The 506,582-nt window shown below is 44.8% G+C and overlaps 9 protein-coding genes across 44 annotated transcripts; 3 read left to right on the forward strand and 6 right to left on the reverse strand.

Annotated features, from left to right (window-relative positions):
- The first annotated feature begins 3,313 nt into the window (after window positions 1–3,313).
- Window positions 3,314–25,086, forward strand: RUNDC3A (RUN domain containing 3A). Of its 2 annotated transcripts, none has more exons than XM_082195696.1 (11): window positions 3,314–3,475; window positions 9,074–9,198; window positions 10,989–11,122; window positions 14,229–14,314; window positions 14,949–15,038; window positions 17,883–17,963; window positions 19,315–19,480; window positions 20,560–20,717; window positions 22,108–22,272; window positions 22,392–22,498; window positions 23,882–25,086. In XM_082195696.1, exons 1-11 carry the CDS (start codon window positions 3,369–3,371, stop codon window positions 24,022–24,024), a joined length of 1,362 nt encoding a protein of 453 aa, XP_082051822.1. In that variant the 5' UTR covers window positions 3,314–3,368; the 3' UTR covers window positions 24,025–25,086. The 2 variants fall into 2 exon arrangements, with proteins under 2 accessions (XP_082051822.1, XP_082051823.1); XM_082195697.1 differs by having other exon boundaries at window positions 22,135–22,272.
- A 3,394-nt stretch (window positions 25,087–28,480) lies between these two features.
- On the reverse strand, window positions 28,481–49,810 carry SLC25A39 (solute carrier family 25 member 39). 2 transcript variants are annotated; one of them, XM_082195698.1, is made up of 12 exons: window positions 49,518–49,809; window positions 40,629–40,737; window positions 38,854–38,913; window positions 37,802–37,846; window positions 35,103–35,212; window positions 34,225–34,292; window positions 33,237–33,361; window positions 31,348–31,521; window positions 30,539–30,648; window positions 29,416–29,497; window positions 29,197–29,277; window positions 28,481–28,711 (listed from the first exon to the last, which is right to left on the reverse strand). In XM_082195698.1, the coding sequence occupies exons 2-12, from the start codon at window positions 40,723–40,725 to the stop codon at window positions 28,593–28,595; spliced, it is 1,071 nt and encodes a 356-aa protein (XP_082051824.1). In that variant the 5' UTR covers window positions 40,726–40,737; window positions 49,518–49,809; the 3' UTR covers window positions 28,481–28,592. The 2 variants fall into 2 exon arrangements, with proteins under 2 accessions (XP_082051824.1, XP_082051825.1); XM_082195699.1 differs by lacking the exon at window positions 37,802–37,846 and having other exon boundaries at window positions 49,518–49,810.
- A 596-nt stretch (window positions 49,811–50,406) lies between these two features.
- On the forward strand, window positions 50,407–134,531 carry MAPT (microtubule associated protein tau). 19 transcript variants are annotated; one of them, XM_082195692.1, is made up of 16 exons: window positions 50,407–50,639; window positions 51,882–51,934; window positions 55,274–55,432; window positions 89,082–89,171; window positions 95,084–95,170; window positions 97,678–97,764; window positions 100,134–100,196; window positions 109,240–109,295; window positions 111,158–111,355; window positions 112,569–112,695; window positions 113,909–113,962; window positions 114,531–114,796; window positions 118,481–118,573; window positions 127,268–127,349; window positions 129,341–129,453; window positions 134,274–134,531. In XM_082195692.1, exons 4-16 carry the CDS (start codon window positions 89,099–89,101, stop codon window positions 134,487–134,489), a joined length of 1,515 nt encoding a protein of 504 aa, XP_082051818.1. In that variant the 5' UTR covers window positions 50,407–50,639; window positions 51,882–51,934; window positions 55,274–55,432; window positions 89,082–89,098; the 3' UTR covers window positions 134,490–134,531. The 19 variants fall into 19 exon arrangements, with proteins under 19 accessions (XP_082051818.1, XP_082051805.1, XP_082051810.1 ...); XM_082195693.1 differs by lacking the exons at window positions 50,407–50,639; window positions 51,882–51,934; window positions 55,274–55,432 and adding an exon at window positions 63,838–64,207; XM_082195695.1 differs by lacking the exons at window positions 50,407–50,639; window positions 51,882–51,934; window positions 55,274–55,432 and adding an exon at window positions 63,919–64,088.
- Window positions 134,532–139,648: 5,117 nt separating this feature from the next.
- Window positions 139,649–294,443, reverse strand: KANSL1 (KAT8 regulatory NSL complex subunit 1). Of its 7 annotated transcripts, none has more exons than XM_082195672.1 (16): window positions 294,428–294,443; window positions 289,833–289,950; window positions 253,584–254,970; window positions 171,200–171,341; window positions 166,724–166,828; window positions 162,631–162,746; window positions 160,875–161,070; window positions 159,213–159,378; window positions 155,468–155,653; window positions 152,482–152,643; window positions 151,938–152,092; window positions 148,072–148,199; window positions 147,773–147,830; window positions 145,376–145,488; window positions 142,683–142,929; window positions 139,649–141,789 (listed from the first exon to the last, which is right to left on the reverse strand). In XM_082195672.1, exons 3-16 carry the CDS (start codon window positions 254,885–254,887, stop codon window positions 141,562–141,564), a joined length of 3,306 nt encoding a protein of 1,101 aa, XP_082051798.1. In that variant the 5' UTR covers window positions 254,888–254,970; window positions 289,833–289,950; window positions 294,428–294,443; the 3' UTR covers window positions 139,649–141,561. The 7 variants fall into 7 exon arrangements, with proteins under 7 accessions (XP_082051798.1, XP_082051797.1, XP_082051799.1 ...); XM_082195671.1 differs by lacking the exon at window positions 294,428–294,443 and adding an exon at window positions 293,648–293,756; XM_082195673.1 differs by lacking the exon at window positions 294,428–294,443 and adding an exon at window positions 292,815–292,939.
- A 9,134-nt stretch (window positions 294,444–303,577) lies between these two features.
- Window positions 303,578–330,661, reverse strand: CDC27 (cell division cycle 27). 4 transcript variants are annotated; one of them, XM_082195436.1, is made up of 20 exons: window positions 330,293–330,661; window positions 324,082–324,157; window positions 322,639–322,786; window positions 321,075–321,200; window positions 320,083–320,180; window positions 317,229–317,383; window positions 316,904–317,115; window positions 315,398–315,512; window positions 313,916–314,031; window positions 312,961–313,060; window positions 311,627–311,834; window positions 310,956–311,125; window positions 310,109–310,261; window positions 309,627–309,835; window positions 308,459–308,576; window positions 308,214–308,342; window positions 307,121–307,195; window positions 306,080–306,264; window positions 305,167–305,249; window positions 303,578–304,929 (listed from the first exon to the last, which is right to left on the reverse strand). In XM_082195436.1, exons 1-20 carry the CDS (start codon window positions 330,317–330,319, stop codon window positions 304,847–304,849), a joined length of 2,586 nt encoding a protein of 861 aa, XP_082051562.1. In that variant the 5' UTR covers window positions 330,320–330,661; the 3' UTR covers window positions 303,578–304,846. The 4 variants fall into 4 exon arrangements, with proteins under 4 accessions (XP_082051562.1, XP_082051561.1, XP_082051564.1 ...); XM_082195435.1 differs by having other exon boundaries at window positions 310,956–311,128; XM_082195438.1 differs by lacking the exon at window positions 305,167–305,249 and having other exon boundaries at window positions 306,084–306,264; window positions 330,293–330,657.
- Window positions 330,662–334,594: 3,933 nt separating this feature from the next.
- On the reverse strand, window positions 334,595–349,754 carry MYL4 (myosin light chain 4). Of its 2 annotated transcripts, XM_082195492.1 has the most exons (7): window positions 349,565–349,754; window positions 344,284–344,311; window positions 339,643–339,792; window positions 338,952–339,125; window positions 337,218–337,295; window positions 336,542–336,586; window positions 334,595–334,872 (listed from the first exon to the last, which is right to left on the reverse strand). In XM_082195492.1, exons 1-6 carry the CDS (start codon window positions 349,673–349,675, stop codon window positions 336,558–336,560), a joined length of 570 nt encoding a protein of 189 aa, XP_082051618.1. In that variant the 5' UTR covers window positions 349,676–349,754; the 3' UTR covers window positions 334,595–334,872; window positions 336,542–336,557. The 2 variants fall into 2 exon arrangements, with proteins under 2 accessions (XP_082051618.1, XP_082051617.1); XM_082195491.1 differs by lacking the exons at window positions 344,284–344,311; window positions 349,565–349,754 and adding an exon at window positions 340,834–341,572.
- Window positions 349,755–359,562: 9,808 nt separating this feature from the next.
- On the reverse strand, window positions 359,563–407,945 carry CACNB1 (calcium voltage-gated channel auxiliary subunit beta 1). 5 transcript variants are annotated; one of them, XM_082196625.1, is made up of 14 exons: window positions 406,826–407,945; window positions 400,306–400,392; window positions 382,516–382,635; window positions 377,661–377,783; window positions 377,267–377,403; window positions 376,043–376,119; window positions 373,461–373,480; window positions 372,891–372,971; window positions 372,268–372,326; window positions 371,403–371,512; window positions 368,040–368,191; window positions 365,932–366,027; window positions 364,881–365,066; window positions 359,563–362,107 (listed from the first exon to the last, which is right to left on the reverse strand). In XM_082196625.1, the coding sequence occupies exons 1-14, from the start codon at window positions 406,910–406,912 to the stop codon at window positions 361,589–361,591; spliced, it is 1,854 nt and encodes a 617-aa protein (XP_082052751.1). In that variant the 5' UTR covers window positions 406,913–407,945; the 3' UTR covers window positions 359,563–361,588. The 5 variants fall into 5 exon arrangements, with proteins under 5 accessions (XP_082052751.1, XP_082052748.1, XP_082052749.1 ...); XM_082196622.1 differs by lacking the exon at window positions 373,461–373,480 and adding an exon at window positions 375,135–375,295 and having other exon boundaries at window positions 406,826–407,907; XM_082196623.1 differs by lacking the exons at window positions 373,461–373,480; window positions 400,306–400,392; window positions 406,826–407,945 and adding exons at window positions 375,135–375,295; window positions 390,635–390,728.
- Window positions 407,946–413,359: 5,414 nt separating this feature from the next.
- RPL19 (ribosomal protein L19) lies at window positions 413,360–417,905 on the forward strand. The gene is made up of 6 exons (XM_082196627.1): window positions 413,360–413,504; window positions 415,436–415,542; window positions 416,167–416,289; window positions 416,482–416,602; window positions 416,934–417,044; window positions 417,724–417,905. The coding sequence occupies exons 1-6, from the start codon at window positions 413,500–413,502 to the stop codon at window positions 417,845–417,847; spliced, it is 591 nt and encodes a 196-aa protein (XP_082052753.1). The 5' UTR covers window positions 413,360–413,499; the 3' UTR covers window positions 417,848–417,905.
- A 21,537-nt stretch (window positions 417,906–439,442) lies between these two features.
- STAC2 (SH3 and cysteine rich domain 2) lies at window positions 439,443–483,930 on the reverse strand. 2 transcript variants are annotated; one of them, XM_082195701.1, is made up of 11 exons: window positions 483,325–483,930; window positions 460,132–460,423; window positions 458,096–458,193; window positions 457,221–457,311; window positions 456,403–456,518; window positions 455,385–455,457; window positions 454,515–454,576; window positions 453,724–453,821; window positions 452,035–452,086; window positions 449,754–449,891; window positions 439,443–445,267 (listed from the first exon to the last, which is right to left on the reverse strand). In XM_082195701.1, exons 1-11 carry the CDS (start codon window positions 483,418–483,420, stop codon window positions 445,163–445,165), a joined length of 1,221 nt encoding a protein of 406 aa, XP_082051827.1. In that variant the 5' UTR covers window positions 483,421–483,930; the 3' UTR covers window positions 439,443–445,162. The 2 variants fall into 2 exon arrangements, with proteins under 2 accessions (XP_082051827.1, XP_082051826.1); XM_082195700.1 differs by having other exon boundaries at window positions 457,221–457,314.
- Window positions 483,931–506,582: the final 22,652 nt, after the last annotated feature.

The following is a 506,582-nucleotide window of genomic DNA, read 5'->3' on the forward strand; positions in this document are numbered from 1 at the left end:
GAGACAGAGACTGGCCGAAGGAATGGAGATTTGAACCCTTGTCAGTACTCTTAACCATCACAGCACACCAGCTCTTTGGGGAATGAGGAAGGTGTCAGATGTAGTGTTCCTAGGTCTAAAGCCCCATGAATCTTAATACAGTGGTACCTCTGGTTAAGAACTTAATTCATTCTGGAGGTCCGTTCTTAACCTGAAACTGTTCTTAACCTGAGGTATCACTTTAGCTAATGGGGTCTTCCGCTGCTGCCACGCAATTTCTGTTCTCATCCTGAAGCAAAGTTCTTAACCCAAGGTACTATTTCTGGGTTAGCAGAGTCTGTACCTGAAGCTTCTGTAACCTGAAGCATCTGTAACCCAAGGTACCACTGTAATGGTGTTCTGCATGTTATGGTTTGCATTCACTCATTCATTCAGTCAGTCAGTCATTTTGCTGAAACTTTTAGACTACTCTTAATTATAAAAGAACCACAGCTTCACAAAATGCTATATAAAAACAACTTTATAATAACCAACCCACCATAATAATATAAAAGGCACCACAAATGACAGTGGCAGTGACAGCACCTACTAAAACTTTGCACTGCAGTGATGTGATCTGGCAAAGCTTAAGGGTGGGTGGGTGGGCAAGGAGGCTGCAGAACTGGCAGGGGGTGGTCAGTGTGAATGCCACATGGACTAGAACTAATCAGGCAGGGTTTTGTTTTGCTTTTTTAAGGAGGGAGGGACACCAGCATACTTCTAGTCAACTGAAATGCACTTTCCAAGTCCCTTTTTTTCCTTTGAGAGAGTAAAGAAGAGGCTCTTGTCATTGGACGGGTTTGAACTATGCGGCGAGCAAATGCAGCCAATTAGATTTCGCCTGGGGTATTTGAAAAGAAGCAACATATTTGAAAAGAAGCGAGAGGGAGACGCGCCAAGCCTTGCGTGAACATGGAAATGGATGGGCTTGGGCGGTGCCCGTCTCCTCCCCCTGTAACTAGGTGCTTTATGATTAGGCCTATCTCTGAGGAATAGCCTCTTCCAGTGGCTGCTTTATCTTCCAGTTGCCAGCCAGGCCAGCAGGAGCCGGGCACCTCCCTGCTTCCCTCCCTCCTTTCTCTGCAGTCCAAAAAATTATGTGGAAATGATGAGGCACCATTAGCTCATGCTGTGCTATGATGCCAGGGCTCATTTTGCACTCAGAAGGGGGGGGGGGCGTTGGAGCACAGCTTGAATGGGAAACTGATCTGACTCTCTGTTTCCTTGAGTGTTGGTCAGTTATGGTCATTGCTCAATGGCTGCAGAGAAATAACATCCAGGCATTTCTATTAGAGAAGGAGGGCTATAGAGCTCAGAGACAGGACACAGGTGTTGCATGCAGAAGGAACCAGGTTCATGATTCGGGTAGGGTTGTGATGAAAGACCCGCCTGATTCCCTGGAGAGCTACTGCAGATAAAACTGATGGAGCAATGATATGGCTTCACACCATTTGGTACAGTCAGTGTAAAGCATACTGAGCTAGATGGAGCAATTGTATAAGGCAGCTTCCTCCATTACTACATAAGAAAATAAAAGCCACGGTCTGGGGCAAAGCTCCAGTGAGCCCATCCTCACTCTAAACTCTGCACCTTCCACCCTGGGGGTGCGTAGGTTCCCAACTTTTGAGCCTTCCCTGGTGCCTGTGCCTTTAAAAGCAGCTTGATGGCGCAGACAGTAAAGTTTATCATTTTCATACCATGAAAAGCTTCAGCTGTAGACCAAGCCTGCTGTTGCAAGCAAGGCAGCAAAGCAGGCCGTTTCCCTTCCATTTGCCCCTGCTCAACTGGCAGTCCTAGTGGCTGTGCCTAGGCAGTTGGGAGGAAGCAGAAGAATTAACCCTTTTCTCCATTAGGAGGCAGAATCTTCCTTCTGGACAGACAGTCGTCGTCCCCCACCGCCACCCCGTCCCCCCTCCACTTCCTTGGAAGAAATTCAGATTATACTGAAGTCCACCAGCAGAGAGCAGGAGTGAACAAGATATACAAGCTCTCAAGTGGGTGCACAGCAAATAGCTCAGCCTACAATTACTGGGGAAATAAATAAATAAATAAGCAAGGTCAAACAAAAACCCTCAGGGTCAGTTGAACAGACCTGGGGGGGATATTTTGCTGACCACAAGTGTAGCAGTCAGACAATAAAGGTAAAGGGGGGGATTCCCAAAGGAAAACAACCCCCCACCCAATTTTAAAGAGACTTTTTGTGTGTGCTCGACAACAGACCCCAGTGGAAGGAGAGAAACAAGCTCTTTCCTTCTCCTGTTGGTTAACTACAAAGGTAGTAGATTAACAAAGCAAAACAGAACACAAAGCATTCTATATAAATGTAACCGTGACTTGAAATGGATGCACACTGTTCACTTTAGTCAGAGACACTGAGGTGAGGCAAAGTGGTTACCTCAGACAGCGGGCTTGGGTGCCAGTAAAAAGAGCAGAATGGGAGACAGGCAGATGTAACTCCTGGGAAGTTCCTCATTTTGAACTAATAATAAATATGTACCATGTTCTTGTACCTTTCCCATTTCCAGTTGGACTTTTACGGGACAGCTTTCTGACATGTTGTATCACGGTGAGGAAAGCAATTTGTATATATATCTTGTGTGTGTGTGTGTGTGGATAGATAGCTCAGTTGCTAGAGCTGGAGACTCTTAATCTCAGGCTTGTGCCCCACGTTGGGCAAGACGATTTATATGATTCTATTTGTGTGTGGATGTGTGTGTGTACACACACATTTGCCTCAGGCATCAAAACACCGTGGGGTGGGGATCAGGGTCCCTGTGTTCCGTTCTGACAGGGCCTTTTTTCTCTTTTTAAAAGCCAACCTCGCAGGGGTGTTGTAGGGAATGGATGAGCTGCGTCTGCATAACGCACCGTGCTGGAAACAGTGAGCAGGGGAGAGAGTGGAATGCATCTGAGGCAGACTTCCCCCTCCCTGTTCCAGGCGACATGAGGTCCTCCTCTCCTCCGACGCTGTCTTCCTCCCTTCCCTTCCCGGCTGCTCCCCTTTCCCTCTCATCCGCCCATCACGTCATTGGCGAGAGGGGCTGGCTTCCCATCGGGAGGAGGAGGCGCCTGTTTTCCATCAGGACCAAGGAGAGCTCCTCCCGGCCATCCTCCCATCTTTCGCTGTTCGCTCTCGCCCTCCAAGCAGGGGGCTGGAGCTAATTTTAGGACGAGAGAGAGGCGGGCGATACTTCCGTGCTATCCGATCCTGGAGAAGGCTGACCCAACGCCTCGTCTTCTGGGGGAGGGCAGGGAGGAGAGGCAGGGGGAGGGGAGGGGGTGGGGAGGAGGGGGAGGAGGAGGAAGAGGAGGGGGCGCCACCCGGAGGACCCAGAGCGTCTCTCCCCTGGATGGAACCGAACTGCCTCCAGTCGACCATGGCGTTAGGGCTCTCTTCGAAGAAAGCCTCTTCCAGGAACATCGCCGTGGAGAGGAAAAACCTGATCACCGTCTGCAGGTAAAGAGCGCCTCGGGTTGCCAGCGGAGGCGGGCGAGGAAACCCTCCCCCCCCCCGCCCGAGGGTGGAGGTGGGAAGACCATCCTGCGTCCCCTAAGATGGAGAGGATGGCAAGGAGGCTAGGCGAGGGGATGAGGTGGAACTGTTCCGTGAAGGTGGATGGCTTCCCAACAATAACAGAAACGAAACCTCCTATTATTGGCATCTTATGTCTAATAGAATTGTTAGCCCGTCTGGAAATGGTGCTTGAGATGATCAGTACAGCTTCAGGCAGGCAGTGTGACAACAGAAGACAGCAATATCCTTGGGAAGGTGGGGGGAGCTTATTTTTAAAAAAAATTAAAGGGGAAAGATAATGCAACCAGGGGTTGTGAAATTCAAGGGTGGGTGATAAATGAGGGGAACGAGGGAAGCTAATAGGAAGAAATGGACGGACAAACAGGCCAAAGGCAATGGAGGAATCGTCAGAAGAGGGTCTGTTGTGTTTCCAGAATCAATTTGTCAACAAGGAAAGATGAGGAGCAAACATTGGGGTGTTTGTTCCGTTTGGTAGGGTAGGCCTGGTTTTCAGAAATGTGTCCTTCATGGAGATGATGGGGGGATGTGGCCATGTAGGAGGTTCTCCCACACTAGGGGAAGACTCTTCCTCAGTCGCTAGCTATATATCTCTATGGGACCTACACCCAGTAGGCAACTCGCTGGCTGGTGCTTGGAAGTGCTGCTCAGAGGACCAACTGAAGATGGAAAATTCTGGGAGGCAGGAGGGAGAAGAGCGGGGGGTTGCTGCCTGCAGCCCCTCTGCATGTTGTTGTCCTTCAGGGTGAGGGGAGGTGATGGTGATGGGAATGCCACAAAGAGAAAAGAAGTAGGGCAGAGAAGGCGTTGGGGCAGGGCACTCTTCCTACTCAACTTCCTCTCTTCCTGAAGGAAAAGAAAGAGCTCTGTGGTATGCAAAGATGAATGCAGGCACCCTGGTTGGGGAGATATGAGAAGTGGGAAGTGACGTCACTGTGGAGCATCTTATGAGCAGCAGAAGTGGGGGGAGGGAGGGTGGAATACAGGAGGTGGCTGCCTTAGCAACGGCCTTTTCCTAACAAAAGGCATTGAGCCAGGTGCAGGGAAGCTTTCGCCAACCTGGTGCCTTCCAGGAGGTTTTTGTACTACAGCTGTGCTGGCCAGGAGTTGATGGGAGCTGTGGTCTAAAACATCTGGCAGCACCAGGTTGGTGCAGAGACATCAGCCTGTTGTTGTACCAGGACTGCCGGTTGCCCACCCTGTGTCTCACACTCAGACAAGCACTGATGAAGCTAGGAGAAGGTGGCTCATTTTAGGTGGAAGGGCAGGCTTTTTGTCAATCTAGTATTGCCAAGAATTTAAAAAAGAAATTGGGGGGAAGGAAAAGGAAGGGGAAGAGTTAATAGGCCTATTGTAGTAGGCTGAGATATGTAACTGAAGTGAAGGCTGGGCCTTACCATGAGCTTGGGGGAGAGCTTTTGGCAGAGAAGTAAGAGTAAATGCAGAGTATCACTGCTTGAAAATTGGTCAGAATTTGGTTTATTGGCACTGGCATCATGTATTGTATATCCAATGAGAGGGCCGGGAACAATGGGTTACTGTGCTATTTGTATTCCTCAATGAAGGAAGTTCTGCTTCTCTGTCTTGCCCAACATCTTTTCAAGGACTGGTTGGAAATTTTAATTAAAATTGGTCCCCTAGTCTAATTGCCCTTACCAGAAGAAACATACAGCAGAATTGGGAAAGGTATGGGAAAGGGAAGCAGCTGAATTGATCAATACAACTGGGAGTACATAATTTGGGAGTTGTAGAGAGAGAGGGAAAATAAAACTATGGGTGCTTAATACTTACAATATCATGAAAGAAAAAATATTCACATACTTTTTCAAAATGCAAGTAATCGTATGGTCTTCGGCTGAACTTGGCACACAAAGAAAGCAAATGGAAGTTTTTATTTATTTATTTACATTAGCCATGGCTTGTATGGTTAATTTATAAAGTGCCTAAAGAATGAAGCAGAGAAAGAACAGAGAGGAGATGAAATTGATGAAGAAGATTCAAAAACTCTCCATTTTTAATTACAGTACTATTATTCCAAAACATAACAAAGCTGCGAAAAGATGCAAAAATTGGAAAGAAAAAAGAGATTAAGATATTTAAATAGATACACTAAACACTTTTTTACATATTTGTTTGATGCTGGGTCCAGTTTTTTACATGCCTTTGCCACATAAGTGGGTATTAAACAGTACAACAGAAGTAAATAGGAAGAGCTAGAGCTCAGTGGCAGAGCATCTGCCCTGCATGCAGAAGATCCCTAAACTCAGTCCCCAGCATCTCCAGATGGTGGTGGGATAAAGGCCAACCTGAAACCCTGAAGAGCAGCTGTCAGTCACTGCTGACAGTACTGAGTTAGATGACCCAGTTGTCTGATTTGTCATAAGGCAGCTTCCTATCTTCCAGTGAAAATGACGTCTACAGTGCAATCCTATGCAAGTTTCCTTGAAGTAGATCCCATTGTGTTTGATGGGGCTTACTTCCAGGTAAGTGTGCACAGGATTGCACCATTAACTGTTTGTTTTTGTTTTGTGTGAGACCTATATTCCATTTTAAGAATGCTGTGCAGGAAAACCAGGGTCGAAAGTGCACTTCAGCGGAAAGGCACCTGTAGAACCTTGAATTTACTTAGGTTTCTCCATCAGTATTGCCTCCCATATCCTAGTGGACCAGTTTCTGGTTTTCCTTTTCCCTGAAAAAATCGCAACAGTTTGTTTTAAGGGGACTTGTTAACTCCGTGCACGATGGATTCATCACCAGCAACTGCCAGAAATGTAGTCTCTGGGCACAATCCAACAAAAATTAATTTTTACTCAGTTCCTGTCTGCATTACAGTGGTACCTCGGGTTACATACGCTTCAGGTTACAGACTCCACTAACCCAGAAATAGTGCTTCAGGTTAAGAACTTTGCTTCAGGATGAGAACAGAAATCATGCTCCGGTGGCACGGCAGCAGTGGGAGGCCCCATTAGCTAAAGTGGTGCTTCAGGTTAAGAACAGTTTCAGGTTAAGTACGGACCTCCGGAATGAATTAAGTACTTAACCTGAGGTACCACTGTATATATTTAAAACAGTATCAAACCACTTTAAGCATGTCTTCACCCCCCAAAGAATCATGGGAACTGTGGCCTGTTAAAGGAGGGTGAGAGTTGTTAGGAGACCCTTTTCCCCTCACAGAGCTACAGTTCCCCAAGTTCTCAAGGAAGAGGAATTGCCTGTTGGGCCACTCTTGAGAACTGTAGCTCTGTGAGGGGAAAAGGGGTCTCCTAACAAGTCTCAGCACCCTTAACAGACTACAGTTCCCAGGATTCCTTGACTGTTTAAAGTGGTATATTACTGCATTAAATGTATAGTGCAGATGGGGCCTAAGTCACATGCCATTGTTTTCAGTAAGAATGACTAACTGTTGCCGGATTTTCAGCGGAGAAATGTTGGAGGTTATGGAGTTATGCGACCCCTGAGCCAAGGAGATAAGTAACTATACAACCTTTAGAAGACATATGAAGGCAGGAAAGGTGTTTTTTGTTTGTTTGTTTTTTTACTGTTTAATGCTTTATTATGTTTTTATATATGTTGGAAACCACTCGGGGTGGCTGGAATAGATGGGCAGGGTATAACTAATAAAATTGTGTTGTTGAATAGGACATCCCTATTTTCATCAGAGAAATGTTGGAAGGTATGCTATTCACTGTGCGCACTGCCACAAATCTTGCATGAAAAAGAACCCGGGAACCCAGGAGAGTAGATGGTAGGGGTAAGAATACCCTGAAGGAGACTCCTCCACAGAGGTGGATTTAGGGGAGTGCAGCTGGTTGCTTTGAGTATGGAACCTTGGGGGCACCAGATTTATGATGTAGAATGGAAGGTGAGAGGTGCCAAACTTTGGTGTCACAAAGGGTGCCGCTGAAATTTGAGACCCCAAAGTCTGCCGCTTGCTATCCAGCCCTCTGAGCCTTGTGCTGATTCACCCTGTAGTCCTATTGGCCTGCGATCAAGAGCACACAACAAGTCAGCATGGCATCTACATCGTTGAGGTTTTAACTGACAAGCCTCAAACAGCATAGGATCCATCTCAGAGCTTGGATATCAGCGACTGCATCTAAAACCCCTTCTCCTTCCATCCATTTGCCTTTTGCTGACAAACCTTAGCTTCAAACAGCCCCAGGGCCAGCTGGCAGTGTGGGCGTCAAGAGTACGATCCATGCAAACCTGCCTGTAGGGGGGGGGAAATCAGCACTGAGTTAGAAAGAGATAGAGCAGGAAGGATAACAAAACAGTTGCACAGGGCTTCGGATTCATTGTTTTCCAAAATTGCCTCTATTTTTTGCAGAGACGGCCAGTGTGGCTGTGGGGGAGCAGGGGGTAAAGAGGCAGCAGAAGATGGGAGATGGTGCTGATTTGCATAAGATTTGCATAGGCTAATTTATATGTATATGTGCAAATTTATAAATCATTCCTGCACTTTAAATAGAAATGCAATGCCTCTCACCATAGTGGGGAAGACAGTCCAGATGATCTAAGTTTCTGATAGGTCTGCTGTCTAGGTGGGGGTCTTTGCTGATAGGCAGCTTCAAAGCCCTCGTTCTGCCGCCATCTCCTCCTCCTTTAAACTGGACTTAGGCTGGGCAGCCCTTTACATAAGAGGATCTTCAAAACAGAGGACTGTTCTCTGTAAGGTAGAACACACAGCCACCCTAGGTAGACCTAGGCATATGCAGCCACCATTAGGTTGTGGATAAGGAGATCTCATTCAATGTTGCTGGATTTGAAGCAAAACAGGACTGTTCAATGAAGGAGCAGAGGGGAAGAACATTCTGCTGCACAAGGACCTTGTGCTGACATAATGTTCATATCAGGGTGATGAAAATGGATAAATAGGGGCTTCAATGAATGCAACCCAGCATGTCCCACTTTCCTCTGTGGCAGCAAGGAGGAGGGATTCTGTGGCCGATGCTCTTGAGATCCTTTAACAGGCCAGCTGATATGTAAAGGGCTCCCTGAAGGGAGAGAGTTTAAGAACCATGGACTTGGTGCTGTGCAAATAGAGAAGGGACTATATTGTCACTGATATGATCAGTGGTGAATTGAAGAGAGAAACAAAAGAGAGCTGGGGCTTTGACTTTCCTGAAAGCCATACCTTGTGATCAGAGAAAGCTGGCTGCGATCCCAGATGTTTGGGAGGGGCAGCCCGTGTATGTTCAATAAGGAAATGAAGGCACTCTGCTTATGTCTGGAAGCCACTTCACATTTCCCAGAGCCGAGACCCAAGCATTCTGATAGCAATTTCTGGTTTGAATGAAATCTATCAAAGGCTCTTTCTATTCTGGGGAAGAGGAAGGAAGAGGAGACCACTTCATACTCATGCTTTGGAAAGAATGAGAGGAACCATTTGTTGGGGACTGGTCAAGAATAAGCTGGGGAGGGGGAAAGCCCTTCTTAAAAGCTGGGTTCCTCTTTCTCCCCATACACTTCATACTCAAACCTGGTTATGGTGTTTTGTTTTGCTTTCTTGGCCTCCCTCTGTAGATTCTCTGTGAAAACATTGCTGGAGAAATATACCATAGAACCCATTGATGACTCATCAGAGGAGTTTGTGAACTTCGCTGCTATTCTAGAACACATCCTCAGCCATCGCTTCAAGGGGGATCATGGTAGGGTTTGCACTGATGGGTGATCTCCTTCCTTCCCTCCCTCCCTCCCTCCCTCTCTCTCTCTCTCTCTCTCTCTCTCTCTCTCTCTTTCTCGTTCTTAGTTTTATTGTGCTCATTTTCAGCACTATTGCTACACAGCAGGTGTGGGGGACCTTTGGCCCTCCGAGAGAGTTGTTGCAGAACTCCAGCTCCCACCATCCCTAGCCATTGGCCATATTTGCTGAGGCTGATGGGAGTTGTAATTCAGCAGCTTCTGGAGACCAGAGGTTCTCCCCCCCAACACCTGCTATGCAATGTATATGGGGGTTGAGCAAATACTGCATCATATGTCATGGTGCAGGGAGATGACAGCATTGCAGGTTTCACTGAGGGCTAAGCTGGAAGCGATACCGTGCACACAATTAGCAAATTGCATAAATGCCTTTCACAAAGTAAACTGCAGATGCAGTGGGCCAGTCCTGATGGGGACCCTGGTATAAAGGCTGGGAGACTTTCACCCATTCCCTGTCCTCCACTGCAGCCCTGATCTGGACAATCTATGCCTATTGTTTGCCTTGGGGAGGGCAGGCAGCTCCCATTCACTCCAACTGGATCTCCTTCCCCGGTGCAGGGGACCTGATCAGGATCCTCACCCCAATTCACTTTTTAGGAGCCATTCATGGGATTGTCAACTTCATGAGCAGCACTTCATCTAGTTTGGCTCAGATAAGTGCATTTCCTGGCTATCATGCAACAAGTGCAGGGAAATCCTTTTAATTAATCCTAGTATTATCTCCAAACCCTGGCTGGCTGACCAAGTGCACTTGCTTCTGGCCTAGCTTTTGCAGTTCTTACTGCAACCCTGTGATGTGTGCCTCTATTATTATACCCCTGTTCCAGACTGAAGGCCTGTGCCTGAGAGCCAGAGACAGTGGCTTGTCAAAGGCCAAGCAGTGACTTCAATGGCTAAGCTGAAAGTTTAGTTAGGTTTCCTCCTCCCAGTTAATCGCTTGTGTTCTTAACCACTGTGTTTACCGGAACCATTCCCCCAGGCAGACATCTGATACTGAAATAGTTAGCAGTCTGGAGTTCCAAAGTGTATGGCAGAGCCTCGCCAAGCATGCCTGCCTCTAGGTCTATCATTCAGAGAAGGGATGAAAGACCTGTGCTCCTCCAGATGGTAAAGGTAAAGGGACCCCTGACCACTAGGTCCAGTCGTGACCAACTCTGGGGTTGTGGCACTCAACTCGCTGTATTGGCCGAGGGAGCCAGCGTACAGCTTCCGGGTCATGTGGCAGCATGACTAAGCCACTTCTGGCGAACCAGAGCAGCGCACAAAAACACTGTTTAAATTCCCGCGAGTGTGGTACCTATTTATCTACTTGCACTTTGACGTGCTTTCGAACTGCTAGGTTGGCAGGAGCTGGGACCAAACAACGGGAGCTCACCCCATCTTGGGGATTCAAACCGCCGACCTTCTGATCAGCAAGTCCTAGGCTCTGTGGTTTAACCCACAGCGCCACCCGTGTCCCCCTCCAGATGGTGGTGGACTCCAATTCCTGTCTGCCCCACCCAGCATAGGGGATGATGGGAACTGTAGTCCAGCAACATCTGAATGCCCATATATTCCTTATCCCTGAGCTGATGCAAAAGAAAGGCTTGAGAAAGAAGATTGAGCAAGGTTTTCATGCCCTTGGATTATATTATTTGTTTGTTTGGCTAGTGCTACCAGAATATTTTCCAGAGCAGGTGGGTGATAGATAGGCAGTAGTTTTACTGTTTACAAAGTGTCTTCCCTGCCTCCTCCTCAGGTCCTGTCAGCTGGTTCAGCTCCGATGGGCAACGTGGCTTCTGGGATTACATCCGCCTGGCCTGTAACAAAGTCCCAAATAACTGCGTCAGTAGCATTGAGAACATGGAGAACATCAGCACCTCTAGAGCCAAGGTCAGAAGCCCTCATTGACTGAGGCAAGCCCTGTTGCTCACCCTTTCATTGCAGCTGTGCTGCTGAATGCTCACGGGGAACCACTGAAATAATGCAGAAAGGGAATCCCTTTTCCAAAATGGTTATTGCCATGCTTCTACAAAATTAAAAAAAATAAAATATTAGCAACTTATTTCCATTTCACAATTCTAGGATGACTACCTTAGGACAGAGATACACCACTAAAAAGGAAGGGAAAATAGTTTCGTACAGGATAATAATAATAATTTTCCCCAGCCACTCTGGGCGACTCCCAACAGAATTAAAAGCACAATAAAACACCAGACATTAAAAAGTTCCCTAAACAGGGCTGCCTTCAGATATCGTCTAAAAGTCTAATCGTTGTTTATTTCCTTGACATCTGATGGGAGGGCGTTTCACAGGGTGGGCGCCACCACCGAGAAGGCCCTCTGCCCGGTTCCTTGTAACCTCCCATCTTGCAGTGAGGAAACCGCCAGAAGACCCTCAGACTCTCCTTCAGGTATACTGGGCTGAGGCCATTTAAGGCTTTAAAGGTCAGCACCAACACTTTGAATTGTGCTCAGAAACATACTTAATCAGTTTACACAGGTGTATAAATTGATTATTCGATTTACAACAGCAGTTTACAACCAGTTACATCTTTCCCTTTCAAGATCCAAAACTCTTCAAAATGCTTCAGACTTATTTACTCTGCAACTTCCTTGATAGAAAGAGCTTCCAGGACCTTTGGTTCAACACAGATATACATGTGTTGATTAGAAGCTGTCATTTCTTCATATTCTGTTTTGAATTATTAATATTTTGTAAACTGTCAACATATATTCCTTTTGATCATTGTGTCACATCCACACCTTGCCATTAAAGCAATTTTACCAATTTCCCCTAAGCAGTTTTTCCCTCAGCTTCCTGAGAGTAAATTTATTAGGATCTACTACATTAGCAGAGTGGGGTGTTGGACTAAGTGATTTGTGAGATGCAAATTCTATGCTTAGTAAATGCAATTCCCTCATATTAAGCTGCTGTTGTTTTTCATGAATACCAGATTAGTTTGAGATTTTATATTAAGCAGCTTACTTCGTGAGAAAAGAAAGGATAACAATTTTGTTTTATTAACATTAATCTTGTAATATGCTACCTTAAAAACCATTCATCATTTTTTATCACATCCAGTATCGACTTATCTGGCTCAGAATTTATTAGAACAATGTTGCCTGTATATATACAGAGCTCAACCCTATCAAATTTAATTCATCTATTTCATGAAGAATCTGTGGAACAGTGGGTCACAAACTTCTGACAGCTGAAGCACCTTTCTTTTCTAAATTAAAATTGGTGGCACACTTTTCTTACAAGCAGCGAGGCAAGAATTGCCAAACCGGAGTGGGACTCAACCATCTTTTGTATGAATCACTGATCTTGATCTGACTAGAAAGAGATGCACCCAGAGCAGTGATTCAACCAGAGGTGCCTAATGGGCAGCCTCCTCTGAGAATGGACAATTCGGGAATCTCTACGATGGGAGTGATTGAATTATCCCTTCACAGTGATGCAGAGTTAGCAGAACGATCCGAGTGCAGTCAAGGCTGATTGGAAGGAAACAAGGCCAGAGCAGTCAATAAATAATGCAAGTGATGCAATCATGCACAAGCCTTGACTGTGGGTGGGTCCTTGTAGCCCACAGCAGCCTTAAATTATTTTATTTATTGCACACATAGCACACAGTTTATGATTTACTGACCTAGAGAATATGAAAGAGCAACCATTAAGGCTGGCGATGAAATATTTGATTATGATGGATGTTAGTATCCGATGGTGTGTGTTATCATGCTTACGACTTTTGGTCTGAACCAAGGCATCCTTGACCACAATGGTGATAATGATGGAAAGTCAAAGCGAAACATTTTGGAACGCAGTCTAATCCTGTCCGTTCAGTCCATGTTTACCTAGAAATGAGCCCCATTGATTTCAGTTGGACTGAATCCAGTGCAAGGAATCTTAGGATGGCAGTCTTAGAGAGGGAACTGTCTGAGTAAGAGACAATGGCTGTGTTCACACATTAAAATGCTGCCAGATGGTGTGTGCTTTCCCTCCCCAATTTGGATTGAAACTGTTTTAGGGAGAAACTCCTCAAAGCATAGGGGTTTTTTTTTGGGGGGGGGGGTTGTAAAAATGAATAAATGACAGGATATTGTTAGGATATATACAGTGGTACCTCGGGTTACATACGCTTCAGGTCACATACGCTTCAGTTTACAGACTCCACTAACCCAGAAATATTACCTCAGGTTAAGAACTTTGCTTCAAGATGAGAACAGAAATCCTGCAGCAGCGGCACAGTGGCAACAGGAGGCCCCATTACCTAAAGTGGTGCTTTAGGTTAAGAACAGTTTCAGGTTAAAAATCTTTACCTGGAGGTGGAAGAATCTCTTCTCAGGGAGGGAAATACAGTGGTACCTTGGGTTACAGATGCTTCAGGTTACAGACTCCGCTAACCCAGAAATAGTACCCCAGGTTAAGAACTTTGCTTCAAGATGAGAACAGAAATCCTGCAGCAGCGGAGCAGTGGCAACAGGATGCCCCATTACCTAAAGTGGTGCTTTAGGTTAAGAACAGTTTCAGATTAAGAACAGACCTCCAGAACGAATTAAGTTCTTAACCCGAGGTACCACTGTATGTAGATATGGATTGTGATTAACTCAAGGATCCAGCACTCCCCAAACCAGTAATGGAAGCACACAAAGACTCCTTACAACCCATATATTATAAAGCAGCATTGTTTGAAGTTGGTTAATGGTAACCTGGCTTTCTAAGATTTCCCCCCAAAGCCGTCTTGATGTCACAATGCAGATCCACGTTGAACCAACTATAGGCCCCATTCAGGTAATTTTTGTTAAGTTTACTTGAGTTGGTCACAATGTGTGGCATTCTGTACTACCTCATGGGCAGAGTTAATGGACACAACTGAGTCAGGTTCATTAATTTCGATGGGTCTGAGTAGAACTTAGCTGAATACAACCTAATGTATTAGAAACAGCCGTGCAAATCAGCTGCAGTTCCGCCTATTTTAACAAACTTTCTGTTTTAGGGCCGGGCATGGATCCGAGTGGCACTGATGGAGAAGCGCATGTCCGAGTACATCACCACAGCCCTGCGGGACACCAGAACCACCAGGTGGGCATCTCTGGGGCTTGTATCAAAGCGCATTTGGGGTATAAGGCATTCCTTCTCACGTGCTCACATTATTTTCCTTTGCCACTCTGCCAACACTGCTTTGGAGATTTTTGAAGCCCTACAATTGCACTTTTAAGACCTTAAAACAAAGTCCAATATATGCAGCCTCCTGGAAGAGGCGATTATCATGCTATCTGTATCTATACACCCTTCCCCGACCCCCCAAAACTCACACTTATTGATAGTCCCTTTTCTAATAAAGAAGAGAGACGCAGGGCTCATTAATTTAATTCATAAAATAAGACCTCACTTATAGATTAAGGCCTCTTTTCTGTAAACTGCTTTGGTGTGTTTTCTTTTTTCAGTCAAGCAGAATATAAATGTTATGAATTAAATAAATGATCTGTATTGGAGAATTTGCCCATTTCCTCACAGCAAGTGCACACAGGGTGTCCACCATGGCGCTATTCCTGAGAGTTTAGCAGCGCAGAATCCCAAGTTTTCATGAAAAGTGCTTGAGATAGCAGAACTGAGGAAGCCACATAGCTGAAGAGAAAACAGCTCCACTCTCTTCCCCTATGCCTCCCTGTCCCCCAGTATAATCAAAAGGCTGTCTCCCTTCCCCTCCCTACAGGAGATTTTATGATGACGGGGCAATCATGCTGAGAGAGGAATCAACCGTTCTCACAGGGATGCTGATAGGGCTCAGTGCCATAGACTTCAGGTATATATCTTATTCTCCAGATCATTCTCCCTAATGTGCTATTGCTTTAAGAGATATTTCTTACATTGTTATGTCTATTGGGATGGGGGACCATATGCACTAAGGAATGCTGACTTATCTTCTGCTATGTTTCTGGCACATAGTTCCCGTGGTTTCTTGTGTCAGCCCCAGCTGGGGCTTTGTCTCTTGTGGAGGGAGAATTGGTACTCTGTACATGTTCAGAAAAAAGGGACGCGGGTGGCGCTGTGGGTTAAACCACAGAGCCTAGGACTTGCCGATCAGAAGGTCAGCGGTTCGAATCCCCACAATGGGGTGAGCTCCCGTCGCTCGGTCCCTGCTCCTGCCAACCTAGCAGTTCGACAGCACGTTAAAGTGCAAGTAGATAAATAGGTACTGCTCCGGCAGGAAGGTAACCGGCGTTTCCATGAACTGCTCTGAATCGCCAGAAGCAGGTTAGTCATGCTGGCCACATGACCCGGAAGCTGCATGCCGGCTCCCTCAGCCAATAAAGCGAGATGAGCGCCGCAACACCAGAGTCGGTCACTACTGGATCTAATGGTCAGGGGTCCCTTTACCTTTACCTTACATGTTCAGAAGCAATCTTCTGAACTGTAGGGCTCGATAATATTTATAATTATTCCCAAGCTCTATTGAGACCCAATCCAGTTCAGGGTCAACTTTTATTTGAGGCATTAACTGCCTGATTGGTCAGGTTATATAATAAAGGTGAAGGCTCCGTACTCCCAACCCTTCATCTTCTCAAGATCTGGAATAAGTAAGTCTAGATCGCTTACCAGTGTTAATAAATGTATGTTTGCCATTTCCCAGTCATTCCTTTTTCTAGGCAAATTGGAAGAGGAAAATAAGCCTTAGGGAGGAGAGTCATAATAATTGTGGCTGTCCTGCCTAGCTGAGCGAGATTAAGTTTTCGCCAACAATCCATGTCTTTCCTACAGTCCTCAAGTAGCATCTCAACATTCTGCTTCTTCAGCCGGCGTAAACCTTTCGGGATTGTTATTCCCAAATGTGTGATGCTATGAGGTTGCAGTCACAATCCAAATTGCATCTGCAGCAGTAATTGTTCCTCTAGAGGGGTCTCCCCGCATGGCACTGAGGACTCAGAGTAGTCTACTTCCAAGCCAGCTGCCTCCATGAAGATAAGCAATGTTCCCTGAATTTCAGGAAAGGCTTCCTTTGGGTTGTTAAGCATCAGTAAAACACCATCTGTGAACACGTTAATAACATATCTATTCTTCCTGCCCTCTATAAAGCCCTCTGTCTTAAGATTACTTCATATAACTTTGGTCACGGTTTCTACTACAAAAATGAAGCAAACAAGATAGAAGGCACTCCCACCTCATACCTCTGCTCAGATTAAACAAAAAACCAAAGAACTGAGCCAGACCCATTTGCTCTCACTTTTGCTCTTGCCTTTTAATAAGTGCGCTAAGTTACATTTATGAATCATTTGCCCAAACCCAGCTGGAAAAGCGATTGCATCATAAATCTGCTTTGCCCTCTAGTGCCTCTTTAACAGACACGTAACAGCCTCTCAGATCACTGCATATATCAGCCTCTACCAGCCGGTGACTCTTAGCTAATATTATTGCCAGTCTTCTAGTTTAGAAGAAATGTAGGCATTGGATAACAGTATTTGCCCAGCAGTTTCTGCTTTATAACATTTCTGTGTTCTGCTTTCTCTGATGTGTTTCCTGCAGAAATTTGACATCTGGTTTGTAAGCTTTCCAAAGAGCAGCAGTTCTTGCTCTATTGGTTGCCATATCCAATCTCTCAACATTTAGAAACAACATTTTAATTTATTACCCAGCATTGGTAGAAGTCATACTATGTTGATCAATCTTGTTACTCAGCCTCCTTGCTGTACTTTCCCCTCTGGTTTACACCAAATTGGCATGCCTTGATACTTGATCATACACAGGTTGTGCAAAGCTAGGTGCACTTTTTCTTTTATACAACAGCAATAGCATCTCTCACTATGAGGTCTCTGGCATTCCTGCCATTTTGGCGGTTCTGTAGATGTGCTCAGTCACCTGAGGAGAGCTCCTAATCTGTCCTGAGATCTTTGAACCACTGTAATATAAAAGTTGCTGGATCTTCCACCAATTTGGGGGTCCCTTGCCCCAAATATTAGCCCAGTGCCCCCCATTTTCCTTTTCCTCCATGCCCAGTTTCCTAAATGTCCATGCTTATCGGCTGTTTTGGCAACCTCTTGCATTTGGGCATGAATATCTTGATTAAACAGGGACAAGGCTTCTTTCAAGTTATCCGTAAAAGTATTCCTCATTCATCTGAATTGGTGAGAAAGCTTGCTGCCTTCTGACCGCCTGCTCATAAATTTCGGAGTCTTACTTCCCTCGTTCCTGCTTCCTGTCATGTCAATTGCAATTGACAGTTCAGATTTCAGACCTAGGTTGGGCTAATAACTATGTTTAGAAGCTTTCCACTGTCTTCTGTTGGTATGAGGTTGCATCCCCTTGGGACCACAATGCTTTTGAAGTCTCAGTGTGTTCAAAGGTTGCTGTTGTTTAGTGAAAGAGAGAGAGGAAAAAAGGCCTTAAAGAGCAGCTTAAAGTTATGCAGCCATCTTGAGCCAAATCTTCTCATGAAGATTTATGTAGTCATGAAAGAATTGCAGCACTTTTTAGCCTTTAAGGTGCCTCAGGTTTGTTAGTTTACAAGGTTCCACTTAGTTGTACGTACACAATATGAAATTTTTTATTCAATCCTAAACCATCTGAGTGTTCTAAAGGACAGGTGTGTTGAGATAGCTTTTGATAACTTGCTTTCCTTTGCATTCCTTCCTGTTGTGATCATGTTTTGCAGTTTCTGCCTGAAAGGGGAAATTATGGATGGCAAGACACCTGTGGTTATTGACTACACTCCATACCTGAAGTTTACCCAGAGGTAAGGGCTACTGCTTCTGCAGACAGCCTTTGAGTGTGAAGTTCAGGGCCCAGGCTAAGAAAGATAACATTAAAGGGTTCCTTGAACATGTTGTTCTGAACAAAAGATTCAGCATTTGGGTAGTTTTCAGCTTGTTGCCAATAAAATGCAATGCGACCAATATGTTTAAAGCATCTTACAAACAGAAAAATAAGGTGGGCCGTAAAAACAGACATCTCATGTGTCAAAAGTGAGGGTGATTCGGAATGATCCTGGGTTTACACGTTACAGGATAGTGCAGTGAGAATGTTGTGGTAGAATTTGGAGGTGGCAGAATTAATTCAACTCTGGACTACAGGTTGGGGAACGCCGCTTTTGAATGTTTCCCCAACATAAAACAAAACAAAACCTCTTCACAAATAGAAAACTAGCAGAATAAGAGAGGGAACTGTGCTAGTCCCCCCCCCCACCAGAAGGACATTTTTGGTTTGTTTTTAATGTGGAGGAGCATTCAAAAATGGTCTTGCGTAGCTGCAGAGTGATACAACCCACTCTATCCTACTTTAAAAGTTTACTACAGTCATACCTCATGTTACGTCCGCTTCATGTTATGTTCTTTCAGGTTATGTCCCATGGCGACCCGGAAGTACCGGAAAGGGTTACATCCGGGTTTCGCCGTTCGCACATGTGCAGAAGTGCAAAATGACATTATGTGCAGAAGCAGCGAATTGCAACCCGCACATGCGCAGATGCGCTGCTGCAGGTTGCACTCTTTTCATGTTGCGAACGGGCCTCCAGAATGGATCCCGTTCGCAACCAGAGGTACCACTATATTTCATGCTGCTATGGCTGCAGGACTAGCCCTAACATTAGGCAGAGTGTGGCAACTACCTCAGGCAGCAGATGCTGAGGAGCAGGGAGTAGACAGAGCTGTGTTTGTCCCACAACCTTCCCTGTACCCCTAAGCCGACTAGGTGTGGTAAAGGACACTAACCCATTGCTAGCGTTAAAGTAACATTCAGCTTCCAGTCTTGTCAACTTTCGTACATGGAATGAGGTGGGAGAGGGAGGTGCGTTCATATCCTTTACCTCAGGCCGCAAAATGTTTTGGGCCAGCCCTGGGCAGTCTGGAAAGGTGTCTTTTACTAGCAGTGGTGTAAAACCTCCAGCCTGCAGCCCCAATTTGGGCTGCCAGGCCTCCCTATTTGGCTTGCAACCCTGCTTTGGTTACCTACCCCACACCTGGCATCATATATGACAGGATTTTTTTGGGGGGGTTCCCCAAACCATTCAAATAGAACATTAAACAAGGAAATATGCTTCTTACTTCAGTTCCTTTCAATGCAACTGGCATCTTAATCTTTGTAAGCAGCTATGATTACCTAAGTGATGAGGAGGACAGGCACAGCTTGGAGAGCAGTACAAGTGAAGACAGTTCCCCTGACCACCCCTACTTACCGCTAGTGACGGCCGAAGACAGCTGGTACAACAAATGGCGGAAGATGGAGCAGAAGTTCCGCATTGTCTACGCACAAAAGGTACTTGGACCTCAAGTGCTGCGCATGATTTGGAGGACCAAACCGCAATGGCATTACAGTGGTGCCTCACAAGACGAAATTAATCCGTTCCGCGAGTCTCTTCGTCTTGCGGTTTTTTCGTCTTGCGAAGCACGGCTATTAGCGGCTTAGCAGCTATTAACGGCTTAGCGGCTATTAACGGCTTAGCGGCTTTAAGAAAAAGGAAACAAACTCGCAAGACGTTTCGTCTTGCGATGCAAGCCCATAGGGAAATTCGTCTTGCGGAACGACTCAAAAAACGGAAAACTCTTTCGTCTTGCGAGGTACCACTGTAAATGCATCTTTGCTGGCAGATTTTAAAATTGCAAATTGTATCAGCTTGGGTGTGTGTGTGTGAAAATGAGCAGGAATAGAGCAGATATGGAAAGGATATCAAATAATCTCATCCCATCCATTGGTCCTGAGGCAAATCCTTCCTCTGCATATATTATTTGCATTGGGGTTGGGGGGGCGGCGGTAAGGGATAGCTCATTGGCACAAATTTGAACCCAGGTCTCCCCACTTCCAGTTTGATGCTCTTAACCCAGGGGTGGGGAACCTGTGGCATTCAGATATTGTTGCACAACAAAACCTGCCATCCTAGATACTTGACATTTCAGGCTGAGGACGACGGGGCCTTATGCTGCTTTTACTGTTGTTTCAATTTGTTGTAATCCATTCTGGGAACCTTTGTTCGGAAGAATGGGCTATTAAATTCCCATTATAGTCATTTAAACATGATATCTGATTATGGATAATTGTGACCAGGCTATCTCCATCTAGCAGTACCAGCTAGATGGAGCCCAACTTGGGCCTCCAGCTGTTTTTGGACTACAATTCCCATCACCCCTGACCACTGGTCCCGCTAGCTAGAGATGATGGAAGTTGTAGTCCAAAAACAGCTGGAGACCCAAGTTTGGGAAGCCCTGGTCTCATACATAACCACACCTTTGCTCTTGCTTATACGGTGAACTTTTACAGGGCAGTTTTCTTCACCAGGCTAACCTTTCTCTTTCGTAAGTAATCCACTTATCTTCTGCTCCACACACTTTGTGTCTAAGGGCTATCTGGAGGAGCTGGTTCGGCTGAGAGAGTCACAGCTGAAGGACCTAGAGGCAGAGAACAAACGCCTGCAATTGAGGCTGGAGGAGGTGAAGGTGCAGAACCAGTTAGAGAAACGGGAGCTGGAGGGTGTCATCTTGGAGCTGCAGGAACAGCTGTAAGTAGATCCAACTTTTGCACTGTCCTGCCCCCACTGGGTGTGTGAGTGCGCTGTTCCGGTGCCCCCAGCCAGGCCCACACTGAAAGGGAATGCCTCTTTGCAGCTTCCTGCCCCACTCTTCATCCCCTCCCCTTCAATTTCCCACCATAGATGGGTGGCTTGTCCCACGGAACCTACCATTTTGCCCCATGTTGGAGGGAGGCCTGTTGGAACTCCTTGTAGGGTCCATGGATATCCATCATTTTAAAAGGATTACAAGCAACAAATAAGAAATCATGATTTCTCACATTACGTTTTAGCAAATGTCCTAAAAGGTTTGTAGAATCAATCTTCTCTGACCCCCGCTGTTTGAACCTATCTGCATTCAGAGCATCTATTTTGCAACTGGATCTGGAATTAATCTTCAGAATCTTGCATAATTTGGAATGTTGGCTCCTGAAATGTTGAGCTGGAGTTGAGTTGGGGTAGAGATTTCCCTTTTCCCCTTACTGGAAATAAATCAACATGATGGGAAAACATTTTGTCCCTTTGAGATCAGACGTTTCAATTTCATTTTCCAGTTCAATTTTAAAAATGGCAGGGTGGGTTGGGGGAACATTTTAGATGGGGAAATATTTCTCTTGCTGAAAACAGTAGCTAGACTTCCTTACTTCTTAAGTCCATATCTGAGTAACTGAAAATATTTTGGGTTTGTGATGCTAAAGATCCTAATCCCGAACAATAACGCTATCTAAAGACACATTAGCCCTCTTCAATTATTCTTGAACTTTTATATGTGGACGTCCACATTTACTGCATCCCGCTTTAGCTGAGCAGAAGGCTCTGAAGGGCGATGTCAGCAAGTACATTCAGTGAAACATGCTTACAATATCATTTTAGGTCTTCCCTTTCAACGTGGGATGAGAGCTGTACAGGTGTCCCTATGTCCACTTTGTGGATAGAATTAAAGAATATCTGAAATGACTAGATTCACATCAAGAATTCAGAACTAGAATTTCATTTCCACTGAAGATTAAGAGCGAGGACGTTTTACTGCAGGAGGAGGCAGACAGGGGTCCTGCCCATGGACACCTGCCTTATTTCTGGTGCTGGGATTCTTACAAAAATTAGTGGACTAGATCTAATCCCGCAAGACACCTCTTTATGCTTGCAAGCGCCTACTCAGGATTGCATAATGCAGCGAAGCCTTAGCCATTAAGGAATCCTGGGTATACATGATTGCTTTGTATGTACATTTAATATACACCAGCGGACCAAGGGAATTATAGAAGGGAACAAGTCAGATAGCCCTTGGCCTGCACAGAATTAGGCAGGAGGACAAACACGGCAATGCGCCCTAGTTCTTTTGCCTCGAGCTGACAGGTTGCATTCCCTCCTCCTTGACCAGACTTCCCTCCTCCCGCTCTGCCCCCAGGACGGGCCTGATCCCATCGGATAACAGCCAGTTCACCCAACTGTCCAAGGAAATGGCGGCACCCTTGGTGAACCAGTGGCCCTCTTTGGGGACTCTGAATGGCAACGAGAGTCGCTCCGAAGCCAAAATGTACAGAAGGTAAGAGCGTGTGTAGGAAGAGACCTGGAGGTGAAAGGGGCTGAAAGTTCTTAGGTCTCTTGATGTAGGTGACACACACACACACACACACACGCTTTCTCGTTCTCTCTTCCCATCAGGCACAGCTTCATGAGCACAGACCAGCTGTCAGCAGAGATCAGCCTGAGCTCGGATTCCCAAAGGATGGGCGAAGGGAAGCATGAAGGAGAACCTTGGGGGCCACTGGGTAAGTTTTTTTCGCACAGGTTTGAGAAAAATCACTGCTTGATCTGGAAACAAGTGCCAGGGCTTAAGCTTGCCTGGAAGCTTCCCTGCTGGTTCTTTTCCTTCCAAATTCATCATGCGGGTTCTGGCGAGGGAAGGGGCTTGTTTGCACAGGCTCGAAGGCACTCTCTTTGCGCTGCTGTTTCATATCTCCCAGGACACAAGCACCTAACCTCCAAAGAGAGGAAGTCAGTGTACACAGTTCCCTTCCTCTGAAAGAACTATGTGAGGTTGCAATAGTAACCCAGGTGAGCATCATGGGGGATCCCCACCACTGTGCTACACCGGCTTCTTACAAACACACACTAAATTATTTTGGGTGGGAAGATAATGATGTGCACCTCCTATTTCTCAAGTTGCACATCTCCCCCACCCAAAGACTGGAAACCATGAGCTGTTGAATTGCCATTTGAGAGCTGAGCTTATAGCAGCAGAAAACAATGTGTGCAGCACCTTATGGGTCTAGTCTCTCATGCTGCCACCATCCACACTAACATTCACATGTGAAGCAAGATGCTGGAAGGAGTCCCACCCCCATGAAGCTTTATCTGCATAGGCGTAGAACTATGTTTGTTGAAGGCATAGATGTCAGGGAAACCTAACAATGCATAGGGTTAGCCCCCGTGACCCCTTTGCATGTTCTTCCAGTGTTTGTGTGATCCCCCTCTCCCAGGTTGGGGTTGAAATTGTCTTTCCTAAAGACGCTACAGAAAAATGGCTGATAAAATTATTGAGCTTTGCTGAGACGGCTACGCTAACATGTTTAATTAGAGAAAAATCATTACTAGCATTTGTTAAGGGATCAGAAACTTCTTATGGACTTTTTGCATGAAAGAGAAAATGAGCTTGTAATATCTGGATTTGAAGACTGACAAAATACTGGTCTATGGAAGATAGAATGGTTGGATCTTAAAGAATTAAGTATCATATGCAGCTGCAGACAGCAGAAAGTCCTTTTATCTTTCTTTAGTTTTTTTCTCTTTTCTCTTGCTTTCTCCCTCTTTAGATTTCTCATTTTCTTGTATTTTCTTCCTTCCGACTATGCTATCTTTTAAACTAAGTAGCTGTTTATCTCGGTATATTATAAAGATATAAAGGGGTATATATTTCTGTATATCATTGAATAAGTATCAATAAAAACACACACACAAATTTTCCCGAGAAAAATTGAAGCAGCTACGGACAATGACAGCCATTTTAAAATTTGATTTAGGATGGTCTTCATTTTTCAGATGAAGCCCCACTCCAATTCCACTGCCTTAAAAAAAAATTAAATTCATGATAATTTAAGATCCTGCTGTAGGAACATCTCTCTGAAGCCTTGTTTCCTTACTTTTCTCTGCAGGAAAGGACCCAACCCCATCAATGCTGGGCCTCTGTGGCTCTCTGGCCTCCCTGCCTAGTTCCAAGTCTTTAGCCAGCCTAAAATCCAACGAGTGCCTGGTGAGCGACAGCATTGAACCCAGCCCTGCCCACAGCCCCAGCTGAGACATCAAGATGGCTATCCCTACAAACCACAATAGATGCCTGTGGCGGGGAACGAGAATTGAGTCCCTTTGACTTGGCTGTACCTTTACTGAGCCTGATGTTACAGTAGGGTAACAAGCCCACATCCTCAACTGGACAAGTCTTTAAACACAAGACTTTCCCCCTTAAACTGGAAGCAGGGAAGCGTTTAGAATCTTTTCCCCTGCCCGGGACTTAAAATGGGGAAGAAGAAAAGGCTGCACGCTTGTTGGAAGCAGGAAGGATTGCCTGCCCAAGGCACTTTTGTAAAATGATGCTGTGTATATTATGTGTAATATATATATTATATATGATTGAGATTGCTGGAAGGTAGCTGTCTCCGGAGGAGAATGCTTAAAATTCCTCTGAATTATTGCTGCTGAAGGGGTGAGGGGTGGGCAAGAGACAGAAGACAGCTACACAGGTTGAAATTCTCTACCCAGGCGCATTCTCGGTAGTAAAAACTTGCACAGCGTCAAGGTGATGTTGTCAAGGACCCTGTCTGTCCCCTCCCTGTTCGACAGCAGGAGGCTCTGTGGAAGTGTGTGAGAGAAGTGAGCTGTAGGGCAGGAGGATGTTGAGTTTCCCATCTTTCCTGCGATTCAACCTGGAATTGCAGCAACAAACATGCTACCTTCCTGCAATGGGGTGGTGGTGGATTTCAAGGTGCCGCCAGATTTCTGGGTTTCTTTTGCGATTCAGGAAGCCTCTTCCGTCTTCAACCCTACCAGACTACTGCGGAATCTACTTCCTGTGTTTCTCCTGCATGTTGCTATCCCAATGGATGTTTTCTTTTTTTTACTTCAGGGACGGTCTTGGAAGGCGGAAGAGGGCCGATTTACACATTGGGTCTTTTGGTGTGTGGTACTCAAGGCACAATCGGCCCCTTCCCCTACCAGAGTCTTGACAAAGCAGACTTAGGAACGCTCTGGTATGTGATGACTTCATTCGCCACGACTGAAAAACTGTTATAGACCAGCAGCTGGGGAAGCTGTAGAATGAATGGGCAAGAATTAAAACAGATTTGAGGAGCTGGCAGTAAAATGGGACAAAGTCTGTTGAAGTCTCTTTTCCGATACACATCTTTCTTCTGCAAACATCCTTAGGTCTTTTTTTAAAAAGTGGCTTGGGGAAATTAATTTTTACATTCATGCCGTACGGTTCAGCTGTAAAGCTCTTCACCTATATTATTCCCTTATTCCTACAATGGCACTATACTATAAGGCAGTATTATCTCTGCATTGCAGATGGGATTAGAGAACAATGGCTTGTCTGGGGCCACTGAATAACGGTTAAGATGAGATTTAAATTGGGGACTTTCTGAGTTACAATGCGTATGTGCAAATGGAAGCATACTGAAATGAGAAATAAGCCACACCAAATTCAATTAAGCTTTGTTCCTGAGGGTGCACTGGGTTGCAGCCTGAGTCCATGCGACGACAGTGCTAAATTCTAAGTCAGGATCTGAAGAACCAACCAACCATTTTTGTGCATCTAATACAGCAGGCCTGTCGCAAACTACAACAGGTGCTGAAGAAAAATGCCCGAGCCTGCTTTTAATATGGCATGGGATGGATGGTACTCTGCCGCTTGGGAGTGAGGAGACACTCATTATGCCAATGAATAAGTGATAAGGTGCACCTAAAGGAGCTCTTGATCTCATCCCTGATTTTAGCTTACCTAAAATCTTGACTGTGGCACCTAGGAATGTGAAATATATTAAAGAGCCACAATAAGTCATAGAGGTGTTTAGAGTACCTCCTTCTCTACCCATAACTCTAATCTCAAATGCAACTGCATACACATTTTTACATCTTCATTCATGTATCCCATTCCTCAAACACCTTTTACAACAGGGGTGGGCAACCTGTAGCCCTCCAGATGAAGCATGGGCAATGATTAGGGGTGATAGGAGCTGGAGAACAGCATCACCTGGAGGACGTTTAGCCTGGGCATGTTTAGCCTGGAGAAGAGGAGGTTAAGGGGTGATATGATAGCCATGTTCAAATATATAAAAGGATGTCACATAGAGGAGGGAGAAAGGTTGTTTTCTGCTGCTCCAGAGAAGCGGACACGGAGCAATGGATCCAAACTACAAGAAAGAAGATTCCACCTAAACATTAGGAAGAACTTCCTGACAGTAAGAGCTGTTCGACAGTGGAATTTGCTGCCAAGGAGTGTGGTGGAGTCTCCTACTTTGGAGGTCTTTAAGCAGAGACTTGACATCCATATGTCAGGAGTGCTCTGATGGTGTTTCCTGCTTGGCAGGGGGTTGGACTCGATGGCCCTTGTGGTCTCTTCCAACTCTATGATTCTATGACACCAGGGTCCTGATTCCTGCTCACACCATGGTGATGATGCTTGTTCTCTTCCCAACATCCCTTTCTTACAGTGGTTCAATCACTTGCAACCTTGGCTCCCCAGATGTTGCCAACTACCACCCCCTTCACCCCTGACTATTAGGCTAAGGGGGCTGATGGGAGCTGGAATTTGACAACATGTGGGAAAACTGACCTACTGGACTGGTGCAAAGGCGGTTTGTTTTTTTAAGCATTCCAACGGTTCAGGAAATTCGGGGGGGGGGGGGGAATCTGCAACACTTTTTAACAGCCAAGATAAAAGTGGTTAGGAAGTTCTTGTTTCTATGTACTGAACAATTGTGACAGAGGATTCAAAAACACCTGTGGGTTTCTCTTTGTATTGTGTATCTTGGCTGATTTATAAGTGGCTTGTTTCTGCTTTTAGAAAGACCTAGTCACCTGATCAAAAGGAGGGAGGATTTAGGTTCATGGAGGAATCCAGTGAATAAGCCTTGCAGAATGAAGGTGAGGAGACAGGAACAAACCAATGCCTTACACAGGAGGCAAAAGATTCCCCCCCCAACTCCTATTATATAAGCATCTTAGAACATACCACATGAGAAGATTCCCGGGGAGGGAAGAAAATCCTCAAGTAGGAATGGTGCATAGAGTACCCCACGAGGGACAACCAATCCCTGCAAAGTAAGGTTGATGTTGCCACCCATCAGCTGATCTGCCGAATAGGCTGTGCAACTGAGCTCTGCAGGGGGAACCCAAGGGCTCAGCCAATCCCTAGAGAAAGCAGCTTGGCCAGCCCCTTTGCTCAGTGCTTCAGAAGGGTTGAGCACAGTGTTTTCAGAGAGATCTGCACACTGCTTCCTTATGCAAGGCCTTCCGATAGGTGTGCAGGACAACATACCAGCCAATAAGCTGCAATTGACAGGGAGGGGTTGGGACAAATAGCTGACTGGGCCAAAACATTCCCCACTCCTGTTCCGAAAGAAGACAAGACAAGAGAAGAGCTAGACCAGAAATTCCTAATACACAAAACATGGATGAACAAGCAATCCTCTCCTGGTGGCCTCTGCTAGAATTTTTTGTTTCTTTGTTTAAAATGTGACTTTATTTAAGAAAAAGCCTCCTGAACCTTTCCACAAGAATGTAAGCAACAGGCACATAAGTTAACAGCACAGAAAGGGGGAAGCCTAGCAGCTGCTAAAGGGTGCCACTTTCAAGTCTCTGGCATCAAAGCAAACTTTTGGCCTGGCTGAGATTTCAGCCCCCCTTTTAACAGAGCAGATGCTATGGAAGACTGCAAGGGGAGAACACAACGTTTAATTCCTTTGTGCCCGCGCTACTCATTATCTAGGGCGTGAAGACTTGCTGCCCATAGAAGTGTCAAGGGAAGAGGTGGGAGAATCCTGAGTGTCCAAGCCAGTGTTTTGTTTTCTGGGACCCCCAATGTCCAGTGTTTGGCTGCAGCGTGAGCCAGCATATCCATCATGCGCAGAAAGGACCGTGTGGTGGAGCGGAAGGCATGCAGGCCTACAGACACTTAAGGCAGGGATGGAGTTGCCCGTCTGTTTCCGTCTACAGCAGCTTGAAGCCTTTTGGAGGGCCACACGCACACTGATTGCATGCAGCAAAAAACATTTTTTTTTAAAAAAAAACAACACCTCCTTTTGGAATGCCATGGCTAGCCTGCTTCTTCCTCTTTCTCCTTTCGTCCCTTTCTGGTTTAAAGTAAATAAAGTCACGTTCTGTTTGGGACCTAACAGGCAGCCAGTTGTAGCTAGAGATTCTCTCGATTCTGGGCAAGGCTAAAGAGAACGTTCTGCTCTTCAGATGAAAGGCGTAAAAAGGTCCAAACATGACAGCATCCCAACAGCAAAATGTAACAATGGCTCTAGGGTGGGGAGGAAGGGGGCAAGGAGTGCAGCAGCTAAGAGATTCAAATCACTGAACTGCTCCCCAGCAAAAGGGAAAGGAGGAGAAGGGTAGAAGCGAGCTGGAAGGCACCTGGGATTTGTCTGACAGGAGACACGTCCTACAAGAAAAGAGAACAAAATGTTTCCTAGGTATGGTCTTCTCAACCCTTAACTGACAGTGACCACGACTGGATCCACCTTACTCAGAGCACGAGTTCACAAACTTTGTTTTTCCTCTTTCACTCTTCTGAAATATGTCCCATCTCCCTGCCACCAATGTGGCTTTGGTCCGTCTGAAAAATGGAGGATCTTTCCATGGCCTTCATATGTTGTCAAGCTGCCGTTCCTGGTTCAATTTCTGGAAGAAGGCCTTGCCAAATTCGTATGTGCTGATCATGATGGCGCAGGCGGGGGCCACCTTGATCACCCGAGGCAGGAAACCTGTGGGGAAGGAGAGAAGAATAAGCAAACCTGTCAGACAGACTGGGAAGAAGGAAAGGGAACAGGACTACCTACGTTCAATAATTTATCCCATCTCCATGGTGCACGGTTTGCTGCCTGCTCTAATAAGGCGAGGAAAGAGTGTGCAAGTGCTTGGCCAGCTTCAGAATTTGGCACACATACCACTGCCTTGACCACATGCGACTCAAACACACAACGCATCGCTGTGTGTTCAAAGTAGGGGGGATCTTTTAAAGTGCAGCTACAGGGAAATGAGGCTGAGACGGAACAGAATGCCCAACTTTCTAGGGCGTTTTTAGTTGAGAGATTTCAACCATAGTCTTATAGCTACAAATCTCACCCTCTACTTATTATTAGGACCTGCTGGTGAAAGGCAAGTAATAATAATACTACTACTACTATTCTAGAGAGGTGCTGTCGCACAGCACAGAGAATAGCAAGCAGTAAACGGAAATGTAAGTCACCTGCAAAGAGTCCTCGGGTGCCAGATTCTGCTCGAATCTTCTGCATAAGCAGCCAGGTGGAGGAGGATCTGGGAGTAGCAACTGAGCAGGGAGAGAAAGTATATGACATTATGTAGTTCACATTTTTATTCCTTGCTTCTCTTTTCACTTGCAGCAGCCGTAACAAAAAAGTTAGCCAGGCTTAATGATAGCAGCCCCAGGTAGCTTCCTGCGCCTCACCTTGGAGTGTCTCCATGTCTCCCAGCTGAATTTGTCGCTGGGTCTTCACCACGTCAAAGGGCAGTGTCAGGATAGCAGCCACCTGGGGAATAGGAAGGGTCATCTATTAGCCATCACTACTAGCAAGATTCTTCCCTTGGCTTGAGGCAAAGCGCTCTCTTTTGTCTACTGGGGTGGGGAAGTTAGGGCCTCCTTTACCACTCTAGTTGCCTAAATGTTTGCAAAGAAAAGAGGTGGGAAATAGAGGGGAGGGAAAGAGCTGTTGTGCTGAAACAAGGAGGAGCTCTGAAGAAAAGCACCCTGTCTTGGAGCATGTAGGAATAGAATTGGCAGTGCCTCCAACACCCAAAGGGGACAAAGTTTTCTGAATCTGCATAAATGCATGCCCCCCCCCTCCCTGGAGTGAATAGGAGAAGATAAAATCCATTTTAGGTACCCTCCTTCACTGATGAAGAATCTACTGTTCAGAATGCACACGGAGAAGGAAAAATGGTTTGCGATAAGTAAGTAATGGTAAAGGCCCTATCTGTGCATCAGGAATAGAATTATAGAATTGTAAGGCTGGAAGGGACCCCATGGATCATCTAATCCAACCCTCTGCAATGCAGGAATATGTACCCATATGGGGATCAAACCTGTGACTTTGGCGTTATCAGCACCATGCGCCAACCAACGGAGCTAACCAACAAGTTCACAGCCATGGCTCCACCCAGTTTTCCTCCTGGCTCCACCCACCACTGGAATGCAGCCTTCAGAACATTATTCATGACCAGATTGAGGAATGTTCCCTACTCCAGAGGCGCATCATTAAAATCTGTCACATTAGCTACATTTTACAAATGCTGCAAATACACCATTCACTCCCATCACTGAGCTAAGAAGGCCGATGCTTAACAATAAGCAGCATGCTAACATTCACTTCTGATGACCAACACAGAAGAAATAAAGAAAGAAGGCCACCATCTTTACAGCCTTCCTGGCTGCAGAAAGCGGACTGGTTAAGAGGCTCCCGGAGTCACAGTTAAAGAGAAGATTGCTCAGCAGGCCGCTCTGCCTCGCATCTCTCTCTGGTTGGGCAACCTCTCAAGGCCACTGGAAAGAACTGTCAAGCGCCGGCACTCACCGTGCCAGAAATGGCACCAGCTGCAAAGCTGACCATGAAGGTGGCCTCGGTAAGACAGAATCGGGTGCACAACCAGTCCTTCACCAGTTCATAGTTATACCAGTACAGAGCTGTGGGGGGGAAAGAGGAAGAGACAGATTGTCAAAGGAGGGAGGGGAACTGCAGGTCGCAGGAAGCTGAATGTGCTTCCTTTTTGGTAGCAGGGGGAAGGTGTGCTTGCTTGCTAGAGCTGCAGCTCTCCCCCTCTCTGTCCAGAATCCCTGTGTGTGACCCTTTGCCCAGATCTAATGGTAATATTGATTTGTTCAGAGAAATTCATATGCCAGCCTTCATAATGGCAGGGCAGTTCCACAAAACGGGTGTTAAAACTCTTATCAGGGTTCTGGATTCACTCAAACAGGCCGGAGGCAAAAGAGACCCACACACCATCTAGTGTGTCTATCTCCAAGTGGGAATGGATCATATTTCTCCACCCCCTGCAATAGCAGAATATCCTGGGCAAGGGAAAGGTGTTTGTCCAAGCCCTTTTTAAAAAAACCAAACTGGTGGAGATTCTGCAACTTTCATGGGTATTATAAAGTAACGATGCACTGCTGTCCTTAAGACATTGTACTCAATAATAAGTTGATGATGCACCCTTTTGAGGGGAGAGAACAGTCTGATTTTTTGGGTATCTTGAAAGCAGCTGCCTTGCATAACCTTTGCTCAGACAACAAAACATGCCTAGCTCCTCCCAGATGTCTGTATGCAATGTCTTCCAAACCCTCTCGTTACTGCTCTCTGCTCCCTTCCCTGTGTCACTTCCATACCTGAGAAGGGAACGTCCCGCAGAACTGTGGGCCCCCAGCCCCTCCAGAGAGAGAACCATCCGTCCTGGGCCACAGCAGACTGGATGCAGACACGCAGCTCCCGGTAGCTCAACTGTCGGGATTGCATCTTTGTTCGGATGAGTTCCAATGGGCTGATCACTGTCACTGCACCCACTAGGGAAGAGAGACCAGAGCAGCACATGAAATCAAGCCCCAGTTTAATCAAGGCAGTTCCCAGCTCCTCCTCTGCAAAGACCTAATGGAAGACACATGCATGCAGAAGAGTTGACTGACAGTCATCGATTACAATGCCATTGGCATGTAAACTGAGGAAGCCTTTAGGTGCTTGGGCGTCGGAAAATGTGGGAATTGAAGTAGTAGGTTTCACTGAAATGCCATCTAGCTCAGTATTCCAGCTTCCCCCTGGTCAGTAAGATCTGACAAGGTAGCAATGAGTAGGGTAGGAATCTGATTTTTCAACCCTGTTCCTAGTCATTCAGATCTAGGAGCCAAAAGCTAGCTTATATCTGAACACAGTCTGCAATTCTGGCTGTCAAAAATAGATTTTTGAGGGGGTGGGGAGAGAAAGAAGAGTTGGTGGAGATCTGCCCTGAATAATTGTTCATTTGTGGTCTGGTGGTGAACAAGAAAGGCAATGAATGGCTTTCTAAGGAAGGCATAACTGGCATCTATCCTCATTTTACATCCTACACATCTACTCCTGTAACCTGCCGTCATATTGCCATCTCTCAACGTGGTCTATTTTTTGAGAAGGGGTGGTGGTGGAAGGACGGTCCCCACCTGCACTTCAGTTCCCCTCTCCCAGTATCCTGCAGGAACTGTCAGTCTCTCTCTCTCCATCTCGCTCGCTCCTTCTCACGCTCCTACTTCTGAAGCTCGTTCAGCAAAATCTCTTTCATACAAGCTAGCAGTAATGGTTTCCCTCCTGATCTATTTCCACCCATCCAGTAGTAAGGCAGCCCTTTTTCCTCTCTTGATTCAAAACAAGATATATGTCCACCCTTCCAGACCTGTGTACTTTAGATGCACAGCAGCTAGGATCTTTATATATTTGGGGACAGCCAATGTTGTGCACTCCAGATCTTATTGGACTACAATTCCTAAAGCCTCAGCCAGAATGGCCAATGGTCAGGAATGATGGGAGAAGTAGTCCAAAATATATGGAAGGCATCACATCCACTTCCTGTCTTGAGCATTTATATGGCACATGTAATTCAAACTTCTAAAATGCTTCCAAACATCCTATTCTCCAGAAGATCCCTTTTGTAAACATAAAGTCTTCCAAAAATGGAGATTGGCATCTACAAACACTAGGGAAATAATAAGTACAGGTGTCCCCCACCCCTTATGTGTAGGTTATGTTCTGGGGCCCCACACACGTATGTGAAAATCGTGTAAGTGGGGAGCACTCTCTAAACACCATTTAAACACCCTCTCTCTCCAATTCAGACCGAAAATAATGTAACCAAAAATATCCACAATTAGAACTGAAGCTCTGGGCATGACTGGAGGCTGGAAGGAGAAGAAGACGCCGCACTACCGCACGCCATCTGCTGTTAGGCAGGGAGGCCGAGCAGCTTAAACAAAGCCTGGCTGTGCTTCCAGTCTCTTTGGGGCTTCCTCTGCCTGCACTGATGTCGTCTTCTGGCTTTGGAGACGGTTTCCTTGCAAGCAACGAGGACTCTCCAACTCTCACAATTTCCAGGTTCGAATTGAATTATTTGTTTGTTTCCTAGCAGCGTGCCAATACGGGGAGGGACAACGCCTGCATTCTGAAAAGCTAGTGGTTTACAATATGTGCATTTAATTAAAAGCAGAAAGGCAGGCTGCTCCTGCAAATATACAAACACAGGAGAGGTGATACTCACATCTGGCAACAGCTCCAGCCACTAGTGGGATGTACCGTGCTTGGCTGTCCAACTTGGCACGCAATAAGTCGCGTAGTTGATCGTAGCTAGTGAAGTAGATCACAGTGGCAGGGACAGCCATCACCCTGTTAAAAAGTTGTGGGTATTAAGTGCCATGGTCCCATAAAGTACAGTGTGCATGCCCGTGTAGAACCCAATTACTTCCAATGCCAATGCGCTGCAAATCTGACATTGCCCATAAGACCATCAAGAATTCTGATCACGCGGATAAGAATTCACAATTCAGTGAGCAGTGCTGAGAGAAAGCAGCAAAGAAACGAGAGACTGGAAATCTCCCTTCTCACTTCTTTACCTTGGCAGGAAGCTTCCACACCTTTCACTGGGTTACTTTATATGCTGTAAAACTGTGTTTGTTGCTTCTAAATCATGTAATTGCCCAAAGATGGCTTTCTTGGGAGTACATGCCCATACCGCATGTTCAAGCAGATGTGTGCAGACACACACTAGCAGACCAGACAACCAAGTGTGACCACCAGGCTTCCTTCTTGAAGCTATTCCCTAATTCAATGTTTTTGGGGATGTGGAATGCTCCAAAGGCAGTACAGGATCTGCTAGGGCAGCAAACTGATGGGAATCATACATTGCAATAAAAATGATAAAATGTTAATAGTGCTTTTAAAGGAAGGGTTAGTAAACTGCACTGCTGTTCCCAAGCACTGGGCAGACTGTGGACACTTGGGAAGTGCTGCACAAGGGACTTGGACAGGTGGGGCAGGACAACCCATGTGTCAATCAACTGACATCATGTGAGTGACAAGTGGGTCGTCCCACCCAGCTGTCACAGTCAGCCTATGGGGGTGTGGACAGATGAAGATCTGGCCTGCCAGGCCAAAAAGGTTGTTTTAAAACAACAGTAAGTGTGTTACTTCCTGAGATTGTGCACCTTGGGATTTAAATTTAATTGCGTGTAACTTATGTCCACACTCACAGGGTGGGTGGAAGGCCGCTCCATAAGGATCGGATGCCCTCATAGCGTATTATCTTCACAAAAGCGTCCTGGAAGAAACAAGAGGCAAGGGCGGACAGTGAAGGAGAGAGCAGTTGGTCAGAATAAAACCCTGAAGCTGAGCCACACTGCTGAACTAGAAGTCATACAAAAACCCCTTTAATGAGCTCCCAAGAGGCCTGGTTCTTACAAGGAAAAAAACCCAGCTTTGGCTGGGAAGCAGCTGCCGGGGCGGGTGAGGGGGCAGCACAAAGGGGTGCTTAACCCTTTCCCAACCCACCCCTTCATTGCTCCAATCTGCCCTGCATGGAAGAAGCTTCTCCTTCCTCATCTCCCACAGTGTCGCATGGGCACCCGCACATGTATATACTCCTGGAACAACACGGGATTTGGTTTTACCCCAGAACAAAGAACAAACCTTGGCTACAGATCACAGTTGGAAGGGGCCCTGTGGACCATCTTGTCCGACCCCCTGCAATGCAGGAATACGTGGCTGTCCCATATGGGGATCAAACCTGCAACCTTGGTGTTACCAGCACCGTGCTTTAACTAAGTGAGCTATCCTGGCTGATGGGAGGGAGCAGCACACCTACGTCCCTCCAGTTCCCTACTTCACATCACCTTATGAGGGTGTAGACAGTCACGCCTCAGGTCAACCCCAGCCATACCCTTATGAGTCCCTAAAGCAATTTATCTAGAGGCCTTTGATATATATTTAACGGGGGTGGGGGATAGCAACCTGATCTATGTCTTTGCCACATTTTCAGCCACCCACCTTCCACCTGGGTTATATAGCCAACTCAAACTGTAAGGCCTTCCCAGTGGGAGATGGTCCAGCCCTTCATCACGCAGGCCCTTACCAAAGTGCCCGTGAAGCGAGTAGGCGTCTTATACCAGGCCGTGCAGCTGTTTCCATTCTGACACACATATAGGTGGTCCATGAGGCCATTGCAGTAAAGGAAGCATTTCCCTGTGGAGGACAGGGAGACAAGAAGGAACAGCACTGTATCACTGTATCAGGGTGGGGGCTGCTGTATCACCAGAAATCAGGTGTTCTTGACTGCTCCCTCATTTCCAATTTGTCACCTGCTCCTGAACACACGTCCCTGTCAATCTCAGGCTCATGCTGAATCCTGCAGCAGTAATGCTTTTTTAATTTTTATTTTAAATAGTTACAGTTATTAGTGTTTCATACTGTATTTCCAATGTTGTTGTTTTTGCTTTATGAACTGTCACACGGGGTGGCAATAGAACTAGCAAACAGTTTTGTTTTTAAATGCAGTTCAGCATTTCTGGATGGATTTGCATTCAGAACAGTGGAATATAAAATAATAAATAAATAATAGTATAGAGCAGTTTTCCTCATGTTTGGACCTTGCTGAAAACTCCTCCCAGCTTTGGGAATTTCTGTACCAAAACCAAAGTTACTCATCTCTCAGACGTTTCCCTAGTGTGAAAATCTAGCAGGACGTGGTAAAAGACAGCTAGACCTTGTTTGTCCCAAGATCTAATTATCAGAAGGAGTTTTCTGGTTCCATTCTCAGCTTTTGGTCATGAAGGACAGGTCAGTGGTTTTTTAAAAAAGGTATTTGTATCAATAATCATGGAATCCCTGTAGTAATGAATGTGCAAGTTAATTGGGTGCTGTATAAAACATCTATTGTCCATCTAAGGCATTGAAAAGTTAGATGTTTTCAGACTTAAGTCATAGCAGATGCAATAGACCCAAGAGCAGGTTGCAGAAGAAGATAAATAGGCTGTTTTCATGAAGACAGAACTGTGTCCTCACAAATCTGAAATATTCTGGACATGCTATATTCGAGTTGTCTACCCATGAAGCCATCACCTGCTCCCCAGAAGGCAACATCAGGGCCACCAGCCCCAACACACAGCTACTCCCTTCAACCAGACATAAATTAAAGGGATTAAAGCAAAGAGACACAAAAGTTATGGGACACGGGAAGGAAAAGAAGGAGATGCACACAGAGGAGACAAAATGCTTGCAACAGTTAAAAATAGAAGGTGGGAACAGCTTTCTACCCACCAATACAACATGCAGAGCCAGATATATTCTGTGCTACCCAATGTTCAATTCAACATGCAGAGATGCTCAGTTTTTGCTAAAAATAAACAGGCATTCTAGCTTGCATGGCTGCAAAGAAAAATGGAAAGGACTTTTCACATCCTTTATTAGCAGCAACAAAAAAGCACAAGAAAAGAGGTTCAAAACTGAAGATTTTGTGGAAGCAGAATGAATTGTGTAAAATTAAAACATATCTGAAGACACTTATTATTTCTGCTAAGAGAATTCATGGCTGGGCAGAGGGGAATAATACACAAGAGGCAGAATACACAAGGGCCCAATTACATGCATCTCAACTCCGGAGAGAGCTCACAGGAGAGGGGAAGCCGCAGCCTTTCCACATGGAAGAGGTACTAAACAGGAGAGTGCTATTCTTTGATATAATGAGATGGTATCATTTTATGAGCCAGAGAGGGCATCTCTAGCTGTGGCAGTCCCAAACCCAAGCAATGGTGGACCACTGGCAGTAAAAGGAGCATGCCAACATTTAATGACTGGCTGAGCTTGAAAGATGGTACTTTAGGGAGGTGGCTAGGGTACAACCCTTACCCCTGATGTGCTGACTTTCTATCTGTGAGGAGAAAGCACTAACTTTCTATTTGCGAGGGAACGTTCAAATATGCAGGTCTTCCCCCTGCAGCCACAATATGTGCCGAGCTCACAAAAGTCACAACGTTGCTTTGGACTCAAGAAGCTGCAGACTTGCACCAGCATCTACAATGAGGTATTCATACAAATATCACACACTATGATGCTATGAAGCAGGCCCAAGGCAGAAATATTTAGATCAGCAGCACCAAAAGGGACAAATTAGGCCATGCTCACCCCATCCAATGCCTCTGAACAAGGATGGACAAATTGGTGAAACATGGGGAAGATGAACTTACTTAGTAGGACATAACAAGACAGGGAAATAAAATTGGTGAGCACCTCAAGTCATTCTCCCTGCACCCCATCTCTGGGACATCAGGGATACCTTATTATTCTGATGTTCTGGTTTCAACCAAGACAGTGATGGCATGTTATGAAGGGCTACCACAACTATTTTTACTTTTCTTGGCAGAGGAGATCTGCAGACATTAACGCATCAAGAGAGGAAGGGCCAGGTGAGGTGCGCATGGGGATATTTCAAAAGAAGCCGACACGGGCATCCCAGCACAATTTGAGCCCTCACACGTTCTTCTGAATGCTCTGTGCCAGGAATACAACGAAGACAGATGAACACCAGCGCCTTTGGTGAAGGAGGGATAGGATCGTGAGAGCTGGAAGGCAGGGGAAGGAAGAACCAGCTCCCAGCACTCTCTTTGGGAGCATGAACAGTATGCAAAGAGGAGCGCTGCTAGATCAGGCCAAAGGCCCATCTAGTCCCACGTGGCTCTCACAGTAGCCAACCAGATGCTCATGGAAATAGTAAAGGGTCAGAGCTGCATCCAAAGAGAATGGCAGCTTATATGGGAAAGCATCTGATATACTCACATTTGGGCTGCTGAATGCTCCAGGGCATACACTGTACTGAAAACACTGAAAAAGACATAACATGGAAATACTTAGAGAGAGGTGAGGGAGGAAGAACAGCTGAAGGGACATGAGGACCCTTAGTTGACGCAGTGGCTAAGAAGTAGCTGTCTGGGGACTCTGGCTGCAAAAAGATTGTGCAATACAGCCTGCAATACAGATTGTGATTTCCCCCATGCACCTGGCTATTTTTTTTAACCCATAATTTTCTAGATCCAAATGGCTTGGGGCAACGATGGGAAAGCCTGTGGCCTTTCAGATGTTGTTGGACTACAACTCCCATCATCCTTGATTGCTGGAGATGCTGGCAGAGGCTGATGAGAGAGTCAGAGTCCAAGAATATTTAGAAAGCCACAGGTTTTCTGGTAACCTGAGGAGGGCTTCCAACAGATATGGGGCACTGCTCCAAGGTAAGACATTGAGGATGGAAAGAGATGGATGGCTTAATGTTCATCAGGAGGGTTAAACAATTTTGTCAAGTCCCACTAACATACGGGCACAAGCCGGTTATGGGCTGAGCAAAATGACTCAAGAGGCCGTGGTTATCAAACCACTCAGCATGATACACTACAAAGCAAGCTACAGTCCAGTCCAGAGCCACTCACAATGAAGCCCTAGCAGTGCACTGCCTTTAAGGGTGAATTTTCATCATATGGGAAAAACAGTAGAGTCCTCCAGGAACATAGGTGGGGAAAGTTGCAGGTTTGAATGCCGCCCCCAATCAAAAACTCCCTCATTCTGGAGGGAGTTTCTGTACAAGGGATTCTTCTGGGTTGAGGGACAGCATTTAAACATGGAAGCCCCCACTCTCTGGTTGCGTTCTGAAGTACAGTTCCAGAAAGCTCTGCACCAAGGGCTTTTCTTGAACTTTAAGGTTGGCTCCAAGCCCACAGAGCTTTTATGTATGTTAAAGCAGTTTTGAAATTTAAGTCAGCTGTCCAAGGCCAATGGCATCCAAGAGATGGAAGGTTCCTCCCTAATGGCTTCCAGTCCAAAAAGGAAGAATTGCTTACCTTTAGAGAAAGGTGTCCTCTGAGCCTGCAATCGGATCTTCACCACATCCAAGGGTGTGACTGAAAGCACAACACGAAAGGGACTGTTTATATCAAGAGTTTTTTTAATGCTTGATGTTTTTAGATTTGATCCTGACTTGTTTTTAGGAGGTAATTTAATTATTGTTTGATTTTATACCAGTGTTATATATTTGATGTTAGCCGCCCTGAGCAAAGTCTTGGCCGGAGAGGGCAGGATACAAATAAAAGTTTACTATTATTACTATTATTATTACTATTATTACTATTATCACTATTATTATTATTATTAATAATATGCAGAGTGGCTGGGGAAATCCAGTCACGTGGGAGGGGTATTTAATTAATAATAATAATAATAATAATAATAATAATAATAATACAGCACATTTTACAGAACAGAACAGACATATGCCCAGTATCCCAGAGCTAGAGGATCAGAGAGAAGCGGGTTTGGATAGGTGCAGAGAAGCCACTGGGAAGATCCCTAAAGATGCTTTCTGAATATAACACAACGTGAGGTTAAAATTTCCTTCCTTTTGCTCCCCACTCACCTTATGAATGGGTGCATCTACTTTTGTGAGTGAGGGAAGGGGAAAGAAAGATATCAAACACTATGCTACCCCTACTCCTGCAAAGTAAGTTTAAAAGATGTGGCAATGCACCTGGGTGAACCTGGCAATCTGGTATGTTGCTGTACTCTTGGATTATGTTTACCTGAAGGAAGGAATGGCAATGTACTGCTTGAACTTCAAAGGAACACTCTCTCAAGGGAACCGCCCTGGAGCCTGGCAAATGAGTACAGGTGCAACAACTGTGCTGGAAATACAGTGGTACCTCGGGTTAAGAACTTAATTTGTTCTGGAGGTCTGTACTTAAATGTTCTTAACCTGAGGTACCACTTTAGCTAATGGGGCCTCCCGCTGCTGCCGTGCGATTTCTGTTCTCATCCTGAAACAAAGTTCTTAACCTGGGGTACTATTTCTGAGTTAGCGGAGTCTGTAACCTGAAGCGTCTGTAACCCGAGGTACCACTGTATTTCCCTCCCTGAGAAGAGATTCTTCCACCTCCAGGTAAAGATTTTTGGATGCAAGAGTGATGTGTGCCGTCACTTTTTATTCAGAAGAAAGTGCGTTTCAACTACCAGAAGTTTGAGAAAAGCTGGACTAAGGACTGGTTCAGAGGTGCACCATCTGACTTGCTAATGAACATGTACATTGCCTCTAATGGGAAGTATTATGGCAGAGGCAAAGTGAAACTACATAACAGTCACCAGCTATTGGCGCAGTACTTGAGTGATGAACATCACATGTGAACAGGGCCCAAATTGTTTAATCTAAGATACTATGACAGGGCACAAGAGAAGCAGTGCTCTCCTTAGTGCATCCCAATCAAACAATTAATGGCAAAAGGCTACTTTATACCATCCTAACCACACGGCCATGGTGTTGGTTGACAGTAAACAGGCCCAGTTTGCACAAGTGGCGAACCAGTTATGTAACTACTTCTCCGCAAGTCCAGTTCCTTATTTTTCAATGCACACCCACATTTTCACAATGCCAGACCATAGACAAGGTGGCCAGCAGCAATGGGGCAGCAAAACATGAGGCATACACAGGGAGGAAAATGAGCCAGGCTAGTTGAAGCTGCATACAGAAGTGCAAACCACGCCTTCTAGTCACCGCACATTTTTGGTATGCATCCATGTCACTTGAACTGGCCCAGGAAAAACTGCAGAATAAATGCAGGGTACCTACCAAAAAGAGAGGTGAAGAGGGCCCCAGTTCCAGATGCCAGCATCTGCTGCATGGGGGTGATGCCCCCCTGCATATTCCCAGATGATTTTTCAGTCATTGTGTTGCTCACCTGTGAAACAATGATAGGGCCTGTCATAAGTCAGCTGCAACATGATTGCAGAAGCAATGCTTTCTAAGGTAGCCATTTTAATGCTGCTGGTCTGCTCTATCTATCTATCTACCATACTTTTCCGTGCATAAGACTAGGTTTCTTCGTTAAAAATTATGCTAAAAAGTGGTGGGTCATCTTATACATGGACAGTGCATAGGGTGGACGTTTGATTGGTTGCTGCCGCGGCTGTCAACAACTATTGGTCATGTTATTGGTTGCTGTGTCAATGGCTGGTGTTGATTGGCTGATTCTGCGGCAATTGGGCGGGCGATTGGAATTTTCGACCAGTGAGGGGACAGACAAGAGGCAGATTTTTGGACGTGTGCGGGTGAGCGATTTATGGCACCCCCCCAAAAAAGCTCAACATCCGTGCGTAATTTCCACACACACTCCGAAGCTCATCTCCCCCCATTTTCTTTAATTTGAGCCCCCAAAATAGGGGGCATCTTATACACAGAAAAGTACACTATCTATCTAATAAAATATATACACCGCTTGATTGTTAAAACCTCAAAGCAGTTTACGAAAAAACAAAAACCAGTTAAATTATCAGCAAAAACTGTTACAAATAACTATTTAAACCTTTCAAAAAAATAAAATCAGCAATAAACTACTGTATTTATAAACTAAACAAGCATCTTCCTCTCTCGACTCAAACAGCGTCTGCGTATGTGTATTATTATCATAATCATCATCATTATTTTTACGGAAGTCCAGCAAAGCCTCTTAGAACATGGATAATGGTGCTCAAGCCTTTTCCCTTTGCAAAATTACTACAGTGCTTCACTATGCAAGACATCACAACAATTTACAGGGGGGAAATGCAACCTTCCCAAGAAAATAATGTTAATGGAAAGGCAGCTCAATAAGCTGTTTCTTCTAGCCTGAAAAATGTTTAAGCATCCTACCTTCAAAAGAGTATCTGATTCAAAAGGAATCTGAATTTGCAACCACAAAGGGCATAATCACAAAAAATTACAGCTGTTATATTTACAGGCAGCTTACAAGTTGAAGTGCTCAACTACAGCAGTACAATGAATTAGTGCCCATTGTTCAGTCTGCGGTCATTATTTTATGAAGGCTTATGGCACAATCTTATATAGGATTATTCAGCCCTTGAGTTGCATGGGGTTTAGTTACAAACATGAAATTGGCTTCAAGTTTTCAGATGCCACAGGCAACTGCCTATATTATGCATGGGTCACAAGTGGGTTCTAATGTCCTGGCACATTCCTTGTGCCCAATCTCCTTGATTGCTGTCCAGACCTGCAAGAAACCCCACCCAACATGGGCTTTCACATCCAGTCCTAGTTGACAGCTATTATCTGCACAGCTACAGAAAGGGGTGAGGCTTCTCGACTGCACATGCTGCTTATACAATCAGCTTTTCAGAAGGGGGCAGGATGATGCTAGCTGGCAGCTGATAAGGAAGAGCCTCCGAGCTACTTGCAAAAGGGGTGGGATAAAACTCTTAACACCACCATCACCCTGCTTCATTTTGAACAGAGCCGTTCAGTGTGCAGGCTTGAGGGGGGGAAGTAGTACAGTATTCGATTATTTACAAAACTCAAGAGTTTTGATTCTAGATAGAGTAACTGGATTACAGAAGCAGAATTGTCCATCAAATAACAATGGGAATAATATACTTGTTTTTCTATTGTTTTTTAATGTAATTTTTAAAAATGCTGAAGCTATAGCACAGGCACAGCCCATACCCATCCATATGGTTTTTAAAACCTCTACAAGCCCAGAAGCAGGTCAACACAGTGCAGGGAATAGTGTGTGGTTTTGGAAAAGGAGATCCTCAAACTCAGTTACGAAATTGCATTTAGGCCTCAGTCTCCTATTCGTTTCTAATGAAACAGATTTTGAAACATCACCACTTCTATAGCACTTCTACATTGGGGAAACGTGCATTAAAATTCTTATCTCAGGTTATCTTCAGAATGACTCAGCAAATTGGACAGGGCAAGAAGTATGCAGTATGCAGTAATTTTGTGGTCGTCATGCCCTACTGTCCCTCTCACAATCTGAAGCTCACCAACATCTCTGTGCTATTGCAAGCTGATGGAATCATTCTGCATGCCTCCATTCTTCTGTCTCTAGCCCACTACTTTAGCAGGGGTTCTTCCTCCCGTGTCTACACATGCACACAAACACGGTATGAGGAAGTGGAACAGACAGCACTGTCACTGTTTCTTCTCTCTCTCCTAGGGCAAACAGCATGGCAGCCAGAAGAGTTCCTTCTCTGCGTTCTTATCTCCGAGAGTGCAGAAAACAAAGACCTTCAATCACAAAGCCGATTAACCCCATGCACATTGCAATTTAATGCTGTCTTTCAGCACTGCCGAGGATGAAGGTGGGTACAATTGGACGGATTACCCAGGTGCAACTGCTACTTGCCTAGGTGAGCAGCCAAGTGGCAAAGCTGCTCCAGCTCAACCCTCTGTGTGACGCCAGCCCCCAATAATTCAGTGAAAAGAAATCCCTTAAGCTCTTTATTGAGCTGGGATGTACATCCTAGAAAACACTCCGTTTCTTACCTTACCATGCTTTAACACAGACTCAAGGCATTTTGCATGCAAGCACAGCAGCCCAGAATTAACTGAAAGAAGCTTCAAAAGCACATTCTGCCCTGGCAGGATCAGCTGGGCAGGGGGGAAATGTAGGCCACACCCAGTCCAGGGATGTCAGTATGCATCACAAATGCCCACAGAAGCAAAAGGAATTTGCGCAAATACTGAACACTTTGTGGGGAGCTAGTACAGCATAGGATTTGTGTGAGTTGGTGAACAAAATGGAGAGCTGGGCATCTTGCAGTTTTTAAGAACAGCATCGTACTCTGGGCTGCACAACTTCAGGGTGCAGGTGTGGAAATAACCAAGTGCCTCTCTCTCTGCATAAACAAAGGTTATAGCCTCCTTGATATCCAGTGTTCCCACATGAAGATAATTCCATATGGAGGAACATTCAGTCAAGTAATTCCTCCTCCTACTTTACTACTCCTTTGTTAAGGCGGGGGGGGGGGGAATCACCCAATCAGCTAATCCCCATCTCTAACTGTATAGCCAGTGTGGTGTAGTGGTTACAGGGTTGGACTAGGACTGGGAGACCACGGTTCTGCTGGAGTAACTGGACATAAGAAGTTACTATATGTCAGGAGCGTAAATCACCCCATGGATCATATAATCATAGAACTACAGAGTTGGAAGGTACTCAGAGGATCATCTAGTCCAACCCCATGCAATGCAGATATATGCAGCAGCCCCATATGTTCTAATCGCTATGGTAATGGCCCAGTGCCCCAACAATGTGTGATTAATGCATATTAGCTCAGTGGTGTCTATCTGTAAGTGGGTAAGCCAATCAGTTGTCCAGTATTACGTCCTGAATTGCTGGACTTATTTAGAGCAACAGAGATACTTTGTACTTGCATGGATCCATATGTGTTTGTATCTGCAAAAGCCTACAAGCTGTGTATATCTACGTCCATAACTGTTTTACGGAGCCTTATTTTCTGCAACAGTAAACCATCTGAACCTTTCTCTGCTTCTGTGTGGTGACTGGTACTGGAAGCAACTTCCACTGTGCAGGTATCTCACCTGAGATTCCCAGCAAAATCCCCACTTGGCCATGAAGCTCACAGGGTGACATGGAACCAGTCACAGTCTCTCAGCTTAACTTACCTCTCCCAGGGTCGTGAAACAAAACAGGGGGGAAGAGAACCATATACTATGTCACCTTGAGCTCCTTGGAGGAAAAGGTAGGCTATAACTGCAATCAATCAACTCAGAGATGGGATAGGCTATATTTTTAAAAATCCTAACATATGCTCATCCATTTTTTCCTTGAAAACCAACTAGATATGGAAACACATGCAACACACTTCTGAAATGAGCTGGGAGCCAGTTGCACTTTGCGGCTGGCAACAGGCCTTTTGCGACTGGGTGGAGATGTCTGGGCGCCACCTTTAACACCTAACATCTCCACCTGCCTGGCTGCAGTCAGCTGGTCTGCTGGGTACCATGGCAGCAAAAGATGTGTGTCTTTTGCTGCCATGCTACCCTGCAGAACACCTGATTTGCTGGCAATTAAAAAAAAATTCTGCTGCTACACCGCTGGGCAAATCAGATGGTCTGTGGGATAGTGTGGCAGGAAACAAAATGGCACCTAAACATGTCGCTTTGGCGTCCACAACCCAAGTCCCAGGAGCCACTTGGCACCTAGTTTTCCTATGCCAGTTTCTAACACTGGTCCAGGCTCCTACCTGACCCTCTAACTCTCCCTAGCCACACCCCCTCTCAAGGCTGTTGCTTCCTTGAGTGTTTGCTGGGCTAGAATGTGTCTGTGACCTCTGACAATGCTTTTTGATTTTCTGAATGGAGGATAGAAAGGGGTATGTGCATGGGTAGAGAAACTAGCCTACCATATCAAGGTAGGTTAGTAAGTTGAGATTCATTACTCTGGCCACTTTTGCCTCTGGCTCCACCTACCACTAGGACAGTTTCTCAAACTTGTGTCCTCAGCTGTTGTTGGACTACAACACGCATCACCCCTGACCACTGGTCCTGCTAACTAGGGATGATGGGAGTTGTAGTCCAACAACAGCTGGGGGCACTAGTTTGAGAAACACTGCACTAGAGTATAGCCCCCGCAAAGGCTGCCCAGAAAGGAATGTGGTGCTTGGGCTGAAAAAAGTTCCCTATGAAGCGAAAGACCTCACTTCTCTATCGTCACTGGGTAGTAGTTGTGCAAGTGGTGCTACAGATCTCTAGCAGACAATTCTCAGCATCCTGATAATGCTACAATTCCCTGGATTCTCTGGGGGAATCTTTAATAACAGTTTGTAGATAATCTCAAAGTCAAAAATTAGTTTTTAACATGCCTAGGATCTGGTGTTTAAATCCCCAAGCTGGTTTCCACTGGTTGTTCAAACTGAGGAAGTTGGAAAGGTGCTGGTACAGTGGTACCTCTAGTTACGAACTTAATTTGTTCCAGAGGTCCATTCTTAACCTGAAACTGTTCTTAACTAGAGGCGTGCTTGCGCTAATGGGGCCTCTTGCTGCCACTGCACCACCAGCACACAATTTCTGTTCTCATCCTGGGGCAAAGTTCTCAACTCAACTCTTCCAGGTTAGCGGAGTTTGTAATCTGAAGCATTTATAACCTGAGGTGTTTGTAACTCGAGGTACCACTGTATATTTAAAATAAGCCTTCTCTCTCCATCTCATATTTGAGTCACAAATTATATTCAGATTCTTATTTATTATGTCAGCAAAATTATTTGTCCTGCCAGAAGATCATGCTCCAAAAGAGCAATAATCAGGATTAGATGGCAAGCTTAGAGATTTTTAAAAGCACAAATTCACTAACTATGGAGAAAGCAATTAGATTTTGCAATTCATGCAGGCTTTCTAGACATTGTACTCCAGCTTGTCCCACCTATAAATAAATAACTTTTCCCACACAGCTTCCAAAGGCTTCTAGGCACTTCTGCAATCTTTAATGACAGCAACAAAAACAGTAATTAATTGGATTGCAAAGTTCATCTTTCTACACAATAAAAGACAAAGTTGTGCTACCAAGCATTTTAAACATTTACTCCACAGTCAAGGGTCAAGGAACAATTATGCAGTGACTTTGACTGACCCACCCCATCCCCCGCCTTCCCATACTGGCTCAGATCCCAGCAAAAGCATGCTTCTCTAGTTCTGACCTCCAAATGTCTCAACTGTACTATAACTTAAAGCTCATTGACTATTTGGAGGCCACACAAATACTGATCTCAACTATAAAGCCTCTCCTGAACCACAGGCCACTTAAAAATTACAGAAGCATGCACCCAGTCAGATATATCTGCTTATCTCCCTCCAATTCTAGGCATAAATCAAAAATTATAATTCAGAAACAATTGAAATGTTTAAATGATTACTTATACATGCAGGGCTCAAATATGAAAGTTTGGTTGTGTCTAGACTAACCTTGTGAAGAATACAGAGAACATAAAGATTTGATTGATTATGAAAGAATCTAAGGAAGAGAAATGACCAAAGAACAGATATAAATGCGAGCAAGATAACTAAGAGACGTGTGGTGAAGGCGGTGGAAGTCTTTTAAAATATTGTAACTAAGATTTATATACTGCAGTGTTTGCAGCAAGAATTTGGTAATATTTCTGGTTATGAAAAGTATTTTTTCTTTTCTTTTGTCTGTTTTCTTATATATCTTCTAATTTTTCTTTTTGCTTTTTAGTTTTCATTTTGGAAAATATGTATATAAGGGTGTTTACAGTGCTATGTATCATTTTTTGTTTTTGTCTTTTTATTGGAAAAATCAATAAAAACACAATTTAAAAAATAGTTGCCACATACCTTCTCTCTCAAACACAGTGCGTCATTTCTCAGTATCTAGAGCAGGTGTGAGAACTGTAATGTATTGGTGGACTACAGGTCAGTTTTTGATAACCTATAGCCTGCAGTTTGCTGGGATTTTTGCAAGGGATGTTGGGCTACGTAGATCTAGATCTGATCTAATAACCTGCTTATGTTTTTTAAGGAAGAGCGCATCCTTAGCATCACATTAGATTACTTACTGTCTTAACTGTTAAAAGATCTGGAGAATGCACTTAACACATCGTTGGAATACAGAGTCAGGAAGGTGAAAAGGTAGACCACACAAAACTACAGTCCGTCTACCACTTATCCATCTGCACATGAACACCTTCATCCCAGAGGCAGATTAACAGTTCTCAAACCACGGATTCAAAGAACCTTTTTTTTTTGGGGGGGGGTTGCATTTCCCAGCACACATGTCTAGACCAGGCATAAGCAAACTCGGCCCTCCAGATGTTTTGGGACTACAACTCCCATCATCCTTGACCACTGGTCCTGTTAGCTAGGGATGATGCAAGTTGTCGTCCCAAAACATCTGGAGGGCTGAGTTTGCCTATACCTGGTCTAGACACACTGCTTGCCTAAAAAATTATGTATCAGTACTGTAAAAATGAAAGACTGTTATTTGATAGCACTAAAAAAAGCACCACCCAACCACAACCCCATTTTTACCAGCTACCAAAAGAAATCTAACTGCTCATTCCCCACCCCCACCATATGTCATTAAATAAAGGAAGCCTGAGTGGTTTTTTTAGTTTTTAGGATACAAACAACAGTGACTACTATACCACCATCCTTGCCTCACTACTCCAGGCATAAACCTCTTCACCAATCCTCACTTTTCAAGACACATTCCTTCCCACCCATCTTTTTACCAAAGGGGTTTCCATCTTTTGCTACACAATTTGCCTTACCAAAGAGGTTTAAACAGGTTGACAAACTCCAAGCTGAGTCCCCACTCACAGGTCTCCATGTTGTTTGGGGCTCAGTATGGAGCAGCTGCAGCTGGCTGCACTACCTCTGTGATCAACACAGATCGAGCTGCTTCTTCTAGCTGCCACACACCTTAAGCAGGCATAGGAAGTAGAACAGACGTTGTTCCTCCCTCTTATGGGACCTAGCCTGAGTTATATCACCACTGAAGATGGCAATCTGGACTCAGGCTGCAAGCTTCCAATTCTGCACTCCTTCTACACACCGGGACAGAGAAGAATTGGATGCTTTGAAGAACAAAATTTGCACTGCACCTATCTTTCCGATTTTGTGTCAAGGCTTGGGCCCTGTCAAGCATGCTACTCCTTCATGAAAAGCCTGGAAATGAGAAATAGTAAACCTCAGCAAATTAATGGCTTACTTGGACTTCATAATTCCACTATTTGAAGGGTTGACTACCAGGTTTTATTTACAGGTTCTGATTAATCCTGTTTTACTTTTCATTACATTTGTCGTATGGAGGGGAACAAAATTTATGCTGTGATGACTTATAACTTTTCTTTTATTTCATATTGTGATAACATACTGTATAAAGCAATACATTTCAATGGATGGAAAAGGCATGGGGAGGGAAGGCAAAATGCCCCTCTTACACTTTTTTAAAGCAAATTATACAGAATATACAAGAATTGTTCAATGACATCAATACTGCACTTAAATACTACAATGATATAAATACTAGAACAATTTCAAATGTTGCAACACACATTCCACGTACCAAGTACGGTAAATAGAAGCCTCGCCAAATATTATCACTACTTAGCATACATTCACTATATATATATATATTCCTGGAATCATGTTTACACCGTTGGTAAATCTGTTTAATTTTCTTTTAAAGTTATCACCCATCTACAGTAAATTTACTTTTAAAAAACAAACAAACTCGAATCAAGTGTTCTTCTTCTCTTTTAAATGATCTGATAAAATTCGTGCTGGGCATGCCCAACAGGGGCTGCTAATTCATAAGGGCTCGATCAAACCTCCATATTCAGGCGCAGTATACCTAGAGTACTAGGAGCATGAGAAAGAGGGAGAGTCCGTCACCTTCCCGATTTGCCTGCAGTTTTTTAAGGAGACATTTGGACGGCCGCTGCTACAAGCTGGATCCTGGACTCCATGAGGCCTTCGCCTGATCCAGGTGGGCTCCTTCTCGTCCTCCAGGTCGGCTCCTTCTTCTTTCTTCTTCCTCCTCGTCCTCCTCCGCTGCTCAACCCTCACCGCCACCCACTCTCACCTGGGCACAAAGGCAGACCCCCACCCCCAACACAGACCGGCACACAGACACGGACGACCTACCCCCCCCCGCCATCTCTCCCCTCTCCACAGGCCCGCCACGGGGCCCCCACTCACCTACTCATCCCAGCCACGTGCTGGTCGTCTCCCAGCTCCGTCCAGGAACGACGGGCGCCCTCGGGAAGGCCCAGCGCGAACCCAAAACAACGGCGCCTTTCAGGAAGCCCATTTGCCGCCTTCTCGGGCCTTTTTAATTTTTATTTTTTAAAAGAAAGAAACGGATCGCGGCGGCTTTTGAAACCGAGGCACCAGAAGGAAACCCTCTCAGGACCGAGGACTCAGAGGACGGGACGTCGTCCCGTCACTCCAGCCGCCCCGGAAGCGGCTCCAGCAGTACTTCCTGTACGATGTGATGGCGGGGTGGGGGTGGGGAGGGAGATCTCGCGCGGGCCTGTCTTACCCCGCCCGCGCGCCCGTCGGTCTGTGATGCAATCGGCTGTGCCTCGTGCCGAAAAAGGGGCGGGGCTTTAACGCGCCACCCTCTGAGGTGGGGTTTTGTGAGGGGTTTTTTGAAAGCGCCCAACGGTTTATCTGGCTCGAGCCTCGCTCGCCGTTCTTTTCTTGCTGTCAGTTAGGCAGGCAAAGGCAGGCAGGCGTAGTCGAGGCCTAAGGCCCAGCACTTGGAGGTGGTTTCTCCTCAGCCTTGCACGGCTCATAGTTCTCACTTAGCCCTCCCTCTCTCGAAATGCTTTCTCCTCAGCGCTTCTTCCATATTTTTATGCAGGCTCTGGAACACTTTTATGCCCCCCCCCCCAATTTCACTTGGAGGGGGACCATAACTCCTCGCCAGCACACCTCAGTTGAAGGCAGTCTTCTGTATTACATTTTCATTCTGCCTTCGCCTTCTCCAGAGCTTGGGATGGTCTGTGTAGCCTTACCTTTTTATTCCCAATCCTGTGAGGTAAGGCTTGGACTTTGGGTTAAAAAAAAAAAAGTCCAAAACGACACTGCACCCACCAGACTGCTTTTGACTTTGCTTTTTTATACCCGCACCACTTTCTCCTCTGGTAAATCGGTTTTGCTGAGGTGGGGGTTTTCATAACTCGTTGGCCCACAACGTGTGTGTTGACACAAAATGTGTATAGAAGCAGGGAACCAACCAACAGGGCCTGCCCAAGGCATTTTGGCACCTGAGGCCAAATAACAAAATGGTGCCCCCAACCTGCCAGGAAGGAAGGGGTGAGTGAAGACCTACATTGGAAACAAAGGGGGAGGGAATGCAGATCTACATTGAAAACAAGGCAGGAGTGAAGATCCACAGCGGAAACAGGCAGGGGGTGTCAAATCAACCTTACCTGATGGTTGAAGTGGGTGGGTGCAGAGCTCAGGAGACCCCAGAGGGCAGCCTTCACTATTTCCTCCCTAGGGGTGGGAGGAGATCAGCAGTGCCTCCTATTCATCAAGAGGCTGCTGTAGAGGCAGCATGGGGAGAGGGGCTGCCAAGGAGGTTGCCAACCAAGACTACAAAGAGTGTGCTGCATCCGCTGCTGTCACTGCGGCTGCAGGCGATGCATACCTTGGAGGCTGGATACTGCCGCCTGAGGTGGTCAGCTCACCTGGCCTAATGGGTGGGCTGGCCACGGGAACCAATGCCTCTGTTAAAACACTTTTCACCTCTCAAAAGCGCATCTTCCTAGCCTCATGAAATACTGGTGCTCATACTCCAAAACACTCATTTAGGTTCATGGAACTCTTACTGTGAAGTTCACTTCTACACAGCTTCATATTCACATTGCACTTGTTGAGGCACCCTTTTTCCTTACACCTGCTTACCCATTTGCCACTCTTTGACCCCACTACAGTATATCCCTTTGCAGTGACACTCAGACTCACCATTCATGCTGCTTCAATTTCAGCTCATACAGTTGGGGGTCATTCTCATTCATATGAAATATGTTTGCTCCTATGCTGAGATTATCCTCACTTCCCTCACTGGAGAACATCTGTTTATACTCTGGCACACTACAAAGAGCCTCATCTCTCTCACTCTACAGACACAGCCTTACAGAGCTAGTGTTCACACTGCTGCTTGTCGCTATATTTTATTTTTCTATTTAAAGTAATTTATATCCTCTCTGCCCTCAAGAGATCAGAGTGGCACACATTAAAATCAGTAAAAACAATATGAACACAACAACAAAACTCACAGCAGCCCAGATATCTAGGATGGCTCAAAAACCTGATAAAAAAGAAAAGTTTTGACTGCCCTAAATGCAAGTAGTGAAGGAATCATAGAGAACTCCTGGGGAAGGAAGTTCCAGAGGAGTTGGGATACCATATCAAAGTCTCCACCCACACTCTTAACAGAAACTCACTGTAAATGTGCTGAGGCTTGTACTTCTGTTAAATACTTGCTGTCTCCGCACCAATCACCTCACACTCCTATGGCTTTCATAATTTATTTACACTCTTCCTTTACAGAAAGTGAGCTCACTCTTAAACTGTGTGATGAAAAGATGTTTCAGCTAAGGCTGGTAAGTCAAAGTTATTCTCGTGTGTAACATTTGTATACCCCTCTACGGTTCACAGTTTTCTGCACTTGAGCCAACAACCTTCAGATAACTGATATTCCAATGCTCTGCAGATAAGGCTGTTGTTTCAGTTATTTTAACCTTTTCCCAAGTGCCTTTGGCCCATATATGAAACTGGGAGCAAGGTTAGGACATAGTTCACCGGAAGTCCTATGTAAACTGTTGGGAAGTATCTCCACTTATTAGTTTGTCACAACACATTGTCCTAGGTTATGTAACACACCAGATGCTTAACAGACCTAAGTTATTTCCTTAATAAAGAAACTTGTTTGACCTTTTTAGCAGTATCTTTTTCTACAGAATCCCATCTTATAGCTATATTGCCACAGAATTGGAGGGAATCCCAAAACCCCATTTAGTCTAACCTCAAACTCACTAAAGGGAAAGGTTCCCCTGACCGTTAGGTCCAGCAACGAATGACTCTGGGGTTGTATGCTCATCGCGTTCTATTGGCCGAGGGAGCCGGCGTTTGTCCACAGAAGGCTTCCAGGTCATGTGGCCAGCATAACTACCGTAAGTCATTTCTGGCAAACCAGAGCAGCGTACAGAAACTCGCTACTGTACAGAAATTTCAGCTAGCATTACAAGTTAAGATAATGATTTCAGACCTGTATGTATTACTCTTTTTATTTGAAAGACTGTAATGTTACACTTACAAATTAAGAGTATCTTTTCTTATTCATAAAATTTATTAATCCCTTATTCAAAAAAACTCTTTAAGCAGTGCACAAATAAAATAGTAGATAGAGCACAATTAAAACCAACAAACCAAATAAAAAGAAATATACATAAAACAATCACTTTAAAATAAATATATAGTCAATAAGTATTTTAAAACCCAGTGTCATAGCTTGCACTGGACAAAGTACCTGGACACAGATTTTGTTTTTTAATTAAAAAAAAACATCGTTCAAATCAGTATGGTACATAAGCAAAGCATGGGTCACTAGCACAGCAGGTGCACGGCAAGGTTAGCAAGCTGAAACGTTGATCCAACAGCTGACATGCCCCCTGGGCTCCTATTAAAAAAGCATAGGGCAAGCACAGCTTCTGCATAGTGAGTGGAATGTGTCTTTAGATTGAGCAAGCAAGCAGACACTCTTTCTGGTGGGCTGAACATGAGCTGTCTATTCACACTGGTGCTGGAATCTTTGCGTCCTAGGTGACAGGATCCTGACAGTGCTGCCTTAGAGCCAGAATGGGAATCAAATGCCTCCTTGAAGAGCAGAGAGGCACAGGCTGTGGGAGGCGAAGGCTCCAGTGGTACAGGAGGCATGGCAGGCAGGGGCTGCCTGTGAGTCAAAAGTGGGTGTGCGACTGAAATGGGGCATCGGGATGAAAACCCACTGTGACCCTCCTCATCTGCATTCTAGCTCCCACAGCTCTTAGATTGTTGTGGCCCCATGCAGCTTTCCCAATCCAGCATCGTCAATAGGCTTCTCCTACCCCTTGCCCTGATCTAAGCAGCCCCTCCAAGGTGTCTCCTTGGGACTGATTACATCAAATCTAGGTACATAAATGATATGTCTGAGTAAGTTGCCTGGCGTGCTCTGGTCCATGGGGTCATGAAGAGTCGGACACGACTAAACGACTAAACAACAACAAAGTTTGCTGAAACTATTTTGCCACATTACCACTGAAAACCTCATCTGTCTACTGAGTATTTCCTTTTAACAGGCAAAGCTTACTATTTCATGTTATCGCCAGAACACTTCCACATAAGTTGTTAAATTCAACATCAGATGACGATAAGGATCCATGTAGTCCATCATTATTTGCAAGTATCTCAGCAACCAGCAACTTGCAAGTCAGTAGCCCATTCACGGATGGTGGTCTGACTTCTGACAACAAAAGTACTGGTAGCTTGAACCTGTCTGCTATACTTCAGGAGCTGCTATGTTTATTATAGACAGCTATAACTGGGTGGGGGGACAGTTTAATTGCTATATACTGATACTGGATAGAGCATAGTATCACAATAGTATACTTTAGTGACGGGTGGCCATCTGATTAATAACTGAAGGCCTTACTGTAAATATATAATGAACCATAGTGTATGTGGTTAACAAAAATGCATATCACTGACATAATTTGCATATTGGATAACCATATGCTACACTAGATTAAATTTGGTTGTAGGAGATCCATGTTTCAATATCTGCTGATCCCTAAAGTTCATAGAGAGCCTTGGAATATCCTGTCTCATAAGGTTGTTAGGAGGCTAAAGGGAATAACAATGGGGCTATTGTATCCATTTCTTGAAGCACTATGGAACTTGAATGTTTGGAGCCAAAGAAAATTGTTAAGATTTGAAATATTAAACCCTTCAATAATGAATGCCTAGGAGCCATGGATTCAATTAAACTATATCCCCACTGCTGCTTTTTGTATCAGGAGTGGCAGGGCTGGTTCTAAAGTAACCTGGTGTTGGTTCTGTTCCTACATGTGGGGCTGGAAGGGCAACACACTGTCCATCATACTGACACTGTTGAGAATTTGTAGCAGGTTTCATGTTTCAAATGGTAGCATTCAACTTCTAATTCACATCTACTCATATTTGGGAAACAAATTTTCTCACTAGCATCCTTGCTACAATGTGTTGTCAGTTTCTCTGTCTCCTCCTGCTTTTCATTCTGGTCCATCACCCGGTCAGTGAACTAATAAATACATGTTGAGTTTCTAACTTGTGTAACTTGAAATAATATATATTCTAATATAAGGGAAATATTTGCCAAGGATACTTCTTCTTTTTCTAAGTTCCCATTATTTAAAATTAATTGAAATGCATTAGAGGGGGAGGACTCAAGCTGCCTAAATACATAAATTGCTGGGATCTGAGACAAGACTAGACATAGGCTACTTACTTCCTCAAATCATCTGTGTGGGACAAGTTTTTAATTTTTTTGCAGGTTCTGGACTTACGCAGACTTTACAATTTTCTGTCATAAAAAATGAGGGATAATACCCCAAAATAGGATTGTAAATACACCAATTGTGAGGTTAGCTGGCTAGCTGGCTGCTATGGTGACAGAGATCATACTGATACCTTAGGCAGACAGTTCTGTCACAGACTCATTGTGGAACCTTAGGGGAGTCATTTAACCCTTTGTTTGTCCATCTGTACAATGGGGAAAGTGTTCCTTTCTGGTAATCAAGTGGGGGCTGTGTGTTTTATTCAGCAGGTGTCCCTGCTACACTGAGTGCCATAGGGATGTATGCTTTTTATAAACAATAGCAATCAAGTGCTGCATAGCTACTGAGCAGGGTCCATATTGTCTGCAGTTTGACAGATACCTGGAAGCACTTTGGGAGAGTTTTCTGCACACCGAACAAGAAAAACGTGATCTACAGAACTGGAATTTGCCTTTGAAGAGTACAAAATCTGGGAAGAGGTTAAATGGTGAATCCCAGGAAAAAGTATTCAAAGGAATCTTTTATAAGGTAATTAGAATAAATATTGGTATGCATGTTTATGTTGTTTAGCCTTGCAGATAATTGCATAAAAGGGGGGAGAATAATACCAATCCACATAGAGATACAGTATGTGTGTTGCAAGATCACTCATGTGATACATCTAGCAGCTCTGACTTAGAATAAATCATTACTTATCTGAGAGAGTGGTTAAATGCAAGACAAATGTAGGCTTTTTATATTAACGTAGTGGATTTCATTCAAGTTTAGAGGTTAGTGTTAACCTGTTGCTAACCACACAATGGGCCAAATGAACCCAAATATCTGTAGGATTTCCAGAACAGTATAGAAAGTATAATTGCAGAAAGAAAGAGAAGCATCAAATTATGCAGCCAGAAACATTATTTTAAAGATCTGACTAACAGAGACATTAAGAGCAAGAGGGAGCTTGTAAAATGCATGTCTGGAAATACTTTATTTAATGTTCTGTGGTATTGGGTTTAACTATGGTTTAACTATGGTCAGCAACATTTAGTTATGAGCCAAAAGTGCCCACTGAAGTCGTTTCATAGAATCCATCATATCATTGAGAAAATATTAATGGTTAAATCTCTGTGGGTTAGACGGCTGTTGAAGGCACAGAATCAGGGCTTAGAGAAAAATATAGCAACCTTTCTTTTAGTTTGTTTTATATGTGTCTTAAAATACAAAAGATAGTTTTTTGTCTTTTAAGAGAAGTAATCACTCTTGTTGTATGCCCAAACATACCAGTATATCAGACTAAAAATTGCCAGTGGTTGTGTCTTCTTCACAGGCATGGGGACCCCTACCTTTGTCTACTTCAGGATGAGTATGAATATGCACACCTTTATAGTATCGTTAAGACACCTACCATAAGCACACCAAGTGGATCTCCTGAGAGTAATGCAAACTATTTACATATGTTGCTGCAGGAACCAAATAGGTAGTTCCCCTCCCCCACCCAAAGTAACAAAAATGTGGCACAAAATATTATAGCTTTGGAATGCAAAGGTTATGTCTAAGGGGAAAATAAGCTTAATATTTTGAACCAATTAACCTTCTCTTTAGGAGGGACCCTAATCGGACAAATCCTGTGACTGGCAGAGAGTTGCTTGTAAGCAATATCTCTTCTTCTGAGTAGTAGTACCCTTCCTGTGAAATGTCTTTAATAACTCTGTATTGATAAGCTTGTATCACACTTTATAAGTTAGTGCTTCAAAACTTACCTATGAGTATGAATGTTAATTCTACCATGTGTTTGAAATACTTGGAAAATGCTTCTCCCAATTCAGTTCCCAGGGTATCGGCATATATTTTATCCAATGCTTTAATGCTTCAAGTAGGATCCCTAAGTGCTGCTGATTAGGCAATTAAATATTTAGATGAAAGAAGAAGTGCTTCTCTGAATCTATTTCAAGTGATTAATGCTAATTGGATTTATAAGGAAAGTGTGTATATTATAGGGAAGTAGTGCACAAGTATACTTGCCCTGTCTTGAATGCATTTCACAGGATACATTTTATATCCCTAAGGGTAGCTTGACTTCCGCAATATTTTTATTTGGATTTGTACCTAGCTCCTGCCAACCTAGCAGTTTGAAAGCACATCAAAGTGCAAGTAGATTAATAGGTACCGCTCCAGTGGGAAGGTAAACAGCATTTCTGTGCGCTGCTCTGGTTTTGCCAGAAGTGGCTTAGGCATGCTGGCCACATGACCCGGAAAAACTGTCTGTGGACAAATGCCGGCTCCCTCAGCCTGTGAAGTGAGATGAGCGCCACAACCCCAGAGTCGTTCACGACTGGACTTAACTGTCAGGGGTCCTTTACCTTTACCTTTAAATCTCACAGACTCCAAGTAATTTCAAAGTAAATTTAAATATATACAACACACAATAATAAGCCACACCATTCTGTCTTCCATCTTGGCTTTTCTTTTCTCACCCACGGCAGGGCCCTTTCCCTGGTCTAAGTTATATCTTCACTAGCAGCCATTGATAGCCCTACCCTGCATCCACATGCTTGCTGACAGTCAAAGAACTCTATTAGTGAGACATTTATTTCCTCCCCCTGTCAAGCCTCTATTCCTGCATGAGGTAGACACTGTGATGTCTCCATTAATATTTTACTTAGTATTTAAAATGTCACGGTTTCAGAACAATATCAAAGCCCTTCCAGAAATTCCCACTGATGCCTGCTCTTTTGCCTTTTTACACTGAAGAACTCTTGCCCTTTCTCTCATTGAAAAGAGGGGTAGACCCCAACAAATTGATACTTTGTTCCTTGTAATCCCAACCCCAATACCTTTTTGAATTCCATTAACTGAAAAAAGTTATAACATCTCACTCAATTAGTCCCATCTCATCAAACAGAACTTCAACTATAACTGCCAAACTTCCTTTGGCAGTCACCCTCAGATTGTCGGATAACCAGTCTCATATAAGCAACGTGCTTAAGTCTAATTAATGCACTACAGGGTTAAGACTATAGAATTCTCCTTTAGTACCTATGTTTTTGCTTGTCACCAACAGAAAACAAATATGTCTAGCCTCTGGCAGGGATGGGGATAGGCAGGACATCTTGAAATGGTTGAAGGTTTTATGGGGATCCAATTGTGTAAGCCCCCTAGTATGGACTATTATTCATTGGAACACACAGGTTTGAAGGGCGCACTTCTATGCACACTTACAAGGAAATAAATCTTGTACAGTCATACCTTGGAAGTCAATCAGAATCTGTTCCAGAAGTCCACTCGACTTCCAAAACATTCAAAAACCAAAGCGCTGCTTCTGATTGGCTGCAATAAGCTCCTGCAGCCAATCGGAAGCCCCATCGGACATTCAGGTTCCAAAAATAGTTCGCAAACTGGAACAGTCACTTCTGGGTTTGCAGGGTTCAGGAGCCAAAACGTTCAAGAACTAAGCTGTTCGAAAACCAAGGTAAGACTGTATATAGAGGGACATATGTCCAAGCAAGTGTGCATAGAATTTGACTAGGGATGTAAAAAGTTATTGATTTTCAGTCCAACTGGTGTTTGTTGCATGTAGTACTGTTCCTGTTCTGCTGCAGTTTGGCTTGCAACAAAAACAACATTGCTGTATTAATATCACTGTTCACTGCAGCAGAATTTTATGCAATTAATTAATTATTTTAATGCTATTATTCTAGGGTTGCCATATTTAAAAAACCATGACACCTCAAAAGTTGTTGAGCGCCTGAAGTTGTTGAGCTTTTTTAAGGAAAAGCTCTACAGTTATTTCAACATGATTTAACCCCTGTTGCCAGTATGGTGGCCCTATTACACAATGTATCTCTGCAAAGGAAATTTAATGCAAATAGGGGAAAACATAAATTACGTAATGTTTGGACTGAAGACAAGAACAGCAATGAATAGGAATTGTTTTTTCTGGATTGATTTGTTTTTTTGGATATGGGACAAATAAGCAGACATCAGTGATTGCAATTTCTGTTTCTATCAGTGTTCTCTGACATCCCTAGATGTGGCTGCGCATAACCTTTCTCTGGGAAAATTGGTGAACAGCTGCTCTAGAATGCTGTTGGTTTGCTTCTTCAGCAACTGTGGGCAGAAATGTGAGCACCTTAGCATGGACTTCTTCTCCACTGTGTTTCCCTCAGCTTCCCTCACCCCACCCCCAAAATTTTCTTTATGCCAGCATTGAAAACATGTCAACAGTCATGTCTTTTTTATCATTCTTATTTTTTTATGCACATAGTTTGTGTTATGTAGCTTGTTGTCTCTTGTGCTTGCTTCTAATTACTTTGATTCCCTCTAACGGGGGACGCGGGTGGCGCTGTGGGTTAAAGCCTCAGCGCCTAGGGCTTGCCGATCGAAAGGTCGGCAGTTCGAATCCCCGCGGCGGGGTGCGCTCCCGCTGCTCGGTCCCAGCGCCTGCCAACCTAGCAGTTCGAAAGCACCCCCGGGGGCAAGTAGATAAATAGGTACCGCTTACCAGCGGGAAGGTAAACGGCGTTCTGTGTGCGGCTCTGGCTCGCCAGATGCAGCTTTGTCACGCTGGCCACGTGACCCGGAAGTGTCTCCGGACAGCGCTGGCCCCCGGCCAATAAATGTGAGATGGGCGCACAAACCCCAGAGTCTGTCAAGACTGGCCCGTTTGGGCAGGGGTACCTTTACCTTTAACCTAAGTAATTTCCCCCCTTGTAATGTTATGCTATGGCACTTTTCACATTCAATGTAAGATTCTGCTACCTTCTAATGTGTGGATTCTCTAGTTCCTGATTATCTTTAATGTTGAAGCTGGCTGAAAGTAAAATAGGTTAGATGAGTACATTTGCAGAAGAGCACCAGTTGGTGTAGAAGGAGTTAAGCAGTCCTTATTCCCTCATGTTGATTCTCCCATGTGAGTGTCCCCTACCCTAATATTCTTTGTTACATCAGTAAACATAGTGCTGGAAACAAATATTTACTAGTATAAAGTGTTATTTGGTCTTGAGACAACATGGAAACTGGCACACATGCTCAGATAACAGCCTGCATTTAAACGATGAATCCGAACTTGACCCCTGCACCCATGTTTCAGGGGAACAGGAAGTATGCAAAAGAGAATACAATAGAGTATCTGCCATGAGGACTGGCATGATAGTTTATATGCTTGCTGAAGACAGCATTTTAGAATTTTACTGCAGCTTAAAAACTGAGAAATTTATTACGGTATAAGTATCTGTGGTCTAGAGTCCACTTCATCAAATACATGTATTGTCATATTTAGTTGGTAGGTACATACATGAGGGTGTACAGTGAGAAAAAAGTAAACAGTATGGTCAGATGATTAAATGCAGAAAGTAAAATTTGTGACAATTCAATTAATTGACCATTCACAGCAGTAGTAATTAAGGGCAGGAATGGTGTACAATACAATAATGTACCTCTTTACAGACTGAGAGGTCATAGAGAAACAAGGTATACAATTTACAACATGATTCTCTGTTTGAAGTTCAAATACTCGGAGACTGATACCATTGTTAATGGTATATAGGTTCTGGACAAGTTTGTCAACCTGAGTTTGATTTCCATATGCAAGACCTCTCAACACTGTGCTTTATTAGTGATAATAATGATGTATCTAAAAAAGGCAACAAATAAATTCCTCCTTAAGTTTCTAGTGCTTAGTCGTTCAGATAATGCTCCTTAGGTTTAGCTACTTACTGCAGCTTCTTCAAAAGAATTATTACCATCCTATTCCATGGTTACTTATCCCCTGTAATTGGATTTAGGGATGGGAAAACTGCAGGAGGTTTCCCTAGTAAGACAACCCTAAGTATTTAATTGTGTTTCCTCCCATTTTGATTAATCATTAAATAAAAAAATCAAGAATGATTTGGGAACAGAACAAGAATCACAGAGACATAGTGAGAAAAGTCAAATAATATTCTTTATAACAATGCACTTTTTTAAAATTTGTACCAACATTAACTACATGTCTCTAATTTTGCATGAGAATATGTAAAATCAGGTAGCAGAAATTGTGTAAACAGGTAGTTTAAAAACACACTATTGCTCCTAAGAAACACTTTACAAGGGACTACACTGCATGTGTGTCTTCTAGATCTGAGTAAGTCCAGTAAAGCAGCAACTTCTGGCCTGGAAGGTCTGGCAATACGGGGTGACTCCTCAAAGAGAGGTGCCTCCAAACCCTTTTGTTCCCCTGAACTTGAGAAGGGGATCAATGCCAGACAGCATGACACAAACTGAGATTTCACTATTCTGTTTCAAGTATCCATAAGTTAAATATGAATTTGAGGCAGATGCCTATGGCTTTAGTGCTTATCCTGCAAATGCACGTGCAGGAACAGAGGCTGGCAACTATTATGTACAAGCTTACCTGTGCGTAAGGCCCATTGCATTTACTTTTGACTATAGGATTGAGCTGCATGGCAATAATCTGGAGTGCATTCTGCCTTTTAATATGCTGTAGATGGGGTGGTCAATCTACAGGTTTACAGGTGCTGTAAGCACCTTTTAAAAAAACTTTTAAATAACGTGGCTAGATTCAAGCTTTTTGGGTTGTTTAAAAAGCAAACACCATTGCACTGCTTCCCTTCTCCATAAGCTCCGATAAACAACTATCCAACCAAGTAGTCTCCTTAACTATCTCTTCGCTACTTGTGATAGATTAATGAAATATTAATAATTTGGATCCAAGGAAAGGAGGCTCCTTGAGAAATTGCAACAATACTTCAGCAACTTCCACCCATCATCAAATGAAGACCAGACCAGTCCACACAGTAGGCTGACTTTCTGGACACCACTATCACTTAGTGCAGCACAAGCCAAACAGAAGAAGTAAGGCATCCTTTAGGGCAAAGATAGGAAATCTCAGGCTGTTGGCCAAAAGTGGCTCACTGGGCCTCTCTGTATGGCCCTTGGGACTCTCCCCAAGTTACAGGTCTCACTGGCCCTGCTTTACACCCTCCTTGAGTGTTACTCATAGTTGGCCCACCCATGAGGCAGAGGGCCACCTCAGGCAGCAGAAGTGTGAGGCAACATCCCGCCCGCCCGCCTGCCCCACCACTTCTGCTGCCAGAACGCCCCCCACTTGGCAGGTTTCAGTAAGGGGGGGAGGTGATCCAGTGTCAGGGGTTTGCACATTCATGTTTCTCCTCAGGTGGCGAGATGGGATGGGCCCTCCTTGTTGTTACCTGACTGGAATGTGTCCTTGAACTGTGATGTTGCCTCTTGGTTGCCTGGATGAAGGAGAGAGGAGGTGGTGGTAGGGGTCTTTGTGTAGAAACTAGTCTACCCTACAAAGGTAAAATTCACATTAGTTGTTCTGTGCACCCTTGCTTCTGACCATGTTTGTTTCCCCTTTGGCCTGGCCCACAATATAGGAAGCAAAGCAAAGCCTCCGTCAACAAGTAACAGCATAAAGGAGGAGGAGTGCTCAGGTAGCAATCCTTGATGCAAGAATTGTACATGTGTTCCCATTTTAATTTGTGTAATGTTGAAAGGTATGAGAGATACTAAATTATGAATGATTAATAAAAAGTAATATCTGTGACATCGGCATTCCCAGGAATGCTTGCCTTCGCTGCTTTGTTCCCTCTAGTCCTTAATTTTGCTGCCAATCCCTGCTCCAAAATGCATTTCCCTTTAAAAAAACAACAACCCCAATACACCAGGATAATAACATTGGACTACCATTCAGGGTTGTTGTATACTTTCTCCTCTCTCAGCAAGAGGCATATAACAACAGTTGCAGTTGGTTACTTTGCAGGACTGGCGTAACTCACTCTCCCAGCCATAGCCCTGCCCTCTGCAGTATGGGCATAAAGGTAAAGGTACCCTTGCCCATACGGGCCAGTCTTGACAGACTCTAGGGTTGTGCGCTCATCTCACTCTAGAGGCCGGGAGCCAGCGCTGTTCTCAGACACGGAAACACCGTTTACCTTCCCACTAGTAAGCGGTCCCTATTTATCTACTTGCACCCGAGGGTGCTTTCGAACTGCTAGGTTGGCAGGCGCTGGGACCGAGCAACAGGAGCGCACCCCGCTGCGGGGATTCGAACCGCCGACCTTTCGATCGGCAAGTCCTAGGCACTGAGGCTTTTACCCACAGCGCCACCCGCGTCCCTAGTATGGGCATAATAATGATTAATTGTCTCTATGTATGTATTGGCAGAGTGTTTTTTAAATGATTACAAACTGGGGAGGGGGGAATCTAATTAAGATCCACATTAGAAATATATTGTCTTTGCTATTACCTTTTGTTTTGGGTTGACACACTACTTCCCAGTCACAGTGATACTAAAATCCTGGATAAATGAGTTGTTTTCTATGGGGCAGCAATCACTTTTCCACAGGGAAGAACAGTAGAAAATGCTTAAAAGCAAATGAATATTTTTTTCCCTCTAGAGTCTTCTAGGCAATTGGTCTTCTAGCCTGCTCTTTGTTTAGCTGGCAAGATTTGCTTTCCTAAATGTCAGTCATTACTATGACTTCATTTATTGGCTAAAAATACAGACAGATGAGAGAGGCTAGTTCCTCACAAAACAAAAACGCCTGCACATTTTGGCTTCATATTCCTGATTCTGCTGGGATCTTTCATTTTTAAAAAGTAAGATTGGGAATCTGGGGATTATGGCTAATGAGGGAGCAATGCGCCCCCTTGCGGACGCCCATGGTATATACCAAAGTGTAAACATGCGTGTTCTGGGAGCAGGGATGTTACAAAACGCTTTCCAGTATGACTTCAGAGTGGGGCACCACACTCTTAATTATGGCACTATAACAAACACTGCTTTGTCTGTAATCCTACTGCGCTGACCTTGCGTCCCATGCACTACAAAGAACGGTAACTCTTATTATTTGATAAAAAGCGCTCACGCCTGCGCGGCTCCAAAAGGAGGTTTTTTGGTGGTTTTTTTGTTTAAACCCGGCTTTTCTAAAGAAGACAAAGAACACATTGGGAGTCGGTGTAAAGCCTCCACGCATGCGCTCACGGTCGTGGGGAGGTGTCTGAAAGATGAGACGGGCGGGCATTGTGCGCGTGCGTGGGAGAGCTATCTCGGGCAGCCTTTCATTGTGGGAGCAACCTTATTTCTCGAGGAGCTGGGAGGGCCCTTGCGAGCGCGCATATACGAGTTCTTCTCGGGAAGGTTCCGGAGCCTGTGCGCGCTCCCGTCGCTAGATAGGCGCGTTCTCTTTCTGTCTGTCTCTCCCTCTTTCCTGTCTCTCCCCCTCCTCCCGGCTTTGGTGAGCGAGACTTTCCAGAGAGCTCTCCCTGCAGCAGCATTAGCAGCCGCAGCGCCAGGTAGGGTTTCCCAGCACGGTGCGATCTGCTCTTAGGAGAGCAGCTGCACCGAGGGCCTTCAGACTTTGCAAACCTTTGGGTGGTGGGGATGGACGGGCGGGGGTGCGTTAAGCGTACAGGTGCGTGGGGTTACGCAGTGAATGCGCTTGCAGTGGCTGGAGGGAGAGGCGCCGCGCCATGCAATATAGCTTTGGATCCGACGGCTTCAGTACGCGGCGTAATTCCGTTTGCATATGATGTCGGTAGATCTCTTAATGCTCTCTTCACAATTATACAACTCTCCTAATTGCAGCAATTTGAACAGCATTCATCTCTTCTCCCTTAACCACACCCCTGCCTCTGAAAAGAGGAGCCCTATTGCAAAGAAATACGCACTCGCCACCTGCCAGTGCGTGTAGCAGTACAAATATGTTATTTTCCTCCCTGGTCTATTGTAGCTTTATTAGGGCTCCTTTCCATCTCTCATCATTCAGTGGAGAGGCTTGTAATCCTAATGCAAAATGGGGCAGTAGGGGTGTGTCTCTTAGGATCTCAAGGGTAGGCTTAATTGTATGTATCTCTTTATAAATATTTTGCAACAACAACATCTACTTTTATTCTTTTTTTAAAAAAAAAATAACATTGTATTGGACTGCTTGGAATGCAGTTTTTGCTTGTTTTTTTGCAATTTGAGGCACACTTTCTTTTTTTCTTTTTAAAAAAACATCCATATGTAACATTTTATTTTATCATTTAACAAATGATCTGCTAACTTCATTTGGAATTATAGGTGAATTTTAAGGAACCCCTTTTTTGACCCTGTTAACTGTCATTTCCCCCCATCTCTTGTCTCTGATAGGTTTGGTTTCCTGCTTGGGAGACTGGTTTTGATTGTGAGGGTGATGGCGAATGATAGGCTGTTGGTGCTGCAGTAGGTGTGGATCTTGGAGAGAGAAAAAGGGTGGGCTCTCCTTCATATCAGTGGTGCCATGTTTTGCAGTCCATGTCATATTTCTAGTATTGCTTAGATAATTATGATATTGGGGGAAATAGCCTAAGAAAGCAAAATGTATTCTGTGTTAGCATTTTTTTTCCATTGTGGAAATCGGAGATAGAGTAAATGACCTGCACAGTACTCTTTTCTAAGAGCTGAGTTGCTTTGTTCCTCTATATGGGTCAGTATTATGGGATTTATATTTAGGATTCTTAATTCTTGGGTGTAACAGTAGCACAAGACTGGTGAGTTGAAAGAGAATGAAAATGACTTTTCCCCTTCTCCATGCTTATTATGTTAATAGTTACTGTTCTGAGCAGAAATATAACAGGGAGATAGATGATTCCTGATCAAGATATGGTGGAGAGCTTGGGGGGGGGGGCGCACACAGCTTTCTAGAGAATCATAGTCACCCAAAGATTCCAGCTTGATTATTCTGTGCATTCATTGTTTTTCTCTCTGTCTCAGATGGTTTTCTCTGAGAGAAAAATGGATCTGAGTGTAATAGCAGCAGCTGGTCACGCCCCTGCTAGGCTAGAATACATGGATGCAAAGTGCAGTTCTCATTGGGTAAAGACTGTGGTATGCTCCTGTAGTTTTGGGTGGGGATAGAGAGGAAAAAACCCTTTTGTCTACCAGCAGAATTGGCATTAAAATAGATGCCTTGCTAGAATGAATATAGAAACACATTTTTATTATGGATTTTTCCCGTAATTGATGCTGCATCTTCCATTTTTTTAGTGGGGATAATTGGTCATTGTAATGTGCAAATAAACTACTATATTGGTAAGTGATGCCACTGATTTGTCAGCAAAGGCTGCATGGTTAGGCTGGTGAGATCATAGAATTCTAGGGTAAAAAAGATTCCTGGGATTGTCCTTATATTTATTCAGCCTTTTAAATAGTCAGTGTATGTGCTATAACTTCCCTAATCCATGGTTGCTAATTTATAGTTCGTTAGACTGTTTAAATCATTTGCATATGATGGCATTAATTCTTAAAACAATCCTGTATGGTAGGTTAGTTTATTGTCCCTATGCTACAGGTGGGAATTGGGGATGAGGGACTGACTGTTCTCTGAGTTCATAGCTGAGGTGAGATTTGAAGAAGGAACTTCTTGGCCACTACACCAGCTCTCTAATACATTATTTATTAAGACTTCTTTCTATTCTACTTCAGTCATGAATGAAAGCATAGCATTTGAACATACTTGGTGGTAATCCCTTTAGATGCATTGCAAAGCTTTAATTTTATGGTTATAAGAAAAGAGCTCTGTCTCTTGGATCTGGTACTGGAGTTAGCCAGATTTTGGTCTTGCATCATCCTTGCATTTCATTTAATATTTTAGAAGAAATTTAGGGAAATTCCTGCCACCAGCTAATACGGGTATTTTAGCTGGAGAAACTCTTATTTCTTGGGTTGTTTGGAACCAAGGAAAAAGCTGATGTGGCCATCAGGTTTTCCCCTAGTTCCTTCTAACTGGTGTGTCTCTGAGCATTCCAGTAGATGTATTTGTGGTTGCAGTGCCAAGAGGCAGAGACAACCTCACCCGTGCATAGCAAAGCAATACTATCATGTTTATTTGGAAGGAAGTTCCACTGTGTTCAGTGAGGTCTATTACTGCTAAGTGTGTTTAGAGTTCCAACCTAATTTGCACAAGAAACTCAACTGAAGTTACCACTATACTTATGAAACATTGCTTTCAAGCGTCATTCCTAAATACATCAAATTCAAAGACAACATGGGTTTTCCACACTTGCACCAAGTTGTTTGCATTATTTCAATGTATTATAAGTAGAAACCCATTTCCCTGTATTGCTCCCCCAAAAGCCAACAACAAGAAGGTAGATATATTGTATCTTGACTGAGAGTTCCATTCCCTGTAAAGAAGAGTTCTCATAGCTCATACTTTCGAAGTAAGGTAGAGGTATGTGCATGCACATAACGCCCTCCTCAATATGTCAACACCAAATTGTTTTAAACTAATTTTATCATTAAAATATATTTAAAATGCATACCGTGTGGTATGCCATTTTTATTTTGCTGATCTGCATATATTGTATCTTGTGCGGCCTATCAAATTTTAGGCCCAATATTTCTCCAAGAAAAAAACACATTTGTTTGATAGTCTCTTTGTGCTGGGGTGTGTGTGTAGATTTCATGCAGAACAGCAACACACGAAGAAATAAACCTCAAAAGTTGCTGTAGAAAATTATATAATTCACAAACTTACTCTACTTTTTTATTATGCCTGATGCATTTTTGAGTGTGAACATACTCTTGATCAGAAGCAGCTATTAAAAAACAAAACAAAACTTCATATTTCAAAAAAGACTTCATAAACTTAGCAGCCTTCTCATAGTAATAATAATAATAATAATAATAATTTATTATTTGTACCCCGCCCATCTGGCTGGGTTTCCCCAGCCACTCTGGGCGGCTTCCACAGAAACCAAAAAACACTAAAATATCATACATTAAAAGCTTCCCTGAATAGGGCCGCCTTAAGATGTCTTCTGAATGTCAGGTAGTTGTCCATCACCTTGACATCCAATGGGAGGGCATTCCACAGGGCGGGCGCCACCACCGAAAAGGCCCTCTGCCTGGTTCCCTGTAGCTTCGCTTCTCGTAATGAGGGAACCGCCAGAAGGCCCTCGGCGCTGGACCTCAGTGTCCGGGCAGAACGATGGGGGTGGAGACGCTCCTTCAGGTATACTGGGCCGAAGCCGTTTAGGGCTTTAAAGGTCAACACCAGCACTTTGAATTGTGCTCGGAAACGTACTGGGAGCCAATGTAGGTCTTTCAAGACCGGTGTTATGTGGTCTCGGCGGCCGCCCCCAGTCACCAGTCTAGCTGCCGCATTCTGGATTAGCTGTAGTTTCCGAGTCACCTTCAAAGGTAGCCCCACGTAGAGCGCATTGCAGTAGTCCAAGCGGGAGATAACTAGAGCATGCACCACTCTGGCCAGACAGTCCGCGGGCAGGTAGGGTCTCAGCCTGCGTACCAGGTGGAGTTGGTAGACAGCTGCCCTGGACACAGATTTGACCTGCGCCTCCATGGACAGCTGTGAGTCCAAAATGACTCCCAGGCTACGCACCTGGTCCTTCAGGGGCACAGTTACCCTATTCAGGACCAGGGAGTCCTCCACACCAGCCCGCCTCCTGTCCCCCAAAAACAGTACTTCTGTCTTGTCAGGATTCAACTTCAATCCATTAGCCGCCATCCATCCTCCAACCGCCTCCAGGCACTCACACAGGACCTTCACCGCCTTCACTGGTTCTGATTTGAAAGAAAGGTAGAGCTGGGTATCATCTGCATATTGATGGACACCCAGTCCAAACCCCCTGATGATCTCTCCCAGCGGCTTCATATAGATGTTAAAAAGCATGGGGGAAAGGACGGAACCCTGAGGCACCCCACAAGTGAGGGCCCAAGGGTCTGAACACTCATCCCCCACCACCACTTTCTGAACACGGCCCAGGAGGAAGGAGCGAAACCACTGTATAACAGTGCCCCCAGCTCCCAACCCCTCTAGACGGTCCAGAAGGATGTTATGGTCGATTGTATCAAAGGCCGCTGAGAGATCCAGCAGAACTAGGAAACAACTCTCACCTTTGTCCCTAGCTCGCCGGAGATCATCAACCAGTGCGACCAAGGCAGTTTCAGTCCCATGATGAGGCCTGAACCCTGATTGGAAGGGATCCAAATGGTCCGCATCCTCCAGGCGTGCCTGGAGTTGTTCAGCAACCACACGCTCAATCACCTTGCCCAAGAATGGCAGATTTGAGACTGGGCGATAGTTGGCCATACTGGCCGGGTCTAAAGATGGTTTTTTAAGAAGCGGTTTAATGACCGCCTCTTTCAGCGGATCTGGGAATGTTCCCTCACAGAGGGAAGCATTCACCACCCCGCAGAGCCCATCGCCCAGCCCTTCCCGGCTTGCTTTTATTAGCCAGGATGGGCAAGGATCAAGGAGACAGGTGGTTGGTTTCACGCGTCCAAGCAGCCTGTCCACATCCTCGGGGGTAACGGATTGAAATTGATTCCATGCAACTTGACCAGACAGGGCTCTAGCACTCTCCCGCCCCGGCCCTGCTCCCACGGTGGTGTCTAGCTCCTTCCGAATATGAGTGATTTTATCTGCAAAAAACTTTGCAAAATCGTTGCAGGAGATCTTGGGGTCTTTACAAGGCCCCGGTGGTAAAGGTGGTTCCGTTAAATTGCGGACCACCTGAAAGAGTCTCCTGCTACTATTTTCTGCAGATGCAATAGAGGCGGCGAAGAAAGTCTTCTTCGCCGTCGCTATCGCCACTTGGTAGGCTCGACGTTGAGCTCTAACCTGTGTCCGGTCAGATTCGGAGTGAGTTTTCTGCCACCGACGCTCTAGCCGTCTCAGCGATTGTTTCATCGCCCTCAGCTCCGAAGAAAACCACGGGGCTGTCCGGGCTCCATGCAATCGGAGAGGGCGCTTCGGAGCCAGACAGTCGATAGCCCTGGTTAACTCCGCATTCCAGCAGGCCACCAGGGAATCAGCTGAAAGGCCATCAACATGGGATAAAGCATCCCCTACCACTCTCTGGAAACCATTTGGATCCATTAAGTGGCGGGGGCGGACCATCCGAATTGGTCCCACCTCCCTGCAGAGGGGAAGGGTCCAATAGCATTTACTTTTTTTGTAAAAGAGTGATCATTGCATGCTAATGTAAATGTATGCCTTGAATAATGTTCTTCTTTAAAAAAGTGTTATGTCCGGGATCTTAAAGTTGAATGGAACAGAGGGTTAAAGTATTCCATTCAGCTCAGTCAATCGAAAGTTGCATGTATATGCAGTGTTTCGTTAGATTTAAAATTGAGAGTGATTCAACAAAAATTGGTGTTTCCAGTATGTTGGACATCACAGTGCTCTTATAGGAAGAGATTTGTTAGTTAGATGTTGGCAGTGTAATGCTGAAAATTCCTCTTTATGATGTGGGCATGTCCTGTAATGGTTTGTTTCTTGTCAGAAGTTACTGCTCATATCAACTTTGTTTTGAGAAAATCATTAATATTTGCACTCATAAATTATATTGAACTAACAGAATGACAACAAAAGTGACTTCTATGAGTCCTTTTGGTGTCTAAGAGACTTATACAGTGGTGCCTCGCAAGACGAAATTAATCCGTTCCGCGAGTCTCTTCGTCTTGCAGTTTTTTCGTCTTGCGAAGCATGGCTATTAGCGGCTTAGCGGCTATTAGCGGCTTAGCGGCTATTAACAGCTTAGCAGCTTTAAGAAAAAGGAAACAAACTCGCAAGAACTCGCAAGACGTTTCATCTTGCGAAGCAAGCCCATAGGGAAATTCGTCTTGCGAAGCAGCTCAAAAAACGCAAAACCCTTTCGTCTAGCGAGTTTTTCGTCTTGCGAGGCATTCGTCTTGCGGGGCACCACTGTACTGCCATCTATCACCCATTGGATTGAAGATCTCACTGCCCTTTCTGTATTTGAACACGTGGCTTGTAATAATTAGTTTAGATACCTATTTGGACTGTCTTTATTAATTCTGTACATATAATTACTGTACATATAAACCAGGATTGATGGCATATACTTATTGTTATTATCAGCTGGCAGTGGTTTTTTTTAATTATTAGGTTTTATTTGCTTTTCATCTCTCTGCTATATTTGTAAATATAAGAATGTCTTTAAAAAAACCTAACCTGCCTCCTTAAATCAGCATTGACAGTTTCATTAATTCTGTAGTAGGTGTGCCAACTCAGTGGGTTGTAGCCAGCTATGTTCTACTCAGAGTAGACCCAATGAAATTACTAGACCAAAGTTAATAATGACCATTAATTTAAATAGTTCTATTCTATGTTGGATGCAACCTGATATAAGCCATTGTTTCTGTTATCAAGACATGTCTTCAGAGACTCCTAAAGGTAAAGGTAAAGGTACCCCTGCCCAAACGGGCCAGTCTTGCCAGACTCTGGGGTTTGTGCGCCCATCTCACATTTATTGGCCGGGGGCCAGCGCTGTCCGGAGACACTTCCGGGTCACGTGGCCAGCGTGACAACGCTGCTCTGGCGAGCCAGAGCCGCACACGGAACGCCGTTTACCTTCCCGCTGGTAAGCGGTACCTATTTATCTACTTGCACCCGGGGGTGCTTTCGAACTGCTAGGTTGGCAGGCGCTGGGACCGAGCAGCGGGAGCGCACCCCGCCGCGGGGATTCGAACCGCCGACCTTTCGATCGGCAAGCCCTAGGCGCTGAGGCTCCTACTTATTCTTAAAAAGAGAAGAGAACCTTTTAGTTATCTGTAAAGATTATTGTGATGGGAAGGAACCTTAGGTGGTAGAGTCCATGTTGGGATGTAGAAAGTCCTAGGTCCATTCCCTAGTATCTCCAGCTAAAATATCTGGTAGGAGGTCATGTAGAAGATCTATCTGCTTAAGACCTGGACAGTTGCTGGATGAACAAATCTGAGTTGACAGGTAGCTTCCATGTGGAAGAGAGCAATGGTTTTAAGCAACAGCAGAGACCTTGAACTTGTAGATCTTCAGTGTGTCTCCTGAATGAGGAGCTTTTTATCTTTTAGAAAGAAGCTTCTAAGAAAGTCATTACAAGAACCTTTTATGCAGTCTCCTTCGGGAGTTTGCTCCAAGCTTGCATTTTATCCTAAGCTCCAAAAGCCACAATTGGTCAAACTGTAGAGTAAACTCTAAAACTCATGCAAGGAGGTTGAAAAGGAAAAATGGGCCTAGAATTATTTGTTTTAGAAGAACTTGCTGTATCAGTTTCTTCCTATCACTGTAAAAACTACTTCATTCTGTAGAAGAAACATGGTTCTGAACTAAAGGAGGAGGAATACTAGACTCCTAATTCAGCACTTTAAGGGTGAACTGTATAGTTTTAGAAGGCACTATGGATCCAAAGACAAAACCGGTGGTTATAAAATGATAGTTAGAAAATGCTCAGTCATTGATTCAAGTGAACAAATTTGGCAGTCCTAGACTTGTATATGGATCAGAATGCAGCTATTAATTAAACTGCACACTTCTTCAAATTTTGCCTTTCAGTTTTAGTTAAAAATGCATAGAAAGATGTGTCTTTTCTGGGGAAATGCATTGATAAGTATAAAAAACGCATGTGTACATTTTATACATAAAAAAAACAAACAGGAAAGACTTACTGAATGTATTGAGTGGATGTGAAACTGATACAGAATGGAAGTATCTGCCTATTCCTATTTGTGCATCCTGCTTCATTTTTTAAAATTCTTATAGCTTATAACAAGGATGCTAAATAGCATAAAACACTGGAGTTACTACTTGTTATAAAACAAATGAGAACACGTGTTCTGCGGTCTGCAAGGTTGTAGGGAAATGTTTGTTTACCGTATATATAGTGTCCTCAAGGAAAAAAGTTCTTCGGGTGAATACATTCCTGGCAATAATTCTGATCTTTTTAAATTTAACACTTTTAATAATAATAATAATAATAATAATAATTTATTATTTGTACCCCACCCATCTGGCTGGGTTTCCCCAGCCACTCTGGGCGGCTTCCATAGAAACCAAAAATACAGTTAATGCTGTGCATCAACTTTTGACATATAGATATGTCCAGTTGTATTTCATTTGCATGCTGGCTGATCTGATGTTCAGCCCACACCATTACCAAGACCACAAAGGAAAAAATCTTATTTAAATTTTGAGGTATTTCTACCCCACCCTTTAATAAAATTGGCTTACAAAATGTAAAAACACAATAAAGAACAATAAAAGCATATGGAGCTGTATTAAAACCAGTAAATCACTAGAAGCAGCATAAAAACGACAAATCCAGTTAACGGGTCAAATTGAATTGCAAAGGCTGAGAAAATAAATATCTATCTTGTTTGGTGCTGAAATGAGTTTTCAGTGGTGGTGCCCTGATTTTATAATGCTCTTCCTGGGAAGGCCCTTTCTCTGGTAGCCATTTGCACCTCAAGTGGTGGAAGAACTTAAAGAGCCTTGCCTAGTGTACGTACAGGAACATGTTAATACAATCCTTTGGGTATCCTAGTGCCAAGCCATGAAGGCTAAAAACTAACACTTGAGAACTGAACCTGGAAATGAATTGAGAATCTGTGCAGTTGATGGAGCACTAGTATAATTTTATAATGCCTGGTCTTTGTTATTTAGCAGCTATTGTCTAAACTAACTTCTGTTTCTGAACTGTCTTCAGAGGCAACCCAATGTATACTAGATAACAGTAGTTTAACCTGGCCATCACTGGAGCATGAGACCTGAGACCTGGCTTTCTCAGTTCAGATAGGTATTCAGCTGACAAAGCAGCTTAAGCTTCTAGAAGGTGCTTTCTGCCAATATGGAAATGTGATTGAGATGGTTTAAGAAGCACTCTGAGACTGCAGGCCTATTCCTTTGGAGAGAGTACAACTCTATCCAAAACAGGATGAACATCATTTACCTGAGCAGATTTGCACCTATGTGTTCTTTGTCTTCATCCTGCCAGTTTCTATTCTCAACCATCAGTTATGCTTGGTGTTATCTGCATATTGATGGTACCTAACTCCAAATCTTCTTGTGTTCTCTTTGCTGATACTGTCCAAGTCCAGTAAATAATTTCCTACACTCCACTGCCAGAAATACCGGTATATCTTTAGAAAGGCTTTGGAACAAAGTCTTACTTGCTTAACCTGAGAAAACGAACCTTGGACCATGCAGCTCTTAATGGTACAAGACATAGAAAGAGCAACATCTTTTCCAGCCTGAGGTGATATCAAAGGACAAAAACAAATCTGTGTGTTGGCATAAAAGTTGAGCATTTGGGAGCTCACATAATTCCTTTCTGTGGCTTCATTCCCAGAGACTACAGCAGTGGAGTATTGAGAAGCAGAGTGATATATTATTTCGCAGCATTACAGGAGGGATACTGTTGCTTGTTTATGGAGAGCATAAAATCAAGGGACAATGTAGAGGACCTCCCTCCTTCAATTAATGGAACTGTACCAGACTCTGGAAAAGCACCCACATGTGATATTAACCCTCTCTTCACTTCTGCAGCCAGATACTATTTTACCAAATTTGACAACTTACTGAGCACTATTGAAATTTTCTGAATATTTATAGATTTCATGGGAAATCTGTGCTGGACTACAACTTCATCATCCCTGACCATTGGGCTTGATGGCCGTTGATAGCCCCAAAACATCTGAAGACCTAGGTTAGCCCCCCCCCATGAATGGTGCTAGTCCATGGGGCATTTCCTGGACATGGCTAGCTCCAGATTTTGTGGCTCTTGGGCAAAGGATCTGCAGTGAACCCCTCTCCTCATAGCTTGCCTGTCTCTGATGCCAATGATTGTAGTGGCACTAGGCTTACTGGCTCTATTAGGAGGCAAGATTTAGTTGTTTTGCAGCTGTCGTACCAACCCTTCTTCAGCCCCAGTCTCCATCACTTCTGAAAACCCGTACTAGTGTTCAAAGTAACTTCAAAACACACCAGATTTTCTTCTGGTACTTCCATTCTGCTGCTGCTGTGTGTGTGTGCTTGCACTCATGTGAGAGCTGGATTGAGGTGCTGCTGGATGACTGCAAGGAGGAGCAACCACTACTGTTCTGTGGAGGTAGTGCATGGCAGCAGCATTTGCTGTTCTACAACCTGTCCAGTTCTGTCTGGCTTTGTGTGTTTGAGAACATACACAAGGCGAGTAGAGAAGCTGGTAGGCTAGCTGCAGGTAAGTGTGTGTGTTTCTTTACAACTACTTTGTTCCACCTCTGCTCAAGGTGGCCTGTTGAGCAGGAGCAGTGGTTTCCCCACTGTTTACGGGGCTAGAGTCCTGCTGTCAGCAGTTGATGTTGAGCTATCGTAGGTACCTCACAAAGCAGCCTACTACTGATCCTGATAGAATTCTGCTTTGTCCCAGTGCCCAGACTCGGATAATAGTAACCGAGAGAAGCTTTTCTCTCCTGTTGCAAGTTGGGAAGTATTTACCGTATTTTTCACCCTATAGGACGCACGTAGGGTTTTTTTTGGGGGGGAATAAAAAAAAATATTTCTCCCCCAAACACGGGGCTGGGGCGGGGGAATCCGGAGCTTCCCCTGACCGCAGCCCCCAGAACAGGCTGCTATCCGCAAGCCTCAGGAGCCCGGCGGGAACTCCCACCGGTCTCCCCAGGCTTGTGGATATCTGTCGGAAGCCCGGGGCGCGCTCTGCTGTGCTCCCCGGGTTTCGGGCTGCAGGCTGCTGTCCACAAGCCTTGGGAGCCCGGCGAGAACTCCCGCGGGCTCCCAAGGCTTGCGGATAGCTTCCTGAAACCTGGAGAGCGAGAGGGGTCGGTGCGCACTGACCCCTCTCGCTCTCCAGGCTTCAGCGAAAGCCTCATTCGCCCCATAGGATGCACACACATTTCCCCTTCATTTTTGGAGGGGGAAAAGTGGGTCCTATAGGGCGGGAAATACGGTACTTCTTGCATTCAAGTATCCACCATCCTGCTGTATAGAGAGAATTGCCAGCTGGGTACGTGTGTGGCTGACATGGAGCTCTGATATGGAAATTGGGTCTTTCATTTTTTCCTCCAATTAAGGGAGCATGCAAGGAGGGCATGTGACTGTCCAGGAAGAATATACTGAAGATAAAGTATATTTTGTGGCAGCTATGACATAGAGGAGGAATTTCAGTGTTGTTGCATGGATTTAGTCTGAGGAACTGATCCAGCTGTAGACGTTAGGTTCCTTCGCCTGTGACTGCAATAATTTGCTACAACCCACACATAATTCTGTGGCTAAGGGAAATAAAATCCTTTAAAAAAGAAACAAACCAAAACAGCAGATGTGTATTGTGCTCTGTAGCGAGGAAAGTACTTAAGGTGTAGCATTTAAATAACTTCAGCATTTCAGGCATTATGTCCTGCAGCCTTTGATAGAGACTCCATTAAGAGGATGGAAAGCAGAGAGGCCTTCATTTCAAAGGCTATTCAGCTAAGTGCAGGCCGTTTGTGTGTGGTTTTTTTCCTTCTGAAAGCCTGCATTCATTGACAACAAGCATCCAAGAAGCAAACTGTCCGTTGACTTTTCACAGAAAAATGCAAGTATTACTGATGGAGTATATTATAAGTACATCTAAGTTTGGGACTCACTTTTAGCGATACTGCTGCTATAAAGAACTATTTTAAAAATTATAGCAAGCGGTTTCTCTTTCTTCACTTGGAATATGGGCAGTGGTTTGAAAATTACTTGTTTTTATGATGAAACTATTATGTAGGACTTGGGGTTCACCACACAACCACAGGGGCATTGTTCAGATTTGGGTGTCATAAGAATCTTCATTCTATTTGTTTAAGTTCCTATAATGGCACACAAAAATGTCTGATTCAGAAGTTAATAGAGTAGAATTTCAGCATTTTGGTGCTGAGGAAAGAAAGAACAAAGAGAGAGTCAGTGCCAAAAAAGAAGAAGCAAAGCTTCAAAATGAATTTTGAAATGGAAGAAGCTGTGGTTGTTTCAATGAGGTTTCACTGAAGAAAGGCAGTCTTCAAGACAATGAATTATGTCTTTGTGGGAAAGGTGTGGTAGGAGATATCACTTTACATCTCCTGAGGTGTAAAGTGAACTTCAACTGCTCACTGACTGATGAGCCCCTTTGCATGGTGGCTTGGTAGGCATGCTTACTTTCAAACATACACCTAAAGTGAGACAGGAAGAGTTCTTTTTTTGAGGCGAGAAATACACATAAACTGGTCCCCTGCATGGAGCATCTTATGTTCACACATCTTGGATATGTGTTCAAATGAAGTTGTGTGTGTACATTGCAGAAGACTGTCAACTGGTTAAGTGTGTGAACTAGAACTGAGGACTAATAATGAAAACAGAATCCTGTACTTATCCTTGGATTGGATTTAAGCATTTGGTGATATGCTTAAACTCTCTCTATTTCAGGGAACACAGAAGGAGGGCATGTGACTGATGTGAGCGTGGGATTTCAAGGTTTAATTCCAAAGGTTCTAGGCTGAAGACATCACATATATATTGCAGCTATGCAAGTGGAAGAAAGTGTTCTGCCTTGAGTATAGCCAGTACCTTAGATGCTGTGAGAAGTGGGACAGGGAACTGCCATAGGAAAATAGAAGGGGAATTAACTTGGGCATGTGAGCCTGGTGAAATAAGATGACAGATTGCCTAAAGCAAAAGTGGCAATACTCTGGCTGTGTTCACATATTTAGAGGTGTGGTGGTCTGGGGTTGTGGGAGGTCGCAGAGCCTGCAGCAAAGTCCCTGTCATCAATGACCATCCAATCAGCACTAAAAGGTTGCTTTTTAGCCACAGAGATGTATTTTCACCCTTTGTGCTGATGGGAGTCAGAGTAAAAGGAGGTGAGTCAGTGACAGGATTGGCTCCTAGCTAGGGTCACTCTGAGGAAGGCACACAGGAATAATACAGAGGAGTTGTTCTGTATGCTCCAAAGCTAAATGTTTAGGAACACTGAAAACACAAGGTGCTTCAGTTTCAAAATAATGGTTTGCAAGTTCTGTTACATACATTGGAACCTGAAGGAAAAGACAGTTGATGTCACTCCAAAAAAAGATATTTCAGCACTCCAAATTATTTGCACAGAAAATAGCAACTCTAGCTGAAAGGCAACACATGGAGATCTGTATTGATCATTGTAATGTGTCCCTAATTATTATTGTATAATTATAAGACTCTTGTATAATCTTTAAAAAAAATCTGTGTATTGATTTTGTATCATATTGAACAAACCTAAGTGCATAATCTCCCCTCCCACCTTTTAATTATTGTATTATTAGAAGGGTGTGTGGCTGTGGGGGGTGTGTAGTTGTGACTCATGAAGGGACCCTGAATTTCTGAACTTGCCACTACACTACTGCACATAAGATGTAGTTTGAAACATGTTATAGATTACCAGTAATGCAGTTCAGAAGTGCCCACCCTACTCCTCTTTGCTGAGTGGGGAGGAAATAAGCCACAGTTTAGTGTTATATGTGAATCAACATTTGCAGTTCATTTCTCTCCATGTGCTGATTTGCACATGATGTTACGCCATTGCTGTAGTTTGCTTATTTCCAACTTGACAAAGGGAGGAGCAAGGGGGGAGCTGTTTGAACAGTTCCTCCTTGTTGATGTCATTGGATAAAAAGTGCTGTATAAGGGCGAAGGATTTCATTATCTCAAAACTGTTGAAACTCTCAATCTATAGGTTCAACAGGATGAATGAAAGGGACTAAGGCTACCCTAGACTCCCCGCCTTCTATGTATATATTTCATGGAAGTCACAGCACAGGTTGTTAGTTTACGATGCAAGGGAGAGAAGCGGAGGTGACCAAAACAATGAATGTCACCGTTTGTTTGCCCTTCCCATTATGTGGTCTTCTGTGCTGCCACCAAGTAAATGGTTGTCCCTCCCCCCCCCACTACCTTACTTAAAAGAGTACTTTATATTAGGGGCAGGGAACCTGTGGCCCAATGGATGTTACTAGACTACATCTCCCATCATCCCAGATGCTGTATGGAAATAGATATACAGTATGAGAGTTGAAGTCCAACAATATCTGGAGGGCCCCCGGGCCCCCAAATGTGTGTTATAACTTTGGTGTTTCTTGTAGACTTTTTGCTGACCCAGCTGGACTGGATAGAGTGCAGCTTGGATGTGAGTTGAAAATCAAGGAATCGGGCCAAGGCTAAATCTCCATTAAATTTAGTTTTTACTAAAGGCGTCGAAAGGCAGTAGTTATTATAATGGTGCTTCTAGGGGGGAAACAAGGTTTCAAAGCTGCGTTAGCAGTTAAGCAACTAGGATATGAAAGTAACATGGTAAAACACATCCATTTAAATCTTGTCTACAATGTTTTCCTACTTAAGCAAAGTTTACTTCAGCTCATCCTAATTCTGTGGCAGGGCAGTTTCCAGACTTCTTGTTTAGATCAGCTTCTTTTATCTCTGTAATCTGGGTCTTATGCAACTCTCAGCATCCTGGCTTTTTCCAGTTTTAATCTTTTTGAATGGACTTCCTACCTGCTTGTCAGTTTCACTTATAAGCAATATTCCATTCAATCAGTAGTGCAATAGAGTATTGCTAAATTTCTAATTTGAATAAGGTTTCTCTTTGTAGTTTACCTTCCATGATCTTTTTGACACCCGCCCCCCACCTGGAACAGCTTCTAAATTCCAAATGACCCAATACCTAAACAGAAGGCAACCATTTTATAACTAAACACAAAATGGCTGAAGTTTAGTTTTCTTCACACACATTTGGAATCAAATGAAACATAGGGTTGTATTCAACCAAATCCTACTCAGAATAGACCCATAGAAACCAATGAACCTAAGTTAGTAATGTCCTTTATTTTCAGTGATTCTACTCTCAGTAGGAGTACTATTAAACACCTCACATAAATTGTGTCAGTTTAAAAATTAATTATAACAAAATAAATTGCCAGATAATCTTAGTAAAGTGCTTATCTGAGTTGTTTGTACCAACTCTGCCATGAAGCTCTATTTTTATATTAAACTATATTATAAAAATAGTTCCTTTGACAATGATCTATGCCTATGGCAGAGTTAAGTAATGTGCAGCCACTCAGTCTGAATGTAGGACATGAAATCATGGTCAGCTGTCATGTAGAGGGAAAATGGCAATTTTCTATACTTTATTGTTGCACAGCTAAATATAATAGGCCAAAATGATAAAAGAAGGAAATTAAAAATCCTTGAGGCTAATTCTGCCCTGAAGGACAGGATAGAAATTTAATAAATAAGTATTTTTTTATTTTGCTGATCCTTGCATAATCTGCTTTAAAAATGCTGCCAATTTCCAGAGAGATCTTGACCTTGTTTTAAAGTACAAACTTAGAAGTCCTTTTATAATTAAACTTGCTTTTCTACTCTAAGATGCCTGACAAAAACTGATTTCGTGAGTGTAGTGATTTGATGCAAATAAGTGAATTCCCTTTTCCTCTGCCCCATTCTCATGGAGGAACCAGTTGATTCCAGCTACCATTTTATTGACATTTAGTGAGTCATATGATCCTATGTGCAACCATGAATGAATCTTCAGTAACATGAGATTTCAGAGAAACATTATTTTGGGCTGGCTCTAAAGTAGGTTGTGCGTTCATGCTTACAGCATGTGTATCTATAAATGGTTTTTCCATTCTAAATATAAAGCTTATTTCAAAACATTTTTGAGAAGTTGAATTATATACCAAAAGTCTAGTAGCCCCCTCTGCTGAGTGGGCTGTTTGCTAGTAACTATCCTAGTAGAAGTGGTTGGAGATTGACATTATGTGACATTTTTGCCACAAGCTTTGCTGATGTTCTAAAGTTCATCACAACTGGGGCTGAGAGTGTAACTGAGCTACTACTGTACAGAACAAGTTTTTATTTTAGGGGCAGACATTCTGTTAGCAATAATGTTACTTTTGTGGCAAATTTGTTGGCTCTCCAAAGCAGGGGTCAGCAAGGTTTACCTCGCATGTGCCGGTTCACTCCAGCAGAGATACATCTGTGGGTCGGATTGTATGCGCCCCCCGCGATTTCCGGCGCCTGCAGAGCCATGATTATCAGCGCCACGGAAGCGAGTCGCTGCTCTGTACTGTGCCAGTTTAGTGCAGCGTGCGGGGACTTGCCGAGTGGGCAGCTCGGTTTGGGGGCGGCTTGTGGGCTGGTTAAACAACCCCCGTGGGCCGCTTGTGGTCCATGGGCCTTAGTTTGCCTACTCCTGCCCCAAAGCCTTTGAGATAAAATTATGTCTTATTTGGTGATTCCTTATCCTGCAATCTCCAGCCCTTTCACGTAGTAGTACAGTACATATCCAGTTCCACAGCAGGAATAGGAAATGGAATGTCCCAGGGATAGGCTAGAAAAAGGGATTCTTTAAAAAAGAAGCTTTTTATTTTCTCTTTCCTCCAAAGAGCTCAGGGCAGCATGCATGGTATTTCCGTCCTCATTTTATTCTTACAATCGTGTGATGAAGTCAGTCCAGGAGATTGGCCCAATAAACTTATGGCTGAGCAGAGATTTGAATAGAGACCTCTCTGGTCCCTACTCTTCCACTACTGGTAAGGAGTTGTAGAGCAGAACTAGAACCAATACCGGACTAAATTAGTGCTGATTAATCCCAAGAGACATGTATTGACCATCTTTAATGGGAAACAAAGAGCAGCTTTTAGAATGTTCATTCCCATGCCAGGCCTCTTCATCAGTTATCTATGCCCCATTGTAGTCTTCACAGATCACTTCAACTGTAGAAAGTTAAATGCGTAAAGACAATATAATGTGGTTACTTTTAGTAATAAAGGGATATTCTCAATAATTCTGTCTAACAAACAAAGCAAAAACAATCTGTTTCTTAGATTTTTTTTTTCTTTAGGCAAAATTATCCCTTTTCCAAACAAAGAGCAGTTTTTTCCTCCTGCCAGAACTAATGTGCAAACGAAGAGGAAAAGCAATAGGCTTTTGGAGCAGAACATTGCAATATCATCTGGAATGGCTCAAGTCATACGCTGCCATAAGCATTATGGAAGCATGGTTGTGACTCTGCTCCAACTAAAGTCTAGATTGGCATTCTAGTACAGTATTTATTTAGTGGGTTTCTATCCTGCTTTTTTGAACCGAGTTCTCAAAGTGGCTTACAATGTAACAAAATGCAGTTAATACATTAAAAGCTCCACACCTTTGGGGGTGGGGAGAACCAGTCTGGCTGATATCTTCAACCCCTTTCTATCCATATGTTGATTTTTAAGTTGTTTGTAATAAAATGGACAATGCTTCTAATAAAAGAAGACCCAGGGAACCAGAAGCAATGCACCTTAAATCAGTGTGTCAAGTTGATAGCTTAAATGAACAATTATTGCCTTATTCTGCCATTAAAAAAATGCAATTCTGGAAAATAGATGTAGGTTAGGGGTAAGGCAGTTCAAATGATGTTTGCAGAAGCCTCACAAGCTATATATCAAACTAAGAATTAGATTTTTTTAATGTTCAAGAAAGAAAACTCAGAATCTCAAGAAGTCATTTCATGCTAGAATGCCAATTCACACAAAGTGTAATGAGCATCTCTAATTCTTCCAGCTGCCTGTAATAAAATTACAGCATGCAAGTGCATGTGTAGTTTGGTTTTTTTTAAATGAATTGGGAGCACTAAATTAGTTCAGTGCTGATTATTCCTCAGTGCTATTGAGTACCAGCATTTTGCATCCACATTTGGCCTGTCATATGCACAGAATTGTCCCACGAAAATTATAGCATACCATATTATGTTTATTATAATGCCACATGAGCTAGGAATAACGGTTAACTATGAGAAGGTGCTCAGATCCGGCTAAAGTTGGTTATGATTGACTAAGGCTGCAGATTGTTCTCAAAGGCTTCGTACACTGTATTCACCTCACAGAGCTACAATTCCCAATGTGTTTAACCTATAGTTCCCAAGATTCTTCGGAGGAAGTCATGTGCTTTAAATATACAGTACATGAGTATTGAGATTGGTAAATGATGGAAATTAAGTTATGATTTTGAAAAGTATAAATTACAGATTTATAGTACAGAATTACAGTACAAAAACACATAAAATAAGGTATCAATTTGCTGTTTATTTTCATTGTAAAGAAAGCAGGGGATGGAGGACGTGGGGAAGTCCAGTTGATTATGAAAATAGATTTGAAAAAGTGAATTTTCTTTTATAATTTCTTCTTTTTTTCTGTAAAATCGCTTTTGTTGTGTTATTGACGATGTATTCTGACCTTGGAAAAAAAGCAATAAAAAAATTATTTAAAAAAATATATATATATACAGTACATGGTGAACATGTGAAATAGGCCCAGTCTGAAAACAACTGTTTTCTGGAGGCATTGCACTTGAAAGTTGAGATGGACAAATCTGACAGTTTCTGATCTGTCAGGTTTTGTGGAGGTTTTTGCATGTTTTTACTTATAATTTCATGCTACTTCTGCATTAATCCTCTCAAATTGCATATTTATGTTTGTGTGTGTTCTCAAAGTACATATTTAAATATATATTCTGAGATAATTTTTAAATTGCTGAGGTGCATTGCAATGTTTGGAGAAGTGTAAAATCCAATAGATTGCTGAATTCTGATCCGCACAGTAGTCTGAGATACTATATTTCTTATAATAATGTATGAAAACTGAATTTTTCTAGCATTCATATCTCAGAGGGGGAGCATGTCCTCACTTCATTGTAACGAAAATGTTTTGTGTGCATCTAATTCTTGCTGACTGGTCGTCATGACTGGTTGCTTGCATTATGTAGGCTCCCCCCCCCCCCCGCTTAGTGTTTTTGTGTTTTGTTCTATAAATTTCCAGTAATACAACTGTCTTGAGTGATTAATTATAATAAAGGGTGATCTGGAAGATTGACAGATGATCAGCTAGACAATTAAATTATTCATTTGTATGTGCAGAGCACACAGTGGTGGGAGGCAGTAGTTGATGTATAGGAGCATATTTCAGAGCTGTATGCATTCCCACACAAAATATAACTGCTATCTTGTAATTCAGATTTGGCCTTAAAGTACAACTATCAGTGTGCTTCCCTTGTTTGTGTATAAAATAACCACACACTCTAGTCTGCTCTATTTGAAGCCTAATTTCAGTGAGGGGAGAGGATCCAGTGGTACCAGGAAAGGCCCATGTGGGCATAACTGCACTCACAGGTCCTAGAATGGAAATTGCACTCTGTGAGTACAACTTTCACTATCTGAGGGCCAAACTATTTGTTGTTATTGTTTAGACGTTTAGTTGTGTCCGACTCTTCGTGACTGCATGGACCAGAGCACGGCAGGCACTCCTGCCTTCCGCTGCTTCCCGCAGCTTGTTCAAACTCATGTTTGTAGCTTCGAGAACACTGTCCAACCATCTCGTCCTCTGTCGTTGCTTTCTCCTTGTGCCCTCAATCTTTCCCAACATCAGGGTCTTTTCCAGGGAGTCTTCTCTTCTCATGAGGTGGCCAAAGTATTGGAGCCTCAGCTTCATGATCTGTCCTTCCAGTAGCACTCACTCCTTAAGAATGGATGCGTTTGATCTTCTTGCAGTCCATGGGACTCTCAAGAGTCTCCTCCAGCACCATAATACAAAAGCATCAATTCTTCAGCGATCAACCTTCTTTATGGTCCAGCTCTCACTTCCATACATCACTACTGGGAAAACCGTAGCTTTAACTATACGGGCCTTTGTTGGCAAGGTGAGATCTCTGCTTTTTAAGATGCTGTCTAGGTTTGTCGCTTTTCTCCAAAGAAGCAGGTGTCTTTTAATTTCGTGACTGCTGTCACCATCTGCAGTGATCATGGAGCCCAAGAAAGTAAAATCTCTCACTGCCTCCATTTCTTCCTCTTCTGTTTGCCAGGAGGAGATGGGACCAGTGGCCATGATCTTAGTTTTTTTTAATGCTAAACTATATGTGATGCTAAATGTGTAGAAATGTGTTAAGTACTAGGTGCTGTGCCTTTGCTTGCCAACTCTACCTTACCCCCAATCCTCCTCAAAGCCATTTACCCTTCTCCATACTTCTCGCCAAACCTACCACCTTCCTTTGCCCCTTGCAAAGATAACCCAGCAAGCCCAAGCTTACTGTGACAGCCATCTGATTTTCTCCACACTCATACCCTTGCATTTCTAACCTCTGCTGTGGTGATTTCCCTAACACCAGCATCCAGGAATATAGCTAGGACTGGCTAGAGGCAGCAGGAGAACATGACAGTGGAATGTATTTGGGAGCAGGTGTGTCTATGTGTGTGGAAAGGAGATTGTTGCTGTGGCCCCAGTGCCTGCTATTTGCACTAGAAAAACCTATAGGGTGAATAGGGTCTCTCTCAGACCATGAAATAGCAGGTGTGGGACTGAAATTGGCCCCTTGCATCTGCAATCTTGCCTTAAAAATCCATTCAAGTAATTGCTATTTTCATGCTTTTGTCTCAACTACTTTGGCTCTTGTATTGAGTGATAGTGCTTTATCACTGAAAACTAGGATAACAGTTATCCCTGAAATTAGTGTACCGAAGCTGTGGTTGGGTAGCTGAGGGTTGGCCAACTGAACTTGAACCCAAGTTTTGGAAGGTTAGGTTTATCTAAGACTGATGGGATTGTAACTTTCCCTCTGGAAGAGGGTTGTAGTCTGGGAGCTGCTTTTGATCCAGGTTGTTGCAGTGGCCAAGGAAGAAAGAGGGAGCCTGGCCACCCGGGTGAAGGGGGAGGCAGCGCCAACATCAAGCAACCCTGCTCCACAAGGTGTGGATGGGGTGACTAGCACCCCACACCTTGTGGGAGCAGTGCTGAGGCTGCCTTCTGCTGCCTCCGGGCACTGGGAGTGGAGGGAGAGTACTGTTGTGCTCTTTTCCTGATTGTGGGCTTCCCATAGGCCAGGCACGTCCACAGGTAGACCGTGATCTACCGGTAGATCACTGGATGTCTGTGGTAGATCACTGGCTCCCCCCAAAGAAGCTCAACAACTTTGGCTCCCTTAAAAACCTCACTATTTTATCCCTGCACTCCCCCAAAACGGCGCTCTCCTCTTTTCTAAAAAAAGTGCAACAACTTTGACCTGAATCCCCAAAAAGGGGGTAGATCACTGCCAGTTTGTGAGTAGATCGCAGCCTCTTGGGAGTTGGCCACCCCTGCCATAGGCCATCTGGTTGGCCAGTGTGAAAAAGGATGTAGAACTACATGGCCTTTGGGTCTGATCTAGCAGGGTTCTTCATATATTCAAACTGCTGTTCTGGAATTTAATAAATCTCTGTCTGGTCTGTATTAGGCAGCATTTTTTTTACTTCTCTTGAAGAATCAGGTACTCAGTTTGGGTGTGTTCCTGGCTCATTACTCGAATTTTCAAATGGTAATAGTGGCCTGGAGCACTTTCCAGCAGCTTTGGCTTGTGTACATTGATAAAATGGATCTGCCCACAGTCATTCATCTGCTTGTTACATTCAGATTTGATTATCATAATGTGGTTATGTTTCCTGCCACGAAGTGAACATCTTTACTCTTCATGGCTTCCTCTACTGAAACAGCACTTTATCCTCTGTAGCTCTGTATTTTCAATTTTACTTAATAATGACGATTTGTTTTACATACATAACATCCTTGGTCACTTTGATTGACTCCCCCCCCCCGTTTCCAAATTTCCCCTTTTTATTTTCATTGCATCTAATTATTTATCCACTTAATTTTTACTTTAAATTTCTCATCATGCTTCTCACTTTAGTTCATAAATGCTACAACAATCCAGCTAATGTCTCAATGTTCTTGCAATGTTCTTTGAAATAAACTATAAAGTTTTTCCAATCTTGACTAAATTTTCTTTCATCTTGGTGCCTGATCTTCATGGTTAATTTTGCCATTTCGGCATAGTACATCATCTTTATCCTCCATTCTTCTTTCGTTGGTAGACACTCATCGTTCCACTTCTGGGCAAGCAGCATTCTGACAGCTGTGGTTGCATACATGAACACTTGCTTTTGCTTCTTTGGTACTTCCTCTCCTAAAATTCCTAGTAAAAAAACCTCTGGTTTTCTAACAAAAGTTTAAATTTTTTTTCATTTCATTGTATATCATTTCCCAGAAGCTTTTTACCTTTTTACATGTCCACCATGTACCACCTTATTCTTTAAATTTCCAACAGATATTAGATGATTTTTTATGCATCTAAGTAAGCTTTACTGGAGTTAAATACCATCTATACATCATTTTCATATAGTTTTCTTTTAGCGAACTACATGCCGTAAATTTCTTTCCACAGCTTTCCCCATGTTTCAAGTGGTATGTTATACCTTATATCTTGTGCCCAGTATATTATTACTGCCTTTACCTCTTTGTCTTTCATCTCCCATTCCAACAGGAGCTTGTATATTTTTGATAACAATTTCTAATTATTATCCAATAATTCCTTTTCGAACTTTGATAATTCCTTCCCAAAGCCCGTCTCTTTATCACTTCTAAATATGTCAATTGGTTAGAAATATTGTAACGAATCTGTTAACATAGATTTTATATCATTATATTCCTTCATCTTTAATTTATAATCTGATTCTGTTAACAGATAATTTATATCTTGACCAATTGCCTTTCATATATTCTCTGTAACTTTCATGTTTCCTGTGCACTTTCTTTCTTATCCAGCTAACTAACGTACTGGGTACAGTGAGAAAGCATGGTGTTGCAGTCAAGGCATTAGACCAAGGTTAAATGGAACAGTTAATTTAAAGAGAATTTATTTTATTCTCAGATTTTAAAATGAAAACTTAAAACTTTTTTCAAATTTCAGCCTTCAAATTTAACCACTTCCCCTCTTGCATAGCTGTGAAATACATGGTTGTTTTTAATTTGTTTGCTTCTGCTATCATTAGTGTCCAATGACATTCCATTTAAGAACGGCAAGAAGAGTGCCAACATGATCATATGATATATATCATTACAGTGGTTTATTTTAAGCAAGCAATTCCTACCCCTCACCCCCATCTAACCTGAATGTCTTGTGAAATTAAGTGCACGTTTAGTTTTATTCTTCTATATCAAACTGATACAAACTTTTGTAATATTTGTTGGCGGGAGTCCAGAAAGTATACCCTCTGACTTCCAAACATTTTTGTATCTGATTTAGGACATATTTTTAATTGCATAATAAACAACACTGCAGGAGACAGCATACAAAGTAGCAAAAAACTAGGGCTTGAGGATGCTGTTAATTAGAAGGTGTAATTCTGTATCTGTTGCTGGGCTTTCACTTATGTTTGCAAACAATGGATTGATACTCTGCTTACACATCTGAAAAACTAATGCATAGAAAACATGTTGGGGGTAAGCTAGAACTTGTGTGAAACACAATGCCATATCATGCAAAATAATACCATATCATGTAAAATTGGTGGTATTTTTATTTATTGTGAAAACATGCACACTTCATTCCCAAAGCTACCAGGGAAGCTTAGAGTTAGAATTTTCTGTTTCTGCAAAATAATATGTTGTTGCTGATCACTTAAGTCACAATTATTAGCTACTTTAAAAATATGATGTTTTTCTTCTTCCCACTACCTGAGGTTTCAAATTGCAAAATTGCTTGCTATCATAGTCATAAGCTAAATAATGTCTCACTTTGGATTTACTTGAAATCGGGAATCCCCCATCACCTCTAGCATAGCTTATAGAATCTATGCTGTAGATGGATAACTGGTAGATCTTGGTCCCTCGTTGAGTCTTCTTGGGATTGGGAGAATGTGGCACTGCTTCTTACCTCCCATGTGTTATGAATAAGACTGACCCAAAGGCTTCTGCAGCATCACAGCTGTTGGTGGAATTATCTCTCATTTCTGAATGAGCCAGCTGCATTCTTCACCATGGGAGGATGAATACTATGTAGAAAAAACTACTGGGAGTAGTGGTGGGGAAATGCTAAGACCTTATGGCTGGAGGAGCTTCAGCTCTAGAACACTAAAGGAAGCCTGATCCCACCATCTACTAAACTAAAGAACCTGGCCTTTCATACTTTTAGGGTGTGGGGGGGGGGGTTGTGTGTGTGTACAGCCTATTATGTCAGGTGTGAGGCAGGTGAGTGTGCTTTGGGGAAAACTACTTCATGGGCTAAATGGGGAGAGCTGGTGGGCCAAATTTGGTCCACAGACCAGAAGTTTCCTATCCTGGATCTTAAGGGTGCCAGTAGCAACATAGGGTGATAATGATATTTGCAGAGATCTGGTTGTTTGGTATGGATTTAGGTAGTCACAATTTTGGAGTAAGATGGATGATGAGCATGTATTGCAAAGGAGGCAGGAGCTACAGAGGAAGGCTTGCTTTTTAAACTTTACTGGCATTCTGCAATAATCTACTCTTCCTTTTCAAATCACACCAAAACTTTATTGCTATGGTCAATAACCAGGACTACTATTCATTTTCTAGATAACCTTTGTGACAAGATGGCTGACCAGCACCAGGATTTCAATATGACAGATGACCATTTGGTGAGCCAAGCTAGATGGAACCAGACAGGTGAGCCCGATCGGGTGGGAGACAGGAAGGAGCTTCTTCCACAGGATGGAATCCAGGATGTTGGTTCACAGTTTGGAGAAAGGCTGTATGTGGGGATGGAGCCTGGAAGTATAAATGGGTTAAGGAAAGGTTAGTCATGAATCCTAGTCAAAACTACTATTGTGCATGTTATTGCCACTTGCTGCCAGCTTTACTGCTTAAATGTCAGTTTCCTAACAAGGAACTTAAATAATTGCTGTTTAAGATGGTTTTATTTATTTATTTAGTAAATATCCATACCACCCTTCATCCAAGGATTACAGGTTTATAATACAAAAGCAAAAGAATACATAAAATAGTAACAAAACAAACAAAAAAACAATAACCACCCCACAGTGTTTAAAACACCATATAATGTTTAATTAGTCAAAGGCCTGAGAGGAGAGGAATGTTTTTGTCCGGCACCTAAAGGTTTGTAACGAAGACGCCAGATGAGCCTTCCTGGGGAGAGCATTCCACAAATGGGGAGTCACCACAGAAAAGGCCCACTCTCATGTTGCCACCCTCAAGACCTCTTGTGGAGAAGGTACATGAAGAAGGGCCTCAGATGATGATTGCAGGGTCTGGGTTGGTTCATATGAGGAGAGGCAGTCTTTGAAGTATTGTGGTCCAGAACCAAAGCGGTGCCACCCACCCCTAACTCAGACAGCTGCTCCAGAAGGATACCATGGTATTGAAATCCACTGGGAGGTTGAGGAAAATTAACAAGGACACATTTTCCCCATCTCTCTCCAACATAGATAATTGCACAGGGTGATCAAAGCATTTTCTGTGCCACAACCGGGCCTAAACCTGGTTAGTGAACTGAGTTAAACTACAGTTGTCTGTTTTGGGTGTAACAGGGAACTGTAGAGTAAGCTGAACTTAAACAAACCCAATGCAGATTATTTGTTGGTTGAAAAGGGGGACAATAACGTATTTGTTATTATTTGATTGCAGTGTTCCCATTTTCAAAGCTTCTACAAAGTGATTGTGTTGTCTTTACAGTAAGAGGCAAATCTTAAATTAAGAAATAGATTCACAGAGTATTTATGAAATGTTACAGTAAAGGAAAGATATTTACAAATTAACAGCTTTTTCTCCAAGCATCCTTGTCCCTTGAATATTATGTTAAACTCTGGTCTGGGCTACGTGTGACATGTCTCTGTGTAACGTAATGTATATCTCTGTGCATGTATGTATTTGTGTGTATTTCAGAATTTGGAAAACTGTTTCTCATAGACTTCACTTACTATGTGAAGCGATATATTCTACAGTTACAAAACACCAGATTTTCTCTGTGGACTTTTAAAAAAACCAATGTAGTTGTCATTTTTCTGAAACCTTGAAGAATAGTTCTAGCATCCCCTCCCTAGATATCAGGGGTTACCTCTTCTTAGTGTGCATTCAGGTGTTGCATTGTTTTCTTCAGTGTTCTCTGTGATACTGGTTGTTGAAAGCTTCAAGGAGTATCAGTGCCAGTACTCATCACTGAACAAAGTTGATCAAGCCACCGTCCCATAGCACATCAAAAGTGGTATTGTGCATGCTTGGAAGTAAGCTTAACTCAGATTAGTGGGAGCATCCAAGTACATTTCATACTGGATGGATAACAGAGTACAATCTTAAACTAACCAGTTTGTGTACCCAGAAGCAAGGATCAAATTGGCATCAAGTGCCAGAGATATCTATAAACATAGTAGTATAAGAATTGAGGTTCAGTATTCTGTCAGTTGCCAGCCAGATGCTCCAAGGAATTCCAAAAGCAAAACTTTAAGGTAGTATTTATTTAATAGGTATAATGTAATCTGCTTGTGGAAATCATTTCCCCATAACCACCTGTTTTCAGTACCATTTCACTGTAGCATTGTCTATGGCACATGTGCAACTGCCGTACACTGACAGACCACTGGTCTAACTAGCCCAGCATTGTCTACTGCAGCTCTCTGTGGTCCCAAGGGACCATTTACATACACAGCATATGCTGCACCCCACTAAACTATGAGTCCTCCCATTAACCCAGGACCCACACATACAAGTGAGATCTGCTGGGGTGAAGTTGTCCGGAATGGCTAATTCCTTTTAATTGCTGTGGAAGTTCTAGAACAGGGTTGAGTTTCCCCAATTAGGCTGCCAGGCTGTTTTCCCAAACTATGTCCACCTGCCCCATACCTGATGTCATATGTGATGTCAGGTGTGCAGCAGGCAAAGATGTGGCCACAGAAATCAAGATTGAACTACGTGTGCATCTTGCTTGATTTGTGTGCACCAGCTTGGGATCCACCTCAGTGGTTTATTTTTCATCTTTGCTTTTAGATGTTGCCAGGCTTTAATCATTTCCCCAGGAGATGATTAGTTATTATCAATAGCATTTCTTAGAGTGGTGAATGGCACTATTTAGTGGGAAGAAACTCCAATGAAAATCCTCATTATTACATATTTTTACATGGCTGGTTTTTTGTTTATATTTTAAAATTTTATACATGGATGTTTTATGATGGCCTATATTTGTAATGCCTAATAAAGGTTTGGCGAAGTAAGTAGATTAGTTATTAATTCCCTATCCTTGTGATCATTTGGAGATAATTTCTTGGAGTATCATCTGTGCAACAAGTTGAAACATCAAGAGTGTTCATGGAGGCATTCTGAGTTGCAGATTATAGAATTCCTTTTTCCTATTTGAGCTTGATCCCTGCTGCCTTCTATAGTGCTTATCTCCTCCTCAAGCAAGCCATGTTAAATGCAAAGAGAGTCTGAGAAGTCCACCCCCCCTTTCTCACTAATTCTTGCACCCACACATACTCTCCTTCTCTCTCACACACAATCCCTCCCAGTGTCAACTCTGGTGAAGAACATGGGATAATTGCAGCCTTTTAATCTTGGACAAAAACCTGTAACTTATCAAACTGCATCTCCCCCCTCTCAGCTGAGTTTGTGACAGTAACAATTATCTATGGATTGCTAGACCTCTGAGGGCAGCCACCATTTTCCTCAGATGGCCTCAACTCTTTGTAATAAGACAGTGCTCTAGTGTCTGGAGCTTAGCTCACACAGTCAGTCCAAAGACCTATGGTTCTCATAACAGTGCAAAACTTAAGAAGCAATGTTCTTTGTATAATGGAAAGTCCTTGAAACATTGTGGTGATAGCTAAGGAGTGAGTTTGCCACTCGGGATGAGACAGACCTAATGACACGATCCAGGATATGAGGAGGAACAAGGCATAAGGAGTATAACAGTGGATTTCCTGGTGAAAACATACAGAGAAATGATTGGACACAGTATTAAACATATCTGGGAGGCTTTGCTCAGCCTTGATTTTTATATTCATGGCAGGATCTTTCCAGACTGATTTGTTATGGGACATGGCAGCAAAAGTCTGATGACTATTCTGTCCTTTACCCCCTATGAAATCAGTAATAATACCACAGGAAAGTTCTTTTCTGTGAGAGTTAGTTACAGCACCTGCTAGAAAATGTTTACTGTGGGGTACTGTGGGATTATTTGCTGCTGAAGACTAGTGTGAGGAGCAGCAGAAGAGAGCTGTAGAAATTAGTTTATAGCTAGCTCAAGCCAGTTTTAGAGTTGCTTAAATGAGCCTCTTCAAAAACAGTGTGCACTGTTGTATCCTCAGTGCCAAGCTTTTTCGTAAAAAAAAAAAAAAAGAGCACCCAGCAGAGAAATACAGCTGAGATCCCAATTGTGGGGATGTTCCTGTTGATGCCTAGGAAGAATAACAACCTGCATTGTCTCTACTAACAACAGAAATAATAAGACGCAATAAAAATAGCAAAGATACCTAGCCAGCAAATAAAACTTTTAACAGCAGTAGCAGTAAAATATATAACATGAGCAGAAGGATTACATACCAATTATGGCAAGACCAAGCTATACAGTACCCCCTCAAAAGCCATAAAGTCTTCCTAAGCATGAATTTTTAATTCCGTGGTGGAAGGCCAGCAAGCAGGAAACAAAAATAACTTTCTTAGCTGGGGTGTTCCAAAGTCTGGGCCTGACACAAGAAAAAGCCCACTGACTCCTTCAAACCAAATGTCTGTTTGAAAGCAAGGAAAGGTCTCTGTAGAGGACCTTTGTGTGTAGTCAGGCTCATACAGAAGGAAGTTACCCTTCACATATCCACTGTGCCCTTATGTAGTTACCTTTTTAATCTCCGAAAGAGCAGTAGATAGATATGACAGATATGTCATAATTAGTACATTTATCTGTCCTCTTCAATAGAACTCAAGATGGTGTTGCCAGGGAGGCTCCCACACAGGCACTGACTAGACATAGAGTTGATCAGTTGCTGCATGAGGTGCCTTCAGGCTGTGATGTCTCCATAGCATCAGGACTATTAACCTCACAGTTAATCAGAGCTCAGGCTGCATTTTGGCTTAACTTCAGAACTACCTTGTTGTTTTCAATCCACTTCATTTTGAAACATCAAATCCTTGACCTTTTCACTTGGAGAAATATGCAGTATGTGGGAGCTTTCCTTCTGTTCCATACAGAAACTTCTTAATGATCTCCCTTAATGGAACTATTTGGTTGTCAGTGCAAATAGGAGGAGAAAGTAAGGGTATTCTTGCAGTCCTTTCTCCTTCCACCATTTGGACATATAAATAAAGTACCCATTGACTTCCTCTTCAGCTGACTTTGCCTCCATGTATAGGCTCTGGGCATTACCTCCCAAACCACATGCACCACTACAAATATTTCCATGCTGTTGTGATGCACGTCACCAATTTATTGTGATTGTCCAGAGCCACTTGGAAAGCACTTAGCTGCAGGTAAGCAACTTCCATTTTCTCTCTGTGCAGTTTTGGTTCTCTTGGACTTAGAATTATGGGGTGGGGTCTAGCGTAACTTTTGTTGTAACCGCAGCCTGCCTTTGTCTACTTCCTGGCTCATGATTCTTGTCCATTTACAACATTCAGTCATTAGGGCTACCTCCTGATACAGGGGAGAAAATCAAGTCATCTTTATATCGTACAGGTATAAAGGAATTGATAAAAGTTCTGAAAAGTCTGTTATGTCAGCAGAGAGAATAAAAAAATGAGCTCCACAGTAACACTTTCTCAAATTCTTCTCAGTAGACACTCTGCATGTTGCCCAAGCCCACATATCTAAGAACACCCCACATTCTTCCCCTCTTCAGCCAGTAACATCTTTAGGGAGACTAAAGAGGCTCAGATCCTGAAGAAAACAGAGAATTATGTCTCCAAACGCTGCCACAATTCAAGCTCATTTTTGTCACTAAGTCCTTTATGCATAAGTTGTAGGAGGTTGTGGATTCCTGCTCTTCTGGACGCCCTATTACAAAAAGTAGATATCTTCCTCTTGATTCTAAAAAGTGGGAATTGGCAAATTCCTGACAACAGTGACCAACTGTGGTGATGAATGACTTATTTACCTTTACAGAATAAATTGCTCTGAACATTTTTTGTTTGCTTTCTTATATAAAGAACCCCTTATTACTGTCATGCTCTAGTATTTGGAAGTGCACTTTCATGCAAAGCAAGGCGTGGCCCACAAAATTCTTTAAATGGTAGTAGTAATGATCTGAACCTAGCAGTAAAAGGAAAAAAAAAATCTGTCATCTTTGGACTTCTTGATTTTTTGCTTTCGTTTTTGTTGTCAGTTGATGCACCTCACTGATCAGTTGCTTTTAACAGTTTCACCTTAGTTGCTTTGATGCTGCCACTGAAACTTGAGTTTGGCGTTTTCTAGTTCTGCCTTTTCCTGCTAATGCCTGATCTTTCTGCTAGCTGATGGTCACATATGCATGCACACACTTTGCATTATGAAGATGAATTCAAGCACATTTTGCACCAAGGACAGGCCATACTCCAAAGCTGATCTCCTTTTGCTGAGTGCTGAATGTGTGTATTTCCAGGCTCTCCCCTCCAGATACCAGTTGATGATGGATCTGATGAACCAGAGTCTGAGGCTTCTGATGCTAAGAGTACCCCAACTGTGGAAGGTGGGAACTCTTTGTCTCGTTACTTTGAAATTCACAGCAGTCAGCACTTTATTTTTTAGAAGTGCACCAATATGTTTCCCTCCTAAATAAGCAGAGACTTTCTTTCATTTTAAATTATCTGTATTTAGTTTTGACAGTTGCTGACACAAGAATCACTATACACAGGATAAACTGCATTCCTACTTCCTCAAATCCAGCATGTCTACACTCAGCCAAATAATATATTCAAGGTCCTTGATAGGGTGTTAGATTTTGACATTCTTTTAACAATTATTATTCAGTAAGAAATTAAATAGAAAAACTTTGCCAGCAGGAAGGCCCTTTCCAGCCCACTGAAGAAAATTCAGACTGTAGCCACTTTCTCTTAAGGTTCTATCTATACTACTGGTTTACTTGATTTCACGAACTCTGGTCTTCCTACAGCATCTACACTGTAAATTTCTAAGCATAATAGGGATATGCAAGCTTAACTAGACTGCTGTCTTACATACTGCAAATAAACTGATGATGTGCTAGTCATTTATGAGCTGAAAGAAATATTGTTCATTAATAAATTATAATCTATAAATCATTCTTGCACCCCACAGGTGAGTGGATGGGTAGTTTAAAACCTACTTGCATGGTTAAAAGTTGAATATACTGTTTGAAGTGGGATAAATTTCCACACTATAATTTAAAAGTTAGTCTTGTGGCAGAATCCCAATTTCTCTCTCTCTAATTGTGCCACATTTGCCTGTTAAGCCCTTTATCTTATCGAAATACTTGCAAAAGTGCACCCTTGAGTGAAGTTATTGTTCTCTCTTCTGTTCCTCGTTTAAACTGAGCACATTTGTAGCATAAGATTGTCCTGAATCCAGTGCAATGGGAAAGTCTTAGGTGAGGATGGCCGAGTTACTCAACCTGATTTGGGAGTAGGCAAAATGTAGGTGACAAAAGTTGATAGAGGGGGAAAGCCACGAAAATAATGTGAGTCAACTCTTGGGCAGAATGACTCAAGGTAACCTGTAGTGTATGCATGTCCTTATTGGTATATTTAAAGCTACATTTCAAAAATATTGAAATGAAACTTGGTGGCGTTTTTTGTGGGAGAGAGGGAGAATTAAATTACTTTTCTCTTTTGGGCTGGAAATGCTCTTGAAGATTCAGATATCAAATGTGTTCTACACTTATAACTACTTGTTCCATTAGATACTATTTTTTGGTAACACTGTAATCTGTGAAACCTGGCAAGTAGAATCTTTTAGATTGGGCATCTTGAAGAATCATTAAATCCATAAGGTAAGCAATTTTCTAAATGTTCTTTCGGTAACAACCAAATGCACACAATTTTGGCAACAAATATCAAAAGATTGAACAATACACAAAACTGAAGCAAATTTATTTGCAACCATATCCTTAGAACATCATCAAACAGAAATATTTTGAAGGATATCAGACATTTTGAGCTCGTGGCATCAGTAGCGTTAGGGAAATCAACAAAAAAGGGAAAATATCTTATAAAAATTATTCACTCTGAAGATCTTTAGCTGAAGAAGGACAATGGATCTATGTGCCAGTCCTTTGAAAAGGGCCAAAATAGCTAACATAATAATAGTTTATCACTTGTTTCTCTGGGCTCCTTTGGGAGCAAGGGCAGGATATAAATTTAATAAGTAAGCCAGTCAAGTCAACTTTGCTGTCCCTAGATCTCTTTTCTCAGAAAAAATGGAGGTAAAAGTAAAAAATAAATAAATCTCCCATTGTACTCCCATTGTCTGTCTCATTGTCTGTCCTGTCTATGTTCTGTCTCTTGCTTTGCTTGAGTGAAAAACGTGGGTTAAGGAGTTGGTAGTGGAGCATAAATTGTATACTCTGTAACTTGCCATGAGTGGTAAGTCAAGGCCTTTAACACCACTGACCTACCCAAGAAAACAGACACTGCACATGCTTGGGAAGTTTCTGGTGTCATGTTTCTGACACCAGGCTTAGTGGTGAACCCTCTGTTCTTTGTATGGCCACTTTCCTATTCTGATCACCCATAAACACAAACCTATGCCACATGTGCCAGGGCTCAGTTTAGGTATCCCCTTTATCTGGAAGAAGCAAAAATGAGTCCATGAAAGTCTGCCTCCTACAAACCTCTGGATGACTCCATGAGCTGACAAGTAAACATGGGGGTGAGGAGAACTACACATTTTAACTTCAGGGAGGTGGAATGAATTGAACAAGGGTTTTGGATGTGAGCTTCAGGTTCAAATTCCTTTTCAAGCTTGCAGTTTGTGTGGCTTTGAGCAATAATTAGTATGCAGATTTATATCCCAAACCTTTTAGGTTTAATTGGCTCTTGTTTCTGGATGCAAACCCCATCCTCATCTCATCTGAAGAAAGCATGGTACATGACTGCCTTTGAGTTGCCGTCTTTTACAGCAGGCTATTACTCCATTTTCTTAAAGTAGCTAATATCTGAAGAATTTTCTTTTTCAGTGCTTTTAAAGTGACAGTTGCTTCATTTTGCCTTTTTGTTTCAGATGCTACTGCTCCATTAGTGGAGGAGAGAGTGCATGAGAATCGAAATGCGACTCGCCAGCATGCAGAGATACCTGAAGGAAATACAGGTGAGGCCTCTTAGGAAGAAAATGATATGAAGAAAAGATTGAAATAGGGCCTCTTCACACATGACCAAATTCCTTCCTGGTATGTTTAGTATATATGTGCTTTGCATTAGTTATTAATAGCACACATCCCTACAAATTATACTATTAAAGATCCATGTGGGAAGACATATTTTGCTGTGTTTTAAGGGGAGATATCAATATTTATACATGTGTGCACCATTTATAACTGATGCAAAATTTATGTATTCTGTTTGTGTATATGTATGTATCATAGTTACATCCCCCTCTTACTTTATAAAGCTCTGAGTCAGTTTACATGAGGCTCCAAATGATCAGGTGCACACTTGCTTAATTTGAGCACCATTGCTACAGCAGGGTCTCCATACCATTTACTGTTATGCATTCCCTGCTTCCCTGAGTGAAAAAAGTACAGGGCAGGACTAGAGTTTCATTTCTGAAATGAGAGAACACAATATACTTATAATGTGTCTGTAATGTTTGTTCTTCTTTGCAGTCACATAAGTAGGTTGTGTACCTGTAGAGAACAACATCTCAAAAATAATAATAATTAAAAATAGTGTTTCAGAAAGCAGGAGCTGGCTAACAAAGTCTTTGAAAGGGCATGCCTATTTTTTCCTCAATATCTTTATTTTTGGCCAACATACACTGTTGAATTGACTTGCCAGTTTAGGGTGGTTTTTTATCTCTCTTTCATGCTGACACCTTGGCCTGTTTGCACACCCCTATTGAAGGGACAAGTCACAATTCAGCAGCACTTTCATAGGCTACACCTTTGCCAGAGCTCTGCCAATCGGCTACCTGATCTACTTCATCAACTTTTATCACAGAACCATGCTAGCTATATCAGGGCCAGGGCAAATACAACCCTTAGGAGAGTCAGCCTACATAACTGGTTCAATTGAGCTGCCTCCATCCACCTTCGGGTAGGTCATCTTGGTAGTCTCCATATATGTGACTGTGTGGAGCCCACGAATAAAAAGTCAAATTACTTCATGAGTGGAATAGCACTTGCTTGTCCCTTGAGGCATAAGCATCATGCAGGGTCTGCCCACTCAAGGGGAGAAAGCCAGTGTGAGCTCCCGAATTTCTAAAACATTTCTGAGATGTTGCTTTGTGCAGATGCAGATCCATATGTTCTGATTGCACAGAAGACCACTTAAACATTAGTTACAAGCAAACAACTTGTCTTTCCATTTACAAATATAGAAGTGGCCTGGAAGCAGTTGACTGCTACAACAGGAAAAACAGTGATCCTTCATCAGTTTTCTAAAAAGAACAACTACTTATGCCCCTATAAATCCCTTTAATTTCTCCCCATTTGATGATTTAAATTTAACTAAATTTGCAACATTCTCTCTAAATTCAGACCCATTATAAACAGTTTTTCTGCTCTTCCTGCTAGCTCTGATTTGTGTCATATCCCACAGGCTGGTTGGGAGGAGAGAGATTTTCAGACCATTAAGGAAAATATCCCCAGTGACTAGGGAAGATTAATGTTCATTTGACAAATCCCTAACCCCATCAAGTGACACTGTAGGCAGCAGCAATAATGATAGACTCAATAAAAATGATCAAGGCAGTTCTAGCTCATAACAATATTGTAAAAAACAGCCCCTGGAGACAGTCCTCAAGTTATGAAATAAATAACTGAGCCTTGTAAAATGTGTTCCATTAAAAACCAAGATAAATGGGCAGATCAATCTTAATCATACCTTATGGAGGAAGCAGGGACTTGGGACTTGAAGAGCCCCTCCCAAGGGAATTTGGGGGTGGGGGGATTGACCAATTCTATAGGTGTACTACACTCTGCTCTATGACTTTGTGAAGGCATGCACTAAATCTGAGGTTGAAGGGAAAAAATCAAGAAGCTGCTTGTACCTCCTAGATATGCTTACTCCCATTGTTCTAAATGGGTATAGCCATACCTAGGTCTGCATAGTATCAGGCTGTTAACCATTTTGTAGGGAAGGATGCTCTCACTTTTGAGAAACTTCAAAATAAATTCATTGCAATATATATGGTCAGATTTATTTTATTTATTCGTTAATTTTTTTAGTAAGATTCTATTTTATAAAAGCTGTCAATTTTACTACATCCTTCTCCAAGCTCTGGACATAATTCACTGCTGAATATGGCTCAAGAGTAGATCAGTGCTGATTTGTTTGAGAGGGGATGTTTCTATCCATTTCATCCCATTTTCATTTAAATGTGCTGCCATTCAGGTTCAATATGTTTCATTCCTCTGATATTAAAAAAACAATTAAAGCTGGTAAGAAAGTTAGAGGCATTTGTCTTGTACCATTTTTAATGTTGAAACCATTTCCCCATCCTCGACTTGAAAAATGTAGCTGAGGAAGCAGACTTAGGCTCTACTTCTAGCCTTGAAGACCAGGCTGCGGGGGATGCTCAAGGTAAGTACAGTATTGTTGCTCTGCAGAACTTAAAATGCTAAGCTATGGACTCCTGGGTCGGGATGGAAGTTACAACCAGATAGAAATAATATTTGGTGTGTTGGTTCCTTTTTTATAGCCCACAAATATTAGCAATCCTGCTTTTATTTTTATGGTTGAATCCCTTATTTTCATTTTTGCTGGGTTCTGCGATTGCTGTTACCATGAAGGAAAGCATCTTGGAATCCTTATACTTCCATCATCTTTTGTTCTGCACTGTTTTATTAAGGAAATTAATGGAACTTAGTACAGTACACACAATACATACCCCTTATTAAATCAGTGATTGTTCTTGTTTGGGAATCACCATAAACCATTGTTTTTCATTAGGGAAATGAGCTACAGCAAGTCTTGGGTTTTCACACTCCTCTGGTGTGGTTAGGAAGAGTTAAAAAAAAATTCTGTCCATTTGAACTGACTGCAGTTAAGCAATATGTTCAAATCAAGACAAATTGTGGTTTGTTAATTCTGTTCAGTTGAAACCAGCATACTTCAAACAATAGTCTGTGATGCTGGCTTCTTTCAGCTAATTAAAGTTAAGATAAAATACAGTTAAGGTTTTTGATGCAGTGTTCGACTGTGGTTAATGGAAATCAAAAGTCAAAGCTCCCTGTCTCCTCCTTACAGCCACACTGGAGGGGAAGGGGAAGTCATTAGCTTGAGGCTAATGCATGGAGCAAATCATTGTTAAACCATTGTTTATTGTGGAGGCCATTCACCTTCACTACTGTTTTAGAATTTTAGCAACATGCCTCACAAAAGATAGTAGAGAACTAGTAAAAAGTACAGGAAAGGGAGGTGGAAGGTGGTGATTGAGTGTGCTGGAACACTGCTATCGTGGCCCTAAAGCTGTGAACTTTTTTTTTTTTAGCATGCCTTTATAACCCAAAATAAGAGAAATACATTTAGTACTATAGTGATAAAGACCATGAGTGAATAAGATTACAGAATAATGATAGATATTATGAAAATGAAAGTTTTCAGGTAATTAACCTACAGATCTAATTTTTGAATTACTTCAACAAACTGGTTGAAGTAACTATTGAAAATGGGAAGAAATATGTGTATGTCTCGTAGCACTGTTTTGATAATAGAGGTTTATTTTTTTAAACATCCAGTATCAGCTTCTATTATTTTGCATTATTCGATGGATTTTATAAGTTAAATGCTTGTGTTTGTGTTTCATTATCGTAACTCACATTTGAGAAGTACAATATTGTGATCTCAAACAGATTAGGAGTTCTGAGGACTACTTTTAGGCTAACCAAAGTAGAGTTGACCATAGCAAATGGTGCTGTGGTATTCAGTTTTGCTCTTTCAATGATATTCTCTCAAATATTTATAATTAATAATAATTAAAAATGGCTTTCTATTGATATAAACATGCTAACTTCTTACTGTGCCTAATGCCCTGCTTGTATACCTTAATAGAACTGCATACCTCAGTATTGCTGGGGAGAGTTGAACCAAGAATTTAGGAACACGTTGTTATATAGGTTAAGAATGAAGTCACTCAAATGCAAATAGGTTAAGAATGAAATCACTCAAAATCCAAAATAGCTTGTTTATCTGAGCACCTATGAAATCATCCAAGGCATATTATAGCTACCCTCACAACAACAACAACAACAACAACAACAACAACAACAACAACAACAACAACAACAACAACAACAATTTATTTATACCCTGCCCATCTGGCTGGGCCTCCCCAGCCACTCTGGGCGGCTTCCAAAAGAATATTAAAATACTATAATACATCAAACATTAAAAGCTTCCCGAAACAGGGCTGCCTTCAGATGTCTTCTAAAAGCCTGGTAGTTGTTGTTCTCTTTGACATCTGGTGGGTGGGTTTTCCACAGGGAAGGCGCCACTACCCTGTAACTTGGCTTCTCGCAGTGAGGGAACCGCCAGAAGGCCCTCGGAGCTGGACCTCAGTGTCCGGGTAGAACGATGGGGGTGGAGACGCTCCTAGTAAATTTCCTAGAATTTACTCCCTTTGTGGGAGATCATTGATGGGCTAGAGATTTTTTTTGGGGGGTGGGGAGTCTCTTCATCATTAGGCAATGAAATTGAATCTGCACAGACTGATAAAGCCCATCAAGCAGATTGTGTGGAACCCTTTTATGTAGCCACTATGCTAAAGATGCCAGATGGATACATGGAGTTCCACACAGCTGAAAGAAGCCAGGAGAAGGCTGTCTTCAGAATTCATAATCAGTTGCAGGATCTTATTGAGAAAGTGGTTATTGGCATGCCCACAACATCAGTACCTAAAAAAGTTGGTGCAGGATTGGGACCAGCCAGCCTAAAAATGATGGAAGGGTTGGGACTTTTGAGAGATTCCCTGCTGATTTCGATAAGCAAGCCGGTGGGAATTGCTCACACGGCATATTTTCCAACAGCTGATGGCTCACTCTACTTCAGAGGTGATTTGAAAGAAGTTGCATTTGGACAGATAAAAGTTGAAGACAGAGACACTGATGAAACAACTCAGCAGGATAGTCTGGATGAGAGAAGGCCATTCGTATCAGAAGATGAAAGGTGTGCCATGGTTGCAGAATTGGACCCCTCTGAGCATATTTACCAAGTTGAGGTTGAAGCTAATGTCCCGAAGGAGAGCAAAACTTTGGAATGTGTACTAGAAGTAGGCAAGCTTTCAGGGGAGAGCATCTCCCTGGAAGGGGAGACATTGGAAACTGTGCAGGCCTCAGAACTGCAAAAGGCTTCTGGAAAAAAAGCTGCCTATTGTACACCAGAGAAACAAAGCAGTCGATTGCCACTTCTGAAAGGTGTGTGCATGTGCGTGTGTTGCTCAGTTGTCCTGCTTAAAGAAAGCAAGACTGCTAAAACCACAAATGATTTTGCACATCTCTCCCTGCTTCGGCAGTTTTCCTGATAAATTGACAGGAAACAAAAATGTTTGTGTGGCACTGCTCTACATCCATGGCTGTCTGCTTCATTTGGACTTGGGGTGTGAGTACAGTCCATTAATACAATGGCTGCATGCTTATCCTGCATGGATGCTGATGCTGCTTCTCACCAATCACCACCGCAATTTATATTTTGTGGAATTTTAGCTCTTTTCACTTCATCTGAGATCCTCCACTGGCAGGTCTTATAACCAATTAGATAAGACAGTGATGGCCAAACTTGGCCCTCCAGCTGTTTGGGGACTACAATGCCCATCATCCCTGACCACTAGGGATGATGGAAGTTGTAGTCCAAAAACAGCGAAGACCCAAGTTTGGCCAACACTGAGATAAGATATAGGTAAAGCAAGAATGGAGCTAACTGATCTTGGCTTTGATCAGAAACTTACTAGATAAGCTGTGTCTCATCATTCTTTCAAGTCTCTGATTCTCATCATGCATTCCCATTCTAGCTTATCTAATAGCTGTCAGAGATCACTGTGGTGTGTATTAAACAAAGAATGTTTTGTGCTGGCCTTGGCTGTTTAATGCTAATGTGAAACATACACTGGCTAAAATTTTCTCTCCATTTCCATTCTGTATTCTACCCATCCATTAACTACACTTACACATGGCACAAATGCTGCACAGTGCACATGTAAACGTACAATCAAGCCTCATGTGTAAAAACTTCCAAAGGGTGTAAGGGTTTTTGTTTTATTATTTTTTGCTCACCTGCATCCAAGAGAAATAAAGTAGGGTAGGGGTAGCCAATGTGGTGTCCTCAAGATGTTGTGGACTACAACTCTCAGCATCCCTGACTATTGATCACACTGGCTGAGACTAATGGGCATTGTTATCCACAACAGCTGAGGGTAATCATGTTGGCTACCCTTTGTATAGGGTGTCAGCTAAAGGTGATAGATGGTGTGACCTATAGGCAGGAGAAAATGCTTAACAATGGTCCTTCCATAATAAAGGGGGGCTACTTCCATTACAAATACATTTGCATTAACTTCAAAAAAATCTTCAATTTGCTGTATGAAATTTTGCATGATTTCAGGCATCTCAAGCTATTCCTATTTTTTTGAGGAACTGCGTGAATAGAAAATACATGTATGTATCTTCTTTAAGAACATCCCTTTCTACATTGCCTCTTCATAGTTTCATATGTGGGGTTTTTTTTGGGGGGGAACCAAAGAGTTTTCTAAATAACAGATATTGACATCACAGTTGGGACCTTTTGTAACTTCTGCAATAAGGAGGCATGAGTCTTCCTCCTCTGCTTGAAAGACTTAATATTTTTGCATCTTGCACAGTAGGCAAGCAGGTGAAACAATTACCACTGGTATTTCTTTTCCCCCCTCCAGCTTTTCAGAATTTGTAGTAGAGTAAATTGGAATGTTGAAATCCCTTCACGAAGGGTAACCTGATCTTCATGGGTTGGGGAAACCTAGCCAGATGGGCAGAGTATAAATAATAAATTATTATTATATTATTATATGGGTTCCAGTGAACACTGCTAGTCATAAATGGCTCATGGGGGTTGTTAATGCACCATCTCTTTGGAAGAAAGATCCTATTGTCAGTTGAGCATGACCATTGTCTAATATTCCATAGAGCGGGGCATGATGTTGAATCCCGCCAGAACTGCCCAAATTATGCAAAGAGATCTTGGATGGACTTTGCAAATCAGCTCAAAGCACTCATATGGGAAAAAGCCTGTGCTACATCCACTAACAGTTTGCTGGGCTGTCTTTTAGTTTCTCCGAAGGAATCTTAGCTCAAAGAACTTAACTGTGAGCTTCCTTGGCATTGAAACATCTGGCTAAGTTAGAGGAGATGGCCTTTCTGTCAGCTGCAAAGAGAGCATTAGAACTGAAAGGGGAGAAAATCAGCAGAACCAAAGCTCAAGAAGAAGAGACCCAAGGCCCAGAACAATCCAAATGATACTTTAAATATTCTGTCCAAACCTGAGCAGTTGATGAATGTGAAAATGTTTTGCATAGGCTGATCAGATGACAAGGTTCATAACTCCAGAAGCTTCAGTTTGTAGTAAAGAGGGTGGTGGTGGCTACAATTAACTGTCAGACTCTGCTAGAATGAAGAATTTGCTAAGCCATTGAAAAGGAAGCCTCTGGAAAAGAAAAATATATGTAGGTATAAAGTTAGGTAAAGGATCCTTGGATGGCTAAGTCCAGTCGAATTTGACTATGGCGTGTGGTGCTCATCTCTGCTTTCAGGCCAAGGCATTCGGCATTTGTCTGGGTCATGAGAGCCAGTGTGGTGTAGTGGTTAAGAGCAGTAGTCTCGTAATCTGGTGAATCGGGTTCGTGTCTCCGCTCCTCCACATGCAGCTGCTGGGTGACCTTGGGCTAGTCACACTTCTCTGAAGTCTCTCAGCCCCACTCACCTCACAGAGTGTTTGTTGTGGGGGAGGAAGGGAAAGGAGAATGTTAGCCGCTTTGAGACTCCTTCAGGTAGTGATAAAGCGGGATATCAAATCCAAACTCTTCTTCTTCTCTTCTTCATGTGGCCAGCATGGCTAAACTGCTTCTGGTGCAACGGGACACCATGATGGAAACCAGAGCACACAGAAACGCCGTTTATCTTCCTGCCTCAGCAGTACCTATTTATTTACTCGTGCTAGTATGCTTTTGAACTGCTAGATTAGCAGGAGCTGGGACAAAGCAATGGGAGCTCACTCCGCCTGGACTAAGCATTGGTGATTCTAACATCAAGTCATTCTATGACAAGCTGCTCTTTGAAAGAAACTCAGTGACTCATGGCCTTATGGAATTCTTTTGCATCAAGCTTATCACTTCAGCTTGGGGTAGCTGAGAAGTGGGCCCTCATACTCACCCTGCAATTTATTGTGTTCTGGCAGCAATGGACAATTGTCTACAAAATTCTATCAAGAACCAGGAAAGATGGGTAGCATGATTACAGGCTGTACCTAGAATCTTTCGTTATAAGGCTTCGTTTGTTCAGAAAAGGGTCATGCAGATGTCCATGCAAATATGGGAAATGTAATCATCAGTGAGCATTTTTATTTATTTATTTATTTGCTTTATATTGCCCAAGGCAACCCAGAGTGACATATACACAGCAAAAGATATCAACTTTCTCGTAACAGAACAAAAACAATGTGTGCACTTCAGCAGCAGAGTATAGTACCAGTCTTTATGTGTCCATGATATACTAGTCAAGGATTATAATCTTTGCATTCCCTCAGATTCCTGTAGGGCAGAGGTGAACAGAATGTTGGTTGCAATCAATCCATCTTTCCCAGGCTGATTTGCAGGCAAACATTTCAGCCTCTCTTCTCCTTTAGCCGATTCTGTTGGCTGAATGTGGGTGTATCAGCCCCATTTTCGATATATGTATTCAGATTTTGCTATTTAAAAACAAAAAAAAAAAAGTTTGCGTGTGAAGCTACTTCCTGCCAGCAGCCTCTTTGTTGCCCTGCTTCTTTCTGCAACTTTTCCCTCAGTGAATAATATGAGGCTGACAATTATCATTATTGGATGGTCCTAGATTATTGTATGAATAAGCCTCAAATGCAGCTTCTCATATAGGAGTTGTTCCGGTCCCATGATAATTTTGGCAGCCCTTTTCTAAACTCTTTCATAGCCAATTACTAATCCACAAGAGAGTCTCTCCTCTTATTCCATAACCACTACCTTCAATAAGGAGTCTTTGATGAGTTACTTTATCAAAGTCTTTTTGAAATTCTAAGTACACAGTGTCCTCACACTACATCTTATGGACAAGTGAGACTTTTTAAAAAAGAAGATTCCTTGGCCACAAGGGGATGAGCTTGTTCCCTGAGGGTCAGGAGCTCTCTGCACTGAGTAAACACCCATGACTTCTATCTAGGCAGCCATTAGTTGTTTATGTGGCATTCTGTACAGTGTTCTAAATAGACCCTACACCCCTGCTGGCTTCCTACCTGCATGTTTTGTGTTGTTTGAATTTTAAATCAAAGAAGAGGTGGAGCATAGTGAGGCTTGACCCGCTCGCTCTCTTTTAAACTTGCACAAATGCCTAACTTGCATTGTTACCTTGGCACTTCGTCACTGGGACTGAGAATCTTCACCAGATGGGGCTCCTTTTGTGCTTCTAAGACAGATTCTTTCTCTCCGGGTTGCCTGAAGCTTATTGTCCTGTCTAGCTTCCCCCGACTTCTGCAGCAGCCAATTAGATCAGGAAGTCATTGTTGGAAAAACACAAGGAGGCAGGCCCCTGCAAGGTGTGGGGAGGGGGTGCAAACAGTCGGGTACACTAACCCCAGGCCTTGCTGGGCTAAGGCGACTGACGGGCCCCACCAGGGACTGGCTTTTTTTTGTGTTGTTTCAGCTTATAACTTTATTCCAACAAGACTCCCGCCCCAGGCCTCAGACAAGTTCTGCATGGGCCTGCAAGGAGGTAAGACTCCTTGGGTTGCAATAAATTCCAATGACTAAAAATCTGAAAGGGAAATTTATGTCAGTTTGGCACCCTGGGTAGTGATATTGAGGGATATGTGATGTGGGCAGTTGAAACCCCTCCAGGAATGAAAGTGCTTTAAATCTGAATGATTTTAACTGATTTTGAAACTGAACAAAAAAACTGAGCTTTCAACTTGCCCTAAGGTCAACCCTTACCCCTTAGTTTACATGCTATGCTTAATAAGCTCAAACTAGACCTTTACTGAGCTTGAATTGGGGTTTTTAAAATACCCTAATGTTTTAAGTTTTAACTTAAAATCTATTTAGCATTCAAAATTAGAGTGTAAGTGTTATAAAAGCTGAATTTAAAGCTAAAAGCCTAGGGTCCGCCCCCCCCCCCCGGTTGAACTATTTTAAACTGGTTTTAACTGAACTGAAAGCTGAAACTTTAGCTTTTAACTTGGACTGAACTTAACCCTTTCACTAAATTTACATGTTGCCCTTTATGGCCTATAACTGAACCCTATATACTTAGAGTGAGCTGAAAGCAAGGCTTACACTTTTCGTTTTAAGCTGATTTTTCCATTAGCTAGGTTGTATTGTTTGGAACTAATTAGTAGCTTCTTTATCCTCTATCAAAATGATAAACTGTAGCCTTTCAGACCTTTCCCATTGGTTGGGTATATGTGTGTAATCATAATTCTATGAAAACATTGATTTAGCATTTTGTATGACTTGATCCAAAGCAGGATCCTAAATTCTGTTAGAAAAGAGCATGAATACTTTTGACACAGAATCATACTTTTTGTCCCAAGTAAGTGTTTTATTAAACTTGGGTGTTCCATTATAGGGAGTGTGGAAACTACCGGAACCAACTAAATGGTTCAGCTTTAACTGGTTTGCTGCTTTTTTCAGATAGTTTAATGCAGACAGGTGGAAGTTATTGGACTACTTGTATTTAGAAGTCTATGGGGTTATTAAAAGTGATCTGTTACTTCAGTGGTTAAAGGCCACAGTGCTGTTGCCAGTTCCTGACATCACACTGCAAACAGAGCTTCACACAAAACACTTGGAAGAGCTTCCAAAAGTGGTACCAATCAGTTGGGAACTCTTATTATTTTTTCATTCCCAATACAGCTGGCAATACTTATTTATTTTATTTTGCTTTCCCAGATGGTGTGAGGCACAACATGCTTGCTTGTTGCATTGAAGCTTAGCCTGAAAGAGTGAGAGCAAATTTATAAATCAGAAATATGGTTCTATAAGGAATGGAGCTTTCCTACTACTGTTTATGCAAGGGCAGAGGAGAGTTGCATGCTACAGTTACAATCTGAGTGGCTTACCTTCTCTAGAAGCTACAGTGGTACCTCGGGTTACATACGCTTCAGGTTACATACACTTCAGGTTACAGACTCCGCTAACCCAGAAATAGTACCTTGGGTTAAGAACTTTGCTTCAGGATGAGAACAGAAATCGTGCTCCGGCGGCGCGACAGCAGCGGGAGGCCCCATTAGCTAAAGTGGTGCTTCAGGTTAAGAACAATTTCAGGTTAAAAACGGACCTCTGGAACGAATTAAGAACGTAACCAGAGGTACCACTGTATTTTAGAACTGCCACCCCTCCACGCAGCAAAATGTAACAGTAAATCTCCTTTCTCATCAGCTCGAATGGACAACAAAGATAAAAATGAGACTGGGACTGAAGAGCCTAAACCAAAGGTAAGCTGACAAGCATATATGATCATGGGTGCAGTTCATCCTCTCTGCATTCTTGGTTCTTCCTTAAAACATTTTTCTTTATCTTTGATGGAGTAAATATTTTGCTTTCTGCTAGAAACCTTTAAATGCAGTTGTCTCCCCCACCCCCACCCCCACCCCCACCCCTTTTTTTTGCAAGGCCCAGTGTGCATTCTAAGTTAGAATCTCTTTAAAATCTGTATTTTAAGCTTGAGAAGCCACTTTCTTCCCTGTAACTAAACTAGGTGTGAACAGGAAGTTGCTGCTGTAAAACTTGACATCTCCTTTTGCACAGAGTTTCATTCAAGCCTGAGTATCTCTGAGAAGCATTTCTGTGTGGCAATCAGTGTTAAGCTTGTTTGTGGAACTTCTGCTTCAGGGACAGCCTCTCTTCCTCCCTGTGGTGCTGGCTTTGGAGAATCCTACCCACTAGTTTAAACACGTTTTAATGTGAGCTTGATTTTATTGTGTATTTCTGTGTGTAGCTTTTAAAGTGTAACCTACTTAGGGCTAATGGTGAGAGGGATAGAAATCTATATCAATCAATCAATCAATCAATCAATCAATCAATGAGATAAAGTGAATGAAAGCCCCTTTTTGCTGTACAAAATCAGCAGTTGTCATACCTTGCCCTATAACTCGAGCTTTGAAAGGATTGTTTGCCTCATTAATCAGAACAGACTGAATTGCCTAAAGAGCAAATAAGGCAAGCCACAAAATGGATCAGAGCACGCACAGGAAGCTTGAAAATAAGGATTGCTTTGACAGGCCCACAGACTTGCCTGGAAAAAGGCATGTGACTGGAAGGACTACAGTTTTATTCTGCCGGTTTTTTAAAGGCTTGTTCTCCCAAGCCTCTGTTTCTGGGTTAAGTTTTGGAACTTAACTGCTCTCTCCCCTTCCTAGCTCTCAAACAGATTGCCTGGAAAATGTCTGCTGGCCATGTAGATAGCAATACATACACAGAGGCTGGCTTGTTTATTGATTGTTGTAGTTCAGAAACCCTTCTTCCTCATTCAGTAGTAATAATGAAATGGCTTACTAGTGAAGAGGCTGAAGCAAACTTCTTTATTTAATGGAAACCTGTTCAGACACTAACCAGCTATTCCCATGGGAGTAAAACAATAAATGGCAAAACCTGTGGTTTTTCTAGGTTATGTTGCAAGCTCAAAGGGATTGATGGAGCCAGTAGTGGCTGGCAGAGTGGCTCAGGTGGGGCTGAATTGCTGTCCCCACTTTCAAACACAGTGTGTTGCTGCTGCTTACTGGGAGGGGGAGAGGGCAAGGCAACTGAGAGCTTAGCAGGTACTGGTGTGGCAGCAGAGCCAGTTGAACACTCCTACACCAAGTTCTCGTTGCCCTCCTACTCCCCCTCTCAATAAGCAGCAACATCATGTCATGTTTGGAAGGCAAGAGAGTAAGGCAGCCAGATCTGTAATGTCCTGCCAGCCCCTATTGGATGTAGCTGTCACTATCTCTCCCAGAATTCTTCTTTATGATGATGTCATGGTGGAAACCAATGCCACGGAACTGATAAATGCAATATGTGGGAGCATATTTACTTGCAGATGCTCCTTTGATGATGTAGTCTTCAAAAACCTGTGATTTTGGTACCCTATCCTTGAGATAGATGATGTGATGCTTTGAAATTCTTCTTAATGCCAGCGCAGTGCAGGAGATAGCCAGTTTCAGTTAGGTTTTGATTTTCTTTTAACATGCTTAAGGCCATTGGTCATTCTGACTTTACTTTAACCAACACACTTTTTCAGTTTATTTTGATTATTTTTTACTTTTTTCTCATGCTGATCTTTGGTTTTATTTTATTTTGTTCGCATGTTTTTAAGACATCCATACCTTCCTCTGTCAAAATCTTGGAAGGTAGATCCTCCATTATTCCCAAACGAAACTCCTCTGTTAGTTCTATCCCTTTGAAAAAACCCTCCAACCCTGCTGAGTCCTCAGTACCAACCTCCATCCCTAAATGCATCTCTTCTATCGCATCCCGACCAACCAGTACAGGAACAAAAGAGAAAAGGGGCAAGGTAAGAAATGGCGTAAAAAGAAGTTGGTGGAGTGAGGGGCTGGGGTAAATCTATTTCTTTCCCATTTGCTTAGATTCTTTGCATTGGGTTGGGCATGCATTTACAGCAAGTGGTTGTTGTTGTTGTTTGTAATTTGTATTTACCTGCCTGTTTCCTAATGACCAAGATATGAATGTACTTTACTTGGTTATGGCTAACTACTACCACCCCAATCTATTGTTTTTTCCTCCTGTTTTAAGAGATTGTGCTAGGATTGACCAGTGATTATAGCCAAGTTGAAGAATACTTCTTTCTAATAGTTGAACAAGCAGCCTCAGAATGCACTTAATATTGTGTTTAATTTGCACATAAATGAAGTCAAATAAATTGCCACTTGATACATTAATGTGCTCAGATGGAATGTCATTTAGTCAGTCTACAAACTGCCCCACATCTGCAGATATCTGGGTAGGTAACAATAAAACTTTGCAATTTAGAGAAGAAATGAAAAGTGCAAATATAAATTCCCTTTAGCTATCTTTGTTTATTCTCCTTAAATTCTTCTTAGTTTTTTATATTCATGTTTTTCCCCCTGGACATTGCCAGCATTTTACTGAGCTTTATTTAGTTAATGGATATGTAAGACATTTGATGTTGCTTGTTGCTCAGGTTTTCCAGATGGCACAGTATTTGCATGTTATCACACCTGCTCCTGCAAGCTGTGGTGACGTAACAGTGAAAAATTTATTCAACAGTCACACATGTTTTCATGTGGATATCACATTTTTTATGCAACAGAAAGGACTCATGAAATAAGTGCATTCAATTAATGTGGGTGAAAAAGGGATTATGTAATACTGTTATTACCGTGGATATCTATTCTAAAAGCTGCATGTTTAGGAGCTAAGTAGGGACAAGGCATCATCAACTTTGCATTTGGACAAGCCATTAGTTTTACTTTACGTAGGCTGTTCATTATTTATGTTCTGAAATCAAATGAGAAAATGGTAGAATTGAATAGAAAAGCATTTTGTATGCCAAGCCTCATAAAAATACATATAATAAGCACATGGTAAAGTCTTGAAACTTGTATTGGCATTTCGAGTCCATTTCTCAGGCTTAGGTTGAAAATGTGTAAATAAAGAGGAAATCCCCTAATCCACAGCAATTTACTCTGCTTTTTTAGTCTATGAGCAGTCAATAAATACTGCCCTTTCTCAATTTCTGTCACCAGGGTCCAGATATGAAAACAAAGATAGCCCCTCCACGTCCTGGTATGGGACAGAATCAGAAGAGTCCAGCCAATGCTTCTCGGATCCCTGCCAAAACTCCCACCATCCCCAAGACACCACCCAGCCTTGGTAAGAGAAGAGGGGTTTTTTGTGTGTTGCTCATGTGTCGCATAGCAGTTTGGGGTTTTTTGCTTTCAGGAAATTGCTTCAAACAAACTGTGGTTTACTTGAGCTCCCTCACATTCAAATACAAACGTGTCAGGTTTTTGCTTTTATTTGTAGTGTATCAAGAGAAAGTACAAGTCCTTCCTCAGTATATTCTTCTTGGCAGTAGATGTGACCAAGAACTGTGGCTATGCAGACAAACCTTTTAAAAGAACCCAAAAAGCCTCTGAAGAAGGTGGCATGAAGTTGATGTGGCCTAGCACCGCGAAAGTTCATTTGACACAGGCCTTAAGGCAGGAATTTTAATAAAAGTAACATGAGAAGTAGCCTTTTCTCAAAATCATAAGATGAGCTTTTATAAAGGGCAGGGAGCACCAGCCAACCTGTCCATTTCTGCCTCTGACTGCCACCATAATCCTGCTTAAGAACCAAGTCTCACTCAGCACTGGATGATTGGATAGCAGGTGGCTGCCATCTTGTATCACCCTCAGTGCAATGCTTGACATGGTGACAAAGGGATCTAAGATGGTGGTTTCTTGCTACCAGCTTGTCTTCTTTTTAAAGAATCACCAAGTTACAGGGAATCAGCCAAGTTACAGTGAACCAGGCAGAGGGCCTTCTCGGTGGTGGCACCCTGTGGAACTCCCTCCCACCAGATGTCAAAGAGAAAAACAACTACCACACTTTTAGAAGACATCTGAAGGCAGCCCTGTTTAGGGAAGCTTTTAATGTTTGAAACACATTGAGTATTTTAATACTTTGTTGGAAGCCACCCAGAGTGGCTGGGGAAACCCCGCCAGATGGGTGGCATATAAATATATTATTATTATTATTATTATTATTATGGATCACCTCATTGCAACAAGATGCTGATAGTGGCACCTGCTGGAAAGCCTTGAGCCTAGGTCTTGGTCTGGTGCTGCTTCTACCACCCCCAGATACATGTGTTCCCCCATAGTCACCCAGTGAGTGGTTTACCCAGTCTTGGAGGTAGGGTTAAAATAGGGCTTAAGCTCCTGCTCCTGTGCTCCCTGTCCTCTTAGTGCTCTTTCCCTGTTTCCCTTTCATTTTCTAATATTCATTGGAATCTCTGTAGTCTGCCCTTCCTTTCCCCCCTAGCAACCAGGATGCAAGATTATCATTGTTTTTCACGGAGCAGTTGTTTTTGTTCTTTCAGCTGCCAAAAAGGAGCAAAGAAGGCCCCCTAACACAGCAGCAAAATCTGAGAGAGGTAAGAAAAGTTTACTATTTCCTCTTCATTCCTAACAAATCGTGTCCACTGGCATTGACTATAAATTCTGTAAAACCTTGATACTTAAATTACCTTTTTTGGGGGTAGGTAAAAGGTTGTTTTATTCATATTTTAAAATATCTTTCCATTGGAAAGAAAGTTGCAACAGTACTAAATGCAACATAGCATTTTTTTTTTATTTAAAACATTTTTATATCACTCTTCATTAAAATTCTAGGGTGGTCTGCAATAGATGCCGATATAATAAAACGGCATATTAAAATACAATAAAAACAGTAAAAACGGCAACAACTGCAGTAGCTGAACAGTTTTCTGTGGCAAAGACCTGGATGAACAAGTGTATTTTCAGAAGGTGCTAAAAACTCACCAAAGTTGGTTCCTGCCTTATTTCAGTGGGGAGATGATTCCATAAGCTAGGTGTTCTAACAGAAAACGTCCTGCCCCTGCTTGCTAATTTCCTTTGTGCATATTGAACAGTGTGGAAGGTTCTTTTGAATCAACAGCTTAACGATTACTTAACATATTGTACTTTAATTTCAAATTGCAGGTGAACCAGTAAAGTCTGGAGATAGGAGTGGCTACAGCAGCCCTGGATCTCCAGGAACTCCTGGCAGTCGCTCCCGCACACCCTCCCTGCCAACTCCACCAAACAGGGAGCCCAAGAAGGTAGCAGTGGTTCGCACCCCGCCAAAATCCCCTTCTTCTGTCAAGAGCCGCTTGCAGACAGCCCCTGTCCCCATGCCAGACCTGAAGAACATAAAGTCCAAGATTGGTTCCACTGAAAATTTGAAGCATCAGCCAGGGGGTGGAAAGGTAAATCCAGTGCACCTTGTCTTTATGTGTGGGCAAATGAAATACAAGTTTGGAGTTAGATGGGAAGTTACCTACCTTCCGTTCGTCCCCTTCTCAACTTACATTGCATTCTGACCCTTGCAGCGGCAGCCATCTCTTCAATATGTGAGTCCCCTGAATCTTTACACACAGATGTCTCTGTGTAGCCCACAACTTTGTATAAAGATCTTTTGACTGGGGCACAAACCTAGCAGCAGTTTTACAAGAAAACTGAAACAGCATCTCAAACTTCCTCCTGAAACTAGTCATCCGGGAAAGGAGGCAGGATGGAGAGCAGCTCCTGTGGCCAGGCACTCTGAAAATGCCATGGCTGCCACTTTGAGACTTCCATGGGCAGCCCTGTAATTTCGGTTGCTTCAAAACTAAATTTCTGCTGCTGGGAATAAAAGGCCTATGGTAGCACCTACTGTGTTATCTTCTCCCTCTCTAGAACTCTGTCTTCTGTCCCAGATATCTTGCACTTCCCTGGAGGGCCTTTTCTATAGTTTGAGAACCACTGTACTACAAAGTAGTGAATGGGCTCAATCTTCTCCATGCCATGTTACATTACTTGCAAAAGTTCTGTTTTCCAATTCCAACCTCCCCCTATCTCTGTTCAAAAAGAAGAAGTTTCATCTTTCAGATCACCCTGTGCTCAAAGTGCATTTGTACAAACTAAGGGTTAGAAAGCACATGGAATCTGAGCAGATAGAGTAAATGGAGTATGTATGGAACACTCTTACCAAGATTAGAGCTGGGGTGACACGCATTTAAAAGCCATGTCATAGAATCACTGACTCACAGTGGTGAGGAAAAGTGCTATGTGCCTGGTTAGATAGAGCTGTGCTGTACCCAGCCAACATGTGAAAGGAGACTAGACATGGTATACACATGTCACTTGGCAAATTCTTAAGCTAGGTTTATCTATGTCGACAACTTTCACTGCTAGAACACCTGCTGTGTTTGGAAGAGGCTTGTGCAGGGGGCAGAGAGATAATCTTCCTTCAGCACAGGGGTGAAGAACCTTTTTTAGCTTGAAGATCACATTCCTTTCTGGGCCACATATCAGTGATAATCAGGGCCAGAGGCAAAAGTGAGCAGAGCAATCAATGCATTTAAATGTTACCTTTGTGCAGGAGATTAGTTTTTATACACACTGTCCTCCATCTAGGTAAGAAAGAGACATTATCAATGGCCTTGGTGCCATGCATGCCTTCCATCAGCTTTGGCGGGTGGCTCAGCTATGCCCTTATCTGGACAAGGATAGCCTAACTTCTGATAACTTCTAGGGTTCCTTCAATGTATTATTATATGTGGGTTTGCATTTGGAAGGTGCAGCTGAATCAGCTAGATTGCTGATTGGAGGGACTTAGCTCATTACACCAATTCAGACATGACTTCATTGGCCACCAATAAATTTCCCTGCTCAATTCAAAGTGCTAATCTTGGCTGCTTCACTCCTCTCCCCAAGCACTGGGGAGAAAGAGACCGCAACCCTTGCCTTAGGAACTGACACCATTAGGAGATTTCTGAGTTTGAACTGGGGACCTTGTGCATGCAAAGCAGATGATCTGTCACTGATCTGTGGCCCTTCTTCTACATGAAGGCATGTTGGGGGCTTATGTGGCTAAGGTAGTTGTATTATTCTCCCTTCCTCTAAAGGACAAATATCTTTCAGCAAAACTGTAAGGCTTCTTTATCAATAGCCAGACTCACTAGTTCAATTCTCTTGCATAGAGAATTTACAGAGAGGAAGGAAGAAAGTAAAGTGACATGGAATTAGGCCCACAGAAGGGCAGAGAATCTGAAGCCACGTCTTCAGTTTGCTGCAGTACTGTGTTGCTGATAATTTCTATCTAGTTGTGGGCTCCTTCTCGTGCTACTACAATATATAGTCATTCTTTGAAGGGTTGCTCTAAACTAAAGGGTTGGATTATTATGAGACTGCTGCAGCCCAGGGTAATTTAGGGATCTATGGTTTGTCCCATTCCCTGCACTGATGCAACAATTGCCAGACCTAAATATTCTGTATCTGCAAAACAATGTGAGTAGTCTGTAGCTAAGGGATGTTCTTAGCTTACTGGTCATAGCTTGCTTCTCTTTATGACCTGCCTTGAAATTGTTAATTAATGTATGACTGTTAGGGGGTTGGTGGTTTTATTTGGCTTTATCTTAATGTTGTTGTAACCTACCCCGGGGCTTTATGGTGAAGGGTGAATAAGAAATACAGTAAGTAGACAGAGTGGTAACCATTATTGCAAATATAAACACCACCCACAAATTACCCAGATTACTTGACTGGGTGCTCAGCACCAGGTTTTTAGAGTGTGCTTTTTTCACTTACTTTTTACAGTGGAGCAACATAATGCCATCAAATCTTGTAACTCTTGTGTTTCCACCCTCTTTCCTCAGACTATAGAAAATCCAGCAAGTGTAAATCACCTTAGCAATATTCTTGTCATATTATTTTTTTAAGGTATGGTTTTGATGTTTGCAATGTTGTATCAGGCAGGCAGGCCTGTCTGTCTTCATCTGTACTTTGGTACACTTCATTATTACCTTTTTGATAGGTGTCATTGATGGGTGGAGATTTCTTTTTCAATTAGCACTGTTTCTCCTTTATTTATTTTTTAGAAAACAATAGTATAATAGTGCTTCAACTTAAAATGGGTTTTAATGCAACTTTTTAAAAAAATGTTTTTAATAACATGCATGTTATTTGAATATTTGTATTGAGTGCCATTTTATCACTATTGGTCACTCCCCCCATGCTCACTTTAAAATATTTTTGTTCTAGTTTTAAGCATTATTTTTTTACAGTAATTATGTAATACTGTTGAAATTTTAAAAGCATCGAAGCACAGTTTTTTAAAAAATGGTACTAGAATTTATTTAAAATGGCTTGTTGTGTTAAATATTTGCTTCTCCAGCCACATGTCTATGCCATGCCCACTAGTGTAGACAGGACATCATGGGAGATAAATGCACAGGAAGTACTATATACCCTGATGTGTGGAAACTCCATTGCAGTTCTGAATGAGGCTTTCAGGGAGAGAGAGAGAGTGCAACAGTTTGGTTAGGGTACTTTCAGACTGACAACCCTTTTTAAAGTCTGGTGATAGTTTGACGTGCTTCCAAATATAATGGTTATTCTGTGGTGCTAGCAATGACTAGGAGGTGAATATGATTATCCTAGCAGCATTTACCATGTCAATGGACATAGCAGAACAGAGAGCCATTAACTGCATTTATTATATACCACCCTTAACAGTATTTTGCCCTGGCTCTCCAACCAATAAGCAAACACAGTTGCTTTGGTTTTACTTTATATTGTTCATATACACACTTTGTTGCAGTCCTGTGCTGGGACAAATATCTCTGTGTTAGAAATGGAGGAGCCTATGTCATGATTTTGTTTTGTTTTTGTTCGTTCTTTTAAGCACTGTACTAATTTCAGGCCTGACTGTAGGACGTTCGCCACTGCGTAAGCTGAAATTTGAAGCTTCATCTTCAAAGCAAGGAACTGGCATTTGTACCAAGGGGAAAGTCCCTTGCTTCTTTCTTTGTCTTAGATGACTGCTACAAAATGCAAAAGATATCTCTACTTGAAAGGATAATTGTGGATGGCAGCGGTTGTCACTCATATTCTTTTTCTGGCTATCAAAGGTGCAGGTGGTTAATAAGAAGCTGAACTTTAGCCATGTGCAATCCAGGTGTGGATCAAAGGATAATATCAAACATACCCCAGGAGGAGGCAGTGTGAGTACCTTCACACCATTCAATGCACTATAATAATCTAACTTATTATAAGTGGCATGACTTTTGCATTAACCCTGAAACACCAATGCTGTCTGCACAATCAGATAGCTATTGATGATGTGTAGTGAATTAACCTGTTACCAGTGAAAATATGGCTTGATTAAAGCTCCAGCAGAGTTAGCTGTATGGGGATGTGCACTGAGCTAATTGGGTATTGAATTGGAGGCAATATTATTTAAGTGGCTGCCTTCTCAATACATAGTGTTCAAATTACCCCAGAAATTATCCTTTCTGACTCAGATAGTTGATGGAAAATGAAGGTGCAGCGTGTATTGCAAATGGAAAGCTGATTAAAAGTGTGGTGTGTTCATGGACGCATATAACCAGCATTTTTTAAAAAAAATCCAAATTCTTCATCAAGGAAGCACATGTTCCTTGTTCCCTCAAAATAAAATATGCAAATTAGATAAAATAATGAATCATTTCCCTTAGGCTTACTTTGCAGAATTTATTTTGCTTCCATGATATGAGTTTTCAGGGAAATTTTATTTTCTTTAGTGAGGATTTTGGGAGCAGAGGGAAAGGCAGAAAAGGAAAGTGTTTAGTGTTCTGTATATAGTAGAATTGAGGGGGTAGGGGAGAACTGGTATATATAGGATACAGGAGGGTCTTGCAACAAAATGTTGCAGGATATCACTATCTAATAGGAATTCTCTTGTCCAGATTTCCAGCCATGGTGCTTTCCTCCAAAACAGTATAAGCTGTTAGGGGCTCAAGCAAGCCAATTCACTCTTCCCCTGCACTTTGTGATTTTTTGTTTTTACAACTGATATGCAATGTTCAATAGGTTCTGGTGACCACTAAACATACTTGGTGCTTACTGTGCTAGTTGGGTGGGGTGCTATCCCTCTTGGTTAGAAAAATGGTTTTCTTTTGTACTTCTATGAACTTCAGGATTCTCTTAAGCAGACTGGTACCTCTTTATTGTCTCTCAGTGGCCCTCTTCTTCTGGCTCCATTTCTAAGTTTGCTATTAGAAGGAGGGAAAATTGAGAGTAAGCACATGACACACAAGCTCTGTCTGCTGATCACTGGCACACCAGCCCAGCCCAACTCTGGTTTCTAAGCATTCCTCTGCAAACAAGAAGAAAAGTGCCTTTCTAAAGGCTGAGTTTTGAAGGTGCTGGAATTTGAGCTTCCAGGTCAAACATTTAGGAGCATGTAATACAGTCATGTGCTTAACACAGACACATCAAAGAATACATCATGCAATCATAGAGTTAGATAGATAGATAGATTCTTTATTGTCATTACACTAGTGCAACATTGCACAAGTGCAACGAAATTGGATGCCAACCCTTAAAAACAACAAAAGCAAAACAACAGCAACAACCAAACAAACCACCTTCCAACCACACCCACACCCACACCCATCAAACTCCCAGGTCTCACTATCGAGTTACAGCATTCAAAAAGGCCACAGCTCTTGGATAGAAACTGTTTTTCAGTCTATTTGTCCTAGACTTGATGTTTCTATACCTCCTGCCAGAAGGCAGTAGTGCAAACAGACTGTATCCCGGGTGAGATGGATCCTGCAGGATGTTGTTTGCTTTCCTAAGGCAACGGGAACCGTACAGTTCTTTCAAAGGTGGGAGAGGGTGACCAATAATCCTTTGGGCTGTGGTTATGACCTTCTGGAGCACCTTCCTCTCCCTAGCTGTACAACTGGAGAACCAAGCACAAATACAGTATGTAAGTATGCTCTCTATGGAGCCTCGGTAGAAGGACACCAGCAGTCTCTCACTCAGATTGTTCTTTTTTAAAAGTCTGAGGAAATAAATTCTCTGCTAGGCCTTCTTCACCAGAGCAGTGGTATTTGCGCTCCAAGTCATGCCCTGATCCATAGTCACTCCCAAAAACCTGAATTCCGCCACCCTCTCCACCCGTTCCCCGTTGATATACAAGGGCTGAATGTCCGCCTTTTTTTCCCTGTAATCCACCACCAATTCCTTGGTCTTAGCCGTATTGAGAGCCAGATTGTTCTCTCCACACCAAACACAGAGCCGCTCCACCTCGTCCCGATAGGCGGACTCATCCCCTCCTGAAATGAGCCCCACCACCGTAGTATCATCAGCAAACTTGATGATTTTGTTGCTGGAGTAGATGGCTGTACAGTCATACGTATAGAGAGCATAGAGCAGGGGACTCAACACGCAACCCTGTGGTGAGCCGGTGTTAAGGCTAAGGGCTGTGGACACATGTGACCCTACTCTAACCCTCTGAGAACGTTCTGACAAAAAATCCGAAACCCAGAGACAGGTGGAGTTGGGGAGTCCAATCGTCTCTAGCTTGGACACCAGTCTATGGGGGAGGATAGTGTTAAAAGCAGAGCTAAAATCCACAAACAGCAGCCTCACATAATTCCCCGGCCGCTCCAGATGGGACAGAGCAGCATGGAGAGTGGTGGTGATAGCGTCTTCTGTGGATCTATTTGCCCTGTATGCAAACTGGTAGTTGTCAAAAGTTGATGGAAGACAGGAAATAATATGACGGCGCACCAGTTTCTCAAAACACTTCATGATGATTGGAGTCAGTGCAACTGGTCTGTAGTCATTCAAATGTAATACAGTCATGTGCTTAACACAGACACATCAAAGAATACATCATGCAATCATAGAGTTGAGACCCTGAGAGTCATCTAGTCCAATGCAATAATTTCATCTAAAGCATCCATGACAGATGGCCATCCAGCCTCTGCTTTAAAACCTCCAAGGGGGGTCCACACCTTCCCAGGGAGTCTGTTCCACTGTCAAACAGCCCTAGCCATAATAAAGTTCTCCCTGGTGTCTAGTTAGAAACTCCTTTCTTGTAACTTGAAGCCATTCTCCGAAGCAGGAGAAAAGAAGCTTGCTCCATCTTCCATGTGACAGCCCTTTAGATCAGTGTTTCCCAACCGGTGTTCCGCGGCACACGAGTGTGCCGTGAGACATCGGCTGGTGTGCCGCGAGATACCTGGAGGGAGGCGGGCGAGTCGGGCGGCGAGAGACGGGGCGGCGGCGGCGAGGAGAGGTCGCACCTCCTGCTGCTGCCTGGCGCTCCTCCTCGCAGCCGGCAGCGCTGCCTGGGCGCCTCCGCGCGACTCTGCCTCGCTGGGTTTGGTCTCCCAGCAGAGACGAGTCACACGCGCCCCTCCCTCCCTCCCTCAGCCTGCGCGGAGGGAGAGCCAGAGAGAGGCATCGCTCCTGCGCTCCTCCCGGCGTGACGCTGCGCGCTGACGTCACGGGGCGGGGCTTTAATGGTGGTGTGCCGCGAGATTTTTTTTCAGTAAACAGGTGTGCCGTTGCCCAAAAACGTTTGGGAAACACTGCTTTAGATATTTGAAGATGGCTAGCATCTCTCCTCCCAGTCTTCTCTTTTCCAGGCTAAGATCTCTAAATCCTTTTCATACGTACTATGAAGCCAGGTGTCTCCCATTTTATATCTGTGCAGATGTTTCTTCCTGCCTGTGTAGAGCCTTACATTTGTCCCTATTGAAATTCATTTTGTTAGTCTGAGCCCAGTTCTCCAATCTGTTAAGGTCATCTTGAATCCCAATTGTCTTCTGTAGCATTAGCTACCCATCACAGTTTTGTGTCATGTGCAAATCAGATGAGCATCCTCTCAATTAATGTCACCCGGTGTGTTTTTCAAAGCAATAAGGAATATGTACAAGGCTTGTAGCCTGTATTCAGAACAAGTTCCACATACTTTCACAAGTGTACATAACGTGCTCAAATTAGTTTGATGTATTGGTTTGCCTTGTTTAAACAATTTGACTCTTTTGACTTGGTGTTGATATGACTGTATCCTACCACATCCCTTGTGTTGATGTTTTCATGTTGTTTTGTCAGCCAAGATAATTGTGGGACATATCAAAACAGCAGGGTTTATTTTATGCACTAGTCTGCAGTGAATAAATTTCATCTTGAGCTAGCTTTTATAAACAAATTTATATTTTAATAAGAAAACCTGAAATGCTTTCAAGGGCTACAGCTACATTCAAGATTAGTAAGGAACTCATTATGCGTTGCACTTAGGCCAGCTTGCTGTTGTACTGTTTAATGTACCTATCTATAGGTGCCCTATAAGTTAGGAAGGCTTTTTAGCAAAGTTGGTCATCTCCAAATAAGTTTGCACATCAGAATTGTTTGTACAGTTTGTGAATATTGCAAAGAGTAGCTGGGGAAGAAAAGGAGTGCACAGAGGGCTTAGATGAAGGCAGATGTTGCATGGGCACTTGTACTTGGAGACTAGATTTCCACATTACATAAGGAACCTGCAAAAGTATATTATGCTTTTAATGTTGGCATTCCCAATTTTTTTCTGCCATTTCTTTTATAAATCATGCTTAGAGGAAGCCATGATGTATTTTAATTGCGGATTAAAAAATCCTTTTTGCCTTTTTCAAATTTGGAGGAAGATCTTTCAGTAACTAGCATTTGGAAGAGGAAAGAAAATTGCAACAGCACTGCTATTTGTATAGTCAATTCTAGCTTAGTCGTGCTCATTAATTTCAGTGGATCTACTCTGAGTAAAGCTTAGTTGAACACCCCTAGTGTTCAGGCACAGGAACTAGTGCTTAGTGCTTTTATTCTAAGCCATCTGTTCAGTGCTCTGTGGGCATTTGCTGTGCTGCGTGACGCTGATGAGAGCTATAGTCTGAGGCTACCACACCCTGCACAATAAAGTGTATTTATTATTTTACTTATCTTAATTTTTGTAAACCTCATTGTAATTTAAAATGAATGTATATAAACTTACCTATTGATGGAGGTTTATGTGAGCTTAGGCTAAATTTGCAATATCCCAAAGCAAAACCCAAAAGTGTTCTTAAGTAGGGGAAAGTTTTCTTCAGTGTCAATCTGAAAAAAAGACACCTGACGTATGAGATAGTAAACACCAAAATAGTACTGCAATACACCATCCTGGGGGTTGGTGTTGAAGGCAATGGAATGGCATTCTTGTTCTATTTTTAGAGTCAGAGAGCAGACTTCTTTGTTTACAAAACATGGACAAATTGGATCACCCCAGGAAAAGCCTAGGCTGCTCCCCTTTTATTGAAAATGCTTCTTTGGGATTTATGTGATAAGTCCATGTGATTTATATGGAGCAATTCAGACATTACAAAGACACTTGGATCTTGAAGAGTTTTAGATCTGATTCACAGTGATTAATAGGTTTATAGGTATCATTACTTCCCTGCGCTATGATACTGGATGTGGATTCTGTGCAAAACAATTACTGCATTTCTATCTAGTACACATTAAGTCTAACCTATTGACCTTGGCAGGCAAGATGGAAATGTGCTCTCAGATGAAGACAGTTTGCCTAGCAAAACACAGAGTTGAGCTGACTTCTATACCAAATATAAGCAGATTTTTACTGATCTATGCTTAAGATGTGCTGAACTAGGAAGACAGGCTGCACGTTTTGTGACAAGGTTGAGTTGAAGAGCCTCCTGAGATGCATATGCAAGAAGGGTCTACTTTAGAACAAAGGCAGAGAAAACAGGTGCCTGTTTGTGTGGTCTCTCCTGATACTTTTTCCTATCTATTTCCCCACCCTGTACCTTATATATGTGTTCATTCTAGCACTAAGCTACACAACACAAATTCCTGATTTCCCACTGGGTGCTTTTCATCCTGTGCTCAACAATGCATACCAAAATATCTCTCCTTCCGTCACAGCTTTCACCAAATGCAAACAGATTAAAAAATACGATAGGAGAAAGATGTTTACAGAGAAATCTTGGAGATGTTCAGGATAGTTTAGACTCATCTTTAAAAAGATTGGTGGGATCCCAGATCTCAGGATGGTTGGAAGACCTATCAGGACAGCCTGCTCCAGGAGACTGGTGGATCCTAAATGATTTTTCGATGGCTTTTGGGAAGAGTTTCCTTTCACCCAAACTGGGCAATCCTGCTGAAGGCCTCATGAGGCTAGGGGCTTGATGCACCCCTTCCTCTCTTTGGGGAGCTGAGCTGGCCTCTTCATTTGTGAAGTTGGAAGGAGTGAACCAATGGGGTGACTCGTAAAGTGGTAGTAATAGTAGACTTGCATTTAATCTAATCAACAGCTTAGATACTGTACTATAGACTATTAGTGTGCCTAGTACAGTCTACTCTGTGGCCACACTATTCCATCACTATTTTGCCAACTGTTCTGGCACTTTATCGCAGTCAAAGGGCTGTTAAAGCTTGATTCTTCTACAGATAGGAGGCAACTTGGTAGCTGGCTGTGACCAATATTCCGGACCCTTCGTGGGCAGAAATGTCTTTACCCATTCTGACTTAGATCCTACAGTTAAGGCAGAGTCAACAGAGGAATTTTGGTATCTGCTTGTTTTGAATACTTTCCCATTTGTACAGCCTTTGGATGTGGACATGATTATTTTTTTTAACCTCCTTTTTGTTTTATGTTGGTTTTAATATATGTGTCATATATTGTTGTAAGTTGTTTTGAGTTACTTTTGTTAAAAAAGAAAAAAAAAACCATTAATAAGATACATAGAATTGGAGAACTGAGGTCAAGCCCTTGTATGCTTCATCTTTGGCCTTCTTCACTAACAAGAGGTTCTAGAGGGGAACTTTAGAATTGCATGATGGGAGTGGTAAAAGCCTCCTGCAGGTAGGTGTGGTCCCAGAAAACTTAAAAAGAGGTGTTGGCTGGGAGGAATAAAGCACCTTTGGAAACCTTACCTTTAATCCCCAGTTTACTGGAGATTTCCCATTCGAACTCCAATGTTCTTTTTTGTACAAGATGGCTTCTCAGTTCCAGGATGTTCTGGATGTAGGTGAGAATCCAGAAACGATTATAACGGTTCCGAGTAGTCTTTCCAAGCACAACATGGAAAGCGCCACTGAGAATTGAGACCTCTAAAATACTGCTTTGGATGACTGGAAGCAGGATGAAAGTGCCCAGTGAGCAGCTGTAAGTTCAAGTTCAGGGGCCTGGAAGAGGTACCACCATCAGATAAAACAATGCTTGTTGTCTGAGAGGCTTACCCTGCAACCTGTTCAGCCATTGCAGGTTGCAGTTCTAAATGCTGAACTTTCATTTGCCTGGTGGCTGAGAGGATGACAGGCACTTTGACATTGAGTCTGATTTTCAGCAAACTGCACAGGGATAAACTAGGAAGATACTGCCCCACCTACAGCCCACAAGAAACCCTGAATACCATTTGCCTCTAGTCAGATTGTATTCCTTCCCACAATGTCATTAATGCTTGTAACTCAATAACCACTAATTCAATTTTATCTGTACCTTTTGTGCATGTTGTACACTTGCTAGCTTGTGTATGCCATTCAAAGGTTCAGAAATGCTTTGTTTAAATACCTTAGTATTCCTTTCCCTGTACTGCATAGATCACTATTTAAGCGAAATGGTTCAATGTGTCACAATTGTGCTGTGATTGTAATTATTTTTTAATAGAACATTCAAAGCAAGGAATATTACACATCCAAATTCTGTGATGGTATTCATCATATCCAAATGAAGCTCTGAAAATTCAGTGCATATTTTTGAGGGCTGGGTAGACATAAGCGAATTTGATGAAATTTCATCAGAAGTTTCACTCTTGCTGTGAATGCATGCTTTAAGAAAATATTTCTGGAAAAAATGAATCTTTTCCACAGTATGGTTTCAGTCTCCATGTTGTTTCAGATACCTTTGATCTGTTGCAACATTTAGAAAAGATCCTTTTAGAAAAAAATCAACCCTTTCAATGCACATTGACTATTTCTGTTGTTTCAGTTTTTGTGGACATAAACCTTAAGTTTTACATCAGAAAAAGGTATTTAATTCTGTTTCTGGTTTTTTATATTTTCTCTGTAGCATATCTTATTTGATTATACCTCTGTCTGCTCACCCCTTTCTCCCTGTCTCACTTAAGCATCTTCCGTTCCCATTGCTTTCCCACCTCCTTCCTCTGGAGGTGTGATAAAGAGTAAGTGCATGCTGTGGAAATGCAATAAGGATAATGTTGACTATAACCACATGTGGTGATCTTGCTGGACATTTTAAATCTTTTTATATAAAAATGCTTGCAAGTATAAAAGAAATGTCTTTTTCATTACCTTTTGAACAACTGATTATATTTTTAAATTCTTAAAATATTTGAACAGAAAGGTTAAATATATAGAACAGATTTATTATGAATAACTACAGCAGTTGGAATCTCATCTAACTTAAAATGAAAATGAATTCCTAAAGTTGAGACTCTGGAATATAGGTATGCTTAAAATAACAACTATGTTATAAACAAGGGACGAGAGAGGTATATTTTTTCTAAAGCTTTTGGAAACTCAGATTACAAAAATATGTCATCCAATCTACTTTTCCTGTTATATGATGATCCTTGTTACTTTTCTTTGAATTTCATAAAATCAATCAAAGAAAAAGTATGCATGCCTTTGGCGGGAGATTTTGCTACAACGCGTGCTTTGACTTCACAGTTTCTGGTGGAAAACTCTCCTTCTCCTGTGCTTGAATGATTAAACTTTTAGACAGCTTTTCAAACTGCATTTCTTCTCCAGTTGGGTTCCAGTGTGTCGTCTGTCTCACTTTTTCTGCATATCTTGGGGAGACATTCTTTTTCAAGTTGAAATAAATTCCAGCCCCAAACACTCTGTGCACTTCTTTAATTTTGTCCTCACAGGTACAAATTGTTTACAAGCCAGTGGATCTCAGCCACATAACGTCTAAATGTGGTTCCTTGGACAACATTCATCATAAACCAGGTGATGGTGACTATATATGTTTTTTTAAAAAACAACAGTTTCTTACTGGACTTCTAAAGGGGGTGGGACCCAATAGCTTTTTTATTCTGCTTTTTTGCAGACATTGACAAAGGAAAGGGGAAAGGAGGGAAAGAAGGACAATGATAGGTAGAAGAAGAAGTAATTACAACTGCGAAATGAAAAAAAGATAGTCTGCATCCCATGTAATGGTTGCCTCTACAGTGGTAGCTCTAGTTACGTTCACCTCCAGTTACATATCCTTCGGGATACGTGCGCAGCAAACCCAGTATTTTTCTGGGTTTCATCGTGCGCATGCGCAGAAGTGGCTCTGGAACAGATCCCATGTGCCACCGGAGGTACCACTGTACTAAGTTCTGTCTGAGAGAGAGAAATGTTTGCAAAATATTGGAATTGATCACCTACATGATTTTTGTCAACTATTGGTTCACAGGGTTATTCTAGAAAAGCCTAGATGCATGACCAAGATAACATAGTTGCATAACTTTTTAGGTTATTATAAACTTAATATATTAATGATTAATGGGTTAGTACTTAATAATAGGGATGTGGGTGGCGCTGTGGGTTAAACCACAGAGCCTAGGACTTGCCGATCAGAAAGTCGGCGATTCGAATCCCCGTGATGGGGTGAGCTCCCGTTGCTCGGTCCCTGCTCCTGCCAACCTAGCAGTTTGAAAGCACGCCAGTGCAAGTAGATAAATAGGTACCGCTCTGGCGGGAAGGTAAACGGCGTTTCCGTGCACTGCTCTGGTTCGCCAGAAGTGGCTTAGTCATGCTGGCCACATGACCCGGAATCTGTACGCTGGCTTCCTTGGCCAATAAAGCGAGATGAGCGCTGCAACCCCAGAGTCGGTCACGACTGGACCTAATGGTCAGGGGTCCCTTTACTTTTACCTTACTTAATAATTTCATGTGAATGCCTCCAAAAGCCCTCCTACAGAGGCAAACATGCTTTATCAGATCTTTGATCTCTGGAAGCCCTTCCTAGGCATGGTTCATGGACTTGAGTCCTCTCCCTGTATACATTCTGCTGTAAATTTGCTTTGGGGGGGGGGAACGTTGAAGAAGTCTGGATGCCACAGCAGATGCATACAGGCCTATTGGGGGCAACCATCTAACACACACGTTAGTACATACATTTGTGCTCTCTGAGCTATTTTGTCCAACCGGCTGGTACAGAAGCCAGTTGGCAGCAGGCACAGTCTACCTGCAAATGTAATTGATAAGGCCTTTTGTTGCTTCCTTTGGTCCTATGGATGGAGGCCATGAAAGAGAAAGGGAGGGAGGGAGGGAGAGAAAAGGGGACTCTTCTTAAAGAGTGGGTCTCATCAGACTGTTGATGGTATTTATCACCTTGGTATATTAGGTACATATAAGCTTGCTAGCATCTAATTTAAAGTACACCCTATAGTGGCATGTTCAACTGTTGCCATTTACTTTCTATACAACTGAGTTGCATAGTCAAGTGAGCAAGCCACATACTGGGCACAGGTGGCAAACAAAACTCCTACCTGACAATATTTCTTCTCTATAGCAGTATCTTACACACTGAGCATCCACCAAGTTGATCCAAGATAATTTTTTCTCAAGCTCATCCAACCCAACATCCTTTTCTTTTCTTTTAGCTCTTGCCTGCTAGTATTTCATTATTTTTTCACTATTTTGCAATTCATTCAGCTGGCATTATTCTGAACCAACTGCTTCCACTTCTAATGCTGAAAGGGAGCATGGACACGTAGTAAAACTTGATCAGTTTTATGAGATCAAAGTATATTTGCAAATTGTGTGGAACTTGCCTTCTGCTGTGTGAACTTGCTGGGTTTGTTTTTTGCTTTCTAGGCTGTAGAATGTATTATTTACTTGCGCTAAACTCTGAGGATAACAGGCCAAATCCATGACATTATTTTCTCCAAATATTGTACACACACTTTTTTTATATATATTTGTTAACCCTGCCTTTATTTGTCCTCTAGGTGGTGGGCAGGTGGAGGTGAAATCTGAGAAACTGGACTTCAAAGATAAGGTGCAATCAAAAATTGGGTCATTAGACAACATCACCCATATGCCTGGAGGAGGAAATAAAAAGGTAAGCATTCTTCCTCTTGCTGTTTTCTGTGCATGAGGGGAAAATCTCATCAAGGTAATAACAGGTAGCAGCATCTTTCTCAAGCCCTGCTCCCCATCAGTCTCTGATGTTGCTGCTTTGAACCTTGTTTTTTAAGTCCCCTGTTTTCCCCATGCATTTTCTGTATGCTTCTCTAATGCCTACTAAATGCCTATTACGTTTGCCAGACTAACAGCAAAGGGTAATTGCTTAGCATCATTCTCCACTTTGTTCCAAAAAAGGGAGCTGCCTCAGAGACTAAACTATGTGTTACATGCAAAATCACATATTGGAGCTGTGATGCTGATCTTCCCCTCTCCAAGCTGAGGTGATTGAGAGCAGAAAAATAGTGTGGGAAGGAGTGTTCAACCCTTTTCCCCACACTGAACACGCCCCTCCCCCCCGGAGGTTTAAAGCATGTTTGTACATAACATGTGTTTAGTTCCTTAGCAGCTGCCCACAATGATGGCTGAAGTGGGGTAGGACTTGCCCTTCAGAAGAATTCTGTCCTTCCATACTCTCCAAGAGGCACCTGGGGGTGCGTACAGACATACCTAAAAACAAAGCTTGTGGGCTCTGAAAGCATTGCCATCATGTTATTGCCAGACAAACCTGTTGCTGAGTTTGGAGAAAAGAGAGTTGAAGCAAAAACTGACTCACTGCAGTGTCTTGTGCCGAGCCCTGCTGAATCTAGTCCTGCATTGCATTCCCATAGTGGCCGACCAGGTGCCCGTGGGAAGCTGCAAGCAGGCCCTGAATACAACCATTCTCCCAACTTGTGATTCCTGGCTAAACTAAATGAGAAAGGGAAGTTGGGTGTTCCCGCTTGTTAATTGGTGGGTTGGTGGGCAGACTTACTGGTGTGGCGGTCAGGCAAGCACAGTGTGGGGGGTGGGGAGGTGATGTGTGCATGGGGCAGCAGCATGTTACATCACTTTTCTCACTCCTAGTTCCTTTTGTCATGCTTTGGTGTTTCCAGCTTTTCCTCAAGTGAGCATGCCTGTTGCTAGACTGTTTCTTTAATGAGTGCGTTTAATGAGCCTGCCTGTTGATAGACTGTTTCTTTAATGAGTGCATTTGCTATCTGCCAAGATCTTGGAAGGAAATTCTTCTCCAACTAGGGATATAAGTTAGGTTGGCCTTGCCTTTGGAGATACAGGAGAAGTTAGTCTTTCTAGCCAGCGATCCTACTGATTAAACAGAGGGAGCTTCACGGTAAGTTCAGTTTCCCCTTTAATCACACAGCTATATATCATTGGTGCTTTACATAATTTTTCAAAAAAAGCAGAAAGTCTAAAGCATGGGGAAGGGGCAGCAAGGAATGCGGTGTTTACAATGGAGGTAAGTATGCCTGTTGATTTGCAGCATAAAGGAGGGGGAAACCAGGCTCACATCACTGGAGAAATTAACATGTCGGCTGCCATTTTTAGGTACGTCTGTATGCGCCCAGAGGGAGGCAAAGGTTTCAAATGGAGCAAGGAGGAGGAGGGGTCTTTGCTTGCTTGGCTATGTTTGCTACTACAGTCAAGACTGATGTCTGATGCTGTGGTCTAGATATCATTTTCATAAGGTACACTTGAGGCCTTTTTAAAATTTCACAAAGCCCCTGCTTTGCTCTAAGAAGGCCTCTCTCAACTTTTTTTTGTTTAAAAAGAAAGGACCCATTGCCATTACCTGCTCACATATTGCTGATATCCAGGTTGCTGAGATATTTAATGTAGCAGAGCAGCCTATTCTGTTGGTCCCTCCATAGGATGCAAATACTGCCAACTGGAGTGGTCCTCCCAGAAAGACTGGTAAAATGATGAATCAGCACAGTAATTCTGTTAAGGCGGACCTTCCCCATTGAGGTCATATAATATAGTTAGAAGTTAATTGCACAATTAGCTGTTTTCCTTGGACCAGGCTTGCCTGCTTACTGTGCATCTGGGAATATCAAATCCCTAAATCATTCCACTTCAGAATAGGATTGCCAGCTTTTCAGCTGGCCTATATATATTTGTGCCTTTAATAGTGGCTTAATGTACAAACATTAACAGGTGGTGATATTCATTTCCATGCTATGAAAAGGTTTGCCCGCTGCTTTCTGTGTATCAAGCTGCTGTTAAAAGCACAAGAGCAGTCTAGACTGGGTTATTTTTCCTCATAAATTGGCAACCCAGTTCAGGCAGCTTATGCACAAAAGGCCCTGGAGCTATCAGCAGGGATGCATCATAGGTTTTGAAACCCCATTTGGAGAGTGATTCACGTATACCAGTTAATTCTGTTTGTTTGTTTGTATTTGCCTCATCTGTTGTGCCTGTCTTGGGGAGGGAGGCTCTACTCACATGCATTTCAGCCCCTTCCTCTCAGACGCATCTCATTTTAGTAGCCTTAGAAACCTTTCTAGCTCTCATTGGCTCCTTCCAGTGAATGTGCTGGCTTCTGATGGAGGAACTTCTCCGCTTCCTTATCCTTCTCTCAGTGTCATTCACACATCTGAGCATCCACCTCTTTTCACTCCCCCTCTCCCCCTCTCCCTTCTTTTTCTGCATTTCCTGGACCACAGTTGGGCTTTTGTAGCGTATCAGAGAAGGAAACCCTTGCAGGCACTGTGAGCATAAGTATGACTTTGACCCACTTGGATGGACCTATGCTCCAGGCACAGGAAGAGGAGTCCATGAATGGCAAGCAGCGTAATGAACATAGTTAAAGAGGGCAGAGAATTCATGAGAGTGAGAAGGTTTAATGTCAGGAATAGCACTGTTCTCTCCCCCACTGATTCCCCTCCCCAAGAGACAAGTTTAAACTTTGGAATAGTTCCATTAATTATATTAGCTATCTGCTCAGGCTTGGTGACCATTCTGTAGTTGTGCCCTGAGACAGCCAGGGCATCTAGAAGGAATCCTTTCCTGTGATAACGAATTCTGCTAATGAAGTGTGAGCATCTGTTTTTCTTGTGAACAGTAAAAAATATGGAAAACACTACAGAGGTCCTCTGCTTTAGTAGCATCCCTGCACCAGCCATCACCAAGCTATATAACTTCATCTCACAATAAGTTGTTGCTTTAAGCAAAAAACCCTGCTGTCGCCACCTGATAAGAAAGAGGAGGGGGATGTAGACTCTAGATACCCACGCCTCTAAAGACTTCTGCTTCTACAACTGTGGAATGGGGGTCTGCATAAGACCCTAGCTACCCCTGATCATTTGCTGGTGTCCCTGGGATTGCTTAGGGGTCTGGGAAGACTCCTGGCTATCTCTAATGTAGAGGCCCAAAGGCTGTAAATGGAGCTCTTTTTCCTCCGCAGAGCCCTTAGACTTAAGCAGGGAGTTGAGTAGTGCAAGCTCCATCCACCTCCTCCGCACTTCTGGCTAATGAGAGAGGAGATCCAGAGGATAAAGGTGTCAAAGTTAAGGCCTTCTAAGAAGATCTATTTTTTTTATTTAAGAAGGCACCTATGGCGACAGCAGTAGCATACAAAGGCAAGAAGTAACCCTGCTTTTTTGTGAAGGCAGAGTTAAGATTGGAAATTGGACAAAGCTTTCTTCCCCACTAGAATTAATTTTTGGTAAAAATCATTTGACCCTGCTTTCCAGAAGAGGAGTTAACCCCTGCCTGTATGTTCCACTCCTCTGTCGACTGACAATGGCAAAATTCACCAGCCATCTGTTGAGTGGTATGAGACACCATCTTTATTCGCTAGCTCTTGCATTCTCCATCTCTGGCTCCTGTACCTTCTTCTGCACACTGCAGTTATATTCCTGATGCTCTGTCCTCCTCCAATTCTTTATGTCCCTCCCTCCCCATTGAAGATTTTTGGTTTCATGTCATCTTATTTGACGATGCTATTTTGCATCCCACTGACCTTCTCCACCCACATGCAGAGAGAGAAGGGCAAGGAAGACACGAACGGTGCTCAAAACTGCCCCAATAAGACTGGGCCTCCTTCCCCCATCACGGAGCCCTCCATCCCTGAGGAGAGCCCACTCCCCGACTTGCACCCATGTGATGCCAGTAAGTAGTTACCTGTTCTCATGAGCTTTGTGAGAGCTAGATGGGAATCAGATACCCAGAGCTTGGAGGGCGTGGGGTGGGAAGGCATCATACTAGTTTTCTCTGATTTTGTTAGACTGAAAACCTGATGTTGTGTACTAACCCTAGCAGCTTAATGTGGAAAAAAACCCTGTACTTTAAAAATATTTTGGACTATCAGACCTCTATCACCATCTCACCTTTCTGTAATCTATTGGCTGCTGGGATCTTTCATCTGGCATGGTTTCAAGATAAGGGATGCCCAGTTTGATAGGAGACTCGACTTCTTTGCCTGAAAACATTCATAAATGTATTTGGATAGGTCACCTTTTCATAACATGGTAGTACAATTCTGGGAGAAGCTGCTTTTGAAAGAAGTTGACATTTTTGTATGTTCCATTTCATAGGCTCATAGCACACAGTTTGCATACAACTTCTGTCTATAGGTTGTATGAAGCAATGTAGGATTCCTAGATCAAGGAAACATGGCTATCATTATTTTTTTTAATTAAAAAAAATGTCAGCCAAGCAAATGAGTGGGACTGCCCTTATAACAGCACACTAAAAACTGAGAGCCTGGATTGTCCTAATTCTGAGCATACACCAGTGTTTTGCCAAAGCGGCGGCGATGGGGAGAAGAGGAGCTGCAGCTGAATGAACCACTTTGGCATACCAGTCAAACGCTAGTGAAGGTATAGCTGAAGTGAGTGGTGGGAAAACAGCACCAACCCCCTCCACTTTTCCCTGTCCTGCTCTCTTGTCCTGACCTGTCGACGTCTCTCATTCCAGATTGAGAGCCACAAGCTGACCTTTCGTGAGAACGCCAAAGCCAAGACTGACCATGGAGCTGAAATTGTCTACAAATCACCCACTGTATCTGGAGATGCCTCCCCACGGCGCCTTAGCAACGTCTCCTCTACTGGAAGCATCAACATGGTGGACTCCCCACAGCTGGCCACATTGGCCGATGAAGTGTCTGCTTCCCTGGCCAAGCAGGGCTTGTGATTGTGTTAAAGTGGGTGGAGAGAATAAGAAGAGAAGAATCCACTCTGGCCTTTCTTCCTCTGTTCCGTTTTACATCTTCATTCCCCACCATTCCTTAATTTATTTCGTTTTTTATATTAATGGGCTAACTCTTTTTACCTGGTTCCCTGTCCCCCTTGCCATTTATTCATCTGTGGTCTCAGGATTTCAAAATTAGTAACAGTGTGAAAACAAAGATTTCTTACTATATCTCAGTCTAGAGAAAGACATCATTTCACCACTTGCTCCTAAACAAAAGGAAATGTAATTGTTAGGAAACTTTGTGCTGCTTAAGATATAAGCTTGAGAAAGAGGGTTGGTATCTGCCTCTGTCGATGAGCAGCAGCTAACCAAGTTTGTCCCCATGAACAGAGAAAAGAGCCTATATTGCTGTGGGATTGTTTAGTAACCTTCTTCAAGAACACCTGCTGCTTTGCATTTTGTTACAGGTATGTGTGATAGTGTAAGTCTAAAGCAGATATCAACTGCATACACAGGATTTGCAGTGTGAAATATCCCCTACTTCAGTCCTCAGGGAATTAGTCTTCAGAATCTCATCTCTGCAGGGGGACATGTTTCTATGCTGGGAAGGGGGCAAATGCCCAATTTGCCACAGGCATATGCCTTTTAAGTTTTCTTGAATGGGGTTTGACTAGAGCCATACCACTGCATGCAAGGGCCAATGCATTGGCCTTATACCTTTGAATTACAAGAGCAAACAGCATTGAAATCCTGCCAGCTCCCTCAACTATGGTTCAAATGATGCATACTGAGGAGCAAGGTGACGCTTGCCTCATGCGATTCTCCTTTGGGGACACTGTTTTTGCAAATGTAGGGACATTAAAAGCAAATTTTCATACTATTTGACTATTACTACCACTTTTCTCCCCTCTTCCACTTGCCTGCCTTCTTTCTCATCTTTCCAGCCTAAAAAATGCCACAAGTTCCATGCCCGTCTCTTTGCTCTTGCCGTAACATTTGCAGGTTGTCTCAAAGGACTTGGGAGGCGTTCTTGGGGGAGGGGAGCAAGGAGGTTTGTGGGTTTCAGATTTGCTCCTTGTGTTGAGTCCGATAAGCATGGCTGTTTCTCTTGGTTTTCATGACAAAATTGTGGTTGTACGTAGAAATTTGTGAGGTAGAGGTGTGGTTCTAGGGTTTTTTGTTAAATGAGATAGGTGCACTTAAGTGCAAGTGCATGGGGGAAGAAGGGTAACTTCCTGGAAGGGCGTGCATGTGGGAATAGGTGCACCTTTTAGAATCAAGAGTCTTTCATAATAGTTGCATATATCTGATGCTCTCTTCATCGCATGCATGTTTGTTCCTCAGTACGTGCATGTGTGGAAGAAGCATCACAAATCATAGACACCAAAAGGTTTCGTTATCACCTCCAATACTTTTCCATGAAGATTGTTCACCCTTTCAGTTATGAGTTAATCAAGCATTGCTCATGTAGTATGAACAAGTCCCCAAATTTGGGTGTGCATGCTCCAAGGGAAACCTACAGCACAATGCAACCAGCAGGAATCTATTTCCCATATTTTTTGAAAAGGTGCCAGAGAATTCAAGTTTTCACAGGTGGGGGGGGGGGAAAGAGTCCAAAACTAGCACACTGTGCAGAAATGTCTGAATAATGACTGTTTCTGAACATAACCTGCATATGTGTACTGGCTGAAGAAGCTATCATACTAGCAGAAAGAGCTCTTTCCCTCACCTGTCAAAGTTGGAAGACTAATTGCATTTGTAGTACAGATTCCAGGGTCGTCCTTACAAACCCTTCCCCCCCCCTTGCTGTTTAAAAAACATTTATGGTACGAGTTGTAGTTGTGCATTTACCTAGGCTAAGTGAAACTACTTTAATTGCAGAGAGTACTTTGCCTTTTGTGAATGGCTCTTCCTCCCTGCCACTGCCTTTATCATCTGATAGAATTTTTCTCTCTCCCCTGCCCTCTCAAATTTCCATCCTTCAGGTGTAAGTTCCCAAGCAACACAGGCTTTGCAAAACATAGTCTAGTTTATTGGAGTACTACCTGAAACACCGAACAGCAACAGAGCTCCTATTAGAATTATTACACAATCTATTGCATGAACGGTTGTAAATGATACAGATTTTATAAGGCAGTCCCACCACCACTTATACATTACACAGTTGGAATTCCCTGGATGTGTTTGGAAATTTCCAAGTGAGAGGATAAGATGGTTTAAGTAAAACAAAACACACAAACCCAAGAAGCAGCGGGGGGGGGGATCTCAACTTGGTGATAGCATACATGGCTTTTTAACAGTAAGTTCACAAATATGGCAACAGAGGCCTGATCCTCAGAGCTAGGTCCAATAAGGAACTATGGTGTAGGTTTACAGTATGCTGTATTTAAAGCTTGACAAGGCGTATGTTATCTGAGTTTGCCAAACTGATGGTGGTTGTTGGTGACTGGGTGGCAGCCTCTAACTGAACCAGGTGTCTTGTCATGGGTGCAGAAGATTCTGCAACAGAAAAGGATCATAGCATGCAGAATTAGAATCACAGAACTGTAGAGTTGGGAGGACAGTGCTCAGAGTGATTAGGAATTTCCTCTTCCTGTTCTCTCCATTTCCTCAAATAGTCTTGCTACCCAACACGTGCATCTGTCTTTGTACTGAGGTGGGGAATCTGTGGCACTGGATGTGGTGCTAGTCCACAGCTCCCATCATCCCTGATCATTGACCATGTTGTTGGGGACTGGTAGGGAGTCAAGTCTACCTTCTTCTGAAAAGCTACTGGCTCCGCACCTCCATATGATGGTGGACTCAACTCTCCATCTGCCCAAGCCAGCATAGTAAATGGTCAAGAATAATGGAAGCAGCCCCACTGCTGCCACATAATTATTCCAAAACCCCACACCATTGTGAAACACATCTTCTGTACCCTAGCCAGAGCAGCCTTTGTACAATGCCACAGACCTAGGCATTCAAGGATATTGGAGGAATGTTTGTAGAAACTGCAGCTGCTCAAAAAAACCCCCCAAAGTGGTAGAGAATATTTTTTTTTGGGGGGGGGAAACTTGCAAAGCGAACTTCTATTTCTAAGTGGTGGTGAGAAGAAAAATCTTTAAAAACTTTCTTTGCATGTTTTTCTGAGAAAATGTCTGATGCGGTGTTCAAATGTTAAGCCGACGCCGGTTGCTAAACTTAATACATTCCTTGCGAGATAAGACACCTTGAAGATGGGCTGTGTGCATGTGTTTTTGTCCTTGTTAGGCTGAGTCGGGACTAAGGCTTTCTGCTTTAGGAGTACCACCTTGTAAAGTCTGTTGCTGCCTTTGCTTGCTTATTGTTTTGAGCCATGGATAAAAATCAGTTCAACTAATTGTTGGGAAGTATAGATTGTCCATTGTTTCTGTAAGCAAAAGTATTTTGTGGAATGAAGTAAAAAAAAGAAAAGTTGAGTAAGTTGTGACTAAGATGGAGGATGGGATAGCATGGGAGAGGAACCGATTGGGTTCAAGAATGTTACTTTGTTGGCTATATCACTGTACTGCAGTACCAATGTGGTAGCCAGGGTTCTTCAGACAGATCAGCATATTGGTCACCTTTCAACAATTTCCAATAACTCTATGATACTGTATTTAAAAATAAAGCCTGCAGTTGTATTACTTTAGGATGTGAGGAAGATTAATATGCCTGAAGTGAACAAATGTGAGATTTTCCCCACTGAGCGCATATACCATGTCACTGAGATTATTTTCTGTTTGCATTAGGGGATTAAGCTAGGGCTGGAAAAATGTCATCTTTTGTCAGTTTTTGTATTGGCTTAAGCTGTAAATAAAACAATAGCCCTCTTCATTCAGTATGAAGCAACAAAAACAAACACAAAGTTATATTTGAGATCATTTGACTCCCTGATTCTCCTGAATATTAACAGCCCTTGCCTTCATCCATTTATTTCACTGCTCAAATCTTCCCCTTCCCCAGGTATAGGATCAACCATTGAAACATTCTGAGTTATTTTCCCCCACCCCAAATTTAGCCATCTCCCTAAGTCATAATATCTGTTTTCAAACATGGATTTTGATTGTCTTTATGGCTCATTTTAGGATGCATAATGGCATCAGTTTTATAGAGGGTTAGACCCATGAGGGTTCCAATCGAGGGCCATGTTGAACTGACTGGCTGGTGTCTTGTCTTGGTATATAAATATACATATCTAGGGGGTTGGAAAAGTGTTAAAATTTGACAGATGAAAATCATGGTTTTGAAAGTTAAAGAGGAAAAAAAATGGGCTTTTTGTCATGAACTTGAAAGTATGAAAAAGGGACAATGGAGTTTGAAAGACCCAACAAATTCCCTTTTAAGTTTCACGGGGGTGGGGAAACGGGGTGGGAGGGGGTGGGAAAGGAGTAAGATCTCCATATGATCATCCTAGCTTAGCTACCTGTCTGTGACTGTCCATATTGTACTTGTGTGTTATAACAACTGGTTTACACCGACTTGCTGTAAAAGTGAATTTGGAAATAAAGAATTCATTACTACAATATTAAACGAGCTTTGCCTTTGTTGGAGAGATATGGTGGAGATGGGGGTAGTGCAGAAGTCACACCGTTCTTGCCGCAACTAACAAACAGATGTTTGTTAGCACTGTTCCAGTTTCATACACTTAAGCCTTTGTAAATTTACCACATTATTAAACTGAAAAATGTTCCTGTGAAGATGGTACTTCCAGAATTCCTGTTTTTGCTTTCATTCACTTTAAACTGAATTATCATCTGGACAAGACACTCATCCTCTCTATAGCACTATAGGCATGGCAAGACCTTTTTGTATTGAGGGCTGTATTCACCCTTGGGTAACTCTCCAGGAATCATGCGGCAGTAATGAGCATCACAAAAAAAAACCTGCTTGCATCCTAACCAGGCTGCTGGACTAGGCAGAAAGGTACCCACCTCAGCACCATAGCTACCACCATTTATTATATTCTGGGAGAAAGCCTGTCTTTGAGGATGCTAGTTTCAAAAAAGAAATTTTAAAAATGATTTAAAAGTTTAGTCACATTCTTAAAGCCATTGCTTGCTTTTATTCCTTGATAATTTCAATCGATACCTCTGCATCCTCACTAATAATAGCACTCATCCAACTGTTATTTCCCAAAGAAGAGATTTAGCACACAGTTTTCTTAACTTTTTAATTTTTTTAATCTTTTTTTTTTTATAAGCACACATTTGTGCTTTGGCCAACAGAATCAAGACATTAAACAAAGATCAGCTTCTCTGAAGAAAAGCGTTTCTATATAACAAGGACATTACACAGCTTGAAGCAGGAAAAGAAATATTTACAAAATACAAGGTGGTTTTTTTTCTGGATTTTTCCTTTATAACGCTAAGAGGGTTATTCAGAATTTTCAACCTTATAAATAGAAAAGCACTTAATGCAGAGGGATATGGTAGCATTGGGTTTTTCCTCTTCTTAAAAAGAAATTAACTAGAACAGAACCAAAAACATTAGGTAATGTTGAAAATTGTGAAAAAACCCCAACCATTAAGCAGTTTAGCTACTATTTCGTTACGATTACAAAATGAGAAAAAATGTATTTTTTTCCTTTTTTGGTGATGTGATTAATACAGAAGACAGGCGCAATGCTAACAACAGGACAGGGACCAACAGCCACACCGCTAGGGGTCAGAAAAACATTACAGATGGATCGGTGTGCAGAATCTGGGAGCCACTGGGGATGTGATGTGAACGGCCTCTTTAAATTAAAAAACAAAACAAAGTGATTTTTAAAATTTTCAAACCTGTTGAGCTTGTCAATAGCCAGCCCAAGAAGTTATGAGAAAGAGGAAAGAAAACTTGACGGAGAAGTTGACTTTTGAACTAAGGGGTGTGTGGAAGTGGAGTTAAGCAGTAGTGGTGAAAAACAAAGTCCTATCTTTCTCCAGAAAAAAAAAGTTGAAAACAATTTAGATACTCAAACATAGCTTAAAATATAATATGTAATCTCAAGCAATGCATAGACCATATATTTCTATATAGGGTGGGGGAAAACAATGAATTTTACGACACTTGCTAAAATATGGCTTGTGAATCTGGGGTGGCAAGTTCCTGAATCCTGCTGACATCCCTCTCAGTATTTTAAGGCTTAACACTACTGTATTGCAACTGAGCAGCAGAAGAAATCAACCTACTGCAACTTTCAGACTAATGGGCAAAGTGCAAAATTAAAAAGGGAATACTGAAGAGAATGACACCCCCCCAAAAAAAAAATTCTAGATGGGCTGACAGCCTTTTCCCTGCTCCTAACTTGCTACTTGGGGAGGGATTAAGCAGCACAGTATGAGCTGAATAAAACTGATTTAAAAAAATAAAATCACATCCAGGGTACTGATAGGAAATTGCCTTTTCTTGTACAAATCTTTTAACATGGAGAGATGGTCTGAAAAGCAGCAACAAACAGCAGAATGGATTAATAAATGTAACACAGGGTGAAGGAACTGGAGGGGAAGAGCTTCTTCTAGCCCACAAGGTGGGAAGCCATCTCTTTTGGGTGCAGCTTCAGGGAGAGTTTGCATTGCAAGTGCATTCTAGTGCCACTGTGGCCCAAGAGCAGAAACAGATAGTGAGGGAAGTTGTACTCAGAAGACGTCACTTTTCACCACTAATTTCACTCCACTAAAATCCTGGGGGAGGGGCACAGTGATTGTGGTAAGGTGAGGAGAACAGACACCGAACAGAAGAAAAAGAAAAAAGGAGAAAGAAAGAAAAGCCTTTCACCAGAGAACCAATTCCAGGGGTCACTTGGCCAGCTTCACCCTCCTGTTTGTGGAGTGTACACCTAAAGAATGGGAAAAGGGAGACAAGTTTGCTCTCCTCATTAGACCACACAGCACTGGATAAAAGGTGTGCGTGACAAGGAAACATGGAAAGAAAGAAAGAAAAATAAAACAGTTTCTAAACTCCTTAAATTCACTAAAAACTGTGAAAATTCCCGGCAGGATGTTTGAATATCAAACGCAGATTTCAGAAGCTTTAATGCCAAGAGTTAGTTTGGTGGATTGCTTTTTGCTCTCATCTTCCTGTCCATCTCTTATCTGTGGGTCGGCCGCTGAACTGTGGCCACGGCCCCTGGATTCCGGCTCTTGAGGCAAGCGAGGGTGGGCGAGGTGGGAGCTCCGTCTGTTTCCCGGGAAGGCTTGCTGCCGGAGGTGCGCCGTGTGGACCGTGAGGCCCGGTCGTGCGGATCCAACTGGTCCTCGCACTCTGTCTTGGGGTTGTAGGACAGTGGGAAGTGGCGTCGTTCCCAGGGCTGTACAGTCTGAAAACCAACCAAGACTGGTCAGGGGGGTTTCAACATTGATCTGCACACCCTTTAGAATACATCAAACCATTATCTCTGTAGCTAAGTCCCAGACACACAGTTCACTACAGAAATCTGTACGGCAATGTTAATTGAGGCGTTTCTGAGAAACATGTTGCCCGGTTGGGAAATGAACGGGAGTTGGGACAGTTAGCACCAACACTGAATTGGGACCTTGATAGAGTCGTTGCCTTGTCCAAATTTTTCTTGGAAATCTCCAGGAGGTATCCCCCAACTTCCCTGGGCAATGTATACATTCTATTCCCATACACAAATCTTCCCAATATTTAACCTAAATCCTCCATCCCTGAATCTCCTCCTGGCCCATCTTGGTTCAGAAGTGTCTGGTAGACCCTTCTGGTGCCCTGAAGATGTTCTACCATTATTCCCCATTGGCCATATTAGCTGGGGCTGAGAGCTGTTGTCCAAAACATGTGGTAACCCTGGCTGGGGAAGGTTGTTCCATTATCAGCATAAACAAGGGATGGAAGCTGTCGCCCTCCAGAGATTGGCCAAGCTGGCTGATGCGGAAGAGAGTTAAGTCTAACACCAGAAGGCCCCTGGCATAACCTCACCTGTGTACACAGACAGACTGATAGCAGGTCCACTGAAATATTGTGTCCAGTGCTTTTGTTAAGACAGTTTTTGCACACAGATGGACTGGGGAAGGGGGCCCTGCTTTCTGTCCAGAAAGTAAAACCCCACTTTAACTACAGGCACCCTGGAAATCCGTTATTGGCGGGCGGGGAAGAGAAATTGCCTTCTTCACAGTAGACATTACTTGTCTGTCAACACAACTAATATTACCACCTGGAATGCTAAGCAAAGCCACAAAGAAACCCACCACCCACCTGTTCATCAAGGCCAGATTCCGGTGTGGAACATCGTGTGTCCTCACTGGACAGATGCCGCATGGAGTCCCGGGACAGAGGGGTGTGGGGACCAGAGAACATGTCTGGGCTGATGGGGCTGCGTGGCGAGTGGGTGTGGGAGACATCAGAATGCGCGTAGCAGTTGCCAACATCGGGTGATGCTGGTTGCGGGGTCGAGGGGTTCCCCAGCTGCGGCGTTGTCCGTCCATCTGTGGATCTGTAAGACCTGGAATGACGACAATGCATTTCTTTTCCCCCCTCTGCTTTAAAAAAGGAAGGTGCCAGCATCACATGTTGAAAGCCACACGTTCCCAATGGCTTACATTCGAAAGGCCACCAGAACCCACCCAATAGTATGCCCTCCCACCTCACTCAATCCAGATTAGTTTCAAGCAGAGCACAGCTGCAATGTTGGGAAAGGGCCAGGAGAGCAGGTAGATGAAGACAAGCTCCTTCTTCTCCAAGTCTGACACATCCTTCCTCAATTGCTGCCACCTCTCCTCTTTCATACCCTGACAGATCCCTGCCTTCACCCTCAGGTCTCCAGCTCCCTCAAAGGGCTCTGCCCTTTCTCCCCTGCTGTCCCATCGGAACAGCCTTCAAATCCCTCCTACGACCCGCTGCCTCTGGCACAATTCCTTCGTCTTCAGATTCTCCTCCAGAAGTGAGGCACCTGCAGTCGGGGAGTCTAATGAGGCCCTTTGGTCTGCTGGGCTGTTTGTGCCAAGCCACACAGGTCTGTCCGTCATCCGGTGTCAGGTACAGGGACAGGTTTGGTGCTGCAGCTTCAAACGCAGCACCAAATGCAAGCCGCGACGGAACAATCCCTTGGGAGACGCAGGTTAAATGCAGCACTGTTTGAATTTGGTACTTTTCGCTACTGTGCTGCTTCCAAAAGCAGTGCAACAGAAACACACCAAATCCAAAAGCAAAAGTTCCCGATTCTTCCTTTGCAGTTGTGGCTTAAATTCAAGTTGTGGCTGTACAAGGATCAGGAGCTAAGCAAATTCCCAATTCAAACAGTCTTGTCCACCTGGAGCAAGAGTCCCGCAGAAGATTGACACCTTCCAGCTCCGGCGAGATCCATTTCCTCACCCCCTGCCCTACTGTGCCCAAACCCAAGCTAATTTAACTGTAATGAAACACCTGTCCTGTCCGTCCCCCGTCTAGCCATGCTGCAGTCTGCCTCCCTCATCTTTCTACTGTATTCCTTGTGCTGAAGTCCACATTGTAACCTCCTGCACACTTCTACTTTGTTAAATGCCACAAGCCATGCATGCCTGTAAAAGTGCAAAACTTTGCAGAACTGTTGTGCCGCCAATCCCAGGCAAATAATGTTAGTTGCCAGTGCCTGTTAATAACCTAGGTGCCATGTTCTAGGCCAGGAAAGGAGAGGTTGTGAGCTTCCAAATATTGTTGGATCCAAACTCCCATCAGCCCCAGTCAGGATGGTCCATTAAATGGTCTGGGATGATGGGAGCTGGAGTCTTTAAAACCTCTAAAGGGCTGCAGGTTCCTCAACCAGGCTCTGAATGAACCACAGTTCCTGAAGGCAGCCCCTCTTTCTAGCCTCATACCATTGGTGCCTTATATCTTCTTCCCACAAGCAAATACCAGAACATCGCCACACTCAAGACAGACACCGCCTGTGTGGCAATACAGAGGAACACTGAAAGTAAGTTGCCCACCACCACGGCATTTGGGCTTGCAGAATCACAGAACTGCAGAGTTGGAAGGGAGGGTCATCTGGTCCAACCCAGTAAAGAGCTAAACTCTGCAAATTCACAATGAAAAGAATAAGCCATGTACTCAAAACCTTACAGGGTGATTACTGGAACCAAGTTATGTAGAGGGGTAGTTCAGATTTTGCTTCCAAATTGTGGTTTGTAATTAGGTGCCCAAGCCTAGGGCTCAGGCACTCTGTCCTTCCTTTTGGGTGTGGCAGTTCCCCTTCTCATTTCCTCGTTTGAGACAAACCATAGGTTTGTTTTGTTCAAATGGGCAAGATACAGTTAAACATTCTTCTGCAAACAAGGACCGGTTATCAGGATCAAACCCCGGCTTCCAATCCAGGTTTACAAAACAAGTTTTGGTTCGAATGGAATGGTAAACAATGGCTAGTGTCCAATCAGGGTAGGAGTGACCTGCACACAACCCAGAGGCTGCACTCACAACTGAGCCACCTCAGATTGTTTCAGCCCCTGTCCTGTTTCCTTCCTGTCTGCTGGCTAGCATTGTGGGTGTTGTCTTTGACCTGTCAAGTTCTAAAAGGCCTTTGAGTAGTGCTGGCATTCTCCTTTACTGGAGGCTAGCCAACTCTGAGCATCTGCTGGAACCCAGAATCACAGAATCGAAGAGTTGGAAGGGACCCTGAGGGTTGTCTAGTCCAACCCCTGCAATGCAGGAATCTCAACTGAAGCATCCATGAGAGATGGTCATCCAGCCTCTGCTCAGAAACCTCCAAGGAAGGAGAACCCACCAGCTTCCAAGGCAGTCTGCTCCACTGTCAGAACAGCTCTTACTTTCAGAAAGTTCTTCCTGGTGTTTCAATCTCAGATTCTAGGCTGCAGAGAAGGAGAGAACAAGCTTGCTCCATCCTCCCCCATGACAGCCTTTTAGATATTTGGAGGTATTTCTAGGCACTGTGGTGCTGAAACAGCAGCTAGCCTTACCTGCTGCCCCGCCGCTGAGGCGGCACAGTTGTGCTCCAAAGCCACCTTGCCCGTTCTGACTCCTCACACTTGGCGTGGAGAGTGGCAAAGGCTGAGTCCGACAGATCCTCTATCTGGAAGAGAAATCATGTGAGGTTAGCACTGAGAGAGTCTCCAAAGCCTCTCTGGTTTCAATGAAGGAGGCTGTACAAAACACCACCTGGCACACCATAAAGGTGTCCAGGCACAGCAGCTGTTCTCTGCTCTTCCACCCTTAATTTTCTATCCATGAGCAGCTGGAAGGACAATTCAGACAATCCCACTAGTTTCTGTGAGCACACATTTGAGGCAAGAGAATTTGGGCGAGGGCTCATTTGTTCCAATTCAAAACTCACTTTGCCCATGCAACAAGCCCCAGAGTTTGATCAGGAAACAGTCATACACAGCAAGACCCCATTTTAGGAGGTGATGAGCTTTGCTGCAGCAGAAAGACCATCCTCCAGTTCTGAAAACTGATTTAGGTCTCTCAGGTGTGCTTTTTATCCGTATCCTGGCAGTGAGAGGCTGGAACGGCTTTCTTGCAATGAACATCAGTATTCTACCTGGGACGGTACTTATTTAGGGCAAGGAGCACAGCAAGTTTTAATTTATTTAATTTGGAATGAAAGAGTGAATGAATGATACCCCCCCCCCTACTCAGCTATTCCACATACCAAACCCAAACTTCAGAAAGCTGCTGTTTTCAATTGTCAGACAACTTTTGGAAATGAAACAAAATTTTGATCCAAAGGTGGTCAGATTCCATATATGAAATGTCTTTACAACATACGTCCTTGTTCGCTTATGTTGCAGGGAACAGGGGATGGAGAGAAGTCTGCAGCTGGAGTCCAGAACATTTAAAATGTTTTGGGCTCCAATATTTCTCTGCGCCTGGATGCTCTCCCCTTCCCTGGTATTTGGTGCCTTCCCATTTTTCTCTTTTTAAATATTGTATTGCGTTAATTCATTTGGATTGTTGGTTTTTATTTTGGCAAAGAGCAGAATGCAGTGGTGAAATCAGAGAATAAATGAGGAGGCAATTTTATTTTTTTGCCGCAAACAAAAGGTATGTCCTCACTGCATGAATATTCTCAAACACTTCTTCATCAGGAAGAGAAACCTGGGAGGCATTGGGCTTTATCTTGTTCCTTCCCTGTAACAGGAGTTAAGATTTTCCCTCATCTTCTCCAGGAAGCAGACTGTACATGCAAGGAACTTGGAAGACAAGAGGCTGAGTTCCTAAAGTAACTGACAACCACAAAATGCCATCACATGGTTTTTAAAAACCAGCTGCTATTCAGTAAAGGAAGCCTGCATGATACAGGCCTCACATGAGTAGACCTAGACGAGGTCAGATATCCTGAAGAATGTTCAGTTTCTTAGGATGAGGTTAAATATGCACCACCTGGGGGCAAAATCCCGCACGTGGGTAACTTTCCAACCATAAAACGATCACGCCATCTATCAAACACAGTGTCATTGCATTAAGCAATGAATGCCTAAGCTGAAGGCTAAGAGAGCTGCGCTGCCTGTTCAGTTCCTTCCAGACTCTACAAAGGCATATTAAATAAATCACACTGTAGGTTTTGTGGCTACATAAAAAGCCACTTCAAGGATGGCAGTCGAAGATTAAGGCAAGGCTTTCTCCTTGTAAGAAGGAATTGTTTGCCAACCCGCCAGTATTCACTGCATGCAGCATTGTTTTCATTCTGCTGCAGTTCATCTTTCGAAACAGTTACTTGTCTCACTCTCTGCTGTGGTGAAATTTATGTAGTTTATTACGTACGTTACACTGTCATTATGTCACTCCACCCCCTTCATTTCAGTGCAAAGAACACAAGGCAAACCAGGGGGGTGGGGAGGCAAGGCAAGTCAGACTAAGCTGGCGGCTATGTAATTGGACTTTACCTAGTACTTCCGCTGAAAAAGCACCAGCCACCACAGAGGAGGTACAACTTGGCCTTATGTTCATATCAATGCAGCGAATGTCTAAGGCAGGTGCTTCCCCTTGCAGTGGATATTCGAAACTGAGAGACACACCGGTACTGAGCCGCCCAAGAAGAGAGCTCTGACTTAGGAGGAGCACTGTGTGCATTATGTGCTCGCTTTACGCCAGAAAGTCACCCACAGGACGGGTTTTGCCATGCTCCTTTGGTGGAAACTGCTTACATGGAATGCGGCCCTGGGCACAGAAGCTCCAGAGGGGCCTATTTATTTTATTACTTTATTTTGGTTAATCTATAACCAGTCTTTCATTAAAACCAATCCTAGAGTGGAATACAATAGGAAAATATGTAACACATAATGAAATATTGTGGGGGTGGGGAGGGAGAGAGAATCAACTGCACAGAGGCCAACGAGGAGAACCATTTGGATTACCTCTTCATTGTCTTCATCGGGATTCACCTTCAGGCCACCGATATCCACCACACGCCAGCTGCAACACAGGTCAGCAGAGAAGTCAGTCAACCGGAGAATGGGTGGCCATCCTCAATACTCTGGGCACTTTGTACAGCCAGGCAAGAAATATGGGGCTTTTTGGGACCACCGTCAATGTCCCCCCCTTTCTCACGATGGGGAAAACCTAACTTTTGCACACTTGTGTCCTTGTGGGTCTAGGGCCCTCCCCTCCTGTGACCTGGAGGAGAGCAAGGGGGAAACGGCGTCCCTGCGCCTACCTCGGCGTGAGGATTTCTTTGTACTGCAGTTTCTCTACGCGGGTCGTCGCAGCCACAGACATAGGGATGACAATGTTGTTAATATCGAAAGAGCTTTCGCCTCTCCTTCTCCGCGGCTGCTGCTGCTGCAAAACAGAAAAAGAAAAATGCTCAGGGAAGGGGGAAGAGGAGGAGGAGGAGGAGGAAGCACTTCCAAGAGCAGGGAGCTGCACGAAGCAAATAAGGTGATGCCCTCTTTTCGGTGTTAACTCTGCCTAGTGATGGCGCAAGGCCAGGTGGCTGCCCAAAGAGATGGAGTCTTGTCCCTCACCAAAAACACTCCAGGGTGGTTTGTTTTGTGCCACCAACCTTCAAACCAAGCCCCAGAGGCCATTTCCCCGTCAAGCTCATTCTATGGAGATTGTGCATCTTCTCATTTCCTTATTTAGTATACCTTCATCCAGGGAATTTGGGCTGCTGCCTTTAGATACCCACACACTCAAGTCTTCTCCACAATGGAGAATTATGTTGCCACTTGTGCGTTTCTCTCTCCCCAACTCAAGTTCAGGCGCCCATGCTTGTGAATCTGTTTTACCCAACTGCAAGGATCCTAGGATCAATTGGTTTAAATATTCAAGGCGGGGGGGGGGGGATGAGAGGTCATTAAGAGTTAGCAACGCCGGAAAGCTCAGAGCTCCTGATTCCTGCCTTTTCTCACCCCAGTGTATGTCACCCTGTGAGGCAATAGCACAGCTGCCATCGCCGCCAGCCCAAGAAATTCACAGCCACAAAATGACCCACAAGGAAGGGCATTTGGTCGGAATACATTGGAATTCCTTGCATGTGCAGAAAGCATTAACAGCCCTGCAGTGATTTCTGAAAGCTGACCGACTAAGGCAGCAGAGTGGCGCCTTACTACACTTGGAAGAGCGAGCATGTAGCAGAGGGAAGGTGGGTGGAGGAGGAAGTAGTTGCTGTACCTCTCAACTACCTCTCAAGCAAAGACAATCCCATGGGAAGGATTACCTGGGCCTACTGTTGTTAAGTGTTAACACAGAGAGAATTATTACACCCTTTCCAATCTCTAGAATTCTTTTTGCCTGTCTCATAGCAGTGTGCACAGGACATTATCAAAGTTCTGGGGGTGTTTGAGAATAAATTCTGCCAGCAGAAGGCATGGGGAATCTTTGGCTCTCCAACTCCCAAGGCCAAGACTATCAGTCATGTTAGCTGCCTGAAGCGAGAGACCAAGAACATCTGAACTGGTTCCCCATCCATGACTCAAGAGAGAGAGGGATAATTGATTTGGGGGAGGGAAGCCTTTTTGGCCTTTCTGAACTTTCTGACTGGGTACCTGCCAGGCACAGGGCCACGCCCATTTCAGTCTTTCTCAACGACTAAAGCGCAGAGATCCAACCAAGCCTGAACACTGTGCGCTTCTAAAAATGCCTACCCTCCTCCAAGCACAAGTCGCCCTCTCCTTGAATCCCAACATTTGTGAATGTTCTCCGACACGTCTTCCTGAATATCCATAGCAACAAAGGGCTTTTTAGGTATTCAGCACATCTCACCCTCGCCAGCTTTATGCATTATCTTAGCAGCACATGCCTTGCACACCTGGGGGTGCTGCTTCTTCCCTGAGATGCCACTGCGAGCTTCAAAAATCATTTTCCGTGCACTAATGTGTGCTTTTTTAAAAAAAAAGCAAGAAAAAATATCTTTTTTTTACAGCAAAGGCATATAGGGAGGCATTCCTGGCAGCTTCTCCACAGCTCCCACTCTTCCCTAGCTTCATTCCTAAACAGCTTTCCAAAGTACTGGCATGGCTTGCTGTGTGTGCCCCCTTTGCACTTCAGCTGTTTTTCAGGGGGGGTTGACCAGGATTCCAAGACCCCACCACCACCACCACCACCACCGCCCCATGCACAGAATTTCAAGGCCTGTTCTATTGCCGCTGGGTTATTTTATCCTCTTCACTTAAGAGCTGAGAATCTACAGCTTTTCCTCCTTCCCTGTCCCTAAAGACACGGGGCAGACCGCAGTCTGTTCGGATCTTATCTCAGAATCGCAACAATCCAAGGAGTCTTGCCCAAAAGCCATCTAGAAAAAGGGTCATGGCTACACCAGGAAACTAGAACCCAAGTCTTTGTAGATTTTTTTTTTAAAAAAAACCTTCCACATTTGTACCCAAGCCCTTGGGATGGGACAGATTATAGACAAGCAAAACCAAACAAAAACAAATAGCTGCCACAATTTACCATCGTCTCAATGCTCTCCTTCCCACCCTCAGTGTGAAAAAAGGTGGATGAAACCTGAATACAAACATCTACTGTTGTTAAAACTTCCCTTTAATCACAAGATGATTGAGGCGAGGTGATTAGTTGGGAGGGGTGCTGCTGCATAATCTAGGGTATTTAACTGGCCTCATTATAGCCCTGTAATGTAGGAGAATAGGATTGTTACACACAGAGAAATCCTGGCCCTGATTGGCTTAAGCCAAAGTCACTGGATGTACATCAGTGGGCCCCTCTGTTATTTAGGCACCTGAAAGGTCCAATGAAGTATGAAGTAGTAAGAGCCAATCAGGGAGGAGGTACAAACTTCTCAATGGGTTCAGTAGCTTCCCTCTTGTATCTCTTTTTAATCCCATCTCCTCATTTTTTTAAAGGGGTGGTATAAAATCCCAAATAGCATGATCATGTGGCAACATGTGAAATGGAAGACTCTGCTCTTCTTACTGAATGAGTTAGAATGAACAAATTTATTTAATACCTCTGGCTTATTTAGATTTTTACATCTTGGCCTTCCTCGAGGGCCTTGTTTTTAGTACTGGATTTGTGTGTTTTTTTTAACAGTTCAACAGATACTGAGGTTTCCTTGCATGAAGTTCTTCTGCTCTTAGTCCAACAGGATCAACTTTCCATTCTCCTGTGCGGCTGCCTCAAGGCACAAGCACCTCCCTCGTGGATAGAGTCGCAACGGCACATCCAAAAACCCTTTGAAAAGGGGGCGCCCTCCCCTCATTTGTGAGCCCAAGCCTCACCAGTCTTAGAACCCCACCCCCGTTGCTAAAGTGCCTTCCATCGTCTGCTGGAGACTCAACACCATTTCTTGAACACAGCCTATGCCTATTCTGTCGCACTTATCAACTTCACTCCGGAAACTGATGCCTGAGCAACCAGACTGACTTGGCCCAACAGCTGGCCCCAGGCTCCAAAACCTAAGTGGGAGACTGAACCTCAGGCCTACCCCTCGTAAGGGTAAGGAGTTCAAGCAGGGAGAACCACAAAACCCACCTTTCGTGTGAAAACTCTGGAACAAAAGCTTAGCTCCCATGCCATACAAGCAGGGAATGTGTCCGTCCCTCTCTATGAAGATGCTGCTGAACTACAACATCGTTGATCACTGACTATGTTGGCTGGGTCTGAAGGGAGTTGGGAGTCTAGTAGCACTGGGAGGGACACTCATTTCCCAACCCCTGGGGCCCTGCTGCAGCTCAGCCAGAAAGCCAGCCCAAGAAATTGCAACTGAAACAGCACATACTACTTCCCTGTTTACCCTGACTCATGCTTCCCTCCCCTTCCTTTGTCGATTCCTCTCTGTCAAATTCAGCTGGAAGGTCCTTTGGGGCAGGCACCTCTCCTCTTACACCAGGCATAGGCAGACTCGGCCCTCCAGATGTGTCCCATCATCCCTGACCACTGGTCCTGTTAGCTGGGGGTGATGGGAGTTGTAGTCCCAAAACATCTGGAGGGCCGAGTTTGCCTATCCCTGTCTTACACTCTGCAAAGTGCATTGCTTAGTAAAGGGGCAAGTATCACAATGATGACCACAAGGCTTTGCTTTAATGCACTATGATGGGGGACGGACTCCTGGGAGGTACTTACAGATGCACTGGAGGCTCCCAGCGAGCTCGTGCTGGCAGAAGGGATGGAGTTTTCCGAGGAGGTGGACAGCTGCCGCACAATGGGGCTGTGGGCCACGGAGGCCATGTTGCTGGAGAGGTAGCTTGGGCCTCCGATATCTGCATGGTGCTTCAATACTGCGCGGGAAGGAAGCACAAAGAGAGGAGGAGGAGAGGAGGAGGTGAATCAAACAGTGCCTATTATCATCACCATCATTGCAAAGCTTTGCAGCAACCTGTAATCAAGCAATCCGTACCAAAAGGAACCAGAGAGCACACTAGAGAGAAAAAGAGAAGAAACTCATTGGGCAGGACTTACTTTCCTGAAGGAGGAAGTTTTAATGACTTCCTCCTTTTTTTAAAAAAAAAAAAGTGCACAAGAAGACAGACTGCAGCATCTGACACTATGTGCCCCCTTTAATTCCCCAGAAGCAGCAAGCACCCTTCTCCGAAGCTGGAGGGGAGGACGAGAACAGGAATGCGAAACCCAAGCTCTCCCCGGAAAGACCTGGCTGTGGCCAGCCTACCTTCGCTTCTCTCGGAGGAGCTGTCCCGCAATCGCTTTTTCTCATGAACTGGAGTCAGGATAAGCGAGCGCTCTGGCGCTCTCTCGGCCTTGGGGGCAGCCCTTAGATCGCCTAAGGGCTGCCTGTGTGCCTTGTCTGGCTCGGTTTTGTGATGCGAGCAAGCTGAGGAGTGGAACAGAAAGAGAGCCATGAAAACGCCCTGCTTTCACCTCTCTCTCCTGGCCCGCAGGGCGCAGCCGACACACACACACAAAAAGAGGCGGGCGGATGCCCTGCTGCACAGCTCCAGACAAGACCCCAGGAGCTCACACCAAGCACTGCAGCTGGAAGAGGACGGGAGGCGCTCTTTGCAGAAATTGCCCCCAAGCCAGCAGCTGAGGGACGACCCAAACAGGTCGATTCTTTCCCCGTGATGCAGCCTAGTTCGTCTTGCGGGCACAGGGCAAACGCAGCTGCACTGCTCATAGCTGCCTGTCTCGACCCGTTCAAGGGAAGGAAGAGAGGCAGGGTGCTTTTCAGCCAGCGTGTTCGGTGTGGCTGCAGTGCTGGAGGAGCAGGAGGGTGGGTGGGCAGAGGGGAAGGGGAGCATCCACTGAAAGAAAAGGAGATTTGCAAGCCTAGCTACACAGTGCAGACCAATGTCCTTAGACACACCCAAGCCTTACAATGGCTTTGAAAGGCCCAGCAGCTTCCATTCTTGAGAGCTCATTTGTGGCCCACATTTTTACTAACAGATGCAGGAGAACTTGAGGCCCTCCCATTTGTCGCAGGACTCCAGCACCCGCCACCCCAAGCCAGCACGGCTTATGGGCTGGGATGATGGGAGTCAGGAGTCCAGCATCATTCAGATTCCATCCCCAGGTCTACCAGATGTATTCGTTAGTGGGTCTGAAAAGGCACGTCGCAGTTGGCATTGCATGACCATAGCAAAACATTCTGGCAAATCAAGAACAGGGCTGTGCATCCTCCTGGATTTTAAGCAAGGACCTACCTTTTCAACTGAATCACCTCTGCACAACGCTCCCGGTGCTCAGACGGGATCCTCCAAACAAAAAGGGTGGAAGGGATATGCACACACTCTGTCCTGGTACACTCAGGGGCATGCAGCCATGACTTAATCACCATTGTGGCGTATGAAAGATCAAGGGTGTGTGTAAGCATGTGCAAAGCGACTTTCCCATTGGCCAACCATGACCAGCACACCCAGACCCCAGCACACATGTGGGGTTCGGGCAAAGGTGGTTCCAGGTAAGGCAGCTCAGGACCAAGCACACCTCAAAGACCTGCTCTGCTCCTCGTAGAACATAGGCTCTGTCTGCTGAAGGGATCCAATGCTTCCTATTGCCATTGAAAAGGAGCAGAATGAAGGCCTCTGCTTGAAAGCTGTGGCAAGTTAGAATATGCAAAGGATCAGATCAGGAATGAGGAACCGGCAACATTCCAAGTGCATCTGGACTACAACTCCCATCATCCCTGACTGCAAGTCAAACGAGCTAGAGCTAATGGGAGCTGGGAATCCAACACCTGGAGGGCCACAAATTCCCCACTCTTAGCGCAAGTGGAATAACCATTTGGCTCAGAATGAAGAGCGGCCCTTGCATCTTTTGAGACGTGCCATTTCTTTCCAATCACCTTCCACTGTGCCATGTGGCTCTTCAAGAACTGCTGCATTTTTAATCTCTTCAGCACTTCATAAACTTGACCGTGGTTACCGTCTCAGCCACCCTGTCGTCTTCCTAGCAACCCACTGAGGTTAAACTCCCTGTTCCTTACTGAGGGCCAGGGGCTTCCACAGGGCCAGGCAAGGGAGCCCATAGCAGGCAATGGGACTGGAAACCAAACGGCAACAGTTGAAAGCTTCTCTGCCCCACGGACTGCAACTCTATGCTTTGTTGTCCCATGGCCTTAGTGCTGACTGCACACCTGAAAAAGTCTTTCAAAGTTGGTATTTAATATTTAAAAATTGTATTCTGAAGTCTCTTCTCTACAGCTGTACTGCATTGCAAAATGCTTTGTCAACCTTTGTCAACTACACCAGCTGCACTGGCTCCCGGTGGAGTACAGGATCAGGTTTAAGGTGCTGGTTTTAACCTTTAAAGCCCTATACGGCCTAGGACCCTCGTACCTACGGGACCGCCTCTCCTGGTATGTCCCACAGAGAAACCTACGGTCTGCAAATAAAAACACCCTAAAGATCCCAGGCCTCAGAGAGGTTAGGCTGGCCTCAACTAGAGCCAGGGCCTTCTCGGCCGCGGCTCCAATCTGGTGGAATGCTCTGTCACAAGAGACTAGGGCCCTGCGGGACCTGACATCTTTCCGCAGGGCCTGCAAGACAGAGCTGTTCCACCAGGCCTTTGGCCAGGGCACAGCCTGACTCCCTCCCTCGGCAATCTTCGTGGAGCTCTGGCCCAATGGTTGCCAGTGGCCTGAATTAATTAATTTTATGATGAATGATTTTAGAGTGTTGTTTATGCTATACTTTTATATTGTTTTATTGTTGTTAGCCGCCCTGAGCCCGGCTTCGGCTGGGGAGGGCGGGATATAAATAAAATTTATTATTATTATTATTATTATTATTTAAAAAACACCCACATACTAAGGCTACACAGCCAGCCTCTAGTGAAGCTTATGTGAAACTGGACACATTGCTAGAGGCTGATTACTGAGAAAGAGAGATTTTTTTCGGGGGTGGGGGAGGCCTGCCTTGGAATTATGTCCTCTAATCTGGAAGCCCAGCCCAAATTCAGAGATGTGGGGAGCCTGCCTGCTGATGGTTTAGGGAAAGGGAAAGTAGTTTGCACATGCTCAAAGACACTCCCTTGTTTTCTATTTCACACATTCCCGGGCTGTCCATGAAAACCAGTTCCAAGGCAGAGCCCTGGGTTCACACGAAGCCATGCATGCAGCTCACTCTGCTGTGGGACACAAGCAGGACCCATTTGGGTAGTTCTTGCCAAGGCACATCAATCAACAAGAGGACACTTACTGGCTGCAGCTAAGAAGGTGTTAACCAGCTTGTGGCGGTCCTTGCGCACGGAGTCAGGTAAACTGGTGGGAGGCATGGAGGGCCGATGCTTCAGCGTGAGCCTTTTGGGAGGCTTGATCTTCTCGCAGGGCTTGTTCTGCAGCTCGGATTTCAACATGCTCTGGAAATGCAAGCTCATTGGTACATCTGCGGGAGAAAACAAGAGGGGAAGGCATTGCTACGTGCTTGCATGTAATAAAAGGCATCCCTGTTGAATGTCGAAGAGATCACAAATCACAGTCGTAGGTTAGGGAGGGACCCTGAGCATCATCTAGTCCAACCCCCTGCAATACAGGCATCTTAACACGTGGTCCCCCATCCAATCTGAAACCATACCAGACCCTGCTTAGCTTTGCAAAAGTGCTAGCGATTTTTTTTTTATCACGGAAGCATCATCACGTACATTTGGTGGCTCACAGGAGACTGTAAAAAGAACTAGTAGTGCACATGGCTTCCAAAAAGTGGAACAGGTAACTTCATGCCATCTCAATGCTACCACCACTCCCTATAGAGATGACATTTCTGCCCTGGCCAGAGGCAGCTTGAAATTCCTTCAAATAAGAGAACACCAGACTGCTCAAAAGAAAACCACGAACATGTTAATGGAGAAGAGCAGGGGTAAACAGGATCATGGGTGTCTCACTGGCTGTGTCAGGAAGGGGCGCATGCTGCCTCAATCTAAAGACGGCCCCAATTTAAAGCTTCTGTGTGTTCCGTGGGTGCCAAAAATGATCCCTTCCAAGTTCTGCACCAAGCAATCAAGATTAAGGGCGCTTGTAGAGTTCATGTGCAAAACCTATGCTGCTTCCAGCATACAGTGAGCCATGGGGAGTGCACATATGGAAGATCAAGGGGAAAGCAAGCTGGGTATGGGAAATAGGCTACGGGGGAATAAGGCAGTGTCTGTAGCAGCCAGCTCCCTCCCTCTGTTTGCAGACAACCAGTATTGCCCCTGCACTTCCCAAAAGCCAGAAGTAAGCAAAAAAAAATCAATAAATTTAAAAATCCAACAATCTGTACATCACACTTAATCACAGTCATCTCGAAGAGCTGTGATGAGAAACTAAAACAGTAACTTCATAATTCAATTAAAAAGGCCTGCTTGAAAAATAAAAAGGGCTGCTTCAGACACAACCAGATGCAGAACTTTAGCTCACTCGAAAATCAAAACATTGAAAGTAAAGTGGAAAGGTGACATTTTGCAATACAAGTTGGGGTTCAAGAACAAGAAGGGGAGTTTGCAGTGCCTGCTGAGCTACCAACTTCTACCTCTTAAGACGCTCATAAAGGGCTTGGTCCATATTAGACACTGACAGCCCCCCTTTTATCTTCTGTATTATCTGCAGAAGGTATCTGACTGACGTGACCTGAAGCAGCCAGATTTATAACTGTGGCTTCACTCCAATGCTATGCCAACTATATTGGCTACCTTTCATATTTTCTGGGCCTAATTCAAGGTACCAGCTCATAATCTATACAGCCTGCATCAGCCTTCACAAACTCAGTGCTCTTCAAATGTTTTGGTTCTTCAAGTGGGCTGTCGGATAAGGGATGCTGCACTGCTTTCATTTATGATTGAGTGTTTGTATATTTCATGTGATTTTATTGCTACATGTTTTTTGTTGCTGTGCTTGGAAGTTCTGGGCAAGAAACAAATGGCAAGTGTGTGTGTGTGTGTGTGTGTGTGTGTGTGTCTTCAAAACTTGCCCTACTTCTGGCTAGGAGGCAGAGGGCATGCCTAGAGTAGTGGCTCTCAGAGCACAAGGAAGGCCTCTCTAGTCTCAAACTCCTCTATGATTTCCATCCCACAATCTGTTTCATATGGTAAGGAGCAACAGGAGCGCTAATCCAGACAATGAGATCACTCACCAGCTGATAGGGGCAATGATCTCAAACGCTTGAGACATGTGGCCATCTTACGGTGCCACTGAGTGATGCTCTATCCCTGTGTTGCTACTGCTTCAATCTGCTTGCACCCTGCAGATGTTGACGGACTCCAACTCACATCAGCCCCCGTCAGCATGGTCTAGAATGATGGGAGCTATAGTCCGAAAACATCTGCTGGCTACCCCTGCTCCTAAGTGAATAGAAATGACTGCTGCAAGCTGAATTTACTTATTTTGGAAGGAGTTGTGTCATAAGACAGTTTTTCAACCCCTCTGACCCTTGATACAGGGAGCCTGATGGAGGACCCCTGTATATATTTGCATAGATACCATGAAATACAAAGAAAGGGAATTTCATAGATTCATAGAATTGTAGTGTTGGAAGGGACCCTGAGGGTCATCCATTCCAACCCCCTGCAATGCAGAAATATGCAGTTGGCCCATTCAGGGATCAAACCTGCAATCTCAGTGTTACCAGCACCCCGCTCTAACCAACTGAGCTATCCAGGCTTTCCAAGTAGCACGCAGTCCCTCCTCAGGACCCAGCAGAGAAGGCTGAAGCAGAGGCTGCTAGTCTGGCACAGAGGTCAAGGGCAGAGGCTTAAGGGAGAAAGGCCAGTTGGGCAACGAGACAGCAGGTGAAGAAAGGGTGTGAGTTGGAGATATTAATAGAAAGACGCTTAGGTGCCAGGATGAAAAGGGGGGGGGGGAGAGAGAGAAACCACACAGAGCAAGTGTATCCATAACAAGCTGGCAATTATGGCTGTGCGCTGAGAAACAAGGGGAGGGGGCAAGATGCAAGCTGTTGGATATACAGGTATCCAAGGGTTTTGCACTGCGGGGGTGCAAGGATTTTATGAATAGGTACAAGCAAGCGCATTGCTGATTAAGTCAAGTAATTCTCTCTGATCTGCCAAGCCCAGCTGAAAACGCAACCGTCTAAGTTTACTCTTCCTCAAGCTCCCTGCTGCACTGCCAGCCAGCATCTGAATGCGCCAAAACAGCATCGTGACCTGCCGACAGAGGGAGAGAAAGGGAGAACAGACAAGTTCCTCTCTAGCTAGCCAAGTGCTTCTGAGCAGCAGCAGCAGCAGGTCTCCCCAGGGCCCGCAGAGGGCGCTCTCCTAGCAGTTTTCAAAGCCCTGATTAACATCCCCTCTCACCAAGGTTGTTATGATGTTATTACGTCATCTGGAAATTTCCAGTCGGATACCAATTCATCCAGACGAGGGCAGAACCTCTGACGAACCGACTCGTACGGTGGGGCGAGAGAGCCCAGTGGAGGGAAGAGGGAAACAAGACGCCTGCTTTGCCTAACTGTTCAAATGATACCTACGGCTGCTCCAGCAGAGCATGCATGCCATGCAGCGAAGAAGCCATCAGCAAACTAGGTCAGGAATGCCCGGAAATCGGTGCCAAAGCAGCTCAGCACCGCGGGAGAGCCAAAATCACAAAGGCCATTCCCTAGGCCTCTCCCATCCCAAAAAATAAAGGGGGGTTGTGCTCTGAAACCCAGGTGGGCTGCGTGCCTATCTGTTGGCTCAAAAGGACAGGCAAAAAACACACACACACAAACAAACCCGTGAACCACTATCATCCATGGCACATCACAGCTTCCACTTTCAAGGGATCACAATACCAGGCAGAGCCAGCCAACCTCTTCTGGATATACAAAATGAATGCTTCTCTTGCAACCTGGATAGAGTTTCCCAAATTAAGCTGGAAGGAGGGTGAATTGGGGGGTAATCCCAATGTCGTCCTCTTTCCCCACTACCAACATTTAAATATGGCGCCCTTTTAACTGCACGTGGCTTGCTTACCATCTGGGAATGAAAGAACCGGGTGGATGCAGGAGTCCAGCTGAGAGAGGCGCTCCATCAAGGGGGCTTCGTACTGGATTTCCGGAGGCACCGAGCTCCGAGTGCCACAGAGGGCGCACAGGGGGTTCACGTCGCAGCTGCACCGCCCCATGCTGTTGCGATGGACCTGGGCACAAGACGGGGACGGGGAGAGACGGTCGTTTTTATTTCATTTGTTATGCTTGTGTCCCACCTGTCCTCCATTTGACACCCCCCACCCCCCTGTTTCATCCTTGTGAGGTAAGTCAGCTAGTCGCTTCAAAGCCAAGCGGGGATTTGAACCCAGGTCTCTCGGGTCCTAGGCCAACGTTCTTAACCACTGTGCCACACTGGCTATTGGAATGTTTTCAGAAACAAGAGAGCCAAGCACCTGCTCATTTCATGCTCAGCACACACCCTAGATTATCCCTTAAGAGATGGCAGAGCCTAATCCAATCTCATCAATTCTGGTAAACTAAATTCATCAATTTCATCTCCAGGCACACTTTGGGCTTAGGAGAGTCTCAAACTTTAAGGCAGGGCACCCTGGACCGCTGCTCTTTGCCTCTGTGAAGGACACCGAAGCCAGTTTAACCTGTCTAGTGAGTGATTCTAATTAAAGAACCATTGTTATGCAAGAGTATAGGAGGCTGTGTGAGAGGCTGCAACTCCAGACTTTCACCACCACCAATCCTTAACTGGAGCGGGAGGATTGCTTCTCCTAAATCTCCATAACAACATCATGGACCCATATTAACAACTTTTCAAAGGTTTAACCTTTTTATTTCTTGTGTTTGTTAACAGTCCTTGAAAATACAGTACTTTCTCAAGGTAGCATAGACCACCTGATCAAATCAGTTTACAACATGTAACAAAGCCTTATTAAAATAGCAATACAAGAATGAAAGCAGAAAATAAGAAAGTCCTGGTTTTTATGCTCTTGCGGAAAGCCACCTTCACTCATTTCCTAGCATCAGGGAGCGAATAAAGGCAGGCATGAAGCATGCAGTCTCTATCTGGAGAAACAGTGAAAATTAGAGGGGCCCCATAAAATCAGCATAGGTCAGGAAATATGGTTTCAATATAGCTCCTTGTCCCGCTTTGCTGTAATGAGCAAATATAAGCAGCACATACACGTGAGATCTGTTTAAAGCAGCAGTATTTGCAGAGTTCTTAAAATTCAAGGTGGGGTGCTTTTTTAAAAATAATCTGGATAAACTTGGTACTGAATTTTTATTTTATTTTTAGACATAGCCAAGGGAGCGGAAAGCCCCTCCTTGCCCATTTGACCAGTCATCAGGCCAAGACAGCAAAGGGCACTCTCTCCATTCCCATCCACCCACACCCTGCACCTAAGAAGGAAAAGCAATGAATGAGGAGGCCTTATCAGTCTAACTGCCACCACCAAGTTTGACAACCTTTGCTTTATCTGCACATCACAGAGGCCCAGAGCACATACTTTACAGCGAGATGGATACAGATATCAAAATGCAACATGGGCAAATTCTCGCATGGATCCATCCTGCATTCTTTTTTTGCTTCCTGCTGTCGTTCCTCTCCCCTGCCACTCCAAATCACCAAAACCAGATTCCCGCCACCAAGTGAAAGACAAGAGGCGACACACCCATCTTTTTCCACACTGACCTTTTTGGAGAGTGGTACCAGGCTGCTGGGTCGAACAAGCCGCCTCTTCTTGCAGCTGAGGACAGGGCGAGTGCGGGCTGCTACACAGGTTCCATCAGCCACTGAAGAAGCCACGTTTAGCCTCTGCTTTTTGCGCAACAGCTCATCGGCGTCTGAGCTGTCTCCCTGAGCGTGCTCTGTCAAGCCTGGCTGTAGACTGCCCAAGAAGGGGGAAAAGCAGAGTGTTAGGTGTCTCTACCGCTTGACCACAACCCCGCTATGAGCGAAACGTTTCCAAGTCCCTGTTGTTTTAAAACAGAAAGCAAATCCACGTAATGAGGAACTGAGACCCAGACTTTAATGTCCTAGGATAATATTCTGCTCTTGGCAAGCTAAGGTTCTCCAGCTCTGTCAGAAACGCAGGAAGGGGTCTCTTGCCAAGGCAAAGCACTGGGTCTCCTTAGCTCAACACTGCCCACCCCAGCCTTCCCCAACCTGGTGCCCGCGGCAGGTGGTACTGGAACTACAACTCCCACCAGCCCCAGTTAGCATGGCCACTAGTCAGGGTTTATGGGAATTGTAGTCCAAAAAAGCACCTGGCGAGCACAAGATTGATAAAGGCTGGCCTACTAGGGTATGTTGAATTTTTCAGCTTTCAAATTCCTCCAATGAGGGGTGCTAAAAAGTTGTAACATGACTTGGGAATTCAAAATGTATTTTTGTTAAAACAATATAATTTAGTTTTGCTTGGTAGGTAAAATGTGTGTAAAACTGCACAGAAATCATTAAAAATGATTGCCAAGAACTTGCAGTTATATTTGTTGTTGCTAACGACGACAACATAGCATTCTGTTTTCCAAAAGCAGTTTATGTGCTTCTTCATTGAGCATAGACTTACCAAGCTAAATGTTATCTGATCACAAAAAATAAAAGCAGATTTGAATTCCTCACACCCAAAAACATATTTGAAGACACTTCACTGAATAAAATTTGCAAGAATTAAGTTTCACCCCCTAAAATGACACTCCCTGCTGGCCTTCACCGACAGGCAGCAGATCTTCAGCCATTTCACAGCTTTACCTGGAGATGCTGGAGCCTCAACAATGTGGGTTTTTCATGCAAAATATGCCCTCTGCCACTTAGCCATGACCCTTCCCTTTGCCTCTCCTCTCCCACCTGCCCTTCCTATCTTCAACCTCCTGCTCTTTCCTCTGCAGAAGCCCACACTTCTCTCGCACACCCCTGCTGTGCTCCTCTTTCCTGCTATAGCTTTGCCCCTCCTTGAGTCAAAGCTGTGCCTGGGGCAGCACTGTCCTCTTTCACAACAGAACCTTTCTCTCTCCCCCTCCCCAACTCCCTTCCATGCCAATCTTCCTCTCTAAGCCCTTAAGAATACCCTGGCTCTATTTGCTTGTCTCCAAAGTATTATACCTGGCCTGCATAGCATTTCTAAGAAAGGTATGAAGTGGCACTGAACAAAAGCTGTAAACGTGGGCTGTGTTAATGTTTCTAGGAAAGGTACAGACTGGTGCTGGGAACAAATGCTATAAACTGTTCTATTTGGACTGTGCAACGTTTCTCGGAAAGGTATAAACCGGTGCGGAATAAATGCTATACACTTCAGGAAGATTTTGACTCACACACAAGCTGCAGTACATCAGGAGGCAAATTCATAACCGAGGATGCCCACTGAGGAGCATAAATGTTAGAGCATATATTATCATCTCAATTCCCCCCTCCCTTTGGGGTTGGGGGATGCACTCTGCAAGCGCCTTACGTGTTAATAACTCCATTGACCGGTCTCGGCACTCCACAAGTTTTGGCAGGTAGGGACTCTGGGGTATTGCCAACGGATGAACAAAGGTTCTCTGACGAATGGGAGAGGCATGTGCCCTATGGGTAGAGAAGGAAGGGGGAGGGGAGGAAATGTGTCAAAAGTTGTACAATTCCAACATAGCCAACATATCGTTTTTCTCCTGGTTCTCTTGACATGCCATGGCAGCAAAAATCACCCAGAGTTATTTGGCATTTAGATTATTGTCTTTGCAACTTCTGCATTTCTGCCTCTTAAGCAACACAGAACATAACAGGCTGGAACACGGGCTGGTGACTTCAAAGCCCCACTGACTCAGGGATGCCCAAGAAGAATTTCCTTCAACCTTTACAAATGCTCTTAAAAAGCGAAGGTTTTCTTTGGAACAAAAAGCAGCAAGGCAGCTTTGCCTGTTTTCAATGTCTAGCTTTCTATTATTCATCATGTGATCAGTCGCTTTCTTACAGAAGGTGCCTTGCACAGCTGAGGGCATCTCAGAAGGTATCAATGCACACATCCCATGACATATCGCAACCCACCCTGCAATTTCCTAGGGAAAAAATGTAACCCTCTTGAAGCTGATCCTGAGATTGCACATCTCAGCTTAGAAGTAAAAGTGTGTTACTTTTCCTTTTATTTTCACACATTTTAAAAGATTCTTACGTAGGTAACAAGCACAAAGAATTTAAACCAGAGCTGGGGAACTTCCCTCCAGATATTGCTGGGCATCACCTCTGACCATATAGAGGACCACAGGTTTAAATAAGGGTCAACAAGTCAACTCTGTATAAAGCAGCTCCTTCTCCCTTTATATAGCTGTATTGCAGGCAGTAGTCCTCCAATTACTGGTGTGTGTGTGTGTGTGTGTGTGTGTGTGTGTGTGTGTGTATCTATACACACAGGCAGGGGGGGCCCTTAATGAAATCTACCCTCCCAACTTATAATTTTTAGCTGAAGCATGCCTCCCCCTTAGACTCCTAAAACAGCAGACTGCGGGGTTGGGGTGGCCCCTATCACCCGGTAATGTGAACATGAGTTGCTAGCCAGGGATCTCAGAGGCATTTCAAGGGCCGGCCCACGTTTCTCCAGAGTGGAGAGCGGCACTGTCAGATTAAGAAAACTGTATATTACATCCAGCTCCACTGCCAAATACAGTCTGCAGTCTGCCCTGCATTTGTACTTAGCATTCTGTATTATTGTGCGAATGACAACCTGCATGTTAATGGCCTGCAATCAAAAGCACACAATTAGCAACACCCCTTTGCCAATCACTGCTGTCCGCTCTAAGGAAAGAGGTGGACGGTTACCATCCTACAAACTGCCTGGGCAAATGTAGCTGAGAGGTCCTATCATAGCATCTGCCACCTTTTCCCAGGCTAGGAAATAAAAAGCCACCTTGTACTGGAGCTGAAATGCGGGTATATAAAAAAATATTTTCATCTGCTCTGATTAGCAAGGCCTCTTTGTGGTCTCAAGCAGAGGCCTCTCCCAGCTCTGCTACCCAAAATGCCAGGGAATGAACCTGGGGCCTGTATGCATGCCAAGCACATGCTCTTCCCACTGGACTATGGGCCATCAGAGTGCTCCCCTCCCCCCCTACAATAAGTTCAGAGAGCGTAATTGTCACAGCATTTGCTTGCTTGCAAGTGCTATGAACTCCTATGCAGAATGACTGGGAAGGTCTTGGGTTCCTGGGTCATTCACGTGCTTAAATGAAAGCACCTAGGAATCTTGACATTTCCGTCCGAAGACTGAACTGAAACACCTCTTGCATCTCTGAATCTGGGTCAGTCTAGGCCTGGCTAAGAGCAAGTTTGGAGCGTGCTGAAGAACTCTTGAGCCAACAGCTGAAAAGGTGGGATACAATTTCCCTGCCCATTCCTGGCGCCACATTGGTCCTATAAATGTGCTTCTGGCTCCAAGAGTTCGCTGCTTCTTTCTTGTCAATTGCACTGCCGTTTAAACTGCCTAGTTACACTAACACTGTAGATGGTTCTATCTACTGTTATATACCACTGGCTCTGCTGTGAACGTAAATATGGTTTTTAATGACCTCGTTTTTGCAGGAAGGAGAAACAGAAATTCTAAAACATTAAAACAAACAAATAGAAGTTTGATTCCTACGCCCTGGAATTTTGAAAACTGCCTCTGGCCCTGTGATGCAGTAAAATGTAACGCTGAACTCACAATCATGCACAAATCCTGGGAAATGTGTGTGTCCAACTTCTTGTTGACACTGCGCAGCCACAAGTGGAAAGTATGAGTCACAGAAACACAGCCATTCACGCCCACTTGGAAATGGGTTATTATTCACTTGTTCGGAGCCATAAAATTCCAGAAAAGAGGAAGCTTTAGGGGATGGGGTGGAGAACCTCTGGCCCAGCAGTCAAGTGCAACCCTACAGGCCCTCAGGCCTTCTGCTTCTCAGCTGGCTCTACTTTGCTGCTTTCAATGAGTGGTTCCGCCTGACTGGAATGTGTCCTTAACTAGATCAGTGTTTCCCAAACCTGGGACCGCAGCTGTTTTTGGACTACAATTCCCATCATCCCTAACCACTGGTCCTGGCTAGCTAGGGATGATGGGAGTTGTAGTCCAAAAACAGCCAGAGACCCAAGTTTGGGAAACCCTGAACTAGATGGAGAATAGAGAGGGGTGCTTGGTTATCTGAGCAGAAACTGGCCTACTACTGTATGAAGGTAATATTTGCTGCTCTGCCCACATTTGCCTCTAGCGTCACACGCCCCCCCCCCCAGGTTGCTCGGAAGGGAATGTGACCCCTGGACTGAAAAAGGTTCTTGATCCTTGCTTAAGGAAATGTGCCTACTCCTTGGAAAAGCTGGTTTCAGTCAACAATCTAACAGTGGGCAACGAAAGAAAAACAGAGACAGAACTTCCACAAAACACCAATGAAATTCTCAGGGCAGGTCTACCATCTGCACTACCTACAGAGTCTGAAGAAGGGGTGGGCCAACCTGTGGTTGGACTCCAGCCCCACAGGTCCCAGCCAGCATGGCCCAATGACAGGGATTATGGAAGTTGTAGTTTAGCAACGTATGGAAGGCCACAGCTCCCACAACCCTGGTTTTAAGAGGAAGGGAAAAATCATATCTGAAACTGGGAGTCTATTAGTGAACCCTGGAGATTTCTGGATTTTCTGATGTGCTTTGCGTTTGTTAGCTTTTGAACTTCCCTTCAAAACCTTCCCTGGAATTTCTTTTGCCTATGCCTTCAAAATCCCCAGAAATATGTACTGGTCTTTCCCACGTTTTGCAATCAGTGAACGTATTCTGCATATGGAAATAGCTTCCATGCACAGATCTGTGGATAGGGAGAAGGCACTGAACAAGGAGCAGCAGACAGGGCAAAGTCACCTGGGAACATGCATGGAACCCAGTGGCTTCATGCTTCTCCCCATGTTGGAAGTCTGTGCTGCTCTGGGCTCAGCAAACTTGTACAGTGGTACCTCGGGTTAAGAACTTAATTCATTCTGGAGGTCTCCTCTTAACCTGAAACTGTTCTTAACCTGAAGCACCACTTTAGCTAATGGGGCCTCCCACTGCCACTGCTGCACAATTTCTGTTCTCATCCTGAAGCAAAGTTCTTAACCTGAGGTAATATTTCTGGGTTAATGGAGTCTGTAACCTAAAGCGTATGTAACCTGAAGCGTATGTAAACCGGGGTACCACTGTACCTGCAAAATTTTGGCTGCTCCTGCAGTTCTCTATATAGATACGCAAAGTATGCATATTGGTATTTTCCTGAATGCTGGGTCAAAAACAACAGAGCAGGAGATAGACAGACAGACAGACAGACAGACAGACAGACAGACAGACACACACACACACACACACACACACACACCCTACAGCCAAAGCCTGCCTACTTCTTTCTCTCTGCATGCAGGATAGTTTTCCCCCCTGCACAGTGTACAAACAAAGGATCTGTTAAAAGCAAAGAGAATGACTGAAGTAGACAGAGCAATATAATGCTAGCAGAGGAACAGGGGACTGGAAGGAACAAGAGCCTGGCCAGCTCTTATAGCACCCTCAGCACTTACCAGTCTGTCAATCCCGGGCTCCGGCTTGACGTCAGCACTAAGAGTGTGGGATGAGTCACCTAATAAAGGGTCAGAGGGAGGCGCCTCACCAAGGAGTATCAGGCCCTGAAAGAGACAGGGAAGAGCAATTCAGTGGCATCTTTCTCAGGCGGCTTCTCCTTCACACAACTCCCAAGAAATTTCTTCTTTCCCCTTTCACTTTATTTGCAAAGCTTCTCAAGAGACATCAGTTCCTCCACTTTCTCCTACCAGTCAACAGTCCCTTTTCCATTCTTGCACCAATTTGCGCCTAAATGATGGAGAGCTTAAGGGATGAGAGCGAGGGAAGGAAAGCATCAAGGTGGGGTTTTTGTTTTGTTTAAGTTAGCTTAATGCTCCCAGAACAAGATTCTCCTTTTCATTCTCCTTTATTGTTCCGACACATGCTCTTTGTGATGCCTACAACAGCTGATGAAAAGGCAGCTTATGTAACACAGCCTTTGCTTTCCGTTGTTTATTCAAAGTCAGCAGATTTGTCTCTCCAATAAGAAACCTTGACTTTCCTTTTTGGGACAGAGAACTTCAGGGACAGGAGCAAAGTGGAACTGACATGCACACATCTTTTAAATCTGGATCTTCCATAAGACTTAGGACTTGAGCCTACATAGAGCTAAGATAGCGTCCAATGCATATTCTGTTACAGAAAGATTCCCTTGAAGCTTCTGCTGTGGCAGCCAAGGGAGAACTAAGCAAGGCGGCAGGAGCCACGCCCCCTTTGTGTGTGTATTTCCCCAAATGAGGCTCTGTGCCAGGACAGAACCTATAGGCATGCGAGTCCATAGAGAGGGCAAAAGAAGAGTTATATTATTATTCTACATTCCAGATTCCCAAACTACGGACAAGTATCAAAGAATGTTCCTCTTTCAACAGCCTCCAAAAAAATTGTAAACTTATTTAAATGCTAGCAATTTAGAACCAGATGCATAACCAATAGAAATATGCTCAGTTGACATAATTATTTTTCTGGAGGCCACAGCAACGCCGTTTCTTTCTTTCTTTCTTTCTTTCTTTCTTTCTTTCTTTCTTTCTTTCTTTCACTACAGTGTCTTCACTGTAGAATGCATAAACCCTTTCATAATATATCATACTATGACTATATCTGGGTCCTCACCAACTCACTCACAAAGGGCATAAAACAACAAGCAGGAAGTAGAAACTGGGTGCCCAGGGACTCCAATTATTATAAAATTTGAACGTGGGACACTTTCACAGCTCCTGCTAAAGGCTCGTGACTTGTAAGTTTACCTTACAATAGCAGGTGGCATTCTTGCAGAGAACAACTCAAGCCACATGTTGGGCTGATTTGGGAGTCTCTTCTTCATAAACTTGAGCCAGCTTTAAATTAGGGGAGGTATACAATAGGCAGGTATGGATATATGAGCCCTTGCAGAATGCAAGTTGTGCTTGCTAGGACATACTTGTTTTAAAGGGACCTTTCATTTCAGGTTAAGAATCTCAGCCAGCATCTGAGAACAACACACACACACAGAGAGAGAGAGAGAGAGAGAGAGAGAGAGAGAGAGAGAGAAAACTAGGCAATGCCTTTTATTTGGGCCATGTGTTTACAAATAAAATAGGCAAGCTCTTCAGTTACACAGATCTATTCTCTTCCAACGAAAGCAATGGGCATTATCATTTCTGGAGCACTTGCTGCGTGCAACGTTATCTACAGCTCATATTCCACTAATCCTGCAACCCAAAAACGCAAGCCTCATTAGGGTTTGCCACTTTCAGGGCTGGTCAGGTTTTGCAAGCTTAATTAATGGGCCCTCATCTCTGAGACATCTCTGGGACACGGGTGGCACTGTGGGTTAAACTACAAAGCCTAAGACATGCCAATCAGAAGGTCGGCGGTTCGAATCCCCGTGACAGGGTGAGCTCCCGTTGCTCGGTCCCTGCTCCTGCCAACCTAGCAGTTCAAAAGCACGTCAAAGTGCAAGTAGATAAATAGGTATCTACTCCAGCGGGAAGGTAAACAGTGTTTCCATGCGCTGCTCTGGTTCGCCAGAAGCGGCTTAGTCATGGTGGCCACATGACCCGGAAGCTGTACGCCGGCTCCCTTGGCCAATAAAGCGAGATGAGCGCCACCACCCCAGAGTTGGCCATGACTGGACCTAATAGTCAGGGATCCCTTTACCTTTTTATCTCTGAGACAGCCCACGTAAACCTTGTCACTGTCACCCCACTACCCATTTGCTTGGCTTCCACCCCACCTGGACTCAATCTACACATCCACGTACAGTGGTACCTCTGGTTGCAAACGGGATCCGTTCCGGAGTCCCATTGGTAACATCAGCGTAACGCAACCCATTTCTGCAATTCACTGCGTCTGCGCATGCACGTGACGTCATTTTGCGCGTCTGTGCAGCGGTGAAACCCGGAACTAACCCTTTCTGGTACTTCCGGGTCGCCGTGGGACGCAACCTGAAAAAACGTATCATGAAGCAAACGCAACACGAGGTATGACTGTAGAGGGAAAGCTCAAGTCAACTGGAGCATGCTGCTCCTTCTCTTCATTCCTGGCACACCTGGAGAAAGCATGTGAATCAGAATTGCAGAGCTGGAAGGGCCCCTGAGGATCAGCTTGTCCAACTCCTCCAATGCTGGAATATGCTGCTATCTCATACGGGGATCAAACCTGCAGCCTTGGTGTTATCCATGCTCCAATCAACTGAGCTGATGCTGGGCATAACATGAACATGCAGGGACAGCAAGGAGGAGGAGCAGCAGCAGCCACCAGGACATGGAGATCCATGAGTTGCCAGTGGCACCTTGCATAGGTGTGTGTCATGGCGGCAGGTGCCCTGTGATCCTGACCCCTAAAATAGGCCCTGCCTATTTTAGTACAGTGAACTGCAGCTGGGACGGCACTCGTAGCCCGGGCTAAAATAACTATGTGCAACTCACATGCACCTGCTCAGGCACCATTGCCATTAAGAACAAACTCTGCAGGTGTTTCTTCCTTGTGGAAAGGCATTTGGGTGAAGGGGTTTTCATCCCCATGGGTACAAATATGCTTGACCTACACGAGCAACCACAGCACACAAAATGGTGAGCAAATCCCAGGAGGTATTTATAGCTAATAAATTTTTTTAACCTTGTGTATTTTAAATTTGGTACTGTATACTGAAAAAAAATTAAAACAAATTGAGTACTGTAGTGACAAAATAAAATACAAAATATAAAGATCTAGACTGTCCACAGCCTTGCTACTTTGGCACAGGTGACCATTTTGGAATAAGCATTATTTAGCAAATGTTCAAATGCAGAAGCAGCCTAGAATTCTCATCTAGCAGAGTGCATTTCCAACATTGCTCCTCCTGTTCAGGGCTCGGGTTTATGTCTGCCCTGGGACCATTTACACAAGACTCACATGCATCACCACCCACAGAGTATTTCACCAAAGCAATGCTTCCTGCTTTTGCCCTCTGCATGGTTCCCAGTTCTTTTGCCAATCTGATGAAGCCATAAAAGCTTGAATTGGACTGTTGCCAGTCTTCGGTCCATGTTTGCTCTTGCACAGTCCTCTCTGTTGTGCAGAACGAAGCTATCACAAGCACAGCTGTAGCTCAAATCCCAAGCCTCTCAGATGAACAGGACCAGGGTGGATATTTTCCAAGGCAAAGATGGAAAAGGATGCTTTGCCGTTATGGATGTGGTTGGGTCCCTATGTGCCAATCTTATTTTATTTTTTTTGCATCACACAGAGGCCACGAGGAACCAGAAATATTGGCTAAACCAGTACAATATTATAGGATGGGCAGTTGAAAAGAGAGATCCGGGATACAGGGATGCATCAGTCCAAGCTAGAGATGCTTGAGAAATTCAATCTTCTGATACAAATACTGATAGGGCTATGCGTAAATCAACTTTTCAAAGCCCAGCACCATCTATTTCTGCATCCCCAACTTGTATTTTCAAAATGTTGAGCATCTGCAGTGGATGAAATGATAGAACGCTTTCCCACTCTGAGGACTAAAATCATGCTTTTGGATTTGATGTGAAATAATTTAAAGATTTCAGGCCACATCAGCTGGCTCCGAATGACTTGAGCTGTTTTGCATTGATATACTTGGGATACCATGAACTAGTCTACACTTTCTTAATGTAAACCAGTACAGCCTTCAATATTATGTGCTTTATAAATGTGGAACGTGCTAAAAATGTGGTTACCTAAGAGGAATAAAAAGCACTAGTGGCTTTTTTTTTTAAAGGTCACGTAAGCAACTTTGACTTACATCTGCCAGCTTCTGCTGCTGCCTTTAATCGGCATTCATACACCACACCAGATTAAGTCATACAATTATGACCCGGTATCAAAGGTATTATTTTGCCTTTTAAACATGCAATGCAAAAGGGAAACACTTGAGGAGATATTTTTTCAGAATCAGGGTCTGAATACTCGCAGGTGAAGACGTATCCTTTTACTTCCCTTACCTTATTGGCTCGGATCTGCTTGTAAATATCCGTTTGCTGCCGGATTCGGTACTCTAGATCCGAGACGTGCGCTTGAAGCCAATTCCAGCGGCTGACAATGGCTGCTCTGTCTGCTGCCCACCGCCATTCTGACCTTCGCCTCCTGGAAAAAAGAGGGAAAGAAGCATTCTGTGTCAAGGAGTGGACGGACACACGTTGCCCCAGTTTGTGAGTCACCCATTCTTGCCACTTTGTCTTATTTGTACCTCGGCTTTAGAAAAGGGGGACGTGGACAGGACTCAACCACCATGAATCATTACGGTCCATCTCCCACCCATCTGGAGCGCCCCAGGTGGGCTGCCATAAATGATGGCTGCATTCCATCTCAGATTCCAATTGGTCAGATCGCCCAGGTTCCCGCTCCACAGCAAAATACCCTACAACTCTAAAGCATCTACACCAGACACTTGTCCAAATTGCTTTTACAAATTTATAGACTTCACAGCCTCTCTAGCCTGCTTATTCCATGGATGAGCTCTTTTAAAACATTAGGAGCCTACCCTGCTCCCTATACATATTCCTATGTAATGTCAATCTGCTGTTATAATTTCGCCCAAATACCCCAACAGAAACATTTGCCCTTGAGCCCTTTCAGCCTTCTCAAACTTCTGCGCCAGGTTTCCTCAACATGATGCCCCCTCCAGTTGTTTTGCAATACAACTCCCACCATGCCTGGTCATAAGCCATACTAAGTAGGGCTGATTTGGAGTTCAACATGATCTGGAGCAGGCTTCCTCAAACCTGGCCCTCCAGATGTTTTTGGCCTACAACTCCCATGATCCCTAGCTAGCAGAGCCAGTGGTCAGGGATGATGGGAACTGTAGTCTCAAAACATCTGGAGGGTCGAGTTTGAGGAAGCCTGATCTGGAGGGTATTAAGTAGGGGAAGGTTGTTCTACACTTTAAATCACCCCTGTAGCTCTCTTCCATAAATGGAATGGAAATTTCTAGAATGGAAGTACGGGGGGGGGGGGAGAGAGAAATGCCTTAAGAGCACCAAATACAGGGGAGACTTTTACTTTTAGGAACTGTGTTAGTTAAAAACAGCATGTGTGAAAGGCGTCACAATGACAACAGGACAGAGTTGAAACTGAGGAAGGGGCACTTTTTGCAAGCATTTCTGCCCCCTGAAAAAAAAGTGCACATACACCTTTGGCAAACTGGGGTGCTCCAGAACAGGAAGGGAAAAAAGTGTCCGTGGTACAGTGGTACCTCGCAAGACGAATGCCTCGCAAGACAAAAAACGTGCAAGACGAAAGAGTTTTCCGTTTTTTGAGTCGCTCCGCAAGACAAATTTCCCTATGGGCTTGCTTCGCAAGACGAAACGTCTTGCGAGTTCTTGCGAGTTTGTTTCCTTTTTCTTAAAGCCGCTAAGCCGTTAATAGCCGTTAAGCCGCCAATAGCCGTGCTTCGCAAGACGAAAAAACCGCAAGACGAAGAGACTCGCGGAACGGATTAATTTCGTCTTGCGATGCACCACTGTATTCCTCCCCGACCCCCATTCAGTGCAGGGCAATGATTTCTGTCTCCAGTGACATAATCACAATGGCAAACCTGATTGGCTACATAGTGTCTTAACACTGGCTATGCAATCTGCGATTGGCTAGAATCACAGAGCTAGCAAGAAGAAATGTAATTTTTTAAAATCACACTTTTGCTGAAAAGGGCAGCAAACAGACACAAATAAGCACTTAAGGAGTTTTCAGGGAACATTTTGTGGGTGGGTGTGAAAAAGTCCCCATTTTACGCCAAAAATGTTGGGAGAACATTTGGCGCAGCACTAATTGATTAGTCATGTGAAGCTAGGTCCCTATTTCAAAGCAGAAGGACAGCTTATTGTCCTACACCTAATACAGAAGAACAGGGTGGGTGAAGTTGCAAAATACAAAATGGGGTCAAAGTATTTGTCCAAAACCAAACAGCAGTGACATTACACTAATGCAGGGGTCAGCAACCTTTTTCAGCTGTGGGCTGGTCCACCGTCCCTCAGACCATGTGGTGGGCCAGACTATATTTTGAAAGGGGGAAAAAAATGAATGAACTCCTATACCCCACAAATAACCCAGAGTTGCATTTTAAATAAAGGCGCACATTCTACTCATGTAAAAACATGCTGATTCCCGGACCGTCCACAGGCCGGATTGAGAATTGCATTCGGCCTCCGGGCCTTAGGCTGCCTACCCCTGCACTAACACACCTAAGCCACAAACTGGAAAGAGACATTCACTATATAGAAGAAAGTTGTGAATGTGTACACTACAAGAACAACTCCCAACAGCCTTTCCTTCAATGACTCAGAAAAGGTGGATCTTCCCCGCTTAAAATGAGAGGCATACTACCCATGCCCAATCAAATCAGTCAAAGGTTGCTTGATTTTTGCTTGAGGGCTGCCTAACCAAAGGTTTCCTGAAGGGGATAAATGCCATCCTAACCTGAAAACATACGGAAGTAAATATTATACAACACAAACACTCGCATATACACTTCTGGCCCTTGACTCTACAATACAACATTACCAGCAGGAGAGACATTCACACTCCTACATTTATAAACAACTATTTTAGAAGGGTGTGTGTGTGCGTGTGTGCGTGTGTGTTTTAAGCACCTCATCAAGTATGGCTGTCATCTACCTGAAAGAAAGACCTGTGTAGTGTGAGTGAGCCTGTTAAGATTGTCTTCTGCATTTCTCCAAGGTGTTTTCTTTTTATCCCTCCTCTTTTCGTTTCTCTTATTGTCTTTGGGAGATCTGTCCTGAGAGAAATGCGGGGGACAATCCAACAGGCTCTCTCACACCACACCAGATTTACACAGTTCCTTCTTAGGTTTATCAGAGAGGCTCTGCTCTGGGGTACCATCATCATTGTGGCAGAGTTTAGCTCCATCTTGGAGTAGAGGCCAGTCTTGGTAGTTGGTGATGTGGCTTTTCCGAAACATTTTAAATGGGTGCATTCCATCTGCATTGAGAAAGTTTCCATTTGCACTGGAAAACTTTCTGGTGGCCAAGAGCAGGGGTCACCAACATGGCACCACACCCAGAGGCTTTCTCTGGTGCCAACAGGGAGCACCCCACCTCTCAAAATTAGGCTTGAAAGAAGCATTCTAATATGGAGTATTGACTAGGTTAGAATTTCTTATCGACTACTATGAAAAACAGTCTCAAGGGAATTTACAGTTAAGTTGTGGTGTATACATAGCAGCAGCAGTGTGGGGGTGGGGGTAAAACCCTGTTCTAGAGAAGGACCTAATTCATAATGTTTAGTTTCATTTGTATTTCATAAACAAAGCTAAACACTTTTATACTGCCCTGCTTGAAATTGGCATCCATTCATTGCTACTGGTGAACTTACGAAACGGATGTTTTTCCATGGAAAAATGAAGTACTAGATTTTTTTCTGTGGATGTTTTCCCACCTCACATCAGTGTTTGCCACATTTGTAGAACTCTTCAGAGAAAGGTCGGGCAGGCTAGCAGAGTCATTTATTATTATTATTATACAAATTGGAGAAATGTGAAATGCAAATTTAGTGTTGTACTGTTCCATGCCATCCCACTTTAAATCTTGTGATTTCATCGTTTTATCAATATTTTGTACTGCACTTTGTGTCCTTTATGTTCGCAGATAGCAATCAGACAGATAAAAGCATCCAAGAAGGGCAGGTGTGGACAAGGGATGTGCAGATATTGCCCATCAAGAAGCAGGATGCTTGGAGGATGGGGACAGGCAGAAGAGATAAAGTAGCTTTTCAATACCCTAACTAAAATCTGGTGTTTTTAATGACAAATTATGAAGAAGCAGCTCTTATCAGCTTCGATTTTAACCAACATACTTTAAGTCAAACAAAGTATTGCTATTTCTGCCAAATAGGTTCCTCCTCCACCACCACCATTTCCTCTACACCGTACTTTCCTCCCCTCTAGGAGAGTGTGGTGGCTATTCTAAATTCATCCCTTCTCTCTTTCTAAGAATACGGAATTGCTTTTTTACTAAGCCAAACAACTGGCTTTTCTAGGCTGGTACTGTCAGCAGCAAGTCTTGACCTTAGCATGTTCAGGTCAAAGATCTGCTATTCACGGTCCTTTAAAACTGCAGGTGCCAGGGATCAAATCCAGGGCCTTTTGACATACACAGCACACATTCTACCAGTGCCTCTCCACTGCTATATGTTCTGCCACACTAAAAAAAGAAGAGAAAAAGACCATCTTTATTAGAAACAGCATTGGATTCAATTTCTACAATGGCTACAAACACAAAACTTTAAAGTTTCAGCTTGCTAACAATGAGCAGCCACTTAAAGCAGATGTGGCCGCAGTGAAACAGAAGCAAACCACAACTGAGACTCAAGACAAGAAAGATGCAAATCATAGCAGCCGTGGAGTTCTAAGACTCTGGCAGCTGTCGCAAGATCTGGGAATCATTCTTCCACACTGGAATTGCATGAAAAAAGAAAAACCCTGCATGAGGACTCGTAATATTTAATCCCAGCTGGATTTTCCCACAGCACCTGAGCAATTTTCTACAGCCCAGTTAATATCCAAAGCTGAACCTAGGTTGTTGTTGTTGTGTTGTTGTTTTTTTAAAATCCCCTCTGCCTGTAGAAAACTAGCACAGAACAGATGAGTTGGTTAGGCCAAAACACCACCCCCTGCCCATGTACAGGTTAAAAAACAACAACTTTGCAAGGACTTTTAAAAACAACAACAACAGACCACAGAATGTTCCAAAATGTTGTCCCCCCCCACCTGCATTCTTAATTAGCACTGGGTGGTAACATAGAAACAGAAGGGATAATGCTGACCTGTCTGCCAGTATCGAAGGTGAAACAAATCTGTTCATACAAAAGGCTGATTTTTCAATATTTTCCTCTCCTCACTCCATTACTTGAAAGGTATTTATTTGCAAGTTTTTAATCCTCATTCCTTGTTTTAAGCTCTGAAGTCCTGATATTTCATAGGTCTTGAAAGAAAGGGTACCGCAGCATGTCAATTGCAATTTAATGGCAAGTGGCACTAAATCTAACTCTAACAACAACAACAACAACAACAACAACAACAACAACAACAGAGTATCTGAAATCCACCTTAGGTATGTAGCAATCCAAACCATAAGTTCTTATTTGGAGGCCCCCTTTTAGGTGAGGTATTTTGGGGAACCACCAACAGCCTTTTTGGTGGTGGCACCACATTTGTGAAATCCTTCTGTAAAGAGGGCCACCTTGATTATTTAATTTCTATACCGCTTGATATATTAAAATAGCTCTTAGCAGTGTACAAAAAAGAAACAGCCAATTTAAAACAAAATATTACAAAAAGTTACACATAAAAATGCTACGTTAATATGAAGTTACCTATCTGTCTGTCTGTCTGTCTGTCTCAATTCATTTTCCTTCTGACACACCTTCCCTCTCAGCCTCCTGGTTCTCACCCAGGGTTCAAACAAACTCTCTGCTCACCTACAAAATGTTCCTGGAAACTGTGAACACCACCCTAGTCTCTCACTATAGGACTTGCTTTTGATAGGCAGGCCAAAGGTAGAGGGCACTTCCTCAGGCTGCCCACAACTGTGTCCTGTTCAGCTGCACTCGACACACCCAGCTGATGCAATTTTGATGCCAAGCAAATTGCCTTTTTATTTTCTCAGGCATCTTTATCAGCAAAAGCTTTCATTTATTTTATCACTGTTGTATATTTTTATGTTCCTTTTTTTTTTTTACTGCATGCATTATATGTTGTGCTGAACTTTTTACTCTAATGAAGATGCCCCGAGAACCCAGTTATACAACAATCTATAAATATCAGAAATAAAAAAGCACACAGCCTTAAAACATGGAATTTCACATGAAAAATCAGAGCATTGTGGGAAGTGTAATTTTGTACAAAGTACGGGAAGAAACCACATGTCCCAGTTTCCCCCTTCGCTGAGATTTTATTGAGGATTTACTGGGCTTTGTTGTTTCCATGTAGCAGGTACTGAAACAGCATCAAGCTTAGAAATGAATGAAATGTAGGGAAATGAAAGTGCAGAAAAACTGGTGTCTGTCCTCACAAACAGCACCTCTTCCTACGGAAAAAGCACCTTTTCTTCCAAAACATTCTACCGTTCAACATTAAAAATTGTAAACCAGAACAAACTGTACAACCGTATTTCTACCAGCTGGAGACAGTGAGAGCAGACAGTCTTAGACCTGAAGTTCTAAAAAGATATTAGGTGGGAAATAAACATCGAATTCTATGCTACGCCACAGAAGTAAATCATGCGCTGGTTACAAGAGAATATCTTGCAAACTTTCCCTATCTTCCTTGGCATTTCAGAAATAATGTCTTCTAGATTTGGTTGTTAAAATGCTAAGAAGATAAATACCTTTCCCTGTTTATTATGTCTGAATCACAAGCATCACACACACACACCCCCTCTGGCCTTTGCCAACATTTCTGAATGGCATATTCAACAGTGCTTTCCCACTCACCCATTATTTTGCAATAAAATCTAAGACAGTGTTAAGTCAGGCTCCCTAAACATCCTCTCGACTTCTGCTCTGTTCATCATCTCATGACAGTTTAAGTCACCCATCAGTAAAGCCCATCACACAGACTGCTTCCTTTCAACAGGATACACTAGAAGGTGCCTGTAGCTACCACCTTATTTTTAGCATTGGTAGCTTTGAGGACTTCTTTCAGGGTAAACAGATCAAGCTGAAGAACTAAGCAACTTTACTCACCATTCTTGGTTTTCCTCTTCACCAACCTGAAAGGGATTGACCAAATTGCACAACTTGTCTGAAAGAAGACAAAGCCCAGTTCTAAAATGCCAGCGGCCTTCCTTTGTAGCCGGCACAGAAACACAGGATACTAAACAAACTGTGGAGAAGGAGGAAAGAGACCAGTCTCTGTTCTTCTAGCCTAAATTATCTACAGAAGCTAAAATATTTTTTATTGCGATTCTATCCAAAGATGATCAGTATTTTGGAAAATGAACCACCAATATCCTACTTTCCAGCATTAATATATCTTATTATCATGTTGGTTTCTTTGGGTCGAGTGTCGGGGTAGGAAAGAAGGAGATATTCTAATGCAATACTCACCATCTGTAGAGACAGAATCCGTAATCCTATACACACTAACCTGGCAGCTTGTTCCACTAAACTCAATGGGACAAGTAAATATGCTTTGGATTAGGTTGAGAGCATAGAAAATGCACTGGAGAGATTCAAAATCGTCTTGTAAAAGAATCCAGCAAGTTTCATGTTATCTGGTTCCCATTTAGATGTTCTCTATGTGTAGTGAAAGAAAAGCACACATATACCTCCCCAATTTAATGTTTATTGCACTATCATGTTTCATTTCGTTTTGTTTACTTACCGTCAAATATAATCATGGAAAATAACACTCACAAAGGCATGTGTTTATTTTATGTGTGTACATATCTTACACACATATCCGTAAGCAAACAAATGTGTAGGTGGGCTTATAAAAGTTTGACTTTGTTTTCATCTGGATAAATGATTTCTGCTTTAAACGTTCGGTGCCTGCTCCTGAATATTTCCATGGAGCAGAATGCAGGGAATCAAATGTGTGTATGCATATCTATTTACCTTCAAACACGTGTGGCACTGTACACACATGCATAGCAAAGCACCAAAAACATTCAGAAGATGTGTTATCAAGCCTTCCCTGTTTCTAAACAGAGGGCTCCATTTGCTTTAGCTGTCTCTATGTAGGGTTCAGATTAAGAAAGATGACATCATGCTCAGGACACAGCCAGATGGCCTGGCAGGATCTGTGTCACTTTAAATGGGGCTCCGTGATCTACATGCGAAGACATGTCATCCCTGCTTGCAATGACTAACACGCCACGTCTTACTACTCAATAGTGCATGCTAAGAGGAGGCCACAGAAACACTACCGCCACTGCAATGTCAACCACTTGTTAAAGATCTACTATCCAAACCAAATCCTCCAAAGGGTACACAATCCACTGAGCTGTTTACACGGCAGAAACTGAAGGGAAGCAGACAGTATTCCACTTCTCAGCCCCAAGTTATTTGGAAGGCTCATCCCCATTTAGCAACACTCAACACTTTCTCAGGGTCAAGAAGCTGGCCTCACACTTCTTCCTGGATAGCTCAGTTGGTTAGTGCATGGTGCTGATAATGCCACGGGTGCAGGTTCAATCCCTGTATGGGGCAGCTGCATATTCCTGCATTGCGGGGGGCTGGATGAGATGATCCTCAGGGTCCCTTCCAACTCTACAATTCTATGAAAACAGGCCAGTGATTCTCAAACCAATCTTCAGCTGTGGCTGGTGGTGTGGCCCCTGTACAGGTAAAACGGGAGAGTCAGCAATCAAAACCAATCTGGGATGGTCCTTCTTGTCACCTGTTCCAAGCAGCAGGGGCAAGCATGTCTCTTCTCAAACAATGGGTGGTTCAATTACTTTTCAGGGGCCGTTGCCCAATATCATCTCTTCTCTATTATATCTGCCCCTCCCCACTCCCTTGGGTCTCAGTCATCCCATCAACTGGCCCCCACCAGGGCCTGCACTTGAGAAAGTATAGAAAATTTAATCTTTGGTCAGGCTTACTTGGGAGTGTCAGTCTTCTATTTGCGCGAGTGGCTTCAACCAGGCAATAGAAATAAAAAGCTAGTTTGTTGCACACTAAAGGATGTGTGTGTGTAAGAGAAAAAGTTATAAACTATAGTAACTTTAATAACAGATATAAAGGGACTAACGCTTATGCCAAGTGTTCATCTGAAAACAATCCCCACCCCCCAAAAAAACTTCAGCATAACAAGAGCGATGCCAGAGATGGCAACCTGATTAGCACCCGCATGGCAGACACTCACTGCCAGGGCCTCTGAAGTTTTGAGTTTCAGTATGTGGGTATGCTGCAACTTTCCCCTTGGAGAGACACAGCAAGCAGAACCAACACATCAAGCGGCAAAAGATGTGCCCTTAGCCTGCAAACCTATTGAGAGCTCAGAAGGCTGGAATCCTTCATTACACTTCCCAGTGCAGACCACATTCCGAAGGAGAATGTTATTTCCCCCACCTCCAGCTCCAAACAATAGGGCTTGCTAGCAGCCCACAGATCAGATTTTACATAAACAAAGCAAATCTGTGGCATCTTTTCTCATGGCCAACCTTTCTCCCTTGAATTAGACACAGCAAAGGGAGCTAACGCGGCCAGCACTGCTTAAAAAGAGCTAAGAATGCAGGCTGCTACAGGACCACAGAAGGCCGGGAAGGCACAGGCAAATGCCAGGGACATTCTCAGCACCAGCACCCAGTGCGACACACACACACACACACACACACACACAGCCCACTGCCACATTTGCGCGCATGCCAAGCCAGCATCACAGGCTGCTTGACTGACAAGGACAACCTCCTGGAAATCTAAACAGATGGCGGTTGTTGCGAAAAGGGAGCTGCGTGCTCATGCGCACACCAGGAAGGTGTGGGGGGGGATGACGATTTATGCTTCTCTCCAATGTCGCATCACAGAGAGAAAGAGGGAGGGAAGCGGGCTGGGGGGGCGGGCAGGGCGGGGAGAGAAATAAACAGATGTATGCTGGGAAGGTCTCAGCCCTTTTATTTATTTACAGAGAAGGGGAAAGCAGAGAAAAGGAATAACCAGGCTGAGGAGGAGGAGACTGGAATGTATGAGCTCAGCCTGGGAGGGTTATAAATACTGCAGCAGCCAAGCAAGCTAAATGGGGCCAACCTGCCCTACTTCATTTCTTCGAGGGACAGGGCAGCAGGGAATACAGAGTTCCTCTTTTCTCCTCCACCCACGAAAGACTGTTAGAATCTTGTGAATCTGAGCTAGGAATCAAAGCATTAAAGACACACAGAAACCCATTTTATTTTATTGCAAAAGTAACAAAAGGCTAAACTGCTACATGACTGGGAGCTGGCAAGCAGGGAGAAAGAAGGCAGAAGCATCAAGCAGCCAAGAATACCCTGCCTGAGTGCGAATGAAGTCAGAAAGGCTGGCACAAATGCACACATGCCTTCCCAAATATTGAACGGGAGTAGGACAATTCTGCTAGCGGAATAGCAAAAGGAGAAACAAAGGAAAAAGAAAGCCAGATAGGCAAGCTCTCAGGATCCACCTAATAGCCAAAACAATAGGCCATAATAAATATTATTATGCAGAGGTGTCTAGACTCTGATCACCATCACTAGTAATAAATAGCAGCTCTTTTGGATGCTAAAATGGGGAGGGAATTTGGAGCCGAGTCAATGTGCACACAAATAGAAAGGAAAGTATACACAAATATACATACACAGGGCAAAACCATGTTCTAATCCTGAATGGGGGGAATCTAAATCAAGAGGAGACATTAATGGAATGCCCAATGTATCCAAACCAAAGATACAGCATTTTGCAAGATCTGGTGCTAGTCATCGGAAGTTAAACCGCCATACCAAAGCCAGAGAGAAGGGGTTGAAACCAAATCAAGTGCATAGACTTTGAAGTTACTTCTGTGTTGTTTTTTTACAGTGAGTTTTTGGGATAGCTTCCCCACGCTCAGCAAACACAATAAATCATAATACCCACTACTTTTATGATGTATTTTAAAATTCCTATTATTAATTTAAAATAGGAATCTTAAGTGATGGTAAAACAAACAATGGTTTGTAGTTTGACTTTGGCGTATAATGGACACAACTGTTTTGCAGACACTTTCCAGCTGATAGGAACAGGATACTCTGTGAATACTCTGGTGGTCTCTGGACTCTACAGCAGATGAATCAACTGTCCCACGTATTTTCCAGATGCCCCCTTCTTCCAGACTGACACTGCTCAGCTCTTCATTTAAGAGGAGATGGGGGGCACTGGAACATTCGGGTAAGTTTCCGATTTCTTGAATTCATCAATAACAACAAATGGATACCAATTGAAAGCACAGTATTAGGCAAGTTTGGCACTGCTCAAGTGTTGTTTTTTAACACAAGTAAACTAAGCATGCTATATTAGAATACTCTCTAGGGCATCGTAAACTTTTAGGTTTCATGATGCAAATTACTGTATGCAAATTACCCTGCTTTGCATAATGACGGCCCTTTCATCATTCATTTTCCCATTCAAAAATTCCCAGAAAGTCCACATCACTGGCTAGTACTCACATTAGCAATGCTATAATGGTGAACTGCCATTTCACCACCACCACCACCCCTACACACTGCAACTGGACAGTGTTGTCTTGGATAATTTCATTCTGGCCATCTGGGAAGACAGTAGAATCCTCAACATCCCACTACAACCAGTTGATGATATACTCACAGTTCTAACTTGGGACACAATAATGAACAACATGGTTCTGAGCACACTTTCTGAACTAGCGCTTGAGACCAGTGATGGGACTGGGTGAGAGTAGAAAAAGCTAAAACTTAATCCAGACAGGGAGGAAGTACTGGGGGCTTCTCTAACCCTGCACTGGGTGTTTGAGCCAGGTTTGAATGGGGTTTAAACTGTCCCTTAACAAACAGGTACACAGCTTGCGAGAAGTCTGGATCCAGCACTGCTCCTGGTTGCCCAGATGACCCCTTTTTGGCAGCTTCAGGGAGTGTTCCAGCTGAGTTCCTTCCTTAGGAAATTGGGCCTGGCCGTGATCATTCATGCTCTGGTTACATCCAAATAAGATTATTGTAATGTGCTGTACATGGTGTTGACTTTGAAGACTGTTCAAAAGCTTAAATTGGTTCAATTGGTCAAGGGGGGGGGAGAGAGGTATCCCAAATATATCATCTTAGTGTTGTTCCAGCTGCACTAATTGCCAATTTGCTTCCAGACCTGATTCAATGTTCTGCTCTTAACCTTTATGGCCCTAAATGGCCTAGGAACATACAAACCTGCCCAGATACTTCATTCAACAATGCCCTTAGTTCTTCTTACTAAGTACTGGACTATGTATGTGCATGTGGGTAGGTACGAATGCAGATACAACTGCAACTTGGGATGGTGGTTTGGTGGTGGTGGTTGTTTTTTTTTTTTTAAATCTTCACCATGAAAAACACAGATACTCTCTATATGCTGAAACAGGTATACAAGAACACTCTGTGAATAATTAGATACAGCCAAGCCATAGGTAAAGGCGGCGGGAGGGGGGGGGGGAGATCCACTTGGGTTACACAGGCCCTTCCTGTCATTTTCTATCTAGCCTACAGTGATGAAAGCTGCATTATATACCAGGAACTACATTATCGAAACATGTTCCTCCAGCTGCTTCTGCAGAGTTAACAAAGGCATTCCAGCAAACGTGACAAAGATATTATCTATGAAATTCCCCATTCTTCTTCCTCTGTTTTGAGCCTAGAGTGGAGGGAGGGGAAATTTCCACTTCATCTTCCTTTCCCAAGCCAGAAATGTAAACTGTGGGGGGGGGGGAGAGAAAATCCCCTTAAAAGAGCAGATCCAAAAGTCAACTGTAGGACAATTAGGACTAAGTAAAACAGCACAAGGGACTCTGTGCATTTTGTAATACTTAACAAAAACAAATTTTTGTTCTAGTCTGCAAATGAGGAACATTTGTTGGACTCCAGTTCCCATCAGCCTCAACCATGGCCCCGGTGGATGATGGGGACTGTAGTCCAGTAGCCGCTGGAGGGAGGGACGTGGGTGGCGCTGTGGGTTAAACCACAGAGCCTAGGGCTTGCCGATCAGTAGGTCGGTGGTATGAATCCCCGCGACGGGGTGAGCTCCCGTTGTTCGGTCCCTGCTCCTGCCCATCTAGCAGTTCGAAAGCATGTCAAAGTGCAAGTAGATAAATAGGTACCACTCTGGCAGAAAGGTAAACAGCGTTTCTGTGCGCTGCTCTGGTTCGCCAGAAACGGCTTAGTCATGCTGGCCACAAGACCCGTAAGCTGTACGCCGGCTCCCTTGGCCAATAAAGCGAGATGAGTGCCTGCTTGGCAGGGGGTTGGACTCGATGGCCCTTGTGGTCTCTTCCAACTCTATGATTCTATGATTCTATGAGTGCCGCAACCCCAGAGTAGTCCGCGACTGGACCTAATGGTCAAGCGTCCCTTTACCTTTACCTTTAGAACGGCAGAAGGGGCAACACTTTCTAGGATCCTGTGACATTATTACAGTCTAAGGACAGATAGCAAATGACCATGGTTCAACAGCATTTAGTAAGCAACCTTTTTATCTGTTAGCAGCAGCATTCCAACCAACAGGAGCAGCATTCTGCCAAAGCTGGATGATGGATGGAGTTGATTCGGAATCAACTAATGTGGAAGTAAAGACCACCCTGCCTCAATTTTCATCTTGGCTATCTCAGATTATAATTCCCAGTCCTATGCAGGTCAATTGAAAAGTAAACCCACTGGGATCATTTCTCTCAAATATCTACACAGAGGGGTTTTATTTTGTGTGTCAAGTATGACAGGCCAATACAGTAACCGTTCTGGAAAACAAATGAAAGTAATTGCTTCGTTAATTTAGAGCACTTACTATATACTCACAATCACATATATAAGCCTATCAAATTTGTCTGTGGGCAGCTTTTCCTTGAGCCATACAACCAGGGAAGAGGTAAATGCACCATGTCTGAGTATTTATAGCAAATAAAACATTATCCCTTCCAATTATTTTCAAACTGTATAGAAAGTGGGGGAACACACCTTAGAAGACCAGGAAAAATGAGGTGATGAACAGGAAGGTAGGAACTCTGATAGATGAGTGGAGCGGTATCAGGGGATGTTGGGAGCTACATAAAACGAGTTTGGGGTGCAGGTTAGGTTGTCTTAGGATTCTCCCAACTACAGAAAAGGTTGTCAAGCGGGAAACCCAAAATGTGTTACCATACCCACACACTGGATTCTTCAACCTGATTTAGACAGTCAGTCCAGGGTTTTTTGTCGAAAAGATAGACCCATTATCTCACTGCCCATTCTGCAACTGTCCAACATCGGACACCCATATAGAGACTGTGGTGAAATCTACACACATAAAAAATGTTCTGAAAATGCTTTTTTAAAGTGTTTTTAAAAATACATTGAATTTTCCATAAGGCTCACCATTGGCATCTAGTGTCACAATGCATATGGCACTTAAAACACACTTAAAACGTTTTATTTGCAGCTGTGTGGCTGAGTCCTGTGAGTAAAGCTCATTTGGAAGGAAAACGAGGGAAACAGTTCTATCTCTCACCCAGTCTGCTGAAACACCTTCCTGGACCTCCCCCCACCTCAGAACCTAGAAAACTTATTCTTTTCTTCTCGCGGTGCACCGCATGGAAAGGTACAATGAAGGATACCAAGTCTGTTTTTTAGAAATATGCCTCTGTACACATTACCAAGAAGCAGTCTTGTGTAAATAAAAATATATTCAGTATTCCCCTTTGCATGAGCAAACAGCCAGATAATGTTAAGTGGGAGCAATGAGAGACTTCCCTTACACTTTCTGCTGACACCATCTGTTTAACCTCTGTACCACACAGAGTCCAATATTTTAAATTAAATAAATAACAAAACATTATTGGAGATTGCATCCATCTCAAGGGAGGGCAGCACACAGAAAGCAAGTTCTTAAGACATTTGCTCTTGCATTGTTATGCTGCAATGTTGCAGAACCATCTGAAAAGGCCTCCTAGCTTGAATTGAAGAATCCCAAGAAGATCAAGGCCTATGCCCTAATATAGCTGAATAACCCTAGACTTACCATTCACATTCTGTGAGTGGCAATGAGTAGTTGTTTTTGGCTGGAGTGATTTTTTTTCCTTTAAAAAGAAATGGGGGTGGTAGATACTAATTTCCACACACCACCACTCTATAATCTGAAGAGAAACCAAGCTGGATCCTCAGCCAAGAGGTTGTTTCTTCACACCATTGTACAATGGTGAGAATTATAAATATTAATACCATCAGGCATAAGTTGCTACCTTATGTTCCTTCACAGTCAACAACCATGGCACGGGACTGGTGATCAGAATGAACTACCCATGTGAGCGCCATGGCACTCTGACCTGCCACAAGAGGGAAGGCCTATCCTCAAAACATAGCTAACAAAAATCATACATTCAAGGATTGCCATATGTCTGGAATCTCCCAGACATAGCTAGGATTTGGCCCTTGCAAGCAGTGTCCTGCAGATATCACTGAAATGTCCAGGAAAATCTGGACATATGGCAATCTATGTCGGTAGTGTAGATTTTGGCAAATTTTCTTAGAAATAGCTCAACAACTTTGCCCACCCCCAAGCAGCTCAACAACTTTTGTGTCCAGATTTTCACCTTTTGAAATATGGCAACCCTTATATATTCAGATGCGCAAATATACCATCGTATAGTTAAACCTCGGTTGTCGAACGTAATCTGTTCCAGAAGACTGTTAGACTTCCGAAATGTTTGACAACCAAGGATTCAAAGGGTGGTTGGCAAAGTCAATGGCGAAAAAAGAAAAAAAAACTCCCCGGAAGCCATTCGACTTCCAAAAATCGTTTGAAAACTGGAGCAGTTATTTCTGGGTTTTTGGCACTCTGGAGCCAAAACATTCCAAAACGGAAGCGTTCAGGAGCCAAGTGTTAAGTTGTGGGCGAACATAGCAGACGACACAGCGATTTCTCCAGAGCAGCTCTTTATTTGTAAGCTGGACAGAACTGAACAGCAAACAGCTCAGCCGGCCTGCTTTTATAGGCAGCCGGCTGTCAACAATGTAGCAACAAAAACCCAGGGTTTCCCGCCTAAAATAACTGACGTGGACCTGAGTGAAAACTACATACACAATACTCCTGGTGGCCAGGGTGAGAACTTCAATACATAACACCAAGGTTTGACTGTGCCAGAAAAAAAAATGCAGATCAGCAACACATCTTGATTTAATGGCAACACATAAATTGATATACCTCTCAACCCCAACGGTTCATTTTATATATACTATGACTGTGCTTAATTGCTCCAAACCCAAACTCTAAAATCCAGAGTAGCTAACCTCCAACTTTGGGTTCACGATGGGAGTTGAGAATCCAACAACATCTGGAGGGTCACAGGTTAGCCACCCCTGCTTGAAAAATGGGCAACATGATCAGATATAACAAGTCAAAATGAGTAAATGCACTTGGTTGGCAATGTCTCTGTACCTCAAATCAATCCATACATTGTGTTAGATCAAGACTACATGTTGTATCCAACTAAGTCATAATCACAGTAGGCTTATTGAGATCAATGAGCTTAAATGAGTTGTGTCCACTGATTTCAAAGTACAGGTATGACCAGTGTTCGATACAACCCTAAGTCAATTGCAGTAAGATCCCAATGAAATTAATGAGACAAGTTAATCAGAACTCGAATTATGACTCAGTGATTTCAGCGGAAATTAAGTGCAATTAATTTAATTCAAAGCATTGTATCTGATCACCACACCATCACTGATACACTGATTTTAATTCAAAATTCTTTGGACAGGGTGTTTTATGTTGTTTTTGTTTCTAGGTAGAATATTGGTAAAACTTAATACAGTGGAACCATGGTTCTCGAACAGCTCCATTGTCATACATTTTGGTTCCCAAACGCCGAAAACCTGGAAGTAAATGCTTCCATTTTTTAACGTTTTTCAGAACCTGAATGTACGACACAGCTTCCACTGAGAGCAAGAAGCTCTTGCAACTAATGGGAAGTTGCACCTTGGTTTTCAAACGTTTCGGAAGCTGAACGGGCTTCTGGAATGGATCGAGAACCAAGATGCCACTGTACATTATTCCATTCATGTCCATATTAAGTATACGCACCTCTCTCTCACACGCACAATGATTATTGTTTACCTCTACCCACTACGAACACATACCCAATTTTGCTTCATTTCTAACTCACCTGATCAGATAAACTCAATAGGCAGATTTAATGTTTCTCAGACTTGGTTTTCCAATCAATAAAACTGGAAACAGCACTGACCTACCAACAGTATATTTACAGTATAGCCCCAGGCTGGGCAGTTATCACTCAACTAAAAGGGCTAGCATACTATTTACTGCAAAGGTTTTCCCCAGGGGGAGAAGCTTGGATCTTTTTTCTTTTAAACTACTGGGAGATGGGGGAGTGGAGAAAAAAAAATACTTTACAATTCTAATACGTTGTTCAGTTATCATCTGGACTATCAGTCTCATTATGATGAAGAATGTGTAGGTTATTAATCTGAATTAAGACTAAGTACCAACTTCAATTTCTAAAAATCTGAATACAGGCCATTGAATACTCCCCCCCCACCGCCCTGATGCATCAGCACACATAAGCATGCCCCAACGCACTCCCAGGCTGAAAACAGTGTGTGGGGGGGTACACAACACATGTTTCTAGGAACACAAAGAGTTTATCACTGTGAATAGCAATATAGTAGTAGGGGAATGGAGAACTTTGCTTCCCTTTGAGTTCAAAACATCGGGAGGGCATCAGGTTGGGGAAGGGTAGGCTAAATTAAACTAAGAGACACCTTCCTCTTTCCTGATCCTATTGATTATGTGAGGCTGGCAATCTAAATGTGTGACGCTATCATACAGGAATTAGGAAATATCTTTCAAGCTTCAAAAATAAAACAGCTAACAGATGGTTCAGCCACGACCAATATTATCTGTTCAAATATAGGAGTTGCTACAACTAAAATTTACTGTTTTACATCTTATAAAAGTACTATGCAAATATATATACATGCAGTATATTTTTAAATTAGATTTTAGAGGATCTCTGCTTTGTGATATTTATGCACAGAGGGGGGAAGGAACTAGAGTCCATTGGATCAGCATGTCTGAGCCTGCCCATTTTGTCTTAACTCTTTTCCATGAAAGCTTTTTCTTTTTTTCTTTTAAACTGGTTCAATTGCTTCCCCTCCCTCTGCTGTTCCATGCTCCCTCACATAGCAAGGTTTCCACCCCCCCCAAGTGTCCCAGCTCTTGGCCCCATGGATAAAAGGCAGGAGAACTCTATTGAACAAGTTTTCACAACAACCTCCAGCAGGGCAGGAGGGGGAATCGTTATTTAGAAATGATCTCATTAACAGATTATAGTGTTTCTGCTTATGAAAAAACTGAATTGAACAATTTGTACAGCTGAACTCCCTTCCCCACCCTTGACAAAAAAGGAAATAAAATAAAATATGGCTCTGAAGGCCTCATCTGTGTGAAATGTTCAGCTTTTTCTTCAATGCAGCATCAATATTGTATTTCACAAGTTAAAACAGTCAAGAGCACAAAACTCCAGTCCTATGAAGCCTGAACCAAAGTCATTCTCCCTCCCCCTCCACGCGCTATCAGTTCTCTAATGTAAAGTATGATTATAATGGTAGAAGGAACCTTAAATGTGCAGTAATACTGGCATACTTACTCACCAGTCTGCTGAATGAGTCCGGCACCCACATAAATAGAAGATTATGTTGAACTAATATTGTTTTGTCAACTCAAGTACACTTGAGGAAAGTGAATGGTACTTACCATGGTAAGTTCCTACCCTGTAGGGAGGAAGGGGAATGCAGCCCTCCCAGGTACTGCTGTGTGCATGGGGGACACAGAGCACAGAGGGTTGCCCAGGGGTCCTGGGATGCGCCCCCAAGGTCCAGGGGCTTCCTATCTTCCCTCCCCTCCCCTCCCTCCTGCTTTTCACTCCTGCTTTTCAGCATATATATATATATATATATATATATATATATGCAGGTTTTGGTGTCTTCGGGTGTCTTCCCGTGTAAGAGTCGGGGTGTCTGGGCGACGTTTCGACGAGGTCTCACTCGTCATCTTCAGGCTGGTGCTTTCGGCTTCTTGTTACTGGAACAGAGCAGAATCTGGTGTTTGAGTTCCTATAAATACTGTTGAGGGGTGTGGTGTATAGCCTCCAACGTTCTGGGCAGAGAGGAAGTTCCTAGATTAGTGTGCCTTTTCTTCTTTTGTTCCTTAATTACTTGAGGGATATCTTGAGTGATTTCATGAGTGATATTCTGAATACCACTGGGTGGGTCATTAAGTGTAGATTAGTTGCTAAAGCTTTCGTGTCTTGACCTCTTGAGCTTGTGAAGAGTTTTTCTGAGAAGATGGCTGTGCTGTATTTAGTTGTGCTCTGGCTTGGCTTCGTGTATAGGGGCGAGCTGTGATTTTGTGCCTTGTGCCCGCCAGATCTGTGTAGGGATTGCAGGGGGGTGCAGCATCCGGGGGTGCCACTATAGTTTGGCTACTGGATGGAGTCTGTAATATGTCTGTGGAGAGGGTCTGGGTTTGGGTCTGGTGTGGTTGATTGGTGACGGCGTTCTGTGTGCCTCTGGTTCTGGTGTCGGTTTTTGTGGGGAGGGCTAATTTCCAGATGTCTGGCAGGCGGGACGTGTCGTCACGCTTGTTCATGTTGTGAGGGTGTTTCTCTATCTCGATGGCTTCCATGATTATTCTCTTGTGGTGATGTTCCATGTTAAAGAGCAATTTGGAATCTGCAAAATTAATTTCGTGTCCTGTTTCTTTCATGTGTTGGAAAAGAGAGGAAGTTTTTTCTTCTTTTTTGACGGCATTCTTGTGTTCTGCGATACGTGCATTTATTCGTCTGTTTGTTTGTCCAATGTACGTGGCTGGGCAGACTTTGCAGGGTATTTCATAGACCCCTTGGTTTTCCAGCTGGATTTTGTCTTTTGGGTTTCTGAGGATATTGGCTATTTTTTGGTTGGTGCAGAAGGCTGTTTTGATATTGTGTTTATGGAGGATTTTGCTAATTTTGTCTGTAGTGCCCTTGATATAAGGAAGGAGGGCCATGCCATTGTTTTCTTCTGTGTCTTGGTTTTTGGGGGGTGTTTCTTTTTGGATTAGCTTCGTAACCTTGTTTTTCTGGTATCCATTGGCGATTAACACATTTGAGAGATTCTGTAACTCAGTTGTCAAGTGGTCTTTGTCAGCCAGGCGTTTGGTTCTGGAGATGAGAGTCTTGGCTACGGAGTTTATTTGTGCAGGGTGGTGGTGTGATTGTGCATGTAAGTAGCGGTTGGTGTGTGTTTTTTCCCGGTAGATAGTGTGTCCTAGGGAGCCATCAGGTTTTTTGTAGATTAGGACGTCAAGAAAGGGGAGTTGGTTGTTGTCTTCTATTTCCATAGTGAATTGTATTTTGGGGTGTAGGCTGTTGAGATGTGTGAGGAAGCTATCTAGTTTTTCTTTCCCGTGTGGCCAAATTACAAAGGTGTCATCAACATATCTGAGCCAAAGTTTGGGTTTGTGTTCTGACTTGTCTAATGTGAAGAGTTTTTCTGAGAAGATGGCTGTGCTGTATTTAGTTGTGCTCTGGCTTGGCTTCGTGTATAGGGGCGAGCTGTGATTTTGTGCCTTGTGCCCGCCAGATCTGTGTAGGGATTGCAGGGGGGTGCAGCATCCGGGGGTGCCACTATAGTTTAGACAAGTCAGAACACAAACCCAAACTTTGGCTCAGATATGTTGATGACACCTTTGTAATTTGGCCACACGGGAAAGAAAAACTAGATAGCTTCCTCACACATCTCAACAGCCTACACCCCAAAATACAATTCACTATGGAAATAGAAGACAACAACCAACTCCCCTTTCTTGACGTCCTAATCTACAAAAAACCTGATGGCTCCCTAGGACACACTATCTACCGGAAAAAAACACACACCAACCGCTACTTACATGCACAATCACACCACCACCCTGCACAAATAAACTCCGTAGCCAAGACTCTCATCTCCAGAACCAAACGCCTGGCTGACAAAGACCACTTGACAACTGAGTTACAGAATCTCTCAAATGTGTTAATCGCCAATGGATACCAGAAAAACAAGGTTACGAAGCTAATCCAAAAAGAAACACCCCCCAAAAACCAAGACACAGAAGAAAACAATGGCATGGCCCTCCTTCCTTATATCAAGGGCACTACAGACAAAATTAGCAAAATCCTCCATAAACACAATATCAAAACAGCCTTCTGCACCAACCAAAAAATAGCCAATATCCTCAGAAACCCAAAAGACAAAATCCAGCTGGAAAACCAAGGGGTCTATGAAATACCCTGCAAAGTCTGCCCAGCCACGTACATTGGACAAACAAACAGACGAATAAATGCACGTATCGCAGAACACAAGAATGCCGTCAAAAAAGAAGAAAAAACTTCCTCTCTTTTCCAACACATGAAAGAAACAGGACACGAAATTAATTTTGCAGATTCCAAATTGCTCTTTAACATGGAACATCACCACAAGAGAATAATCATGGAAGCCATCGAGATAGAGAAACACCCTCACAACATGAACAAGCGTGACGACACGTCCCGCCTGCCAGACATCTGGAAATTAGCCCTCCCCACAAAAACCGACACCAGAACCAGAGGCACACAGAACGCCGTCACCAATCAACCACACCAGACCCAAACCCAGACCCTCTCCACAGACATATTACAGACTCCATCCAGTAGCCAAACTATAGTGGCACCCCCGGATGCTGCACCCCCCTGCAATCCCTACACAGATCTGGCGGGCACAAGGCACAAAATCACAGCTCGCCCCTATACACGAAGCCAAGCCAGAGCACAACTAAATACAGCACAGCCATCTTCTCAGAAAAACTCTTCACAAGCTCAAGAGGTCAAGACACGAAAGCTTTAGCAACTAATCTACACTTAATGACCCACCCAGTAGTATTCAGAATATCACTCATGAAATCACTCAAGATATCCCTCAAGTAATTAAGGAACAAAAGAAGAAAAGGCACACTAATCTAGGAACTTCCTCTCTGCCCAGAACGTTGGAGGCTATACACCACACCCCTCAACAGTATTTATAGGAACTCAAACACCAGATTCTGCTCTGTTCCAGTAACAAGAAGCCGAAAGCACCAGCCTGAAGATGACGAGTGAGACCTCGTCGAAACGTCGCCCAGACACCCCGACTCTTACACGGGAAGACACCCGAAGACACCAAAACCTGCATATATATATATATATATATATACACACACAGTGGTGCCCCGCAAGACGAAATTAATTCGTTCCGCAAGTTTTGTCGTCTAGCAAATTTTTCGTCTTGCGAATCACGAAATCCCATAGGAATGCATTGAAAATCAATTAATGCGTTCCGATGGTCAAAAAAAGTCCAAACAAAGCCAAATTTGGTACAACAACAGTTTATTAACTGCTCTTTAAAGTCACACATACTGTAAAGAGCAGTTCAAAAATTGAAGGGAAAATAAATTAACTTTATAAACAAAACATGTCTTTGTTTTTAGACAAAGGAAACAAAGTCGCAAGACGTTTTCGTCTTGCGAAGCAAACCCATAGGTGAAATTCGTCTTGCGAGGCAAATCGAAAATGGAAAAACCTTTCGTCTAGCGAGTTTTTTGTCTTGCGAGGCATTCGTCTTGCGAGGTACCACTGTGTATATATATATATATATATATGCTTTCGTAGATTTTCACGGGTACAGGAATGCAGGTTTTGGTGTCTTCGGGTGTCTTCCCGTGTAAGAGTCGGGGTGTCTGTGCGACGTTTCGACGAGGTCTCACTCGTCATCTTCAGGCTGGTGCTTTCGGCTTCTTGTTACTGGAACAGAGCAGAGTCTGGTGTTTGAGTTCCTATAAATACTGTTGAGGGGTGTGGTGTATAGCCTCCAACGTTCTGGGCAAAGAGGAAGTTCCTAGATTAGTGTGCCTTTTCTTCTTTTGTTCCTTAATTACTTGAGGGATATCTTGGGTGATTTCATGAGTGATATTCAGAATATCACTGGGTGGGTCATTAAGTGTAGATTAGTTGCTAAAGCTTTCGTGTCTTGACCTCTTGAGCTTGTGAAGAGTTTTTCTGAGAAGATGGCTGTGCTGCATTTAGTTGTGCTCTGGCTTGGCTTCGTGTATAGGGGCGAGCTATGGTTTTGTGCCTTGTGCCAGCCGGATCTGTGTAGAAACACCCCCCAAAAACCAAGACACAGAAGAAAACAATGGCATGGCCCTCCTTCCTTATATCAAGGGCACTACAGACAAAATCAGCAAAATCCTCCATAAACACAATATCAAAACAGCCTTCTGCACCAACCAAAAAATAGCCAATATCCTCAGAAACCCAAAAGACAAAATCCAGCTGGAAAACCAAGGGGTCTATGAAATACCCTGCAAAGTCTGCCCAGCCACGTACATTGGACAAACAAACAGACGAATAAATGCACGTATCGCAGAACACAAGAATGCCGTCAAAAAAGAAGAAAAAACTTCCTCTCTTTTCCAACACATGAAAGAAACAGGACATGAAATTAATTTTGCAGATTCCAAATTGCTCTTTAACATGGAACATCACCACAAGAGAATAATCATGGAAGCCATCGAGATAGAGAAACACCCTCACAACATGAACAAGCGTGACGACACGTCCCGCCTGCCAGACATCTGGAAATTAGCCCTCCCCACAAAAACCGACACCAGAACCAGAGGCACACAGAACGCCGTCACCAATCAACCACACCAGACCCAAACCCAGACCCTCTCCACAGACATATTACAGACTCCATCCAGTAGCCAAACTATAGTGGCACCTCCGGATGCTGCACCCCCTGCAATCCCTACACAGATCCGGCTGGCACAAGGCACAAAACCATAGCTCGCCCCTATACACGAAGCCAAGCCAGAGCACAACTAAATGCAGCACAGCCATCTTCTCAGAAAAACTCTTCACAAGCTCAAGAGGTCAAGACACGAAAGCTTTAGCAACTAATCTACACTTAATGACCCACCCAGTGATATTCTGAATATCACTCATGAAATCACCCAAGATATCCCTCAAGTAATTAAGGAACAAAAGAAGAAAAGGCACACTAATCTAGGAACTTCCTCTTTGCCCAGAACGTTGGAGGCTATACACCACACCCCTCAACAGTATTTATAGGAACTCAAACACCAGACTCTGCTCTGTTCCAGTAACAAGAAGCCGAAAGCACCAGCCTGAAGATGACGAGTGAGACCTCGTCGAAACGTCGCACAGACACCCCGACTCTTACACGGGAAGACACCCGAAGACACCAAAACCTGCATTCCTGTACCCGTGAAAATCTACGAAAGCAAATATATATATATATATATATATATATATATATATATATCTCCTTCTCCCCATCACCAATTAAATTACACTTGAAGAAAGCTCAGAAAAATAATTATTATTACTATTATTTCTATTATTATTATTTCTGGACTGTGGTCTAAACCACTAAGCCAACTGGGCTTGCCGACTGGAAGCTTGGCAGTTCGAATCCGTGCGACGGGGTGAGCTCCCGTTGCTTGGTCCCAGCTTCTGCCAACCTAGCAGTCTGAAAACACACCAGTGCAAGCAGATAAATAGGTACCGCTGCAGCGGGAAGGTAAAAAGCATTTCCATGTGTTCTGACACTCGTCACAGTGTCCCACTGTGCCAGAAACAGTTTAGTTATGCTGGCTATGTGACCTGGAAAGCTGCCTGTGGACAAACACCGACTCCCTCGGCCTGAAACAAGATGAGCGCCGCAACCCCATAGTCGCCTTTGACTGGACTTAACCATCCAGGGGTCCTGTGCCTTATTGTTGTTGTTGTTGTTGTTGTGAAGAAGAAGAAGAAGAAGAAAAAGAAGAAGAAGCTTTGCTTGATGTAATATGCCTGCTCTACCTCCACTAAGCCTTTAAAAAGTTCCGCTGCCAATCTTGGGGCCACAATTCAAAATAAGAGCTAAACATAGCCCTATATGCTTGTGGGACTCCAAATTCTCTGTCTTAAACCTTAAACTCCAAGACCTGTGAGTACAGCATAATTATGCAGGCAGCTGGTCCCAAATAGCCCTGATAAGTAATGCATTGCAGTAGGGCTAGCAGCCACCTACCTTCCTCTTTCTCATAGGCAGCATTCTATCCCTCACCTCTCAAAATCTGCAACTTTTTGGAAGTGACTAGAAGGAAACACATGTGAAGACTGAGGACAGGCAGGCTGCAATGTCAGTGATCAACAGGAGAGGTACTTATGAAGTAGCAATGTAGAACACTGAACCTTCAAGCACGTATGCTAGAGGTTTTCAACCTTTTCGAGTCCACGGCTCCCTTGACCAACTCCATTCTTTCTGCAGCACCCTGTGAGGTTCGGGAGCAGAGTTATGTCACCCCTTGCCTACAGAACTGGTAGCCTCTCAACCCTTTCTTGAACACCCTCCCTTGTGGAGTGTTCTCTCAGCCTCCTCTCCTCTCCCCTATCCTTGGGAGTCCGCAGCTGCTGCCCCTGATCTCTGAGCTTCCTGCCCCAAAGAGAGGTGCCTCCTCACACTACCCCACAGGAGCCAGGGACTTGTCTGCCTATTTCCAACAGCAAGGGCTGGTGGGCTGGCTGGCTGGGCTCCCTTGCCTGCTTACTCTGAGGCCTCTTCAGTTCCTGGCAACCAGCACCCCCTGACCAGCCCCCAGGGGCACCATTTGCCTGGGGAGCTTGCAGCCAGGGCTGCTGCAACCAACAGCTGTGCAAGCCTTTGGGAGGCAGAGATGTGAGAGGGCATAAGAGAGAGAGAAGGAAAGAGGGCAGTGTTGCCCACGGCACCTCTGACCATCATTCAAGGCACCCTAGGGTGACAAGACACACTGGCTGAAAAGAACTGAAGTTGTGCATCAATGCATTTTTTGAGCTTTACTATGCAGCCTTAAGATCTAGAAGTCCCCTGGCCACCAGCACCACTCACCATCAGCTTAGTATCGTATGATGTGAGAGCCTGCACCAGTTATGCAATTCTATATACTGAATAGTACAGCTATGTGTTGCCTTGCACTATGATCCTTCTGGAAAGGGATCAAGTCACCCCTGTGTACAAGCACACTGTTGGCAGTAGATAAATGCTTACTAGTAGTATAAACCACTCATCAACTTGTCAGATTTCTACAGAGATTTGTAAGAGAGACATACACAGATGTCCGGGGGGGGGGGGGGAGCCAGGAAGTGCATCATGCCAGCACTCCTTTTTTAGAAAACCATAGCCTAATGCACCCTCTGCCAACTATTCATAATGTTTCAAAACTAGTGTTCCCGTTCGTTAACTTATATCCTAAACAGCTGCGAGACTGAAGAACACAAGAGATACAGGCATTTGCTGCAAAGTTCAAGCTGTACAGCTCCCTCCTCGAAGAATGCTGAGTCATCCACAGCTTTGCCGGCATCACTTTTTTTAAAAAAAAAATAAATCATAGTCACAATCCCTAACCAAACACACACATGCCGGTGTGCATCACAGGACTGCAAAAGTTGTGCCAATGCAAAAAGGCCATCATCTCAAAGTATCTATCCACTGCACGCTCTGCAAACAAAATCAAAACACAAGCACAAGGCAATAGTTCCTGGTCTTGGGGTGGGGGGAGTGGAGAAACCTCCGCATAAAACCTCACATATTTTATAAATTTATATTGCTCCGTTTCATGTAATTTCCAGGAGGCAACAAAATCCAAAAATAGCAAAACAGTAATAAAAACGGCGAATAACAGCAGGATAAAGACAGCAGCATCAAAACAGTGCTCATTAGGAACTAAAAGGCCAAGGAAAATAAAAGAGCTTGCCAAAAGAAAATAAATGTTAAGTGAATCTCCTCAGCGAGAGCACGTAAGAACAAGGCCCCGTAACCAAAAAGGTCTTCCCCCGCGTTGCCCCCAATCAGATGGAAGGAACAGCTGACGGATCTCCAAAAGATGGTGGCAGGCTCCTGCTGGAGAGGACAATCCTTCATGTAATCAAGGCCCAAGTCATGTAGGGTTGTTTGTCCTGATAGGATATAGGTGTGAATATTCTTTTGAATTACATACCAGTCCTTTGGAACCAGACAGAGTGACAATTTAAATGGCTTCTAGGAGCATTCATGGTGATTAAAGGTGAACAATACTTGAAAGGGAAGTCTACCCCGCCCCAGCTGTGCAATGGGTAGAGGACATGACTCAGTTGGTAGCGTAGGAGAAGGTGATCTTACCTAGACACAAGCAAGATGGGAAATTATTTGATATCTGGATGCTTTATGCAGCTCTATTTGCTCGAATGTTTGAACATTCAATTGGTCTGGACCACCAGCTACCCATCCCTGCACTACTGTCCTCTCTCTGACTTCCACTGCACAGAACACATCCTGATTTATTATGATTTAGTTTGTATTGTTTGACTGTATTTGCTTTTGTTTCTTTCTGGAAAATTCAACAAAAAACTAGCAAGAAAAAAGAAAGAAAACTTCTTCTGTAAAACGAAAAGAAGTATACACCAACATTTTGAATTGTGGTTAGACCAGGAGTCTGTGAAGCTGATTAAGCACATTGGCCTGGTTTATCGGGCAGAGATAGCAGATGTGTTTTTACTTACTGGAAGTTTTAAAGCATTCTTCAAAGGCAGACACTTGAAAGACGTCATAGTAGTCTAACCTGGAGGTCGTGAGCATGGCTAATGAAAGCGAAGTTATCCCTGTGCAAGAAGAGTTGCAGCTGGCTCATCAGCTTTAGCTGGCAGAAGGCACCCAGTATCACATACACACAATCAGAACATCATTTGTGCAAGTTTGTGCTTCCTTTGCTTCTTCACTACCTTCTGCTTGCAGCAGTGAACCAAAAAGTTAAGTCCTGCAGCAGAAATTAGAATTATAGAGTTGGAAGGGACCATGAGAGTCAATCTAATCCAACTCCCTGTAATGCCTGAATCTCCCCCCACCCCCAACTTGGGGCTCGAACCCACAACCTTGAAATTAAGAGTCTCATGCTCTACCAACTGAACTATTTGAGGTCACTTATCACACATCCAGAGGGCTTTTTAGGCTACAAGGTATTTGCGAGAGCACCCCCTCACACCCTTCTCATGCAGAAGAACTTGATAGCCTTAAAGCACGAGAAGCAACACAGCGAGATACCAGACTGTATGATCTGGTATCTTGCTGCATTGCTCCTGGAAATTGATTCTACTTTGCTTAGAAATGCAATTGAAGCATATTCACGAAAAGAGCAACACAGAAGAAACAGGCAAAAGCCCATTAGCAGCAAGGGCATGATGTTAGCTGCATGTTTAAACAAGCTTGCTTAACCTTGCTTTTACAGTGGTACCTCGGGTTAAGAACTTAATTCGTTCTGGAGGTCCATTCTTAACCCAAAATACCACTTCAGCTAATGGGGCCTCCCGCTGCTGCTGTGCCGCCGCAGCACGATTTCTGTTCTCATCCTGAAGCAAAGTTCTTAACCCAAGGTACTATTTTTGGGTTAGCGGCGTCTGTAAACTGAAGCATCTGTAACCCGAGGTACCAATGTATTTTGGAAAAGTGGCTGCCACAGGGTATGTGGCTGGGATCATACCCATTTTCTGCTGAAATTTGCTCCCTCCTGGTTCCTTTTTAGTCCTGGAAATTTTACAAACAATACCTTCAGCAGAAAGTAGCAGCCATTTAAGGGTCAATTTTCAGCAGAAAATAACCAACAATCTCAAAATGCTTCATATCTTTCCTGTCAAAGCATGTGTCTTCCTGTCTGTCTGTCTGTCTGTCTGTCTGTCTGTCTGTCTGTCTCTCTCTCTCTCTCTCTCACACACACACACACACACACGCACACAGAATATTGGGAAGCCCAGCAATAATGGCAATCAATAACAAAATCAGGAACACAATGTTTGAATATTTACATGATCATTAGGAACCAGGTTGGAGATGGCCACAGATGGCCAGCTGAGTGGCTAAGTATGAACTGCCTCTAGGCAATGAGAGACGCCCTTGTTTTCCCTTGTAGCCTGAAAGAGCTTACTAGCTCTTTAAAAGCTTAGATGGGAGAGGCCAGACAGCTATATGCAGAAGGCTACACACTGGTCTGGCTCTTTCCCATTTCCTGGAAGGAGGGAAAGGAATAGCTGCACATACTTTGGGACTCTGCCCTCCTCTTTAAACCAGAAACAGAAGAATGCAGGTACCAAACACCACTACAACCCCTGTTGAAACTGCAGCTTGAAAGGCGGGGGTTTTGACAAGTTGACAATGCTTCTTAGAAACTCACGTGGCCAAATCACCCCCATACTTCCTTCCCAACACTGGAACTGGGAAAGCAGCAAGAATCGCCCACAATGTTATTTTGGGCTTCAGGGGGCCTTTGGAACTACGAGGAACAAGCTCTCCCACCCATCCACCCCTGCCAGTTCTAAGGTTTGGAGGATGACTGTTCTCACAAAAAATTGAGCAGCCAGCCACCCACCCACCCACCCACTAGCGCTTCCCTGCACTATCACTGCTGCTCAAATTTGCCACAGAGGCGGCACTGTCGTCCACCTGGCACTCTTTACTAGACCTCAGAAGGTCAAGATGGAACACGAGATGAATGCAAGTCTCTGAAAGTATATAGAGCTGAAGTCATTAAGGACTTTGCAGGTCAGAACTAGCCCCTTGAACTGTAACTGGACTGGAACAGGGGAGCTAACGCAGGCAGCGGAGCAAGGCTGCAACACATTCCTTTTAACTTGCACGGTTGTTCAGATGGTAATCTCATGTGACAGCTCCTTGTTCCTCGTTTTCTTTTGTATGTTTTTTTTAATGCCCTGATTATATGGGGTGATAACATTTGGAGTTTCATTTGTTCTCACAAATGTTGGGTTACAGAAAATTTTCTGCAGTTCAGATTAAATGTAGTAGTACATTTAACAGAATAATGACTAGAAGGGGGAGGGGAGGGGAAGTTGTAGCCCTCCAGCTGCTAAGTAAAGGTAGAGGGACCCCTGTCCATTAGGTCCAGTCGCGGCCGACTCTGGGGTTGTGGCGCTCATCTCGCTTTATTGGCTGAGGGAGCCAGCGTACAGCTTCCGGGTCATGTGGCCAGCATGACTAAGCCACTTCTGGCGAACGAGAGCAGGGCACGGAAATGCCGTTTACCTTCCCGCCAGAGCGGTACCTATTTATCTACTTGCACTTTGACGTGCTTTCGAACTGCTGGGTTGGCAGGAGCAGGGACCGAGTAACGGGAGTTCACCTGTTGTGGGGATTCAAACCACCAACCTTCTGATCGGCAAGTCCTAGGCTCTGTGGTTTAACCCACAGCGCCACCCGTGTCCCTCCCTCTAGCAACTACTGGACTACAATCCCAATCATCCACTGGGGCCAAGCTGGTTCAGGCTGATGGGAACTGGAGTCCAACAAAGATTCCTCATTTGCAGACTAGAACAAAAAAATTTTTTTGTTAAGTATTACAAAATGCACAGAGTTGTGTAGCTCAATCCTATGCATGTTAACTCAGACACAAGTTCCAATATTCTAGTTAAGGCTTGCTTCCAGATAAATATGTATAGGATTGTTACCTAAGGCTGCAATCCTATGGCTATTTACCTGGAAGGCAAATCCTACTGTGATTATTTCTGAGCAAAAATGCACAAGGTTGCTCTGTAAGGCTGCAATGCTATGCAAACTTAACCAGGATCAAGTCTAATGAAATTTGCTACTAAGCATGCACCCAATCAGGCTCCAAGAAAAAAATAATTATTCCTTCTCAATTTTCCCCAACTTTGATATCTATGAAGTCAGGAAACACAAATGACAGATAATAAAAAACTTTCCCCCCCTGTAAGTGTCATCTATTTATAACAGCATCAGTAGCCCTGAGAGCCTCTGATACAATCAAGTCTATGCAGAGGGCAATGACCTGAGGCAGAAAAAGAACATTTTACAGGATTTCAAGTACAAGACACCTGAAAGAAGTAAGGGAAGCCTCTCCTGCAGACTCAATGAGAATAAGAAGTTATTGATCTATAAAAGAGATTGATGGTACATATTGCAAAACCTAGAATTGGTCTTGAAAAGACCTATATTTCTGCCCTGCCCCACCTGCTGAAGACAGTATTAAAATAAGAAATTATTTATAATACTCATATCTTAGGCATTATTAAAGCCAGTAAGCATATCCACAAGTGTTTCAGCAGACTTTCAAAGAATGAGCAATCTAAAACTACCACCTTAGTGTTTCCAGCCACCAGAAAAGCCGTGGCTGATTGCCTGCACTAAGAAAAGCTTCCTTTAAAAAATAGTGTTAGGCTAAAATCCTACATGTACAATTACCTGGGAGTAAAGCCCACCAAACATACTGCGACTTACTTCTGAGTAAACATGTGTAACATCGTGCTTTAAGAACTCCCACCCACAGCCCATGAGCTAATAGGACCGCTAAGAACCCAAGAAATCAAGATATGGCAGGCTAACAATGTAAAAGGGCAAGCACAGTTTAAAACAGTTGGGGAATAGGAAAGAACATACTATATTCTGATTGCATGCTGGAGATAGGGTTTGTGCGTGTGCTTATGAGAGAGAGAGAGCAGGAAAACAAGGATAAGTTATATGAAATATGAATTAAATATGAGGAAGGAAAACAAGAGTAAGTTATATGAAATATAACTACCAGTAAAACAAACAGAAAGGAACAGCACAAACACCACATAAATACCTAACACTTACTACATTTGCTATTCAGCAGAGTCCTTTGTGTACTTGTGTCAACAGAGACGATTGCCCAGCACCACTTCTCCCACAAAGGGATCCTTTGCGCAGCAAAACTTCCCAGGTGTACAAGTTTCAGACAATGTATGCAAAAGCCACCTTGTTAGACCATATGCTCTTGACAGGCAGGAATCTCCTTCAAGTAACCAGACAAGAGCCATTTTCATGAGTTGGAAGAACCTTGTTTTGCCCCTGGAAATTACATACACTGGTACATGTGAGCTTATGGGCCACTTCTTGTCACATCTTTCTACGTTGGCACTCATGGAAAATCAAAAGCAAGACTGGGCCGCCTTCTGAGCGTTACTAGACGTGGATCAGTCAATTTACGTGAAGACCGAGTGCTCAGAATGGACTTAAGTACATTACCACACTGCATGGATGATGGAGCAAACTTGTTTTCGCTTGCTCTGGAGGCTAAAACACAAACCAATGGATTAAATTTACAAGAAAGGAGATTATGATTAAAACATCAGGAATGACTTTCTGAAAGTAAGGGCTGTTCCAACACGGGGGCAGACACGCCCCCACCCCACAGAGACTCCTTCCTTGGAGGTTTCTGAGCAGAGGCTGGATGACCACCTGTCATGGATGCTTCAGTTGAGAATCCTCCATGGCAAGGAGTTGGACTAGATGATTCTCAGGCTCCCTTCCAACTCTTTCAGTTCTGTGATTCTGGGTTCCAGCAGATGCTCGAGGTGGTCATCCTCCAGTAAAAGAGAACGTCAGCATTATTCAAGAGCCATTTAGAACTTGATAGGTCAAAGATGGCACCCAGGAAGGAAACAGGACAGGGGTTGAAACAATCTGAGGTGGCTCAGTTGTGAGTGCAACCTCTGGGTTGTGTGCAGGTCACTCCTACCCTGATTGGACACTAACCATTGTTTATCATTCCATTCGAACCAAAACTTGTTTTGTAAACCTGGATTGGAAGCCGGGGTTTGATCCTGATAACCGGTCCTTGTTTGCAGAAGGATGTTTAACTATAGCTTACCCGTTTGAACAAAACAACTACTTATGGTTTGTCTCAAACCAGGAAATGAGAAAGGGAACTGCCACACCCAAAAGGAAGGACAGAGTGTCTGAGGTCTAGGCTGGGCACCTAATTACAAACCACAATTTGGAAGCTAAATCTGAAACCACGCCTCTCCATAACTTGGTTCCAGTAATCACCCAGGAAGGTTTCGAATGAATGGCTTATTCTTTTCATTGTGAATTTACAGAGTTTTAGCGCTTTAGGGATTGTGTGTTTGTGCGTTTCATCTTGAAGTAAAGCTACCAAGCCAGCCATGCAAGTAGCCTGGCTGTGACCTTTTTGTATGTCCCCTAACAAGTATCAACAAGCAAGGAATAAGATATCTCTGATAAGCTACAAGGAAGGCATGAATCTTTGGAAAACTCAACATCCTTGTCTGCTACATCTGCCTTTGTGCAAAAGCAACTGCAATTTAGGGGGGGGGGAGAGAATCTCTCTCACACACCCCAGCACAAAAACAGAAGACAAAAAAGAGCTTTATTCAGTAACTACAACTACTGCAAGTAAAATGCCCCCACTAATGACTTATCGGAGATGCCAAGGGCTGAACCAACCATGAAGACAACATGAGGTCAAATCAACAGAATGATGAAGAAACCACACAGCAGCTGTTGCTGTACTAAGCTTTGGGGAGAACAATTTAACACTTCTGACTATTATAACCAGAGGAGTTTGCCTCAGAAACCTAAGTAGCAAACAAACACTCACTCCCTGTTCTCCCTTCTCCTTCCACTTGTGGGAGAAGACAGCAGCTGAAAGGTATGGAGGGGGGGCCTCTCTCTGCGTCCTATTTTCCTGTCCGCTAGTGAACTATTAGGGGCCAAGTAAGATGCGACATTGTTGATGTATTTAGCCTTGGCATACTGCTTTCAAAACACACACAAGTCAGTGCGGGGAGTCCAAGACAGATGCAGACTGTGACATTGAGGGGGGAGGGACTGTAAGGCTTTGCCCAGTTGCTGTCTCAATAGGAATCTTGGCCCCCACCCCACCGGAAACCTACCTGCAAAGCTTTTCTCTCATTCCTAATATTAGGAATGAGGTGGTGAGTGGTTCTGATTGGGACTGTGGTTGGGGCAAAGTCTTCAAGCCACCCTACACCTAGAAACTCACCGAGCTAGGCACCAAATGGCTCTTTAAGCCAGGGCTGCAGTCTCCAAAATGCCTAGTTGACAAGCTTAAAGGTAGTATTTTTCAATGTGACTTTTTGATTCCTGAAATACATTCTGATTGTGCAGATAAAACAGGCATAGGCAAACTCAGCCCTCCAGATGTTTTAGGACTACAGTTCACATCATCCCTGACCACTGGTCCTGTTAGCTAAGGATGATGGCAGTTGTAGTCCCAAAACATCTGGAGGGCCAAGTTTGCCTATGCCTGAGATAAAATATAGTGGATAGAATTATACAGGATGTGTTGCTATTGTGTGAAAACAGTCAAGATCCCAAGGATCGACAGGCATGCAACTCCAGAATGCTGCCTACACCATGGTCCCAAGCCAGCTAAAGCCACTGCTGCCACCCCAGCTATTTTTATATATATATAAAAAAGTATTTGCTGGGCAAGGCCAGGCATAATGTGACTGACAGCAAAAAGGAAAGCAGAACCCAAAATCAACAAAACAATCTATAGTAAATTCCAGGAAGCAAACGCAACATACAAAACCCCCACATTTACAGCCAACATAAAGCAGAGATCTAAAACTGCCTGTTCCCAGAGGACAAAAATGCCAGGATACGTGCACAGCAAGAAAAGCTCCATTAATTCAATCTGGAAGTGAACAGGAAGTCAATGCAGTTACTGTGAAGTTTTGTTATTATACTCTTACCTCCACACCCCAGGAAGGAGACAGGGCCTAGGATTTGGTGCCAACCACTGCTTCCAGACAGTTTACAAGGGCAACGCCACATACAGCACACTTCAGCAGTCCAGCCTTCAGGTTCCTACAGGATGGGCACACTGGCCATATCCACCAGAACTCTAGGAAGGGATGCAGCCAGACTATCAGATGCCATGGCTAAAAGGCACTCTTGGAATACTCCAAAAATAGTAGACCTAGGTCCAGAAGCAGTAGCCATGTGGGGTGGGAGTGCGGGGGCCGACTGGACATGTGCTCCAAGTAACAAGGTGAATTGGGGTGATCCAGGTCACGATCTCACATTCTCACATCTGATCGTGCCAATAACAAGGCATTTCGAAGCAGATCAGGGACTCCCTAAGCTTCTGGTTTCTATTTTCCCATTCCTAAAGCTGTAACGTCTGCCCTTGCAGAAGAACTACTATATCTATCTTCTGAAATCTGGCAGGCTTCTTTCTTCCACTCAGATGGGGAAGCCATGCCTGCAATTTGCATCCAAATCTGGCAAAAAAATTCGGTACATACTTTAAAAAACACACCAACAACATTCAAAGTTCCCCTGTACAAGCACCCCTGGATGGATCTGCCTAAAATTTGGCAGGCTTAGTCAACTTTGCAGAAGCTCCTTCGCAGGCATGTTTCATCACTTAAGTGAAAAATAATACCCATTTTTAGATTCCCTATTGTGGTCAACGGGGCACAGCAGTGTTTTGGAATTAACGGAGGAGATTTGGACCTGAGTAGCAAATGAAACAGGAAAGACACCGGGTGCACCTGAAACAAATCCAGCTGCTTCCAAACACTGCAGATACAAAGCAAATCTTGTGGTCCCTCAGGCCAGCCTTCAGCAAACTAGTGTGCTTCAGATGTCACTGGACATCAGTTCCCATCAGCCCCACCCAGGAAGGCCAATAAGTCAGGAATGGTGATTTAGTTCAAAACACCTGGAGGATTGGGAAACAACGCCATAGGCTGGGAAAGCCCATGAACTGCAAGACGGCATGCTCCCTGGGAACGCTGGAACTTCCATACAAATAGCACTTCAGTCTTGCCTGGGTTCAGCCTTAAGCCTGGTGTAAGCTAGGAATGCTTGATGAATTTGTTTATTTCAAAATCTGGTGTGAACTAATCTGCATTTTCCACTTTTCTAAAGTCTGTGATGCAGTTCTCAGTTTTATAAGAATGCATAGGATTAAAAAATTAGAAATGCATAGGTGGAGAGAAAACGCGTCTGGAAAAGCATGTTTTGTTGCAACACATATTTAAAGCACACTTTATTTAAATGTTTGCATTTTCATGGATCTTTTTTATTCTAAAAAATCTCACAGATTCTTGTGGAAATGGATCAGAACAGACTTTGGAATGGGAAGACATAGAATCATAGAATCATAGAGTTGGAAGAGACCACAAGGGCCATCGAGTCCAACCCCCTGCCAAGCAGGAAACACAATCAGAGCACTCCTGACATATGGTTGTCAAGCCTCTGCTTAAAGACCTCCAAAGTAGGAGACTCCACCACACTCCTTGGCAGCAAATTCCACTGTCGAACAGCTCTTACTGTCAGGAAGTTCTTCCTAATGTTTAGGTGGAATCTTCTTTCTTGTAGTTTGGATCCATTGCTCCGTGTCCGCTTCTCCGCTTTTTGAACTTCTGAACATGTGAAAGTGAAATGGACTAGAAACAGGTCGATCCATGCACCCCTAGCCTAAGCTTCAATTCAGAAATGTATTGAGATACTGCAGGTTTATAAATAAGCCTTGAACACTTAGGGGAAGAGACATAGCTCAGTGGTAGTGCATTTGCCTTGCATGGAGGAGGTCCCAGGTTCAATCCTGGGAGAGACTCCTGCCTAAAACTCTGGAAAGCTGCTGCCGGTCAGTGTAGATAACATTGAACAAGCTGGACCAAGGCAGCTTCCAATGCACTTGCCAAAGAACAAAATATTACATCTACACATCAATAATAGGAAAGGGCCACTCCCTGGTAAGCCAAATTGCAAAAAAGGTCAATGGATCTCCCAAATGCCAATGGATCTTCTATGTTTGATGGCAATAAATAAAGGTTAGCTGATTTATTGTGACATGAGCTTTCATGAGCTCCATCCACTTACCGTATTTTTCGCTCTATAAGACGCACCAGACCATAAGACATAGCTAGTTTTTGGAGGAGGAAAACAAGAAAAAAAATATTCTGAATCCCAGAAGCCAGAACAGCAAGAGGGATCAGCGATCCCTCTTGCTGTTCTGGCTTCTGGGATAGCTGTGCAGCATGCATTCGCTCCGTAAGACGCACACACATTTCCCCTTACTTTTTACGAGGAAAAAAGTGAGTCTTACAGAGCAAAAAATACGGTACTTGGTTGCATGAAGAAAGACTAATACATTTATTATAGCACAAGCTTTTACAGACAAGAGCCCATTTTTGATGCATCTCGCTTGTGCCATTATAAATCATATAGTCCTTAAGGCAGCCATGTAGGTTGGGGTTGATGTGAATTACAGTCCAAAAGATCTGGAAGCTTGAGGGAAGCTGCCTTAAAATGGCACAATACTATCAGTTGTTTTTACTCCCACAGATTAATACAACTGCCTCCCTGGTTGTTGTTGCCATAGATAAGTTAAATGGTTGTAGATATAGCTACACACAGGCTGAGGTCATTAGACTGATGAATTTATAGGCTTCACACAGATACCTTATTGCTTTGCCAAGCCCAAAAAGGGGCCAGTGGTTTCCAATCATGAAAAGGAAGATCATCAGCTGGCTAGAAACAGTTTCTGCCCCAGAAGAAAAGAAGCATTAAATATGAATTCATATGGCTCCATGGTATGTTTTAAGATTCAAGAGGAATGCCAACCTGACCTCCAGAAGAAGAAATATAAGCTTAATTAACCCAATGCTAGTACATTGGGGCACAAACAGAACACTATTTTAAATTCCTAGGTGCTAGAATTAAGTTTGTAGGAGCCAATCAATAAATATTTGTATGCTAGACGAAAGTCAATTGAATAGTCTTGCCAGGAAGAGAGAGGAGTGCTGACTCTGGTCATCTGATTTAAGTTAAAATGAGAAGGTCAGAAAACAAAGAATTAAGTTATACCCTAGAGAGAAGGAGGCACAGAGGTTTCCTGGAATTCACCCAACATTGATGCAGAAAAAGTGCAAATGAGACTAGGGACACACATGTGTGGGCACAATTCCCATCCACCTTCTGCACCTAAGTTAATTTACATTATGAAGAGTTATGAAAGCTAGAGGAATTTTATATTTTGGATAAAATGTGTACTGCCTGTTAGAGGGATACCGTTCCACATTGTGGTGGACCCATCTCTTGCTTCGGAGTTGTATACTAGTTGTCACCACAATATCCTATGGCAACAAGTTCAAACCAATGCTTTCATGATTCAGGTTTTCAAAGGTTTTAGAACTGGCTGGCAAGCACAGGGGGGGGGGAAAGATGGAAATGATACAATAGTGGATGGCTGGGTGAGTGGGTTATAAAGAATAGCAATCTTGAGAACAGGGCAAATGAAGAAGAAGAAGAAGAAGAAGAAGAAGAAGAAGAAGAAGAAGAAGAAGAAGAAGAAGAAGAAGTTGTTGTTGTTTCTGCACCCATTAGACCTGGGCGATATATCCACATATTGCTCAGGACTGGTATTAGGGGCAGACCGTGATGACGGCTTCACTTGGCAGTATATCACTGGTGAAACTTTCACCTCCTAAGTCCCTCTGCTACCAGAGCCCAGCGTGTTGAGGGAAAAACAAGCTGAGGCAGAGGGACTCAGGAGAGGTGGCGGTTTCACCGACGATATACTGCTGAGTGAAACCACCATTGTGGTCTGCCCTCATACTGCTGTGGAGGGAGAAACAAGGTGCGTTACAGCTTGTTCCTCCCTCTGCTTCAACAATTCCCCCCCCCCCGCCCGGCTCACGCATATTGGAGGGACATGGGGCTTGCTCAGCCGGAGGCAAGAACCTTCTCTCCCCTTGGCTGAGGAGCACAAACAAGCCCCCCGTCCTGTCCCTCTGGCACATGTGTGTGCTGGTCGGACGTGGGGCTTGCTCAGCCAAGGGGCGAGGAGGTTCAAAGAAGACCTCCCCCCCCCCCAGTCGTATTGTCTGTATTCCAGACAAAGTTGACATGTTTACTCTACACTGCTAGTGCTTACAAGTGCAATTCACCACTAGAAAACTTGAGGAGTGTGACCAAATGGTAACGGGTCTGTAAACCAAGCCTTTTCGAACAACGGTTGAAAGAGTTAGGTAGGTTTAGCCTGGAAAAGACTGAGTGTTGATATGACAGCCAACTTCAAACATCTAAAGGGTGGTCACATGGATCAAGCCTGCTTTCCGCAGCCCCAGAGGGTAGGACCAAACCAATGGATTCAAATTGCAAGGAAGGAAGGAGATTCTAACTAAACATTAGGAAGAACTTTCTGGCAGTAAGAGCTGTTCCAGCAGTGGAACAGACTCCCTCAGAAGGTGCTGGACTTTTCCTTCATTGGAGGTTTTTAAACAGAGATTGGATGGCCACCTGTTAAGAGATTCTTTAGCTGTGATTCCTGATGACCTTAGGGGGTCTCTTTCAACCCTACAATTCTATGATAACTCACTTAGAAGAAATACATTTCAGTTCAAGCCTGTCAGGGGCAAAAACTGCAGCCACGACTGCAGTTTGGAACCTAACATATTCCCGAACACAATATGCAATTTGTGATCAACAACAATGGAGGGGGTGGCTAGAATCCATAAAGCTTGCATAGAGTGTGCCGTGTGCCTGGAAATGGCTCATCAGTTGCCCAGCTGTGCACCTGTGTTGAAAGATTTATACGAAGAGAGAATGGCCTATGCCTGTGTTTGGCAGGAAGGAAAAGCATGCTTATTTGCACGCAAGCGCAATGGGGATACTGACCATGCTATAGGATTAGTTTCACAAGCTCCGTGTGTGTGTGTGTGTGTGTGTGTGTGTGTGTGTGTATTAATGGTCAGGATGTTTGCTGTAATACACACATAAGAAAAAACTACAGTGGTGCCCCACAAGACGAAAGCCTTGCAAGACGGAAAACTCGCTAGACCAGGGGTCTGCAACCTTTAAGACAAAAAGAGCCACTTGGACCCGTTTCCGAAGAAAAAACAACAACTGGGAGCCACAAAACCATTGCGACATTTAAAACAAATACATCTCCGGAGCCACGATCTGGCAGCGGGCGGGAAGGTGACGTCGGGACGGTGCGTGACTAATGCACGCACCGCCCCCATGCAATGTCACAGCCAGTACAGTGCCCACCACAGTGAGGAGTGTTGGGGCGCACAATGCGCCTCCTCCCCTCGCTAGTATCTGCCCCGGAGCCGCAGCAAAGATGCAAAAGAGCCACATGCGGCTCCGGAGCCGCGGGTTGCAGACCCCTGCGCTAGACGAAAGAGTTTTCCATTTTTTGAGTCGTTCTGCAAGACAAATTTCCCTATGGGCTTGCTTCACAAGACGAAACGTCTTGCGAGTTCTTGCAAGTTTGTTTCCTTTTTCTTAAAGCCGCTAAGCCGTTAATAGCCGCTAAGCCGTTAATAGCTGCTAAGCCGCTAATAGCCGTGCTTCGCAAGACGAAAAAACCGCAAGACGAAGAGACTCGCGGAACGGATTAATTTCGTCTTGCGAGGCACCACTGTAGACAGTATTCCTTTCAGGAGAACCTCAGCACTGACGGAGGACTGACAAAAGCCTTAATGTTTAAACCCACACCACAGGCTCCCTTTTCTCAGCAGATACTCACATTCCAAGAGTAATAAAAAATAAGAGGAAAACGACACACACCGAGGAACGTAAAGTAGTTGCAGAACCATGAACACAGTTGTAGTGAGATTTTTTAAAAAAAAACATGTTCTATTCAGCAATGTGAATTCACATTATTGCTTACCCAGACTGGAACAGACCTGCTCTGGAGAATGTGGTCCCTCCTTCATTATAGATTTTAAGTAGATGCTGGATGGCTGTCAGATTTGCTACAGTAGTGGATTTCCTGCACTGGCTGGAATTGGAGTAGATGACCTCTGACTGATGATTTGGAGTTAACCCTTGCCTACTAATGTCAAGTTCTGCCTGCCCAATTCCGTCCACTCCAGTGCAGGAAATTTGTAATGCCTGAAGCTGCCCTTTAGTCTTCTAACCTTATTTTTTAAACACATTTATTTGTTAGGGGGCCACAGCTGCTTTATACAGAGTCAGACCACTGGGCCCATCCAGCTCACTACTGCCTACACTGACTGGCAGCAGCTCTCCAGAATTTCAGTCAGGGTTTTTTGCTGCCCTCCCTGAAGATGCCAGCAACTGGAACTTCTGCATAGAAGGCATGTGCTGTACCACTGTGTGGCAGGAATCAGGCATGACAAAATGTAAACAAAAATGTAGATTTCATTCATAGTGTTTTTCATATAGAAGAAAAGTGTTGAAGAGAAAAGCATGGCGTTGAAAAGGTACCATCTTTTTATTTATTTCCCCACTTTGGCTTACATATCTCCATCACTTCATGTGCACAAAGGCAGCTGGGAAGTTTACAAAGGAGTCACAATGGAGTTCAATTTCCACTCACTACATATGCCAATTGTTTAACCTTCATCCTACTGTGTGCACTTCTGTTTAAACAAGGCAGCAACTTTGTCCTATTAAGAAGTGCCTGTACTGGAGATATTTCACTTAAGCAGCCCTGCATAGGTGCAGCTGTAAGACTTACTCTCTCCTGCGTACACACAGACAGGTAACAAAGCAAAAACAGGCAGCACCAGTTGCATAAGCAGTCTTCAATGGGCCAGTAACAGTTGGTGTTCTGTAATATGTTTCTAATGTTGTACACCGCCCTAAGATCTTTTGATTAAAGGGCAGTATATAAATTGAGTAAATAAATAAATAATAAATACAAGTGGTTGTTTTATTTATTTATTTTCAGCACGGCAGCCGAAATCCTGTACACATTTCACACAAATAGAATACCAAATACACGAATCTGCACAGAAAATACTAGGTGAATGGGAATCGCAGAGTCTACTTTCACCTAAAGGAGGACAGGTGTATTTAAAGGTTTGTTTCAACAAACAACACTGTCTCAAGACTTGATGCTATTATAGAATTCAGTAAAAACAGAAGCGAATAGCAAGAACACATTATCAAAGTCAGCTAGCACAAAAGGTAAATACAGATTTTGTTTTTAAGGTAGTAACTAGAGAAACTACCCAGGTTGTTTATGCCAAAGATGGACATGTGAATAGCCAAAATGGCAACAAAGCAAAACTTTCAAACTGCACAAATGTCACCCTCTTAGGATATTTTCTATCCCCAAGTGAAGGGAAAGAGTTCTCTTTGTATTGGTTTGCTTGCACGACTTTCCAGTTCAATAGCTCCAATACAAAAGGTATCCCCCAAATAATTTTTGATCCTACAAGGACCACTTTTATACACTGTGGTGCAGAAAATGCAGCCAAATGCAACTCCCAACACATTTACCTGTAGATTATACACAACTGAACACACACCCCTGTCATGTGCAGATGTTTTAGAGTTATTCTTAAAAATAGAGTGCGTAGCAATCCTTGGCATTACTTAAAAGGAACTCTTGGCAGCAGAGGGTGGAGGAGACACATTCTAAAGGAGGAGGAGAAAGCAGTTGTGTTGGCCCTATTAAGAAAACTTCCAAAATCCTTGTTAGGGCAACAGCCTTAGGCCAAGCAAAATGCCACAAGTTAGTGTGAAACCTTTTGAATTCTCCAGAACACTTGGGGGAGCCAGCTGGCTGGCAAAACCACGGAGCATGAACCTGGTCACTTCAAATAAAATGTAGAAGTATACAGAAGTCCTTCAACGGAAGCTCTGTTTGTGCACCTATGTACCTATGTGCCTGCACAGCACTTAACATAACCCAGTCTGGGTGCCTGCTACCCCCTCCCACATTCCACCTTAAAACTGTGACCAGATGTAGACTCTATGGCTTCAACATGACAAACATTTTCTCCTCACTTCCCCACCCCTCGCCTGCTTATCGTCCACCCTGATTAATAGTTCTGGAAAACTCAGAAGCTTGCACACTATTTTGTGGCATTTTAGCTGGCCTAATAAAAGCTTTGTGCCAATGCAATTTCTAAAAGAAAGATAAGGCTTTCGAGATAAACTCAGTTATGTACTTCCTTCAAACCCATGGGGATAATCTTGGGCACGTCGCTTCTGCTTAACTTTTGCTCTTTTGTCATCTGCCGCAGCTGAACAGAAACATGTACCTATTCCATATTCACAACCCGGTCAGGGAAAATATTTTGAATTCCTAGACAGCAGCATCAAATTCCTAGGAACCCAAGCTCTCTGGCGGTGTTGCTTACATTTCATCTATGTGGTACAAGGCATAATTGTGGGCGGAAAGACACACACATTTCCAAATACTGAACAAGATTCTTTTATAAAATACAAAAGAACGTTGCATGTTGCATTTTTCTTTTCTTTCCCCTAAGGCACCTAAAACTTTGCACTTGAGAACACACATCACAGTCCTATACTCCAAAGTCCGAGTTCAATGGGGTTTGCTCCCATGCCAGAGGATATAGGACTGCAGCCTCAAAGATCCAAAGCGAGACAGCACCAGCTAGCCTTAAAGGTTTAAATTTAAAGGTGAAAAACAATAGGTTTTCTTTTTAAATAAAAAAGTCAATTAGGTTGTCTGCTATCTTTCAAAAAATAAAGGTGAATACTGGGGGAAAGAGGAAATAAAGATCCACCAAGTCCAACATTTATTTAGCTCAACACACCAGCTCATTTCCCCCTTTCCTAGCAAAGTGGTACAGCCCTTTGCTTGTAGTAACTGGAAAGCAAGACCCATTGTTTGAGATTGCATTAGCTCAGCAACATGATGCGTCCTCTATTCAAAATTTAAAGGCATTGAAATGTTCAGCTATTCCTGAGCTGCAATTGGTTGAGAGTATGCAACCCAGTTTATAATCCCCTCCCCCCCCAAAGGTGGGGGGAGCAGAGCATGGAAGGAGGGAAGGGGGCTGTGACCAGGGACAAGAGATTTATTTCCACCACTCAAGCCACATGGTCGTCTTTTACATTTCATTTTGCTCCTCTAAATAATATCTTCCAAATTTATGCTTGCTCTAAAGTCTGCATTCATTTGGTTAACAGGCCAGCTCCTCCTCCCAATTATTTTTTTGGCACAGCCTGCAGATCCAAACCCAATCATTTAATCTCATCCTCCTTGCCAGCTCAAGCTTCTCAGCTCCACAAGCAGTTGTATCTATGCTTACGTGCTTCAAAGGCTGGAAAAACAGTAGCCTTAAAAACAATTTCCAAAGATAGCCGCAGCAAGCATTGAAAACCAGGAAATGAAATGAAATTCCCGAATACTGTGATCATTTCAAAAAACAGATGGTGACGGTTATATAAAAGCAAAGCTCTAGCGCCATGCTTTAAAAGGCCCAAGCGGCATGCTTGTACTCCCAAAGCCATCAGAAATTGTGACATCTTTAAATGAAAACCCACATTGACAAAAGTCACAACTTGAGAACAATATTTACTGGCAAGTTTTAAAGCTCTTTGGACTGAAGAGAAGATCGCTCTCACAAAAGTCCCTTTGTGAGGGAAAACAAGAAATGTCAAAACTGGTAAGAGTATTGCTGGAAGAAAGGTTCTCCACTTTAAAGACCTCAAATCGCAAATGGCCAAGAACCTTCAACACACAAAGAGCACCCTCTCAATACCCCCCTGCTGTTTTGTTTACAAGAGACATGCTGCCCATCCCTGAAACAGATACAGGACAATAGGAAATGCACCTGTCAGGAAATGCTATGGGTTTTCTTCCTCTTCTTTCCTTTTCTTCTCCCTCTCCCTACCCTACCCCTTTTTTGCTTTCTTTTTTTCCTTTGTTGTCCCCTCTGCTCTGAGCAGTTCTTGGAGTCCAAGGATTACACCCAAATGAAGGTGACAGCTGGTTGGTGGAAGGACCATTGAGAGGCAGGGAAGGGAAGATCTCCCAGGGTGAGAGTCTGGGAGAAGTAAGGAATGCTCCCAGTTGAGAGATGGAAGGGTCCACCACTTCCTGTGTGTGACAAGGGCTAAGAGCTACATTAGAGAGGACTCAGTTATCTTTTTCTGTTTTTATTTAGATTAGTTTATTTCATCTTACTGTATTATGAAAAAGCTTTAATAAAATCTTATATAAAGGAAGATATCCTGGATTGAGGATGATCTTCCTAATGGAAGGAGGGCTGGGAGAGGAAGATTCTCCTCTCCTAGAGAAAACAAAATGTATATCACAGTTTAGCTCCATTTTCAAAATGCACATTGGCAAGCCTAATACAGTGGTACCCCGCAAGACGAACGCCTCGCAAGACGGAAAACCCGCTAGACGAAAGGGTTTTCCGTTTTGGAGGCGCTTCGCAAAACGAATTTCCCTATGGGCTTGCTTCGCAAGACGAAAGCCCATAGGGAAATCTCCGGGACAGCAGGGAAGCGCAGCGCGTCTTCCCCACTGTCCTCGGACCTCCTCCCGCGCGGCATCGGGACGAGGCTCCGATGCTGGGCGGCGGAGGGGGAACGTCTCCTCCCGCCGCGCGGCATCCGGACGAGGCTCCGATGCCGGGCGGCGGAGGGGGAACGTCTCCTCCCGCCGCGCGGCATCCGGACGAGGCTCCGATGCCGGGCGGCGGAGGGGGAACGTCTCCTCCCGCCGCGCGGCATCGGGACGAGGCTCCGATGCCGGGCGGTGGAGGGGGAAAGCCTCCTCCCGCCGCGCGGCATCGGGACGAGGCTCCGATGCCGGGCGGCGGAGGGGGAACGTCTCCTCCCGCCGCGCGGCATCGGGACGAGGCTCCGATGCCGGGCGGCGGAGGGGGAACGTCTCCTCCCGCCGCGCGGCATCGGGACGAGGCTCCGATGCCGGGCGGCGGAGGGGGAACGTCTCCTCCCGCCGCGCGGCATCGGGACGAGGCTCCGATGCCGGGCGGCGGAGGGGGAACGTCTCCTCCCGCCGCGCGGCATCGGGACGAGGCTCCGATGCCGGGCGGCGGAGGGGGAAAGCCTCCTCCCGCCGCGCGGCATCGGGACGAAGCTCCGATGCCGGGCGGCGGAGGGGGAAAGCCTCCTCCCGCCGCGCGGCATCGGGACGAAGCTCCGATGCTGGGCGGCGGAGGGGGAAAGCCTCCTCCCGCCGCGCGGCATCGGATGGCTTTCCTGAAGACTTGGGGTGGGAGGAGGGTTTTCCTTCCCACCGCCAACATTCAGAATGCTGTTCTGAATGTTGGCGGTGGGGAGGAAAAACCCTCCTCCCACGCAAGCCCCGGGAACAGAGGGAAAGCGCTGCGCCCCTTCCCCTCTGTGCCCGTACCTGTCCTGAAGGCTTGCGGTGCGAAGAAAAGCCCTTCTCCGCACCGCCAGCCTGGCAAGCGGTTTCCCTAGGAACGCATTAATTGATTTTCAATGCATTCCTATGGGAAACCGTGCTTCGCAAGACGAAAAACCCGCAAGAAGAAAAAACTTGCGGAACGAATTAATTTCGTCTTGCGAGGCACCACTGTATCTAGAAGAAATATTCAACACCAGATGAAGTGAGCATACAAGTCTGATTAAACAAAGAGGGTGTGCTCATCGCCGTTCTTTGCCAGAAAACAAGGTACCGTATTTTTCGCTCTATTGGACGCACCAGACCACAGGACGCACCTAGTTTTTAGAGGGGGAAATCAAGGGGGGAAATATTATTTTTCCCCCCCAGCCCCAAAGAGCAAGGGACAGGCTGCGTGCAGCCTGTCCGCTTCTCCCAGAGCTTCTCGGGGCTGCGGGGGAAGCCTGGCCCCCCCCAGTCCCAAAGGAGCAAAGAAGCCAAGACAGCGAGCGGGATCCATAGCCGCTCAACCTCTCCAGCCAGGAGCTAAACCTCTCCAGCGCAGCTAAAGAAGAAGACAAGGCAGTGAGCGCAATCCATCCCGCTCACTGCCTTGGCTTCCTCTTTAGCCTTGAGCAGCATCTTTAGCCTTGCGCAACGGGATGGATCGTGCCCGCTGTCCACCAGGGCTGGACTAGATGACTCCTGGGGTTCCCTTCCAACCCTGCAATTCTATGACCTTGGAAGGTGTTGAGGGTCTCCACCACTGGAGGCTTTTAAGCAGCAGTTGGGAGACCATCTACCTGGCGTTCTTTAGCTGTAATTCCTACATTGTGAGGGGGCTGGGCTAGATGACCCTCGGGTGACCCTCCCAACTCTATACAGTCCTACACGTCTGCGGCAGGAGATCCACAGCCACTTCACACAATGCCCACTCCCAATTTTCATTGGAGAGACATGTGGCTTCAGTGTCTAGGTAGGTACCCCCCTACCTGCCACTCTCCCCCCACCCCACTTAAGCCTAGGGAATTCCTGCCCAGAGAAGCTCCCAGGTGAGGCAAGGGTTAAGATCTACCTCTGGTAAATGGCTTTCCCTTTTCTTTTCTCTTCTTCTGTGCTATTTCCTTCTTTTATGTTTTGTTTAATCTGTTTTTATTGTATACTAAAATAAAAGCTGCAAAGTTTCCTTTTTTATACTATCCCCCCCCCCCAAACTAAAACGTTAATCTAGATAAAAACACTGATCCAGAGGAAAAGAAGGGGGTGGAGAAAGGACAAAAAAAGAAAAAGAGGTAGAGATAAGAGATTTTTTAAAAGTTGGCTTCTTTAGCCTTGCGCAGCCTCCCACGACTGGAGAGGCGCGTAAGGCTAAGGAGGAAGCCCGGGCAGCGAGGGGATGGATCGCACTCGCTGCCCAGGCTTCCTCTTTAGCCTTGCGCAGCCTCCCCGCGGCTGGAGAGATTGCGCGAGGCTTTTCTAGAGGAGGTAGAAGGGACTGACTGACCACGTCAGTCCCTTCTCCCTCCTGGGGAAAAGCCCGCAAGAGCCACACAAAGCTTGTGTGTGGTTCTTGGGGACTTTTCCTGCCTGCCTCCCCCCCTGCATTCGCTCCACAGGACGCACAGACTTTTCCCCTTAGTCTTTAAGATGGAAAAACAGTGTCCTATGGTGCGAAGAATACGGTAGTCTGAGCCTGGGTTGCTATGGTAAAGGATGAAGCATTCCAGTTGTCCAGCCATTATTGGGTGAACAAAAATCACCAGCTCCGAAATACCACCTTGTGAATGCAGTTAAGTGCAACAATAGTGACCTGCTCTAGATTTACAGTGAGATTCTAACCTCCAGTAGACTCAGTCAATGCCATGGTATCAATAGTCAAAATCCCTATAGGGAATGGATCTCTCTCTAGGTGAAAACTAGACATGTACAGATATCAGGGTGGATAAAAATCAATGATTTACAAATTTTATTTAAAAAAATGGCTTTCTTTTTTAAATTGGATTTTTAAAATTTAAATTGGATTTTTAAAATAAAATGCTTTTGTAGGAAAAATCTTTCTAAAGGTAGTTTTCTATTTAAGTTGCATTATAGTCCAAAGGCTACTCATAAGTAAATAAGGATTTGTTTAAGTTTTTCACGTGTGCTAAAACTCAGTCGAAGTTTTTGCTTTTTAAAAATTGTTTAACCAGATCAGTTAACAAACATGAATACATATGCTATAATGTTATTGTTTTAGTTAAATAAATTGTTTAAATTGTTATTAAGGAAATGATTATTTTTCTCCTTCCAATAAAGTACAGCAGAAAAGTTGTCCAAATACAAACAGTAAACTTACTAAGCCTCACAATAATTTCCTAATTATGTCTATGTATTTCTAATAGTATAACCAAATCAGTATTTTTTGATATAACTAAAAAACTACTCTGAAAATTTATTATTCAAAAAGGAAACCTTCATCTGGTTGTAAATATTAAGATTATACCAGCAAGAATGAGTCTTTCTGTAAAAAAAAATTTAAATTAAATCAAATCCACCCTGACAGATATCCACACACATGTATATGTACATGTAAACCAAGTCAGTGGAAGTCATCATAGTAACCTCCTGACTGTTGGGCCATGTTGGCTGGGACTGACAGAAGCTTAGAGTCTGAACAGTAACTGGATGAGACACTGGCTGTACCTGCACCAAGCCTTCCAAGCATAACAAAATCTAAAAGTATGCCAACAACTCCCAGAAGCGAAAGTGGAGGAAGAAATGGGAGGTACTGGACCCAAGGTGAGACATTTCCATGGCATCCTGTTATGTAAAGAAGGTTCTTCTCTCATGACTAAGTCAGTGAAGTGCAAACATAATGATAAGCAGATAACCACTGCATGACAAAAATAAGTTTAGAAAGTTGATGACCTCCCAAAACTCCCAACTAATCCACTCCCTCAAAGGTGGAGATTTGAGCTCTATGAATTGTGCTCTCTATAACTTGCAGAGGATATGCTAGGACTCTGCAGCATGTCCAACCTTTTGTCTTTTCACATAAACACCCTCCCTCCGTGGCTTGCTAGTCTATGCTTTATACATATCTTATCTATTTGCACCTGTCTGTTTTTAAGCAGCATTTCACAACTGGGATACCTAGATTTATATAATTTCATTTATCTGCTTCAGCTAGATGATACCATAAAGAACCTTCCTAAATAGAATTAGGACTTCTGAGCAAAGACCAAGCCATTTTCTACTGCTTGTTACTCGAAGTTGAAAACACAGGCAGCGGAGGAGTTTCTTTTCAGCTACTGATGGTGGGGCCTTCAGTTATTGAGATTCCAGGCCCCTTGTTACTCAGGGCCAAACATAACACGGCGTTAATTGCATGTAAACAATTACTCTGCATGTTTTACAAGCTGCTATTAGTCACAGGAGGGACGCGGGTGGCGCTGTGGGCTAAAGCCTCAGCGCCTAGGGCTTGCCGATCGAAAGGTCGGCGGTTCGAATCCCCGCGGCGGGGTGCGCTCCCGCTGCTCGGTCCCAGCGCCTGCCAACCTAGCAGTTCGAAAGCACCCCCGGGGGCAAGTAGATAAATAGGTACCGCTTACCAGCGGGAAGGTAAACGGCGTTCCGTGTGCGGCTCTGGCTCGCCAGAGCAGCTTTGTCACGCTGGCCACGTGACCCGGAAGTGTCTCCGGACAGCGCTGGCCCCCGGCCTCTTAAGTGAGATGGGCGCACAAACCCCAGAGTCTGTCAAGACTGGCCCGTTCGGGCAGGGGTACCTTTACCTTTTACCTTTATTAGTCACAGGAGGAAAGCTGTGATGCCAAGGGAAAATAAATTAATGCTAGGACATAGGAACCTTGATGCCTTGGCATCAAAGAAGTCAGAAGTTTCTCCAGATCAGGGGTCGGCAAGGTTTACCTTGCCTGGGCCAGATCAGTCCTCCAGAGCACCCTCCATGGGCCGGATAGTCTGTGCAAGTCTGCACATGCGCAGAAGCCATTTCTGGCATCTGCGTGTGAAAGCGAGTCCCCACGCCGAGCCGGTTACCGGTGTGGCGCAGGGACTCACCAAGCAGGTGGCTCAGTTCTGGGGAAGCTCATGGGCCGGTTAAACAGCCTCAGCGGGCTGCTTCCAGCCCATGGGTCGCAGGTTGCTGACACCTGCTCCAAACCAACCATGCCTCAATTGATTAGTCTCCTCTGTTATGGTTATTTCAATAAATTGGGCACTATAAGAAGCCTAGAACATGACTGAACTAGTCTTGGAACATATGCCTCAGTGTTACTGGTCAAGTCAAGGACAGCACTTACTTACAATGCCGAATATGCACTGGGACTTCAAACTGTTAAGGCCAGCTGGTGAGTCAGAATTGGGGAAGAGCATTCTAGCCAGGAATGCAAACTATCACGGCAATGCAAAGTCCATAGAAGTGTCTCTCTTCTTTCTCTCTATAACGGTCAGACCAAAGAGAATGCTTCACACAGCAAGCAGCAAAAAGCTGCACCACCATTAAATGAAATACTTGGTGGTCTGAACACAGTCCAGTGTTATAGGCTTCTGTTTTCCCTGATGCTAGTCTACGAAATCACAGAAATGCAGAAGTGTATGTGAAGTGTGTGCATGCCAAAGCCATGGGACAAAAGTGATGCAAACAACAGGAAAAATTAATGCAGAAAGGCAGAAATGAGGTTCTGCTTAATGCAAACAAAGAGAGGGGCCATTTAAGGAAAGGCATGAAATGGAGCCCTAGCATAAAGAGGTGAAGGTGTTGGGAAGATGGAAAAAACTGGATTAAAACCCTGTCTGTCCCCCCGATTTGTCTGGTTCTCCTGCCCACATCTGTTTCAAAAATAAAAATGGGGTGGTGGAAAAACTGGGTTTTCCAAATTTTTCCATTCATTTTTCCTCCAACCCCTTTGCATCTCTACTCAAGTGGCAACATCCAACCCTGCTACTTGTATGGAGGATAGAAAAACTGGAGGTTTACATGAAAGTTTACATGAAGCAGAATTGAAGGTCAGTAAATCAATCATCATGGGTCCAGTCAAGCTGTTAGCTCCCCTACTACGAGGAGGATTCCAGTTCAATTCCAACCACCATTAGAAAGCACTGCCAGTCAATGTTTTTAGGCCATGTCCAGTTTCAATAAAGCTTTCAAATATTATCAAAAGGTCTTCATCAAAAGATCCTCCTGTTGAAAAGATCAAGCATGTCACTTCGCTGGAATGATCAATACCTTGGGAGGTTTTGAAGATGGTCCCATAAAACATCACATACGAGACAAGTGAAAAGAAACCTTTTAAGTAACTAGTTGGCATTGCAAGCAAAAAGTTGTCCTGATATGGATACTATAAAAATTAAACAAATATATCCATTACTGCAGCTTTAAAGTGCCCAGAAGGGGTGTTATTTAGGATGCAGGTTTCACCATAAAAATTCCTATTATCCTCTTAAGAGTAGTTATTGAGCTGCATAACACAAGGGCCAGGCAACATAAGGCTGTGTGTTTGGTGCCAAAAGTTTACTCTTCTGCCCGCTTGAGTGCAACAGATACCCTTATTGCCTTAGCCACTGTGACTGAAACATAATGAGAGCCATTCCTCAGCAACCTGTGGTAAAAGATTCAATTGCCAACGCCACCACCATTCCCACAGTAAGCCGCTTTCTCCATATCAGACAAAATGGTACTGCTCCACAGAAATAACTCCAAGAATCCTTCTCAAAAAAACTTTGGTGTTCTTCCTGTCTACTCCCTCCCAGAAAGTGGAGCCAGTGCCGTTTGCACAATTTTTTTCGTCGAAATCAGACGCTTTAGTCTGCTTCACGGATCAGGTTGACTTTGGTCTTCAGAAGTCCAAGGCTTACTGCTTTTCTGTACTATAAGAGTTCCACAGTGCCTTTTTTCTCTTCAGACTCTCCTTTCTCTTGGGAACAGTGACTTTCTCATTCAGCAACTTCCTGTCTTCATTTTTTTTTGGGGGGGGGAGATGTTCTTCTGTTCATTCCCCTCAAGTTTACATGGAGTCAACAAAAACCTGACAGTTCATTTCTTCACATGAATTCAGGTCCAAAGAAGATTGAACCAGCCCTAAATATTAAGACACCTATAGCATTCCTACTGAACAGCCTCAGCCCAGTTGTTAGTCACAGTAAGAATGACATAAGCACAGGTGAACTAAGTTGTTGGCAAACTTGGACGCGGCAGTCTTGAAGGTGGGGGAGGAAATGTGTGGTCCTTCAGATGTTACTGAACTACAATTCCTATCAGCCACGACTACTGGTCATGTTGGCTTGGGCTGATGGAAGCTGGAGTTCAAACAGCACTATCTCTTTTGAAATCCAGAACAGAGTACTTAATCAGATTCCTAACTTAACTCTGAATTCTGGAGAGGACCTAACTGGTCAACAAAGTGATTGCACCAGTTAGACGAAAGCATTACCTACTAGGCAATAAACCTTTAAGCACTCAGGACACACAACTGATAATTTCCATGCTCCAATAATACATGAACAAAAGCAGTAAGGCATATGTGGCTGGAAAACTTGATAAGGCATTGAAGTTAATACCCTTTACAGTCCACTATTTGTGTATCCATCTTGCAGCAAGGGATAACTTAAAGAAAATGCAATGTGCAGCTTGCTTATTCTACTGGTGTTCCACAGTTGAACATTTTCCCACTCACGTCAAGCTGCAACTTGTTTTATTTATTTTCTTTCATAAAATGTCTCTGTAGATGTCAGCAGCAGCACTAAGCACTTGCAAAAGCCTGCAAGCCCAACCCCAGGAGGCATTCATTGTCTTAGCGTCTTGTATCTTAGGTAACTGACGCAGCCAGGCAGGGGTGATTGCTAGTCAAGAGTGCAGCAAAGTTCAGCCTTGCAGTGCTCAACTATTGTTCGCCATTATTTTTCCTCAAGACTACGAGGAACAAAGCGTTCCTTCCCAAATGAAAGGAATACACTCAACTAACCCATGTAAGCCATATCATATCCCAGTTAACATAACAATATTTGAGGAGCCAGAGGTAATCCTACTATCATCAAGCCTAAATCTTCTACCTGGAGGCAGGGCTAGGTGAGTTGAACCACAATTACATCACACAATAACCCCATTCTACTGGCACAATCCTGATATAACATCAACATGCAGGGCCTTTGACAGTAGTAACAACAAAAGACAGGTCTCAGCCCCATGAAACTTGCTTTCTGAAATTCAACACAAAGGAGACAACAGTGGGAGAGAAGGAAGAAGGTGGCATGGGTAAATTAATGGATAAATAGTAGTTCAGATAAATGTTCAACTCTGTTTCAATGGATGCCTGCCAAAGGTTGATGTATCACAGCTCCCTCTGACATGCTGGCTGGAGCTAATGGGAGTTGGGTGTTCAGCAGCAACTTGAGGATACCTTGTTGGCTATAGTGAATTAAGGGGTTGTACCAAAGATTCAATGAGAAATGGAGTCTGAAAAATAATTGGAGGGGGGAAAAGAAGAGCCATCATCTAGGAGGTGTTATGGGAGGTAAAGGTAAAGGTAGAGGTAGAGGGACTCCTGACCATTAAGTCCAGTCGGGGACAACTCTAGGGTTGCAGCGCTCATCTCGCTTTACTGGCCGAGGGAGCCGGCGTTTGTCCACAGACAGCCTCTGGGTTATGTGGCCAGCATGACTAAGCCGCTTCTGGCAAACCAAAGCAGTGCACAGAAACGCTGATTACCTTCCTGCCGGAGTGGTACCTATTTATCTACTTGCACTCTGACATGCTTTCAAACTGCTAGGTTGGCAGGAGCAGGGACCGAACAACGGGAGCTCACCCTGTCGCGGGGATTCAAACTGCCGACCTTCTGATCGGGAAGCCCTAGGCTCTCTGGTTTAGACCACAGCGCCACCCGCGTCCCTGTTATGGGAGGTAGCTGTAGGCATAAGGTGGGGCAAAGGCAGAGCTGTTGCAGGAAGTAGGAATCCTTTTCAAACTTCAAAGTGGTGTAATCAGAGAAAGAAGAGTCATGTGTAGGGATAGATGGGATAGGATTAAGGTGAATCCATGGACGGGGTTGAAGCTAAGAACTAGGGGTCTGTACTAGACCCAGAAATGGACTTGGTACAGTTAGGAGTTGAATTATTTTGGCAGCAGAATTCTCAATAGGGTGAAAGAGAAAGTAAAGTTGGTAACTTGATGTTGGAGGGACATCCTCAAGTAAATGTCTTAAAGACATTTCAAGATTTCTAGGCATCAAGATAAAAGCAGCCAAGACTTTGGGTACCCAATATATTTCTAGCAAGATTCAATGTAGAGTAATATAATGCAAGACAGTTGGTATCCATCTGTCTCGGAAGGCAATGGAAGAGTGTGCATTTTGGGGTGTAGTCAAATTGTTTGGACACATTCAGGTTGGTCTCTCTCTCTCCCCCCCCCCATACCTTCTTCTATAGGGAGTAACTCAACTTGGAGTTGCCAGGTAGGTGAAATTCCTACCCAACTTACTTAAGCCCAGGCAAAACAAAAACCTACCCTATTTGATTGTTTTACTTAAGTCACCTTAGGTGCCTCAACGGAAGCAGAAAAGCAAGGCACAAATCGTGAATGACCTATGGCCCTTCAGACATTGGGACTCCCAACTCCCAATACAGTTAATCATCAGGACAGAAATGAAAGACCAGCAGCAACAGCAAGTCTCAAGAGTCATAGGTTTTTCACTGCTGGTATAGATGTTTTGAATAACTGTGATAGTAACTGATCATAACAAATAATGTCCTTCATAAACAGATATTCACTTTTAGAACGATGTACAATATTCCCCCAACTAATCTCGAAAAGCTATTCTAGTGTTTTGCACCTCTGCTTGTGGATTGTGTTGACTTCCACTTTAAAAACTACTAGTGGCCAACTTGTAGCCACGCTAACTATGTGCACTTCAGCATAAGCAGACTGCCCCAACAGAAAAGAATGAGTCAGACTAACTTAAGTGGTACTGCTTGCCAAATGAACTTTCAGATACTTTCACTGCCTAGGGGGAAGGGGCAGGAGATAAGCGGTGGTAAAACTGGCCAGAAAGAATATTTAGCAATTGCTACACACTTATAGGCACATGGGGTGGGGTGAGGGAAGATGCTATCTAAGCAATTGTGCAAAAAACTAAGCTCTCACACCACCACCACAGCATTTTCTGGAACAGCAGCCACATGAAAGTTCAGGAAAACATGCATATGCCTATGGATTAAAATTCTGTCAAAGGAAAACAATATTAAAATCAGTGATTGAGCTCTGGAAGCAGTGGCGCAGTGATTAGAGGGTTAGGGCCCCTCTAGACTAGTTTTTTTCTGAGGGTATACTCTGCAGCCTGTCATTGATAGTGCATTAGTGGTGGATTTCACTATATCGTCTGCACATCATTCCACTTTATTACTTGTTCTGCAATGCTTCGCTAATGTTACTGCTGCCTGAAGGGGAACTCAGAACACTTGTGGTATAAAATTATTGCAGAATTTCTGTCAGAACTTACGGGACATGCACTGACTGGAAACAAAGCAGTATGACCGCTCTGAAACTTTTGCAGGCAGGAACAGTATTGCATATAACTGCCCCGATAATGGGGATAAATAATCATGAAATCATAATAAAAGGGATGTCTGCAGGGGTAAGGTGGGGGCCTCAATATTTCTCAGCCTCATCTTTGCCACACATGGCTCTTTTGAGGAAAAAGTAGGGAGAGAATTCTATATTCCACCTTGAGTTCCTTGGAAGAAGGGTAGGATATAAATGCAATAAATGGATAAAATATGAATGGTGTAGAGTGTATGACACCATGTGTTTCACTCTTACCCAGTATGAGAATTCAGCATCTCCTGTTGAAATTGATGGGGAGGGGGAGGTCCAGGACAAACGGAAGTAATTGCTTCTTCACACAACGTATTAGAATTCATTAGCACATGGTGATGATGGTGGTCACTGCTTGAAGTGCCCAACCACTCCTAAAGTGATTAGACCAGGGGTCAGCAACCTAAGGCCCATGTGCTGGAAGTGGCACGCGGAGGTCGTATGACCGGCCCACGAGCCCCGAACCAAGCCACCGATGCAGGGTCTCGCTTCCACGGCACCGGAAATCGTGTCTGCGCATGTGCAGATGCCGAAAATCGCAGGTGCGGGCGCTCATGAGCATGCACGATCCGGCCCATGGAAGGATCTCCATAGGGCTGATCCGGCCCAGGCAAGATAAACCTTGCTGACCCCTGGATTAGACAATGGAAGACAGAACCAAAAGTGGAAATGGTTTCTCTATTCTTCCAAACCCCACCCCACCCCCCCAAAAAAGAGAGAGGAGGAGAACACCAAGGAATGGATATCATATCCATGCTTTGTCAGTGAATTTCTATACAGCATCTGCCTAGCCACCGCTAGATGGTCTTCTGAAACCAGCAAGGCAATTATGTGTTCTTGTGTATCTCCAACCTCTATTAACCACAAAAGTGTTGCCCCAACTCCAGCCTCCTTCCTTACTGTGGTGCCCCATTCCTACACCATCTAAGAGCCCCTCCATCAAGGCCATACTGCCCTTAGACTCACCCACCCCCACCCCCCACAGCCTATGCCAAGGCCATGCATGCCATACATTTGAAGCACATTTCCCCATTCACCCCAAAAGAATCTTGGGAACTGAAGTGCGTTACATGCACTGGGAATTGTATTTTTGAGAGTAAACTACAGTTCCCAGGATCTTTTGGGGGGCAAGCCATGTGCTTTAAATGCATGGTGTGAATGCAGTCAAAGCCTCTCATCTGTAACCAGGGCTCTGCTAACAGCATGCAGCCTCTGCTGTCCCTCAGATGTATGAGAAGCCCCCCTACTTCTGTTACAATCACACACCACAGGCAGTATTTTATGTGCAACATTCCTCCCTGAGCAAATTTGGATTCGCATGAACTTTACATGACATCACAGCAGCTCAGCCAGTGGCGGGAGGGAGGGAGAGCATAAGCAGCCTTTCAGCTTATACAAGTGATCGATTTAAATCACTAGTCAGTAAGATTTGATTTAAATCATATATATTTTTTGACAGAAAGACATTCCTGCTGGTATAATCTTAATATTTACAACCACATGGAGGTTTCATTTTTGGAATAACAAATTTTCAGAGTAGTTTTTACAGTTATATCAAAAATTACTGATTTGGTTATACTATTAGAAATACATAGATAATTACATAATTGTGAGGTTTAATAAGTTAACTGTTTATATTTGGACAACTTTTCTGCTGTGCTTTATTGGGAGGAGAAAAATAATCATTTCCTTAAGAATTTCCTTAAAAACCAACTCAGACTGAGTTTCAGCACAGCACACATGAAAAACTTAAAAGAAATCTTTATTTTCTGATTAATAGCCTTTGGACTTAAATAGAAAACTATCTTGGGGGAGGGATTCCTCCAAAAGCATTTTATTTTACAAATCCGATTTAAATAAAAAAAAAATCTGATTTAAATTTTAAAAATCATTTATTTATTTTTAATCATTGGTTTTTATCCACCCTCTTTTGCACTTTCCCTAGGGACAACAGTTCAGCCTGCCAGAGCCAGCATCCTGTTCAGGGTTACTGCACAGAGCAAACAGATGCCATGATTCTCAGGTTTTCTACCTTCACTTTAGGTGAATAAGATATTTTGATTAGGTTTTCAATTTTAATCTTATTAGCAGCACAAGCCTGAATGTTCCATGCTGCCCTGCATGGGCCCTTCCCCGGGGAGCAGTGAAAAACATCTCCATGGCCCATTAAGCCTCCATCCTCTTTGCCAATTCCAAATAATTAATTCTGACATCTCAGTGTCACTCTGGAATACACATTTTTAAACAATCTTGCTTAACACACACGCAAAAATGTATTATTTGTTTGTAGAAGAGCCCAGGAAAAACCAGAAAAGAGCTGCAATCCAAAGTATCAAAGCTTTTAAAAACAAAACACTGGTAAAACACTGCTTACATTAACCGGATGTCCCAGTGATAGATAAGAGCAGGAACAACATGTGCAAGAAAAACACAAAGGCCAAAAATAGTGGAGGAGTAAGTAGAACACACTGAATTGTAGCCAACTAAGTCCTTCTCGGAGTAGACCCACTGAAATTAATGAACACAAGTTAGTAGTGCTTGTTAGCTTCAATGGGTCTACTCAGACTAGGGCTAGCACTGGATAAAACCCAGTCCCAAAATAATCTCTTAATTCTGAACTCTGTTTAGACACTGCAAACCAACACCAATACGTTACAGCATTGCTCCATGTTCTGGATTTCCCACAATATTAGTCTGATGCAGATGAAGCAGAATAAGTCATTCCTTGGCTTCAAGGCAGCTCCCCCTTCGCCCCAATGTAAATATATTTTGCATGCTTGCTGAAAGGAGGACTAGCTGCCCTTTTAACTACCAGACTCCATTCAAGGTTTTAGGCCATGTGCCTGAGTCACTCTTTTTTTTTTTTTTGCGCTGCGTGAGTCATGCACATGAGGGTAAGCAAGAAGCACCCCCTCCCACCCCTAACATTGCAACTATGCAATGTGATCCATCTCAACCTTCTGCCACTGCTGATTGTTTTCAAGTAGGATACCAAAAAAATGTTCTCAGGCAGATTTGGCAACCATTTGCAGCTTATAACGTTTTTTGCAAAGCAGCCCAGTCACTCCTCTGCTGAGCCAATCAGTTCAACAGAATGGGCTGCACTGTCCCTGACAGTCTGTGCAGGTTAAAAAAGGCTTGCAAGCGGCAAGCACTACTTTTGAGATCTGCTGAACATCAGTGTTTCAAGTTCCTGTCACCGTTGCACATAAAATTGTACATACACACACTTCCTACGAAGACCTCTTAACAAGGCTCATCGAGTTCCCAGGTAGTTTCCCATCAAGCTGTTTGCCAGGCCCAGACTTGCTTTCTTTCAGATATGCAGCTACAGCAGTGGACACATGCAGACTTTTAAATGCTTCTGTATGCACATGAAGGCGCAAGAGACCTGGGCAACTCTTACACAAGCGACAACAATATGACCCAATTATGGGTCCACAGGTTATTGAGACCCTTTCCTAGGAGTTTGGAGGTGCCCTAATTAGCTTCCTCTTGCTCTGGTACAGTGGTGCCCTGCAAGACGAATGCCTCGCAAGACGAAAAACTCGCTAGACGAAAGGGTTTTCCGTTTTTGCGTTGCTTCGCTAAACGAATTTCCCTATAGGCTTGCTTCGCAAGACGAAAACATCTTGCGCTTTTTTTTAAAAGCCGCTTGAAGAGGCGCAGTTGCGACGGACCGTGCTTCGCAAGACGAAAAGACTCGCGGAACGAATTCTTTTCGTCTTGCGAGGCACCACTGTATTACACTCTGTACTTGATGCTTTTCAGCTAAATCCTTCTCTGCCCCTTTTCTTGGAAGGCATCATATACTCTACACCTTGATGCACTATAGAATTACGCAGAGTTATTTAATATTTAGCCCAAACCTGCCTACCTTATCATTTAACTAAAACCATTGCTCTTAGAGCGAATAATCACTTTCCCTCTTCTAAAGTTCTTTTAAATGTTTAAATGTCTCCCTCCCTCCCTTCTTAATCTTCTGTGTGCCAGACTACATCTTCAGCCTTTCCAAATTGGGTTTTCTCTTTTTTCACCATCGCCACACTCTCGGGGTCTCTTCCAACTGCACAATTCAATATTAATATTAATAATAATGTTATTATTTATACCCTGCCCATATGACTTTCCCCCAGCCACTCTGGGTGGCTTACAGCATATATAAAAACGTAATAAAAAGTCAAACATTAAAAACTTCCCAATACAGGGCTGCCTCCAGGTGTCTTCTAAAAGTTGTGTACAGTGGTACCTCTGGTTATGTACTTAATTCGTTCCGAAGGTCCGTTCTTAACCTGAAACTGTTCTTAACCTGATGCACCACTTTAGCTAATGGAGCCTCCTGCTGCCGCTGCACGATTTCTGTTCTCATCCTGAAGCAAAGTTCTTAACCTGAGGTACTATTTCTGGGTTAGCAGAGTCTGTAACCTGAAGTGTATGTAACCTGAGGTACCACTGTAGTTCTTTATTTCCTTGACATCTGAAAGTGTCAAGGAGGTAAGGAACTACACAACTTATGATTCTATGATTCTTCCATCTTCGCCAACTTATCCCCAGTCTGTGGTGCCTAGAGCCACACAGAGTATTCTCTAAATGAAGTAATGCTTACTGTGTCATGCAACACGAATTACAAGTTGCTGGTGAAAGTGGGAAGAGCTTTGATTTTGCTAAAGTTACAGCACATACTGTCAAAGGGAATGAGGAGAACAAGGGTACAGGGTTTGAGTCCTTGAGTTCTCCATCTCTTCCCTCCCTTGGAGCTCTCAGAAATTTCTCCTGATTAGTAAGCTGCACAAAGCTGACATACATGGAGCAAATATTTGGATCGGAATCTGCCACCTCTTTTTTTTTTAAAAAAAAATAATATTTATTACTTTTCCAACAATTTAAACACAACAACAACAAAAAAAGACAATACAATACAATACAAAGACACTACATAACACTAACACATTAAACTAACAAAACAAAAACCGTTTAAAACACATCAAACAATTTCAATATCTTATCTTTCATTGGCTTATTTCAATGACCTCCTCACACCTCCCTTTTTGTATTCCACTTCTGTTAATTGTTTCAGCAATTCCTTTCCATCTTCTCTATCCTATAATTATCTTAACACATTCTAACCTTATTTTTTCCTTTAATACTCTATTAATCTATTTATATTTAGTTCCTTATAACATTTCTACTAAAGCCTTATAACTTCATTCCAACATTTTTCTAACATTCATTAATTTTACAGTATTTCTGTAAATAGTCTTTAAACTTTTTCCAGTCTTCTTCCACCGACTCTTCTCCCTGGTCTCGGATTCTGCCAGTCATTTCCGCCAGTTCCATGTAGTCCATCAACTTCATCTGCCATTCTTCCCGGGTGGGTAAATCTTGTGTCTTCCAATACTTCGCAATAAGTATTCTTGCTGCTGTTGTTGCATACATAAAAGAAGTTCTATCCTTCTTTGGCACCATTTGGCCGGCCATGCCCAGGAGAAAGGCCTCTGGTTTCTTCAGGAAGGTATATTTAAATATCTTTTTCATTTCATTATAAATCATCTCCCAGAATGTCTTAATCCTTGGGCATGTCCACCAAAGGTGAAAGAATGTACCTTCAGTCTCATTACATTTCCAACATTTATTGTCGGGCAAATGGTAAATTTTTGCAAGCTTGACTGGTGTCATGTACCACCTATAAATCATTTTCATTAAATTTTCTCTTAAGGCATTACATGCCGTAAATTTCATACCTGTGGTCCATAACTGTTCCCAGTCAACCATCATTATGTTATGTCCAACATCTTGTGCCCATTTAATCATAGCTGATTTCACCATTTCATCCTGAGTGTTCCATTTCAACAGCAAGTTATACATTCTTGACAAATTCTTGATTTTTGGATCTAGCAATTCTGTTTCCAATTTTGATTTTTCCACCTGGAAACCAACTTTTTTGTCCAAATTGTATGCCTCCATTATTTGGTAATAATGGAGCCAATCTCGCACTCTGTTTTTCAATTTTTCAAAGCTCTGCAATTTTATTCTGTCTCCATCTTGTTCCAGAATTTCCCAATATTTCGGCCATTTAGCCTCCATATTGAGTTTTTTCTGTGCCTTCGCTTCCATTAGTGACAACCATCTTGGGGTTTTCTTTTCTAACAAATCCTTGTATCTTATCCAAACATTAAACAATGCTTTTCTAACAATATGATTTTTAAACGCTTTATGTGCTTTTACCTTATCGTACCACAAATATGCATGCCAGCCAAATGCATTGTTGAAACCTTCTAAATCCAACATGTCAGTGTTTTCAAGAAGCAGCCATTCTCTCAGCCAGCAAAAAGCAGCTGATTCATAATAAAGTTTCAGGTCTGGCAGGGCAAATCCACCTCTTTCTTTGGCATCAGTTAATATCTTCTTGCCCTGCCAAACAAATCTGGAAATATCTTTCTGCCACTTCTTGAAACAATCCATCTCATCCAAAATTTGCAATGTTTGAAACAAAAACAACATCCTTGGCAACACATTCATCTTTATCATAGCAATTCGGCCTAACAATGATAACTTCAAATTTGTCCATATTTCTAAGTCCTTTTTCACTTCAATCCAACATTTTTCATAATTATCCTTACATAAATTCACATTTTTGGTACTACAGTACTACCACCCTACTTTTCACTATGTCATGTCTGGGACTTCTTCAAAAGTGCTTCTGATATGAGGACTGTCAAATTACAAAGAACTTTATGGTTTCTTATTTTTAGATTCTCTTGATTTCAGGACAAAGAAGTCCAGGGGGAAACTCTGGGCATAAAACAGTTAAGTTCTGTGCTTTTACCATTTACACGCAAAAGAGGAAGAAAAGAAGCACATGTGAGATTCAGGAAGGGGAAAGCTTCCAAAGCCTACTTACATCTTAACACGCCTAAAGGCCAGAAACTTTCACATGAAGTAATTTTCCACCCATTACAAACTCAAACCCTCCCTCCCACCAAACTTGGGAGATTCTAAACAAACCTGCTAAAACAGATTACTTATCTTCCTTCCTCAAGTGTTGTTTAAAGGGACCTAATATTTTATATGATTTTGTTTGTTTTTCACACAGAGGCATTTTTATATTTATTTAGCTACAGCAAATTACTGTTCTGGTTCGCCAGAGTTTATTCTTGTAAAGAGGAAGCTAAGTGACCTAAAAGTGTAGAAAGCAAGCCCTGAAGAAAAGCTAGCACAAAACTTAGCGCTTCACACACGTTTTCCTCCAAACTTGCACACAGCATCATTCCCAAACGGTGGTTCAGAGCCTGACGGCTGATCATAACGGTGTCGTCACATCGATGCGAATGTAATCCATTTGCCCACCTAAGACCCTGTAAAAACCACAAGTAGTTACGTCCTTAAGATATCTCTAGATTTTCCCACAAGGGATCTAATATACACCTGACCTGTCTCATCAGCACCGTTTGTTCACATCTGACAGTTGCTATCTGCTCTGACATCTCTGCAGGTGCACGGTTGAATGGCCTGACCAAAATGAAAGTCATACTGGTTCAAGGAGAGAATGTGTACTTTCTTCAAGATTATCATGCTCTTTGACATATGCAGATGGTAAACGAACCAAGTTTACCTCCAATCATCTCCATGACGAGGAACTAGAAATGAAGGCTGAAATTAGTACAAGGCAATTGCTACTCTCAGGAGTCAGACTGCATGTCTTTTACAAAATTATCTCGCCCCCCCCCCCCCGGGTGGGAAGTTGGGATGTTGGAAGAAAGGGCCTGGTAGAATGAAGACTAAAACCAAGGTATAATGCTAGTGTCGGCAGATCAATATCTAGCCCACAAAAATAATAATACAACAGCAACAAATACGTAATGGGTCAACCACACAATCACAGAACTTGGAATAAGAATTCCAAATATTTAAAGGCAGATGTCACGGAGCTTACAATTAATTAGATAAGCTCCAACACACAATGACCACAGAAATTGGGTAGGGAGCAGCATTCAGCAACAAGGAATGAGAGACTTCACAGTGCCCAAAGTAGCTCTGGACTCAAATATTCAGCAATGGCTAATTAGGCTGTGTTGCAGGATTCAACTGTTCTTGCAGAATTCAACTTTTCTTAGTACAGGTTTTTCATTTTTAAAGAACCCTACATGCAATATCTTCGACTGAGTCTAACACAGGAATGCCAAGTATGGACCCTGCACTAATTGGTAACCAACAGTTGACCCAAATGCATCATAAACCCGACACGAACATAATTTACCAAATAAAAGCAAGGGTCACCACTGAAATTACAGGACATGGATTTCATGTTGGAAATGAAAAGGCCTGTTGGAAAGCAGTCTCAAAATGGCCGCAGAGACATTCTTCGTAATGTTTGAATGAATTTATGCAAACAGGAGACCTGTAAAATAAGGTGATTTGAGGACTTTACAAGATACATATTTAACAGCTTTGCCTGTTCCTTTAAAGAGAGCCATTTTTTGAAATGGGACACTTCCCTACAGAAGAGTTTTGAAAAATTTAAGCAAGAGAATAAAATGTCTCAAGAAACACTGAGCCAATGACTAATAACTCTGTTATTTAACAGACTATATTACAGAATATATTATAGCTGAAGTGTATGCTTCTGGACACACTGATACAATTCTCACAACCAGTCAAAGTTGCAAAGTCATACCTGCACTTATGTACATTTCCACCAACTCTGCACCAGAGTTCGAAATTCGCCAGATGCATTTTGCACCTGGCTATTGGTCAGTTGCAACCAAGTGAAGATGTCTGGCTGCCAGGGGGGTGCCTGATGTCTCCACCATCTGGAGGTTCATGCCTGGGGATCCTTGGATCTTGACTGTTTTAACACACTAGCAACACATCCTGTAGACTTCTATCCATGACGTTTTCATCTGCACAATCAGGACGTATTTCAGGAATCAAAAAGTTGTATTGAAAAATTCAACTTTCAAGCCACCTGGCCCCAAAATGGCAATCAAACATTCCATTTTGGCAATTGTAACCCTGGTTTAAGGAGCCATTTGGCACCTAGCTTATATATGTGAGTTTCTAACACTGTTCAGTATTATTTCCACTAAGAACATTTAAGCTTTAGATGTTACTTCTTAAAATAAACCATACAGCTATCAAAAACAAACTGTTGTGCTTCATGGGGGATTTCAGTTCTAACAGGCAGTTTGGACATCAACATACTTCTGCCCAACTCCAGGGGGTCAAAGCATTTTTCTCCAGAGACAGATGCCAAGCACGCAGAGCCAGTCAGTCAGTCACCTATATCAAATGGCTAAAGCTAGCAACCTGCCCCACACAGTTACAGGGCAGCACGGCATAAACTATTAAGCCATGATGGGCACATAAAACAAGTGTCATTTTAAAATTAATTAGCCAGTGATTATCTAGTTCCAGATATGTATAGTTCAGCAAGTTCAAAAACAGCTATTAGCAATGTGTGTTTTCCACACACCCCCTACCCACTCAGGCTCTAATGCCAAGACAAAGCTATTTAATAGATGGGAAAGAGTTTGAAGAAGAACATAATTAAAACACACACACACACACACAGAGAGAGAGAGAGAGAGAGAGAGAGAGAGAGAAACCCCAACAGCAGCAGCAAGTGCTCTTGCTGTTCCATTTTTGTTCTTGCAGTCCATAAATGATCTATTTCAATGACAGAAGTATTTTTGGGTGCTCAAGGACTGCTGTCAAAACCAGGAACACGAGACATTGAACCAAAGTACAACAGCCTTGCTTACATTACGCAATGCATGAACCAAGAATCTCACCAAGCTGTATGAAGGAGGGAGGATTGAAAATACAGTAACTATGGCTCCAGACAGATTTTTATTCTGTCTCAGAATTAAAATGTGCTTCAAGCAACACAGAAATCAAATGGGATTATCGTGTTGGAGAAGCTAGGCAAGGCACATTATTCGAAAGGTATTAGCAAAAACCCTTTTAAGTCAGGAAAGGAGCAGTCCACATATGGCCAGGCTTTGTATTGCCCTGTTATCAAGAGGCATTATATACGTATATATACAGCACCAGAAACTTCAGACATCTTTGTATTGCTTTAATACAGCAACTGCTCATTGGATGCTTGACAGCATCCTGTTAATGTAATATTCTAATATGTAATATTATATTGTAATATGTAATATTACAAGGCTGTAATATTGTCATAGCACTTGCACTGTGTCAAGGCAGAAACTGGCATCGGTGCCATGTTATTCCTCCTCACGGTCATTACCACCTTACATTTCATCTAGCAATAATTGTGGGAACACAGCTTAAGTGTGGGTGGGCTGCGACTCCTTGTTTATCGATAGCTGGGGAAAATAATACATGTCTACATATATGGAAGTGAATGATACTGCAATGCTAAGAGAAAAACTGAAGAAACTAATTATCAGGCCTGGAAGGATTCCAAACAACTGACCACCCACATTCCTACCCATCTGACGATTTACAGGTTTGCAATATTTAGCTGAACATATGTAAGGTTAGCACCTAAAGGTCCACAGCTTGCTTCTAATAAAGCAACTTCCATAGGATTTGAAATGTTTTTTTCCCCAACTGCATTAAATGAATACAATTAATAATATAACTGTAGAAAGCAATGAATAAATGTTAATAACCATCATCATACTCTGCACTCTTCAGGGCTAGAAATGTCTCTGAAAACGCAGTCAGGACCCTCAATTCTGCACCCAGAACTAGTTTTTGGATTTGTGCAGTGTATTGGTAAAATGCACACACAGCCCTGCTCATAAGGCACTACCAGGAGTCACAGCTCCCTATGTGAAGAACCTGATTGGAAGACACACCCTATTACCTGGAAGCACTGTCCCATAATCCTATGTGGGCAGACATGAATTCTGAATGTGCTCAAAGGCCCTCTTCATTACTATTTCACACATTCCAGGACTGAGACTTGGAACTGACAGCAGGTACTGGGACTGAGCCCTGATGTCGGGATCTATCACCGGCCACCATTCCTACACCACCATTTCAAACTTTTGAAGTGCTTTGTAAGTTCATAGCTCATCTAATAAGACAGTTATCCTATGAAAAGATGGTCAGATGGACTTGCATAAGACCACTCAATGCATTTCATAGCCGATTATGGATGTGGCCATCACTAAAATGTTAGTCATCACAGCCCACTGACCTCATTTCTGCACATGACAAAGTGCTAGCACTTGAAGATACCCCCCAAAACACAGAAACCATCCTAAAATGTAGAACCTATGCATCTCCTACTACTACTACTAAGTAATTTATAATGAGTGACAGTTTTATCAAAGGGGGAATGGTAAATGTGTTAAGCATCAAATTAGCTAACTACGTGCCTAGCTAACTTGCTAACTTGGTTAATGTAGAGGGACTCTTTGTACCCTTACTTCTATTAAAAAAACACTGATATTAACTGGAAAGCTAATACTATGGATAGAAGATATGATGATTCTTGCAACAAATTGACAGATGGCTTTTAGTTGCAGATTGTATATGCATAAATATAATGATATTGGAATGCATTTATAAAAATTATAATGACCTGTTAATAATTGTATAGCCATTAGAATAATACCATTACTTATATACCTTAATATCATATTGTATTACAGTTTTGAGCATCTTTTTCTCCCCCCCCCCTTGATTTGTCCACTGAAGTTTTTCAATAAAATATCAATATAAAAAGTAGCTGTATGCAAAGCAATGTGCCTGGAGAAATGTAGCCCACTGTATTGTTTATTTGTGGCTCTCACTTCCTCCATCTACCTCTCTGTGTCTATGCTGTAGGTCAAAGGGGTACTCTTAATTCAGTTAAAAGAGAAAGACTGGAACAAGGAATAGGTGTAAATGTACTGTGTAAGTCGGATTAAAACTCAACTTCATTTGACCCAAACTATTAACATTGCCAATCTTATACATCAGTTACACTGACCAAAACTCTTAATCCAATAAATACTGAGTATCTGCTGCCAGTGGCATCTATTAGATTGGCATAGCATCTTGTTTTGTGCCAAAATATACCCCGGTACAACTCATGACAGTGTACAAACATGGGCTGTTGAAGGGGAAGAGCCAGACAGATTAACCCAGGCTCCCTCAGACTCACTCACAGCAGCAGCATAAAGAGTAGTTTTTATATATATATATATATATATATATATATATATATATATATATATATATATATATATATATATATATATATATGCTTTCGTAGATTTTCACGGGTACAGGAATGCAGGTTTTGGTGTCTTCGGGTGTCTTCCCGTGTAAGAGTCGGGGTGTCTGTGCGACGTTTCGACGAGGTCTCACTCGTCATCTTCAGGCTGGTGCTTTCGGCTTCTTGTTACTGGAACAGAGCAGAATCTGGTGTTTGAGTTCCTATAAATACTGTTGAGGGGTGTGGTGTATAGCCTCCAACGTTCTGGGCAGAGAGGAAGTTCCTAGATTAGTGTGCCTTTTCTTCTTTTGTTCCTTAATTACTTGAGGGATATCTTGAGTGATTTCATGAGTGATATTCTGAATACCACTGGGTGGGTCATTAAGTGTAGATTAGTTGCTAAAGCTTTCGTGTCTTGACCTCTTGAGCTTGTGAAGAGTTTTTCTGAGAAGATGGCTGAAGAATAAACTCCGTAGCCAAGACTCTCATCTCCAGAACCAAACGCCTGGCTGACAAAGACCACTTGACAACTGAGTTACAGAATCTCTCAAATGTGTTAATCACCAATGGATACCAGAAAAACAGGGTTACGAAGCTAATCCAAAAAGAAACACCCCCCAAAAACCAAGACACAGAAGAAAACAATGGCATGGCCCTCCTTCCTTATATCAAGGGCACTACAGACAAAATCAGCAAAATCCTCCATAAACACAATATCAAAACAGCCTTCTGCACCAACCAAAAAATAGCCAATATCCTCAGAAACCCAAAAGACAAAATCCAGCTGGAAAACCAAGGGGTCTATGAAATACCCTGCAAAGTCTGCCCAGCCACGTACATTGGACAAACAAACAGACGAATAAATGCACGTATCGCAGAACACAAGAATGCCGTCAAAAAAGAAGAAAAAACTTCCTCTCTTTTCCAACACATGAAAGAAACAGGACACGAAATTAATTTTGCAGATTCCAAATTGCTCTTTAACATGGAACATCACCACAAGAGAATAATCATGGAAGCCATCGAGATAGAGAAACACCCTCACAACATGAACAAGCGTGACGACACGTCCCGCCTGCCAGACATCTGGAAATTAGCCCTCCCCACAAAAACCGACACCAGAACCAGAGGCACACAGAACGCCGTCACCAATCAACCACACCAGACCCAAACCCAGACCCTCTCCACAGACATATCACAGACTCCATCCAGTAGCCAAACTATAGTGGCACCTCCGGATGCTGCACCCCCCTGCAATCCCTACACAGATCTGGCTGGCACAAGGCACAAAACCACAGCTCGCCCCTATACACGAAGCCAAGCCAGAGCACAACTAAATGCAGCACAGCCATCTTCTCAGAAAAACTCTTCACAAGCTCAAGAGGTCAAGACACGAAAGCTTTAGCAACTAATCTACACTTAATGACCCACCCAGTGGTATTCAGAATATCACTCATGAAATCACTCAAGATATCCCTCAAGTAATTAAGGAACAAAAGAAGAAAAGGCACACTAATCTAGGAACTTCCTCTCTGCCCAGAACGTTGGAGGCTATACACCACACCCCTCAACAGTATTTATAGGAACTCAAACACCAGATTCTGCTCTGTTCCAGTAACAAGAAGCCGAAAGCACCAGCCTGAAGATGACGAGTGAGACCTCGTCGAAACGTCGCACAGACACCCCGACTCTTACACGGGAAGACACCCGAAGACACCAAAACCTGCATATATATATATATATATATATGCTGAACTCAAATCAAGAACAAAAACCACTGTCCCCCATAACCTTCCCGCACTCCACCTCCACAATCACTACAAAGCACAGCTTAGCTAACTCTGCAGCCAAGCAGAGCATAGCAGTAACAAAACACAAACCCCAAACAGAGACCCCATAGGTCAAATAATTGGCTACCCAGCACCTGTTGTTGTCCTGAGGCAGACAGGACTCTTTGTTCCTGCTTTATGATCCAGGTGGGCTGTGGTCCTTCAGTACAGTCCTTCTGTTTGATCTAATCTGCCCCTTTCTGGAAATAACATGGGCAAGTTATGTGTATCCCACCACTCTCTGCAAACAAAATCATTCTCTCAATGGAGCAATCAGGGTGCATTGACTAGGTCACACAGGCAGCTGATTTGTATCTGTTACCTCCTACTAGCAATAAGAGAGGGTTTTGTATGGTTATTAATGCAAAATACATTTAGTACACATTTTTTGTGCACCAGAAATGAACTGCAAAATCCATAGAATTTTTCCATGCAAAAGCTCTCAGGTTTCCATGAAATACTACTATTAAGAAACCTTTATAAAACTAGTCCATTTCCAGCAAATATAAACACATACTGAATTATGCCAAACCAGTCTTGGTTTATCTAGCTCAATACTGTGCGCACTGATTGCCAGTGGCTTTTCCAAGACGTCAAGAAGGGGTCTTTCCTAGCCCTACCTGCAGATGCGAGGGATTGAACCTGGGAGCCGTCCGTGTGCAAAGTCACTGATCTATGGCCACTCCCCATTTAAAATGTTCATACGAAAGCTTCTCTTTACATAGCTCATCTCTAATAGCTTGACTATTTGCTGATGACATACACATTCCACCAGATCCGTCTTTTATAATTTTTTAAAAAAGCACTGCTCCTCTCACCTTCAGTTTCTACATCTTTCTTGGCATAAAAGCTTCTGAGCAGTGCTCAAAATTCCCCAACTGCAACCATGGGGGAGACTTCCAGATGTCAGATTGGTGACCGACATCGCCATTGAGCCAGGCAACTCGCACACAGGAAAAGATGCATGCCTTAGTGCTTCTGTGCTGCTGCAAGGCAGCAAACTTTGCTCTGTGCTTCCGCGTGGGCTGCAATCCTAGGCATACTTTCGAGGAGGAGGAGGAGGAGGAGGAGGAGTTTGGATTTGATATCCTGCTTTATCACTACCCTAAGGAGTCTCAAAGTGGCTAACAATCTCCTTTCCCTTCCTCCCCCACAACAAACACTCTGTGAGGTGAGTGAGGCTGAGAGACTTCAGAGAAGGTCACCCAGCAGCTGCATGAGGGTAAGAAAGCCCCCCTGGACACGGAGGGACTTACTTCCAAGTGAACACGCCTAAGGAGAAAGGGGGGGAGTGCATTTGCCCTTGTGCCTACATAACCAAGCTTGCCCAGCCCCACATTGTCGGCATCTCAGAAAGGCTAAGCTGGCCTGGCCATCCCGCCCCAAGGAGTGTCTCCGGTGTTGCAGTATTAGTTCATGTATTTGGGTGTGGGGGGAAATTACTGTAATTGGTAAATTGGGCAACTGAATTGTTAAATATATTAACAATGACAATATACACAATTCGTTTTTTGCTTTCCAATCTTGGGGGTGGGGTGGGGGTGGGGGAATACCGCCTAGACATTTCATTGTGGAGACCGTAACCTAGGTTTAAGGAGCCATTTGGTGAATGGCTTACATATCTGAGTTTCTAACACTGTTCATACTATGTACAGTGGTACTTTTGTTCTCAAACGTAATCCATTCTGGAAATCTGTTCGACTTCCAAAACATTCGAAAACCAAGTGCTACTCTGCTACTGATTGGCACAGGCGCCCCGGAAACAATAACCGACAGCTGCATCGGACGTTTGGCTTCTGAAAAACGTTTAAAAACCAGAACACTTACTTCCAGGTTTTTAGCGTCCGGGAGCTGAAAAGTTTGAGTACCACAGCATTTGAGAACCAAGGTTCCACTGTAATGCCTAACACTGCTTGTGCGAAATAAGTGACTCTGCTGGGGTGAGAGAGGAACCAACATGTTAACTGACTGGAAAGACTCGTTCAATATTAATTATTGATGATGATGATGAACTAGTCGCTTACTAGAGAAGTCTAAGCAACTTACAGTTAAGAGCCCCAAAGGCACAGTGCAAAATAAAAAGCCAAGCATTCCAGTAAAAACATTTCAACAAAAGAACTACCAAAACAAAAACAAAAATTTCAACAGAAAGAATTCAATTAAATAGGCCATCAGCCAACCTAGCAACACTCGATCTAATACCTGTGAGGGATGTATGGAGTGTTAGGAAAGGAGCAGTACCTCTGGTAGGAGATATATCATGCTCCTTCTGGGGTAGTTTGTGTTGACATGCAGAGGGCCAGGAGGCCAGCTGGCTAGCCCCAGCTGGGCCATCTCCTTCCAGTCGTCCCGCTGCGAAGACCATCGGCCTCTGCTCCGATGTAAATCAGCGACCCGGGCTTCAAAGCCAGGGCACGCTATTAGCGGATCAAACTGCGCACACAGAATAGGCATGAAGCTTGTGGAAGCATACTACAACTACAGATTTATAAATCATAAATCAGGACCAAGAAACTTGTCGTCTCTCTCTCTCTTCTTCTTTGAACAGGAAAAGCAAAAGCAATACACACAACGGAAGTTCCCAGCAAGCTGTGCTGGAATGTAAACAGACATGTGACATGCAAAAGTTTCACATGTCTGCTCCTTAAGGTGGAATGGAAATTCTCAACAGTTTGTTCACCTTTGGTCTCCACCCTGCACTCTGCTCTCACCTGTGACTTCCAGATGCTATCACCATGCGACAGCAGTCATACCCTGAGAACAGCTTCAACTGGTCAGCTAAACCAAGTGAGGGTAGCCAATGTGTCTCAAACTCCTTGATGAGTGAGGGACTTCCCCTGCATGCAGACAGACATCTGGTGGATTGAGCAGAGGGAGACCAACAGTGGGCCCAACAGTCAAGAAGGCGATTTCTGCATGTGCTGTAGAAGAAAGTGAGGCACACGGGGTTCATCAATCTGGAAAGACAGTCTTGTGCAGTATCTTTGGAAGATGAAAAGGCTAAGGAGTAAACCCTGCACAAATCCGGAGTGGAGTCCCTAAGATAGTTGGATGGTGCCTTGTACACCTCCTTCAGGCAACACCTGCAGCCAAGCTGGCACCAAATGTATCACTCTGCTTTCCTTTAGATCACATCAGCGAGGCAGCCCAGGACCTCCATACACATTGCCCAGGCTTGTGTCCCAGGGAGGTCACTTCACCGCTCCTAACACACAGTTGGACTTCACCACTGCAGGTGCACTCCAGTCTCTTGAGACAGATGGATGCCAACAGCAAAATAGCTGGAAAACGATGTATCTTTTTGGCATCAGGCTAAAAACTAACAGTAACACCAGACAGACATCACTGGGAAGAGCATTCCACAAACGGGGCCACAACTAAAAAGGCTCATTTCCCCAGCTGTTACACTCCAAACAGAAAAGGATCTCAGACAAAAACCAAAGGGTACAGGCAGCTCTATATTAGGGGATGTGCTCCAAAAGATATGGGGAGTTTTAACTCTCCCAATACCCTACAACGGATTATTATTATTTTGCTAACAATGAACTACTGATTGGTACTGATCTTGGGCATAACCAAGGAATTTGCTTCTACGTCATTGTTCGAGGTAAGTTAGTTAGACGTCTAGTTAAGCTCTCAGGAAGATGTACCACTGCTCCCCTATCCAAATTTAGAAAATCAAAATGTTATTTATAGAAACATTTTATGGACACATATAACAGACAGCGTATGTGCTGAAAGATGGGACTTGATAACATGTCCTGAAATGGATTCCGAGAAACCTTTCTGCAAAGCTGTCTCCTAAAATGAAATAAAATAAAAAAATCAGCAACTCAACTACACTACAGTCACTTAAAATTCCCTCAAGAGCTCAAGTCCCCTAAGGGCACAATAAAGGCAAATGTTTTATTCCAAGTATTTTGAAAATCACACTTCAATCTCCAATTTGAAGTAATACTAAGATATTATTTAGTACTTAGTGGAAGATGATATACAAAGTACCTTTGGAGGACTAGCAAAGCTCATTCTTAGCCATTCAGAAGAAATGGATTTGCAGTATCTTTTAACTTAAAACATCTGTGCCATAGCTACAAGAAGTGTGTGGTTTTTTTCAGCTGGAGCTCATCGGAACTCAGTTCCAGCACCTCTCAGTGTGGGTGCCATTGGCATTACAGTGGTACCTCAGGTTAAATACTTAATTTGTTCCGGAGGTCCGTACTTAACCTGAAACTGTTCTTAACCTGAAGCACCACTTTAGCTAATGGGTCCTCCTGCTGCTGCCGTGCCGCCGGAGCACAATTTATGTTCTCATCCTGAAGCAAAGTTCTTAACCTGAAGCACTATTTCTGGGTTAGCGGAGTCTGTAACCTGAAGCATATTAACCTGAAGCATATGTAACTCGAGGTACCACTGTATAAGAGAACATTGGAGGCGTTCGTGGTGAGTTCCGTCACCTCTATTTCTAGCTGGCTGCAAGAGATAGAGCTGCAACATAAACCTCTACTATTGCCTCTTTCAGTTACTATTTGCATGCAAATTTCTACTGCAGCATATTAAACCACTAGATAATTTCAGGGGTGTAAAAACAACCACCACTGGCACTTAAAAAACACCCAAGTCAGGAAATAGGTACTGGGATTGCTGCAAAAGGGAAGAAGCGGAATTTCCCTCCTGTCTCCTGGAAAAATCTCATTAGCTCTATAATTTTGCAGGCATTGTGTTTTTTTAATCCCTGGTAATCCAAGTATGCACCATTTGTGGTTATGATAACCACAGGACATGTCAGAAGCACTACATGAAATGAATGCTAAAGGGGCACAAACTTGAAAAAACAAAAAGGACTAACAAGGGGAACAACCCACTCAAAGTCAAGGGTTGCAACTCCCATTGTTTTCAGTGAGAGAGGATTAAGCACCTGATTAGGCCTCTCACTTAAATAAACTTTGTTTTGATATTAAATTTGGCAGGGTTATGCCTACAATATCTTAGTGTCACAGCATCAGCATATTTAGCAAAAATGAGTAATTCTATCTCTGTCATGTTTAGTCATATTTCAGTGCTTTATTACCCAAACCGTGCCAAATTTCTATCCAGTTTTTTGAGACCTTATAATTAAACTAGCTCAGGGTTCTCAATCAGTGTTAGAAACTGGGATAGAAAGGCTAGGAGCCAAATGGCTTCTGGGGCCTGGGTTGTGGGCGCCAAAACAGAATGTCTAATCGCCACAGCGGGGTGTGTGGGTGTCAGCAACACATTTTATTTATTATTTTGATAAGCATGAACTAATATGAAATTCGCATAAATGACACATTGTTAATATCACTTTTTTTGCAGAAACTGTTAATACATATTTAATTTGGTGTTTACAATAAAAATGTTGGTACCGTACTTCAGTTTTCAAAACACTCATTATTGTTAAATGCCTTAAAAATATTGTCTGGCCTTAATATATACTTCAAAGCTTCAAAGCACATACATTTCAGTAATCCTTGACTGTCAGCCAGGTGTTAAAAAATGGCACCGACTTTTTGAGGTGCTCACAAATGCCGAATCTTTAGGTGCAAAATGCGCCAGGTGCCCTGCTAATTTTGAACCCTGTTCTCAAGAACCTTCATCTTCACTAAGTCTTTAAGGTTCCACTGATTTCCCCAAAGACAAGATTTCATCTTGCCCAAGAGTTACTTGTCTGTCTTAAAAAAAAGTTTTCCCTCTGAAGCCATCACTGTAGTCAACATCACATCTGACCAAATGCCATACCCCAGAAAGAAGCCCCTTTTTACATCTTGAAGTTCATTCTTGCCTGGCTATACAATATGGCATTTTTCCTAAAGTTATGCTGCTCTCACTAAGGAGAGAGACACAAGGAGTATCTCGGTATTTACCCAGAATACAAGATTATGCGCAAAGTGGCAGACAGACATTTCGGGGTGGGGGTGGGGGGAGTGGTCTGAATGCATACCCCCTGAGAATGCAACAAGTGCAACATTCACCACTCCTTAGATATGTGAATTTAAACCCACCATTCGTCACCTTTCAAAGGGGGGGGGGGAGAGAAACATCTCTACAAACCAAATAGCAAATTCAATACCACAGCTGAGCTAGTACATCAAAGACCTAACTGCTGGAGAAGGGAATAAGAGATGCATTGTAAAGAATGAGCCAAAAGATGAGAAGAAATAAATCACTCAGCATGTCATGATTAAGATTCCTCGATGTCAGAAGTAGGCAACTTGCTCAGCCTTAAGAGATATATTCAGACTCTTCTTGTGAGTAGGATATGCTAAAATTCACCTTCAGTTTGCATGTTTTTATTGCAGGCAGCTAAAGTGGTTTGCTACATTTCCTTTAAAAGGAGTAAGAGGAATCAAATTTTTATTCCCATTCCAAATCCCATTGTCCCTTCCCACACACCCAGTGTATATGGAGGAGCAGGGTAACTCTTCAATTTCCTAGAACTTGACACACAATGGCAATTTGGGATGTTGTTTCCAGACGTTTCGTCATTTTAATTTCCATGGTCTACCCATTGAATAGAACTTGGTGAGATACAACCCAGAGTATTTGGACTAGCAAAGCAGGACTGTCTTAAATCAACCATTACAAGCTTTAACTGACTAGAGTTTGTGCTGCCTAGCAAGTCAAATATTGCTGTTATTGCTACAGCACATTTCAGTGCACAAAGTGCATCACAATCCTCAAGTGAGTCTCGTGACAATCTTTTGAAACAGGCAAGGGCATGAGACTCACCCAAGGCTAGCAAGCATGATTCCTTGGTCAGCAGGCATTTGAACACACTCTACCCTTCAGAGGCTGATGGACGAGTTTCCAGATTTCCTGACCACTGGCTATACAAGGCTGGGCCTGATGGGAGCTGGAGCCCAGCACCATCTGGAGGGCACAAAACTGGCCATCCTTGGCCAGCCTACATCAAGACTGAACACCTGTGTCCATGTCACAACAGGGGCTTCAATTTATTGAACCCAACACCTTCTATCTTTAACTTTATTGATGTATTCTAGAATACAAGTCTCATTTGATAATAATTTTTAATAATTTTCAACTACAATCCAATAATAGCCTCATTATAACAATACCATTTTATAATACAATTATTAATGCCAATCATTCAAATACAAAATTATACAATTTAGATAAGGTGCTAGAATTGATGGTTAGATGGTTTATAATATTCTGCTACCAAAACAGTCTTGTATCACACTGCAGATGTTTCTACAGGTAACTTTTTCAGAATGGGAGATAAACAGCTATCAGACCGTATCCATTCAAACAGTAAAAAAAGTCATTGATGCATGTTAAACCTCGACTCCCCTCCCCCTCTTTTTGAGGTTCCTTAAATTTACTCTCTTTTCCCTTTATATTTATACCTTTTCTCATCTATTTCATATAAGTTTTAGCAACTGCACATTTTTACAACAATCCCGCTAATGTCTTAATTTGTTTACAATTTGTTTGTAAATATTCAATAAAAGATTCCCATTCCCTATTAAAATAGTTTGTTGTCTTGGTTTCTTATACTTCCGGTAAGATTCGTCATTTCTGCATAGTCCATTAATATCTATATCCATTCTTGTCTTGTCGGGCCTTCTTTCCATCTTTGGGCAAATACGATTCTTGCAGCCGTGGTTGCATACATAAATTTCTATATTGTTTAGGTACCGCTGATCCCTTATTTTCGAAAAGAAAAGCTTCTGGCTTTTTTAAAAAAACAAATGTTATCTTAAATATCTTTTAAATTCATTATATATCATTTCCCAGTAGGCTTTAGCTTTATTGCAAGACCACCATTTATCTACGAATAGTATACCAAGCTATAATTGACCTCAGAAGGAACTACAGCAATAAACCTTATTTCTATTGTTTTATTTAATCATGTGAACCACTGTGATATATAAAGAATTCTAAATAAAATAAACCAAAATATCCTCAAAATAAAAGTCTACGCTTACTCTTTGACCCATTACCATTTGCCTTACCCAATTAAGAATTGTGCACACCCTGATTTAAAGATTCAGTTGATTAATCTACCAATTAAAGCTTGCATGGCTACTAAAAACCTTGGCAATACAGATCTCATTAGGGATAGCACACAGGGGCAAACCACATCGTTTCCAAAATAGCATCAGATCAGTCAAGCTGAAAACAGGCCAGTAACGGAATGCTACTATAATGAGAATCCAACCATCTTAAGTCAATCTGCCTCCACAAAACTACCAATAGCTACCACAGCCAATGAGAAACAGCAAATGTCTCTAGGCAACAAGGGCGGGGGATCCAGAAATCCTTGTGCTGGAGGGTAGAGAAGAGACTATGTGAGTCCGAAGCACTGTGACCTCTCCCCTATGGATTCCTAGGAAAAGAGGCAAGGAAAAAGCCACCTATATCCAATAGGTTATGAAATGCAAATGCCAAGCAAACAAAGAAAGGTAGCAGCAAGCAAAGATAGCAGTCAATGGGCATTGCTGGAAAGGGCGGCGCTACTTTATTTTGGCTAATTACTATATATTAATGCTACAGTTACAGCACATTACTATCTAGGCCTAATAATGTGTGGCTAGCAATTCCTACCAAGACTGAAAGCTGCCTTGGCTAGAAAAGCTGCCAACTGAGCAAACACACAATGCTACAACAGGGTCACACTATCGAAAGGAATTGAAATGCTATTTCGGAGCTTGAGGCAGAAAGACAAAAGGAAATGGCACTAACATTCCAGAATATCCAGTTATGAATTCTACTGCCCTATTAATTTTACACACTAAAGAGGCTTACAGTGGTACCTTGGTTTACGAACTTAATCCATTCCGGAAGTCCGTTCTTAAACCAAGGCGTGCTTTCCCATAGCAGCTGGGGACTCAATTTACAAATGGAACACACTCAACATGTTCTGCTTCCAAGGCAAAGTTCCCAAACCAAAACACCTACTTCCGGGTTTGCAGCGTTCTTAATCCAAGTTGTTCAGAAACTAAGCTGTTCTTAAACCAAGGTACCACTGTATTTCCTTTACCTGTAAACAGAAGCAGGTGCGCTTCTCCAAGGTACAGATCGAGACTGCATCTCTCTGAAGGCAGTTGACCCCACTACACCAAAATATAAACCCCTTCCCTCAAAAGGCTCTGTGGTTTGGAGACCATCACTTCTGACCCAAAGAAGTGAAAATATGAAGCTATGACCAATGAACAGTTAAGACTTTATCTCAAGTGCAACGTCAAAACGACAAATTTCACATACCAAATGAACTTACATTAATTTCATCATACCCCAAATGGTCTGTCACTTGCTTCTAGCAGTCCGGGGTGGAGGAGAGTGGTAAACCTTGGAGCCAAAACATTATAATTGGAAAGGTACTAAGCATTTTTATCCCATGTTTGCTTTTAACCAACTAGCAACGTGAATATGGCCTCTGAAATAAAATAAGATGACTTTCGGAGATCGAACTAAAATTTCGCAAAGCAGAATCCAAACAACACAGTACATACTTTTTTTCATGAAACAACAGTAGGACATCTGTAGCAGAAAGCATTTGGACTGCTATGAAAAGTAATTGATCATTTGCGGATAATGGGGGGGGGGAGCACGGGTGTCTGATACAGAGGCGTCTTATAAGAGCTACAGTGAAGTCGTGGGTTACCACAATGAGGTTACATGAGGCTATGCATGCAGGCAACAATTGCAGGCATCCCCAGCAACAACTGGAACACACTCCTCTGCCCGAGACCCTGGCGAGCCACTGGCAATTGGTGCAGACAATACTGAGCTAAACGGACCACTGATCCGATTCCATATAAGGCAGCTTCGCATGTCCACACAACAAGTTTATGGTTGTCTGCCAGACATATACCGTATTTTTTGCTCTATAAGACTCATTTTTCCCCCTGCTAAAAAGTAAGGGGAAATGTGTGTGCGTCTTATGGAGCGAATGCAGGCTGCACAGCTATCCCAGAAGCCAGAACAGCTTTCGCTGCGCAGCGATCCCTCTTGCTGTTCTGGCTTCTGGGATTCAGAATATATTTTTTTCTTGTTTTCTTCCTCCAAAAACTAGGCGCGTCTTATGGTCTGGTGCGTCTTATAGAGCGAAAAATACGGTAGATGATTATGGCAGCAGGCGTAGGCTCAGCCACGCTCAGCAGAAAATCTGCAGACCGTGCATGACACCATTGTATCACATTGGCTTTGTGAGCAGTTACAGCAAGAGCCCAATGGTAAGGTCAAGGCTTTTTAGTTCGATCAGATTCATGCCCCTTCTCGTCTCCCTGCAGCAAATGCCACCTCCCAGCAGGAAAGACAGCACTGGGACAATGAATGCCATGATTTTACAGAATTTGCTGCAAAAATGTAAGAACAAAAACACTGCCCCAAGTACTGAACTGAACAATATCCAAAACACACAGAAGTTTGTCAGATGCCATCCATGCTATAAAGACACTGACCCAGCAGCTGAATTTTGCCTGTACTTCTCACGGCCCCACATAAATAAGATCTTATTTTTGCCGAATATGAAATCTACCCTGCACCCATTCCTCAGTCTTCAACTCAGTCAGTCTTTCGTTACAAAGTAAGTATTTATCCCTCTGAAAAAACGTCTGCCTGTGCAACAAGCCCCTAGGCCTGGAGCTACAGCAGGGGTCAGCAAACTTTTTCAGCACGGGGCCGGTCCACTGTCCCTCAGACCTTGTGGGGGGGCCGGGCTATATTGGGGGGGGGATGAACAAATTCTTATGCCCCACAAATAACCCAGAGATGCATTTGAAATAATAGGACACATTCTACTCATGTAAAAACACGCTGATTCCTGGAATGTCCGTGGGCCAGATTTAGAAGGCAATTGGGCCGGATCTGGCCCCCAGGCCTTAGTTTGCCTACCCATGGGCTACAGGAATGCCAGTTGCAATCCACTGGTTGACCACTCAAATCATGTGTGCATGATCAGCACAGGAGTTAAGTTGTCAATTTTGCTTTTTATTCTCATCCCCTGTTCTCCTTCTTTCTTTTGCATCCCTGCATTCATGAGCGCCTATGCATGGGGAGAAGAGTTCTGGTCCCAGCCACACAGCCCAAGGCAATGCTGTTTTAAGAGGAGACAGTTGGGCTATTTTCTTTCCAGCCAGCCTCAGCGCAGACGCTGCTCTGCATGCTGGGGAAGCCTCTGCTCTCCAGCTTCACTACACAACACAACACCATCATTACGCTCTTCATAACGGAGGCCACAGCTGCCAGAGCAGCCTCCCGCCTCCCCATCTCTTTGCATTTTCTGAATTCCTTCAACAATGCAATTAAGTCTGTCTGTCTATATGTGCAAGAGTTATGTTATACATGTGACTTGGAACATTTGGTCTTCTTTATGTTAACTTATCTACACTGCCTACACTTGGTAGTTCTTGATTTATACTGATGACACAGTTGTACTGTGTTTATGTTAGGTTAATATGTAGCCTCACATCGTAAGTGGGTGGCATTGTGAGACAACAGGGGACTTGTAAACATGTGCAACGGCTGCGCACGCATGAACCCAGCCTTTCCTGTGAGCGCAGACTCTGATGTACCTGGTCCTGCATCTTGAGCCACCATTTTGTGACAGGCTCCATTCTCCCACAATGCCACTTCCTTGTAAACCCTGGATCTCTAGCTAATTAAAAAGAGAGAGCAGGACCCACAAGGCTGTAGTCTGATCACCCCTACCAGACAAGACTTAATCCATTGTAAGACCCTGATATAGTCTGTATTATCTTGATAATCAGAAGACCTGGGGCAGATTTTCTGTGTTGCGTAGGGAAGAGACACGTGCACAAGCAAGGCTAGCTCCTGGAGACACTGTAACTTTCAATGAATGGCCAGACAGCAACACCCCCAATTTAATTTATCACAAGGCGCTGATAAGATGAAGGCACAGCCTTTTCCAATCCACAGCTCTAGTATTATTTCATTCACAAAATAATTAAGGCATTGTCTCCAGCCGATCCAGGGCAATGATAAGCAGTGACCCAGGACGGAAGGATTTTAACTAGCACATTATTTGTGAGAGCTTTGGACCAGCTCAGGGGTAAATACCAGACAGCAATGTCTACACAGGAATTCCTATTAAATAGAGGGGGGACCCCAAATGAAAGCAGACACAAAGAAAAGGGCACAATATGCTGCTCAGTTGCATTTTACTGCTCCTTTAACCAGTTGTTACCACTTCACAGCCATTACTTTCAACACCTAAAGCCCTGCCTACCCCATTTCCTTCCACGCCTTCTCCAATTCCAGAGACACCTATTGCTTTCAGCAAGATCCCCCACACCCTACTTACCCCCTCCCTCCCTCCCCTTCCCCATCTCCAGTGCAAGACATAATAGATCTTTGATCCTATCTCTTGCTATTTGTTTAGCAAACAAGCTGTAGATCCCTGGTTGCAAAAGGAATTCCCACATCTCACAAGTCATTCATGCATCAATATTCCCCCAAGTTGCCAGAGAAGAGGTCTCGGTTTTCACAAAACAGGGCTGGAATGATTTTAAATTTGTACCAAGAGAAAGCCTGGACTCAGACAACAGGGACAATTTCACACCAACAACCTTTGTCTTGCCCTGAAGGAGCTATTTCTAGAGACCACCTTTGCTGTTCCAGCAGGCAGAGGCATGGTCCTATCTCTGAACAAAACTATAAGCAATATTTCACAATGTATGTTGTGAAAGACCAGGGAGCTGGAGTAGATGGGAGCAAGTAGAGAAAAAAGAATTTAGCGCTTCCTGCCTTTGGTAAAAGGCAGATGAGTGAAGGTGGCTGGAGTTCTTGGTGGCCTTAATCCCTATTGTGGAGTTAAAGATGAGGAGGTGATGCTATCCCTTCCAGTCAAGCATAATTAATTGAGTTTCTATCAGATACCATCACTCTCACACCTAATCTTCCTACTGCAAAAACAAAAAGTATTATGGTACCTTTGAAACTAACCAATTTATGATGGCATAAACTTTCCTACTGCTTCTGACTTAACTTTGAAAAGAACAAAAACCTCTGTTTTATCCCTATTTGGTTAATTTTTGTTGCTGGTCCTTCCTTACTTGGAAGTAAATACACCTGTTGCTACTCACAGTGGTACATGGTGCTGTTCAGTGTCTGCTTTGGTCAGTTCCTCCTCCTCAATATCAGACTCCCCACCCGAGCTGCTGTCCGTCACGTCGGAGTCAAACGCCTGCTCGCAGGACCGCAGGTTAGCCATCCCGCTGGCGGTAAACCTCTCCAGTTCTTCTGAGATGGAGTCACTTTTTAGGAAGCTGCTCAGGCCCTCTGAGGTACTCGTCTCGCTGGCAGCTTTCCTCAAGGCAGCTTCCGCCTTGCGGGTCAGCATCAGCTGACTTCTGTGTCTCAGGGAGTCCAAAGCCGGCAGCTTGCTCAGAGTCTTCTCCAAGAAGCCGCCCAGCTGCTGCTGGATGTGCCGCTCCACTTGCTTCGCCTGCACCACCTGCAAGCGCTTCTGCAGCCTGCGAGCCCGGTTCTCAATGTCCGCCTGCCGCCGCAGCAGCACCCTCGTCCTCGTATCTGAATCTAGGGTGCTGAAGGAATTGCTCGGCAGGGAGATCTTCTGCTCTTCTGGTTTGCTGCTCCCCAGATTGGAGCAAGCAGGCACACCAGATAATGGCAACAGCCTGTTCTCTCCACCCCCTTCAAGCCCATGCTGCTGCTCCGGGGAACTGTGGCTCCGCTTACTTGCAGTGCCATTATTGCTAAGGGGAGCGGTATGCTCTGCATCAAGGCTTCTGTGTGGAAGAGTGCAGTTGGTCAAACCAGATTTCAGGTCCCCCAAATCCGACCCCCCAGGGCTACTAGAATCAACATCCTGGAGGGTCGCAGCAGGAGGAACACGCTTCCCGCCGTTGAGCGAAGCAGAGTTTTCATGATCGGAGCTGTTGCTCTTAGCCAACTTTTTAGCCAAGCCATTGACGGGTGCTTGCGGCAGAGGAGTTGGGCTACTAGTACTCATGGTTTTTAGGTTTTCCAAGGACAGCTCCAACACAGGTTGCCTCCCCAAGAGGTCGCTAGTTTTCAAGAAGGACTGAGACAACAGAGAGTGAGACTTCAGGACTGTCTGTTTGTTAAAGACCCCTTGCAGCTTCAGAGACTCCTTCGGAGGAACCGAAGTCACATCGGAGCAGAGGTAAGACGTCACCAAGGGCTGCAGCTTTCCCAGCTCCTCCTTCGCAGAGTTATTTCGGAAGTCTAGGCTCGGATCCTCGGCTTTCCTCTTGGTGCCGTTGGTGGCGACAAGGATGTTGTTGGCGTTGCCGTTGTTTTCGGCACTGCCAGGAGACAGGGCGGAGGACGGGGGAGCCAGTTTGAACCGGATGTGGTGAGCTTCAGCTGCTGCGTCAGTGAGAGCGGGCGCCATAGTAGCCATTCAGCACAGAGAGACGGGAAGTCCAGCCTCTCCCGTTGCAGAGGCCAGCTCTGCTGTTTCCAACTGCCTCGCCAGAGGGCAGCCTAGAAAGAAAGCAGGGAGAGAAAGAGAGAGGAGGGAAAGTGTTAGAAGCACAGAATTCAGTGCAGCTTGAGCATCAAGTCAATTACTGTGCATAATGCGCTTTTTTTTGGCCTTTTTTTGGCTAAAGCACAATCATGGCGCAAGAACGTATTTTCTCCAACCCCAGCAGGTCACACCTCAGGTTCCACTGAAAGGGTATGCAAAGCACCATGCGCAGAAGTAGCAAGACCTCATGGTGTGGCAGACATAGTGAGCAAAAAGAACAGCAGTGTGATAATCAGGAACAAAGAAAGAGACAACCAGCTACTGGATAAATGCAGTAAGAATGGGTAGCCAATAGGCTGGGGAAAATACAAATGGAGAGGCAGACTGAGGAGTAAGGAGGGGGGCAAAATATAGTGTGACACCACAAGAGAGCCCTGCAATGCAGGCAAGACTCAAAGCTGATTCTGCTACTACTGGAATGTGATGATAAGCAGAGAGTCAAAGGTAAACCCAACCACAAAACCAGTCCAGGGATATATATTTTTCTTTCACCCAGTGAATCAGATCTAACCCCACACCTAAAGCCTTTCAGTTGTCTTGACCCTGAATCAAATCATAGAACACCAAAAGCAGTTGCATTTTGGGGGCGGAGGGCGGAATTTGTTCAGTTATCAGAAGCTCAAGCCAATTCCTCTAAAGGTCTCTTCCCTGGCTGCAAGCAAAGCATCTGTACTGCCCATCTCCTACGTTTAGCTTGATCTAATTACATACTATTTATTGATATCCTGCCTTTCCCAGCAAGGAGTTGAAGGCACAATATATACTGTTCTCTCCCTTCTCCCAGGTAATGACCTAGTCCAAGGTCATATAATGAGAAGAAGAAGAAGAGTTTGGATTTGATATCCCGCCTTTCACTCCCTTTAAAGAGTCTCAAAGCGGCTAACATTCTCCTTTCCCTTCCTCCCCCACAACAAACACTCTGTGAGGGGAGTGGGGCTGAGAGACTTCAAAGAAGTGTGACTGGCCCAAGGTCACCCAGCAGCTGCATGTGGAGGAGCGGAGACACGAACCCGGTTCCCCAGATTAGGAGACTACCGCTCTTAACCACTACACCAGACTGGTGTATGAGCTTAACAGGTGAGTGGGGGTTTGAACTCAGGTCTTCTCGAGTTAGTCCAACACGCTACCCACCACTGCTTCATTCTACTTAGATGCAGGGTAAGAGACATTCCAATTAAACCTTTGAGTTGTTTTGGAATTTTTGGAAGTCTTGTGTTCCAAAAGTATGAACTTAGTGAAGCTGTTCCTCTGCTCCCCCAGCCAAAATTAGAGTGTCCGGTTAGTTCAGATCATGGCTTGAGATGCCCCTCAGAATCTGAAAATTCCATGAAATGAATCATCACAGACATGGCCTTGCTAGATAAGATCAAAGTCCTTCAAATCCAGCTTCCTATTTTCCAGTGGCCAACCAAATGCTGACGAGAGGATCATAGATCATAAGAGTTGGAAGGCACCCTGAGAGTCATCTTGTTCAACCCCAGCAGTGCAGGAATATGCAGCTGTCCCATACAGGGATTGAACTTGTAACCTTAGCATTATCAGCACCACACTCTAACCAACTGAGCTATCCAGCAAGAGGAGGACAGCCATTCCATTTTGTCCCAATTACCCAAATATCAGAGGTTGACTCCCACTGAAAGAGAAGGTTCAATTTAATTATTAGGGCCTTTGATAAGATTTGATCTGCTATGAAACAGAACCTACTATCAATCAATATAATTAAGTGTCCTCAAGTTCTAGTATTGATCAACCATTTTTAATCCACACTGCTTTTACCAATCTATCTATAATTCTATAAATCTCTATCACTGCCTTTCTGAGGAGGAGAGGCTGAAGAGTTATTAGGGATTTTCATTAAGGGGGAGGAAAGCAAGAAGAGGACACAAAAGAGAACCTGTGGCTCTCCAGATGTTGGACCATAATTCCCATCATTCCTGATTACTGGCCATATGTCTAGGGGCTGATGGCAGTTGTAATGTAGTCCAATTTCGGGAGGACCAGTTTCCCCAACCCTGCTCATCAAAGTTCCTTTAGTGTGTCCCTCCCTTTTGATAAAGAAGCCCTAAAAACTCTTTAACCTTTCTTCATGGGAAAGTGCGCCAAGCCCTTGATCATTTTAATTGCCTCCCTCTCCCTTTTTCAGCTCTTTGTTTAGATGGGATGACAGTACTATGCACAGTATTCTAAAGATAGTTCTGCCAGATTTAAATAATGGCATTATACTTGGTTCTTCTCTACTGGGAGACACAAAGCAGGTTTTAAAGTTGCTTGTTCCGTTTCTATTATGCAAGTGGATGTAGAAAAGAGCAGCATCAATCCTGCTTTCGTTGCAAACAGTTAGATAACACAGGTGGCCCCAGATCCACATTTTTAGGTATGTCAAGATGCAACCAACCAGCTCAGCAACATTCAAGATGAGCATCACAACAGCAACGTGTGCAAAAGGTTGCTTCCATACACTTACTAGATCAGGGGTCAACATTTAGGACTTACTTTGTTCTCTCAAGTGGACAACTGTGGACTGACAAGATATAGCACGCCACATGGAAACAGCATGTGTGTGTGGGGGGGAATGTTTTTATCATTTCCCAAGCTAAGTACTTGTCATTACATTCATTCATCTGCTTGGGAGGTTAACATTACTTAAAACAACAATTTGCACCACTTTTATACAGTGGTGCCTCACAAGACGAAAAGAATCCGTTCTGTGATTCTCTTCGTCTAGCGGTTTTTTCGTCTTGCGAAGCAAGCCCATTGAAGGATTAGCAGATTAGCGGCTAATCTGCTGATCAGATCAGCTGATAAGCGGATTAGCGGTTTAGAAAAAGGGGGGGGGGACCAGCAGGAACTCGCAAGACATTGTCATCTTGCGAAGCAAGCCCATAGGAAATTCATTTTGCGAAGCACCTCCAAAACTGAAAACTCTTTCGTCTAGCGAGTTTTCTGTCTTGCGAGGCATTCGTCTTGCGGGGCACCACTGTATTTGTTTCACAAACACTCCCAGTACACATTTTTCAGGTAATCCGTTCAGGAATGGAAAAGGGCACTGGGTACAAACTTTTATAGAAGGCCCATCATGGCTTAGCAGCAATGCCAAATCTTTTCTATTATTGTTGGAATAATTGATGAAGTGGGGAAGGACGTTGTTCTCAGTACAAAGCCAGACTGAAATCCAGTCCATTCTAGACACCCCTTGTTCCTTGGGAGCTACAACAAGGCCTACAATGTGTAGTAAGGTCTGTGGATCTAACAGCTGATTACAGAGATGCCTGGCATAATAAGCACCTCTCCTGGAAAACACCACCAGCAGCAGCCTGGTTCTTGTGGCACACACTTTCATTCAACCAATCTTCACCCTAAAGCACATCTCAAAAGTTTTATACATCTGTAACAAAAACCACTTACTATCACCAAAGATTCCTCATCAACAACTGAAATACTTGCAAATATGAAGTCACAGGGACAGGGGGAGGCTCATTAAGATTACAACTTACCAAATCATTAAACATTGTATGCGTGCTTGTTTCAACAGGCTAACACAGTCAATAAAGGACAGGCATTTTATTTACTTTAAAAGCTTACATCCTTCTTTCCAGAACGGAAGTCAAGGTGGGTAACAAAGCGGAAAATTCCATGCAGTATTTAAAAATCAACCTTAAACCCTTTTCCTTGCAACCATCATAAAACCACAATATTTTATAAACTAACAACAGGAGTCAAAACACAGAACAGGATTGAAAAATAAACCATGGGGAGGAATTTCAACCAAAAGCCTTTTTGAATAGCCATGTTTTTGGCAACCACCTAAAAACAAAAAGTGCATTGCGATCTGACAGATTGCATCAGGCATAGGGCATTCCACAGGGCAGGTGCCACTATGGAGAAAATCCCACATCCCACAAACATGATAGCAAAGCAAAAGGCAAGGCTGATGGGAGTGGGATGGAGGGGAGGACAGTGTGTGTATGTAAAAACCAGAAACTAAGTTTGTTGGAACAGGACCTGAGACCAGGATTCAAATCCCCACTCGGCCATGAAGCTCACTGGGTGACCTTGGGCCACTCACTGGCTCTCAACCTAACCTAACAGGGTTATTGTACAGATTAACTGAGATAAGGGAGAACCATGCTCACCACTCTGAGCTCCTTGGAGAAAAAGGTTGGATATAAATATAATAAAAAGATAGAAGATTATGAATAAAAGTTGAAATTTGATCTCTTAATAGTGGCATGGTGTTACATTAATTCTGAGGCTATAAAATGCTTCCATAAGAAATTAAATCAGAAATGTGTTAAATGCTTGCTTGTTTAGCAATGGCACAAAAATTGAAATCTATTAACATGCCTGTAGTTGGGTACTGGGCTTACAAAATTTGGGATTTATTACTAATGGATGAATTAAAGCAACACGTAACGACTCAACATGAGAGAGAGAGAGAGAGAGAGAGAAATCTATTTTCTTTATGAGTGGGACACTGGTATTCAAATGTTAGGAGATTTAACTGAAACAATTATATGCTGTATTTTTTTGTATTTTTCTTTGAAATATTAATTTAACGAAATAACAACATGTAAACATCTGTGTTCATACAAACTGCCTCTGAAGAGTCACTTCCTACTGTTATACAAATACAAATTGTGCAATCATAGGGTGTGGGTGGGTTTAAGCAAGTCCCATTGTCTTCAATGGGACTTACTCCTAGGTAAGTAGGCATATAGGACTGCACCCAATATATGGACATCTGTACCGAAGAAGCACCGTGCTTAACTGTGGCAAGCTGAGCTGAAATAAAGGCTGAACATTTTGATATTTATTTCAACACTTTTAAACATTTGCTTTTTCTAGGGGCAGAAAAGCTAGGCAGGCAGCAATTTCATTTGACAGCAATATTTCCCTTCTTCAACACAAGAGGAATTACCGAATGAGAATAATGAGGGTCAAATCCCACACGAGGGTCATTTCCATCAATAATACTTGTGTTACATTACAGTGTACTCTCAAGGAAATGTAGTATTAAGAACTTGCACATTCATCCTGGTCTACATCTGATTCCAAATATGTTTAGTAACACCAAAACATACACTTATCCAGTCACTTGTATTAAACATGCACATTTTTTGTATACCAGTATGAATTCCAGCAAGTATGTGTCTTTGGGGGGGGGGGCTGTATTTTCGTTCTGGAGATGGTTAGTTGTTTAATTTGCATTATCCATTCACTAGCAAGATAAGAGTAGCATGTTCAGTTACAGAAGCAAGGGTGGCAAACTTGGTGCCTGTCTGATGTTGCAATACCCGCAGCCAGAATGGCCAGTAGCCGGGGATTATCGGAATTGCAGCCAAGCATTTGGGCGGGAGTTGGGTGGAGAAGAACAGCTAGTTCCCCAACCCTGGGCTCAAGGGCAGAATCTTTCGTTGTTCAAGCAAAGGCAACATATTACTTTTACTTCCTCCTGCCCACACTTCCCTCCTTCCAGAGTTCAACCTCCTCTTTTTTCTCTCTGCAGCCTCCTCGGGCAACATTACCTGCTCTGGGGACTGTAAGTCATCGCTTTAATCTTGCACCGAACTGCCTTACTGAGATCTCTTCCTGGATGACTCATCAAAAGTTCAAACTCTAATATGGCTTGTCACTCTCTCCTTTGTGGGGGTGGGGGCAGAGGGACACCTGATGCCAAAATCTGCCAGTGCCAAACATTTCCTGCTTGTCCATCTGCAAAATGGGAAACTTCATAGCAGTAGGGTGTGCAGGGGCAGCCAGTGTCATGTCCTGCAGTTGTTTAAGGACAATTCAACTACCACCCTCCTGGCTAACTGATGCTCATGGGTGTTGCTATCCAGCACCACATTGGCCACCCCTAGCACAGTGGATCAAGGATAAAAAGGTGAAGGTAAAGGACCCCCGACAGTTAAGTCCAGTTGCAGACGACTCTGGGGTTGCGGCGCTCATCTCGCTTTACAGGCCGAGGGAGCCGGCATTTGTCCGCAGACAGTTTTTCCGGGTCATGTGGCCAGCATGACTAAGCTGCTTCTGGCGCAACAGAACACCGAAACCAAAGCAGCGCACAGAAACACCGTTTACCTTCCCGTTGGAGCGGTAGCTACTTATCTACTTGCACTTTTTGGCGTGCTTTAGAACTGCTAGGTTGGCAGGAGCAGGGACCGAGCAACGGGAGCTCACCCCATCTTGGGGATTCGAACCGCCGACCTTCCAATCAGCAAGCCCAAGAGGCTCAATGGTTTAAACCACAGCACCACCAGTGTCCCAGCTGGATCCAGGATACCTGGACTCAAATCCCCACCTCTGCCATGAAGCTAAAGTTTGGGCCAGGCCCTCACTCTTTGAACTCAACCAATGCTGTGAGGATAAAGCTGGGGTGGCCATGAAGCCACTCCTGTGCTCCTCGGAAGCAGTGTTCGAAATTAGCCAGGCGCCAGGCACATTTTGCACCTGACTAGTGGCCATTTGCAACCAAGTGAAGATACCTAGTTGCCAGGATGGCGCCTGACATCTCCACCATGTGGTGGGGCATGCCTGGGGATCATTGGACCTTGACTGTTTTCACACACTAATACCCCATCCTATAGAATTTGCACAATTAGAATGAATTTCAGGAACCAAAATGCTTTTTTCTGTGCAGCCTGAGCATTAAGAAAAAGAGGTAGGAATCGGCCAATACACGTGGACTGTCCCTGGATCAAGTGACTTTTCTTATTTAAGTTCTCAAAGCTCTTAACCTAGCTCAAGGTTGTCATCTGAACTACCTGGATGTTTAACTGAGAATCAATCACAGTCAGTGAATGCCTGTGAAAACAAGACTTTGCCCCAAAATGGCAACTAGGCATTCAGTTTTGGCAACTGCAACCTTGGTTTAAGAAGCTATTTGGCACCTGGCTTACATACAGGGTGGATTTGATTTAAATCAAATTGATTTATATCATGATTTAAATCACTAGTCAGTAAGACTTGATTTAAATCACTAGTCAGTAAGACTTGATTTAAATAACTAGTTGGTAAGACTTGATTTAAATCACTAGTCGGTAAGACTAAATCATTTTTTTTTTACAGAAAGACTCATTCTTGCTGATATAATCTCAATATTTACAACCAAATGAAGGTTTCATTTCTGGAATAATAAATTTTCAGAGTAGTTTTTAAAGTTTATCAAAAATTACTGATTTGGTTATACTATTAGAAAGACATAGACAGATAATTATGAAACGTATGAGGTTTAATACGTTAACTGTTTATATTTGGACAACTTTTCTACTGTACTTTATTGGAAGGAGAAAATTAATCATTTATTTAATAACAATTTAAACAGTTTATATAACTAAAACAATAACATTATAGCATATGTATTCATGTTTGTTAACTGATCTGCTTAAACTTTTTTTAAAAAAAAACCTTAGACTGAGTTTTAGTACCCGTGAAAAACTTAAATCCTTATTTCCTGATGAATGGTCTTTGGACTACAGTTGTACCTCGGGATAAGAACTTAATTTGTTCTGGAGGTCCATTCTTAACCTGAAACTGTTCTTAACCTGAAGCACCACTTTAGCTAATGGAGCCTCCCACTGCCGTGCGATTTCTGTTCTCATCCTGGAACAAAGTTCTTAAATAGAAAACTATCTTCAGAAATATTTTTCCTCCCAAAGCATTATTTTAAAAATCCCATTTAAATTTTTAAAAATCTGATTTAAAAATAAATAAATTAATTAATCACTGATTTTCATCCACCCTGCTTACATATCCGAGTTTCTAACACTGCTCAGAAGAAATCGGGAATAAATGTATCCCAGCGTTCACACATTCAGTTTCACCGAAGCGGAACTAGAGTCCCCTCCCTAGTGGTGTTTACACAGACTGCCCTGCGTTCAATATAGATCAATTAATTCAGGTCAGCCCCGACAAAAGTTTTCATGCCTAGAAGCATGCCTACTCTCCTTTTTGCCAGCCAGGCAGCACAAGATCACTTCTGAGTATTCAGTTGCAGGAAGAGGGGGAAGGAGGGGTAAAAAACAACAACAACGCACAATACAGGGCTAGACTGCTTCCAAAGAAAATGGCAGAGTGCAAACTACACAAAAAAAACACACAACCCAACTTATTTATCTCGTGTGATTAGGAATACTTAATTTATAATTTTAAATGTACACTAAAACCAAGTGCTTAACACATTTTGTAACAGGGTATGTGCTGCAGAAGCACTGCTCAGGACTTCAAAGCAGAGGTTTTAAAATAACAGCTGGTGCCATTACAGTAGCCCAGAAAGACGACCACCACACTGCTCCGGAGATGCCAAAGGAATGAAGCTTGCACTTCAAAACATCGGAATGACACAAACAGGCAAAAGCAATAGGTGGAAATTGTCTGATGCATTCGTTCTGGAGACACAAAAGATGCCTTGTATGCAACCCTCCATCCTTCTGGTTGAGTATCATCGACACTGGCTGGCACTGCCCCCTCCTGTGTTTCAAACAATTCTTCCTCCACCCTACCTGAAGATTGCGGCAGCTGATGGCAAACTTTTGCATGTAAAGCTGAGCTACAGCCCTCCCCCCATTAAAGGAACGGCTCCTCTTTCACCTGGTACACAAAACAGTCTGTGAAGTGAACGCAAGACTTTTTGCACACAAAGCAAGACTGGCGCCTCAAGACCAGCAAGCTGGCCACAATTGGCATTTATGCTTTCTGAGTGCCCAAACTGATTAATGCGGGAATGATCTCAGGAAACTTATGACTCCCTGTAAAGTAGGTGAGGTGCAGCTAGTATCCTTATATTGAAGATGGGGTTACTAGCAGAGTAGCAGGTTGCTTAAGACGATCTAGTGCAGGGATGTCCAACCAGTAAATCGTGATCTACCGGTAGATCCCCAGCTGATCCTGATAGATCGCAGGATCCTTATCGTGTACAAAAAGTTACAGGGGAAAAGCTAAAAAACTCTGTGCAATCCTCCCCCACGCACGCTCCTCCTCCCTCCAATGACAATGGGTAGATCACTGCCAGATATTCTATACTGGGAGTAGATCACAGTCTCTTGGGAATTGGACATGCCTGACCTAGTGAATTAAAGGAGATATTTGAACCAGGAATTTCCTAGCTCATACTGTAAGCCACAACACTACACGAGATCTGAAGCTTTTCAGTTGCTCTGTACCACTTTCAGGAAGAATGTGCAAGATGCTTTCAACAGCCAAAAAAGGATCCCAAGAGATCAAGGATAAATTAGGCAAAGAATTCACCGAGCATTCTGACACTTGTCAAAAAATGCAAGCCTTCTTTGTGAACACCAAGACTCAAGAGACAAAGGCCTGGTTCGCATGTCACAACTGTATTTAAAAGCAACTATGGTTGAATGCAACTATGCTGTGTGCTGCTGCATGCCCCATTACCAGGAAACAAGCCACTGTGGCATGTTGCAACATCTGAACCCCAACTCATTGACTGCCTGTCTCCAAACAAACCACAAGCAGTAGCCAGGGTTCACTCTTGGGATTACGATTTGTGATTTGTTTAGAGAGAAACAAACCATAGACTTTGGGTTCAGACAGCAAGCAACAGCAGCCAACAGAGGAGCAATTAAGTGGACCCTTTTAAGCAGTGCGCTGGTTCACATTAAACCATAGTTTGTTTCTAATGTGAAATGCAAATTGAGCTAACTAACATGAATACTGGATGGATGTGTTATTTTCACTTTGAAATTTATTCATGTGCTACCTTCAAGCATCAAGTCCTCTGCTTCAGTAGCATCAGTGCATACAGGTATACTGCAATTATACTCTCATACCCATTTCCTACCACCACATAGCTAACCCATAACAGTGCACTTGAAAGCACACTCTATTCCATTGTCAGCACAATAGCAGCAAGTCCAAATCCTAAAACTGTCCACATTATACTTTTTCACAATGGCCCTGGATACAGAGAGTGCTTGCTGGAGAAACATGAACTCCACTGTAGAAATGTCAGTTTCAGCCAGATTACCCACACCATATTGCTGCTGAATCAAAAAGTGATTTTATTAATTATAAAACTTCTATTTCAATCTTCAAATACATTTACCCCAACAGAGCTTAGTTACAATCCAATAATAATAATAATAATAATAATAATAATAATAATAATAATAAAATTTTATTTATACCCTGCCCTCCCCAGCCAAGACTGGGCTCAGGGCAGCTGACAATTCATAATAAAAACAAGTTGATTAAAATACAACTTAAAAACAAGATTAAAATACATTAAAACATTAAAATGCAGCCTCTTCACAGGAGGAGAAAGGAAAAAAGAAAGAGGGGGAGGGAATCAAATTGATTCTAAGCCAAAGGCCAGGCGGAACAACTCTGTCTTACAGGCCCTGCAGAAGGAAATCAGATCCTGCAGCGCCTTGGTCTCATGAGACAGAGCGTTCCACCAGGCCGGAGCCAGTGCTGAAAAGGCCCTGGCTCTGGTTGAGGCTAATCTGACTTCCTTAGGGCCTGGGACCTCTAGGGTGTTGCTATTTAGGAACCTTAAGGTCCTCTGTGGGGCATACCAGGAGAGGCGGTCCCGTAGGTACAAGGGTCCTAGGCCGTGAAGGGCTTTAAATGTCAAAACCAGGACCTTAAATCTGACAATTCGTTTTTAAACAACAACTCCTCTAAAACCATGTAAATGGAATCAAACAAATTCCAAAGGAAGCAAAGCTATTAGAAAAGCCTCAGAAAATAAAAAGTTTTCTTCCCGACACCAAATAATATCAAAACAGGCATCGGTGGTCCTTCCAGTAGAGGGCCTATCACAACCAGCTGGACCTCCCTGGGGCAGTGTTAGAAACTCAGATATATAATGTGATAGCCAAATGGCACCTTAAACCTGGGTTGTGGTCACCACAATGGAATGTCTAGGCGCCGTTCCCCCACCACCACGGGATTTATCATTATTATTCATTCCATTTCTATACTGCTTTTTGTTTTAAAGAACGAATCTCAAAGCAGTTTGCAACACATTAAAACATCAAATAAAACAATCCAGAATAAAACTAAGCTTTATTGAAAATGTTTCACCTCCTTCTCTAAGTGACATTTTGTTTTCCTCAGTCGCCAGCCCAACATCCGGAGATCTCCATGTGGTCACAACTGGACCTTTTCCAGTTGCAAAACGTGCCTGGCTAATTTCTAACACTGCCCTGGGGAGTTCATATCACCACCTCTGAGCAGGTTCTTCAAATGCTAGGGTCACCCAAGAGGAAGGCCTCCACAAATTTAAAAATCCAGGCAGGCTGCTATATGGAGGCAGGTGATCCTTCAAGCATTTCAATCCCAGACTTTACAGAGTTTTGGAGACAAGCACCAGCAACTTGTTTTGGTGCCAAGCAATGTTATGTTCCCATTGCTTGGTCCCAGTTTGCAGCGTAACAGCTGCAAACTATACTGCAGCTTCCAGACAGTTTCCAAAGGCAACTCCAAACGCAACAGATTACAGTAATCTAACCTGCAGAGTGCCAGAGCATAGGTTACTCTCGCCTGGCTGTCCCAGTCCATAAAGGATTACCAGCCTCAACCAAAAGACACTCAATGCCATAGAGGTCACATAGGCCTGCAGGGAGAAAGCTAGATCAATGAGCGCTCCCTAAATTTTAAACCCGATTTCTCCAGGTTTAACACTGTCCAAATCAGGCAAACACCTACTGACACAAATGGTGCACCTACCAGCAGTAACCCTGTCTTGTCAGGATGCAGTTGCAGTTTATTGGCCCTCATTCAGCTCATGATTAAGCCCAGACACCCATTCAGCACTTCTATTGCCTCACCTGAATCCAATGTAAAGGGCTGAGAAAGAGACCTGGGTGTCAACAGCACACTGACATGGGTGACTTCATGTAGATATCCACAGAATAAATGCCAGGGAACTGAGAAACAACACACTCAGCACCAACTTCTGGAATCAACCATCCAGACAGGGACAAAACCGCTGCAATGCAGTGAACCTCAATCCTTAAACCAGATGAATACTATCACAATAGTGAAAGCCAGAGATGTCCAAGAAAAATCAACAGGGCATCACTTCCCTAATCCCTCTCTCAGCATAGATAACCCACACTGTAAACAAGGCAGTTTCTGTGCTAAACCAGGCCTGAAACTAGACAGAAACAGATCCAGATAATCAGCCTCAGATAGGCAATCCCAGTTAATAACCATCACCCTGATCTAAGGAGGGCCTTTTCCAGAAACCACATCCTTTAGGACATCTGGGGCTGCCCCTCTCACATATTACAATACAAAATGCAGCAAGAGACTAGTAATTTACACAAGCAATGCATGACAAATTGCTACATTCCCATTATTATTTTTATTATTAACTGAATTTATATACCGCCCTCAGGGTGGTTCACAGAATAAAATCAAAAAATAAAACCACAAAATACATAATCAAAACATAATCAAAATAACCCCCCCAAAAAAGAGACATTTTAAAAGGGCATAGGATGTCAGTCAAGGTCTGGTTAAAAAGGAATGTTTTTGCCTGGCACCTAAAGGTGTATAATGAAGGCGCCAGACGAACTTCCCTGGGGAGAGCATTCCACAGACAGGGAGCCACATTCTTGTGTTGCCACCCTCCGGACCTCTCAAGGAGGCGGCACACAAAAAAGGGCCTCAGAAGATGATTTCAGAGTCCGAAAAAAGGCAGTCCTTGAGGTATTGTGGCCCTGAGCCATTTAAGGCTTCATTGGTCAAAACCAGCATGTGAATTGGGTCCGGAAACTAACTGGTAGCCAGTGCAGTCGGACCAGGATCAGTGTAACATGCTCAAACCGTATTGCTCCAGTGAGCAACCTAGCCGCTGAATTCTGCACTAGCTGAAGTTTCCGAACCGTCTTCAGAGGCAGCCCTACGTATAACGCATTGCAGTAATCTAACCTTGAGGTTACCAGAGCATGGACAACAGTAGTTAGGCTATCCCTGTTCAAATAGGGCATAGCTGGGTTACCAGCTGAAGCTGATGGAAGGCACTCCGGGCCACCGAGGCCACCTGAGCCTTGAGCGACTGCAAAGGATCCAGGAGTACCCCCAAGCTACGAACCTACTCCTTCAGTGGAAGTGTAACCCCATCAAGAGCAGATCTCCCACCCACCCAGTCTAGGGAACCACCCACTAACAGTGCCTCAGTCTTATCTGGATTGTGTTTCAGTTTGTTGGTTCTCATCCAGTCCTTTACTGAGTGGCAAACTTTTTGTCAGATTTCTACAGTGAAGGCAATTCCAGTTGTGGTTCCAGCCACAAACCTGTTCTCGCCCCTTCACCACAAAAGAGCATTAGCTATGCAAAGGAGACAATGGCCCTGATCCTGCAAACCCCATTCACAAGCTTTATGAATTCATATCTGCTATACTGAGCGTGCAAGATCCTATCACACAGGAGACTGCAGACCATTAAGGATTTGCATGGGCTGCTGCAAGGATGAAGCCTTCTACTCCTCCCATTATTCAGACATATGACCACAATCCTAAACACCTTTAGTATTTGAATCACAGCAAAATAACTGTGCTTAATTGGAAAAGTGAAGCCTCTTGACTTTCATTCTTGAACTGAAAAATGCTACAGGCCAAGAGCACACAGCTTCTTGGATATTCCATCCTCAAAAGTTTTTTTAAAAAATACTGTACAGTATTTATATAGTAAGTTCAATGCATTACTCTTTTCCAGAAGCCTCAAGTTAAGAGTTACATTTGGATAAATGTACAGGCTGATACTTACAAAATTAGCACATCAAAAACGGCAATCAGAGAGTGACCACAACTGTTCCAATAAGAAATAGCTTAGCAACATTGGAAGGACAAGTATGGATAAATGCATGGTTGAATAGAGGAAGGATGTCTAATAACACTCTCTAGCCACTCAGAATCATTTAAACAGGTGTTACCAACTTCTAAAGAATGTAAGAGGGTATATCTCAAAATTATATACCTAAATGAGAAAGATAACTGGGAAAAGAATAACCTAAGAATAGCTATGGGTATGTGAAAAGTCTGATAAATGTTTCAAGCAGAGAGTCTTAAAGTTACAATTCAAGTGGTATTTGAGCCACTTCATTTGAAACGTATACTCAAGGAGAATTACTTATTTAGCAAGATTTATATATATCTTGTTTTTAAAAATCTTAAGATGTTTACATAACATTGCATAAAATATTTGTTTTTAAAACAGGAATAAAAACAGAATTCAAAATATGGATAAAACCAAGAGTTTTAAAAACAGATATACATGCAAGAAATGTCTGTCTAGGTAGAACTGCCTAAACAAGGTGCCACTGAATATAATATCCCAGTCTTAACTGTGTTCTTTATCTTAATTTGAAATTATTTTGGTTGAGAGAATTGTAGAATTGTAAGGGACCTATAGGGTCGTCTAGTCCAACCCCTGCAATGCAGGAATCACAACTAAAGCATCCATGACAGGTGGCCATCCAAGCTCTGCTTAAAAACCTCAAAGGAAGGAGAGTTCACCACCTCTCATGAGTCTATTCCACTGTCAAACAGATCTTCCTGGCAGTAACTTATTCCTGATGTTTGATTGTAATCGCCTTTCTTGTAACTTGAATCTCTCTTACCCTCCAAAGCAGGAAAAACAAACTTGCTCCATCATCCATGTGACAGACCTATAGATATCTGAAGATAGCTATCATATCTCCTCTTGGTCTCCTCATTTACAGGCTAATCATACCCAATTCCCTCAACGCTTCCCCATAAAGCTTGGTTTCCAGACCCTTGATCAACTTGGCCACACTCCTCTGCACATTTTCCAGCTTGTCAATATCCCACTTAAATTGTGGTGCCCAGAAATGACATTGATCCCTATTGAAATTCATTCCGTTAGTTTGGTCCCAGTTCTCCAATTTGTGAAGGTCATCTTGAATCCCAATTCTGTCTTCAGCGGCATTGGCTACCCCCCTCAGTTCGGTGTCATCTGCAAAATTGATTGGTATCCCCTCAATATCTCACCCAAATTGTTTATAAAGACTATGAACAACGGGCCCTGGACAGAACCCAATGGCTCCCCACATCACTTTTTTCTAGGATGACAAGGAACCGTTCATGAACTCTTCAGGTTCAGTCAGTTGACCAGCTACATATCCACCTATCAGTTTACCATGTCCAGTTCTCATTTTACTAGCTTCTCTGCAATATCATCATGAGGGACTTTGTCAAAAGCCTTACTGAAATCAAGATACACTACATCCACAGCATTCCCCTTATCCACCAAGCTTGCTAACTCTTATTTAAAAAATAATACTTGTATTTCAATTGAAGACTAAAGATTGCTGTGGCACCTTTTAAAAAACACCTGACCTTTCCTACCTGGATTTAGAGCTGGATTTAGGTTTGATGAGGCCCTAAGCTACTGTAGGTAACGGGACCCTTTATATGTCCAGGTGTCCTTTGTCAACAACAAATTGTCTCTGTTTTTTTGTGTTGAATCTCTGCTTTATGGTAATTTATGAACCTAATAGGTATCTAAAGCCATTTGCACATAACAAAATATATATTTTATCAAAGTAATTGTTGAACTGAAATATAATTAAGAAGTATATTAATAGTGAAATACCGCATTTTTCGCTCTATTACACGCACCCAACCATAACACGCACGTAGTTTTTAGAGGAGGAAAATCTGTAGGCATGCCACCTATAGGCATTCCCTCCATAACACGCACAGACATTTTCCCTTACTTTTTAGGAGGAAAAAAGTGAGTGTTACGGTGCAAAAAATATGGTACTTTTTTAAAAAAATTGGGACCTCCAAGAGAGTGGGGCCCTAAGCTATAGCTTGTTTAGCTTATACATAAAACCGGCACTGCCTGGATTTCAGAATACTGTATGAAGGTACCAGTTCAGACACCAGGTAGGGGCATGCCATTTCTGAAGTCTATCTTGCATAAAAAGAAGATAACGCAGAAGAGTGTGGTGTTGAGCTAGGACCCATTCACCCCAGTATGTCAGGTTTTTACTTTCAGGTAGATTTCTATCTAGAGCATTCAAAAATGGTGTGTGGTGTGCACACCCTTCCTCACAGCAGTGCAATCTATTCAACAGCACATGTAGACAAGTTGGAAGCCAAAACTGAGGCCCTCCTCGCTTGCCCACACCCAAGAACAACTAGGTTGTTCATTACCAATTGTGCTCATTATCACATTACCAATTGAGCTCTGTGAGGCCTCATCATTCCAGGTGTTTATGATGAAAACCCACTTGTTTTTGTCTGCTTTCTGAGTAATTTTATTCTTCTGCTGATGAGTTTGGTTACAGTTACATATTTCTTCTGCTAAATGTTTGTCTTCATTAATGATTTTATGGATGTAGTTGCGTTTTACTATGTTTTGTTTGTAAACTAAACTTGTCGTTACCCTTAAAGGCAACCTAGAAGCATTTTTTTAAAAAATAAAATAAGAGCATGAGCTACAATATTTTTGTAATTCTTCATTCCAAGTAAGATTCATTCTACAGAAGGACAGCTCTGTGTGACATCTATTTGGGACATTAAGACTGATGGGATCCTGGATCGATTATTTTCATTTACAATGCTTATCCTCTAGTATTCTCTCTCAAGCAAGGCCTACACAATTCCTTCCTTATCGGTGCTCAGGAGGCAAGTGAAGATGTCTCCTTTATGTGACATTTGGACTGTGAGCTGAATTTTATCTCTGCATTTTGTTGTTGGGGGACATTTTATTTTATACGTTTGATTTTTACTGAATGGCGCACCACCTTTGAGCAGATGGAAAGGCAGGTGATATGTTTAAAAACAAAGCATATATTATATATTGTATTTACAAGCCAATTCTCCCGAACAAGGCAACATACAAGTAATTACAGATTCCCATTTATACAGCAACCTCGCCATGGACTACTCACCATCTCCCAGTCTAACCTGCCTCTCACAGTTTGTGGGGATAAAATGAAGAGATGGATGGAGAGACAGAAGAACAATATACACCATGGGTAGGAAAACTAAGAGCCGGGGGTCAGATCAATCCCAATCTCCTTCTAAATCCGGCCCATGGACGTTCTGGGAATCAGCGTGTTTTTACATGACTAGAATGTGTCCTTTTATTTAAAATGCATCTCTGAGTTATTTGTGGGTGCTGCCTGGTGTTTTTACAGGAACAGAATGTGTGCTTTTATTTAAAATGCATCTCTGGATTATTGTGGGGCATAGGAATTCATTCATTCCCCCCCAATAGTCCGGCCCCCCACAAGGTCTGAGGGACAGTGGACCGGCCCCCTGCTGAAAAAGTTTGCTGATCCCTAATATACACAGTACGTAATTGTTAATTAATAAATTAGGCAAAGCCCTCACTGTCTTCTATATTTTTCAACTGAATCACAGAATAACAAACCAGGAAGGAGTCATGCAGACTATCTTAAGGCCATGTTCAATCCAGAGCTAGAGCACCCTCTGGCTAATTAGTTCCACTGTCAAACTGCTCTTGCCACTGAAGTTTCTCTAATATTCAACCAAAATCTGTCCTTCTGCAACATGACTTTACCCTCTACATGACAGCCCCTGAAACGACACTGAACAGAAAGCAGCAGGGCCTCCACCCACTGACTCACTCCTACAACAGAGACACCAGACACACAGGCAAAGGGCTCTTGAACCCTTTCCTCTGTTGCCATTCATGCTGGGGAGGCTTGGCAGAGCTCCACACTTCCTTTGGTTGCTTCACTATCATGTGACTGTGGCCGAGGTATGTAACGAAAAGAAGACTCTCTGTACCAAAGCTTTAGTTTCTGTACACACCAGAGAGGAGGGAGTTAAGGAGCCCTTTGTCCTTATCGTAGCTTGGGAGAAAGTGAACAAGGGGTCGATAGTAAGGAAGGTCATTGCAACACCAGGTTATGCTTTGGGGGCTGGGCTGGGCTTCCAGGCTGCTAGCTGCCTGACCCTACCATAAAATAGGAGTGAAAAACTTTTAATACACGCATGTTTCTCTTGACAGTTGTCATTAATTGGTTGATTACAAGGGTCTTTCAAATGACTGATTAATTGGTTGATTGCAAGGGCCTTTCAAATGAGATTAAAAACAAGTTGTGAGCAGTAACCTGCATGTACTATTAAGTTGACAGAATTTAACATCTATTCACCATTAGAATTCACCATATATTTCTTTTTAAACGACCTTTTTATTATATATTGGGCACCCAAGCCTTAACTCTTAAACAGGCATCACATTGTTAACTAATTCTAGTTGGGAAGCCATCTGCTAAGGCAAAAATGAACCCTCTGGCACTTCCAACACGAATTTATTGCTGCTTCAGCTTTTGTGACCAAATCCCACTTTATGTATTTGGCAAAGTAGGCCCTCACCTATGAAAGCTTATGATACAAGAGTGCAATTCTGTATAAAGAATTAAGTTCCGATAAAAGTTCAATGGAACTTATTCCCAGGTAAGTTTTAAGTTCCAGGGGACTTATGCGGACTATAGTGGAGATACCTAACAGAAGTATAGTTTCTCCAAAATAATTTATTACAAGTCAATGAAAGCAGTAACAGAATTTTATAAATCCAAATAATTCAATTTGCCTATAGAAACAGACTCTCAGCAGACTCCCTGTGTATGTAAAACATTGCTTGTTCAGGAGGGAAATGACACTATCCATGAAACACATGAATACATGCATTCATAAGTACAGTTTTAATAAATAAGGATCCCTTTGCACCCAGAGAACAAGCACTCAATCCTGTTTATCTGCCGGCACATTGCCTTCCAAGACTCCTATGGGCTGAGGTCAACTTCTAATTGAAACAAAAAACTTCACACTTCCTCAGATTTCACGCTCTTAATTTATGTAATGCCACTGTCCTATTGTGACATTATGAAATGTAAATAGAGACATTTTAAACCATATATCACACACCATAATATACACATATAATCCAGCCCAAGCTGTCACACTTATTTCACTTTTCCGTGCCTTCATTACCAAATTTTCACTATATATTCCCCCATATTGTAGATAAGAACCCAGAGGTGTTTACTGTATCAAGCTTACTTGGTTGGCAGAATTTCTCCTGCTACACTAGATTCTAGCAGAAGTTTAAGTTAAACAGTTTCCAATGACACCTAAACACCATTTTATTAAATGTCTGACTACAGCAACCACTCACAAGTTCCTTTTTGACGACAGCCACTAACTCCAATTGCTGTGCAGCACAAGTCTACACATATTTACCCAGAAGTTGCATTCTGGCAAGTGGGACTTACTCCCTAGTAACTGCCTTTAGGATCACAGCCTTAATGTCTAATTTGTTGATACAGGGGTGTTACAGTATTTTTCCAACAAAGAGTAGTTATTTTTAAAAGTCATTTATTTACCTTACCCCACACACAGAGAGAAAATTCTATGTAGATCAGTAAGCCACAAGGATTGACTTCTAGAATTTTTGTGAGCCTGTCACAACCAGAAGTACTCTCCTTCACTTTCACAACATGTTTTAACTTTTAAGGGAGAGCTTTTTACCTAAGCCTTATTTTTAGAATTACGTATCATAGACACAGAGCAAGCATCACATGACATGATGCAACAGCTTGAGAGAAAGAGGCCCAAATTGTTGTCAATTTAACATTCACAACATAGCCATAAAAATGGGAAATGTTATTTAAATTAATTTCATGTGATAAAAAATAAAATTCTGTAGCACTGAACAAGTTTATCATCAAAGTACAGTTACAGTACAGATAACCCCTTCCCCTCCCCCCCAAAAAGGGTAACCTTGTTTTTAATTGACATATCTCATTTAAGATGATTCTGCAGCAGACTAGTCAACCAACAGCACCATTATTTACAAAGCATTCTTTAATTTGACATCTTTAAGCAAAAAAGTTTAGTGAACTGAAATTGTTTACAGTTTAAGGGGGGTGGAAACATTCCCGCCAATTCTAAATCATTAGTGATAAAAGGCAGACAAGCAACATCAAATGCCAAATGGCTTACTAGGACAAAACCAAGTTTGTAAATGAAACAGCCACTGTGCAGTTCAAACAAATGGGGGAAGGGGGAGGTATGTTCACATACACTAAGCTGTTACAAGTAAGTTTCAGAGTAAGTACACTGAATCGTGAAAAGGTGACAGAAGCCACGTTTACTGGCATAACTATCATACTACTTACTACACGTGACCCAACTCTACACCTCATCTACAGGCCCTATTAAAATAAAGAGGCAAATCCCACGGGTTAAAGATTATGCAAAAGAAGTGTTATGCAATTTGTGCCTGGTTTCTTCAAAACGTATACAAGAGTTTGTTTAGCTAGAGTGTCCCCACCACCACTAACAGGAAAGTCGGTTTAGAAACGAACCGACCAAAAAGAGAGAGAGAAAGAATAGGGGGAGGGGAAAACAAATTCATTGTTGTTGACCGTAGTAACAAAGCTACCCATACAACAGCAAGCAGTCACCACAACGCGCACACAAAAAAATGACTGCCAACCAGCCACGTGACGGCGAGATCTCCAACACAGGCGCGCGCATACACACACACACACACACACACACAGGCGCACACGCGCAAGATGTTTGAGAATGGAAACTGGGGATGGGTTTAGAAGGCTGTGATGGAACTTCGGGCGCGCCGGCGTTCGAATGCTGGTGAGAAGTAGCAAACTGGAAGGCGTGCATGTTTTATGAATAGGGGGAGGGGGGTAGAGGAGGAGAGACACACTAAACACAAAGAGAAAGAAACTCCAGTTGGGAAGCTCTCTTTTCTTTGCTAAAGGAGGGGGAAGCCTTCAATTTAAAGTGGCGCCATCAGAAACCAGCCTCTCTTCTTCTTCCCCCTCCCCCTCGCTCATGCAATGGAGCCGCAATACTTCGCCTAAGCGCGCACACGCACATACAAACACCAGTCTCAAAAGAGTCGGGCTAGGTTTTTTGTTTAAAGCCACTTAAGCGGGGGGGGGGGGGCGAGAGAGACGCGATTATGGTGGGCATTAAGACAGCGCCTTGACTGTGCAAAGTGCTTTACTCTATTGTAAAGTGAGCACTGCGGGAGTGGTCGTCTCTATTCCCAAACAAAGTCAACCCACCTCCTTTTTCTCGCTTCTCCCCCCCACCTCCACCCCCCAACCGTAAAGAGACCGGCTAGAGTGCTCGTAATCTACCACCACCCCTTTTCCCACACTCAACTATGATCGATTTTAAGGATTGAACGTTCTTTTGCCACCTGATAAAGCGCGATTACACCAAACTGCATGGCTTTTTAAAGCACCGCGGGGGGGGGGCAAGAGAAGGGGAGCTGCATTTTAGGTGCAGGACACCGCAAACGCCTCGGACTGTTGCGAACCCGTAACACGCAACAACCACCAACGACGGCGACGAGAAAGTAGCAGGGCAAAAAATAATAATATTCGTCATGGAGACTTGGGAGCCTGGCTGCGCCTGGCACCGGGGGCTGGAGAAGAAGGAAAGCGGACAGGGAAGTTTATTATCATCGCTGTTATGCTTAAAGGAGGGGGGGCGGGAGGAGAGGAATAAACATAATTAAATAGAGGGTACATCTTAGGACCAGAAATTAAAAGCAACGGTATAGGAAACATAGGGCAAAGGTGTCGGGGGGGGGAGAAAGGGGGGTAAAAATAAGTTGTTTTCTGGCCGCCGAGGGCGCTTCCGAGGGCGCAGCCAGTCAGCCGCGCTAACAAAGGCAGGGAGAGAAGGGCCGAGCAAGGGCAACGGGGAAAGCCAAGCCAAGCCAGCAATGGAGCAAGGCGGGCGAAAGCAAAGCAAGCAGGCGGCGGCACCTACCACGTGATGGAGCCGAGAGCAGAGTCCGGGCGGATCCGGCCCGGTGCAAAAAAAAATAAAAAAATAAAAAGGGCGCAGTTTGCAAACAAGGCGAGTGAAGCCGAGTTCTCTTCACTGCCGCCGCCGCCGCCTCTGCTTCTCCCACCGCCGTAGTCGTCTTCGTCGCCGCTGCTTTTCTTTCTCTCTCGCCCGCTCCCCCTTTTCCCCCCTTCCTCCCAGCCCCGGCTCCCCTTTCCCTGCCCGCCTGCTCCCTGCTCTCCTGCAGGCAAGGAGGGCGGGCGGGCAGGAAAAGGGTTGGGGAAGGAAGGGATTTGGGGAGGGGGGGGAGAAGGTTGTCTCCTCTTTTGCAACCACCCCCACACCCCACACCCCGGAGGAAAAGGAGGAGGAGGAGGAAGAAGAAGAAGAGGCGGCGGCGGGGGAGAAAGAAGGTGCTCCTCTTTCCTCCCCCCAGTGGCGGCGGCGACTGCTGTTGCGGTGCCTCCGCCTCCTCCTACTGCAAAGGAGGGTCTCTCGCTCGCTCGCTCTTCTTCAAAGTGGGGCACAGGGTGCAATAATCTCTGCGGCGCTGCCTTCTCCCCGTCTTCGCCCCCTTTTATCCTGTGCCTTCGCGCCCTACCCTCCGCCCGGGCGCGACAGCAGGGCAGCCGCAGCGGGCGCGGAGGTGGCGCTGCCGCCGCTGTTTTTCTGCTGCTAAATTCTGTTCGGGGAAAAAAATGGCGGCCGGGCTCCTTCTCTGCCCTCCTCCTCCTCCCTTTAATCGGAGAATGCACCGGGCAGGCAAGGCAGCGCGAAGCGGGGGGAGGAGGAGGGAAAGCGAAAAGAGGAGGGAGGGGGGGAGGGAAGAGAGAGAGAAAAAAAGAAAGAGCCAGAGAAAGGGAGGCGCGAGCGCCACCGCCGGTTTCCCGAGCGCACTGCGGGCGAGCGCGCAGCCTCTGCAGCTAAAAAAAAAAAAGGTCTCTTTTTTTGCGCGCGCGAACAAGCGAGCAGACGCGAGTTAAAAAGGCGCGCGCGCGCCTCCCCCGTCCTCCCCGCACACAAGCAAGCGAGCGAGCAGATGAATGGGAGGGCGGCGCGCGACCCACGGAGAGGGCAGGCAGCGGCACGCTCGGAACAAGCTGAGGAGTTAGAAGGGCACGAAAACAGCATTTTGAATATCTCAGGGGTTGGCGAGGTTGAAAGCCAGTCCTGCTGTTTGGCAGAGTGAGGCAACAGCAGCCGGTTCTGAACTTTCAGGAGAGGCAGGCGAATTGTGGTTAAATATTTTTATATCATATAAATACACAAGCATATTTACTGCTCAGTTGGGAGGAGAGGCACTTGTGGGATTTTTCTACCTCAGGTACCAAAGCAGCAGTCTTAGGTACTATACGACCCTCGACTTGTGTGGGAAAGAGGGCACTGTTTGTGGCTCTGCCTCAGGCAACAAAATGTATTGGATTGGCCCAGAAAATGTCTTAAATTTTGACCCTTATAAACCCCTAAATGCATGGAGCTCAACTGTACCTTTGTATGTGCAGCACCCAAAAGGCAACTTCAGGAGAACAGCGCATATTCAGAACTGCCCTCCCTTAATAAGAATTTGAATCAAGGCCTCCAAAACTGTGCCTAACATTCTAACTGCTCAAACACTTTCACAATAGGCTACCATTGTAATAGATAATTTACCTTCCTGCAGGTTATCCTACCACCATGGTGTTTGCTTTCACTCTGATCGGTTTTACGCTGCACTCTGAAACACTGTACTTTTAAAGCCAGATCCGCAGAAATAGAAGCAACACTGAAGCTTCTTTCAGCCCAGTTCTCTGCGAGTTAAAATTACTTGGCGTTGATAATTATAAAGCATTTGCGCTAAATATGTCTGCCTGCAAAAATAGCATCACAATGCAAGTGCAACACTGGGTTTTCTAATGCAACATTAGTGAGGCTCTGGTATGCCCAAAGCACTTAAAAGGGAGTTGGGTCCAATATGAACTTTGTTAGAGACTTGCAAAGCTGCTAGATTGAAGCTGCTCAACAGAAAACACTGCAAGCTAGCAATATCCACAATCAAGACAAGCCATATAAAATTATTGCATTACTTTCAGATATAAAGATAATTGATCTACTGTCCTCTAATGGATTACTGTGAATATGCAAGTGGCTGCTGCTTTGCTCCAAGCCAAATCTTGCCTTCACATCAAGGTTTTGTTTGCAGCAAAACTAACCATGACCACTGCTTTGGACTAAGCCAAAAGTTATGGTTTGTTCCTCCCACTCATGCTAGAGGAAGAGCAGAGCAAGAGTATTCACTGTGCCCATGGTAAACTATTAACTATGGTCTAGCATGCTGTGCAAACTTTGCCATAGGCAAAGAGTCTAATGAGATGTTAGTCTAGGAAATAATCCTATTGCTCACCTTCGGGATGAGAGCAAACATCAGTTTAAATGTGTGATTATGAAAATTTCACACACCCCAATATTTGAATAATTTCCTTCTCCTATCATTGCATTTAACTCTCCTCCCCTGACAACCCTAATAACCCCTTGTTCATTGGATGGGAACTATTTGCAGGAAAAATACATTTTTTAACTTCTCTAAAATAATATTATTTTATTTGTTTGTAGAGTCTTCCCCTCACCAAGATTTACCCTCAGATCTGCCAGGTGCCATCCCCTGAGTTCCCACACTTCACCTTGTCCATCTCAGGACCTGAAGCTTAGGAGACATGACAAGCCTAGAGGAAGCAGCTTCCTTTAAGGAAACTTATGGCTCCTTCTGACATCACCCAAGCAGCATGGAAGTCACTGCAGTTTCTGTCATTCATGTGCTACGCTAGCACAGAAGCTCCAGGACATGTGGGAGGGGTCCCCAGCATGACTACTTCCCACTCCCAAGGGACTGGCTGGAATGGCCATCACCTGCACCCTCAGCTTCCAATGTGAAGGCTCCCAATCATTGCAGCTGCTCCTATGCTACTAAGATTGCATCCAAAGGGGTCCCTGGTGAGGTCACCAAGGAAGTCAAGGCAGGATTTCCTATCTCACAGCACATACCCTATGCCGGGGGTTCCCAAACTGTAAATGAAAGCAGCAATGGAAATGCAATGAAAAACCACACAGTATCTAGCACACCACGATACAACTGTTAAAACTGGCAGAAAAATCAGTGGGTGACCTGCCACAGTGTTTGAAACTCCCATTGTTCTAGGCGCATTTTGCGACAGGGAATTTCATTAGCCCAAGCAGTTTCTGAGCTCTGGGCTCAGTACTGCGCCTAAGATTTCAGATCAAAACTGCAGAGTGGAAGGAAAGGAAGGCCTTTTTCTGCCTCCCCACTTCCAGCTACTTTCTGAAGAAGAGACCCTTAAGACCATTAGGGCGGTAGGCAGGGGAAGGACCAGACCATGTGAAAAATGAACATAATATTTTAGCTGCAGTTCATTCATTTTCAGCTTTGTATTCTTGTTATAAAAAATGTGACCTAAACATTCTGTTGTTAAGCCCATAACCAAGGTTTAAGGTGCCATTTAGCTCCAAGACCCTAAGCAGTTCTCAAGTGGCCCACGGTAAAAAAAAATAAAAATTGGGAAAAACTGTCCAACACCAAATGGGTTTACACCCTGCAGCACTATTCCTAGGGACTTTTGATTGTCACTGGGATAGCTCAGTCGGTAGAGCATGAGACTCTTAACCTCAGGGTTATGAGTTTGAGCCTCATGTTGGGCAAAAGATTCCAGCATTGCAGGAGTTTGGACCAGATGACCTTTATGGTCCCTTCCAACTCTACAATTCTATGATTATGAGTTCTTACTACCCTGATCGTGGGAGGGATCCGAGCAGGGCTAAATCCTGCTGTTTTGGCTGCGCACACCAGAGGTGCACCCTCCCACATGTCAGGTGTTGTTTGGGGGAAATGGCCTCATGGACTGAACTGATGGACCAAGACTGGCTCCCCCCCCCCTTGGTTAAAGAGAATCCCCTCTGCTCAGAACACACAAGTTTAAATTAACTGAAAAGCTAATGACCCCCAAACAGAATTACTAGCAGTAAAGAAGCAGGAAAAAGATGTTGGCTCGAACCTTTGGTACTTGCACTAGCTGTTCAAACAGGCAGGTAGGTCATATCAGAGTAACAGGCAGGTGGTTTGGGTTACAGTTAGGTTAAGTCAAAAGTCCTTTCTGCTCTTTGGCAGAAAATGCAGCATGAACTCCAGGGAGCACAGCTGGCTAACTCCAAACTGAAGACCTGGAACACAACACTTGGTTGCATATTTATAGAAACATGCTTGCAAAACTGATGCAATGGGATGACGCTGCTTGGGGTAAAACAGGTAAACCTGTGGCTGCAACATACACCTCTGCCCATTTGGAAGGCAGGCAGGCAAATTCTGGGTAAAAGCAAAGCTCTATGAAGGATCTACCATTTAACCTGTTGTATCCCTAATTCTCTGTGACAGCTGTCTTTTTTCCTTTTTGCGCAGTGAATTGTTTTTGTGAATTATTGTGACACCCACTGAGATCATAGCTTCCTACATCTTTGCTAGCACACCTTTCAAAGTTTCCACCCACCACCCAATGATCTCAACACCTGTCAAGCCATTCACAAGACTGGAGGGTGGGGGCCACAAGCATCTTTCATTGCATCAAGAGTAGTTTCTGTCACTTCCCAAGCAATTTTACCTTTAGGAAGGGAGGGAGCAAAAGAGTCCTTTCCCCCTCATCTGCTACTATTTACTATTTACACTTGAAGAACTGAGGTTGAAAAACTTAACCCAATGACTCTTTAGCAAATGCAGGCCTAAATGTAGGTTTTGCAACTCTCCATTTACACCTCAGCAACTCTCTTTCATTTATGCAGAAGGAGAAAGGGCTAAGATATTCCTCCTGGCACCCCAAAGAGTTTACTAGAGCATGCATGAGCAACACGAGAGGTATTTATTCTACATCTGGGTATCTGTAGCCAGCTATCCCTAGCTTAGACTACCACAGTGCATTCTACATGGGGGCTACCTTTGAAGACCATACCAAAACTGCAGTTCTTCCAAATTACAGCAGAGGGGATACTGACTGGGACCCGTTAGGTGCTGTGTATTTCACTGACCGGCAAATGATCTATTTTCAAGCATGATTCATGATAGCACTCGCCTTTGTCTTTCTTCCCTTATGTTAACAGCCTGGACATGCTTAAATGTAAGGACCTGCCTTTGAGGCGCTTCAGATGTGAGACAGGTGGTAACTGGGGAGCAGAATCTTTTCTGGCACCCCTATTCTAGACCAGCTTCCTCCAAGACCTTCCTGGCACTCACTCATGGCACCTTCTCAGTGCCAGATGAAGAATGAGCTTGCTCATTTTCACAGCTCTTTTAGATCTTTTAGTTTTTCACTTGCTGCCTTCACTGAAGGCAGCCCTTTTTAGGGAAGTTTTTAATGTTTCATTATGTTTTTGTATATGCTAGAAACTGCCCACCAGCTACCCACAGTGGCTGGAGCAGCTCAGTAACATGGTGGGGTACATATAATAAAATTATTCTCATTTATTATTAAGATTGCTTGCTATGCTGCTGGTTGAAACCAGTTTTATTGCTACTGCTGTTTATACATCAGGATAATATGGCAGCAATAAATACTATAGCTCTAACATTTCTCTGGTGAAAATAGGGACATCCTATTCAACAACAACAATTTTTATTTATACCCCGCCCATCAGACATAATTAAACTTTTTAAAACCTTCCCAAGAAACACAATTTAACTGGTTCCGAGTAAACATGCATAGGATTGTGCTGCCAAAGCAGGCCTCTTTATTGAGGCTTAATTACCATTCAACCTCAATAACTTACATGAGGTTCCTGCAATTACAATTCTAAAATGTGCAGAACTGTGGTTTTTTTTGGGGGGGGGCAATGAGCTAGCACTGTATTCCTAGCCTGTTCTGGAGCTTCCAGCAGCATAGCTCCATAATACACAGGGCTAGAAACTTGATAGATTTTATAGATCTCTTTGTAGTGCACAGTCCTGATTCTGACTTTAAACAGTATAGGTTGTGAAAACACTGCAGCTTGTGCCCTCTGTTTCTTCCACATTTTTTTGTTTAATACTATTCTGTTTGAACAAGGGCAGCTTTGTGAAGAAACCAAGATTCTGTTAGATAGGGAGGGTTCTGAGCAAAAAGCAAATGTCCTGTTTAGATAAAGGACAGCCTATGAGCCGAGTGTAGATATATAAGGTGTTTTGAAACAGGCTTCCTATTCTATAAAGGGCAACAAACACACAGAGTTTTCTAATAAGCAATGTGCAAGGGAGGAGTGTGTGGAAAAGGAAGTGACTGGGGGGGGGTGAGGGCCGTAGCTCAGGGACAGAGCACGTGCTTTGCATGCAGAAGGTCTCCAAGCAGCCCAGTATTGGGAAGTTTTTAATGTTTGATGTTTTATTATGTTTTTATATGTGTTGGAAGCTGCCCAGAGTGGCTGGGAAAACCCAGTCAGACGGGCGGCGTATTATTATTATTATTATTATTATCAGGATCCCAAATCCTGGCGAGGTTCTCCACCCAAATCTATTGTCCATTTCCCGCCCCATTGATGTTAGGACAGGGTGGGAATCTCCAAGTTGCAACTTGAAAACTCTATTGCCTTCACTCTGAACTGTAATACGAAGTATTGAAAGTATTGTCCACCGTGTGAAACGTAGACATTTAAAGAAAATATAAGTGTACATATTTACGCACTGTTTGTGATCAATTTTGCAGAGCTAGAGGCAGGCGGAATTAGGGGGTCTCTCCCATCTCTGTCCACCTCTCCCCAGTGGCATAGAAAGGGGGGTGTGGTCCACCCCGGGTGCCATCACTGAGGAGGGGTGACAAAATGGCAAAAATATGTTTTTGAAAAAATAACTCCTGCACCCATCACACACCCCTTCCTACGCCACTGCAGGAACACTCTCCCCTCGAGCGATTTCCAGAAACCAGAAGCATTGCTGCCTGCAACTTTGCTAGGTTATGGCTAGTAGCCTTTGACAGTCCTCTCCTCCATGAATCTGCCTAATCCAGAGGCGCAGCTAGGTGAGGCGGGGGGCACTGGACGTCACACCACAGGGGCTGCAGCGTGCCTGAGCCACTTGTCTCTCCTGAGGGGGAGGTGGCGGGCGGACTGCCTGAAGCTCTGTGCTGCTTTTTTGAGCATCGTGGGGCTTGTGTCTGCTCACCACCTCATCCACCCTACAGCTGAAGGGGAGGCTGCGGAGAGACTCCACGCAGCGCGTCCTGCCTTGACTTGCCCCACCTCCATGGGTAGCTTGCCCCGCCCCCATGGGCAGCTCACTCTGCCCCCAACTGCAGGGCACGCACGCTGCCCCGGGCACCCGAGCGGCTAGCTACGCCACTGCCTCTCCCCACTGTGGTCTAACTGGTATCTGGGAGTCCCTGTATCCCAGGCTGACAGTTGAAGAGGCCATTTTAGAGGAAAGGAAGTTAAGGGAGGCGTGATAAAAGGCTACACCGACACAGCCTCTATACATGCAGAACAGGGCTACACAATGCAGCTTTACCTCCAGCAAACTGCTTAAGAAAACTACAATTCAGGAGAAGCGGGGAGTAAAGATTATGTGAACCAGACACATTACTATAAATGTGGAGTGCACCAGATGTTGAGAAACAGTTAAACAGTTAATGCTGATGTTTTTGTATTCCTGTGTTGGGGGGAAGCCTGCTGGCATATGTGGCAATAAGTATGACAACTAAATAATAAAAAGTGTATTTTAAAAATATACACAATAGGTGGAAGATCATCTATATTCACTACAGCAACACCTATCGCCTTCTGTCTGCAAAGAGTCCTTCCTTGCAACACCTTATGTAGGCCCAATAATAAAGAGGCGATCACCCTAAACCAATTTGAGTGCATATCATATGCTGAGCTGATAGCAGCGACAGCATGTTCCTGCTCTGCTCAACATCACAGATTGCAGTGCTTCAGACAGCCACAAGGCGGCATAGCTACCCCTTGAGCACCTCCCAATCCTTTTCCCTAATGCAAGTTAGCCGCTCTGCAAGTGAAGGTGAGGAAGGGAAACAATGCTGTCAGTCACCGCAAGGCCTGCTGGGAAATGTAGTTCACTATTTAGATCATGCGACTCCAGCAGTTTTGCACAGGCTCTATCGCCGCCGCCAGGGCAAACACGACAACTACTTTCATATGCATGTACGCAGTAGGGGATCCTAAAATGTCGTCTGGCTTAAATTTAACGGAGCTGTATTTTTAATACAACTGTAGTCAGTGAACATTTTAAGCGCTGCCCACTGAATATACTCTCATGAGTATAACAAGACAAAGAAAAAGGTCATTAACTGAAGATTGTTTTATATATAAAAAATCTCATATACAGTTAATATATATTAAAGAAACATATTCTTGAGTATTAGTAGTTCTCAATAATACATGTTTAAAATTTAGCTACAATTATACTCCCCTCTCAGGACGGGCTCTAGTACCTGAGAACCAGGATCCGAATTTCTAAGTAAGTAAAATAAATACAGTATATAGAGCTTAAAATTGTGTGCACTGAATTATGGGGTCTCTGCTTCATTTTCTCTGTGCTAGTTTTGTTCAACAGAAGCACTGAGTATAACTTAACTGGATGCAACCAGAGTAGGCACCTTGAAATTAATGACCCCAAGTTAGTAGTCTCCATTAATTTCAATGGGTCTACTCTGAGTATGATTAACACACTACAATCCATTCTCTCTCTCACTTACACAGAGGCAACTTCAGTACCATCCTTTGCGATTTTAGGTTTTGAAGCTGTGTGCATCCCTGCTCAACCCATCTCCCAAGTTTCTTCCAGATGAACTGGTTATTTAGCATTCATCTTTATTTGCTTGCACAGACTATGTCCTGTCTTTATTGAGCAATTGTTCTGATTTGTTTCCTGGACTGTTATATGAAAATGAGCATTTATTCTGCATCCATCCTCATTTGCCTGTGGATCTTTACATCCCTTCGCATTAATCATTTGTTCACCCTGAACTTTTCATTGCATTTCCCTGTCACCTTCGAAACGGCAAAAGGTTAGCTGTTGTTTTTGTTAAAGTAGATCTGTTATGCTAGGGTAGGGGTCCCAAGCAGCCCATGGGGGTCATTTAACCGGCCCACGAGTCGCCCCCGAACTGAGCCATCTGCTCGGCAAGGCCCCACACACTGTGCTAAACCAGTGCAGTGTGGCACGGGACTCGCTTCCGCAGCACCAGAAATTGCGTCTGCGCTGACGCCGGAAATCACATCTGCGCACAAGCAGATGCCAGAAATCGCGGGTGCGCGCGCAATCTGGCGTATGGTGGGATCTCCGCTGGAGTGAACCAGCCCAGGCGAGGTAAATCTTGCCGACCCCTGTGCTAGAGCAACAGAGAGCTATTATCCACTTTAACTGCACAAACCTGAAGTTTCAGTACGGATTGAATCCCTCCTGCAAAATAATGACAGCCAGCAGGAACCCTTAGTCTTCTGCTTCTTCTTCTGGGCTATGCACTTATGGGAGACAACATACTCCCATTTTCCAATTTCATCTCAACAATGAATAGACTTCTCAGGACTCTCAGCAAGGGAGGAAGTAAAAGTCTTGTCAACGTAACCTCTGCTATCAGGACCTTTCTATGTAAAACATAATTATGGACATTTGTTATAGTGATGGTGTGCACACATGCCCCTCCTCAGAAGAGAAAGCCCCAAGGCAGCTCCAGATGCCAACCTATGAAGCATCCCTAGAAAATGATTTATTTTTCCTATGGAACACTGGGATTTGGGGGCAGGGGAAGACAGCAGAGTTAGTTATAAAGTGTTTTTAGATATGCTGTAAGCTGCCCAGAGTGGCTGGGGAAGCCAAGCCAGATGGGTGGGGTATAAAATAATAATAATAATAATTTTTATTATTTTATTTTAATTTATTATTTGATTCAATTCTATTTTTCTATTTTTACAGAGAAAACATTCCATAATAAGCAAAGCAGAAACAGCACAGTTTGGAAAGGATGGAAGGAAGGGTGGATATATCCTTTGAACTGAACTATAAAAGAACTGTTTGTGATTTCATTTTGTCTTTTGGGGCAAGATTTCTCTGCACAGATAGGGTGCAGGGTATAGTGGGCACCACACTACAAAGCTGGGATGGTTTTAAGGCAGGGAGCCAGACCAGTGATTTTATACACACACATTCAAGCTGTCTCAGAAGAGCCGTGGAATTTCATTGCGTGCCGATTAATAGGTGCAAAAGAGACATTTCTGTTACGTGAAAGATGTCATTTCCAAATGTGTAAAAGACGAAACATGCAGTTCAGATAGAAAGCATTTGTCACAGGTGAACAAACACCACCACAGGAAGTTTGGATGAAACTGTACATCCACAACAGGCAATGTTGTAAAAAACCAAAAAAACTACAGGCGGCTGATTTCAGGTTAAATACTAGAAGGAAACCTGCTAACCGTAACATCCACAGCCAGAAAACACCTTTATTAGCATGCTTTAACTAACAAGTTGCTCAGTAATCAAACAACCTGGAAAGTGAGGCTATGGGGTTTCTTTTTTTGGAGTTTTTCAATTAAACACTAGACAGGCATCTGTCAGGAACTATTTAGGTCTATGACAGTCTTCATGAAGAAACCAGAGTAGACTACGTAACTCTCCGTAGAAGCTTCTACTTTGTCAACATAATGGTGGATTAGTCCCCTCTGTGCCAACATTTTAGCACATCCAGCACTTCACTCTAGCAAGTGTAATCTGTGTGGAGAAGTAGATTGCTACTGGCAGATTAACTATCTGTCAACCTAGTCTGGATGCACAGAATACTGCAGCGTCAATGGAGGGTGGGGGAAAGAGACAGCTTTCAGCAACTCCTGAACGCCAAACCTAAGGGTAGCCAACAGTCCCTTCCAGATGTAATTCTCATCATCCCTGACCATTGAACATGCTGACCAGGGCTGATGGGAGTTGGACTCCAACAACCACTAGAGAGCATCACATTGGCTACCCCTATGTGCATTAGACATTCTTTATCCACAACTGCACACTCTCTTTATTCTATAATCGGAACTATGGTAGCAAACAGGTAGGAGGCAATGCACTTTGGGTATGCATATCGACAATGCTCAGTAAGAGAATTCGTCAACTTTAAGTTCATTTAGTGTATTCCCAGTCTTTTGCTGTAGTGAAAAAACAAAAAAAATAGAACAGAACAAAACACTAGTGGAGAAAGACATTTTGGAAAGCGCAGCATACACTCCAGGTACCGTCTCTCTCAACTGCTCTGCTTACGAATGGCCCAGTGCTAACTTAGCAAAGTGGCCGCATGTGGAAGTGTGTTGTGCTACATATTCATGTCAGAAGTCAAATTATCTTGTTTCTCCCAAAGGCGTACTGCCCAAGAACTTTTAAGACCACCAGGTTATTTGTTTAAAGGGGAAAGACCCCTCTCAAGAGAGACAGAAATAAACACTGGCTCAAACCAGGGCCAGCCCACAGTGTGAAAAAGCAGGTGGCAATCCCATTCCCAAGACAAGGTGCACAGTACTCAAAAGGGCAGCCAAGTTATTTTGTTAGAAAAGTCTCAAAAGCAACCTCCACACACTTCCTGACAGTGAAAATTAGTTAACAAATACCAACAATTTCATGATGCCAAAAATCAGCTGCCTTTCAGCAGCCACCTCACTCAGCACAACTCCAACAAAGACCACGTACCACTCTCTGAGTACTTACTGGTGCCATTTTATGAAATTCATGAAATAAATTTGTTTGTTTGTTTGTTTGTGGACCAGGGCTAAATCCATTTGAAATTAATTTTATTCCACCCAATGCATTTTCTTATTTGCGTTTTCATTGTCTACTATCTCTGCTTTTTGCATTTCGCTCGTTTCACATTTCTGCACAAAGAGAACATTCCAGTTCTTGTCTTCTACAGCATATGAACATTTTGCCTGGCTTGGTAATATTTATTTAAAATAGAGGGCAGGGGATATACCAGAGTTTGTGATTTCAAGTTACAAGTTTGCATCCAAAATGTCAGTTCTGTAAAACACAGGTTTCTCTTTGCTATGTGTGTGTGTGAATGGCAGCAAAACGATTACAAGATCAAAAGTAGCCATTATCGCATGGTCCCATTGAGTGCAAGGCGAGAAAAGCATTTTGTGTGAACACAATGTTGTAGTGCACACAACTCAGAGGAAGGTACCATGTCTTAAGCTAGGAATACAGAAAATCAGAATTCTCTAACACTGCCTCCATACAATATGCAATTCAATCAAAAAACACAAATAACAAGCTGCTTTATATAAGAATGGACTCTCCAAATGGACAAAAACAATGTATAATTTGTTAAGAGATTGAAACTTCAGGCTTCCACCATGCAACTGGTTCCCTGATGCAGGGCTGAGGAATATGTGGAGGCCACCAGATGTTGTTGGGATTAAAATTTCCATCATCCCTGGCCACTAGCAATGCTGCTTGGGGCTGATGAAAATTCGAGTCCAAAAACACCTGGAAGGCACTAGGACTGCCCTAATGCAAGGGGTGGGCAGCCTACAGAGAAAGGCAATATAGTAATAATAATAATAATAATAATAATAATAATAATAATAATAATAATGGTCTTTCTGCAACTTATGCATGACATGGAAAGGTTTCAGAACAGAGACAATAGGAATGATCAGGTGAATAATCTTTCAGCTGGTGGTGTGCTTCTGAAAAAAACAACATTTTTCAACACTGACTTTTGCAACATGTGGGGTGAAAGAAAAGTGATCTAACCACCTAAACTGAATTAGAAAATATTTCCCGGGCATTAACCAACATCAGTAAAGAATGAATCGTATTATATTTTCCTGTTAAATAGTTGTAGTGTTGACTGGAAAAGACTTACAGACAATCACTCTCCTCTAGCAGGAGATAGCACTGCAAATGCATCTCACTTTGACAACTGAATCCAAACAGCTTTGGGGGCTGCACCCAGATTCAAAATAACCTCTTCTGAACTCCCCCCCCCCCACTATTGACAAACATAAAATCTTACCTTATAGCACACTGTGGCAGAATCCATAGTGTCCAAGAGTGATGTGGAATCCCGTAATCAAGGAGTTTCTTTAGTGCTGTAAGATCTCTCTTATTTTGAGAAAGAAGGAAACTGGCACCTGCAACAAAATGAATATAACAGTAGAAATAAATGGGACACATAAAGTATACATGACTGTATCTAGCATATGAGAGAGCAGGAGGGGAAAGGAGGGCAAAATTGGAGAAGATGGGAAGAAATGGAATCACACTATACTGCTAAAATTCCGATGGTTTCCCCCCCAGAATATTTTCCCTAGTTTTGCAAACAATAATTCAGGAAGCAATTGTCCTTCCCCTCCTCCACTTGCTTGCTAGCCAACCAACCAGCAGTTGTGCTTTCCAGCAACCTTTGGGTGGGAAACCTGTGGCTCTCCAGATGTTGTTGGACTACTACAACTCCCATAATTCCCCGCCCATTGGTCATACTGGTTGATGGCTGATGGGAGATGAAGTCCAACAACAACTAGAGGCTACAAGTTCCACTGCCCTGCAGGAACCTATCTGGAAGCTAATGCAGCAAGCCAAGAATTTATTAGGATGTCGCTGAGGATTGGGTTGGGAAGTCTGAAAAAATTACTGTGAGATAAAATGTTTATGGTGTACTGTTAAACTGAAAATGTGTGTGCGCGTGTGTGTGGAACCTATCTTAAAGCTGTGTGAAACCATACTCCATCCTCTGTTTGCAACCCCAAACTACAGCACACAGTTATATAATAGCTACACACACAGCTATCCTCATCTCTGTCTTTTGCATCAAGTGAACAAGCAGGGAACTAGGATGCAATTGCCTTTTGCCAATGGTCTGCTCTTTATGGGGAAAATTTTACTCACTACAAATGAGTGGGAAATTATACAAGTGATCTCATAAACACTGGTGGGATGCTGGTGTAACAAGGAGAATTATATTAAGCATATAATGCCCTTTCTGAAAATGAAAATAAATGTTTCATTAATTAAGAAAAAGACAAAAACGCTGTTGTAGAAATATACAGCAGCAGCTGCAACCTTCACTTCTATAGTGCCTAGCCCATATACTGATCTTATTGGAGTAACGCACAGCAGTTACTTATGCATTACCCATTGTTATACACAATCCCCACCCAAAATACAACTCGGGTGCCAGATGTGTGCACAGAAAAACGTTTACACACAGAGTGAGTGTGCTAGCTTGGAAGGAGGTGGGTTTGGAATATGGTATTTAAAATGCCATGTTGAATTAAAAGAAGAGTTAACATATACTTAAAATAAGAAGAGTCCACACCCCACTCTAAGTTGTGGCATTCAGGACACTGCCAAGCATTTGTCAACCAAGTCCCATGAAACTCACAACAGCTTATTGTTGCCCTATCTTGCTGCTGCTCCTCCCAGACCATTCACACTACCAATAACAGATTTATTAAAGTGAAGTTTTAATTCCAAATAAAGAAGAATCCCAACTGATATAGCTAACAATACATAGGTATGGATTTTTGAAGGACCTATTGCCACATAGACACAGCAGAAGCTTCCTCCATAAAGCAAAATTTATAACTAGTTTTATTTCCAGATTGTATCCAAAACTAGCCTTTCCAAACAAACTACTATTTTACTTTAAATGGTAGGAACAATGCACAACTGAAATTGACACTGCTCAGCTGAAAGCAATATCCATGTTTTTAAAATCCGACACTTCCACACTTCTGATATGTCTTGGATTTGCTCCCGGTTGTTTTTTGTTTTTGTAAAACATTTTTGTTCCAATATACAAATCAAATCAGCAACCTTTTATATTCCATAAAATTTAATTTCAAAAGTGAACGTCGAAGATCATCTACCCTTCTGACAATAAAGGGTTGCAGCTCTTGTTTGGGAAAATCTCATACTTGGGAAGACTGTGCTTTGTACTCCACTGAATTTGTTAAAATTCATAGCCCACCTTGCAATAAAAAGTGCCCAAGGCAACTAAAAACAATAAAATCCACAATGGAAAATAAACCTTTGCTATTCAGCTAAATGCCTATATCATTAAACATTTCCCAACGTCCAGGGCATATTTAAATGATAAAGAAAATCCAGTGGCTTACTAAGATTATAGAATATTACAAAATCTTGGATTGGCAACTTTAAGATTTATTTGTAGTAAGTAAACATGCCTACAAAACTTTTGTTTCCTTTTATAAGGAAGACAGTTCACCAGGGAAGTTGCAACAGATTAGCTATAAAAGACCAGTATCAGTCCACATTGCTAGTACAGTATTCCATATTACAGGTATTTGCAGGTGTGATAGGAGAGAATTTCACCACCCACCCAAAAGTCAGATGTCCAGTTTCTATACACCAGAGCAGATACAGCTCTAAAGTACATGTAACATTTCAGAGAGGTTTAAAAAAATTCTGAAACAAAACCCTACTTTTGCAAGTTCTTCTGACTACTCAGAAACTACCAATCTTACAAGTTCTTCTTCACTCCGGTTTCTGTGAATGCTTTTGCGCTCAAAGGAAGTGTGCCTGTGTGTTCTCATATTGTTTCCGGAGAAACAATGAGGAATCCAAAACATGTCAGCACCCAATTAAAAACCCTCAAGGGATTAATCACCTTAAAAATTCAGAGCAACTGACTTCTCCTTGGGTGCTACAATGTTTCTTTCTGCAAGGCACAATCTGTTGCAATAGAAGGGGGCAAGGAGGCGGTATTCCCCTGACCCTTCCTCCAAAAATGTGTGTGTGTCCTTTGGGTGGTGGGGAGGGGGGATAAATTAATTCCTTTAGTTTCTTAGTCCAACTTTGTTTTATGGTGGAATTCTGAATTTCACTGGAATTTATTAGACTGAAGTACCACAACTATCTTTAATATTTAAGCTCCACCTTCCCCCCAAAACCCAATGCTTCTGTCTGCACAAACACAAAAATCCATCACTGCAAATTTGAGGGAATGGTAAAGTTTAAGAACATTGGAGGTTACCCTGTGATGAGGGGTCCATAGGCTGAGATCAGACTTGCGGTCCATCTACCTCAGTATTGACTACTACATTGACTGGCAGTGGCTCTCCAAGGAAAGACAGCAGTCTTTCCCAACCCTACCTGGAGATGCCAGTGATTGAACCCGAGACCTTCTGCATGCAAAGCATATGTTCTACCACTGAGCAACTGCCATTTCCCTATGCCATGTTCCCCTTGCTTTTAAGATTTTTTAAAAAAAATTATAATACTTTTTTGTGATGCTTCTCCTACTTCCACAATATCCTAGGAATGCTCCCCCACCCCCACTCCACCTAGGTCCACAACTTTCAAGTAGCTCTTATTGCCAAATGACAACTACAGTATACTCATTAAAATTCATTAAGGACACCTAGATTCTTTCTTTCTTTCATTCATTTTCTTTCGAAGTGATTTCCAAGCTCCCTGACAATCGGCACCAGCTCCAGCATTGTTAAGTTAAGTTCCAAAAGGAGAGGCATCAGGGTCCAACCCCACCAAGACGCTGCACTCTCTGGCCCCAAAGCCCCCAGACCCAGACCTGTCAGAGGAAGGCTGCCCTTGCTCAGTGGCAAAGGAAAACCGGTGAAAATAAATAATAATAATAATAATAAAAAATCTTGCATTTTTCCAGGACTGAAGGCCAGCAGGGCAAGACTCTGGGGCAGACCCTGATTCAGACCCATCCTGGCCCAGGCCACAAGGAAACCGCCTCCTGAAACTGCTCAGATCCCGACAGGGGCCCAGCAGATAACAGGGAGGTCCCTCAGTCTGGCCTGCTTTGAGTAGCCAGTTGCCTACATAGGTATATATATACACCGTATATACACCCCGCTGTTACGTGGGGCAGAATGGACGGGCGGGCACACAGAGGCTGATCGGGATCCTTCAGCTACTCCTCGCAACGCACTCCGAAAGTTGCTTACACTGCGCCTTATCCCACGGGCCAAATGCACTTCTGTGGGGTCCGGAGTGAGTGGCGGCGTTGAGGTGGGAGGGGGGGGAGAGAGAAGTCGCACCATTATAACCATGCCCACCATTCCTCCTCTCCCCCAACTCCCCCCCCCAAAAAAAACCACATCCTCTCCTCCCCCCCCCCGCCATGGCCTGCCTCGGAGTAGTTGCAAGGGCTAGAGGGCTGCGCACTCCGCCTCTCGCTCCCCATTTTCTCTTCCTGCCCGCTCAAAGTTGCAGGCGCGGGGCTCCCACCAGCCACTTGGCCCTGCGCTCTGTGGACGGGGCGGAGTGTGCATGCCCGCGCGTGGATGCGAGAAGAACTCGCGCGGGGAGGGGGGGACGGGACGGGAAAGAGGGAGAGAGTGGGGTCCCCCACCTCCCCCCTAATCTCTCTCTCCCCCTCCCCTCCCCTCCCTCAGCTACATTCCTCCTCCTGCTTCTCCACCCGGTAGCATGCATCTGCAACGTCACGCCCCCACCCCCCTCTGCCCCCCAACTTCCTCCCATCCCCGCCTGCTCACCTGCGTCCCCCACACCCGCTGCGCCCCCTTCACGCGCCCCCCCCGTTGAATTTGGGGCTCCCCGGTGTTTTTCCTCGCACGGCCGTCGGAAGCTGCTCGCAGACCCCCCTCAGCAACCTACCTGCACAGCTCAACCAGCCTTGAAGTGGAGGGGTGGGTGGGAAGTCTTCCGCCCTCCTCCGTTCTGATTGGCCGCGGGGAGGACCTGGGCGGGCGTGGTTGGAGGAAGGAGCGTCAGTCAGGGGCGGAGGGGTGGGGCTGGAGGACGGGATTGATGCTGATACCTCGGGTTTTTTTATCCCTCCCTTTGCTTGTGCTTCCCGGAGATGCTGGGAAGGGAAGGGGAGAGATGTAGAAATTTGGGGGGGGGGGGTCATCCTCTTCCTCCCCAAGTTAAACCACATCCCCCCCCCACACATGTACACTATACCACAGTTATTTGCCATATTATACCCCAACTCTCCCTTTGGAGAGCAGCTGGAGGAGCCCACACTGAATGCAACAGTCCACACACAGGAGGAATTCCAATAGGCGAAGCCTGTGCAACTATTCTGTCAGATAGGCGGGGGGGGGGGGGAGGATCGGAGGCAGGGAAGAGGGCGGCGTATATTGTCCCTGAAGAAAACAAAATAATAATAGTAATGTTCCTTAAGGCTGTTAAGGGGTCCCCTCGTTTGGGGCTTTGCAATTAAAGGCTTCCCGGAAACAAAAACCCCCCAAAATTAAAAGCTCCACTGGAGAAATGTTGCATATTCCGCCACTGCGCTCCAGCAGGGCCCAAAGGGAGAAAGTGGAGAGGAATGGGGTTTGGGTGCGATTTGCAACTAAAGCTCGGGGGTCTTCTCCAACCTCTTAAGGAGAAGGCATTGTGGGTGAGGGAGGCGAGCAGAAAGATTTATGATGGGTGTATGTCTCGCTGGCAAGGATCCTAGTTTTGGTTTGGCCTGCCTTGTGTGTCCCCCCCCCCAAAAAAAAGCTGGAAAGGTGATGGATATTCCTTTTGTTATTATTATGTTTGTTTTTTAATCAGCTTACACTTTGTTTTTTTAAAGAAAACTGTTGCTAGGTGATCTGCAAGCCAACGAGGATATGTAAAGACTGTCAGCTTTCTCAAGGTGTGTACCCAAGGCATAAAGAAAGAAAGAAATGTTTGAGGCACACTGTACAATGTTCTCTTGTACAATATTTTTTTAATTAAAAAAAAGATTTAAAATTCAATGTGTTGACTTGTCATCCACACAAGATTTTAATTTAAATGTCAGAACATGCAAGTTCACCTGATCTGAAAGCAGCATGTATGTATGTAGATTTACAGTGAGTAGAGCTCAAAGCTGGAACAGAGGGAGCCACAGAAACCTTATTGTAGATGGAAGGCAAGTAGTTCGACAGTTCATTTCTCCCATTGCTTGAAATCAGATTATTTTTTTTGGGGGGGGGTAGCACAGCTTTATAAAATAAACCCACAAAATCTGCTAGCCTCCAAAAAATATATATGCACCTGCTAAGGAACCAGAGGTCTGCACTGCCATCTTGGCTGCAAAGAAGGGAAAGTCTCCTCTTCTGCATCCACAGTGAACACTCGGACCATTAACGTTTTAGCAACTTACTTTTAAAAAATTGCCTTCTAGTAGGAAAAAATTACTTTCTCTGCAGCTAGCACGGAGACCAAGCAGGCTCCCAAAGGAGGAATCCATCCTTCTATCAGCTCATGCTCCATTTTTCCTCTACCATGTGCATGGAATTCTTGGTCACCTATGCTTACCAAGTGAGTTGTTCAATAAAAAGCTAGGATGAATGAACATCTGCCAAAGTATAGCAGATTCATAAGTAGACACCTGTTTCAGAATAGGGAGTTAATTCAGTCACTAAATTGAGATGGTTTCTTATTATTGTGTTTAACATAGCTACCTAGCAACACAGAGTTCCTGTGTAAACATCATCCATTAAAGCACACACCCTCAAAGAATCCTGGGAGCAGTAGTTTGATAAGGGTGCTCAGAATTGTAGCTTTTTGAGAGGTAAACTGCAATTCCCAGTATTCTTTTGGGGAAGCAATGTTCTTTAAATATTATTGAAATGTATAGTCTGTACTCAGGAGTGTTGCTTGGTACTTTCAAGACTTGGGGCAAACGTCAGTGACATAAAATTACCTCTGGGCAAATTAGGGTTGTATGTGGGTGGCTTGGTCATGTCTACAGAATGGAAGATGGCAGGATCCCCAAGGACTTGGTGTATGGGGAGTTGGCTTCAGGCACCAGGCCCGTTGGGAGACCAACTCTGTGCTACAAAGATGTCTGCAAACGTGACATGGCAACATCAACCCTGCTGTGCAGGAATATCTTGCAAACAATTGCCGTGACCAGGGGAGGAATGACTACTAGGTGTCACACAAAGAGAATAAATGTGATGTGCATCTGCAGCACCACAAACAGATGCATTCATCTGACCTAGCTGCAACAAAGCATGTCTCATCCATATCAGTCTCTACAGCCATAGCAGACATAATCTTCCAACAGGTCAGCCCCAAAGGGGCACTCCTCCATTGTCTCTCAAGACAGACAGATGCCAACCAACCAACTTCCTGGGTGGGATGTCATTAGCTGTGGTTTGCAGTGTGCCCAGTCATTGTATAAGCAAAGTTTTGTTGTGTTTTTTTTTAAAGTGGTTTATCGGAAGGAACAGGAGATCTCAGAAGAAGCACAAAAGACCCAGGTCTCAAGCCCCATGGGCCAATCTTAACAAAGATCCTAGTTACAGAGGAGAAGTTCTTACCTTTTCCTCTGGGGCATTAGATATTCTCTTGCTGAAGGTTCCCATTAAATAGACTCTTCACACAGCAACTCCTGCAGAAACAGCAATGGATTTAGGGCTAACTACAACTGAAGTCCTCTGGCTATAGAAGATAATGAAGTTAAAGTTGGAAGACCTAGGGGGGAAACATGCTTTCACATCTTCTAATTTAAAGGCTTCCTGTGAAAAGTGGTGGCCACAGACCTTGGCTGTGTACATACCATAACTTGATTTTAATCTGTTCTAAATAATCTAGATCCAGCTCTGTCAGTGGAGGCTCAGGTAGCCTCAATGGCTAGATGTGCCTTTTACCAACTGCAACTAGTTCAACAGCTATGGCCACTCCTGGACCAAGAGAGTTTGACCACAGTACAGTGGTACTTCAGGTTAAGTATTTAATTCGTTCCAGAGGTCCGTTCTTAACCTGAAACTGTTCTTAACCTGAAGCACCACTTTAGCTAATGGGGCCTCCTCCTGCTGCCGCGCCGCCGGAGCACGATTTCTGTTCTCATCCTGAAGTTCTTAACCTGAGGTAATATTTCTGGGTTAGCGGAGACTGTAACCTGAAGCGTATGTAACCTGAAGCTTATGTAACCCAAGGTACCACTGTAGTTCATGCACTTGTTATTTAAAGGTTGGATTACTGCAATGCGCTCTATGTGGGGCTTCCTTTGTGCCAGACCTAGAAGCTGCAGTTACTGCAGAATGCTGCAGCACGATTGCTGACAGGAGTAAGGCCTTTTCAGCACATACTGTAACACCTGTGCTCAGGGGACTGCACTGGTTGCCAATTTGCTATTGGGCAGAGTTCAAGATGTTTATATTAGCATACAAAGACCTTAACAACTTGGGACCTGTTTACCTACGATATTGCCTTACCCCAGATGTGCCAGATGTTCTGCTTTGATCAGCGGAACTGTCACTTTTTCAAGTGTCACATAATACCCACAACGCATCCTTAAGAACTCGTTTAGATTGGCAACACCAACACTTTGAAACTCCCTGCCTTCCACCCTGAGACCCCTGGGTATGGGACAGTATATAAATTAAATAATTAATAATAATATTGATACCAGACAGGTGCTTTCGCTGTATTCCTTTCGGTGCCTGCTGAAGACATTCTTATTTACATAAGCCTAATCAGTTGTTCGGAGTTGTAATCTGTTTTTAGTCTGTTTTATTGTGGTTTTATCTTCACGTTTAACATTGCAGTGGGAAATTTTTAAGTGATAATTTTGTTATCTTTTTTTGTAAACCGCTTTGAGTTTTTTCCTCCAATCAAGCGATACATACATTTTATGAAATGACAAACTTACATACATAAATGCCATTTTAAAAACATAGATTCAGTACCAGTGGAGGCTTGCCCATGAGGGAAAATAGGGCACTGTCCCACCAACCTCAGTCCACCTCCAGCCAGCCCCACCTTCCTGTTTCATTACTTCCTGCCTCAGTCCAAGAAGTGGCTCTGTCTGCCATTGTCTCTGGCTCCACCTACTGTTTATCTCCCTGCCTTTCGCCCTACCAGTTTCGATGGGCACCAACCACTACTGTTCACTGCATCCATCTTGAACTATTATCATTTCAATATGAGTACATTGGGTGGGTGATTCCCAACTAAAAGATCTGAAGCAGACCCATTGAAACTGACTGGAGCTACTTAAGCCTTTGATTTCAGTGGCTTTACTCTTAAGTGTGACAACATTGTATTAAAGAAATAAATAACCTTTTTATTTTCATTTATGACTCTTAAAAATATCCCTGGGATTTCAGGGAGATCAGTGAGGGGCAGAAGTGGTGAGAAAGGAGGCGCCCCAGGCTTCCACCCTTTTTTTCTATATCTTTGGCATGGGGGAGCATAAAAGGGCACAACCAATTTAAGTTGCCTCACTGACCACCACCTTATTTACAATGAGGCAACTAAGGGGGTTATGAAAGGGCAGCAAACTGCTAGCTGTTCAGCTGATCGTTACTGGTATTTCGTTACTGGCTGGGGAAACCCAGCCAGATGGGCGGGGTACAAATAATAAATTATTATTATTATTATTATTATGGTGAGGGTTTTGCCGGGTTTTCTGCCTCAGGTGCCAAAATAATTTGACCAGCTTTGGGTACTGTTCACCTTGTCTCAATGACGGGAACTCCATTAGCTCCTCTGCCTCAGGGAGCAAAATGTGTTTGGCCAGCTCTGGCGCTTTCTGAAATCATTCACTTTAGCCTGGTGTGCAACAGGCCCAGCCCTGAAATCCTGAGGATTTGCCCTTTCTTTCCAGTTCTCTCATAATTTCACTAAGGATTTGATCAGGGCCTGTGGTAAAGTCACTGACTTTATGTTCCACATCATTACAGTGGTACCTCGGGTTACAGACCCTTCAGGTTACGGACTCCGCTAACCCAGAAATAGTACCTCAGGGTTAAGAACTTTGCTTCAGAATGAGAACAAATATTGTGTGGCGGCAGCGCAGCGGCAACAGGAGGCCCCATTAGCTAAAGTGGTACCTCAGGTTAAGAACAGTTTCAGGTTAAGAACGGACCTCCGAAACGAATTAAGTTCTTAACCTGAGGTACCACTGTATCAGCCTGTTTATTTTCTTTCTCAGAGAGATTGGCGACATTTCTCTAGAGAAGGTGAAGAACAAAGGTGAGAGACAGGAGGCAAAGCGGCCTATAGAGCAGAGGTGGGGAACCTCTGGTCCAGGGGTCAAATGTGGTCCAAGACCTTTCCATCTGGTGCAGTGGTGGCTGGCCCATTAGTCTGCCCTCAGCCAGCCCCCAACCCAGATTAGCAAGGCGGCACTGCTTGTCAGCTTCCTCCTCCTCCTTAATCTTAGCATTGCCCTTATAAAACTCAGCAAGGAGGATGGAGACAAAACTGGAATTAAGATGGCTCTGGTAATTACTGGCTCTGGCTCCACCTACTGTGTGTCTCCTCAATTTCTGCCCTACCAGTCCCAATGGGCACCAGCCACCATTAATCTGGCCCTCAGAACTTGCTCCAGACTTCACCCACTCTCCCCATTGTATTTATGGCTGATGAATCCCATCCATTCGTGATAATAATTTTATTATTTGTACCCTGCCCATCTAACTGGGTTGCCCCAGCCACCCTGGGCAGCTTCCAACACATATAAAACACCAGACATTAAAAACTTCCCTATATAGGGCTGTCTTCTGAATGTTGTATCTCTTTTGACATCTCATGGGAGGGCATTCCACAAGGAAGGGGCCACTACCGGGAAAGCCCTCTACCTGGTTTCATATAACTTTACTTCTCGCAGTGAAGGAACCGCCAGAAGGCCCTTGGAGCTGGACCTCAGTGACCGGGCTGAATGATGGCGGGGGAGGTGTTACTTCGGGTATACAAGGCCAAGGCAGTTTAGGGCTTTAAAGGTTAGCGCCAACACTTTGGATTGTGCTCAGAAATGTACTGGGAGCCAAGAGAGATCTTTTAGGACCAGAGTTATATGATCCCACTGGCCACTCCCAGTCACCAGTCTAGCTGGCACATTCTGGATTAATTGTAGTTTCTGAGTCACCTTCAAACGTAGCCCCACATAGAGCGCATTGCGGTAGTCTAAGCCAGTGTTTCCCAACCTTTTTTGGGCCAAGGCACACTTGTTTCATGAAAAAAATCTCGAGGCACACCACCATTACAGCCCCGTGACGTCAGCACGCAGCGTCACGCCGGGAGGGACGTGAATTGCTAGCAAATTACATAATCACCTCCTTGAGGGCTGGCTCATCTTCTCCGAAGGCAGATCCCATTAATTAACAGCACAGACTCACACCATAGCCAAGACGAGGGGGGATAACCTCAGTCATGCACAGTCATGCACATGTGGGGGCTAAATGAGGACGAAGACCGGGCAGAGAGCAGGGTTCAAATCACCCCACCTGGCCAGGACAATCCCTGGGGGCTCCCTTGGGCCACTCGCCTGACCCACCTCGCAGGGCTGTTGTTGTGAGGATAACACGGGGAGAACCACGCGCGCCCCCGGGAGCTCCTTGGAGGAGAAAGCGGGCGATGAATGCAATGCACGAAATATATGAGAGGCGACCAGGTTTTGCAGGTGAGGGGCCCCCGCCAGCCTCCGCTTCCAACACCTGGCGCAACGACGCCGAAGTTTCCCCCCGGGCTCGGCTCGGGGAGCAGCGCTGCTCCCCCCCAGCTCCCCTTCGCCCTCCCGGCTATCTCTGCTGCCCACTGGGGACCCCCCTCACCTGCCAAGTCCGGAGCGCCGGTGGAAGTTGCATGCATGCATGCAGGGCGCCGCATTGCCATTGCATTGCACTGCACTCCATGCAACGCCTGCACGCATGCATAGCATTGCACGCCCGCCAAGGGGTCTTGCCGCGGTCCGATGCGTCCCCTCCGGCGCGGATGCAGCATTGCAAAAATAAAAACCCCCCGACGCAGCCCTACCTGGGGGGCAGCCTCCGCCGCTCCGCCTCTGCGGGGATCCCCGGGCTCCATCCTGCCGCCCGATCTCCGCGGGGGCGCAGGCAGGCTGCACGGGGTCTGCGCGGAAGAGCCCCTGCCCGCCCGGCCGCCGCCGCTGCGCTCATTCCATGGCCGGGAGAAGAGCGCTTCAAACAAAACGCCCGGCCCGCCAGGCCACGCTGGGAAACGTAGTTCGCGCACCCTGCGCGGGCGCGGAGCCCAAGGGCGAGGGGACTATGGATCCCGGCAGCCCCCGCGCCGGGGACGGAGGGGGAGAGGCCGGGTGCAGGGATGGAGGGACGGGTGGGCGAGCGAGTGAGTGAGTGGCAGCCGCCAAGCCTTGGCCGAGAGCCAGGAAGGGCCTCCCCGGAGGAGGAGGAGGGAGGCGCAGAGCGGGAGGGAGGGAGGGAACCCCAGGGGTCATCTAGTGACGGCGCACCAATCGAAAATTTGACTTTTTTTAAAAAAAATATCTTTCAATTTTTTTTATTTTTCCCGCGGCACACCAGGCAACATCTCGCGGCACACTAGTGTGCCGCGGAACAGTGGTTGGGAAACACTGGTCTAAGCGGGAGATAACCAGAGCATGCACCACTCTGCTGAGACAGTGCGCAAGCTGCTGTTTACTGACATCATGCAGGATTTGGAGGCTCCAACCCTTTTGTAGCCATTTCTTAATGAAATACTATTCCAGGTCTATAATGTGTAACAAGGAAGAAAGCAGCAAGAATATGAAGTGCTTTTCAGATAGAGTGGCCATACGTGCTACCTCTGAACTCAGAAGCCATGCTTAATGAAAGTTTAAAATTAAGGCTTCTGCATAGAGCACCTGGGCAATAGCATAACTCTGCTTATTCAGGGAATTGGGACATATTCTCTAAGGAGATGGCGACTGTGCTGTTCACATATGACTCCCATAATATTGCAGCAGAAGCAGCATGAGCATCTACAGAGAAATAGTACCTAAAATACAAGTCTGGGGCATACATGTGGTATTACAAGGTTGCTGGACATGCATACTCCTCTTTTCGTACTAGGCTCCTCTTTCGCACTAGGAATCTAACTGAAGGCTGAAGTCACTGGACTAGGCTAAATTAGCAGCAATGATTGAATATAGGCTATTGTGAAACATGAATTCAAACATGTAATGCAATAAAAAAGAAGGTAACCAAGAATCCTCATTCAACAAATAAACATTTTACATTTGAAAAAATAAAATGAGGCAGGGTGGGCTTTGGCTAACAAAAAATTCCTCTGGAAAACTTAATTGCTTGTTATTCATCCAATTGTCAATTTTGCTCCACTTTTTTTCAGCCAGTAAGCCAGTCTGCTGACCTTATTTTGTGATATGTGAAAGCACTCCCGTCCCAGCAGTCATAGCAGATGATCTAATGAACAACTTATTTTCAAAATAGAACCACTCATTAAATGGAAAATGTAACAGATGACCTCACATTTTAAAAAGTATTTCTGAAAAGATCAACTTCTGCATAGCCATTGTAACTTTCTACAATCTCCACGCCTACTTCTAAAACAAAACTAACGGCAATGTTCTGTGCATGTCTAACTGAATCCTATTGAGTTAATTGGGACTTACCCCAGGGTAAGAGGGTATCGAATTGGAGTCTTAAAACATTTAAAAAATGAGCACAGTAAAGTACAAGCGGAGCTTGCAACAAAAAGTTGCAGTGTGGAGAATTGTGGATTCCTACCACTTTGTTCCTCCTCAGTCTATCTCCTACCGTGCGCCTAATGAGCATGTTCTGTCCTTACTGGGCTGCTGTTAGGTCATCCCTTTATTTGGTTTTTCTTGAAGCTGCTTGTTTTTTAACCTTGCAAACCTTGGGGTCCCCTCAAACCTGCTAATACACCTTCCTCTTTTGTATGGACAGTGCTGCTTTGGCTACATAAGGACCATTGCCGTCTGCCTGACTCCTGCAGGTCTGTTCAGGAATTGAGCTCGTTAGTTACAAATACAACAAAGGCCCTCGAAAATATATGCTGAAGCCTTTAAAAGATGTGGAAACTGATCACAATACATTTCTGTGAAATTTAAACCATTTTATTGTGCATAATTTGCTCTTTAAAACTGTAAGGTTATCATACACTTTCTTGATGGTCACTGCACAAAGGCCATCCAACCTTTGTTGCAGGAGTGCTACAAAGGAGGAAAATTTTGGCTTCTTTAACACAGCCTAGCATCCTTCCTCACAGAAATAGCCTCCTGGGGTCTAAATTCCTACAAGACATCGGAAGTACTCAAACTTACAGGATTAAAAAAAAAACCAAACAAAAAACAAAAAGGAGACAGATAATTGCACAATATTTTTTTTTGCATCTGTTCATTCAGACAACACTTTACAAAATAGTTTTGAAGGGGATACTGCCGCAAACAGGTGGGGGGTGCACCACCAGTGTAAGGTTTTGATTGGATTAAGGCTTCCATTGTCTTCTTGGCATTCTGTTGTTGTGAATATATTTCATTGCATTCTTTCAACACTGCAAATCTACACACTTATTTTCTCTAGGAGTTTACAACTGCGATAGCATTTTTATATTCCCAACTGCCAGGTGCAATTGCAAGGAGCACCTGACAAGCAACCAACATACTGTTATGGATTTGTGTTGCCTACAAATACCAGCAAATGATGTTGTAGAAGTTAGTTTGGTAACGTTAACTCCTGGGTAGAATACTAAAGTATTTTATGGAAGTCTCTATCCTGGCAGATTGACAAATCTAAAAGCAGGGACGCTGGGCTTTATATATTCTGTAATGTGTTTGTTCACAGGAGACACTGTTGTTTTTAAGGTCATTTACATTCTCTGGCATTTAAGTTACACTCTAATAGTATTCAGAAATGTCTTTAACACATTCCAGTCCTGTACTTCCACACTTGTCTCTGAAGAACGTGGAAATGGTCTCTGCTTACTGAAGAGGAAAGAGCCAAAACTAAGACACATTTCTGGGGAAGGAGCAAGAAACTGCTTCATCAGTTACTTTCCCACATCTCTCAGCTCCCATATAGCAAATCTTTTTTCCATGATAGGTTTCTCAACAAAAAGGAGGTTTTAAAAAAAAGTCTTTCCTCCTCAAAGAATCATGTTTATAAAGATGAAAGAGCCAAAGAGTCAAATAATGACCCAAAAATGCATTTCCATTAATTCTGTGTCAATTAAAATCTGATGAATGATGTGCCTGGGGTGTCGGTGGAGCATGAGAATGATGCTGTTTCTGTGGCAGGAGGAGAAGGGAAGAATCCAACAGTATCAGTCAGACACACATCCAAGCTCAGAATCCACCTTCTGAGGTTAAAATTCATCACTTTCTACTGCATGGAGCTGTGTGTCATCCGCGTCAGTCATGCTGCTTGCCTGGGACTCATCTGTGCCAACTTTTGGAAGAAAAACAAAATACACAAACAAATTAAGCCATTTCTAGAATTCTTGCACATTTCACAAAGTAGGGGCAAAATCTTGTATGAACAGACCATTCTATAGCAGACCTTAAATAGTATGTTCCAATCCAATTTATGGGATATATTATTTTATTATGTACACCACATATTATCTCTTTTTTTTACTTGCCAACCTGCCCTCCCCTTGCAAGGCTCAAGAGCACCATACAGTACCTCTCCATAAGCAAACTGCTCCTGCCTGAGATGTCCACAATTCAGTTTCCACACTCTCAGTCTCTATGTGGACATGGCCTGCACTACCTATAAAACTTTCAGTCAGTTTGTGATGCTAATAGCAGAAACAATTTAGCATTTAAGCCAAGCATTTAGTATTTAGTTGTTAAACGTATTTCATATACATTATCCAGTTGAGGCCATTCATTCATTCATTTTTTACATTTACAGCCCACCTTTCCTTAAAGTAGCTCAAGACACAACATACACTGCTCGCCCTTTATTGCACCCCTGTGACTTAGACTGAACAATAGTAATTGACTCCAAGGCTACCCAGTAAACTTCATGGCTAAGGGAGAATTTGAACCTGGGTCTCTCTGGTCCTAGTCCAGAACTCCATACATTTACACCACAGGGGGAGGGGGTAAAAAGGTCCGAGACTGCAAACATATTCTGGAGCTGACCCAACACAGCTCATTTTCATCTGTGGCCTTATGTAAAAGCTATAATTTGCACAAATACATCAATACTATGCATTTGTTTTAAATAACAGTGGCCGAGAGGAGGATGGCAGAAATAGCAAGGGTACTGTATGGAAGTAAGCAAAATGGCAGTTATGTACCAGGAATGTCAGCATGTCTGCTCCCCTTGAGACTCCAGCCTCCTCATTTGGTTTAGGCTTATTTATGCTCATTTATTTATTTTATAAGTATCACTTTCCAATCATAAGAACCGCAAATTGCTTTTAAAAAAACTGAATAAAAAGTTGGAAAATGGCATTTTAGACTCCATGTTGCATGAAGTAACAGCCATGCTAAGTGCTAAGACCACTGCAATTACAACGCTTTCAAGTTATCTAAACGAGAAGCCTCTCCATTTGCTTCAAAGGGGGGGGGGGAAACATCAAGAAGACCTGCCTGACTCATATGGGCAACATTCACTGATCTGCTCCTCTTGTGTTACAGGCTCTTCATCATCTGGAAGGTACCGCTTGTCAATGGCCTCTTTGATCTGGTTGTTGGCTCCTTTGGGATCCAAGTCCATTGCCCAGGAAAAGTTCATCAGTGCGAGATGGGTCTGCCCCAACTTTTTATAAACCTAACGAAACAACAATCATCAACTCCAATGTAAGTCAATAAATTAAATGATTGCAGCAATTGCTTGCCTCTACCAAATGGGAATATCTAGAGCTCTACATAAATGTCAGAGTTGCTATTGGAGGGTGATTTGTCCATCCAGGCAACAATGTTCAACCTGTTCCTTATGGGGCTGAACAAGTTTGCAGTTCCGAGATATTGCAGATGCAGCTTTGTCTCCCAAGACTCAAGCTGGCCATGGAGTGCCTTCTACAACAGAACTCAAGCTGCAAGCTAACTCCAACCCTTTCTGGACAGAAACAACCATCCAACTATTTTAGGGACCCTGTGTGCAGAGATCCACATTTTGAGGCTTGCCTTGCTAGCTAAGCTAAAAATTATAGTCACCAGCCCCCTGCCTAGCAAACCTCTTCACAAGCCTCTCTCTTTGTACAGTGGCAATCAAGGATTCCACATTGTTCCACTGCTTCAGTGTGTTTTTTTTTGGGGGGGGGGTCAGTTTGGTCCCACTTGGCCAAGATGCCCCAGGTTCCTTGGCAGCACAGCTGTCAAAATTACAACTTCCCTTCCATCTTTGGAGGTGAAGAGAGGGTGGAGATTGGCACGCAATTGCCAGGATGGTCTTTGCCCCACTCTGCAGCTTCAAAGTTGGCAGGAAGGCTAGTCACTCATCATATTTGCCTTATGGCACCCCTATTGTTGAAGCCTGGTGCAGCATAATCTATGAGCACAAACCTGTATAGCAAAGCCCTTCCCATAATCATCAACAATCGCCTTGCTTTTCTTTGAATCAGAAAATGCAAGGGAACCCATCTTACAGCTGTAATTCAGAAGGTTATTCTCAGGCTGGTTCTTACCTTTCCTATTAAGAAGTAAACAAGAGACTCTTTGGGAACAATTTGCTTCAGTTCTTCAAGTTCTTGTAAAGCATACTGAAATGACCAAAAAAGACCCCAAACCATTGAGCAGTTTTTTCTGAGGATTATGAACCTAATAATAATTAATAATAATAATAATAATTTTATTTATATCCCACCCTCCCCAGCCGAAGCCGTGCTCCAAGCAGCTAACAACAGTAAAATGATATAACAATATTAGAGTTGATACCTTTGGTCACGAAGAGTCGGACACGACTAAATGACTAAAAAACAAAAACCTTTGGTACAATACAAATAAATATTTCTTCTGGCAATCCTAGTTAATTGCTTGACACATGTATTTTCTATGGGCGTAGAATTTGTAATATTATTATTTGCTAGAAAACACCAAGGCTTTTGGTTTCATGTGCACCTAGCCACCTGAAACACACCCACAAGGGACCAGGGAATGCAGGAAATTAATAGATACTGAACAGAGTGGGGAAAGACAGATCTCTCCTCCCCAAAACGGGATGACAGAAGTATAACAAGGTTCAAGAAATAGACAGCAACCAGGGCAAGAGAGCTGGTATAATTACAACAAAAAGGAAGGTGGGTTATATGAACAGCTGGGAGCGTTTTGAGGCACATGACTGTGTGAGCGTCAAATAATTTAGTGCCAGCTTGTAGATGGTCAGCATATTTTGTTTAGAAGGATTAAATGATCCAGACTAATTCAATATATCCATTCTCCCTTTCTCCCAAACTAGGAATCATATTATACCATAAACACTTGCTATAAGCAATATGACTGGAGAAGGAACCATTAGATAAAGCGAGATCTACTGATACTGTGGAACACAACTTGTATGAGGCGGCAATTAGATAGGAACAGACCCCAGAGCCCACAGAATTTATTAAAGAAAAACCCCAACAAATTCATAGGAACTTACTCCTAAATTAACATGTTTAGGATTGCCCTACAGGTGTTATGCAATGGCTGTAGAGTGTGTCCAAGCTTTCAAAGGAAACACAAAATGTTGCTGTCCAAGAAACTCAAAAGTGCAGTTCAACCTCATTGCAAATTGCTCACCTTATACTTCTCATTTGCAAATAATACTGAGGCTCTATGGAATTTGCAGAGGGGGTTCTTGGGATCAATATTAATAGCTTTGTTCAAAGTATCCAAAGCCTTTTCAGATTTCTTCAGGGCATGCTGAACCTGAAAAAGAAATGATTTATTTATTTATTTTTTTAAAAAGACAGTGCTTGCTCATTGTTTGGATTTGCCAATGTCTATGTTCAGGCCAGGGGCAGAATGAAGCATGATTTACTTACAACTCCAATGTGGCACAACAAGACAGAGCTCTGAGGGTTGATATGAAGTGCTTTCTGGAAATGCATTTCTGCAAGGCTGAATTTCTCCTGTTTGTAGTAAATCATTCCCAACCCATACCTAGCAATTTTAAAACAAGACTGTATTAGGCACCAAGCTTGTATATTATTAGGACACTTTCTATAGGCTGAGAGTGTAAGTGCACAACATTGAGTGGTTGACTTTGAGCAACACAGGTAAAATGAAAAAGATTTCATAACTGTAACAGCATATACACAATATGTTAATATTCTACTTCCCTATTTTGAAGCAAAGCCTTTATATGATTGTTTCAGCACTGTCTAGTTCAAATACACTCTCCCTGTTACAATCCAAGTTAAGGTTTTCTCTCCCTACCCTTTATAAGCCTATAAACCATAGCAGCTGCTCAGAACTGCTTTGACATGGTAAGAGTTCCATCCTATTACCAATAATATAATATTTTGTAAGTCATTTTGTCAAATAAAATGTAGCACAGCAGCAACCCTCACATAAGTGGGGAGATATGGTTATATATTTTATAGTGCAGTGGCATCTAAGGTGTATTGCACAATGCATAAGATTATGCTTCAAGCAACTGCTTGGGAGCCCCAAGGGAGGTGCAGTGCTGATACAGAGGTGTTCCCTGTTCTCTCCAACATCTCACATGGGAAATGTTTGTCAAAGCCGAACCCTTTTGAGTTTCCAAAACTTGGTAGAGATAAAGATTGCTTGAGGATGCTCAGTTTTAAATTTATATGGTGGTTTCATGCCAATTAATTATTATAATTATTATTATTGACTGTTTTATTGTTTAAGGCTTTTTGCTTAATGTTTTGAGCTTTACACATTTGAGAATGTATAACTGGGGAGAATGGCATAATGAACCTTTCAAGTGCTCCTGGCAGTGGTATGGAACCCTAACAATGCCACAGCCATTTTCAGAGGCAACTATGTCAGGACAGATGCATGTCAACTGGATGCAAGTCAGGGGGTAGGTAAAGTTGGAGACAAAAAGAGGGATCCCAAAGAGACTGCAAGTAGAAACCTAAATTTTTTATCCTTGGGGATATTGTAACTCATACATTTTTTGCTTCTTCATTCTCTCCTTCTCCCACTCCTGGTTTTTAACTAATTAGAAGTCTATCTTACCAGGCATTATAGTGCCGAGGATTCATTCTAATTGCATTCCTAAAGCAGGCTAATGCTTTCTCAAGTTCCTCTGTCAACACAAATTCATGCCCTAAGAGAGTGTAGGCGTAGGCATAATTTGGATCAACTTGTATAGCTCTCTGAAAGAACTTGATGGCAATGTCATGTTCCCGTTGCAAACTGAAGCAATTTCCTGCCGCACACCATGCCTGGAAGAAAGAAAAGCAAAATGGTAGAAGACATACAATAGTATTTTTCTCCCATTTTTTGAGGAGAAAAGACAGAGTGCAATGGAAAAGACAGAGTGCAACAAGTCTGGATTTAACAGGTGCTCAAGCGCATGTTTACATGGCAACACCTTTGTGGATACTTGATTTTTTAAAAAATGTCAACCTCTAATTTACTTTTTCCACAATCAAGAGGTGAATCAGAGACTGAAGTGTGTTTTTAAAAATGCCACAACAAAATGACCATGATGATACCTCTGGTGAATTTTTATCCATATCAGTTAAGTCTTTTGAAAGCACCGAAAGAGCCACATCTTTCTGCAAATGCCACAGTGTTGTTGAGTAGATTTCCATCCCTTCCACTCGGTAGTTTTCAATCCTTCTTACTTCAGAGAATATCCTCTCAGCCTACGAGAGAAATTAACAAGTGGCATTTCAACAACATGAATTAAAAGACTTTCTGTATGATCACATTTGGATGATAATTGTGTGTGCACAATTCTTCCATATGGCTTCTCATCAGGGTTTTATTTCTTAGAATCACAGAGACCTTGGAGGTCCTTCTGCACAATGCAGGATGTAACCATGGCAGTGTCCCTGACAGTTATCCATTCTGCCTTGACCTCCACCTCCTAAGACATACTGTTGCAGATCTTACCTACATGTAGTTTTCCCTAATACTTAGCTGAAATCTTTCCATCCATTAGTCCTGCCCTCTAGAACAAAAATTAACAAATTTGATCCATCTTCTGTGTGACAACCCTTCCATACATGCACAGAAGATGCTGCCTTCTCATATGTTAATACATGACCACAAGTTTAAATCTACTCTAATAGAGCGAGCATATAGGCTGCCCAGCACCAGAGAAGCCCTGTTGCTGTTAAGCCCGCTTGGGGAATTGTATGTAGGAGAGGGTCCCACGAAAGGCACTAACTATGCAGAGGCCTCCTTAAACTAGGAACTGATGTTGCATAGTTCAAAGATGAAAGAGTAATCCAAATCTATGCTAAGTGATCTTGAAAATATATGGGGGAGCACTTTTTTGTACAGTACACTGGCAGACATGCAGCACAGAATAGAAGCATTCCACATCATGCTCACCTGCATATATTCCGCAAGCTCAAAGTAAGCTCTTCCAATATGGCACAGTACCCAGCCCGTGTTGTAGTGGTGAGAAGGCAAATGACTCAGTATATGAATTGCTTCTTTACAGTTGTAAGAACACAAGGCTAAATAACCTTTCCCCATGTCACGGAGAAGGCTCATCAAACCTTCTAGGAGAAAAATGCAATAAATACACAGGAGAACAAAGGAGATTAAGAAAGTACCAGCCTAAAAGCCCTATAGTTTCAAAAACGGAACATATTCTCAAGAAGCCAAAATGAGAAATAGAAAATAAATAAAATACCAGTATGTGGTCTAATGAACAAGGTGCTGACTAGGACCTAGATTCAAATCCTGACTCTGAGCCAAAGTTACACATTACAACAAAGTGCTAACTGGATTATTCTATATGTCTGCCAAAAATTGCAGTAGGTACAAAGAAGCATTCTTGATTATTTCCCTGCTATTACAGAATTCTCTTTCACTGGGAGAGTATAATGAACTTGGACATCATTCTAACAGTATCAGAAAGGAAAATGGTTTTAAATGCACACTATTTTGCCATGATTCTAACTGCATTTCCCCCCTTGTTTTTGTCTTATTCTCCACCCCCAGCCTTTGGAATGGCTTTACTACTACAAATGAATTCTTAGGAACAGTCCACACACCTGCTGCTGCTTTCTGTAACGTGAATGCCTGGATTTGTGGTGTTACGGAGGCAATCTTTCCTTCTGAAATGATGGACGAATCAAGTTTGGTGATTTCCAAACTGTCATTAATGTTTGGCTGTGTGATCCCTCCCTTATTGGTTTTACACTTTGTCTTTCGGTTTGCAATTTTGGGCGGAAACTTCATTTTTAACTTTTTACTATTTTCCTATGAGAAAAGAACAAATATATTTAAGAACTCGTTACCCTGCAACCAAAACCAAAAGCAAAGCAGAATATTCAGGGACAGAAATCTAGATGTACTGTTCTTTCTGGAATTTGAATCACTAAACTCGAAGGGAGAAAAGGCAATCCAATCCAACCTCCTATCATATAGAAGAGCTCTCGAGTGACCTATCTGCTATCCAGAACACAGTGTGCAAGAATGAGGGAGCAGCCATCAAACTAAGCATCAGCACACAGGGGTTTGGAAGAAACTTAGTCACATTTTAAGTATGATGTCTTTGGACTAGCCTGCGATTTTGTGCAGTACATATATATATTATTGAATACAAGATACCAAAAATGACGACACATTTATATAGCAGTATTAACCAGGTGACCAATAGGGTCTGTGATGCCCACAAAAGCTTTGCATCCAGCTTCTATTATCGTGCCCTTTGCTCTCATCTCCACTGGGAAAAGCTGCACAAAAAGGAGTATTTGAGTTCAGTTCTGCATACTAAGCAGTTCTCACCCAATATGAGCTGCTCAACAAAGAAAAGAAATGCATGACTCTGGATAATGGTATAAAAACCCATGAGTTTAGGAATACTGGCAGAAAGTAGAACTGTTTGCAGAACATTTGCAAGCATGGCTTGAATACATGCTTTCTAGATGTGATCTTCCCCATCAGGGAATAAGGGTAAAAATCCAAAACAAGAGGTTAACCAGCTATGACCAGGGATGGAGGAACAGATGGAGTAGCAGAAAAGGCCAGACCTCTATGATCTTTATAACCGAAGAAGCAAAGTATTCTCTGTAATGGTATTGTTTTCATAGTTTACCATGATAATCTGTTTTGCAGCAAAACCAGGGAATCCTTAAAGTCTGCCATATTTATTATGGCACATGGTTTTATGGTCCACAGTCTACTTGAAGCAGATTCTACGCCGAAATAAATTTGTTTGTGTTCTAATTAGATTTGTAGCCCTCTTAAACGTTTCTGCTTTTCATGTTGGCCCTTGTTAATTCCTCATGATACTATTGCAACATACGGATTCTCCAACTGCTCTCCATCCCCATATGAGATATCTGATCACCAAGGGCATCACAGCAGCTGGAGTCCCATTTACCTTTGTTGTAGAACTATCACTAGAGAATAGGCGTGAACTTCTTCGAGGCAGCACATTAGGTGGAGCAGCAATAGTTGGGCTCAATACCTGAGGGGTTGTACTGAAGAGAGAATAAACAAAACTTCTTAGTGCAACCGTCAACAACTCTTTGTGGAAATTAGGGCACGGATGGTATGCGCCCACCCCACTCTTCTACTTAGACATTCTAATGTCTAAGTAGAAATGTGGGCAGTATGACAACAACAAAAGAAAACGATGGAGAGAAACAATTACCTAGGAACAAGAAGACAATACCAGCAAGTCTGCCAAGGCAAGGCCCTAGTCTCACTATGGACTGGTTAGGCATTGTGGACCAATGATACCTGAGTGCTCTCTCTAGCACTGTTATGACTGGACAGCCCCTGGTTTACTAGGGGGCTCCAGGCAATAAAACAAGCTGTGACATAGCTGGGCCTTATTGTGTGAGCAAGTCAACATACATAGAGCGAATAATTGTGCCTATAATTGGTATATAATTGGCGGTGAAGAGGGTCTACTTTGTCACCTCCATGCCATCCTCAAGTATACAACTTAGGTCCAGGATACCTGGCAGGCTGCCTCCCCCAGTACAGCTCAAGCTGAGCTTTAGGATCTTCTGTGGAGACCCTGCAGGTAGTTTCATGACCAGTGAATTGTCACTTGGTTACAATGCAGAAGTGGGCCGTCTCAATTATAGGACTCACCTTCTGAAATGCCTTCCCTCAGGTACACTGTGAAGAAGAGATAAGTTTTCCTGGACTCAACTTGATTTTTATTTATGTATGTTTGCTTTAAACTAGTTTTTAGGAAATGTTATTGAATACGATACTTTTATTATTTTTTAAGTAAGCTACATATATAATTTTATTCTATGAAACATATAAAATCTTTATAAATAAATAAAATCATGATCCAGGCGTAGGAAGACATTTCATACCTTGTCTGTGGGCCTGAACTCTGTGTTTGTGCAACAAGGATTGGCGTTACTTCCCGACTATTTCCGCTTTGTGAGAAGACTGATTTTGTTCCAGCTTGGCTTATTCTGGTGACAGTCTATATGTGGAAAAAACAGCACATCAGACCTATGACAGTGTTATTAAAAACCACTGGTATTGCTACTTACAACTCATAAAGCTAGGAGGAGTTATCTGCTAAAATATCAATAATAATAATAATAATAATAATAATAATAATAATATCCAGTCATTATGTGATCCAGAGAACTGCCTGATTAACAGAAAATGGCATGTATTTCTAAACACCAAATGGCTATCCTATCACATTCCTAGGCAAAGTCTTTCCCTTTTCCTCACACCATAGGCAGACCCAGTGCAACCCAAGAAAACCTATTTCCACACTATATGCACTAGATCAGGGCAACTGTGCACAATCCTGTGCACTATTAATTCCAGTGAGATTTTTTTTGGGTGGGGAAACTTAAATTTATCACATACATTATCTCTAAACCAGGAAACAGACAAAGCAACGTTATTTTGAATTAATCCACCTTTTTAGGAAGACTGAAATTTGCTAACCATCTCAATACTTGTGGCCAACCTTGGGGCTGAGAAATAGTCAATGAAAATACTAATGCCTGATTCAACTGTCCATTAACTTCCACACCAGTCTATGGAAAAGCACCCATTTTATGTAGTAGAAGTACTGGACAATGACCAGACTTTGGCAAATAAAGCAACTAATACATTTAACAGACATTAACAATAGGAGACAATGGTGGTAATTTTTATAACAACATTGCTAAAGTTCTAGGTGTAAAGACAACCCTAGAAAATAAAAGAAATATTTGCCGATGTTAGCATTCAAAGATATTGTCTGCAAAAGTTATTGTATCGGAGATGAAGCAATCAGACAGTGTCTACCACTTCTCTCTGTGGTAGAGAGTTTGCCTGCAAAATAATTGGAGACGGGGTGCCAGCTTGCAAGGGCGACGGGGGGGGGGGCAGGGGGGCAATGTCACGTGCGTGATGCCACACCCCCCGACATCATGTGCATGACATTGGAATGCCGGGAGAAGCCAAAGGTGGAGCCAAAGCAGCAGCTGCATGGCTTCAATGGCCGGCACTGCTATTGGTGGGAGGATGCTTCAACCCTCCTTCCCCTCCACGGCAGCAGGAGAAAGAGAAGAAGCCAGCCACTGGAGCCGCTCCATGCTTTGGCCCCGCGCTCTTTGGAAAGGGGGGGCAGGCCTTCACCCCCCAAAATATTGGGGAGCCCCCAAAGGGCTCGGCCCCCAGGAGCTGATGCCCCTGACTGGAGAGCAAATACACAGAAACTGAACACCCATCAAGTTGCTTTGACAAAACTAAAGTTTTCTTCTTGTGACTTTTTAGAACAATTATCCAGATTTTTATATTTCCTTGCCTTCAATCTCACATGCACACCCTTGAATGCAAGGTACCTTCTTGGAAGGGGCTCCTGGAGGTGGCACATCAATTACTGAAGAAGAATTTGTGCAGTTTTGTAAATAGGATCCATCTCCCGGGCTAGGGGTTTCTAATGGCAAGATTCCAAAGCTGAGAAAACATACAAGAATGTTTGAAAATATGCACAATTCCTCAAAGAGAGAAGTGAGCGGGCAAGGAGAAAAGAGAGAATCTTACTTTATAAACTAAGGACAAATTGCAGGGCAAAGGAATTTATAAGCCCCAGTGAAAATAAGTTTCTAGACAGTTTCCTCATTGTTACATACACAAGCTTGAAGACGTAAAAGCAAGAAGTTCTAGTGATCAACAATAATAAGGTATGTAAAAAGAAGCTCCAATTCTTTGAGGACAAACACACATTTTTCACATATATCCCAATACTTTCATATAATATTGCAGTATTTGTATAAAGCTTGGTGGCATCAACCATGTTCAAAACAATGTGCATGTGTGGTTTTAAATAGAGGAAACTAACAAATTTATCACCGAAACAATCATATGTGGCATGTTAGGTCAAGAGGACAACTCTCCTAAGCATGCCTTCATGCAATTCATGGTCAAGCAGGAAAGCCCTATGTGTTTGGGTCTCCCATACCAACACTTCATACACTGTAACTTATTTTGTCCAATAGTGCTTCTAAATGCTCACAAGCCCCACTTCTTATATCAATTCCTGAAATGTAGCTATATTTTTCTATTACAGCAGTAACTACTAAAAAAATGTGAATTAACAGACTCAGACTGCAATCCTAAACTTAAAGCAAACCCCCCTGAACAGTGTGAGGTCTACTTCTGAATAAACATGCACAGGACTGTTCTGATATTGCATCTTAAGCATTTGTACACTTCAGCAGAGGCATAAACACATGAAAGCAGGGGAGAATTTAGAAATGGATCTTTTGTTTTATGCAGGCAGTGGCAGGACAAACTTTTCTGTCTCTGTCCAAGAGAATAAAAAGTGACACACATATCACTTAAAAATGGCAGCGTTTATAAATCGGTGGAATAACATTTCAAGTCTCTCCAAACATCATCCTACTGACTTGAAAGCCACCAAAAGAGTGCAAAGGGAGTTCTTCTCAGAGAAATAGCTGAACCAGAGTTTGTCAGCAAATTCTACTCTATTAATTTAGGTCTTAATCAGACCTATGGATTTATCTACCACCTAGCAAATCTGGGAAGAATATGTAGTCACCAATTACTGCTGCTGTGAATGGTTATGGTTCTTGTACACATTTAAACTTTATATACAGATGTCACAGATCCTCTGGACCTCTAATATATCATAGCCCTTACTACAAAATATTTGGGTTTTCCTGCACCAATGTGTGTGACTATGCATCTAAAATAGTGAACTCTAATCCTTGAAAGTTTATGCCACAGTAATTTTGCTAATCTTTACAGTGTCACAGGACTCTGCTGTTTTTCTTATAGTCATCTTCAGTAGGCAGCCTTGAGGATACTTCAGATTCTTTTTTTACCTTGGTGTTAATGGACTCAGAGCAGCTGGTCCACCCAGAAGACTCCGGCCAGTTTTTGGTTTGTTTTGAGCCTGTTTAGTTAAGAAGGCAGTTCCCGATCCAAGAGGTACAGCATCTGGTGAAATTACAGCCGAATCAATATAAGAGATGGAGGAATCTGTGTTGGAGGAATATTTAGAGTTGGAGGACTCCAGGTTGAGTCTATTTAATTCCTGAAATGGAAAAAAAATAAAATAAGAAAAAGCAGCACACTTTTTTTTTTTTTTTGGCAATGATCACTCTCAGTGTAAGCAATGATGGTAAAATATGGCTGATAAAAACTTACAAGCGTGTCTTGCGGCGTTTCCGTAAGAACTGTCTCTGGCTGCCTGTGGGTTATGCTGTGATTAGACACCACTGTTGTGCATGTGTTAGGCAAGCAGCTGCTGAAGTTCTGTATAGATGTTAACTTGAATGTTTGGTCAGGGTCTGGCTTTTCACCTGTGTGAATGAAGAGAAAGGGATTTGGGGTAAGGGAAAAGGCTTCTTTCCAATGTGACACAAATGAAGAGATTAAAATGTTATGTGTTGCCCCCCCCCCCCTCCCAACAGCAGCACAGTATGGAACTGCTGTCTGAACTTATTGCTACATGGTGCTGTTAATATCCAGTTGTTTAAAATGCGTTTTTTAAAAAGATACCCATCAAGTATAACAATTAGAGCATGGCATACATCTTCACAAACACATCCTTAAATGCATTTCACATTATTACTGAAGACTTTGTGTTACAGGAAAGCTAGTAGAGACCTAACTGCTGATGTTACTATTTCCACCAGGGGGAAGCTATTTTACTATGCATCACTAACAATACATGAAGTGCCAAGATCCATCTAGTCCTGCGTTAATCTTTCTCCAACAGTGATCAGCCAGATGCCTGCAGGTAGAGATCTAGTCTAGGGTACATTGCACTAAACCAAGGGTTGGAAATCTATTTTGGGCCTTGAACAGATTCTGAATTTTTAGAAAGTGCTTTGGGCAACCCTGCCCTCAGTTGCATCTCTCCCTCCAGTTTACTCTCCAACACAGACAGATGGAGTGCACATACACTCACATTTTGCTTTTCTACCATATCTGAGTAAAAGTCAGGATCCAGCAGAATTGAATAGGCCTTATTTTGCAAGCCATCAGATTAGAATTTACACTGGTAGACTGTGTGGTAAAAATCACCGCTACACTACTTGCCAGCACCACAAAGGCATTAATTGAAGGCATGGATCTTCATGACTTTTTACAAAGTGTAAGACCATTCAAAATTTCCTGTGTTTGCCTCCAAGTTACCATTCCATTCACAGATAATATTTTTCCTATCCTTCCCAAACAGGTCTCATTAACTAATGCCTCCAGGAAGATCGCAAGTGGACATGGTAGGAATGGCAATCACCTGTTGTTGGTTCCCAGTATTATGTGCAATGAAATGGATTTTCTCCAAATGCAGAAGTTTCATTTTGCTACTATGACTAATAAGCATTGACAAGTCTATCCTCCAAGCAATATCCTAGCAGGAGTTGTGCAGTTTGGAAGCATCATGATCTACTTAGTTTTGTTAAATGTACAGTCCAACACCAATGTGCACCTTTCATCTTGGGCCCTTTTATATAAATTATATAAATTATACATATTCCATAAAAATGAAATAACCCACCATGCATCACAGGAACTCAAAGAGCAGGCTCCAGCAACTGCCCTCTTCCACAGCCCTATTAGTATTGGCATGGGCATCTTACACACCATGAACACAAATGACTGGCAATCCATAGCAAAATGTTCCTAAATTAGGGCCGGCATACGTTCAGATCTTCCCGGACATTACTGGGATTTCGAAGGTGGAATTGACGTCTGGGGGGATTTTAAAATGGGGGGGGTGTTCCCCTAAAAAAAGCTGAACAACTTTTGGGGTGTCCTGGTTTTTACTTTTTGAAATATGGCAACCCTATCCTAAGTAGGCATAAACCTGAATGTTTGAGTCAGAAACTTGCAGGAGGCATGCTGTGATAGCACACACAATCAAAGAACAGCTCTGATGCAAGCAAGCTCAAGACAACTGTGAGACAACTCTTCCTGGCAGAAGCAAAGATTGAGAGGGCATCAAGTAAGAAGGAACCAAATGCACTCGTGGGTTGCCTCCAGCCTGCAAATGCCACAAAACCACTCTCACCTTTCCGTCTGAAACATAGGCATGCATGCCCCTAGTACAAAAAACCAACGGAGGGGCCAAACAGCTGCATGGTACCAGCTTAGCCCTGGTACTGCCAATGAGGCTGTTATACCCTGCTTGTGGCCCTGCCCCTTTTGCACCTGTCACAATGTAACTACCGCTTCAAGTCACTTCATGGTGAGATTGGCTCCAGGCAATGGGAAACAACTCAGGGGGGTTGAAGAACTCTTAAAAGATCAGCTGAAAACCTGGAACACAACATTTCTGTTTTTTTTTAAGGAGTCATATGCTGATAAAATGGTAACATGGGGAAAGTCAAGTTTATGGCAAAAAGAAGATGAGATAGCATGAATTCTCAGGCTCCAGAGAAACCAGATACTTTGTCACTTTTCCAGAACAGGAAACCAACTGTGTGCTACCAAAACAGATTCCACAGTCTGGTTGGCAGGCACAGCAGCTGCACAGTTTCACTTTGTATGTTATATTTCATTTTAGTGTTTGTGAGGATCTGGTTCTATTTTACTTATCTATCCGCCAGTCCCTTGAGATGGGATACAATGAAACACCAAGTTAAAAAAATATTCAGATTGTACAACTGGCTTCACCGCTGGAAATAAACCAGAAAGACCCCTGAAAGGCATGGATTAGACACTGGGAGTTGAAATATACATACTCCATGCTTGTGTGGAATACATTAACAAAAACAATGAAGTCATTTCTGCGGAGAGAGGAGGAAAAGCAACCAGAAGTATCCAGTCCCATTCTTGCTCAATCCCAGGTTCAAAGGTAATCGCCAAGGAAAAAGTTTTTGTAAAAGTGTTTTCCACATCATACGCTGCTGCCATAAGAGAATTCAATTGTTCAGTAGACCTGGATGAAATCAGTGAGAGGTCTCCTTATACCTTCCCTCCAACCCAAACCATGAATTCCAAAGGATGGTAAAGAACCCATCTATTTCCAGGGAAGGAGTTAAGCAAAACCTACCTATTTCACATAGTGATTCAAAAGGGGACCAGAGGAAAGGATTTAAACTAAGGCTCTTTTGGTAACATTCAGATCCTTTGGCAAGCCGATCTGTCTTGCTGTTAAGAGAGAAAGAGGGAGGGGGAAACAATGAGGAGAGATTCTGCAGGAAAACGAGAACAACAAGCTATTTCTACAGCTTGCATAAATAACCACAGAAATATCTCCTGCAATCAGCTACCATTATTTTGTTAGGTGGCATGGAAATGGGGGCATTTGTATTTTTCCAAATTGAGCAACTTGAGCATCTCCCATACACAATATGTAAACTCTACATTTCTACATGGCTTCAGTAAAAACAACAGGAAAACCGGTTTTTGTTGTTGTTGTTGAAGAATGGTACTGCTTAAACTGCTTCACATCCATTCTGGAAGAGAATTTCTTACCTCAAAATGAGCAGGAAGCCCAAGGGAAGACATCTTTATCAATCCTTGTACTTTAGCACCAGGGACCAGCAAAGGTCCAGAAATATTCTATCCAGTGATGAGTACATGGTAGCTACTCTCTGAACTTGCACTGGACTCTGGGGGCATTTAGAAGCTTTCCAAATACCTCCAAACCAGATTGCAAGATCACAGACTAACCCTTTCCCTAGGCTCTGCAAGAGGACAGTAGCATGCTCTGACCTCCTGGTTGGCTCTCAATGCAGCCGCCAAATAGCAAGCCTTCTTACTTCTTGCAAATGCCTCTGAAACTCGGAGGGATGTCAAGGATGAGATTTTGTCCCTTCTCAAAGTTGGGGGAAGGCAATAATAAATCTTGACTAGCTATTTGTGAGTCCAAAACATATTGAAATGCAGGACAATTTTTATGCTGCTTTTTGCTAGGGAAATTTGTATGTCTCCAAACTGAGGGCTAAGAGCTGCGCACCTACAAGCAGCAGTGCAAAAATGTTTTGGGAAAAGGAGGAATCTAGGGGAGATAGCATGTCCCTAAAAAAAGAAAAGTCATACCAGTATACATGCCCCAGGAGCGAAAGCATGAAGCATGCAGAGTCACCAAACTCTGTCACAATGTCATCGTGGCTTTTCTGTTTGTTGAACACACCACCAGACAAAATCTGTTCTCCTTCTGCAAGTCTGTTTAAAGATAATAAGGTAATAAAAATTACAGAAGCATTGATGGTGTAGCCCAAACCAGTTCACAGCCCTGCCACAGACAAGGTGTGTGCTCTCAGATACACAATTCCCTCACATGGTTTTGTGAGTATAAACGCTTCAGATTATTTAAACATTCCATTCCACCTGCAACAATCTATCTTGCTTATCTAGCTCTAACATGATCTAGAAACAGAAGCCATTCTAGGGAGTGAATCTCTACATGTTGGACCCACAAAAATGTGCACCCTATCAGTGGCACTGCTGCTAATAATGCATAGGGTAATTAGGATGTCTGTGTGGAAGCAAGCATCCCTGCTTTCAGGGACAAAATCAGCAATATGAATGGATCACTTACGGCATATCTGCCAAAACCAATTGGTTATGGATAAAGCTGCCTTCTTTTTTTGAAAAACTAAACAAAAACATAGTTAATATTAACTTGATTTTGTCTGGTTTGGATGACAGAACAACCTGCAGTTAATTCAAAATTCCGGGTATAGGGCGATATAGAAATTCAATAAATAAACAAACAAACAAACAAAAAAAACCTGGATGTGAAACCATCTGAAATCCTACATGTGACCACACCAGAAAAAAAGGGGGGGCACACAAGTGCAAGGCCTGTGGCTGCTCTCTCCCATTATGCTAAACCATGATGGTTTAGCTAGGCATCCAAACCAGACCAATTTCTTTTGCACTGCTATGGGCAATGTAATTGTAGAGGTAAGCATAAAATCTTTGTCTCTGGCTCTTGCATGCTGTTTTCCTACTGGCCTCTCCTTTCTTCAACTTCATTGTTATTTCCCATGCCTCCTCCTGGCCCCTGCTCCCTTCGCTCAAAACACCCTGTCTCTAGATTCTCTGTTCTTTAAATTCCATGCCACCTGGCTCTCCTGCCATTTGGCTCCCCATACTTCAGTAACCAAACACTTTCTTCATTAAATTTTCTAAAGATGAATATGTTAGCCACACAGTTTTGACAAACCCTATGGTTTGTCAAAACTGTGTGGCTAACATATTCATCTTTAGAAAATCCATGATATCACAACAGCTCAGTGAGAGAAATTTGCTGATGACAGACATCAAACATTTATCAGTTTCATAGGACTGTTAGTGCCCCCAGATGCTTAACACTTACAGCTCATCTAATTTAGCATTTTAAAAGTCCTAGCTGGACACTTGTATAAAATTTCATTCTTGATCTAGGAAGAAATTTCTATATTTTTTCACCATTTCCTTTACAAGACCTTCAGCATGTTTAGTGATTTCTAGCACATTGGCCACATCTGAAAGTGAAAATGAATTTCATTATGCTATTATCCCAAGATCTGATGGGACAATAAATAGCATCGGACTCTCTTAAAAAAACATTAACTACAACTTCCAGCAGCACCAACAAACCAATAAGGCAACTTACTTGCTGAGGTCAACACAGCACTTGGCAAGCAAATATTTACACTGTGGGGTGGTACAACTGTGTCCTTTAAGAAGCCTGTATGCCTTGTATGCTTTTCCTGAGCGATAGTAACAGGTTGCCAATAGGAACAGGGCATCTTCTGAGTGCACTGAAGAAACGGGTGGGGTGGAGAACATTAAGATCCATCATTTAAACCTCTGAGTGCAAACAGTTTATCTAAATATCTATTCCTGGCCATAAAAATATGATTTCCAATGTCAAAGAAAACTGAAGGATTAGTAGCATCAATTATAATCTTTTACTAGCTAGTTAGTGCATAGAATCTCTGTGCATCCGCATTTTATGAGGGACAATAAGATCTGCTGTATAACAGACAACCACTGATGTACTTCAACCTATTCAAGGTTATGATGTGTGCAGTGATTACAACCAGTGGAATAAGTTTTTAAAACATATTCCAGGTATTCATAGACTCAAGCCCTTTAACCAGGTGCTATTAGTATTGGTCTCAAAAGCCCACCCTGCCACTTGTGGCCATGCCCCTTTTCAAAAGGAGCAGATACAAAATATTTTAATAAAATAAATAAAAATATGCCTAAAGTTGCCATTTGGAATTAAGGAGCAATACTTTCTTCCAAACAGAAGGCAGAGCTCCCAAACAAACTAGAATCCTGACACACCTTTTAAAAATAAAAATTACGCAATGTCTCCATAGTTCAATTTTTAAAAAAACGCATATTACATTTTTTTTTATTTAACCATTTAAGCATATTGTAGGACATACATACCACTAGCCAACTTTTTGTTGACACTCTGCACATAACCATACCTGCTTATTTACAATACAGTCATACCTCGGGTTACATATGCTTCAGGTTGAGCGTTTTCAGGTTACGCTCTGCAGAGACCCAGAAGTAACGGAATGTGTTACTTCCGGGTTTCACTGCTTGCGCACGTGCAGATGCTCAAAATGATGTCACACGCATGTGCAGAAGCGGCGAATCACGACCCGCGCACACGCAGACACGGGTTGCGTTCGCTTCAGGATGTGAACGGGGCTCCAGAACGGATCCCATTCGCATCCAGAGGTACCACTGTACAGTCGTACCTTGGAAGTCGAACGGAATCCATGCCAGAAGTCTGTTTGACTTCCAAAATGTTCAGAAACCCAAGCACGGCTTCTGATTGGCTGAAGCCAATCGGAAACCATGGCAGCCCCATTGGACGTTCTGGTTCCAAAGAACATTTGCAAACCAGAACACTACTTCCAGGTTTGTGGCGTTCGGGAGACAAAATGTCTGAGTACCAAGGCGTCCAGGATCCAAGGTACGACTGTACTGACATCCACCTATAGCCTAATGAACAATGCAGAAATTGAAGCTCTTCAAAATACACAGATAAATTCACAAAAAGTGCAGACCAGTAACCACAGCGGATGCATACCTTCTGCATACAATCTCTCTGCCAGGAACACGGCATCCCGGTAAGCATAGTGGTTAAGTGCCTGCCATATAGCGGCCTGTATGAAAAAGGGGGGTGGGGAGGGAGAGAGAAAGGAAGATCAGCACGATAAACCAATACTAAATGCACAGAAAAGCAAAACAAAAAAATAAACACTTTTCTATCTATCTAATCTCTTCCTTTGAGGATTATCGCTTCCTTTGGGGATTATTGTCCTTCCTGTTCCCAAATATTCATTATCTCACAATATATTATTCTACAACCCTGAACAGCATTTTATATGGGACTATTTCTACTCCTCTGTCAGTGTTGACTAGAAGGCCTACACTTCATTTCAGAAGTGTGTCCAATCAATTACCCTCAACAAACCTATTCCCACCATTATAACACATTACAAAAATCAAGAACACCACATACATTTATTAACTACGTATAAAGTGCTAGTTGGAAAATTCAAACTTTGTCAGGGATTGAAAGACCACATAGGACACACAGCAGGTAGGCAGGTGTTTCAGCCACATATATTCACATTACCCCCTTAGCCATTGTGGTTACTTGATTTTCTTCTCCTTTTAAAGAAAGTGTGATAAAAGACTACTTTGGGGGTATTTTGCAAGAACGACCAGATTTTGTAATCTATGCATAAACTAAAAATTCTAAATTCACTAGCATAAAACATGAAGCTGTGCCTCCTACACTAGAGTATCACAAGAAACTGTAAGTGTGGCTACAGCTGGAAGACAACAAATGTTAACATTTTCTCTAAATACCCAAGAAAAAATTAAAATAACTCAGAAAAGGACTTCACATACCAATTCCAAGAAGGGTTATAGAAGTACAGTTATGAGCTACCAATAGTACTGTCCAAGTACCGTATTTTTCGCCCCATAGGACGCACCTGGTTTTTTTGGGGAGCTTGTGGGGCCGGCAGCGAGGAGAAGCGCTCTTCTCCCCGCCGCCAGCCTTCAGACCAGGTCCGGGGACAGCGGGATGGCGCGCTGCACCTCCCTGCTGTCCCCGGAGCTTGTGGGGCCGGCAGCGGGGAGAAGCACGCGTCTCCCCGCCGTCAGCCTCCAAACCACATCGGGAGACAGCGGGATGGCGGCGTTCCGCCTCCCCGCTGTCCCCCGAGCTTGTGGGGCTGGCACTGGGGCTCTCCTGAAGCCTGGAGAGCGAGAGGGGTCGGTGCACACCAACCCCTCTCGCTCTCCAGGCTTCAGCAAAAGCCTGCATTCACCCCATAGGACACACACACATTTCCCCTTCATTTTTGGAGGGGGAAAAGTGCGTCCTATAGGGCGAAAAATATGGTACTGGATGGTCAAAAGTAACATGAAAAGAAAGCCAAACATTTCAAGAATAATGCAGCTGAAATCACAAGAAAACTTAAAGGTTCTTTTAGCGTGTGCAGCTGAAATGAAACACAAAGATGATTTGGCTGACATGCTCTCCTCCTGTCCTTGAGGCAAATGTTAACAAAAAAGAAAATGGGGGGGGGGTGAAAAGAAAAAAATCCCACTTTTAAAATGGAGGCGCTCAAAGTAGTATACATGACAAATCAATAAAAGCAATGAATTTATTGTATTATACAAGAAATACTAACAAGTATATAAGAATACTTTTTAAACCAGCAATTCAAGAAATAAAGCTAACAGTAAAAAAACAGCCAAGACTAGAACAAGGAGAATTTTACGTGCATAAATTAAAAGTTTGCCCGAAAAGAAACTCAGTGATGGGACACTGGCAGAGCTACAGCAAATGTACCTGCCAGGGCATGGAGTTTCACATGCTGAATAAATAGCCTTCCCTCATATCCTCACTAATAATACTCTCAGAAGGTAAAGGGATGTGCAAGAAGGCCTCACAAGATGATCTGAAAGGATGGGCACATCAGTAACGGTGGAGGACATCCTTTAGATATTGCAAAGGCAGCAACCATTTTAGGCATGTCCGATAAATGCACAATTGCACCAAACCCAGAAGTGCCCTGAAAAGTTACAAAAACGTCACCAAAAGGGGCGGAATGGGGTGGCCTTCCATGGCCCCGCAAATGTGTGCAGGGGTCCAGAACATAATCCATGCGCAACCCGGTCGCTGCCTAAGTCCTCAAGAGCTTTAAAGGTCCTGCCTAGCACCATGAATTGCACCACAAAATAGACTAGTAGTTAGTGCTGTAGATATAACAGTGTGACATGTTCCTGAATTCTGGCACCAGTCAGAAGTCCTAAAGCAACTTTTCCACTAGCTTGTTTCCAAACAGTCTTCAAGGGCAGTTCCGAGTACAGTAATTCAGTGTAAGACATGATGTGACTATGAACAGGTCCACTCTGGTGCAGTTGGCAGACCAGCTGAAGCTGAGCAATTGTGTTCCTCACCACAGACACCTCCTAGGCATCCTAAAGCAAGGCTCAGCTTTGTAGCAGTGCAAATCTGATTTGTTAAGGAGCATGCAAGTTCTTTGAGAACTAGGGATGTAAGGAGGAAGCAATTTCTGTCCCATCCTGTGCTTACCACAAACAGCACTGATTCTATTCCACTACAGTTCAACTTGCATTAAAACCTCTATTATTGATCTCACTATCTGCTGCGGCCAAAATTAACATACTTAATTATGTACTTAGGTTCAATGCATTTCAATCGAAGGAAAACATCAATAAACTATGTAGGAAACAATTATTTATTTATAGAACATTTGCAGACTTGCATGATTTCCATCCTTCACCCCAGATGAGCATGCAATTTCTACTCCCATTTTGAGTTTCCAACATAATTTTTCGATGTCCCTATCCAGAGCACACTGACACTCACTGGTTCAGTTGGAAAACTAATCAAGAGCACTTCTGACTTGTCTAGATTGTGTTTCAACTTGTTTGTCCAACAGGAAACCCATCACTGACCTCAGACAACAATTCAGGACCTGCCCGGTCCTTTAGGTGAGATCATACAGAGTTGTGCATCATTCACATATTACTAATGATAACCAACACCAAACACAAATAATTTCTGAGAAGTTTCACGCTGATACTAAATAGCAAATGGGACATGATGGAATACTGTGGGACACCATAGGCCCCAAACCAAGTCACTGAACAGATGCCTCCACTTCACTATCTTCTGTAATCTGCCCTCTGGGAAGGACCAGACCCACTGTAATATGTACCCCTATAACCCACCTCAGCAAAGTGACCCTGGTCAATGGCATCAAAAGACAATCATCCAGCAGCCCCAAAACAGATGCACTGCCCTTGTCTAGTTAAGAAACACAAGAAGCTGTCTTATAATTGGTTCATCTAGCTCAGTTTCGTCTACACTAACTGGCAGAGGCTGCCCAGGATTTCTGACAGGGCTGTTTCCCAGGCCTACCTGAATAAGCGATGAGCTGAACCTAGCAGTGTGCAGATGTACTATCACTGAGCTACAATCATCCATCAAAGCTATCAAACCCATTTACGTTCCAAAACCAGGATGGAACTCACAACGAAATGGATCAAGATAATTAGTCTCCTTCAGCAAATCTTCGAGGTAGGCCACCAAAACATGCTCAAACATCTTACTAAAGAATGGAAAGTGGACATTGCCCTGTAATTGGCCAACACAATGAAATCTAGAGTGGGCTTCTTTAGCAGAAAATGTACTACACTTTCTAAGCTATATGACGTAGCTTCCTTCCTGCCTCCTGCTCACTAACTCAGCCAATCCTCCTTGGATGCCAAGATGTGCAAAGGTCATGTGATCAACTGAACACTCCCAAGAATCCTGTACACATTCCATAACGAAATAACAAACAGTTGCCAGAAATACAGCAAGTGGATCTATCAATGAGTTCAAATTTGACTCGACAATCATTGCATTGCCATTGGCTCCTCAGAAAAACAAAAAGTCAACCTGGCTGTTCGATATGAGAAAGGACACCCAGAAACAACTGTGTCAATGGAAAAGCATTTCCCCATTCCAGAGGTCAACCAGAGTCTCAGCAAGGCTGTCCATCAAAATCCTCTTGTAAAGAACAGATTGGCAAAGGCTGACTCTCATACCTTTCAAGCAACTGCCTATGCCCTGCAGTATGACAGCCACAGTGGTATGCACACTTTAAGTTAGACTGAATGCTTACTTGGGTGCATTGCTAAATACATGCTTGGCAGCTGCCCACAATTCTCAGTGGAGACCTGAAAAAATATGAGCACAAGCATCTTTGGCATAACCTTTTCCTTTGGCATAACTTTTGGAGGTCAGAGTGAAAGAAGTGAGAGAAGAGGACATTTCTAAGATTTTCCATCTTAACAGGAATGCATGGTTTTACCTTGCTCAGCTCTACATAATAAATAATCAGAGAGTCATTTTACGTCAGCTTTGAAGGTGCTTTCACCTTGCCATTCAGAAAAGATGGCACTGAATTATAAATAATTAAATGAGGAAGAGTACAGAGTAAATAAGGAGACCGTGCAACAAAATAGAGAAAATGCATTACATGGAATATGTGCACATGGTATCAAATGATTCCATGGAGTTAGAATATTTGTGGGGCTGGAGGGAAGAAAACCCTATAGGATTAAAAGAACATGAGAGAAGAGAACAAGAGGTCAGCACTGTTGTAATAAAGAAGGGGAAGGCAGAGTACAGTCATACCTCATGTTACGTCCGCTTCATGTTCCGTTCTTTCAGGTTACGTCCCATGGCGACCCGGAAGTACCGGAAAGGGTTACTTCCGGGTTTCGCCACTTGCGCATGCACAGACGCGCAAAATGACGGCACGCGTATAAGCAGCAAATCACAACCCCCGCGTGCACAAGAAGCTGCTGCGGGTTGCGTTCTTTTCATGTTGTAAATGGGCCTCCGGAACAGATCCCGTTCGCAACCAGAGGTACCACTGTACACTGAAGATTTTAAAAATCCCAGCTGCCTAGTCAGCTAGGCTTCTAACATTTGGATGACACGCCCTAATGCCTGCAGATTAGTCCGACTCCATCCAGATATGTCACCTGAAGATCTCATCAAGGCTTCTGGACTCATGAAATATTGTTCCGATCTGGCCCTAGTCAGTTTTCTTTCTGCAATGGAGGAGCTGAAAACATGTGGATGTCTTTAGATAATTGGAGAATGTTATGCTCCATATAGGCAGGACCTCCTCAACACAACCCCAGCTCAACAAGAGCTCTTCCAGGTAGTGTTTTCTGGAGGAAGAAATCAGTGTTTGTATGTTAACATTCTGATTGTCAAAGATGACAGGGTAGGGGAGAACAGGAGGAGATCTAAGCATGGAATACAAGTGTGTAAGAGAAGAGTCTTCATGGGGAAAGTGAAGAGAATAAATAGTTATATGAAGCAGAAGGAAAGAATATCTGGGAAGAGCACCTCATTTGTGTGCAAAAGGTCCCAGGTTCAATTCCCTGCATTTCCAGGCAGAACTGGGAAAGACCTTGGCCTAAAATCCTGGAGAGCTGCTGCCAACAGGCAACACTGTATAACCCAATGGTCTGACTTGGTAGGAGGCAGCTTCCAGATCCCCAATGCCCAGCTCCCTGGAAGGAAGACCACTGGGCGTCCCATGTAAATGCATGATATTCGTATGACTTATTGCAGTATATGTTCTAACGAGAGAAAGGGCGACTGATTGAACAGGGGTCCTTACTGGGAAGATGAAGTGGTGGGGGGGCGGGGAGAAGAGAGACTGAAGAGGGCTGAGAAAAGGGGATCTCTCTTAGGAAGGAGCAGTCAGCTAAGAATGCTGGGGGGGGGCCGAATCAGTGGTAATTCTTGGGGTAGGTGGGAATGCAGAAAGGGTGGCTGGTGGGAGATTTAAGGATCTGGAAGGAAATGGGGTTTATCTAAAAACAACACCACATGGCACGTTCCAGGGAAAGGAGTGGGGGGGGGAGAGAATGACAAAATTCGGGGGTGAGACGCGTGAACAAGTGTGTGTGCGCGACACCCACAAAGGGGGGGGGACGTTAAGGAGAGTGAAATTTTAAAAGGAGAAACCCCTCCCCCCGCTCCCAGCAGAAAGGGGTTTTTTGTTTGCTTGTTTGCTTTGCTTGATTTTTGGGGGGGGTTTTGCAAAGGGAGCCCTTGCCCTGTCAGGGCAGAAAGGAGAGCGGGCAGGAACCCAACTGCTCCCCTTCCGTCCCCTCCCACCCGGCCTTCCTTCCTTCCCCCGCTCCCCCATATACAGGCCCATCGCCACCGGGGTCCTTACCTGGACGGGTTCTTGCAGCACAGTCATCCTGCCCCGGCTCCCCCCTCAGGGACAGGCCCCGGATGAGGGAGGTGGGGAGAGGGCGCCCCCTCTCTCCTCTCCTCTCCCCCTCCTTCCTCCTGACAGACTCCGCCTCAGTGGGTGACGCGGCGGCGGCGGCGGCCCGGACCCCGTCTCATTTAAACTGGTAGCGACCGTTAACCGGGCCGTGGAGGAGGGAAGCGAAAGGAAGGGAAGGCCCCGGCCCGTCAGGAGCCGAGTCTTCCCGAGCGGCAGGCGGAAACACCCGACGGCGTGGACCTCTTCCTCTCTTTCTCGAGCGGCGACGGAGAGCGGCCCGAGCGGACCCGAAGGCCTGGAGCTCTCTCCGCTTCTTCCCGAGCGGCGACGGAAAGGAGCCGAACACACCAGTCTGATGCTCCGCCTCCTTCCCGAGCGGGTGACGGAAGGGGCTCCCGGACGTGCCCGAAGAGCAAACTTCCTTTTCCACGGCTCTTGACGGAAAGAGCCGAAAGAAAGCGAAAGCACGCGCGGCGTCGAATTGGCCGGCTCGGCGGAAATCATCCAAACCTTCACCTCGCTTCCTCTCGGCTGTTGACGGAAAGAGCCGAAGGGGCCCGAAACAGTCCTTGATTTGAGGCGAGAGGGTGACCTCCATCATGAAACTTATTCTCAAGTATTATCAGTTCAGAATTTGGGAAGAATATACTGTGGGGGAAGTTCATACCTCGAATAGACGAGAAGCTGGCTGCTCTCTGAGATTTGTGTACTCACTGATTTTGTTTTTAAGGGAAATATTTCCTTTGACCTCTTAAAGAAAGATTTCCCCAGATTTCCTTAAAAGTAAACAAAAACAAAAAAACCCCAACACTGATGAAAGTATGGAGAATTTCTGCTGAAGCCTCTGAATCTTCTTTAATTTTTTTAAAATAAAATTTATTTTTGCAGGAATAACTTTATAAAGGACTGAACTGTAAACAAATCAAGCCAGAGTACGCTACATATGTAGGTGCATGGTGTTTCAAAATACAGTGTGAAATCAGAGGACAAAATTGCAGCTTATTCTTGGAGCAAAGAGATGGGCAGCAATTCTTCCATCTGGGCTAGTGGGCTTGATCCCTGTCTGTTTCAGTTGCCCTATATATATGTACATGGGTCCCTTGTATCTAGTAATAGATATAAGGTTGGGAGGTGTGTGTGCTTTTTTAAAAAACAGCTGCCTTGATCGGTATGTAACATCAGAAAAAGTACGTATTAATAAATGGTTCCCCTCCAGAACGGTGTCTTACTGTGGGTGTATTCTGAAACGTGTTCTTTACATAATAATAGTGCAATAGTGCTGGGTATATTAGTTGTTCTGTGTTGCTTCCCCAATGAAAAGTTACGGGATTTCACACACACAAATACTGTGGTACCTCGGGTTACATACGCTTCAGGTTACAGACTCTGCTAACCCAGAAATAGTGACAGATAGGTAGCCGTGTTGGTCTGCCATAGTCAAAATAAAAAAATTCCTTCCAGTAGCACCTTAAAGACCAACTAATTTAGTTCTTGGTATATCTTGGTGTATCTGAAGAAGTGTGCATGCACACGAAAGCTCATACCAAGAACTAAATTAGTTGGTCTTTAAGGTGCTACTGGAAGGAATTTTTTTATCCAGAAATAGTGCTTCAGGTTAAGAACTTTGCTTCAGGATGAGAACAGAAATCATGCTCCGGCAGCGTGGCAGCAGTGGGAGGACGCATTAGCTAAAGTGGTGCTTCAGGTTAAGAACAGTTTCAGGTTAAGTACAGACCTCTGGAACGAATTAAGTACTTAACCCAAGGTAGCACTGTAAATTGCAGGAAACGAAATAGCATGACTGCCCCATCACTTTTACAGTGCAAATAGTGTTGAAAGTGCAGTCACATATGGCTGCCCTGACAGCATCATAAAAGGGATATCCAGAAGGGCCCTTAATCTGTGTTGGCAAAGAGTGCTGAACAAGGAGATTTGTACAGTCAGCATACTCTCCCTGTTTCTATCCAAACTTGAATTGTGGATCAGACATGGATCAGACACTTCTAGGAACCAAACTTGGCCTTGCTAGCCTCCTCCGCCCCCTTTCTTCATCTCTTCCCGTTCCCTGGACTGCATGGATGATGCCACCATCCAAACCATCTTTGGTATGGCGTGCTTTCTTAATCTTAGGCAGCAGGACTGCCACCATCAGCTCTCCTTGGGCAAGGATGCTATTTTTACCTCACTTCAACCCCCCTGAGCCATACCCCACCCTAGGAGCCGGGGAAGAAAACTTTAAAAGGAAGCAGCCAGGCACTGGCCATTGTCCTGGGAGGATTCACCTAGATTAAATTTCTATTTATATAGACCTTCTCCAGCAGTGGTGGGTGGTTATGACGAAAGGGAGAACAGCTGGTGTCAACCAAAGCTTTTTATAAAACACACTGTGTGTTTCTAAGACCACCTATCTTCTGGGAGAAGCTGTGTCCTTAGCAGGCCAGGCAAGAGGTGCAATTTTGGGGTAGCCACAAAGCCATTCAGGTGCAGGGCCTAGGCATTGTTGGGTACCCAAGGAGGGGCCCAACACCACTCTCTGGAGATCCCCAGCCCTCAGCCTCTTTGCTCTTGCTGCCTGTGTTCACCTCTGAGCATGTCAGCAATGACAAGAGTGAGGAGGCAAAGCATCTCTCCCTCTGGGTGGTTGTATAGATTGGACAGAGAGCAGCACAAGTGAGTGGTCAGCAGTGTCTTGGAGCGGGACCCTCAGAGCCTATTGAGGGCACTGTACCCAAGGCTCTCCCCAAAACCTAGAACCAGCACTGGTCAAGTGGTCCAATTTATATAGTCAAGGTAGTGGCACCACTAAAGTGACCTAATGCCCATGGAAGACCTTATCATAATGGAGTCATGACGATTGATGATTGGCATGTCTGCACCAATTTAACAAGAATAGACATTGTATTTTATCCCTACAAAAACAAAAGGCTCCAGATTCTCTTCTTAAAACACCATGATACTTAAATTGATTGTGTGTGCCGATTGTGTGTGGGGCGGAAAATATTGAAATTTCAAAAAAAACTGTTCAGATGTATGCTGTAAAAATAAGTAATAAATTCACAGACGTTGTGCTTTAAAAAAAATAACCAAAGGTTCCCTATACACAATTTTAATTGGAGTAAATATATGACTAGATGCAGCCGAGGCCCCAAAATCTGTAGCAGGTGAATGTTATACTGCCACCAGAAAAATACACTGTTTCATGTACAGAAACGTAATCCACTCATTATACCAACACTGATATCTCCTGTCAGTAGTAATATTAATGTAATATTTGTAATGTAATATTAATGTACTAACATTGAAGTAGTAATAATGGAGAATGGATGCCCCGCTGATGCTACTGATTTACTAGGTAAATTCTAAGTAGTATTAATTTTCTCTGCTACATTGTGCCTCTGCAGCAATAGCGCTGTCTCCTTTGGGATGCATCTCTCATCATGTGCACAGTGCAGTAAAAATGCCAGGCGAAAAAAAGGCAGCAAACCCAAAGATCACTGTCGCTCTGCATGATCTCAGAAATGTGCATCTGCCACCTATCCCTGCTCTTGCATTCCTTTCTTCCTGTGCTGACAGTTAAACCTGGTCCACCCCCCTCAAGTGTCATTATTTTCAGGTGGGGCTCAAACACATACTGTACTGTCAAATTCAGGTTGTGCAGTTATAGTTGGTTGGGAGGTTCCCCAAAAGAAAGGACAGAAGCAGACGTAGAAAACCCACTGGGAACATAGCCGCCAACTTTTCCCTTTCCTTGTGAGGTATCCTACTCAGAATAAGGGAATTTCCCTTTAAAAAAGGGAAACGTTGACAGATATGACTGGGAAGTGTGAGATAGCATTTGTTTAAGTATAATGTTATCTAACCTTTCGTGCAAGCAAATCAGAATTAATGCTCATTGAAAAGCCAGTTTTGTCAAATGTCCCTGCAAAAAGATCAGGATGAATGTTCAAAGAACAGGTCATCTGGAAGCACCCACAGAGGTTTCCTCCTGTGTAAATAGGTAGAAGATTGCAGCCTTAATCACTTCTGTTCCTGTTATACCAGGACAGGGCGAACACTACTGTAGTTAAAAGTTTCCACATATAAGGAGACACCAAGGGACCATGTATAGGACCACTCTTTTGTTCTTTGTGGCAGTGACATTCAGGAAGAAGGGGTCATCTTTCAAGTGATGGAGTGGCTTTTTTTGGGGGGGGGGAATATGTATTGAGCTCACTGAAGTTCGAAATAAAATTTAGGCAAAAGTTAAATGGAAATGGTATCTGTGCGCGCAGATGTTTTAATTTCAATGGACCAAATGTAGCAGAAGGAAAGAAGAATGGACACAACCGAAATAATAAATAAAGGTTTAAAACTGATGCAGGAGCATGCATTCTTTATATACAGAGGCTGTTACACTGTGGAAATGGAGAGTCCCTCTTACATGCCTTGTGGCAAATGCGGCTCCTGGGCAATGTAGAGGTGTGCGGGATATGAGGTAAGAAATTCTTGCTGGGTGGATTTTTCCCCCTCCTCCAAAGAACCTGGAAGGAAAGCAGACGATAATTTTAACGCAGTCAGGGGGAGCCAATATGGAAACCACATTTGCTATCCCTACAGGAACAGATTCTAGACATTACAAAAGCATGGATTAGCATGGCAAGAGATGTCTTCTCCAGAAACGGAGGCAAGAAAAATGCCAGCTGGGATTGATAAAAGGCACTTGTGGCTGTCACTGACACCTGTCTATTCAGGTGCAGAGTGAGATTGTAACTGGATCAGAGGAGGAAATTTCCACCGCATTTATCACAGTATCTTTATTTTACGGTTATCTTAATTTTGTTTGGATTCCAGTTTCAGCTTGTTTAATTTCACCCACTCTTCACAGACCTTCAGCCATTTATTTAGAACTGAGAGAGCAGCTCCCAGTTGCTTAATTAAAGAAATACAGAGCTGGATGTTCTCAACATATTGATGACACTGTACTGCAAAGTTCCTTGTGGCTTCATTAAGATATCATGCAGCATCCACAATAAAATGTTTTGCATTAACTCAGCACCTCCCTCAGCTAGTAATCTTTCCAAATAACTTAACAAAAGTAATAAAACTTCACATGTGAGCTTAATTTATGAATTGTTGTGCCCTGGGCCATGTTCTAACTAAGATTTATAGGGGAGCCACCAACAGTACCTAAAATCTACATTACACTTTTCACATTTTCAGCACAGAAAGCAGTCTTGGTTTTTTCCATTGCTGATATTTGGACACAATGATTGCAGTTAGGGATGTAAGACGACAGCGCTTTCCATTCCGACCTGCATTCATCACAAACAGCGCTGTTACCATTCTGCTGCAGTTCAGTTTCTGCCGAATACTGTTACATAAGTAAAACAGTGGGCAGGGGGAGGAATATGTAACTACAGTATTTAAATAAGTTAGGGCTCATCCGCAGTTAAACTCCCCGCCCCCCGCACTTTCTAGACAGAGGTTTGCACTTTCCTGGTCTGGGGTGTGTTTTTTTTGTCCCACCACTTTCCCCAGGAAAACCCGCTCTTTAAAGCTGAATCAGAACAAATGGCAATTCGGGTTTTCTGCAGAATTTTTTCAGCGGTAAAGAGCAGATTTTCATGGGGAAAGCGCCATGGCGAAGGTGCTCAGACATGGAGCTTTAAAGCACGGACCCGTGCCTAGAGATGTGGCACAAAAGGAAGTCTGGATGAGGCCTCACACAACTTGCAGCTGTTTTGATATAAATGGAATGATGTAAAAAAAAAAAAGAGTCCTTAATTGTGTATCGTTTGCAGATTTGAAAAAGGCAACAATGATAATGTGAATGAGGATCAATTGTATTTACTTGACTGATTTTCATTTCTTTCATTTTTAAAATAGTTTTTATTGGAGATTTTATTGGGTTACAAAAGTATGTGCATTGTGTCTTATTTTCAGGTCATAGAGTCTTCTACATATGAGTTACATGCGATGTGGGACATTAATGCTGTATAAAGCTGGGGGAGAAGACATGTGGGGGGAGAGGTTTTTGTGTCGGCGTCACTTGGGTAGGTTCTCTTTCTATTCATTTATAAGTCTTCATTGGCAGACTGCAATAGTTTCTGCTAACTTTTCCATTTTTGTAGGAATTCTCCAACATCCCTAGTTGCAACACACACAGGTATCTGGGATGTTTCAAACAAGGAAAGGGGAAAAGGGACTCACTTTAAGGATTCCATCTTCAACCAGACATGATGTGCTTGACAAAAGCTGAGAACACACAAAAAAGAGTTAATTTTCATAAAATCAGAACCTTATGCATGTTCACTCAGAAGTGAGTCCTCTTGTCTTCAGTGACAGCCGACTCTTAGCTCCTTGCTGCCACTATTGCCTCACCACTGCCGCATAGAACAACCAGCACCACCAGAACAATTTTAAAGGTGTTCAGCACAAACCCCACAAGACTATTTGTTTGGAATTGGCAGGTTTTATGCACTCTGGAGAGGCCTTAGTGCCTAAAAATGCTATCCAATTCTGGGGGAAATAAAATATTTATGGCTTAAAAATAAATAAAAATCCCCATTATACCAAAACTTGGATTTTTTTTTTGAACTAGTATTCAGATCTAAACCCAAACTGAACAGTTCCCAAATCTGTCTGGACTGAATCAGGCTGTTTACTGAAGTGCCAAACTGAATTTTGCAGTCAGTCCAGTTTCCACCTCTATTTCATATTATCTGTGCAAGTCAATCAAGTTAAGCATCCAATGCAAAGCATGAGTAGTAATGTATTGCTCAGCGACTACTGGTCAAGTGCGCATCATACAGCAGTAGCAGGAGTCCCAGAAGCAAAAGAAAAGTGTGGGTTTTGTGTTTCAAAAGAAAATGTGGGTTTGTCCTACCTTCGTAGTTGATGCAGCCATTGGCATCTTCTTGCCCTGCCATTAGCTGTTCTACTTCAGCCTCCGTCATCTTCTCCCCTAGGAGCGGAAATCAAACATCAAGCTTTGTTTCCCCCCCTCCGCACACAAAAATTGTTCTTTGAATAGGCTAAGCTGCATCAAGCATTCTGCATATTTGCATCATGATCCAGGGATTTTTTTAGGAGCAGAGGCTTCTGAATATTAGGGGAAACAGCTATAGCACCGTGGCAAAGCATATTCCCTGTGTGCAGAAGATCCCAGGTACAATCCTGACATCTGCAGTTAGATCTGGGATAGAATCAGTGTAAACCAGGGGTGGGGGACCTTTTGCCCTCCATACATTTGCTGAACTACCAACTCCCATCAGCCCCAGCAAGCACAGCCAATGGCCCTGGGTGATGGGGGCTGTAGTTCAGCAAACCAGGGGTGGTACTAGGGGTGCCAGGGGTGGTACTAGGCTTTATTTCAGCAGGGTCAAAGACTTGGTTTGGCACACCCACACACATTTCTGTACACCCACCCCACAGACTTGGAGCCTCAGTTGCCCCCCTCTGGAGGCTTCCCCCAGGGCAAAACCCCGGATAGCCCCCCTGTAGTTATGGCTCTGTGTAAACAGTACTGAACTAGATGGACCAGTAGGTCTGACTCAGTAGAAACCAGCACCTCATGTTCCTGCCGTGCTCCCATGGGTACAGTGCCTAGTACACCAGCCAGCTGTGTATAGGGATTAATGCAGCAATCCCACATTACCCATTGGCAGTGAGAGCCAGTGTGGTGTAGTGGTGAAGAGCTCCTCCACATGCAGCTGCTGGGTGACCTTGGACTAGTCACACTTCTCTGAAGTCTCTCAGCCTCACTCACCTCACAGAGTGTTTATTGTAAGGGAGGAAGCGAAAGGAGATTGATAGCCGCTTTGAGACTCCTTAAGGGGAGTGAAAGGCGGGATATCAAGTCCAAACTCTTCTCCTCTTCTGCTGCTGTCTATTGAGCTCAATAGAATGTGCGTTTTGCACAGCTGGCACTGCAGAACTCGTGTCCACACGTGAATTGCATTCACCCGGTATCAGTGATGGGAGGAATGTTTGTGAGAAATGTTCCCCCACCCCTTCCTTTTCACCTTGAAGCAGGAGCGGGGAACTTGTGACCTTCCGGATGTGATCAGACTCCAGTTCCCATCAGCCCCTGCCACCATGACCCAATAATGGCCAGGCATGGCTTTGATCTACAGTTCCCATCATCACTGACCACTGATCCTGCTAGCTAAGAATGATGGGAGTTGTAGTCCCAAAACAGCTGAAGACAAGTTTGGAAAACATTGATCTAGTTCCTCTCCCATGCTTTAAAGGTAGGCAGAGATGGTATACAGGATGCTGAGAGCATAAGCCAGGGGTGAGGAATCTTGGGCCCTCAGGATGTTGCTGAACTAAAACTCTCATTAGCCCCAGCAATCGTGGCCAATGGCCATGTCTGCAACTCTGAGGGGTAAACTACAGTTCCCAGGATTTTGGGGGGGGGCGGCGGCAGGGGGGCACCAATGTGCTTCACTGAATGGTGTGTTTGCCCTCTTACTCTCCCTAAAGTAAATGTATGTGTGATTTGGGAGAAGTTATTCCCTAAGATAGATGGACCACATGTTAATTATCTGGGAAGGCTGAGGCCTCCATCACATGAGGCCTGCTAAAGGCCTGCCACAAATTTTATGACTTCCTCTACCTAAAGTAGCAAGGACATGGCGCAGTTCAGCCCCCATGACGGTGCCATTCCCTTCCTTGTCAAAGACGCGCAGCCCTTCCACAAAGTCCTCATAAGTCCCCTGGTCCTTGGATCGGGCAATGTGCTGCAGCATTGGGAGGAAGGTTTCAAAATCCAGCATCTTCGCGCCCAATTCTGATGAGGAAGAACACAGAGATGAAAGATGGTGGGCGCGGCCTTCATAATAGGTCATTTGCAACAAACCACAGCACACAACTGAGGGATGAGCTTGAGTGCACCCTTCTCCTGCTCCCTCCTTCCTTCCCTCCATCTTCCTTTCATAAACTTGGCTGCCTCCCTAGTTGCTTAAACCACAATTCCTTGAAATATCTGAACTGTGGGTTCAAGGGCGTGCTCCCTACAAATCAAGAATGCTAACCAGGATCTGATTTGGGAGAAGCGCAAATTTCAAGTTTAACCCAGGCCAAGAGAAACAGCGCTTGAGCATTGCTTATATTAATTATTATTATATTATCATCATCAATATCATCATCATCATCATCATCATCATCATTATTAGCTGCCTATCTGGGCAGCTCCCAATAGAATATTAAAACAACAACTGAAACCCATATGTGTAATTTTAAGCTGTAATTTTAAGGAAAATTTGGAAGCTGAAAAGGGCCAGATCCATCTTATTTTGTAAACTTGCCTTCGGGTGTTGGTTTCCCCAGCACCTTTAAGACATCTGCGTTGGTTGGGTTCTGTCCCAGGGCTCGCATGACATCGCCACACTGGCTGTATGTAATCTTCATCTCTCCCGTTGGAGTCCTGTCAAATAGCATGAAGGCCTCTTTGAACTCTGCGCAAAAGAAGGGACCAAGTTACCAGTAGTTCTTTGCACAATGTCAAGAAAATATACCCATGATGCCCTAGAGATCCCACCCTAGGTCTGAGGAGCAGCAGAAGAATTACTTTTAAACATGAAGAGTCTGAGAATTATTTTTTTACATACTCTTAACGGGGATTGGGGAAGGTTTTTTGTTTAGAGCCATTCTGGTCTATTTTTTCAGCTCCACAAAAGGAAGAATATACTGCACCACAGCAGTCCTATTCAAGAGTTTTGCCTCCATCACATGAAGGAAAGCCCAGAGTTGCACTCATGAGCCTTGTCCCCCTCTCATATTGCTGTTGCCCTTCTGCGCCTCAGTCCACACAAATCGTTGATAGAAGGTCTGAAGAGGGGAGTCTGCTCAACCTATATAAGCTTCCCATGTGGTCTAGAACCCTTGAGCATGCAAGGGGAGCCTATACAGTTCTCTCTCAACTCTTAGCTCACTGGGCAATATAAATATTGGGTGCACCCCTCAGAAAGTGAAGCTTTTTCTCAAACCATTTTAAATCATCTTTACAAATATTCAGAGTCACCAACTATCTTCCCTGGCACAGCCCTGGACAGGCCATAGCATCCCTGGTTTTCAACAGCAGTTAGCAGCCAAATGACCCGCTAGTGATGCTTAAAAATAAATAAATTGCTGAACGTCTCCACTATTTTAAACAGACAGCAGCTGTGCACCCCCAACCTGGATCCCCCTGCCAGGTTCACTGCCGAGAATTGCTCGTTCCCTGGCTGCTATTTGCCCCAGAAGGAGAAGCTTGCAGTAATCTGTATCTTCATCAACAGGCAGTAGAGTAGTAAGGGCTGTAGAGTTATTTCCTGCAGAAACTAATTTGCCACAGGAGTTGTGTTTTCAACGTTTTTCTGTACACTGCTAAGAAATGCTAATGTAAATGCCTTAAATAAGAGCTGCGAGTTTGAGCAAACTTATTTAAAAGGTGTTGTTTTGCCTAAATTAGCATTAGGTTTTGGCCCAAGGTTACAACCCAGTGACCTTCTATTTACCTTTCAAGAGGGGTGTATCTGGAAAAATAAAGATTGGTTTGTTTTTATATGTGATGGGTTTCAGCTTCTCAACTTGCTGCAAGATCCTCTCTTTATCCCTTAATTCCGCTAGCCGAGCGACAATAGCCCTGCACAGATCTGCTTTTGCCGCCTTCTGCCGTTTGGCAGAAACCCTGTAGGCTCTTTCCACCACAATGGGGTCATCTCTGGTGTCTAACTTCAGGATACCCGGCAACCACTCCTCCAGGAAGGCTACCAGGTCCTGGCCCTCTTCTTCCTCTGGCAAGCCACAGATCCTGAGGATATGGGGCTGCACTTGGTCCTCGATCTTCTGCACCCGGTCGCTGAGGCGTCTGTTCTTGCCAACCAGGCACCCAATATCCCGGTGGCAGTCCTGTACCTTTGCTTGCTCGTTCTTAATTGTGAAGCTCGTTGCCGTGGCTGACCGGACCAGGCTTTGGATCAGCCCTTCCAGGGTGTCCATACGTGAATTCAAAGCTAAGATCTTACTATCAAAGGCCTTCACTGCCTCTATGGTTTGCTCCATCGTTTTCTTGATCTCCAGCAACACCTCTTTCATGGAGGTGTCTCCACTGTTGAAGGAGGTCAAGGGCTCAGCACCAGTGTGCAACGCTGGAGACACGGAGGCCCAAGAGGCATCATTTTGAAACCTATGGAAATCTTCAGGCCTATTCACCGGCGGAGTTAGCTTGTTATTCTGCATTTTAATGCCAGGTGCAGCAGTGCGATGGCTGCCACATATGAGGAGGTCTCCTGTGACATCACAATGACCCTTCCTGAACCTAGGGATTCATGCTGTGCTGAACTTTAGGTGTGCATGGGTCCTGCTGCTGCGTCTTTCTGACTTCTCAAAAAAAGGGAACTCTCAACATGACAGTTCCTATGGATCTTAACAGAGGGATGGGGAACCTATAGACACTGTTGGACTCCCATCAGCCCCAGGCCACTGCTGTGTAAATTCTCAATGTCTTCTCTACAGCTTCACTGCTTTCCCCAACATGCTCTATGGCCACCACTGTTGATCAAGATATAAGGATGGTGGCGAGAGTGAAATCAGATTCTCAATATAGATATAATCGATGGTATCTAACACCAAAAATGTATAAATCTAAATCAAATAAGTGTTGGAAATGTAGAAAGAAAGAAGGTTCTTTTTATCATATGTGGTGGTCTTGTAGTAAGGTTAAAGCTTACTGGGAAATGATGTATAATGAATTGAAAAGGATGTTTAAAATAATATTTGTAAACAACAACAGCACAGAAGCTTTTTCTTTTGGGAATTATAGGGACAGAACTACTTAAATTGTATAGAAACTTATTCATGTATGCTACTACAGTGGCAAGAATATTACTCGCCCAAAAATGGAAAGAAGTCGTCGTCCCAGCAAAGGAAGAATGGATACTAGAACTCATGGAATATGCAGAAATGGCAGAAATTACCAGAAGAATTAAGGAAACAAGATAACAAACTTTTTATAAAAGAATGAAAATAGTTTATATTTATTAAATAGATAAATAGTTTATTCTATTAAATAGAATATTTGCAGATAAATTGTAAACAGGTAAGAGCATTGGCAGGATTATTGTAATAACCTGCAGTTTTATAAGAGTATATATATAGGTAGATGAATAAATTAGCTAATTAAGTTAATTTGGATATGCAGAAGGTATTAAAAATAAATTTAAGGAACCACAGAATGGGGGAAGGAAGTCAAGTTTTGAAATGTTAAAATGATTGTAAAATTAGTGAAACGTATAAACCTGAAAAGCCAACCTGAAATATTAAAAAGTGAAATCAGATTCTGAAGCCTGTAAAGCAGGGAGGGAAATGTGTAGCCCTTGAGCTATTAGCAGCCCCAGCCAGCATGGTCAATAGCCTGGGATGACAGGAATTAGACACCAGAAATACCTGGAAGACGCAGGTTTCCTTGTCTTAACAGACAGATTGTCTCACACAGAGACAAAGGGTTGTATTCAACATAGTGCCAAGGTGAATGTTCTGTTCCGGAATGTTCCCCCCCCCCTCCAGCCACATATCCCCTAAATGTGTTCTGGGTTCCCCCACCCCAATGCTCTGGAGAAGATTTTGGGATGGCATGAGGCATGTTCAGGGGGAATAGAGGGGGAGAAATCCCTTTGTGCTAGTACTAATCCTTGTGGTAGCACGAAAAGTTAAATACCATTCATACTCGCTAAGCCAAAGGCATGCTGGGGCCTAATGCATACAGGCGTAATAACCTGTCTGTTCCCCCACCGTGTGGCATTTGGCAAAGTAGCACCAAGCTTAAGGCAGAGAGAGAGGGGGAAGTTTGGAAGGCATGCAGCCACAGAGACTACAGTATATGTAGGCACTACAGTGCTATCTCTAGTTACGAACTTTCTTGCTGCCGCTGCGCCACAGACACACAATTTCCGTTCTTATCCTGGGGCAAAGTTCTCAACTCAAGGTAACTCTTCCAGGTTAGCGGAGTTGGTAACCTGAAGTGTTTGTAACTCAAGGTACCACTGTACAGCTTATTGTTGTTATAAGCCATCCCAATCTCTGCCAAATGGTAGCAAGATTCCAGGGGTCTTGGCAATTAACCAGGATTTGTGTTCGTTTGGAATGAGGCACAGCAGTAGGGTTGCCATATGCCTGGAATTTCCTGGACATAGCCGGAATACTGTAGTTGTTAGCGTCTGGGTGGAAATGTCCAGGGAAATCCAGACACGTTGGAAGTTTAGATTTTGCTGAATGCCCTTAAAAATAGCTCAGAAACTTGTAGTTTAATGATGAATTTTGATGAATTTTGGATATAATGGAGATGTAAAAGATTTGGATTATTATAAAAGATGCAGGAGGAAATGACTAACAATAGGACCCACAAAGGGGAGGAGGGAAGTCCAGGAGATTTTCTGGAATCTTGTTTTCTGTATGTTGGATATGTGATTGTAAAACTTGAATTTGAAAAATGAAATAAATATTTTTTTAAAAAAAAGCTCTAAAACTTCTGGGGGTTTTTTAGATGTATCTGGACCTTCACTTTTTGAAATATGGCAACCCTACACAACAGAGACTGTAGTGTCTTTAAGAAATATGGTTTATTTACACATATTTACACCAGAGTTTTATGGAGGGAAAGTTCACAGCATTTACATCTCCAGAGGGTCTTGTCCTCTGCAGAAGCAGCATTGGATTCTGTGGCATCCTAAACACCATCCTCCTGTCTCTCTGTGACAGCTTGCTGTAGCCAGCCAGCAGGTCTGCTGCCTCCTAAGAAAGCTAACCAGTATTCTTTCCAACCTTTGCTAAATTCATGAATTTACGAGTTTACTCAAATTCTTCACTGAATGTAGAGATTATTGGGGGGTGGGGTGGGGTTGTCCTGCCTCCCCAAACATATAGAGTGACTATATGGATTTAAACCCCCACCCCACCCCAGTGCTTACCTTCAATCTGTTCAGAGTTGAATTCAATCTGCAAGAGAAAGAAAAAGCCAGCAGTTAATGATTTGCTTTAACCACAGTTTTTGCAAACGCAAACACACAACCTGTGATGCCTGCTAGAGTCAGTTATATATGCTTGGGTTTAATGTGTTTTGTAGACTTTGAGATATCTGGAGGCTTTCGGTTCATAGGCAAGACTAGTTGTGGAAGAAATTCAGACTATTTAGCTAAATATGTTAAGATAACTTAAATAGAATTACTTGCGAGTATCAGATTGGCCTAGGATTTAAATATGTGATGTCGTAGAATACTATGGATAAAAGTTAAAATGAAAGCAAGAAAGATGTTAATGAACTAGGTAAATTTTATGTGAACTCAGTTTTGGAAAACTGCTACAATTACTTATATGGAAACTCTGCCAGGGGGATTTGAGGAAGTCACTTAATGATAACAAAAGTGGAATTTCTACAGTCAGGATCTATGTTTGTTTGTTTGTTTGTTTGCTTGTCTTTTTTTGATGTCTTCTTTTTATGTTTGTGGATATGTTTCTTATAAATTTGGAAAACTAATAAAAAATAATTGGGGGGGAGACTATTTAGCTGTGGATCAGTTACCCTTTTAAACAACCTCTCATACCCTCAGGTAGTTAGTGAGTGTAAAAGGCTGGATTGCCCCCTCCTCCCCCTGCCAAACTATACTTTCACTGCACTCCTAATGGAGTATTCCATTCTGTGCATGTGCACAAAACGAGTGGAAGGAAGCCAATTCTGGATGAACAGAAATGCTAGTTTGTTTTCAACCTCGTTGCTCCCCATACCCGGAAATGCCTTCCAGAACAGGCACACAGTGGCGGCTTCCAGACCATCTGTTGATTGAGGATTCGTCCCGAGTGCAAAGCTTCTTGCAGTTTGGGTTAGATGCTAACCTTTCCCTAACATGGTAACTGGGCCAGCCCATAGGATCACACTCTTTCTGTGGGGCCACCTTTCTGTTTCTTTCAACTCCCTGCCTGCCATCTTCCCAACAACCAATCCTGGGGAACGCACTAGTTTGTTGGCTTCCTCCTCCATTTCTGTGTTGCCCTTGTGGAACTCAGCAGGGAAGAGAAGGGTCTCTGCCTGTCATTGGCTCTGTCTCCACTTCTTCTTGGTGTCACAGCCTACCAGTTTCAATGGCCACCAGCCGTGTGTGTGTGTGTGTGTGTGTGTGTGTGTGTGTGAGAGAGAGAGAGAGAGAGAGAGAGAGAGAGAGAGAGAGAGATTTCTAGGCATCCTCCCAAGGTCAAAGTGTCAAGTGGCTAAACCAGTTCCATACTGATTTGATGCTATTAATAACCCTCTCCAGCTAGGAGAGGCTATCTTGAAAAGAACAGGGACGGTATCAAAGGAAAGGAGAGGAATGAAAAAAATTCCCTCCCTGCATGATAACTGAAGAGACAAAGGACTGATGTTGTTCGTTCGCTAGGCGGGTGGTGGCATAAAGCAGATTATAGAGAGGAATGGGCATGGAACCCATCTGCATTCATGAAGGGTATGCCTGTCCACAGCTATGACAAATGGAACCTCCATTTGGAGAGGCAGTATACCTTGGATCAGACCCTTGGCCTGATTCAGCAGGGCAGCACGCTCCCCTGCTCTTCTTGGTTCAAAGGTTTAATGTCAAAATCAGAGACTGGGATACATTCTGTGCAGTGGCGTAGCGTGGGGGGTGCAGGGGGGGCCGGCCGCACCGGGTGCAACATCTGGGGGTTAGGGTTAGGGGGCGCAAATCCACGGGTTAGGGGGCACAAATTACTTGCCTTGCCCCGGGTGCTGACAACCCACGCTACGCCACTGATTCCATGAAAGTTAAGTAATTTGTGTAGCATAGTCATAGGCTGAAGTTGCACCTGGATATTTCTCACACTAAATATATACATTACACATTTTTAAACACAAGTGCACATACGTCTATTTTATCTTAGTTTTCCTTATGTGTGCACTGCTGGAGTTTAAGTGATGTACGCACACGCACATGTTCACACATTATGTGTTTCCTGCAGGGAGTTAAGTACATCTAGGCAATTTTAGACCCTGGGCATTCCTTCAAGTAGGAAGAAATATTTAACATTTATCTTCTCTATGTGTCTCCTTCCTCTTCCATGCTTTAAAACTCTTTCAATGTTCCCGATATGTTAGAAAGAAAAAAACAAAACCTCAAAACATTTGCCAATCCTGACCAGAACAACAACAAGAAGAAATTCTCTGAGCATGTTCAGTTTCACGCGTTAAACTCAGTAAAATCGCAGCACCCCCTGACTACATGAATAAAATGGAGTTTGCTTTCGATGCCTTGAACCTAAACCCATAGACTTGGGGATAAGCACCAGTAATATATATATGTAAAAAAAATAAAATGGGTATCTCACAGTGTATATATCTAAATGATTTTGCAAATAGGAGCAAAAGGATGTTGCTGCGACCAGCGTCAGTCCCACTTGCTGGCCAAGAGGGTGACATGGTGAATGTTTGCTGCTGCTCCCATTGTCTGCCGCTCTCTAGGCGGTCATTCAGTGGGGGCCTGGGCTCTGGACTGCTGCCCTTGAGCACTGAGGTCCAGCTCCTGTGGCACTACTGTTCAAAGGTATCTCCTCCTATGCCCATGTACTGGCCAAACCTTTATTCCTTTTTAACATCTCCCAACCTCCGCTTCTCTAGGGCTGCAATCCCATGCACATTTCCCTGGAAGAAAGCTACATTTGAATTCAGTGGAGCTGAGTTTTGGGGAGGCACATGTAGATTTGCTGATCATCTCTGCTGGCCTTGACCCAAACCCATCTTTCCGCCACTGGGCTTTGAAACCATAGGCTGTTTCCCTTCCTCCTTTCACAGTGGCTCCCTGTTGCTCTGCTTTTATTTTAAATTTTAAAAAAAAAATATTTAATACATTGATACTCTGCATTTCAAGACAAGTCTTCCCAAAGTGGTTTACTTACAATTGCATATCAGCATACAATAAAATACTGTGCTATGAAAGCCTTGTGAATTAATGATAGGAAAAAGAGCACCAGAAAAGACTAAAAGCCAGCAGTATGCCAGCAAAATATAAAATGTACCAAAATCAGGCCAAAAATTGTATGTACAACACATACTTAGGGCTAAGTCTCAGCAACAAAAACAGGCTCAACAACTGCCAGTGAACCCTTGTGCCCTCGAGATGTTATATGAGCGTTTTAGAACGAAGACACAAATGGACATTCTGCATGAACTACAAAGCTCTCCCTCTCCTATCTCCCTGCCCCACATAATATTGTCACTGACTTCTTTGTCTCTTTCCTCCTCTTCTTCCTCCTCTTTTCCTCTCTGTGCTGTTGCCTATTCCCATAATGGTCTCTCCCTCTCACCTCTTAAAGCCTCATCCTTCAAGTCAATTCAGCAAAACTCCTGCGATCTATTGTGGTCTCATCTCACCTGGTCCTTTGCTGCCAGTTCACTCTCCTCTACTGTGCCCTCATGACTCATTGCTGTCTGCTCCCCTTGACTACCGGAGAGCCCATAGCTCAGTGGTAGAGCCTCTGTTTTGCATACAGAAGGTTCCAGGTTCAATCCCCAGCATCTCTGGGTATGGCAGGGAGAGGCACCCTGTCTGAAACTCTGGAAAGTCAGTCTCTCTACTCAGTCTAGATAATACTGGTCCAATGATCTGAGTAGAAGTTAGCAGCTTCCTGTCTTTCTACGTCTCTAGGCGTGGGATTCCTAAGGCTTGTACAACATCCAGCATGCTATTGAAACCAATGTTATGTGAAGCAGAAGGAGCAGCAGTTTGGATGGGATGAGGCAAGGCCTTTGGGGCAGATGCAGATATAGGAACTGGGGGGAGCCGCTTAAAGGTTTGGGCTGCGGTGAGGTGTCTCGTTGCACACTCTCTGTATAGGAAAATGCAAAAGTTATCATGATAGGTGCCCAGCTTTGTGCATTCAGGGCCTGAAAAACACTTGAGCCACACTTCACACCAACATCAGAAAGCCAATTTGCTCTTATGCAGAAATGCTATACTTGCAGGAACGTACTAATGTGTTCAGAATGAACAGTGCCATTCTGTAGAGGGAATCTGCAGATATCCTATCAGCTTTTGAAAACGGGGAGATTTCCAGCTGCTGCAAATAAAACCAAGAGGGTGTGTGTGTTGAACACAGTTTGAAAGAGCGATTGCTGATTTGCAGTGTGAATACTCATTCCACTTTCACCTCTGGTAAATAGGCTAATTAGGATTTTGTACCGTTTCAAAAACCTGCAGAACTCATTTGACAAGTGGTGGTGATGGGACAAAATAAATAAGCGTTACATCATAGGAAGTGAAAGCACCCTCAAATGATTTTCAACTCTAAAAAACAAACCATCAGCTCTCTCCAGCCCAAGAAACCTGTTTTACTAATGAATGGCAATATTAATATTTCCATTCATTCAAATCTTATTCTACAACTATGAGAAAAACATTAAGAGACTTCATAGAGTTATTTGGAGACTAAACAGTAGATTCGAACCTTTACTATTCTACTCCACTTGTAACTTCCAACACAGAGCTGAGCACTTGCAAGCAACAAAGCAAAGGTTTCGGAAGAATTTGGGGCTTTTGTCAAGCACCTCATATTTAGTGACCTTTAAAACTAAGTTACAGAGGAGTTAAGATTTTGTAATAATGTTTCTTTCAATCTAGCCATTCAGCTCCTGTGAAGTAGATTTAAATGCCCTTGAAGAGAGCTGTCTTGCAAAGTAAGTGGGAAAGCTGAGCTCTTGCAAAGCTTATATTATTTAATGCAGAAGTAAGATGTTTGAAGTCTTACTGTTGGAAACTGTCCAGAGTGGCTGGGGTAACCCAGTAAGATGGGCGACATATAATTATTATGATGATGATGATGTTAAGAAACAAACATTTTGTGGCAAATGAGATGCAACTAATTTGTGAATGGAGGTAGGAAAAAGAAAAGCAAGCAAGCAAATTGGAGTCGAGCGGACCAGCTTTCAAAGCAGTCTACCATTAGATTAATCTTAGAATTGTAGCACTGTTGAGTTTGAAGGTACCCAAAGGATCATCTAGTACAAACCTCCTGCAATGCAGGAACCACAGCTACCTTGAAATGGCTTCTCCAATTGGAATCAGCAGGTCTGGGAAACAAGCCTGAGATTTAAGAATTACGCCTTGGGGGCCACTGGATGAGTTTGTGCGACTACAAGGGATCTGATCACAGGCCTTGAATCCCAAGCCTGTAAGAAAGGGAATTACCGGGCACCTCCCTGTTACTTACCTTCACACTCTTGGGGTCGAAAGCAGGTTCTTTTGGTGGTTCTGGGGCAGGAGCAGGAGCCGGAGCTGGCTTGGCAGCCTCTTTCTTGGGTTCCGGCTTTTTGGGGGCCATGGCTTCGGTTCACTTGTGGCACGAGCTGGGATGAGCAGCACGGTGGGGAGGCAGAGGGCCGAGGAACAAAAGGCGACCCTGGCTCCCACTGCTTATATACTGAGCTGGCGGGTCTCGCACCAGAGGGGTGGGCAGAGCTGCAAGGGCAACTGCTGTTTACTATAAAAGGAAGGTGCTCCCAAAAAAGCAGCCCCCACCCTCCCCACTCAACAATTGTCCTTTGTCATCAGCACATAGTGCAAAGACCTGGAGTCACCAGCACCAAGGTCCTCCGGCCGCACAAGGCGGCTTTTGTGTACCTGGGCTGGGAAGGGTTCAGAACGCCTGCAGTTATTTTAAGAAAATAAAGGGTTGCCCTGGAGGCTCTCTATAGGGGGAAAAAGCAGCAGCTTTGCTGATCAAACTGCCCCAATACTCAAGGGGGGACAAAGTGTGCCTTTTTATAGGCAAGCCGACGAGTACAAATGCCATAGATTCCTTTTAAGTGCCGCATTTACTTCCCGACACTTTCCCAGAGGAATAGGCTTCAGACCTGCAGATACATCTCTAAACTGACTGGCTGATCCAGCTGCATAGCCTTACTTGGTTCTCCCCCCCCCCTTTCCTTTTATCATCATTAGCACTTCTTTTTTTGCATCTTATCTTTCCTCCAAGGAGCAGTGGCGCAGCTAGGCAATTTTAGACGTTGTAATGGCGTTACTTACACACACACACACACACACACACACACACTTCAAATGGCAATGTGCTTTGCCTGCACCAGCAGGGGGTGGACCACTAGATTATCTTTGAGGCTCCTTCCAATGTTATGATTCCACTTCAAGATTCAGTAAGCCAGCACTGCTATGGGGTTGTTTTTTTCCAGTTGTGGGGAGGCTACTGGTTCTTCTGTTGAGTGCAGCCCTGGATTTCGGCCCATGAAGGCCATGGTGGCATCGTTGTCAAAGAGCCCGGGATGGCATGCACTGAGATAATCTTGTTTTATCCTCAGAACAACGCTATCGAGCAGGGTAAGATGAGAACCTGTGGTTTGCTGAAAGGCAGCTTGCGTGCTTCAGGGCTGAGCGAAAATTTCAATCCCAATCCAGATTCTGTGCATTGTGTGTGTGTGTCTATGTCACACCGTGGCTTTCAGTTTCGCCTTCATGTCTCCCTTTCTTCCTCCCCAGTTTTCACATGTGCTGTTTTTCTTCTGACCCTCCTCCACCACTGCACAATCCACAAGCCAGATGGGAATATGCACAAAAGTGCAATGGACCAGCAACCTAGCCTACTGTACTGGAGCACATTTGGAACACAATTATTCAGAGGCATATATACTTGTAGTGATCTCAGCTCTCTGGTCCTTATGTACACAAAATGGCACCGCTCACACACATCGGCAGGAGGTACCAGAGTGAAGACTGGGTGGTGGGCACGCTCAGTGACCACAGAATGCTGAACAGCTGTTGGCGGAATGGAGTATTCTAAATGCTGATCAGCTTGGGATTGGAATGAAATGGAGTATCCTGCACAGAAGCACTCCAGACTATAATTTACTTATTTTTTTGCAAGCCCCCAGTTGTAATTTCTGAATTAAATTATGTTGTCCTTTGGATGTGCAGACTTCTATACATTTCTATTGACTAATTAGCATCATGCTTATTTTCTACCTAACCTGTAATACTTAGGAGATGCTCTGTGGTAACTTCAAGTGGCAAAGATTTGTTCTTTTGCGAAATTTGATTATGGCACGGGGAATGGCAACAAAGCAGTCTACAAATCACTGGAACACTGCCCTTCCTCCATGGAAATCCTATAGAGCAGGCACCCCCAAACTTGGCCCTCCAGCTGTTTTGGGACTACAGTTCCCATCATCCCAGACCACTGGTCCTGTTAGCTAGGGATGATGGGAGTTGTAGTCCCAAAACAGCTGGAGGGCCGAGTTTGGGGATGCCTGCTGTAGAGCTTCTTCCTCCCCACCCCCACCCCCACAAATTGGGCTGGTGATCAGTTCATGGATCATCATCTACCTTCTGTCCACCCCTGTGACTGGTGTTGGAAAAATTCACCTGTGTGTGTCCATTTCAAGCCACGACAGGGTAGGGTGGAGATAAGCTCTCCGTATGGAGCACCTCTCTTCCTGAGCCTGTCTTCCTGTTTCAGAAGCTGTGTCTGGGCACCACACTGGGCTGAGATTAAACAAATAGGGGCCTTAATTTTATTCATAATTAAATGTCCACAGCCCTGAGGAACAGGATGGGATCAACGCCTGGATTTCAGCCAATAAACCATGCGCCTCTGCATTCTTTTACACCCCCATCCCACCATAATAATCCCCAGTGAAACTGCTAGACGACAGCTGGATAACTTCTTTGAGTGCCTCTTGGCTGGCCAGCCATCCATCAGCTGTGTCCAGTACCAGCTGAGGTTTGGCTTAGCAACACAGTTTTCTCTCCATTGTCTATAGCAAAAGCATGGGCTGAGAGAGCAGAAGTTGAGCATATAATTTCCTGTGCCAACAAACACTACTCGCTTGTGCTGATTCCATGGAGCTGGGTTTCTAGTAGCTTGGAGAGAAGTCAGGAGTAGAGTACATCTGCCTGGCTTTCCCAGAAGGGACATATTAACTATTAGGTAAAGAAGAAAGTGCCACCGATGATTTAAAAGTGCTTTGTTAAAGGGGGTACTCAAGGATATGCAGTACTGGCACCTCTTTTTGTTGTTAAAAAGTGTGGCACTTAATGTAACAACTTCATGGTGAGTACCGGCCCTTATTTTTATAGAAAAAAAAGCAGTGTATGTGTGTGCATGCACACACAGAGTGCTTTTTTCTGGGGGGCGCACGCAGGGGTACACATACCCCTAAACATTTTGTGAATCTTTGTATTTTTGACCATTTATTGTATTTATTTTCCCCAATTTGAACTATAAATGGTGATTTTCTTGAGTCAAAATGAGAGTACCCCAACATTCTTTTTAGAAAAAAGCACTGTGTGTGTGTGTGTAATTAAGGACACATTCACACCGTATGTTTAAAGCACTGTGATGCCACTTCATGGCTTCCCCCTCAAATAACTCTGGGAGCTGTAGTTTGTGAAGGGTGCTAGGAGTTGTTAGGAGACCCCTATCCCCCTCACAAAGCTACTGTCCTCAGAGTGGTTGAACAATCCATACCTCTTCCCAGTTGAACTCTGGGAATTGTAGCTCTGTGAAGTGAATGGGGTTTACTAGAAATGGCATGCACCTCCATGGGCCCAGGTGCTGTTGGGGGCAATACGTACAACACTGGACGCAGGGAGTGCCCAATGCTTTACCAAACCTCTTGGTCCTCCCTGTTTGTATGTGTGATTAGCATGAAGTCACAATTGTACCTAACCAGAGAGATGAGTGACATTTGCAGAAGGGAGGGGGAACCTGCGGCCCTCCAGATTTTGTTGGGTTACATGCCCATTGACCATGACGGCTGGGGCTGATGGGTGCTGGACCCCAGCAATAACTGGAGGGCCACAGACTGCTAATCCTTAGTTTGCAGGCATTAAATGTGATTCCACCCTTGCCCACATCCAAATACAGTACTTGGATCAACAGAGGTGACCGTGGGGCAAGGATGGAAAGACCTGTCTGTTCTGGTTCTCCTAAGTTCTCATTTTTCCCATCTTAAGTTCAGTTCTCCATGTTCCTGCAGCAATTTGCTATTTTTTTTTAATCCTCATGAGAATTATTCAGTATTTCAGTGCAAATTTCTCCTTATAAACATACCTCTGTAGCTCTGACCAATGCACACTTCCCCCGCCCAAACAATGTTTCCCAATACAATTCGATTTTGTATGTTCTTTTCCCCTCTAAACATTTTCCTTTACCCCCCTAATACATGCATTTTTGTAAACAATGGTTGGAAAAGTGTGTCGCAAGACTAGGAGTGTGAATTTGGAGGACTGCCCGTGTTTTGGTTGCCATGTTGTGTTGTGAAGTGTGGATTTGATAAATTCAGCTGTAAATACAAACAGGACCGAATATTTCCCCCCTATTCCCAGTGCAAAGGGAAGCAGTGAAGCCACAGAGGAGGCTTTGAGAATTTGCATGAACCCAGCAGTTCCAACTGCCAGTATCTGCTTCAGTTTGGAAGCCTGTGCTTGGGCAGCTCAGCTCAGCAACTGCTTGAGAAACTTGATGATTCTCTTGAGAGGTATTTCTCTCTTGGGCTGATGCTAGACTCTTTCCACTTCAGGATATGCAGGACAAACGTAGCTTGTTAATAAGGCAGCTGAACGGAGAGCTAATACAAGGACAATTGTGGAGGCAAGATACACCTTGCCAATTTTTTTTTTTAAAAACCACAGAGCTGAATCAGTACATGAATGTTTTGATAACGTCGTTCAACCTTGAGCCTTAGCAGTTACAACAATTCTTGGGGACAGCACAAGGGAGAAGAGTCCCAAGGGCATAGCTAGAGTGGGGCATTTATGAGAGCTTCTCTTTTGGCAGACCCTCCAAGCGTCCCTATTTTCCAGGGACAGTCTTGATTTACAAAAGTCATCCTGGCTTCTGGTTTGGTTCCAGAATGTCCCGCTGTTCCCAATCATGCCCATATTTTCATCAGATAAATGTTGGAGGGTACAGAGTTATGTGACTCCCGAGCCAAGGTGATTAGAAGACATTGGAAGGCAACCCTGTGTTGGGAAGTTTTTTTAAAAAAATGTTTAATGTTTTATTATGTTTTCATATAGTATATGTTGGAAGCTGCCCAGAGTGGCTGGGGCAACCCAATCAGATGGGCAGGGTATAAGGAATAAAATTATTATTATGGAATAGGACGTCCTTATTTTCATCAAAGAAATGTGGGAGGGTATGTCTTTCGGGGGTCTCAGCTAGAGACACCACTCATGCAATAAGGAATTGTGTGAATGGCTTTTCTATAGCAAACAGCAGTCATGGCAGCCTAATCTAGTTTCAGGCAGCGCACAGCCTGCAGGCGCAAAAGCCACCACGTCACTCCCAGGAGACGTGTGACTTGGACATGATGCAGGCCTGGCAGTAAGTGACAGCCGCCGTAGTGTGGCGCCCAGTGCCAGTCACGTTTAGCTATGTTTGTTGACTGAACTAAAAAGTTTTGTGAGCCCAATTTTTATTTTTTAAAACTCATTTTGTCATTTTGTACCTCCCCCCCCGTGATGACACCCCCTGCACTCCCCTTCCCCCGCTACTGGGAGGAAACTTTCCCTGCTTCCTTGTGTTACCACATGGGTAGGCAAACTAATAATAAATAATAATAATAATTTTTTATTTATATCCCGCCCTCCCCAGCCGAAGCCAGGCTCAGGGCGCCTAACAATAAAACAAGACAACATTTTAAAAATCATTTCATTAAAAATTACTTCAAATCAAATTGATGGCAACCATTGGGTAGAGTTCTGTGTAGATTGCCAAAGGAGGGAGTCAGGCTGTGCCCTGGCCAAAGGCTTGGCAGAACAGCTCTAAGGCCCAGGGGCCGGATCAGGCCCAATCACCTTCTAAATCCGGCCCGCAGAATCAGTGCTTTTACATGAATATAATGTGTCCTTTTATTTAAAATGAATCTCTGGGTTATTTGTGGGGCATAGGAATTTGTTCATCCTCCCCCAAAAAATTATAGTCCGGCCCACCACACTGTATAAGGGACAGTGGACTGCTGCTGGAAAAGTTTGCTGACCCCTGATCTAGACTGTTGCCCCCCCTCATTTGTGCTGTTGAAAGAAACATGTCCTGAGCCCCTGGCCTACCTGGCAGCAAGTCAGTATGCCAAGTCCAGAGGTCAATTCACACAAGCAAAGTCCAGAGGTCAGGAAACACAGTCCAAGGTCAAGCCAAGTAGCCAAGTCTGAAGTCCAGCAGTCAAGATACAGTCCAGAATCAAACCCAAAGCACAGTCCCATAGAAGCCCAGGAGCACCCAAGCCGTGGTCCCTCAACATGGGCAGCTGAGCAGGCACAGCCCCTCAGCCCTGCTTCCCTTTTGTACTTTGCACGCTGATTGCAGCACCTGGGCTTGACGAGGCAGGTGACCCTCACCTGTTCTAAACCTGCTCCAGCTGAGGAGTCACACCTCTCCTCCAGAGCTAGCGAGCCCCACCTGGCCAGCTAGGGAGCTGGGCTGTGGGCCCTGGCCTGCCTCAGCCTCCTAGAGCGCCACTCCCGCTGCTCCCCACGCCTCAGAGCCTGACGCACAATAAGATCTCACACTTAATTGTAGCTGACACTATGAACTGGCAACAGAGATACTGTATGTACTTTTGTTACCCAAGAAAAATCTTCTAGTGAAAACAAAAAATAGTTTAGCAGCAATACTTACCAGAAAACACCAGGGGAAGTTGAAGTCCCGAGCACAGAGGTTCAGGCACTCTTGCTGTTTTCATTAAATCCAATGTGGCTTCGTCCAGGTCTGCGGAGCGCAAGACTTCTGTATGCAACGGGGCGCTGGATTTGGACTTGGGGGAGGGGGGGTCTGATTTAACCAGCGCCACCTTTGCTGTAATTGGGTGTGTTGTGGGGGCTGGATTTGGGCTAACCAAATCCTAACCAACCAATGGTGATGGCAATGTAGTTTGGCCATGCACCCCAGCAGACGGTATTCTGAAACATACTGCCAAGGCCACATGACATTTAAAGCACTCTTGATACCACTTCATGACACACACACACACACACACACTCCAAGAATTATGAGAACTGTAGTTCGTGAAAGGCAGTGAGAATTGTTAGAAGACCCCTATTCCCCTTACAAAGTTACAATTCTCAAGAGTCCTGTACAGAAAGGGATTGCTTGTTAAACCGCTCTGGAAATTGTGGCTCTGTGAGGGGAAATATGGATACCAGGCAAGAGTGCTGGGTAGGAAAGCTGTGGCCTGGGCAGCTGAGAGTGGAAGGCAGGCAGCAAGGAGGCTGGGGTAGCTGAAGGAAAGGAGTAAAATGGGTGGTGGCCAAACGTTGTGCTCACTGGAGAGAGCAGAGGCCTTGCTGGAGCAGGGGCAGGTAGCCAGACAGTACAGCTTTGGAGGAAGGAAAGCTGAATGAGAAATGTGAGGTCACATGTGAGGAAAAACTGAAACACTAGGCCTAGAGAAAACAAGGCTGTGTACTACACACTATGCCTTCAAACCACATTCTTCCCCTCAAAGAATTCTGGGCACTGTAGTTTACCCCTCACTTGGCTACAGTTCCCAGCAACCGTTCTCGAACTACAGTGACCAGAATTCTTTGAGGAAAAGAATGTGCTTCAGATATATATAGTGTGTATACAGACTGAGAGCCTGTACGCCAGAGCTGCCTGGGTGCAGACAAAATGGAGGTGCCCTACCTGGCTTGAACATGGGACCTTCGACACACCAGGCAGATGCCCCACCCCTGAGCTGCAGAGCTTCCCTTCTTCCTCCGCAGACACTCTGCCCTGTGCTTGAGTTTGAAGGGGTGCCGTGGTGGAAGCATCACAATGGCAGTGTCTCCACCTGTGAACTATGTACATTCACTTCCATGCCCCAAACAATCCTGTGCACAGAGTAGGGTTACACCAGAGCTTTCCAAACACATTCGTGTGTCAGCTGCAGTGTGTAGATGCGTCACGTGAACGCTCCTCCTGGGGCTCGAAAGGGGTTAGTTTAACCTCCGGTTTGCTATTAAAATGGAATTACTGTGCCGCGAAATGATGCATGTCTAAAAAGTGTTTCACCAACATGAAGTTTGGAAAGCTCTGGTGGTGTACACACGTATGTAAGTAAAACGTTGCTGTATGGAGTAATCCTGTTTAGGGTTGCAGCCAACAATGACCTCTTTTGGGATATTGTGTTCCATTTTCCCTCCCTTCTTGTGCCCCCCCCCATCAATCTGCAGTGGTACCTTGGGTTACATATGCTTCAGGTTACAGACTCCGCTAACCCAGAAATAGTACCTTGGGTTAAGAACTTTGCTTCAGGATGAGAACAGAAATCGTGCTCCGGCAGCACGGCAGCAGCAGGAGGCCCCATTAGCTAAAGTGGTGCTTCAGGTTAAGAACAGTTTCAGGTTAAGAATGGACCTCCGGAACGAATTAAGTACTTAACCCGAGGTACCACTGTACTTCGCACGCGTACTCAGGCATCATTGTGCATTTTGACTCTCTTAGGGTTCTCTGTAAAACATCTCTCTCTCTTTTTTCACACTTCTACAAGCCTTGCAGTTTTGCTAAGCCTGAATGTGAATGGCATTTCAGCTAGATAAGAATCAGAGGCAAGGTCATGTTCACAAGGCCATACATTGCAATAGCACTTGTCATTTAAGGTAGTTTCACATTGCTTTTCTGACAGCCACCCCCTACAACAGCCACTCTTCCAGGGGATTGCTGTGTAGCAGCTTGGATTTCTTGACACATCAGTACCCTTAAAATACTCACATTGCTGGTTCTACATGTTTACCGATGTACAGGTTGCTTTTCTGTGTGAGGTATCTTTCTCACACAGGGAAAGGTCTGGATATTTGAAACAACACCCCAGCACTCCCTCCTTTGGGGGCTGTGTTTGTGTGCGTGCATTTTTGTGTTCTTCCACATCTCAATAAAAATGTCAAAGTGCATTTTATAAAATACTTTTATTCCCATGGTAATGGGGATGGGTCATTGGAGCACTGAAAAATCAATTGTAATAATGGCGAGGCAGAGACATGGCAGAATTTATTCTCTATATCCAATAGCCTTCTCTACCCCCCAACCCCCCAAATTAAACAACAAAACAACCCAAAGTGGAGAATAAATCAGAGGGATGCAAATATAAGCCAGGGGATGGGACTGGTCATGCTTCATTATCTGAAAACTCAGTAGCACATTCTTGAAAATGCCTCCCCACTTTATACAGTACCTCCAGTTATAAGGGTTTCTGGTGAAGCTATTTACTACAAAGAATTCAAGTTTGGCCAAGGAATCCCTACCCCACGGAACAATGCTAAGAATAAATAATATAAAATAAACTCTCTTAAATTAACTTGTTAAGCAACAAATTCACTTTTCTCATTGTTCAAATCCTCTTTGCCATATTTTTCTTTGCTGGTCTTTTACAACTCTCGCCTAACAAGAAAGGCTGAGTTTCGGGGGGGGGGGGAGAACGTTGTGTAGAGAGCACTTGACCTTGTGAATTTGTATCTCTTAAAAACAGGAGGGGAGAGAGTCAGACATGTGAAATCCACTGTAGAAGCAAACTTGAAGGTGTACCAGGTCCACTTTTGTCCTTTTGTATGTTAAATCCCCTGGTCGTGGCACAAAACGAAACGACCTAAAGCTAAGTTGGACCTAAGGAACTCAGGTGTTCTATTCCTGTCTCCAAGGTCTTTTATGTCTCAATACGCAAAGGACTTCCAAGGCTCCCAGGTCAATATTTCGAAAACAAGCAACGCTTTGAACTGCAGCGTTTGATATAAAGGATGTCCATTAAAGTGCGGTGGATGTACAAGGCTCTGGGATAAGGGACAGCAGCTTAAAATATGGGAACAACACCAGCAACCCTAACAGAATATCACCCCCACCCCAACAGTAGAACCAACAGTATCTGGCAATGTCTGTGGGAATTACAAATTGATTTTTTTGTCCTCCTGGCAACAAGGGCAGGCTCCACCCCACGCCAGCAAGGTTTCCAATTTCCAACCTGCATTTCTCATTAGCAATTAGTCTTGCACCTTGCCTTCTTTAACTTTACACCGCTCATATGTTCCTGTTAGGTGCACTTGTAGATTAGGTCATAGGCCACATTAAGCGTCTTTTTCTCCCACTTAGCTGAATATGCCAAGCTCACTAGAGCTTTAGGCCAGGTAAGGCCTGAAGGGCTGATCTAAGGCCATGTCTCACATGCTATTTTCTGCCTGACAAACAAGTTTCCAGTTTCTTCACCTCAAATAATTTTACATTCATGCTGAAGTCAGCAGTGCTGTTTTAACGGAGACTGGGGCACCCAGTGTGTCAGTTACAAACCACACAGGGGAAGAAAGGGATGATGGAAACAGAGGATGGGCTTCAGTTGGGTCAGGGAGCCTTGTGGGAATTATGCCACAAATAAAATGTACATCGCTAAACAAACAAAAACAAAAAGCACCCCAGTTACCCAAAACTCTATCTTAGCAGCCTCAAGAGAAGGTGGAACGTAGTTGTCAGATTTCTGGGGGGAAAGGCAAACTCCAGAAGTGTGTTGCATTCAGATGTCAAGGGTGTCAGTTACATTCTGAGCAAGGGTGAAGGGTCAGCCTTCAAAAGTGTGGTCTTTGCACTTAAGGGCAGATTTTGGCACAAGAGCAGAGCCCAAAAGCTGAGCCTGGGTAAGCTGGAACCTACTGGGTACTGCTGACATTTGGAGAAGCAACCACAGCTATTATTTTCCCTCTGGGGTTTATAGAGGGAGGGACAAAATCTCTAGGCTGAAGGCCACCCACAGCCTCCGCAGATCCACTTGGTCCTGAGCTCCAATGCAGGCACAGGAGGGGTCAGTGGTGGCAGGTAAAGGACTGCACTTAACGGCTGTGCGGCCCACTCCATCCATCCCACCATTCATTTCTTTCCAGTGGGAGCCATGTGCTTGAACTGCAGATATACAAGAACCACGCCAAGCAGCAATTGCTACTGGCTCCCCTCGACACACACTGGCAAAACTCCCGAGGAGTCTGATTTTGCAAGACAGAGACAGGCTGGTTTCCCCGAGTCTTGATGGAAAGGGAAATTCTAACCCAACGACAGCCTTCCGAAAGGAAGAGGCAACAGTGGGATGGATTCAGTTTTCTGCTGTGAGAGAAGGCAGCACACCTTCAGCAAATGTAAGCAGGCGGCCATTTTTAGTCAGGAAGGATCACTTCACCTCTCTGGTTTCAGAATGGTGGCAACACCTTTCTACTTTTCACCTGCGAAACACCCCAGGCCAAGCTATCACACGTGCTGGAAAGAGGTCTCCAAACTCAGCGTTAAGAGCAAAACCACAGCTGGTTATGAACACGGACAGTCCGGAGCCTTTCTCCCTGCCAAGCGCGGCACACGACAACACACACACATGCACACACCCTGCATGCCCAGGATCTGCCCAGCAGGTGACATACATCCAAGAGGGTCGTGAGCTGAGGCACTGGAGGATGGGTTGGGCTGGAGAGTTTAAGGTGGCCGGGGTTGGATTTCTCTTTCGTAGGCACTGGAGAGAATCTGGCAGAGAAGCTGATCCTATGACAGAAAACTAGGAGATGGTTTTTACTCTTCCCCTTGCCTCTCCTCCATCCCACCCACCCGCACCCCAGCGGTTGGGCCGGGAAAGCACCTCGAGACAGGCGAAGAAAGAGATCTATGATGGTGTAAACCTATAGAGGGGAGAGGGCCGGATTCTTCATTTGGGAGCAGTTTGGCCTTGCATGGGGCGAGGCACGCAGGATCTCAGGAGGGGCAGCCAGCAAGCACACGGTCAGCTGGTCCACCTCAGCTGCCACCCAAGTGTTGGGGTGATTCCAGGCACCAGTGGAGACTGGCCCTCTCCCTCTCCAGGTCCACAAGGGGGCCTCTGAGGAGAGAGGGGAGCTTTCATTATTTAAGGTATATGTGATCGTTTGTGACCTTGAGGGAAAAGGCCAGGCAGTGCTGGCTGGCTGGCTGGCTGGCAGGACGAGGGTGGTCCAAGAGATTGTTGGCACAAATGGCAAGGCAGAGGAGCGGGTGGGGAGGTGGAAGGTGTCCCCAGAGAAGGGTGGCGAGGAAAGGGAGTTCACGCAGACCCGGCCAGCGATGGTGCTGCTTCTGAGGCGCAAACGCTATATGCCTGCCCACAAACTGCTTGGTGGGTGAAGGACAATCCTCTGGAGAGGCTGGACCTACCCCCCGGGTGCCAGGCAACTGAAGACAGCTCCTGTCCCCAAGGCTCTGCGTGGGAAGAGGCCTCTCCCTCAGCGGATAAAAGCCCTGCCCCTCAGGGCCTTAGCGGATATAGGCGTCTCGCGCCCAGTCCTCTACGTCGTTGTGGTTGCGGCGCAAGCCCTCCTCCTCCTCGCTCTGGCAATAGCGCTCCCGCCCCTTGCCGTGCCCGCGGAGAGACCGGTTGTGGTTTTGCCGGTCGGGCTCCTCGGCCTCCCAGGAGCCCTGGCGCTGGGGGTGGCGGTGCCCCCGGAGGTGGCCCCGCTGCTGCTCTGGCTCCTCGGGTTCCCAGGACCCCTGGAGGCGGCGGTGGCCCAGGCAGTGGGCGCGACGAGGCTCCGGCTCCTCGTAGGGGTCGGTCTCGATGTCCATGCAGGAATCCGCTGGGTCAGTGTACGCAGAGTCGCGGCTGCCCTGCGTCTCCGAATCAAAGGTGTCCTGGCGGGAAAGGCCCCGGGCGGCAAAGTGGGAGGGGGGCGGCGCAGCGCGGATCTGGCCATGCCCAGCCAGCTGCCCCGCATAGTCGTGCAGGCTGGTGTGCTCTGGGTCGAGCGGCTCCTCCCCATGCACTAAGTAGGGTCCCTGGTGGAAAGAGGCATTCACCACACACCATGCATGAGAAAGGGAGAAAGGAGACAAGAGTTAGTGCGGCCACGACACAGCAGCAGCAGCAGCTGCAGCGCCCCAAAACAGGTTAGCACAAGGGGTTCTCAAACTCTGGCCTGGCAAACTGCATGAAATCTTAGGGAAAGTTTCCCCTGCAAAGACATACGATTTTTCTGGACCTGGGAGTTAAGCAAGTCAAAAACAAGAACAAAAAAGCATGGATTTTAGACCCCCTCGCAGATGGGGATGGAAAGATCCATTGGTTTCAGCTCCTCACTTTTCCCCATCTCAAATTCAGATCTCTACATTTCTACAGCCATTTGAAGATTGTTTTTTTTTTAAAATCCTCATAAAACTTCTCCAACAGGTTGGTGCAAATTTCTCCTAATAAACCTTTTTTTGTACTGAATTTAGATTAATGGACACATCATTGTAAGCAATTTCTCCTAACAGATTGCATTTTACTGTGTTATTTTCACTAATATATTGTGCACGTGTCCCCCTAATGCACACATTTTTGCAATCTTTGTTCAAGTGGAGGACTGCATTGCCAAATCCGTGCACGTGTGAATCTTGAAGACTGGCTGGGTTTCGGTTCTCAAATTGTTTTGGAAAGTGCAAATTTCTTAAGGTTTTGGCTTCAAATGCGAATTGAACTGAATGTCTTCCCCATCCCTACTAGCAGAAGCCAGAAAACACTTGCAAAAGAGGGAGATGGGGGTGGGGAGTTTGGGACAGTTCCAGGCAGAGATCCTCAGTATGGTGATCTGCCACTTTTGTCTGAAATTGCTCTTTGGACATGGCATTCTATGCATGGTGCAGAGCACAATATATGGAATAGAGCAGGGATGGGGAGCCTGGGGCTTTCCAGATGTTGCTGGACTACAACTCCTATCATCCCTAGCCACTGGCTCTGCTGGCTGGGGCTGATGGGATTTGGAGTCCAACAACATCAGGTTCCCCATCCCTGCAGCAAAATATGGTTTCAAAATATGGTTCAAAACTTGCATCTCAATCTACCCCTTTGCCTCCTCCAAGGTTATAGAGAAATTGGGGCTTCCCATGGTTTGCACCATGTTAGAAAGAGGCTCATCATCACCCTGTTTGAGAACTCATCAGTTAGTTAAGACATAAGAAGATAGTTAGCATCACACAGAACACATACAGAATCACCTGTGCTGATCAGCTGGACCACCTGCTGTTATTTATATGTAAAAGCAGCAACAGCAGTCACTTACCACGCCATGCAATAAAACAGCACTGGGAGCCAGATGTGAAGGTGGTAAACTTATTGACAGCTAAACACCTTTGGGGGAATGGTGGTCACTTCTGTTTAACCACTTCAGAGTTTGCCCTTTTCTTTTTAAGAAGGTGACACAACACAAACAGCATGGGGTTTCCCATCATAAACCCAAACATGCATTTGAAGCATGTCCAAATTCACATTTGAACAATGGGCAGGCATCACGCCACCCAAGCAAAAAAGTAGATTCTGCAATAATAAATCTATTTCTGCTCAATGCAAACTTCTTCTTCTTCTTTTTAGCTCACAAGAGAGATGAGTTTGATGGAGCTCTGTTCAGCTTGCTATGCTTGGCAATCGGTCCTTGGCTTGGCCAAGGTTTAGGCAACGATGCAGGACACCGTCAATGTAAAAAGTCACCCAGCTCTGGCGGCGAGATTCTGACAATATGGTTTTGCCTGCCAGTAAATGCTTTGCACTGAGGCCATGGGAATCAAGCGGACAAGGTTATATTGATGAGGTATAACCACTGATGCGAGCTACTGCAGCCACAACTGCTCCCCAGCCTCCCAAGTAACATGACGTCCTGTCACTAGGTGGCAGAAACTCAGCAGACCACGGTTATTGTGAAGGAATCCATAAGGTCATAGACTTCGTGCTCCTGCCAGATTATCCAAAGTGGGGCCCCGTACAAACCCTGTCACCTTACAGACCCCTTTAGTCCAGTGGGTTCCTGCCACTTGGTGACTAGAAATCACTGCTTGTTAGAAAAGTGGATTGTGAAGCAGTTGCCCAAATTCACCCTGTGTGCTAAGAGAATGGAACAAAGTATGTGTGGCAGATGGGAGTGGGAGGGAGGCACTACCTGCAGGGCCAAAACGGGTCTTTGAGGGCAACTCGGCAGCATAATGGACCTGCCCCTGCTGGAAACCAGGCTCTGCTTTCACACAGCACACTGGAAAGCCGACTGACTTCTTTCCCATGAGCAGGTGGAGGAAAATCCTTCCTTTGTGATGCCGTTTTAGATCTGGTTCAGAGCAGCCCACAGAACCTGCCCTAAACGACAAACCCACTTTTCCTAGCTGAGACGCTTCTCTGATGTCCCCAGGAAGCATTGCTCGAAAGATAAGAGACGGCGGGGTGTAGGGCGGGAGAGATGTGCTGGTGACTCGCCGAGGTCATCCTTTAATCAAAGTCAGATTGCGAGGGAAAGGGGTGTTTGTGTGTGTACTTTAGCAGGACAGCTTCGGAGAAGGGGCAGGGAGGCGAAAGAGAGATCGCCTTGACTGAACAGCAGCACTGACAAGTCCTTTGTAGGGTAGGGGGAGCCCTCATTAGCAAGGCTTCCCTGTGCTCGTTTCTTCATTTCCGAACAACTATCTCGGGTTTCCCCGAAAGCTACAGCTCGTGCTCCTCCACCCGGACAGCTCCGCTCAGCCCCTGGTCCAGGCTGCCCCTCGCTCCCCAGAACCCCAGGTTGCGCTTGAGCGAGGTCAGCACTTGTACCTGGAGGTTGGAGACCGGGGCGGGGCTGGCAGCCAAGGCGGCCGTCGCCATGGTGCGGGTCAGCAGCGGATTGGGCGGGTTGCTGCTGGGAGGGTGCGTGGCCTTCCAATAGGCTTCGAGGTACTCGGACAGGTGTTCGCAGGCATCTTCCAACTGGTTCTCGTCCAAGATGATGTCAAACATCTCCTGCAGAGACAGAGAGGGCGGGGAATGGGAAGGATTCAGCCCTGTGAGCAAGTGCAGAATGATAGGGGCAGGGGACCAGGAGTGGAGGCATGGGTTGGGTAGGGTTGCAATGGTAGTCGCTAGTGGGCTGGCATAATGACTGTGTAGCATCTGCTTAAATCAGGGGTGGGGAACCTGTGGCCCTCCAGATGTTGCTGGACCACAATTTTGGGAAAGGGCCAAGGGTTATTGGTAGAGCAGCTGCCTTTCATGCAGAAGACCCCAGGTTCAATTCCCGGCATCTCCAGATAGGACTCCCTGTCTGAAACCCTGGACAGCCACGGCCATCAGTGTAGACAATATAGAGCTAGATCAGGGCAGGCCAACTTTTCATACCAAGTGGGCCACAAGAGTACTTTGACATGGAACCTGCAGGCCGCACACTGCCTTGTTGTGTGGGAGAGGGGAACGAGGCCAACATTTGACACACACACAAACACACAGCTCTTGCACTGCCTCCCCAAATTTAGCTGAGAAAGGCACCAGGCTTAGGGAAGGAGATGCAAGGCTATGGGCAGGGTCCTAGAGCCCTCCCTCCCCCTTCCCAAAGCCAGGAAAGCAGTAACTAGGCTTTGGGAAGGAGGAGGGAGGACTCTAAGACCCAGTCAGAGCCCTCATGCCTTCTTCCCAAAGCTCAGCACCTCCTTTACTTGGCTTTCGGAAGGCAGCGCAAGCTCTTGTATTGGTGTGTGTGTGTGTGTGTGTGTGTGTGTGTGAAATGAGCAGGGGTTCGCACCAGCAGGGGCTGATGGGAGGTGTAGACAGGAGGACACCAGGTTGAAATGGGCTGGAAAAGAGCATGAGGGAGATGCACCACAGGACTCACAGGGGGGCACTGCGCCAATTTGTCCGATGCCACCATCTGCACATTCAGGTGCTTGGCTTGGGATTTGCCTCTTGATTTCACCAGTCTCTGCAGCACCTGTTGGGTAAAGACATTGGGGGAGAGGGAGAGAAGAAATGTTAGCGTGCCCAAGGGAGCCGGGAACAGGACTGGAAAGGAGGAGGGCCCTGCCCCAAGGGTGCTCCTGTTCCTAGTCTGCCACACCACTGCAGCTAGCCTAACAAGGATTAAGCCTCAGGAAACATTTTAGGGTGTACAATCCTTACCGGGGAGGAAGCCTTCACGAACACAGCGAGACTTGTCATCCACAGGATCAAATCAACCCAAGAAGTAGGCAAAACCCTCCCTCCCACCCCCAAATCCAAATGCATCACACCTCAATGTTAGCCAAGTTGCTTAGCACCTGAAAAAGAACCACCCCCTCCCCTGGCAGTAAAAAACACAGCAACAATGAATGACAATTCATTACCGTTTCATGACACTTAGCAGCCTGAAGCAGCTGCCTCACTCTGCCTAATAATCAGGCTGGAAGGAAGGAGTCCAAGGTGGGTAACTCACACAGCCTTAAAAGTTCTATCTCTCATAGCGGCAAAAATAACTTTGAAAATGCGATTGCAAGAACAGGACATACATAATTAAATGACAGGCAGGAAGGAAGCATACAAATGCTGGCTGTTCTTCAACTCTCGTGAAATTTGGATCTTTTGATGGTTGATTTACATATTTTTCCTCATAGAGCAATTAACAATTCCAGGATTTTTGCAGAGGGGAAGGGCCACAGCTCAGTGTCTGAGCACACAATTTGCAGGCAAAGGTCCCTGGCAACTCCAGGTAGAGGGGGGACAGGAGCCTGTCTGAAATCCTGGAGAGCTGCTCCCAGTTATTGTGGACAACCTTGAACTAGATTAACCAAAGGGCTGATCACTGGTATAAGGCAGATTCCTGAGAAACCTACGGTGGTTGTTTAACACTTGCCAGGTTTTGTAAGAAGTAACTTGCAAGTGATGTTAATTACATTACATTAATACATGATCTGGGACGCAGGTGGCGCTGTGGTCTAAACCCCTGAGCCTAGGGCTTGCTGACCAGAAGGTTGGCGGTTCAAATCCCTGCGATGGGGTGAGCTCCCGTTGCTCAGTCCCTGCTCCTGCCAACCTAGCAGTTCAAAAGCACGCAGTGCAAGTAGATAAATAGGTACCTCCAGTGGGAAGGTAAACGGCATTTCCGTGCGCTGCTCTGGTTCACCAGAAGTAGCTTAGTCATGCTGGCCACATGACCCAGAAGCTGTACACCGGCTAGTAAAGCGAGATGAGAGCCGCAACCCCAGAGTTGTTTGCGACTGGACCTAATGGTCAGGGGGTCCCTTTACCTAATACATGATATTCATGTATGTTGGGCACTTGTCTGCCTTTTTGCAGTGTCTGCCTTTTTCTTAAAAAGAAAAAGAGCCCCACCCCCCAAACCCCAGAGTCTGGTATTTTATACCACACACTCAAATATGCATTTGAAGCACATCTGAAGTGTGGCAGGGAGCCCCCTCCCAAACTATGGATTTTGCACTCATAAATGTACGCTTAGTGCAAACTCACATTTTTAGCCCACAAGGTAAATGAAAGATGGATCTGTTTAGCTTGGCATTCCTGTAGCTACACATACAAGCCTTTGGACAGGGTCGGCCCTACAAGGAGGCAGAGTGAAGCAGCAGCCTCAGGCGCAGATGCTGAGGAGGGGTGTGTGGCCAGAGCTATGAGTGCCATGTGATCTGCCTTATGCCCCCTACATTATTCTGCTGCCCTCAAGTGCTGAGGAAGTATACTTTCACCAGTATTGGAGTAACATAAAACTGCCAGTCCAATTGGCTTCTGTGCATGACTTGGGGGAGGTGCCATCTTGTCCTCCGCCTCAGGCAGCAAAACGCCTTGAGCCGGCCCTGCCTTCGGACATGGTACGTTCTAATCTGCTGTTCTTACCCTCACTCCTATTCTGAATGAGATCTGACACCAAAATAGTCTAAGATCCTCTGCCAACCTCTTCTCTAATCCCAGTGCCGTTAGTGTGATCGGGAGGAAGAAAAGACAAAGGCTGCTCACCTTGGGGGACGATATCTTGATATAGACGATAATTGGCGCTAATGAAGTCTTGGACAGTTGAGCCGGGTGATTGATGGTATCTGCATCCAGGGCTACCAGCTGCAGGGTGCGGGCCAGCTCAAAGATGCGCTCAATCTCACTCTGCACTTCAGCTATGGAGGCAGAGGGCAAGCCAAGTGGCAGGGAAAAGGAAGACATGGTCAACATCGCTATGCAAAGAAACTGCAGCATCATTCATACCTCCCTTTTGCTGTTCCAGATCCTGTTAAGCATTAAAGGCTCTACTTCTGCAGCCTGCGCAGATTTTGCCATTATTCATTATTCTCACTTGCAGGTTAAGACCCTACAGGTTGCAAAATGTTGCACTTGTGAAAAAAAATGTGCAGGTCAACTCTTCTGTCCCCGCGGACAGAAAACCATTCCTTGGGCTCCTGAATAGTCAACAGTCAGCCCCGTTCACAGATCTGCATTTGATTCTTGGCAGCACTATGGCAAAGCAAGGGGAGGTGGACGCCGCAAGATTTTGGGCACAGTTAAAAGGGAGGCAAATTTCTGGCCTGGAGAACGCATTCCGTTCCCCTGTGCAAGAGCCAATGAAATGAACAGGAACTGCGCAGCACCTATTCATTTCAGTGGGGATTGTGTAGGAAAACATCCCCATGGGTTGTTCCTTAAGTGAAAGTATGTGTGTGTGTGTTGTGCAGATGCCATTTTGATTTTCTACTTCAGGCATGCGTTAAGTGGCTGGCTGGCAGACAAAGATCTCCTTGCTCTGCCCCCCCCCCCAAGATTGCCTGCAGGTACTTTGGGTGCTACTTTGGGCTGTCCACTAGCTGCTCTGCATGTGGGACGCTGGATATGGGCTTCTTATGGCTGCCCAGGAGCATCTTGTGTTCTTGGGGATGTGGCCCTGCAGGTCCCAGCATGAGATCCAGTGTGGCGTAGCGGTCAGAGTGTCAGACTGGAGAGACCCAGATTCAAATCCCTTGGGCCAGTCCCTTTCTCTTTCAGTCTTGCCGACCTCACAGGACAGTTGTGAGGATCAAAAGGGAGAGAACTATCTTGAGGAAAGATAAACAATAAGTTCCTTTCAATGGACTGTGCTGAGTGCCCCTCACTTTTTCTCCAGTAAGAAACCATGCAATAAATTGCAAAGTTTAGTTACTTTCACGTTAAAAGTGGGGCATGATCCAGGCAAAGCCCAGAATTTTGAATATATCATGGGTTCCAATGAGGAGCCGATATGTGATTTAGGCTGCCATCCTATACTTGCATACCTGGGAGTAAGTCCCACTGAACTCAGTAGGTCTTGCCTTCCAAGTAGACATGTATAGGACTGTCCTGTAGCTCTGTTCTCGTTAACATCAATGGGCTCTGAGATTGCTTAGCCAAATTTCTTAACTAGGCTGTAGCAGAACAAAAAACAGTCCCCTCTCCTTTTTCAGTCCCTGAGCAATTTCCCCCAGCAAGAAACGTTATTTACTTATTTTCATTTATAATATTCCGATTCACCTGCCCACCCCCCACCCCCCACATCAACTCCACATTTTGAGTTCAGGTTTAAGAAATACTCTGGTAAAGAGTCTAGCAACTGAAAAGATAGTGAGAACGCTAAGACGGTGGTGACTCACCATTTTTTCACTTCCCAAACACGAGGGCGAATTTCAAAACAAACAAAAAAAACCTTATTGCTTTTGGGCGAAGCCAAAGCGTAGGTGCGCTTTTGTTCTGTGTTTTTGAAATTCCCCCTCCCCCTCCTCTCCCAGAAGGAAAAGCTGTTTTCGATCTTTTTTTCCATTTCAACAAAACATCTTTCCCATTCTGCGGAGGGGGAAGTTAAAGCTAGTTAAATTTGCACTGGAGGGGGGGCCAACCGAGAGCTTGCGGGGGCTAAAGGTTACGTACCCAAGACATCTGTATCAGGAGCAGAGAAAGGAAGAGGAGGCACAGACACAGGGGAAAGAAAATTGTGGGAAGCAGGGGAGGAGGGGGAAAAAAAAAGAGAAGAGTGAGTTGGATTTGTTGGGGAGCAGTAAAAAAGAAAAAAGAACCCCCAAAGTCTGATGCCATAGCAGGGGGGGGGGGGGGAGACTGAAAACAGAGAAGGCAGCTGAGGTATTAATTAAGGAGCGTCCTGTTTCCCCTCCCCTTGCCCCATGCACGGAGGTAGGTTTAGACAAGATGGCAACATATCCCATGATGAACTCGAACGCGGACAACACTTCTGACACCGAAACCTGGACTTTTGGGAACAGTTTCCACACTATGCATTATGATGCGGGGGTGGGGTGGGGGAGAGACTCTCACAAGCACACCCAAGTGTGTCCCTCTCCAACCCAGGATACAGATATTTCATGATACGGAAACAGCCCTGGTGCTCAGCTCAAGAAGATCGCGGAGGTCTTCCTTCTAATGGGGCAGTTTTGTTGGTCCCACCTGCCCCTGAGATCTGGCTGTCAGGGGCATAGCATGGGTTGCCGGCACCCAGGGTGAGGCAAGCGTTGGGCCGCCCTGGTGGACTGGGAAGCTGTCAGTCCTTTCTCTGGCCACTGTGTAACCAATGAAGTCTCCAGCAGTGCTTTCCCACCTTCCTCTTCCTTCCTCCTCAGTGGGCGGCACTGGTGCCCTCCCACCCTCTCAGCCAGTCCAGGAGCAGGGCACGTCCAGGTATCCCTTCACCTGGCCATGAGGAGAAGGAGGTGCTGCCCCAGCCTTGAAGGCCTGGCCTGGGTGTGGTTCCAGCCTCAGTAAGGTAGCCTGTCGGGGCACCTGGTTGTGCCCCCTCAGAAATTTAGCCGCCCTCTCCCACGCTATGCCACTGCTGGCTGGTCTTTACTAAGAGGCAAGTATTTAAGTATGACAGGCGCCCCCTGTGGAGCTCCTTGGAAATAGAGGTTTGGCGGGAGCAGTATCTTCTAAAAACAGTGTTATTCAGACGGGCTTTTCAAACCTGACGTTCCCTGCCAACCATCTCTTACTGATGTGGTTGACGTGCACAGCGCTGCGTGGTATTTTATAACACAGCGTGGCTTACAAATACGTACATATATAAATAAGTTTGTGACTGGGTAAGAGGAGTTCTGCCAGGGACAGGGAGAGAAGGGGCATTGCCGCAAAGCATTATGGGAAACCCAGAGGAATCCGGGAAAAGCTGCTCCTGGCTGATACAGATCAGAGGAAAGGCAGGCTAAGAAAAGCTTTTGAAAACGGGTGCCGTGCAAGGTGTTAGGTGCCATGCAATCACAAAGGCAAAGTCACCCTTTTTGCCTCCCTCTTCCCACGCGGGAAAGGCCTTGGGAGAAAATGTTGCCAAGAGATGGCAAAGAGCCAAGCTTTTCTCCCAAGGTCTGAGCGCAGCCTTACCCAGGCTAGAGCGGGTGCTGGAGCGTTCGATGATGGTGTGTTTGCTGGGGTTGTTGAGGACCGAGCGCTTGGCCAAGGAGATATCAGCTGTCACACGTGTGATAGATATTCTGTGAAGGACAGGAGTAGAGGCTCAAGGGGGCAAAGGTCATTCCCCACAGGCATCCCAGATTACCAGGACTCTTTCATCCTTGTCGCTGTGCTAAAACACAGGGAGTCTTAACTACCTACAGTACTAGTGAAAGTCCTTTTAGTGTCCACTTAACAACCCCCCCCCCAAAACCTCAGGTTTTTAAGGGTGCTTCCTGTCTATCAAGCATTTATTCCAATTTGCTTGTGGGGAGGTTAGATGACACTGCATCAAAGCAAGTGTCATCCCACACTGTGCAGTGCATCCCCCTCACTTTCCTAATCGCAGCATATCTGATCTTTTGGGAAGGTGGGGTTGTTGCATGAGACCTCCCAAACAACTATAATTGCTCAGCCTGAATTTGAGGGTGTGTGACTGAATAGCAACAGTCTGGAAGTGCCCTACAACTTCATGAAATAGGAAAACAGCTTTTTTGTTTTTGATTTTAAGGCAATTGGATCTAGCTGTGTATTCACAAAAACTGGAGCACCTTAGCAAAAGTTTCTTGTCTTTATGTCCAGGAAATGGGGAAGAAGCATTTGGAAATGGACCAATGCTAATGGGGACGGCATAAAACTTATTGTGGGAGGCAGAAAATCTGCCCCCCTTCCATTTCCTGTGGTCTTCATTCAGGTTTCCCCTATGGTAACTCCAGCACTAGGATCTTGATACAAGGATCACAGAACAAATGGAAGATATTAGATCCCCACCCGTCCCCAAGGCTTCTGCTCACACCTGCCATCGAATCGGCGTTTCAGAAAATCAAACAAAGCTTTCTGCATCATGTCCGTCACCTGGGAAGGTAAAGGGGGTTGGGATTGGGCAGAAAGACAGAGAAGAGGAGGAGAAGAAGAAAAGTCAGAAACCGAAAGAGTCACATGCATAAATGTGGGTGGGGAAGAAATCAGGGTGCATCTTGCTTGTGCTAGTTCTTGGTAAAAGCTCATCAAAATGGAGACCCACCCCAAAGCTTCCCTACCTATTTCCACCACTTCAGACTCGTAGGTGTTAAAGTCACAGCTGGATGCCCACCCATTGGCAGAGAGACCCAGAGGATTACTAAGAACAGAGTGAGGAACCAATCAACGAGGGCACTGGTGGCCGAGATAGGAGGGATGACCTGTAGGAGGTAAGCTCAAAGAAACAGAATTGGGAGGAGCCACAGCAACTCAGGACATGTCAGTCCTGTTGCCAGGCAGATATCCTGGACAGGGCTTGAATGATGGACTGGGAGATGAGGACACTTGCCAATCTATAGCAGCCCCCTTGCCCAATTCTCTTGGAAAGCACATGCCCCCTCAGCCCTACTTTCTATGCATGCCCTAACTCTCTCCCCATGAACTCTCTAAATGCCTCACCTCATACCCTTTCAAGGATGGGCCTACAAGAATGATGGGCCGCATGGAAGGAACCACGTCATAAGGTGGCACATGCTCCGCCTGAGAAGAGAGAAGAAGACATTAGACTTGCTCCAGATCCAGGCTACATCAGCGCTGCAGGCACCACTGTTTTTTGGAAGCCTGGCAATTTCAGCGATTCTTCTAAAGGGGAGACAGCACCTTCATTTTGTGGGCATGGGGGAGGAAAGCTGAGTTGTGGGTGGCAGGAAGAAGGGTTGCTGAGGGATCTCAGCCTTCCAGATCCGACACCAACACTAGCCTGGGCATTCAAGATGGACCTAACAGAAGAAGACCTTCATGCAGCTGCAACCAAGGTTTGCTTTTGAGCTTACCTTAAAGAAACAGGGGCCTGTATCTGGCGGGGGCGGGGGGGGGAGCAAATCTCACACACAAACTTTGGGGTTTCATGGTCAGCTTCCTCACAGTTGCCAACTTCGCAGGGGGAAAGCCCGCTGGGTAAATTAGGCAGGGCCCACAGGGAGCCGCCACCGCTGTCATCTCATCTGATTATTTCGTAAGCTTACTTACCGATTTCTGCTTCTGCTTGGCTATGTCCAGTGATCGCCATTAATGGGCGGGGTGGGGACACAGGGGAGGGGAAAGGAGAGACAGGCAAGAGAAAACAAACAAGGCATGCGTGTTACTGACAGCTCACTCCAGCGGAAGCACAGGCAAGGCACAAGAGAGAGAGAGAAAACTAGTGCTGAGAAAAGCAGAAAGGTGGCAGCTTTTCAGAGTTTGGGCAGGGAACAACCTTGCCTTAATTTAGAATTGCGTCCTTTTCCTCCATGCTGTCCTGGCCCACCCTGGTGGACAGACGTGGCTCATGGTGGTATGCCCATGAATCTCTCAAAACCCAAATGACACATTGGCCAGAGCCACCGCCGGCAACGTGATTGGCCTGGTGGCTCCTTTTGCCACCGCAGGGAGCTGTCAGGAAGGAGGCACTTTTCAGGGAAGAAGTGGTGCTGGAGAGAGGCCCTGGTACTTTTGCAGCCAGCCACTCTACACTCAAAGCTGCCCTCCACCCAGACAAACTTCTTCCCATCCACCTGTATTTCAGATCCTTGCAACTCTGCGGAGGGAAGTTTCAGGCGTAAGGTGGCTGGCAGGGAAAGCACTCCCTTCTCTGCTGCAAAGCACCCTTGGGCTCCTAGTGTAAAATACAGTTCGGCCCTCTGGGGATTCCCATCTTGAACCCTGAGGTTGCTTAGCAACCAGCCTCCCTCCGGACAACTTCCTCCCACTATTTGATCCGCAAGGAGGTAAAGAAGGGCCTGTGGAGGCAAATGCCATACCTGGATGGAATTTACAGGGCAAGTGTGGGTCACCACGAGGAATGCCCCTCTTATGTGAAAGCCACTGGAACATCCCATATTCATGCTTTCTTATGGGGCGCTGCAGTCCTACGTCCAAGCGAAGGGCTTGACTATTTCACTCACTTCGCTCCCATGCTGGAACGTTCCATTGCTATAATTTCCACAGGTGAGGAGAATGGATTATAGAAGTGGAGCATTACTAGTATCCACATATGGGAGGGACACATGGAACATACCGCTTGCATGTTTCCCATGGGGGGGGATTGGGACCTGTGACTTTCAAGGGTTTACACTGGGAAAAAGAAATGGGAGGATCATAGAATTGTAGAGTTGGAAGGTCCAACCCAATGCAATGCAGGAATCCTGCCCACAGTCATTTCTGGATGAAGAGGATTACTAGAGCATTACATTATTATCACTGTTCAATTACTAGATTTCTCAGGATGCGTAAGGCCAGGGGGGAGAGGGGAAAGGAAGCACATTATATCGGACACATCTTCCACCAAAGCCCAAGTGAGGGTATGAGTTGGTTGCCAATGCATCTTTTAACTCATACAAGGATGGAGAATGTGTGATCACTGGAACATACCCTTCTGAAACACGCCTTTTGTATGCTCAGGCAGGTGACAAACACAATCGCGTATACACTTTACAACCGTAGTACACGTTGGTCTTTTCCTCGTAATATGCAGCAAATCGGCTCGGAATGTGCATCCATGGGAGATCAGGACCACAAACCCACTTCCAGAACATGCCACTCCTATCACCCCCATCATTTGCACGAAAGCGCTCGATCTCTGGGCAGAAACAAGCCTACACACACAGGCAGGCATACTTAGGATGGCACAGCAAGCAGGTGCGAGGCAAGAGGGGGCACCATTACCTTCTTAAAGAAGGGGCGGCGCTTGGTGGTGGAGGGGGGCGTGGTGACGCTGCTAACACTAGTCTTGGGGGTTCGTTGGTTCTCCTCGGTGACCTCCTCCTCCTCCTCCTCTAAGTCAAGGGCGTCTGGGTCATAAGCTAAGTTAGTCATGTCCAAGGTACCTGGGAGGAGGATGGAAGGTGAGGGAGGGAGGAGATAAAAGGTAGGGGAGGAAAGGGGGGGGGAAACCGGGGGGAAATGCAACAACAACAGCAACCAAAGAATGAAAAGCACTAATGGAATAGGGTGAGAAAAACAAATGAGGAGGAACAACCAGAAACAAAAGAAATAAACTGATTCGTGTATCCAGAAGAGGAACATAAATAAATAAATAAATGGAATGGAATGGAATGGAAAACTCCAAATTTCCACAGTATATGAGCATACGGGGGAGAAGGAGGCAGCAATTAGGCAATGAGAAGCCTGCCATGTGGCTATTAGGACAGAATTTAGGCCTTGTCTGTACACGGATTAAAGTGGTAGAGCCCTGAACTGATGGTGTGGATTGTACCGCTTCAGACTGTAGATGTGGGGATCCTGTGTTTTGTTTTTGCAACAGTGGGGGGGGGGGAGGAACTAGCACAGCAGGGAGCAGGCTGGACTGGAACCTCCTCTCCCCACTGCATTAGTTTTTGATCAGCAAGGAGATTTTTTTAAAAAAAAAGTGGGAGAGGATTCAAATAGGACACCGCCATCTACAGGATGAACTGGAAGAGTCTGACATGACCACCTCTTTCTGTTGCAGGTGCAGGTGAGCAATGCCCTTCAGATGCTTCAAACACGCCTCGTCCCACAGAAAGATGGAAAAGTATCCATCTGGGATGGTGGTGGCAGTTATGCCGTTCTCTGTTGGGCGTGAGTAGCCTTACCAGTGGCAGGCGGGGTGGGTCTCCGGGGGCCAGTCACCACATCTCCCAGGCTGGAGGTGGAGTTGTCTCCTGATTTACTGCAAGACAGAAGAGCCATTAAAGTGAAGCAGGGAAACAGGAAGAGGTTTTGGGGTGGGGAAGAGCTGTGGCAAGGGGGAAGAGCCTCTGAGTCCAAGCTCAGCACCTTTTCACTTGCAAAAAAAGTAAACTTCTGTATCCCAGTAAGACTTCATAGTCCTTGGATATACATCCATCAACATGGCATTCTGCACTACAGATCTACGCCCCAGTTTCAGATTAGCTCAGCTGTCAAGTGTCCCATCCCTTAGACACTACACAGAATGAATTGGCATTAGCCATGGGGACTACAAGAATGAAATAGGGTTGAACTGGTGTAAATTGCATGAAGGCTAAGGCAGAGGTGGCCTCCCATTTGTCTTCAATGGACAGACAAGGCTAGGTCAAGGATCAGGCATCCACTTAGAGAGACTTCCACATGGATTTCAAGATCCACATTTTGCAGTCAGGGTGTGTTAGACTAGTGGGATGCATGTCCGTCTCATTTTAGTTTTACTCTGGAGAGGACGTTTCAGAAAACAGCCACAGGCCTCCAGAGGAAAGATGGTCTGAAATTGACAGACATCTATTCGCTCTAACACAAAATTTCTTAAGGTCAATGTAGATAAAGTCCTCAGAATTCTTTTGTTTTGATGAAAGCAAGTTGCTAGCTCTCTTGATTGTGGAGGAAGGTTGGCTATGCAAGGACACTACCTGGGAGCTGCAGTTTGTTAAGGGTGCTGAGAATTGTTAGGAGGCCTCCTTTTCCTCTCCCAGATCTACAGTTCCCAGAGCTCCCTGGGAAGAGGAACTGATTAATAAATCTGTGCAAACTGTAGCTCTGGAAGTGGAATAAAGGGGCCTTCCAACAACTCTCAGCACCCTTCACAAACCACAGCTCCCAGAATAATTGGGGGGGGGGGAGGGAATCCATTTCTCAGTGCTGTAAATGTATGGTGTGAATGTGGCCTAAAGTCCATCCTGGCAGGTATTGCCAAGCATGCCTGGTAGAAGCCAAGGAGCTTTTTAGGAAGAGGGGTTTTCAGCCCTGCTACAAGACAGCCTTTCCCTGAAGATGGCAGGGGCTGAATGTGGGACCCTGTATGCAGTGGATTCTGGGTGGCTCAGCGGCCTCTTCCTCCTGCATCCCACTTCATCCCAACCCACCTGGAGCTGAGTCGGTGCTGCCTCATCTTTTGCTCCTGCAGCATCCGCATGTTCTCCAGCTTGACGGGGCTGGGGATGAAGCCGACCTCGCAGCCTTCTTTGACCAGGCGTCCGATCCACCAGTCATTGTTGTATTTCTGGAGTGCAGGGAGACACCCAAAGCGGGCATGGAGAGATGAGGCTGTAGCTTGTGGGTGTGCATGTGTGAGTGGGTGGACCGCCAGCTTGCCCCAACAGATCACCCCTCACTGTCGCTCGCACATTTGGACCCCATGCAGAGAAGGGAGATGCTCAAGAGAGCCTCTCACAGCCCCTTTCTTGCCCAGCTGCTGCACAACTTAAAGAGTAATGGGGTGGGGGACAGGAGACCGAGGTCCTATGTGACACATTGTACCTCTTTGATATGAAGGAAGTCTTTGGGTTCAAAGGAAATAGACAGGCCTTGGACCGGCACATCGTCATTGGGAGATGGATTGTAGCCCACGTTTGTCCTCACAGCAAATGCCACTGGTTTGGTCTGCAAAACAAAAATACAGAAGCATTTTAGCAAAGCAGGGGGGAAACAGGTGAATTGTGCCCCATCAAAAGCCCTTTTCCAACAAAGAAAAAGCGACTTGCTTAATTTATTTCCAGGTATAAAAAAAACCCCCATGCACTTTTCTGCCTTTTTAACAGATCAGTAAAGGGAAAAACACCCTTCTTTACCTAAGCAAGGGGAGGGAGGCATCAATGAATATGTTCTTCTTGACCCTTCTGGCTTTCAAGCCAATGGGCGAATGCATGCCTATATTGACGCATCTGTACCCAGAAGAGTGACTGAATGAAATCGCCAGATCACTTCGAAACTGGGGCTCCAATGCTCAGAAGAGCATCTCGTTCTTCCTGATGGCAAGCAGAAGCACCAGACATGATTCAAAATAGCAACATATAAAGCTCAGTGGGACAGCTTCTGCTTTGCATTCAGAAGGTCATAGAATCATAGAATTGTCGAGTTGGAAGGGACCCCAAGGGTCATCTAGTCCAACCCCCTGCAATGCAGCCCCAGGTTCAACCCCCAGCATTTCCAGGCAGGCCTGGAGAGTCGCTGCCAGCCTGTGTCAGCATCACAGAGCAAAATAGACCATTGGTCTGACTCAGTATAAGGCAGCTTCCTATGTTCCTAATGATGCAAAACAAAGAGGAAAAGCCACACCAATGTCCAAGGTAGGCCAGGGGCCTTTTTTTCTGGAATGGCTGATTTTATGCTCTGCGTATCTCACTGTCAAGGAGAAGGAGGTGGGAAAGCAAGCAGCCACTCCTGGCATGAATTCCACCTGAAGCAGCAAGGCAGAGTTGCCCCCCCCCCAACCCCAGGCCCCACAGTTAACCCGAGCCTAGTCAACAGATAGCTCCGAGACCTGCTGATGAAGGCAAAGGATGAGACTTGCTAGCTGAAAGCCCAGAGTCGGAGAGCTAGGGATGTTCTGGGTGCCAGCCACTCCCTCCCAGATCATCCTGGCAGCAAGGAGTTTGGACCAGATCCCAGCGGTCAAAACACCTCAGGCATCCTAATTGTGAGGGCTGCTGCGGCAACAGGCTGCGCCAAGAGCCAGTAAAGAAAGGGGGGAGGGAATTGGGAGGCTTAATTAGCTAATTGCATCCGTCAAAGTCCCAGGGCTGCCGTGAAAGCGGGAATTGCTGCTCCAGGGAAGGGAAGGATGGCTTGTGTGATGAGGGCAGAAATGGCAGGACCTCCCCACCACCACTTTCCCTGCTGGCCCAGGCAAGTGGGAAATGCTGGATAGACCAGCTGCGAATCCCCACAAGGTTGAAATACTGCACAGGGGATGGCCCCCTTACACTGGCCACTCAGCCACCCCACTTTGGGATTCTGCCTTCCTTCCCTATGACACTTTAAATAACCAGATCCCAACAATCCCCCTCCCACAACCAGGGGACAAACCCGAGAGTCTCTGCTCTCATACTCGCTTTGGATTTCAATCAATAAATCCTGGTCCTTTCTTAAAGATGTAGGAACAGCCCAAAATGTGCTATGTGCACTCTGTTTTAACTAGGCAGAGGTCACCAACGTGGCACCTGCAGAGGTATTTGTTGGCATCCATAGGGCTTCCCTCCTCCCTACTGAAATGAGGCCTGAAAGAAGCATAGAATAGGCTGCAGTGGATGCTTGGTTTGGGGTATATGTGTTTGTGGGGAGGCACTTATAACAATTCCTTTGATTTGCAAACTCCCTCTTGCTTCCCATTCTTGAATAACCCATCCACATCTGTCTCCCAGATGCAAGGGTTAAAGCCCCACATCTCGGCTTCCAGTCCATGTTTTAAGTGAAGACTTGATGGATGAATGGATTTTCTTGAGCTGCCCCTGGGCAATTTTCTGTGGTTGTGGCACCTGTTGCAGAAACATGCAACCTTAGGAAGGCAAGCCGGAGCAAGACACCTGTAGGGTACATAACAGAGTGTACTGAAAGGAGGACTGGGGCCCTGCCAACCCGCAGCAGAGCCTCCTGGCTTTTGCGGCATTGCTTTCTGAGGCCAGTTCGCTTCAATTGAGAGCAGGACTCAAACTTCCTCTTCCCTTTTCTGCCTCCTGGAGTGATAAAACGTTACCATGCCCATTAGCCAAATGAATTTGCGGGTGCCTGGCCAGCCTGCGATTTATGGGCATCGATGGGCTTGAGCCAGTTGTGAAGAACATGGTGAGAAAGTAGCCATGTGGCAGTCTGAAAGCCAGCATGGTACGGTGGTTCGAGTTGTAGCCTAGTGCCAAAAACACACGGGTTCAAATCTTCACTCAGCCATGATGTTCAATGGGCCAGTCCCCATCTCTCCATTGGACTTGACACCACAAGGTTGTTATCAGGAAAAACAGAGGAAGATACCATTTATAAAGTTAGCCCATTGGTTCCCCAAGTTCAGTATTGCTCACCAGTGACCCTCTAGGTTTCAGGCATAAGTCCTTCTCAGCCCTGCCTGCAGATACCTAGAACTGAATCTAGGAGTTTCTGCATGCCAGCCACAGACCAGATGACCCTTGGGATCCCTTCCAACTCTATGATTCCCACTTGACCCACTGAGTCACAGCCCTTCCCGTATTTAGTGTAGGATAAGAGGGGAAGAACCACATACACTGCCCTGAGCTCCTTGAAGAGAAGATGGGATATTGAACACAGTAAAGCAAAATTTAAAAACAGAAGTCTCCTTGGGACCATCAGAATGCCATTCATCATCAAGCTGACGTTTGCCTGGAATGCTCTGTTCTCAGTTGTACCTATGGAAAAAGGCGCCACCCATGTGACACACTGGAGTTTCTGCAGAAACAGAAAGCTGGGATGGGCAAGAGAATGACAAACAAACAAACTCAGGGGGGAAGTAGCAGGTCCCAGCAGAATCCCACGTTGGGTGCCTTGCTTGGTCCTGTCACATGCAAGATACACAACAGAGATTGAGATCTCTGATTGCTAGACTAAGCATGTTTTAGCCATTTGAATGCTTCATTTGACCAAAGTGATTTTGTGTAACTTGGATTGCCCGTTTTAATGCATGCCGGCTATTGTGTCATAATATCAACACACTCTCCTTCATGATCTCCATTACCTGGCATCCATTTTCCACTCCTGGCATTGACCCATCTGCTCTTCTGCAGGAGTGGAGAGTGGGACCCAGAGTCTCTCCCCCCCTTGCTCACATGACCTACTTAAAGAGCACGTGCATGGCTTCAAAATCATTTTCAATCCAGTTCTGCTGTTTGGTGTCCAAGTGGCATCCATAACACACAGCTTCATTCGCCAGCTCTGGCTGGTGATCCAGCTGCCACCCGAGAGAGAGAGAGATTGCTTCTGGCTGCAGTAATCCATGCTCTAACAGCATCCAAGCTGGACCACTATAATGCACACTGCATGGGCTTGACTATGGAGAGGATTTGGAAATTTTAACTGATAATAGAATAGCCAAGGCCATTCACTGAGTCTAGAGCCTATCACACCACTGTGAAAGAGCAGCACTAGCTGCCAGTTTGTTCCTGTGCACCATTCAAATAGATAGTGTGATTTGAAGCTTTTAGAACGAGGTTGGGGAGCCTGTGGCCCAAGGTAGCCCTTGGCCTAATTTCATGCAGGTAGTGGGAGCCTAAGGAATAGAAGGAAGGTGGGAGCTGGGGATGATGAGAAGAAAGCTGAAATAGATGCAGCAATAGAAGGACGAAAGAGAAACTCCTGTAAGAATTCGTGTAGACCTCTGGAAAAAATAATTATCTGTCCTTCTCCTTGCAACTTGGTGGATGGGGGAGGAAGAGCGGGCAGGAAAGGAGGGGCTCTCTCCACTTTAGGTTTTGGCTCTGGCCCTACTCACTGCTGGCTCCAGCTCCTCCCACTGCTGGCATTGTATCCAGAATACAGAATCCGTAGCTCAATAATCCCTTTAGCATTTTGATGGAAGCTCTCCTGCAGGGATATTTTGCTGCCAGGGGCTCAGAGGTAGAGGCCTACTGAGTTCAAAAGCACAGAGGCAGACAGCCAACTAGTCGAAGCAAAATATGGAGCAACTGAAATAAATTTGTAGCCCTGGTTTGTGTGTGCATGAACACTGAGCCCAAAAGTCAGTTAACTGATCCCACTGAGGCTTCCATAAGCCAGCTGGGCATCGTTGAAGTTAATGTTTCCCTCCCTTAAATTGCAATGATTGGTAACAGCCAGCTTGTTTAATTAACGTAAGGCAGTGTGGGCAAGAGTCAGCATTACGAAACTAGCCTTAACAAATCCTACACCGGCTGTGACCACCCGTGGAAGGGACATGCCCCCGGAGAACACCTGTAAAGGAGGCCACCTATGCTGTAGGCGTTGCAGGAAGCTACAGGGAGAAACAACCCACAGAAATAAAGGAAAAATTAAAATGAGGGAGGGTGGCAGAGTAGAAGGATGGAAGACCTGAAGTCCACAGAGCCAGCGAGACCACCCACTGCTGAGTCAGGCAGGGTCGCATCTATGGCATTCCCTCCCAGCAGGTACAGGATGTGATGGGTTGTTTCTTTGGTAGGGACAAAACACCCCCCTCCACTTTCCTCTCTTACATGCTGGAGGATGGGCCATTGGGATAAGCTGCTCCCCACAGACTCTCACATGGATCTCAATGGGACTCAGATCCTGAATCAGATCCTGACGCTAGATAGCTTTCCCCAGCAGGCTGCATTACGAAAACCATCCCCCCCCACCCTACCTTGCAATTTCTCTAGGATGCTTGAAGTTACTTTACCTTTGCCTTCTCCAGCTGTGCTAGGGCTTGGCGTTCTGCCTCCTTGCGCAGGGCCTCGCGATCTTCCTCCAGTGACACATCGGAATCCGAGGGCCGACTGGTGTAGGACTCAGCAGAACCCTAGAGGGAGGAGGAGAAAAGAGGGGTGGTGATGGGGTAGGTTAGGCTAGGAGGCAGGAAGCTGCCTTATACCAAGTCAAACCATCGGTCCATCTAGTGCTGTCTACTCTGACTGGCAGTGGCTCTCCAGGGTTTCAAAAGCAGGTGTCTGTCCTAGTCCTATCCGAAGATGCTGTGGGTTGAACCTTCTACATGCAAAGCAGATTCTCCACCGCTGGAAATCAGCAAGGACTCTGCCTCCCGGCTCCTCATGTGACCTTAATGCAAGGCCTTTGTTAACCAAGCAGGTGTAAGCAGATGCTGGCAGCCTGCGCTTCCTCCCCATCTCTTGTCTCACACCTGAGCCAGCAACCTCATCTGCCTGCTGGTTAGGCCTCTGGAAAGCATTTCGCTCCATCCTGGCATTGCATCCTGTCATTCCTGGGCAGCATAAGCAGCCCAGCCAGAGACACCGTTCGTAGGGGAATGAATCCCATCTGCTGCCTTCAAACTAGAGAGTACCTACTGCTGTTGAGCCATAAGGCTGGCGAGGTTGTTTGCCTTTGGAATCTGAGCTTAGTCTACACCCAGAACATTGGACAGCAGTCGTGATTTTAGTCATGCTGACTACAGTGTTTCTAACCTTCTTCTCCTGCGCTGGACAAAGGGCGCAGGAAGTTGCTGACCAGATGTGACATCAACAAGGGACAGCTAGGGATGAAATTTACATCCAGATGGAAAACAGAAGGACGGGTACCATCACTAACAACACACAGGGTCTATTCTTAGGGCAAGTCCTATACACTGGTCTCACAGAAAGGCAGCAAATTGTTAGTTACCTAACAATGAACTAATTGCTCGTGGGGTTTTCTTCCTCAGGTGCCAAAATAACTGGCCTTGGCGTTGGGCACAATGAAGCTTGGTTGAAAAGGGGTTGCCAACATTTGTTCCTCTGTTTCAGACAACACAATAACTTTCTATTCATTTCTTATAACTTATGGTATAAAACATGGAAAGAGTATAATGTACTAAGTCAGCTCTGCAAGACTAGGAGCGATTCAGAGAGATTTCAGTTACGTTTATTTGTGTCTGTCTCAAAATAAAAATTGAACAGTATGGAAATAACTAACACAGGAGATTTTACCTCACACCCAAATAGAACTACAACACAGACCATCTTAAAATGATGGGATTTCCTTGACAGATCACAACAGGACGAAATGAAAGGAAAAACGGTCCTTATTTTAACAAATATTAAAACAAAATAAATGTATTTGTGCCAATCTGAATAAAATTATGCGAAACCTAAATTAATAAATTAAAGCATAAAACCACATAACTGAATAAAAGCAGACTAAGGATAATTCTTGGAGGTTCTTAGGCATTTGCTTATTTTATATGGTCTCTTGCCACAGGAGGTTTCTGTTCCATGGAATATATATTTTTCTGTAAGAAGGTAGATTTTTAAATATATTTTTAATGAGCCACACCTTCACCCAAAAATAAATTTGAGAGTGGTATAAATGAACATTTAAAATCTATAAACACAAACTAGAACATAACCAACACCACAATGTAATTGAGTAGTTAATGTTTCTGAGAGTTCAGTGTGTGTGTGTGTGTGTGTTGCTGAATCTACCTGATTTAAACCAGTCAGCCAGGCTTCTAATAATGCTGGAATGGCAGTATAGGGAACTGCATAGACTCTAAAGTAGTTTTAAAAGCAATTTAAATCAAACTTGAAAATAATTACAAAAAGCCACAGGTTGGAGGATGACAAATGGTACGACATTGCCTAAGAAAGCATGTGTGTGTGTGTGTGTGTGTATACTTACACTGGCAAATAAAATAAAAAATACTATAATGCTATCTTATCATAAAAGTATTTGATAGGATTCTTGCTTCTCTTTCCAGCCTGGTCCTTCACATGCTTACTTAGAGGTTAATCCCACAGGGTTTACTGGGCCTTATATCCAAGTAAGAGCACACAAAACTTAAACTTTATGAATAAACAGGTATTTTCTCGACAGTTACTGAATCCTGGCATTCCCTTTCCCAAGTGAGGACACCACACATAGTCCCCTCATATATAGCTATAACCAAATTTTGCTTGTTTCTTCACAAAGTTATCCTCTGCCTTCTTAACAAACCAATAAAAAAAGTCCTAAACTGAATTGTTGTGGGATTTTTCTGTTCATCTGTGACCTGCCATCGCTCTTGATTATTTTCTTTTGAAAGAGACACTTTCTTCCTGTGAATGGCTCATTAAGGCTCAAAATGAGACGGGCCTTCTTACCCTTTTTCTGAAGAGAGGTAGCTTGACTGGGGTGAGAGTGAGGGGCTGAAATGTCACTGTTAATTAGCAAGCCCCCCTATGAGGCTAGGAGAGGGAAAGTAGGCTCACTGCAAGGACTAAGCTGGACTCTTAAGGGGGCCAGAACTCCACAGGCAGCTGTCAATCAATGTGGAAGGAAAGGATGGAGGGGGCTCACTTCCACCCCATTCTATGCAGACAACTTCTTGAGAACAAAAGCCAAATCTACTGGCATCTCTCCAATAGAAGTGGATTGCTTTTTTAAATATGTGTTGAACTCCAGGGGGATACAATCTATTTAATTATCTGCAATTGATCTCCTTCCCTGTACCTCCCTGCTGCGAAAGATGCAAACACAAAACAGGTCCTCACCAAATGCAGTCACGACAGAATAAGAGGCACAACCCAAATGCACGTCACAGCGCTCCCCCCACAAACCAAAAAGAGAAACTATGCTGTGGAGAAGGTGGAACAGATTTACAAATAAGGAAAGTCTTTCCGTGGCACTTTCCCAGAATGGAAGTGAGACCAGAGAATGGGCATCACTACACATTGCAAAGTTGCAAGGAGAGGAATCATAGCAGCCTGCAAAGATGGCACTTGCTAGCAAAGAGCCACAACAGCTTTGGATAGAGATGGCTGAATATCCAAAGAGTACCTCCTAATCCAAAACCAGCTAGCCATGGGTGGTCTTGAGCAAAACATAGCTGCAAGCTTCTTACACACTCTCTCCGGTCTCCTAAATGTCCACAACTTAACTTTTTGCCCTCCAGTTCCACTCCAAAATTGGGAAGCCCAGGTAGTGGTAACTTCTCTGAGCTTGACTGGATGAGATTACTTAAAGAGAGAGGGGTAGGGGGAGTCTGCACCCACAAAATGCACAAGATCCCAGACCTCCAAAAGGCGTGCTCGCACCTCAAGTGTAGCAACCTCAGCCTGATATTCACCAACATCTGGAATTAGGGAGGAGGTGGCGTTGCAATAGATTTACCCAAACTCCTTCCCCCTACAATAAAACCCTGACTATTCTTTACATAAATGATAGTATTTTAGGAATCTACATAATCTTCTGTAGTGATCGTGCCTAGACAGAAACCTGGAAACATCCCTACTAACAAAACACAGACACACACCGCACAAAGATGTGAAGAATGATACAAAACTTTTCCTGACAAAACCAATATTTGGGAAAAGATGGAGCCAAGAACACCCCCACAGTACAAATGAAGAGACCTGCCAGAGTGGCAGTTAAGGACTGCCACCCCCCCGCCCCCCGTTATACAGTTTTGGTCAGGGCTTCCAGTTAATGGATTTGGGCCCAGGATGTCACATTATCCTCTTTTTAGGACCTTTTGATTTATCTAGGGGAGGAGAATGTTCTTTGAAAAGAGAGAAGGGCGGAATGGAAGAGTTGAGATTCAGAGAGCAAACGGGATTCAGAGTGGAAGGTGAACATAAAAGAATGAGAAAACCATGGTGCTGATGAGAGGAGACTCTCCCCCGAGATGAGCTAGCAACAGGCAGACATGGATAGTGCGGGGAAGGACCCAAATCAGCCAGGATGCATTACTCACCGCTTCTGAATCATCATCCAGCTCGTACAAGGACATCCTGGCAGGTGGCGGCCCTAATAAGGTGAGGGACACCAGGAGCACCTCCCCAATTGGGCAAAGAGGAGGTCGGAGAATGGGGAAGCTCGACACTTCCAGGAACACAGAGGCTGAAGGTGCCAAAGAGCCAAGGATGTCCACCCCCCACCACCCTGCCTGCCACACTTTTGGAAAGAGAGAGAGAGAAGAAAGGAAAACCTGATTGAGAGGCTTGCTGGTTTGGTAGCTTAGCCTCCTGTGCTACAGGCAGGAGATGGAAAGAGCCAAGAGCTGGTGACGTGCCTCTGAGATGCAATTGGCTTACTCATTTATGTGTCATTTATTAGCAAAGCTGGTGTGTGGCCAGGGCTCTGTGTGTGTGCGCGAGTGTGTGTGTGCGTGCGCCTGGTCTCACTATTTAAGAACTTAGAAATTTTCAGAGTGGGTCCTGTGGTGGAAATGTTTTAGAGCACATTGGAACTTGGGTTGCTTCAATGAGAAACAGGTCTGTTTACACAAACCATTGTTTCACGTTAATAACTCCAGTCTCTGTATTTCCAAAGTAAAAAGCCACCTTGCATGCTTGTGGTTTTCTGGATCACAAGCACTGGGTCTTTCTAAAAGAACAAGGTTCTACAGCTGTGTACACCCTGTACAGTAGTACCTCGGGTTAAGAACTTAATTCATTCCAGAGGTCCATTCTTAACCTGAAACTGTTCTTAACCTGAAGCACCACTTTAGCTAATGGGGCCTCCTGCTGCCACTGGGCCACCGGAGCACAATTTCTGTTCTCATCCTGAAGCAAAGTTCTTAACCCGCGGTACTATTTCTGGGTTAGCGGAGTCTGTAACCTGAAGCGTCTGTAACCTGAAGTGTACATAACCTGAGGTACCACTGTACCTTTAAAGCACATCAGAAGCACATTTTCCCTCCAAAGAATTCTAGCTTACCCTTCAGGGCGTTACAATTCCCAGCAAACTTTAACCAACTGCAGTGCCAGAATTCTTTGAAGGAAAGAATGTTTCTGCTTTGAATGTGTTTTAAAGGTAACAGTATGCGCACACAACCTAGATCTCAGACTTTCGAATAAGTAAAAATGTGAAGGTAGTGTTCAAAGAAGCCTGAGACCTCAGGGGACCTAAATGGCACTAAATGACCTCTGGGGACTTAACTGGCCAGGAAGCAAGATGTCTCTGATCTAAATGATCTTCACCCATGTTTGCAGGAGCTGAGCATTCTGCATTCAGATATGACACTGCACTCCAACCAAATTGGTTTGTGAACAGTATGCCAGCGTAAGACTGGTACAAGGATTTTGTGGCCAAATATAAAGGAGTTCTTCCTGCGCAGTCTCACAATCCTAGTTCCCCAAACCGTGTACCAATGCATCTCACTTGAAATCTAATGTCAAAATGGAAAAGTTGCTGTGCTGACCCAGAAGAAAATGCAGTATCTTTACTAGGCCAGCCCATTTTGTGATATTTTGGTTTGCCTAATCAAAGTGTTGCCCTAATGTGGATTTTGGGGTGTTAAAATAGTTACTTTATAACCTAAACACCCATGCCATGCACTTTCACTTAAGTATTTCAGATCTCTTTTCCATTCTATCTCAAGGCAGGTTACATTATACACCCAACCTTATTTTATCCTCAGAACAATCCCTGACAGCGCATGACTTCCCAGAAACCAGCTTGCAAGTCTCAAAGCTGGAACAGGAATTTGAACTTGGACCTTCTGCTTCCGAACACTCTGAACGCTAACTGCCCCGGTGGATTCTCTTGCCCTCCAAAGCCCCATTGCCCAGACCAATCCCCGCATCAAATGCTCTAATCAAAAAGCCCATCCTTTCCACATTCACGCTACAACTCCAACTCCTGGCATTTTTTACTTCCAATATTATGCAGTTAAATAAAAGAACACAAACAACTTAAAACCAAACGGAGTTTGCTACATTTGCATAACACATTCCAGGAACAGAGTTTCTGTCTTGGGTTTGGTTTTTAAAAATAATACCCTGAACATCTTATATCTATTTCACGCAAGATACTAAACTGGCTTTCAGCTGTCTGTGTCATATGGGCCTGCTGTTAAAACAGGGCAGAACGTAGGGGGGGGGGGGGAGAATACACATTGTCACCAGTGCCATTTTGTCTGTTACAAATATACTTAATTAGAAGCAAATTTAAAGCTGCAATCCTATGCCCCCTTCTATGGGCATAAGCCACACCAAACTCATAAAGGCATATTTCTGAGTAGATATGTCCAGGATGGTGCCATGAGCCTCACATGCAAGAACTGTCAAAGCGAACATTGACTGTTCAGCAGCTCAGAAGAGATGAGGGTGAGTGAGCACTAATATACACAGGGTGGCATTTTATATTAAGTCATACCATGGGCCATTGAGTTCTATATTATCTTGTAATGAATAGCAGTGGCTGTCCGGGGTTTCAGTCTTTCCCAACCCTACCTGGAGATGCTGGGGACTGAACCTGGGACCCTTTGCTTGCAAAGCACTTGCTCTGCCAATGAGGTCTATGCCCCCCTCTCAGTACAAATTATACATCTTTTCTGCAACACACACCATATTGTTGCACAGCATGCAAGAATTACATCCTGCCTGCCTACACTCACAGCCTTCTCCCCCTCCATTTCACATGCCAATTGAAACACGTTGATCCTAAATCTTCTTGGAATAGGAGAAAGGATAAGCCCCTATCACTTAAGCCAGACCCTCCAAGTATCCCTATTTTCCAGGGACGTCCCTCATTTAGAGAAGGCGTCCCGGTTTCCGATTTGATCCCTGAATCTCCCGCTTTTCCTTAGAACATTCCTATTTTCATTGGATAAATGTTGGAGGGTATGGAGTTATCCAACCCCTGAGCCGTCTGAAGGCAATCCTGTATGGGGATTTTTTTATATGTTTAATGTTTTATTATGTTTTATATATGTTGGAAGCTGCTCAGAGCGCTGGGGCAGCCCAGTAAGATGTGTGGGGTATAAATAGTAAAATTATCATTATGGAATAGGATGTCCCTATTTTCATCGGAGAATTGTTGGAGGGTCTGCTTAAGCACCACCACCTCTGCCTCCCCAAGCACCAGGCATCCTCTTTAGCAAAAAGATGAGCATCTAGGTCTGGATAGGCTTTCCTGTGAATTACAAACAGCTCTGGCTGTGGGTTGCCAGATATACCGAAGTTTGAGCGTTACAATACAACCATTCTTACTCTCTTCCAGAGCACATGTCAGAATTAATAAATATTGTCCCTCTGTGTGGTCAAAACCACCAGGTAATGAATAGATTAGGAAAAGGAACAGTGATAGGTATATCACTGGGAAGGGGAAACAAAGAGTCTATAACATTTTGTTCCAGGGATCAATAAATCCAAAATTACCACAATTCCTTGTTGCTCTACTCACAGCTGCTGACGTTGATTCTTTGTCACCACAACAGATATAATAAAAGTGCATTCAAATAACAGGGCAGATTTCCTCTCCGCCCAGCCCATTTTGCCCTGCTAAACTACACATACAAGAAAGGTGATTTCATACACATCTTCCAGCTCTCAAACAGTACCACTTTCAGGGCTGAAACGTTTCAGGAGAGATCCCAAAGTTCTTAAATCTAAGCAGGGGTTTGGTAACAGCCTGCCAATCAAATAAGTACAGTTGGAAGAAATACGAACATTAAAAATACATTTGGGACAGACCAGCAGCTAATCCATGTCAAAATAAAAAGATCCATTGTACTAACCACAACGATACGTTAGAGCTGTAAGGGGAGATTTGCAGAAGGGCTTTAATATCCTTGCAGGGGACTGGGGCAGGAGGGGGTTTCCTGGGCAATGGAGTGGGCAGAAGATGGGCTTACTAGGGAATGGAGTATAGAGAATTGGGGGAGGGTGCAATGAGTAGGGGAAGAAGTGCCAGATTAACAGGTTTTCTAGCACAGTGGGATGGAAGACCCCATGAGGGTAGCAGTAAGGTCTATTTTGAGCTCAGAGCCCGAAGGCGGGGTGGGGGCCATGCTAATGGCAGAGTGGATGATGGATGGGCAAGGCACAGAAAAGGGGTCTCCCTCCCGAGGCCTGTGAGGGTGAGGGGGTGCAAGTGCTCACCAGAACGGGCCTGGGGTCCTTGTCGCCGGGCGTCTCCATGCTGCCTGGGCCTGGTATTATGTGGGCAGAGGTGGCTCTGCCTGATGGCTGGGGGCTCGGGTTACAAACATACTGCAACATTTGCAAACTGCTGGGGTATATTTAGCCCAGGGACTGAACATCCCAGCAGTGGGGGTGGGGGCACAAGGCTATGCCAGGAGTCATTCTGGTTGACTCCTGTATTGGAGCCAATTCTCTGGGTTGCCGGGGGGATGTTAGAAAGTAAGAAAGAGCAACACCTTGAAAAGAGCCAGGCATTTTAAGGGAAGCCTCTGCAATATGGGATATTAGGGGTTAGAATGGAAAAGACCCTATCATGTGACTTATTCTGCTTTGTAAACCCAGCTCTCCCAACAGACCTGACTTGACGGCGGGGAAGAGGGGGCCCAACTCATTTTAAAAGTATCAGTTTCAATTTTATCAGGAGGCTCCAGATTCCCCACCACCACCACCTCTGTGGTTAGTAACTCGCTGTGTAGGTGTACATCAAGAGCTTATCTGCTAAGCTCAGGTTCATATGGGGACACTGCTTTCCAAGTAACGCCAAGGATGCTTCAGATTCTGCACAAATCTAATTGTGCAAGTCAATGAAATGCATGCTGATTATCCTTATTTTGAATGAAGCCATTTAGCTTGCATGCTTTCTTCTGAACTCCGTGTTCGGGAGGAGGGGTACAAAGGGGGTGCGTAACAAATAGTATGCTTAATAGGCTACTGCATAAATACAAGGCAATTGGTACTTATTGATAAGGCAGTGTGGCCGGGGGTTGTGCAGGACAGAAGTTTAGTTCCAGGACTGGCCCAAAGGTTTTTGATGCCTTAGGACAGAGGTTTACAACCTTTTTGAGTCCATGGCTCCCTTGACCAACTCTATTCTTTCTGTGGCACCCCGTGCGGCTCAGGAGCCCAGTTATGTCACCCCTTGCCCGCAGAGCTGGCAGCTTCTCACCCCTTTTCGAACACCCTCCTTTGTGGAGTGTTCCCTAAGCCTCCTCTCCTCTCCTTCGGAGCCCTCTGGGCAACTGCAGCTGCTGCCCCTGGTCTCTGAGCTGCCCCCCTGCCTCAAAGAGAGGTGACCCACAGGGGCCTGGGAAGCACCCCCTGGCCAGCCCCAGAGGCACCATTTGCCTGGGGAGCTTGTAGCCAGGGCTGCTGCAACAAACAGGCTGTGCAAGCCTTTGGGAGGCAGAGACGCAAGAGGGCATCAGAGGAGGGAGGGAAGGAAAGAGCGACAGAGGCCAGTGTTGCCCATGGCACCCCCTGACTATCATTCAAGGCACCCCAGGGTGCCACGGCACATGGGTTGAAAACCACTGCCAAAGGAGAATTCAAATTTTGCCCTTGACGCTATAGGATTACATGTATGCTAAGCAGCCACAAATAGCACATTAAATGATAGCACAACATAGAATATAAAAAGAGATGACTGGGATATTATTTTCATTCATAATGCCTGCCACTCCTTATTTTCTCCCCTTCACAACTGCATTTGTGTCCTGGGTGGCTGACTCAGAGCAGAAAGCTTTTGATTGTGTCACCTGGAATGCATCAAGCTTATGAGCTAAAAAGCTGTGTCTGTGCAGCTTGTACAAATATACAGGCAGAAGACACCTTATGAAGACACAGGATGGGTTTGGACTTCCGGGGTTGGCGCGATCTGGGAATGGCGGATTCCCTCCGAGCTCCGGAGGGAATCGGCTCAGCGGGGGACGGGTCTTTGCTGTGCCGGCGACACGGGGACCCTTAAAACCGCAGGCACGAAAGCCTGCGGACTGAAGACTCGGTGGGTGCCTTAAGCGCCCCCCCTGATCCGCAAAGAGCCTTTTTAAAGGCTGCGGAGGGGATACGGGGGGTGGCGTGGCACCGAGAGTCCATCGCTACCTCTGCTGAGCGAAGCCGCGAGCCATGACCGGAGAGCGCTGACTTCCTTCCTTGAAATTCGGCTGAGAAAAAGAACCCGTGAGTTAATTGAATTTGGATTCTAAGAATTTCACCTATTGAATTTGAGACGATCGGGGGATGTGTCAAAAGGAAGTCCGCACCCCCCCCCCTTGCAGACGATCCAGAGCAACGATAAAAGAACTAAGCTGGAGTGCCTACCCTGTAAAGGGTGAGTTTAAAAAGACAGTAACTTCCAAGATTTGGAAAAGGGATTTTTTTTTTTGAGCAGGAGAGAGGAGTGTTGGAAGGGGTATATTTCTGTTGTAAGCAACCCCCCCTCCCGGGCCCGGGAGTGTCCTACTTTGGAGCTGGTATAAGAAGAGCAGAGTTTGACAGCTGTCAAAGCTGTCAAACGGACTGTTAATAGTAGAAAAATTGCTACTTAAGACCCCTCTGGATTAAAAGGAGTTACAATTGAACTAAAATTGTTGGAAATAAAGAATCAATAATAAGACAGAGGACTGTTGGAGAAAAGAACACTAAGTAACCAGATTCCCTCTAGGGGGAAATCTGTGGAATTACAATGGCTGTGGATGGAAAGATACTGGGAGAAATCGAAAGGATGTTTTATTTGGTTGGAATCTTACAGGAACAGACTACGGCTATGAGTGAACAATTGATGACCTTGAATCCTGAAACAAGTAGTTCTGTTCAATGTAATGAGAACCTGGCTGAGAAAGAATCCACAGCTGAGCCGGAAATGATAACCAAAGAAGAGGAGAAGACAAAACAAGAAAGAGAAGAACTGAAATGGGAAAATATTGTCCAGAAGCTGACATCTGTGGAATATAAACAAGGAGACTATTGGACTGAACCTACTACAAACCTACGAAAGATCCAGAAGATGAAAGTGGAGGCCCTGGGAATTTATGAAATCAAGGAATTTAAAATAAAGAAATATAATTGGGGCCTCCACATAGACTCTGACTTTGATTATGTTCAAAATTCATGCCTTGTGGAAATTCCTCAGCAGTTGCTTGCAAATATAGGAAGAGATTTTGGACTGACTGTGAAAGAACTCTTTCGAGACGTGAAGACCGACATAAAGGATTGCCAACTAGGCCGGCGGAGAGGGACTGAAAGAGATTTGAGAGCCTCGGACGTAAGGAATCCGGGCTAATAATTGCTATTTTGGACATGTTTTCGGAAGGGACACAAACCGGGGAAGGGAGGGAGGGAAGAATCTAGTTTCAACAACACTTAAGACTATGGGATTTAGCTAACAAGATTATTATTTAAGACAAAATGGGAAATCGTTGGAAGGGAACTGAGGTCCAACTTAGAATAAATTTAATTTTGCTTTTTTTATATATATAAAGGACTAATATTAAGATGGATAAGGAAATGCCAATTTGCTGATACAAATTTGGGAATAGGGATGCAAGGGAGGGGGTGGGGGGAAGTCAATGACCAGGGTTAGAAAATAATTTTTTTTTTTTTGGAAACTATATATGTTTGTTGTTTTACTTTTCTGTTTGTTTGTTTTTATGTTTTTCGTGTTTTTGTCTTTGTCTATATAAAATGTGAAAACCCAATAAAAATTTTATATAAAAAAAAAAGAAGACACAGGATGGGTTTGGATGTCACAATAAACCAGGGATGGTGAACCTATGATCCTACAAATGCTGTTGGACTACAACTGCCACAGTTCCAGACTATTGGCCATGCTTGCTGGGGCTGATAGAAGCTGGAGTCCGACAACATCTTGGAGAGCCACAGATTCCCCATCCTTCTGATAAATCATGATTGCTCCTGATTTGAACAAGCCTAGGTGAGCCTTCAGCTCCTACACAGCAATAAGGAGGAGTTTAGAGGCTCTCATATCTCCATTTTAAAAATTAACTGCAGCTTGATGTTTTATCTAAACCCAAGACATTGGTTTGCTTCAAACTGTTAATTATGAAGCTTACATGTTGCAACTAACCATAGTTAGGATTAGCTACACTAAAGGGTTTGGATGTAACACTAAACTGTGGTTAGCCAAAAACTGAAGTGAAAGCTCCTGAGAGGCGAATATGGAGCACAGGAGGCTCAAGCTTGTTCCCAATGTGATAAGCAATAGTTTACTGTGATATCTGAGTGTAGCCAAGGCAGATGTATGCAGAACTTTGGCGATCAGGCAGTTGCCTAGCTTGTCTCCATAGTCGGGCCATTCCTGAGCAGCTCTATAACGTACAGCAAATCTATCTAAACATTTTGCCATAAACGTTCCATGATCTAACAAATACAGTCTGGTCTGCTTCACTGGGGGTGGAAAATAGCGTGTTGGTGGAGGATGCAGGTTGTGTATGTAAGGGGTGGGGAGAGGGGTAGCAGAAATCCTATTTATCAGGCATAGCCCAAATGGGGTCCCCATTCATCAGCCTAACCCCACCCAGGTTTTTCTTCTTGGATGCAAGCTCTCCTGCCCTTTTTGTGGTACTCTTGATGGTGGCCACTACCTGCAGGGTTTCAAGCACACTTCTGCCACCATGAAACTTGTTTGAAACCCAAGAGAATTGGGCTTCTACAATTCTGATAGAAATTTGATTTTAGAGAATTCTAAAATCAATTTAGATTTTAGAATTGTACAGACACAAAAATAAAGAGTGCATGTAACTGCTTTTATCTGCCATGGAGACGCACTTGTTTGTTTCTCCCCAGTTCAAGGTCAATTCCTTCTCTGGCAGCCTTAATTTTCCACCTTGGTTCAATAACCCTGCTGGGGCTTCACTTGAATGCTAAAGAATGAGCAAGGCTTTCCCAGCCACATCTTCTGCATCTCCCCCCCCCCCCCCCCGGTCATAAAGATTCTTCCAACATCTAACATACTTAAAAGCTCCAATTCCTTGGCCCTTCCTGGGAAATGGTTGAGTAAGGATTTATTTTATCACTTTTTTTTAATATATATAATAATTTTTATTCATTTTTCCATTATACAAGTTTACCATAACATATTTTAACATGACATATTTTAGCACTTTCAAATGTATACATAATGCTTGCATTCAGGTCTCAGAGCTCAGAGCAGCATATTAGCCTCACCAGAGCCTTCACTGCATGCCAGTGCACCAAGTGGCCTATATATTAATAAAAAACATAAAAATTAAAAAATAAGTAAGAACATAAGACTGAGAGTTAAGACAATTAACTTGCCCAAAGCCACGTTAACTTAGGTTTCCTACAGTCGGTAGCACATGAGACTCTTAATCTCAGTGTCCTGGGTTCGAGCCCCAAGTTGGGCGAAAGATTCCTGCACTGCAGGGGGTTGGGCTAGATGATCCTCAGGGTCCCTTCCAACTCTATGATTCAATGTAAAACCAACAATCCTTAGTGTTAGGTAATCATATCAACTCCCTGGCTTCAAGATCATAACACTGCCTGTGTACACACTTTATATTTAGAGCACATTCTTTCCTTGCAAAGAATTATGGGCACCATAATTTCTTAAGTGTTCCTGGGAATTGTAACTCTGTGAGGGGTGAACTGCAGTGCCCAGAATTCTTGGCAGGGAAAGGCTTTGAATGTGCATCAGAAGTATTTTATAGTGTGTACACAGCCACAGTTTCTACACTCATTCTCCTAGCTGCCTTTTCCTCGGTCTCAGAGTAACAAGATATCAGGAGAAAAAGGAGAAGAGAGAGGGCGGCAGCCCCTCACCTTCATAATTTGGCATGTGGCTTGTCAATTTGTCTTCTTGGCTATGGGCATCAGAAGTCATACACTGCCCTCTTCTGGGCAAAGGTGGGAAACCCATATCCGGAAGGCAGAAGAGGAAGGGCATGAGGAGATAACGGACATTTGGAGTGTTGTTGTTTTTTGCTGTTGTTTGGAGCCCTGTGTTTATAATTCCCCTCCCAACCAGCAGGAGCCCCTGCCTTTCCCCTTGTCCCAATTTCCCTCTCAGACGGTGTCCTTGCAGAGTCTCAAAAATAAACCTTTTGCTGTGATTTGTTCCTCCTTCCCTCTCCAGACCCTGCAGCAGCAACGAGAACCACAAAAGGGCCTCGACTGTGGATGGAGGGAACGCTCAGCGTGCAAGCGCTTTTAAAAAAGAGCTCTGGTGCTCTGCCGGAGGCCTGCTCAAGGAATCTCCACCATAGCAACGGCCTCCTACGTCATCACTATGGCAACACAAGTTCAGGTCACAGATTCCCCATCCCTCCCTCCCGGCAGCTCTCCTTCGATTCCCCGATTCTTTCTATTCACACATTAGAAAATGGGTGCGGGTGAGGGAACCACAGGGCCTAGGACAGAGAAGGGTGTGCTATAAAGGGGGCAGACTATTAGTCCACACAAGACACAACTTGGTCATGATGATGCTGAAGCAACAGGACCTTCATAGATTGTTTTGGGTTCGTTTGCTTTTTTAGTCTTTAATTTTTCTATTTAAGCAGAGCCTCAGTAATATGCAATAGGCAAATTTACCCATGCATCCATATTATCGTATTAACACTCCAATTTCAACGAAATAATGCTTTTAACTTAGTTTCTAGAGGCACCAGTGAGACTTTGGTTGCAATCAGAACTTCACTTGCCAAGGCCCAATGAATTCAATAGGATTTACTTCTGAGCTGCAGAATGAGCTTTCATCAGCAACAACCTATTGTGGAAATCTTTTTAAAGAAGATTTCCAGTCCTTGTAACTGTTGTCAAAATATGAAAAGGAAAAAATAAATAAATGGGCAGGGCATGGTGACATCTGCAAAGCCAGAGGGGAGACTCACCAAAACTTGAGCCTGAGTTGTTTCCAGACACAATAGGAATTAGGTCACATTTTGTGGCCAGGACTAGAGTGATGGAAGTGTTGTTTTCAAGATTTAGAAATGTTTTCTGATGTTAACCTGGCCAAAGACTTTAGGATGGGGGGGGGGGCTATGAATGGAACGTAGCTACTGCCCCTACCAGTTCCTGCCCCTGAAGTGCTTCTGTCACCAAACTCTATTCCTCCCTCCATTCTGCCAGTGCTCATCCAAAAAGTTGCATTGAAAAACAACAACTTGGATCTTCAAGGCAGAATAAGTCATGCAATACAAAACATGCAGGTTTGCTTAATTAGAATACTTTTAAAAATACTAGAATTTGTCAAAGTTGTACAGAATTTGAAATTTGTGTGACCATGTGATGTTGAGGACAAACAGCTGTAGCCTTGGCTAAAGTTCATAGCCAGTCCTGAAAAGCAAAAGGAGTGTAGCAACTTTAAAATGCAACTGAAGAACTTAAGCATGAACTCATGGGACAACGGCGCGCTACAACCCTGGTACAGATAAAATTACCAGACAGCAACCATAGAAAAGATTGAGACAAAGACTGTCTCTTTCTAGCATAGACAGAGAGCACAGAGTAGTGATTCCACCTGGCAAGGGGATGGAAATGTGCATATCTCACGTCAGGCGCCTGTTGCCTTTTAAGTAGAAGACCATGGATTCTGATCTGAGGCAGTCTTTGAACCACAGGGTCCCCATCAGAGGAAACAAGGTTTCTCGCACTTACTTTGTACCCTCTTTCTTACAAATCTACTACACAAGGGCTGAGTTTCTTCCTCACTCAGTTCCAGACACTCAACCAGATGGGGGATTGCTATGGCAACCTCACTGCTTCCCTACGTGAGGGACAAAGAGGTTTCTGTTTGTCCTCAATTTGCAGAGGCAAGAAACTGCAAGAGTGGTTGAAATGAAAACCAACACATTGGGTGGGTTGGAGAGGTGCAGTTCCTGACACCTTTCACCCAGGTGTCAAATTTGGGGGCCAGGAAGCCAGCTATGAAAACACTGGACATCCAGCAAGTAATAGTTGTAAGGGAACAAAACCTTAGACTCTCACAGATGGGCTTATACCTTACTAATAATCCCTTTGCGTAAACATAAATTGCAATGAAACAAAACACTCCTTAACAGTGATGAGCTGCAGCAGGGGTGGAGAATCTCTTTCAGCCTGAGGGCCACATTGCCTTCTGGGGGCCACATGCCAATTGGGGGTGCACAGGCAAAGGTGGGCAGAGCAACGGGTGCAAATTTTCCCTTTGCACAGCAGGCTGGTTTCTACACACATTCAGACACCTCTCTGTCTCCTCCATCCACCAGAGCTGGTGAGGGGCGTGGCCTAGGGAGAGGAGGTGTGGTCCCAAGGGCCAGACAGAGATGGGGCCTTTGGGTCTGAGGTTCCCCACCCCCGAATTAAAGCCTCAAAAGCCAAGTTGAAGGATGAAAGGAAACGGCCTGTCTTTGATCTCAGACTGCCCTTCTGAAAACTTTCCTATGTGGGGTAAAAAGGCACAAGGAACCATCAGATATCAGTGTCATCCCCTTTGTTAGTTGACTGCAGAGGTAGGCAACCTAGGGCCCGGGGGCCGGATGCGGCCCAATCGCCTTCTCAATCCGGTCCGCGGATGGTCCGGGAATCAGCATGTTTTACATGAGTAGAATGTGTCCTTTTATTTAAAATGCATCTCTGGGTTATTTGTGGGGCATAGAAATTTGTTCATTTCCCCCCTCCCGCCCCCAAAATATAGTCTGGCCCCCCACATGGTCTGAGGGACGGTGGACTGGCCCCTGCTGAAAAAGGTTGCTGACCCCTGGTTTACTGTATAGCAGAATCTTAGCCTCTAGTCATTTCTTTGCTGCCTTGGCTTCTGTAAGCATTTAGATCCTCCATACGCTGCAGCTGCAGCTTTCTAACAAAGCAGTTTACTCAGAAGTCGGACCCACTGAGTTCAGTGGGAGTTGCTCCTGGGGAAGCGGGTGCAGGATTGTCATTTGCCTGAGTAAGCAAATGCTGCCTTGTTCACAGAGCCCTTTGGGGGCGGGGAGGGACCAAGTGGATCTATGGCATCTAAGTTAGAGAGCACATTTTTCATTCTCAGGCATAGTTCTTCCCAGTGCCTTTTTTCCTAGAAAAATAGGTGCCAGTACGCACCATGAAGTTGTTACAATAAGTGCCACACTTTTTAACAACAACAGAAGAGGTGCCAGTAGTGCATACACTTGAGTATCCCCTGAAAAAGAGCACTGCTTCTTCCTATTTAACTGGTTATTGTACATGGGGGGAAATGTGGATTTGCTGCCACCCACAAATGGAAATACATTCCTCATTGCCCAGAGCAAAATATTTTGAGAGGAGGAAGGTGCCAAGAGAGTTTGAGAGAATTCCTAATTCTGCATCAATGACATTTAAAAGTAAGTGTTCAGAATAAACGTTGTCAAATAATGTAATTTGGCTTTTTCATAATTGCATGAACTATTGCGCCAATCCACTGTTCATATTAGCATTTCCTTTGGCAATGGATGAGGAACAGGAAGGCAAGGGAAGCAGGGAGGTGTAGCAAGGGAAAAGAGAGAAAGAGCCTGTGAGCTGTGGAAAGTGACTAGGCATGTGCTTGGGAAGGAATCTCTTCACCCCTGACTCCCATCCCCTTAATCCTGAAAGCTCTCTCCAAACTCCCCATTCAGTTTCTCATCCTTGAGTTACGCCTTTGCAGCAGGTGGGAGAAATAGCAAACTTGCAATGAAAACGCTGCCCACTGGAGGGAGATTCTCAAAGTCAGAGAAATCACAGCAGGGCACACTGAAATTAATGTGTGCTGTTCTTTCAAATGCCATGTACTAATAAGCAGCAACCAGCATGTGAGAGATGTGAATTCCCTCAGTTATAAACTTCACCTTTCGCCCCTGCAGCCCTTCGATTCCCACCCCCCTCCCTCTGCTTGAGCTTACCTGCCTGACGAAACTGTTTGAAGTCGTGTCAGATGAGGTGCTGCCATCGGAGCGTTTGAAGCGATTCTTCCTTTTGCTATATTTCCCCTAGGAGTTTAAAGAGGATGCAAAGATCAGAGAGTGTGCAAAGGTGGTAGGAATAAATGCAAGCGCAGACCTAGGTAAGTGTATGCAACTCACTGCTAAACCAAAGCTACAAAACAAAACAAAAATTAACCTAGTTTTGCATTGTTCTCCTTGGCTTGCTCCCCCAGTACCATATTGTTGGACCCCAACTCCCATTGGCCCCAACTAGCATGGTCAATGAACAGGGATGATGGGTGCTGTAGCACAACAACATCTGGAGGGCCAGAGGTTTACCAGACCTGAGCGAAACAGTATCTTGATCTTCTCAAGGAAGGCAAAAACACTGGACAACAAATAGGTAAAATACATTCAGTACCAGAAGTCTGCTACGTGCTGAAAGCAACAGACACAGCTTTCCTGCTTGGAGAGTTTATATCTATGTAAGATGGGCATATAGAGAATAGTGTCTGACGAAGGTAAAGGGAGAGTGGGGGTGGATGAGATTAGCCAATAAATCCACACATCACAGGACTGTCCCAGCATAGACCAAAATGATTATAAATCATGATGAGCTGTAATTGTTTTGATACTGAAATCAGAATCCTCTCCATCCTCACACAGGGGCAGCTGGTCATCAGTCACAGTAATCAGAGAGGATCTTCTGCAACATGCATAAGAAAGCAATTACATTTACCTGAGTACCAGGCCTTGGCAGTTGTCAAAACAAGACTGAGTAGAGTTTTCAGACTCTGTTCCATTTATGTATATCATTATGTTTTTATTTGCTACTTCTCTCCCACACATACTCATTTTCTCTCATATATCCTTGTGCCTAAACCTAATCAGAGTGTGGGTGCCTGTGAGGAGATGGAAAAAACAGGGCCTCTCTCTCTCTCACACACGCACACACACCACTCGACCCTGCATGGCACGGCCATAAAACCAACTGACACATCCATCTGCTCTTCAGAGTCCTGGATGGTCTTGCCGCCCACCCACAGCATCATAGGCCAGACACCAATTATCAGAGCACAGGGAGATGGTAGTGGAAGGCTATCCAAACACTAATTACCTTGCAAAGCATATTAGCAAGCATAACGGGAAGCCACACCTCACACAAAGCCCTGGATCAAAACAATCAAAAACTGCTTCAAAGCTGCAAAAGGAAAGGAACTCCGCACGCAAGCGTGCATGCAAAAGATGACCTTCCTTTTAGTCTGCAGTAACTTAAGAGACAAGGGACATGGGTGGCACTGTGGGTTAAACCACAGAGCCTAGGACTTGCTGCTCAGAAGGTCGGCGGTCCGAATCCCCACAACGGGGTGAGCTCCCATTGCTCGGTCCCTGCTCCTGCCAACCTAGCAGTTCGAAAGCACGTCAAAGGGCAAGTAGATAAATAGGTACCGCTCCGGCGGGAAGGTAAACGGCATTTCCGTGCGCTAATCTGGTTCACTGGAAGCAGCTTAGTCATGCTGGCCACATGACCCAGAAGCTGTATGCTGGCTCCCTCAGCCAGTAAAGCGAGATGAGCGCCGCAACCCCAGAGTCAGTCACGACTGGACCTAAATGGTCAGGGGTCCCTTTACCTTTACCTAACTTAAGAGACACTGATTCTGTACTCGCATTTCACTAATGCAGATTAGGATCACCACTCCAAAACTCCACACAAACATGCCCAGAGTTATATATGTAACTGATACATTGCTAAGGAGTAGCTCAGCTGGGACATGTTTTGTGCTCAAACCTGCTACAGGCACAGAAGCGTTAAAAAGGAATGCCAGAATATTCATTTCCACTTAATGGGAGGGGCAACTGAGTACAGCACTGCCAAATTCATGAGCTGTGTATGGGTCACGTCAGACACAAGGACTCTGCAACTCGGATCCAATGCTAAGGATGCCAGAAGTTGGCCTAAGGATGGCCATGCTGGCTGGGGGTAATGGGAGTTGTAGTCAAAAACATCTGGATGGTACCAGGTTGGTGAAGGCTGTTGAAAGCAATAGATCAGTGCTCTATAGACCAGGCCCTGAGATAGGCAATGGAGGGCTTGTTGGTGTTGCCCAATTGGCACTGTTCCATAACATTCTTGGTTGCAGCTCCCCATTCGTGGAATGCCCTCTCTGGTGAGGTGCAGCTCCTTAATTTTCAGCAAGAACTCAAAAATATTGATGGCTGAAACATAATGCAGGGACTTTATGGCTGAAAGACACTGCCCCTGGCAACCTTAACATTATTAGCTGGGTGAGAGGGCTGTTTTACAAGTTTTTAGATATTTTTTTTTAAATTGTTGAATCAGGCTTCCTCAAGCTCAGCCCTCCAGATGTTTTTGGCCTACAACTCCCATGATCCCTAGCTAGCAGGACTAGTGGTCAGGGGTGATGGGAACTGTAGTCTCAAAACATCTGGGGGGCCGAGTTTGAGGAAGCCGGTTTTGGACCATACAAGGTTTGTTGTAGTGCTGTGGAACCTGGGGCCCTTCAAGTGTAGTTGGCCTCCAGTTCCCAACAGCCCCAGATAGCATGGTCAATGGCTAGGGATGGTAGGAGCTCCAGCCAAGGAACACCAGGAGATCACAGGCTTCCCTACTCAGTTGTACGAACTGCTGGGATGATTGTGAGACATTCTTGGAGAATTTAGAGAAAGCTCCTGATCAGTTGCTATAATATTGCAGGCCGTAGGACATTTCCCCCAAATATGAGGCCGGAAAGGATGGAGAGAACTAAGCACATTTTTCAGTGGGAGAGAGCAGGAAGATAACTTGGGAAGGCCAGCAAAAGAACAGGAGCAGGGCGGTAAGTGTAGGACTCAAAGCAAAAAGAGAAAGGGAGGAAGGATCTCTCTCCTGCATCCTCGGGTGTGTTAAGTATCAGGCAGCCTCTTGCCATATTCCCCACAGTTCTGCTTCCTTCCCTGCCCAGTTCATCACCCTCTGCTGGTCACGGCAGCGTTTCCCTCTCTCTCTTTATATAGAAAACAAGCATCACTAGGTTCCTTTTTTGGAGAGGGGGGAAATAAATGTACCGGCTTCATGCTTCCACCTGCTTCTAAGAATCACAGCTCCGCCCCATGCCTTTTTTTTTCTTTTTTTTTGCAGAGGGACAGTCCCCAGAAAAATCCAGACCCTTCTCTCTAGGGTGTGCTGAGAGAGGGAGCATGGAGGGGGGGTGCCTAGAATGAACCAGACACTTCCCAAGTATGTCTCAGGGAGAGGGAGAGGGACAGCTGCCAGAGGAGAAGGCAGTTGTTACCAGGCCCCCGCAGACATGGTTCTCGTAGTTCTAAGGCCAGGCAGGGCAAGGCAAGGAGGCAGAGACCGGAGGGCTGGGTATTTTTAGGCCTTTCCTCCCCGCTTGTTCTAATTAAGGCACGTGCGTCATTCATAGCTGCAGAGAGCAGTCGGGATCCACCACCTGGGGGGTGGGGGTGGGACCACAGAGAGGGACAAAAGGAGGAAAAGGGGTAGACTCACTCATGACATTCCACACACCAAGAGAGTGGGTGGAGCACTACTCTCTGCGAGTTTCAGATGAAATGGGGGAATTGCTGGTGCTGGGAGGCTATATGTTTAAGGTTCAGGTGGGGGTGGGGGTATTGCTGCTGCACAGAGCTAGACCGAACTACTTAAGGACCACATATTTCACTATCACATCAATAGGAGCAAACATGTACTCTAATGTAGAGGTGGCCAACTTCAGGTGTTGTTTGGAGCACAGCTGCCATCAGCCCCTGCCAACGTGGCCCACGGTCAGGGATGATAGGAGTTGTCGTTCAACAGCATCTAGAGGGCACAGTTTTGGCTAAGGTGGCCTTATATTGGGTTCTGTCACCAGAAGCCTTTGCTTGATACTCCCATCAAAACAGGGCAAAGGTATCAAGCTACTACTCTCTTATCCATCATTCAGCTTGGGGTATATCTCCTCTGAGGTCTTCCTTCAAGCTGGTATTTCTCACACTCCCTTGAAGCTCATAAATAGTCATTAGAACCTGGAATCTTTAAAACACCATCACTGGATCCTGCTGTCTTTTTCTGTACTTGGTTGTCTGTACCTGTTTTATATTCCAACCTCCCTACATGTACCAAGCTTACTTTGATAGCTATGTTTTGTTCTTTTTCTTTTGTAAGCATACTTGAATAAAATTAGGAAAAATATAAAATGAAAGAAAAAGAATCCAGAATCTCCCATTTCTTAGATCTCACAAACAGGACCAGGTAGGTACATTTGCTTAGTACATTCTGCCACTGAGATCCACTTACTCTGTTATCATCCACCCAACCCACAAAGAGAGAGGGAGGCTGGACATTTTGGCCTCTCATATTATCTAAATCTGACCTGCTGTCCAATCTGAGTTGTTGTCTCCCAGTACCTACATTTGCTCACTAGAGTCAAATACATTAGTACCCCTTCACTAAAATGAATCAAACAAGGTCTTGGCAACCTCCTTACATGCTCCATCAGAACCACAGGTTCACACTAACCCATGTTTCCCTGGGCCAATCCTCTACCCCTAGGACAAGAGTGGGGCAGCAGGCAATGGTGGACTTGCTAGGGGAGCACTGCCAGTTTTCAGTGGACCACTTGCGGCAGGAGTGGGGAATCTATGGCCTTTCAGATATTGCTGGACTGCAACCATCACCCCTGACTACAGACCAGGTTAGCTGGGGCTGATGGGAGTTCAACAACATCTGGTGGGCTACAGGTTCCTTACTGCTTGCTGGGATTCTTGGAGAGAATGATGAACTGAGCAAACCTCAGCCTGAGCCATTGAGGCGCTTCTTATGTGCTTCAGGAAGAGTGCGTACAAAAGATAACAACTATGATGAACAAGAGAAGCAGCGAGACAGCCATCTTGCACTTTGAGATAATGGAACAGGGACGTTTGAGTTAGAGGTTACAATCAATCCAGCAGTGTAGAAACAAGCCCTTATTCTGTGTGAGTTTATGTCGCAAACCCACCTAGGGGGCCATTATAATAAAATACAGTAAATAAACAAGGACACACTACCCAGAGCACTTAGTGCAGTGTTGCTATGCCTGAACTGTTAAAAAAGGGCTGAGTATGCATTTTTGCTATATACATTTGAGCACACAGCAGCAGACGACAGGAATTCTAGATAAAACAGAAATAGCTAGACCATACAAGATTGATGTTGGCTTATCTTCACCCTAGAATTTTCCTACCCCACCTCCGCAGTCCCTTCTGAAACTTGTTGATAGATCCACCAGGGTCCTATTGGCTGTAGAAGCTGCTGGGAGATACAGAGGTGGGGGAGAAGCTCTGGGTGGTCTTGTGTGTTTAGTGCCAAGTTTCCTCAAGAGATTTGTATACCTCCAAACCAACCCATGGAGATTCCATGAGCACCTTCTCCATGTGCAGCTGTGTGTGCCACCCAAATACCTCAAACCATTACTCCTCTTTTTCCAGATGAAAGGAATCTGAGTCATGGGAGATGAGGCTGGAAGTCAGTGGCAGAGAGCAGGAACAAGTGGTCTTCATCTCCCAATGTTTTAACCCAGCCTTTGCTAAGCTGGTGTTCTCCAGGCGTTTTGGACTACATCCAAGTTGTAGTCCAAAACATCTGGAGAGTACCAAGCCGGCAAAGGCTGCTTTAGCCACTAGTCCCTCATCTGAAACAGGAACAGATCTCAAGGGCTATGGTGCTCAACATATCTGGTGCAATCCCTTTCTTCATTTGATGCAGCCCCTTCTAGACCCAGTACAGGCCACAGCCAGAAGATCCTTTGGTCTGGCTTTCTGCAAAATGTTTGCGTGTTTGGATGGATGGACGTGCATTGGTTTAATCTCATCTGCTTGCATGGAAAGGCACGGCAGGGACAGCATGAAAAGCAATGCATTTTTTCCACCAAGTGGGTGCCCTTGGCGTCTGGGAGCCGATCCCGTAATGGAAGAGGCAAGGGAGCGGCTATAACTGATCCCAAGCGGGAGGAGAAGGGCTGTGCAAGGTACATTCCTGGTGCGCCTCGATGTAGCAAGGCAAGCTTCTAAAAAACCACCGCCACCCTCAAATATGCCATTCTCTCCCTCCAACTCCATGAGTCACATCTCTCTCCTTTTGGCTCAACGCCCCCCCCCCCCCAGGTGCCTGTGTGTCCAGGATCAAAGTCAGGATCCAGGAAAACATAAAAGCTACCCTCTCCCTGCCTCGACGACACCATCCCCCTCAATAACACGCGGGGCGGTGGTGGTGAGAAACGCGTGAAAGCTAGGACCGAGGGTGGATCAGCCCATGTCTGGGAAGGATGCCTGGCTGTCGCTTGCGATTAAAGGTCTCTCACGTTCTCTATTTGGTCTCCTTCCCTCTCCTCCTTCCGATTTCCTCCCCGCGCAAAGATCTCCTCCACCCGTCCAAAGTTCCCCACGCCCTAACGCCGGGAGTCCTCCGCCCAGCGGGCTGGCAGGAGAAGGCAACGGATCGGGCTGCGCCGCTACTCACCTGGAGGCCCGGGTTGTCCAAGACCTCCATCTGGATGTCTTGGCTGGAGCTGTAAGGTGTGCGTGACATGCCGCCGTCCTGCACCATGGAGATGTCCGTGCGCCCTCGGCTGCGCTCACGCCGGACTCATGGTGGAAGCCGGAGGTGGCTGGGCGCGCCTTTCGCCTGCCAAGAAAGCCAGCCTCTTCCTCCTCCTCCTGCCGCCCCCCACCCCCACCCGCTAAGCCCGTAGCCTCGGCATGGCCCCTCCTGGTCCGAGACGCGGCGAGGAGCGAGCAGGCACCCTCCGTCGGCCGCCCAGATGGATGAGCGCAGCGTTCCAATCAGAGGGCATCGCCGACGGACGGCTTCCTGGCAACTGGCGAGGGCTGGCTGGCTGGCTGCTGCCTCCCGCTCCCCCGGGGGAAGAAAGGAGCGGGTGGGTGTGGTCTGAGCCAAAGTGCGGCCGAGCAGATGGCGGGGAGGGAGGGAGAGCGAAGATGGAGACTCTGCTTGGCACTGGCTGCCAGCCAGCCACACCCCCACCCCGCGCACCCAGATCCTATCGGGATCTACCTGCTGCTGCTGTTGCTGCGGCCGCCGCCGCTCCAGACTACCTATGCAGCCTATTCAGCTATTTTCTCTATCTCGTCCTAGCATTCACCCCCACCCTCTAAACACACACTCTTCTGTTTAATAGTCAGAGGGTGGATGCACACGACCATTTCCCCCCCTCCCATTTGCCAGCTCTTTCCCCCCTTTCCTCACTACTCAGGCTCGGTACACATCAATATTGCTAAGAAACACAATATCACAATCTTTAAATTTTGGAAAGCCAAAAGACATGCCCTCGAAACTCGAGGAGTTTCTTCTTCCTCCCACCCCAGGAGTTGTTCCTCCATCAGTGACCACCACTGTTTCTTCCTTCCACCAGTTCCTTCTTTCTTCTGCCCTTAGAGAATCCCCCTTGTCCTCCAGGTGGTGGTCTCTTCCTAGCACTTTTCTCCCACAATCTCAAGTGGTGAATGGGTAAGCTAGGGTCCCCCTCTCAATTCAATGATTGGTGGGGTGGGCAGGAATTGGCAATCTGTCTCCACTCTATGAAATTGGATTATCTTTCTGTGCCATTGCAAGTGAACATTAAGAGCCTGCAGGATCAGGCAATGGCCTACCTAGTTCAGCATTCTGTTCTAACTGTTCTATCCCAGAAGTGCTTAGGAATCACACAAATAGGACCTGAACGCAGCAGCACTCTCCTTTGCTTGTGATCTCCAGCAAATGGTATTCAGAGGCATACTGCCTCTGACAGTGGAGGTAGAACATAGCCATCCTAGGCAGTAGTAGCTGTTGAGAGCCTTATCCTCATCCACTTTGTCAAATTCTCTTTTAAAGGCATCCAGACTGGTGGCGATCACTGCCTCTTGTAGGAGCAAAAGTCCATACAGTTTAACAGTGCACTGTGCGAGAACTTTCTCTTGACTGTCTCAAATCTTCCAACATTTCAGCATTCTGCAACAGGTGCCTTTAAACATTTGTCAGCTTTGTGTCTGATCTTTTGAACATGCCATTGTTGTTGTTTAGTCGTTTAGTCGTGTCCGACTCTTCGTGACCCCATGGACCAGAGCACATGCCATTACCAGTGCATAAATTACACCTCAGATACCGGACAAAGATTTTTGTAAGGAGATGTTGCAAGACAGCTTGGCTTATTTCTGTGCTAAGAAAACTTTGCAAAACCTTAGCTTCTACGGATTGGAAGCTTTGCAAAGATGCTGTGCAACTCTTTAGTTCCAGGACCGGCAGTCAAGCAGGAAGCCTTAGAATTCATTGAGTAGTTTGATGACCTCTTTTTGGCTTTTGAATCCTTGACAAGGCCCCTCTTGATGGCACAGAAAGAGGATGAATTAGTGTTGAACTTCCTCTAATAAATGTTTATCTCCTGGTTTATCTCCTAGTCACTCTCCTGGGAGGTTAGCTCATCCCTATTGAATATAAGTGCGTGTGTGCCTGTGCCAGCTCTCACTTTGTAATCGTCTGCAGCAGGTTTCTGCAGGAAAGAGATGTGGCCTGTTTTGCTGCAGCTGCTCTCAAGGTTTCATGTCTCTAGTTGGTTCCTTCACCAGCAGCCATGCTCTCCCAAGGGACCAAATAAGAAAGAAAGGGTTGCAATGGAAAAACAGGCAGGATAAAAAAAGCAAAAGAAACTGCTGAGGGAGTTTCAGGTTGGAAGACAGGTGTGTGAAGGAAACTGGGGAGTTTGAAAGAGTTGCAGTCTGTAAATACACTTAACCCACATGGGAAGCATATTCCGGGTTGTGCAAGGACATAGGCTACGTACACTGGTACCTCGGGTTACATACGCTTCAGGTTACATACACTTCAGGTTACAGACTCCGCTGACCCAGAAATATTACCTCGGGTTAAGAACTTTGCTTCAGGATGAGAACAGAAATTGTGCTCCAGTGGCCTGGCGGCAGCAGGAGGCCCCATTAGCTAAAGCGGTGCTTCAGGTTAAGAACAGTTTCAGGTTAAGAACGGACCTCCAGAACGAATTAAGTACTTAACCCAAGGTACCACTGTATGGCTTTTGTAGTTTGGTACAGTGTTGCAATTACTGCAAATTGCTAGCATGGATTCTTAAGGGAGATAGCAGCATAATCCATCTCAAAACTGACCACTAGTGAGAGTAGAAATGAAAAGGAGGCTTCTGAAGTTTATGAATGTTCTGGCAACAGCTATTTGATTTAAGCCAACCCCACCTGATGTTTACTACTTTTAAAACTGACAAGGACGGACACCAATGCTCAAGAGAACACTCAGGCATCTGATTCTCATCCTGAGGCAGGTCATCTTCCACTAGGCCAAGAGGTGCTTCCGGATTATCCCTATTTTCAGGTGGGATTAAATCAGGCTTCCTCAACCTTGGCCCTCCAGATGTTTTTGGCCTACAACTCCCATGATCCCTAGCTAGCAGGACCAGTGGTCATGGATCGTGGGAACTGTAGTCCCAAAACAGCTGGAGGGCCGAGGTTGAGGAAACCTGGATTAAATTACTTACAGTGGTGCCTCGCAAGATGAAATTAATTCGTTCCGCGACTTTTTTCGCCTAGCGAATTTTTCGTCTTGCGAAGCACGGTGTCGGAAAAGTTTTGGAAGAGCTTCAAAAATCACCAAAAACCTCAAAAAGGCTACCACACCGCGTTCTATGAGTTGCTCCTCGAAGTCAAGTCGCAGCTGTATTAAGAAAAAGGAAACAAACTTGCAAAAAACGCAAGACGTTTTCGTCTTGCGAAGCAAGCCCATAGGGAAATTCGTCTTGCGAAGCAGCTCCAAAACCGCAAAACCCTTTCGTCTAGCGAGTTTTTTGTCTTGCGAGGCATTCGTCTTGCGGGGCACCACTGTACCAGGGAATTAAGTTGTACAGTGAGAAAGCCTTGCACAACAAACCTGTTCCCTACAAAGTTCAAATTGTTCGCGATAAGTAACTTGACAGGAAATTGTACTGGAAAGTGTGGGCAATACTTGTGTTGATGCAATATCTAACCTCCCTGAGAACAAATCTGAATGCATAGGGAGTCTGGAAGTGTCTGAAGTTTAAGTTTCTGATTCTTCATGCAACATGCCAGCGATTACACAACTTTTCCTAAGAACAGCAAGGATCATGGTTGGTCCATCTAATTCAGCATTGTCTTCAATTACTAGCAGTGGCTCTGAAGGGTTTCAGACAGGAGCCTGCCTTTCCCATTCCTACCTGGGGTACACCAGAGTCTGAACCTGAGACCTTTTGCATGCAAAGCAGATGCTGTACCACTGAGCTATGGCCCTCCCCCACATGCTTCATCACACTCTCGTCACTTTAAAATGAACACTGAAAATGTTAGTTTTAAGGATAAAAAGGCACATAGTTCTCCTTTCACAAGGTGGGTGGGAAAAGTCAAACTTGAAGTTGACATAAATTCCCCAGTGAATAATAACAAAATCAGTAGAAAACGACTGTCACATTTAATTTCACTCCACCATTCAATAACACAAATAAACCTCAGTCCTGTTACCAAAGTTCTAGGGTTTATTTGAACTATCTGAGCTTAAACCTTGCCATAGTTAGATGCTCAGAGCACATAAAATTGTTGAAACACATTACAATAAAAATAAAACTTATTGTCCGTGCACACACTTAACTCTAGTGGCCAATTGCCTGTTTTATAAACATGCTTTGGCAAGGGCTTTACTAAGCATCAAGGTGAAAGGTGTTTGAAAAATGTATTTCAGCTATTACTTCCTTTATGCTTGAGGTCAGTACAGTGGATGCTCGGGTTGCGAATGTGATCCGTGCAGGAGGCACGTTCACAACCCGCAGTGCTGCGTCTGCGCATGCTTGGGCTGCAATTTATAATTATAATAATACTATTATTATTACAACAACAACAATAATAATACTATTTTAAACAATCATATGCTATCAATCAGTTTATTTTTCAGTAACACTGGAATTCTAGGCATATCTCCTAGGAAACGTTTCAAATGGGGTTACTTCTGAGTAAACATATTTTGGGACGGGTCATAGTTCAGTGGCAGAGCAACTGCTTTGCATCCCAGGTTCAGTCCCTGGCATCTCCACACAAGGGCTGGAACAGGAACGCCCCAAATCCTGGAAAGCTGCTTCCAGTCAGTGTAGGCGATAATGCGTAAGATGCACCAGTGCTCTGATTCCAGTACAAGTTGGCTTCCTATGTAGATAGTAACACTACTATTTTACATCCAATGGTAATGTAATGGTAAGCCTCTTTCCATTATTTATTTTATTTTATTTTATTATTTATTTTATTATTTTATGCCTACCCTTTTCTTCCAGGGAGATCAAGGTGGCATACCTGGTTATCCCCCTCCTCTCACTGAATCCCCACAACCCCCCTTGTGAGGCAGGTTTGGCTGAGAGGCAGTGACTGGCCCAGGGTCATCTAGTGAGAGTCATGGCTGAGTGGGGATTTGAACCCTAGTTTCCCAGGTCCTAGTCTGACCCTGTAATTGGCTTTTAATTGTCCTTGTTGTTTTTATACACCTGCATGGAGTTTAAGACAGCATACATAGTTGTCTACTCCTCCCCACTTTTACCCACACAAGGATGGACTGGGAGGTAAGATAGGCTGAGAGTGAGAGTAAGTCATTGACCCCAGGTCACCCAGGCCAAATGAGCTATTAGGGACTTCAACTCCCATCAGACCCAGCCACAGCCAGCATAACTTGATGGAAATTAAAGTCAAAATACGTGGTGAAGGCTGCCCTAGTCCTACTCAAGCAGTACATCACTATATATTTACTCAGCATTCAAATGCCACAATTGGTATGTTAAGATGCCCAGTGAAAACCCACCGGTGAGCAACCAAAATAAAAAGATAAAGCATCGTGTAAGAATTAATTCAGCGCTAGGGAAACCTTACCAGTTGTCAGAAAGGGAAGGGGGAGAGTGTTTCAGAGAACATCTAATATTGCTGTTCTGCTTCAATGGCTTATCACATGCGCCCAAGCCACAACCTTATTTGCTTTCAGCCGCCCTTTCTCCCTGTCAGTCAACGAAAACAACTCCAGTAAACATATCAATGATTTCACCGAATACATCAGAAATTGCAACATGCTACACTCATTGCGCAGGCGCACTCTTTTCAAACAAGTCCGGACATGTTTTGTGCGATCAGAGTCGCAGCGCAAAGGCGGATGGATTTAGCCGTAGACTTAGAAATGTAGAGCAGCACACGGGAAATAACTTTCGGGTTTACGTTGGGCGCCATTTTTTTAGTCTCTCCCGAAAGGGAGGTGAGGGCTGTCTGCAGGAAAACAGGGTTTTCGCGTAGGTGTGATTGGCCAGGCTCCAGCAAAAAGCTGCAGCAATGGACAGGATTTTCTACTTTTCCTAATTCAGACCTTTAGTGGGTCTGCAGGAGTCACTAGCTGCAAGTTAAAGGCTGTTTTGCATAAGTGAGTTTTAGCTGGAAATCTAAATCAGCCCTACCCCACACCAAATAATTTGCACTGTTAATAGGCTACATTGCAAAGCTATCCTAAGCCCCTCTCTGTGCCACAGCAGCCCATCCTGCAAATAGAGAGTAAATGGACCATATTGATACTGTCCTGTTTTAGCATACGGGTGGGACGCTGTTTTCAAACACAGTTAAAATAAAATGTGGATTTCTCTCAAATCCAGAGGGAGAAAGAGGAAGCCTCAGAAATCATCAAGTTTAATATCTCCAGTATGAAGAGAAAGTCTCCACTCGTTTCTTTTCTGCAAGCGCCTCACAGCAAAACCATGGCATAATATTTCTGAGCATGCGCAAAACGCTCTCTTTTGGCTCAGGCGCAGAATCCTCCCGGAAGCGCCTCCCCACGCGAGCATACGCCTAGACATCTGCGCAGGCGCAGTTGGGCTTTAGGCCATACCACTCTCAGCTCCATAGGGGGGGAAAAGAATTTGTTGTTTAAACCACTTACCCCAGCCGCCTTAACTCTCACATTTTCCTCCAGTTGGTCGTTTAACGTGAAGAACTTTCAATCCTGGTGGGGACCGAAGGCGAGTCGATGAAGGCGGAGTGAAAAGGGAAGAGGGGGGGTGAGTGGTACAGCCCACTGACGCGTCGGCTAGTAGGCTGGCCAGCGCGCGCTTCCTTCCTCTCTTTCTTTTTAGTGCCGTCGGCGCCGCCGCCATGAGGTGAGGAGCTGCGGAGTAGTAGGCGGCCTTCAGTGTCCGTGGGGAGTTTTTTTTGGGGGGAGGCCGAGGCTAGACGAGTGAAGGAAGGGGAGAGAACAAAAGCCAATAGAGAGGGGCTGTTTCGTTGAGGGCGCGCGACACGGAGGGACGGTTGGGAGACGCGGCCTAGTGGCGCGTGAAGGGGGAGGCGGCGGCTGGGGGTTCGAAAGGGGAGGAGCCTCCGCGGCTGCCACGAGGGGTCGGAAGAGCCGAATTGGCGGGTTGGGGTCTTCCCTCTGGATGGGGCGAAGTGGGTGGTGGGCATTAAGAGGCACGGTGGGGCCCGAAAACGGAGGGAAGCCATTGAGGATCATAGAATTGTAGAGCTGGAAGGGAGGTCCACCCCCCATGGGTCATCTAGTCCAGCCCTTTCTAGTCCAGGGATCGCAACCTTGGCAGATTGCCTCTATACAAATTCCGATGAGAAACCTCCAGTGAGGAGAGAGGCCGTCCGAGGGAGACCCTTCCCACCGTCGGAACAGCTCCTTCTGCCAGAAAGCCCTTTCTTTATGTTTAGTCGGGAGCATCGCAACAAAAGGAGGGGGGATATTTATTTGTTGCAATTATATCCCATTTTTTTTCCTCCGAGGAACTCGAAAGTGGTGTTCGTGGCTCCCCTCGTTTAATCCCCACAATCAACCTTGTGGGATGGCTTAGACTGGCAGGCAGTGACTGGCTCACAGGGTCACTCACTGAGCTTCACAACCAAATAGGGAATTTATTTATATGCTTATTAAATCTGCCTCCCTTTATCTGAAGATCTCAGGGCAGTTCACAAGATAAAAATACATAATAAAAGTGAGCAAAATAAAAGCAAACCCATAACCCCCCCAAACACATTTAAAATGACATACACTGTTAATCAGCCAAAAGCCTGGTTGAAAAGGAATGTTTTTCCCTGGCACCCAAAGATGTATAACGAAGAATTGAACCCTGGCTTCCTAAGCCCAAGTCATGCCACCAACCACTATACCACGCTGGCTCTCAATGCTTCTGCTTCGCATGCATTGTTTCCATAATTTTTTCAGTCTTTCTGGAAGATAATCACACCCCCTTCCACATAGTGCAGATAGTGTTTCATGAGAGGAGAGTGGTCAGCTGAAGGCTATGCAAGAGTTAGAATATCCAAACTCAAATCTCTCTCTTGCATTCACATCTGGATCTCTGACATGACAAATCACCAAAGCAAAAAAAGTTACTACAAATGTTATAAAAGTGTGCCAGGGCTTGCAGATGGTTGGTGGCTGTTGCTTTACTATCACAATAACCCACTCCTGATTCAAAAACGTCTTAATAAATAATACTATTGGATTTTGATATCCCGTACTGTACTATCAGTACTGTGTTATGTTAATAAAGTGTGCACTGGAGTTATAGGAAGGAGTCCTCATGCAGCAAACCTGTGTTTCCTCTCAGAGTAATTGGGTTAAAATCAGATTAAATTCTCTTTGCAGGAATACAAATAAAATGTCAAATAAATCAAAATCTCAAATTTGATCTTCACTGTTTCTAATCATGGCACTGATTAGAGTGGCAGAGGTGGCACACATTGAATGATTGATCTGACTGAAAGGAGGGTAGTTATATACTCATCAAGGTACTGGACTGGACATATAGACTTAACTTGCTGCACACCCCAGTATTTCCTGTTTTTCCCCCACTTTGTGCCACCGCTACCAAAATTAGTGGGGGTTTTGTGGGGGGAGCCTAGATTAGGTTCCCAGTGTCTAGGCTCATTGCTCAGAGTCCTGTATAGTTTGCTTATTTTAGTTATGCAGATGAGCAGTTAATTTTTGCTACTTTGGAATAACACTCCCATCTAATATCTCCACAAGTCAGGATAACTTCTTTGCTGTTCTGTGAAATCTCTAATCTTGTATTTTTGTCCTCAGTATGCTAAGGCTTCAGAAGAGGCTGGCCTCCAGCGTCCTGCGCTGTGGCAAGAAGAAAGTCTGGTTGGATCCCAACGAGACCAATGAAATTGCAAATGCCAACTCTCGTAAGTGAACATTTGCCATGTCACAGAAGCATGAGTATGTACAGCTTGCTTACATTGTTGGTACTTCTTGTAGCAGATGCTAGTTTTTGCTGATGCAGTGGAACCTCGGTTTCCAAATGCCTCCGTTCTCATACGTTTTGGTTCTCAAACTGAAAACCCAGAAGTAAATGCTTCCATTTTTCAACGTTTTTCATAACCTGAATGTGTGACGCAGCTTCCGCTGAGTGCAAGAAGCTCTTGCAACCAATGGGAAGCTGTGCCTCGGTTTTCAAATATTTCAGAAGCCGAATGGGCTTCTGGGATGGATTTCATTCAAGAACCAAGGTACCACTGTAATCTGTTTTGTTTAAAACCATAGCAAACATCTTTTCATAGTGCAAGCCACTAGCTTAGTAGCACTTTCTTACTCTGTTACATAAACTTTCCTTAGCTTACCAGTCTTTAGTTAATTCAACAGACCAGAAAATAGACAATGTCTGTGAATCAGGTGGATTTTAACTTGGAAACAGAAATGTAGATATTGGCATAAACATAGTTTTGCTTACTTATGTGAAAATAGATTTGCAGGTTCTCCTTGGTGATACTAGTTATTCTTTCTGATTGTTGTTTTCCCTTGTCTTCTAGGTCAACAGATCAGGAAACTGATCAAAGATGGCCTGATAATCCGCAAGCCAGTTACCGTTCACTCACGAGCACGGTGCCGGAAAAACACTTTGGCTCGCCGCAAGGGCAGGCACATGGGCATTGGTAAGAGCTGGTTTCCATCAGTTTTGAGAATCTCCAATTTAGAGGCAGTTTAGTTTAGGCAGATCTAATGAAACAAGGCATCAGATATCTTTAATTCTACGCTTAGGAGGCTTTTGCAGAAATGCAAACATTTTTGTACTTATAGCCCAGATCACTGATTTTTTCTGCCTAACATTTTCCTTTGCTCTCCAGGTAAGAGAAAAGGTACAGCCAATGCACGTATGCCTGAGAAGGTTACTTGGATGAGAAGGATGAGGATTTTGAGACGTCTGCTTCGTAGATACAGGGAATCCAAGAAGATTGATCGCCATATGTAAGTCTGGCAAACAAATACATTTGTCAGTTTTGTCACTTAAGCATCTCTGGCATTTTCTGCCTGCTAATGTGGCTAACTTTTTATATGTATCTATTCCAATGGTGAGAGCCAAATCATGCTAGTTTATGGAAGGCTTACTGAATAGTGTGCTAGGTTTCAGAGTTCATTTAAATTGGATTTAAAGCATTATGGAGCCCACATACTTGATGACAAGGCAAAGCCACTTACAGTATGTCTAGGGGACATTGCTTTCTTTTAGGGCATTAATATTTATTCAGAGCTATGGAGTGGCATACTCAGCCCTTGCTGTTTCTGACATCTTTTCCAGGTACCACAGCTTGTACTTGAAGGTGAAAGGTAACGTGTTCAAAAACAAGCGGATCCTGATGGAGCACATCCACAAGCTGAAGGCAGACAAGGCTCGCAAGAAGCTTCTGGCGTAAGTGTTTTCTCATTTTGTTACTGGACACTTGCTTCCTTTGAGTAAAGTCATTTCCCTCCTTTGCTCTCCTCCCTGAATAAAATCCTGTTCTTGGCATAGCAGTACTAAAATTCTTAAGGTAGCAATAAAAAGGTGTTACGGGCTGAAGAATGAGAGGTATAGCACAAACTCCACAAGTAATCAACTTTCAGTGGTGAGTCATCTGAGGTATTAGAGTTTTTTACTCTTTACTCTTCTGTTACTTGCCATGAGGCTTCCGTTGAAGGGGTTCGTTCATCTTGATTGATTGTCTGGCTCCATCACTGAGTTGGGAAGTGATGTTTCATTGTTCCCTCCCAGGTTAATTCGCTAATTGGCTTTTTAGTGTAAGTTGGCAGCAATGACAAAGTACTCTCTATGGGGAAATGTTTGGTTAGTAGACAAGATAAAAATGCTCCAAAAATAAATTTAAAATACCACAAAGTTATCAAGGTAGCTTGCACTCTATATTAAAAACAATGAAATAGGCAACAGTAGTTGTTAGGGAGGGGACAAAAGTTCTCTTCAAAGGTTCCAGCTGTCAGACTGCAGACAAATCTGAAATCTGGATTCATATACATACTTGGTGAATTTGGTGACAGCAATGAAGTGAATCTGTTGTTGCTGTGCTTTTCACGGGCCTTCCTTTGCTTTTCAGTGACCAGGCTGAAGCCCGTAGGTCCAAGACCAAGGAGGCCCGTAAGCGCCGTGAAGAACGCCTGCAAGCCAAGAAGGAAGAGATCATCAAGACCCTGTCCAAGGAGGAAGAAACTAAGAAATAACTTCTGCCTTTCTGTGTACATAGTGCTCAAAGGGTATCTAATAAATCTCTTAACAACACATCTGTGTCTAGTAGCTTTTCCTAGATAAGTGGGAGGGTGATCTTAGAATAAATGCCCATGGGGGGGGGGTAACATGGCAGCTTGGCCTAAATCTTGGTCCACAAAGCTTGTGCAATTACTCAAGGTCGGTTGGTTGAAATATTTCTGTAAGTTGGTTTCTAATTTTCTGTTTCATGTTTCCCGAACAAGTGTGTGCATGCTCATCATTTGCTAACAATTAAACCTTGTTGGTTTCAAACTAGAGGCTTTACTCTAGTCATACAGCTCGTGTGACTTATGTGCTACATAATTTATATCTGCTTTAGGGGAGAGTAGGTATAGTTTTAGATGATTTCCTATACATTTGTTGGGACACTAAAGCCCTATTTTGACATTCAACCCAGTTCTAGTCATCTGAGAAGTCATATGTGCTGGCCTTGCTTAACCACTTCCACCACCCTCCATGAGTTAGGTAAGGTATGTATAGGGAGACTGCTGTAGGTGTGTGAGCTCCCTATATGATTTAGAACCAGAGTGGTGGAGAAAACCAAGCCTGTTCCTGAGTGCTCCACACAGCAAGAATTGAATGCCTGAATAGGGCCTCCTGCGAGCTTGCCTGATTTGAAGGTGGAAGTACTCAAAACTTAAAAGGAAGCAAGGATGGATCTTTATCGGGCATAACAGCCTCTCTTGGGTAGGAGGCCAAAGATTCAGTTTTAAGGATAAACCTGGTACAGCATTCAGATATTAAAAAAACTATCTGATCTTCCTTTATTTTATTTTTAAAAAATCATTGATCCACACCACATGGGCTTTGTGGTGATGACGTTACTGTTAGTTGATATAATAGATCACTTCTGCAACATGCAGCATTGATTTTATGTTTCTGGTTGCCTGACTTGCAGAAGCTGACACTGGGATATTTCATAGCCCTGTTGGTACTTACATATTTAGAAATTGCTGGCATTGTATTGAATTGGGCCATCAGGGCTCTAATAAAGGGCAGTTTTTACTCTGAACTGAAGCTTTCAGCATTTGAGATTCAGAGAAGCTAAAATAATGAAGTATCTACTAATCCATCCTTTTTCAGCTTTCTCCCTTCAGAGAACTCTGCTCTCTGGCTTCTCTTGCAAGGAACTTTCTATGCATACTCCACATATTCTACAATAAATACTCCTCAGTTTGTAATATTGTTAGACTTGTTGCCTTATATGAATTAAGTGAAGCTGAATGCAATCTCCTGCAGCTGTATATTGGAGGGAAAGAGCAGTGATAGCAGGCATGCTGTCTTTCATAGGAAAGAGTATGTCATCAGTCTTATTGAGAAATGTCAGCTAGGCTGCTTAGATACCCCAGAGTTCACAACACCACTTACAAACTTAACTGAAATGTGTTACAGAGCAACAGACAGGTAAACTTAGCCCGTGATGCAGAAGGCTACTTTAAAAAAACAAACAAAAAGCTTTCAAATTCAGAAATGTCCAGCTGGTGGACAAAACAGTTTAAACATACCATAAACAATAAAAGCGATACTAGTGGTAATATGAAACAGCTGCACATTTATGTTTGGAAAGGAAGCTTTTTAATTAGTCTTTAAGCTATCATACAGTGTTCTTGAAGCACCGTGTGTTTAAGATCTGTTTCTGTTACCTCTTGTTTCAGTGGGAAGAGAAGGGCTTGGGTTAACGCCATGCTTTATTTCCAGTTTCAATTTTTTAAAAAAAGCAATTGAGAAACTTTTGGTAGAAAAACTTCTTGCTGACGAACCGGCCAAGGGTTTACATTGCAAAATAGACAACACTAGATTGGAATGTGCAGCTTCTGAAATGGCATTTAAAATGGGAATAAAGCAGTTTGAAATGTACTATCAGTTTCTAAATCCCTGTTCACGTATGAAACTATCCTTAGGCTGAGAGATACGTACTGACTATCCCAACTTTTCCTGGCAGTGTTTGTGTGAGGTTAATGTGGGATACCACCCTGATGTGCTTTGTAGGAAGGGTGGGATTGAGTTGTGATAATGAATGAAAGATAAATTGATGGAGTATATGGTAGTGGCTCAGTCAAGGTATCTTTAGCCAGTTAGTGCATGATGTGGCCTGGTGGTCAATGGGAATGCAGCTGCACAGAAGGTGCTGTGTCAGTTTCCAGAAGGGAAAGTGGGAAATGTGAATCTGTTTATTTGGAACTTCTAAAACATCCATTTCACGTCTCCCCCCCCCCCCCACACACATTAACAATTCCAGCAAATGTTAACACAAAACAATGACCAGCAGGAATTTCAATAAGCCAAAGAATCCAATTAACTCAACTCAATTAGGTTGTGAATTTTAATTCCCAAGGATGACTTTCAAAATGTACGTTGTACAAGTTTTGCTTTAGGCTTGATTCTGACATCGGCAGTTCAACCTTCATAGCCAAGGTTAATTTCACAAGCGTCAAATGTGAAATCAAGTTTTGTTTGGGTCCAGAGGTGTGCCACATTGAAAGGTAGCCCTTTGCCCATCCATTTTGGTTGACATTCAAACTGCTGGCCTTCCCCCCCCCCCTCTGCTGCATCTATTACTTGAGGCAATCTGGGTACCTGTAATAACCAGAAACTAACATGATCCCATCTGCCAAGTGTTGTCTGTTAATTACCTAATTAATCCCAACATAGACAAAGAAGATCAAGACAATTAACCCCTGGCATGAATGAGGGGGCAAAGGTGTATTCTGCATGACTAGTGTGGGGAAGGAGGGTAGGTTTCTTGGCTACTAGGCTAGTCACTCAGAGAAGTGATATCTGTTGTGCACCCTGTATTTCAGAACAAGAAATACTTTGCAAATCACATGCTTCTCTTTGCAACTGGCCTGTGAGGTAGCAGACCCTCCAAGTGTCCCTGTTTTCCAGGCACATTCCTGGATTTACTGAAGCCATCCTAGTTCCTGATTTGATCCCAGAATGTCCCGCTTTTCCTTAGGATGTACAGTGGTACCTTGGGTTAAGTACTTAATTTGTTCCAGAGGTCCGTTCTTAACCTGAAACTGTTCTTAACCTGAAGCACCACTTTAGCTAATGGGGCCTCCCGCTGCTGCCGCGCCGCTGGAGCACGATTTCTGTTCTCATCCTGAAGCAAATTTCTTAACCCGAGGTACTATTTCTGGGTTAGCGGAGTCTGTAACCTGAAGCGTATGTAACCCGAGGTACCACTGTATCTATTTTCAACAGAAGGTATGGAATTACGCAACCCCTGAGCCAAGGAGATAAGTATACAACCTTTAGAAGACATCTGAAGGCAGCCCTTGATAGGGCTTATTTTTTTTATATACATTGGAAGCCTCTCAGAGTGGCTGGGGCAACCCAGTCAGATGGGTGGGGTATAAATAAAAACATGATGGTGATGATGATGGAATAGGACATCCCTATTTTCATCGTAGAAATGTTGGAGGGTATAAGGTAGGCACTATGATTTCCCTCTTTTCTGGGCAAAGAAACAGAAAATTAGAAATGTCAACTTTGCCTGAGCAGCATCTGCTGAACCCACAGTTGTGTGCCATAGACAAAGGCTTGCTAATGCCAAAGGCATTCAACAACGTAATAGGCCTAACAGCTGAAGCAATGATTACAAAAAAAACTGTTAAAGGGAATCCTTGTTAAACATCAGTGGATCTCCAGTAAGAGAAATAATAGCTGATGGGGTTCTCTAGAACAGCTTTTTCCTGCCTGTGTATCACAGCCTGCAAGTAGGTCATGGGCTTTATATGTAAGCCCAACATAATTACTGCTTTTTAAGTGACACGATGAATACTTCTTTAACAACTTTTCATTTCGTTGACAGTTCTAACCGAACATCAGAAACTCTCGAGTCCTACATTTTAACACTTGGGAATTGCTCTCTGGTGGCAGATCCGGTGACAGTTGTTATAATTTCATTTATTTATATCCCTTGGGTGCTGCAAGCGGTGGTTATAAAATAGGCAAACCCGGTAGCTAAAATGTGTGAAACAGAGAGCAGGCTGCTGAAGAGCTAAGATCCGAAATCCATGTGACGATAAAACTGATGGGTCACAATTCCAGGTGATTTTGGACTTGTGGGTTACCATACTAAAAAGGTTGGGAAGCACTGCTCTAAAAAACAGTTTGCCTGAAACTCATTATTGTCTCCTGCAATCTTGTGTGTGTGTCATGTTCCTTTAGAAGAATGGTGAGGCCTGACAAGAGTTGGTCAGTGTCCTCTGCAAAATGAAGCTTTGCTTGAAGTGATATCAACCTACATATGGGCTATGGACAACAGATGACGGGCCTCACAAGGCCGAAAGCCCCTTCATACAAATGCATTCCTTGCACAAAGAACACTGGATATCAGGGAAAGCAAAAACTCTTCTCCGTGATGCATAATTTTCTATGTGCAGCGGATGTTTTTGTAAGGAGAAGCATTCAGGCTTTGTGAGTCCACTTCATCTGCAGCTGCAGATCTCAGGCACCGGCTTTCTACTTCAGTGTTGGATATAGGATGCTGGTGGTCTTCAGTCTGTGATCTCACATTCTTAAACTTTCAGGTTTGGAGCATAACTTTTTTCTTCTTCTTTACCCTATTGGTCTTGAATCTGGTGGTTTCTTACCCCTGACCACCCGCCCCTGCCCCGGCCAAACCATGCTTTTCAGCATCTTCATAAAACTGCTGTGAGGTCATCTGAGGATTTGGAGCAAGGCAAAACCAGAATTCTGATCACACAGAGCCTTCTTGGGGGTGGCACTCATTAATGGAAAGCGGCTCACATGGCACCTACATAGTTAACTTTTTGATGTCCAAGGTTTTGATTTCTGGGCTTTAAAATGGGTGGAGAACGTTCATTTGGAGGTAATCTGTCGGGGCCCAGAGCCAAAAGTATGTGAGACACCTCCTCTCTCTCTCTTTCTGCAGTTCTTTTCCTTTCCCTTTGCTACCTACATGAAATCAGACCAACAACTGCAAGTTGCCCAGCCCTGTTAAAAAAAACAAAACAGACCCAAACAAAACACACACATTGAATTGACTGTATACAGTATTCTCTGATGTTTTCTTTTTTCTGTAGTTTTATAGAATGGTGTTTTTTTAAAGCCTGAATGCTAATTGTGAGTTCATTGGGGCTCACTCCCAGGTAACTGGGTATATGATTGCAGCCTTTGCTCTCACCCTTGTCGTTCCCCTTAGGAAGCAGAAGAGGGCAGCAGAAAACCACAATTCTTTTCCTTTCTGGGTAAGGAATTGCTCTTATCTAGCAACTAGCGTTAAAAATGTTGCATGCAAGGTTCTGGGTGACACAGAACTCTTCTCTAGGTGCAAGTGCCTATCAATTCCCATTTTTTTAAAAAAAGAAAATACTTAAAATTTATTTAGTGCTTTTAAGTATTTGAAACATTTTATGTACATTACCTTTTGAAATCCATAGAACAACATTGGAGGACCTGGTACTTTTATCTCCTTGTTGCCAACTTTTTGACTGATACGCGTCCTGGTGCCTCTCCCCTCACGCTAGCCACAACTGATGGTTAGTGAATATTTAGACAACGGGCTTAATGGTATTGGAGGGTGGGGTTGGGGGCCACCCTTAAGATGGTAATGTGCTTCAAAATGGGGCAAGCCAGCTGCCGGCAGGATGAATCACATGCCCAGAAATGAGGCAATGGGAGCTGGAGCTGAGGGGTGAGCAAGCAGGGGCAGGGGGCTGCACTTTTAATGAATGAAAGAATGAATGACAGGGGGAGGAAAACGAAGGTAGAGGGGATGGATAGGTTATAAAAAGTGGAGACTGAGAAAGAGACAGGAGGGATGCAGAAGATTTAAGATGAGGGCCAAGAGGGACCAAAGAGTGAGGGGTGTGAGACAGGAGCTGAGGTGGGGAGGAACAGAAGTACGGTAGCTGGAGTTGGGGGCCAGGAAGTCTCCAGTGGAAAGCTTAAAGGATTTTAGAGGGGACTCCACAGGGGCAGGGAACCTACGCCAAACACAGACCGTGGGAGAGTAACAAGGAGTTCTTGCCTGAGGAAATAAACGGACAGTCAGCGATGATAAGGGCACCCAGGTTTGCAAGAGTAAGGGGCTCATCAGGTGGTCACTTAAAGTAAGAGGCACGCTAGAGTTCTCCCTGACACTGACAGGTACGGTGTGACACCAGCCTTTGGGGTCCCTTTCAACTCATTTCTCTTGACCAGAAGGTATGCCCAAGACTTCAGCCTCGATGGCACCACCACCTGTCACTTTCTGACCTCTTCCTTCCCTGCGCTCCCCTTTCTCTCTCTGTCGATTAGTGACTCTGCCAGTCCCCTTTTGGGAGTGCATTTCACAATCTTACAATGCTTCCAAGCCACCTCCCAGTCGGGATTTGGAACTCCCACCTCCTTCCCATCCATAGCTATTAGCTTCCAACTAGTCCTCTCTTCTCCCCTCCTCCCCCCCCCCGACTTCTATTGGCAGGGAAGCCCAGTGACAACTGCTTGAGCGTCAAGCCAAAAACGCCACTGTGACAAAAGATGTTTCCCTAATAAATCACCTGCTCTTTATTATACCTCCGCCAAAGAGTGACAAGGACAGTCTGCATCGTTCCCTGGGAGAGATGGCGGAGCTGGGATGCACCACATGGCTTCCAGTCGCCAGTTCAGGAAAGGGCAGAAATGAGACGTTCAGACACAAGATATGCAACACAAGGTCTGCTCTCCCCTTGAATAAATAAAAGAGATTAAAAAATCTGGCTGGAGCATTTTTTAATGGTCCTTCCGCAGCCTTTCCTCACCTATCTTCCCATACCATTCCACCTCTCCCTCGCCTCTCTCTTTCTCTTCCACCCATCTGCGTCTCTGACTACCTTACCTCTAAATGAGGAACATAGGAATTTGCTCTTAGTTCAGGCATAGGCAAACTCTGCCCTCCAGATGTTTTGGGACTACAACTCCCATCATCCCTAACCAACAGGACCAGTGGTCAGGGATGATGGGGATTGTAGTCTCAAAACATCTGGAGGGCCGAGTTGGCCTATGCCTGTCTTAGATAGAATTAAACCAGTAGTCAATTTAGCTCAAATATTGCCTTCTCTGGCTGGCAGCAGCTCTCCAGAGTTTCAGACCAGGGACTCTCTCCCGGCCTGATCTAGAGATGCCAGCGATTGGCCAGGGGACTTTCTGTATGCAGAGTGCAAATATTCTACCACTGCGCTGTGGCTCCTCCTCTTTCTTTCTCTCCCACTTACCTTCCCCTTGACACATGCAATTTTGATGGGGCGAGGATTCTGACCCCGTCTCCATCCCAACTCAAGTATTCTATCAGGATGCTCTTGCTTACATTATCGGGGGTAGGTGGGCTGAATGGCCTTTTAGGTCCCTGCAGCCCCTGTGGGTTCTATGATTCACTGTGCAATACGATACTAGACAGATCCATAAAGCTATTGCAGAAATGCACTCTCATTTTCATAAACTCCCCCTCCCGCTTTGTGGCCTTTTTGTTTAGCTCTTTTTTGAGGTGCCCTCTACCTCTCTAAGTCCTGGATCACACACACATTTTTACTTTTTATTTTTTACAAAAGCATTGAGTCATTCTCTCAATACAGTTCTGTACATCCACTTTTAACTATAAAAAATCCACTTCTGACTATATATTTCTCCCCGTCCCTTTTGATCTGGCAAGCCCTGAGCCCCAGAAGATTGGCTTTAGGCATTTTGGCACACAGCTCCAGTGGATGTGCTGACGGGCTATTAATAGACAGAAATCGGGCTGACAGCGTCTCAATCCGTGACCTGCCCCCTGGAGTGGGACACACTGCGGCAAAGAGACCTGCAGTTCATCGCAGTGAAGCGTGCAGCTTTTGCTGCTGCTCTGTCCTGTCCTCTCCATGTCGTGTAAGCACCCGAACCTGCCACCCCTTGTTTTCTGCACCACTTTTCATGGGGCTCAGCAGGCTGGAGCACAGACAAAAGATGCTCTTATTCTCAAGTGATGGACCCCTCCCTCCCTCCCTCCCTCCAGTGGGAGCTTGCCACTGGCACTTTCCCTGCGATTCTCCCCAGCCTTCCTCTCTGAGGCTATAGTTTTCTTGCTAGAGTTTCCCAAGGACGAAGCTGGCACTGGCTGACGTTAATCAGAATGGTTTGCATAACAAAAGGCAAGGAGAAGGAAAAAGGAGAAAGGGGGGGAAAAACACCCAGCAAAATTGATTTGTTTCAGAGCGCTCATGATTCACTTTCGAGAATGTCTGGCGATAGATATGGGCCCTTTCCCAGGGCATAGGAAAAGGTTACAAAGCCAGGTTGTAGCTTCTAATCCAGGGTTGGTAAGGCTCCAGGCTTGTCTATTTGGAACCCACAAGATCTACTGACCAGCCTCTGGTGCAAAAGTCAGATAGTTGGAATGCAAGAACCAAGTGCCTCTCTGAGCACATTCCGAACCTCAGAGTTTTTCCTTTTGGTCCCAGAACAGAACAGAACAGAACAGAACTCACAGTCATTTCACATAAAAGTCTGTTCCTGTTTAGGTGTCTTTATGCAGGTGGCGCTGTGGTCTAAACCACTAAGCCTGCTGGGCTTGCCAATGACGGGGTGAGCTCCTGTTGCTCTGTCCCTGCTCCTGCCATCCTAGCAGTTCAAAGGCGCGCCAGTGCAAGTAGATAAATAGGTACCGCTGTGGCGGGAAGGTAAACGGTGTTTCCGTGCGCTCTGGTTCTGTCACAGTGTTCCGTTGCGCCAGAAGCGGTTTACTCATGCTGGCCACATGACCCAGAAAGCTGTCTGTGGACAAACTTGGCCTGAAAGCAAGATGAGCACCGCAACCCCATAGACTCCTTTGACTGGACTTAACCGTCCAGGCAGTGGCGTAGCGTGGGTTGTCAGCACCCGGGGCAAGGCAAGTAATTTGCGCCCCCTAACCTGTGGATTTGCGCCCCCTAACCCGTTGACTTGCGCCCCCTAACCCTAACCCCCAGATATTGTGCCCAGTGCGGCCGGCCCCCCCTGCACCCCCCACGCTACGCCACTGCGTCCAGGGGTCCTTTACCTTTTACCTTATTCATCTCAGCCACCTAATTTAGGTGGGGATAAAGTAACCTTGTTGCTGCAATCGTTAAACAACCAAGAGTCAGAAACCCTTGTGATTTACTGCAAATCTCCCAGAGATCTACCAGTAAACCTGGATCTAACTAATGTTAGAAGAGCCTTCTCGACCAGGCCAGTGGCCCGTCTACCCTGGAATTCTGTTCTCACAGTGGCCAACCAAATGCTCATGGGATGTACACGAGAAGGACCTCAGCACAAGACCACTCTCCCCTCCTGTGGTGTCCAGCAACAAGTTCTCAGAAGCATACCAAATCCAACCGTGGAGACAGAGTATATCCTCCAACATTTATCCAACGAAAATAGGGACAACCTATTCCATAATAGGGTGGCGCTGTGGGTAAAACCTCAGCGCCTAGGGCTTGCCGATCGTCAGGTCGGCGGTTCGAATCCCCGCGGCGGGGAGCGCTCCCGTTGCTCGGTCCCAGCGCCTGCCAACCTAGCAGTTCGAAAGCACCCCCGGGTGCAAGTAGATAAATAGGGACCGCTTGCTAGCAGGAAGGTAAACGGCGTTTCCATGTGCTGCGCTGGCTCGCCAGATGCAGCTTCGTCACGCTGGCCACGTGACCCGGAAGTGTCTCCGGACAGCGCTGGCCCCCGGCCTCTTAAGTGAGATGGGCGCACAACCCTAGAGTCGGACACGACTGGCCCGTACGGGCAGGGGTACCTTTGCCTTTTTATTCCATAATAATAATAATTTTTATTTACACCCCATCCATCTCACTGGGTTGCCCCAGCTACTCTGGGCAGCTTCCAACATATATAAAACCATAATAAAACATTAACCTTCCCTTTACAGGGCTGCTTTCAGATCTCTTCTAAAAGTTTTCTCGTTACTTATCTCCTTGGTTCAGGTGTCACATAACGCCATGCCCTCCAATATTTCTCTGATGAAAATAGGGACATCCTTATGCAAAAGCTGGATCAAATCAGAAAGCGGGACGGCTTCTGTAAATCCGGGACTCTCCCTGGAAAATAGGGACACTTGGAGGGTCTGGCGTAGCTTCCATTGTCGCTAGTGCTGCTGATACCCTCCATGAATTTGTTGAATCCTCTTTTAAAGCCTCCTAAGATGGTGGACATTACTGCCTCCTGCAGGAAGGAGTTCCATAGTTTATTGTCTGTCCCGAACCTTCTGCCTATACCTGTTCTAGTAAGAGTGTGATTCTGTCAGGCTTCATCTGAGCTAGGATTTAGGCCTGTTTGGAATGTGCCATATGAGAACCAGTTCTTAAGAGCTGGTGGAATCCTGGGAAACAGCTGCCTGTGTTTACATCCGAGAGCAAGAAAACTTCCAGCCAGAAACCAGAGGCATTAAAACAAAAGTGAGTCACAATGTGATAGCCCATCGCCCTAAGGGAAAATTCTGAAGGGAATACACTGCGCCAATGCTCTGACTGTGCACTCTCTGGGAACATCCTTGCCTGTGAAGCGATGGCCTGCAAAATGCTGTTATCTGCTGGTGGTGAGGTGAGGTGTTATGTGTGGTGAGGGTTTTGAAGAGACACTTGGTCATCACTTCCCTCCCTGACCCTGGCTTCTGGTCCTTTCTCTGCTTCTGCTCACACAGGCAGATCACCGCCTCTGCCTTCCTCAATGTGGCAGCCTGGCTGGATGCTGTTTGGGAAGCTTCCACTGAAGAGACGCTAACACAAGCTGATGTGAGGGATTCTGCTGACCCTTCAGGCACTTCCTCCTCCTCCATCTCTGACGCTGTGGCTTGGCATCCCGTATCCTGGTGCGCTCATGGCAAACCGCATACATTTCTGAAGTGAGAAGTACCAGGCCACCCAGCTGCCCGGAGGAAGTCCTGCTCTCTGTCCGTCAGGGATCTCCCGGGGGTGGCCTTGAGTTCCCCCTAAGATTGGCCAGGGGTGTGCGCAGAGTCCTCCTTGGTTGATCTGGCAACAGCAACAACTGCTGCTATAACTGATGAAAGGAGGAGAGGTGCAGTTCTGGGACTTAGCAACTAACTGCAGTGTCCATCTTGCTGTGTCTTGAGAGCTGAGCTTAGCTGTACAGGAAGGAGCTGAGAACTCCTAAGTAGGGTGAGTGAGACAGGAGACAGAGCTGAGGTTGATAATGTGGGATGTATTCCACTGAGAGCAGTCAAGTACAACATTCCTTGTTTTCCTAGAGCGGACATGCAAGGAAATGTTTGGTCCAGCTAGTCAAAACTTCCTGTTCATCCTGGCCTGGAGCATCCTTCCTTGCATGTGACTAGTGGGTGGGCGTGACCTCCCCAGACCTGGTAAAAGGACAAGGCATGCTGTCCCACTCCCCCTCTCTTTTCCATCTTCCTTTCATCCTGTGAACTTCCCAGACTGCTAACTGCAGTCATTACTGTAGGTCAACCCACATATGGGGTAAACCTATTTGTATATGCTTGTAACTTTAATCCTTAAACCTGCCTTCAGGGATCACGCTGTGCTCTGCCTGATCGTGAGTAAACTTTCTTTTTATTGATTATGAGTAAGACTGTGGTGTCTTTATTCTTTTGGAAGGGATTCAAGGGGTCTTACCAGGAAAATATTAGAACACATTTCAGTCTGGACAAACCAGATTGAATTGTGTACAGTGGTACCTTGGGTTAAGTACTTAATTCGTTCCGGAGGTCTGTTCTTAACCTGAAACTGTTCTTAACCTGAAGCACCACTTTAGCTAATGGGGCCTCCTGCTGCTGCCACTCCGCCGGAGCACGATTTCTGTTCTTATCCTGAAGCAAAGTTCTTAACCTGAAGCACTATTTCTGGGTTAGCGGAGTCTGTAACCTGAAGCATATGTAACCCAAGGTACCACTGTATTGTCTTAAGAAACTTACATGAGTTTGCAACTAATTTTCGGCTGTGTAAAGGGGAATGCACTCCGCTAAGTAAAGGAACTTGCAAGCACAAGTTAGGAAGGATATTAATAAACAATATACCCTCTCCTGCCACCCTGAACATTCCCACAGATAAGGCCGCACTCACCTTATAAAAACACCTCAGAGGCCTGTGTTATTGAATTAATCTCTGTAGATCCCACCGCTGCCAAGTGTCCTTTGTTTCCTGCTTGGCAGGGGGTTGGACTCGATGGCCCTTGTGGTCTCTTCCAACTCTATGATTCTATGATTCTATGACAGCAAGGAAAAGGAACAAAACCAAGTCTTGTGGTGAAGGCCAGCAATTCCGTGAGGCGGGGTAAAGCTATTTGCCTCAGGCGGTACTCTGAAGCCCTGGCCTACTGGGCAGCAAGTCAGTTTGTCAAGTCTCCAGTCCAGGATCAATCCACATGTCCAAAGTCCAAACTAAAGCACAGTCCCACAGATCCTAGAGCATCCAGACTGCCCATCAACATGGGCAGCTAATCAGACCCAGCCCCTCAGCCCTGCTTCCCTTTTGTACTTTGCACGGTGATTGCAGCACCTGGGCTTGACGAGGCAGGTGACCCTCACCTGTTCTAAGCCTGCTCCAGCTGAGGAGTCACACCTCTCCTCCCAGAGCTAGCAAGCCCCACCTGGCCAGCTAGGGAGCTGGGCTGTGGGCCCTGGCCTGCCTCAGCCTCCTAGAGCGCCACTCTCTGTCAGGAGGGAGACTTCAGGCCGTTCACTTGGCTAACTGCTGAGTGAAACCAGACATGCAGAGAGCTTCTTTTCAGTACTTTTATTAGAATCAAACACAGAGACCATGGAATGTACTCCCTCAAAGCTGAGCTGTTGCCCAGAATGCCTGCTTCTTCACCCCAGCAGCTAACTTCCTAGTTCTCAGACCCCTCCTGCTATCTATGGTGTGGTGGGGGCACAGGTGAGGCTGTGGTGGGGGGGGGCAGGCGGCCATGTGGATGTGCCGGCTGGGTCAGGGAGGGGCACCAGATCTGCGGACATTGGGGTGTTAGCAGTTGGGGTATCAATGGAGTGTTCTGCCTACAAAAATGCCCCCAGTCACCCCTGCCTGAGGTATCTGGAAGCTTGGCACATTTGTTATGGCATCAGTATTCACAGAAGCCTAGAACTGTAGAGTTGGAAGGGATCCCAGGGGTCATCTAGTCCAACCCTCTGCAGTGCAGGAATCTCAGCTAAAGCATCCACAAGAGAGGGCCATCCTGCCTCTGCAACTTCACTCGCAGGCTGATGCTCACGTTTTTCGTATCCTGCAGCCACGCAGTACATGTGCAGGAGCAAGATTCGCCTGGCCTTGACTGCTTAAACGCAGCAATGAGCAGCAATGAGGAATGTAATGGAATCACTCGAGCACCATCTTCTAAAAGCGAGCCGCTCATGATCTCTGCCCTCGGATACAGCACAACTTGTAGCGTTATGCTAGGAGCGCTGGCGTTCTGCCAGCCGGACACATTACCTGCCTGAATGAAAACATCTCATGGTGGTGGTTGTTTTTTACTAAGAGTATGTTCACATTAAAGGTAAAGGCAAAGGTACCCCTGCCCGTACAGGCCAGTCTTGACAGACTCTAGGGTTGTGCGCTCATCTCACTCTAGAGGCCAGGAGCCAGCGCTGTCCGCAGACACTTCCAGGTCACGTGGCCAGCGTGACATCGCTGCTCTGGCCAGCCAGAGCCGCACACGGAACGCCGTTTACCTTCCCGCTATAAAGCGGTCCCTATTTATCTACTTGCACCCGGGGGTGCTTTCGAACTGCTAGGTTGGCAGGTGCTGGGACCGAACAACGGGAGCGCACCCCACCGCGGGGATTCGAACTGCCGACCTTTCGATCGGCAAGCCCTAGGCGCTGAGGCTTTTACCCACAGCGCCACCCGCGTCCCTATGTTCACATTAGCAGCTTAAAATAAACCAAAGTCATCCTGCTTTCCCACTGAGTTTCAAGTCGTATTTACATGATGTTGGTCACTTTGGAAAGGGAGCAGGGGTGTCTTTACCGGACAAGCATGGCCTTTTTGGTTCTCCCACCTATGAAACCTCCTCCTTCCACCCCATCGGACTCCTGTTCATAAAGCTGTCGTTGTGCCTGGGTGCCGATCTGTGCATGTCTGACGACCCTCTCAACTGTTTACAACATTCTGAAGTTTGAAGTGCACATGGCGCAAATGTTCCAGTTGGACTGAGGCAGGTTTTGGGGGGGAACCTGCATCAAACAGCAATATCTGTCAAGAAGTGACAGGATCAATATGGATTTGTGGTTCATGTTGTGCAAATGTGGTTTCAAAAACCCAGCGCACTGGATGACGGGTGAACACACCTTAAGACATGTGGGAGCAAGCATTTGTAGCGCTTCCGATCAAACGGAGACTTCAACCGCAAAGCTTTTAGGAAAGCCAAACCATTTATTTTTGTGGCTGGGATGGAGGAAAGCCATTACAGTTGAAATGGCTCCTAACTGGCGTAATATATCTGATGTTCGGCCTTTCTCACATAGGAAGGAGGAGCAGGAAGATCACATTGCTCAAACACAGAATTCTCTATGCAGTAACCCACACAACCGCAATACTAACAGCAAGCTAAGTCTCTGAGTTTGGATCCATTTGTAACTGAAAAGGGATTCTGCAGTCAGTGGTGTAGCAAGGGGGGCTCCAGGGTGGTTGCCCCAGGCACAAATTTGTTAGGGGCACAAAATTTTAGCACCCGGTGCTGCCTCAATACAGCCTCACCCTTCAGTCTCTGGGCTCCATTGAAAATGGCTTCTCCATGTTGAACCAGGAAGCGACCTCTCCAGACAACAGAATGACTCTTTTTTTCTTATCTCTGTGGCTGCCATCTCCTGGGTGATGCAGATGCCATAAAGCAGTTGGATGTGCATGTGTACATGCCCTTGGTCTTGAATGGGGCAACTGTGCCCCTGAAGGATCAGATGCGCAGCCTGGGAGTCATTTTGGACTCACAGCTGTCCATGGAGATGCAGGTCAATTCTGTATCCAGGGCAGCTGTCTACCAACTCCACCTGGTACGCAGGCTGAGACCCTATCTGCCTGCGGACTGTCTCAACAGAGTGGTGTATGCTCTAGTTATCACCCGCTTGGACTACTGCAACGCGCTCTACGTGGGGCTACCTTTGAAGGTGACCCGGAAAGTATAACTAATCCAGAATGTGGCTGCTACACTGGTGACTGGGAGCAGCTGCCAAGACCACATAACACCGGTCTTGAAAGACCTATATTGGCTCCCAGTACATTTCCGAGCACAATTCAAAGTGTTGGTGCTGACCTTTAAAGCCCTAAACAGCCTCTGCCCAGTATACCTGAAGGAGCGTCTCCACCCCCATTGTTCTATCCAGACACTGAGGTCCAGCGCAGAGGGCCTTCTGGCAGTTCCCTCACTGCGAGAAGCCAAGTTACAGGGAAACAGGCAGAGGGCCTTCTCAGCAGTGGTGCCCGCTCTGTGGAATGCCCTCCCATCGGATGTCAAAGAAATAAACAACTATGAGATGTTTAGAAGACATCTGAATGGCTGGGGAAACCCAGCCAGATGGGCGGGGTGAAAATAATCAATTATTATTATTTCTATTATTATTACTACTCTGTGTACCCTCCCTCCCACCACTCCTTCCACGGAGCCCCGGGTGCTTGCAATCCATGCTACACCACTGTCTGCAAGTAGCAGCAGGACTGTGGGAGCCCAGCACTTTTAGTAGTATAACCCTCTTTAGAAAAACCGCTAAGGGATAGGGGACCCTCAAAATATTCTAATGAGGGCTGAGCATGCTCCATGGTCCTAAGAAGTGCCTGCTGGATCAGGCCAATGGCTCATCTAGCCCAGCATCCTCTTCTCACAGTGTAGGAAACTTGCAGGCAGAACCTGAGCCCAAGAGCCTCTCCCCTCCTGTGGCCCCACCAGCCACTGGTGTTCAGAAGAATGGTCACAGAATCTGGAGTGTTTGTTGGTGGGGGAAGGATCAGAAAAATCAGTGAGTAGGGGGAGGAGTGGGGGAACGGAATGGAGCATTGTGAAAGGGGGCATGGCTGGCTGGCTGGCTGGCTGGCACCTTGAACAGCAGCACTCCACTCTGTAACATTTTGTTTCTGCACGCACCTTAAGTTCCAATCTAATGGGTACAGAGAAGCAACGTGAAACACTTGCCTTAAAAGATAACTGGCAGAGCAGCATTCCAGGAGATGTGTTCAGAATCAAGATAGGTTTTGAGGTGTAAATCCCTGAATGGTCTAGGATCACAGTATCTGAAAACCTGCCTTCTCCTCCATAGAGCTTTTGTTCATTCATAGAGGGCATCATTTGAGCTCTTGCTCAAAGTGCTGCCCTCTTTAGAGGTCAGGTAGGTGGCTACTGGGCTTAGGGCGGCTTCCTCTGTAATAGTACCCCAATTATGAAACATCCTTCCCAAGATTGCCCCCTTTCAAGATTGCATAGCGCTCGAGAGCAGCAGAAGCAATCAATTCAGCTGCGCGGCTCTTTAGTATGTGTGAGGAGTAACTCAAGGTTACCCAGAACAGCTGTAATGGAGCCAGGCTTTTAAAAATTCTTCCCTATCCTGTCTTTGTGTCAGAACCAGCTCTGCTTAGATAGTCTCAGCAGCCTTGCAGGAGAAAGGGCTGGCCGTGTCACCAGACGGTGTGTCTTTATAATAAATCATCCATCATTGGTGCTTAGCTGGGAGCGCCCAATATGGCCAGAGATGAATGAACAGCACCACCAGTCGCAGCCGGGAGCCTGGCAGGCCTGAGCAGTTAGAGCGATGGAGATCATGGGGACCAGAATTGTTGGGTTCAATTCCCAGATTCTGCAAGATGGGGGGCCAAGAAGAAGCCACAAAATCTCTGGGTCCTGTCCATTTGGAGACCTATGCAAGAACATTTTTAGGGGGCAAGCCCAACCTCCCCTCCCCTGCTTAGCCTTGCAGAGCCAATACCCACCCCTGCTTTTCACACAGCCACTGTGGAAGTGTGTGTGTGTGTGTGTGTGTGTGTGTGTGTGTGATGGAGAGAGATCAGGCCCAATGTTGTTGCATGCTAGCAGAGAGGATGGCTTGAGATCCAGTGGATTCTGGGCTGGCTCTACCCTTGCCACACCCTGTATTTTGGCTTTCTGCTGGCTCTGACCACCCACCGGCTTGTTCAGCTTAGCAGGAGACTGAGGCAGAGGGTCATGACCACACTCTCCAACCTCTGCCCTCCCCAGCCTGGTGTAAGGGGTTTGGGGACTGCTTAGTCTGTGATAGCAAGCATGGCTGGCCCAAGACATTTTGATGCTTGAACAAGGTGGCAACCACATTTCAGATACAGAAACTCTTATTGGTAGTGGAATTTTCATTTTGACCTCATGAGAGCAGCAGGCTAGATTAGGGGACACGGGCAGATTGTCTTCCAACACTTTGCCACCGCTCCTGGTCCCCACAAATCTGCCACCTGAGCCAGCCACTTCACGTCAGGGCCAAGAAGACACACACTTATTTTTATTGTATCCGCTGTTTAGTGCAAGTCTGCTAGGATGGGAAGCTTGTGTCTCAGCAAACAATGACATCAAAAATTGGCTGTGAGCACATAGGCAGGCACAGATTCCCACAATGGAGCTCAAGTTTCCAGACCTCAGGAAGGCTGGGGCAGTACTAATTGAGGCAGGTTAACAACACTCTGTTGTCTATTTTTGGTTGCCTGCTGAAAACCTTTATTTTTCAACAAGCAGAGGTCTTTTGCAGTCTGTTTCTGCACTGGAATTGTTCTTAAGATGTTCTGATGGTTTTATCACTTGCCCGTTTGCCACAATGGGAGGAAAGGTGGCATATAAATTTAATAAATCACATGCTGTGCAAACACATCCCATCAAGCACCATCAGCTAATGTGGATGTGAAACACCGAACTGAAAGCGGTCATGTGTGGATGAACTTGCACAAAAGCCCACACAGATCTGTGCTATCACAGGGGGGGCGGGCGGGCAGAATTGACACTCTGGTGTGTAGGACAGCCTTTATATTAGCAAAGCTGGAGATTCCTTCTGGGCGATGAACTGGGTAAAAGAGTCAAGTGAAGCCAAATTGCATCATAGCAGTTAGTCCCAGTGACCAGAGGGCATGTAATTCCTTGTAAAATCAGGGACTCTTGCTCCCTTCAATTCTTCTCAGGAGTTGCATAAGGGATCAGCCAAACAAAAGCAGGCTTATCTCTAGTGTATAAACAGAAAGTCAGCTGCCTACAAAGTTTTGCGGCCAATGTGAATAAACCAAGATAAGAAGCAAGGGGTGTATTGCTAAACCACACTGGCATTCCTTGTCCATGGTGCTGATTCAAAATAATAATCCTGCGCCATTAATTTCTACGTGCACCTTATAGGGTTGCTAGCCAGCTAGTTTACCTGTAACACCACGTGCAGTCAGGAAACCAGTTGTGTGTCTGAAAAGCCGGTGAACTCCAGGTCGTGTCACGTTCCACTCATGATGATCCACTGCATTCTGCTGAGCTCCACCCCATGGTCCATCAGGTGCTACCCTGATTGGGCACCTGATCCACTTGATTGCATTTCAGTTCCACTCCTGGGCTACTACATTCTATCCTGTCTTACTCCAATACCGCCACTTGGGAATGACACACAGAGATTGACAAGACTGCATAGGGTAACCATGTGGTAACAGCGGCAGGGCCAGCCCTACCATTAAGTAGAGTGAGGTGGCTGCTTCAGGCAGCAGATGCTGGGGAGCAGGAAACAGTGGTGAAGCATTGTAGGATGTGTATAGCTGTGTGTACCATACAACCTGCCTTGCATTTCTAAACTAGCCTGCTGCTGTCAGGTGCAGTGGGAGACACTGTCCATTTACCTGCACTGAAATAAAAGCCACCTACTCATCCAGTTGGCTTCTATGAACTGGGGGATGCGGCCATCTCCTTTTTGCTTCAGACGGCAAAATGTCCTGGTCTGGTTCTGAGCAGTGGCAATGGTGGGTTGGTTCTATTTCACACTGCAGGTTGGGCCTTTTAATAGAGCTGTGTGCTGTTTTTACTATCTGCATTGCAATAGATTTGTTTTTACATCTTTTTAATCCTACTAGAGATTAATTACTTTTCAACTAGTATCTTATGGTTTTAGCTATAGAGTGGAACCTCAGTTTTCGAGTGTCTTGGAAGCCGAACATTTCAGTTTTCAAATGCTGAAAATCTGGAAGTAATTGCTTCCATTTTCGAACGTGCCTTGGAATTCAAACAGCTTCCGAGGCACGTTTCTCAATTTTCTCCACTGAAATTCCTGACCGCTCATTGTGCCTCAGTTGTCGAACATTTTGGAAGTCAAATGGTCTTCCGGAACAGATTACATTCAACAACCAAGTTTCCACTATTTCTGCATTTTATCCACGTGTGTTTTAATTTTTGTGAGCCTCCCTGAGTCCTGGTACTTGGGAAAACTCTGGATGATGGTAATAATAATGATGATAGCCTTAAGAACATAAGGAACACAAGCGCCAAGTCAGGTCCTTGGGTCCATCTGACTCAATAATGTCTACACTGATGGGCAGAGTAGCTCAGTTGGTAGAACATGAGACTCCTAATAGGGTCAAGGGTTCAAGCCCCACTTGGGGCAAAAAAAATCCTGCATTGCAGGGGGGTTGGACTAGATGACCCTCGTGGTCCCTTCCAATTCTATGATTCTATGATTCCAGAAAGCTGACAGGGTTTCAGGCAGAAATCTCTCCTAGTTCTACCTGGAGATGCTGGGGATTGAACCTGCAGCCTTCTTCATTAGCCACGGCCCCTCTGATGATGCAGTTCCTTTTCTGGATGGAGCCATTAAACCACACTTGTCTCCCACCCCCGTCCCCGTTTCTTTGCTAAGAAACTGAGGGTTAGAAGAAGCAACACCTCTCTGGAGCTGCTTTGCCATAGCCATCCATCAGCTTTTGCTCACTGGTGCCAAACAAGCCCTCCCAAAATGAAAGGCCTGTCTAGTCTGAACGGGGACACGGAAGGCATGACAGATCAGCAGAGGCTTTTAACCTTTCGGAAGGAGCCTCGCTTCTGAGGTGGGAGGTGCTCTCCGCAAGACAAATCAGTCTCCAAGTGAGACAAGACAAAAGGGCAGCTGGCCTGACACGGTGGCTTGACGGGAATGGCAATAAACACTGAAGGGAACGCAGCCCTCCCTTGTCACAAGCCTCTGTGGCTTGCCGTGGTGGCTGTAAACCAGCGTAGGTTGGTTCCTCATTTCAAACGGAGGCATGGAAATGCAGGCCCTGTAGTCTGATATGGTGTCTGTGTCTTCTTGTGCAAGCGGACAGGATGCAGAAGGAACCGTTTCCTATGGTATCACCTGCCGCTGCAATGGTACTTTGGGCTCGCTTATCAAGATGCAGCTGTGGAGCTCGCAAGGTTGTTACTTGAGATGGCCACCTGTGTTGGCACAGAGGTGATGCTCCAGTGTGTTTTGTGAGGGCAAAGGCGACATACGTGGGTCTCTTCCTTCCCGTTTCATCCTCAGAAGCAGCCTGTGAGGTAGGCTAAGCAGAACCTTGCAAGAACCCTCTGAGAGTTGCTGACCACTCAAAGGCCACTCGGAGAGCTTTCACGCTGAGTGGGGATTTGAACCCAAGTCCTAGGCTCTCCCTCTAACCATTATACCACACTGCCTCTCTGCTGCAATGACACTCTCTTGCTGTTTCTTTGTGAGCCAGAGGCAGTAACTTATTTTACATCAGATATGCCCATTTTTATTCTCTCTTCCTGCCCCAATCCAGGCTCTCATATGTAGGTTTTGGCAAACAAATGCAAAAGCAATGGGATAGGCTGGTGGCTTTCCTTTGCAACAAGTTTTCCTGACATTGGGAATGCATCAAATCAGCATTGAGGAATCTTTTTTCTATTAAGGGTCGCAGTCCCTTGAGGGTCCCTCAAAAGGTGGTGGACTCTCCTTCATTGGAGATTTTTAAACAGATGGCCACTTGTCAGGGATTATTGAGCTGGGCCATAGGACTGTGGTGGGGGGCACTCTGAGTTCCTGAAGAGGAAGTTCTGGAATAGGTGGATTAATCACTTGATTCAATTCATACAAATACAGGAGAGGGAGAGAATGATTTTGATATTGGCAGAAGCTTTCAGCTCTCTTTGCACTCTCTCCAAATTCCAAGCCACCCCTCTGCTGCTAAACACATTTAGTTGTGCAACCAATCCCAACCCAATGTTGACTTATATTTGCCTATTTAACTATTTGTACCCTGCCTAATATTGACTTGAAAATCACCATGGTGGGTTAATGACAAGATGGATCGCAGCAAGGGTGACCCAAGGAAAAGGCCTGCCTCGGCCTTATTGACTTCAGACTAATTTTAGACTAATTATTGACCCCAGACTAATGTGGAAGGAGCAAGGCACCATCACTTTGTTAGTGATAATATAAAGGTGCACAGATCTCCATGCCCAGAAATGCAGAACAGTAAGTGAAGGGTTAAATGATAACTTCAGTCACAAGAGAATGTTTTGCTAACAGTAGCCCAGGCAAAGGAGCTGACCTCCACAGAGAGACTGAGCTAAGAAAGGTGTGGGGGGGCTGCATCAAGCCTATATTTATCCAACCGAAAGGCTGGCGAGAAGAAAAAAGGAAGCCACAAGATATTTGGTGCATTGTCATCATGTTTAATCCAGGATTTAGTTCATAGCCAACCAGATTCTTTGGCCATCAAAATTCAGTTCTAACGCCATGCATTCCTCCACAAATACAAACGTGCCATTTTGCAAACCTACCTTTCTACAGTGCAGCCGGTGAGAATCCGGACATTATTGCTTAGGTGCATGGGATCCCAGGTAGGGAATTGCGTGTGCTACGGGGACTCTGTACAACAAGGGTATCAAGAAAGAGTGTGTGTGTGTGTGTGTGTGTGTGTGTGTGTTCATAACCGGCCTCTCAGTCTACACAAGTTGGAGAGATGGTGGTGGGATAAAATGCTTTGATTTAGCATTAGCTTAAAGCCACGGTCCTGTAGCTGCAGCAAACTGGCCACATCCAAGCAGAAAGAGGCATGACAACTTAGGAGCCCCAGCAGTAAGCAGCTACACAAAATTCCTGGTGAAGTAGATGCTTCCCATGATCTCACAAGTTTCCACATCAGTTTATCACATCTATTTATAGGTGAGTGAACATGTTTAGTTAAAAGTATCTGGTCATTTGCTTGCCCCATCCTCGCCAGTTTAGGTTGCAACCCCACAATACGCGCTTTCCTGGGAGTAAGCCCTGTTGAACTCAGAGGGGTTTACATCTGAGTAGAGATGCACAGGACTGCGCTGCAGGTAACGTCAAGCAGGAATCCTTAAAACATTTTTACAAGGAAAAAAACCCAAATGCTGTCATTTGTCGACAGTGCAAGAAACAAACACCATGTCCTTCAATACACTTGAGTGTCTTCCCTTTGACACTAAGGACTCTGAATACACTTTTGGAGAGCCGTACCAAGTCCACTAGAGTCAGCTTAGCAGCTGATATAAGAGACATTGTACTGTTGAGGGTGGAGGAGAGAAAGCTGTGTTATTGGAGCCAACGTCCCATTATGTAAGGAAAAGTAAACATAGAGATTATTATTATTAAGTCGTATGTAGTCTCTCATCCATGCTTGGTATACTGGGCTGGATCCAAAATAGTTAGTCACACTTTAGTTTCATTGGGTTTCAATGAGGCTAAAGTTAGCTTTCATGACTAACTTCTTCCACTGATTTCAACTGGATTAAAGCACAGCTACCCTAGGGCTCGTTCACATTTCCATTTTTCCTGTGCCTAGAAAGCACTGCTCTAAGCCATGGGTGTGCTCAAGTAAATAATAATAATAATTAAAAAAACATGACCAAATGCATCACAGAGAACTCGGTTCTGCCTCCCTTGACATGAAGCCAGCCCCCCCCCTAAAATAAATCCTGGCTTCGCCCATGGTCCAAGCAGTTTTCCATTTGCCTTGCTGCTTTCCCCAATAAAACCTACTCTGTACAGCTTTAATCCATGGAAAACCTGGTTGACATTTGCTCCAATTTAGCAGTAAAGAGCAGGTTTTCCCAGGGGGGAATCAGTAGGACAAGCAGAAGCGTGGAGGTGCCCTTGGTTGGGATCCAAACTCACTGCTCGCAGGGCTGCAGATGTTGGGTATTTGGGGTTTGGCAAGCTGGATGACAATCTCAACAATCCCACTTGCAAACAATGAATATACCCTCTCAGATGGATTGAATGCACCGTGGAGTATATGCCGTGAATCTCAAGAATATGAGTGTCCTCCAAGACCATGGCTGAATGCCCAGGAACCAGCATGTGCTTGAACGAGGCCTGAGATATCCCTAAGCCATTAGGAAAGGAAGGAAGCCATTAGGAAACAAGCAGTACTGTGCTGTGGAAAGTTCAGCACAAGGTGAATTTGTATTTGTATTTGTGCGCGTGTGTGTATGTGCAAAAAATGACCATGGAAAACAACTCCCCACCTCAAGAAAACCCCTCGCATTTGAAATCACTTTACATTGTTTTTCAAAATGAATTTGTTTTGGTTTATCCCAGCATTCTTCCATTATAGTCTGGAAACTTGGTGGTGGGTTCAGCCTTCTGAAAAAGCAAGGGAAACCTGCTTGATCTGGCTTATGTGAGCTATTCTCTCATTTACATCCTATGCCCTTTTAAAATGTGTTTTTGTGTGTGTGGGGGGGAGCTACTGGGTTGTTTTTATTATGTATTTTGTGGTTTTATATTTTGATTTTATTCTGTGAACCGCTCTGAGACCCCCCAGGTATAGGGAAGCATATAAATTCTAATAGTAATAATAATATTCTCAATACAGTAAGCCCACATTTTACATTCCAATTTTACATTACATTGTGCCCGAAGTCAAAATTGCATATACTCAAAACACATTAGGTGCAAAGGCTGGTGAAATTGCCAAGGATTTTCCCTCCCCTGGATGCCCACCTCTCTCTATATATATAGATATATAATGCAAAAAGCTGAATGTACACAAGTTTAAAGTGCGCAAGTTGTGGGCTTACTGTACATTACCGGGGCAATGTATCCACAGACCTGCCAAATAGGGTACTTGGAAAATACGACTGACGCAACATTCTTGTTTCTGTGTTTAAGGGACTACTTCTGTAAGTGAGCCAGTGCACTGAAAATGTTACACTGGAAGACACCCTGGTTGTGGTTTAGTGCCCTGGAATTATCAGTTCAATCCTGCTGTGCTCCTACTGCTCCAGAGCAGATTCCACCAGAATTTGAAAAGGTTCTTACCCCATGTTCTCTTTTTCTAGCCCTGCAAGCATTCACAGCACAATGGTAAAAAAGTATGCAAAATTAGAGGCTTGCTTGTTCAGACATGTATAAACATTGCTTGATTTCACTGGGCTCCTGGTGATTGAACTGACTTTGCTGAAGGGCGATACTGAAATTATGTCTGTGGACTTTGATCTGTGGCGGCTAATTCACACTTCAAAGTAGGTTTCAGGGTAGTGTGACTGATTCAGCTGCACTGGGTGCCTTCACCATCGAATGGAGAATGAGAGGCACGCGTGGGAATTTTAGCGTCGCACAGGGCACTGCTAAAATTTGACAGCCCAATGCACACTTGCAAACCATCACTTGGTGTTGCAGAAATCCTGCAATGAGCATTGCATGTACGAATCAAAGCCAAAATTGTGGCTTCTTTCCTCAGCAGCTCTTTAAAGAGGATATGGTGCAGAAAATCAAATGCAGGTGGAAAGGTTCTCTGAGCAAACCCACTACCATTAAATAACAACTTTACATATGCCTGAAAGGAACAGGGGGAAATCCCATTACACAGAGTACCCTGGCTTCAAACACATGGCTGAAAGTTGTATTGGACTTCTGAAAGGGCAATGTTTTGGTGTATGTAAAGTAAAATGGTAAAGGACCCCTGGACGGTTAAGTCTAGTCAAAGGCAACTATGGGGTGCGGCGCTCATCTCGCTTCAGGCCAAGGGAGCCGGCGTTTGTCCAAAGACAGCTTTCTGGGTCATGTGGCCAGCATGACTAGACAGTTTCTGGCGCAATGGAACACCTTGACGGAAGCCAGAGTGCACAGAAACACCTTTTATGTTCCTGCTACAGTGGTAACTATTTATCTACTTGCACTGGCATGCTTTAGAACTGCCAGGTTGGCAGGAGCTGGGACAGAGCACTGGGAGCTTGCCCCATCATGCGGATTCAAACTGCTGACCTTCCGATTGGCAAGACCAAGAGGCTCAGTGGTTTAGACCACAGCGCCACCCGCGCACGTGGCAGGGAATGTATGACAACAGGAGGAAATGATGAACTGTTCCTGCTGGAGGACCACCAAACTAGAAGCATGTAACAACATAAACAGTGCACCAGCAAAAAGACCCCGATCTCTCTCCCTCTCCTTTTAATGGTGCCAGTGCCATCCAACTGGCTAGAGTATTGGACCTAAGCATGGAAGCCTCAGGCTCATCTACCACTTTTGCCATGGGTTGCAATGCTGGTTCCTTTTTGGCAAATCAAGGTATGACCATTTCAAAGCATTTTGCATTCTGAAAGTGCTACAGAAATACTAAGAATGGCATTCTGATTACAACCGCAGTTCCTGATTTCCCACTTTGCAGATTGGAATGAGTTTTGAAATGGGGAAGATTGAGGATGCAATAGTCCAGGCTAATGGATTAGATCAAACAGAATGAGGATCAGCGTTTCGGTTTCCTGGAAGCAAAGAAATACCTATTGCTATGCTCCCATCAGGCTCAGGCCATTTTAGAAAAGGCAGAGGGGAAACTCTCAGCCAGGCCTGATTCATACATGGTGTGGGCCACAGACGAAAGTGTTTCCCTGTGTCCATGTTCTTTGTAAATGCAATGCCCATCATGCACTTACCATGAGCACTGGGTTATTTGCATGCAGTTAGCAGCTCAGGGACCCCTGACTTCTATGCCTATGGTGTGCTGAGCATGAATGGCTCAGTAGCACACAATGCATGTTAATAGGGCAGGGCACATGTGGCACATTGACACAGGCAAATGTTGTGCCTTGGAAACATTGGATTTGGCAGACGTGCTCCCTTCTCAACCATTTCATCCAGTGAGGAAAAATACCAGCTGAGTCAAACTGCAGGTGCTGGACAATGAGGTTGTACTGATAACTCTCTCCAATGGCTGGGACTGAAGTCATCTTATCTTTCTTTCTTTTGTTGTTCTTTTTTTATATCTATATATACAAAAGTACATTTACAAAGGACAAATAGCTGGAAGCATGCTGGAAAAGTGAGGGAAGATGGGATGGGTCAGGGTCTCTGAACTCCTCACATGAGCAATGCCGCGACATTCTCGGTGTAGGTCAGAAATGCATCCAGCTGAGGAAGTTCCCTGAGAAAATGGTCCACACGGCTGTCAGTCATGCAGTGGGGGTAGGCCACCACATGCTGGGGGAGGGGCGCAAATGGAGCTCAAGGAATAGCCGGGGAGCCAGGAACGAAGGCAGCACCTCACATCAAGGAACCCACCCACCCACTCCGCATGTAACTATTGGTTTCCAGGAGCTCACTGTGGCTCAGGCTCTGCGGGGAAGACTTTGAGTACACGACAAACGAGAAGCCGCGTGGAATTGTCCCACCTCTTTTTTCTTTTTTGGCGGGGGGGCTGCCCCAATCCTGAGCGACAGCCACCTCCCAACACACATATACACACACACATAAATATACAGACAGCCCTGAAGGTTTTAAAACTGATACAGGGACAGACGGACGACAACACACTCAGGCGGCCTCTCCCTGCCCAGAGAAGGCCTTTTCACATGGGGGGGGCGCATGCGACACAGAATTATCGGGGAGCATGTCTGAATGAGGGAGTGGTTTGGGCAGTGGGAGGGAGTGGTACGGCAAGATATAAAGAGTCTCCTTTGGGTCAGGCGAGCTGATGTCAACCAGTGTCTGTTGCCGTGGAAGTGTGACCCAGAGGCAAAGTGGGGGGGGGGGCAGAAAAGGGGCGTGAATTACAGCGGTGGAAATCTCCCTCACACTCAGCACCCATAAGAGCTGCCTGAAACGACCTTCGAAAGGGGTGGTGGAAAGCAAAAGCGGGCTTGAGCACATGTCCAAGCCCCGCTGGGGGCAAGCGAGAGATCACGCGGGTCCTGGCGCTCAAGCCAGTCCCTCCCCCCAGTCCTCTTCCCTTGTCCAAACCAAAGCCATATCCTCAGTCCATCTAGAAGATTCCATGAAATAGTGATTAGCCAGGTGCTCAGGGTTGGGATGGGCTGGAGAGTAAGGCAGGGCTGCCCCTGCCTTGCTGCTGCTGCTGACATCTCTGTTTTACTCTTCGGCCTTGCTTCGCATGCCCATCCTGCCTTCAAATTTCTGTGAGTGCGTCGGCAGGCACCAGCCCTCGCTTTTTGCCACTCGTCACCTTGATGAAACCTTCGTTCTCCTTGGACTTCCCCACACCAACACAGATCTGGGAGGAGCAGAAGATGACGGAACGAAACGTGAGCAAACAGGTCAAGATTTTATAATGTAGAATGCAGCCGGAACAACAACAAAGTCAGTCCTTCCTTATTTATTAGGTGGTGCAGGAACTGGCATCCTCAAAATCTCAGGTTTTTTTAATTGTATTCTTCTTTAAGAAAGCAAGTTTCTAGTCACAATGGTTACAAAGAAAAGCTGGAGGCAAAAGGCTTACAACATATGGAGAGTGTGCATTGTGAAAACTCAGACAAAGTCCCCCTTGATATTTTTGTGGAAAAGCTGGTAAAATGTGGCCTGGACAAGGCAACTGTTAGGTGGCTTACTGGCCAAACCCAATGAGTGCTAACAAATGGTTCTTCAACATCCTGGGAAAAGGGGGCAAGTAGGGTTCTGCAGGGTAGCTAATGCTGCAGAAGACAGCATCAGGATTCTTGGTGACCTTAACAGATCGGAGAACTGGGCCCAAACTAGCAACATGAATTTCAATAAGGATAAATGCCTTAGGCAGGAAGAAACAGTTGCACAAATAGAAGATGGAGCACACAGTTTTACAGCAGTATGTGTGAAAAGGATCTGGGGTCTTAGTAAACCACAAGCTTAACATGAGTCAACAGTGTGATGATGCAGCAGCAAAAGAAAGCTAATGTTATTCTAGGCTTCATCAACAAAAGCTTAGTGTCCAGATCAAGGGGTGTAATAGTACCACTCTATTCGGCCTTCGTCAGACCACACCTGGAGTACTGTGTCCAGTTTGGGGCACCACAATTTAAGTGGGATATTGACAATCTGGATCATGTGGAGAGGAGGGCGACCAAGATTACCAAGGGTCTGGAAACCAAGCCTTATGAGGAATGGTTGAAGGAGCTGGGTAACAGGAGACTGACAGCCATCTTCAAATATCTCATGGGCTGTCACATGGAAGATGGATCAAGCTTGTTTTCTTCTGCTCTGGAGGCCAGAAGATTTCAACGGATCCAAGTTATTAGAAAGGAGATTCTGACTAAACAACTTTCTGACGATATGATCTGTTCAACAGTGGAATGGACTCCCTCAGGAGGTGGTGGACTGTCCTTCCTTGGAGGTTTGTAAGCAGAGGTTGGATGGTTACCTGTTATGGATGCTTTAGTTTCGATTCCTTTAGTTTAGATTGCAGGGGGCTGGTCTTGGGCGTCCCTTCTCACTCTAAGATTCTGTGATTCTCTCCCTTACAAATGTAACAAGCCTCCAATTTCATCCCTTAGCACCATAAAAATCCTTGCACAAGCCAGCAGCGGTGCAGATAAAGGAATAACAACAAGGACGCAATTTCCCACTTCATTGATTTCATATACACGTTGAACATGATGAACTGATTGTATCCTGCCAGCGATTATGCTGAGGCATTCGCTATCCATATATTCCCTTATAGGAATAAACAGAATTGATATTTCTACAGTGGCCCTTTATGACATAGAAGAGGTTCCCCCCCCCAACCCCTTTGTCCCCGGTGGTGTGACTCGAGAGACCTTGTCGCATCTATTGTGATGACTATGTTCTTGGTTGATCACGTATACAATCCGCACAGGAGTCAACACCGCCAGTGGTTATCACTGTAACATTTGAGTTGAACACTCCTGTGCATTCCAAGTCCTCATCCCTCTTGAACTAACAAGGACCTGGTAATGATCTACTCTAAGCCACTCAATCCGCCTGCTTGATATGCCATCCTGCCGGTCTCAGTGGGCCAAGTGCCAGCAGACAGCATCTTCTGGTGCATCTTAATACACACCTCAGGCAAAGCACAGCAAAGTACGCAAATCTCAGACGCGGAAGAAGCAGGTGGCTTCACACTCAGAGCAAAACGAATGAGACCCAGCAAATTCTGGGAGGAGGAGGAGGTGCAAGGGACTCTGGAGCTCCTCGCCTTCTCCTTCAGGGTCTGAACACTCGTCCTCATTTTTCTTCTTCTTGGGGGTTTAATAGGGAACTCTCCTTCTGACTGGTTGCTTCTAAGGCACAGGTCAGCAAACTTTTTCAGCAGGAGGCTGGTCCACTGTCCCTCAGACCTTGTGATAGGTCGGACTATATTTTGAAGAAAAAAAATGAACGAATTCCTATGCCCCACAAATAACCCAGAGATGCATTTTAAATAAAAGGACACATTCTACTCATGTAAAAACATGCTGATTCCCAGACCGTCTGTGGGCTGGATTTAGAAGGTGATTGGGCTGGATCCAGCCCCCAGGCCTTAGTTTGCCTACCCATGTTCTAAGGAGCTGTAGTTGTCAAAGGAGGCAAACTCTTTTCCTGTTGCTGGGCTCTGACTAAGTGCCTCTTATGGCTCACACTCAGAAGAGAGCACTGATAGTCGGGGGGGGGGGGAAATGTACATAGGATCCATACTAGACTCCACTTGAGACATCTAGCTCGCCTTCAAGTGACAGAAATGTGGCATTTTAGATTGAACTTTCGCATTTGCAAAAACATTGAGCTAGTCCTCTAGAAAGTGGAGGGGGGATTATAGGGCTGTTTTTGTTATGTATTTTGTGCTTTCTATATCGCAGTTTAAGTTGTGAACCTCCCTGAGACCTGCGGGTATAGGGCAATATACATATTTAACAAATAAGAATGATTATACAGTCATACCTTGGAAGTCGAACGGAATCCATTCCGGAAGCCCGTTCGACTTCCAAAACGTTTGGAAACCAAACCGCTGCTTCTGATTGGCAGCAGGAGCTTCCTGCAGCCAATCAGAAACCACGGAAGCCCCGTCGGACATTCAGGTTCCTAAAGAATGTTTGTAAACTGGAACAGTCGCTTCTGGGTTTGCGGCGTTCAGCAGCCAAAACATCCGAGTTCCAGGGCATTCAAGATCCAAAGTAAGACTGTAATTGATGAAGTCTAGAAGAGCGTTAGCTTTTTTTTTTGCTGCCACATCACACTGTTAACTCATGTTAAGCTTGTGGTCCACTAAGACCCCTAGATCCTTTTCACGTGTACCGCTAGTAAGCCAGTTGTCCCTCACCTTTCATTTGTGCAGGTGGTTCTTCCTGCTTAAGAACTACCAACCCTCAGAGGTGCTCGTGCCCTGTATGCTAGAGGGACTGCTTGGGGGGGGGGTGTCTCCTCCAAGGGCAGGCAATTTGGCAGAGATCCGGAAGCGAGAGAGATTGAGTGCTCCAGACGTACCCGATGGGAGAGAACCATGACGTTAGTTGACTCCTGGCACACAGACTGGAATCATTACAATCTCTCCTGTTTTAAAATTGATAGCATTTCATATTGCTTTTGCAATATTTGGTTTCTGCAATGTTAGATGCAACACGACAAATGACTGAGAAAAGTGACACCATCCCTGTCCTCGAGACAGCAAGTACCATTGCTCAGTTAACCAAAAGGCAACTCACCGTATTTACTCAAGTCTAATGCGCCATCGAATCTAATGCACACTTCAATTTTCAGAACCTTGAAACCAAAAAGAGTATTTGCTGGCGAATGCAATGTGCCATCGAATCTAATGGGCACCTTAATTATCACAACGTAATTGGCCAAAAAAGGTGAGCATTAGATTCGAGTAAATACGGTAATATGAGTCAAAGTGCACACCCCTCAATCTTTCTCTACAACCCCTCTCTATAGCCCACCTGATAGCTCAGTCCGGCAGAGCATGAGACTCATAATCTCAGGGTTGTGGGTTTGAGTCCCATGTATGCAAAAGAAAGGAATGGGCTGGCATAGCTGACCATGTAAACAGGCCAATTTGGTGACATGAACTAGGCTTTGAGGGGGGAAAAACACATTAGCAGATATGTAGCTAATTTTGTATGAGATGCTATGCCTTGGAAAGCCAAAATTCTGCAAGCTTACATGTGATTTTTGTTTTGTTTTAAAAAACTGCAAATAGCAGTCACTGGGGAGCCTGATCAAGACTGGAACTGTGGCATACAGGGAGAGGAGCTTTAACACTTCCTGCCCTGCTGCAGTTCTGACCAATATCACCCCTCTGAAACCGCTCTTTACATTGGCCGCAAAGCTCCCATTGGAGGCAAGTTAATGTCATGTGCTTGGCATCGCAAATAGCTCCAGGCAGAATGCAGGATGCAAACGTGTGATCCCCCTAGAGCAGGATTGTCCAACTTCCAAGAGACTGCGATCTACTCCCACTATAAAAAAACTGGTGGTCATCTACTGGATTGATCACCTTTTTTTTTTAGTAAGTCAAAATTGTTGAGCTTTTTGGGTGAGATCAAAGTTGTTTTTAGGGGGTGTGGGAGGGGTCCCAAGATCTACTGCGATCTACCACAGGCACCCCGCAATCTACCAGTAGATCACGATCTACCTGTTGGCCATCCCTGCCCTTGAGTTTTCTTCAAAACTACAAGGACTAGAATCTTGCTTTTTTAAAAACAAAAAACGACACTTGGGGTTTTTAGATGTCTATAACGTACAGATACTTTATGGGCAAAGAAGACCCCATACAGGATGTTTGCTCCTACCTGATTTTCCTTAACGCTCAGCTGCCCCTGTTCCTTACTTCCATAGAAAGTCTTGCAGCATCTCCAGACCGTTTCACCCGGCCGGACCCGCTGCACAAAATTGGCTGGAAAGAAACCCACGCGGTCACCCATCTTCCCCTAGGATACAAAAAAGAAAAAGTGAGATATACATACCACCCAGCATTGCCTCTAAAGGCCCATTTGGCCTTCGTGGCTAAGAGAGCCTATTTGCAGCTCCAGCAGGTTCACTAATTACAGCGAGAGAGAGAGAGAGAGAGAACTTTGAACCCATGATCCAAATTCCGGTTGGGCTACTGAAGTGCATTCTACATAGAGATTCCCTGAAAGACAGTGGGGCCATTGCAATGGGTACAGATTGCAGCAACACTGGTCAGATTCATTTTGCCCCACTCCTATGTAATCTGCACTGCCTGCCAATTTGCTTCTGAACCCAATTCAAAGAGCTTATGCTTACATACAACTCCCTAAATGCATTGAGCCCCAAATATCTGGAGGAGAATCTCCTCCTGTATAGATCTGCTTCGTTGCTGAAATCAGCCAGGGAGGTCCCGTTAGCAGCATCCCTGCTCTCTGAGCTCCAGAAGGTGGCAGAGCATGAGAGGGCCTTCTCTATGGTGGCTCCCAGGTTGATGAATTCCCTCCTTTCCAAGGAGCAATATTGCATAGTCACGATACATAATTTAGTTACAGCTGAAGAAGAACCTCTTTGCCCCAGGCCTTCGGCGGGGAATGAAAGAGTAATTTGTCAGTTTAATGCTCCTCTCCCCTTTTAATTGTCATTGTAATGGTCTCATTCAACTCTCATTTCAATGTTGTTTGATTTAGGCAGATTGATAGTGGTGTTCTCAGTAGGGGTCCAATTGGGCAAGGCTGTGGGATCTGCCAGAGTTTCTCAGCAGGTGGATGGAAATTTGCAAGGTTCAGCAGTGGGTTTGTTTGTTGTTTGCAATTCTCTGTCCTCTTACTCAATGGACAATTTCTGAGAGAAAAAGTTAAGTTACATTTCGCTTTCTTTTTTTTAAAATGGTCATTTGTAATAATTGATACTTGGTTAATAAAACCATTTTTAGAAAATTCAGGGTGAGCAGGAAAGAGGTGTAATAGTCTGCCCTTCAAGCCATGAAAGGCTCACCTTTTTCTGATATGTGTCGGCTGGTTATGGGGTCGAGAAAAATACTACATCATGCATAGGCAAACTTGGCCCTCCAGATGTTTTGGGACTACAATTCCCATCATCCCTGACCACTGGTCCTGTTAGCTAGGGATCATGGGAATTGTAGTCCCAAAACATCTGGAGGGCCGAGTTTGCCTATGCCTGGACTACATGCTCAGAGAGGCTTGCTCTCAATGCTGCAGGAACTCTTGCCTTTCCAACCTCAGGTGGCATCAAACAGCAAGAGTAGATGGATAAAATTAGATACTTCCACAGTATCACACTGGGGCTTTCTGAAGAAGCACAGGAAAAGCAGCAGAGTCGGAGTGGACAGGGCAGCAGAGGGCAAGGCTCCATCTTCTGACTCTTTATGGGCAGCCCGGAGGCTCTGGAAGTGTGAAGAAGGATGCTCTTGAAACCTGCCATGTTGCTATAGCAACAGGGACAAGGAACCTGATGTGTGTCTGGCTGCCTCAGAGGCCAAGGCCTTTCCCTGAGGGCCTATAAAGTGCGTGAGAGAGAGAGAGAGACAAAAAATTGGAGGGAGGGAGGTGTGTTAAGGACACTGTGGGCTTGTGGGTAGAGACAGGGGAACCCACAAAAAGCAGAACCTACAGAGCAAGATGTGCACATTTGCAACTGTGATCAATTGGGTCCTGAAGGAGAAAAGGGCAGAAGGCATGGTAGCAAAATAGATAAGAATAGGTTTGGGTTTTTTTTAATGGACATAGGAAGCACAGGTTCGAATCACTGTGCTTTCGAATCATCCTTTATCTCTCAGGGATGTCCTTTATTTATGGAGAGAATATTTATATCCTGCTTTTTTATTATTTATTGCATTCATACCTCTCCCTCCCTCCAAGGAGCTCAAGACACACTTCTCCCCATCTCCGTTTTATCCTTCCGGAAACCACCATGAGGTAGTCTAGGCTGAGAGAGAGAGAGAGACTGGGCCTCATGGGTGAGTAGCGATTTGAACCCTGGTCTCCCAGGTTGTAGTCCGGGGCCCTAACCACTAAACCACACTGGTTCTTCACCCAAGAGGCCCCAGAGTGGTTTATGCAGTAAAACTGGAGAAAACAACTGGGATGCTTCAATTCTGCTCACCTTCCACCAGTCCTCATTGGAATCATCCATCAGCATGATTCGATCTCCAGGCCTGAGGAGAGACAGAGAAAGCCACAATTGAGCTCAATGACAGCTTGGGAGTGGGGAGGTGGCGGCAGATGACAGAAGGTCCCTGCTAAAGGGATGCCCTCCTAGGGCCCAAAAGATGCCCACGGGCAGGGGAGGACTTCGGTGGCACCCTCTGCAAGGCCAAAATTAAGCACACACACACACCACTGCTTCTCCCCTCCGTTCTGCTCAATCCATAGTTGCGACACCCTGCAGCGCCCCCAAGCTTGGCACCCAGAGTGGCAGAACTGGCCACCCTACCCTAAAACCTACCTCTGCTACTGGTAATATACATCACGCATCCGCAGCTGGCATCCTCACCAACTGCCATAATAATATTTAGCCTATAAACAGGACTTTCCCTTAAGCACTCAAAGCACTTCACTCACATCACCTAAAAGGGCAATCCTAACAAATGCACCAACTGATGTGTGGTAGGTTTCCTCCTGCTGGCCTCAACCAGCAGACAGAAATACCAGTGGTGTTCATGGGACGTCTTTGGCCAAGCTGCAGAAAAGCCACCACCAAAAGTTCTCTCCCCCCCCCCCCCCAAATCTTAATTTTCTGCTCTCTTTTTTTTAAGTCAGGTGTTCAGTCTGCTCTTGTACACATATTATTGGTGAGCATTGTACGTTGTTTTCAGTCTTATTTTTTAAGGTTGGTTTCTGCAAGTCACATTGAGCTCACCTTTATGAAAAGAGCGGTGAATAAATAAATATAACAAATAAAAGGGGGGAGTCTCCAAAATGGCATTTTCTTTTTCTTTCTTTAAAAAAAATATTTATACATTTCTCACTGATTTTACAGTCATTTTGACATTTTGAAAACTGGCTTCCATCCTCCTCTGTCTACGGTTCCTTAAATTTATTTTTAATATCTTCTGCATATCCAAATTAACTTACTCATTTATCTTCTTTCAATATATACTGTTATGTAGCTGCAGGTTATTACAATAATCCTGCCAGTGTTTTTATCTGTTTACAATTTGTCTGTAAATATTCAATAAACCATTTCCATTCTTTTATAAACAGTTTGTTTCTTGATTTCTTATTCTTCTGGTAAGTTTCGCCATTTTTGCATTTCCCATATGTTTTTGTATCCAGACCCAGCAAATGGATACAAAATGGCACTTTTAGTCCGCTAGCTACAGAGATCTGCTGATTCCTAGAGGGGCCTGGAACTGGTGTAGTGGGGGAAGTAAACAAAACCAAAACCGCCTCCATCTTCTGCCCTCGCAGGTGGATAGGGCTTCAGAGGCATATAGCGCAGGCCGTGGGGAACCTTTGACCCTCCAGTTATTGCAGAACTACAACTCCCATCAGTCCCAGCAGGCCTGGCCAATGGCCAGGAGTGATGGGAGTTGTAGTTCAGAAACACCTGAGGGCCAAGGGTTCTGCTGCTCCACCTCTCCCTTGATGCCACCCCACCTAGGACTGCTCTGTTAATAGACTGGCCAGTAATTATTGTTATTCCCAAATTGTGAGTGTGTCTCCACAAATTGTGGGTGTGTTTCCAAAGGCCAAGCAAGCAAGTTCCGTTGGCCAAGGGGACCCACGATCCAAATAATCACCAGCTCCTGAACCAATGGGCTCTCAAGATGGGCCAAGGGCGAAGACTTACTTCAGGGGTAAATCGTTGATCTCCTGAGGCAAAAACTTGTAGAGAGCGACATAGGAGTACATGGGCGAGACCTCCTTTCGCGCACAGCCTTGAGTTGACTGTAGGAAGAAGAAAGAGCCGTAAGGAAAAACAGAGCTTGGAAATTTTAACCTAGGCTTTGGGCATTTTTTTATTTTATTTTTTGGAACTAGGGCTACCAACGTTTTTTTTAAAAAACAGTCTTTTTTTGCTCCTGTACCTTTGGAGAGCAGCATGAACTGAAGGTATAATCCTGCTTCTCTTCATGCTCTAAGAAGTAGCTCCTGCTCACAAGGTTGTGATCAGTTGGCAGCCCCTATTGCTTTGTGCCATTTTAAACAACAGACTCCATTTTAGAGCAAAGTTACTGTACATCATTCCTGCCCATTTTTCACTAGAGGCAGAGAAAAGAGCCCCCCTTAGGTGCCTTGCAAGACAGGTTCTGTTGTGGGTGGGTGGGTGGGTGCACTTTAGCCTTTTTTAGCATATGCAAAACTGGAAAAGGCTAAAAATACTTTTTAAAAAATAATAATCCAGAAATTTCCCAGCCAAGGTGAGGGAAGTGCAATACAATATCTGCAGCGGCTTTTCATCTGCCTTGCCAAATGTGCTTTAGCACAATGCGGAGGAAGAAGAATCTCACTATTTTCCATTTTCAGGGCTGGGTTAGGGCTTCAAAAAGGAATGGCACAGGGTGGGAGGGACATAGCAGGGAAGTGGCAGGATGCATCAGAAAGGGATGTTGACGACATGCGGATGAAGGAAGAATTCACCTGTTGCCCTGGGCTCTTTTCTTCCGGCATAGTGCCCTCACCCTCTGCTGGTGCTGAGAAAACTGAAACAAAATGAGAGGTGCGATATCAGGCTTTTGCAAGTTCTCAAGGAGTGTGTGAACTAGTACCAGACGAATTGGCTTTTCTCTACATCACCTGCAGGAGGTGCTGCCATGTACAACTCCTCTCTCCCACACAAGGCTATGCTACAGGAATTGGAGACTACCTAGGATTCGGGGGGGGGGGGGGTCAACACCAATCCAAAGTGACATTGGTTCCCATCAGAGAGTTAACGGCTAGGCACACATTTAGGACCTGACTCTCTCACCACTTACTTCCTCCCCTGCGGCAGAACAGGGAGCTACCCAGAGAAATTGGGAATTCTAAAATTTCGGATTTGGGCATAGCTATATTTAGGCACCCACAAAGCAAAAGTTAGCATTAGAGCTACGATTCCGTACTCTTTCTAACATGGGCTTTGTTTGGGGCACAAAATGTAATTCATTTATTTTTTTATAGTGGCTTTTAAGCGCATGCATGCAATATTCACAACAGACGACATTAAAGAACAGTCCTAAGCATCTCCCCACCCCATCTCCCAATGCAATATGGATTGAATTTTCCGTGGAACCAGCACTGACAGGGCAACTTTTTAATGTTTAAAAAGTGACACGAGCACATCATTTGTTTATTTTTTCACGTGAGTTAGAAAGACCAGAAGCTTTTGGCTTTGCTGCAACCTTTTGCAACTGATGCTTCCTCACATGCATTAAGCTCTACTTGTGGGGGTAAACATCTGGTGAGGGCTAATGAGATGGGAATTCTTATCTCTATCATTCCCATTAACCAAAAAATGGTGGCTCTACTCACCGTCATCAGGCTGGCTTTCCTCTGTTGTCTTTCCAGCACCTTCTGGGTCCTCAGTCACTTCTTCCTTCTCATTCTAGGAGAGAGATGCACACACACACACACAAACACACGTGGACATGAGAGAGCAGAACTGAGTAGGAAACAGTTCCTTAATGGTGCAAGACCTATGCCTCTGTGTTCATGTGGCTGAGGTGACTTGCGTGGTTTGCCCCATTTAGAAGCCTTGGTTTGCAAGCTGTGGAAAATGCCCAGATAACTAAACAAAAGCTTTTCATATTGTGTCTATGAGGAAAGAATTATACTGTTGTTGTTGTTGTTGTTGTTGTTGTTGTTGTTGTTGTTGTTGTTGTTGTTGTTGTTTTAAATAGCACAGCACCTAAAAATTGTGGGCAATTATTAATTAGACTTGTAAAACACAGGTGACTTTTAAGCTGGGCAATCCATTTCTATTCTTTCCTAGAAACCCAAGTGGGGAGCACAGGCCATCATAAAAGGGTCAGAGCAAAACCATCCCCATTCTGTTGCCATCTTCCATCATAAGAAGAAAGGAGAATTCGGGGTGGTGTAGGGAGTATAACACATTTCCCATAAAATTGTATTTAAAGGAATTCTTGGGAGGGGGCGGATATATTCAAAATGAATTTTGTTCCATTCCTTGTTCCTCCTCACTCCTGGTCTCACTAAAACCCAAGTCACAAATCATAAGGAGAACTGGAGTTTTCCCTACAAGTTTGAAGATTCTAGATCCTGGCTTGATACAAACAATTGCGTGTATTGCTTTCTTGATTTCTTATTGGCTTCCACCTGAAGGGCCAATCAGGGACTGCTAGTTATACCTGTTTTGTGTTAGCTCCTCCTCCTCCTTCTCTTTCAGTGCACCATTCCTACCCCTCCCCTGCAATCCTTTCCACAACCATGCCCTGGAACGCAGACGTGGGATTCCCACAACCCCTGGAATCTTCACCCATGACCTCTCCTGTCTACCCAAATGCATCTTTTGCACATGGCATGACCATACCAGGCTCCTGGTGGGGGACTCTGAGGTGCTGCTGAAGCTGGAGCGATTCATGTAGGCCAGTGACGTGCCATAGCGCAGGGTCTCGTAAATGGGGTCCACCTTTCCACTGGGGCCTGCTGGTGAAGGGAAGACCATTTCAGAGCTGGATTCTCAAAGCAGGAGGCAGGGGCAATGGCAGCTGCCTCATATCAAGTCAGTCTATCCACTATTCTGAGTTTATCTGTCTGCTCCCACCCTCTCTTTCACACACCAGAATTTGTAAACTGCAAAACGGCAGGTTTCAGACCTTTCTATAGACCCACTCCGTCCTGCTCACCCTAATCCCAAATTAATGGGGAAGAGGTGGTTTCATCTTGTAGGCATGGTGGTTAAGTCCTCTGCATTATATCAACATTGGAAGGCTAGGACTCAGCCTGTAAAATAATTTGAGGCTCAGCTAAAGCAGCTTGACCCAATTTTACTTATTTTAACAGCACGGTGGGTTTGCAAGACTGCTCACGGTCAAGGAGATCTCCACCAACCAAGACTTATTAACTCCCCACTTTCAAGTTGCACCCACAAAAGGGTAGAGTTGGCTTCCATGAATCCCAAAGCATCCCACTGCCTCTATAAATCGCAACAGCCTGAAAGTCAAATGCCTTCCCTTCCCTGTCCCCACCTCTGGAAGCTATCTAATAACAGAAACATAACTTCTTCCTACTGTTGTGGATTTGGGAAGCCTCAAATCCAAAAGACCGTCTTTCCCCAAAGGCTGAGCTTCTGTCAGTCTTTTTGTTTTCCATTACCCACCAGCCCTCTGTGGACCAGTCCACTCCTACCTGTAGGGGGAGACTCCTTGGGGGCTGCTGGCGGGGGCTGTGGCTCATGCACCAGCATCGGGGAGCTGAGATTGCGTCGGAAAGAGGTTGCCTGCTGAGGAGCAGAAGTGGGAAGAATGTGAGCGGATTCTGTGAATATACCAGACTGTGGGCACATTCTGCCTTCCATGAGCGGAGGGGGTTAGGCAAAGCAGACAGTGAACCATTTTGCCCTATTGGCTATTAGTAGCCTGCGAACCATGTGACTTTTCCAGCATCCAGCAGCTCAGAGAGAGTGCAAGGCTAGATGAAGGGCAGCACAGAACTCCGCACATGAGCTATCAAAAATGGGGTTTTCCCAGTTTCACACTATCCACTCCCAGAAGCTGGTCTGTGGAGTCATCCAGTGGTAGGCTACTCGCCCAAGTAGGCTATTTGCTGCTGTGAACTCCTCAGTGCGCATGAGAGCTACGAGAAGTTGAGAAATGGGAGCAGGCTCTAAGTTGACAGCAAATCTGCAATTGCTGTGTGGCTGGCTCAGTTGGTTAGAACATGGTGCTGATAATGGTAAGGTTGCAGGTTCGATCCCTGTATGGGGCAGCTGCATATTCCTGCGTTGCAGGGGGTTGGCCTAGGTGATCCTCAGGGTCCCTTCCAACTCCACAATCCTATTATTCAAATGCCAAAGTGATACCGAAGCTTCCTTGCCTTGCCTTCTTTTTGTGGCAATTGCTAAGCCACACAGTGTGGGGTTTGTGCCTTGTCTTGGTTGATGGGTTAGGTCACAAAGGGAGTGCAGTGCTTCTTCTCCCTTCAGCGGGGCTGACGAGGCAGCTCAGAAGCTGCAGCTGTCTCTGCCTCTTTCCATTGGGTGCTGACTCGTGCAAGCCACTTACCGTCTTGCCAGGACACTGCTGGTGGGAAACCTCTTCTGAACACCACAAATGAACGCTGGCTTTGCATGTCTTGCATCGGAGGCCTTGCTTGGAGTTCCCTGTGAGGCAAAACAAACGCACAGAGATATTTTGGTGTAGGAATGATCGCGGGGCAGCCTGCGGGCAGCCTCAGCTGTCTGCACACGTGACTTTGGGGTGCGGAGCACACTCCCCCCCACAGATAAAGCCACAGCTGTCTGAACATCTTGCCCTCTATCTAACCCTTTGCTCTCTTAATGGTCTGCCGTGCCCTGTCTGTTTTCGTCATACATTGTGCAAGGGGAAAATGACGCGGTGGAAATAGGTGCCAAAATAACTTTGTACCACCCCACGATCTCGGGATTGGAAGATGTGTAAAGGTCACAGTCCAAATGTATTTGACTGGTTTTGCATATTGTGCCAATAAAAGGAGCTTCCGCAGAGCTAGCTGGCAACTTGCTTGTGCACAGCTCACCTGCATTACCAACACCTGCCTCGTGTCCTTCACTTCATTTTGGGGCTTGGGCTAGATGACCCTCCAGGTCCCTTGTACAATTCTGTGGCTATCAGCAGATATGAGTCCTCATGATTCACAACGGCTATATACTGTACCTTCAGGATCAGAGGCACCATGTCTCTGAATGCCAGTTGCTGGGGGAGAACAGAGGGAGAGGGATTTTGCGCTCATGCTCTGCTCATGGATTTCCAAGAAGCAGCTGGTTGGTCCCTGTGGGATGCTAGACCAGGTGGTCCTTTGGTCTGATCCAATAGGGATCTTCTTATGTTCACAAGGTCCTGTGCAGGTGTGTGTGTGTGTGTGTGTGTGTGTGTGTAATATGAACTGGGGAGAGAAAATTCCCACATGAAAGGAGACAAAGGGAGGAAGGGGCATAGCTCAGTGGTGCAGCACATGTTCTGAATGCAGAAGATCCCAAGTTCAATCCCAGGCAGGCCTGGAAGAAACCCTGGAGAGCTGCTGTCAGCTGTTGCCAAAACAACTGGGCTTAGACGGGCCAATGGTCTGAGGCGGTATAATGCGGCTTCCTAGGATCCCAATTAGCCAGGCGCCAGGCGCATTTTGCGACTGGGGATTGTCAGAATGCAAGCACTTTGAGAAGTCTGGCTGCCATGTACGGCAACTGAGACTCAAGAATAAAACTGCTGCTGCTGGTGCTGAAGGCACAGGAGGAGAAATGTGTTTCCTTGTGACTCCAAAGTAGGATCCTGCTGCACAGCAAAGTGCCGTTTCCCCGGCCGCAGCCCAAGTCACCCTTGTAAAAAAAGGACTCAGTGGCAACTAGACTTTCTATTTTTGCACCTGTAACCCAGGAGCCATGAGGCGAATAGTTTTTCTATCCTCGTTCTAACACTGCCTGATAGAAAGCACCACCTATTGTACAAAGAGATGCAGCTGTTTCCCACACTTCGCTTCCTCCTGCAATAAGATGCTTCGATGTTAACCAGGTCAGTTTCGTTGTGAGAACTGGAGGCGTTTTTGAAATACTTGCTCATTTACGAACAGAGATGTCGAGGAACTGGCAGGAGGCGGCAGGCACCTATGTAATATGTGGCATGGCCACCACTGAGCACCTCCTGCCCCAATTCCCCCTCTAGCAGCTTCTCGCAAGCCAGCTGCAGAATCTGGGATGTCTCCTTCGCTGGCTGCATCCCAGCTCCGAAAACCTCCGCTCCCAAACAGATGAGTTACGCTAGCACCCGGCAGCCACTGAGGCTCATTTGCGCCAGCATCTTCCAGCGCCAAATAACTAATGCTTATTAAGGATGCAAAAGCTAGGGCCGAAAAGGTCATCTCCACATCTAGCCATAATGAAACATTTGAAGACAGCCACGGATGCCGGTGGTAAAGGGCAGAAGAGAAAGATGACAAGAGTCGAGGGTACCTCTGTGTGTGTGTGTGTGTGTGTGTGTGTGTGTGTGTGTGTGTAGACGCACATGTATTAGCCAGAACTGCAAAGCGCAAGTCAGGACCCGAGAGCAAGAGGCCTTCAAATACATACCTACGATAAGCTGGTGGCAGATTTCGCAAGGGTTGTGCTTCTTGAAGATGTACTCTTGGAAGCTGTGCGTCTTAATGGGCTTGAGGGGGGCCAGAGCCCTGGGGGTCACTCTGGGAGAGTGCTCTGCCTCCGTGAGGGTCGGCGGCGGAGACGGCGGCGGCAGGGAATCTGGGGGGCTGAGGAGCACGTCGGAGGGGAGCTTGAACTCGCTGTTGGAGCGCAGGAAGAAGTTCTCAACGCTCTTGCTTCGCAGGATGGTTTTGAGAGAGAGGGAGCGCTTGAAACGCTGCAGCTAAAGGGCAGGTGGGAGAGAGGGTGGGGAAAAGAGGAGAAAATAAGAAAAGCTACATTTTGCAGGGAGGGGGACTTTTCACACAAGTAGAAAGTTTGCCAAGCTTTCTCAGGGCCATTACTGGACCTCTCAAGCCTTGAGAACAAACAACCGTATTGGGAAACGACTATGAGAAGTGCTCAAAATGCGTAATATATTCGTTTTTTAGATTGATTTAAAAGCCGTTTCTAACCTGCTTAATACTCAAAAAGCTCTCTAAGCAGTATGTACCAATACAAGACAAAAGCACCATGGAAACAGATACAAACAAAAAAAAAAGTATTATAAAAACAAACTTTCAGTAATAACAGGGGGAGTATCTCATCTTGCAGGTCAGGGAAAGCACATACGAAAAAGGTGTCTGAAGCCAGCAGATGTATGAGGCTTCATATATGGCAGAGGGAAGGAAATTCAAGTGGGAAGGGGCAAAATACCTAATAAAAACAAAAACAACCCAATAGCCACCCCCAACACATTTTAAAAGGGCATAGGATGTAAATCGGATCAACCAAAGGCCTGGTTAAAAAGGAACGTTTTTGCCTGGTGCCTAAAGGTGTAAAATGAAGGCAGCAAGCAAACTTCCCTGGGGAGAGCATTCCACAGACGGGGAGCTACTGCAGAGAAGGCTCTGTTCTCATGTTGCCACCCTCCGGACCTCTGGAGCAGGAGGCACACTAAAAAGGGCCTCAGAAAATGTTCTTCGGGTCCGGGTAGGTTCATATGGAAAGAGGCGGTCCTAGCTCTGTAGTCTTTAAAATATGCCTAACAAAAATTGCCAGCAAATGCCCATTATATTTCCCAAAACTGAGGCTCAGAGGCAAGTGTTCAGTGCCGCTCGGTGGGTTTATAGCTGGGCTGACATTTGAACTGTGGATGCCTTGACTTATATTGTGACAAAGGTACCAACTTCAATAAAATGTATGTGAATGAAAATATCAAATGCTGTGGAACAGTGCTCATGTATTATTGTTGTCATTTGATCTTTCCATTCACATACATTCATTTGAAATAAGATGGGTTTATGAAGCAATTCTACATCTTCCCACCACGCTGACAAAGAAGTCTACGAAACAGAAGTCAATATCCGGAATCACTGTTCAGTGTTGGACATCATATGTGCTGAATACACAAAGCTTCACAGCTTGTCTTTCATCGTACAAAGTCTGGGACCTCGCTTCATTTAAAGATTTTCCGAGACTTTGAGACTAAAGATTTCATTTTGGACTTGTTATGGTTTGAAGGAATTCTATAAAAGATTGTCTATTGCGTATGTACATGGTCATCGTGTTGCCTATACATTGCTGATGTTCTCTTTGCAACACAGGGGTTTGTTTCATCAATTTAACCCTGTTCAACCTAGATGAGAACCAGGAGACACGTGTCCTGGATTTACAAAAAATATCCCGTTATGAATGTCTCCAAATTAGATTGTGGGGAGGAAGGGGCAGAGGGAGTCGAAGGCAAGGAAGGAGGGGGATACTTAACCCTGCAGGCCATCTCTCTCCTAAAAGCCATCCTTCTCCCTACGCCGCTTTTCTTCCTGCAAGGAAGACTTTACCATGGAAAGGCGAAGGCTGTTAACTTGCTGCAAGGAGGATTTTGTATGCTTTTCCTGCCTGCCTCAGCATGGCAATAATAAAGCAAGGAAGACACAGACAAGAGACAACAATTAAGCACACTCGGGCCAGTTTGTGGGCCTGGAGGAACAGGCCAGCTCATCGCAGCAACAGCCCGTTGCTTATTGCTGTGGGCAGGAGTTCCGACACAGATGCTGCAATGTCTGGGCTCTGGCGCACTCCATGCGCTCTGCTTTTTCTCATCATCTATTCCCAACCAGTAATGGCAGATCAGCCAGCAAGTTGACTCAGCTAAGTCTGTTACACAACAGCTGGCTAATGGCTGTGCTGGAGTCCAGGGCTGGCAAAAAGGTAACAGAGGGTATCTTGGTTATTTTGCCACCTCATGTTGAGCAAAGGACATGCTCAATCCGGAAGCCCAGCGCTCGTTTTTCAGTGCGTAGGTATTAATAGTGCTGAACTCAGAATCAAAGCTATTAGCTACAGCCCACAATTCTGTGGTTTGGAAAAGGGCCATCGCTCAGGGTAGAGCATCTTGTTTTGCATGCAGGAGGGTCCCAGGTTCACTCCCTGGCGTCTCTAGAAAAGACTGGAGTTGCCGACCAGTGCAGACAACACTAAGGTTGATGTGCTAGTGGTCTGACTCAGTATATTCCTATGTACCCGCTTAGCACCATTAAGCAGTTTACAGTCTTCATTGATATTATGTATGCTGTCCCTCTGTGGCAGGGTCACTACTGGTAGGCTTATTTTAAACCATTTATTTTCTCCTTTTATCCAGTGTTTTCATCTTGTGAACTGCTCTGAGATCTTCGGTCGAAGGGCAGTATATGAATATAATAAATAATAATAATAATAATTTTACAGACTGGGGAAGGAGCCCAAGAGTGTGCCCCTGGCTGTGCAAGAAACCCATGGCAGAGGTAGGATTTGAACTCAGACCCAAGTCCAGATTTGTTCCCCAGTGATCCATGCGGCTGCTGCTGGTGCTGCTGATTTATTGCCAATCTAATGGCATATGCCTTGCATCTAAAAGGAGGGAGGAATAAAACAGCGTGGCAATAGTTGTGCCAGGAAGGAAAAGTTAGCTGATTAGCTGCCGACAACGCAGGAAAAGAAGCATTAAGGAAGGCTGGCAATTAGATGGCAGCTTAGCAGGAGTATTTTTAGGGTCGGGAACCAGCTGAGTGAATAGAGCTGCGAAAGCGAATTCAGGTTTCCAGAGGGAGGGAGGGAGACTGCCCCAGCTGCAAGGTGCTTCATTACGCCCTAGAAGCCAAGACGCCTGGTGGGGCAGAAGAGGTGGCGCGCCCCAGCACCTGCTGCCCTTCTCTGCGGCTCAGGGCCATGCAGAGGTCTGGCAGATGGGAGGCAGCTGCACGCAGCCCAGAAAGCGGTTTGCAGCGCAAGGCTGGAGTGCAAAGGCAGGTCGGAATCTCGCAGGGAACTTTGGCTGAATGTTGTTGCCGCTGCTGCTGCTTCCGCCACCAGCAGCCAAACGAAACACTTTCCTGCCGTGGGCACAAATCCTAGGGACTTTTGCTCCGTTTTGGAATGGTGGGAAAGGAGTTGCATTGATGGGGGAGGGAACAGAATTACATCCACACTTCATGTTATCCTAACGGGCCCGAGGGTGAGAAGAAGAAAGGCACCCCCCCAAGCAGGTTTGCCTGCAGCCTCCTGGAATGGTGTAGCCCCAGGCAAGTGCCTACACTGCTTAATGAGTTAGGCTGGCCCTGGAGACAGACCCAGGAAAGGGGGGGAGAGAGAGAGAGAGTGCAGAGCGCTGCTGCATTTATGTAGCAGATAACTGCTTAGCTGCTCCAGGCACCTTTTCCAGCTTCTGTTCCAGAGGGAAAAGAATCCATTTGCCACATAAACTGGCCACCATCCAAGCGCACATAACATCTTCTCCAGTTTCACTCCTTTAAAAACAAGAGAAGCCCCCAAAACTGTTTATATAGCAATGGAAATGTGCAAAGCACTTAAAAAATCTGCGTGAGAAGGAACCCTGTGAAAACAGGGTGTCACTATTATCAGGGCTGCGTGTGCATGCGTTGCACTAGAGAAATATGAAACATTGGCTTGGATTCGGTTACCTGTTCTATATTTGTTTGATTCTTTTAAATGTATCATTCTGCAGTGCTCACTCTGCTTTTGCTAGTGACGATGAGACCTGCCCCGATGCAGCCACTTCTCTGACTTTGGAGATTTCAACTGGTATTGCCAATACACTTCAAAGTGCATTTTCACAATCATAAGGGCAATTTAATAATAATAATAAGGTTGAATTTTGCACCCGGTACCAAATTCTGCACCTATTCTGATCTCCCATGGAATTGAAACATACACACGGGATTGATTTTTATTCCTGTTTTACGAATGGGCCATTGAGGCTGCAAAATCGTTATGGCTTGCCCCTAGCTACATGCTATGGGTGGTATGAAGAGTCACAGCAAGCCTGCAGCGTCTCTTAACTTCTGATTTTTACCAGAATCCTGCAAAACACACAGACATTCAGACAAGCAGGGCAGGGAGACGGTGCCTTGCTTCAGCATGCAACTAAATGATAACATCACTTATTACAGTCAGGGGCACGGGGGCAGGATGAACCAAGTGGCAGCTAAACCACAACTGATTCTTTGAAACAGTCCAAAGCCTTTTGCAGATGTAGGACTTGAACCCAGGAGGGTTTTGTTATGTACTGAAGTTCTCACCCTGGGCCAGCAGGGGGATACTTTTCACTCAGGTCCACATATGCAAGTAAGGGATCGAAAGTGACGTTCAGTGATGAAATAGTTAAAGAAAATGGTTTCTGTTGCGTTCTAGTGGAGCTTTATATAAGCAGGCTGGCTGAACCCTTCAGTTCAGTTCTGTTCTGGCCTGTGAATAAACAAGAGCTGTTTGAAGAATCGCTGTGTCGTCTGATATGTTCACCCACAACTTAACAGGTTTGGTGTGACTTGGCGCCTGGCTTGCCTGGAGCACAGCATATTCTGCCATGGCCCATATCAAGATACTACTGTTGAAAAATGGCAATGATGACGGTGCCCTTAAGCATGTGCAGAGTGTAACTTTGGAATCACTGAGTATCAATCCTGAATAACTGCTACTGAATAAATATGGAGACAGGCAATAGTGTTGTTGTTGTTTAAGAGAGCCAGAAGAGTCTGAGAAATCACATCCCAGGAAATCACAGCCCCAAGCATGAGCCAGCAGCAAAAGCAGGATGGGCGTGCAACAAATCCCTTTTGGCTAAGATCAAGTGTAGTATGTGTAAACCATATTTGTTTAAAAAACAAAGTTTGGGAAGATCAAGCCCCAAAAAGGGATGCACACAACCAACACAGGTTTAAAGCCTGCATGCAACTCTGGGTCTGGGATGTCTTTGAGAAGGAGGCACTCCGCACCTCCTCAGAGGCACTCTATTTCTATTGCTGCTTTGCTTGGCTTTCAAAGCAGGCCGTGGGACTGAGCCCTGAAGCCCAGTATGTGAAAACAAGAGAGCAATGAAAGTACAGAGAAGCATAAAGCACTGGGGAAGGAGTGGCGGGGGGTCAAGGTGAGAGAGAAGGGGAGAGAGTGCCTGCTCACCATACTGGGGCTGCCTTTCTGCTGCATCAGCAGGGGACCCAGCTGGCTCTGCAGTCTGAGCTTAAAAGCTTTCAGCTCCACTTATGGCTGATGAGCCGGGCCCATTGGAGCGAGAGCGAGAGCGCTGGAGAAAAAGAGACACTGCCGCCATGCTCCCAAGCTGGGCACTGCTAATGGAAGCCGCAACACCTCACATGGTCCCAGGGAGCAGCAGCTCCTGCCGGCTGAGCGACAAGTGCGTTTGCAAAAGGCGGCTGGGAGCTGGTTGCTGAAATGCACCTTGGTGCTTGCCCCATGAGCACGTGGGCTGCAAGGAGGCCAGCCTGCTGATGGGCCAGCCTCTGAGACATGGCTGTTTGTACTTTTTAACCTTCGCCATGTGCCCAAGTGCTGTACAGAACAGGGGCATAGCGGGGGTTGCTGGGGTGATGGCACTGGGTGCATTTCTCTGGGGGTGTGTGTGTGTAGAGACACTGCACTTTTGGCTCCTCATGCCGCCTTACGAGCCAAATGTGACCCTGACCCTGCTTGACTTAGGTGAGGGCATAAGCAAGGGCTGGGCTGGCGCAGCGAGCTCCATTCACCCTCTGCGCCCCACTTTGGGCACCAGCAAATCACGCTACACCACTGGCACAGAGAAATGGAATTGTTCCTTGCTGAAGGACTTACAAATCTATATTAGGCAGAAAAGGAGGAGGTTAAGAGAGAGGACAGGGTTGGTGTCAGGCAACTTGTGGCCCATGGTCTAATTTAAGGTTACCAGACATCCCCGTTTCCCGGTGACAGTCCCCGGATTTACACATCATTCCCCATACAAAATCCATTGAAGTTGAAAAGCGTCCCTGGATTCATTGAAAAAAATCTGGTAACCTTAGTAATTGCATGTAGCCTTCCAGAAGCTGTGGAATCTCTCTTGCTCTCCAGATCACCACTTAAGAGTAGCTGCAATGTGTGAACTCCACCCACTTTGGTTCTAACTCCACCCACTTTTGGTGCTGGTCCGCCCATGGGCATAGCCAGGATTTTTGTTGGGGGGGGGCAGAACCTCAGTTTGCCATGTATTTTTATTGATTGGGGGGGGCAGCTGCCCCTCCCTGCCTATGCCCATGGCTCTGCCCACTCTCAGCTGATCCCCTAAGGTGATAGAAGAAAAAAAACCCCACTCCTCATGTAGGGAGCCTTGGGCCACAGCAAAGATGCAGGCAAGGTGAGCTCTGTTGTCCAACTGTACCTTTAAGAATGCTGCTCCTTTGCGCATGCAATTAACTTATGGAATTCCCTGCTGCAAGAGATATAGGCAGCCAGGTCTAACCATGGCTATTCGCCACAATGGAAAGGGTGAGGGAGGAAGAGGACATTCCTGGATGAAATCAGAAGTTGGGAAGGCTTCTATAAATCCATGATTGTCCCAGAACATATGACGGGTCTGCTCTTTGTGGGAAGCCATGTTCAGGGTGGGGAAAAGCGAAGAGGCTTCATTATAAAGGACTGGAAACTTGAATAAGCCGTGAAAAGGTTACCTCTTGAATCTCTTTCCAAGGCTGCATCCTGGAATGCACAGATAGCGATGGAGGGAGCAGCAGCGCCAGGCATGTCCACAGCCTCTCTTTCTCCCCACTGGGAAGACCTACACCACAGATTTAATGCACATGACTTCCCCCAAAGGACCCTGGGAACTAATCTGTGAAGGATGCTGGGAAGACTAACTCTGTGACAGGGAAACTGCAGTTTGCAGAATTCTCTCTCTGTGTGTGGGGTGGGGAGTAATGTACTCTAAATGTGCTTTTGGGGTGTGTTTTAAATGTATGTTGCGGATCTGTCCATCTGAAACAGAGTGCCAGCCCCCACACATATAAGACTAAGGCTAATGTTTCTGGCATCGGTGCCTTTCATTTATAAAACAAAGCACCAGCTGGAGACATGCTCCGACTTTGTGGAAAATCTGTGGAAAAGCTGAAAAGAGACCCAGCTTCAAAACCTGGATTCAATCCCATGTGTTCTGTTCCAAAGAAAAGAGCTCTGCAAAGGATACACTGCTCAGCTCCCACTCTTCAGAAACATCACACGCCCTCTCCCCGCGCAGGGAAGGCAGATCAAGGTCGCCTCTGTACTACCCATTTTTCCCAGCATACATCCCAATTTGCTTGCAGGAAAGTTCTCCGATGTCTGCTGCTTATTGAGTACTCGTTTTGATTCCCACCTGCTCCAACCAGGAGGCTATACAATGCATTCAGCAAATGATAATTCCCACAAATTTTGTGTGTGTTTCCCCACCACTTTCCTTACTGCACAAGGCCCAACTGTGTAAACCTGAATTTGCCAGGATGCAAACTGACATCGCACCTCCAAAAATGGCAGCATTCTGTGTTATTGTAGAGCTATAGTGACACTCCTTTGCTGTCAAGGACTTGAAAATTTGAGAACCTGCTCTGAGTCAAAGGACCTGAGCAGTTCCTTAGGCTTTTAGTTTCTTGCAGAAGGTGTTAAGATGTTTTTCTGAATAAAACTCTCTCTTAAAAAAACAAAACTATTCCCCATTCTTGGTGCCTGTTATTGGACACAAACATTACAGTCTGGAAGCGGCTGCTAAGTCCGTCAGCTGTTTAGACAGGAGGAACTGTAGCCTCTTGGGCAGAAGCAAGAGAAAGGTTTGGTTGTGTACACACCATACATTTAAAGCACTTTCCCACCCCAATAACCCTGGAAACTGTAGTTTGCCTCTCACAGAGCTCCAATTCCCAGCATCCTTGACAAACTACACTTCACGTGATTCTCTGGGGTGTGCTTGCATGCTTTAAAAGCACACAGCCTTGAAGGTTTTCCTCCAGATGTATGGCTGCTAGAGAAAAGCTACGAGTAAGTGAAGAAGCACAAGGTGGAATTTGAGTAACAGAACAAGACTGGAAGCCACCATGAGGACTAGAGACTTGTTTTTTATTTTTGTTTCCCCAAAAGAAAGCACTAGACCCTAGGATCTGGCAGAAGAGGCTGCATGCTACACAGAACTGCAGCCTGTTGGTAGGGAATAATATGGGCAAACTGGCCTCTCCCACACCATCCCTAGGACTGGCACAAATTTACTTCTGCCTTTCACCCAGCGCCTGCATTATGCATGTCTAAGCTCAGGAGAAGAAAACAGCTTCCCTGCTCCTGCTTCAGCTTCCTAAACAGGAGGCCCCACCATTTCTCCCTTATTCACCCTCTGTAACCATCCTAGGATCCTGCCAAGACACAGCTAAAAAACCTAATATTTCTTGACGTATGGCTCCAGCCCCTACGAGCTATTTTTAACCCGGCTGCTGTGAAAACAGCTTGGCATATAAAAGTCTCATGGGAGATTCAGCTCCCACCCTTTCAAAACATATAAAAAAAGCCTCCTCCCCCATATTTATGAAACCATATACAATGTTTAACTTCCTGCTGTGCTCACCTCCCCACCGTCACCCGGTTATGTCTCCCACACAGAGCTCAAACATAGACTCACATCTTTGGGGATGTTTTCAACTACTCTTCCCCCCCCCTCCACTTCTCCTCTGACATCCACAGTTGCCAAAGCCTGCTGCTTCCCGGTGCCTGCCACTGCCTACCAATGTGCAATGTTCAGGATGCGCAAATAATCACACAGGATTCCATGCCCATTCGGGGTTGATCTTTGCCCTGCTCCTCTGGCAGCCTTCTGCCTCAATGTTCTGCCTCTTTCCCCTGCCAGTTCAACAAGGACATGGCTAAAAACATCCCCCCCACCATTTCTTCACACATCTCATCCTTACAGATGGCTTGTTGTCCGCACCAGGGTATCACGTGGAACCAAAGTTGGTCCTGTTTTGATTAATTTAGCATCATCCACTGCAAAGAACTGCAATCTCGCACATTTCTCCCTCTGAATTTGAATGTCCCTGATCTGGGGATAATCCGGTAAGTTGTGTCTGTGTGCATGTGGGAGGGGGACGACTCCGACTCCAAATTGCTGCACACTTTGGGAAGTAGACACTTTGCATCAGTATTTCCCCCCCCCTCCCCTTATGGGTGGCTCAATCCTTTGATTTATGCTAGCCATATTTCAATATCTCAAGGGCTGTTACGTTGAGGATGGAGCAACCTTGCTTTCTCCTGCTCTGGAGGCTAGGACACGATCCAATGGCTTCGAGTTACAAGAAAGATTCCAGCTAAATATCAGGAGAACTTTCTGACACTAAGAGCTGTTTGACAGCAAACAGCCTCCCTCAAGGGGTGGAGGGAGGGCCCCTGAGTGCATCTTGCCTGAGAGTCCCTCCAGTTTCCCCCGCTATCTGTTTCCTTTCCTAACTGCAGACCCTTCTCTAGGCCAAGGATGGAATTCTTTCTATCCACTGTATGCAAAACTGTAGCTCCAAACTCAAACTCCTCCCCACCATCTGAAAAAGCCCTTTGGACAGAGATGGCAAGACTGACGTATATGGCTATGCAAAATTCCAAACCTCTGAATTCCCAAACCAGTTCCCCAAAGAAAATATGGCCAAGGGACCCTGGGGAAGAGGAAGACACACCTTGCTCACTCACATCAAACTTTTAAGGACCACCAGGTGGGACCCCACAAATGGTTTGCAGGAAAGCAGCCTCAGTGGACTGCAATTTTTAGCAAGGCGGTGGTGGTGGTAGTCAAACGGTGAGCTCTTTCTGTTCAAAAACTGCCAGCCCAAAACGGCAGGGGCAAAGCCATCGTGGGTGGGGGTGGATCTTGAGGAGGAAAACAGCCAACAAAGAGTTTCCTTACGCACTCTGCTCAAAATTGCTGCCTAGTGAGCTTGCTTTTCATTAAAACAAACCACCACCTAGGGTTTTGTTATGTTTATTTGCATGCAACATCTAATTCGCCCCTCACTTTCCCCACCCTGCGTTCATATTTGGTCCTATTTGCTTTCTCCCTTTTTGTTGCTTGCTTAAGATTGCTGAGAATAGCTTTCCTTTACTAAAATGGCAAGTTTCTCGACCTCATGATGGGAGGTACATGACTGAAAACATTTTTGGAAGGCGCTGCATAAAGGTTCCAGTGTATCGGGACAGTGGCTATCTATGCTTCCCTCCTTGGTCTCTACCTTGTGTGCCATGCCTGTTACTGACCCATAGCCTCCCCTGCTATCATCTTCTATGGGCCCACAAACTCCAAACCACAAGCCTTTCTAGATTACTGTATTTGCAGCATACCAAGTCCGGCAGGAGAGTGCCCAGATGTCTCTTCAAGGCACAGCTCTCTTCATGGGTGTGGTGCTGATGCTGAGGAATCTTACTTCCCTCAGAGTCGCATTTCAACATATTCCTGCCAGGGAAGCACACTTATTTCCCGGCAACTATTTTGTCAGATGCAACAATGCACAACATGGCAGGTGCCTCAGTGTGCAGGGCCCCTCTTGCCCAGCCCATTTGGTGAGGCTAAGCCAGGGGTCCGCAAACATTTTCAGCAGGGGGCCAGTCCACTGTCCCTCAGACCTTGTGGAGGGCCGGACTATATTTGGGGGGTGGGGAATGAATGAATTCCTATGCCCCACAAATAACCCAGAGATGCATTTTAAATATAAGGACACATTCTGCTCATGTAAAAACACGCTGATTCCCAGACGGTCCGGATTTAGAAGACAATTGGACCGGATCCGGCACCCTACCCATGGGCTAAGCTTTTAAAAATTATAATTCCTATAGTTTCTACACTAGAAACCTGCAACTAACGGGCCCAGCTTTCTAATGGATTCCATTTGACAACCAACTCACTCTACAAAAGCAAGCTTAGCATCTAAACAAACAAACAATTAAACAAAAAACCACGGAGGGAGCAGGTGCAATTTCAGATGGCAGATAACCACCCAGTGCCCCTTTGGCACAGCTCCTGCATTTGTGGCACTGGCCAAATGGTTACTGTTTCTCACTTCACGTCCAGATCCTCCGTGTAGCTGCAAGTGCCCAGGTTAAATTCCTTCCCATTCTCTTGAAGGGCTCTGACTCCTTCAAGGAGGAGTCCTTTCGCTTGCAAATGGTAGCAAACAAATTGCATAGAAAGTGGCTACTTTTGCAGTGTGCCAACCACAACATGAAAGGTGGCTGGATTTTGTTGACTCCTAAGGTAATTGACCATGATCCAGAACCAGCTGGTGATTTCTGATTTCACGTGTCTAAAAGGCCTGCTGTGATCAATTGGGTGGTTCATTTTGCGGAAGAAATTGCTTACAGCTGCTCAGACTTGGACATTACTGTCAGTGTCAGTCCCGGCAGCAACTAGGACTGGGCCTGCTGCTGCTGCTGCTGCTGCTGCTGCTGCCTGACGGGTGGCGTTCAACATCAGGCGCAGTTTGGGGACTGAATCAGGCTTGGTCGCCAGGATGGAGGACCCATATCAAGAGTGGGATTGGGGAAGGTGGCTCCAGTTCTGCTTTGTAATCTCTTCATGGCTTTTGTTATCACATCCCATAATGTCCTCTTGGACCAGCTTGTAGGATAGGCATTTATTTACATTGGTTCCACTCCTACCTAAAGAGTCATGTCTAGAGAGCAGCATTGAGATACAGTGGTACCTAGGGTTACAGCTGCTTCAGGTTACAGACGTTTCATGTTACAGACTCTGCTTACCCAGAAATAGTACCTCAGGTTAAGAACTTTACCTCAGGAAAAAAGGGGGGAAAAGAAAAAGAACTTTACCTCAGGATGAGAACAGAAATTGCGCGGTGGCAGCGGGAGGCCCCATTAGCTAAAGTGGTACCTCAGGTTAAGAACAGTTTCAGGTTAAGAACGGACCTCCAGAACGAATTAAGTTCTTAACCCGAGGTACCACTGGTACCTCCGGTTACGAACACTTTGGGTTACGAACTCTGCTAACCCAGAAATAGCTGCTCCTGGTTACGAACTTTGCCTCAGGGTGCAAATGGAAATTGTGCGCCAGAGGCGCGTGTGCAGCAGAAGACCCCATTATCAAAAGTGTGCCTCAGTATAAGAACGGTTTCAGCTTAAGAACGGGCCTCCGGAACGAATTAAGTTTGTAACCAGAGGTACCACTGTACTGTGTTTCATCCTCATGTTCTTTGTCCTATGGTGTACCACAAGGTACAGTCTTGTCTTCATTGCTGTTTCAGCCCCCTGGCTGCAGTCATTAGGAGTTAGGAGGCAAAGTGGAAGGGATCATTGGCTTGATCTTGTTTTTATTTTTAATCATGGATTTTGCATTTTATTTTATATTGTGATTTAATGTTGTGAACCACCCTGAGATCTACAGATGAATGGCAGTATAAACAATTACTTACTTACTTACTTACTTACTTACTTACTTACTTACTAAATAAATAAATACATAAATACATACATACATACATAAATAAAGTCATCTGCTGTACTCAACAGGCTCCCCCCCCCCTCTCTAAAATTGCAGGATAACAGTATAGGATGTAGACCCTTCATGCACTTGTATAATGAAATTTGGAACTCATTTATACAAAATAGTAAAGGTAAAGGGACCCCTGACCATTAGGTCTAGTCGTGGCCGACTCTGGGGTTGCATGCTCTTCTTGCTCTATAGGCCGAGAGAGCAGGTGTTTGTCCACAGACAGCTTCCAGGTCATGTGGCCAGCATGACTAAGCCGCTTCTGGTGATCCAGAGCAGCGCATGTGTCAGAGTTGCTCCCCGATCCTAGCTCACAGAGGATCACGCTAGCCAGCGATCATTAAGTAAAAGTCTTTATTGAGTTACAGTTTCCATTCTCAAGCTGCTGCGTGCAACTCTACGTCTTATGGTTAGATCGGCGAAGCTCCGTCTGAGTCTCCGCCCCTTGTGCACCAACTTAATATCCTAGCCCTGCTCCACCTTTTCCGCCTGACTGTTCTCCTCTGGGTCCCTCTGCCCCCCGGGGTCTCCTCCCTCCGGGACTCCTCCGACGCCGACCCCCCGGACCCTTCTGTCTCCTTGCGCCGGGCTTTAGGACCTGGCTCCCTCTCCGGGCTGCCTACTGCGTCACTTTCCTGTGCATTTGAACTTGGCGCGCGCGCCCAACCTTCCACTTTCCGTCTGACCGTTTCTTCGCTCCCTGATGGAGGTGTGGCCACTCCTGACTCGTGCCCTCCCTCCTGTTGTGAGCTGCCAGCGCTTGATCCCTGGCGCCCTTCCTCTTCCCTGCTCTCTGGCGGTGACGCTGGTCCCGATCTCCAACTGCTCCCCTCTGAGTCCCCTCTGGCTCTATCTTCCTGGGGTGTCCCCCTAGGCTCCCCCCTTGCCCTGGCCACTGGTGCTCCTTTCTGTGAATCTTCTGATTCACTGGAAAGACTCGGAGATCTCGGGTCGTCGTCATCACTCATCTTTTCTTCTGCCTCCTCCCCCTCGCTCTGTTTCCTCCCTTGCCCTTGCCTCTGCTCCTGAACCCCTGACAGCATGGAAATGCTGTTTACCTTCCCGCCGGAGCAGTACCTATTTATCTACTTGCACTTTGACATGCTTTCGAACTGCTAGGTTGGCAGGAAGCATGGACCGAGCAACGGGAGCTCACCCCGTCGCGGGGATTTGAACCGCCGACCTTCCGATCAGCAAGTCCTAGGCTCTGTGGTTTAACCCACAGCGCCACCCGTGTCCCTTTATACAAAATACATTAGGCTAAAAATTGTAATGACAGTCATACCTTGGAAGTCAAACAGAATTCATTCCGGAAGTCCGTTCGACTTCCAAAACCTTCAGAAACCAAAGTGCGGCTTTGGATGCTGGAAGTTCCTGCAGCCAATCAGAACCCACGTTGGATGTTTGGGTTCCAAAGAACGTTTGCAAACTGGAACACTCAATTCTAGGTTTGCGGTGTTCAGGAGCCAAAATGTCCAAGTACCAAGGTGTTTAGGTTCCAAGGTACGACTGTAAATGCATTTTTGTAGACATTGGTGGGTTGGGGAACTTCACTGCAACCTTAGAAGTAGTGTGCATTTTAAAGGGGAGCTGTGGTTTGGTTTTGCATATTGGCCAAGAAGTGTGGATTAGGGTAGTTTCTCATTAATATGCCAACAAAGTTGAATCCCAGGGCGTTTGGGATCCAAGGTACGACTGCATTAACTGGTAACATTTACTATAATGATGTACTCTAACCTTTTCTCTTTCACTTTTTTTTTAAACAGCCACATTTTATGTGCTGTATTTAAATTTAAAAAAATAAAAAGGATTGCAGTACAGAAGCACAGCTGAATCTGGCCCTGTTCCTAGATTCCCAAGCGGTAGCCAGGAGTGCTTTTCCCCATTTCTGTCTTATATCCAAGTTGCACTGTGTTTCTTTTGAGAACCTGACCCGGTCATTTATATCCTGGCCACCTCCTGGCTAGATTACTGCATTATGTTGTTTGTAGGGCTGCCCTTGAAGACAGCATGGAAACTTCCATTGGTTCGATGTGCAGCTCCCAGGGTTCTGAATGGAACTAGTCAACCAGATTCAGATCATGATCTTATACGCCAGGTAGGCTGGCTGCCAGCTTGCTTCCAAGGTGCTGGTTTTGACCTTTAAAGCCCTCCATGCAGGCTTTGACAAAACCACTGCCAGGGTAATTATGATGAGAGGCCCTCCCTGCTCTGAAAAGACAGGGAGGAAGCTGAGCCAGTAGCTTTGCAAGGGAAGGCATGCTCAGTTCCTCTTATCTGTGCTGAATCGATGGGAGCTAGCGGGAAAAGGGAGAGGGAATAGAAGGTGGAGCCAGATTCTCCTTTTTGGGTCTGAAATGCTCGCAGCGACTAAGGAAAGTCAGAGCAGAAAGCGCTCTTTCTAACTGCGAAAGATGAAATACCTCAATAAAGCCCAAAGAAATATAAATACGAGGAAAAGGAATAAGCAGAAGCTGGGTGCTCCTCTCCTTTTCTTTGGTGGGAACTGCACTTTCCCTTTGGCCCATCATTTTTAATTTCTAACCACCCTTCCTGTAAGGTCCAACACATGGAAGAAATGCAATGCAATGCTGACGAGGAGAGAGTGAAAGCGGGCACAACCTAGACGAGCAAAGGTGGGGAATTCACAGCACCCATGCCTGCCCCACCATCCACTCCCTGGTTCACTAACCTACTGAGTGATCAGCACATGACCTTCAACCTCTCCAGCATCACTCAGCGGCCCACACCATGGCTGAACAGAGGTTTGAACACAGTTCTCTCAGACTCCGCTCCAAGCCAAATGCTCTATTTACACTTGCTCTTAAAGGTAAAGGGACCCAAGACCATTAGGTCCAGTCGTGGCCGACTCTGGGGTTGCGGCGCTCATCTCGCTTTATTGGCCAAGGGAACCGGCGTACAGCCGGTGGCCAGCATGACTAAGCTGCTTCTGGTGAACCAGATCAGTGCACGGAAACGCCGTTTACTTCCCGCCAGAGTGGTACCTGTTTATCTACTTGCACTTTGATGTGCTTTGGAACTGCTAGGTTGGCAGGAGCAAGGACTGAGCAATGGGAGCTCACCCCGTTGCGGGGATTCAAACCGCCGACCTTCTGATCGGCAAGCCCTAGGCTCTGCAGTTTAACCCACAGCGCCACCCCTTACACTTGCTCTTAAGGGATCTAAACAACACGAGCCTTTTCCATTTTCTGTTTCTCCCTACCCCATGTTTTTTGTTAAATTTGCAAACACACACACACACGGATCTAAATTTCCCAATGCTGGTTTTAATACTCTTTCAGACCCTGCTATCAGATCTAAAATCAGGGATGGGGAACTTGTAGTCTAACAACATTTGGAGGGCCACAACTTCCATCAGCCTTCAGGACCATCAGTTACATTGGCTAGGGCTGAAGACAGCTGGAGTCCGGCAACATTTAAAGATTCCCCATCCTTGGCTTAAATTAAGCCAGTGCTCACTAGAGCTTATCAGCAGAATCTGTCTTGAATGCAGGAGGTCTCAAGTGCAACACTTGGCATCTTCAGGTTAAAGAAAGGAGAGCTAAAAAAAGAAAAGACATCAGGGTACCAGATCGACCAATGTGTTCGACTCTGCAAATGGGAGTTTCATATGTTCGTGATAGGGGAGAGTACCTCTGAGCATGAACAGAGTTTATTTCTGCCGTCACTAAGCAGCCAAACCAGTCTTGGAATTATTCTGGCTACAAGCTTTTAGAGTCTAGGAAGTGATTCTGCTACAATCACTAGCTCCAGCACCTCCCCTTTCAGAGAAATCCAAGGCCAATTCCTTGTGAACTTTAAAGCCTTTTATTTATAAATTTACTTCCAACCTTGAATAGGGGCAGGGGAAGCACAGATCAGCCGAAACATCTCTCACTGTGTCTGTTCTGTTCGATTCTTTGCGTTGCTTAAGGGGCTGTGGTGAAGGCCGCAGAAAGATATTCCTTACGCATTGTAAAGATGCCGGACAATCCTTGATATACACAACCTTGATGTAGGTCCCTTTTCTTTCCAAAGACACTTTGACATCAAATCAGATCAAGGAGGAACAGAAGGGTTTGCTTGTTCCTCTGTCTCTTAAAACACACACATACACACAAAATGCCACACCTTAAAATAAGGCAGCCTAGAAATTGCCTTTAAAAATACAACACAAAACCAACCGGGTTTGCTCAAAAACACACTATAAGATCAGGCAAGCCGAGAGCTCCAGAGATGGGGCAAGCCAGAGAAATCTCTTCTAGTTCTCCACATGTGCTCAGAAGCTTTGAGGTGGTTAATCGTGGCTTTCTTTCCACTCCCATTTGCCTTCTGGCACATCATTTCCCCCCCTCTTTCCTATTTTCTCCCCACCACAGCTCCCTTAGAAGGCACTGCAACCTGAATCCACAGCAGGCTGCCTGCTCAAGGCTGGGCTTGGTGAGCAAAAGGTCTTAAAAAGGAAGAGAAAAAAATGATTGAGACAAGGAGGGGAAGCTGGAAGGGCATCTGTAGTTTGTTATTGTTCCTGATTATTACTGAGCTAGTGCAGCAAATTGAAGAGGCGCTGGCAAGGCTGCTTTCAATGATCCCAAATTAACAGGAATAGTCCCGTATATAAATATATGTTCCTAGGAAGAGAAGAGACATGGTCCATCAATTTTATCCCTGTTTTGTTTTGCCTTTGGTGGAGACACAGGGGATGCTTCCAGTTTCAGCCCCCTTTCCTTGGCATCTACAGGCAAACTAATGCCTGGGGCCAGATCCAGCCCAATCGCCTTTTAAATCTGGCCCATGTACAGTCCGGGAATCAGCATGTTTTACATGAGTAGAATGTGTCCTTTTATTTAAAATGCATCTCTGGGTTATTTGTGGGGCATAGGAATTTGTTCATTCTCCCCCCCCAAAAAAAATATAGTCTGGCCCCCCACAAGGTCTGAGGGACAGTGGACCGGCCCCCTGCTGAAAAAGTTTGCTGACCCCTGGGTCTAGACGTTAGATCTCTGAAAGGGAGCAGAGCAGATGCATGTTCGATATTTACACATGCATGTAAACGTACTCACACAGGTGTAAGGAGCCAGCCAGCTGCTTCCATTTCACCTCCCTCCTTTCACTCCCAAGACCAGATAAGAAATGAGCGCAGGGATCATGGGAGTTGTAGGCCAAAAACATCTGGAGGGCTGAGTTTGAGGAAGTCTGGTCAATAGGGTAACTAATGTTTATGGTCACATCCTGCTCCAGGAGTCAGCACAGAAGAGAGTGTTGTTGTCTACATGGACAGGCAAAGAAGAGCCTTCTGGAATGCACAGTCTTTGATGGGAGGAAGATCTGAGGCAGAGACTGGTTGCGTAAGAACCAGGGTGTCAGAAGTGCACGAAGAGGGTGCCCCCGTCTTCATGGTGGGAGCAGCTCTTCCATGACTCCTGAGTAAAAGATGTGGGAATCCAGATTGTGGACTCCATACAGGGACCAGAAGATGATCAGGCCCACAGTGAGGTGCGGACTGAACTATAGAAACTGAATTGTGAAACCCTCTTGCACAGTCCCCAACTGGCGTGTTGTGTTTGTGGACAGGCCTATGCACCGCAAAGGAGCCTGTGCAGAAGACCATCTTGGTGGTACTATACCCTCCCATCTCCCATGTTAATTAACAGAGACAGGAAGCGTTATTTGCATTCTTCCACTACAGGTGCCAAAAAGATCAGGAGTCAAGCTTGGCCTGAGGAGAATTACTCTCTTGCCATCACCACTGAGCAACTGCAGCATCCCCCCCCAACCACATGTGGGGCTGGGTGTGCTTGTGCGTGCCTTTGTGAATCCACAGTGTGAGGGGAAGGGGTCAGCATTACAAGCTGGGACACAATTTGCCTCAGGCATGAAACAGCCTCCTCAACACACATCTACGGTACTAGGGCTGAAGTAGAGCTCTGTTCTCTTTTAGACCCCAATACTGGTAAAGAACTCAAGGGGAGCCCTGGTGGGTTAGGCCAGCATCCTGTTCTCCCAGGGGCCAACTAAATGCCCAAGGGAAGACCACAAACAGGACCTCAGCACATCAACAACCTCCCTGCTTGCAAGACCCAGAAGCTGGTATTTAGAGGTGTGGCAGAAACGATTTGCAGAATCCTATTTCAGGTGCACAGAGCATAGGATTTTGTTTTCCCCTCTGCAACACTCCACCTTTCTCCAAACATACTTAAACATCTTTTAAACTTGAGCATTAAAAAAAAAGCTTTAAAAAAACACGTGTGATTTGGCTCCAGGTAAAAGCCTCATGATTCCCCCCCCCCAGCCTGTACTTTCTGTCCCTGATTAGTATCAAAATTGCTCTCCATCTCTTTGACTAGGTAGAAAGAGACCTTTGGAAAGGCTCCCGGTGGCAGCTGATTGGCCACTTCAGGCTAGCTCACGCCCCCACCGAAGCACGACTCTTCTGCTGAACAACATTTATTTCTACATTCATTGCATTCATTTCCCACCTTTGCTCCGTGGAAAAGAGGAGGGTCAGCCAGTCTGACCTAGCCCCCTAAGTTCCCCTGGAGGCACACAGGGCCAGCCCTACTGATGGGCAGAGTGAGACGGCTGCCTCAGAGGTGCAGATGCTGGAAGGCAGGGAGCAGAAGAGAGGTGCTGGAGGCAGGGCTACTGTGTGTCTGTGTGTGCTATGGGGCTTGCACACGGTGCCCCCCTAAACTAGTGTGGTGAAGGACGCCTGTCCCGTCACTATTACCGAGGTAAGATTCCACTGCCTTCTGCACATGTCGTGTCTCGCTTGAACCCAAGTCTCTCTCCCTCCCCATTCTCTGGACAATTTATACAATCCATGGAATCAAGTGGTAAAGCTCTCTTTGGACTGTTCCACTGCTGGTTGCTGCTGGATGGGTTGGCCCACCACCCAAGGCACCCACCCAAATATCCTTGTCCAGAGAAAACCAGCCTGTTGGGGAGAAGGCTAGGATGATCCATATACATTTTTTTTGTGTGTGTGTTCTGGGAGTCCCCACCACACACACACACACACACACACACACACACACACCCCTAGGGGAGCCTTCAAAATACACAATACCCTACTTCATCACCAACCTGGAGTGGTACAGTCCAGAACAAGGCTCAGCACTATGAGGCAGTATAAAGAGATCAAGAGGCGGTATGACAGCCAGTGTAGTGTAGTGGTTAGAGAGGACTAGACTAGGACCTGAGAGGCCACAGTTTGATCCCCACTCAGCCATGGAGACTTTGAACCAGTTGCTCACTCTCTCAGTCTAACCAACCGCCTATGGTTGTTGTGAGGACAAAATGGGAGGGTGGTGGTGGTGGTGAAGTATGCATGCCACCTTTAACTCCTTGGGGGGGGGGGAAGGCAGGATACAAAGGCAAATAAATAAATAAATAAATAAATAAATAAATAAATAGCACCATTTCCCTACCCCCCACCCCAAAAATGGCCCACCAGTGATCTACCTCGCAGATTCTAAGCATGGAGCAGCAGCAGCGAGATGAGATCAAGGTTTACAAATTAATTACAAGTTTAATGAGAAATGATTAATAACAAAGAGGAACAACAGCCACTTGGTACACAGACTTGCAAGCCATCTGGGAGTACTTCACCCACGCAAGGAACCTGCGGAACACTGCGTTTCGACCTCCCCCATCTCTCCCCACACTTAACTTCCGAGAAAGTGAACTGCAGGGCAAAGCAGCACTATGTCCTGTTGTGCTTGCATAAGACAAATGCACACACACACACACACACACTGTGCTGGGACTTGTCAGGGGTGGATAAAAAAAAACCTCTGCAGCACCACAGCTTGTCCTCCCTCGATTTCAAATCTACTTGGGATATTAGATGAATTAGAAGCCAACGTCACAGCACTGACATCAGCAGAGATGCTGTCATCAGAGCAGGCGGGAGATCTAGCCTGTGTATTCACACAACACAGATTTTCCCTCCTCCTCGGCCCAAGAAGACGTTAATATCAAATGGGAGCGGGGGTGGAATGCACATGATTAGAGTTAAAATAAGAAGCCTGCCCCCCCCCGCAATTTCTTATGCCTTAGCCTAGATTGTGTCATGCAACACATGAGGTTCTGGTCTGCATTTGCAAGTACAGTGGTACCTCGGGTCAAGAACTTAATTTGTTCTGGAGGTTCTGAAACTGTTCTTAACCTGAGGTACCACTTTAGCTAATGGGGCCTCCCGCTGCTGCCGCACCGCCAGAGCACGATTTCTGTTCTCATCCTGAAGCAAAGTTCCTAACCAGAGGTACTATTTCTGGGTGAACGGAGTCTGTAACCTGAAGTGTCTGTAACCTGAGGTACCACTGTATCCATCAGTGCCTGCCCCTACCATAACCAGCAGAGATCCTGCTGTCTGGGGTGAAATAGGTCACCAGCTACGAACTCTTGATTCTGCCCCCATTCTGATTCTTAGGGTGTATGTACAGCTTCAGCATTCTCCAGGGGTGTATGGAAGTCCCTAAATCTATGATCAGTAATTGCAAGAATGGAGAAAGCAGCAGTCCTCTGAACATGCACAGAGTGCTTTTTTTTTTGTTCAAACCAACAATGGAGAGGAAGGAGGGAGGCGGGCTATAGGAAATGAGTGACAAGATGCAGGCGAGCCAGTGCCAGACACTTGCCCTTTCAACAACTGGTTCCTCAAGTGCCTGTTATCTTTTCAGAGCCAAAGGCTTCCTGCTTTAGAAAAACATAGGAACCAGAACACTTTCCGTGGAGGAAAGTCATTATAGCAAACTGAGCCTCCATAAACAGGGGCAGCATTCCTTGGAATTACAGATGCTGGGAGAGAAGCACCAAGAGAAGGCCCTTTAAGTGCTCTATCCTGGAGCTACTTAGAAGCATCCAGGGGGCTGGATTCTGGACCAGGATCCTGCGCAGAATTCTGGACTAGATGCACTTTGCTCTGGTTCAGCCAGGCAATTAAAATACTGTATATAAATCTACATTTAGCAAAGCCCCCCCCCTTCCTTCTCCACCCCTCCCCTCCAAAATTGGGTCCCAAGACACTCTCCCCCCTCTAGGCTTTCAGCTGCGAAAGAACACAACCATTATAACAGCAAAGCCTGCAATTAAAGCATGTGCTAATAAGTCACACTACTGCAGTGGAACACACACACAGACCCACCAGGCTAAATTGCTGGTTTCCAAATCCCACCCCTCTCCCGCCATCATTAAGATGTTATTATGATTCCCACGCTAGTAACCTTTTGGAACGCGCTCCCCCTCCAATACACACACTGACACACGTGTGTGTGTGTGTGTCTGCGTGTGTATGAAACATCCCTCCCTCTCCACCCACCCCCCTTGAAAACATACAAGCCTAAGTTAGGTATTGGCCAATATCCTAGATTTTCACAGAGGTATAGATAGATATACACTGCATTTTTTTTCAGCCATTTACCTTTTCAATGACTGAGGTCGATGGAGAAGAGCGGGGCATGAAGTCTATTTACAACACTATTTATATGGGGGGGGGGCGCAGAACCCAGCTAATATGACATGTTCGGGTTGTATGGCTTTTAGAAGTGCCATGTACTGTATCTATAGATATGAAATCGCACGGCTTCCTATCCTGCCGTTTGATCTAGGAATTGATTCGGTATATAAGACACAGACAAGAGGTAACTTAAGATCCCCCCCCCCCATAGAATCGTTCCTTACTGGGAAGCCAAGAACACACGTATACACACACACACACACACACACACACACACACGCCGCTCGACATCCAGAGAGGGAAATCGGTCACAAGACTGGGAGGAATCCGGTGGTTTGACTCCCCACCTCCGGGTCCCCACTGATCCCACAGCACCGTAACCCTACAGTGCCCTATGCAAAGAGCGAGTGCACCGCATAGGAGGAGAGAGGGGGGGAGATGTCCACGCGGGGAAACCAACTCAGCCCCACACTGCGGTTGTGGAGCAAACGTAAAGGCGCGCTTTGGCGGGTGAGGAGGGGGCGGCCGCGGACTCCTCGTTTACTGCAGGGAAAGGGAGGCACGAGCGGTTAAGGGAGATGGAGAGGAGACGCAAAGAGACACATATACACACGCTCGAGTCTAGGGGAGAAATTGTTTGCAAACCAAAGCGATGGGCAGGTGGGTGGTGTGGAGATGCTCACATCTTCCAAGAGGGAAGAGAGAGAGAGACACACGCACAACACAGCAGACAACACAAAACCAAACAGCGTCCCCAACCCGCTCGATCCCGGGCGGGAGGCAGCTCTAACCAAGGAGGATCAGATTTGCGCTTTCTAAAGAGAAGAGCAGAGAGGCGGCAAGAGAGAAAGTCTGCGCCACGGATCGCGCGGAGGGGAAGCCTTGGTACCTTCGTCTCGTGGAGGCTGGGAGCGGTGCCCGGAGTCTGCTGCGGATCGCTGTTGTGCTGCTGCGGGTCATTTTCCTTCTCCGTGATCTCGGTCATGGTACAGAGGCGGCTGCTCCGGCCGTTGGGCGACCGGACCTGGGTCCGGGGTCCGGAGGAGGAGGAGGAGGAGGAGGAGGAGGGATGGACGAGGAGCAGATGCAACTTCGGGTTGTCTTCTCCTGCTCTCCACGAAGCGACCTTTTTCTTTCCTGTGCCTGGCTGGGAAGTCTTAATTCTTGGTTCTCTGAATTAAATTTTGTTTTTAACCCCGGTTAGAATTATTTGGGGTTCTCTCCACCCACCCCGCTTCCTCGTAATAAGGACGAAAGAAATGACCCAGTTATTAAAGAGGAAAGAAAAGGGGAGAAAAACACCTCCCGCTAAACTCTTCTGAATGGGGAGCGGAGGGTCTGTTTTGCCATTGGAGACCTCCCCTTTTATGCAGATTAAAACAAGCGAATTCGCATCTTCTTCTGCCACCCACCTCCCGGGCTCTGCAACAGACACTGAGCGAAGGCTGCCAAATGCTGCTCTCGCTCCTGCTGCCGCTTCCTCCAAGTTTGATTTCAGGAGCGCCTTGACTCCTCCCCATTTCTTGTATTATTGTGATCGCGCAAAGCCCGCCCACCCACCCCTCCTTTTTACGAGTGGTTCATTAACCTCGCCTTTTTCTTTTGATATGCTAATACAGCACGTAGGAGGGCGCTTTCCCATTGGCCCCTCCGGCGGGAGGGCAGGCGAGAGAGGCTGGGCGCCTCCACCAATGGGTGGGTCCTCGCTGAAAAGTTACGCGCGCATTTGCGAGAGAAGGGATGAAGCTGCCTTGGGTGTTTGCAGGTCAACACCAATCAGATTTCCTCAATTTCACGCACTATGTTTCAGCGCTGGTGCCTGGAAGCTAAACAAAGGATGGGAGCGCCTTCTTCCTCAGCTGTCTAGACCTGGACTTTGCCAAGTGGAATATCCGAAGAGTCCTGCTGGATCACGCCACGAGTCCAAGTAATCCTGTTCCCCTTGGTAGCCAACAGAAGCCTTTGTTTATCTCCAGCATTTGCCTGGTATACTGCCTCTTATTGACCTTCCTTTGCTATCATACCTGCTGCACTCTGCTGCCAAAATTATTCACCTCTCCTGCCTTTGTGTTTTTTTAAAAAGATATTTATTAAAGTTTCAACATATTACAAAAATAAGCAAAAAAAGGAAAGAAGAAATAAAGGGGGGGAATTAAAATACAAGATAAAAACAATTAAAAAACAGATTAGTCTTTCTATGTCTTATCTTTCATTTGCTTGTTTCCCCGACCTCCTCACACCTCCCTTTTTGTATTCCAGTTCAAATTAGTTAGTTCAGCAAATCCTTTCCCTCTTTGATTTTATCTTAATCCCTTATCTTTTTTTTTTATAAATATTTTTATTGTTTTTTTTTCCAGATAAAAAATTATTCATCAGTTTATACAAAAGAATATCAGTTACAGAAAGAAGATAAAAAAAGAGAAAAGAAAAATTGGTTATTTCATGCTTGTTCCAGTCTATTTATCGGACTTCCCCACATCTCCCTCGCAATGCATTCTTAACAATAAAAATTTCAGCAAATTATAACCTTGTTTCATGCGTTTCTTTTTACCTTCAAAACTTACGTTTTAGTTTAAATTACTTATTGCCAGTTTACTTTAAACAGCCAATATAATAGCTTTTCCAACCTTTAAACATTAATCCTTTCATTAATTTATTTATTTAATTTCAATGTCTTCTGCCCTCTTTGCTGGAGCTAATCTTTCCAATTCGTGCGAATTCTTATAGTTCATATAATTTATAAAACTTTTGCAAATAGTCTTTAAATTTTTTCCAATCCTCCTCCATTGCTTCTTCACCCAAGTCACGGATCCTGGCAGTCATCTCGGCCAGTTCCATATAGTCCATCAGCTGCGTTTGCCATTCTTCCAGTGTGGGCAGATCTTGAGTCTTCCAATGTTTTGCGATGAGAATCCTTGCTGCTGTAGTTGCATATCTTAATCCCTTATCTTAAAATATAATAAGACTCTGATGCTTCACCCTTTCACGGGTTTCCTGACCACTCCGAGATCAAGCATGAGCTCCTTGTCCCTCTCTCCAGGGGCCTCTCTCAGATGCATTCTTGCTTGTGACCTAGCTGCCTCCAACTCTCTGTTCAAAGGTCTCTTGCTCCCTCAAAAGGGCTCACCCTCTCTTCTCTTGCTGCCCTGTGCGCTTGGAAGTGCCTCCCAGGAAACCTTTGATGCTTCCTTCAAATCCCTCCTCAAAAGTCACCTTTCCCAGGAAGCCTTTGGCACAACCTCCCCAATTTCCTTACGCGTGTGGCGCTGTGGGTTAAACCACAGAGCCTAGGACTTGCCGATCAGAAGGTTGGTGGTTCGAATCCCCGCTACTGGGTGAGCTCCCGTTGCTCGGTCCCTGCTCCTGCCAACCTAGCAGTTCGAAAGCACGTCAAAGTGCAAGTAGATAAATAGGTACCACTCTGGCGGGAAGGTAAACGCCGTTTCCGTGTGCTGCTCTGGTTTGCCAGAAGCGGTTTAGTCATGCTGGCCACATGACCCGGAAGCTGTACGCCAGCTCCCTCGGCCAATAAAGCAAGATGAGCGCCGCAACCCCACAGTCTGCCACGACTCGACCTAATGGTCAGGGGTCCCTTTACCTGTACTCACCCCAATTTCCCTACCATGTGCTGTAACTCAGCCTGCAAGGATACTTTTGGAAGACCTGTGTGTTGAGCATTCATTTTGATTTGTTTGCAGGGAAGCCTATATGATGTGATCTCAAACAAGTGTCACCTTGCACTTTCCAGAGCGTTGCCCAGTTACTCTCCTTTCTGCAAAAGGTCTGATATTTTGGGAAAGTGGGTTTGTTGCACAAGACCTCCCAGTCAGCTACAACTTCGCAACCTGCACATTTCAGGAATACTTTCTGTAGATTTCAAAATGCTGCTTTCTCCTTTAGAGTTGACCTAAGCCTAAGCACGTGCAACTAAAACAAATGCACACTGCATCTCTGTTGTCCCCTGCTTCCCTGCTTGTAAGCTCCTTCAGGTAGGGATCTTGTACTCTACAAAGCATCACCCCCCCCCGATGGATCCATACAAGCAAAGAAAGAAGGAAATGATTTGCACCCCCCTTTCCCCTTTCATACAGCAATGCCCAAGGCAGCATACAATCAAATGTAGTAACAAGCACAAGTTACATAGCGCAGGTATTATAACCACTATACCTTTACACACAATCCAGGGGAAAAAATTGTTTCCCTCAAAGAATTTTGGGCCCTGTAGTTTACCCCTCACAGAGTTATAATTCCCAGAAACCATTGAATCACAGAATTGTAGAGTTGTAAGGGACCCCTGAGGGTCATCTAGTCCAACCCCCTTCAATGCTGGAATCTCAACTAGATTATACTTGACGGATGGCCACCCAGCCTTTGCTTAAACACCACCTCTCGTCGGAGTCTGTTCCACTATCAAACAGCTCTTACTGACAAAGTTCTTCCTAATGTTTAGTTGAAATCTCCTTCCTTATAACTTGGATCACGTCCTTATACCCTTACAGTGCCCAGAATTCTTTGAGGGGTGGCAGGATTGTGCTTCATATGTGCTTTAAAGGTATAGTGTGTACATAGCCTAAGACAGCAGCAAATGTCACAGTTTGGAAGATCTTATCCAAGAAGAAGCTCCGCTAAAACCATAGGCTCCTTTGATGGTGAGGAAAGACTGTCTGGGAGGAGATCAAGCAGGCATTCAGGGGAAAGGCAGTAGATTATCCACCAATGGCTTCTAGGCAGTCTCCCTTCCAGGTCCTGTCCAGGCAGATACCTGCTTAGCTTTAGCAATGCAACAACACACTTCCAGGCCATTCTCTAGGTCCTGTAGCAGACAAATGCAGTAGCTGGGAAAGCCAGCAACAGGAAAGTTTCTGGAACCTACTCAAGACAAGTGTCCCAGAGCAAGGGAGAGGATGCAGAAGAGAGTCCTAAGTCTTTGAGATGCTGCAAGGGGAATAACAGGGATGCTATGACATTGCTTAACCTCTGCCCTTGGGTCTCTCTCTCATTACTGTTGGCTGTGAGGCATGTGCCCCCCTCCCTTCAGCCTACTCAATGACTAGTGAGAATAAATGCTCCCTTGGGGAAGATGCAGGGATGAAGGTCAGAGAGAGGGGGGGAGTGAGGGGGGGCTGGTGCCTGGAATAACATATGTCTGGCAGAGTTAATGCACAAGGACGGTGGTAGCTGTATGAGTAAAATGTGGTGGGTAGCACATAAAAAGGTGGGGTGAAGTCATCAGGCGGATGGGATGAACAGCCAAAAGGTTTTTTCCCCTTTTTTTAATTGTGGGGGAAGAAAGCCATAAATTATCTTCACTCTGTTGAGGTTTCTTCTTTTTTCTTCTTTTTTAAGGAAGATGAGTGTGTGGGAAGGAAATGAGCTATTGTCTTCACCAGTGTCCTTGCAATGAGACCACCATCACCAAAGCACCCTGACCCCTCCCCTTCATCTTTTCCACCCCCACCTAGCGCACATTCTCCTGCTCTCTCTCTCTCTCCTGGGTAAATTACAGCAGCTGTTCAAAGAGAAAATTATCCCCAGCCCTATCTACAAGGAGAAGAGAAATCCCAAGTGCTGAGATCATTGTTTGCTAAAAGGAGCCAATTTCTTGATCAGATAAGAGGGGGTTGTTTTGAAAAACTAGGATGCGGAAGGAAAGATTAAAAAAACAACAACACGCCAATCTGGAAAAGCGGATCAGAAGGCGGCGGCGATAGCAAAAGCAAAAGGAAACCTTTGCTTTTGTCACATCAAGCAACTTGTGGCGTGATGGAAGGCTAGATTTGCTTTCAAGTTGAATTTGTTGGGGAGGGGTGCTCAACTTGTTCAATGCCTGTTCAAGCACACAATGAAAGGTTCCCCATTTCTTCTTTCAGAGTGACAAGGTGGGTGTGAGTCAGACTTAGCTCTTTATACAATTGGTGCTCTAAGGAACCATTAGTTTGCTCTTTGCGGAAGACCTTCTTTGAATGCAAGTACCACCAGAGTTACTTGCAACAGGGGGAGGAATGGATCCTAGGAACCCTAAGATCACACCACCTGGTAACAAAAGGAAAATATCCAGAGCTGTGTGAAGCAACCAGATTTTGCTGAAATGGGCTGCGTTTGTAGGCTGTTATGCATTAATATGGGAATACACTGAGGGCCTTCTTGTGGTTCCCTAACTGTGAGAAGTGAAGTTACTGTACAAGGAACCAGGCAGAGGGCCTTCTCAGTAGTGCCCGGCTCTGTGGAACACCCTCTCGTCAGATGTCAAGGAGATAAATAACCACAACTTTTATAAGACATCTTGTCCTGAATCCATGGCCCTACCTGACAGCAGATCAGTATGTCAAGACCAAAGTCCAATCTGCAGGTCAAGCCACACAAGCAAAAGCCAAAGGTCAGGAAACACAGTCCAGGGGCAATCCAAGTAGCCAAGTCTGAAGTCCAGCAGTCAGAATACAGTCCAGAATCAAAGCCAAAGCACAGTCCCATAGAGAGCCAGGAACATCCAAGCTGAGGTCCCTCAACATGGGCAGCTGAGCAGACCCAGCCCGTCAGCTCTGCTTCCCTTTTGTACTTTGCAGGCTGATTGCAGCACCTGGGCTTGACGAGGCAGGTGACCCTCACCTGTTCTAAGCCGGCTCCAGCTGAGGAATCACATCCCTCCTCCAGAGCTAGCGAGCCCCACCTGGCCAGCTGTGGGCCTTTGTCTGCCTCAGCCTTCTAGAGGGCCACTCCTGCTGCTCCTTACACCTCACAACCCATGTTCATAGGGACAGGGCCCTCTCTGGCTTTGGTGATGGATGCTGCTATTCGGGTTCCTGTGCATTGATCTCCTTCTCTTCGCCTTCCTCCATCACCCAGTGAGTACTCCTTCCCCCCTCCCCTGCATGGCCAGGTGTGTCCCAGTCCCAGCTACACCCCTCGCCGTGATCCTCTTCCTTCTCCCCATTGTCCTGCCAGTTCATGACACATCTGAAGGCAGCCTTGTACAGGGAAGTTTTTAATGTTTATGTTTTTATAACTCTTGGAAGCTGCCCAGACTGAGAAACCCAGTCAGATAAGCAGGGTACTAATACTAATACATACCGCCCTGTACCCGGGGGGTCTCTGGGCGGTTCACAGAATAATAATAAATAATGATTAATTACTACTACTTGTACAAAGAGGTACCCTCTGTGTATTTGCTCCCTCACATGGCATAGGACCCTTGGGGGCTGGAAGGTGCCTGCCAAATGCTGAACTTGGCTTTTGTGGGCCAGGCCCCACTTTTCCAAAGACATTAAATCCAGGTTTCCCAAACTTGAGTCTGCAGCTGGTTTTTGGACTACAACTCCCACCATCCCTAGCTAGCAGGACCAGTTGTCCGGGACGATAGGAATTGTAGTCCAAAAACAGCTAGAGACCCAAGTTTGGGAAGCCCTGCATTAAATGGTATTCAGCTGGGTAGGTACAGGTGTCCACAGCAATACTGGATGTCCAGGTGAGTTGCTGCAAGTGTGGTGCAAACACACAGCAGCCACACCAGTCTGGTGTTCCTGCTGCTGTGCCTGCACTGCGCCACTTTCCCTGCTACCTCAGTCCTCCTCCTCCCCCCAGTAAGTATTAGAGACTCGCCTGCTGGGGAGGTCAGATTGGGGTGTTTGTCCCCCATCTCTTTTGGGGTAGGGGGAGCTACCCATTTAGCACCTATTCTCTTGTGCAGTTGTACTATATTGTTTGGGGCTGAAATGTGTTTTCGAGCTGAAACAAATTTTCTCCTCGGAATGCTGCCTGTTGTTTTCCTTGGGTAATTGTTCATATCTGAGATTTACTTGACAATATTTGCTAGATATTTTAGATTGATACTTGACATCACCCATTACTCCTCCACCCCAAATCATGTGTAATATGAGGCCTTGGAATGCTGATCTGCCTTACAGGGCTTTTAAGGATTACTGAGACAATGTATGTAAAGCATCTTACGTGTGATAAAAGTGCTTAGTGTTATACGAGGCGCTCTGCTCTTATGAAATGCTCTCCCCAGGGAAGCTTGCCTGACTCTGCCACTAGACAAAAATGTTTTATTTTCCTGGGCACTTGGACAGTATGAATGGCCTGCCTTGAAGTAGCTGTTCATTCTTCTGTGGAGTGGGCTAGATATTCCATGTTTCAGGTGATTTTGGATAAGCAGTTGTATTGTTTTTACGGACATTTCTGTCTGATTTTGAGTTTTATTTTTCTTGCAAATTACTTTGGGACTCATTTCACTTCTGCATAGCTATAAATGAAAGTAATGAGCTGAACGGTTGTTTGATAGTTATCAGCTAATAGAGACAACAGGAGGGGAAGTGTAGATAACACAGACCAATGGTCTTGCTTAGTATAAGGAAGTTTCCTCTGTTCCTGTTTAATTCTTCCCCTGCACCAGTGTTTCTCAAACTATCTGATGTGGTGGACTGCCAGTGTCCCAGGGACTGGAACCACATCTGGTCTCTGAATAAGCTCACCCGACCCTGAGCTACGGAGGGATTGTTACGGATTGATAGCCAGTGGCTTGTGGACCGCAGCAGTCCACGGGCCACCACTTTGAGTAGCACTGCTCTATATTATAGGTTCAGAGTGGCTGGCAGCAGTCCCCTCTGCCGTCAAAAGCTCAGTCCCTGGCGTGTCTCTGGAATGCATGAGATATCGCTGAACTGCCATGCCAGCAAGTTAATATAAGTATTGCAGTCATTTAAAAGGTCAGTGTTAGAACTCATTTGTCTGTGGAGCGAGATTCCTTTGCATGACCTCGTTTGGATAAATAAATCTATTTTATCACAGTGATAACATAATAGCAGCCTGGAACAAATACAGGAAGAAGCGGCCCCCTCAATGTCTCCCACTGCATCTGTGATTAATGATGAGCCTTTTCGGTTTGCATCGTCACCTTGGTCATTGTGAAATCAAGGAAATGCATAGTCTGCGTTGAAAGGTTGATCGTGTTCATCAACAATGTGATATTATCTTATGACCCAATTACTGAACTGTTCTTGCTTGGCAGATTCTTTTTCTATTATTATCTGCAATTACGATCTTTTCTGCCTTCTCAGAAACAGAAATACAATAGATTAAGCTCTACAACAGAGTTTGAGAAACTGGTGCACACAGATAATAAAAAAGATACCATCTAAAGTGCAGATGATTATAGTTGAAATAGATACACAATGTAACATGACATATATGCCTAAAAATGTGGGGGAGATTTATAAAGGAATATCTCAAATGAAGTCAGGATTATTTTCAGAACGATAACTAAACCTTAAGGTTACAACATAGTCACACTGAGCTATTTTAAGTCCCCAAAAGATATTTGAAATTTACAATACAGTGGTACCTCGGGTTACATACGCTTGAGGTTACAGACTCCGCTAACCCAGAAATATTACCTCAGGTTAAGAACTTTGCTTCAGGATGAGAACAGAAATCGTGCTCCGGTGGCGCGGCAGCAGCAGGAGGCCCCATTGGCTAAAGTGGTGCTTCAGGTTAAGAACAGAGCTCCAGAACGAATTAAGTACTTAACTCGAGGTACCACTGTACTGGAAATGATGATCATTTGCATTGTTAAACCACAAACTCCGATTTTTTTACAATATAAGCGCCAATAATTCAATGTATGAGCTGCTTTCCTACATAAGTCTCAAAGTGGTATTGAACGGTGATAACAAAAGTCTCAAGCTGACTTGTAAAATTAAAAATCCAATACAGAGTACAAAGTTTAAAAATCTATTTTTTTATTTAAAAAAAACCAACCTTATAAAAGCATAACAAATCCCTGCTTTGCCACACTAACATAAGCTTGGCAACAAAGCAAATAGCTCCCCAAACAATGTTAAATTCTGGAAAGGCCAGAGAGAAGAGAAAAATAAAAAAAACTTGTCCTTGCTGGCTGTAGACAGTGTGGGTGGGGGTAGTGGAAAGGTTCATTCCCCCATGGTGATTCTCCATGGAGTGCTGTTGGAGGGGGCATACGGAGAAGGACCTCTCAAGACAACCACCTCTGGGGAAAGGAATTCTGCAAGGCGTTGGGGTCCTGAATCGTATAATAAGGCTTTAAAGCAGTGGCACTGTATAAGGGTGGGTGGATTATGCTCTTAAGGGTGCTGAGAAACTAACCAATGGCTCAACCACACTTCTGCTTCTGTCGTGCTTGGAAAGCATAAGTCAGAGCAGTTTTTCCCTTGCCCCGCTCCTTTCCGAGGGGAAACCTGCTCTCTACTCGAGGGGGCAACTCCCGTCTCTTGCGGGGTGCAATTAGTGCCAGCATCGTCCGTGAAGAGTTTGGGTGTAATCTTCAATACCTCCCTCTCTATGGAGGCGCAGATTACAGCTATAACAAAGGCGGCATTTTTTCATCTCCGCCAAGCTAAGCAGTTGGCTCCTTATCTCTCTCGCCCTGACCTAGCCACTGTGATCCATGCGACGGTCACCTCCAGACTGGATTATTGTAACTCGCTCTACGTGGGGCTGCCCTTGAGACTGACCCAGAAACTCCAGCGGGTGCAGAATGCTGCGGCGAGACTCCTTACGGGGTCTTCGCTGCGAGATCATATCCATCCGGTGCTGTACCAGCTGCACTGGCTCCCGGTGGAGTACAGGATCAGGTTTAAGGTGCTGGTCTTAACCTTTAAAGCCCTATACGGCCTAGGACCCTCGTACCTACGGGACCGCCTCTCCTGGTATGTCCCACAGAGAAACTTACGGTCTGCAAATAAAAACACCCTAAAGATCCCAGGCCTCAGAGAGGTTAGGCTGGCCTCAACTAGAGCCAGGGCCTTCTCGGCCGCGGCTCCAATCTGGTGGAACGCTCTGTCACAAGAGACTAGGGCCCTGCAGGACCTGACATCCTTCCGCAGGGCCTGCAAGACAGAGCTGTTCCACCAGGCCTTTTGTCAGGGCGCAGCCTGACCCCCTCCTCTGGCAATCTGCACAAAATTTTGCTTGATGGTTGCCATTAATTTGATTTTAATTTGATTTAATTAATTTTATAATGAATGTTTTAGAATGTTGAACTATTTTGATTGTTGTTAGCCGCCCTGAGCTCAGCTTCGGCTGGGGAGGGCGGGATATAAATAAAATTTATTATTATTATTATTATTATTATTATTATTACTGATAGATGGAACAAATGGCAATCCACAGGAAACACTGAATTGCCATTTGCTCCAATTGAGCTCTAGAGAGCGGTTCCCCCCCCCATGGAAAGGAACGGGACAAGAGGAAGTGCGGTTAAGCCCAAAAGCCAGTGGAAGTCTTCCAGCCAGTGCTGTCCCAAGGTATTTTGCTACCTGCGGCTGAGCTGCAAATGATTCCCACGCCAGGAAAAACACTTCTCCATGCAGTTATCCATTCCTGCCTTCATCTAACCCAGGAATGGGGACCCTGTGACCCTCCAGATGTTGTTGCAGCCGAATTCTCATCAGCCCCAGCCACCAGTGGCATAATGGGAATCCACACTTGAGATGTGTATTTTTAGGACCCACATTATTTCTGTGACTGTAAGCAGTTTAAAACTTTTTTTAAAAAAAATTATGTTTTAATTGGTCTGGGACCTTAAGGTGAAGTGTATTTAATTAGCAAGAGAAACAACAGGCATCTTCAGAATGTGTCAGTGTCATGGGTGGGCTGGATATAGAGGAGTGGTGGCAGAGTACCAGCTGGGTGAAAACGCCCAAGGGGAACCCCCAGGGAAATAAGGCTCAGAGCCAAGGAAGAGGTGGTGGGGCAATGATGTGTGGTCAGAGGGAGAAGAGGGAGCAGGCTGGGTGGAGGTGATGGAAGCAGAAGGGGTAACAGGCTTCAGTGAGCAGGGAGAGGTGGCAGAGAGCAGTCTAGAATCAGAGGCAGAAGCAGAGGTTGTAGAGGGGAAGGGCCAAGAGGCAGAGATGAAGCAAACTGCTGAAGAAGCCAGGGGGGTCTCCCTCTCCTGCTGCGATCCTCTCCCCACTGGTCTCCCAGGACCAGAAGAAGTATGAAGAGGGTGGAGCAAAGGCAGACGAGGTGAAGAATTCTCAGATTGCGAGGGAAGGATCTCAGGGAGGAGGAGACCTAGGGAGCTGTGGGAAGGCTGGGACCTTCAGTCCTTGCAACTGCTTCATTGGGGCAAACCCACAGGGAAGAGTTGCTGTGCTGAAGAGGCCTGATCCGTGTGGTTTCTTTGAATAAAGAGTTAACTGCACTGGCGCCTTGTGAGTTATTGCTGACCTGCGCCCGTCTCTTGACCATCAGGGGCAACATGTCATGGGGCTGGGGGCACATGCGGCTCGTGGGCAACAGGTTGCCCACCTGTGCTTTAAAAGCGTTGTTTTAAAAATAACCAAGGAATGTATGAGGAATCAGACTATGCAAATGCTGGCTGTTTTTGCTGTGCGGTGCCAGTCAGAAAGACAGTCATTCTCTCCCCCAGCTGCCAGAACGAATTAAAATTTGGACATAATGAAATGTGAGAGTGAGTGAGTGTAAAGTGGTGGTGAGGATTCAATTAGGAAGCTGGGAGGCGTTTCTCTGCTGGCTTTGTTCTTCTCCAGGCTGGTCTTCAAAGACCCCTGACCTCTTATTCCGCAGACAAACGCCAGCTGGATTGTGCTTGTTTTGTTGCTAAAGCCCTGCCGTTTCATTTAATATGGATGAGGCTGCCGGCTCTTCTCTGGCTGCGTGAGGCGGCTCAGCTGACATACAGGCAAGGCTCAGAACAGAAGGAGGATGTGGCGAGATAGAGAGGTAGGGGCTGGCAAGGGGAATGAAGATTGACGGAAAGCAACATGGAAGGGGCACCGAGGGAAAAGATAAATACAGACATCAAGGCAACAGGAGTGGCAACAGAGAGACTGACAGATGAAAGGAGGAGAAAGACAGGTAGAGTGTGGGAATGGAAACAAGAGCCCCCCACCTCCCCACCTCCAAATATTGGGGGATGGAAGGAAAATGCAATGGCCAGCCCTGCGCAGGATTAGACTTCTCAGGTTTTTATGTCAGAACTAAGGCCTGGACTGGGTGAAGTAACAGAACAACACAGTACCGCTAAGCATGCGCAGAATGCTATTTCCCTTGCCAATGGGTCGCCAGCTTCTGGAATAAGAATGAAGCTACCAGCTCCTAGCTAAAATGATCTCACTCTCCATTTATAGAGAGGCAGGGGCGTTGTAGGCACAGAACAGGCAGCCACATGGCGTTCAGCTCATCGGGAGTTCTCTTGCACAAACCCGGATGCAACGATCCTGTTAATCCCAAGGAGGTTTGTGCAGGAGGCCTTCCCCATGGAATTATACATTGTGAGCGCAGTGACCCCCCCTCTCCTGTTCTGTTGCCCTTAAAAGCAGCTTTGGCTGCCTCCGTTCAACAGCAACAGCTGCAAGGCTCGGCCCTGGTGTGCAAACCCTTGCCATGCTAATTAGAGGATTGTGCCGGTGGAAGGTGAAGAAAAAACCTGGACCAAGATGGTGAAGATGCAGAGAGCCAAAAGCTTGCAGCAGAATGGGGTGGAATCGTGTTGGGCACACAGGCAAAGGCCATGCCCACATTAGCACATCCAGTGCGCTCCCACTGCTAGTTCGTTGTAGGGGTGGCAAAAATCCAAAGGCCATGCGTGTCGGGTGAAGACATCCTTACTCCCCCTCCCCCCCTCTCTCTCTCTCTCAGATGTGAACAACTCTGTGCAAAACTCTAGTTTTAAATGCAGCAAAGGGGTTGGTGGTGGGAGGAAACGACCTTGCTGCATATTAAGCTGCTCATGTGAACACAACAGCAATCTCACAGAGCCCAAGCACTGATGGGACTTGCTCCCAAGTAAGAGTATGCAAGATTGCAGTTTTAAGCTGCTGCAAGACTATACGCCAGGCTTCCCCAACCTGGTGCCCGCCATTCTGTCTGAAGCTGATGGGCTACCAACACAGCTGGCGGGCACCTGGTTGGGCAAGGCTGCCATGCACACTTGACCTGGGAGCTTGACTTCTGTAAATAGACCTGTATAGTATTTCACTATTAGGGTTTTAAGCCTGTCCACTTACATATCAAGAAAAGAAAGCCAGTGTGGTGTAGGGCCTCAGGTGGTTCAGACTTGGACCTGGGAGACCAGGGTTCAAATACCCTACACTCAGCCAGGAAGCTCACTGGTTGACCTTGCCCCAGTCCCTGCCTCTCAGCCTGGCCTACCTCACAGGGTTGTTGTGGGGATTAAATGAGGGGCGAGAATCAGGTAGGCCACCTTGAGTACCTTGGAGAAAAAGGGATATGAATGCAATAAATGAATGACTGAGTAGTCAGACTGATATTATATTTGGATGTGTTAATATATATGAATATTTGCAAATTTAGAAATTACCATAATTTAAGCAGAAATACAACCTGGTGAGGAAGACTTTGACCAGGCGACCTGCTCAGCCTATTTTTCAGGGGCTACATGTTGATGGGCAACTTCAAGTCCTTGGCCCCTGCTCTCCTTCCCTCCTTAGGGTTCTTTATCTTTAAAGCGGACTTGGACCGCAACAGACGCTTCCTCAAACAGAGGACTCCCCTCAGGCAGACCATCAAATAAAGGACTGTCCCCTGTAAAGCAGGACACGCAGTCATGCTAACACTTAGTAGGGAGTAAACCCCACTGCCAGCCGTGCCATGGAATTAAACAGGAGTCATTGGACTTTTGTAATAGGGAGCCCCGAGCAAAGGCAAACCCCCCCTCCCCATTCCCCCTCCAATAATTCCTTTGGGCACAGTTGCTTTTCATTGATTTTCTCAGTAGCTACCTGCATAAATGGGATGCGGGTGGTGCTGTGGTCTGAACCTAGGCTGGCTGATCGGAAGGTCGGCAGTTCAAATCCCTACGACGGGGTGAGCTCCTGTTGCTCGGTCCCAGCTCCTGCCCACCTAGCAGTTCGAAAGCATCCCTAAGTGCAAGTAGATAAATAGGTAGCGCTCCGGCGGGAAGGTAAATGGGATTTCCATGCGCTGCTCTGGTTCGCCAGAGGCGGTTTAGTCATGCTGGCCACATGACACGGAAGCTGTCTGCGGACAAACGCTGGCTCCCTCGGCCTATAGAGCGAGATGAGTGCGCAACCCGAGTCGTCCGCAACAAGCAACTGGACCTAACAGTCAGGGGTACCTTTGCCTGCATAAATATAGGTTTACTTTTTCCCCCCTTTGCATCCCCTCGGCTTGCAATCCTGTATGGGGAAACCGCTCACACTGCCCTAAATCCAGCACTGCAGGAGCTTTGGGATAGAATCGGAGGGTGGCTGCTTCTCCAGATCCCTTCACTGGTGTAGTGACATCTTCAGCAAATAATGCAGGGCTGGCTTGTGTTTTTTTGTTTCCTCTTCCATTGCAGAAGCAAAAGGGAAATAAACTGGGTCATGGAGCCCGAATCTTTTGCTGAGGAAGCATCCCAAACATCACTGCAGAGACCTTGAGGCTCCTCCCCCTCTTCCCAGCCAGGGCAGGTGTGGCCGGGTATAAAAAGCTCCCAGCATCTGCTATATTTAGCTGCTGATTGTCATGCATGGATTTATTGCCCGCCGCCGCTACAAAGCTGCAATGCAGCTAATTCTAGGATGCGAGCGTGGAAGAGCATTTGTGCATCCACACAGGCCAGGAAGGGTACAGAATAAAAGAAAGCCCATCTGCAGCCACCTGAGCCTCGAGGAGATGAAGAGCTACACATTGATTTAGACCACAAACAGATGCATAGCCAGCTCCCTGATCTATAGGATGTTTTCTCTTTGCTAACTCGCCATGCTATCTTTAGGGCTCTGTATCTTGTGTGGTTGTGGGTTGCCCTGCTTCTCAAAGGTGGCTGCGTTTCAGCTGGTGTGGGTGGAGGATCAGGGCTACTTAGAGAGGTGGGGACATCATGACCCATTAGGGATAAATGATGAGAAACAATTATTCTAAAGTTGAGTTCATCTGGGATTACAAGTGGGTAAAGGACCGTGCCACTCATACCTTGCTTATTAATGGGCTTCCCATAGGCATCTGGTACCAGCACCCCCTCTAACATGTCCAGGCCTCAAACTGGGATGCACGTCTTCTGGGCCACACTCCCAGGTGAGTCATGTGATCCATGTGAGAGTATGCAGACCCCAAAACATGTGTTTTGTGCTCCTGCAGTGCTAGAAAAAACACACATTTTGGATGCCTATTGAGATCAAGCAGGCCCCTTCACTCTGCTCTTTTGGGCGCCTGTTAAAAGCATTCATCTTTAGACCAGCCTACCCAGATGCTTAGAAAGCTGAGGTAATTTTAATCTGTTCTGGTATTTTAACTTTCTCGTGTTTTAAAGAAAGGTCGTAATTTCTTCTTATTATTTATTTTACTGTTTTACCTTTTGTAAACCACTTTGAGGGTTTTTTAATGATCAAGCAGCGTATAAATTTTATGAAATAAAGGAGTAACTAGAAGGGCTTTTGGCACGTCCGATGTGCTTATGTGGGGCCACTGGCCAGCTCCATGATATCAGGGTATTACAAATATAAAATATATAAAATAACAGGATGTGAGGAAATGTGTGTACAGTGCTGCTTCTAGTGGTGTCCACATAAAGGTAAAGGTAAAGGGACCCCTGACCATTAGGTCCAGTCGTGACCGACTCTGGGGTTGTGGTGCTCATCTCGCTTTATCGGCCAAGGGAGCCGGCGTACAGCTTCCAGGTTATGTGGCCAGCATGACTAAGCCGCTTCTGGCGAACCAAAGCAGCGCACGGAAACACCGTTTACCTTCCCGCCGGAGCAGTACCTATTTATCTACTTGCACTTTGACGTGCTTTCGAACTGCTAGGTTGGCAGGAGCAGGGACTGAGCAACGGGAGCTCACCCCGTCACAGGGATTCGAACCACTGACCTTCTGATCGGCAAGTCCTAGGCTCTCTGGTTTGACCCACAGCGCCACCCGTGTCCCTTTACTTAATGTTAACGGGCAGCTTCAGACCAAAATGGCCACACTTTCCAGTGCCAACGGAAACAAAACTAAGCCAGTTTTGACGTTCATGCAAACACCTAGTTGGCAGAACGTGGGTCCATTCGTGCAGGATTTGCGCGTCACTTTGGCAGGCTTTCAGCTTGCAAATGCTTTCAAGAGGAACAATCAAAGAAAGCAGGAAGTAGAAGAGAAGTTTGAGCCTTCAGTCATTGTCACTATTGCCACCAGCAGAGGTGCCCAGAGAAGGTGGAAATAACAGGGCAGCCCTGAAACACAGTCATCCTGAACTCCGTTCCCTCCGTTAAACGCAGCCTCATTAGTGAAGACACGGGTAGCCCAGCTGGGCCCTGCCATTTCTTATTATCTCCCCGCCTGTGTTTCCGAGCCTAAGCGGCAAGGAGTTAATGGTGTGAAGCGGCCCTGTCTGCTTGTCTCTCTTCGCTGATTGCTTTCCGTTCTCTTCTTTGAACCGAATGGATGGAGGAGAGACTTGTTCAGGATTTGTTTTTAAATGTCCTTCCTGAGGCCTGACCCCACCTCCCTTAATGTTTCCAGAACTTCTTGATGCTGTAAAGTGCTTTCAGTAGGTTTTCGTTTTGTGTTGCATTCCTACTTTGTCCATAATGCTCAACAGTCCTGTTTGAAGCGGGGCATCCCGGGATCACAGAAGCCAATCCCAGCTTCTGATTGGATTCCTGAATGTCCCGTTTTGTGGTCTGATGATCTGGCACAAGTCAGTGCAAGAGGCAGGAGAGCCAGACTGGAAGACGCTCCTTTTTCGCTCTGGTGTGAAAGCATCTTTCAGTCTTGCACTTGCTCTTACATGTGCATGAGGTCTCAGAACCAAGGATGTTGGAGATTGAGATCTTTTATTTACTCATTGTCTTTATTTACCACCTTTTCCTCCAAGAAACTCAAGGGGGCATATGTACCTAGTTCTCCCCCTCCTCATTTAATCCCCACAACAACCCTATGAGCTGGGTTATGCTAAGAGGCCTAAGTTTACCCAGCGAGCTTCACAGCCTAGTGGGGATTTGAACCCTCCTCTCCCAGGTCCTAGCCTGACACTCGAACCACTACACTGTGCTAGTTTTCAAGATTTTTTTTTCCAGGACCCACCTTATTGTTGTGGCTGTGTTTTGTTTTCACTGTTTTAATATTGAATTTTAAATTGTTCTAACTTGCCCTGAGACCCCCTGGTGAAGGGCAGGGGCAGGTAATAAACTGGACTGAATGAATCAACTAAATAAATAAAATCCAGGCCCATGTTCTGACCTTCTGGCATGGGAGACGGGTAGATAATGTCAAAAGATTTCATAGTTGAAGCAAAAGTTGAACCAAGAACCTTCCAGCCCCCACACTCTCAGACATGTCTCAACATTGCACTTCTCCCTACCATCCATAATAAGTTATGCTTATGATGCTTCCATCAAATTTCTAAGACTGTGACATTTTCCTTTTTCTCACGCCCGGCTCTGGAAAAAGAAGAAGTCTTTGCTGAATTTTCTCCAATTATTTTTCTGGAAGTTGTCATTCCACACACACACCGAACACCCCCTCTTAAACCCAGGACGATGCTAAATCGTTGCAGAGGGTGCAAAACGGTAGCCAGGCTGCCAGCAGAGTTGCTGGTGGTGCCATTTGCCACAGCAGCCTCCCCCCCCCAAAAAAAAAATCTTAAGGGAAAAAAAGAAAGGTGCTGTGTTACTGCTATTGCTAATGGAAAGCCCCACCTCTGAGCAAGTGCTAGAGAATTTCTCTTCACTCTGAAGTACCGGTAAGTTGGTGAAACTGTCCCCTGCCCTCACCCCTATTTCTCAGTCCACAAGATGGGCAGAGAATTTTGAGAGCAGAGCAGGAGTCAAAGGTGTGACACTCTGGGCACTTCAGCAAAAACTGTCCCACTAGTGGTTACCTTAATTAGTAAATAAAAAGGTAAAGGGACCCCTGACCATTAGGTCCAGTCGTGGCGGACTCTGGGGTTGTGGCGCTCATCTCGCTTTATTAGCCGAGGGAGCATACAGCTTCCGGGTCATGTGGCCAGCATGACTAAGACGCTTCTGGCAAACCAGAGCAGTGCACAGAAACGCCGTTTACCTTCCTGCCAGAGCGGTACCTATTTATCTACTTGCACTTTGATGTGCTTTCGAATTGCTAGGTTGGCAGGAGCAGGGACTGAGCAAAGGGAGCTCACCCCGTCGCAGGGATTCGAACCGCCGACCTTCTGATCGGCAAGTCCTAGACTCTGTGGTTTAACCCACAGCGCCACCTGCATCCCAATTAGTAAGTAAAGGTAAAGGTAAAGGTACCCCTGCCCGAACGGGCCAGTCTTGACAGACTCTGGGGTTTGTGCGCCCATCTCACATCTAGAGGCCGGGGGCCAGCGCTGTCCGGAGACACTTCCGGGTCACGTGGCCAGCGTGACAACGCTGCTCTGGCGAGCCAGAGCCGCACACGGAACGCCGTTTACCTTCCCGCTGGTAAGCGGTACCTATTTATCTACTTGCCCCCGGGGGTGCTTTCGAACTGCTAGGTGGGCAGGCGCTGGGACCGAGCAGCGGGAGCGCACCCCGCCGCGGGGATTCGAACCGCCGACCTCTCGATCGGCAAGCCCTAGGCGCTGAGGCTTTAGCCCACAGCTCCACCCGCGTCCAATTAGTAAGTAACCCTCCCCAAATCCTGGTGTAGTGCTTAGCTAAAGGACCCAATGGGGCTTACGCCTGAGAAAACAGGCATAGGATTCCACTGTGGGTTACAAAGTCCCTGGTCCAAATCTGACACTCTTTTATGAACACGGCCAATCAGAGGAAGGCAATATGTGGCCTGCACCCCAAATTTAGAGGCATTCGATAAGTTTTGCAACTTGTTTTGATGCACCCAACTGGACCAAAATGTGACACTTTCCCTCAGCTTAGAGCTGCCAATTCAGGCAAGCGAGAGATACGATCTGGTAAAAGGCTTTGTTGTTGTTGTTGATAACTGTTAGAGATTCTGTCACATGAAAGGGTTAGAAATGTTCATAAATATTAATTAAAAACCATCAGTTCTGGTGACGTAACTTTAGACAACGATGAACCTGTCCTCTCACATCAGCTGATTATATAAACCGCTCGTTCTTTTTGCAGGGAGGTTCCTTTCTTCTTTTCGTGAGTTGTTGATTGGCATAACGGTACTGGTTTATCTGTGGAAGGATTACAGCACAAGGAACACGTATGAAGCACTTTGAACACTCAGGTCGTTAATCACCAACTCGGGGCCCTCCGGATGTTCTGGACTGGATCTCCCTTCAGCTGCAGCCAGGTTGGCAAAGGCTGCTCCCCAGGACATTAAGTATTTTTTTGCTGCAGTTGCTTCTTTGTGCTGCAGGGGGCGCTGTGATCCTTTCACGGCCAGACTGAATTAGGATCTGCAGAGCTCCTTTGGCCAGATGTTTCCTTCAACAACCCACGCCCAGGTGGCGAGTCCTCTTTTAACTCCAGGGAGCCTGCAGTGATGAGAGTTAACAAAAAAACAGTGCACAGTCCACGACCCCCAGCAAGCTGTCCCATATGGGGACTGAACCTGCAACCCTGATGTTATCAGCACCATACTCTAACCCAGGGGTAGGCAAACTAAGGCCCGGGAGCCAGATCTGGCCCAACTGCCTTCTAAATCCGGCCCGCAGACGGTCCAGGGAATCAGCATGTTTTTACATGAGTAGAATGTGCCCTTTTATTTAAAATGCATCACTGGGTTATTTGGGTGGCCTGCTCAGTGTTTTTACATGAGCAGAATGTGTGCTTTTATTTAAAATGCATCTCTGGGTTATTTGTGGGGCACAGGAATTCGCTCATTCCCCCCCCAATATAGTCTGCCCCCCCACAAGGTCTGAGGGACAGTGGACTGGCCCCCTGCTGAAAAAGTTTGCTGACCCCTGCTCTAACCGACTGAGCTATCAAACAGCCATGGCTTCCCCACAACAGAATCCTGGGAGAAGTTGCAGTTTGTTAAAGGAGGCTGAGAGTTGTTAGGAGACCCCTTTCGCCCTCACAGAGCTACAGTTCCCCAAGTTCCCAGGGAAGAGGGACTGACTGTTAAACCACCCTGAAAACTGTAGCTCTGCGAGGGGAATAGGTGTCTCCTAACAACTCTCAGCATCCTTTAACAAACTACAGTTCCCAGGATTATTATTTTTTTGGGGGGGGGGAGCAGTGTCTATTTAAAGCGGTATGATAGGGCCCCATCTGCAGTAGATATTTAAAAGAACTAACTACAGTAGGGCCAGAGGTTCCCCATATCTAGAACAGACAGCTAGAGAGGCCAGTGGCCTGACTCAAGGTAAGGCTGCCTCTGGTGTCTAATATCCCCACCCTCATCCTCCATAGTCTGTGATGGCTTGGCTTGAGCCGGAGGATGGGACAAGGGCATTTGGGGAGCCATTTGAACTTGACTAATTCTAGGAACAAAGGATGGGTTCCAATAAGCCCCAGCGATTTTTTGTGGTCGTGGGGGAGAACCAATAATAGGTGTTAGGTAGCTAATATGGATTAATGAATCCGCAGCAGAAGAAGGATGTGGTGACAAACATTTGCAGCGTTTTTAATCACGGGGAAATTAGAAACACAAATCATGCCGGAATCAATGGGACAAGCTGGTCCTGAGTCGGCAAACTTCATTCCCTTTGGTTTGAATGGGATTCATGCAGGATAGGATCTCTTGCATTCTTTCCCTCCTTTAAGAAGCGGGGTGTCTTGCTTACTATACAACGCTTTTGTTCAGGGTTAGTAAAGTGTTAACTCTGAAAGGAAAACACATAGAAGGAGAGGATTTTTCTATCTGTCTATCTATCTGTAAAATCCTCCTACTTCCCAAACATGCTGGATGGGAGTTGGAAGTTTTACTAGCATTGTGCGTGCAACAGTGTTTACTAGAAACAGGTGGGAAGACTCGGGGCATGTGTATATAGAAAACAGCAGTGGAGAATAATTGCCGCCTATGCTCCCAAGGCCTGCGATAGCTGCCTCACCTTTCTTCTACCTACAGTTGCTGATTATTGGTTCCACGCATTCTGATACCAGGAGAGATCCAGGAGGCAGGAGGAGGAGGAGGAGAAGGAGTTTGGGAAATGTCAGGGGAGTGGGTGTGAGAGAGAAAGCCCCAGGGCTGTTCTTGCCCTGACATGCTGCTCAGCCACAACCCGCCAGCGCCCCGTGAAGGGACCTCAAAGACAGCCTTTTTGCAGCCTTACATGTGGCAGTGTGCCAAATTGTCCACTGGGGCTGAGCTGAACAACTTGGTGCTTCAGTCTTGACCAGGGGTCGGGAAACTTTTTCAGCAGGGGGCCGGTCCACTGTCCCTCAGACCTTGTGGGGGGCCAGACTATATTGGGGTGGGGAATGAACGAATCCCTGTGCCCCACAAATAACCCAGAGATGCATTTTAAATAAAAGGACACATTCTACTCATGTAAAAGCACACTGATTCCTGGACCGTCCACGGGCCAGATTTAGAAGGCAATTGGACCAGATCCGGCCCCTGGGCCTTAGTTTCCCTACCTATGGTCTTGACTACATTAGGTCCCCCCCCCTACTTTAAAAAAAAGTGTTAATTCAAAAACAAGGACCAAATTTCTGGCTTTGCATGAAAAAGCCTTGGTAACTGACCCAGATGTCAAGAGACTAGCCAGGGCAATTTGCTATTGACGTTGATTTAGCACCCCAGTTGCCATTATTCCAGACGTTTCATGGGAAGCTGCCCTTTTATGCATTGCCAAAAAAGGGAGGAAATTTGGGGTGCCTATTATTTATTTATTTTGTTCTTCATTTCACTTCAACAGTTGAGTCAGGGCTAACTCTCCATAATAATAATAATGTGAAGGGGGCAGCTTTTGCAAATGTGCAGAATTCCTTTCTTGCACCAGTGTATACACCATCTCTTGAGTTTTCAGATTTCCAGACTGGAGGATGTGATGGCCAAATATATCAGAGTCTCGGAATTATAGAGCTCGGTAATTATGCAACTCCCCAGCACCTTAAGATCCCACTTCCAGCCTGGAAGAGTCAGGAACTCTGAATCCTTGGCGTGAACGCAAAATCCAGGACATCTGAAGTTCAGTCTGGGATCCTTAGATCCCAGGAGGATAACAAGTGCTAACATGCTTATGTTCCAGGGGATGGAGAGAAAGAGAAAGCCCTGTCACCCATTCAAAATAACATGTGGGAATAAAACATGTATATGGGGCGTGCATGTGTGAACCCCAGGCATATCCAGGAAGCAACCTTTGGCAATGAGTGGGAAGTCTGGAGGGGGACTTCTTGATGCTTTCAGGTGAATGCACTAAATTCTCTCTCTCTCTCTCTCTCTCTCTGGTTGGACAACACGTGATGTTTCCAGAAAGTTCACTTTGCGCGTCTAATGGGACAGTTTAGAAACAAATGGGAATCTAAGCAAACGACGAGGCCCCGTTTGTTCATTCATTTTCATTAGCACAAATGCATGGGAATTTGAGCTGATGGAAATGAAAAAAAAAACAAAAAAAACCAACAAAAACCCAGTTCATTTGTTTGTTCATTCACTTTTAGCTGTTTTGCATCGGAGGCATTGTTTTGCACTGATGAACCGGACTAGAACACTATGTGCAGTTCGCAGGAAGGTCACAGGGAGGGAGAGGAAGAGAGAGAGAATAGTGAAAAAGGAGAGGGGAAAGCTTTTCTTTTCTTTTTTTTGAAGAACCTGCACAGGTCACAGAAAGGTTATACAGGGCGTGGGCTGGGCAACCTCCAGATGTTGGGGAACCTTCGCCATTAGACAGAAGAAGCAGAGGGCCCTTTTGCTACATTGCCAGCCTGGTCCACTTTTGCGCTGGCTTCTGACGCAGGGAAAGCACTCCCTCTCTGGACAGTGCAGAAGCCGCAGCAGCAGGAACAGGGAACTCTGCATTGCAAACCCAGTTGCCAATCAGTTGTGCGCTGGGGAAGGGACTCCACAGAATGGAAGTACAGTGGGTGTCAGGGCTGGATTTAGGTTTGATGAGGCCCTAAGCTACTGAAGGTAATGGGGTCCTTTATATGTCCAGCTGCCCTTTGTCAACAACAAATTGTCGCAGTTTTTTGTGCTGAATATACGCTATATGGTAATTTATGGACCTAATAAGTATCTAAAGCCATTTGCACATGCAGAATGTAGGTACCCTATATATAGAAATGAGCAAACCAGTGATATTTTAGGGAGCAGGCTAGCAGGCGGGGCCCATTACTTACA

The sequence above is a fragment of the Podarcis vaucheri genome (assembly GCF_965113315.1).
Source record: "Podarcis vaucheri genome assembly, chromosome: 13".
Classification (NCBI taxonomy): domain Eukaryota; kingdom Metazoa; phylum Chordata; class Lepidosauria; order Squamata; family Lacertidae; genus Podarcis; species Podarcis vaucheri.

What these genes read in the sequence shown, in the direction of transcription:
- RUNDC3A (XM_082195696.1), top strand. Translation starts at nt 3,369, where the DNA reads ATGGAACCGAACTGCCTCCAGTCGACCATGGCGTTAGGGCTCTCTTCG. An exon ending in AACCTGATCACCGTCTGCAG is followed by an intron (nt 3,476 to 9,073) that starts GTAAAGAGCGCC and finishes CTCCCTCTGTAG; the next exon opens with ATTCTCTGTGAAAACATTGC. An exon ending in TTGGAGCTGCAGGAACAGCT is followed by an intron (nt 20,718 to 22,107) that starts GTAAGTAGATCC and finishes CTCCTTGACCAG; the next exon opens with ACTTCCCTCCTCCCGCTCTG.
- SLC25A39 (XM_082195698.1), bottom strand. Translation starts at nt 40,725, where the DNA reads ATGACTGAAAAATCATCTGGGAATATGCAGGGGGGCATCACCCCCATG. An exon ending in GAGGACACCTTTCTCTAAAG is followed by an intron (nt 37,847 to 38,853) that starts GTAAGCAATTCT and finishes TGTCTTTTTCAG; the next exon opens with TGTTTTCAGTACAGTGTATG. An exon ending in AGCGGCCTTCCACCCACCCT is followed by an intron (nt 33,362 to 34,224) that starts GTGAGTGTGGAC and finishes ACTTTTTAACAG; the next exon opens with GGTGATGGCTGTCCCTGCCA.
- MAPT (XM_082195677.1), top strand. Translation starts at nt 102,373, where the DNA reads ATGCTAAAGATGCCAGATGGATACATGGAGTTCCACACAGCTGAAAGA. An exon ending in AGCAGCAAAATCTGAGAGAG is followed by an intron (nt 113,963 to 114,530) that starts GTAAGAAAAGTT and finishes TTCAAATTGCAG; the next exon opens with GTGAACCAGTAAAGTCTGGA. An exon ending in CAACATTCATCATAAACCAG is followed by an intron (nt 127,350 to 129,340) that starts GTGATGGTGACT and finishes TTTGTCCTCTAG; the next exon opens with GTGGTGGGCAGGTGGAGGTG.
- KANSL1 (XM_082195672.1), bottom strand. Translation starts at nt 254,887, where the DNA reads ATGGCTACTATGGCGCCCGCTCTCACTGACGCAGCAGCTGAAGCTCAC. An exon ending in CACCTTCTTAGCTGCAGCCA is followed by an intron (nt 152,644 to 155,467) that starts GTAAGTGTCCTC and finishes TCCACTCCTCAG; the next exon opens with CTTGCTCGCATCACAAAACC. An exon ending in TGGGAGCCTCCAGTGCATCT is followed by an intron (nt 148,200 to 151,937) that starts GTAAGTACCTCC and finishes TTTTCTGTTTTG; the next exon opens with CAGCAGCAGCAGCCGCGGAG.
- CDC27 (XM_082195435.1), bottom strand. Translation starts at nt 330,319, where the DNA reads ATGACTGTGCTGCAAGAACCCGTCCAG. An exon ending in AGTTCAGGCCCACAGACAAG is followed by an intron (nt 313,061 to 313,915) that starts GTATGAAATGTC and finishes TTCTCTCTTCAG; the next exon opens with TACAACCCCTCAGGTATTGA. An exon ending in TGGATAAAAATTCACCAGAG is followed by an intron (nt 309,836 to 310,108) that starts GTATCATCATGG and finishes TCTTTCTTCCAG; the next exon opens with GCATGGTGTGCGGCAGGAAA.
- MYL4 (XM_082195491.1), bottom strand. Translation starts at nt 341,557, where the DNA reads ATGCAGAATAACAAGCTAACTCCGCCGGTGAATAGGCCTGAAGATTTC. An exon ending in AGATACACCCCTCTTGAAAG is followed by an intron (nt 339,793 to 340,833) that starts GTAAATAGAAGG and finishes TCTTTTGCGCAG; the next exon opens with AGTTCAAAGAGGCCTTCATG. An exon ending in TGGCTGCATCAACTACGAAG is followed by an intron (nt 336,587 to 337,217) that starts GTAGGACAAACC and finishes GTGTGTTCTCAG; the next exon opens with CTTTTGTCAAGCACATCATG.
- CACNB1 (XM_082196622.1), bottom strand. Translation starts at nt 406,912, where the DNA reads ATGGTGCAGGACGGCGGCATGTCACGCACACCTTACAGCTCCAGCCAA. An exon ending in TGGACAACCCGGGCCTCCAG is followed by an intron (nt 400,393 to 406,825) that starts GTGAGTAGCGGC and finishes TTAAACTCCTAG; the next exon opens with GGGAAATATAGCAAAAGGAA. An exon ending in TCAAGATATCGTCCCCCAAG is followed by an intron (nt 366,028 to 368,039) that starts GTGAGCAGCCTT and finishes TTTACCCAACAG; the next exon opens with GTGCTGCAGAGACTGGTGAA.
- RPL19 (XM_082196627.1), top strand. An exon ending in GGGCAGGCACATGGGCATTG is followed by an intron (nt 416,290 to 416,481) that starts GTAAGAGCTGGT and finishes TTTGCTCTCCAG; the next exon opens with GTAAGAGAAAAGGTACAGCC. An exon ending in AAGAAGATTGATCGCCATAT is followed by an intron (nt 416,603 to 416,933) that starts GTAAGTCTGGCA and finishes CATCTTTTCCAG; the next exon opens with GTACCACAGCTTGTACTTGA.
- STAC2 (XM_082195700.1), bottom strand. Translation starts at nt 483,420, where the DNA reads ATGACCGAGATCACGGAGAAGGAAAATGACCCGCAGCAGCACAACAGC. An exon ending in CTGCCACCAGCTTATCGTAG is followed by an intron (nt 458,194 to 460,131) that starts GTATGTATTTGA and finishes TTTGCCTCACAG; the next exon opens with GGAACTCCAAGCAAGGCCTC. An exon ending in GGAAAGCCAGCCTGATGACG is followed by an intron (nt 454,577 to 455,384) that starts GTGAGTAGAGCC and finishes ATTTTGTTTCAG; the next exon opens with TTTTCTCAGCACCAGCAGAG.